Raw genomic sequence first — 493,343 nt, forward strand, 5'->3', positions numbered from 1 at the left:
GAAATGTGTGACTGTCACAAGACTCAGTAATACTGTTATAATTGGGATGTACAGGGAATAGATGCCAGCTGCAGAAACAGTATGTGCTTTGACAAGGAGTGTGTTGCAAGCCGCTGCCAGCTTGTGCCTGCTGCCAGTTCCACTCAGCTACAAATAGAAATGATGATGCACAGTGGGCCACAGTGCTCATAGTAGCCTTTCACCAACCACTGCTTCAGGACCAAACAGGATCTAGAATTCCAGAGCGCTCATGGCAGCTTTCAAATTAGTTACACATCACACAGTGGAACTTCCTGAAAGATGTCCACAGTTCACCTGCATGGGCATTAACAGAAAAGCTTGTTAAAAATGCAGCCTCATCACCCACCCCGGACCTATTGAATTAGAATCTCATAGGATGAGGCCCAGGAAACTGCACTCTTTAAAGTTCCTTGGTGTGTCTTATGAATACTTCGGTTTGAGAGCCAAGGTCAAGTGAGCCCAATAACAAATACCAAAAAGCACATATTACAAAAGTAGGAGAAAATAATACTGTCTTGGACTCTTTTTATGCTTTGCAATTTACCAAGTGCCTTTATGTGTAACCGCATTTCTCCACAAGTATTTTTTACAGAAAAGACAATCTTTAGGAGATCTCAGTTGACCAAGATTAGAAATAGAAGTTTGAAATGTTTTCAAAGGATCAGGAATAGAGGAAAGGTATTTTCATAATGTCTACAGTTTTTTCCACTCTACTGTTATGACTCTTAGTAATAATAATTATGAAGATGTGAATAACAATAAAACAAGAAAAAATGATAGCAGCCCTTCCTACGTGCCAGACAGTGTGCTAAGATTTTATGTTCATTACCACATTTAATCTCCATAACAACGCATGAGATATTATACTTCCAGTCTTACAGTTGAGGAAATTAAGTCTCTGGAAAGTTAAATTAGGTTGCCTAAGATCCTAGAGCAAGTAAATTATGTTCCTAGGTCCAAATTTTCTGCTTGGTTTTAAGCGTTCTAACCACTGAGCCCTCCAGCCTCCCTGATGTGGTCAATCTAGCTACAAAGTTGCTACATTGTTTGAAGATTAAACCTGGCTTCTGTTCTTCTCAGTAACCAGGGTAGTCAGATCATCTAGCCTGACGAAGTGAAGGAACTTTTCAGTGTCTCACTCAGCGTCATGTCCTCATCTGTTTGTTCATCAGTGATCTACTGACTTCCCACTCAATGCCATACATTGTGCTTGGTGATGGGAATACAGCTATGAGTAAAATGGTAAAGTGAAGCTCCTGCTCTCTTAGAATTTACATTGTAGTCTAAGTGTAGGACTACCCCTGTTCATTCTAGGTCCTGCTTGCTCTGATCAGAAGTCCATGATCTGGAGATTTTTCCACTACTCCATCTTTGTTAAGAAAATATACAGATCCTCCTGTGCTCTTGGCCAACCACTCTCTTAGTACATTTTAGCAAATCTGAACCTTTCTTTGCTAATGGCTTCTAATGGTCTCAGGTGCTGTATTTGCAAAAAGCTGTGATCATTGTTATCAGTCAGGACATTTTATGTTACAAGACCAAACAAAACAAAACAAAACAAAGCAATGCAAATTGGCCTACACAAAGAAAGAGAATTTTTGACATGTTAACTGGAAAATTATAGACATTTTCTAGGTAGAGCTGGATTTAGGTGGTCTAGCAATGTTGTCAGAAAGTTTTCTCTTACCATCCCTGGCTTCTGCTTTCCTCTGTCATCTTTATTTTCTTAGAGGTTCTTCTGACATAGTGTCAGGATGACCACCAGTAGCTACAATCTCACCTCCTACTCTGTAAATACCAAGGAAAAATTTTCCTTTTTCCAGAAGTTTTGATGAGAAACCCAGCCTTGAGTGCCATTAGTTTGGCCTGGGTAACCTAAAAATGTAACAGTTTGTCTAGGTCTGGATCATAGACCCATAGGAAAGGAGTTTGACCCACCCAAAACTACCTCAACTGGAAGTTTTCTTTTTCCCCTGGGGTTTGTTTTTGTGCTTCCCCAAAAACAAAACAAGGTGCTATTATCAGAAATAGATTCAGAGCACAGAAAGGCAATAGATATACATTAAAACCATTTATTGGAGACTTTAAAACAATACCCTACTCAAGAGTAACAATTCTAGAAAGAAAAAAGAATCCAGTACTATAGACAGGAAAATGGAGAGCAAAAAGTAAGAGACACGGAAGGAAATTGAGAAGTGTCTTATTTCTTTCAAGTATCACCAAATAAACTTATGTTTTTAATGCAAAAGATGAACCCTTCCACATAGACAAAGAGGTCTTGGGTGACCTCATTGAAGTGTATCCCACTAGATTGATCAAACTGACCTCAACAAAAGGATTCTCTAGGGGGCCTTTGGTTAAGAATATAATTAAGATTCTAATTTAGGAGAGAATAGTTTAATGCAGTCAAATATTCGAGTACTTTGAAAGCATCAGCTGTTAGGTCTTCTCAGGCAAGTACTCCAATCATTTTGTTCTTTCGATTTCTGCTTTGATGTCAAGAGAATTTTGTTTGGGCATGGCTCAGATGCCCACTGTCTCACTAGAGGTGTGACCTTGGAAAAGTTATTTAACCTCTTTGTAAAATAGAGCTAGTAAAACAGAGCTATCTCCTAAAGCTGTTGTGAGAGTTCAATGAGCTAGATAACCCAAGGAAAACTCTTAGGATAGTGGTTACCACATAATAGGCATGGTATTTATAACTATTTTTAAAGCGTCCTTGGTGGTAGTAAACAATTTGATACTGGACCTGTTTGAGGCAACCGTTAAGTAATACTACTAATAGTATTTTTGTCTTGAATTATTATTCAGATAACTTTTATTAGTATCTCTTTTGTATGGTAAGAACTTGAGGTCACCAACAGCCTTAGTCTGTGTATCTCCTGCACAAAAGCTAGCATTTGTTAGCTAGCTAATGAATGACTGAATAAATGAATGGAAACAAATGGAAGCATTATTTTCTTCTATCCTCACCCTCTCAAGTTGTTTTTCTTTCAAGTTCCTGTCTTTCATGAAAAAAAGTAATAATTAATATAAAAACCTTCGCCCTCACTGCAATAAGTTGTGTACTAATATTCCTAGAAAGGGCAAAGCTTTATTCCCCGGAATGAACACTTGATTTCAGGAACAAGGACTGTCAAAAAAGTGAGAGATTTGGGATCAGTGAACATTTCTGGCTGCCCTGAAATCAGCCAATGGAATTTGCCTTTCCACCTCAGCCCACCTAGAGACCATATTCATTCGTTCTCATTCTTCATGGCACCTTTGAAGCAAGACTGGCCGTTTGCGAGTGCTTCTTTCCCCTCAGATATCACCACATAGGTTGATGTCTCCTGCACCTTTGCTGAGGGCCAGTCCTTGTCTCTATTACACACTCTACACATTCACCTCCCAAAGGGCATGAATGGAAACGAAACTGCCAGTTCTCTAGAATAACATCTGAGGCACTCTGTGAGTACTGACATGCTGCAGAATGGCCACAGATGGCCACCCAGGGACAACCATACGACTGCATAGACTTCTGCAGAGAGCAATATGTGCAGGGAAGTGTAGCCAAGGTCCACATCTACATGCCCACTCTGGAGTCACATAACTTGTTCTGCTGCCAGAGGGCTTCCTGAGGAGGGAGGAGATTAAGCAGGTGTCCATTTTCAGAAAGTCCCTCCCTTTCTATGACAAAGAGATTAAGACCTAGCTCCATGTACAAACAGCTTTCTGAATTTCTCTCATCCATTTAGAACACAGCACTGCAGTAAAATCTTTCCTCCCAGTCTTTGTGATTTTCTACTTATTAGCATTTTTATACCCTCTGTGCTTAACAGGTTAATGGAGCTTTCATCCCTTGTAATGCCACCAGAAATACAATGTTATCTATAATAAATTCCACGAAAATGCCCATTCCAGCCAGTGTTCTTAATAATCGTTTTCTTAATAGAGTGTGCTGAAGCATTGATCACAAGCTTCATACTTTGGAAGCCTGACCCTCTGGGAGGGTCAACCCCTATCTGTGGAGTCACAGCTAGATCTCATTCTCATGAAGTGAAGGCAGACATTGAAAAGATTATGGCATCATTTTAAATATGAATCTCTTCATGGTCAAAAAAATATGTTTTTAAATGTTGATAAAATTAATAATCAGACACCTGCTCGCAAGCTTAATATTACTTTGCTGTGTCACCAAATATTTTTTAATATTCTAGACACAATGAATAAATCTTTTTGTCTGTTTTATTATTTTTAGTGCTGATCATTCAAACAGTTAATGGCCCCAGGCTATCTCTACTGTAACATTCCGTTCCCCTTTTTTAATGTTTACTCATTAATTTTGACAGAGTGAGAGCATGAGCAGGGAGGGACAGAGAGAGAATCCCAAACGTGATCTCATGACCTGTGAGATCATGACCTGAGCCAAAATCAAGAGTCAGATGCTTCATGTATTGAGCCACCCAGGCACCCCTTCTTTAATTCACTTTTTAAAAACCTATTTACAGCTAAAGTTTGTGGTCTACCTGGGGTGTTTACTTGAGTGAACTCATATTTTATTCATTTGTCTTGATTAGATAAATGAAACACATCGTGATCTTTTGTTCATCAAGCTTACCTATATTATCTCCTGTTGAATTATTTAAAATAATAAGAAAAATTAAAAATTATTATATATCCAATAATAAGATATTTTAAAAGGGCACTATTATTTTTTAATGAGCTTTACAGTTAAAATTTTTTTAAAAAACTAATCAAGATCTTTTCTCTTTAATATTCATTTTATATATGTTATTTAAAAGCTATAGGAAACCTAAAAATATATTTCTAGAATGGTCAGAGGGATAATTTTAACCTCGTATTTTTTATGAGGGTTACCAGTCATGTAACACTAAGTGTAATTTCAGGCTCAAAATCCAACTGTGGAATTCTTTTTTCAGAATTCACTCATTAGAGCCACAATTTCCATGGGTAGATGCAACAAATGTATATACAGAGAGGCAAGATGACATTTTATTTGTCCTTTAGAATTTTAGGGCATTCCTTGGATATTTCATTAATATTGTTAGATTTATCCCAGGGAATACAATGCAAAATAATGACGCATATAATTTGCTTTTGAAGTACTGATGTGAATCGCAAAAGATTCCCGTGTTAATTGGAGTGTGCCTGTTCAGCACTTTTTATGCCACTGCAGCCTTCTCTGAGTTCATTACATCGTTGCATCGATTTTGAAAACATTATTAATATTATACAAGTCAACCCTTGTGCAACAGTGATGAGAAATGTAGAAAAAAACATACTAAGATAAGATTACTCCACTGGGCATGATATACCTATTAGGTCACATCAGTGAAGTCATTTCTGGAACAAGAGGTATTTGTTTGAACTAAAATAGGTGTTAATCTTAGTTGGCACTGTGAGTTCTGAACGTGAATCTTAGAGTGAACAACTTCTCATGATAACTAAAAGGATAGAAATGTTTTCATCCATCACAAGAGAATCTGTGTCTGACACTATAGGGCATCTCTTAAGAAATTTAGGGTGCGGGGCGCCTGGGTGGCGCAGTCGTTAAGCGTCCGACTTCAGCCAGGTCACGATCTCGCGGTCCGTGAGTTCGAGCCCCGCGTCAGGCTCTGGGCTGATGGCTCAGAGCCTGGAGCCTGTTTCCGATTCTGTGTCTCCCTCTCTCTCTGCCCCTCCCCTGTTCATGCTCTGTCTCTCTCTGTCCCAAAAATAAAACAAAAATAAATAAATAAAAAAAAAACGTTGAAAAAAGAAGTTTAGGGTGCTTTAAGGAAGGACTCCAAATTCAAATGTTTATCGTAGCCATATCTTTTAGGTTAGGTTCTGTTTTTAATGTGTGCATCATCTTTCATTGGGAAAATGAGAAGAAAATTAATAATATAGTGGCAGCATAAATTATGTGTATATATGTTTTTAGAGGTGGCATATATTTTTAAAATTATGAATATTTTTAATGGAAAGGTTCAGACAAAAGTTAACTTGACCACAGTGTTATTGTAGTTTATTTACTTTTCTTATATTTTAAATTTCTAGTAATGTGAATAGTAGAATTTGAAATTTTAAAATAAGGAAAAGAATCCAGAGCAATGGGTGACTTCTATTGCAATTAAAAAATAAATAAATTGGGGCGCCTGGGTGGCGCAGTCGGTTAAGCGTCCGACTTCAGCCAGGTCACGATCTCGCGGTCCGTGAGTTCGAGCCCCGCGTCAGGCTCTGGGCTGATGGCTCGGAGCCTGGAGCCTGTTTCCGATTCTGTGTCTCCCTCTCTCTCTGCCCCTCCCCCGTTCATGCTCTGTCTCTCTCTGTCCCAAAAATAAATAAAAACGTTGGAAAAAAACCAAAAAAAAAATAAAATAAAAATAAATAAATAAAAGAAGGGTTCTGACACCAAATTAAGTATCTAATGAAAAAGGAAATATCACCCATGACACATTTAAATTTGGTAGTTCATATAACAAAATGTAGCCACAATAATACCTCATTCCTGATGGCATTTTTAGTTTGGTAGCACCAAGAGCAAATCAGTTTCAAAAATAATGTATAACGCTCAAAGCAAAAAAATTACCAAACAATAGCAGTTTAAGATAAACTATTGTATTTTGTTCACTTTTTCCTTTAAAAAATGTTATATTTAGGGGAACTTTAAAGAGTCTGTTTCAAAGAATAACATATCTTATGCATACAATGTTTTTTTTTTTTTAAGTACAATTTGAAGTCCTGTCCTAATTTTATGTAGTGTTATACTAGTCTGGAATTTGCAATTTGACTTATAAAATGCCTATGATGTATTTCAAGTAAACATTTCACATGTGTTCATAATTGAGATATAAAAAGAGAGAAAGGGAAAAAATAGGCCTAGGTAAATTTTATCATAAAATCCACCTTCAGGGTACCCGGGTAGCTCAGTCAGTTGAGTGTCCAACTCTTGGTTTCTGCTCAGGTCTTGATCCCAAGGGTCATGGGATCAAGCCCTGTGTCGGGTTCCATTCTGAGCATGGAGCCTGCCTGGGATTCTCTCTCTCTTGCTCCCCTCTCCCCTCTCCCCTCTCCCCTTTCCCCTCTCCCCTGGCCCCCTCTCAGCTCATGCACGCTCTCTCTCTCTCTCTCTCTCTCTCTCTCTCAAAAACAAAACAAAACAAAACAAAAAACACATCCCTTCATATAACTGATAACTGTCACCTAGTTAGAAAATTCCACAAAAATTGAATTGGTAATAACCAGTCTCTGGTGCTTCTTGGCCCTTAACTTTGCCCCTTCTGGCAAACACATCAATTATGTTAACAACAGAGCTTTCTGGTACTCTACCCTTGGTTCTTGAACCTTTTCTCACTTTGCCTTCTGCTTGATTTATAAATCTGCTTCTGGTCATTTATATCATTTTTGCCACTTACTTACTAGCTGTGTGCCACTGAAAAGCTGCTTAACTTCACTCTAAGTCAGTTTCCTCATTTGTAAAATGGAATAATACTACCAACTCAGGGCATAATGACTAAATGGTACAGAAGCTGGCATACATGAATGCTCGGTAAGTGTAAGCTACTATCATTTCTATCAGATGGATGATGGATTCTGTATTATTCCTAGATAAATTTTAATGTAAGCAAAATGTGTCATAACATGTTCAGATTTTCTACTTTTTGTCTTTTCTCTCAATTCCATGCCTTACCTTCCATGCTACCTGCCCTGCCCTGAGTTGGCACTCTGCAGGGAACTCTGTTCCATACAGTCAGGGACTCAGGCTGGGAAGCATGGGGAAGCAGATGGAACATTGAGAGAACATCAATATGTTTGTCAGTCTGCCTTTCTGAGCACCAAGCATTCCTTTGCTCCCTTCTTTCCACACATGGATCCCATTCAAGCCCTCCTCACGGGAGAAAGCCAGAGGGCCCACTCTCTTGGCATCCTCATCAAAGTCCATTATCTGTGAGGGATGTGTAGTCACCTCCAAATCACTTTCAAATGTGAATCCATCTGTCCTGCAGCCACTCATTGCACAGTGATGGAATAGTAACCACAATGAAAATAGGATAGTTATTAGACACAAAAAACCCACTGGCCTGTAGCAATTCTGAAATCCTACTAGGCAAATATTATGAGGTTTTTCAGTGAAGAGTATGGGGATGTTCCTTTAGTAAGCCCTAATTTCACACCTTGGGAAGATCTTCCCAGTTCTATCCTGTAAGAGATTTTTTTCTTTTTCAGTGTCCTCTTTGGTTGCTATTGAAGTGATCATTAGAATAAGCCCCATGTGGACTGCACAGATTTGTCAGTCACCTGCACTTACGAAGGAGAGAATCCAAAGACCTGTTTTAAATCTTGAGCAATCATAGGCTTTTAGACTAGGCTCATGGAATCTTTGACAATAGGATTTTATCCCCAAAAAGTGATATGTTTCTTTGATGAAATGACCATAGTTCATTTCAAGATATGTGGTCACATTTCCTTTTTTTGTTTGTTTTTCTTTCTGTTTCTTTTTTCCATTCTTAGCACCACCACTACTACCACCATCCCCTCCCTCTCTAACACACACACACACACAAATCCCATGTTTCTCTTTCAATCGAAGGGGCACCCCTTGAGACTGCAGGCTTTCCTATGGAAAGCTGAATCTTCCTATGGAAAGCTCCTTTTTTCCTTGAGTTATTTTGCCCAACCAAATGGCTTTTCTAGGTGCCTTACAGTTAGTCTGGCCTTCTCCCAGAGGCAGTTTAATCAATTGAAAGATTTTACTGGGAATTTCCCACTCCAAGCTAGATGCAGAGGATAAGTTTCATGTTCCAAAGATTATATATACAGAAGATAATAGAAACCTAGTTCCCTAAATCGCCATACAGGGGGAAAGATGTCTGCAGATCAGAAACACCTGCATCAGACTGTTTCATGAGTAAAAATTAACTTCTATTGTTTTTAGCCATTGAGCGTTAGGGGTTTATTTCTTACTATAGTTAGCAGTTCTCCACTGTATGCAATCAATTGCTCAGGACCATTCTAAAAATATTACTGTATTTTATTGATATAATGGGTTGAATTCTTGCTCAGTGGATAGTAATTGAGATAGTATTTTTGTAGAGTACACAAAACACATTCAATAATGAACAAAATGAAAAACAATCATTTCCAGGATTGCCAAGAAATGCAATTTATTTGCTGTTCACCTAGTTTTCTGTTGATTAAATTAAACACTGAATCCATAATAGATATTTCTAAAATAAAAGCAAAGCTTGATAGGATACAACATATAATTTTAGTAGCTAAAATGAGCCTAAACTATATATGAAACAAAAAAATGTTATGTAAAAGAAATATTAGCATATGCTTTCCAAGTTTGACTAAACAGCATGTAGAAATTAAACATAATGATTTTTTAAACTAGCAGTGATTGCCAGTAGGCCCCATTTTTAGCCTTTGAATTATTGATGACATAGGGGTCTGGCTAGAAAACATTTTTTTGTGTGTTACCCACTTTTGTCTAGAAACAATGGTTTATTGCTAGATATGAAGTGAAAAGGAGGAAATTCAAATGAGCTTTTAAGTGTAAAATACAACAATCAATATTGATATTTTCTAAGTTTAACACTAAGACACTGATTTAAAAATGTTATTTTCTCTTTAATTATTCCCTATATATAACTCATTAGAGTTATCTGTGCCATCTGATCCTTGGGCATGTGCCAGTATTTAAGTATTTTCTTTATGATAGAGTAGTTTTAACAAAGCCCTGAAATTGAAAGATGAAGCTGGATTTCCAGAATTGGCTGTATTTTCTTTTCCTTTTAAATCAGTGGTTGATTGGGGAAACTGGGGGCAGTCTGAATGCTTTATGTAGAAACAGGTTTGGACATCCCAAGTTTATATCGGTGTCTTCTAAGAGATAAAATATCCACTGTTAAACAGATTGGATTAAGATGCTAGAACAAACAGGTGATTCACCTTACTGGTAATCAAGGAAATGGAAGTTAAAACGAACCGCACACAACTATTTTTCACACTTATTTGAATGACAAAATTTTAGAAGACTGATCACTTTTAATGTTGAAAAAGATGTGGGAAATAGTCACTAGATTGTCTGGTGTTAGCTCAGCATCACCAAGTCTCCTTTTAAAGTTCCTTTCATCAAGATGAGAAACCAGGAATTACCTTTCTCCAAATCCCTTTCATTGCATGTTCCAGGAACCATGCTAATAAGACATACTCATGCTGGATTATGGAAGCTGGAGAGGGGGAAGGACCATCATTCTCCAGAGGTTGCTGCAGCCAGATGTGTGTGCAGATGTGAGATTTTGACTAGCTCTAGACACCCACCTATTTCCCTGCTGCTGACTGAGGTAGTTGGTCAGTGCTTCCCAGAAATTCCTGAGAGATTTTAGCAATTTACTGGCAAATTGTAAAGAACCACCCATGTTGTTGCAACAGCCAGAAATCATTTCTGGCAGCCATCTAGATGTTTCCTTTGCCCTTCCGTGGTTATAAAAGCTTCTAATTCCAAATACTAAAATTGCTGATTCATGGAATTCATAGAGTGGCCTCTCCTTGCCTGACTAAACCTTGACTGGTAAAGCCCTCCTCAAAAAAGTTTCAGATTTTTTTTCTTTATTAAAGTACAGTTGACACACAGTGTTACATCAGTTTCAAGTGTCCAGCATAGTGATCCAATAAGTCTATATATTATGCTGTGTTCACCACAAGTCTGCCTACCATCTGTTACCATAAAACCAAAACCCTATTACAATACCATTGACTATCTTCCTTGTGCTATACCTTTTATCCTCATGACTTATTTATTCCATAACTGGAAGCCTATATCTCCCATTCTCCTTCATCCATTTTGCCACCCATGCCACTCCCCTCTGGAGACCATGGGGATCTGGTTTACGGAAACCATTTATGGATCTGTTTCTGCTTTTTGGAGAATATAAATTATTATTACACTCTTAGTGTGGTACTTTCAATTGAATACTTTGAACTGAATACAAATTTGAATTGAACACAAACTGAATACTGTGGTACACAGAATTCTAAAATGACTTTCAGTGGCCCATGCTTTTGTATAGCCCCTCACATTTAGTGTGGTAAGACCTTGACTTGCTCTAACCAATAGAATATGGCAAAAATTATGGGATTTCATTATATTGCATTAGATGGGGCTTGCAGGTAAGTGAAGGGGCTTGCAGGTAAGATTATTCAGTCAGCTGTAAGTTACTTAAAAGGCATATCCTAGGCCGACCTGATCTAATAACAGGAGCTCTTTAATAGAAGGTCTAGATATCAGAGTCAGAAATAGAGAATCTCTCCTCTGGTCTTGAAGAAGCAAGCCAGTGTGAGTTCTGTAGTTACTAGGAAATGAATTCTGCCAACAACTATGTGAATTTGGAAGAGGCCTCAAGCCTCGGAAGAGACCCCAGACCCATCTGACACTTTGATAGCAGCCTTGTAAGACCCTGAGCAAAGGACTTAGCTAAACCATGCCAGACTCTTGGTCCTTGGAAACTGTGAGAAAATAAATGTGTATTGTGGTAAATTTGTGGTAATTTGTTACACAGCGATAGAAAATTTAAATATCATTTGATAGTACATATTAAAACTTTTATATGTATCTGTTATAGACCTAACAATTCTAAGATTTTTTAAGATTTACCCTACATAAGTATTAGCAAAAGAGTGTCAGATTATATGCAGACCTGCATCTGATATAATATTATTGTAAATAGCAAAAGAAGAAAATTAGGTAAGTTAATGTCCAGTAATAGGAGGCTATCTACTGGTAAGAGTGAGATGATTGGCATATGCAGATACTCATTTTATGTTTACTGAAATTTAAAGGCAAATTGCTAAACAGTACTTTTAGTATTGTTCCATTTTGTTATAAACAGTGTATACAAAGGTGTCCATAGGTATATTTGTATTCTTGTATGTGCATGGCAGGTTATTTAAAAGTATGCTTTTGAATACCTGAGAAAAATAATTAATCCTGCAGAGTTGGATACAAACACAGTAAGATGAGGAGAAGACTTTATTTTCCCCTTCCAACAATAACACATTGTGTATTTTTTTTAATTGTGTGAAAGCTTCACGCTTGTAAATGTTTTTAATAGAAAAAGTTATTAGAACTGAATGATGGAAATGCGAATGGCTTCATTTGCATGAAGTGCCTAGAACAATGCCCTGCCCAAGATAGGCTCTCAGTAAACGGTTGTTAAATGGATAAATCAAGTTATTACATTCAGAACTATTATCTTAGTTCATGAGATGAAGGAGGAGTTACTAATGTTGGATTTCACCCATAAAGAGATCTGAGTTGTGATAAAATTGACAGCTGACAGTCGTTTTCCAGGGACAGATCATAAAAAGCTTTGTTCATATTGTTCTTGAAAGGCTAATAATAAAATTAAGCTAACTATTACCAAAGTAGGTTTAATTATATATTTAATCATTGGTGGAGATACTTTTTTTATATATTCCTAGAAAAATACTAAAGATCATAATGTTTTTAAATGGAAAATATTCAATGTGTTCATTTTGACACATAAAAAGTTTAGCTCTACATTTTTCTTAACAGCTTTCAAAATAAATTTTCAAAGAAAAGACAGTACATTGTTGAATGAAAAAAGCTTCTGGTGAGTACCATTTCAATGAAGAATTAGATCCTATATTAGGTTGAAAATACACATTGGCTAAACGCATACAGATCAGAAGGAAAGAGGCACGTTGAGATAATTTGGACATAGGTAGTGTGGAATTTTAACCAAAACAAACAGAAAAAAGTGAAATCAGAAAGTATTTCACAATCACAAAATGAACTCATGGACTAGTGAAATGAGTTCCACCCTCATGTTCTATCAATGTTTGATTTGACATAAATTCTGTCCTAGAAAGTACCAGTGCTTGGAAACAAACTGTCTAAAAATTTAATTTCTGTTTTAGGCCCATTAATGATGTGTTTACTTAGAAAACATAATTTGGGAGAATAAGCAATATCAAATAAGAAAATTCATGGTCAAGTTTTGTCAGTAAATGTTAACACCACTTGTAGCACCTTCTCATGAGCCTAATTACAGTCTGGATCTGTTATTTACATTAATGGGCATACACATCTTTGTGTATTCATTGTTCCTGACAGAGAATCTTAGAAGTAGTAACCTCTCAGAAGTATTACAGCTATTTTATTTGATAATTTGTATTTATAATTGGTGAAATCTTGAATTTTAAATGCTATTTAGCTCATATTTTCTGTCTATTTTTATGTACTTAAAAAAAAAACACTGTAGCAGTTAATTTATTAGTACTAAACTACCTCTATGACAAAATTCCTCAAAGTGCATTCTGGAACCATCTACATTAGAACACCTGACAGGAGTCTGCTCAAAAGGTAGATTTCTGTAACCCATTCATACCTGTGGAATCATAACTTCTGGATAATGAGGCCTAAGAATCTGTATTTTGAAAAGATGTTTCAAGAACACTTAAATCATAGAACCGCGACATTTGCAGTGAGTGTATTGGCAAAGGAATCCTTAGTTAAGTGGAATGGAGAGCAAAAAGAGAAAAGATAGTGAAAGAAGAGAAGTTTGAGCACTTGCTTCTGCCCTCCTGATTCTGCCCTTGGGCAAGAATTAGGAGTAAAGAAACTCACCCCTCACCCACCTCACCCCTTCATTCCAGCAGAATAGTTTCCTTAACATGCAGATTCACCCTGAGAGCCCCAGCCCCTAGACAAGGAAACCTTCTGTGCCCTAGGCTGGAGTAGATGGAGTTTGAGAAAGTTAATGGATCCAGTGCAGAGTCTGAGAATTAGCAGTGGAAAGCCTCCTTAGCAGGGAAGCCTCCTTCCAAGACTCAAAATGCCAATTTTTTCTTCAGGAAATTCAAGTATCCCATTTTACAACTCATTGGAAAGAAAACTAAGTTTGGTTCTCCTACTGTTATCTCAGAGACTTGAAAAAAATTCGTATAACTAAAACATTTTGACATGAAGAACATGCAAGAAGAGCTTTTTCTTTCATCTTCATAAATCTAAAATATATAACAAGTAATTATAATCTATAACAAGTAATTATAATTTGCATACTATTAGAAAAAATTACCCCATAATGGCAAAATAATAGACACATACATAGATCAATGGAATAGAATAGAGAACCCAGAAATAGACCCATATAAATATAGTCCACTAATGTTTGACAAAGGAGCAGCGGGAGAACAATGGATAAATTTCATGTCTTTTCAACATGGTGCTGGACAACTAAACATCCACATGCAAAAAAATGAATGTAGACACAGACTTCATACCCTTCACAAAAATTAACTGGAATGGTTCACAGACTAGATGTAAAATGCAAAACTGTAAAACTAGATGACAACCTAGGAGAAAATCTAGATGGCCTTGGGTATGGTGATTCCTTTTTAGATACAACAGGAAAGGCAAATCCATGAAAGAAATGATCAATAAACTGGACTTCATTAAAATTAAAAACTTATGCTCTGTGAAAGATAATGTCAAAAGCCACAGACTAGGAGAGAATATTTGCAAAAAGTATATCTGATAAAGGATCGTTGATGAGGTTTTGGGGTGATAGTGAGGTTTGTGGGGTCTGGAGCTAACCCGCCAAGAAGGAATTCTTGAAGATGTCATTGGTGCAAAAAGGTGATTTTATTAAAGCCCAGGGACAGGACCTGGGGGCAGGAAGAGCTGCACTGCTAGTGTGGGTGGGTGACCGTTTTAAGGCGTTGTGGTTGTTGGGGAGATAAAGTCAAGAGGGAGTTTCCAAAGAGACTTTCATCTGCTAAAGAGTTACACATTACTGGAGGCTTAGCTGTTGTCAAGCTAAAGCTGTTTTTCCCTCTAGCAAAGCATTAACATTAAGACAGTAGGGAGTTCCTGGAGAAACTTTTTTACTCTGCCTGCCTCAAGGATTTGTCATTGGGCTGCAGCTTATAAGGAAATTCAGTTTTACCTGCCATTTCCTTCTTGCCTTTGTTCCTCATATCAGTATGGAAGGGAGGGAGATGTTGGAGCTCCAGGAAACTGAGTATGTAGGTTTCTGGAGATTAGACTATTGATAAGATTGCCTTTTTCTTGTAATTTACTAAGATATTTGTAAACTGATGGAGACTCTTATCAGTTTAACCTTTTGTTTTCTGTCCTTTCCTTTGTGTTTGGGCAGCCAGGATTGCCTAAGGAATGTCACACAAATCCCACCCTTGGTGGTGGGAGGGGGCAGTAATGCTGGCTTGTGCTTGGAGCTTAGCTTGCCTTAGTTAGGGTCCCTCATCATGGGTATCCAAAGCATACAAAGAACTCTAAAACTCAACAGTGATTAAGACAAAAACAAACAAAAAAACCCATGATTTTTAAAATAGGCAAAATACCTAAATAAAGACCTCAACAAAGAAAATATACCTATGTCAAATAAGAATATAAAAAATTCCACATCATATGTCTTTAGAGAAATGCAAATTAAAACTATTAGAACAGACAAAATCTTATTAGAACTATACTACTGTACCAGAGCAGACAAAATCCAGAGGTGAAAACACCAAATGATGAGCATATGGAGCACAGGAACTCTAATTCGTTATTGGTAGGAATGCAAAATGATACAGCCACTTTGGAAGATAATGTGGCAGCTTCTTTACAAAACTGAACAAACATACTCTTACCATACTATCCAACAATCATGCCCCTTGGTGTTTACCCAAGTCCACACAAAAACCTGCACACAGGTGTTTATAGCAGCTTTATTCATAATTGCCCAAACTTGAAAGCAACAAAGGTGCCCTTCAGTAGGTTAATGGATAAACTGTGGTATATCCAGACAATGGAATATTAGTGCTAAAAAGTGCTAAAAAGAAATGAGCTATCAAGTCATGAAAATATACGGAAGAAACTTAAATACATATTAGTAAGTAAAAGAAGCGAATCTGAAAAGGCAGCATGCTGTATAATACCAACCATATGATGTCCTGGAAAAGGCAAAACTATGGAGACAGTAAAAAGATTTATAGTTGCCGGGAGTTAGGGACAGAGACAGAGCACAGAGGATGTTTAGGATGGTGAAATAATTCTGAATGATACTACAGTGATAGATACATGTCATTATACATTTGTTCAAACCCATAGGATATACAACACCGGAGTGAACCTTAATGTAAACTGTACACTTTGGTTGATAGTGATGTGTCAGTGTAGGTTCATTGATTGTAACAAATGCACCACTCTCGTGTGGAATGTCTGTAGTGAGGGAGATAGTGCCTGTGTGGGGACAGGGCCATATGAGAGCTCTGTACTTTCTGCTCAATTTTGCTATAAACCTAAGATTGTTCTAAGGAATAAAGTGTGTCTTTAAATAAAGGCAAACCGGGGACTGAATATGGAAATAACAACAAAATACCCTAACATTCTCCTTAAATGATTTTCTTAAACTCTTAAAATAATGAACTTGAGCCATTTAAACATAGGAATTTCTAAGTGTTCTATTAGCATCGTATAATCAGTTCTTTTTCAGTGTACGCTAAATTCCTGAAAGCAAATCTAGAAAAAAAACAGATTAGAAGGGCCCTAAATCATGTGAATAGAACATTATTTTCTCTCAGAAGAAAATTCCATTCTTCCTTTTCAGGAATTGAAGTTTGAGTCCACTAAAACAGCTTCAGCCTTCACCTAAATCAGTCTGACAATATTGTGTAAAACCTATCTGACCATTCTTAAATTTACATTTACTCACTGCAGATTCTCCATCCTCCTATTTCTTTTATTTTGTACTGTGATGGTGCCTATATTAGCTAAAACATAATTAGGTGCTAATAACTCGAACACTTTTGGGTAACTGTTCCTAGGAAATGCTTTGTGGCCTGAGAGAAGGAAGAGTCTCACACTGTTAGCTTAGGGACTGAGTTCACTGTTGTTACCACCGTAATGCAGTAGGTCCATGGGGAGTTGCCACACATGTTTGTTATATAGGTTGTGTTCAGCATAGCAACCTTCTGGTACTTTCATTCATTTGATAAGTGGAATGTATTTGGTATGTTCTAATGAATCTCAGACATTCTAGCATGATGAACTGTGAGATTTTTATCAGGTAGAAAATAGGTTTTGGATATTTGTGAAAAGCAGCGGACCTTTGTACACTGACCCATATTTAAAAATAAACCTATAAAAAGTTGTAGATTGCAACTATATTCAAAAACACTTTTCTACTCATTTCACTAATATCCATTTTTCAATTCCAAAATTAAGCTTTTATAATCTCTGTCATTTGTACTAAGAAGTGGAGAAGTAGAAGAAATTCCAAAGATGTTACTAACTCTATTTTTAACTTACCAGTGACTTTTTCTTGAAAGGCCAATTACTTAGGCACTCATTTTTTTTTAATTTTTTTTTTTTAACGTTTATTTATTTTTGAGACAGAGAGAGACAGAGCATGAACAGGGGAGCGGCAGAGAGAGAGGGAGACACAGAATCTGAAACGGGCTCCAGGCTCTGAGCTGTCAGCACAGAGCCCAACGCGGGGCTCAAACTCACAGACTGTGAGATCATGACCTGAGCCGAAGTCAGACGCTTAACCGACTGAGCCACCCAGGCGCCCCTAGGCACTCGTTTTTTTTTTTTTTTTAAGTTCCTACTTACTGCAAAAGACAGTCATTCAGATTATCTTGATCACAATTCTGCACCTTCCTTGGAAGAAAAGCCTTATCAATTAGAAGTGTTTAGATTCAATTACAGTATATGCTTCTCTTCTTTGCAGAGAACCATTAAAAATAAGTGTGATTTCAAAAAATTAAGGAAAAATATAAACTTCCATTTACTTTCTCAGTTTGTGGATTGCAAGCTCCCACTAGCCTCACAGCACACATTTCTCTCCGGTGCCAGAACCCTGCCCATCCTACAACATGTTTCCCTACAAAGCTTTCTAGATTGCCCCCAACCAGATGTGCTCTCACCCTTTCTTGAACCCCATTGTATTTTTTACTTTTCTTATGGCACTTCTCACATTCTGTCTCATATTAAAGCTACCATGCTTTAATACCAAAGCTGCCATGTTGCCTACTCCTTATTTACAAGACCTTCCTGGAAAGCTGGAGCTCAGTCTCAGTCATCTTTGACCTCCTCTACCTACTGTTCTGGACATGTGAAGCATTCATTAAGTGTGTGCTTAATTCATTTGGTCTTTTAGGTTTGGGGAGAGTAGCTATTTTAAAAAGGGCAACAGTCTTGAACTATTTCAAACTCTTAATTATATACATCAGAATCTTTTGAGGGCTTCATTCCTTGCTGACCATAACATGGTGCTTTCACAATACCTGATGTATTTTCTCTGATGACCTCAGCTACTACCTATAAACCCTATTTCTGGCCCTTCAAAACTGCCTTACAACTACCTGTTGAATTAATGCATCAAAGAAAAGTGTGATTTGCTTTCATATTTTATTATCTTTTAGAGAAATGCTAATGACATTTTTTAAAGTGCACATAGAACATTTCATTGTTTTTTTACAGGAAAAATTCTAGTTTCTCTAAAAGAAGTGAGTTGATTAACGGATATCAAATGGCTAAAATAGAATTAAGAAAGTTGGAATTTAGTCATCTGTCACACCTTTTTTTTTTTTATGACACACTGCATAAGTCACGTAATTGTGAACTTCTTCTTCAAAGTAGGAATAGTTGTCCTTCCACACCTGCCTCATACTGCTGAGAAACTCAAATGAGATAAAGTACATGGCAGCACAAAGTATGCATAGGTAGGCAAAAACTAGTTGAGTGGCCAAGGTCATGAGCTCTGGAGTCAGACTCCCTGGGTTTAAATCGTGACATTGACTTTGCTGCCTGTGTGTGCCTGTCTCTGATACTTAATCTGTAAAATGGGAAGATAGTACTACAGATCTCTAAAGCTCTTGGGAGGAGTAAGTGAGAAAATCACTAAAAACACTTATTACTCTAGTTGTGTGGTTTCAATAGTGAATTGGTTACGATCTTTTAATTTTCCTAAGAACTTTAACCTACATTGCATGGCCCAAGCAAACAATTAATGTATTTATATATAAATTTCCTAGAAGGACCTAAATGATTAAATAGTTTTATAGAAGAAAGTTTGTGTTTTTAACTGTTAAATCACCCAAAATCACAAATAGTAAGTGTAGAAACAGTATAACTGTCTTTAATAAACTGAATACCTAGCATTCAAAAGTAAATAAGAGTTTTAGCCCTAGGAGTGAAACTTGACTTTCAACCTATTTCTATATTTGCATTTATGAAACACTTATCTGCTAGACCCCCAATCCATTGACTTCAAAGATTTCTTACCACGCCTTAATTGCTCAGCTCTTGTGTACATCTACTGAGTAAGAGCAGCATACAGATATAACACAACACACTGTACATTTTTGGTCAGCAAACTCTAGAGTGAAAAAAATCTTCTGGTAGCCCATTTTGACAATTCTTGTAATTTGCGGTGATGTTTTCATTACAGTGTGTCACACAGGAAGCCACAAAAGGATTAGACATAGACCAACTCATCCACATTTCTTCCAGCCAGTAATCACATTGATGCCCACCAGCGGCCCAGATCTGCCTTAGTGCCCGCTCTGCCATTTACCAGACAGTGTGGCCCCTAAACTCATTAAGAAATGGATGTACCACATAGTTTAAACTGCCATTATCTGTGTTTTATTAGGCTCAGTGATTTGATCTTCCAAAAATATCTAAGCCCACAATAAGATGAATGTTGGGTATGACAAAAATATGCTAGCGGGATTTTGAAAACCACAGAGAAACTCTATAGGAAATATTAGGAAAGAAGAGGGCAAGAAACAAGTGACCTGGAGAAAACATATAGATACCATAAAATTGGATCCATGCTATACCCTCCTTATGGTCTTATTGAATAGATTTTGAAAATCCAAAAATCATGTGGACTTTATCCAAACCTGAATTTTTGAAAAAGCCATAGCTTTTATTGGACTAATAAAAACCAGGTAATGTGTTTGCTGATACAATGGAAAGACTACAATGGAAACTTTATATTTGATGATTTTTTTTTCTCTAGTTCCTGAGTTACTTTTTGTAGGTATGAAGGTGCGTAATATTCTAAAGAGTAATAAAACCAGTTTAAAACTTTGAATCTACCCATCAATTAAAGAAGCTATCTGCAGTATTTTCTTTTAGTAATATTTCATTTCAGTCTTTTCATTTGATGCTACAAAGCATTTGATAGGATTGAAAATTTCCTTCTCCAATTTTTTTCCTCCTTGATATTCAAAATGGGTCTCCTGGATTGGCTCCAACTCCCTCGATATTTTCCCACCATTTCTGTCACAGGCTTCTCTTCCCCACCCATCCAATAGATAGATAGATAGATAGATAGATAGATAGATAGATAGATAGATAGATATTGGATCATCTTCCTCTCTGTTCTCTGAGTAATCGTATTCACTTCCATAACTTTATCACCTATAAATCTACAGCAAAATACTGCTTTCTAGCCCCAACATCTATCTTGAGCTTTAGATTCAGATTTTCAACTGCTGAACACACAATCATCTATAAAAATGCTGCATCATCTTTAAATTCAACTATCAATTTGACTAATAAAAAATAGTTTAACCTTATGCTTCCTTATATTTATTTTTACATTTATTATTACTATAAATATATGCACAAAACCTTGTATACTGCTTTTCTCCTCAAAGTTGCATCCTGGATCTCTGCAAACAAGATGATTGGACATTTTCTTCTCATTGCCTCCCATAGCATCTTTTGTATAACTCTGTCATAGTGTTTTATACAGTGAAATAATTATTCATTTTCCTGCCTGTGATGCTAATTACAGTGTGAGCTTTATCTTCAATGAGCCTTATTTTTTGTTAATCTTGCATCCCTATCTGCCAAACAGTGCCTAGCACAAAGGACAGATTCAATCAGTGTTGACAAATGGATGAATCAATCATGCAGTTCCTAAGACTGACTTTATTATCTTCACCTGTTTTTTTGTTTGTTTTTGTTTTTGTTTTTGTTTTCTTAAGGAGCACAAACGCAGTCTCCTACTAACAGATTATGCAGTCAAGTTTCCCACATTTGGGGAAATTGCAGAGGTCAGCACATCCTGAAGTGCAATTGATGAGTCTCACCCTGAGAGAACCACTTTTGTGATCGTGATATCTGCACAGCCAAGTGTTTATTATCTTCACCTTCTTCACTGTTAGAATTCTTTAGTTCGGTTGTTACGTAATTATAATGTTCTCCACATACACTTCCATTGTTGTCTAAAACACATTTCTCCAAAGCTGACAGTTTATAGTTACATCATTGGTGAATTGTTTGGAGATGTTAGGAGAGTGATGATGTATGTTGCCATATGATTTTCAGTGTCATGGCTTAGAGTGGAGAACAGGCAAGAATTAATTCCTTCTTACTGTCTCAAAGACATATAAATATAAGGAGATCTTTGAGTCCTTCAATGACTTACAGCCCTCTCACCAACCATGTACATCCAGCCTCCCAATGCAGATCTGGAATTCACAGAGATGGCATGGCTGATCTCTGCCTCAACTCCTTACCTCATTTAAGAAACACATTTCCCGACCATGCTTTTTATAATACATGTCCTCAAAACTCTTTCTACAATCCCAGTTTCAACATTTAAAAGCAATAATAATTTTGTTGTTACTTTATTATTTATATAATGTATCTTGAATATTATTGAAAGTGTTTTGGAGAAATTCTAATGAATAACATTGTTGCCTGCTAGAGTGAAAAAAATTTTTAATCCCACCTTCATGAAGCCTATTAAACAAGGTGTAATTAAGTAAAAATCAAGAATGTGAAACAATGAAAAGTGCTAAGAATCAAAATTAAGTACAGAAGGGGAAGAAAGGCATGCTTACATTTGAAGTAGAATAACAAGGGAAGGCCTCTCTGCAAACATGACATTTGAGTAAAGACCTGAAAAAAAGTGAAACCGCAGAACCATACAAGTTTCCAAGAGAGAGCATTCCCAACAGGGACAAAAGCAAGTGCAAAGGACCTGAGGCAGAAATATACCTGTTCTATTATAGGAATCACAAGGAAGCCAATGAAGCTGTAGCTAAGGGAGCCAGATGGCAGGAATGGGTGTGTGGTTGTGGATGTGTGAATGAGAGGGGAACATAAAGGATGGCAGATTGGACAATTCTTTGTAGATTATATCAGAATTTTGGTTTTACTCTGAGGAAGGTAGAAAGCTAGTGAATGATATTGAGAAGAGGAGATGCTTGCCCTTATATTTTAGCAGGATAATTTTGCCTATTGCATCGAGAAAAGACTATCAAAAGCCAAGGGTAGATTCAGGGACACTAGAAGGCATTGTAATAATCCAGGCAAAAGAGAAGAGTAGCTTGCTCTAGAGTAATAGAGGAGGAAATGATGAGAAGCAGTTGGATTCTGGATATTCCTTGAAGCTGAAGGCAATTTTTCCCCCAGATTAGATGTAGTGGATAATAATCTAAATATATAATACCAATTTCTCACGCCCTACACCTTTAATGGCTTCTCAAATTTAGGCAGCAGTGTTGAATTTTCTTAAGCTTTCCACTCATTTCTACATCTAGTCTGTCAGAGAACTCTACCATTTCCAATTCTAAAACATGTTCATATATGTTCCCTCCATCCTTCCTATATCTACCACTCTACTTACTGAGCTCTCATTATTTCTTACCTGACAATTGCAATAGTCTTTTAATGGTTCTCCATGTTTCCTGTTTCTCCCATATCTAATTCTGCCTCCTCAAGTCTACCAGAACCATGTTTCCAGAGCAGAGATCTTTGTCTCTCCTCTTTTTAAAATCCTCAGTAGAGCTACAGTGCTACAGAACAAGTCCAAAAGGCCCTCCCTTTTCCAGCCTCATCACCCAGTAGCCAAACATGACCTCTCACCATTCCTCAGTTCTTTCCCATCTATGCGCTTATTTGCCTTTGCTCATTGTGCACTCTCTGTTTGAAATTTACTTTGCTTTGATATCACCTTCTGACATATCGTCTCAGGGGAAACAAATTCATCAACCCCAGCCTTGCATCCCCAAAGCACATCAGGGCACCTATGACTCTGTGTTATGGCTAGTAGTATGACCATCTCCCATTTTACCCATTTTATTCAATGCTTAGCATATCAAAGATGCTCAACAAATATGTGATAGATGTTGAAATATATACCTAACCCAAAATGTGCCCTATGCCTTTCCATGCTTCTTTTGCCCTAGGCTTACAGTAGGCCAGTCCAGTGACCATCCCTTAAAAATCACAAAGTAGCAATATATAGGTATATAAATCCTTCACAGTCATGCAAAGGTATGTCTAAAGGAAGGAGCCTTAAAAAGTCAAAGCAAAGTTACTTAGCAAACTCTCTTCTCTGCTTTTATATTATATTGCTCTTTCATTTGTCTTTCATTTATATGTCTCTAGTGGTTATTTTTCTGCCTTCTTTACCTATTCCTATTTCTCTTTTAACAGTAGGATCCTCATCTATGCTACCATTATACTTCTTATCTACCATTCCTCTCAGTTTCTTTGCAGACGTTAATGACTCATAAATCTAAAGCTGCACTCTAACCTCTCACCTAGTCTCCCATTTTGTATTTCCAACTCTTCATATTGTTCATACGCCAAACAACATTCACTGCATCCACTTCATAATCATTATCCCCACTTCAGCTCTTCTTCCAGTGTCACTCTTTGAGGTAACTACTGTTCCAATTTCTCAGCTTAAAATATTGAGGTTATCTTTGTCCCTTTTAATTTGTCATTTATGTTGTAGCATAATAAATATTTATTCAAAATTCTTTTTTTTTCTTGCTTGCATCAACTGTAGAAATTAGGCGGAATTACAAGAGCAGTCCAACTGGTCCTATTTACTCCGGAATCTTCCCTCTTCATTCAGCCTTTGGCTGACAGGCTAATTAGGACAGTAATGCTAGCTGTTGTTTGCAAGTAAATCCTAAAATCTCAATGACTGAAAACTCCTGTACACTCGCATGTTACACTGCAACACAGGTGTTTCTACTCAAGCAGTCTCCATTCAGGAATTCAGGATCTTTCTCTCTCACGGTCCCACCCATATCTAGGTCCGTGGAGTGCCTCCATTCAGCCAGCAGATAGGGAAGACACATCTGCATCTTTACCACTTTGACAAACAAGTGACACAGATCACTTCTACTCAAATTTTCACTGGCCAAAACTCTTATCATATACCTTCACATAACCAAAGAAAGACTGGAAAATAAGTCTAGCTGTTTCCCCAGAAAGAGCAGAAAATGAATTTTGGCAATGCATTGCAGTCTCTGACACATTCATCTCTCTAAAACAGAACTCAGACCAGAGAAAAGTCTTCTCTGAAAAGTATGAAGTCTCAGTCCCCATCCTAAAGGTCCAGACCTTCATAATATGATGCTGCTGTTGTTTGGATAAAGAACAGATTGCCACAAAGAGAGGTGCTTTTCTTCCCACTCGAGGTCTGACTCTGAAGAATGGTAAGTCTTCCCAATTTTTAGGAAATTGTTCATCTAACTAAAGCAACTATACTGCTGCCTGGGTCAGTGGCAATATAGATGTTTTTACTTAACATCACAGAACACTTGAGAAAAAACAGCCCTGCTAAATGCTGCTAAGAAAAACACCAGTCCGTTGACTATCACCTGTGGCCAATTAAACAGACCACTTCGTTTCCAAGCTCATCATTGTGGCTATCTTGACAGTAACATCAAATGAGAACAACTGCAGCTAAATCAACCACACAATGATCTCCATTTTGAGTAAGATGACAGAATCAGTTTAGCACAGCCATAGTTTTATTATTTCCATTCAACTAAGTTAATCTAAGAATGTTGTTGAGGAATTAGATCCAAATCTTAAAACTAGATGAATCCTACTCTTACAGACCACACGAACCTGCCTTTCCTTTTACAGAAGAACAAAAGCACAAATCCCAACTACCTGTCACTTAAAAAGGAAAGAGGAATTATATCACTATTAGCCAAAGATATAAACATTGCAGCAGGAGATATGTTCCAGCTTGCACATGCTTCAAACTGTCAGTGCTCTCTGCATTATACCACCCTCTCCTTACAGCATCAACTCCAGAATGCAGTCAAAACAGTGCAAGTTAAGAGGAGATATTTTGAAGGCAAAGTGACATACAGCCACACAATCACTCAATTGAATGAACAGAATTACAGTTTTTGCAAACTGGAAGGCTGTCACTCAAAGTGACACCTGGCCTGCTGTTCATTGGACAGTCCATGCATGTAATGTAATAGCTCCTCCAATTGTTGGCAAGAGAAGAGCAGGGATCAAGGCAGCTATTGCCTGAATTCCAAATGGCAGGAAAATTTTAGTATTGGGTTCTATTGTTTGCAATACCAGTGGTGTCACAAGTGAGAATGAAAAGAATAGAATTCTAAACACTAAAGAGAAGATTAAAAAAAATACATACTATTTTTTTTTTCTCTCAGCTGAGCAATTCTCCATTCTTTTTGGTGGAGAACAGGGAATGAGAACCAAGATGATATTTTCATAAATACACACCCCAGAAGGAAATGTTACTGTAAACATTTAAGATGACAGAGACCAAGATCTATGCATTTTCATGCCAAATATTTGAAATCAGCCTTGTAAAGGAACTGAAATTTATATAGTATGCAGCCATACCTGTTGACTCCAGTAATTGGTGCAATAAGGTGCCAAAACACTGCCTAATTCATAAGGAATAAACAAATCGTTCCTTTATTCAACCAGTGCCGATTGAATGTCTAACGTGTCACTCAGGGCTGTTGTTACCATTTACCAAAACTGTTGTTCTTAGCACTCAGAATACAGCAGTGGACTGGTGGTCTGGTGGAGCTGAAATATTCAAATTGAGGAATCAGACAATAGACAAAATCAATAATAAAATACAGAGCCTATTAATAGGTGCTAATTGGTTTGCAAAAAAGAGTACAGTCAAATGTCTTAGTCAAGTTTACCTTTGTGAAGGAGATAGAGATAAGGAGGGATTACCATTGTAAATAGAGTGAAGTGAGGTGAGAGGGTGTTTTACCAATATTTGTAAGCAAAGTATTCGGGCAGAGAGAAAAGCCAGTGCAAATGCCCTGAGAAAGGAGTGAGCCTAACATACTCAAGGAAAATCAAGGGCACCAGTATGGCTAGAGAAGGAGTGTGCAATAGAAAAAAGTCCAAGAAGTTAGAGAGGAAAGTGGCCTCAACTATAATTATTATTTGGCTTCCGTTTGAGTGACACTGGATGTGAACAGAGGCATAACGGCATCTTAGTTAAGTTTTAAGTGGATTACTTGGAATACTGTGTTGAGGACAGACTGAGGGAGACAGGGGTAGGAGCAATAAAGCCAGTTAGGAGGCATTTGCAAAAATGAAGACAAGAGATGATGGTAGCTTGGACCTGGATGGCATCAGAAGAGGTACTGAGCGAGAAGTAGTTGGGTTCTGGAAATATTTTGAAGATGAAGTCAGTAGGGTTTTCTGATGGAATGGCATGAATGTAGTACATGAGGAAAAAGGGGAACCAAGAATAATTTCAGGTTTTCTGGTGTGTTTTTTTTTTCTTATTTGTTTTGTTTTTTTTTTAGAAACTAGAGATAGGGAAGAGTGTGGATAGAATGAGTTTTCGAGGGAAGTCAAGTGTTTTGCATGATTAGTGTGTTGTGTGTATTACACATCTGAGTAGAGATGTTAATAAGCAATTGAATATGTGAGTCTAAATTGAGTTTTACTTGGGAGATATAAAGTTGGGAGCAGTCAATGTGAATGTGACATTAAAAAGATACTCAAATTACTTACACAACTCAACACCAAAAAAACAAATAATCCAGTAAAAATTGGATACAAGACATGAACAGACATTTTTCCCCAAAGAAGACATACAGATGGCCAACAGACATGAAAAGATTCTCAACTTTGCTCATCATCAGAGAAATGCAAATCGAAACCACAAAATATCACCTTGCACCTGTCAGATTGGCTAAAATCAAAAACATAAGAAAGAATAACTGTTGGTAGGATGTGGAGAAAAAGAAATCCTCATGCATTATTGGTAGGAAAGTTGGTTCAACCAGTGTGGAAAACAGTATGGAGGTTCCTCACAAAATTAAAAATAGAATTGCCATATGATCCAGTAATTCCACTATGGAGTATTTCCCCAAAGAAAACAAAACGCTAATTTGAGTATGCATACCTATATATATTGCAGCATTATTTGCAATAGCCAAGTTATGGAAGCAACTCAAGTGTCCATAAACAGATAACTGGATAAGAAGATGTGGTATATATATACAATGAAATATTACTCAACCATAAAAAAGTAATATCTTGATATTTGCAACAACATGGATGGACCTAGAGGGTATAATGCTAAGTGAAATAAGTTAGAGAAAGACAAATACCGTATTATTTCACTCATATGTGGAATTTAAGAAACAAAACAAAGTACAAAGAAAAAAAGGAGACAAAAAACAACAACTCCTAATTATAGAGGACACACTGATGGTTACCAGAGGGACAGTGGGTAGGAAATAGGTGAAGGGGATTAAGAGTACACTTATGATGAGCATTGAGTAATGTACAGAATTGCTGAACCACTATATTGTGCACCTGAAACTAATACAACACTGTACTTTCATTATACTGGGATTTAATTAATTAATCCATTTTTTAAAAGATATTCATATTAAAAAACAAGAGACAAAGGGAGTGCAGATAAAGGAGAGTTCCAAGAACGAAGCCTTGGCATACTTTGATATTAAGAAGATGGGAAGATGAACAGGAATTAGGTGTGAGATAAGTGACCACTATGGTAGGAGGAATATCAGAAGCCAGGTGCAAAACTTATTTCAAAAAATGGAGGATTATCAGTGTCTGGTACTGTTGATAACTGTTAATGACCAGGTACAGCAGTAGGTGACTACAGTCAGATCACCTGGTATCCAGCCTAAGTTGATGTGTTTCTGAAGTTCAGACTAAAGATGATATCAGCAATCAAAAAAGAGAAGTGCTAAGAATAACAAGAGTAATATATTACACTATATTCTCACTATTTGCCAGGCATTTTACCATTTTACAATCACAACCTCATTCAATACTCTCAAAAACACTTTTAAGTAAAGATTATTTCCTGCTTTTTACAGAAGAGATCCTAAGGCTCAGATAGTTCTTGTGATTTTCCAGAGGTCACGCAAGTATTCAGAAGAGGACCTCGGACACAAAACAGGATAAGACACCGCACTGTGCTTGGAACCATTATGCCACAGTAGTGCCACCTCACGCTGCAGTCTTTATTATTCTGAAGTTCCAACTGTTAAAGAGCTTTAATGACTTTGAGTAAAAAACTTACACAAAAGAAGGAAAAATGGCAACTGCATAACTAGTGACAGAATTTTTTCTAAATTAGACCAACCATTGCAACCTGAGTCATGGACCCATTTTTTTACACAGTGCTACATTCAAAGAGAAATTCAATCCCAGAAATATTGAAAAATAATACAGATTTTTTTAGTCATAATTTCTTAAAACTGAAGTATAGGGGTGTCAGAGACAGGGGATACATAGCATTCAACATAAAATGCTTTGTAAATATCTTATTTGATGAGTTTCCCTGTACCTCAAATTTATAACTACCTTTCTTCCTGTCTTTCTTTCTTGCTCGCTTGCTTGCTTGCTTTTAATGTTTATTTATTTTTGAGAGAGAGAAAGACAGAGCGTGAGTGGGGGAGGGACAGAGAGAGACACACACAGAATCCGAAGCAGGCTCCAGGCTTTGAGCTGTCAGCACAGAGCCCAGCGTGGGCTTGAACTCATGAACTGTGAGATCATGAGCTGAGCTGAAGTTGGATGCTTAACTGACTGAGCCACCCACGTGCCCCACAACTACCTTTCTCATAATAATCAACTCTGGCACTGTGCCCCCCTGAAACCCTGATGAAGAAATTGTCTGCCACATTTGTGAAGCAGAACAGCATACTAAAAGCACAGGCTGAGTCACTGAGCCCTGCTTTGGGAGATCTTTATGTCTCTGTGCCTCAGTTTCTCCATCTACAAAATGTAGTCATGATGGTATCTCACCCTAGGGTCATTGTGTAGATTAAATAAATCATCATATGTAAGCATTTAAAACAGCGCCCATCACACGGCAGATGCAAAATAAGCGTTAGCTAGTATGTATTGTTACAGCATCTCTCTGGTTGTATCATGGTAGTATTCTGCAAAGACAATCCCAATCTCTATATGTGCTACCCTGGGACTCTTCCTATTCACATTATGAAATCTCATACTCAGTTTCTGGATTCCCCTTCCTTTCCTGAGCTGTTCATGATTCCTCTCGGGCACTGTGACCCTTTGAAGCTCCTCTTAGCATGTCCAGAAGCAAAACTTGTCAGCTTTCTGACAAAGTCCAACCCTCCTGCAGAGTCAGTGTTGCTAGTTAATAGAAGGAAAAAGGTGTATTCACTTAACTCATTCCCTTGGGGAGCTGACAGCCACTCAAAGCTTTTTCTAAAACAACAAAAACAAAGATAGGATCATCTCTTGTCCTCCCCAGCCCAAATTTCTGAGCAACCTCTGTGCCCTGAGGTCTGCAAAACCCTGAGGAGTGGATGGCTAGAGAAGCAAAGCAACTTTGTTTATTATCACCGTGCCTGTCCTGAAACAAACAAGGAGGCAAGTCTCAAACCTGATCATAACCAGCCTCTTCAGGGTTTGCAATCTGCTTGTCCAGGCCCAAGTAGACCTTATTTGTGGGGAATCAGACTCTGTGAAACTAAAGCATTAAGTGTATATCATTCCAGCTTCCCAAATCATGTCAGCATCTCAGGCCTTTGTGTTCCTGGAGGTTTGCTAGAGTTGCCTCTTTTTCCTCCAGGAAAAATTGTGATGGCTCCTTGATTTGGTAATAAAATCCAAACAAGTTGCCTATTGAATAGTAATCTGCTTCAAGAGTCAAATTGACCATGCCTGCTTCAACTTACTGCCCCCTGGTGGATGGCCTGCAGTTCCAGTTGCTTCAGTCTGAACACTGAGGTCTCACTGATTCATAGTTGTCAATTCAAAATGTGGATTTCAGCTCTTCTCTGGGGCAGTGCCTGGTGAGTTTGCATCTCTGGATAACCTGAAAGACTGTAGACTCTCACTTAGTCGGTGGCATTTCCCTGCTCTGGGGCTATTTGTCTTTGTTCTATTTTAGTGGCTTCTCTAACTACATTTAGAGACCTTTACTCCAGTGCCTGGCATAGCACCTCCTACTAATTTCTCAAGTTTCTAAGAGAGTTGATCTCAACTGGGGGCGGGGGGGGGGGGGTTCAAAGCCTCCTTAATTCCAGTCCCACGGTTACAGCCAAGTCCCCAGGGATTTGTTCTCGTCAACTGAGGTAACTCAAAAGCATTGAACAAGCCCAAGCATGGCTGTCACTGACCTCTTCTTCCTTCCCAAGAGCAACTCCAATTTTCTCAGTAAATGGATGTCCACTGAATCTAAGTTAAAAATCAATTTTTAGCTTGTTTGTTCACAAGGGAATTTTTAAGGCTTTCTCTGTTGATTCTCAGCCATTAATCTCAAACCAACCAACATGCTATGGAACACAGACTAATAGCACCAGATCCAGCCCAACCAGAGGACTGTTCCTAAGCGAGCCAGATGCAACAGCCATCTTCGCTCTTAAACTGTAGCCATTACATGAACTACCGTAACTTTATCCCGTCTAAGAGCTTTATCTCTAAGAGCAATCCTTAACTGATTAGAATCTGCCCAAGAATCAATGACACAGTGAATGAATGATCCGGCTTATACATAATAATATAAGGAAATTGTTCTCTCTCCCTTCTTACCTCCCGTCTCCACCAGCAATTCACCACTCTATCCCTGTGACTTTAAGTTCTAGCTGTTGGATATTTTACTTTACCGTTTTCTTATTGCTGTCTCATGACCTTCTCATCCAGAGGCTCTTATCTCCTAAAAGATAGAGACGGAGTCCTTTCAGTCAGCTCCTCTTCTCTGGATAATTTTGCTAATATATCATCTAAGAAAGTACCGTTGACTCTAAGTCCTACCTGGACATTGTGTGTATTGATACAGCTCACTTCTTCGTGTTTTTGATCCAGTTCTAGAACTATATGGCTTACTCCTAAATCTCTCCAAAATCTCTGCATCTACCTTTCCCTATTACAGATATATTTCTATAGGCAGATATATAACACAAGAGAAGGAACATTCCTATATGTCTGTATTTTGTTTACTTGAAATAACTATACAGTCCAAATTGTATAATATTTACTTCCATATAATAACAAAACATAAATGATCATAGTGAAGATGCACTTTTAACCTATTTCTAGGGTAATGATTTATATCCAAAACCCGTATATAGCCTAGATATATAGCTGACTCCCACTTGGACTGGTCTCTGAATAGGATTACATTAAATGAAACAACACTCCAGCCACAGAAGGGCTAAAGTATTACATAAATCTTGATTGTGAATTGCCTTTAATAGGTAATGTGGAGAATTTACACAAATGTCACAGGAATTCTTCCTAAAAATTATTTTTGGATGTCTTTCACTGTAGTTCTCCCTCTCATGGGAGTTGCCTCTTCCTCTATCTATCTATCTATCTATCTATCTATCTATCTATCTATCTCTCCATGCTCACCTCCTGCCTTGTTCTTCTCCTTCTTACTCTGCCCAGCATAGTTGACACGTCTAGAGCTCCCAACATGTGAATCCCCATACCTTTTGCAGTACCCGTGGAGCAGAGTTTGTCTTCTGCTCAGAATGCTTTTGCTCATAATAGCTTTCACAGGGATCTTGTTGAATAAAAATACAAATTTGCCACCTTGTTAAACTTTAAGTTTATGAAGTATACAGTCATTCACCTAGCCACTGAAATTGTTCTACAAATAGAAATTATTTTCAGTCACTTCCTCTGAATGTCTCCTTCTTATTTTAAGCTACAGTATCAATTTAAGATGGTCCTAGATGGGGGAAAGATAAGAACAAATAGTTGGCAACAGGCAATCTCTATCATTGGAAATACAAATGAATGCAAAAGCTATTTTAGATGAGCAGATGATAATTGAAGTATAATAATATATCTTACCTAGAATATATGTATGTGTGTGTGTGTGTGTGTGTGTATGTTTATGTACGTGTATTTTACCAATATAGAGTTTCTATTCCTGTATCTCTTCCACATTTCTGTTTGTTCACTTACATCTTCACATTTGAAAATACTTATGCCTGGTGCTGTATTCCTGACCCTCTACAGGATTTCATGGCCTTGAGGGCCAATTTTCAGTGACCAATGCATCTTGTCGGAGTAGGTCTGAGACTAGGGTCTGAGAAGAATACTAAGAACTTTGATGGATTATCACTAAAACTCAACCTTGCTGAAAAGTTATAAATCTTAAACTTCCCTCAGGCTTAGATGGGACTGATTTCTAGAAGGATCATCAAAGTCACACCAAGCTGTCCTGAGCCCTAAAAAGTACATTAAAAAGGGCATCAGCTACCAAAAATGTAAACAAGTGTAATACACAGTCCAGGCGTATGAAGTTCAGGCACTAATCATCTCAGATAAATGATAAACAAATGATGAGTTACATGTAAATCAACAGTGTTGTCAAAACATTGCCCTTTTAATCCCAGATAAATGATGAAGTTTATAAAAGGAGATTTTTGAGGGTCGTGGAAGATTGTTTAAACATACGTGGAGAGTGGTTTAAGTGCTAATCCATTGCCATTTATGTAAACTGCATTTCTATCATCAGTCTCTGCTGCATAAAATTGCCTCATCATTTTATAAATCCATAGACCTAGCTGAAACTAGTCCCTGCTGGAAACAAATTTTTCACATTAAGCTTGAAAGTTTTAAAATCCCCTCTACATACACACAGTGACACAGTCTTGAAAACCTCAGCTCAAGACACGACAAAGTTTAAAGCACTTCGCAACTTTTATAGGGTGTCACCCTCTATCCAACTCTAAAAGATCTAACGATACAGAAATGCTTCCACATCAAGATGTTTCACAAGATACTTTATAAATGAATCTGGATTCTACTGAAGCTGTTACACATCTGCTTTGCTTTACCGATGAAGAACACAAACATGTTGATGGTTTCAGTCCAAACCCTTTTTGCAAGCAAGAAGGAAATGCAGAATGTTCAGCTAATTGCTAAGAGGAAATCCATATGTGTTATTTGCTTTCCATGAAAGGACAGGTCCTCCTGCTATTTAATTGATGAAATGTTGTATGCAAAACTGACAGTGATTAATACCGTTCTAAGATGCCATTTTAAGAGCTGTAAGTGTAATGCTCTGGAATATGTTCTTTGACATTTACATTGCTATTTGCTAGGTATAAAATCTAGTTCTTGCCTTAAGCATTTATATTGGGGTAAAATTTTAAGTAATTTCAAATGGCAGTGTCTTCCTAAGGAGCCAATCTTTAAAAAGCCAGGAGCTGATCACTTTTTGTTCTGAGTTCCTTATTAAAAACAAACAAACAAACAAACAAACAAACAAACATTGTGCTACACATTCATTTTGAAATATTTATCAAGCACCCAGAGGATATTTTATGTGATTTCTCCTTGATGTGCCCCTTCCCATGATGAGGCTCCATGGGCATTGAATGCCCCAAATCCAAGGGGCACGTGGTATAGTGAATGAATTCTTAGCAGGTTCTTCCATCCACGGTCCTCTCTCTACACACACACATAGAACTCAGCTGGGAAGTCTGCACTACATACAGTGAGCCTCAAGACAATACACAATGGCTCTCACATTTCCTTATTTGATGCAGTCTGGAAAGGAGGTAGGGTTCAAGCCTGAGTTTTCTTTTGTAATCTCAAGCATAGAGAAGGATAAGAAAGGCTTGTTTTTCTTCAAAGGATTCACAGTTCATTATACTTAAGCTTTCCACAGTCCTGTGACCTCTCAGACTCCCTCCTCACCCGGTGTATTACTGCCATCCTGAATCACTTATATCTAACAGAGATAACAAAGTCTCTTTTGCATCTGCCTTAGACATTATTCCTGACACCACAAGTATTCAGACACCAGAATTTTACAAAAACAAACCACACAAAATAAATCCAACAGACCCATTTTGTGAGTGTCTTGATAAGAGGACCTGTCATTCTTTGCTCTGTATTTTCTATTCCTCATAGAGAGATGAAGGCAGACACCACAAAGGCAAATATTTTTAGGGGCTAAGAAAGTAAATACAATAGGAGAAGAAAGCAAGCTGACACGGGCACAATGTTAAAGATTTCTAACACTATCTTTAAAATAGCAAAATTGCGAACAGGATGAGTGGCAATTAACACTGGTCTCAGTAACAGAGAATTCACAGGGATTCTTGGAGCCTGGGCTGAACTTGTTGATTTAAAAGGACAGCAGCTATGAAGCTCCATCAGTTGTTTTGCAGGAAAGAATATAAGCCCAGTATTGCCAGAATTTGCAGTTTCCCAAGAAGCTGGAAATTAAGATTTTTATGTGAATTCTCCCAATTTTTAAGTTTGTGAGTGATGACAATGAACTCAGCTCAAAGAGGAGGAAAAAAAACCAGTCATTTGGTGGAGTATAAACGTTCAGGCTAAACAAAATCTCATCTGCGAACCAGATCAGCTCCAAAGGCTGAGAGTTTGCACCTCTAGTCTTGGCAGTGCTCAGAAATTTTTTTTCTGCTTTTAATTCAAGCACAAGATTTACTACTATTTAAACTAAGGTTTTGATGCTGAGAACACTTCCAAAAGCTAAATCCAGAGGTCTGCTATTTAAGTCTGCACTGACATCCCTTGTCAGAACCAGACTCTGTCAAGACCCAAAGGAAGCTAATTCTCTTGTCACCTATCATTTATCTTGAACACTGGAGGATGGAATCCATGATATCTGATATAAATACCAATAACCAACTGCAGATCAATTCAACTTCCATCCACTAAACTCTCCAGCTATCCAGAAGTTCTCCAAGACAGAAAACAATCATAAGGAAAGATGAAAGACAGGTTGTGGTGATAATAAAAATCAGAAATGGCAGCGAAGGCCCAGTAAGCATTATGAGATTTAGAGAAACAGAAGGATTAGTTTAGGGGCAATGAAAGCAGTGAGATGGTGGCAATTTAAGCAATTGAACAACTACATAGCATGGAAGCCAGTGCTTTTATGGGCCACCAACCAACTGAAACTTCCTCCTCCTTTCGATGTCTAGGCACATAAGACTGTTTCCTACCGTAACCTGCTTTACTGCCTTAGAGTCCCTGATGCTGACAAACAGACTCACCCTTACCCCACACGCATTCTGAGTTTAAGGACTGAGAAATTAGCTTTGCAAAAACCAGCAAAAGTCTTCTGTGCCAGTTTTAGCTCTATTCAGAAGACGATGACCAGAGGAAAAAGTAAAATCCTCTATCCAAAACCCTCTCCTTGCTAATAGGAGAGCCACAGACTGCCAGCTGTCTTGTGCCAACCACTTCATGGTTTGTCTTTGACAGATCAGTATCAAACCAAATAGCTATAGGCCAACCATTTGCAAAAAAAAAAAAAAAAAAAAAAAAAAGGAGAGACCAAGAGACTCATGCCTGCTGGTGAAAACTTAAACAGGCATGTGGGTAATATGAGTATGACAAGCTGGCAGCCCACAGCCTTTTTGAAGTGAAGAGCAAACAAGTTGAGGATTTTTATAATGTGGGCTTTGTCCGGTAATTCAGCCAGAAGCTTTACCGATACAGCTGCTTCCAAAAACTAAAACACATGGGGCAAAAGCATTGCAACTTAAAGCAAACAAGATTCGCAGCCAGGACCAGCATTCCCAACAGCTGAGGAGTAGACACGCTCTGCCACTAAAAATAAAGTACTGGCCAGATTTTGAATGTCTCCTAGACAGACCAAAAGCAAATGGTGATGGACAATTATAAACTGTAAAAAGAACAACTAAAAGAGACTATTATCAGTGTTTGAAGTAGCAGCTAACAGAAAGCCCTTTGGGGTGGAATTCGAGGGTCAGAAGGGACATCTGGGAAAGGGAGATGTCCGTTATGAAAAAAATGCTTAAAGTAAAAGAACAAAGATACCACAATTATTTTCTTGTGAAATATGTAGCATACTCTACCCTTACTTTCAGGAAATATGTATTTATTTATAGATAGGCATAGATATCTTACAATCCAACAAAGATAAACAGACTTCTATGGTAAAAGAATATGCAGTTCTAAAGTCTGCATTCAAAACAAAGTTTACCTCTTTCCATTTTTGTTTGTATTGTTCTTCACAAATTTGTTTTTCCCTGCAGCCCCTTTTCAAGGAGCCACATCCCCTAATGGCATATCAGCCTTCAGCCTGATTGAATTTGAACCTTCAGGGGCACAAGGAACTGAAGAGGCCCCATCACTCCCATTGAAGGGAAACTGTCCCTGTTATAACACTAGATCACAAATATAACGAATAAATAAGTTCTCAAATGTTAGGTTGTAATTGCTCAAAACCCAGAATACTAGAGAAAAAACAGGCTAAGGAAGTGCTTAAGTTCCTCCAAAATGGGTCAGTGATCTCTCTAATCAAAAGGAGAAACTCTTCATCTTTCAACAGGTACCCCCCAAAGCTTTAAATCTTCTGGACAACTAAGTGATGTGCAGTACAAGGTAGGCAGATTAGGAGGGTGTGAAGGGCTGTGTCAGCCAGCAGTGCATTCTTATGGGGGTGTAACTTGTGTTCCTACATCTATCTATACAATAGATTCCCCATTACAGTAATTATTATGAATTATAGATAAGCACTCTGTGTGTAATGTTCTGCTCTCCATTTCCTACAAATCAAATTACCGAGGGTTATATTGGATTGTGGACATATTTAGAAAATCCTTTTATGGTTGTTTGTTAGGCTTCCTTCTGCCAAGAAACTCCAATCTCTTCTTTGACCAGATGCCCCTAACATGACTGCCGTGAAAATGACTATGCACTGCAGAGGGGTGGTGGTGCAGGGTGGTGCCTGCTGGACCCTGGAATTACCTTCCAGATCAACTAGGGGCTGACAAAGCCATCTTGACTGGGAAACAATGAAACAATTGAACCCTAAAGTTGGGCAGATGGAAGGTATTCAGGAATCACTTGTTGAATGTCCACACTGGTTATTATCCCAAGGAGGCTGGCTACCAATAGAGACAACCTCTACTGAGAAAGGCTTCTAAACTGGACTCCTAGACAATTACAACTCTCTTTCGCAGGTACTTGACAAGGGGTATCATGGACCATGTGTGCCATTATGGGGCGGAGAAGAGGGGTGGACCCACAAATTAGGTTAAACTGCATACTGTTTGTATTATAAAGATTCAATCCCCAAATATTTAAGCTCCTTGCTCAGCTTATCAGTTCTGATTCTGGGTACCTTTTGTAGCCCTTTAGATCAGTGATGAGTTGTGTGTTCATATGAACGTCAGAAGCCTACCAGTAACCTATAAAGTCTTCAAGTCTAAGGGGTTGGAAGGACCAGAGCTACAGAGGAAAAAGAAGAAAACAAAAAAAACCTCCTGCGTGGAAACCACCCACCAGTACCTGTCCTCTCTGTAAGATCCCCATGCTTCATATATAAAGTGCCCTCATCAAAACTCATGTCCTTCCTCCAAGATTGTTTTGTAGGTGACAGCTGATTGTCACATGCAATAAATCTTGCTATGATGTTAATGACTGGCAAAGATACTCTACAGTAAAAATAGCTAACATTTATTGAACACTTATGGTATGCCAGGGACTACACTACATGCGGTGCACGTATTATTTCATGTAATCTTTTCAACAGCTTAATGAGGTTAGTAATATTATTTCTCATTCCCATCTAACAGATATGGAAAGTTAGAGCGATTGAATGCCACTTTCTTAAATTTGCTCCTGAGAAGCAGGTCCTAGCAAGTAGCTCTAGGACCATAACACTTAACCACCATACAGCAGCTTACACTCCATTGTGTAAAAACGGACATTATCCGCATTATCCTCAAAATGCTGTTACCTTAGGCCAGTGACTCTTGGATCCTCCCTGTCCCTCATCTGTAAAACTAAGGGATTGAACTATCTTAGTGGTTTTCAAGATTTAGTCAAGGTCTTTTTGGGCCTGATTAGGGTGGAAGTAAAAAGTGAGGGGTGCCCGGGAAGCATCTGACTTCAGCTCAGGTCATGCTCTTGCTGTTCATGAATTCGGGCCCCACATGAGGCTTTGTGCTGACAGCTCAGAGCCTGAAGCCTGCTTTGGATTCCCTTTCTCCCTCTCTCTCTCTCTCTGCCCCTCCCTGCTCACTCTCTCTCAAAAATAAATAAACATTAAAAAAATTAAAAAAAAAAAAAAAAAAGAAAGAGAAGGGTAGCAAAGCTTTGTCTCCTCACCCAATTTCAACCCCAGTACTTCTGCTTCTCTGTTTTTATGTGTTAGATTTAGGCATAGTATTTCTTCTGCAGGCTGGTCCTAAATCTAAACATTTTGAAACCCACTAAAACAAAAACCATAAACTACTGACCCATGGTCCAAATCCTGCCTTGCAGAGTTTTTTTGTTTGGTTACAAAGATTTTTTTTCTTTTGTTTTGTTTTGTACTTGAAGTATACACCAACATTTATAATTTAGGGTATTCTATATAAAAAGTGAGCCTCTTTTGAAACTTTTGATGCATAAACACAGGGCAGGCCTTCTGCCCAGAGACCATTGTGTGAATAGCCCATCCTGAAGTTCACCGTGACTCCCTCTTCACCCACTTCATTCAACTCTACTAACCTGATACCTGTGGACCTGTGAGTTTACCATCACTAGTCCAGAGATTATCTTTAAAGTTCTTCCCAGTCCTGAGTATATCCTTAACTGAACTGTAAACTAAACTTTTCTAAAGGAAAGGACTTTATTTTATGCGTACTTAATATTTCTCTGTGCTTTCTGCTTCTATCACCCTCTCATCCCAATGTGAGAGTGCTCCCAAAAGCGTGGTGCATGCAGGCACATGCACGCGCGCACACACACACACACACACACACACACACAAATACTCAATACCTAATAGATGTTCAACAGTTGCTCTTTATGTTGAAAAATGGCTTTCTACATTATACCACTCAGTAACATTTACATTTTACTAAAGAATCTTGAGCCCCCAGTTTCTTAGCCCAAAGGAATGCATTTCTAATGGTGCATTTCATCATGCTGTGTGTCAGGCAAGCCTGCAAGAAATTTTGGGGTTGAAGGATTCTGTTAGTAAAGCAACTTGTTTCCAATAAATATATATTCACTCTGGTTACCTTCATTAACAAGAACTTATTATAAGTATATTCAAGGGCACAAAAAGTATCAATCAGACACCCTTAGGGATGAGAATATTTGATAATAAGAAAAATCCAACATGGTTCCAGTGGCTACCTTATTGGCCCTTATTAGCAGGACTTTGTTTATCTCTCACCTTTCTAGTGGCGACTCATCTCCTTTCTGACTGCAACTGTTCCTCCCACTAGTATCAGTTAGCCACCTTACCCTCTACTCTCTGTCATTTCTGTTTCAGTTTCTGCTTACTCATAAATTCTGTTTACTTACGCCATCAGTTTACTCATCTTTCTTACTGCCACAAGTCCTCTTTTTGTGGTTCTTTTTAGCTTATATTCCCTCCCCAAACCAACTAATTGACTCCTTCCCCAGCTGCCCTAGTTCAAATTCCTGAGCCAGAACATCTGACCCAACTAATCACCATTTTGCCTGTTTGGGCAGTTTTTCATGCCAAACCATCTCATAGGACACTGCCCAGCCTAGGCATTGGTTAGGGGTAGGACCACCCTGGTCCAGTGAGATGGGTCAGTAAGAAGGGAACTCATGGCCACCCAAGGCAGCTCCCACAGCCCACTTGTGGGTAAGTCACTTTCCCTTAGAAAGAAGCTATTAGTATGCAGGCATTCTGGTGGACCTGTCCAATAGGATCTCTGGACTTCGATTCAAATCATACTTATATCTCCATCTTTGAGGACAGTTTTTCTCTGTAGCATAAACCAAAGCTAAAGCTCTATTGCTGTAGCATTCCTGTTCATGTCGATCTTTAAGCAGGAGACATCAAAGGACCTCTGTGCTTCTTATGTGCTCTTTGATGACAACTTACTCTAACTCTTGAAGGCATGGCCCCATAAAACATGAACTTCAGTTGTTTGGGAGGATTCTGAACCAGTTCTTTTATACATTATTATCCAGGCTTAAATGCCATTGAACTATGCTGACTTTCCATGACTTTGAATACCATCTATATACTAAGGAATTTCAGCCATCTCAGTCCAGCCCTATCTCAATTTCATGTCTGTCTAAACCATCTCCACCTAAATATCCCAGTGGCTTTATGTTTTTTTCAATGTTGCCAAAGTTTATCATGTCCAAACTAGTTTTACCTGTCTTGTTCCAGTTAACCTATTCTTCTTAAATCATCCAGTTGCTCAAACAATAAATTAGGGCATCACCCTTCATTTTTACCCCTCCCAGGCCCACATCCAATCAATAATTACCATTTCTGTTAAACATTACTTCTCAAATATCTAACAACTGTATCCCTAGTACTCTACTGCCACAATCAAAGTGAACTGATCTTAATATTTCAGAAGCATGAAGGTGCTCTTTGTTGCCTCTAGTCTTTTGTATAACAAAGCTATCCTTCTGACTAGTACACTATCCTCCCATCCGTTACCCCTATTCCAAACCCTAAACTCCTTTTGTCTGGCTAATTCTTACTCACCCTTCAAGTATCAGGTTGGAGTCACTTTCTCCCAGAAGCCCACCCTTACTTACCAGTTCTGGGACAGGTACCCCTCCTATGTGCCTTAGTGCTGTCATCTATCCCTTACCACATCATGTTTGTAGTCACCTGTGTGCTCCTTTGTAACATCCACTAAACCATTCCTCTTGAGATAGGACCACGTCTGCCTTGGTGTTCCCAGTGCCAAGAACAGCAACAGACACATAGCAGCTCCTTGATAAATGTTTGTTAAAGGAATAAATGCACTATGCTATAAGACCTATATGCCTTTAATATATTTTTCTTTCAAATGCACCCTGGAAATAAGGTTGTGATTTTGATAAAGTTTCAAAGACAATTGGAAAAGATAAAGACATGCACAATCCCAAACACAAAACAGAATGAATAGCATACAAATAAAAAAATGTAAATATCAAATGAAGATGCAAGTCACACAGAGCCATGTAAATCATCCAGATAAGCTGAATACAAATTCTGTACCTAAATGTGTTTCTCAGCCCATATTTCTAAGTACGGTAGCACACCATACCCCTGAGAATTATAGAGTACCTTTTTTTCCTTTTCCATTGTTCATGCACTAATTCATACTACTGAAACTCAGATATTCAGATAACAAATAACCAAGTGTTGGAAGGAAAGTTACAAATTATAGTCATATGTCACAGTCCAAGCAAATGGCAGCCAAATTTCCCTATATAAATTGCAGAATTCTCTTATGATTTCACAAGATGTATTGAAAAGAAAAACAGTAAAAAGGAAATTCATTTTTTACTCAGCTAATATAGTATATAGGTAACGGGTTCATGTTTAAACTGTTACAGATGAGTGAGTTTTTCCAGAAATGCAATTTTAACAAAGCATAATACCACTGAGATATTAAAACTGAATTTAAATTTTTCTTAAATTAGGTTAACACCCTCAGAGCAAATCATGCTAATATCATATTCTTTAAGTAATACTATACTTTAAATAGATTACTTAGCAACAAGAAAACAGATTACAGAAGAAGACAATGAAAAAAAAAAGAGCTAGTCAAAGAATCTTTAGGAACAAAATGACTTTTAATCAGCTAAAACCTATAAGCTAATAATAAGGAAGTCTTTATGTGAGTGACCTTCTTGTGTTTCTTATCATTTTGTACTATGGCTATTGCTACGAATTATTAGTAACTCCAAAGTTATCACTTGGAGAGTGAGACAATAGTGATCAATCCATATTTTTCAGGTAAAACGATTACAGTTTCTTGCTGAGAATGAATACAATATTCAAGACAAAAATCTTGTTTGTTTTAAAACTGAGAGTTAATTGTTACTAATTCTCATCATCCTTCCAACATTTTTACATAAGAGAACCCAGAGTGCAATACTGATGAGGGACCACCTCAAATAAAATATGAACAAAGCCTGTATCTGCTGCCTGAGGCTTCACTGAAGAAGTACACGAGCCAGTTTTGTGAATTAATTGTTTGGGGGCATCTGGATGGCTCAGTCGGTTAAGGGTCCCACACTGACTCAGGTCAGGATCTCCACGAGTTTGAGCCCCATATCGGGCTCTGTGCTGACAGTGCAGACCGCAGCCCCCCTGGAGTCCTTTTGTCTCCCTCTCTGTCTGTCCCTCCCCTGCTCATGATCTGTTTCTCTCTCTCTCTCTTAAAAACAAATAAACATTAAAAAAAAAAGTTTAAGGGTAATTGTTTATAGTAAGGTGAGGTTTAAGATTTTTTGACTCCCACTCCCTACCCAGGCCTGACCTCACAAGGTCAGGTACAGACCCTGGCCTTGGCACGACATGGCTATCAAACATTCCCATCTCTTCCCCTCCGTAAGAACAAATTCTCCAGTAACTCCTACTGGAATGCTACATGTGTCCTGATAATTCAAGGATGTAGGTTTTGTCATTTATGTATGTTTTTGCCCTGATCTCAAATTCAAAAAAAATAAAATGTATTTTGGGACATCCTAATGTAGAAACTCTAAATGTTCCCAGAAAAAATAAATAAATAAACTTTTGATGGCAAAGCCATTTGGGAATTAATAGTTGGTATCTTTTGGCTGTAGTCAGAAATAAGTGAGCATCCATCCATAGCAAGCCTTATAACGTTATCTCTGTTTGCATTGTTATTATGCTTATAAGTGTTTTTGGCATCCAGTGCCAGTCTTAAAAAAAAAAAAAAAAAAGACCTAAGATCATCTTGTAACTTATTTTTTTCCCTTAAGTTAAAGCAAGCAAAATACTAAAAAAGTAACACATTTTTATATAATATATGAGGGACATGAAAAAAATCCACATTTAAGTCCTTGTGAAATATATTTGTGATCAGTGGAATTAGACCTCTTCCCAGTGTTCCAGTGACTATCAAAACAGATGTGTGATATCTGTGTCTGTCAGGTGCCTCTTTAAAGCCTTACATGGTTGTCTTGTCCTTGTTCAGCTCATAGTCATTTAAAAAATACTTTGAGAGCTAGCCATGAGAATTACAAATCATTTTTCAAAGGTATGTGCCGCTCTGCAAATTACAATGAGTTTACAGGTGCCGTCTTATTCTGTGTAACCTAGAGATGAAAGAGTCATCAAGGACACTGATGCTCATTGCTGCATCGATGAAATCCTCATGAATTCAAAAATTGTGGCAATAATCTCTTTCATGGAAATAGATCTAAGAAGTTGTCAAGCAGATGGCATCTGATTTCCTCCTAAATGAAGAAGCCTTGTAAAATAGTGTAAGGGCTCCAACAGCAACAAGCAGCAGGAGTAGAAACTAGAAGCAATGATCTTATTCCCTTAGTGACCTGCTGGAACTAGGAGGGACAGAATGGAGCAGACACACTGCTGGTCACTTTGTCATACACTGGCTCACTTAGAGACCATAGCCACCTAATAGAATAGCATTCTTTAATTTAAAACGCATGGAGCTTAAATATAAAAGATTAAGTGACTTCCCCAAGATCACCAGGCTAACAAATGTCTTGGCAAAATTCTCAGTCAAAAAAAAAAAAAAAAAAGGCTAAGAAGGAAGAGACACCTGTAATACTTCAAACATATACACATAGCCCTACTATAAAATCAACATATTATCAGGGCTCAAAGTCTGATTATCAGCCCATTATTCCCACTTGCATACACTTTTCCACCCATGTGCTCTCCTGTTCTGATCTTGTCATTCTTTCTGTTATTATTGAAGGCTCTCCTAAATGTTTTTTTTAATGTTTTTTATTCATTTTTTTTTTGAAAGAGAGAAAGGGCGCAAGTAGGGGAGGGACAGAGAGAGAGGGCGACACAGAATCTGAAGCAGGCTCCAGGCTCTGAGCTGTCAGCACAGAGCCTGACATGGGGCTTGAACCCCCAAACTGCAAGATCATGGCCTGAGCTGAAGTCAGTAGCTTAACCAAATGGGGACCCAGGTGCCCATGGCTTTCTTTAATGTTGATGTGAACCCAGTTTTCTCTTTAGCTGTTCCCTAAAGCTGATCCTTGGCAGTGAACACTGGGTTTGTGTATGGTTTTTATTCTCTTTAACCTTCCCCTCCTTCAGCTTTGCCTTTCCCTTGTAAGCACTGCTGTCCATACTTGTGCCCCATGCTGATGCAACTAAGCACCATTAATGAAAATCCAGGAACCCAGCTGACCTGGTCTAATAAATTCTATATTGTCACATTTTCTTGCTTACTGCAAAGCAACATCACTACTCCTCAATGACCACAGATGGCTCTTAGATCAATACCTCAAGTCTTGACCCCTCATCCTCTTTCTCATGACATATTTTGTGCTGTCTACAAAATAATTTTCGTCATCTGCCAAGATCTAAAACTGTGACAAAATTGAACCAGCATCCTTTCCCTCGAACCCTAGCCTCACTTCAATTTGTCTGCTATGGTCAAGGGGCACCGTTACCCACCTAGACACTAGAAACAGAACTGCGGCGTCCTCTTCAGTCCCTCTTCTCTCACATGCTCCCAAGGCCCAGCACCAATTTTACCAATTCATCCTTCCTAAGTTGGGTTTCATGTGGTCATACCTCCACCTCTTTGTTTCCCTAACTGAATGACAACTGTCACCATTAATACTGGGACCCTACAAACAAATGTCTGTATTTCCAGACTCTCCTTATCCCAACTACCAATCACACAGGAACAACTTATATTTTCCCATACCTAAAATCTTCAACGTGATCAGGAGATCCTTTATTGTCTGGCCCACAGCTACTTCAGCCTCAACTCTCATCCCACTTGCCTTCTCATTCACTATCCTTTTTCTTCCCTACATACCCTCTAACTTGACATGTTCTTTCTACATCAGAACCTTTGAACATTTTGTCACTTTTTCTGGAATGTTCTTTATTCCACACTAGCAAATACATACTCAGCAGCTTCCTCCAGCCTCCATTCTCATTAGATTCCCTTATCACACCCTTTTCTTTTATTGCCCTCATCATGGTTTGTATTTACTTCTAAATGAATAAATATTCCCAATTGTATTTCCAAGTAAGATTTTGTGAAAAATCAGAGAAGGTAAAGATGATGGCCTATTTGTGACATTGGAAGGAATCTGTTATAACTGAGACAAGAGAATGAGAGGTAGCGTGGCACTAAATGAGTGTGAAGAGGACGGTGAGGCCATATTGTGAAGCAACCTTGTAAGTCCTTAGTAAGAAGTTTGGGTATTAACCTATTAAAAATGGAAAGACAGTGAAAATTTTAAGCAGCAGGAAAATATCAGATTTGCATTTATAGATCGCTCTGGGTAAAAGCTAAAAAATGAATTGGAAGGGACAAGAGTGATTACATAAAGACAAATTTGGAGGTTCTTGCTGGTGGCTTGGACTAGTAGCATGGCTGTGAGGGTGGAGAAAGGTAGGTAATTAATAGAAGTAGTTCTGCAGTAAAGTTGATAGACTTTGCCCACTGACTGAAAGTAGAAGTGAGGGAGTAGATATGTCAAGAATGAGTCATAAATTTAGGCCAATAGATGGCCTATAGATTTAGGCCATAAATTTAGGCCAATAGATGGATAGTAATGCCCCTCGCTGAGAGAGGCAATATGGAAGTGGAATAGGGAGGGGGATACTGATAAGTTTTGTTTTAAATAGGTTGCATTTAGGAATCTTCTGGAGAAGGCAAGTAAATATATCAGTAGGCAGTTGGATCTACTGCGTTATATGTGCAAATTTGGAAATACTCAATATATAAGAAGTGCTTGAAATCATGATGTATCCTAGGGATGCAGAAAGGGTGTAAAATGAGAAGAGATTGCCTACGACATTTTCATTGCCTATGTTGCCCAAAACAATTTTTCTGCCAAGCCTTATCCCTTCAAAACATTCAAACCCTAATTCAAAACTCACATTTTCCATGAAGCCTTCCCAGATTCACATTGCTTTTATCCTATCCTTCTAATAACACTCATTACCCTTGAAAAAGTTATCATTGGCTATGTATATGTTTATGGGACTTTCCTCATGCCAGTGTTATGTTGCAAGCTCCCAGAGGAACCAGACTTCTTATTTCTTCTTTCGTTAAATGTATGCCCTACTCATTCAATTGATATTCTTGACAAGCCAACTCTATACCTTCTAGTAATGTATACCTATTGGGGTTTGTCAGTTTTGAGCTTCCCATTGTCACAGAGCAATTTTAGTAATTTATGTAAATATTTTTGTTTTGGCCAAGTTATGTATGTAACTAAAGAAGATATAATCATATGATTTAGTCAAAATAGAGGGTTGGAATTATAGCTAGCCAAAACATTGACCAAAGAAGAACATTAAAGCAAAAACTGCTATCGGAACATAAAGCCAGCCAACATCTTTTAGTACCATTTCCAATTTCATTACATTGACATGGGTAGGTGATTTGAGGTGTCATTTACAACTCTGTCTCTGATCCCACATAATTTGGCCTACACAGACAGTTTCTTGCCCATTTAGACTTCTCAAAGAACTGACAGCTGTCAAAAAGCATTACTGACAAAGTGACGTTGAACACTCTTCATTAGTTGGTCTCCAGAGCAGTGCCCACTGATGGCTTGGCAAAGAGAGGGCATTGGGGCTTCTGATGGCAGCCTACTGGGCCAGTCTTCCACTGAAACCATTGAAATCCAGTTAATTTTCTCCACCTTCCCCAGAGCTGGGTTGTTAGAGATAGCAACAGAAAGGATAGGTACATCTAAAAGTTTTTGATTAGATTTCCACATCACCCACATCAAGTTGATCAATGATCCTTTCTTTCTGACTGGCACATAGCAGGTTTTCAAAAAAATATTTGTTGAATGGTTCAAGAAATAAATTTAATTAACTTATTAAATAAGTTAAATATTAAATAAGTTAAATAAATTAAATAAATAAAATTAACATGAATTGAATACATAATACATATTAGGCAATGCGTGTGTGTTTGGGCCTCCCCCCCCCCTTTTTTTAACAGCACCAGGATATTTTTTCATCAGTATGCTAACAATAAGGGAACCAAAATTCAAGAAGTTGGTTCATCTGCTCAAGTTATACTGCTGGTAAATAACAAAGTGAAAATTTGAACACAAATCATATTTTTTTTATGAATAAGATTTTGGATTGGCAAGGTGAGGTTATTGCTTCAACCATTAGAAGAATATACTGATTAAGAGAACATCAATGGTTGGAAGCATAGAAGGCTCTCACACTCCCATCATTGAGCTATGCGGCATTAATCAGTGCAGCCACAGATCACATAAGGGTCTTTGGCAGCCCACATTATAATATAGACACAATGTCTCTAAGCTCCTCCCCCTGAATAGAACAGATGATGTTCCACACAAATATATATGAAGCTGATTAGTGGAATAAAACTGTACAGTCAGCCCAGATTTCAATTTTCCATCTGTTTCAAGTGAGTCACATCCTACAGATTCAGGGTCAACCTTATATGTGTGCACAGTAAGCAATTTCATATCCTAGATTGGCTTTAATTCAATAGGAATGTCCTAAAAATATCTTCCCATATCAGAAGTTTTGCTATTAGTGCTCTTAGTGCTACTAGGTATTCTTTCAAATCAGAATGTGTCCTTAGAGGACACATAAGAAGAGACATAGAGTCCTTCTTAGAGTCCACCTTAGAGTCCTTAGAAGAGACATAGCATCCACTACATGGATTATGGTGTCTTGGAACACAGAATAGTTAGGTTGACCCCTGTCCAAGTGCCACTCTCTACTGACTAGTATTGCTGTGGATCTCTGTGAACCTCTGTTTCTTACTTGTACAATTAGCAAAAACTAGATTCTTATAAGTATTAAATAGCGATGATTATTGTTTCATTACAACTTATGGCTAAATCTATTTAAGCCTCCCTGTATGCACAGTGAAAAATGGAACCCATTTTATAATTATATTTGATGCATTTATTTTACGGAAGAAAAGTCTATAAAAGTAGGAATCAGTGATATAAAGAGATAAAAATGCCAACATGCCTTCATCTCAGCTAATAGGTAGTAATATTGTGTGTGTGGTGATGATAATGACTATTACAATACAGTGGTTTATATTCTGAATTAGGAATGTCAGAATTTTACACATGTAACACATGTAATGGCTTTAATGCTGTCAGCGCAGAGCCTGATGCAGGGCTCGAACTGATGGACTATGAGATCATGACCCGAGCCAAAGTTGGACACTTAACCAACTGAGCCACCCAGCTGCCCCCTAATGGCTTTTATGTTATGAACATTCTCATATTAAAAGGTTGCTGAAAATTTAAAAATGCTAGTCTTCCAGAATGTAGAAACTTTCAGTCTTTAATAACAGACTCTTCACCACTGCATTAGTTTCCCCGGGCTGCTGTAACAAATTACTACAAACTGAGTGGCTTAAAACAACAGAAATTTATTCTCTCATAGTTCTGGAGGCCAGAAGTCCAAAATCAAGGTGTCAGCAGGGCCATACTCCCTTTGGAGCTTCTGAGGGAGAGTCCTTTGACTCTTCCAGTTTCTGGTACCTGTTGGCATTCCTTGTGACTGCATTGCTGCAGTCTTTGCCTCCATTTTCACATGGACTTCTTGTCTGTGTGTCTGTGTCTTTTCCTCTTCTCTTATAAGGACACTTGTCACTGGATTTAGAGTCCACTTGGATAACCCAGGGTGATCTCATCCTGAGAGTCTCAGTTACATTGCAAAAATCTTTTTTCCAAATAAAGTAATATTCACAAAATTCGCAGCTTTTACCTACTAAGTAAGTCTATATTCGTTATTTCATCTAGTTAATACTGAACAAATGCCTTCTTCATGCAGTATTTTAGGCATTGGATGTACCACAGTGAATCAAGAAGCCATGGTCCATACTGCCTTCATGGAAGTTAAAGACTAGTATAAATGACATCTAGTAAACAACTAAATGTATATTTAAACACAACATACTGTGGCCACTTAAATGAGAAAAAGAATAAGGTACTGTACGAAGGCTAGCTGTAGGTAGAATATCCAGGGAAAGCTGCTTTTAGTGTAAGATTTAAACTAAGACTTTGGAATTTGAAAGACCTAGGCATGCAAAGAATTAGGGAGCAAGGGAATTTGCAGAAGAAATAACTTATGCAAAGGCCTTCAAGCAATAAAGAGTGAGACAATTTCCAGGAACTAAAGCAGACAGCAGTATTGGAGAATGAGTGGATGAGTTTAGGGGGAAAGGCAAGAGATGTGTTCAGAGGAGTTGACAGGAACCAGAGCATGAATAGCCTTGTAGGTAATGGTAAAGAATCAAATTTTTATTCTTATATAAACTTTTGAAGATTTTTTTTAAGTAAAAACATGGAATTTTAAAGATGAGTTGGCTTGCCAGGTTGAAAATTGACTGGGTAGGGCAACAGTGCAGTAGTCTAGACTAGAGACAGTGGTGGCTTGGACAAGGACAGTAGCAGTGGATGACAAAAGGAACTAGATTGGAGTGACATTTAGAAAATGCAATACAGGGGCGCCTGGGTGGCGCAGTCGGTTAAGCGTCCGACTTCAGCCAGGTCACGATCTCGCGGTCCGTGAGTTCGAGCCCCGCGTCAGGCTCTGGGCTGATGGCTCAGAGCCTGGAGCCTGTTTCCGATTCTGTGTCTCCCTCTCTCTCTGCCCCTCCCCTGTTCATGCGCTGTCTCTCTCTGTCCCAAAAATAAATAAACATTAAAAAAAAAAAAATTAGAAAATGCAATACATATGGAGTGCCTGGGTGGCTCAGTCGGTTGGGTGTCCAAACTTCGGCTCAGGTCAAGATCATCTCATGGTTCACGAGTTCGAGCCCCAGGTTGGGCTCTGTGCTGACAGCTCAGAGCCTGGAGCCTGCTTTGGATTCTGTGCCTCCCTCTCTGTCTCTCTCCCCCTACCCTACTCGTACTGTCTCTTTCTCAAAAATTAAACATTTTTAAAAATTTTTAAAAAAAATAAAAGTGAAATACATAAAACCTGATAAAAGATTTGATATGGTTATATGGGAGAAGACCATCAGCTCTAGGTATGCTGACTTGTACAGGTAGATAAATGCTGAGAGGCTATAGTGAGTTGGTGAAAACTGCAAAAGCATAAGATTAGGGAATAAGGAGTCATTTAATTAGTAATTAGTATGCATACATTTAGTGTGATGGTTAATTTTATGTGTCAGCTTGGCTAGGTTATGGTGCCCAGATATTTGGCGGTGACAAATCAGTTTAGATATAGCTATGAAGGTTTTTTTTTGGGGGGGGGGCAATATGAAAATGGCATATTAACATTTATTTGATTAGTGAGATTGAATATTTTAATACATTTATTATCCACTTATATTTCTTCTGTGGTTTGCCTGTTGGTGTCATAGAATCATTTCTCTATGAGGGTATTCCTGTTCTTTTTTATTTTATTATTTATTTTATTTCATTCCAGTATAGTTATATATTATATATATAATTATATAATTTGTATATATTATAACATATAACTACATATAATTTTATATATATATAAATATCTATATATATATATAATCTATATATAATATAAATATATATATATATATATCTCCCAGTGTAGTGTTATATATATAGTGATTCAACAATTCTGTACATTACACGGTGCTCATCACAGTAAGTGTACTCTTAACTCCCTTCACCTATTTCATCCATCCCCCCACTCACCTCCCCTCTTGTAACCATCACTTTGTTCTCTAGAGTTAAAAGTCTGGTTCTTGGTTTCTCAGTCTGTCTCTTTCTCCTTTTCTTCCTTAGCTCATTTGTTCTGTTCCTTAAATTCCACATATGAGTGCAACTGTATGGTATTTGTCTTTCTCTGACTGACTTATTTGTATTCTAGATCCACCCATGTTGTTGGCAATTGTCAAGATTTCATTCTTTTTTATGGCTGGGTAGTATTCCATTTGTGTGTGTGTGTGCGTGCATGCATGTGTGTGTGTGTATGTATATACACCGCATTTTCTTTATCCATTCATCTATGGATCGATACTGAGCTGGTTCCATAATTTGGCAATTGTAAATAATGTTTCAGTAAACATAGAGGTGCATGTATCTTTTCAAATTACTGTTTTTGTATTGTTTGGGTAAATACCTAGTAGTGAAATTACTGCTTCATATGGTAGTTCTATTTTTAATCATTTGAGGAATTTCCATACTATTCTCCACAGTGACTACACCATTTTGCATTCCCACCAACAGTGCACAAGCATTCCCTTTTCCCTACATGCTTGACAGTACTTGTTTCTTGAATTTTTTTTTTTTTATTTTAGCCATTTTGACAACTATGAGGTGATAGTGCATTATAGTTTTGATTTGCATTTCCCTGGTGATGAATGGTGTTGAGTATCTGTATGTCTTCTTTGGAGAAATATCTGTTCATGTCTTCTGCCCATTTTTTAATTGGATTACTTGGTTTTGGGGTGTTGAATTGTATCAGTTCTTTATTTATTTTGGATACTAACCCTTTAGTGGATATGTCATTTGAAAATACCTTCTCCAATTAAGTAGGTTGTCTTTTAGTTTCGTTAATTTGTTTCCTTTGTTGAGTGGAAGCTTTTTATTTTGATGTAGTCCCAATAGTTCATTTTTGTTTTTATTTTCCTTACCTCAGGAGACATATCTAGAAAAATGTTGCTCCCACTTATGTCAGAGAAATTGCTGCCTGTGCTCTCTTCTAGGAATTTTATAGTTTTAGGACTCACATTGAGGTCGTTAGTCCATTTTAAGTTTATTTTTTTGTATCGTGCAAGAAGGTGTTCTAGTTTCTTGCTTTTGCGTGTAGGTGACCAGTTTTACCAGCACCATTAAAAACATCATCTTTCTCGGGGTGCCTGGGTGGATCAGTCAGTTAAGCGTCTGACTCTGTTTCGGCTCAGGTCATGACCTCATGAGTTTGAGCCCCACATTGGGCTTGGCACTGGAAGTGTGGAGCCTGCTTGGGATTCTCTCTCTACCTCTCTCTCTGCCCCTTCCCTACTTGTGCTTTTTCTGTCTCTCTCAAAATTAAATAAATAAAGCTTAAAAAAAAAAAAAGGTCTTTTTCTCATTGCATATTCTTGCCTTCTTTGTGAAAGATAAATTGACCATATAATGTAGGTTTATATTCTGTTCCTTTGATCTATGTGTATATTTTTATGCCAGTACAATGCTGTTTTGATCATTACAGATTTGTAATATACCTTGAAGTCTGGAATTGTGATAACTCCAGTTTTGTTTTTCATTTTCAGAATTGCTTTGCCTACTTTAGACCTTTTGTGGTTCCATACAAATTTTACCATTGTTTGCTTTAGTTTTGTGAAAAATACTGTTGGTATTTTGATGGGGATTATATTAAATCTGTAGGTTGCTTTGTGTAGTATGGACATTTTAACGATATTTGTTCTTCCAATCCATGAGCATGGAATATCTTTCCATTTGTTTGAGTGATCTTTAATTTCTCTCATCAGTGCTTAATAGTTTTCAGAGTAGAGGTCTTTCACCTCCTTGTTTAAGTTTATTCCTAGGTATTTTATTATTTCTGATGCAATCATAAATAGGATTGTTTTCTTAATTCCTCTCTCTACTAATTAATTGTTAGTGTATAGAAATGTAACAAATTTATGTATATTGATTTTGTGTCCCGTGACCTTACAGAATTCATTTATTAGTTCTAGTAGTTTTTTGGTGGAGTCTTTAGGGTTTTATATATATAGTATCATGTCATCTGCAAATAGTGTAAGTTTTACTTTTTCCTTACCAATTTGGATGCCTGTTATTTCATTTTCTTGTCTGAGTGTGGTGGCCAGGACTTCCAGTACTATGTTGAATAAAACTGGTGAGAGTGCATATCCTTGTCTTGTTCCTGATATTAGGCAGAAAGCTCTGTTTTTCAGCATTGAATGTGATGTTAGCTGTGGGTTTTCATATATGGCCTTTATTATATTGAGGTATGTTTCCTCTAAACCTACTTTGTTGAGAATTTTTATCATGAATGGGTGTTGTATTTTGTCAAACGTTTTTCTGCATCTATCGAAATGACCAAATGGTTTTTATCCTTTCTCTTGTTGATGTGATGTGTCACATGGATTGATTTGTGAATATTGAAACCCTCTTTCATTGTTATCTCTCCTTGTTGGATTGTCCCCTTAATGATTATGTAGTGTCTTTTTTTTGTCTCTTGTTACAGTCTTTATTTTAAAGTCTATTTTTTTCGGGGCGCCTGGGTGGCGCAGTCGGTTAAGTGTCCGACTTCAGCCAGGTCACGATCTCGCGGTCCGTGAGTTCGAGCCCCGCATCAGGCTCTGGGCTGATGGCTCAGAGCCTGGAGCCTGTTTCCGATTCTGTGTCTCCCTCTCTCTCTGCCCCTTCCCCGTTCATGCTCTGTCTCTCTCTGTCCCAAAAATAAATAAATGTTGAAAAAAAAAAAATTAAAGTCTATTTTTTTCTAATATAAGCATTGCTACCCTGGCTTTCTTTTCACTTCCATTTGCATGATAAATGCTTTTCCACCCCTTCAATTTCAATCTGCATGTGTCTTTTGGTCTGAAATAAGTCTCTTGTAGGCAGCATATAGATGGGACTTGCTTTTTAGCCATTCTGTCATCCTGTGTCTTTTCATTGGAACATTTAGTCCATTCAAAATACTTATTGATAGGTATGTGCTTATTGCCACTCTGTTATTTGTTTTATGGTTGTTTTTGTAGTTCTCTGTTCTCTCATCTCTTGCTCCCTTTTCTCATGATTTGCTGGCTTTTTTTAGTGATATACTTGATTCCTTTCTTTTTATTTTTTGCATATCTGTTACTGGTTTTTTATTTGTGGTAGGTTGTAATAGGTTTGTATACAACATCTAATGCATATAGCAGTCCATATTAAGTTGATGGTCACTTAAAGTTGAACCCATTCTTTATTCCTTTCCCTGTCCACCTTTTAGGTATATGATGTCATACTTTACATCCTTTTATTTTGTGAATCCCTTGACTGAATTTTATAGATATACTTAATTTTACTGCTTTTGTGCTTCCTACTTTTCTTACTCCTGCTTATGATCTTTCCTTTCCATTCAAAGAGTCCCCTTTAACATGTCTTGTAGGGCTGGTTTAGTGGTCATGAATGCCTTTAACTTTTGTTTGTCTGGAAACCCTTTATCTCTTTGTGAATGATTGCCTTACTGGATAGAGTAATCTTGGCTACAAGTTGTTTTGTTTTTCTTTCAGCACTTTAAATATATCATGCCACTCCTTTCTGGCCTGAAAATTTCTGCTGAAAAATCAGCTGTCATCCTTACAGGGTTTCTCTTTTATGTAACTGTTTTATTTTGCTGCTTTTAAAATTCTCTCTTTATCACTACTTTTTGCCATTTTAGTTACTGTGTCTTGGTGTGTAACTCCTTGAGTTGATTTTGTTGTGGGCTCTTTGTGCATCCTGGATCTAGATATCTGTTTCCTTCCCCAGATTCAGGATGTTTTCAGCTATTGTTTCTTCAAATAAATTTTCTCATTTGTCTTCCCCTTCTGGCATCCCCATAATGCAAATATTATTATGCTTGATGGTGTTACTGAGTCCCTAAGTCAATTTCGATTTTTCTTTTTTTTTTTTTTTTTTTTTTTTTTTTTTCTTTCTCATGTTCAGCTTGACTGTTTTCCATTACTCTCTCCTCCAGGTCACTAACCCATTCTTCTGTTTCCTCTAGTCTACTAGTTATTCCCTTTAGTTCATTTTTCATTTCATTCATTGAGTTTTTCATGTCTGATTGGTTCTTTTTTATGTTTGTTCTCTCTTTGTTAAAGGTCTCACTGAGGTCCTCCACTCTTTTCTCAAGTTCAGTGAGTATCTTTATGACCATTACTTTAAATTTTCCATCAGACACATTACTTATCTCCATTTCATTTAGTTCCCTTGCTGTGATTTTGTCCTGTTCTTTCATTTGGGACATATTCTTCTGTCTCCTCATTTTGTCTAACTCTCTGTGTTTGTTTCTTTATGTTAGGAAAGTCAGCTACATCTCCTGCTCTTAAAAGTAATGGCCTTTTGAAGAAGAGGTCCGGTAGTGCCCTACAGTGCAATATCCCCTATTCACCAGGAGCTGGTGCTTCAGGTATGTCTCCTTTGTGTGTTATGTATGCTCTGCTTTTGTGACTGAGATGCTTTTGCTTTCAGTCCCATTGGCTGCAATGGTTCTTTTTGCCTATTTTGGGCAGAGTTTGGTCCCTGTGTTGTTAGTGGGCCAGTCTTGGGCCACCTTGAGCTTGAGTTGAGTCAGACCAGGCATTTGCCAGAGATGAGATAACACCAAACTGGAGGGTGCTTCCCTTGTGTTGTCCCCTAAGAAGCTTTTGTTGTTTGATAGGGCCTGCAGTCAAACCAAATGTCTGCCCCCAGCCCACTGCTGGGACTGCAATCAGATTGGTGTGTGTGGTTATCTTCCCCTTTCCCTAGGGCAGAAATCACTTTGAAGTGGTGCTGGCTCCTGTCAGGCTGCTTACACATTGCCAGGCTTGTGCCACCATGCAAGATGGGCTCTGGCCAAGGGCATATTGGAGGGGGGCGTGTCCACAGGAGAACACATGGGCAGTGAACACAGGGCTCCCTGTTAGCAAGTCAGATAGAGAGTGTTGGCACTGCACTGTTCCCACAGGTGTCTATGCTTCTAGGCTGGGAGGCAGGGGAGGGAAATGGCTCCAGACAGCTCTTTTGTTCTTAGAGAAGTCTCCCAAAGATCTCCAGCACATGCACTGAGATTAGTAAACAAATCTCCCTCCCATATACGTTGGACATTTTTCAACCTGCTGCTTCTATGCTGTATCTCTTCTGGATTGCTTGTTGTGCTGTCTCTTTAAGGGCAGGGACTTGGTTTCCTTTCACCCACCTGGCTTTCTCAGAGCTGAGCCTGCTGATTTTTAAAGTTCCAGGTGTTAAGCCCCACAGATTGTAAGAACTTGCAAAATTATGCCCTTTTGGTTTCAGAACCAAATGCTGGGTTTCCTGTTCCAGGGTATGAGAGTCTGTCTCTTTCCCCTCTCCAGGACCCTGGTATCCCTCCCTTCAGCAGACAGTCTGGTGGGTCAGAACTCCACCTTTCCTACCCTCTTTGATGTGGCTTCTTCTCTACATTTGGTTGTGGAGAGTCTGCTCTGCCAGTATTCAGGTTGTTTTCTGGGTTATTTACACTGATGTGGATGTTAGTTGTATCCATGGAAGGAGATGAGCTTAGGGTCCTCATGCTCCACCATCTCCCTACATTTAAATTAGAAGACTTTGAACAAAGCAGATTATCCTCTATAATGTAATTGAGTCTCTCATCTAATCTAACTGAAGGCTTTAAGAGAAAGAGACTGCGAGCTCTGAGGAAAAGGAAATTCTGCCAGCAGACTCAACCCATAACTTTGGTTCTTCCCTGTGTCTCCAGGCTGCCAAACTGCCCTGCACATATTGGGCTAGGCAGCCCTACAATCACATGAACCAATTTTTAAAAATCTCTCTCTCTCTCACTCTATAGACATAGATTTCTCTGTTTCTCTGGAGAACCCTGAAAATACAGTTCATAATGACCTGATATTGTAAAACAAAATACATTTGCCTATATGCATTAAGTAAGACTTGTAAAAAATAAATCAAATATTAGAGTTTTAGCGGTTTTATGACTGGGGTGCCTATGAGACATTCAAATGAAGATGTCAACTAGGGAACTGGATATGCAACTCAGAAACTCAGAAAACAGTGACCTGGGGTTGTATCATTATGATTTGTCAGCATATAAGTAAATTTTAACATCCATGGGAGTAGAAGAGACATTTAACTAGTGAGAAATTTCCAGAATTTTTCTAATTGCTTTGTATATCTCATTTTATTTAAAGTTTATAGCAACTCCATAAAATAGGCATTATAATCCCCAATTTACAGATGTAGAATTGAGACTTAAAAATTAATTATTTTGCCGGAAGCCACACAGGTTAAATTCAAACCTCAGAATGACTGACTTCAAAGCCAACTCTCTTAATCATTGTGCTTTTATCTTATTTTTCTTTAGCTTCAGATTATTTTATCAGGAGATCTTTTTTTTTTTAATTTTTTAATATTTATTTATTTATTTTTGAGAGAGAGAGAATGCAAACTGGGGGAAGTAGAGAGAGAGAGATTCCCAAGCAGGCTCCATACGTAGGTCAGAGCCCAACACAGGGCTCTCCATCTCACTATACCAGAGCCGAAATCAAGAGTCAGATGCTGAACCTACTGAGCCACCTAGGCGCCCATTATCATGAGTTTTAAACCCAGTTTTAACTTTGTAAGTAAAAGATTTAACAAATAGTTAAGTAAAAGAGTAAAATCTTTCTGGAAACTGAATTCTTAACACATACAAATAGCTAAGGTTATTTTAATGCCATTTGACACAATAATTCCATTTGTAAAATATACTCTAAAGAAATAAACAGAGGGGAAGATAAAGATGTTTTGCATAGGGATGACCCTTACCAGATTACTGATAATCTTGGAAACCTGGAATAGCCTAAACATCCAAAGGTATGTGAATGGTTAAATAAATCATTATGTATTCACCTAATGTTTATTATGTAGTCATTGAAAAATCATAAATTCAAAAATACTTCAAAATGTTAGAAAATGCTACAAATATTAGGCGGGAAAATGCACACATATGTTTAATGATAATATGATGTTAAAAGTATATTTGTACATGTGCATGTAAAGAGGTTTTGTAGACAGTATACCAAATATTAAGAGTGCTTACCTCTATGTTGTAGAGTGGGTAATTTTAAATTCTTTTTCATATTTTTTAAGTACTTTCTAAATTTTTCTGCAATGAATATGTATTACATTGCACTAAGAAAAAAAAAACCCTTTTGTTTTATTTTTAATAAACAATTAATTTCAAAATCCAGGAGCTAAAACTGTAAAGCTTCTATTCTCTAGCAAACTAAGTCATTTAATATGTTAGCTTCAGCTATAGCATGTGTTTATATTTTTATTAAAATTTTAATGAGTTTAAAAATACTTACTAATCTTCTAGAAAGTTTTAAGAATTAATGTTTATATTGTGCTTTGGGATCCTTGGCTAAAAGGTGCTACATAATGCAATATATTATTATTAAATGTTATTAAAGTAAATTGAAGGCAAAGCATGTAATAAAAATTTCCCTGTGGCAAAAATCTGAAGTCCATATATGGTTTCATGGTACTTCGATCACATTTAACTGTGAAAGTACCAACATTAACATGAAAAGATTTTTGCGGTGGCCTGGAATCAACAATGAATACGTACTGTGTAGCATTTCATATTTTTATTTTTTATTTTTTTAAAATTTTTTTTCAACGTTTTTTTATTTATTTTTGGGACAGAGAGAGACAGAGCATGAACGGGCAAGGGGCAGAGAGAGAGGGAGACACAGAATCGGAAACAGGCTCCAGGCTCCGAGCCAACAGCCCAGAGCCTGACGCGGGACTCGAACTCACGGACCGCGAGATCGTGACCTGGTTGAAGTCGGACGCTTAACCGACTGCGCTACCCAGGCGCCCCAGCATTTCATATTTAATTACACATCATATATCATAGTAGATTTTGAAATTATACACCACAAAATTTTATATTACTAGGTGCCAAAATTACAAATGTTAAAATGTTTTTCTGGGGCCCCTGGGTGGCTCAGTTGGTTGGGCGTCCAACTTCGGCTCAGGTCATGATCTCATGTTTAGTGGGTTCGAGCCCCGCATCAGGCTCTGTGCTGTCAGCTTCAGAGCCTGGAGCCTGCTTCAGATTCTGTGCCTCCCTCTCTCTCTACCCCTCCCCCCATTCATAGTCTGTCTGTCTGTCTGTCTGTCTCTCTCTCTCTCAAAAATAAATAAACATTAAAAAACATTTTAAAAATATATTTTTTATTTCAGAGAATTCACACAGCTAGTTTCTCTTGATAACAGTAATATTAAGGGCATATTGATAGAAATGGAATTTTTAAATCTCAAACCACCATCAAAACTTCCAGGTGTATAATCATATTTTCAGTCAGTTCTTATTCACATTAGAAGCAAGTATTAGAAGTAAGTAATAGAGAGCATCTATCAGTCAGGTCCTCAGATCTTCTGACTTACAATAATCATGATATACAAGTGAGGAGAAAAAGAATATTTGCAGAGACTATATCTATGTAAATAATAGAAAGAATCAGGAAGGAGGAGAAGATAATTATGTTTGTTGGTTTCAAATTCGTAATGTGGGATGTTCAGTAACAACTTCAGGGTAGCAAGAGAACTGGAGAATTTAGGAAGGACTTTTTAGAAACCTAATTAAGAAATTCTCTTCAAAATACTATGAAGGAAGTAGGTAGACATTGGAATTCTTTAGTTGTCTTTGTTGGCTGGACACTTTTTAAAAAAAAATATTTGATTCTTTGGAAATTGTGTCAACTGAGGCTGCAAGATTTATTTGGGTAACAAAGGAATGTAATTGAAAAACAAATGAGTTATAACGTTAATCACTCTAGTCAAATGTACATATTAAAGATCATTTCCCTTTTATTACACAAGTCAAAGGAAAATACTCCCATGTTTTAAGAGGTTAATTCTAATATTAGTTTAGAAAGTCATATTTTACAAATTAAATTATTAGAATTGGGATGCCTGGGTGACTCAGTTGGTTAAGTGTCTGACTTCGGCTCAGGTCATGATCACCGGGTTCCTGGGTTCAAGCCCCAAGTCAGGCTCTGTGCTGACAGCTCAGAGCCTGGAGCCTGCTTCAGATTCTGTGTCTCCCTCTTTCTTTGCCCCTCCCCCCTCTCTCTCACACACACATACACACACACACACACACACACTCTCTCTCTGTCTCTCTCTGTCTTTCTCTCTCAAACGTAAATAAACATTTAAAAAATGATGAAAATAAGAATTAGCCAGCATTGGTAAAATATGGATGAGGTTAGGCAGCCTTTTTTCACAAGTGAACTGTTCTTTAATATGTAAAAAATCCTTCAATAATGAACATTTTCTTTGATGTTTTTCAATTGCTTAAATGGAAGTTAACATTTTTAATGAATAAAACAATATAAGTTATATATAAGCCAGAAGACTATTTCAAAAAATAAGTGCCTTATGAAATGATGAGGTTAAACTTTAATATGCATTAGAATAATCAGGATAGTTTATTTCAAATATAGATTCCAGGGTTCAGTCTGATGTGGAACCTAGGCATCTGGCCAAATGATTCTGAAGCAGAAGAGTTAAAAATCAGTTTGAGAAACATTGAGTTAAGGTTTAATTCCAAATAATTGGAGAAACTTTATGATCTGCAAAGCTATATATATTTTTCAGCAAGTTTTTACATACATAATATCCTAAAAAGTACTAATTGCAAGTCAAATTCTAAGTCCACATACACAATTTCAGAACCACATAGAATTTCCATGCAAACTTTGGTCAGCCCATTCTTAAATTTGGCTGAACATTTTTAACTTCAGAAACCAATGTCCACGTGGACTGTTTTTATGGCACAAATTTACTATGGTAAATTATTGGCATAGTGTTGAATAATAAAACTAATAAGGTTATTAAAAAGTAGTTATTTACATTAGAAAAATTGAAAACTCATTGTTCTCTGTCTTGTCAATTTTTTCTCCCAGGTTTTGTCCATATGCATAAAGCAAAATGAAAGTTTATATAATTTTCTGTGAATCTGAGTAATGGGCCCTTGAGTTTTAGTAAGGAGATCTGATTTTCCTTATATCTTTTTCTTCTAACTTGTCTGGGTAATTTCTTTGATTCTCTAACTTACACAATCATTATATCTATCACTGACTTGACCGATGTGTTACAGAAAAATATCAGAATCATAAAATTCTGTCAGAAAAATTGACCATAACTCATCTACATACACATCAGAGTAGTTCAGCTAGAATTCAAAAGTTCAGATCTGAAAGCACTTAATAAGCATTTTTATAGAAAAGCATTGTATAGGTTGCTTTTTTATTAATGGTTCCAAATGGTTGGTCATATTTCAGTTCGAAAACATAAACATCAAGCTCTGAGCACCTCCCAGACAGAAGTCTGGTTTTATTCATCACTTACTGTATCTCAGTGCCTAGAATAGTTCTGAGAAATAATTAAGAGCTTAATATGTATTTGTAAGAGTATACATTATATTGGTAAATTTTTGTAGATCAAGGTCAAAGATTATGCACTGTTTGAGAGAGTCAGGTAGAGTCATTCTTCTATGTCCAAGAAGGTGCCTGTCAGTGGTTTGTGATCAGAAAGTGGTAAATCATGTCAAGATGTTATATAATGTTTGTGGTCATCATAGTAATTCTGAGTATGGTTTTATTCACTTGTCTTTTTCCTTTCATTGTGCAGGTGAACTGAAGCAGGTTGACAATAATTTAAAGTCTTTGTCAAAAGCATCACAATAAACTCTCAGCAATTTAGCAGTCATATCTATACATGAATTAGCCCCTTTGTGGATTATTCACAGAGGATACAATAAGCTTTATGTTCTACTGACTTAGTAGTTTACATATAGCCTCTGCAGGATTTTAGAACATTTCTCTCTTTTCCTCCTAGAGTCAGACATTGCATAAAACCATGGAAGCCAAAACACATCATTACCTTCCAATATGCTCCTTAAGGATGATGTGAGTCAGACCATGGATGAGCTTAGAAAGAGATAAGGTCTGGGGCGCCTGGGTGGCGCAGTCGGTTAGGCGTCCGACTTCAGCCAGGTCACGATCTCGCGGTCCGTGAGTTCGAGCCCCGCGTCGGGCTCTGGGCTGATGGCTCGGAGCCTGGAGCCTGTTTCCGATTCTGTCTCCCTCTCTCTCTGCCCCTCCCCCGTTCATGCTCTGTCTCTCTCTGTCCCAAAAATAATAAATAAACGTTGAAAAAAAAAAAAATAAAAAAAAAAAAAAAAAAAAAAAGAAAGAGATAAGGTGAGCTCCAGATGTTGTGAATCAGTCAGAACCAATCCAGCATCTCTCTTGAGCATGGAATCAGTAACAAGAAAGACTTTGGCAAATGATAAAACAGGATAGGAAGCTGGGGAATTTTTCAAATCAGATATTCAGAGTGTGTTTTCATCATTTGAATGGAAATGGTATAAACTCCCAACACACCAAACACCTGGATTAAATAGAGTACAGAAATACAGAGCAGAACAAAATATAAATTATTTGCAATTTACCATTCTTGCATTACCCTTGTCAATGTTCCCCCATTAGCATAAATAATTCAAACTTTCCAAAATGACTTGTGCCCCAGTTGTTCAAATTGTAAAATAACTGACTGCATTATGCAATGTTTTAAAATTGGGCTATGCTTGAAAATTTTAAATTGCACTATTGTTTATGTAGACAAACTGGATATATATCTGGAAGAAAATTATTGGATTAAAGTTAACCTTCTAATGTTTATTAGTAATCATGTTGGTATGGTAAAATATCTCAATATACATCTAACTACAGACTTGATCGAATAGTCACATTTGTATTTCCTGTGAATGTTTGGATTCCAAAAGATTTTTTCTCTTTAAAAAATAATTTTGAGAACCATTATAGTAGTACTATTTTTTTAAGTTTTTATATAATTATTTTGAGAGAGAGAGAGAGAGTGAGTGCGTGCTCACAGGAGCGGCAGAGAGAGAGATAGAGAGAGAGAATCTCAAGCAGGCTCCACACTGTCAGCATGGAGCCCGATGTGGGGTTCGAACTCACAAACCATGAGATCATGACCTCAGCCGAGATCAAGAGTCAAATGCTTAACCAACTGAGCCACCCAGGTGCCCCATTATAATAATACTATTAAGTCATGCTTTGACAACTCTTTGTCACAATCCAAAACTACAAAAATGATAGATAAGATATAGTAAGAGAAAGATAAAAAGTTCTAGCTAAGCTCAAAACAAAGCAAAATGAGCTAAGCACAAAGAAGGCAGTGGGGCAAAAGTGGCAGTCACAGTAGATTCTGTATGTAGAAACAGGCCAGGGACAACCAGGACTTTGGTACCCACAGAATAATGAAACTGAATCCATTTGGATGTGGGGGTTGAAGTCTGTCTCTTTGCTTGAAAACAGAGCCAATATAGGTTTCCACGCCCATGAAAGGAAGCTGAAAAGAGCTGAAACCTAATATTTTCTGAGCTTACAGCTTATGTAAAGGATCTTGCCTGTTCTGGGCTGAGTGTGTTCTCCCAAAACTCATATGATGAAGCCCTAACACCCAGTACCTCATGCTATGATTGGAGATGGGGTCTTTGAAAAGATAATTAAGTTTAAATGAGATCATTGGGATAGACTGTAATCCAATATGACTATTATCTTTATAAGAAGAAGAGATTAGGACACAGACACACTCACTAGGGAAGACCATGTGAAAACATTTGGTGAGGATGGCTGTCTACAAGCCAAGGGGAGAGGCCTTTAGAAGAAAACAACCCTGCTGATAACTTGATTTTGGAATCCTAACCTCTAGAACTGTGAGGAAATAAATTTCTGTTGTTTAAACCACCTTATCTGCAGTTCTTTTTTATCACAGCCCTCACAAAATAATACAACGACTAGGAAGGCAGAGTGACACAAATGCAGCCTCATAGTCAGGCTCCAAGTCAAGCTGTCTATTAGTCAGCCACAGAATGTGTACTAGCCCTTACATTGTATGGACGTGGGGTCTTAGCTAGAGGAAACAGGTTCCTACAAAGGTGGTTGGACACAGTCACACAATCACTAGACAGGGATAGGGATGTCCAGAGAGAAGAGGGTGGGGGTGGGGGTGAGAATCCCATTCACGATTAGCCTGCACACCCAAGGTGCAAACCATATAGCAAAAAATAATACAAAAAATGAAGCCAACCACATCACCAATTGGAAATTTCAATACCAAATTAGAGAGCAATCTGAAAACAATTTTAAAATAGAGATATTTTAGAAACCTTAAAGAGATAAGGAACATTCTCCTTGATTAAAAAAAGATATGAAAATGAACAAATGAATATAAAACAAAAATTCCTAGAAATGAACATTATAGTTATTAAAACAAGAAAATCAATGGCCTTGTTATACTCTAGACTAGAAAGTTTCAAAAAAATAATAAATTACAAGACATTGTTGAGGAGTTCACTCAGAATGTGACAATGCAAGAAAAAGAGCAGTTAATTTCTAGGGTGCATAAATTGAGAATCTAAACAATCATCTGATAGAAATTCCATAGGATAAGAAGAAAGTACATGGTCAAGAAGTAGCATGCAAAGATAGAATAACTAAGAATGTTTCTTAATTAATGTGTCTGGGACCCATTGAAAGCATCAGTTTCAAAAGTTGGAATTATTAGATTAGATTTCCCAGATAGATTTCCCTATTAAAAGTAGGACAAAATGCAGGATTTTATGCTTTTTCACTGTGGACCTTAAGGACCTTTAAATGTGGAATTTAAAGTCTATGACAGGTATATACCTTAGGAACTACACTGGTATCAAACAATCATACTTTGATGAGTGAGAGTTTTCCCTGAAGAACATGGATGCACTCACACTGTCATCATGGGTAATGATAAACCCTAGAGCAGAAAATAGGGCAGGCCTCAAGGCTGGGGGAGAAAGAACATATTTCTTTTTGGGATCTAGAGTCCAAGAAATAGAAGCTTAACAATATTAGTAATGGCAACAGGAAAAAAAACAAAAAAACTAGTTGGTGAATTAAGTCCCCATCTTCAAGGGGTCATATCTAAGTTCTAGTCCCACTGGTATTTTGAACATTGGTGAATCTGTGTTCTCACCCAAGAACAAAGGCCATGTCAGGAGTAGGCACAACAGATGTCTAATGGTAAAAGCTCTTATGAGTGCCTTATAAAATTCACCTACGTGAACTAAAGTGGCTGGTCCATAGTAGTTGGGTTCCAGAGTTCTCTGCCTAAGGAGTAACTTGGTATACATTTTATTCCTGCAAGGGCCATCTAAGTCTTAGTGAATTGGCCTTGATCATGGGGGCTTAAAAATACTGGATGTATTAGTTTTCTAGGGCTTCCATAACCAAGTGCCAAACACTGAGTGGCTTAAACAACAGAAATTTATTTCCTCACAGTTCTGGTGGGTAGAAGTCCAAGATAAAGGTATTAGCAGGGTTGGTTTCTTTTCGGGCCTCTCTCCTTGCCTTATAGATGGCCATCTTCTCTCTTTGTCTTCACACAGCCTTTGTATACATCTGTGTCCCAATCTCCTCTTCTTATGTAAGAACACCAGTTATTGGTTTAGGGCCCACCCATACCTCATTTTACCTTAAATACCACTTACAGGCCTTTTCTGCAAATATAATCACATTCTGAGGAACTGAGGGTTAGGCCTTCAACAGATGAATTCAGGCACACATAATCCAGTTCATAATACTGGGCTATCTTCAAATGTTAGAACAGAATTACCTAAGACCAGGTTCCAGCAATGGACAACCAAACTTTTTGTGGCGACAACAGCAAGGAGGTGCTAAGAGGAGGCAAGCAACAGCAGGGAGGGGGCTCTCCAAAATCCAGCAGCCACAGATACTTGACCCTATGAGTGCCTCAAAGCTCCTTTGAAGGAGCCCTGACTTACAAACTTGCTTAACCTGCTCCTTAGAAAAATTTAAGAAGAGAGTTACTAGAAAACATTAGAATTTCTGGTTAACTCAAACAAATGGAGGTTCAATTTGAGCACCAAAGAAAATGTGACTTGTCTTTATCTCAAGATGGGTAAGTGAAGCATGCCAATCATCATCTCAGAATGCAAATAAAACTTTTATTGCTAAAGGAGAAAAAAAGTAAGAAGTGGAGAAGCTGAAGAGGCAACTAAGAAAAATGGGGTTTAAGAGATGTGGTCCCACTGCTTACTTGAATGATGCTGTGTAGCAGATTTTGTTGAAGGTCCTGCTTGTGTCTGAGGGTAACCTACTGAAGTAAGTGTGTGAGAGGAATGTTAAAAAAAAAGTATTTGTTTTAGCACAATTCCTATAACCATGAGAATTTCAAAACTCCATATACCTTAATTGTTTTAAGGATTAAGAGAGAGAGAGAGGAGGAGAGGGGCAGAGAGAGGAGAGAGAGAATCACAAGCAGGCTCCACACCATTAGTGCAGAGCCCAACACAGAGCTCAGTCTCACAAACCATGAGATCATGACCTGAGCCAAAATCAAGAGTCCTACACTTTACCAACTGAGCCGCACAGGCGCCCCACTCCATATAATTTTTAGAATTTAAAAACAAGTATAAATAAAAGGAACATGGAGAAGTTCTATATATGGTCTTAATTCTTAGATAAATTTAACTTCAGGGAGACTACCATTGCTCACAGAGCTGCTCCCTTGATAACTAACTAATCAATACCCTTAAGTCAAGTGTACAAATGCAGCCAATGAAGAAGAGGCTCAAACATATTTATTTGTTCCTTCAGGAAATACCAATAAATATACAACAGCAAATGAGAGAGAAGAGGTCCCTGCTCTCACGGCATTTCTGTTTGTGGCAAATAAGAGTAATCTAAAGAGGGTTTAATAGAAGGCTGTTTACAAAGTCATAGGCAGAATGAAGGGAAGCTGTAAGGAATAGTGCAGTACTCTGGGTCCATTAATTTACAGCTATTATTAGATCTTCATAGATCTCAAGGAGCAGGTAAAGGGAAAGATACTAGAACCAAGAAGGAGAGTGCCCTATAGAGAGGGCCAGGCCACCTTGACAGAAGCTGTGAGTTTTAGTCAAAAAATTCAGTCAGCCCAAGGGGATAATCAGGAATGGAGTCAGAGGAATAATAGCTCCCAGTTTTCTCTCCTTGCTCTGTGTCTCTTCTGTCAGGACACCCCATTGACCAAATCCAACCTGAGGCCAAAAGGCAAGGGAACCACTCACAAAACCCACATAGGTCAGCCTCCAGGTCTAAGAGCAGGGTAAAGCAGAGTGGAGTCTTGATCTGGAGGGAGAATAGAAGATGTCTGGCCTGGCATCCCTATCTTTACATTCCATCAACTTCAGTCCAGTGCACAGAAGAGCTCACTCCCTTTTACACACACCATGTTGGACCCCACCTCAATAAATGGCCTTTCCAAATATTTGATGTTTTATAGTAATGACAAAGAACTTAACTCTCAAGGAATTTGGACACTCATAAATGAGATCAACACTTACAAATTTCAAAGCATTTGCTTAAAGTACTCCCAAAGGGTCTCTTATGAAAGGCTGGGAGTTCTTTCTGGCAAGGAATGGTAATAACAACAGCTTAGTCAAAGGTGGCTCCCCACAGCCTGTGCCTGGATAAGAAGACTTTAGAAACCTAGATTTTGAGTTGAAATTTAGGCTTCTACTAGAAAACAAAGTCTTTAAAAATTATCAGGGTCAGTAAAATGGACCAATATAAACTTTTTGTGTGTTGCTTCTCCAAATATCTAAAGAAAACATGGCCAAGGTCAACATCCCCTTCACCACTGTCCTTTATTGCTCCAATACTCTGTACCCTTGTTTTGACGAATTACTGAAAATTTGTAGAGAGTATCCATTCTTTCCCTTTGTATATTTTAAATGTCTTGAATACCCTTTCATCCACGAGTCTCAAAGTATTTTATAAACATTAATTTTCCCAACAAATATGTGAGGTTAAAGTATAATTATCCCTTTCCTCCCAATTGTTTAAATGTAAGAAACACAGAAACGATAAGAAACCACACCCCTGGTCTCAGAGCACATTTCCTGCAGAATTGGATTCAACTTCCCCAGTCACTAGCAATCTTTTCAGTTCTTATGCCACTGAAAAGAATATGTCAGTGTTTTATTTTTCATTACCCTACCCCAATAATTGAGGACCCTCTTAAGGAAACTAATGATTGTGGAGCGTGTAACATGAGTCAGGCGCTGTAAATCACTGATTTAAGTCAGTGGTTCTCAAACTTCAATGCACATTCAAAGCATCTGGGAAGCTTTAAAAAAGTCCTGAGGCACAGGCGCACCCCATGGCAATTAAATCAGAAACTTTGGAGGTAAAGACCACATATCATTGTTTATTGGTTTTTTTAACTTCCTAGGTGATTCCAGTGTGCAGTCAAATTTGAGAAGTGGTGTTTGGAATCTTTATCGCTTAAAGTGTGGTATGCAGACCAACAGCGTCAGCATCATCTAGATGTTTCTTGGCCATGCAGAATTTCATGTGCCACCCCAGACCTACTGAAACAATATTCATTTTCACAAGCTCCCAAGTGGTTAATATGCATACACAAGTTGGAAAAACACTGCCTTAAGTAACCAGAAAGCAAAAAAGGTCAGTGACACTATCCCCATTTTATAAATGAAGATATGTGTTCAGAAAGGTCAAGTAATATGCCAAGATTCTAAGACAGGACTAATTAAAAGTTCTTATATTTTTAATTCCACCAGTTTAAACTGGACAAGGGGAGTCACATTTTTGAAAATTGATGAAAGCTTTGAAACCTCATCCACGAATTAACACAAGAGATTTTTTTTACGTGTATTTTGAAGGATTTCTCATACCAAAAGGCTTCCATGCAAACCTGCAGAACCAAGGACCACAGGTTGTGAATACCACCCCTCCCTCTGCTCCCTACCCCATGACTCCATGACCTATATGATATAGATATTTGATTTCTATTCAATATAAAAAGAGGTCTATAAAGAAAATAAGCTTTGTCTTAGATGGATAACCACATACACATATGCACACAAAGCATTTGTTCTAAACAGTCCAAATACTCTGGGAATTTAACAACCAAAAGTCCTTTTGGAAGGCACATTGACAGAAGGTAACATTGTACATGGGCTCTTCCACACACCTGTTAGCAGTTGAACCTAATTGTTCAGCAGCTGGTACTGATTTGGGATTCTTTCACTATATCTCATTATTCCTCTTCTAAAATTTTTTCTGGTTTGGAACTGCTGCTGCTGTTTTTGCACGATGTATATATTTTTAAAACTAAAAAGACGTGCTTTGAAAGAACTCTGGAGAAAGAACTTCTTTATTATCCATTTTGTAGTCAAATTTATTTAAACTGACAGTGGTGATTATTAGGTGTGGAAAATCTAAGGGTAAGAAAAGATTTAACTAGTTGGCTATCCTTCATTTCCTTATATCTCTTTCTAACGTTTAGGTAGTCTGGCTAAATTCATAAATATCTGGTTTGCAGATATTTGTGGATTAGAATTGCAAGGAATATTGTCATGAGTAGAGAAAGATCCCTTTCCTGGGTTGGAAACCCTCTGGAGTAGAAGTACACATAATATTATGTACACATAATATTAGCTAGATTTTAAAGCAAGATACCCTTGATGGAGAACTAGATAAACTAAGACATTTTAAGAAGCAACATGAGAGAGATGATAAAGACAAGATATTTAAAATATATAAAATTAGGGGCGCCTGGGTGGCGCAGTCGGTTAAGCGTCCGGCTTCAGCCAGGTCACGATCTTGCGGTCCGTGAGTTCGAGCCCCGTGTCAGGCTCTGGGCTGATGGCTCAGAGCCTGGAGCCTGTTTCGGATTCTGTGTCTCCCCCTCTCTCTGCCCCTCCCCCGCTCGTGCTCTGTCTCTCTCTGTCCCCAAAAAAATAAATAAACGTTGAAAAAAAAATTTTTTTAAATATATAAAATAAAAAGAAAGTAATGGTGCATACAAAAAAAATACAAACACACATAAAATGATCACAGATCAAGTGATTATTTAAGAGTGTTTATTTGCAAGTCCAACGTGGCTTTTCTTGAGTGTGTTCATACAACATCAAGACCACTGGCTATCTTTGAAATCAAAATGCCATGTGAGATTGGGCTATTGGAGGTAAAACACAGACCAAAGCATTCAACAAGCATGAATCACATCTCTCTCTCTCTCTGTCTCTCTCTCTCTCCCTCTCTCTCTTTTTAAGTTTATTTATTTTGAGAGAAAGAGTGAATGAGAGTGTGCAGGAGAGGCAGAAAGAGAGAATCACAGGCAGGCTCCACAATGTCAGTGCATAGCCCGACACCGGGCTCGAACCCGCAAACCACCAGATCATGACCTGAGCCAAGATCAAGAGTCAGACACTTAACCAACTGAGTCATCCAGGCACCCCAAGCATGAATCACATCTTAATAATAACATAAAATAGGATTTTTAAACTATATTTAAAATAATCCATAGAGAAAGGAAAAAGAAGCTATTCCATAATTTTAAAATTCTTAAAAGCATATGATTAATAATTTGGTTCTTTAATAAACCTGGAAAATATAATATATTCTCCTAATTATTCTGACTTGGAACATTCACTAAACGACGGATGCTCCTCTGAACCCAGCAGATGGTCTTACAAGTACTACTCAGGTCATAACAAAGACTATGGGTCAATGGCATTGAAGGTTCTTGGAAAGTATTTGTACTGCCTGTCCTTAAATCTAGTTGGTAGTGTATACTTCTTTACCAATAAGAGCATATATGTCACTAGAAGTTATAGGTTTCATTGAGATCAGAATATTTATTCTGTAGGTGATAGTTTGCTTTTTGTTATGATGGCAACATATATTTGCACACATATTTAGAACATGCACGATCTGTGTTTATTATAACAGACAACTTGCCTAAATATTTATAACCCTGAGTTGAAAAGTAGGAATTACATTAGTCTGCATCACTATTGATGGAGCTAGGTTTGGATTTACCTGTTAGTGTTCTTATAAATCTCACTAATAGATGTAATAGAGGTCCCTTAGCAATGTGCCCTCAAGTAATTCTGCAACCATAGCAATAGAAAGCATTAAAGTGTCTTGAGACAATTTTCCTTTAAAATAGTGTCTCTGTGGCTAGCCAGATATTTATTGTAACATTGTGCTTTATGTCTTTATCTTTTTTAATGCAGAATTAGCAATGATATTGGCTTCAGAAAGGAGTTATTGTATAGAAAGAATGCCCAAACGATGAAGAAAGAACAGATTTACTCACTCTTATTAAGGCAAGTAGCATATTTACAATGAATTAACAGAATAAATACATACTCATTTAAATATTATGATCTATAGAATTAGATAAATGTTGACTTTAATACAATCAAAGTTGTATTTTTGGCGGACTCTTCAGCTGTTGCTAGCTTTGTGGAGCATATATGTTAAAAGACTGAGTGAAAATAGAAGGCCAATGACATAAACTATAAATTAGAATCCATACTTCCTTAATTCATAACTTGTATCACATTTTCCTCCCAAATCAAACATTTGAGTGGTGATGAACCTAACCCCGACCAAGAGACAGCAATGTGTGGTGGAAGGAGTATGAGTCAGACTAGATTCTGATCCTGCCTCTGCCACCATCTAGCTGTATGACCTTGGACAGGAACCTCAGTGATTGGGGAATTCTGTGTCCTCAGTGTGAAATGACGCTTGTAGGGTATGATGATCTCTTCAGTCCTTGCCAGCTCTGTTCTTCCAAGCATAAGCAGCTTTGTAAAGTCTTAAGAGAAAAGAACCACAGCAGCCATTCTGCCCCCACTTCTCGCCTGGTGTGTTACTGTAATGCTCATCTGAGGCAATATTTGTCAGAATTTTTGGAAATATTAAAAGTATGGATCAATGCAAGACAATGAGAGATGAAGGCAGAGATAACATCCTATAGCTAACTATCTCTGACCCATTAGTTTTATGTCTTTGTCCCCTGCCCCTTCTATCTAGGTCTTTTTTCTGTATCTTATTTATCTTTCATTTATTGACCCACCCTCAGAGTCTCAACCTCAACCCAAAGGAGGGCACCTTTTTAACATTATAAAATTTCAAGGGGCAGCACATGATATTTGTAATTCCTCAACCTGTTGGTTGAGAAAATATACTTAATCAACATTTAACAAACGTTCTTTGAGTACCCAGGGACTTGATGGAGTATAAATACAGATTCCTGGAGCCTACATTCTGGTGAGGAGAGACATGTAATAAAAGAATCACACAGGCAAAAGTAAAATACAAAATGATAAAGGGACAATGAATTTGGTAATTTTTACTAAAATACAAAATGCTTTTGTATTTTATTAATCACAGAAACTCCTACATTTACAGAAGGGTAGCATATATATGTACAAGGATATCATTTGTTCAGACTATATTTGGTATATTATTGCAGGCCCTTTACAATAAAACTGCTGTCCCATGTTAGGAGTTTCTATATTGTGTGACCATTGTGTCCCTAGCTAGAATTTAAGCTCATTGAGGACAGAGATCTTGCTTATTATATATTTTCCAAATAAATGTATTGAGATAATTAACTGTTTGCTGATACCTCAGGCAACCCCCAAGTTTATTCCTCACTTCTGTTATCTTCACAATGCTGGATGCTGACCAGAAGCAGGGTGGAGTGGGGGTGGAAAATGTGTTCTACAGGGGTCAGGCTAACAGAGTCTCCACCATCTTGTGGCTGTACACTCTGGGACACATAAAATTGCCAGGTAAGAGGACACAGGTATGGAGGATATATTCCAACTCTAACTACCTCAGCCCAGAACTGTATCGCTATGTGATATAATTATTCTATGGCAACTTCCCAACCACACTGGCCTGTATCTCTAGCACCCAGCATGGTGCCCAGTCAACGAATTTTCATTGAATGAACCAATGGAATGTGAAAAAGCATGTTCTTTGCAATCCAGTATCACAAAGGGATTTTTAATCCTTTCTACTATGATACAACAGACTTGGCAAAAAATATTTGCTTTCAGCCGCCACCTGGAAACATTGCAAATACAACTCAGAACCTCACATCAGTTGTCTGCAAAGTGTTCTCATGACTGTGGGAATGGGAGATGACTAGTGGCAGTCAATGGCTGCCACCTCAAGCACGTCCATTGGATTAAACCTCCCTAATAAATATCAGTCTTGTTCTCGGTTCTTTGAAGGGATAAGAGAAGCCTGCTCTCCACCAGCACTGAGACTGTCTCCTGCCAGTTTCAGAGGAAGGGTAACAAGTCCCTTCAACAGGGTAAAATATGCATGCAGACTCCCATTACACACAAAAGAAGGAAACATTAATTTTTTCAAGGTAAATACTTCTGTCAGTCGTCAAAATTCTGGAGTTTTGGAATAAAACTCTTATATTTCTAAAGGTCTCTGAGTTTTCAAAGCACTTTTATATTAGTGATCTTAGTTGATCCTCAAAACAACACCATGTCATGGAAGGATACGAGTTTTCATCCACACTCCAGAGGAGAGTGTTCACCAGGTTAGGTAGCCTGCCCGTGTCACGTGGTGGTAAAGAGCTGGAACTAGAGAGCACCCAGACTTCTGACTTCACACCAGCGCTCTTTCAGCATCATATCATGATTCTTATCTTCAGAAGGATGAAGGTCCTTTTGACCCTAGGTTGTGGTTTGGGCACAGTTGCTTCCACCTTTGCAATTACTGTCAAACTTGGTTATTGTCTCCGATGCTTGCTATATAAAATGACCACAGACAGCAAAATCTGAAGGGAGCAGTTAATAAGGAGAATGCTGAGAAAGACGTCCATCTTTCTATATTCCCTCCAATGAAGTCAAGAGCAATTTCAGACAGTGCTCAGATAACTACTTTTTTCAAGCTACGGTACTAAGCTCCCTGTAAAATAATTAAACAAATAGACAACCTGATCACAGTTCTCAGGGAGAACTAACATTTTAGCAGTCTCCTTCTAAATCTCAATTTTCCTAGGCTCTTCTCCACCATGTAACTGTTCTGAGAATGGCCTTAATTCCCACTATTTTTTTTTAACAGACATTGAAACTCAACGTCTTCTTTTACCAAAACATTTACATAAAACACAAGAAATCTATAACTCAGTACAATAAACGGATGGAATTCTCCTTGTCTTTCCTAAAATGACACTCTGTGTGTAATAGAACTTACAAAATTTTCTTTTGTTTTTAACTTCTTCAGTTTCTAAGAAAAGAACTTAAAATATATTAAATTAATCATATGTGGTTTACATTTAAATCAGGCTCTTTATGTGAAATAGTTGTGTATGAGCACAATGTCATGCTAATATGAGTGTTCAATAAATATTTGGTGAAGGATTGAGAGAATGATGCACTGCCCTGTGAGTACACATTGTCTTTGTTGTGCTGGATGACTTTCTGTAGAGCATTAAAGAAGAGAATTATAAAGCACGGGGTAGAGAATTAGGCCTTTGAAGACAAAGATTCTAGTCATTAGTACTAAATAATGAAATGACTTAGGGCAAACTGCTTGACTCACCAGGCCTTTGGATTTCTCAACAATAGAATGAGAGTGTGGATAAGAATTTAGATGGTCTCTAAGGTTACTTCTAATGCTAGTATTTTCTAATTCTAGACTGAAAAACTATCAGCCAGAGAAAAATATCACTCTCATCAGAAAATAAATATGGAAGAAAGGGTAATCTCAGGCAAGGTTTCTAAGTTTAAATGTGCCTGGGGGGTGGGGGTCTTAAGAATCATAAACAGTCTAATTGAAGACAATAAGGACTTCCCAGAGTCTTACAGACAGTGCTTTTAGCATATTATCATCTGTTACAGAGCCCTATAAAAGGAACATAGTAGAGGGCATCAGAAGTGGGCTCTGAGGAAAAAGGAAGGGTGCTAAGGAAAGCTAATGTTTCTCCTCCTTTTTCTTTTTTTTAACAAAGCAGTTGAGGAAAGGGAAAAAAATTATGATGAACTGTTCTGAAGTCCCAGAACTTGGGGGAATGGCTAATATATATCCCTAGGAATACAAAAGAGAAGAAACTTAAAGCAAATGGAATTGATGGAAGGAGAATCCAACACAGAACTCTAATTTTTGAAGAAACTGGCGGCTTAAACAAGAACTTCAACCTGACACCAAAGGGCTAGATCTGGGATCCAAATAAGAAAGGACTGTGCTCTACCAAAGACCATGAAGGAGCTGAAGAAGGTACCTTAGCCTTGGAGGAGAGGAGAAGAACAATGTGAATAGATTGCCTACAGGACCCCTAACCATGAGGGACAGTATCTTGAAGCTCAGAGAGTGAGTAATAACCTCCTAGAAGGAACTGAACATTTAACTCAGCACCAGATAAGGGAGCTTCATCTGCCTCAGCCTATCATCCTGACAGTCCAGAATTTTCTCCCCCTGTTGTACAACACTTGAAATAAAACAACCATGCAACTGTGTATGTGAGAATTCCGTAGGCAGGCACACCACAGGAGAACATGAAGCTGGGAAGAATATGACTCTGAAATATGATCTTGAAAGAACTTCTCTTTCCTCTTCTCCCTACCACAGCCCCTCCCCTTTCTCTGTTTTCTCAGAGAAGGCAGAGAAAAAAATTCTCTTTTCAATGTTTGTTTATTTTTGACAGAGAGAAACAGAGCATGAGCAGGGGAGGGGTAAAGAGAGAGGAGGAGACACAAAATCCGAAGTAGGCTCCAGACTCTGAGCTGTCAACACAGAGCCCAACATGGGGCTTGAATTCATGCACCAGGAGATCATGACCTGAGCCAAAGTCAGATCCTTAACCAACTGAGCCACCCAGGTGCCCCAAGGCAGAGAAAATTTAACTGATACGGAGGCTAAAGACCACTCAGCCCTGCCAAGGAATCCCTTGGCTTTCCCTCTGGGGTTGGTGTCACACCAGCTTACAAAGCTGCCCATGAAGAAAAGCATAGACTCCACCTGAACACTCACTGTGCACCTATCATACCTAAGGCTAGGTTTTTTTAGAGGATAAAAAGATAAGCAAGATGTAGGTCCAAGGAGAGGTAACAGGGTCTCCACTACATGAGTCTGGAAGGGTCACATCCATTGGGCACATATTTCCTGTGTTGTAGTAGAATTTGTGGAAGGCATCTGTGGAAGGGGAAGTCCCCTGGAAAAAAAAAAAAAAGATATAATTACTATAAGGCTTCCAACCCAATGGGGGAAATAAAACAAGGAATAACCAAGACAAAGTAGAATAAACGTGTGTGATATGTGAGGTTAAAATAAAGACCGAGTGCAGGAAGAGTCAGGATCACCTCCAGGGTGACTGGAAGGATAGGGTCACAAGGAAAGGCATCAGAGTCAAGCTTGGAAGGATTGTCTACTTCCATGCTCTGCCACGCCCACACCCACTAAGCTCTACTCTTTTCTTGCCTAGAAATCCTAAAGATGCCCTACTTGTGTTTCCACTGCCTCCTATCAATTCCCTTCTCAGAGGGGTAGGGTGACCTTTTAAAATGCAAGTCTCATGCTTCTCCACTGTTCCAGACTCTAATTATACTTAGCATGTAGTTCAGGGTTCTTAACTTGGCTTACAAGGCTTCACCTTGGCCTCACTACCTCTGCAGCTTCAGTTTTGTTTCGTTTTGTTTTAATGTTTATTTGTTTTTGAGAGAGAGAGTGGGGGGGAGAGGCAGAGAGAGAGGGAGACACAGAATCTGAAGCAGGTTTCAGGCTGTGAGCTGTCAGTATTGAACTAGACATGGGGCTCGAATCCACAAACCATGAGATCATGATCTGGCCGAAATTGGATGGATACTCAATCGACCGAGACACCCAGGTGCCCCAGTTTTTTGTTTGTTGGTTGGTTTGGTTTTTTTTCTTAGAGAAAGAGAGAGAACTTGTTCAAGGGGCAAAGGGAGAGAGAGAGAATATTAAGCAGGCTCAACCCTTGGCATAGAGCCCGACACAGGGCTTGATCTCATGACCATGAGATCATGACTGTGAGATCATGACCTGAACCATAATCAAGAGTCAGACACTTAACTGACTGAGGCACCCAGGAGCTGTTGCCACCTCATTTTAAACTCCTGATCCCATTGTGGTCTCTGTCAGCCTTGCTGGTCTTATTCATTTCTTCCCATACTTTGCTCCCATCTGCTATAGGGAGTTTACATTTGCTATTTCCTCAGCGTGGACTCTTCTGTCTCTTCTTCCTTGTCTAATTAATCCCTGCACCATCCCCCTCACACCTCCCCCTATTCCCCTGATACATTCCCCACCTCTACTCCCACTGCCTCTTATTAAGTGTTCCTGTGACATGCTATGCTTATCCTTCATAGCATTTATAATGGTTGATAAATCCATGCTTATTTATGGAATTATTCATTGACAGCTGATACCCCCATACACTGCGAGCTCCATAAGGGCAGAAACTATGTCTTTGTTCTTCCCCTTGTATCTGCAGCACCTAGCTCAGGGCAGACATAAAGTAGGCACTCGTTAACCATTCCTTGAATGAATTAATAGACATTAGAGATCAATCATCCAGCCCCCTTTTAGAAGAGGGAATTGAGGTTCAGAAAGGCAAACTGGCATGTTCAAAGTCCCAAGTTTCTGAACCAGGAAAAGTACTCTTGTCTCCAGACTCTCATTCCATAGGTCTCATCTAATTCTACCACATGGCCCTGAAGCTTGTTCAAGGGCCAAGTCACAGCCTCCAATTTTATTCCTGGGACAAAAGGTGATTGAGAAGAGAGACAAAAGGAATTATTCATTGAGTCATATGAGCAGTTGAACATAAATGAGAAATTGAGAAATGAAAGACTGAAACTCAAAAATGGATGAGTGTGTGGTGTGGTTAATGTATTGACACCCAGATGAGAGATTGATCTGGGTGACCAGCCTGAGATGTATATGCATACAGGCACAGGGCATGAGGTTTCACAAAGACAGTACATATACCTGGCCAACAACTAATTAAGAGAAAGAATTTTCAAGGGAACATGTGGGTGTGCTGGAAAGTACAACAGGATCGAGTTTTGTTCAATTGGTTTTGGATCATGAATTCTTCCTGAGGGATAAGGGAGTGGCAGTAGAGGGAAAAAGGAATAAGATGGAAAATAGACAGTCTATTGATGTTTTCATATTTGAGGAATTGTACTTAATAAATAATGAGGATGCTGTTGAGTTTAAAAATGCCAAGTCTGGGAAAAAAAATAATAATGGAAGAATTGGAAGCCAAAGAAATAGCTTATGTCTGATGAAGTGATGGGGGCTGGAGATGAGAGAGGGGCTCCATGCTGGCACCACACCCTTCTGTTCAGCCAGATCACATCTTGGCCATAATCCTTCCTTTCAACCAGTGCCAGTCACAAGGAGGAGGTGTGAATCTGGGGCCAAGGCTGAAGCACAAGGTTCATGAGCCACAAAGTGTAGGGCTGCCTCAGCCTAGGCAGAGAAGGCAAGTGCTCTTTTATATTTCTGCTGATAGAAGCACAATGTTTTAACTCAAAACTGGAGGGTTATTAGTTTCCCAACCAAAAGAAAGAGTCTCAAATGTGGGATTCCACATAGCAAGGCTTCTTTTGAACTCCCCAGCCCTCAACATCTGCAGCCGTTTCTGTTCTTCAACCGTTGCCAACTTCTGTGTTAAAGACTGATATCTGCATGGACACGTGGGTTCTGGCAGCCTCTGTTCAGTGCAACAGGCTGAGGGAAGCAGAGGCAGCAAAGAGAGGGGCGAGGGATTCTTTGTGCGTGGCTCTACTCTAAATCTCCACCTACAGGACAACTTAAGATTGGATAAATATAAAGTGCAGGCTATAAGTGCATTTAGTCTTTTCGTGTGAAACTGCCTGAGACTTACATACGGGTAAATAAATAACAGGAATTAAAAAAATAATAATAGTCCTGTGGTACTCTAGATAATGTTATTTGCAGATTTTAGAGGAGTAAGAATACATTTTAAAATTAATTTTTACACAGAGAATAATCAGAGTGGCAAAGAGAGTACAGACTTGGGCTTACATAGTTTTGAATCCTGGCTGGGTAACTGTGAGGAAGTTGTTCAACCTCTCTGAGGCTCATTTTCCTAGTTTTCCTGCTGTAAAAGGAGAGTCGCAACATTCCTTTGGAGACTTTTGGAAGGATTGGAGATAATATCTGAAAGCACATATGCAGAGCATGAAGTAACAGGCACTGGTTAATGGCAGCTGCATTTCCACAGAACTATGAAAGAAAACAAGGCAGTGTTTTTCAGGTTACTGTTTTTAACAAATCATTAATGAGATTATGAAACTTCAGTTAGTAAAAATCAACTCAGAACAGATATACAGAGCTGGACCCTGAAAAGCCATTCTTCATTCTGGTTTCAGATCCCGGTTATCAGCCATTCCCCCAATTTCCTTTCATTCATGCAGAGGCTGTGAGGCAAGGTTCTATATCCCTAAAAATGTAGGAAGTTAACTATGGTATGATTTTAGTCACAGCAAAGTTAAGAAGTCCTTAAAGTCCTTGCCTCTTCCACCACGACTTTGCTTTGCTCGCTTGCATGCTCTTAGAGTTGCTGAAAAATCGGCCTCAGAAGGGAACCTGGGTGGCTCTGGACACTCAAGCATCCAACTGTTGATTTTGGCTCAGGTCATGATCCCGAGGTTGTGGTATCCAGCTCATGGTGGGCTCCCCGTTGCCAAGTGTGGAGCTTGCTTAGGATTCTCTCCCTCTTCCCCTCTCTGCCTCCTCTCTCTCTCAAATTTAAAAAAAACAAAACAAAACAACCTTAGAAGAGAAATGTATTTAGCTTAAGGCGTCAAATCCTGTTTAAGTACCAACACTTGCATATTATTAGCTATCACTTCTCTGGAGAGGAGTCCCCAGACTGCATCTCTCTGCTAAGTGCCAGCCACATAGCTTCAGTGCCCCAAAAGACAATTATTCCAGCCCATTCTATAGGTTTTTAGACTTGAGCAACTAATGGGAAATTATAAAGTACTTAGAAACCGTACAATTCCATTGATAGTGTCCACACTGCAGTGTTTCTTTGTTAAGAGTTTTAGCGCCTTCGCTCCAGTCACAGATTTACTCATTTTTCATGAACACACAGTAACCATGCCTCCTTATAACTACTCCCCACCATCCTCCAATTGAGAATGCCTTCCCCCTCCAGCTTTATTGAAAAATAATTGACCAATAAAATTGTATGTATTTAAAGTGCACAATACGATGATTTGATATATGTATACATGTGAAATGATTAACAAAATTAACATACTCATCACCTCACATAGTTACCGTTTCTGTGTGTGTGCATGTATGCACACGATGAGAACACTTAAGATCTACTCTCAGCAAATTTCAAGTATCCCACACAGTATATTATTAACTATAGTCACCATGCTGACCTTAGATCTCCAGAACTGATTCATCTAAAGGAAAGTTTAGAAAGCCTTTTAAAAATCCTCTCTCCACCTCAGTTTCTAAGCCTGAAGCAAGAGTCAGCTCAACTATTACATCTGCCACCAAGACTTTGCAGCCATCCTACCCTCAATGACATTTACTTCCTGTGAACTCATTCAAAAGGATTTCTTGAATACCTACAGTGTTCCAGGTCAGGTCCAGAGCGTTCATTATCTGCCACTCTCCTGTGACATTTAATCATCTGCTTTTGGAACACTTCTGTCATTATTTAACTCTAGTCATCTAAATGGTCGCACTATCTCTTGGATTCATTAGATAGGTTGTATTCATTAGATTTTATTTTATTTTTTTCATGTTTATTTATTTTTGAGAGAAAGAGACACAGAGCGTGAGCTGGGGAGGAACAGAGAAAGAGGGAGAGGGAGACACAGAATCTGAAGCAGGCTCCAGGCTCTGAGCAGTCAGCACAGAGCCCAACGCGGGGCTTGAACCCTCAAACTGTGAGATCATGACTTGAGCCAAAGTCAGACACTTAACAGACTGAGCTGCCCAGGCGCCCCTATTCATTAGGTTTTAAATAAACTTCTGTTCTTCATAATCCAAGCATCAGTCAATGTGATAAAACAGATCCTTATTGGTGTTTTGAATAAAAGAGCCAGTGAACTTCTATGAGATACTATGTGAAGAAGGCACTGTTTACTCTTTTGGGCAAATAAATGTTTCATACTTATTCAATATGGTTTTCACCAGGCATGTGAAAGACTCAGAACTACAGTGTTTGGAAGCCAAGCATTTATATTTGCCAATTCTCACTCTGACTGAAGCCAGTGCTGGCTCCATAGCTTCTCATCCCCTCAGCCAGGTGAGGCTTACATTTGTCAGAGATCCACGAAGCTACTTTCACCTGAGAAATTTTGACTCTGTACTCTTACAGGTTCTTAAAGTGTGTATGCCCCCTACTTATTATTCTGACCTAGAGGTTTGGTGTTAAAATTAGAGATACACTTTGAGACTGTCTGCATATATATGTAGATATATAAATAAAATACTGTATTTTAAAAGGTGGATTTCTCCATGTAGACAGAGGGAAGCTTGCCTGAGAGTGTCCATGTGGTGAACAACACGGGCCTGCAGGCGAGGAGGTTTTTTAGCATCCCAAAGAGGAACAGAATCTGTAAAAGAGGCTCATATAAATGTTTTCACATGCTTACAGAGGTGAACCAAGAGCCAATTTGCCTCTTCTTTAAAAGAAAAAAAGAGCTTATGAAAAAGGGAGTTGTTTATAGTCATTTAAAACTCCATATCCATAAAACAGGATAAGGAATGTCTCAACACTGTAGATAAAAGTCATTTGGAGAGTGAACACTCCCTTTAAACCAAGGAATGTATGCTGATTAGATGAGGGAAGTGAAAGAAAGAGGTAAAACACCTATTATTAATAATAATAAAATGACTTTGAACTTCTCCAGTGCCTTTCATCTGGGAATTTCAATTTGCTTATATTAACTAATTAAACCTCACTTTTACTTTATCACCCTGTGTAAGAGAATAAGGCTAACACTTAGAATTTCTCCTTTCTCTTGTAGATTTAAGTACTTTGCAATCATTTGTTGTCCAAGGCTACAACCTACTGAGTAAGCTAGTGTAATTATTCCCTTTTGTACAGGTAGGGAAACTGAGACAAAAACATAACATCTTGCCAAGACCACACAGTGAGACAGATGCAGAACCAGGAAGCCAACAAATATTTGAATCCAGGGCTCCTGGTGGAAAAAGTGAATCAGTCCATTTCCCCCACTCTGCCTCCAAACGAATAACCTTAGTGAAGGAACTTCAGAAGTTTTAAAAATCAACTTAGAAATAGTAGAATCATGTGAAATCTTCTAAATACTCCAAGTCAGAAACCTGAGCAAGTCTAACTAGTAACCCACAATAGGACAGGAGGAGGAAAAGAGGATGAGGGCCACATTCATAGTTTTTCCAAAGACCCACCTAGCTTTCAGAATGGAGAACTGATGAAGACAAACAACAATCTATAACTTGTACTTTCTGTGTATGTTGTTGTTACTTGGTCCCAGCTCAAATTGCCTTCTCTTCCCTTCCCATCCCCACCAACTATTGGGGAAGGGGCTAGCAATATCTCTAATGTGTTAAATTCCAGATTCCCTCCCTCCCCCCCCCACCTGCTCCCACAGAATTCTCAATGGCAGCATCAATGACAACTCTTGGAGACAACGTGGCATTTTTAGCCCCTTAGAACCTACTCATTAGAAGTTAGTGAGCTTCTGAAAAGTAACTGCTTTAAATATCATTTTTTAAAAATTCAAATATTGTACTGAAAAAAAAATACTTTGTCAAAAGACATTCGTGGTCACTTGACCTTTTCCAAACCTAGAATGTTAGCCTTACTAAAATCCACAGCTTTTCTGCCTCTCTCATCTAACCCCTAGATGAGTATTTTATTTAACTTTAGAGGCAAATGAAATATTTTATTTCCTTTGTGAACTTTCCAAGCGCCTTTTGCCCTAGGCAACAAGCAAGGGGCGAATTTAAGACGTGGTGAAACAAAACGTGGCTTGGCTGTTCCTGTCAAAAAATAAAAATCAACAATATGTCCAGCAGTTGAGATAAATACCTTCCAAACTTGCATCTTGTATCTGAAGCAGGGTCAGATTAGGCCAGGCCCCGCCATCACTCCCACTGGTTGTTATTGCTACAGAGGCATAGTGTCACATCGGACCAAATATGGCCCCTTGCCTCCCATAGCCCGGTTCCCTGAAGCCTGATGGTGCACTTTGGCATAGTCTTAAGACTACAGTCTTAAGGCTATCTGTAGAAACATAAACATAAATCTCCCCTTGATGACTAATCTCAAACTTCAGGCAAGGTACAAGTCAGATGGCACACACCGAACTGCCCATTTCCCGGCAGAAAACTTGTTCCACTCATACTTCTCTTAATTTAACATGTCAACAGAAATACTAACAGAAATAGAAGCCTCTGATTTTCTATAAATTAGAATTTATTTACTCTTCCATTAGCCCACCCTGCAGAACAGCAACAATAAAAGACATTCTCTTCCAGATGTAAATTCAGAGTCCTGCAAATATTGTCAACTTTGCCAGTGATAAAGTCATGATTTCCCCCTCTTAAAAAAAAATAACTGGAAAAAAATAACAGTTCAAAAACAGGCACACTGCAGGAAGAGTCAGAGCAAACTAGTTGTAGAAATAAAATTGTTTAAAACTTTGAATTAAATATCCTTGAAACATTTCACACACACACACACACACACACACACACACACACACACACACACACTTTCAAATCAAAAGATAATGTGTAAAGTTCTCTTAAGGAGATATAATTTGGCAAGTGACTGTCTGGCAGAAACACTGCTTTTACACCACTGGCAAAAGTTATTCACTGGATGCACAACAGCTAAACTGCAAGTTCCTGGGAGAAACCAGCTCTTTAAATCTCAATGAGAGGTTAGAAGGCCTTTGCCTGTTCTTAGCTTTAAATCTGCCAAGCTGGCATGGGGGCAGCTCATTTTTCCTTAATACAAATCTTCATTCAAAAGCAAAATTGGGCCCTACTGTCCCTTGCAATTACATTTCAGTGGCTTAAGCTGGGTGTTTGTGTTTTTTCTAGGTGATTAATAGCGCTCACATTTAAATGGTCACAGTCATCCTCTACAGTCATTAACACCCCATTAAGATGGATGAGAAGAACTTCACACCTTTTGTTTCAGTCTGCTGGGCCCTGGACTTAACAAAACAGCAAGGCACTGATTTAGGGAGGGAAGATTATCTGCACAACCAGACAGGCTAAAACTTCCTTTAAAAACAAAAAAAAATTTAAAGCCCTTCTAAAACTTCTATGTTTGAAATACTCTTCAAATATCATTTTGAGAATGCTAACCCCAGAGTTACCCCATACCTGAACTTACATATATATTTGGCATGGTTCTTCAGTAATGTTTATAGAGCTCTGGGTTTCTTCTCTACTGTTTCCTTTGCTCTAAGCCTATAATTATGATTGAGAGACTTCTGTTTGTAAGGAAAAGCAGTAGTAACATGAATATCTAGTTACCTTTGAGGGAAAATACTTTAGTGGAAGTTCATGCATGACAATCTAAACACTGGCTCTGTTTCTCCCAAATGGTAGTAAAAACCCCATGTTTTTGGAAAATTCAAGTAAGTTAATTGTTCCTACTTAAAGGGAGAATGAAGAAAAAGTTGAGAGCAAGATGCTGCCTGAGACTGTTTAACCAGTAGAGTGGCCAATTATGGTTGGTGTTTTTAATTTCTCTTCAAAAACGCATTCCCTCAAGAGAGTCCTGTGTGATGACAGCAGTAAACTTTGTAGCAAAACCACTTGTTTATAAACTCGCAAAATACTACACTTCATCTTTTTGAGTTGAAATTCTTAGAGGCAGAGAGCAAGGCGCACTCCTCTTATAAAAACAGCTTCCACTTAGCTGCCACGGTTTTTCTTCTGTGGACAGGAGGTTGTCAGTCAATCAACGTGGTATCACCATTGCTGTCATTTGACCTCGCAGTTAAGAAAGTGACTTTATTGACTCAAAAGTTATTTGTTACTATTACTTTCCACTGAAACAGTTACCTTTAAAATCATACAGTAAAACGTAAGTTTTTAATAAAGGAAACATGCCTATCTTAACCCAGTCATATCAAAGTACATAATCTACAGTATCTCACATCCTCGCAAACAATACACACACACACACACACACACACACACCACTGATATTCTTTGTCATAGTTTCATACATTATAAGGAAAGTCTTTGTCCAAGGTCACACGTAGCAACCCACCTCCAGCATTCTGACAAGTTATCTATACCTAATTTTGACAGAAGGCAAAACTCTTCCTCCTTCCAGCTATTTGAAGATCCCAATAGTTTTTAAAAATTACTAGATCCACATTTATCTGACCTCTAAAATTACCAAGTTCACTCATTTCTCTCTTTACTCTTACTACATTTGAAGAACTGTTGTGTTGCTATCAGGAGCCAGTCACTCTACTAGTGCTATAAGAAGTGCCCTCCTTCATCCCCTCTAAGATTTAACACTCTTCTTACTATGTCATTAGTTTCTTCCTTTGTATTAGCTGTTTCTCATCAGCATACAAGCATGCTCCAATTTTGCTTATGTTTAAAAAAGAAAATTCACCCATTGACCCCATATCCCCCTGTATGTATCCCTCCATTTCTTTGCTCCAATTTACAGACAATTTTTTCAAAAGAAATTCTCACATTCTTATCTCCCATATATTGCCCCCAGGCATTTGCTTTCTGTCCCACCACTGCACTGATCATTGCTATCACAACCATGCCAGCAACAAGCTCCACCTTGTTAATTATTTGAACACTTCTCTGACTTCATCTTAATTGGGTTCTCAGTAGCATTTAATGTGGTTGTCTGTTTTCTCTGTTCCTGAAACATGCTCCCTGGTCTCCACTCTGTAGTGGTTTTCTTCGTACCTCCTTGACCAGCCCTTCTCAGACTCCTTTCTTGGTTCCTAGGCATCTAGTTGACCTTGGATTTTGGAACACTCCAGAGCTCGGTTCTGAGTTCTTTTATCATCTGGTGGGAGCAGTAGATAATAATTATGAGGTGAGCTAGGGAAATTGTCCAGGAGAAATGAACCATTTGGCTCATTTTCCATCTTCTTTGCCTGGGGAGCCAGCCAAGGAAGCTAAGACAGCTTAGTGGGGCAGGAAGAAAACCTATAGAATACAGTATTTAGAAAGTGGAAGTGACCAGCAGTGCTAAATGCAACCAGAAGTTAAGTGAAATGAGGAGTGAAATACATCCCCTGGATTTTTTGACAGTAAGGTTATTAATGACCTTAGAGAAAACCAGTTCATTGGACATGGACATAAAAGCCAGCTGAAAGTGGATTGAGCTGTAAATGGTGAAGGAGCTGAGAAACAGGGAGAAGAGACAACTATTAGACAACTAGGTACCGATATACTTTAAAATTTTTCAGGATAAGTAGTGTGATTTATATGTGTATGTAAGTTAACTTTAATCAGACCCCAATGGGAGGTTAGTTAGCACTTCGAGGAATTCACAGTGGAAATTTATTTTGCTTTTTCCTACAGTTTCTTTGTTTCCAGTGCTCAAAATGGAGCCGGCCATTTAATCAGTTCATTTGGGAATTAGATCACTGCGTTGTAGAAAGGAGTGTGATGTCCATTACCACATAAATACATCTGTAAAAGGGCATCATCACTCCTGCTGCCACACCCTATGTTCGAGGGGGAGAGGTGGGATGGGTCACTATGAAGAGTATAAATTAATTTCTCTCTTTTCGCTTTTCTTTCCTTATTGTATTTCTTAAGTAAAGTAATCCAAGAATAGGGCCTGCTCGCATTTACCTGGTTTTGAATTTGTTGCAATCCAGCTTTGGGGTTATTGTTTGTTTTGCAGCTGTCATTCTAGCTTCTGTTATATTCTGTTTCAAAACCAACATTTGAAATCATTACCTTTTAGATGCCAGTCATATGGGAAAGCACCTGCTATAAATTGCTAGAGTACAAACATTTTAGTTTCTATACCAACTACTTTTTTTTTTTTACATTCAACGCAAATAGTGCTTAGCTTCAGTTTGCTTCTTAACTTTTAATTCTATCTATATGAATCTCTAGAAAATCAATGTTTGACAGGGAGGTTATATGCAAAACGCAAAGGTTAGCAAGTACGTGAATTATCCATACATATGGTCTGGGGTTTGGGTATTACTGAGACTTGGAAATCTGGAGAATTTCATCTTGATTATAAAGCCCTGTGGAATGCTTCGGGTGTCTCTCCACATGGTGGATGAGATGGGAGAAAACTGGCGGAGGCTCTCCCTTCCCACCCAGTCTAACTGATTGAGACAGGGCAATTTTGTTGGAAAAGTCTGCTGGCAATCTGTAGGTCTCAGCTTGCTCCTCTATGCCTTGCTGAGAGAAGAGTTGTTGGAAGAGAATCAAGGCATGAAACTTTTGCTGCTCTAGTTTAAAGCTTATGAAAGCAAATGATCTCCAGGGCACTAATCCTTTCACCTTGGTAAACATGCAACAAATCTACACGAAAGGAAAGCCGAAAGACATCCCATTTCTCCTCCTGCAGCAACTCACATACTACCTGTAGGCTCCAGACTACTAATAGGTGTCTCACGAGTCTCCACAGGAGAAACATCCTAACAAAACAAAAAGACAGAAGTCTGAGGGTAAAAAAATCACGAATTCCCATAAAGCCCCAAGTTACTCTGACAAGAAGCCCTGTGTTACTCCTTTGTTTTACTGCACAGATAAAGATAGTTTGACAGAAATCAACGTGGGTTGCTAATAGTCATTTTGCTTTATTTTTAAACTCACAACAGGATGTCAGGTTTTGTGTTGTTTCACTTTTTAATCAACCCCATTCTTGCCTATTTACTGGCACAAACTCCCTCAACAACTTGCTGTGTCAGGGAGTGACTTTGAGAGGCAATCTATTAAACTCAAACTGAAAGATTTTCCCCCTGTAGATCTGTTTACCAATTTTAATTATTGATTGAAAATTGTTTGCAATGGATAAAAATACATGCTGAAGGCAGGGAATGAAAACATAAACACACACGATAGCCTAAAGATTTTTTTTTTTCCCTGAGTCATTTTTAAAATATTGGAATGGTTTGTCAGTGTATTTGAGGACACTTGGCAATCTGTACCAGTGCTTTCATCTCCGGAAATCTAATATCAGGTCAAACTAGTGGTTTTATCAAGCCCTTATCAGCAAACAGGAGCGTGAAAAATAGCATTTGATATATAGTCCCTAGAGAAAATGGTGAGGCAACCTGCCACCAAATTACAGCAAAACTCCAATTATGGATGTTATACTAAGATTTTAATCAATAAAACTGTGACTTTTCCTCACCAGGGACACATTACTAGGTGAAATACCAAGCTTCTGAGCAGTAGGGGAAGGGAAAGGAAAGGAGGTGAGAGGGTCACTCTACATCTAATCTTATCATCTTTAAAGACAGCAAGAGAAGTTCACTGTGGGAACAAAGCTAGACAACTGTCAGAATAAAAGTGCCCCACCTGAGCAATAGAAAGAAAGACCCCTCCCCCCCAACCCAGGATAAAGATTTCACCAGTATAAAACACAGTTTTTGTGTTCTACTTTTCACCCTTTTCCCTCCAGTGTAATGATGAGAAATCCTTTGAAAACTTCAGCTGTCACCCACTAAAAACCATTAAACAGAGGTTTGGCAATGACCATGGATTTTCTGCCATCTACAGATGAGACAAATGTAGCTGGAGGACTGAATTTTCCCCCTTGCTTCCCCAGAGACAGATTGGGACACGGTGGGGGGGGCCCCAGATTAAGAATGTAATGAAGTCTTGATGGGCTGTCATTTCAAAGTCATGGGAATGGATCTTCGCCTTACAGAAGGGAAGGGGGTGGAAGGAGGAAGATGGACTCTGAGATCAGACCAAACCTTACAAATACAGGGTAGGTATTCCCTGAAAGCTAGTGGAGTGACTCCGGATGGACATATAAATATGCCCTCGGTTTCACCAAAAGGCCTGAAGAAAGTAAGATCACAAATGTTGATATAAGATGACCTCCTTGAGGGACTATGGGAACTATATATACAGCAGCTTCACACTTCCCGTGCTGTGTTGTTACTGCCTTTAGTTAACTCAGTCCATATTAACATTAGTCCCCTCTACTCCTAGTATGGCAGTGGTGTGGAATATGAAGGTATGAGACATGTGGCCTTTCCACAGCCAGGCTCTTGGCAAAGAGCATGTCGTCATCCAGTTACCATGAGACCCGATTTAGGAGTTCAAGGGGGTAACCACAGCAAAGGAAGTCTTGGCCTAGAGGAAAGGGAAGTGACAGAGAGGGCTCTTGGTGCTGAGGAAGACAGAAAAACCAAGACAAAAACCATCCTCTTTCCCATCATATGGAAAAACGTGACCCGTGAAAGAGAATATAGAAGAGGTAGATAGTTGGATTACCTATGCTGTATCTTCTCTCATCTGATTACCTAGAAACCAGAGCCTTCTTTACTCTGGTGAAGGTTTGACAGCATCTTCCAAGTTATACAATTTCTAGCCAAAATGTTCAGCCTGAAGGCTTTCTAAAACAGTGGTTATTAACCAGTGGCATAAGGACCACAGGTGGAATCCAGAAGAAAACCTAGAGTTGAAAAATACTTCCCCAACCAAAACCTTGATATTCTCTTACATTCCCTCTCACTACTCATTCCTTTCACAAATATTTATTTATAATGAAACTGGAATGTAGCAAGTTATATTTTTTTGGAACATTGTGTTTTTCTTCTGAACTCCTGTGACTTTCCCCCTAGTCAGCCAGAGGCAAGCACATAGCCTTGAGGAGAAGTCAATTTTGGATATTTGTTTTTAATTTCTAAAATAGTCTCTAGAGGCTCAGAAGAGAAGGCCTGAGGGAAGCAAATAGGTTCAAGCCATAAAAATAGAACAGGTGAAAGAATAGAGGAATGGAGAAACATGCAGGATGGAGGTTGAGGCAGGACAAGCCTGGAGCCCCCAGAAAGGAAGAGGTCACCATGAACTGTAGAGAACTGCTTTGGCCAGTGCCAGGGGCCTCATGGAAACTTAAAGGCCACCTCTCAGGATTCCAGGAGCACAGCCAAAAACTGGGAGAAAGAGTCATGTGGAATATTCTTTGTGATGTAGTGAAGTGAAGACTTCCATTCAGCAGCCTCCTGTGCATCCCCATGAACCCTCCACAAAAGGACCTGTCTCTCTGCCTGGGACTTTCTAAGCTCATCTGAGCTGACTCTCCTCTCCTTTTACACAAATCCCAAACAAGCATGAGCCCTCAAAACAGAAAACAAGGTGGCCTACAGCCAGGAGGCATTGTTGGCATCAAAGCCTAGACGGAAACCTGGGGACAAAATGACAGTGGTAGGAGACACATTACAACCTCACTGTGCCCATGTGCTCGGCAGTTTGCTTCCTGGGACCAAAAGATCATCAGATGCAATTAAGGCTCTTAAGTAGGTGTAAGAGGTTGAAAAGGGGAGCTTGGGAGAGGGGCAATAGATAACTACAAAGAGTGGAAGGAATGTTGTGGTAGATTTTGAAACATAGGGGAGAATCTCTTATACCAGAATTATTGCTTCAGCTGAGTCTTAAATAATTAATAGAATTTAACCACAGGGGAGGTGTATTAGTTTCCTTCTGCTGCTGTATAAAATTACAACAAATTCAGTGGGTTAAAACAACAGAAATTTATTATTCTACAATCTGGGGGTCAGAAATCTGAACTGAGTCTTCCTAGGCTAAAATCAAGGCATCAGCAGAGCTGCGTTGCTTCTGGGGGTTCTAAGAGGAAATCTGTTTCTTGCTTCTAGAGGCTACAACATTCCTTGGTCCACAGACCCCTTCTTGTCAATAACCTCACTCTGACTTCTGCTTCTTTCATCATCTTAACCTCCCTGACTCTGACCCTCCTCACTATAAGGAACCAGTGATGGCATTGGTCCCATTTGGGTGATCCAGGCTACTCTTTGCATCTCACAATTCTTGACTTAATCACAACTGCAAAGTCCCTTTTACCATTTAAGGTAACATATTCATAGGTTGCAGGAACTACCATGAAGATGTCTTTGGGGAACCACTGTTCTGACTTCTAAGGGAGAGTTCCAGGCAAAGGCAATAGCCAAGAAAAAGCCCAGTGGGCACAGAGAATAGTAAGTGTGAGTGAAACCCCAAGCTTATAAAGCTAAAACAAAAGGGAACAAGGCAGGGAACAAGTAATGAGTGAGGATTCAATGGGGCAGGCAGAGACTAGGTCAGGAAAAGCTTTATATTCCACTTAAGGAACTGGGATTTATGAGGTCGGTAAGAAGTAGTCATTTGTGAATTTTAAACAGGGACATAACATCATCAGATTTACCTTCTAGAAAACTCATTCTAGCTAAAGTAGTACAATGTATTTTAGAAAGCCCAGGGAAGCTGTGAGGTTCAACGCAGGGAAACAAACTATTTTTATGATCCAGGTAAAATTGGTTAGAGCCTGAACTAAAGCAATATATGTAAAGAGGAGTGGGTGAGTTCGAGAGAAATCACAGTGTGCCTATCCACAGGGTGTGATGATTGAACTAATGTGGAGGTGAGAAAAGAGTCAAAGATGGTAGCCAGGTTTTTGTCTCCTGTGACTGCATATATGGGGGTGCCTCTCAGTGCTTTTCACTGAGTTTGAAAATGAGGGGAGGTGGCTCAGACTTCAGATGGACATAGATAACACATTTCACTCTGACCCCAATACTCTGATCCTCCTTTTCTGCCTTTTAGTTCTCCTCATTTACCTGTATAAGCTCTAATTACTGAGAGGATTGAGGTGCCCAATAGTCCCCCAAATTCAAAGTGTTGCTTGTATATTATTTTGGCTTCAGCTGGTCCAGTATTTATCTTATTTGTTCAGATGCTACAAATCATCCTTGGAAAATTTGCTGGTTTAGGGTTGATATAATTGATTTTTTTGTGTGTCACCAAGATCTCCCACTTTAAGAATTGGGTGCTTACTCCTCCTGCTATCTGGAGTATTGCTTGAAGAACTCACAGCTTAGCTCCACTCCAGGAATTCCCCTAAATTGAAGGGAAGTGCCTTACTCAAGGTTTACATTCTCTCCATAGAGGCAATCCACATCCAGTGACTGATCCACACAAGAATACAAAGGTCTAACCTCTGGCTTCAATTTGAGATTCAATATGTATTTAATGAGCCCTACTGGCTTTCCAGATCCCTATGGAGTCTAATGAAGGCTCCCTTGCAACTGAATCAGAAGTTCAACTTCTCCCTCTGCCTAACCCTACTTTCCATACCTCCTTAGAGGGCATCCAGCACTATTACAGCATCTCTCCCTCATCTCACACCTGTGACTGCTTGGAAAGTAGGGTGTCCCCTTAGGACCAGCTCATGAAGAAGAATATCATGGTGGTTTAGCTTAGTATGCAGATGCAAGCCAAAAATGGTCTGCCACTTCACTTTCAGAGTGGCCCTGAAAAACATCATTAAGGAAATTCCCCCAGTGGAGTTTCAGGTGGTACAACTAGCATCCACTTTGTGTGAAAAATGAAGTGGCCTGAGGCAAGTGTATTACCCAAAGTAGCACATGGCTTGGCTAGTTGGTCAGGAGCCTGGAAGGACAAAGATGGAAAGATAAGGACAATGAGGCAAAGAGTTATGTGGAGAGAAGAGTGGGCACAAAGTCTAAAGATCTTTTTATCATGTGCTAATGCCACTGGAGATCACCCATCTTACAAGAGGTACTAATGAACAAAGTAGACAAGGTGATTGAGTAGAGGCTATTACACAGCTTGTGTTGTCAGCCACCCCAATGTCAGAACGATATTTGCATGGGTATTTGTAGAGTAGCCACACAGGTAGAATGGGGGCTATGATGGTCCAAACAGCATGGGCTCCCCACTCACTAAGGCTTATCTAGTTACTCTGCTTCCAAATGGACAATCTGCCATTAATAAGAACAAAACCAAGCCCCCACTATAGCATCCTCCCTTACAGAAATAAAACATCACATGGTGGTGAGTCGGTTTACAATGGACCCCTTCTGTCCTGAAACAGTATAATATAGTTAATTCCAAGATGACAGAGATCCAATGTAAAAATAGCCTTGCCACGGAAAAATGTTTGGTTTCCCTAAGGGACTGTGCCATATCAAGAGTTCAGTGTTGGTCTCTGTTGCTAGCAGCTGTTCATCTTGCCTAGAATTGATTGAAATAGAATTCTTCCATGAATGGAGATAGCAAGATTCACACCATATTTTAAGTCACTGCCCAGGCACTCTGGGCCCCTTGAAGCAAGGGACCAGCAAGTAAGGAAAGGAACCACTTTCCTCAAGGAGTCATTTATTTGGAAATGGTATACCAGTTCTGACCCGAGAAGGGTGTGGTGACCATTCTAGAGTTAAGGTCTGAGTCATCCCACCAGATAAACCACCTAGATTAGCTGAGGTGCCTGTTGAGGCTAAAATAAATCTAGAAGGGGTAGTAAAGGAGGGAGATGATAGCAAGCTGCAGCCCTGAGGCTGTGGTGGTGGCTATGGTTTATCTTGCAAATCTTACTGTAGTAAGTTTCTCCAGGAAAAGAGATCAACTAGAATCCTAGAGGAGACATTCCTAGATAGGGTGTACCTATTATGCAAGGCATATGGATCCAAGTAGTACCAAAGGTGAACTCTGGCATCCCCTTTCACAACTGAGGCACTCATTTCCCATCTGCTGCTTGTATTGTCTGATGATAGCCCTCAGTTAAGTCCCTCCTCAGGAATTCCCTTCAACTGTGGGGAGCTGCTTCCTCCAAGGTTACAGCCACACCAAATCGCTAGTCAATGAGCAGTTAACAAAAGCTGGGACTCCTTGCTTCAACCCAAGATATCTCAAAAGAGTCATCCCAGCTTGGGAAGTCCACATGAGTTTGGCTGAGGGCTCTGTTACAACTGCATTGCAGTTCAACTTCTCCCGCTACGCATTCCAGTTTCACTCTTCCCATCAAAATTGTCACTCCCAAGACCAGTCCCAATAAACCAGATGCACACACATCGCCATTGCAGAGTCAGCTTCCTGTGGAACCCAAATTATAATGATTGGCTTCTTTTTTGGTTTGGGGCGCACAGTTCAATCTATTATAAAGTCTGTTGTACATTTACAGCACTATAAAAATAAAAGCTTTGGTATCCCCAGTTGCATACATTTGAATACCACATACTTTTGATATTATAAACAAGACCAGGTTACTGAGCCTTGTGGTTCATTATTCTAAATAAGTCTAAAGCTATTTTTACGGTAACAAAATATAATACACCTGCAAGAATTCCAAAGAATATGGGATATTCTGTCTGCACCATAATCTAACGTGTTTTAGAAAGAACTTCTTGTGCATCATGTACTCCTGCGAATATTTGCCAGACTAGAATCTATTATTTTTTCCCCATCATTCTTTAGTTGGATTCAGTGCTTGGAATACCCTTTGGTCTGCAGACAGTAGCTCAAATGCCATTATTACAGAAAGAAATCGTTTCCTCTGTAATTTCCTACAACTATGTTACAAACATTTCTTAAAATATGTCTTTAAGGTATGTCTTACCGTATAATGCCCCATCAATACAGAACAATATTCTTCATTGAACTATTATTAAAGATAAGAATTCAGAGTTCAGACATGATGGTTTTCCAGGATCAACTTCTGAGTCTCAATAACCTCAGTTTCTTCAATTTAAATATCTCACATTTTCAAAAGTGACATAAAACTAGCAATTTTATGTTACCAGTTGACTTTATGTTGTTTCTGTGACTAATGGGATCTCTATTTAAAGGTGTCATAGGCTTTTCTCAAGACTATCATGGTCAAAACAGGAGACTTGACTTCTCCCTACTGCCAAAAAAAGCTGTTCTTTCCCAATCTCAGAAAGTAGCATCAACCCACCTTGTTGGTTAAGTCAGATTGTATTTGATTCTTTTTTTCCCGCTCCGGAAACAAGCCATAAGTAAGTTCTGGCACTTCTACCTCCAAAACAGCCTGAATCTGTCCAGTGCTACCTATCATCACTGCTGTCACCCTCGTCAAGCTACTATTCTCTCTATCATACAATAACCTCTAAACTGATCTTCCCACCTCCATTCCTGCCCCCTTAAGGACAGACATAACTATCAATAATTTTTTTTTAATACAAAACAAAACATACTGTGATTCTGTTTATCCCTTCAATGCTCCCCACTGATCACAGAATAAAATAAAAGCTCTTTTCCATAGCTTATAAGCCACTCTATCAACTCTACCCTTCCTACCATCCTGAGTTCATATCATATCATCTTCTCATGGCTCTCTAGCTCCAGACTCTTTGAGTTTAGTTGTTATTGTAGTTGTTCAGATATACCGGTTTCCTTTCCACCTTGGAATCCCTGCTCTGTTCTCTGCCTGAAAACATTCTGCCCCATGGTTTCATGTTGTTTGCTGCATCTCATCTTTAGGATCTGAGCCCAACTGTAACTTTCCCAGAGGTTTCCTTGACCAGCTCCAAAGTAGACTGCTTCTCTTCCCATACATTTGTTAATAGATTGTCCTGTTTTACATTTCGTGGTCTTATCACTATCTTTTATTTTAATTTTAGATTTAATGTTTCTCCCTACTACTTCATAAACACCGGGACCTTATCTTATTTCTTACTATTTTACCACACTTAGTACTTGATGCTCCATAGATATTGCTGAATGAATGAATGCACAAATGATATGAATAAATAATAACACAAATAGATTTTTCTATATTTGCATATTTATGCATACGTTTGTATGTATGAATATATGTTTATATATAACTATATATTTTTAGTTATATATAAAATATATCTATAAATTTATAATATACGGTTACATAGTTTATAAGTAGTTATATAAACATATATTTAATATACAATGTTATAATTATTAATATATCCATATTATATATAATATATTTTATAGTGATATAGAGATATAATATATTTTTTAAATAACGTACATAGATATATTTGTATCTCAGTATATAGGTCAAGAAGTTTAATCTCAGAGAACAAGTTTTAGGTCTAATATAAGAGGCATTAAATTAAAGATGTAACCATCAAAAATACAAAATATACACTTCTGTGTTGTTTTCTAGTAATGGCAAGGGGTTATACTCAAAGCCATATTTTCCAAATCGTAAAACAAATACATTTTCTCATATTTTAAATTTCTATATATTATAATCCATGGCTTTACTTAATGAATTAAGGTATCTTTTATTCCTAACATTAAAGTAATAGTGCACCTTTTCAGCAGTGGTATCTTAGAATTGAGGGAATAGTATTAAAAGTTCAGTAAATATTGTTGAATTGAATGCAAGAATGAAGCCCCTACTTTGCAAACAAATGGCCACACACATGGGACAAATAACCACAATCATGGTAGAGTCAGTGATCACAGAACAGCCTTCTCTTGTGTTGATCTAACTAATTCTGACAGGAAGACAGGGAACTGAGCCCCTGACTATGATCTCATTAATGCCAGGCTCCAACAAACCAATTTAAATGCTACCTGGGTCAGAAAGCGAAAAATAAATGTGAATGCAACTTCACTATTACAAATGAAATCTCACTAAATTGTAAAGAAAATTAAGATTTTCAAATAGTAGTAGCTTTCTTCTGTGAATGTTTTCCATAACCTTAATTGTGTCTCTGAAATTATCCGTATATACATAATTTATTTTGTTTTATTTAATTTTTTTTTTTAAGTGAGAGAAAGCAGTGCTACTTAATTTTCATATTTGGGCAATGTTAACACCTAAGGAGTGTAGAGTGAATTCAAATTCACACTTCTGCTGCTGCTATTAGTCAGGTGAAGAACATTTATTTAAGCAGTGAGATTTAATAATTTCTCATAGTCCTCTTATCTGTGATCTGAACATACCTCAACCCCTGAAAAATAAAACAAAGTGCCGTGGTGTCATGGGAAGAAATCAGGAATATAATTCCATATTTCTCTCATCTCCATCATTCTGAGTGGCCAATAGGAAGCAGAAACAGGTAAGTCTTTCAGAAGAATGTAGAATAGAAATGTACACCGTGTATCATTCTTACAACGCATACATTCTGTGTACCTTAGGATAGTAAGGGTTTTGCTATACATGCTTACTCTTGATTGGCATCATCGTCCTGAAACACTAGTTTGAGAAGAATGTCTAAGGTCCAGTTCGGCAGGGAAGAAGGAGTTAGTCATTATTTAACAAATTGGAACTGTTTACACAGACTTTAGTGACCAGAACTGGGAAATTCCAGGCATAAGTAAACCTAATATTTAACCATGGCATTTTGTGCTTAAAGATGTGGAGAAAATGATGAAGAAAATTAGAGAAGCTTGCTCTCTAATTCCTATGGTTAACATAATTTTTTTTTTAAAAAAAGATACTTTTAACAATTTTCTCAACATTAGTTTTTGAGTGCTGACAATGAGCCATAAATCGTTTTAGGTGCTAAGGACTGGTCAGTATACAAAACAGGAAAATCCAGCCCTTATGGAGCTTGTACTATAATGAAAACATTGAAAATAAAACTATCAAATATTTATATAGTGTTCATTACATTCCAGACTCTGTTCTAAGTGAATTTTTTAACTTACTAGCTCATTTAATTTTCACAAGAACACGACAACATGGATGTTGTTGTTTCCTAAAGTCATGAAGCAATTTGGTGGTAGAACTGATTTCACAACCCAAGTGTTCCAGCTCCAGAGACTGCATATTAACCACTGCTGTATATTGCTTCTTCCACACCACGCTGCTTCTTATTCTTTTAGGTACTGAGCTATGGTGGTGACTAAGCCAGAAGAAGTTCCTGTACTCACATAACTCACATTCTGGAGGAGGGAGACACACCATAAACAGATAATGGAATTATTTCTGTTGGTGATTAGAACTGTGGATAAGCCAAAGAGTGCCTGAAAGGAGGACAGTATCATATAGGACAATCAGGAAACAATTCTCTAAGGAGATGAGAACTGAATGGTAGTATCATATGAAAGATGTTTGGAACAGAGGGAACAACAAGTGCAAAAGCCCTGAGGCAAGGGATCAGCTTAGCATATCTTTGTAAGGCCTGTGTGCCACATGCAGAGTGAGAATGGGGAGGAACCATATGAGATCAGATCAGAGAGAAAGCGCCTGGCCAAATCAGAGAGAGCCTGTAGGTCATAATAAGGAATGAGGATTTTATTCTCAGAGCAATGAGAAGCCACTAGAGGGTTTTAAACCAACAGACATACAACATAATTTAGGTTTTTAAAAGATTCTAGGTAAAAGAAAAAAAGGAAATATAGAAATCTCTAATCCATGATATTTGGCATTTGCCTTAATTTTCTCATTAATTAATTTTCATTTTCTAATGATCATATCTTCTAAAATAAGCTTAAAAGTAGGTGGGTTGTTATCCTACCCACACATTTCCGGCATATGCTCATTAGCAGAAATGCTCCACCATGGAACTTGAGAGCAATTGCTTTAAGTCCTAAGAAGAATTATAAACAGAGCTAGTTCCAAAAGTGGAAGCAGGAAGAATGAGGAAGGACAAACTACATCATGTTTAATACCAAGACAGTCCTTAAAGAAGCATGAGGATCTTTTTGGTCTTCACCTGATATGCTAAAGTGATATTTCACTAGCTCTTTGTCAAGATGATGTTCAATATAGTGAAGAACCAGAAGCACACAGACACAGTATCAGAATAGATACTGTCCACAGCATTAGAGCAGTGGCAGAGCAGAGTGGCCTTGAGTAATCGCCTTGAGTGGCTATATCATGGAGAGGTCTGGGTAGGGGTCTTCGGTCTAGGAGAAGATGGCCAGGGGTTGTTGGTGAGGAAGGCTACTCAGGACAGTGGCTATTTACTTACCAACTGGTACAGAAGTGATTCAATATTTTAACAACTTTTATGGCAGTACTGATCTTATTGTTTGCATTTCCCTCTGTCCCAGACACTGGATAACTTAACAAACAGCATTCTGTACTGGGTGTGTCCAGCAGAAATAGGCAGGATCTGGTTTCACATAAAGTTTTGTCAGTTCTCCCCTTCTAATACTTGGCACTATTCACACAAGAACAATCAAATGTATTGGCTGGAAAGTTGCCCTCAGTGTGAGAGAACAAATTGATTCCCACAATATATTATTGCTGGAGTAACTAGCTGGGCCAAACCAGCTCTGCTAGGAAAATACCACCCACCTCAGTCTGGTCGGCCTTGAACCAGACTGTTGTCCTCATGCAGACACCAAGCATAGTACACTTGATCTTAGCCAAAAGGCCGAGAAGCGATGCAAGCATAGTACAATACAGGATAGTTTGCCAGTGAGTGTTAGTGGGTTGGCCAATAATTAAGTAATAAAGGCATTGTACCGGCATCCTCACAGTTATTATTCTTGAACACTAAGCCACACAGCATCTACCTCAGATGTCATGTAAGAAGCACATTTATTTCTCTCAGGGAGTTTTACAAATACCTACACCCCAGTTTGAAATAATCTGTAACAAAATTTCTGATAAAAGTCAAATACATCTCTCCATCTTTAAAATCCTTAAACCATATAACTTTTCAAATGTCCTAAAGTGATTATAATTCATATAAATAAATGTATCAAAATACAGTGGAACATTTAGATTTGTAGAACACAAAATAAACTATTGTATTAATAGATGATTCCCATGGTGTTTTTGGACATATTTTTGCTGGAAGCACCTCATAGATCAATGTAATATCTAGCTTTGTGATTTCTTCAAATATATTTTAATATATTGCTGGTGTTTTTCCCTTGCAGGGAAGAACTAGGAAAACCAGTTACATTGGCCTAATTTTAAGGGTTTTGTAACATTTTTCCAGCTAATATTTTTACATTAAAGTTACTTTTTCTCTAAAGAAAAGTAATTTAGTAAATCCCCTTTGTTTTTAGAATACTGTGGGAAATTCAGCACTATACACTCTTTCTTTGTGTTCATTATATTTTATGTAAATGTAATTGTAGTCACTTTTTAAAATTACAGTTTATAAAATCTTCAGTCACTAAAGTGAGTCTCTATAAAGATTGTAGTCACAAAGTGTATGTCTACATCTTTTGTTTTGATTTAAATCATAGTTATTCCTTTTTAGCTGTCAAGCCCAATTTTTAATTCAATATAAATATCTGCTTCCTGTTGCATTAACACTCTAACATAAATTTAAGGATGAAAAATATGTTAAAAGATCAAAGCCAGTTTTAATGTTTAAACCACTTGAAAAATGGATTTTAAACATTTCTATCTATCATATTAAAATGAAAAGAACAACTGGGGTGCCTGGGTGGCTGAGTCGGTTGAGTGTCTGGCTTTGGCTCAGGTCGTGATCTCACAGTTTGTAGGTTCAAGCCCCACATCGGGCTCTGTGGTGACAGTGCAGAGCCTGCTTGGGATTCTCTCTCTCCGTCTGTTTCTCTGCTCCTTCCCCACTTGCACACTCTCTCTCTCTCAAAATAAATAAATAAATAAATAAATAAATAAATAAATAAATAAACTTAAAAAGAATTTTAATAAAAAGAAAATAACAACAAACTTTAGTTGCTTTTTAGACAAGAAGCATTCATCTAAATTAGCCTTTCAACTCTGTGACTAGCTTGAATCCAAATTTTTCAATGAAAAAGAATAAAGGTGGTCACAGCCCCACTCACTACCTCATCTAAACAACCTAAAGCACTAGCTTATATGCCTGAAATTAACAAAGAGTTTTATTTGTAATAACTCAAGGTGGGGCGCCTGGTGGCTCAGTCAGTTGGGCATCCGACTCCAGCTCAGGTCATGATCTCACAATCCATGAGTTTGTGCCCCATGTCAGGCATCGTGCTGACAGCTCGGAGCCTGGAGCCTGCTTCAGATTCTGTGTCTCCCTGTCTCTCTACCCCTCTTCTGCTCATGCTCTGTCTCTGTCTCAAAAATAAATTTAGAAAAAAAAAATAATAACTCAAGGTACATCATCTCCTTATACTTAACCCAAATAAAATATATGCTTCCATTCTACACAGTTTTCTTATAATTAGTTCAACTCCTAGTTATATCAAGGGTATTTTAGGCAACGGTTTAAGATGCATTGGCCTTCGGTGGGTATTCAGTACTTGCTTCGCAAACATCCAGCCTCCTCTCTTCAACAATCCTAAATTTCATTTGGGATTCCACCCTTCCTTCCATCTCAGTCTCTAACCCACGGTGAGGCACTCAGCATGTCCTCCATTCCTGGTCACAGCCATAGGTTCAAATATAAGATGTGACCAAAACTGCTAAATCAGGGCAATTGAGATCTGTCTGATAAAGCTCTTTTTCCGCTGGATTTATCCTGAAATGACGAAGACTATGAAATCCATGCAGTCCTTTGGGCACTGCCTAAACTGAGAACGAAGGCAGCAGAGAAGAAGCAAAGGTTAAGAGATGGAGAGAAACCATTGGCATTATTTGGGTACTAAATTAGGTCGTTTCCCCTTGCATAAACTGGTTTCTTTTTTTTCTTTTCTTTTTTTAAGTAAATTTTTGTTTCTTTTTGAGAGAGAGAGAAAGAAAGAGAGTGAGAGAGAGAGAGAGAGAAAGAGAGACAACAAGTGGGGGAGGGGCAGAGAGAAAGGGGGACAGAGTATTTCCAACAGGCTCCATGCAGACAGCAGAGAGCCTGATGTGGGGCTCAGACCCACAAACTGTGAGATCATGACCTGAGCCAAAGGTTGCCATTTAACCAACTGAGCCACCCAGGAGCCCCTGCATAATCTGGTTTCAACTGGTTTATGTCCCACTTACAAGAGAAAATGACCTACCTGACACATGTCTGTTTAAATCATTTCACATTTCTCATTAATTAAATGATTATTAACCCTTAAGCTCAACAAGATTCACAAATCAAGTGTGAGATTCAAAGAGTAAAAAACAAAAAAAAATTTTTGACAGTTTCAACTAAAACATCTATTGTTTTAGGGGTGCATGGCTGGATCAGTCGGTTAAGCGTCTGACTCTTGACATCCACTTAGGTCATGATCTCACAGTTTTTTGAGATGGAGCCCCGAGTCAGGCTCTATGCTTGGGCTTATCTCTGCCCCTCTCTCTCTCTCTGCCCCTCCCTCACTATGCTTGCTCTCTCTCTCTCAAAATAAATAAAAACATTAAAAAAAATCTATTGCTTCTAAAGCTGAAGGCCTTAGGCTCACAATCACCATGGGAAGGTTATTCCTTCTCCCATTGTACTCTTCCAGTTAAGCTAAGCCAAAAGGCAGTGCTAACACCCACAAAAATGATTGGTACTATATCTGGAGTACCATGAGATCAGTCTTGGCTGGCCCATAATATTCCTGTAATTCTTTAAAGCAGTCTTTTATTTGTCCTTTAATTTCTTAATCACTTACCACGGTGACTGTTTTCAATACTTTTGTACTCTCCTTAGGTCGCCACTACACCCTCATCTTTATCCAATCCTGTGTGAACTTTTTCAGGTTCCATTCTCCACTCCTCACCACCTGCAAGCCTCCAAACTCCATAGCTACCTATACAGACTCTGTGTGTGTGTGTGTGTGTGTGTGTGTGTGTGTGTGTGTGGATGTGCACGCACCTGCGTACACGCGTGCATGTAGCTATGCGATGTTGCATATATAAACTAACATCCTGTATTTCTGGAACCAATTTCATTGTCTTCTAAATAGTATATGTTCCAAGCACTCACTGGGGAGACCTGAATGCCAGAGTTTATGGTAATCATCATCCTCAGTTTACATTTATTGAGTGTTTACTACATAACAAGCTCTATCAAAGTTGCTTCACATTTATTTTATTAATTTATATAATCTTCTTAACAACCTGGGAAATAAATGCCATCATCCTCATTTTACAGACAAGTAAACAGAGGCAATGAGAGATTAAGATCACACCTTAGTAGATCATAGAACTGAAATTCTATCCCAATGGCCTTACTCAGGTCCTGTTCTCATAACTGCTATGTCATAGTGCCTCTTAAAGTCTCCATGAAGACATTGTCCAAAAATAAATTCTTACATTTGTATATATAACATTACAGTGTATAAATGGCTTTTATATTTAAATGCCCTATTAAATTAATAGTTAAGTTACTACTATTCTTGTTTTACAAATGCAGAAAAAATTCAAAGATTAATGGACTTATTTACCCAAGGTCATTAAACTAATGAGTAGTGAATCCACATCTCCTTCCACGGAAAGAAAGAAAATTTAGATCAGAAAATTGTTTTCCCATGGGCTCTTTCTGTGGAGATAAATGTTTGAAACTTTGATGAAAATAGCTGGTGAAATGGATTCTTTGTAACTTCATACCATAAATGGCATCCTCTGGGCTATCTGAGGGACATCAGCATTAATGATCAATTAATATCATTATTTATTTTATTTTTATTCTTCAAATTAGTAGTCTGACCTCTGCTGAAATTGTTTCCTTTTTCCTTAAACACACTTTGATTTTCAAAATCATTACTGCTGAGTGGGACCCCATAACTGGGTGGATGAGAATATGGAGATTACAGCACAGTGAAGTAAAGATAGAAGGGTGATTTCACCAATTCTTCAACAAACCTCTATCTTTTCCTGCTCAAGTCACAGGTAATAGAGAAGTAAACCCAGGCTTGGCTTTTTATTTTAACTGGGAAAGCAAAGGTCTGGTTTTATAAGACTCCTGATTCTATAAAGAGTGACACCCTCACCAAACAAACAAAACAGAATAACCCTTGTTGTGGATTGAATTATGTCCTGCAAAAAGGTATGTGGAAGTCCTATCCCTCAGTCCCTAAGTATGTGACCTCTCTGGAAATAGAATGATTGCTGATGTAATTAGTCAGGTTAAGATGAGGTGTTACTGGAGTAGGTTGGGCCCTTAATCTAATATCACTGCTATTTTTATAAGAAGAGGAGAGAGAGACAAAAGGTAGATGACCGTGTGAAGACTAAGGCAGAGATTGGAGTTACGTGGCCACAAACCAAGGAACACCAGGACCTCCAAAGAGTGAGAAGAGGCAAGGTAGGATCTTCCCCTAGCAACTGTAGAGAGAATAGTCGTACCATCACCTCGATTTCAGATTTTAGCTTCCAGAACTGTGAAAGAACAAATTTCTATTGTTTAAAGCCACCTACTTTGTGGTACTTCATTATGGCAGCCCTAGGAAACTAACACACTTCTTTTTCTTCACTTTCCTCCTTTTATTTCCATATTCAAAAAATTTTTCAGAGTATGTAACTGTATATAATAAATATATAAGATGTATCATATAACATATTGAAAATATTTATTCATGAGTATTTCATTAAGATACATAGTATAAGTTTTCAAGAAGAAGTTTTGGATTCAGGCATGGGGAAAAACAATGAAACTTTAGAGAAATGGTTATTTATTTATTTATTTATTTTTAAATAGAACAAGCTGGGGAGAAGCAGAGAGAAGGAGACAGAGGATCCAAAGTGGACTCTATGCTGACAGCAGAGAGCCCTATGTGGGGCTTGAACTCAGGAGCCACGAGACAATGACCTAAGTCAAAGTCAGACGCTTAACCGACTGAGCCACTCAGGCACCCCGAGAAATGGTCATTTATGATTTGACTTTTGACAAAGAATTAATAGAGCATAAATCTCCATTTAAATTCACACAGCTGTCTCCATATTTTATGTAATTGATGGAAGCCAATAACAGTATTCAAGATAAAGTCTTAGATAAATCACTTTCATGACTTTAAAAGACCCCATTCTTTTCCCCAAAGCTATTTCCACTTCATTCTTACCCTGTTTGTTCCCTGTAAAATTAGAGGTCTTTCAGAGTAGCCAACTTTTATGAATGAATACTCTTTGCTTTCTTGATTTCAACAGCTTGATCTGTTAAGCAATGCCCTTTAAGCTCTAAGCCACAGACTGATTTCTAGCACCATTATTCAACTTCCAATATCTTGACTAATCCCCTCCACTTAGCTCACCTCTCTGTCTTCAGCCTGTGAGACAAACAGTCCAAACTTGGTATGGCCATTAAACTCTGCATGTATGAGTGGACATACGGGCATCATAGCAAGCAGTTGTCTAATCTGACATGACTCTACAAGAGTGCTGCATCCTAGCCTCACTGCTTTTATTTTTTTTACCTGCACAATATGGTAGAGCTCTTCAAGGAATAAACCGTGTTCTCTCCTGCTATAGCAATCAAGATGCCAAACGTCCTTCTTTATGTTAGCCAAACAGTTGAATTTTCTCTGTTGATGAAACAAGCAAAGGCCTTAAGCAGTGGACTCATCAGTTCATAAAAATCAAAAGGGGCCACTTGGTCTCATTTACATCAAAATTGGTAACATCTGGTAGGTATCCTCTAACATTTTAAAGACATTTTCAAATAAAACCATTCAACAGATTTAGGTATGTTTTGTGTATTTTGCAGCTAACTCTTGCTGGCAAGGTTATCAAAATGTAAGACTGCTTAGAAACTGGACTTTCCACAGGTGGAATGAACATTTTCTCACTAATCCCAATCCATCATGCTCCATGGTTACAACAGCGAGGCAAATAGGAAGATCTGAAAAACATATTGGCCCTATCTTCAAGCATTGTAGCTGCCCATGACTTTGCTAAAGCACGCGGTGCTTTCTGAGTGGGTGAGAATGTAAGCTGGACTTTCATAACAGAACAGTTGTGCCTCACTCCTGCCTATGGGTTTCTGGTTCAGAATTGTATCCTGAAATTGACTGTGATCCAGCACTTATTAAAGGCCTGCTTAAAGCATCTGAAATTTGAGAGAGACCGCCCAGGGGATTTGAAAGCACTTCCTTTTCTAGCTTCCCCCAGATCTATGCCTGTATTAAGCCCGATCCGCAACAAGTAGAATACTTACACTTTATTATCTGAGCCCCCTTAGGAATGCCTTCATTGAGTAATGGCTTAATAGCATATCCTCAACCTTCAAAAAGGACTGATTCAAGATGGGTCAACTTGAACAATGTTTTTATGAGATGAACCTAGAGTTGAAAACAATGTTTACTTTATTATTAAAGTCCGCATACAAGGACCCTCATAAAAAAATCACTTTGAATTTACATCCTGAAATAAATTTTTTCTCCATAGACTAATGTATATGCTTGCTTTTGGATTAGACAACAAAGGTTAGGTAATCAACTTATTTCCCTCTTGCCTTAGATGCCAAAAAATTTCAAATCAATTCAGTTCAGTGACCAACTAAACTCCTATACCCAGTGACATAGCACCTCTGTTCCTTTCTACATTTGTTTTATATAGCTGTTTCTATTTGTCTCATCATGTGTTATGATTCCATTTTACAAGAGTCTTCAAGACATTTTGGATACAGGATGGTAATCAATCTTAAAAACTAGAATGCCTCTGTCTATACTTTTTTCCTTAAGAAAAGAGTTCAAAAGATCCCCCAGGGGACTACAAGTAATAGTCTACCCTGGAAGTACAGTGACAATGAAAGAACAAAAATTATCACACTACTGTTTTAGACAGCAAAGTAATAGTGATAACACTCAGTACTCTGCCCTTTTTTTTAATCTACATTTTTGGTCTTGGTAATTCCCAGAAGTATACAAAATTCTGAAAGAAACTGAAGATAAATTCATGCTTTTTGCTCTTTTCCACAGAGCATTAATAGCTTTTGGAATTGAAATTGTTTTATTAATTTGATTAGGTTGAAGGAAAATCCAAGGCATTTATGAATAATTCAAGTTTCTGTCAGATCCTAGAAAGCTTTATGGAAAATACTGTTATACCTCAAAAATGCCCTCACAGTAGACCATACATTTAATTTTCAATAACATTGATTTATAGTTTTATAAAGGAAAATAATAAATATAATGAATTACCTCCATATTTCCTGATCTCAGTCACTATAAAATAACTGCTGTAGTTTTACATTTCCAGTGTGAAATATTAAATGCATAAATCAAAACAAAATTATTTTTCATCTTAGAGAGACTGGTTCCTGAGACTGACAAATTCATTTTATTTTAAAATTAATGTTTTAAGAAAAAAAAAATCTTCATTGAATCCTTACCAGCTTTAAAAAGAAAAAAAAAGAGCTTGCATTTTACTATTTTGCCTATGATGTCTTCCACACCAGGCACTGTGTATAAAAAATTATTAAAGTCCCTAAAACTCTAAAACTCCCAAAATTATCAGGAGCCACATTATACTTCCTTACATGAATCATTTTCCTTTCCCACTTCCTTTCTCAGGGCTTTTCCTTTTTCCACAATTGTTTTACCCTAAGTTGCCACCCAAAGATAAGCAATTCCCTAATGCCACCAGCCTGGCATTTGTGTAATTCACATATTCCCTTACAGCTACTTCTAAGTCATCATGTAATGAGAAGAACATTATCAAATAAGAACAATTTAAGAGAGATGCAGATTTTCCAACAGTCGGAAACAGATGCATTTACTTTTACATTTTCTCACCTTCATCCCCTAAATTTCATTGAGAGCAAGAAACAGTGTTTTGCATCCTTGATTAAAAAGAGTAAATCTAATTATAAGACTTCATTTTCACATTTAAATACCTCTCAGCTTTTGTGAGTGTTCAACATTCAACCCCAAGAAATGTTCAGAAGGAGTGATGAAGGCTGAATACTAAAGAGTGCCAAATCCTTGAATGAATGGGCAACTCTGAGCTAATAGGCCAAGAAGAAAAATTAAATCACCTAAGGACCATGATATTGGAAACCTGGAAACAACGTAAGTGAAATGCTGCCTCTAAGGTTCAGTTTACATGCTAAGAAACGATAAATTTAAATCACCTTTGTTTTCTTAAGGTTATCTATGAGCTTGCAAGATTCCTAAAACTGTCATGTACATTGCTTGGTCAATTATGAATACAGTTCACTCATTGATTATAAACCAAGTAAGCTTATAGACAGATCTTCTCATTTAAAAAAATTATCTTTGTCATGTGGCCAAATGCAAACTAACTCCTATTAGAAGAGAATTAATGTGAATAAGCCAAGGAATCAATACTTTCATTTTAATCTTTACAGTAACTCGGTATAGCTTTAATGTGGTGTGTTTTCTGGGGAAGTTTCATAAAGAATCTCTGGAGTCTTGAAATAACTGTCTGGCAAAGATCTGAACAAGCCTCTCTAAAAATAACAATGGGCTGTGGACTTCATAAACATTTTTAGAAATTAAATAGCTGCTAACTTGTTCCATATGGAAGCAAATTCACAAGAGTCCAACATGTTGTTCATTGAGATCATCAGAACACATATACCAAAGGAAGAGGCAAAGTTGTCCAGCCGTTCATGAAAAGCCAGCGGAAACAGATGATCCTGAAACATCTTTAAAAAATAAAAAATGAAAAGCAAAGGGCTCTAAAAACCACATGATGCTCTTGCCCTAGGACTCCCTAGGGTTTCTTAGGTCAGGCAACCTTTGAAGATCTCCAAATAGTTATTATTACTCATTAAATAAGGGCACTAACAAAATTGCTAACATTTTGGGCAATAGTCATATGGGCCAAACCATAAATGAATTTAAATGTCGTTATTCAGACGGAAAGGATAATATCTCATAAAATGTACTTGCATCATATACTTAGAACATGAACAAGCATAGAGATTTAGAAATGCTGATTAAATGACCGTATGCCTCAGTTACTCAAAATGCCCCATTTATCCTTTTACTCATAATTCTGAGTAGTCCCAAGTAATGCTCCCAAACCCTGTTTTTGTTTTTGTTTGTTCATTGTTTCGTTTTATTGTTTTGTATTCTCCTCATATAGTAAAAGAGAATGAGAAGGCAGAAAACTAACAGCACGCTCTCCCATCTGTTAGTCTGTTTACCAGTGTCTCAGCATCAGCTCATGTATGCCGAGGGTTTATTCATCCCAGCGTTATGTGAGTAAATTGGGAAAATTGGTTTCCTCTGGTAAAAAACACTTACACTTCAAAGTATTTTCCCTACATTCATACTCCTAATTTTCCCTTTTTGATCTTTACATCTGTTGTCGTACAGATCCAAAAGCCCCAAGATCCTGACTTCCCCTCCAACCATCCCAAACACATGGTTAGTATTTAACATCCAGAGCTTCATTTTCGTTTTTTACTACTTATAATTTTGAATTAAACTATCACAAGAAATGAAATTCAAAGAAAAGATAATATCAAATATGTCTTTAAGACTAAATTTATTCAGAGTTTTATATTCAAATCAAATTGGTTTTGCTCTATAAAAGAGGGGTTAAATTTCTGGGGCTGTTGCCTTGGAGAAAAGTAATAGGAAAATCTATAGGAAAGAAATGTAGGAAGTCTGGTGCAGCTGATTGCATTCACACTGGGGAAACACAGCAGGGCTGTGATATTATTACCTATATGATCACTATAGCATGTTTGTTCTTGGATACCCACAGAAGGATAGGAAATATGTGTGAAGAGAAGGGATAAGATAAATATGTAAATCTTTGTTACAATGATTAAAATTACTCAATTAAAATTTGCTATCAGTTAATGTTTGGATGTTTATCTCAGCAACAAAAAGCTTAAGCTATTTTAATTTGATTGTATGGAAATCAAGTGGTTGGTCTTTCGTGGGGTGCAGGGTTGAGACAACTTCTCAATGTTTCTTTCTCAATTTCAAGACCATTCTGTAATAGTTGGAATCAATGGCCATAACTCTATAAAAGTGTATAATTTGAAGAGAGCATTCTCGATCTTAAAATATTTTCCCAGCAGCTATTGGCACCTGAAATTTTGTCATTAAAGATTGATTTTATATAAGAGCCTTGTAAAAGTATTTACTTACAGGAGGTTGGAGGAGGTGATACAGAATATATACAAATTTTCTTGGTGTGTATTTTTTTTTTTTAATTTTGAACCATCTGAATGTATTATATATTATCTGTCAAAAATAAAATTTTTAAATAAAAAAAAAATTTCTTGAAACTGTGAAAGTCTTCTGGAAGTTCCACTTGAAATGTAAATGCTTCAGGGGGAAAAAGGCACATTTCTTGCAAGATTCCCTGATATTCAGCTGTGAATGAGAGGAACCCTTGACCCAGAATGATCTTTCCCTATCTATGAATTCTTCCCTTCCTTGCAGAGCCTGCCCAGCCGGCCTGATTTGTCAGAGCAACCCTGACTGTACTTAGGACTATGGATGTCATAAAGAGCACAGTTTTGAAAGTGAAATAAGAAGAGATTGGTAGTAGGCAAAGAGGATGCCGACAAAGGGGTCACTGCAAGGAAAAGGAGAAAGGAAGCCACCTGCTCTACTGCCCTACCTCCTCATGTATATAAATACTGTGGGTACACAGACACACACACAAATACCATGTATAGTGCTACAGAATCCTATGGAGAACCAAAGTCACTTCCAAGAAGAAATGTATGGTCTACTTTTAGCACCTTCTGATCTCTTTCATAAGCAATCCCTTCCTTGCTAAGTGTTCACTGATCCCATCATGGTCTAGCTGCCTTCTTCCCCATCAAAGCATATTCTAAACAGATTTTAGAACAAGAGTAGAATGAATGCATTAATACATATATCTGAGTCGTCATGAGCTATGCTAGCTGCTATTAAAAAAAAAAATCACATGGGGCGCCTGGGTGGCTCAGTCGGTTGAGCGGCCGGCTTCAGCTCAGGTCATGATCTCATGGCTAGTGAGTTCGAGCCCGGCGTCGGGCTCTGTGCTGACAGCTTAGAGCCTGGAGCCTGTTTCAGATTCTGTGTCTCCCTCTCTCTGACCCTCCCCCGTTCATGCTCTGTCTCTCTCTGTCTCAAAAATAAATAAACGTTAAAAAAAAATTAAAAAAAAAAGTTTAAAAAAAAAATCACAATCCCAGAAAACAATCACAAAATAAAGGTTTATTGGTTGCTCGTATCACAGTCCAAAAACGTTGGGGAACTTTTTGTGTAACTACTCTGAGTAGTGGCTCTGGGACAAAAGTTCCTTCCATCTTTGTCATGCTGCTTTCTTCCATTTTCACCAAGGAAAGGAAAGAGAGAATATGGACAATGATACAGGAGATTTTATGGCTAGGGCTGGAAGCTGCACATATCATATTTGCCCACATTCTGTGGCCCCTAAAATAACCTCAAGGGAGATTAAAAATGTATCTTTCTTTAGGGTTTAGGAGAATGAAACAGGATTGATGAACATCTGATCAGTTGCACAAATCCCCCTTTTGGTAATCAAATATTCATTTCAATCTTCCTCCCACAGTATGTTCTGATCACTGCATTAAGTACAGAATTCTGCATCTCTGGGCAAGCACAGTCCTTTCCCCAAGGCTAGATATAACTAATGTAGTTGCTGCCACATATGAAGGCAGGTTATCTCTTGCTGATATGTACATTCCCTATACAATGATGGAACAGGGGCAGGATAACAGCAATAAACACTCTCTTTAGAAAGAGAAAGAATAGGAATTACAGAGGAGGCAGTGGTCCTTTCCAATCCCAAAGTTCTGCTAAACAGATGGGGCGATTCCTTAGTTTGGTTTTGATTCTGTTCCATGGGAGAACTTCTTTATCAACTGATCTCCATGGCCCCCTGATTCCATTTTCTGGGAAGCCTGTTCTTCTCCATGCTCTCCTTGGTGACATCTGATGGAGATGTTCCAGAGTATGGCCTCTTTGGAGACTGTAGAGCATCTGAAGCCTTGCCTACTATTCAGGGAGGGTGGAAATCTATCTTATCATGTGTTCCCTGAAAATAAGACCCTTGAAAAAGCACTTAGGTGCAAGTACTTTATCTGAGAGGTGATCTCAAGAAGCACTATAGACATGAAAGGAAAGTAGACATGTAGTAAGACATGAAAGGAAGCAAAGTTAGTAAAGGGAGCATTTATGAGTAGGTGGCCACTGGAGAGATTTTAGTGGAGAAACTGGAACTCAAAACCTCTGGGGGCCCTCCAGGAGGCTGTGGAACATGATTTCCGTGAGAGGTGCAGAAACTCCTGCCTGTCATTGAGTTAAGTTCATTCCTGGGACATTAATTCCAAGAAGTCCTACAGTCAACAACGCCCCCCAGAGTAGAAAGATATACATACAGGATATTTCAGCTGTCCTGGGATAAGCCAAGGAAATAAGATTGGTGGAATGACAGCATCTGCTTGTTACAGGTCCCAAGGGTTACTTAAAACTCAGCCAAGGAATTTTTTAGTCTAGATTCATTGTTTCTTTGGCAATACAATTCCCTCAACAACTTAATAGGCTTCCAATACATTTGCCATGAACAGGTAAATTTTAACTTTCTTTCTGAAATACAATTCCTAAATGGGCTTTCTTGCTTCGTTTTCTCACCCTCATGCCTCTCTCCTCCAAATGAATGATGGGTGACTTGAGGCTCCCTGCAACCTGGAGGATGAGGTTATTTTCCTTATCAGTAAACCACCAGCAAGAATTAATTGATAGCTAAGGGAAGCAGACATTCTTAATCTGATCTTTGCCCTAAGTTATTTGATTCAACTAACAATTTTTTAAACCCAATTTTCCCTGTTTAGGATTTAGAAGTAGCTTTCCAACCAAACATTTCTGGACCTCCATCTAATCCCTTTCATTTATGGTTGTACTCTAGACAGTTCTGTCCTGAGCCCACCTCTTTTTGTAGTAACTTGGAAAATACAGCATAATCTAGCCAGCCCACACTAATGCTCTGATTCATTTTAACCATCACCCCTAAAGTTGCAGGCTGAGCAGGGACTCGTTCTGACCTCCAATTTATTAACAGTTGTACTAAATATTTTGCCACTGTGTCAACGGACAGCCTTCTTTCATTACTTACCTATCAATAGTTAAGTCAATTCCTAGTTTAGCTTTTTAATGGTGGTATTTCAATTCTGATATAAATGTCTCTGTTAGGATAAATAAACATAGCTACTATAACAACCTCAAAATCCCAAAGGCTTCACAATGAAAAGGTATCTTTGTCGTTTGTCACGCAGTCTGATGTGAGTGGGAAGCTTCCTAGGATGAATCAGTGGATTCTTGCTGCTTCCATTTTGTTTTTGTTTTTTTTTTATTTTTTTTTCAACGTTTATTTATTTTTGGGACAGAGAGAGACAGAGCATGAACAGGGGAGGGGCAGAGAGAGGGAGACACAGAATCGGAAACAGGCTCCAGGCTTCGAGCCATCAGCCCAGAGCCTGACGCGGGGCTCGAACTCACGGACCGCGAGATCGTGACCTGGCTGAAGTCGGACGCTTAACCGACTGCGCCACCCAGGCGCCCCGCTGCTTCCATTTTGTAATGGCACCATCTTCAGTATAACCTTCTCAATCACCAAGGTGGGAAAGAGATCTAGGAAGATCAAGCAGAGTATTTTAAGCCTGGGCCTGAAAGTGGTAGGCATCCCTTCCACTGACATTTCTTTGGTCCAAACTTAACTGCCAGGAAGATTGGAAATGCTGGTTTACATTACCCAGGAAGGAGAAATGGGGATTCCTCTCACTATACTCTAGTACAACAAAGCAAGACTAACCTTGAAACATAGAAATTAATATCTTATCAAAGAAATTCCATATTGATTATATGCCAGATAAGGAGTTCCCTGATACCCTCTCAATCACCCCACAGTCATTTGGTTTCTCATTCAATATTTAAGTCTGTTCGTGTATAAACTCTCTCTAGTCTCATGGGAAGTAAATAATCGAGAAGAATTGAGCACAGATGCTCACTTATTTTGGTGACCTATCTTAAAAGTGATGACATATGTGCTGTTTTTTTTTTTTTTTCTGTTAATCTAAAATGTGGAAACACTGCTGATCTCCCTTAAAAATGGATATGGATAACAATAAAAATAAGCCCAGGGCCTTACCATGGTTTTAAGAATCATATAATAGGTGCATTTAACTTAAGTGAATCTAAGTATACATGCTCAAGATTCAGTTTTAAATATTACAAAATGCTATAAAATCACATTTTACATTTCTACAATTTTTATATACTATTTATTTTCCATATATTATAAATACCCTATGTAGGGCTGCATGCACAAAGCCGTCTATGTTACACTTCATAAGGGATAGAAGGAGGCAAGTTTTACTGTGTCATTTTTACAAGTGTGGGCTTTTGAGTCTAATGCCCTTGTAAAATAGAATTCCACGGTAATCTCGTTTATGCACATGACCTGCCTCCTGACTCAGCCTCCCTGCACTCTGACCTTCTTACCTCTTGCTGGTTCATCTTCTGTCCTGATCCTGGGCCCATCTTCCACCTAGTAACAAACTTCACTTTTGGGATAATTCTTTTGTTTGATGGCCTGGTTTTGGCATTCTGTAAGACAATATTCTAGCAAAGACTTGAACTTTGTGAAGTGTTTTCTAAGCCAGTCTTTTCCTACAGAATGACAAGATCTCCTCTAAAGCGGAAATGTTGACACTTCTATATGCACATCAGATGTGGCCCCGGGACACAGAGCAATCGTGATCAGTTCAGGCCACTACGGAAAGAAGAGAGAGTATTCCTTTGCGGCAGCTGCAGAGTCCTCATCAGCCGTTCTGCTCTTGTCCATTTTGGTCTCAGCCATACTTTTCTAGGCCCTCAAGACATCTTACCATAAACCTTCCTTTGCACGAAGCAGCCTTTGTTTTCAGCAGCAAGAATGCACTTAACCACAGTTTGTCGCCTCCCAGTTACAGCTTTACGTGAGAGTTGGATGAGCTTATCCCTTTTGAATCAAGAAAAACTCATGATATTAGTAAAACCAATAGCTTACCCAGTACTTACTATGTGCCAGGCACTATACTAACGGCTTCCTGCATATTAACTCATTTAATCATCACAAGAACCGTATGATGTAAGTACTATTATTACCTCCATTTCACAAATGTGGACATCAAAGGAAAAGAAGTTCCGTAATTTGCCCAAGGACATGGTGCCTATAATAGTGGAGCTGGGATATGAACTCAAAACATTCTGGCTCCTGAGTCTGTGCTGTTACCCATTTCCTCCCTTATAGAAGACCCTCGTTTTATCTGCTTGTTTGTAGTAGCCCTAGGATTGCTGTTGGCAATAACAAAAATAGAAGGAAATTAGCATTTTACCTGAAGAAAAAAAAAAACAACTTCCTTTCAAGATTGATACCTTCTGGATTTTTAGACCTGAATAAGTTCTAGGATGTTTTCGCATTGATTAACTGAGGATGATCACTTAGTCCCACATTATTATTTCAAAAATTACTTACAGCTATTTACTCTGGCAGAAAATCAGTAGGAGTTGTCATTATTTAAATCTTGTTGCTGAGACACTGCACTCATGGAGCTATTTCCTGAGTGGGTGCTCAATGAGAAAAGACAGATATTCAATCACCTGGACCCCAGAAAACAGAAGTGAAAAATGCAAAGTTGTGTAAGGTCACAATAGGTAAGCAATTACCTTGGAACATCTATCCCTTGAATTGTGCTATGTCTATACAGTGGCAGGAAAAAAATCTGTTAATTTGCTCATTCAAGTAAAAAATTCAAACTATAAAATTATAGACATAATTTATTTAGTAGCACATAATTATATAGATAGATATGTGTGTATACGTATTTATTAACAAGACTTTGTAACTATTTGAGTGAGGAATTAAAGAAACTAGAATATAATTGCAACAGGAGGTTTCATGTGTTATTGTTACATGTATGGATGATTTCATTCATGTCATTTGATGGTAGAGCAAAGCACCTCACTGAGAAGAAATTTTATTTAAAAAAAAAAGTGTCCAATTATGGAGAAAGTAAAATAAAAATAGCATACGAACAGTGAACTGACTTTTAACTATTACTTTTCAGGAGGCAATTATCACACTGTGCTCTATTTAGGCTCCTGGGTGCTCCTTCCTGTGGCCTGCCCTTGGGACTATACTTGAACTCCCACCAACAGAGTTCAGAGACAGGGTACAGTAGGCGGTTAGCTGTGTGATATAACCTGAAAGATATGACAGGTATGTTTGTGCCAACATATCTACCCTCCCTATCACCCACACTCTCCCCATCATGAAATTTCTACATCTTGTCTTATTTTTTCTGCCAAAGTCATGTCTGAAGATGGACTTTATTAAACCAAATGCATTACTTGTAAGACATTACATCCTTAGTCAGTAATGGTCACGTTTACAGTGACCCAACGTTTACTTAACAGACCACATAACGTGCTTCCTGGCAGAGCTCAAGATCCTTAGGGAAGGTGACACTAGGCAAGTCTGTTTGATAGGGGGAGGAGGGGAGAAGGGAGAAAAGAAGTAATGGGAGCCATCCAGACATGCAGTACTGAGCTTGGGCATCGCTAAGGGAGAGGACACTCAGGATATGGAGGACAACTCCAAAAAGGGCCACCAGAAGGGAGCTAGGTGGGGGTGGGGGGAGGAGGGTTTTGCTCCTGTCTGCCAGATAATAGAGGAAGAAAGGAGAAAACATGAAAAAAAAAATGTATGGTTTGCAAAAGAAAACTTTTGCATTCAAAAGTTTTACTGGGAAAGAGATCAGAATATAATGATTAAAACCATTAAAATTCATTATCCCCAGGTCATCCACATTTTTATCTTCATGAATGTATTAGTTTCTTTGGGCTGCCATAACAAATTAGCACAAACTGGGTGGGTTAAAATGATAGAAATGTGTTCTCTCACAGTTCTGGAGGCCAGAAGTCCGAAATCAAGAGGTCAGTAGGGCTCTAGAGGAGAATCTATTTCATGTCTTTCTCTTATCTTTTGGTGTTGCCAGTCATTGGATTAAGGCCCACCCTAATTGAGCATGACCTCATCTTAACTTAATTATATCTTCAAAGACCTTCTTTGCATGTAACTTCACATTCACAGGTACCCAGAGGTAGGACTTCAACACATCTTTTGCAGAGGGACACAATTCCACTCACAACAATGGTCCTTTTTCAAAGAGCAAAGATACTTAACTGTTGGCTATCATTCTTCCCAAGTTCAGCCTTCCCACAGTTCAGATGGGATCATTCACCAGAGGAGTGTAGTGACCACTCCATTGATGGAGGAAATTGAGGGAAAGGCTATCACTGTCATTATGAGATTGAACAGCCCCTAGGAATTTAAGACCATATTCTCATTATGTTCTTCCATTTGGAGCTTTACTGGTGTCAGCACTTCCATAAAGTTTTCAGAGTTTCACCCTTGGCACTAATCCAACACATGAGCACAGCAGTAAGGCGTTGGCACAGAGGCATAAAGGACCATTGTTAGGATGAGGAGTCGCAGCCCAGGAATAAGGAAGAAAGAGAAGAGCTAATCTCAGAGGCAAAGTAAATTGCACAGTAAATCAGTGATATCCATAATACCAAACAAAGGAAGGCTTAAAATACAGGTTCTTGTTTTTTAAAAAAGAGAGGTTTTGAATAGGATGATAACTTGGGTTAGCAACTGGTTATAATTAACATGTCAATATAGTTTTAATCCTATAATTTTCCCCATCTTTAATTGTTTTTAATTTTATTTTTTATTTTTTAAAATTACATCCAAATTAGTTAGCATATAGTGAAGCAGTGATTTCAGGAGTAGATTCATTAATGCCCCTTACCCATATAGCCCATCCTTGCTCCCACAATCCCTCCAGCAACCCTCAGTTTGTTCTCCATATTTATGAGTCTCTTCTGTTTTGTCCCCCTCCCTGTTTTTGTATTATTTTTGTTTCCCTTCCCTTGTGTTCGTCTGTTTTGTCTCTTAAAGTCCCCATATGAGTGAAGTCATATGATTTTTGTCTTTCTCTAATTTCACTTAGCATGATACCCTCCAGTTCCATCCACGTCGTTGCAAATGGCAAGATTTCATTCTTTTTTGATTGCCGAGGAATACTCCATTGCATATATATACATACCGCATCTTCTTTATCCATTCATCCATCGATGGACATTTGGGCTCTTTCCATACTTTGGCTATTGTTGATAGTGCTGCTATAAACATGGGGGTGCATGTGTCCTTTAGAAACAGCATACCTGTATCCCGTGGACAAATGCCTAGTAGTGCAATTTCTGGGTTGTAGGGTAGTTCTATTTTTAGTTTTTTGAGGAACCTTCATACTGTTTTTCAGAGTGGCTGCACCAGCTTGCATTGCCACCAATCCCATCTTTAACTTTTACTGTACACATACCCAGGTTCCAAATAATGCATAGGAACTAATTAATAAATCAAGTCATTGAATAAAAGGAACTCAGATTATCTATGGCATCCATTGAAAATGGGCCAGTATAGCTAGAGAGTATCATGCTAAGTGAAATAAGTCAGAGAAAGACAGATACTATGTGACTTCATTCATATGTGGATTTAAGAAAACAAACAAGGAAAGAGGGAAAAAAATAAGAGACAAATCCAGAAATAGACTCTTAATTATAGAAAATAAACTGTTGGTTACCAGGAGGGAGGGTGGTGGAGGGTTGGGTTAAATAGGTGATGGGGATTGGAGAGGACACTTGTTGTGAGGAGCATAGGGTGATGTATGGAAGTGTTGGATCACTGTATTGTACACCTGAAACTAATATAACACTGTATGTTAAGTAATTGGAATTAAAATAAAAACTTCAAAAAGAAAATTAAAAATGGGCCAGTGTTAATACATCTACACATCCACCCCAACCACAGTCAGCAAACACAAATCAGTCTACTGCCCCTTAATATTAAAAATGTCTAGCCATTAATAGTGGAAGTTTCAGAACAACACTCTTAAGTGAAATGGAGGTACTATCAAAATCAGAACTGGTTATTAACAATGCAGTTTCATCACACCTAAATAAGAAAACTTGAAAAACTTTAAAGATCTTAAGGGTAGGAGTGATCTCTCAACTGCTTAAAATTGGATAGAAAAAAACCTTTAAGGTCTGAATCTACACATTAAAGGGTAATACTGTAAACACTTAAGCTGACCACCCCCCCCCAACTTTCAATAAAGCTGGCTTTCATAATTTTTTATTTATGAACTAATTTATAAGGCCACTGGGCATCAAGTATGAGCTGTTTTCTCTGACTTCATTGCCAGATAACAAAACTTGAGTACCTATTATGTGCCACACACAATCCTATAAGCTGCTGATTCAAAAATAAGGCAGAAAGTGCCCTTCTCTGTGGAGGTTACATAATAGTGGGTGAGACAGACGAGTATGTCTCATCTCAGAAACAGGTGTCCAATATGGTGTAAAGAGATCTGGGGGGTTTGGCTATTTTCCTTTGTACATAAGTATTTTAATATAAGCTACTGCTAGTAACTGGGAGTTCATTTGGGACTTTAACATCCTTTTATAGGTACCATGGAAATAAATGTAAACATATTACAATGTGTTTCATAAACTATATTGGAAGGCTTGAAAAATAAACTCATAAGGTCAAAATTTTTGACATGCTTTAATTATTTGGTATCAAGAAAAAAATTAGCAGTGTTTATTTTTTTAAGTTTATTTATTTTGAGAGAGAGAGAGAAAGAGAGAGAGTGGGGGAGGGACAGAGAGAGAAGGAGAGAGAGGATCCCAAGCAGCTCCATGCTGCCAGCCCAGAGTCTGATGTGGGGCTTGAACTCACTAGCCATGAGATCATGACCTGAGTCAAAGCCAAGAGTCAGATGCGTAACCGACTGAGCCACCCAGATGCCCCCAAATTAGCAGTGTTTAAAGTGGAAAGAGTCATAAGCCATGACCCAAGCCAACCTGTATGCTCATCTTAGACCTCTTCTGTCTTCACAAGCTCCCTCACTGGGCTTTAATTTCATCATCTGTGTCATTGAGGGTTAATTTGATTCATCATTTTTAAAGAATTATTCAGATACTCCTCGGAGAAGCTTTGTGTTTTGCAAATTTTTTGTTTAAAAACTTAATAGCTTTTTCAAATGATGTTAAAACTATTTTAAAGATGCAGTAAATGGGCGCCTGGGTGGCGCAGTCGGTTAAGCGTCCGACTTCAGCCAGGTCACGATCTCGCGGTCCGTGAGTTTGAGCCCCGCGTCAGGCTCTGGGCTGATGGCTCGGAGCCTGGAGCCTGTTTCCGATTCTGTGTCTCCCTCTCTCTCTGCCCCTCCCCCGTTCATGCTCTGTCTCTCTCTGTCCCAAAATAAATAAAAAACGTTGAAAAAAAATAATTTAAAAAAAAAAGATGCAGTAAAGCCAATAATACAGTCAAATAATGTCTTATACCAAATTTTAGCCCATTGGAAACTACCTACCAACACAATAATTCATGCATGCAGGTTAACAAATGTTTGTACAGGCCTCATAATGATCTCTGTGCATACATTTGAACTTCTTGAAATTGGATTATTGATAAAGTAGGTTGTAGCTCTGACCTGGCCTCTCAATAAATGTGTTCCTTCCTACATGCACTTTGTGAAAAATGATTTGAGGAAGTACCTAATGCAGCACACACCGTCTGTGCTCCATCAATGGCAGCCCAGACTCAGCCAGATCCATTTGGTGTGCATTCCAGCCACAGCCTACAGTCAGCTCTGGAGTCACGGAGGAGCATAACACATACCCTGTGATATCCTAATGTAAGTCATTTTAACATTTTCTTGAAGTTTATTGCCTTCCTTTTATATTCATTATAAAGATTGCAAATATGTTATATATTGATAAAAATCCAAATTTTTAAAGAAAATTAACCATTGCTCTACTTTCGAGTTTCTAGGTCAGTTTATTGAAGAAAATCCTGAGATTTCAAGGTGAGCTGTGAAAATCGTTTACCATTTGCACCTATTTATTGGTGTGAGTCTGGATTGTTTCTTTAATATTGTGCAAGCAATGCAAAATACAAAAATAAAGCTGAAGATTGAAACTGCATCTATCATCTGTAACCCAGAGTTCACATTTCTGTGTTCATTAAAAACAGCATCATGTTTCTCCTGAATTTGGCTTTATAGCAAGAGAATGTTACAAATACAAACTTTTAGTGTAATTTTTCAACAATAGTACTGCTCTTATCTCTTACATACGTAAGGAGTTTTACATGATAATGAGTTAGAAAAAAATGGTTCTTTTATAGCTGTTCTAGTCTGGGTTGTTGATTTTCAAGAAACAGAAACCTACTCAAGTCAGCTCTAGGTAAATAGAAACAATTATTGGACTATTCTTATTGGAAAACACAAGCAGTTTCAATTTGCCTATCCCTAATGTCCTTAGCATGGCCTCTGAAGCCCTGCATACACTCCCACCTACAAACCTCTCTGATCTCAAATTCTGCCAGCCTCCTGGCTCAGTTGGCTCCAACCACCCTGACTTTCGTGCTGTTCCTCAGCACCACCTTTGTTATTGTCTGGGCCTTTTCTGTGCTCTGTCCTTGGAATTCCCATTTTCTAGCTATCACAGTAGCCTACTTTTTCGCTGCCTTTAATTGTCAAATGTCAACATAGAAATTCAAACCTTGGTAGCCAATAAAAATACCATCACCCTCACATATGTCTGGGTCATTGTCTATCCTTTGGCCATTCTACATTTTTCTTCAAAGCACTTCTAATTCTTTTTCTCTCTCTCTCCATGTATATGTAGGTTTTCCTTCCTTCTTTCCTTCCTTCCTTCCTCCCTCCCTTCTTTCCTTCTTTCTTTCAGTTTTCAGGGTACGAACTTTGTCTTGTTTACCGCTGTATCTTTAGAACCTAGAACAGTTCAACACAGAGCACCCAAAGAGGTTGCTCAATGATTATTTGTTAATGAATAAGTAAGTGAATGAATGGATGAATAGACAAGCAGGACACTCAGTCAAGTTACAGAAGGAGTGAAACTGGGAAGTCAAAACTTAGATGATTTCTTTCATCTATTGTAGAGTCCATGTGGTCATCATCATTGTCATTGGCCCCTCCTCCTTCCCCTCCTCCTCCTCCTCCTCCTTCTCTCCTTCCCCTCCCCAACCTTTCACCATGGTTGTTATACTACTCATTTTTGTTGGTTGCGTGGAAATAATTTCATACAAGACAATAAAATCTCTACTCTTCTCATTTTGCTCTCCTTACCTTATGTGAAGAGATATTGACTATCAGAATCAAACCATTTTTTCAGTGATTTGTAGATAAAACATTATACACTTCATATTCATGCTTTACCCTTTACTTTTGGCTGAATGACTAATTCTACTGATCAACCCTCAGTAAAACACCCCCATGACCCTACTCTCTAGACATGTGCATCAGGAGGGGAAGTGAACATTTAATCAATTAATATTTGCTGGTTAATGCTGTGACATTTACAAAGGCTGGGCACATCTGCATGAAACTCTAAAATAAAATTAGGAAAGTGATCAAGAAAAAGACTTGATGAAAAGAAGCCAATTGAACCCAAAAAATAGATGCATTTCTTACCCATTATGAAATTTCAGATAACACTCACTGTCTCCCCATTGTGTGAAAACTATCTGTCAGTTGGTTCCACCAACTATCAACCAAATAGCTCCATTTCATGGATTTACGATCAGATGATTGGTGAAATATTTCAATGTTCGATAGATTGTCTAAGCATTTTGTGGAACTATGCCTAAAAAGATAGAAAATTCAAACCCCAGTTTTTTTGTGTTATGACTCTTTTTAAAAGAACAATCAGAAATTTTTATGTAAGAGAGGAAATATGCCATAGAAGTTTAAAAGTTGGGGTCTAGTGTCAGAATGCCTGGGCTCCAATTCTAAATCTGTACTTACTTGTCATTTGGGGCATGCCTCAATTTCCTCATCAGAAAAAAATGAAGATAATAATAGTAGCTGTCTCATGGGGTTGCCGTGAAGACTAAATGAGTCAATCCATATGAAGCAGTTAGAAGCTCCTACCAAAAAGGTTGTGCCCAAGGGATGGTAACTATAATCTCTTTTTATTTTTCTCCCTCTCTCTCTCTCTCTCTCCCTTCCTCCCTCTCTTTCTTTTCATTTTTTCTTCACATTAAGAAGTACTATTAAATTGTTTTATGAACACCTCACTTCTATATATTGCATACTGCAAACTGGTCTGGCTATAATTGAGATATAATCACCAAAGAGATGCCTTTGAAAGAAATGGAGTAGCTGACAAGTTGCTAAACACAATGTTAAATTGTTTGTTATTGTTGAGGAGTGGGAAGCTTCTCTTTTAAAAGACTCCCAAGTTTAAAGCCCACATGATTAATATTCACAGCAGACAGACTAGTTTATATAGCCAGAGACACTGAGGTCAGCCTGGATGATGGAACAGTGTACTCATTCCTGAGCCTGTAGTGACATATCCTTATGTTTCTACCGAGTCCAGGCATCTCAGGCTTGTCAAGCAAAGGTGTGTCCATAAGGTTGTAGAGATTTGAACCTTACAAATGAGCATCATGTAGTCATAAGCATCCGGATGAGTCACAGCCTACTTTATGGGTGTAGCTCATCTTCAAAGAAAGATTGAACTGACCATAAACATCAGATCATGGAACATAAGCTTTTCCAAAGGCTCCTCATAAAAAATACAATAAAAATAAATATAGCTATTGCCTAAAATTCAAAGTCTCATGCAGATTTATTGTGAATCAGACGCATCATTGCTCATCTTCTCTTTTTGGATATCTGTACCACGGAACTGAGTTTTTAAAATGTTGATAAAGCTATTTGTGTTAATGTACACAATCAGTTATAGGAGACAACCTCAATACAGCATGAGACATGAGAGAATTTGAAAACATTTGCATTTTCATGGTGTTTTTCAATTTTCTTCTATCAGGAATCTTGTTGACATATATCGGTTCTCGGAACCTGAACTTGTAATCTGTCACTTGAAGTGGCCGATATGCCTAAGATCTCAAGATAAAAACAAAAATGTATTTATGTAACTTTCTGAGGGTTCTCAAATGCCATAGAAATTAGAAACTTTTTGTTTCCGATTCTGTGTCTCCCTCTCTCTCTCTGCCCCTCCCCTGTTCATGCTCTGTCTCTCTCTGTCCCAAAAATAAATAAATAAACGTTGAAAAAAAAATTTAAAAAAAAAAGAAAAAGAAAAAAAGGGGCGCCTGAGTGGCGCAGTCGGTTAAGCGTCCGACTTCAGCCAGGTCACGATCTCGCGGTCCGTGAGTTCGAGCCCCGCGTCGGGCTCTGGGCTGATGGCTCAGAGCCTGGAGCCTGTTTCCGATTCTGTGTCTCCCTCTCTCTCTCTGCCCCTCCCCTGTTCATGCTCTGTCTCTCTCTGTCCCAAAAATAAATAAATAAACGTTGAAAAAAAAATTTAAAAAAAAAGAAATTAGAAACTTTTATTTTTTTCCCCAAACTTGGATTAGTCCCACACATTTGCCTCCTTAGGTGTTATCTTCAGCTTTCAGCAAAGAATACAGGTAAATGACTAAAACAGCCAAAGTTCAAACACACATTTTCTTCAATGTGTAGTCCACCCTGAGTTTTCTCAAACTAGACATGAAGATCATTTTCATGTAGAATATAAATGCTGTTTTTGATGGCTCTCAGAAAATATGAAATCAATGCATACCTATTACTTCCCCAGCACCATCTAGGTTCTGTAGGAAATTTAGAATAACTGTGAGAGGCAATCTCTGCACTCTAGGAGTTTACATTTCCATGGGAAGATTATACTATGTGCAAACAACATCAAACATCATAAGGCAGGCAATAATTTAGTGGAGGGTTTTTTTGGTATAAATTATTGTCAAGGTTTAGAGGAGAAGAGCAAGGGCATAAGTTGGGTAAAATTCCGCAAAATTACATGGAGAAATAAGTCTTGAACTGAACTTTAATGGATTCAAGGAAAGGCGAATGGTGAACGAAGTCTGTTGACATAGGATGCCAACAGGCTCGTTATCAGTCTAAATAACAATAACATTTTCAAAAGATGAGTAAAGAATAGAGTCAATTCTTAGAAAAACTTCTAGGTTTCCGTGATAAAACAAAATCCCAAATCAGGAGTAACTCCAAGATTTCAAACTTAGGTAACCTAGAGAAGACCTGCATGAGACACATGGGGAGTTAGAAACAGAGCTCAAAGGCTGAAGAAGTTTCACTTAAAAGATATTACAGTTGAAATGACAGCAAGATGTCTCATTGTTAATGTCTGGCACACAAAGGGAAGCGATACTGAGGAGCATCATTTAGGAGAGAGACCTAGGAGTCATAAGGTGAAAATTATAATAAAAATTCTTACTATGCAGCTTACTCAGTAGTTTCCAATATCTTCCCCCATGCCCTGAACAACACTAGGGTAACTTTTTCTTTTTTTAATGAGATGCATCCTACCACTCTGAAATTATTTACATTTTGTCTGCATCAGGAATTACTCAACTCTAGTGAATTATAGCAAATTGAGCCATATTTTTCCAAATATCCCTCTTTCCCAGTACCCACAGAGTTTTTCAGTATCATGCATTAGACAGGCCAGATTCTATGTTTTCTATGATGTCAGCCATGTTACTCCCAGCTGATCTAGTGTGATTCTGAAGCACTAATATTTTACATACACAATCATTTCATGTAAATATTGAAGCATAAGAAAGTTTCAATGTTTTTAGTTTTTTGTATTCTCATTTTTCTTAGTTTTAGCAGTTATGATGAAGCCATTTTATAACATCCCTCTTATTAAAATCTAGAATGTGAGCCCCCAAAATATACAGAGTTACTTAAAACAATATTGTATTTTCCAATCCTGCCTGGCCAAGTTACTTGAACTTTCATTAGATACAAGAATCAGAGATGGATGCCCTAGGTGGGAAAAAGCAAAGTAGGAGATTTAGTGGGTGGGGGCAAGGATTAGAGAGGAGAATGTTATATGTGTTCACCATAAGTAAAGCATTTTGGCAAATAACATTTCCCCACATGCTTTATAATGGAATCTTGGACTTCTGGGTTAAAGGGTACCTTAGTGCTCACATTTTTTTTTAGGAAGGATTAGGCCTGGGACAAATGCAGAGCGATACTCTAGTAGGATATCTTTCCTGTGCTGTTCTGCTCCCACTTGGGGCATAAATTTAGGCTTTGTATTAGAGTATTTGTGAAAGGTAACATTCAAAAATTACCGACAAGGTCCTGGTTACTAAGCTTGACCACTCTTTCCCCTAACAAACCTCTAAATGATTATGAAAAAGTAAAAGGTCACAAAAATAGGAACAGAATCACTAAGATCATTGTTACCTTTTTTTAAAAAAAATTATTTATTTTTGAGAGAGAGACAGAGAGTCAGAGAGAGAGAGAGAGAGCACGAGCGGAGGAGAGGCAGAGAAGGAGACACAGAATCGGAAGCAGGCTCCAGGCTATGAACTGTCAGCACAGAGCCCAATGCCGGGTCCAAAGCCACGAGCTGTGAGATCATGACCTGAGCCAAAGTCGGACACTCAACCAACAGCCACCCAGGCACCCTGGTCATTGTTACCTTTTATAGCTGACACTCCTAGATGGCCTTTCTAGGAACTCCAGCTACAAATGGATAAATGGAGGTCAGCTCTATCTCTGGCTAGCTGACTATTCGGCCTCTCTACATCTGTCTCCCCTCTGTTGAGCTAGATGCTCTTAAGTTCATATCCAGCACCCACATTCTATAATTCCATGCATATCCTCAGTCTCATGAAGCCTCTTAAAAGGGTTCATGATGGCAGATTCCTGATTCACTTTACAGCCAAGATTACAATTTGGCAATTTTATTGAAATATTGTTAGTGAAACATTTTAGTGAAATATTGTTAATGCTTTGATGGTAACTCCTTAAACTCAGAGAAGCTGCTGTCCAAAGCACTGTTTAACATTTGATCAATTCATAAGCATAATATAATAATTCATGAAAACATGAAGGCTAACATTTTAGAGTAAAAAAAAGTAAATAAACCTAAGGAAAAAGTGTATCTATTAACCTACAGATAGCAATTTTGATCAATAATATAGTCCTATGCAGACCTAGAAGGAACTTACTGCCATATATTTTAATTTCACTTTAGGTGAGGCAGTTTGATTCAATATCCAAAACTATGTCACTAACTATAGCTTGCAGGTTTCCAGGCTATTTGTTGGCGTTTAGGAAAAAAACAAATTGGGAATACATGCAATTATTCAATTTCAAGAAGTTTTTTTTTTTTTAGAACCAAAAACATTTTTGTAATTGTTAAATAAATCTCCTTCTCCCCTGCATCTACTACTATTTTATAGGGGAAATTATAGAAACCAGGGATGGCAATCATCACTAGAGGTTTTTGTTTACTCATCTTATTGCCTTGAAAACCAGATTGCCAGATTAGACCTTTAAAGTGTATTCTTATGTGTGTCAGACCAAATAAACATGTGAAAATGAGGTTCCATATTTCCCTCTCCTCAATGGTTCCCAGTGGCAAGGGATCCTTCTCCAGCCTTGGAACGTTTCACATCTCCGCGGCACTTGCTGGATAGCAGCTGAGTCTGAGAAAATGGCAATGAGTCATAAGAGTGAGGGAAGCCCTGTGTCAGCACACGCCAAAAGCAGCAACTGAAGTCCTGTCCACACTGGTAGCAAAGACAGACTATGCTGGAAAAGTGTTTTACCACACCCTGGTAGTTAGCCCTGCTAACTAAAGGTCAACTGTTGCCTTCTCGTTCTCTAAACCACAGGGCACGCTATATCCAAAAAGCAGTTTCTTCCTTGGTAGTTTCCCTCAGATTCTGAAATGTTTTCAGTACTTCTTCACCAGGATAGACAGAAAGGCCACAAGCACTGTCCATCCTCTTGAGTTTTTAAGTCTGCTTGGGGAGTCTCTTTCCTCTTTAAAATAGTTGCCACAATTTTCTGACTGGTCTCTTCTCACTTAATGGAGCTTTTCAATTACTGCAACCCCTCATCTATCTGCACCTAAGTTAGAGAGGGATGGGTTTAAATGGTGAGCGTGTCTCCAACAAAATCATTACTCTTCAATATTGAGCAAGAACCAATAAAGCAGACGACCCATTCAGCCCCAGAACCAATGTCTGACAAGGACAGGCTTGCTCCATCTCAGCTCAGATGATGATAAACATGGATTTCAACATTTTAAACTCTTGAATCTGGAAAACAACTCAGCTGAAATTTATATACAGCATGTAATGTGAAGCTTGGCTAAAAGCAACGGTGCCCTTGGAAAAAGACGATTTTAAACAAGACTAATTTAAAAACCCAAATCAAAGCTAAATCAGCTCTCTGAACTTAGAGGGACAGCCTCCAAAGCAGGGGTCCACACAGCCCACCCAGCAGAGGAGTCTCCCTCTGTCCCTGCCAAGAACAGACGCTGGGCGGAGGGAGGATTCCTCTGTGAGCTCTCTCTGGATGGGGAAAGGCTGCTCCGGCCCTTGTAAAAGGCATTAATCACATTCGGTTCCTTGTACCTGAGAAAAATAGCTATCTATGGGATCTGATTTTTTGTGTTTCAAACTAGAGAAAGCTTTTATGATGTCTCTTGATGAAATACAACCAGTCTCTCATTCTAAGCAGCCTCTAAATTCTTAAATGTGTGTAAATGGAAAACATGCTGTGGGTCTTTATTCCACTGAACAGCAAGAAATAAATCAGAACTCCCCCCTTCTGACACCCCCACTCAGTCTCTCCCCTGATACCTCACAGATGTGCAGCGTTAGAGGGAAAAGCATAAATGCTTTATAAAATTAATATGTGGAAATTGCTTTATTTACCATAAATGCCTAGCCTGGGGCTTTCTCTACAGTGCCCAGTCAAGATATTAAGCTGAGTTCTTGCCTTCTGCCTACCAAAAAGTCTGCCTTCGTTTCTGTCAGACAAGAGGGTCTCCATTCTCCACAGAGGAGAGGCAAGTGGTGGCAGTGTGGTGTTCATCGTCAAAGGTGAGGGGGCCGCAAGTGAGAGGTAAACAAAACATTTCATCCATAATGTATGAAATGTGTAAATCATTTTAGGATCCTGCTGGGTTCAAAGTCCTAAATAAATATCCGTCGTTACTATAATTGATATTAAACTGGATGCTGTAGACCCAATAGATGAATATAAATGCTAGAACTTGCCTCCGTGGTTCATTCATATCTAAAAATATGTAGAAGCTATACCACAGAGCTCATGAAAGGCTTTTAACTGATTTTAATAGCAGTCATTACATTAGAAAATGAGACTTCCCCTTGTAACAGAGATGAACTGGGAAGAAACAAAGGAGGAGAGGTAGCTAGCGCAGCGCCCCAGTGCCCTGCCAGAATTACTGCTCATCATTCTTGCTTTCAGCAGTTAGCCAGCTCCTTTTGTCAGAGACTACCACCATCTAATGAAACAATTAGGGCTTGACAGTTTAAATATGCTATTTTGTTCTTTTCAAGCATAAGTGCCAGCCACTAAGACAAACTATACCCACCACCTTCCTATCAGCAGAGCCATTGTTATCCCAGATAGAATGCCCTAAAAATAAAATCCATTTTGTATGTGAAGCTTCATCAAGTCAGGTCATGTCTGCTCCTCAGGGCAGACTGCAGTGTACTAATTTCATTATGCTATTTTTAAATGTGGCCTCCTTGGATCTTTTAGAATGTCCTACATAGCTCAACAAGGCCCTCGGTTAACGTTCAGGGCTTTCTTGCTAATCACCTCTGCCCAGCCCGCCTCGACCCCAACCTCAACAACTTCTCCGGGCCTGGAGGGTTAACGAGAAATAGGCACACTAGTGATGGGTGTGTTCGCACTTAGACCAACATCACCAACTGGGCATCGTCCAACACATGAGCTATTAGAAGTTCAAACTGGTATCAGTTTCTTTAGTTCATTATTAAAGTTATTCCGGCTTTTTTTTTAATCCACACACAAGAAAAGAGGGAATTGCTTTCTAAGAAGTCATCTTAAGAGATTTTTTAATCTGTGTGTACCTATTTCTGTTCTGCCTCTTGTATCGAGTTTATTTTTTTCAGTTGTAAAATGAACACATTCTGAGATACATGAAAAGTGTAGAAGAGCAAATCAATATTCATGACTCTTCTGGTTTCAACTAATAGAAACTCAACTCAAACTTGATATACAAAAAGGGATATGTTGTTCATGTAATCAGAGATGGAAGTGGCTTAAGGCACAACTGGATACATTATGGTTCAAATTAATTCCATAAGGACAAGATTTCTCTCTCCCGATCTTCAGTTCTATTTTTCCCTATGTTAGCGTGTATCTCCAGAGGCTGTTCTCCTGGTGGCCCGTGACAGCCCCAGGCTTACATCTTAACAGCTGAGAAATTCTGAGAGAATGACATCTCCTTATTCTCAACTGTTCTAGCCAAAGTACCCAAATTAAGTTTCATTAACATGGCCTGGTGTGTGCCCATTCCTAAACCTATCAGTGTTCAGTATGGCTAGAGGAAACCTGCGATTGAGTAGATTTCTGTTATATGCTCACTCATAAAGCCAGAATTTTAGATCAGCCTCAGATAAGCTGTATGCTCTAAGATGGAGGGAGGAATGGTTCCCCAAAAGAATACCAGTTATACAATCATAAGAAGACGGAGGAGATGCAGAGCAAATAACAACAGATGTCCGTGCCAGAGACCTATGTCCTCACAACCTGAAACAAGAGTCACAGGTACATATTTAATTCTGGAGGAGGTGGAAGGTCAAGAACTGTTTTTGAAAATGTCAATGAATTTGTACTCATTAAAGTAGTAAAATACTTCCCACATAAAGATTCAGAAACCGTGAGGAAATAACAATGTGGGTAATAATGAGAAAGTCATACAGGATATAGAGAGAAAAACAAATATGATGTGAAGTTACTGGAGAATAATGTCTACAAATTCTGGTCTCCTATTTCACACTTGCATGTTGAATACAGTGTCCTACTGTGGTCTTCATTGTTTCTACTGAGAAGCTAGTTATTAATCTATTTGGAGTTCTCTTTTACATGATGAGTCATTTGTCCCTTACTGTTTTCAAGATTTTCTCTTTTTCTTTGACTTTTGACATTTGGTTATGATGTGTTTAGATTTGGATCTCTCTGTGTTTTTACTACTTGGAGTTTGAAAACATAATGGCTGAAAACTTCCAAATTTGATGAAAAATGCTACATGTCCAAAAAGCTCAACAAATATTTTTTCTGCCCATTTCTCTTTCTCCTCCTTCTTTCGTGCTCCCTTTATACATGTATTGGTATATAAATGATGTCCTGCCCTTCTATCAGGCTGTGTTTATGTTTCATCCTTTTTTCTCTGTGTTCTTCAGATTGTATATTCTCTATTGATCCCACTTCAAGTTCACTGATTATTTCTTGTGCCAGCTCACACCTACTTTTCAGTCCTTGTAATGAATTATTGGTTTAGGTACTTTCCCACTTCAGAATTTTCATAGATTGATTCTTTTAAAATTGTCAGTCTTTTCATTGATAGTCTCTATTTAACAAGATATTGCCATCATACTTCCCTTAGTTCTTTAGACATGGTTTTCTTGAGTTCTTTGAACATATTATTAATAGAAGCTTTGAAGTCTGTGTCTGCTAAGTCCAGTATCTTGGCCCCTCAAAAGCAGTTGCTAATGCTTGCTATTTTTCCTGTGTATGTGTGTGTCACACTTTCCTGTTTCTCTGTACATCTTGTAATTTTTATTCAAAACTGAATATTTTAGGTAATATATTGTAGCAATTCTGAATATTGATATCTCACAAGAGGTTACAGTGGTTGTTGTTTGACTCACTATTTGCTTAATTTGTTCAGTGAATTCGTTGAACACACTCTGCAAAGTCTGTTTCCCCTGTAATATCCCCTATAATATATCTAGTGTCTCTGCTTAAATTATTTTTCCCTTGTTTTTGCCTTTTACCTTAGCTTCCTATAGGTTGCTCCTGAGGCTACTTATATTGGTCAAAGTTTGTTTTAAACCCCCACGGTCAGATTTTAATCCTTACCATTGGATCTGTGTGTGGTTTAGAGGCTGCTATCACAATTCAGGGTTTATTTATTTATTTATCGCACCACAATCAGCGAGGGACTAGAAGCTTGGAAGGTCCCTCTCCAACTGCTCCTGAGATAGTGTAGTTTGGGGCACGCCCAAAATCTTCCAAACTACTAGGGAGAAGTGTGATTTTATTTTTAAGCCTGGCTTCCTAGGAGTTGCCTCTGGACTAGAGCAGCTTATATTGTCCAGTGTTTGGTCAGAGGTTGTGCTCAAACCGCGTGTGCCAATAAGGCTTCCACCCTGTGTTGAGGGATCAGTGTGCAGCTTGGGGAATAATTTCAAATCAAGCCTCAACTCCTGCTCTGATTGCCGAATAGGTACCTAACATATGGGCACTGCCGTTCTGACCTGTGATTCCAGGAAGGTTATTCTTGGCTCTTTCTATGGTTCTCTCTGTAAAGCTTCTGGCTGTTCTGCTCTTTCACTTGTTGTTGCCAGAATCATGGGGTACAAAACCCTCTTAATTGTTCTCCACCCATATCTCCATTGTTTTCAACAACACCCTTAGGCCTGGAATTCTGCAAACTCTGTTCCAAATATAGTCTGTCCCCTCCCAAAGAGCTATTAACAGACTGCCTCTCATGCTGAGAAGAACCTCTACACTGCTGCACAGGAGCTGAACAGGGACAGTGACCTGCCTCTCTCTGAGTGACACCTCTACTCCATGATGGAGCAGTGGGTGGTAGCCCTTGGTCTTCTCAGCCTGCCACCCACCCCCACAGCATGGAACCTCCACACTGCTGGAGCAGGGGCAATTGGGGTGCCAGTATTCTTGGCTGGATACACTCAGAGTAAAGCTTTTGCTGTATGAGTAGCAGCCAGTAGCAGATGGGAACCTCAGTCCCTTCAGCCACGTCTGCCCTAAATAAAGCCTCTGCAACACAGGATGGGGAGGACAGAAAGGGGGGCCTGCTGACTGCCCCTTATAGGGTGGAGACGTAGCCCTAGACTGGGAGCTGGGGGAAAAGGGAGGGCCCTCCTCTCCACACCCCTGTCTTCTTGGCCGCACTACCCAGAGTAGAACTCCCAGGAAAGTTTTCCAGACACAGAGCTGAGGGGGAGGAAGTCATAATGCAAATGCCATGGAGTCTCCCTGTTCTTACTGAGATTTAGTAGATTTTCTTGAATAAATGTTTCTCCATTTGCTATATTCTCTTAGGATAATTTTCAGAGTTTTGTAATGATTATTTTTTATATACTTTTCATCAATTAAATGGTTGTTTTGCTGGGAAAATGGTCTGCCAGTCTCCTCAGTCCGCCATTCTGGAAGTCCCTCTATATTCACATTAACTACTGTTGCTGTTAGTTACAAATCCACGAGTCATAAGCCATTCAAGAGCTTAAAAAGTTATCTAGTCTATTCCTTCTGCCTTTGAGCAGGATAATACCTTAGCCAGCCCAGATAGATGAGAATCTATACTAGTTTTGAAAACCTCCACAGAAAAAAAAATTCACAGCCTTCCTTAATAACCTAAATCAGTGCTTAACAACCCTCACTGCCAGGAATTCCTTTCTTGCATATAACCTAAAGCCCACGTGGTACAGTTTAAAGGCCTCTGCTCTTCATCTGTCCTGGAGGAGATAAAGAACAGCTGGTCACCACACAGCACACTTCCTCCTCAGGAGGGGCAGTCTCCAGCCTCCATTTAAAAAAAAAAAAATCCTTCTTTGGCCCTGTCATTGGGATAAATAATCTTAATATTTCCGCATGCTGTTTTTCACTTGGTGAACAACCTCTGTGCTCTCTTCTGAAATCTTTTCATTCTTGCCATTATCCTCTTGAGACTGGAAATATTTCTCAAAGTGAGGTCTAAGCACTCTACTCATGGTTCTCTTAGAGCACTTGCTAGCTATGCAGATTCCCCTGCTTCCCTCTGGACTCAGTGAATCATAATCCTGACTATGGATCTGGGGGTGAGCATGCCTGTCAGATTTCCTAGGTGGTTCCGACGCACTCAAGGTTAAGATCCTCTTGCTACAGCATAGCCTATTTGCTACCATTGGATCATAAGTTGCAACACGTTGCCTGCACAGAAGAATCTGATGGGAGCTTTTAAAAATCCTAATGCCCACTCTCACCCTGGAGGCGGCATCTAGGCCAGCTGTCCTTTTACATCTCCCCAGGTGAACTCCACATGTAGTCAAGGAAGTCAGCTTCTCCAAGGCAAGGGCTAACAGTGTCTGCATCCCAGCGCCTACTAACACAAAGCCTACTACAGGGAGTGGTAGCTCTCAGTGTTGTGAAGATAAATCTTGTTACTGTTTGTTTTGGAGAAGAGGTATTTGAAGAGGGAAAAGGGGCAAGACTTCTAGCTGGGAAATGTACATGACTGGAAATGCTGAGTCGCCTGTATGAAGACTGCTGTAGCCATTGTGGGGCTGCAAAATGGGGATGGTGAGTGCTAAAATCTTCACACCGAATGATGTTAAGACTCACTTTCTGCACCACTTCTGACACACTTAGCCTATCCTGCCTCTGATTCTACCATCCCGCTGGGGGGCAACTTGCAAGTTCTACCAGTACTGTCAAGTAGTGCATACTTGATGCCCACAACATTAGCCCCTTTACTCCTACCTAAAGCTTACCCAATGACCCAGAGATAAGGGATAAGGCAGACCCCGGTGGCGATCACATATGGACTACCCCTAATTGTGAAGAAGTTAACATTCCAAGGGGGCAAATCTGGCTAGATAAATTTGTCCCCCTTTCTCCACACCTTCCAGGACCCACCCCTCCACCCCCACCATGTAATGAGCTAAAACAAAGATTGTAAAGCCTCTCAACGACGTTTCTCGGAGTTACACTTGTCAGTTACACTTAGTGTTGGCCAAATCAGTAGTACTTGCTTGTATTTCTCTCCCTCTGGCCCTGCTTCCCTGCCCCCATCCCTCATTCTTAATCCCAAGTATCACATTCCTTCACAAGAGTAGGGAAGGCCCATAAGCCCTTTCTGAGCAATCCAAGTTAAATAGATGGTATTGAGACAGGTCATTCATTTTTATATCCTTAACTATCAGGGTGCCTACCACAAATTTGGTGACCAATAAATATAAACTGGCAAGGATCAGAAAACTGGACAGAGAAAGGAATGCACCAAAACTATCCATCATGAGAAAATGTGAGAGAATAACTAAAAGATTGTGACTTAACTTTCCCCTCTATTAGCTGTGAGGCCATAAATAAACCAGCAGCCTTTTGGATATTCAACTTCTTTATAAAATGGAATTCTGAATTGTATCTCAACCTCATGAGAAAATAATAGTGGTAGTTTTCTGAAAATGATAAAACTAAAGTGTTAAGTTACTGCTTTGGTATAAAAGGCTTATATGGTAGTTTTCCCCCCCCTTCAGACATGAGGGTAGTTCCATATGTTAGCAATTAACACACATTAAAAAGAATTTTGAATAGCTGTGTGAGAATGAGATAACCATAATAAAGATTGTGAGTGATTACCTGGGATGAACATTTTCAGTTTTTGCTTCATGCTATATTTTTTTAAATATACAATACAGTATTATTAACTGTAGCCACCATGCTGTACAACCCCAGGACTTAATAACTTCATAACTGGAAGTTTGTAACTTTTGATCACCTTCACCCTATAGCCCAATCCCTACTCCCAACCCCTGCCTCTGGCAACTACCAAATCTGGTGTGTGTGTGTGTGTGTGTGTGTGTGTGTGTGTGTGGTTTCTTGGGGTTTTTTTTTTGGTTTTTTTAGATGCCACATAAAAGTGAGATGATACAGTCTTTGTCTTTCTGTGACTGACTGACTCCACTTAATTTAATGCCCTCAAGGTCCATCCACGTTGTCACAAAAGGCAGGATTTCCTTCTTTATTATGGCAGAATATATTCCATGTATATACCACACTACTTTATCCACTCATCTGACGATGGACACTATGTTTTCATGTCTTGGCTGTTATAAAAAATGCTGCAGTGTACATGGATGTGCAGCTACCTTTTTGAGTTAGTGTTTTTGTTTTACCTGTTTATCCAAAACTAGAATTGCTGAATCATACTGTTTTCCTCCACACTGTTTTCTATAGTGACTGCACCAACTTACATTCCTATGAACAGTGCACAAAGGTTCCCTTTTCTCCAGAGTGTCATCAACGCTTGTTTCTGGTCTTTTTGATAATAGCCATTGTAACATGTGTGAGGTGATTGTGGTTTTGTTTTGCATTTCCCTGATAGTTAATGATGTTGACCACCTTTTCATGTACTGTTGGCCTTCTTTGGAGAAATGTCTATTCAGAACTTCCCTTTTCTTAATCATATTGTCTGTGTTTTGCTATGGAGTTTTAGGAGTTTTTTATATTTTTTGGATGTTAACCCCTTATCAGATATGTGATTTGCAATTTTCTCCTATTCCTTAGGTTGCCCTCTCATTTTGTTGGTTTTCTTTGCTGTGCAGAAGCCTTTTAATTTGATGTAGTCCTCTTGTTTATTTTTTATTTTGTTCCTTTTGCTCTTGATGTCAAATTCAAAAAATGATTGCCTAGACAAATGTCAGGGAGCTTACTGCCCATGTTTTTTTCTAGGCATTTTATGGTTTCAGGTCTTTCATTGAAGTCTTTAATCCATTTTGAATTAGTTTTTGTGTATAGTATAAGAGAGTGGTCTAGTTTCAACTTTTTCATGTGGCTGTCCAGTTTTCCCAACACATTTATGGAAGAGATGGTCTTTTCTTCAATTTACATCTTTTTAACTTTATTGTAAAATGATGACATATGTGTGGGTTTAATTCTAGGCTATTGTTCTATTGATCTGTGTGTTTGTTTTTAATGACTATACCATACTGTTTTGATTATTATAGCTTTGTAACATATTTTGAAATCAGGAAGTGTGATGCCACCAGCTTTTTTTTTTTTTTTTTTTTTTTTTTTTTTTTGGTCAAGATTGCTTTTGCTATTCAGGGTCTTTGGTGGTTTCAAACAAGTATTAAGATTGCTTGTTCTGCTTGTGTGAAAAAATGCCGCTGGAATATTGTATTTTTTTCATTTAAAGACTTTTTAATATGTCAAGACTCCTATTTTACGTTTTACTTTATTTAGTACATAATTATTATTTTCTTTATTTTCTTAAAGAGAAAATGGAGACCTAGAGCTATTCAGTAGTTTTTTCCAGATTCACAAAGTAGAAAAACCAGGATTTGAAACCAGATAGGCTGATTCCAGAACCCTCAGCCTAAACTATATGCTTCCCCTTTTTGTTTCCTCAGTATTTTTCATTTCAGGATTTTGTTTTTCTTTCTTTATTGCACATTTAGACTCTTATGAGAAAATTTTAGATATGTTAAGATGATACTTTAGATACTTTAACATTTATTGGTTTTTGGTTTTTGAGTTTTCAAATTTTATTGAAGAATAATTGATAAACAATATTGACATACAATTTTGTATTTGTGATTCAGTATTGATATGCAGTACAAAATGGTCACCACAATAAGTCTAGTTACCATCTGTCACCATACAAAGTTGAGACAATATTATTGACTGTATTCCCTATGTTGTAAGTTGCATCCCTGTGTCTTATTTATTTTATAACTGGAAGATAAACCTCTTAATATGCTTCGCATATTCCCTTCCATCCCCTTCCCCTCTGGGAGCCATCACTTTCTGTATCTATGAGTCTTCTTTATTTGTCCATTTGTCTTGGTTTTTAGATTCCACATATAAGTAAAATCATATAGTATCTGTCTTTCTCTGTCTTAATTCATTTAGCATAATACCCTCTAGATCTATCCAAGTTGTCACAAATGGCAAGATAGCATTCTTTTTATGGCTGAGTAATATTCCATTGCGTGTGTGTTTATACATGATGACACTTAGGTGTGTCCATATCTTAGCTATTGTAGAGGTCTTAGCATAGAGGTTTTTCCCTTCCTTCGTTAAATTTATTTTAGTCTTTTTATTTCTGATGTAAATAGGATTGGTTTATTAATTTCTCTGTTTGCCAGTTTATTAGTATATAGATACACAACAGTTTTGTCTATAGATGTTGTATCCTGCAATTTTACTGAACTGTGATTAATTTCAACATTTTTGATAGAGACATTTTTGTGTATCTATTAGAGGTTTTTGATTTGTGGTTGCTATAAGCTGCATATATAACAACCTATGTTTAAGTAGTTTACCTTAAGCTGGTGGTCGCTTAAGTTCGAATACATTCAAAAAACACTGGATTTTTACTCCTTCCCCCTACATTTTAGTTTTTTGATGTCATCTTTTACATCTTTTTATTTTGCATATTCCTTAGCTCATAATTGTAGATACAGTTGATTTTACTACTCTTTTAATCTTACTACTAGCTTTTTACATGGTTGATCTACAACCTTTATCATATGTTTGCCTTTATCAGTGAGACGTTTTTCTTTCATGTATTTTCTTATGTCTAGTCATGGCCTTTTCTGCTTAAGGAATATTTCATTAATATTAATATGTCCTCTAAAGTCACGTTAATAGTAATGAGCTCCTTTGATTTTTACATGTCTTTATATATAGGTACAATGGCATCTGAAAATAGGGACAGTTTTATTTCTTTCTTTCAAATTTAGATGCTTTTTATTTCTTTTACTTTCCCAGTAGCTCTTCCTAGGGCTTCCAATACTGTGTTCAATAAAAGCAACAAGAGTGGGCATTCTTGTGTTTTTCCTGATCTTAGAGAAAAAACATTGAGCTTTTCACTGAGTGTGATGTTAGCTGTGAGCTTGTCACATGTGGCCTTTATTATATTGAAGCCCATTCCCTCTACACCCACCTTGTTGAAGGTCTTTGTCATACATAAATGTTAAGTTTTGTCAAATGCCTATTCTACATCTATTGAGATGATCATATAATTTTTATCCTTCATTTTGTCAAAATGTCAAAATTACATTGATTTTGCACATGTTGAACCATTCTTGGTCTCTTGAATACCACTTGAATCTGGTGTATGTGTATTACTAATTTTGATTTGCTAATATTTTGTTGAGGATTTTTGCACCTACGCTTACCAGGAATATTGGCCTATAATTCTCTTTTCTTGTGTCATGCTTGCCTGGTTCTGGTATCAGAGTAATGCTGACCTCATGAATAAGTTTGGAAGTATTCCCTCTTCTTCTATTTTTTGGAAGAATTTGAAAAGGATTAGTATTAATTCTTCTTTAAATGTTGGGCATAACTCACCGTAAGCCATCTGGTCTTGGACTTTAGTTTGTTGAAGTGTTTTTGATTACTGACTCAATCTCCTCATTAGTATTGGTCTGTTCAGGTGTTTTATTTCTTTAATGATTCAGTCTCAGTGAGCTGTATCGTACTAAGAATTTAGCCATTTTATTCTAGGTTGTCAAATTTATTGGCATTTGTTCTTAGTCATCTCTTGTGATCTGTTTGTATTTCTGTGATATAACTTGTAATATCTCCTCTTTTGTTTCCGATTTTGAGTTCTTTTTTTTTTTTTTTTTTGCCTTAGTGATTCTAGCATATGGTTTGTCAATTTTGCTTATCTTTTCAAAAGACCACCTTTTCATTTCATTGAGCTTTTCTATTGTTTTCTCATCTCTATTTCTGCTCTGATCCTTATTTCTTTTTCTAGTTCTTTAAGTTGTAAATGTAGGTTGTTTGAGATATTTCTTATTTCTTGAGGCAGGCATTTATATTGCTATGAACTTTCCTCTTAGAACTGGTTTTGCTGCATCCCATCAGTTTTGGTATGTTGTATTTTCATTTGTCTAAAGAAATTTTTTAATTTCTGTTTCGAGAACTTTTTGGAGAACTGGTTTGCCCAATTGCTTGTTGAGTTATAACATAGTGTTAATCTCCACATATTTGTAAATTTTCCAACTTCATCTTGTAGTGGATTTTAGTCTCCTAGCACTGTGGTTAGAAAAGATGCTTGGTAACGTTTCAATCTTAAATTTCTTAAGATTTAATAAATGTATAAAATTTATTAAAATAATTTTGTGTCCTAATTTATCTTTTCTGGAGAATGTTTCATATGCAATTGAAAAGCATGTGATGTGTTTGCTTTTAAATGGAATGCTATGTACATGTCTGTTAAGTTCATCAACTCTAACGTGTCATTTAAGGCCAATATTTCCCTATTGATTTCCTGTCTGGATGATCTATCCATTGGTGAAAGTGAGACGTTAAAGTCCTGGGCTGTTATTGTACTGATGGTTATGTCTCTGTATAAGTCTGTTAATATTTGTTTTATATGTTCAGGTGTTCTTATGTTGGGTGCATATGTATTTACAGTGTTATAGCCTCTTGCCTGTTGATAAACAGGTCAATCCAGTAATGGCCTTTGTCTTTTATTACAATTTTTGTCTTATTTTGTGTGATATGAATATATCTACCACAGCTTTCTTTTGGTTCAGTGTTGAACTATCTTTTTCCATCCCTTTACTTTCAGTCTCTGTGTCCTTATATCTAAAATGATCTCTTGTAGGCAGCATGTAGTTTGGGTCTTATTTTTTATTCATTCAGCCAAGCTGTGTATTTGATTGGAGGATTTAGTCCATATATATTTAAGTTACTTATTGATAGGTATGGACTTACTGTCATTTTGTTTCTTTCTGATGGTTTTGTAACTCCTTTGTTCATTCTCTTGCTCTCTTCTTTCATGATTGGATGATTTTTCTGTAGTGTTATGCATAGATTCCTTTGCTTTTTGTGTAGGTACTCTAGGTTTTTGCTTTCTAGCTATCATGAGGCCTCCATAAAACAACTTATAACAGTCTATTCTAAGTTGATAACTGCTTAAGTTAAAGCACTATACTTTTATTCCCTCCACCCATGTTGTATGTTTTTGATGTCAAGTTTTTTTTTCTTTTTCCCCCCAGTTTAATTGAGATATAATTGACATAGAGCCCTCGATAAGTTTAAGGTGTATACCATTATGATTTGATTTCTACAGTTTGTGAAATGATTACCACAGTAAGTTCAGTTAACATTCATCATCTCATGATACAAAAAAAATCAAAAAATGCTTTTTTTTTCTTGTGACGAGAACTCCTGGGATATACTCTCATAACAACTTTCAAATATACCATACAGCAGTATTAACTGTATTTATCATGATGTATATTATATTCTTCATATTTACTTGTCTCTTAAATAGAAGTTAGTACCTTTTACCATCTTCATCCAATTCCCTCTCTCTATCCCCCCCCCCCACTTCTACTAACTACATATCTGATCTCTTTTCTGTTCCTTTTTTTTTTAAGGTTGACTACTTGAGATTGTACAGTATTTGTCTTTCTCTGTGTGACTTACTTCACTTAGCAAAATGCCCTCAAGGTCCATCAAGTTTGTCATAAATGGCAGAATTTCTTTCTTACTGACTAAATAATATTCTATTATATATATGTACCACAAAGTTTTTAGCCATTCATCTGTCGGTAAACGCTTAGGTTGTTTTCATATCTTGGCTATTGAAAATAGCAATGAACAAAGGATGCACATATCTTTTTGACTTGGTCTTTTCATTTTCTTGAAAAAAACACGTGGAATTGCTAGATCATGTGATAGTTATATTTTTAATTTTTGAGAAACCTCTATACTGTTTTCTAAATGGCTGTACCAGTTGACAGTCTTACCAAGAGCACACACAGTCTCCTTTAATACACATTTATACCAACACTTGTTTTCTCTTACCTTTTTGAGAATAACCATTCTAACAAGTGTGCAGTAATACCTCGTTGCTTTTTTTATTTGCATATCCCTGATGATTAGTGATAATGAGACTTTACATGTAACTTTTGAACGTTTGTATGTCTTCTTTGAAAAAATGTCTACTTAGGTTCTCTGCTCATTTTTTAATCAGACTCTTGGGGTTTTTTGCTATTGTCTTTTAGGAGTTGTAGCAGTTGTAGGAGTTCTTTATGTATTTTGAATATTAACCTCTTATCAGGCATGATTTGCAAATATTTTTCCCATTTGGTAGTTTGCCATTTTATTGATGATTTTCTTTGCTATGCAGAACTTTTTTTATTCTAAGTGAAGAAGCTTACTGCTAATATTTTTTTTATAGTAGTTGTATGGTTTCAGGCATTAGGCTGAGGTCTTTAATCCATTTTGAATTTGTTTTTGTATATGGTATAAGAGACTGGTTCCATTTCATCTTTTGCATGTGGCTGTCTACTTTTGCCAGTACCATTTATTGAAAAGAGTATCCTTTCCCCATTGTTTATTCTTAGCTACTTTGTCATAAATTAATTGACCGTGTGTTTGTAGGTTTATTTCTGGGCTCTCTATTCTGTTCCATGAACTTTGTAATATAGTTTGAAATCAGGAAGCATGATGCCTCCACCTTTGTTCTTAAGATTGCTTTGAGGGGTGCCTGGCTGGCCCAGTTGGTAGAGAATGTGACTCTTGATCTTGAGGTCATGAGTTTAAGCTCCAAGTTAGCCATAGAACTTACTTTAAAAAAATAAAAATAAAAAAGGTTGCTTTGACTATTTGGGGTCTTTTGTGATTACATACATATTTTAGGATTGTTTCTTCTATTTCTGTGAAAAATGTCGTTGGAATCTTAATAAGGATTATACTGAATCTGTAGATTGTTTTTAATAATATGGAGATATTAACAATATTCTTCCAATCTGTGAGACAGAATATGTTTCCATTTACTTGTATCTTCTTTAATATTTTACATCAATGTCTTGAAGTTCTCAGTGTGTAAAGATCTTTCACTTCCTTGGTTAAATTTATTACTAGGTATTTTATTCTTCTTGAATTATAAACAGGAGTGTTAATTTCTTTTGATAGTTATTAGAATATAAAATTGCAACAGATTTTTGAATGTTGATTTTTGTATCCTCAAGCTTTTCAGAATTCATTTATTCTAGTAGTTTGATATAGTCTGTAGGGTTTCTATATATAAACATATATTTAAATAATATATTATCATCTGTAAATAATGACAATTTTACTTTTCTAATTTGTATGCTTTTTTATTTAGGAGTTCTTTATAATTTTGTATATTAACTCCTCATTAGATATATGGTTTGCAAATATTTTTCACCATTTTGTAGGTTGTCTTTTCATTTTATTGATCATTTATTTTGCTGTGCAGAAGTTTAATGTAGTTCCAGCTGTTTATTTTTTATTTTTTTATTTCTTGTGCTTTACATGTCCTATCAAAAAACCATTGCCAAGACCCATATAAAAGAGTTTGTTCATATGTTTTCTCTTAGGAGTTTTTATGGTTTCTGATCTTAAATTTAAATCTTAATCAATTTTGTCAATTTGTGTGAGTAATGTAAGATACTGGTCTAGGTTCATTCTTTTACATGCGAATATCAAATTTTCCCAGAACCATTTAAGATACTGTTTTTTCTCCATTAAGTATTCTTGACTCCCTTGTCAAATACTAGCTTACTATATTTGCATCAGTTTATCCCTGCGTTCTCGATTCAGTTCCATTGGTGTACATGTCTTTGTTTATGTCATTACCCTACTGTTTTTAATTACTATATCTTTATAATATAGCTTGATATCAGAAAATGTGATACTTCTGCCTTGTTCTTCTTCCTTAGGATTTCTTTGGCTATGCAGAGTCTTTGTAGTTCCACATAAATTTTAGAATAGTGTTTCTACTTCTGTAAAAAAAAAAATGACACTGGAAATTTCATAGGGACTACATTGAATCCATAGGTGGCTTTGGATAGCATGGACTTTTTAAAAATATTAAGTCTTTCGGTCCATAAAAATACAATATCTTTCCATGTGTGTCTTCCTTAATTTCTTTTATTAATGTTTTATGGTTTTCAGTGTAGAGATCTTTCACCTCCTTGGTAAAAATATTCCTAACTGTTTAATTATTTTTTTATGCCATTGTAAATGGGTTCATTTTCCTTATTTCTTTTTCTGATAATTCATGTTAGTGTATAGAAATACTACTGATCTTTGCATGTCAGTTTTGTATACTGCAATTTTACTTATTAGATCTAACAGTTTTTTGGTATAGTCTTTAGAATTTTCTGCATAAGATATTATCTCATCTTCAAATAGAGCCTATTTTACTTCTTCCTTTCCAATTCGGATGCCATTAATTTATTTTTCTTGCCTCATTTCTCTGGCTAGGACTTCCAATAGTTGAATAGGAGTGGTGAGAATGGGCTCTCACCTTATTCCTGATTTAAAGTAAAAGTATTCAGCCTTTCACCATTGAGTATGATGTTGGCTGAGGGTTTGTCATATCTGGCATTTAGTATTTTAAGGTATGTTCCTTCTATATCTAATTTAAAAGTGTTATCAAGGAGTGTTGAATTTTGTCTAATGCTTTTTTTTACATCTATTGAGATAATATTTTTTTCTTGAATTGTATTAATGTGATATATCATTTTGATTCTGCAGATATTGACATATTCTTACTTCTCATGGATAAATTCCACTTGAACATGGAGCATGATCTTTTTAATGTGCTGCTGAATTTGATTTGCTAGTATTTTATTGAGAATTTTTACATCTATATTCATCAAGGTATTGGTCTGTAGTTTTCTTGTAGTATCCTTTACTGACTTTGGTATCAGGATAATGCTGGCCTCAAAAAGAAAAAGAGTTTGAAAGTGTTCCCTCTTCTATCTTTTTGGAAGAATTTGAGAAGGATTGGTATTAATTCCTCAAATGTTTGGTAGAATTCACCAATAGGCCATCTGGTCTTGAACTTTGGTTTGAGAGGGTTTTCTCTTACTGATTCAATCTCTTTAGTAGTATTTGGTCACTTCACTTGTTTTATGTCTTCATGATTCAGTCTTGATAGGTTGTATGTTTCTAAGAATTTATCAATTTCTTTTACATTGTCCAATTTGTCAGCATATAATTGTTCATAGTAGTCTCTTATGATCTTTTGTATTTCTGTGGGTTCAGTTATAACATCTCTTTCATTTCAGATACTATGTTTTTCTCTTGATGAGTCTAGCTATAGATTTGTCAATTTTGTTTATCTTTTCAAAAAATAATTCTTATTTCAATTATCTTTTCTCTTGTCTTTTTAGCCTCTATTTCCATTCTTTTTTAAATGTTTATTTATGTATTTTGAGAGAGAGAGAGCATGTGCATGCATGGAAGGGGCAGAGAAAGAGACAGAGAAGGAGAGAGAGAATCCCAAGCAGACTCCATGCTGTTTGCACAGAGCCCAACATGGGGCTCAATCCCACAAACCTGTAATTATGACTGGAGCTGAAATCAAGAGTCAGATGCTTAACTGACTGAGTCACCGAGGCATCCCTAATTTAGTTTCCATTCTGATCATTGTTATTTCCTTCCTTCTATCTTTGGGCTATGGTTTTTTTCTTTTTCTAGTTCCTTATGGTGTAAAGTTAAGTTGGTATTTGAGATCCTTCTTGTTTCCTGATGTGGATCCTTCTCAGGCCTGCTTTTGCTGCTTCTCATGTTTTGGTATATTATTTCCATTTTCATTATCCTAAATACTTCTTTATTTCCCCTTTAATATCTTTGTTAATCCACTGATTTTTTTAGGAGTGTTGTTTAATTTCCATGTCTTCTTGACTTTTCCAGTTTTCTTCCTTTTATGGATTTCTAGTTATTTCTAGTTTCGTTGTGGTTAAAGAAGATGCTTGGTATGATTTCAGTATTCTTGAATTTGCCAAGACTTGTTTTGTAGTATCACATGTGGTCCATCCTATAAAATGTTTCACATGCACTTGAGAAGAGCGTGTATTCTGCTGTTTAGGACAAAATATTCTATTTATGTGTATTAGGTCCATTTGGCCTGTAGAATTATTCAAATACACTTTTTCCTTACTGATTCTCTGTCTGGATGAGCTATTTGAGAATGGGGTGTAAAGTCCCCAATCATTATTGTATTTCTGATAATTTCTACATATTGATCTTTTATATTTTCTCTACACATTTAGGTGCTCTGATGTGTATATAACTATTTGCAAATGTTAAATATTCTTGACCCCTTTATTAATATAATGTCCTTCTTTCTCTCTTTTTTAAAAACATTTTTAGTTTAAAGTCCTTTCTAACTATCCTTGCTTTTTTTTTTTTTTTTTTTGGTTAATATTTGCTTGAGATATCTTTTTCCATCATTTACTCACAATCTGTATGTGTCTTTAAAACTGAAAGGAATCTCTCACCGGCAGCATATCTTTGGATTTTTTCCAGTAATTTCAGCCTTTGTGTTTCTTTTGTTTCAAAAACTTAATCCATTTGTATAAAGTAATTATTGATAAGGATTTATTGCTATTTTTTGTTTCTGGCTATTTTGTAGATCTATTGTTTCTTCTTACCATGTTTTTTGTATGTGTGTGTTTTGTTATCTTTTGGTATGCTGACATATTTTTTTAACATTTATTTTTTTTTATTTTTTTAATGTTTATTTATTTAATTTGAGACACATAGAGCACAAGCAATGGAGGAACAAAGAGAGAGGGAGACAGAATCCCAAGCAGGCTCTGCACTGCCAGTAGGGAGCCTGGTGTGGGGCTCAATCCCATGAAACGTGAGATGATAACCTGAGCCAAAACCAAGAGCTAGATGCTTAACTGACTGAGCCACCCAGGCACCCCAGTATGCTGACTTCTTAATCCTTTTTTTATGTGTGTAATTATTATAGATTTTTCCCTTGTGGTTACCATGAAGCTTACACAAAACATCTTAAAATACATAACACCTTGTTTTAAACTAAGAAATTTGATAACAATTCTAAACTTTACAGTTCTACTCCCCTCCCCCTCACATAGTAGGTTATTGATGTAACAGGTTACATATTTTTTTATAGTGTGTCTAATAACAGATTGTGATAGTTATGGCTATTTTTACTACATTTGGTTTTTAACTTCTATTTTTTTAGTTATTCTTTTAAGGTTTATTTATTTTGAAAGAGAGAGAAAGAGAAAGAACATGAGTAGGGGAGGGGCAAAAAGAGGGGGAGAAAGAGAATCCCAAGCAGGCTCCATACTGTTAGCTCAGAGCTCAGTGCGGGGCTCGAACCCGTGAACTGTGAGATGATGATCTGAGCCAAAGACAGATGCTTAACCAATGAGTCACGCAGGCCCCCCTGGTTTTTAACTTTTAAAGTTAAGTGAAGTTGTAAGTGAATTTCACACCACCATTACCTATTATAGAATCTAACATTGACTATGTATTTATCATTACCAGTTTTATGTTAGCTTATGTTTTTATGATGTTCATTAGTATCTTCTTAGTTCTATTCAATGAACTCCCTTTAAATGTTTTTGTAAGGCAGGTGTAGTGGTGATGAACTCCCTCACCTTTTGTTGGTTTGGTAATCTTTATCTTGATTTCACTTCTGAGGGACAACTTTACTGTTTAAAATTCTTGGTTGACAGTTGTTTTCTTTCAATATTTTGAATCTATCTTCCCATTCTTTCCTGGTCTGAAAAGTTTCTGCTGAGAAATTTGTCTGCACCCTTATGCTGGGTAGGGGGATTCCCTTGTATTTAATTTTTCTTTTCTCTGTCTGCTTTCAAAATTCTTTGTCTTGAATTTGATGTGTGTGAATTGTAATGTGTCTCAGTGTAGCCCTATTTGGGTCCAACCTATTTGGAGTCCTTTAGGCTTCATGAATCTGTAAATCTATTTTTCCCCCTCAGGTTTGGGACATTTTTAGCCATTATTGCTCTAAATGTACTTTCTGTCTCTTTCTCTTTTTCTTCTCTTTATGGAATTTGATAATATGTATAGTATTTGTCTTGTGTCCAATAGGCCCCATCAGGTTTCTTTACTCTTTTTCATTCTCTTTTCTTCTTGCTCTTCTGACTGAAGAAGGATTTGCTTTCATGTTTTCTGGGTTTTTTGTTGAACTTCTCATATTCTTCATGCCTTGTTTGCTAATTTCATTTCATTTTCTGTGTGTTCTTGTAGTTTTCAAAACTTTTTCTTTATTTTTTTTAAATGTTTATTCACTTATTTTGAGAGAGGAGAGGGGCAGAGAGAGAGGGAGAGAAAGAATCCCAAGCAGGCTCCATGCTCAGCGTGGAGCCCAACATGGAACTCCATCTAAGGACCACAAGATCACAACCTGAGCTGATACCAAGCCAATATCAAGAGTTGAATGCTCAACCAACTGAGCCACCCAGGGACCCTTACAAAACTTCTTTTTAGAAGATCATTTTGAATTCTTTTTTTTTTTTAGTATGTATTCATTGACAACTAGAACTATAGTTATAGCTATATAACCATAATTTTTTTACTACTTTGTCTTTTAACCTTCATAGTAGATTTATAAGAGACTAATCCACCACTTTTACAATGTCAAATTATTCTGAATTTGACCATCAATTTACCATTACCAATGATATTTATATTTTCATATATTTTCCTGTTACTAATTAGCACCCTTTTGTTTTAGCTTAAGAAGTCATTTTAGCATTTTTGTAAGTCCTGTCTAGTAGCAATGAGTGACTTTATCTTTTGCTTGTCTGCAAAACTTTTTATCTCTTTTTCAAATGAAGGACAGTTTTGCCTGGTAGTGTATTCTAGGTTGGCATTTATTTTATTGGAGTCCTTTGTAGGCCAGAGGGAGTGATAGGGTATATTCAAAGTTCCTGCTGTAAGTCTGTCCATAGTCTTATGCATTTCCCCTTGTATGTAACCAGTTATCTTTCTTAATGCTTTTATGATTATCTCCTTGTCTTGAACTTTTGACACTATAGTCATAATATGTCCTGATGTGTCTGTGAGTTCATCTTATTTGGAACTCTCTAGGCTTCCTGGATCTTGATGTCTGGTTTCTTCCCCAGGTTAGGCAAGTTTTAAGTTTTCAGCCATTATTTCTTCAAATAAGTTTTCTGCCTTTTCTTTCTGTCTTCTCCTTCCGGGAGAGCTGAGTTTGGATCCTCCTACATCACCATCTTGAATCAACTCCTCCTCCACTCTTCTTAGGCTGATAGAAAAATGCTAAACAACAACAACAACAACAATATCAGGACATGGAACAATTTCTCTTTATTCTTTCTTAAATTAAAATTTCAAAACCTCAGATAATAAATATCCACTGGATTAAACCTGTAAATGGGACTAAATCTTTGTAATTGTACTTGGTAGCAATGCCTGCTTGCTTTAGTTTATACTTATTATATGTCTATTGACTAAATGAATAAATAGGTTGAACAATTATTCGATGTTTGTTTGTTTTTTTCTGGTTGTTACCAAATGCTTTTTACAATCAGGGGCCATTTCATTAACTGGCAAAGGGATGGAAACAATGTTGAGTCAGAAGTGTGCAGAAAGGCATACAGACATGGCAGAAAATGCTCCTCAGTGCTACCAAAAATTTGGGACACATACTCCTACTCTAATTAAAGATGTTTCTAAGTGGTAGATAGACCTGACATTGAATAACTTTGAGTGCCATATGAAGAAATGCATTTCCTTTACAAAGGTCTTTCAAGCTTTTAGAAAAACAGATGAGACTATCATGTTTCTTCCAAACTTGCCAGTTTATCTCTCTCTCTCTCTCTCTCTCTTCTCTTTTTTTTTTCTTTTTCCCCACTCTCTCCCTCCTTCTCATCCCCTTCCTCCCTTCCACTTTCTCTCTCTCTCTCTTTTAACAAATAGTAAGGCTAGGGCTCAGAGCATTTGGCAGCAAAATTACCCAGCTAGAATTTACAAAAATTGGTTTGGTTTCATTATATTTATTTTTATAGTATGTCAAGACAAGTGATAGTGATTCATCCCTTTATAGTAGTGACATAAATTTTCCTTTAAAAAATATATCCAAAGAATGAAGATAAAGATATAGATATAGATATAGATATAGATATAGATATAGATATAGATATATATCTCCAGAGTTTTTTAACTGGGCCATTTAAGGAAAACATAAGCAAATAATACAGATGGTATGTAGATTTTAAAAGTAAAAATATGAAAGAAGTCCAGGACTGAAGTTTGAGAATCATTATGCAGGCCTCAGTAGAGTGCCTATGCTGTCTTGTTCTCTGGACTATAAAGTAAATGAATGAAGTCTTCCTTCTTTTCTATGACTGTTTCAAATTTTAATATTAGTAGTAAAAGAAAAATACAGTCTTTTTTTGTTGTTTTTGGGGTTTTTTTTTTTTTTTTTTTTTTTTTTTTAGCCTTCGCTAATAGATTTTCTCCTCAAATCAGTCTTAGCTTTCAGTTAGATCTTTATAGGATGCATCTGTTAAGGATAGCACCTCATTAATGTGCATCAGAGAAAGGTCAGAGCAGGAATTCATCTGGCACTCTAGGCTTAATTCAGTAAGATTGCCCATCATATTCTTTTAACTATAAGATTGTGCCTATATATACACCTAAATTCATATCATCATTGTTCTTTCTATGTCTTATTTGCACTCTGACAATTTACATACAGAGAACTACAGAGACTAATATGAAATAATGATTAAAAGAAATTTTCATGTGGAGTGTCTGGGTGGCTCAGTTGATTAAACCTCCAACTCTCCATCTTGGCTCAGGTCATGATCTCACAATTCGTGAGTTTGAGCCCCATGTCAGGCTCTGTGCTGATGGTGTGGAGCCTGTTTGGGATTCTCTCTCTCCTTTCTGGCCCTCACTTGGGTGTGCTCTCTCACTCTCAAATAAATAAACCTAAAAAAAAAAAGAAATTTTTACAAACTGTAAGCTGATTATAGAAAAACATGTTAGGCAGAGGGGATTAATTCAATTTTTTTCAGACTACTAATGAAATGACTGTGCAAAACACCCATATAAAATAAAAACTTAGGTTCTAAATCATGCATGTATTTATTTGTTTTATTACCTTAGCTGCTTTTTTTTTCTCTTTTGGTTTGAAATTTACATTGTTTCTTATTTGTCATGTATCTTCTGTCTGGTTATTTAAATATGCCAGATATCTTTAAATAGACCAGAATACATGGCAAATAGTTATTCACATAGCAAATAATTGCATAAATTTTTATAAAGTGCAAAATCGGTCTGAACTAAATAACTTTTTTATCAATAAATCTAGACAACTCTATGAAGAAAGAAAAACATTTTTTTGAAGTATTTATTTTCAGAGAGAGAAAGAACATGAGAAAGGGGCATGGAGAGAAGGGGAGAGAGAATCCCAAGCAGACTCCAAACTGTCAGCATGGAGCCAGACAGGGGGCTCCAACTCATGAACAGTGAGATCATGACCTGAGCTAAAATCAAGAGTCAGATGCTCAGCTTGACTGAGCCACCTAGCTGCCCCAAGAAAGAAGCAATTTGGTCAATGTTATGAACTAACACAGAGATGGCAAGATGAAAGGATAGACTGGTTATTTGGAAAACCAAAGGGAAGAGTTGAAGGAGGCAAGTAACAGAAAAACTGCCATCACTTAGAAGACGATGAAAGATAGAGTAGGGAATGACATTTTTGGCCTGATTATTGTGATCAGTTATTGACAATGATCAAATTCACTGGACAAGTGTTGACATCATTTTTCTGGTACAGATATAATCACAAGTTCCAATGAAATCATGAGTAAGAAGACATACATTGAGCCAGCTTTGACTTGAATGTTCCTACTAGTGGTTTCCACTATCCTCTTTATGACAATTATTGTGGGATTCGCATTTTGAGTTTAAACCCCTATGGGATATAAATTGGAATCATTTATTTAAAATTATGGAAAGGTGGCACAAAAACAGACACATAGACCAATGGAATAGAATAGAAACCCCAGAACTAGACCCACAAACGTATGGTCAACTCATCTTTGACAAAGCAGGAAAGAACATCCAATGGAAAAAAGACAGTCTCTTTAACCAATGGTGCTGGGAGAACTGGACAGCAACATGCAGAAGAATGAAACTAGACCACTTTCTCACACCATTCACAAAAATAAACTCAAAATGGATAAAGGACCTGAATGTGAGACAGGAAACCATCAAAACCCTAGAGGAGAAAGCAGGAAAAGACCTCTCTGACCGCAGCCGTAGCAATTTCTTACTTGACACATCCCCAAAGGCAAGGGAATTAAAAGCAAAAATGAATTACTGGGACCTTATGAAGATAAAAAGCTTCTGCACAGCAAAGGAAACAACCAACAAAACTAAAAGGCAACCAACGGAATGGGAAAAGATATTTGCAAATGACATATCGGACAAAGGGCTAGTATCCAAAATCTATAAAGAGCTCACCAAACTCCACACCCGAAAAACAAATAACCCAGTGAAGAAATGGGCAGAAAACATGAATAGACACTTCTCTAAAGAAGACATCCGGATGGCCAACAGGCACATGAAAAGATGCTCAACGTCGCTCCTCATCAGGGAAATACAAATCAAAACCACACTCAGATATCACCTCACGCCAGTCAGAGTGGCCAAAATGAACAAATCAGGAGACTATAGATGCTGGAGAGGATGTGGAGAAACGGGAACCCTCTTGCACTGTTGGTGGGAATGCAAATTGGTGCAGCCACTCTGGAAAACAGTGTGGAGGTTCCTCAGAAAATTAAAAATAGACCTACCCTATGACCCAGCAATAGCACTGCTAGGAATTTACCCAAGGGATACAGGAGTACTGATGCATAGGGGCACTTGTACCCCAATGTTTATAGCAGCACTCTCAACAATAGCCAAATTATGGAAAGAGCCTAAATGTCCATCAACTGATGAATGGATAAAGAAATTGTGGTTTATATACACAATGGAGTACTACGTGGCAATGAGAAAGAATGAAATATGGCCCTTTGTAGCAACATGGATGGAACTGGAGAGTGTGATGCTAAGTGAAATAAGCCATACAGAGAAAGACAGATACCATATGTGTTCACTCTTATGTGGATCCTGAGAAACTTAACAGAAACCCATGGGGGAGGGGAAGGAAAGAAAAAAAGAGGTTAGAGTGGGAGAGAGCCAAAGCATAAGAGACTCTTAAAAACTGAGAACAAACTGAGGGTGGATGGGGGGTGGGAGGGTGGGGAGGGTGGGTGATGGGTATTAAGGAGGGCACATTTTGGGATGAGCACTGGGTGTTGTATGGAAACCAATCTGACAATAAATTTCATATATTGAAAAAAATAAAATAAAATAAATAAAAATAAAAAAATAAAATAAAATAAAATTATGGAAATGTGGGGCGCCTGGGTGGCTCAGTCAGTTGAGCAGCCGGCTTCAGCTCATGTCATGATCTCAGGGTCCATGAGTTCGAGCCCTGCGTCGGGCTCTGTGCTGACAGCTCAGAGCCTGAAGCCTGTTTCAGATTCTGTGTCTCCCTCTCTCTGACCCTCCCCCGTTCATGCTCTGTGTCTCTCTGTCTCAAAAATAAATAAACGTTAAAAAAAATTTTTTTAAATAAAAATAAAATAAAATTATGGAAATGTGAAAAAAAGAGACCCTAGAAGTAGTGGGTTTTTGTTTGTTTGGTTGGTTGGTTTTGGGGTTTTTGTTTGTTTGGTTTTGTTGGGTTTTTTTTGTTAAGCCAAGCCAACCTGGAGAGTCCAGCTAAGGGCTGCCATGAGCTCATAGAGTACCATTGTGTAAACTGGAAAAGGCATTTTTTCGTTTGGGCTTATGCAGCTCCGTTTCACAGCATCAAGCTAGGCAAGTGGAGTGTAAGCTGGATTTCAGCCCTCACTTAGTCCCTCCCTTAGCCAGTAACATGCACAACTATATGGACAAGCCCTGAACAGAACCAAAAATTTCTAAAGCATCATACAGAATATATACTTGTGTGCCTTTTCTGGACAACTTGTTTGAATGTTTAACAACCAATTGTATCAAAAAATTTTTTTTCAATAGTTAACTACCTTAACCAACTAGGTCTCTTACCTATCTCTATATACTAAAAACCCTTCTAATTTTGTTTACAAGAAACCCACTGCTGGTCTCTTTTGTGAAAAAGAGATGCCCTGTTATGGTAATAATCATTGAAATTTTCCTCAAGGAAAGCAATGATTCAAGACTTCAAATAATTTCATCATTGACCCAGTGGCAGGGGAGCACAAAGCCTCAGATAAGAGCAGAGCTTATATGGCAATTCAATTTCTATCAGGTGGAATTATACTATAAATCCAAAAGACAATAATAGTTAGATCCATCGAATTAACATCTATGACAATAAATACAATAAAAACGTCTTTAAATGCAGTTTGCTCCACCAAACCAGGATTCAGATGTGATTGATTTTAAACCTAAAAACATCTTTAAAATTAGATTTTAGGACTACATTCTATAGTTCTCTAAAAGTAAAATGGGGAAAAATATATTTAAAATATTTTGAGCTGGTTTAGATGTCATTGAGTTTATAATGGGTATATTTTTCTTTGTTCCAGATCATTAGGAGTCTCAAAAACATTTTTTTCTTAAGCATGGGGAAAAAAACAGAATCAGGAAGGGAGGTGACCTTTAATTTAAGAAGGCTAGAATTACCATATCATGTGGTGTATTAAACTTGCAAAAATGCAATGTCCTCATCTGGCTTGCTTTTGGGAAACTAGTAATCTATAAGTTTGACATTATTTGTATAAAATACATTAAAACAAAAAATGTAAGCTGAATTGTTATTAAATTTGTGCAAATGCAGTCACTAAATTATAACAGTCAAGCATTATTATGCAAATTGGAGCTAATTTTACAATATCTCTATCTAATTGTTTACAGAGCAGTAGAATTATGGTACTGTTAAGCAGGACAGGATGTTGTGTGAAAGAGTGTGTTTTTAATTTGAACCATTTTTACTTCCTGTGATTTTTTTGTTTTTAATAGTGAGCATGGAAAAGGGATTTAGCATGGAGAAAACAAGGGCAGATGTCTCCTACATTGTATACTCAAGGACTTAGCTAATTAGTATTTTCTATGTACTTTATATGCAGCCATGGAGATGGGCTCTCCTCAGAGGTGCACAAGCTTCCTCTTCTCAGGTTTTATGAGATGTCAGATAGAACAGTCTACAAAGACCACACCAAGAAATAGTTTTAAGAGATTTGTTTTGAGATGAAGGGCTACTTGAAGGTGCGGCATCCTAAGTGGTCCTAAGCTTCCAGCTGTGTTCCTTAGCAGAAGGGGTTACAGAAGGCTGCTCCGATGTGACAGCATGGAATTACGTCTGAAACAACACTTAAGGAAAGGTTTAGAGAAGAAAGCAAGACCATTCTCCATCCAGTGGAGAAATCACATTGAATAAACAGTTTTAGCAAGAGGTCAATGAACACTGCCTCAAAGGAAAGACCCTTCATCTTCTTAGATAAGCAAAAATCAGTGTCTGGAATTCATTTGTGGAGGGTATTCTGCTTCCTGTTTCTCTTACAATCCTTATTTTATCCTTCTTATTACTCAGCGATTTCAAATAAGCTAAACTGTCAGCATATGAGAAAGCTCTCTGCCAATGAGATGACTTTTTTTTTTTTTCCAGAAAGCCTTGCCAAGTTTATGAGCCAAGAAATAGCTGAATTATAATGGCTGGAACTTCAAAGAGAAAGAAGAGTGAAAGGTATTATAATATTTTGGTAAAATTTCCTGACTCTTAAAATCAGCAGGGGCTGATCGATAGGAGAATAACAGTAAATTTTATGGTTGGGAAAGGGAGGGGACTTAATATCTCATGATAAGAAGGTGCCCCCAGGTGGAGCCTTCCTGCCTAGTTATTCTTCATCCCTAGAGGAAAAAAATGTGACTGGGAAATTCGAGGAAGAAACATATCAGGAACAGGATCGCATTGTATTCCTTTTGCTTAGCACTTTGTCCTGCTAATGTGATCCGCATTTTTAAATTTGTTTTGGAATCTTCCAAAAATCTTAATGCATATTAAAATGAGCCACTTCATTAATTATCTTTTTAGTTGTTTACTTAGTATGCCTTCCATGACATCTCCAAGCACCTTTTATTCACTCTGAAGATTTTTATCTCCACTTTTGTTCTCCTCTGCAAAACCTGTAGTATAGAAATGACCTTAAACTGAACAATGTTTTCTCTCTGGGGACTTGGCACTTCAAGACAGATCAAGCTTAAGACTAAAAAGACCCTTTGCCTCCTAAATTTAGACAGTAGTGAGTATTTTACTTCAGATCTCAATTAGGAATTGCATTTGACTGCTAGTAATAGACTAGAAATAACAATGCCTTGAATAAGTGAGTTTCTCTCTCAGAAAGAGAGTCCAGTGATAGGCAGTTAAGGGCTTTGGGTGCTCCACGGTTACCAAGGATGGAGTCCCTTCTTCTTTTCTACACCTTTATCCTGAAAGCATAAATTTCATCCTGAAGTTCACCTCATAGTCTAAGATGGGTGCTGTTGTGATTGCACATCCAGGCAAGAAAGAAGACAGGGAGGGTGTTGAGCTATAAAGGAGTCCTAGCTGAATATTCCCTTTTATACTGACTAATCCCTTTTATGCTGTTTCCTGGAAGTTCTCCCCCACCCCCAAAACATTGGCTTGCATCGTTACCAACTGTAACTTTTAGCTTCGGAGTATCTCTGCCATAAATAAATCTGAGGGTTTTGCAATTAGGAAAAAAGGGAAGTATAATTATTGGATAGGTGACGAGAAGTTTTTGCTGTGGCACTTAACTGCAAACTCCTGGACAGTTACCTACCTACTTCAGTTATGTCCAAGCCCAGTCCTCGTTGTTGGTCCATTCCATATCTTTTTTAAAAGACCTGCATTGTAGTTAATCTATGGAATGAAACACATAATCAAGAATGTGGTTCATTCCTTATTCTCAGCTATATCAAGAATATCCAATTAAGCATATTTATTGCTCATTAGTCTTTCATGATTAGGCAAACCTTAATTTTTCACAGTAATGGGACACTAGATTATCATAGATAACAACAAACAAAGGCAGCCGGAGAAATGCCCAAATTAAACTCCAATTTTCAGAGTTAAAAAAAAAGTTTTTAATTGTCAGTTGAGTTTCACACATATGAAAGTAAATGAAGAAACCAAGTAACTTTTTTTTTTTTTTTTTAAGTAGGCCCCACACCCAGCATGGGGCCTAACACGGGGCTTGAACTCAGGACCAAGATCAAGACCTGAGCTGAGATCAAGAGTTAGATGCTTAACCGACTGAGCCACCCAGGTGCCACAGAAACCAAATAACTTTTTTAAATAATCTCAAATTCTGTGCTTGTAGACAAACCTACACATGGAAAAAACAAATTAGAGGTTGTGAAAATTTTAAGTGCGAAAGACAGAAGGAATTTGTGTTGTTTAAAGGAAATTATAAAGAAATGTGTCTTAATATTTTAGTGTGCTGATGTGAATTATATAGCAGCTAGGGATAAACAACCAAAGTGGAATTAGAGAGGGGCCAAATGATAAACTCTGAAGAAAGCCAGTGTCAAAGACTGCCAGAAAAAACATGGGTAATGATAATCTGAAGGAGCAATGAGAGGACTGACTTGAATCCACAAAGTGTTTCATTAACAGCCACGAAGCTCTTGAATTGGCCACATCGTATTATAGCCTCTTCCCCTTATTCAATTAAGACCTTTCTAGAGGTCAGTTCGTGGCTTTGGCTCAGCCCAGTTTGAGTCACTGGAGCCTTTTGGTAGTTTCTGGATTTCTGTATATACACAGCTGGCTTCAAGTCCTGGCTTTACTCCTTAGGAGACTCTGGGCAAAGACCCCAACTTTCTGGGGCTCAATTTCCTCATCTTTAAAGTGTTGTTATGGAGATGAGGGAGACAGCGTGAGGGACAGACTTGGCTTGAAAATAAGTTAGGTGCCAGGGAGACAGGGAAAAAATAGAGGACAGTTGGAGACTTTTAGACAAAATCATATATTCTTGTGCTTTTTATAAGGTTCCCAGGAGGAACATGATGGTCAGTCAAACATGTGTAATGATTGAAATTAGTTCTACATACTGCATATGAATCATCAACATGAAGGATCAATTGTGAGAGACTATAGTTATTATAAAATATGGTTAATGCCACAGCTATAATCAACATCACTTTAAATTAAGCTATAACATATAATCTAGGAGTTTCAGGTGTACAATATAGTGATTTCATATTTGTATATTGCAAGATGATCACCATAAGTCAATTTTAGTTAACATTCATTACCAAACATAGTTATAGTTTTTTTCTGATGACAAAAACTTGTAAAATTAAGCAACTTTCAAATATACAATACAGTATTATTTTTTTTAATTTTTTTAAAAGTTTATTTATTTTGAGAGACACAGAGATAGTGCAAGTGGGGGAGGGGTAGAGAGAAGGAAACAGAAAATCCCAAGCAGGCTCCATACTGTCAGCCTGGAGCCCGATGTAGGGCTTGAATTCACGAAATTGTGAGATCATGACCTGAGTTGAAACCAAGAGTCAGACGCTTAACCGACTGAGCCACCCAGGCACCCCTACAATACAGTATTATGAACTGCAGTCACCATGCTAGACATTATATCCTTGTTACTTATTTATTTTAAAACTGGAAGTTTGTACGTATTGACCACCTTCACTCATTTCACCCACCCCCAACCCCACCACTTCTGGGAACCAACCTGCCCTTTTGTATCTCTGAATTAGGTGAATGATTTTTTGGTTTTGTTTTTTTTAGGTTCCACATATAAGTGCGATCATAAGATACTTAGCTTTCTCTAACTTCTCTTATTTAGCATGATATCCTCTGGGTCCATTCATGTTGTCTCAAATGGCAAGAATACATTCTTCTTTAAGACTGAGTAATATTCCATTGTATGTGTGTATGTATATTTATATATAAACCTCTTTGTTTCTTCATCAATCAATAAGCGTTTAGGTTACTTCCACACCTTGGTTATTATAAATAATGCTGCAATGAGCATAAGGGTGCATATATCTTTTCAAATTAGTATATTTTGGGTAATTTCCAGAAGTGGAATAGCTGGACTATATAGTGGTTCTATTTTTCATTTTCTGAGGAATCTCCTTACTGTTTCATAGTGATTGCACCAGTTTATCTTCCCACCAACAATGCACAAGGGTTCCTTTTTCTCCATAATCCTTTCCAACACTCGTTTTTGTCTTTTGCTACTAGCCATTCTGATCAATGTGTGTGAATATTTCTTTGTGGTTTTGATTTGCATTTCTCTGATGATTAGTGATGTTGTGCATCTTCCCATGGGTCTGTTGGCCATCTGTAGGTATTCTTTGGAAACATGTTTATTTAGGTCCTTTGCCCATTTCTCTTTTTTAACACAGTGAGCAAACAATTCTATACATTATTCATTGTTCACCAAGATAAGTGTAATTTTCATCTGTCACCTTACAATGTTATTACAGTATTACTGATCATCTTCCCTATGCTATACTCTTCATCCCACTGATTTACTTATAACTGGTTTTTGTTGGTTGGTTTTCTTTTTTAGATCTTACATATAAATGAAATCATATGGTATTTGTTGGTCTTTCTCAGTCTGACTTATTCCACTTAGCCTAGTTCTCTTAGTCCATCCATGTTGCAAATGGTAACATTTCATTCTTTTTTATGGCGAAGTGATATTTCATTGTATGTATATGCTTCATCTTCTTTATCCATTTATCTATCAGTGGGCACTTAGGTTGCTTCCATTTCTTGGCTAGTTGCAAATAATGCTGCAATAAACATAGGATAGGAGTCCATAGATCTTTTTGAATTAGTGTTTTTGTTTTCTTTGGGTAAATACCAGTGGAATTCAGGTCCTCTGCCCATTTTTGATTGGATTATTTGAGGGGGTTTTTTTTGTTTGTTTGGGTTTTTTTGGTGTTGAGTTGTATGAGTTCTTAATATATTTTGGATATTATCCCTTATCAGATATATCATGTGTAAATATCTTCTCCCATTCAGCAGGTTGCCTTTTGGTTTTGTTAATGCTTTCCTTCACCCTGCAAAAGCTTTTTATTTTGACATAGTCCCAATAGTTTATTTTTATTTTTGTTTCCCTTGACTAAGGAGACATACCCAGAAAAATATTGCTAGGTCCAATGTTGAAAAGATTATTGCCTATATTGTCTTTTAGGAGTTTTAGGGTTTCAGGCTATACATTTAGACTTTTCATCCATTTTGAGTTTATTTTTGTGTATGATGTAAGAAAGTGGTCTAGTTTCATTCTTTTGCATGTAGTTGTCCAATTTTGCAAACATTAATGAAGAGACTGTCTTTTACCCAGTGTATATTCTTGCCTCTATTGTCATACATTAATTCACCATATAAGCATGGGTTTATTTCTGGGCTCTCTATCCTATTCTATTGTCTATGTGTTTATTTCTGTGCAAGTACTATACTGTTTTATTATAGCTTTGTAGCGTAGCTTGAAATCTGGCATTGTTATACCTCCATCTTTGTTCTTAAGATTTCTTTGGCTATTCAGGGTCATTTATGGTTCCATACAAATCATAAAATTATTTGTTCTAGCTTTGTGAAAAATACTATTGATATTTTGATAGAGTATACTTTGAATCTGTAGATAGCTTTGGGTTGTGTGGACAGTTTATTAATCCGATCCATGAGCATGGTATATCTTTCATTTGTTTGTTCATCTTCAATTTCTTTGAATGTCTTAAAGTTTTCAGAGTGCAGGTTTTTCCACCTCCTTGGTTAAATTTATTCCTAGGTATTTTACTATCTGGATGCAATAGAATTGTTTTCTTCATTTCCCTTTCTTTTCTTTTTATGTTTATTTATATTTGAGATAGAGAGAGAGAGACAGAGCATGGGCAGGGGAGGGGCAGAGAGAGAGAGGGAGACACAGAATCTGAAGCAGGCTCCAGGCTCTGAGCTGTCAGCACAGAGCCCAACGAATGGCTCGAACCCACAAACCGTGAGATCATGACCTGAGCCCAAGTCGGTTGCCCAACCAACTAAGCCACCCAGGCGCCCCTTAATTTCTTTTTCTGATAGCATATTACTAGTGCACAGAAGTGCAACTGATATTTGCATATTGATTTGGTATCCTGAAAGTTGACCGAATTTGTTTATTCTAACAGTATTTCTTGGTGGAGTTTTTCGAGTTTTCTGCAAAATGTCATCTGCAAACAGTGACAGTTAAACTTCTTTCTTTCTGATTTGGATGCCTTTTATTTCTTTATCCTGCCCAGTTGCTCTGGCTAGGATGTCTAATAGTGTTGTTGAATTAAAGTGGCAAGAGTGGGCATCCCTGTCTTGTTCCTGATCTTAGAGGAAATGCTTTCATCTTTTCATCATTGAATGTGATGTTACCTGTGGGCTTGTAATATATGGCTTTTTTTTTATACCTACTTCTATACCCACTTTGTAGAGAGTTTTTATCATAAGTGAATATTGAATTTTGTCAAATGTTTTTGTACCCATTGAGATGATCGTATTATTTTTATGTTTCATTTTGTTAATGTGATGTATTACGTTGATGTAGGAATCCTTACATCCCTGGAATAAATCTCACTCATGATGTATGATCCTTTTAATACATTACTGAATTTGTTTTACTAATATTTTGTTGAGGATTTTATTATCCCTTATATTCATCAGGGATATTAGCCTGTAATTATCTTTACTTGGGGCATTCTTGTCTGATTTGATAATGCTGGCCTCATAAAATGAGTTTAGGGGTGTTCCCTCCTCTTCTATTTTTGGAAGAGTCTGAGACTGATAGGTATTAATTCTTCTTTGCGTGTTTGGTAGAAACTTACCATTAAAGCCACCTGGTCTTGGAGTGCCTAGGAGGCTCAGTCACTTGAGTGTCCGACTTCAGCTCAGGTCATGGTCTCACAGTTCACAGGTTCAAGCTCCACCTCAGGCTCTGTGCTGACAGCTCAGAGCCTGAAGCCTGCTTCAGATTCTATGTCTCCCTCTCTCTCTCTGCCCCTCCCCTGCTTGCTCTCTCTCTCTCAAAAACAAATAAAAACATTTAAAATTTTAAAAAAATAATAAAAGCCACCTGTTCTTAGACTTTAGTTTGTTGGGAGGTTTTCTTCTTACTGATATAATCTTGCTAGTAGTTGGTCTGTTCCATTGTTTTATTTATTCATGATTCAGTCTTAGGTTACATATTTTTAGGAATTACTCATTCCATAGAAGTTGTCAATTTGTCAGTTATAACTGTTCATAGTAGTCTTTTATGATCTTTTGTATTTCTGTGGTATCATTTGTAAACATTTCCTCTTTCATTTCTGATTTTTTGAGTCCTTTTATTTTCCTTAGTGAGTCTAGCTAAAGGTTTGTCAATTCTACTTATTAAAAAAAATACTTCTTAGTTTCGCTGATCTTTTCTACTGTATTTTTAGTCTCTATTACATTTATTTCTACTCTTATCTTTTTTTTCCCCATCCTTTCACTGTCTTTGGGCTTTGTCATTTATTTTTCTAGTTCTTGAAGTGTAAAGTCATTTATTTGAGGTCTTTTTTGTTTTTGTTTTGTTTTTAGTGTAGACATTTACCACTATGAGCTTCACCCTTAGAACTGTTACATCGCCTAAGTTTTAGTATGCCTTATTTTCATTTGTCTCAAGATATTTTTTTAAATTTTTTGATTTCCTCTTTGATCATTGGTTTATTCAGTAGCATGTTGTTTAATCTTTACATATTTGTGAATTTTCCATTTTTCTTCTTGTAATTGATTTCTGGTTTTATACCATTGTTGTCAGAAAAGGTGCTTGATATGATTTAAGTCTTCTTGAAATTATTAAGACTTATTTTGTGGTCTAAAAGGTAATAAATCTTGGATACTGTTCCCTGTGTGCTTGAGAAGAGTGTGTATTCTGTTGCTTTTGGGTTAAATGTTCTGTATTTAAGTCCATCTGATTAGCATGTCCTTTAAGATAAAATGTTTTCTTACTGATTTTCCATCCAGATGGTCTATCCATTGATGAAAGTAGGGTACTAAAGTCTTCTATTATTGTATCACTCTTTGTTATGTAATTATATATAACAGACTTGTATAATAAATCTATTAATATTTGCTTTATAATATTTAAGTGCTTCTATGTTGGGTGCATATATATTTACAAATGTTATATTTTCTTGTTGAATTGACCCCTTTATCATTATGCAATCATATTTATTTCTTAGTATAGTCTTTGTCAAAAAGTTTATTTGTGTGATGTTGAGTATAACTATCCAAGCTTTGTTTTGGTTTCAATTTTCAGAATTACCTTTTTCCATCACTGTATGTCCGTATATCTAAAGTGAGTCTCTTGTAGGCAGAATATAGGTGAGTCTGGTTTTTTTGTTTGTTTAGTTGTTTGTTTATTCATTGAGCTGCTCTGTATCTTTTGATTAGAGAATTTAATCCATTTACATTGAACTTATTGATAGATATGGAGTTATTGCCATTTTATTGATTTCTGGCTGTTTTGCAATTCTTCTGTTTGTCTGTTTGTTTCCTGCTCTTGCTGTCTTTGTGGTTTGATGATTTTCTGTAGTGGTATGCTTAAATTCCTTTCTTTTTCTTTTGTGTATATACTGTGGGTTTAGGCTTTATGGTAACCATGAAGCTTATATAAAATAACATATTTATAACAGTGTATTTTAAGTTGATAAGCTGGATTGCATTCTAAAGCTCTACATTTTCCCTATGTATTATGTTTTTGGTGTCACATCCCTTTATTCTCTGTATCCTTTAACAAATTATTGTAGTTATATTTTTTACTATTTTCTCTCTTAACCTTCATACTAGTTTTATAAGTGATTAACCCACCACTTTTACAACCTTTTATTATTCTGAATTTTACTATATACTTAACTTTGCCAGTGATATTTATACTTTCACTTTTTGTTGTTGTTATTTATTTGCATCCTTTCATTTCAGCTTAAAGAGTCCATTTAAGTCTGGTGGTAAGGATCTTCTTTAGTTTTTGCTTGTCAGAAAAAGCCTTTATCTCTCCTTCAAATAAAGGACAACTTTGCCAGGTAGATTATTTTTGGTTGGCTTTTTTTTTTTCAGTACTTTGAATGTATCAAGTCACTCTCTTCTTTCCTCAAAGTTCCTGCTAGATAAGGTGCTCATAGTCTTAGAGGTGTTCCCTTGTATGTTACAAGTTGTTTTTCTCTTGCTGCTTTTAAGATTCTTTCCTTGTCTTTAAATTTTGACATCTTAGTTATGATGTGTCTTAACATGAGTGTCTTGCAAACAATCTTGGTGTGGGTTTATTTGAAAGTTTCTGGGCTTCCTAGAGGTAGGTGTTTGTTTCCTTCCCAAGCTTAGTGAGATTTTCGAACATTATTTCTCTAAGTTTTCTGCCCAGTTCTCTTTGTTTCTGGGACTCCTATGGTGTGAATGTGGATCTCTGCTGTCTTCCCATGAGCCCCTTTAGCCATCTTCATTCTTACACATTCTTTTTTTCTTTGGCTGCTCTCATTGGGAGAAATTCACTGCCCTGTCCTTGAGTTCATTTTTCCTTTTCTTCTGCTTTGACTATTCTGCTATTGAACCCCTCTATTGTATTTTTCAGTTTAGTTACTGCGTTCCTTAGTTCTATTACTTCTGTTTGGCATTTCCTTTTATTTTCTCTCTTAATTGAAATTTTGACTCCTTTCACCCATTATTTTTAAGGGCTAGGTAAACCTCTTTATTAGTTATTTTGAAGTAGTGTCAGATAAATCACTGACCTTTGTTTTTACCGTTCTTTGAAGTCTTAGCAGATTCTTTTTAAGGACATTTGCTGTTATTTAATTTTCCTTGACTCTCTGTGTTGATTTCCTTGCATTGGATAAAAAGGCACCATTCCTAGTCTTGAAGGAGTGGCCTTGTGTAGGAGATGAAACTTATCATTCAGCCTTGCCATAGCTCTTGGTTGTCTCTCAAATCTCTGTGACTGTCTAAGCAGCCTACTTTATTTTTAGTGGCTCCCAATATTTGAGGGTGTGCCAAGACCTGTTGGTGTCCCAAAGGCAAGGATTTCAATCAGCACCTACATTCAGGCTAATTGAAAACCAGACCCTCAGGCATCAGCTTTTTAAGTGTGCAAAAATACCTCTTTTAGGGGAAGTCTGAGAGATGGGCATTTCTTTCTAGTCCCTCTGCACTATTCCATGGCATAATCACCAGATAAGAACTGTTTCTTTGTTACCATTCCACTGGACTCATGAGCACTAGACCCACTGGCCAGGTGATCAAGGAGATTTTATGTGGTGCACAAACACCAGGGCACCATATATAAAAATTGGAGTACCAGATATACATACAAGTTGCCCTCTGGGCATTACTGATACTCTAGAGCATGGCAGAGGGACAGACCAAAGATAGTACTTGCCTTCTGGGGTCTCTAGAGAGGATTATGGTCAGCCTTTAGATGTGTGTTAAATTAGAAGCCTCTCAGGACACAGCTATGAAAATAAGCTAATAGGCCTTTTAATAGAAGGACTGGGTGCCTTGGTTTGTTGCCTCTGTGATGTACCCTGGGGGTAGTAGCTTATAAAAACTTTATCCATTTTCTACAGTCTTGTGAGATGTGCATGGACAAACCCTGCTAGCCACGTAAGCCAAGTGATCTAGAGGTGCCCCTGGGTGATAGTGCAAAAATCAGGGTGTCAGATGAGGGCACCATTCCCTTCTAGGCAACATGGAGTGAGGCACAGAGAGTGCCAAGATAGCCTCTGTCTTTGGAAAATATTTCGGTTGGTCCTTCCATGTGTGTTACATTAGATGTGTGATAGTCAAGCTAATACTTTAAGAAAAGCAAATAAACCTTTTTCATAGAATGTCTGGATGCTGTTTAGTCAGCTGCCTTTGTTGTACTGGGTGCTGGGATCGGTAAGTCCACACATGTGAGCCCTTTAAGAACTATTTCTCAGTTCACCAGAGCCTTATGGGTCTTGTGGACATGAGTCCCATTGGCTTTTTCAAAGCTAGATGTTTTGGAGGCCCTTTTCTCAGATGTAGGTTCTAAAAGTCAGTGAGCCAGATATATGCTTCAGAGCTTTCACTCCTCAGGGAAAAGCTCAAAGTTGAGTTCCCTTCTGATCTGGAGTCACAGCATCCGGCTGGGGTTTATGATGAGATTGTTTCAGCCTTTCTTACCCACTTGGATATGGGTCTTATTTGCCCAATGTGTAGGAGTTGATCAGCTAGGTTTTGGATTTTGTTTTCATAGGAAATCGTTCAGTGTCTACTTTAGATTCAGTGAGTCTATCAGGATCCTCCTCTGCTGCCATCTTAAACCAGAATCTATCTCAATTTATTTATTTATTTATTTATTTATTTATTTACTTACTGAGGATGGTTCATAAAGTGTGTTATCCTGTACAGCCTTGGGGTGACTATGATTATAAGAGATTTTCTCTGTACTTGCCAAAATATAGTGGTTAACAGAAAATTCTGGTTGACAAGTTGCCCTGGAATGGAGATGGAGAGCAAGTTTGGTATGTTCAACTCTATCTGCCTTCCCGTGCCTTGCAGGTATTATTAATTAGTTTCTAGTCCAAGATATTTTCACTAGGTCACAAGTGCTTTTGCACAACATGTAACATGCACATCTTGAGCTGATGAAAACAAAAAGTCAGATCCATTCCATAGTAAATATTCCTAATTGCTAATTTTTCACACATTTTTCGTGACTTGGTGTGCTACAGATGAGAAACATTACCATCTCTGCGTCTATCAAGAGTGGCTATAAAGTGATGACTGATAACCATGTACATATATATATTTTAAACACAAAGGGAGTTAAACAGCCAAAATAGTTGTCATTCAAAGGAATAACTTTTGAAACCCATACTGATCCCAGAAATACTGAATTTATTCAAATATCTTTGGACTTCATCTCAGGAATTCTTAAAATCCATGCAAGAAAATCATATAGACGCTTTGCAGATTACATCTCATTTTGCCTAAAAACAGTACTGCCCCAATAGGTCACTCTCTATACTTACCAGTTTTGGTCTCAAGGACTTCAGGCTCTTTCTCAAAATTAAATGCATCTCCAAAGCACAAAAATTTATCATCACTGAGGACATTGAAAAGATTTTTGAAGCAATTACAAAAGGAGAATGTTTTAAAAAGTTTTTTAAAAGAAAGATAGCAACATTCAGAGTATAGCTAGGGCCTCCAGGGAACTGGGAGCAAGAGACTCTACTTTGGAGGGATAAATTCCATTGTTGTTCTTTTTATAAAGCTGTCATCTCATTTGTACCATTTATTGAGCCTTCCTGATTCTCTCAGACAGGAACATTTTCATCATTTCCTCCATTCTTAGGGAGTATGAGAAGTGATAGAGACCAGGGTAGAATTTGGGAAAGTTATACATTTGCATCTCAGGTTAAAGAAAAGTAGAGAAAACAGGAGAAGATATACACTAAAAGGCAAAGGAGCAAGAAGTAGTTACTGTGTTCAAATATTTCAGAGGTACTCTTTTAACTCTTCTTGTTGATGACAGTTATTGGGCATTTACCATGAGCATATAGCCATGCTTATTACTTGACAGAATAACTTAGATAACTCTTCCAACAACTATATGGAAAGGAGGTGTCCTTACCAGTTCTTTATGGATGAAGAGACAGAGAAAATTTTTCTTGTAAGTTAATGGGCTAGACAAGATTAAACCTTAAGTTTCTCTGATTCCAAAGCCAGTGATTTCTGCAATTGTACCAAGAATCTAACCAAAACCAGCATCTCCCTCATGATTGTTAGGAAGATGGCAAGTTCAGATACAACTAAGACAGTCTCACAGGGGATCAGAACAGATTGTCACTCTGAGCCTAGCTCAGGTGTCATTTCTATTGATTCCACCAGGTACATTTATTTTAGACTTGGTCTATCTGTTGAGATCTCAAAGCAGATGTTTGAGATCCAGGGAACCACAATCAGGTTGTAACAAGTTGGCCACTGTGGTACTACATGGTACTATTTTATTTTATTGATTAACTTTCTTTTTAAAACTGCATACATTTTTTCCACATAGGTTGTTGGTCCGTGTCTGTTCTTCCCATGACCTTAATACATCTATACCATGACAGGCCATCATTAGGAATTTTATTTTAGAGAGAGAGCATTAGCACGCGAGAGGGGCAGGGAGAGAGAGAGAGAGAGAGAGAGAGAGAGAGAGAGATTCTCAAGCAGGCTCCACACTCAGCATAGAGCCCAACACAGGGCTCAATCCCAAGATCCTGGGATCATTACCTGAGCCAAAATCAAGAGTCTGACCTCAACTGACTGAGCCACCCAGGTGCCCTGGGAATTATCTTAAATGCCTGTCATAAAGAGTTGACATAGACTAGCACTATTTCTCTACCAATCTTTATTGTCTTGGGTTTTCCATTCTTTTTTTTCTCCCCCCTCTCATCCCACACATCCTTTCCTACTCTTCCCTTGTAAACTGAGATGAAAAGGACAAGAAGGCAGGAAGTCTTCTTTTCACTTGACTTTTGACCACATATAACCACACAAACAGCCTGTTTTAATTGTTCAGTTACCTCCAGTCTCTGTTATGGATGCTTTAACTGTGTATTTAGACATCAAGTCCTTGATAGAACTCATGTCCAACTAAGCATCAAACACAGCTCTTGACAAAATGCAAGGACCTCAACTGACCAATTGTAATCATGCTACACTTGTCAGAAGCAAAAGCTGGACTCAGGGTCCTGCTCTTTGTCTCAACGTTGTGATTTTTTTTTGTCCTGTCCACTGTCACCGGACAGGGTGGCCAAATATACTGTTGTCACTCCTGATCTGTTAGAATTAGGTACGTTGTAATGAGACTGTACCTACATAGATCTCAGCTTTTGTTTGTGATTTAGCTTTTTGAACTGTATGATCAAAAATAGAAGACTGCTTATTTTCACTAAGAGACTTGAGTTTTTGCTGTTAATGAGGTAGCATGGGCAGGGATTTCCTTCAAAGTCTATTTCTTAGTCTCCTTTCTGTTAGTATTTCCTTCCTCTTCTTTTCTTTATTCTGCCTTTGTCCCTTTGAGCTCTTCCTCCTCTAGCTCTGTTACTAATTCCCTGGGGAGGCAATATAGGGTCTACCGTGTGAGAATCCAGTTTCCAGTGATTCTTTTTGGTCTATGAAATACCTATCATCGGTTCTTCAAATTTTAATATCTAGACAGATGTATGTGCTCTATTAAGGGAGAAGTGCTGTGGAATGTGATGGGTTGTGTGCCAAGACTAATCTCCTATTCCGTAGATGTTGGTACTCAGTTAGTCTTGGTTGACTGGGCAATTCCCATGTAGCTTTTGCTTAATGTCTGAGTAATTGGAGGGAGAAGGACTTTGGTCTTTGTCCTTTTGTGACTTCCTCTTTTTGCACTTTATTTGAGATTACGAGAGGGTGTGATTTCAGATGAGAAACACTTAACAGTGAGTCAGGGAGATGAAATTTCACCGAGATGCAGAACACAGGAAGAGAAAATGTGTGAAAAATCACGTTGACGGGGTTGTCTTGGTAGCTAGTAAAGCGGAGAAAGGAAATTCCCGCACAGCAGGCTTTAATAAAATTGGCAGGCAGGGATGTTGGATTGTGTGAGGAGACTGGTGAGGAATATAGAGATGGAGAGCAAGTGAAGCAATCATGGGGGCCTATTGGACATTCTTTCTCGGCACCTAATTTACTCTTTAAATGAGTCTCCAGATAAGAATTGTTTTCCCATAAATTTGCATCAGTAGATTTAAGAGCATGGTTGTGTACTTACTTCCCAACACAGGGGGTAAGCCAAATATCAGGCAGTATTATGGTTTGGTATTAAAGATTTCCAATCCCAAGGATAGGTTATGAAGAATGGACATTTATGTGTGTATAAGCCAAACTGAGTGTCTAGAAATTCAGATTCCCAAAGGAGCTAAAGCAGGACATGGTCATTACTTAAGGGATTTATCATGTAATGCTTTTAAAGACACATAAAGACACATAAACACTGTTCGAGGGCTTGAAGAGTATCATTTGATTTTCATGTAACTTTTCTGGAATATTTATCTACGACATCAGGTAAGCCTATTACCAAGAGAAATGATGGAAGCCCTACGCCCTTGTCGCCTGGGTCCCTTTCCTAAGGATCCAGAAGTTATTTGTTGGACTTATTTTTTATATTCTCTTTCCACCTACCAGTGTGTAAAACGCTTGACAAAAGGCCATTTGTTTTTTTTCTTCAAAGATGTACCCTACGTGCTTGGCACATTTTGTGGCATATAGTAGGTGGTCAGTAAATATTTACTAACTGAATGAATGATCCTGGGATATCAGAGCAAGTTCACCTCACATGAGTAAATCACCTAAGCCAAAGGTGGCAGCTAGCCCAGAGGTCCTTGATCTAACCCCCCATTATGTCAGTGGCTGTCCTTTGAGGCCCTGCCAGGCTTCTCATGTGGGAGGGTGGTTTCCTCCCAGGGCCGGCTTCATGAGACCAGGACCTGGGACATAGAGTGTCCCTACATGCCAGAGTCTGGCAGGCTCACGTAGGCAATTATTTGCTCTCGATACATGAAATATTGGTGGGGATAACAACTTTAACGTTTACCTTTTAGGAACTTTTGTTAAAGGCTCTCCTTAAGCTGAGGTTGGCAGTCCATGAGTTAGTCTGCAGCCTTCAGAGCAGGCCCGGCAACTTGGGCCTCTACCACCTGCTTTTTAACTGGTAACTGGCTTAGAAATGGCAAAGCAGCAAATTCTGCTGGTGACCCACGGCTGAAATCAATACTGCCATTATAAGTGGAAGGTCACTTGACAGCAGTATCTGTCACTCTGAACTTCCTTTGCCTCCAGAGGAGACCATGAGCTTAGGCACAAAGTAGGGATGAAATGCCTACTCTAGCTGATGAAATCTGTTAAAGGGAGGGAGGGAAACAGGCTAACCCTCATGCCCCTGCTTTGCACTTGGTTCTGGGAGAGAGGGAGGAGAGGCCCTTAGCCCCTGCTGTTCTCAGTGGGGTCCCTCCAAGAGCAGTTCTTGTATTAACCACTTCACTGTTTTGTCCCCTTCTCGTTATCTGTTCTTGTTAGAATCTTTATTATTCATGGATGCAAAAAAAAAAATCCCATCATTAAACCATCATAAATATTCATAACACTTTGCAATTGTGTGCATTTCATTTAGCCACTTGGCAAAACTTCTCTGAAGTACCAGAGTTTTAAGAAAATCTGGCTAATGAGACCAGAGCCCAGGAAATGCAGGGTGGCTTTTCTACTTTCTGTTATTTGATTTTCACCTGAAAACAAATGCAGAGTATAAATAATAATTAAAAGAGATAAGCAGGGGAGGCGTTCCCTTGCAGTGAAGAGCCACACATTCCTTGGCTTTGTCTTGATTGTGCTTTTGTGTTGAGCAAAAGATAAGGTAAACACTGTACTACAAGAGAGGGAATCATGAGGCTGCAATGCTAATGGATTTATACAGGAGTCTACAAAGGCCAGATAAACCCCCTGCTTTGGTTAACGGGGACCTCTCTTCTCATGTTCTGTATAATTACTGACGTCAGGTTGCAGTTGAGATAAGCAGGGCCCTTTTCTTGGACTTACTATGGCAGACAGCCACCCCATTTTTAGTGTCTAAGGAAGAATTATATACATCTCTCTCTCTTCTTCTAATCCAGTTTATCTAAACTGTGCACTCTCCATCAGTACTGAGAGCTTCTCATGGGAGTGAAAGAGAACCCAGCAAACTTCTGCAGCAGCCGAGAGGAATTGGAATACGGTGCTTCCCCACTGCCACTGCCTCCAGTCCAGAGCACACAGATTTAAACCGGAGGAGGGGGGGACATTTTTTGTTTTGTAACACAAATTCATGACTTGAAATGTTTCTTTCCTATCTTTTCATCCTGAGGACTGTCCCCACAAAAAAGGAATTTTTAAACGGTATGAGCTTGTGGAGAGAAAATATTTATACCCGTATGTTTTGTAGCCCTTGCCTGCACTGGTTTAGGGTTCCTCCATGCCATTACTGACAGCATTTATGTTTGATAACGAGATGCCTTCCCTGCACAACAGCTAACAGGTGCTAGAAAACACTGGTAACATTCAAGGCTGCTCTCAGCAAGTTCTGCTTTCCCTGAGGAGCTTATACCAAGTAGAAATAAGTTACCACCAATCCAAGTGTTAGACTAGCTGTTCGTGTACAGCACTTTCTTAGGAAATGTCACATGTTAATGGGAGAGCGCTCCAGCTTCCCAAGCAGAGGACCAATTAAGAAAAGTTTGCCTTGGTCCCCATTCCTGTGGAATTAGAGTGGGTCCTGTTTTTCCAGTATTGATCCTTGAGCTCATTTGTGGTGTTTGGCATTCGTCTCCTCGTTGGTGGGCCCATCTCAAATACTCTCTAATTAGAGTCTTACTATGGTACCCCTCCCTGTGCCAACTGATAGGGGATATCAGCAGGGAGAAGGGGTTCCTCTCACCATTTATTTTATATTTCACCCTGTCAAGAAAAAAAGAAAAGTCTGAATCTTCAAGAAAATCAAGTGTGTCATTCTATATAATTCATTGTGTCAATTTAGATGTAGTGACCTTTGAAATATGGCAAATTTCCTCAGTACTGTAACATATTGAAATTCAAAATCAGGTTTTCAAATTCTAGCGGTGTTAATTACTCCCTCTGTGCTTCCATTGCACTTTCTTCATAGCCCTCTTATCCTATCATATTTGTTTAATGGACTATTTTGCTTGCAAACAACCATGATTCACTCAGCCTAACTCAAATAATGAGGGCTTATTTTAAGGATGTCAATGCCAATAATGGAGTCGGAGTGTCATGAAAACCTCAAAATGGAAGCCAGATAACGACCAGGCATTATAGTGACAGGAACTAGAGAGTGCTTCTGGGTTTAAGAAAACAGCGCTATGGAACTGAGCAGGTACAAGTTACGGCTTTGCTAAGAAGAAACAGGAGTAAGAGGATTTCTGTATATCTGTTCCTTTTGTTTGTTTAGCCCCCTCTCTTCTGACTCATTCTATTTATATTACCTCTCAAGAGGGACACATTGATTGTCCTGGGTAATTGCTAAATAGCAAGTAAGAGCAAAGATACTTTCTCCTTGCCAGAACACACACAGGGCCCTGACTAGCCTGTGGATTGGCTGCGTGTGAGTCAGGTGCCCAGTCTCTGTCCAATCAGCTGTGAGCACAGATGTGACGGTGCGATATCTTACATGGCTGCCAGGACTGCCTCCTTTCCTTTGCTTAAAAGGGACTGTGTGTTTGACAAGCTCCTTAACTGATTTGTACAACCTCATAATGACTGGAAGCTTTAACTGGATGAAGCCGGTCTCCTATTAAAAATGCCTATAGTGTTTAGCACAGATTCTGGCATATAGTAGGTACTCCATTAATTAATTAATTAATTAATTAATTATGAGAGAGGACACACAAGTGGGGGAGGGGAAGAGAGAAAGGGGAACAGAGGATCCAAAGCGGGCTCTGCTCTGACAGCAGAGAGCCTGATGTGGGGGTTCAGGAACTGTGAGATGGTGACCAGAGCCAAAGGCAGCTGCTTAACCGACTAAGCCACACAGGCTCCCCATGCTCCATAAACTACAGCCAAAAGAATAAGTGAATCTTTATATTCTTCTTTCCTGAGGCTGTGGGTGAAGTGAAGTAATGGAATCTGCATGTGATTTGGTATCATTTACTTGCCAAAGGCAGGGAGTTCCAAAGTTACATAATCCGTTTTAAGACTCGGTATATCTTACTTTACCTCTGTTGTTTCTAGATTTCTTTTCTTGATCTTTAGGAATCTAGCCTTTGTGGTAGAGTCAGCAAGTCAGTATTCTGTGAGGCTATCTTAGCTTGAGCTGCTATAACATAGATCACAGACCGGATGGCTTAAACAGTAGAAATTGCTTTCTCACAGCTTAATTGCAGGCTTGCTAGCCTCCAGGTGCCAGAATGGCCAGGTTCTGGTGAGAGTTTCCTTCCTGGTTTACAGAGAGCCATTCTCCTCGTTCTCTTGCCGTGTCCTCACGTGGTAGAGAGCAGAGAGTGGGTGTCTCTGGTGTCTCTTGTCTCCTGTCACAGACTCCATCCTTATGACCTAACGACGTAGGGTCACCCAAAGGCCGTATCTCTAAATATCATCACATTGGGGATTAGGGTTTCAACACATGAATTTTGAAAGACACAACTATGTAGTCCCTAATTTAGTATAACTTTCCTTTTCAGACGAGAAACTGGCTGTCATTCCCGCTATTCTCGCTAGCACCCCAGAATCATTCTCTGTAGGACACTATAGAATAAACCCACTAGCTTCCGCCAGAAAAAGCTATTTTGAAGAATATAGGTTAGCATTCTGGTTTCTTGTGGATCTGGCACTATTTCTGAGAGGGAAGGCTAGAGATCCCTCCTCAGAGTATGAACTCTTTCTGCTACACTGTGAGCTCCTCAAGGCCATGGGCAGACATCACAGGTGTTGAGAGTAGGGATTGGGGCAGGAAGAATATGTCAGGTCCCTCTCAAAGGGATTATAGGCACTCTGCATGATGGCTTCCGTCCCTCTATAGATTTGCCAGTAGGATTGTCTCCAAGTGACAGTTGCACCAAGATTCTGTTAAGCACAGTGGGCAGTGCAGACATGCAGCACCGAGTACAGGATTTATTATGCTTTGACAAAGGCCTTTTCATGCCTGGGAATTCCTCTGATCACATCATCATCATTCACTTGCTCCTTCCTCTGTATCCATAAACCTGATCGGGACAGAAAATGGGCTTAGAAGCAGAGGAAATATTGTACTGATTGGAAAATGAATCTTCCCTTTTACTAAACTTCCACCAAAAAAAAAAAAAAATGAATATCAATTCCTTCGCGGTAGGCTCTTGGTTATTTCCACATAGCTTGAAAGGATTGCTTTCCAGTACTTGGAGGTCTTCCGAAAGACTGTGTATACCTGTTGCATACAATAACTAGGTTTCCTGACAATAATTACCTTTGCTTCTTTCTCCACTACCGTGTTTGCTTCCCTGAAGCCTTCGGAAGAGTCGTGGTCAATTTCTGTGGAAACGTAGTGCTCACCCACATTTTATTCCTCCTCTCTATGGAGCTGTCAAAGCTTGGGCTAGAACAGTGTGGTATGTGAGCCTGCTGTGAACAACTTAGCAAAGGAGGTTGGTGTCCTCAACTAGACAGAGTAGATAATAAGTCTTGTGGGCAGGATCGATGATAAAAGGGGGGGGGGGGGAAGCTGAACTAAGAGATGGGGACAGCCAAACAGATTCCAGCTAAAACTGGTGCAGCCTGCTAATGAATCCACTAGCCAGTACTGAATTCTTGATACTCTCCCCATTTCTCAAATCAAGTTAAAAAATTGATTCCGTGCCAGTTACAAGGGGCAGAGCTGTCACTTACCAGGGAGATTAACTTGCTTTGTTGAATACTGACAGGGACTAGAGAAGGGCAGGACCCACACAGAATGCAGGGCACTCTGATTTGTGGTAACCTCGAAATCTGAAGTAGAAGTAAATTGAGAGTTTGTAATTTGCACCAGCATCCAGACTAAGGTAAACCAACAGAGGGAATTTTAGGAAGTCGTACACCAACATGAATTTTTGCCCTCTCTATGGATCCTTTTCCCAGACTGGCCAGCCCTTTGAAGGTACAGATCCTTGTCCTCCGGTGTTCAGAGTCTGCACTTTCATATTTAGCCATCTATACTGATCAAGAGAGGTTGGGCCCCAAACACTGGTGAAATGATGGCTCTGCCCAGCTCTGGAACATTGTGGAACTCTTGTGGGTGGGGAAGTCAACTGAGTTGAGGAAAAGACACCAAGGATTCCGAACACCAAGTGTTGCCTCTCACTAGTGTGGGCAGTTTTTTGTTTACAAATGGGGCCCTAGGAGATTCTCTACACTCTAGTCACATCCGTGAACACCACAGGGCCTGGCTGGCCATCCCTTAGCAGGATTTCTTTAACCACCACATTTTTGCTCTGTGGCTTTAGATGTTAAGTCAGACTGATGTTTAAATGTATCTAAAGTGACCTTCAGTGTCCTTTTAAATATCACCCTGCTTAGCATAGACAATGCCAAGTAAAAAAGTGCTGTGAATACATAAAGTTAGAAAATATGTAAGACTGTGAATGTGTGCATGTGGCACAGGGGGAAATTACTGAAAGAACTGACAATACAAATTATTCTCTTAAGTTCTTCCTAATTTTTAGAGAAGTTTTAATATGCACAGAAACTGGGGCATCCTGAGAAATTAGAGAATTAAAGTTATCCTTTATAATAAAACCGTTGACTCACAAAAATCTGGGAAGCTGCCTAGTGCCCCTCTCCCAATTACACTGCATTTGAAACTTGAAAAGGGGATAAATGCATTGTTTGTTTTTCTTTAGCTCTTAATCAAGCTCCTAGGAATGAAGAGTAACAGACTGGAGGCCTCTGTCCAAATCTCGGATCAACTTGACTTTGGTTCTTTCCCTGGGCTACCTGAGTTAAGTTGCTTTCTTCTGTTTCTTCAGGGAAGCATGATGACAATCTTCCTTTCCATTTAATTCTTCCCAAGCTTGTTGGAAAGAGCCATTAGTTTATGTTTTATTCTTTATGCCTGTGAGATGTTGGGATGAAATACTCTCGATAAACCACAAAGCCTATTACTATTTTAAGTACCTGCATCTTCCAGGAGAAGGAACACGCTGGCTCCCTGCAGGAGAAATAAATGGAGTCAGCTTTCTGGCTGGCACACTGTCTTTAGGAAAAAATAAAAAAAGACACAGATCTTCTTGTTCTGTCTCCTGCAGAAAATGTGTCTAGATCTAGTAAAGCAAAGCACAAATTTCAGAGGTGTTACGTGTCCCACATTCTGTGCTACACAAATCGGTTTTTTGTTTGTTTATTTTTTGGTCCAAAAGAACAAGCTTTGAACACAAAAAGGAGAGGATACTAAGGTGTTGATGAAATGTGTTTTCTAAGATGGGTATAGGAAGAAACACGTTCTTTCTCATTTTAGTGTCTTGTTTCATGGCTGTGAAGGAAAGAAAGCGATTTTGGCTATCTACGTCTCGAATGTTCTGTGCGGTTTGTGGGAGCACCTGGTACTTCTGAACAAAACAGCATGCAGAAATATTTTGTTCTGTTTTCCCATTGTAATCACTCTGAGTTTGGGGTGTGTGTGTGTGTGTGTGTGTGTGTGTGTTGGTTCCTCTCTTTGTGTTCTTGTCAAGATTGACAAGCATCCATGTGTTACCCAGTGACATGGAGTTCTTGCTTGAATAATCATGACTAAAATCCAGGATATTTCAAAACACATTATTGACTCAGAGAGCCACCCACTAGATTGGATTCTTATGAATTAACTCTGACAGCATCAATGAGGTGGTACTTGGACCCCAAACTGTCAAGTCATCCCATGCTTCTACTATAGCTCCAATGTGGCATCCTTGCTCCAGGTGCTAGGATATGCTTTGTGTTGCTTAAAAGGTTTCTTTAATTAATGTTGCAGAAAATCCCACATCGAGGGATTAAATTGAGTCAAAAAGTAGACCATGAGAAGAGTAACTCAAGGTTCTTTTTATTGGAACTGAGTGACACTATCCTATTGACTCTCCCTCAGGGTGAACCCTAACTAATGCCTTTGCTGGGAGGAAGATGGCAGAACTCAGGGGACACTTGGAATGGAGCTGGGGATGGTTTTTAATGAGAAGTAATGAAATTGTGTTTCACTCTTAGCATGTACTCGGCACGTACTGAGGTTCTGGGGAGGAGAGCATGACAGTCTTTGATGGAAATTGTCTAAAGGGTCATTGCATTGGGATATGCTGTGCACGAAGCCTTCCGACCCTTGTCTTCTGCCTATTAGTAAGGGGTGGCTCCAGAAATGCTGTATGGGAAGGGCTTAGAAGCTGTTTTCCTTTGGAAAGGAGAGGAAGAGCGGGGACTTGCCTAGAAGTAGAATTTGTGCAAGCAAATTCTTTTGTTTACTGAGATGCTCTCTCTATTTTTCTTTTTTAAATGAGTGGTTTGACTAACCACCCTTCCCCCAAAGCAAAGAAGCCCATGGGTGATGCCCTTAACTGATTTCTTGGGCAATGCAATTCCATGCCTTTTTTAAAAGCTTGTGCATTAATTTATCATCTGTATAAAAAAAAGAAACACAATTTTTGCAAAATGACTGCTCACAGGGCCCATCAGCAGTAATAATTCCATTTTAATAGGCATATATGGGGGCACCTGGCTGGTTTAGTTGGTAGAGCATGTGACTCTTGATGTTAGGGTTGTGTATTCAAGACCACGCTGGGTGCAGAGCTTACCTAAAAAAATGAAAAGAGTAAAAAAAAAAATAGACACAAATATGGATTTAACCACTGGTCTTAATATAGCAGAAAGTATCAAACTAAAACTGATGGAGGATATTGACTTGATTAGTTATTTATAATCATTTCTGAAGCACTTGTTTTCAAAAGGGGAATCAAAATGGGTTTGCAAAAATCATAATGGGTTTCACAGCATTTTTGCCAATGCTTTCTTGAAGGATGCTTCTGTTATCAACAGAATATGAGAGTAAGCTTTGCAAATAATCTCAAAGAAAATGTTTGGCAAATAATTCCTAAGAAACCAGAACAATCTGCATAATCCATCAGAATGATCTTGAACATTTTATGACACCTAGATTTTATACATTCCCATACTGAGGTGATCCAAATCGTTATCACTGAGAAAAGAGATTCAAATACATATGTGTTTTATATTCACTAACGTTTCCCCTATGATTTTTTTGTTGTTGTTGTTTTTAATTTGGTGTGCTAGAAGACTCAAGTTTTCTAAATACTTTCTTATCTACCAAACAAATAAAGTGTGGTTCCTGCAACACTGCTGCTCATGGTACCACCTCTGGTCCAGACTGCTTTCCCATTAGAGTGGGTAACATTATCTGTTGGGAAGTGGCCTCTTCGTCAGGGATTCACAGTCACTTTAAAATTATATTAGCCCCCGATTTTGCATGTTCTGCACTTTATCCCTCTTCTCTAATCTGAGTGTTCTGTAGCCTACCCCTTGCTGAGGTCCTGGACATCTCACAATTTGGTGTAGTCTCAGGCTCAGGAGCAGCATGAGTATTAAGGCAGAATCTAAAATTGTCATCTTTTCATCACTTCCCCTACTTCTGTAGGGCACTGTGGTGATTTCCCCGAACGAACAGCTTCATAATTTCCTTCCGTGCCCGTGCCACTCAGGTGTTGTCTTGGGTTTTCTCATTCCCACGGTCGCCTTTTAGCTACTATGAAAACTTAACTCCGTGCATTTCACCATTCTCATACAGCCCACAGTTTTTAAATCACAGAGTTTTGTTTTGTAAGAAGCTCCTAACCCCATTTTGACAATTTGTAAAGATAACTTACTTTCACTCCAAGCTTCCTAATCTTAAAATCCCAGTCTCCTCTTATGTGCCATATAAATGTTTGAACTTTAGATTTCCTCCATAAATAGTTACTATGTTACGCTTATACATGTCTGCCTTTTGTAAACTTGGTAAGTACAAATTGTAAACATTAACTTTATTCTGCGCAGCACTGAGCACAATGTCATGATCACTTAAATGCTTTTGATGATGAAGGTGAAGATGATAATGACCATGTAATGCTGTTCTGGTTTGAAAATATCACATAGGTAGTCCGGTACAGCTTTTTTTTTTTTTTTTTTTCTTTTAAATGAGTTGTTCCTCATTCTGTAAAGCTGTCATTCTTCATTAGCAAAAAAAGGTTACAGTAAGTTATAATTAGTGTTTAGTGCCCCGTCAAATAATTAAGTATAATAAAAGGCTTTCAGTGAGTTTAATGTTAACATGGTATAATTAAAGCCAAGTCTTGAAATGCATTAGTTGTCTATTATGTCAGATATTTGATGCTTTTTCCCTCTACACATGTGATTTTCAAATTGTGCTTATAGTAATGTCATCAAAGACAAAAACTCACATGACTCAGATGCAAAATGGGCTTTGCAGTGCCCAGCAAGGGCAGTATTCAGAAAATGAAATCACTTAAAGAACTCTTTTATTTACTGGTAAGGAAACTGAGTCCTAAAGATACTGTGTGACTTGCCCAAGGTCACACACTGGTAAGTTAATTCTTCCTGGATAGTGAGAATTTGACATTCAGTGTTGTACTGAAGTGATTATTATTACTGTCATTATTTCTCTGAAGTATGGGATGTTTGCTGGAAAAATGCCCATTCTGTCTCTATTTTGATGGGGTGAAAAACTACACGAGGTGAAAGAACATAATTTTTGTACTTAGCTCTTAATGTATTTAAGTGGTTTTAGGATGCAGGGCTTTGCCATAGCACCTGTTTTAAGGCTTAGATACAGAGACAAGGCTTGAATCTCACCATTTTCTCATCAGAATAACTGGAATGTGCCCAGATAGTTGGCCATTTCTAACCCTGCATTGTTTGAGCTTCTCAGGCCTTCTCTTGTGCGTATCATATAATCTTTTCTATCCACAAAGATTTTGAAAAATCAGCAGAGTACAAGTAGCCCCTGAAATAAAGGTGTCATTCAAGGAACAAAGTAGAAGGAGGGCTCCAATTAAAATGATGAAAATCTTTAATTTTTATTTAGGTATACTTGTACGGACACGTGTATATACAAATACAGATTGTATGGGTTGGTTTGTGTGTGGGTTTTTTTTTTTTTTTTTTACATTTTCTTTTATGTTTATATAATGTCAGCATTTCAAAACAGCACTCGATGAGTAAGTGCAAAGGAACTGCAAAGCAGGGCAGTACAAGCACAGGACCACACGGAGCTGGACTTCACACCCAGACGCACACACAATGAGTGGCTTCAATGGGGTGTCAAAAGTAAGCATGGAAAGCGGATTTTGACTCATGGGTAACCTCCAACATGCCAGCATCTATTAAACTGTACAGACAATGGGAGCAAGCCCATTGTAGGGAGATTTGTCTCACATCCGAGCAGCTCTTGGGCAAATGCATGGGAAAAACTCAGTGATGCCAAACCAGAGACAGACCTGCCCATTCACGGTTCTGAGGGAAAATAAAACGTGGGCGGAAGGAAAGAGACAAAAAAAAATAAACATCTAAAAGGGGGGGGGTGGTAGGCAAACGGGGGTGTTGGTGGAGGTGGTTTTCAAAAGAAAAAACGACTGACCACAGCTCTGAGAGCAATGAATGGAGGGGAATTTAAACTGTTTTATTAATTTTGGAGAAACTACTGAAAATGGCTGCTGCCGTTGCTAAGGCACCAGAGAAAAACAAAGTCCCTGAAAATCCACAGGTACTGTGCGACTCTTCCTTTCACAATGACACAGGGAAACAGCTCCCATTTAACCTTCCTAAATGGACTGGCTTGAAACCCTTCCCATGCTTGAGCCACGGGGGATTCTGGCACGTCTTCCTGGGGAGAAATGAAACAGTCTATGAAAACCACCACAAACAGAAAACCAAACCAAAATCCAGAACTGTTACTAAATTCCCTAAACCTTTTTAAACCAACATGCTGGGGGAGGAAGAACACCACAGGGCTCCAACATCAGACCTTGAAAACAGTGAGGATAAAATATTGATCAAAAAAGTCATGTTGTTCCAGGTCCCGAGATGATGGAGTCTTACGATTGGGCGGGTGATGACCACACACGAGTCCTGTATGGAGCAGTGTCTCAGCCATTTGTGACTCTTCTTAGCCACGTATACATTGGATGTTTCAAAGCCTCAATGCATGTTTTGTATCCTGAAAGACTATTGTTCTCACTTACAAAAGACATAAGAATCAAATTAATACTTTATTATCAAACACTATATACAACAGAGGTCGCTAAGAATACAGAATTTAAAGAACGCAGTTTTTTTTTTTGTTTTTTTTTTGTTTTTTTAATGTTTTACTTTTCTTTCCTCTGCCACCCAAGAAAGTACAGTACAAAACAATAGTCTAAACTAACACGAACTGTTACCTGGTCTATTAAAGGATACACAGTATCCACTAAACAGACAGATCCTTATTTCCCTGCTTCATGTTGCAAAGCCCTTGGCAACCAGGGGCAAAGGTCGCTGGGGTTTGACTAACTGGGGCTGAGAGGCAGCTAAGGCTGCCCTTCAGACTTTTGAGTTGTTTTTTGAATTAAAAGCTGCTACAAAATTGCATGACATCCTCCTAAGCCCCCAGAGGGTTGTAACACTACCATAAAAGGCCACCAGCACTTTCTGGACAAGATGAAAACTGTCTGATACCAATCATTTTCTTGGAAACTCCGTGGCAAGCATTACCTACAATTACATCACTTAAAGGTAGAGAAGCACACTGTCTACTGGTGTGGATAGTCTTGCTTTTTTTTTTCCTTTTTAAACTTAATTTGTAGTGGCATGATGAAGTAAAGGGGTCTAATTTCACTGTGAAAAATGAAAGACAATGGCAGAGAGGGCCATGAGTAATTATTTTATCATTTGTTAGAGACAAATGCTAGCAAAACCACAGAAGTCACCATTTCTAAAATGAAATTAGCACTGCTAATGTAGTTATGACTAACTGGAATCATTATAGGATCATTTGATTTCCTTGTGGTTATAGAACATGCAGTATTATTTTGGTTCTGACTATTGATCCATTTTAGAAGGTATCCGCCCCCCCCACCCCCACTCAAATCCCACTGGACCAACAAGCCGGTTAACTATTAATAAAAAGAAGTATTACTGGGTATTACTGAGAGTGCTGAGCATATACAGAGTTAAAGGAAAAAAAAGAATCCAATGCTGTGAACTTTTGTTTCAGTGAAATGGTGGCTGCCTTCTGTGACAAGACTCTGCCACTCCACAGAAGCTCCTGATGTCTGGGGGAACAGCACTGACGGTGTCTGCAAGGCCAGCAGCCTCACTGCCATGGTTCCAAGTGTGAACAGACCCGGCAGTAACATCCATTCCACATGGATCAGGTAAGCCCAGATTACATTTCAACATGTGTACAACTCTCCAGGGTGCAAGTGCCTTTACAGCTGCCTTTCATTCACATATTTTTCTAATTCAGAATTACTCACAATTTCGTAGCCAATTCCCATTCATAAAGTCTGTCCATACTGTGACCCCTCTCTTTTTTCATCTAGACATTTTAAAAAAAACAAATACATATTTTTAAAAAGCCTTATTTCCTGGACCGCTTCCAACTTTTCACCTATGACATAATCATGGCATTTATTTTTGTTTGTTTTATTTTTGAAAGGCATGGTTTCTATTGACATGCCGGGCAGTTAGTAAAAAGGCTAGATTTCCTTTCATTGGTCTGACACTTTCCCCTGTCTAGGCTTTGGAGCTCAGTTTGTGAGCCTCACCAGTAGTAACCCCAAGCTTGTATTTCCTGGTAACCAACTGGAAATGTCCCTTGTTGGCCATGCTAAGATTCCTCAAACAGGGTCATCTTGCGTTTTTTCTCCTTCTGCCCCGCCCCCACAATGAAACAAGATAGCCCCCTATATTTCTAAATGTATCAAGGGATACCACTTTTTTTCTCACAAGTTTAAATAGGACAAGCATATATACTCACTCTCAGCATAAAGTATATCTAAATAATGTATTTTCTATTCTAGTGGATTTTTAAAAAAATATTTTGTTAAAGTCTTTGGGACTCCATCTTGTTTATCTCCCACAGATAAACACATGTTCCCCCTACGCTTCAGGCTGTGTCAGAAAGGGAAAGAATATAAAATCAACACTTGACATTTTTTTATTCCAAACTTTGGAATTTTTATTCCAAATTTCCCTTTAGCCCTCCCAAGTAGTGCTGACTGACTCTCCTGGTGACAGGGGTGTGTGTCTGAGCCCCTGCAGTTGTGGAGTGTGGAGCAAAACGTGGGTACTAGGGTGGGAGTCGGGGAAAGGCCACAGCACACTGGCGCTCCAGCAAAGCCAAATCACATCTCCTCTGGCCACTGACCTCCTTTCCTTGGTACATATTGTCCCCCAGAGGAGTATCCAAAGCTATTCCATTATACACTCATCAACCCTGGCTTGTCAGCCTTGGGGAAGGTCACTTTATTCATAAAAATGCCTCTTTGAGTTTCTTTAAAAAAAAAAAAAATTGTAGCACCATGGTGATCTGTATTCAAAGGAAAAAAAAAATCTGGTGTGCATTGCCCAGTCACCAAAAAAATTAGAGGCACTCACACATACACACCCCCACCAAACCTAATTTTCTCTGTTCTCACACTTGTTCTGTGCTAGCATTCCCGCACCCGACCTGCTTTCTAGAAAAAAAGGCTTCTTTCATGGAGCACAAGTTTTGCCGTCAAGAATGCTTTAAGACAGTCATCTTAAAACAAAACAAAACAAAAAAACCCCCAGTGTCTCAACCTTTTAGAAGCCTGTTCATTTATGTACTCCTAGAGGAAAGGGTGTAATATTATATCTATTCTTAATACCTCCCCTCTGGACTCGACACGGTGACACGATGCCCCGCACGATCAGCTTACAGTCCTGAATGAGAAGGCATAAATATTGTATGGGAGAGCACAACCCTCCTGGGCCTTGCCGTTCCTGGCTGCATCTGCCACTATTCTTCCTTGTCCGTATACCGCTGACACAGGACGCTAACGGAGGTGGGCTCTGAGAGGAGAATGCACAGGAGCTGACGACCACTGGTGTCACTGTGACAATTTGGCATTTTCATCTGGAGTCCATTTAACTTGGAAGGGGTGAGAGAAAGTCAAGGGCAAGGGCTAGGGGTGGGATGGGGTAGGGGAGCAGCCACTACTTTAGCCCCTCCTGGCCCCAAGTTGTTGCTTAGAATTCAGGCTGAAAGAAAGAAAACAAAAATCTGACATCTGCCAAAAAACCAATAACAAGTCCCTTCTTAGGATGAGCAGTTAGGTGGATCTCTGGTGTTCCAAGACCCTGATGTTTTCTGTGACAGGTGACGGGAGGAGACTGTGCTATAACGTCAAAAGCATCGCCAGGAGGAACAGTAGGATTGCCAAAAGGCGGCTGGGTATCCTTGGTGTTTGTGCCGCGTTCTCACCGCGGGATGGCTCGGCTGACTCATGTACGGTGTCATCTGTTCAAATAGAAAGCACACATTCCAATGAGATTTCACATCCTTAATAACTCTCTTGCAGCAGCCTGCTGTTAACAGACCTCGCCACCCTCTGCAAAGTAGGGTAATGAACCTTGTGCCACCATTGACTTTCATGTCTGCATAATCACTCATTATTTACAGCAAACAAAGGAGAAGCAGAGAAAATTGGACTTTTTCAGCAATATTATTAACTTTCCTTAAAGAGTGAGGGGAAAAAATTGCACACAGACTGTAACCTCTGGCATGTGATCTCCTTTTCACTAACACACCTTGCACAAAGCTGAGATACCTGAATGCACCTTTTAAACCCAAGATGCCACGGAGAAGCAAGTAACATGTTTGGCAGGGGAGGCTGTAGTTATATTGGCATGTTGGTGGTTGACCAGAACGGGCTGCCCGTTTCCTGCTTTCTAGCTGTTTCAGAGGATTAGTGTTGAATGCCTGGTTGTTGGTTACCTACGTGAATTGTCAGATAAGAAAAATTAAATGCCAAAACCGCATTTAAATTAACTACACATAATGCCCACTAAACCTCAATAAATGGTGCCCACTAGTTTGCCTACAATTGGGAATCAATTATGGTGCTATTTCCATTACAAACCCTGTATCTCCAGGATTAAATTACTTGAACTTGACTGTTTTTATTTTTATCAGGCTGAAGCTTGGCACATAAATTATCGGCGTGGATGCAAATTTTCCTCTAAATAAAATGGATTAAGTGAGGTAAGCTTCTTTTATTTAGCTATAAAGTGTTCTACGAGGCTGCCTCTGACTTTGGATAGCCTTCCTGATCTGCATGATTAACAGGCTTAACTTTGAAACAGGAACTTTGCAGCAATTAGTACCCAAAGATAGATTGGAGGCCTGCCTGGGAGCCATGCTCTGCTCCAGTTTTGGTCTTCTTCCTTCCTCCTGGCTTAACTTGTGCTTTTAGACTACATGTTCTCTGAATTACATGTTCTTGGGGCCAAGGTGGCGGGGAGGGGTTCAGCTGTAGATTTTATTTCAGCATCAGGGGGCCTTCCTGTAAGAGTGCAGAGACTGTCATCTTGTATTCACTCCAATTGAGACTCTAGTAATTTGGGTCAGTTTTGTAGACCTCAAAGGATAATTCCTAAATATCCCGGCAGGACCCACGTACAACCCCTTAATGGACTGTTAATTCAAACTCCTGTAGATTGTCACAAGTCGCAATGAGGATGCTTTCTTTTTCACTAGGTATCATCACCATCACACTCCCTATTCTTGGTCCTGCAATGACCACTTTTCAGGCTCACAGGCTGGCCCTGCTTCAGACATGCTCAGGTAGGCCATTCCCGCTCATCACGTTCATTGCCACTGTGAACTAGGCAATAGATCCTGGCAGTGTCCAGGCTCTGCCCTGCAGTGCTCTTAGCACCTGAGCCTGTCCTCACGTAGAAGCTCCTGCATCTCTGTGTCACGTCTGCTCCCCTTTCCTGGACCTCAGCAAACCTGCGTGGAGTGGCTCTTGGCTTAAAAGACCAGAGAAGGTTAGGAAGCAAGAATGGGAAGTTAAATGGATACAGAGGAAAAAAATATAAAGCCCCACATGGTGCAGCCAACGACTTGCGGTCTCTTCTCCTCTGTTCTTCTGTCAGCCTTGCAAATGTATTAAATATGTAGTGAGCAGGACTTAGACATAAGTGCCCTGAATGGCCCTGAAATTAAAATCCAGATCACTTCAGGAGCATTGATGTGTTGTCCATCAGAACAATAGAGAGTACTTCAGGTTTAATTTGTACCAACCAGAAACCCTCAGGCTTCCAGATTTCATTTTGAAATACCGTTTATATTTATACACCTGAAATTACATCAGCTGTTGGGTTCTTCTCCATCGTGTTTTCACTACCATGTTTCCCAACCCTCTTCCTTGTGAAGTGTGGATGTGTACTGATAAAAGGTACTTAGGTAATATACAGGTACTCAGCATGCACTGAAAGGACAGTTGCCCTCCCTGTTCCTCCAAGATGCTCCGCAAGGTCTAGCCAGTGTTCCAGGCAGCACAAGACAGGGTGAATGACCTTGCGGACATTGAGAGGAGGAAAGCTTTTGTTTTACCTACAAGTGAAGCATGAGGTTACATGTACATTTCAGTCTTCTAATTGTGGATCGATTATTTGGAAGTAACCCTTTTCTAAACAACTAACCAGGAAGTGCCACTTTGCACTCAAAGGGGAAAATCTGTCCCTTTAGGGCATGATGGTTCTTCTCTTCTCTCTGTAACAGGCTGGTCCTGGCTCGGGATTCTACAAACCATCCTTTGATTATAGCAGGGCCTCACTGTTGGAAGATTCCATGGCCCCTGAGCAGCAAGATGAAAAACTGGCTGTTATTTGGGTAAATCTGAGCAATTCCAAAATTCTAAGGAAGGATTCTTAAGCAAAATCTATCCCAATAGAAATCACATCTAAACATCAGAGAATTTCTAACACTCATAATGGTGAGTGTAGCTTAAAAGCAGAAAATATTCCTCCTCTGAAACCAAATCAAGCCTTGCCTCCTGCCTACCAGGATTCTACAATATGAGGGTTTCAATGGTTAATTGAGAAAACACGAGCAATATTTTGGAGCATATTATGTGGCATATGTCTGCCCTGAGATCATCCTGTATCCCTGATGATAGGAAACTGGCAGGCAGAGTGTGCAAGCAAACAAAAAAGACAAATACATTCCAAAGACAGGTGAATTAGTACACATTACCGAGAACATGCAGTGGGATCCTTTCAGGCTTTCTGCATTCATAAAGTCTAGGTCTATACTCAGACATTCAACACAGTGGTGCAAAGCCACAAGTCTGACTGAAGTTTATGAGGAATAAGATGAACTACTCAAAGTTATTACTGCATTCATATAGCCAGTGATGGTAGCTCAACCTTGTCATAACTTTTTTAGTGAAGATGCTCACCAGAAAGCCCTTAAATACAGTCACAACTGACTCCACGAGCTTTTCTTGCACAGATCCCTATACGTGTGCACCCGCATTTCCACTCTCCAACGTATGCACTCACACACACCACATTCTGTTAAACTTCAAACTTCCATCAGTTATATGTGCGTAGGTTTGGGGGCCATCATGGATTTTAAATGCTCAGTGAAAAAACCTGTTTCCCAAAGACCGTGAAATATGCTCACATATGAATGCATCTTAATATCTTGCATTTTACCATTATTTGAATTCAAAGGTAATTTTCCTAATGCAGAGCAGTCCTCAGTGTAGCTACTGGTTACCAGAGAAGAACACACAATCTATTATTTCTAAATAGTCTCTTGCTCTCTTGATAGGCAATGGAATTTACCTGGAAAAAAGATTATTGGAAAGATATGCCTACATCTGCCACAATATGCATTAAAAAAAATCCTAATTCAGAATAACTTACGGTTACAACTTATGCCTGACTCTGCTGGTCATTCTACACCTGACTTACTAAGAAATGCAAAAGAGTAAAGTTCTCTTTATGAACATCTATGTTTCTACTGACGGTAAGTAAATCCTACTTTTACATTCACGTTGGGATAGGAGTTGAGAAATCTGAACATTAAATTTGGATCAGTCTCAAACTAGTGATGCAGCCTGGGCAAGTCTCAGTTATCAAGGGAAGAGTGTAGACTTTGTGGTCCTTAGGAGACAGCCCCTCTAACTCATACATCCTATGAGGGACCAAGTCCGCAAGCTTGTGAGGAGTCTCGTACCATGAAAAGCCACAGTAATGCTTCCAGGTTTCCAGGACACAATTAAAATGTCTCTGTGTCGGCATTCATTCCTTGCAACTTTCTAAAGCAGCTAACTGATCCCTGGGGAGCCAAGAAGGCCTCTCAGAGCTTTCTTGTACACACCTCCCATTTGTGCTGGGGTAAGATGCCTGCCTTAGAAAAACAAGAATGCTTGGGGAAGAAAATCTGACTCTTAATGTGAAAGCTGTTTTATGTCCTGAGGCACCACATTTACTCAGGGTAAGTTTCCCTAAGGCTCACTGACTGTCCTAGTAACAATATTCCAAAGAGAAAGTGGACTACACAACGCTTTAATTTCTAGGACCATAAAAAAAGAGAAGTTCCACTATAAATAGATGAAAAAAAAAAGTCTCTGTTCACACAAGGTGGGGCGGGAGGGGGGCTCCCATCTTTCTGTGAAGAAGAAATAATTTTAATTCCATTAAGCTTTGAGAGTTTTGTGAGAGTTGGGTAAGGAAACCAGTCAAGATCTCAAGCCAAGTAGGACAAAGAGAGGAAACCACAGGAAGGTAGGCATATGGGGGCATCAAGGTACAGTCCTCACTGCACAGTGGATACAGGACTCCTATCCGTCCGAATCAGTCTAGTTACATTTATAACCAAATGGATAGTATACAGCACCATTTTATACTCAATACGCTACAGTGTAGTTACAGTGTAAATACTTTGATGAGTGCTTCTGTGGGTTTTATTTTTCTTCAGTGACAGGAAAGTTTGGGTGTGTGGAGATCAGCAGTAGAAAAAATGTATCCTTAATACTTATTTTGCCTCAGCCATCAAGGATCACATTGCACTGGGTCGATGACATAAATTTGGAGGAGCCACAAGTGTGTGATTTGTGTTGGGCAACATGATTATACTTCTCCAGACCAATTGCTACTGATAACAATAGCACAAATAATATTTGAAATGAAGGTCTTTCGATCAGTTCAATGACTGCACGTGAATTGCTAGAGAAAATGAAATATGTTGAATTAGCTGCGATTTTGTGTAACAGTCTTGATTACTTTCATCCATAGATTTGGAAATAATGTAAAAAAATTTATAAGCATACACGATAGAATTTTTTTCTGTCTTAAATGAAAACAGATCCATTAATATTCACAGTGATTCACCAGCATGCTTGGAGGATATGGTAAAAAGTAGTGAGATTTTAGCATTCTGATGGGGCTTCTATATTAAGATACTGCATTACATCAAACCCATGTCCAAAAAAGAAAGGTCATATTTTATCTAACATGCATTACACGAAGATACTGGAGAATGAAGTAGAATATAAGTAATATTAGCATTGCTAGCAATGAGCAAAAAGCAGAGCAACTATAACGTGCAAACATGCGGAGAAGAAGAAAGGAAAAAAAGTACGGAAGCACCAGAGAGAGATGCATTTGTTAAAAGAGATTCTCTAAGCATACTAACCTGCTGGTTCTAATGAATTTTCTACTTTGTCGTTAACATCGAAAACACGATCATGAACACCTATAGTTTTCATACAGCTATCTATAACAAAAATAGAGATAACAGCCAAATATGTTAGTGAAGACACCCTTAAACTCCCATTTCTTTCTTTTTTTTTCTTTCTCTCTATTTTTTTCCTTTAATTTATGTAGAGATCGTTTTACAATCAATGGCATGTGTCCAAATGCCAATATTGTTCCCATTTGCTGTGCACGTACAACAGTCTAAGAAACAACAAGTTAGCAACTGCTGTGTACTTAAAAATAAAAGCATCATGAAGAATGATGAGAAAAAATTTGATGAAAACTAAAACATGGATGTTGATATACAAAACAGATACCACACAGGATTTAACAGTAAAAAAAAAAAAAAAAAAAAAAAAAAGTTTTACCGCCGTGAACCAGACCACACAATAAAGCATGCGCAATGAAGCCACCCTCTGAAGCTCATTCTAGTCAACTTACTTGTTGGTCTCACAAAGACTTTGAGCTTTAGACAGGACCTTCTTCCATTATCTGGGATTGCAGAGGCTGTGGATAAGACAAAATGAGAGAGAAAGGAGAGAACAACAACACATTATTCTTCATTTTCAAATGCAAATGGTCTACAAGAAACTGTTTCCTCAACAACAGGAGCATACTCTACTTTTTCCCAGAAGTTAAAACAAAAATACTTTTCAGATTGATGGAGACTGCTAGAAAGAGCTACTTTCCCATCCCTATCTTTTCTTTTCAATACAGTAAGGACTCATGCAAGAATGTTGGTAATCTACAGGAAAATACTTTGGATTTTTATTTCAAAGGCTCTTCCGTTTAACTTTATCTGTTATCAATTTTCTTTAAAATAAGAAGATAATGCTTGAGCCCTCCGGCCTTCATAGAGCTCCTCCGCATCTCCTGCAGGAAAAGGGGCCCAAGGTGAAAGTGCTGGCAAAAACCAGTAACAAATAGTTACAAGGCCAACTTAAACATGACCTATTTTTGCTGGGGAAAGCAAAGCTTTGTCTGTCCTGAAAGCCTGTCTGTCAGTGCTTTGCAGGTAATTCAATTAGAGGTTTTACTCAGAACTTGGCTCTGCATTCTATATGACTAAACCGAGCCCAGCAACTTCCATCATACTATTATAAGTACAATATGCTATTGAGAAAGCACACTGGTGCAATGGTACATTTATTTTAAGAATTTTGCCACAGAGAAGGATGGAAGTAATAAAGCGGGCTTACCAAAACATGACAACATGTTTCAAGTTATAATTCATTTGAGGAAGAAACTTTCTTCTCCTCTTCAAGATAATAAGACTGTAAACTTTCTCTGCATTGGAAAGATTATCTCCCCTCAGTACACACAGCATAATGTCAAAGGGATTTCCAAGGGCGGTAAGACCCTTAACAATCTCATATGTTCACTAATGCATTCTAGAAATGACAGAAATTACAGAAACGAGTGCTGCATACTTTCCTCCCTGTGTGTTTGCTTCAAGTGGTTTCTTCAGAAAATGCAAATGACAGCAATTAAAACTCACATGGCTTACGGTTATTTGGTAATGCCCTCAGTGACAAAGTCAGGACCAGTGTTTGATATGCCTTCTCTCTCCTTTATTTTTTATTTTGATTCCTCATGGGAGCCCAGAAATTGAAAACGCTTAGTGCATAGGTGAGGGGATTCAAGATGCAAACTCCAAACTAATTTTACACCAGTCTCCTCCAGTAACTCCAGATCCATGTGCTGGAGAACTTATAAATTCACCACCTAAAAGAGATCAAGCTGTAAAGGACCCCTAGTGTCACTATTCAGCACCTGTTGAAAACTCTTAATTCTAAGACTAAAGTATACAGAAAAGAGGTTTTTGTCTCTCCCCTTCTCCCCTCTGACAAGCAGTTAAGAAGTGCTAACAGCTGGCTTTGCTGTAAGCTTTCATTAAATCAAAGTCGGAAAAACTCCCTCTACTGACATTTACAGTAACTAGTGTGTTATTTAGGGCACAATATTTGCACTCTGTGGTTTGATCCAGGAAATGGTGTCCTTCCTCTGGACCCCAACTGCACATGTGCATGTCACAAATACAGTCCGCATACGTGACTCCAATTCATTAGAAAAACCATGGGTTCTTGAGATGGTTTATATCTTATTCACGAGAGGTGGTGTGAAAAGGTGACACGTGGATATTTACACTGCCATTTTATGGACTTTGGAGCTGAGATCAACTCACTGCAAGCTTCGTGAACTTGATCTGCCACATGGAAGAACGGATTGAACCAAAGATCCTGCAAGACACAGTAGGCTTGCGGCAGGATCAAGTGTTTAATTATTTTAGTGGGGGCACTTTCTGGGAGTTGGTACAGGTCTTTCAGATTTATATGTCAGAGAAATCCTGTATATTCAGGACAGAAAAATCATTGTAGGGCACACAGGAATAACCAAACAGCAACAGATGATAAGCTGTCTGGGAAAAACTGAAGAGCGATCTCTCACCAGCTCTGAGAGATGGACAGTTGGCCTTAGCTACAGGCTGCTACACTCTTCTGTGAATTAAGGATATAACACTTAAAAAACACATAATGTACTTAAAACAAAAACCTCTTTTCCGATCTAACTTCTCCATCACATCCTCCTCTCCCATCACCAGAAAAGCTGTAACAATCATGTGACCTACATGTTATACTATAACTATTAATTACACTCTAATCCTGAGAAAAATTGATGAACAAAGAATAAAAACATATAACATGAGTACACAACGCAGATGACATTAAATCAGCTACCTCTGCAACCTCTGACCTGAACTCATGCAATCAGTTCTTAACCCTTACAAGCTAACCTGAAAATGTAGGACATGCCAGGTCAGCGATAACTGGGTTCCTTGCTCACCCCACAGAGAAACAAAACCAAAAAGCCTAAAAACTTTTCATGTAAGATTTTAAGAAGCAGGAGTCCGGCTTTATTCCATGTTATGTTCCAGGTTTCTTAACCCCATACTCCCCAGATGACAAATGTAGGATGCCTTTATACTATGTGCAAAACACACTATTAATTATGAATATTTGAAGACTAAAAGGTAATCTAAAAAGTGCTTCACCAGTCACAAGTAAACAAAAAGCAGTGGACTGAACATTAAGAACACCAAATAACAGAGGAATTGAAAAATGTAACCGTCACACAAGTGAAGTTATAAAGAAAATCCTCTCGGGATCAATTATGAGCAAAAAGGAGTTGCACATGGACACAAGGGAGTAAAAGCTGAAAATGTGCCTGACTTGTCTCAGGAGGTAGGTAGTGTTAATCCTGATAATTCTAGAGCTATGACAGTTTATAATGGCCAACACTATCTTCATTAAAATAAAATCTGTAACTCCATATCCTCCTTTCCTTAGAAAATTAATAGTCAACATTTGAAAACCGATGATAATTACTAACAGCTTCATCCATCCATTCAAATGCTTTAAAATTCCTACTATGTGCCTGCTTCCCTGTTAGGTACTAGGGGTACAAAGGTATGTAAAACACACTGTCCCTCTCCTTGTGTGGGTGCTTATTCCAGCCGGGGACATAAATATGAACCACATGAATATGAACCATGGTGTGATAACGGAGGTCTGTGTGAATTGCCAGCAAAGCTTTAGGCATGGACTTAGCTTGGTCTAGGAGTGGGACGCTGTCCCAGACGTGTTTATCAGAGGGAATTTTATCGCCTACAGAAGCCAATCAACAGGATATGGGACAAAAGAATTAAAACAGTTCCTCCCTTGGGGCGCCTGGGTGGCTCAGTCAGTTGACCGGTCAACTTGGCTCAGGTCATGAGTTTGAGCCCCGCATGGGGCTCACTGGTTCCCTCTCTCTCTCTCTCTGCTCCTCTCCTGCTCTCTTTCAAAAACGAATCAACGCTAAAGACACAAAAACAAAAACAGAACACATTTCCTCCCTGAGTTGCCACAGTGGAGCTTTAGCAACCAAAATTAAGTCTTAACCAGCAACAGATGAAGAATAGCTAGACCTGAACTCTTCCCATGAACATACATGGATTTTCTAACAGACTTGGTCAAACTAAAATATAAATGCAACTCCTGTCTCAAACATTTGTCACATAATCCACATTCATATCCTTTTATTCGGTTTATTGCTGAAAATGCACATTTGGAGTCTGGAAGCTGGGAATCGGGGTAGGGGACCATTAAAACAAGTACAACCTCTCATTCCCTGATCTTAATAGAAACTTTATAAATCAAACCACAGGGTTCTTTCCCCCTACTGATCTGCAAAAAAACAATCAAAATCATACAACACGTAATGAAATATAATCTGAGGGTCTTCTGTGTTTAGAGTATCATGCTAATAAGGCCATGAAGGCTGCATATCCTCAGTCTGTTCCATGACCTCAGACAGGGGCCCCAACTCCAGCCATTCCTGAAAACCTGTTTCCTGGGTCTCCTGGGGTCAGCTCAGCTCAGCACTTATCAGCCAATCTGATACACAAAGGGGACCACATTCAGTGCCCCCAAATCAGTACTTCTAGAAGATTTAGCGTTGTCAATGTAACAGTATTCACATCGCAACTCACTACAGGCTTATCAGGTGGACATGGCAAACAGTATAATGGCACCATGCTTTTCACAGGTAGCTTGTGACCTGGCTCCAATTATTCTCACTTGAGAGCGGGCTGAACCTAGCTGTTTTTGCTTCTAACGAGTAGAATACAGGAAATGTGATAGGATGTCATTTCTGTGAGTGTGTTGCAAAAGACCATGACGACTTTCTTGCCAGCACTGTTTCTCTTGCTCATGAAGCAAGGTGCTGTAGTGTGAGAATCTCAATGCAGAGGCCCAGTGGCAAGGGACTGAGGGAGACCTCCAGCCAAGAGTGTGCAAGGAACGCAATCAGCCAACAATCTGATGAGGAACTAGAGAGTGAATCCTTCTCAACTGAACCTTTAAATGATTGTTATCTTGTGGGAGACCCATACCCAGAGGACCCAGCTAAGCTACTTCTGGATCACTCATCCACAGAAACTGTGAATATTAAATGTCTTGGCCCCAAATTTGGGGGCAATTTGTAACTCAACAGCTAACTGATACAGTGCTATATAAAAACAACTTTGTGCTACCAAAAGCTTCCCATGGCCGACTTGAGTAAGACCTTAAAAGCTAAGGCACTGGGGTCTCCTCTCTGGAAAACCACCATGCCCGTTTCCACAGGGCAGCTCCTGCCTTATGCGGCTCCCACGTCTAAACAACTAGATCCCTTCCTAGTTACTTTTCAAGCTACTGTTACAAGTCCACTTAAAATATGCCTTGAAGAGAAGTAATTATAAACTGCTGTTGAAGAAATACTACAAGATGTATCTATTTGTTTTCACTCCAGCCCTTAAAAACGGTTTTTCATTTTCCTGCCCATGCCACTTAGTTTGTTTTCGCTAATGCAGCCAACCTGTGCTTTTCTGTGCAATTATCATGTCTCACTTTAACTCCAAATTGCTGGGTGAACTAAAAGGAGCTTTGATACAAAATGTAAACTTAAATCATAAGACAGAATGCCCTTCCTCAAACAGGAGAAATAGCATGTACAGATGAGCTTAAAAACACGTGAACTAAGGGGCGCCTACGTGGCTCAATGGGTTGAGTGTCCAACTTTAGCTCAGGTCATGATCTCACAGTTCATGAGTTTGAGCCCCGTATCAGGCTCTGTGCTGACAGCTCAGAGCCTGGAACCCCCTTCAAATTCTGTGTCTCCCCTCTCTCTGCCCCTCCCCTGCTGGCACTCTGTGTCTCTCCCTCAAAAATGAATAATGTTAAAAAACAAATGTAAACTAAAAGGACTGTAATAATAAGTTAAAATTATCTTCGTATCAAAAAGCTTGTATCAATTATCTTATACACAGGCTATTAAATTAAAAACAAACATTTTGAGATTTCAAGCAACTAAAAGTAATCAAGGCAGCAAACATCCTTTTTTGTGAAGAACCAGAAGCTTAGCAGATAGGGTGATATACTCTGGTATTTTCTTTCTCCACATTTTTAGGTCCAATACTGTACTCATCAGTCAACATTAATATCTCTGCCTAACCTAATTCATCCCCAAATCTTAATTCCTAAAGCCAAAATCCTTCTCCTTTACCGTGTCCCTTGTCAATCTGGGTACCTCGAGAAGTTGTATTTTTAAGAACAGTCAGCCACTTTCTTCTTCCTTTTAAAGAAATGAGTGTGTGTGGGAGCATTAAAAATGCAGTTTTCCATTATGTTTGCCACAGGCAATAGTTCTCAATTTGTGCAAGTCAGAAGAAGAGATAGGCTATTAGTTGTTAGCAGAACCTAGTCTTTTCTCTGCAGGTTTTCATGTAGTTTAACATACAACACAGATACATGCAAATTAGACCAGGCGACAGCAGAATTAAGCATTAATATTCCTTTCGCAATAAATGCTGAAAAAGTAAAGCTCACTTAAATAAACAGTACTACTGGAAATGTCTTCCAGAATTTAATGAATCAAAATCCATTTTGTATCTGTGCATGGAGGTAGGGAACAGAAGAAGTGGTGGGTGTAGGATAGAGATTAACAAAAGCCATATGGACTTTTTGGAAAATGGTTACCAGACCGAGAAAAAGTCTTAAAAGTTAGGCCTCTTGTTAGGAAAGAATATCCCAGCAACAATTGCAACTGGCCATCTGCCCTTTTTTAAAAGGCAGCGCAACACCTAATTTTCATATTAAGAACAAAATGACCAGTTACGATGGAATACACTTCGCCATTTTACCTTTTGAGGTTTAAAACTCACATGTTTTAATAACCTGCTCTTGGCCCCAGGTTTATTAAACTTCTATCCTAAGAGCAACCACAGGAGCTGGCTACATTTGCCCATACCTTTTATCCTTCCCAGCCAGTGGTGTTTCAAGACTTAAATCACTGGCAGGTTAAGGTCAAAGCCCCACATGTAACACTTGGAAAAGAGGTTACTAAGTAGAGGTAGGAACCTTGAAGAAACTTAAAATATCATGTAAATACTAGAATCTCTGATAGGCCTCTAGGGATGTGTCTTTTAAAAAAAAAAAAAACTAGAAAAGGAAGAGGGGTGTTTCCCACTGTATAGTAAGGGTAGAGCAATGTACTCCAAGAGCTAAAACTCGTGTTTCAACACCAGGGAACTGTAACAGGGACAAATAATTAGAGTAAAGTTCAGGGAGAGGGAAGTGAAATTAGTTCCAGCTGTGCAGCCTCAGACAAAAGAGAAAATAGAAGGTACCACCCATCACACCCATTGCCCCCCTTTCCCTAGCTCTCCACCCCCTTAGGCCAAATTCTCACTGCAAATGCTAACTTAAGTAGTATTTAAATTCCAGGAGCTAAGCCTCAGAAGATCAATTATTTTTTCTTTGCAACCTCAAATAAATGGCTGAGGACAAGTTTCTTGCCACTGATTTCTAGGAAAACAAACAGGACATTATCATGCTTTTGTACAGATTTATTTCAAGGGTGGGCAGACTTTTACTTGCCTTTTAAAGCTCAATGACAATGAACTTATTTCTACTGCTACTCAAAAGGGTAGGGTCTGTCTCATATACTTTGGTATCTATTAAGGCATGACCAAAAAGTAACCTGGATTTTAGAGAATGCTTTTAAATTATCCTCTATACAGGAAGAATTTTCTAGTTCTTTTTAAGAAAAAATGAAGTCAGCTTAAACGTATCTCCTTCCATGATGTGACCGGAAAAATCCAGTCCACATAGGCACAGAAAGCGAGATAATATTTAGATAGTATTTTAATTGTTAACTGTATTACCTCATGTTCAGAGTTTTAAGTTCCTTCCTGGATATTTTACTTAAAAAAAAAAAAAATCAACGGACAGGACATATTTTAACAGGAAAAGTAAGTTTCCTGTTACAAATTGCATTGTAACTATTTTCTGAGACCTGGACTAGCCTGAGGCCACACTACTGAAATGACTGTCCCAGGTCATCAAGGTCAGATAGTTCTCTCTCTCTTGTTTGTGTTGATTTTGATGAATTTTGCCTGCTGTACCAGAGAAGTATAATCTGACAAAAAGAAAACAAATAAGCAGAATGACTCACTTACAAAAACTCTTCTTCAGCTAGAAGCCACAGAATAAAGGTAATAACAAAAACAAAAACTTAGACAAAAGGCAGAATTCCTAGAATCCCAGAGAGGAACTATTTATATTATTCCTTCTCCACAGGCTCTTTATGGCACCTCTATGATCTGTTATTGGAGTTTCTGTTAACTGGTAAGCAATGAGAGCCACAAATTCCATTCCTCATTTATACAGTATTTAGCAGGAACAGTGTATCATATAGCACAAAGGCAGCAAGACAGTAATAAGTCATCAAGTTAATACAATTCAAAGAAGCTCCGGGAAAAAAGCTATTATTTCTTTGCAGTTTCCATAACCACTGTCATCCTGATCTTCCCGAGTGAGGGACCTTGGAATGGGCATGGTTTAGTGGTTCAGCACATGCACAATGATGATCTCAATTTTTTTCCTGGTTCACCTGTTCTGGCTTCTGTGGTGCCTTTCAGTCAGCTGCTTAACCTAAGTGGGCCTCTGTTTCCCTATGGGAAAAAAAAAAATTAAGTATGACCTCCTCTAGAGGAGCGGTAGGCTGTTAGCTTGCACTTAGAAATGCAGGTGACAGATCTCTTTAGATCTAGAATATCAGGTCACTATTCCACAGATTGACAGAATGAGTTCTGCCCTTACCACTCCTTCTGCACTTGGATTTCCCTCAGCAAGTAGTCCCTAGTTCTGAGCATACATTTACAGGAAGGGGAGGGGTCGGGTTATGGATAGTTGTGACAAAGTTCTTAGTCATAAGGAAAACCAGGGGGACACGTGTGACCTTTTACTTGTAGCCTAAATTAGAAAAACTGTATTCTACCATAGTTTTGATGTGGACATGGGGGGTAAAGGGGCTTATATGAGTAAGTGCGCTTTGGGGTGAGAGTTCAGAAAATTACAAAGGGCACTGGATGACCTGTTCCTTTTGAAAATCATGCTAAGATTCTCTGAGTTCTTCAATCCATGTTAAGAGTGTGACCGTGCTATTGTATTAGAGAGATGCCGACCAAAGACGAGGACGTAGCTCCCACAGAGCAGTTAGGAGGCCAGGCATGGAGACCGCCTTTGCTGCTGGGCACAGAGACAGAGTGGAGGGAGCCCTGGTGCTCAGGGATCGCAGCCCAGAGGGGAGGCAGCCTGCCGCCACGCCCACACCAGTTCATGAGAAAGGTTCCTGCACCCGAATTTGATATTCTTTTGCATCCTATTTGGGTAAATATCTATTTACACATGTCAATTATGTCTTTGTTTTTCTTGGCCAGGAGGCTACGTTCTCGCAATGTCTGCCATTTCTGGAGCTAAGGTAAGTCTCTGGGCAAGGGTAGCCAGGCCCCATGGAACCCCAGAGTCCTGAACAAATGAATGTTCTCTCTTTAGAAGGCTAGATTCCCCCAAAGAGGAAGTCATTTAGGTACCAGGACTGTACATTTCGTTTCACACCCAGAATGCTTTCCTTGATGAAGGTTTCAATGTTGACAGAGCAAATAAAATCAAAGCTAAGGCTAAGAACCAAATGCTGGTTTGCTCTGGTTGTCTCTAACTAGGACCATTTCCAGGAAAGTTCATGGCTGTGCACTGCAGGGCAGCACATTAGCCAGTCTTTCACAGTTGGCCCCAACTTCAATTTCTTTAACTCTCCCCCTCCTCCCTGCTTTAATCCACATTAATAGCTAGTCCCAACAATATTCTCTCCCAGAACCTCCCTGGCTCCCAAGTCTCATATGACTTTTCCTTTGCCTCTCAGAAATCCCAGCTCTCTCCAGCCACTTGAGATAGTTCCCCATTCTTCCAACAGGAAAATCCTCTTCTGGCTTCTTCCATGGATCTGTTTCTATCAGGTAATAGTACCTAACCCATTCTGTTTTGTCTCAGAGCTGTTACCCTGTGTCTCTGCTGCTCGGATTGGGAGTTCCCTACAGAAGGAGACCTGCTGGGTCCTCAGTGCCTGTGAATCCACTGCTTTGTGTGTAACATGTTTTCCAGAAGGATTTGGAGAAGGAGTCTACAGGCCACAAGAATCTGTCGAGCTGTTGACCAAACATGAACGAAAACTTGGGATTAGAATAAAAAAGAAAATGGAGAGAGGGGTCAAGGAAATGAAAGAAAGAAAGAAAGAAAGAAAGAAAGAAAGAAAGAAAGAAAGATCTCTTTTCTTGGAAGGCTCCTCCCTGTCTCTGCTGTCTTCTTAGGAAATGATCTTGGAAACTGTGACCTAATAGTCAAAACCTGGGGAGATATACAAAATTCAAGGAGGTATTATTTTTCATGTCTGCAATGTGTGGTTGAGGTGATAAGCTGGAAATGAAAGGAATGTGCGCATCTTTAGGAGCCAAAGATGTGCAGAATCTCATGAAATGATCAGTCTGTGTGGAGCTGCAGGCCCCACCAGTAAATAGGAGAACAAAGGCAAGGTGATGGGAGGATCCGGAGACCTCACGCTTAAGGATAGAAAAGTGACACTGGGGCATCATAATCAGAGGTGAAGAGTGAAGCCATCCTGCCTGAAATCCTCTAGTCATTAAGACGGTTTGGCAAGTTAAGGTACCTCACCTCAAACACTACATGAGAGAGTAATCCCAAAATTGTGTTAGGGGATATGGTTGAGTTTAAAAACTAAGCATAGGTGTTTTTAAGAGAATCAAATCACAGAGCGAGTATTCTTTGTGTGTTAAAAAAAAGCACCTGAGAATGCGGAACCTTAATGCTTTCAAAGCGTATGACGACTTTGGCCATTCAGAGTAACTGGTCAGACATGTCAGTCCAATTTAAAATATGTAATGGAGCAACTGCTTTATATTTTTGACTAATGACATCCTAGGTTACATAGAGTTTTAAAACATTTACCAGAATTAAAACATATTTTTCAGTTTCAATTACTATAAGAATTACTTAAATACTTGGGAGGGTTTTACAGTCCCACAATTCAAGTACTTAAAAAGGAAAGACTTCTCATGGTGAGCAGTGACTAATGTGTAGAATTGTTTACTCAATATACTGTATGCTGGCAACTAATATTACTCCGTGTGTTAATTGTACTTCACTGGAGATACAATATATTCTCTTTGCTTTTTATTTATTTTTAATTGGTTAAAGGAGTTTAATTAACCGAGTTTGTAAATGGAACCAAATATTTAAATTTCCAAGTCTTATATATAGAATAATAAGATGATGTGTAAACGAATGTGAATAGGCTAAATTTGAAAATTTAAACATTTTGGGGGCGCCTGGGTGGCGCAGTCGGTTAAGTGTCCGACTTCAGTCAGGTCACGATCTCGCGGTCCGTGAGTTCGAGCCCCGCGTCGGGCTCTGGGCTGATGGCTCAGAGCCTGGAGCCTGTTTCCGATGCTGTGTCTCCCTCTCTCTCTGCCCCTCCCCCGTTCATGCTCTGTATCTCTCTGTCCCAAAAATAAATAAACGTTGAAAAAAAAAAATTTAAAAAAAAAAAAAGAAAATTTAAACATTTTAAAAATGTGTTATCTTAATAAGTCAAATATCAAATTTGAAATCCAAACTAACCCTTTAAATAGACCTTCCTGTGGACATAAACTATCCTCTGTGCACCAAAAATATACTTGATACTTGCTTTCAGGCCATGGCTCAAATACTGCCACCCTAAAGAGGCTTTCCATGACCACCCACCTGACTGAAAGCCTTATTCTCTCTTTTTCTCTGTCACTGCATCTAGCTCCTTTTATACGTGCTAGCGTAATTGGCAGTTAGAGATTTGTTTGTTTCCTGGTTTATTGTCTATTTCCCAATTAAACTGTATGCTGCAGGTGCAGTAACCATTTTTTAATACATCACCGTGTTTCTAAAACCTAACACATCACCGTGTTTCCAAAACCAACCTTTGCTTGGTATAAAGTAGGCGCACAGAAAGTATTTTTGAAGGAATGAGTAAGTGAATGAATTAAAAACCAAATAAGCCAAAAATACTAAGGTCCATATATTACACAATATAACCAACAGAACCAAGGTGTTCTAGAAATCGGAGATCTTCACAGACTGATTGGCTAGGTTTTCCACTCTGTGAATATTACTTTTATATTTCTCTTGCTAAAATACAGAGCAATTTCATGGCTAGATGAAAACTTTGTCCGCTTTATTGCCACAGCAAACTTTTTGAGAGATTTGTTTACTGTTTGATTTGCCAGAAACCCTAGTTTAGCAAGGAGATAATGCACAGATGGCACCAAGATGCACAATAAAAGGTTTAATAAATCACAATTATAACTTTAACATGAAGTATATTAAATATATCAATGATGTATTTTTTAGGAGCTTCTAGTATTTGAAAAGTACACAGAATGGAGAAAAGGATTACCGTACTTCAAAATATGTTTCCATTTCTTAAGAAATCTGTGAAGCCAGCATATAAATACAAGCGTTCTATCCACTAGCTATGATATTAATACCAGTGTGCTATTTAAGTTTTAAGGAATCATTTACATTTTGATGCTGACTCTACATGTCATATAAATAGGAAGATTTTTTGTATAGCTTAGCATTTTGGGCAAAAAAATTCATTCTATTTTTCTTCTGCTTAGTTGAAGAGAAAGTACGTACTCTTGGGTCAACTTATCTTTTTAATCTAAGAGGTCTCAGTTGAAATTGACTTTGAAGTTTGCTAATTACAAAACTCAACAGGGGTTTTTCCTTATTTGGTATAACTCATATTTCTATTCATTAACCCCAGTTTTAAAAAGATTAGAAAATCTGAATAGAAACAACTTAAAAGTTTGAAGAATAGCCTCTTCCCCTGTGATATCTTCAGATACTTAAGTGCAAACTTCCCCTCATACAATCTAATTACAAATCTTTTGTGGTTGTGGAAGGAGAAGGTTATATTCGTACATTTTGAGCTTCTTAACAACACAGTGCAGCAGGGAGATGAGAAATCAGTTGAATTTTTTTTTCATTCCATATTTTGGGAAAATTTATGTCTACCTGAGTTACGAGAAAATCGGGGTTCTGACGGGCAATCCTGCTAGCTGCTTTTCGTGGGGCCAAGCCACTGGGTTCAGATGCTTTCATTCTGGTGAAAAGATCATTACCAGGCGGCTCCGGGGAAGTTGGCCCTCCTGTAAGTGCGCTCCTTTGTTATGAATATGGAACAGATGGAGCCAAATCTATCTGCTCCGTAGGAACAAAAACACTTACAACCCAGCTCTCTCTATTAAAGACTCTACTTAGCTCCTTTATACCATTGGCTTTCTATGCACTGCTGTGAGGTTTTGACTTTATAGAAAAAGGCACTTCATAAAAGCAACAGTTCTTACTCTTAAACCAAAGTGGCCTAAGAACTAAAGAAGATGAATACATGGTTTCACCCACAGGACTCCTTGGAGATATGCAGATATTCAATTAGGTGTGTGTGTGTGTGTGTGTGTGTGTGTGTGTGTGTGTGTAGGAGAAAGACTGTATTCAGTTCTGGTAAATGTCTGCTTTAAAACAACATGAAAATATAAAGGAGAACGATGAAGATGTCATGTTTCTCATTACGAGGATGGCATCTAATTGCTCTAGCATAATAAAATGCCAGGATTTAATTTTGTGTGTATGTCTGTAAGGCTAGCAAGGACTGTCTTGAACAAAAAATATGACCATGCACAACAAAATCATGCGGGTAAATATAATTAGTAATTAGGACCATGCCACAAAACAAAGGCTATATGATGCTTCCTCCCTATGAAAAATAGTAATAATTACATTCAGCATCATGCCCATTTGCTTTTATAATCAGAAAGACGTGAATGCGGCAGGTAAATCCAGTGCTTGTGCCTATTTATCATGCCAATGGGCTGAAACACATCCAAAGGCCATACCTACAATGTGTTCTTGCCAAGATGTGTGTGTTGACAGATAGGTAGGTGAGTCTCACAGGCTTCTCGGAGAGGATGCAGGACTGGGTGTGCACCTCCCCTCCACAGCAACACGGGGAAAGGAGTGTCTGCCTTATTTCATTACATTTATTATACTGATACATTTAAAGTCTGGCTGCCTCTTCGAAGATAATTGAAAAAAGAAATTCTGTGGCAGGATGCTTTGATTCTGACTCAATCAAGTCTTCGGGCAAATTTCCTCCTGCCAGTGGAAGCACAGCTTGCCTGAAGTCGTAACCTTTGTTGGAGGAAAGGAACTGGCCTTGAAGCAGATCATGAAGCAGATGTTTTATGCCAAATCAGAGTCTGGGGATACGTAGGCTACTGCAAATAAAACTCTTCTTCTGTCTGTTCAATCATTTCAATTCCCTGCAGTGTGAAATATGAACTTGCCAACAAATGGCCAGCGTGCTGTGCCTCGCAGCAGGGGGGGAAAGTGCCACAGCTGTGCCAGAGACTGGAAAACTCGAGACGCGCGTGACATGTTCATTATTTCTCTACAGCCAGGGCCTGAGCCAGACCGTTCCCCAGAACCCAGACGGAGGGCAGGAGCCGGACTGCCCAGTACACCCAAGGGTGAAAGACATGATTTCCACCAAAATGAGACACACGACTTGGACTGATCTCTTGGATGACCCCAGAAGGTCAGTCTTTACGACAAGAAACCAAAGGGCAGATCTTCTCTGGGTATGAATAGATTGAAAAAATAGGTCTGCCAATGATCACAGCTTTTTTTCTGATTTTATTAGCAGCCTGCTCTGTGAGCAATAAAAAAAAAAAAAAAGAAAAAGAAATAATGAAATACACTTCGAGCCTCAAAGCAACTATGGAAGATTGAAATGGCCCAGTGAAGAACTTATCAAAAAGATATCTTGTCTTTATCAGAAAGACGGAATTCTGGAAACCATCTGGCATACTTGTTGCAGGCAAATGTAATACTAGTTCCTTCTAGTGTTCTGCACTGGCCTTCTAGTTCATTCTGCATTACAGTTTCTCAATAATCAAACAGCTAATTTATCTAAATTAAAGAAAAGTAAAATTAACAAGTTTCAGTTTGAGGTCCTCTGCAACATATTGAACATGCGTATTCACACATACCCTTATAGCTGTAATCCTAGATTATAAATATCCCATATTCAGTTCTATTGTGAGATTTTTCAAAGGTTATTCACATGCTTTCTAGTGCCACATTCTTTCAAGTTTTAATCACGAGCTCCTTAAATAGAAGTCATTTGCATCTGTAAACATTCCCTTGCAATAGTATTTAGCAGTATATTCTCTTTGTGCAGAGCTACTTTAAAAGGAAAATAACCTTAATATGGAATAACAATCAAGCACAGGCAGAAAAAGATAAATTAGAGGCTTGAGGAGCCTCTGTTGCCCCTTTATGCAATTTCTGAAAAAAAAAAATGTTTGAAGTTTCTCAATCTTAAAATAGCCCAGAATCACAGTTTATTTTGGATGATGGATTATAGGAATACCACTCACATAATCCAAAGCATGACCTAAATTATAAGGACATTTTCAAGAAAAGAAATGAGTTTGAAATAATTTATTATTTTGAAAAGAGTCCAAATAAGTACACATGGTTCAAGCTCAAAATGATAGACCATTATCACAACTAATGGCCAAGTCCTCATTAGTTTAGCATTTCTAAATGGATGCCGTAGTCAATAAATCTGTCGCGGAATGGTTACAAATGATTGTTGTAAGGGATTAATAACAAGACCTATATTTTTATTTTAGGATTCTTTTGGCACCAATTACTCTAGAATATTATTTCTCCATAATGTTTCTTTTTCTCTATTTAACTTGACCAAATACAAATTAGAAACATGAAATTATTTCTTAATTGATACGGAGCTTGGTGGGAGGGAACTTCACTTCAGGATGCATACTACTAATATTATTATAATAGCTACCATTTATCTACTCTTTCTACACACCAGGCACTATGCCAGGTTTATTAAATTTAATCCTCAGAACAGTTCTGCAAGGCAGGTATTATTATCTTAAGTTTAGAGACGAGGAAACTGAGGCTTACTGGGATCAGTAGTTAGCTGAGGACATACGTAACGACTGTATGGCAGAACGGATATTCAAATCCAAGTCTTTCTGATGCCAGAACTATACAACCTCAGTTTATAGTATAAATCATACTTTTCTTCATGACTGCCCTACTTCAAATATTTGTTGCATAATTTCCCAGAAGCTCTTAAAAGTCCTTCCAAAAAAATCTGGGAGTACGTTAAAACTTGGTAGAACTTGACTGTGTAATCTTAAGCATTTGCAAGAGGTTTCAGTAAGAAAACCAAGTGGAGGTTGTGCCTGCAGGGACATGCCCTATGCATAGTTCCTAATCAGGTGCATATCAAGAAAAAGCCTTTTAATATTATATTACTATAACTGATGTGCTTCTAAGTACCCATATGCACCACTGTAGGAGAAAATACGAAACAAAACATAGTAACCAAATGTTCCAAAAAGAAACCTGGGAAAATTGGCTGCATTCTTAGTACACGCTCCCTGGTGCAAGGAGACATTTCTCAGCCTGGCACTGTTGTCTCTGACCCCATGGCATCCCTGGGGATTCAGGCAGTTCGTGCCTGTTCCCACCCCCGTGGTGCCTTAGTCTTGGCCTGGAGAACATGCTGACAACATGGTGGCATAAGAACCAACATTAACATATAAAGCAGAACCTCCTCTTATCCAAGACCCAACTGAGAGGGCTCCGTCTGGGGGCGGGGCCTGCTGAGCCCAAAGCCACCTGCCTATTTACATAGAGACAGAGTCAGTGGCCTTTCCTGATGCCTCAGAAAAATAACAGATGCAGCAGATTCCCTAATTTTTACCTTAAGTTCAATAAGGATAGGAGTTCATTGATAAGGTCCACCAAGAACGACTTTGTATCTTTCTATTTTTTTTTTCTCTCTCACAATGTAGGTATTTGATCCACTGTCTACTCAACAGCATATGTAACATTTCCTACACCATCAATTTTTCAAAAGCACTTCCCTTTACGGACCACATCCAGAGGATCCCATCCAGCCGGAGAAATAAAGGATTCTGCTCCACTCCAGACATGTGGACCGGAGTCCAGAGTGATCCTGGTAGAACCTAAGTCAGATCATGTCACGCCTCTGCTCAAAAGCCTCCAACAGCTCCCATGTTGCTCTGATGAAAATCCTGGATTCTTACTGTGGTCAACCATGACCCTGCCTCCCAATCCATCACACACACTGACACACAGTTACAGAGTTCTCCAACCATGCAGGCACAAAATTCTCCCCAAGCCCTTGCTGTTTTTCTGTTCCCTCTACCTGGACAGCCCTTTGGCCAGATAGACGCATGGCTTGTTTCCTCACTTCTTTTAGGCCCCTCTTCGAGTGTTAACTATTAGAAAGACCTTCCCTGATTTACCTCTCTCTCCCTCTACCTACTTCTCTATTATACATAGATATCTTGCCCTATACTATAATTATGTAGATGGATAATCCTGTAAGTATATTTAAATATATTTATATATTCTTACATATAAAATAGCAATTTCTCCACTTTTATATTCTCTATTCTCCTGTTTTTTTTTTCCATCATAGCATTTGTCAACTACCTGACATATTTAATATTTATTTATTTCCCTGTTTATCCCCATCTGCACTCCCTGGCTCCCCAGCAGAGTGTAGGGTCTGTTAAAGCAAGGGGTTTTTTGCCTATTTTTTTCCTCTACTGCGTACACAGAATCTTAAATACTATCTGTTCAGCACTGTGACACTCAATAATATCTGTTGAATGAAAGAAGGAAAGAAAGGATAACAGATGAAAGACAAGGTCGCCCCCACAAATGCTTGTTTGCTTACTGATCTACTATAAATGCGTACAAAATCACAAGGTTGGAGGAGAAAAAGTAAAATATAAAAGCCAGTAACGGAGTAGGCATGCGAGCTTCCTGCAATATAAGTAGGTCCTTAAGCCTGCTATAAATGTGAATAAGTGGCTTATTTTTCAAGATAGAGTGGTTTTCCCCCCACATTCAATTAAGATGCACTAAAACATATTTGTATAAAGCAAAATGATTTTAAAGTACTTTTGAAAAAGCTTCTACTAATAACCCGGTGCTTGTTTTCAAGGCATTCTTGTGAAGGGTAAAGGCAGATGACAGCAAAATATCAGCCAAGCATTAAGTCCGAGAAGGAGGTCAGGTTTTTGTCGGTGGCCTTTATTTGGAGTAATGCTGAGCAGCAGCCTCGATTCGCCTGGAAATGCATGAGCGGGTAACTCGGACCTGGAGACACGTCTCATCACCATCTGTCAATAGCTAAACATCAAGCACTCTTGCATCCTTACACCGACCTCCAAAATCACTGAATCACAAAACTCATGGTTGTGAACCTGGGGGACAACCTAGTTCAGTCTTCTCATTTTACAGGTTTAGAAACCTGAACTTTAGCATTTCAGAGGGCTCAAGTAACCCAAGCAAAGTTTACTGTACTTGGGAAAAGGATGTTGAATAGGCTGCTGTGGCCCAGAGACATTCATCACAAGGAAAGTGTTCACTCAAACTACCTTGGACAGAACTAGGGCAAAGAAATCATCCCCAAAGCTCCTCTTAAATACAAAGAACCAAATTATTAGGAATTAAATACTTAATGAATTTATAGTATAGCTAGTGCTGCTAAAATTTATGAAATAGTTTAGTTGAACTTTTTATTTGCTGAACATATTCTTTAGAGAGCATGTAAAATCAATGTGTATAATACGTTTATATCCTTTTTATAGAAAAGAGTATAATTTTACTATTTTAAATAACTGTGGAAGGTTATGGCCACTGCATCTTTGCCTCTGACATTGGGTCGGTCATAGTTATGATTTATTTTTTCTCAAATATATGGTCAGAGACACAGCCTCAATTAAGATATTACTCCTGGAGGAAAATGGGAGGCACTTTACAACTCTCTGCTTTATGATTCTATTTCCAGAAAGCACAGTGGTGAAAAGTGGGAGCTGTCTGTGATACTAATTTGAAAAACTAATGAAGTTATAGAACTGTTATTTCTCATAAGTAGCTACCAGCCCCTATTCTCTGTACAGTGTAGTACTGTTTTTTACATGTACAACTCCAGTCAAGGCCAGAGCTATTGTCACAACCCGCCCTCAGCAATACAACATACACCCCCAACACCCCACCTCGCCACCATATTAGTAAGGAAGAGGTATATAAAGTTTTATCTCAGTTCTCAGGCATTAAGAATTTCATTGCACTCCCAAAGAAATGTTCTTCCCACTCAGCTACAGCTATCTTTTCAAAATTTCCAACTACTTTTGCCCCTTGCGACCAATTTGATTCTGAAAAGTAAACGTAAACCGGATTTTTAGAAGTCAGATCATTTAAAAATGCTCTAGGCCTATTGAAAAGAATTCCTCTTCTGTAAATGGAATGATCACTCTGCAATTTATCTTTTGTAAAATCCTAATTTTCGTACGTCATGCTTGTTTAAAATGATACAGACCTGTTCAGATTTCCTCAAGGGGATAAAATCAACACCAATTATTCCTATCTACCCCATTTCAGTTGAAAAGTTCCTCTAGAATAGAAAGCAGAATTTTAAAAATACTTAGCATCGTCTGCCTTGTCATTTTCTTTAAATATGCATAGATCAAAAATGCCATAAAGCAGGAATCCTCCCTGTCAAAGCCTGTGGTCTCCACTGGAATCCCTTGGATTCTCGCAGAGGTAGATAGTTCAATCCTTCACCTATTCTCCCCTTCCCTTCCTTCTTTCACACTTTGTTTACAATAAGAAAGAAGAGATACACAGTCCCTGCCCTCAGGACATTACATTTTAGAGAGAAAGGTACAAAATTTGAAATTGTCATCATTGTTCTGAAAAAAGAAGCAAGGAGTTTGTTAGACGGGTTGGAGGCTCTGAATGGGATGGGGTGGTTCCATCAATTGTAAACTCAAGGACCTAGTCCAATGTGCTAAATTCTACATCAAACTTAGGCACAAAGACGTTAAAAGCCTGAAAGGGCAGATTCAATTAGGGCCTTTTGGCAATCTGGATACACTTGCTAATCTGAAGGGAGTACCAGACAGGAGGAAATTAAAAACCATGTATTGAATACCTATGCTATGTTCACTCTAGGAACTAAACCAAACGTAGTCTAGGGACTACATTTCACTTTTTGTTTTTGGGTTATAGGTGTAGGAAGCTCCCATATAGCTACATCCTAGAGTAGCTTCCAAAGATATCAAAGGCTTTGGTTACGCTTTGGGCCCGGCAAACAGAAGTTAATGATTTAAAGCACCAAGGGCACTTTCCACACAAGTCTGTGGGGGAGCAGAAGGACTCATGAGGTTGCACAGGGGACAACGTAGTGGAGCAGCCATGTAGATGGCATGACGCCTTTTGCAGAACAGTAAGATACCACATGAAAAGATTATGACATAGTACTGGGAAGTGCAAAACTGCCTAATGATGCGTTACAAAAAGTTAGACTAACAATGCTCAGCACCAACTTTGAAGGCATGTTAGGGAATGCCTTCCATCCACTAGCCCCCTGCTTAGTCACTTTCCGGGTGTTACTTAATTTTCATCAAGGGACTCGAGATAGATCTGAGACTAGGTTTATGAGTAAATTATTTGGATGGAGTAACTAGCTCTTGAAGACAGCTAGTGAAATGGTACTTTAAAGTGGGATCGAGGGGCGCCTGGGTGGCGCAGTCAGTTAAGCGTCCGACTTCAGCTCAGGTCACGATCTCGCGGTCCGTGAGTTCGAGCCCCGCGTCAGGCTCTGGGCTGATGGCTCAGAGCCTGGAGCCTGTTTCCGATTCTGTGTCTCCCCCTCTCTCTGCCCCTCCCCCGTTCATGCTCTGTCTCTCTCTGTCCCAAAAATAAATAAACGTTAAAAAAAAAAAAATTAAAAAAAAATAAAGTGGGATCGAGTTCAAGGCAATCAATGAAGAACAGAATAGCAGAGACTAAGCACAGGTGTATCTCAGGAAAAACAAAACCCACCTAAGCTGCAAACTGAACTTGTGTCACACAGGTCTACTTCTTTACCAGATCTGATCAAGTGTTGTCGTAACGTTTGGGATCTATATTTAAAATAAGGCTTCAGAAAAGTGACAAAATTTATTTTCAAAATTTCAAACAGCTTTCCTAAGAATAGACAGAGGAATTAAGGTGGTGTATTTCACCACAAATACATGAATCCTTGAAGGAAGAGACAACTGGTCTGTATTTGTTGCTCACCTCAATGGAGGATTAGATGCAAGGATGTGGATTCAACTATACAGAAAGTCTGATACACTAAGTACATAGAAAGGGCTGGATGATGAAAGGTATTAAAATAGATTCCACATGTCATGACTAGGAGAAGCATATACTTAGTATGTTTTAAAGCTGAGTGGGGTTTTATAAATAACCTAACCTCCTTCCATGGAAACCAGGTCCCTCCAGATGTTCCAGTGAAAGAGAGGTTCCTAAGTCTAATAAGTTTGGTGAGCAAAAGATATCTCTCCCTATGGAGAGTTGCAATGCATGGGGGCATTTAACACCCCAAGAAGTCTCACCTTCCCTTCCAAAGAAGGGGAAAAAATTGACTTCAACCCAGAATTTCCCAAACATAAACTTGATATCAGATATTAGAACATCTTAAATTTCTTGATCCTTGGGACCGCCAATCTAGATCAACTCCTTCCTTTTTTTTTTTTTTTTAAATTTTTTTTAACGTTTATTTATTTTTGAGACAGAGAGAGACAGAGCATGAGCAGGGGAGGGGCAGAGAGAGAGACACACACACACACACACACACACAGAATCCGAAGCAGGCTCCAGGCTCTGAGCTGTCAGCACACAGCCTGACGTGGGGCTCGAACTCACGGACGGTGAGATCATGACCTGAGCTGAAGTCGGACGCCCAACCGACTGAGCCACCCAGGCGCCCCAACTCCTTCATTTTGAAAGCAGACTCAGTTACCTGACTGATCCCATATCTGACTAGAGTTGGACAGAGCCATAATGGTACTTAACCCATTCCACTTCGCATTTCTTAAATCCTGCTGATGTCAATGAAAGGAAGCTGTAAATCAGCACATAGGGTATTTTCCATTATTTGTCTGGAGTTTTTGCTTTTTTCCATTAAAATAAAGAAAAGCAAAGGAATGTGAGAGAAATCCTAACTGAAAAATGAGTCACTTTCTTTAATTTGTTGGAACATGGTAAAGCGTGCAAAAGTACTAAACAAAGGTAAAATATTACTGTACAACAAACTAGAAATATAAATGTTAAATTGATGTTCTGCCGTAGTTGCACATAAAGGATTTGCTACATAGGTTTTCTATTTGTTTTGAACAATTCAACATATTCTCCACTACTGTTCAACAATGAAAGATACCTTTGTTTTGGTCAGTGGTTGTTTCTGCCTATTCAGCATCAATGCCCATCTTCCTTAGGCTCAAAACCAAACCATCACCAAGAAAACTTCGAAGAGCTCCCCTTTCCTGATTTCATGCAGTCTTGGTGGGCTTGTCAATCAAGGTGCTCTTTATTCCTTTCAAAGGATAGCTATCTGTGCCAACCAAATTCCTTCTGCCAGGAACTGGAATCCCAAGTACAGTGACACAAGGAAGGGAGACATGTTAGAGATGAGAAAGTAGAATGGCTGGGTCTTGACAAGGTCATTCTAATTACCCACTTGTTTCTAGGTTCTGGATCTGCAGCATTGCCTTGGTTACTGTTCATCCTGAGGTCTTCAGTTAAACACATCAATCTCTTTGCTAGGGAGAAAGTTCCTCTGTTTTTGCTTAATTTAGCTAGAAACTGATAAATACTGTTTACAAGTTGAGAACCTTAATGAATATATAGTCCTCATCTGTGGTGTACTTTGCAAATGGAGGAAGCATCACCGAGTATTCATAATTATATGAGGGTCACACAGTTGGTAATGAATTATCCCAGAAAGGATATAGAAATTGCAAGTAATATTAAAGTAACTTAAGTGTGATGGGTAAAATACAGCTGCTAAAATAGCTGGATTAAATAGGCGTTTTGCGTATTTTATCTATAAACAAGGTGCCACAATTATACGTATATGGGTTTGGCGATATTAATCTCGGGCTGTGTATTAATTAATCAGTTTCTGATGCTAGAAAGAATCCTACTTTCTCGTGTCTTCATTGTGTAAATTCTATCAGGGAAATGACAAGCCTCGCTTTTCAGAAATGCCTTGAACTGGAGTGTACAGTAAAATACAGATTTCCTCAAATGAATTGCCAAAACCATTAATCTTTATCTAAGGACCCATAATAACAGTTTGTTCTCAGTAGCAGGTGGGGGAGGGAGAGAAAATGTCTTCCAGAAAGCACTTTGGCAGTCAATCTGGTTGATAATAAAACTTGATGAAACATCTGTGATTAATATTAATTCTAATTCTCCCTTTAATGGATAATTGTGAAAAAGATAATTTATCCCATTTCATTTAGACTACAGCTGAGTTTTTCAATTTAGGAAAGGAACATTTTTCCATGTTTCTCAGGTACGAGACTCCATTGCGCAAAAAAACAGGTGCAGAAAACCTGTCAACGGCAATGCTACTTTCCAGTTAGCCCTGGAAAATATTTGTATGAAATCAACTGACCACTGTGGTCTTGGATGTGACCCACAGAATGGTTCTCTAAGTGGTAGACTGGTATTTCTGCATCTTCACCACTGTAGGACATTCTACATAAACCACAGTGAGCTGACAATATATTTTGATCATATTTGATTCTGCAAAGAGACTGTGAAAAATGCCCTTGTGAGTAAATGACAGTAAGCTATTTCTGACCACCAGTGTATTTCAAACTAGTTGATGATAGGAACTATTTTTGACACATGCAAATGTATAATTCAAAGTACCCATAAAAATTTGTCATGGAAGCTACCATTAATTTTGACAGAAACTAGGAAAGTAACTAATTGCCTTTCAAATATCAATATTAAGAATACCATTTATTAAACTAGCACTCTAACTCATTTATAAATGGGAAACTTGAGGTATGGGTTGAAGCCCCCTGCCCAAATTAACACACCTAGAAAGTAATGGAGTTAAGACCCAATTCTCCTCATTCTTGTCTCATCTACTTTTCTATACTTACTAATATTTAAAAAGGAACATATCGGGGCGCCTGGGTGGCGCAGTCGGTTAAGCGTCCGACTTCAGCCAGGTCACGATCTCGCGGTCCGTGAGTTCGAGCCCCGCGTCGGGCTCTGGGCTGATGGCTCGGACCCTGGAGCCTGTTTCCGGTTCTGTGTCTCCCTCTCTCTCTGCCCCTCCCCCGTTCATGCTCTGTCTCTCTCTGTCCCAAAAATAAATAAACGTTGAAAAAAAAAAAAAAAAAAAAAAAAAAAAAAAAAAGGAACATATCAAATTATGGTCTTATTTTCTAGGAATCAGGACATATTATACAGTTAAAAACCTGACTGCTATCTAACCCAATATATAAGTAGTAAATAGTGATTAAATATACATCACTGTTGACCTTTAATCATAACCGAATCACGGCTTCATTTAGATATACTCCTTTTTTCATCAGACTCCAACTAAACATCAGGGAGAAGAAAACATAAACTGACAAGCACGAAAGGTCATGGACAATAGGCAGCCCCCACTTCTTCAATGTACCTTCCAAAACCAAAACCCTGTATTATGTAATTAGAATATTACAGGAACTACTCACTATTCTGTCCTTTCTCCCCAAGCACACATTTTCCTTCTGAACTGTTGATCCAAAATGGGTATTTCTTACTGCTTGATATCATGCCTACTTCTTCTCTATTTGTATGTGGCTTTCTGATTCTTACCCCACTTACACCATTTACCACTAAAAGGAATTCATTTTATAATGAAAATTGTATACAGAAATTAAAAAAAAAAATTGTATGAGAAATACAAAAACCCCAAAGAGTCACCTGGTTCTTGTTTGCATCAGTAGGGTAAAAGAAAATCTTATTTATAGGTGAAGCAAATGAGATAGTTTGTTTAGTGGAGCAGAAGGAAGTATTTGTATGACAACTGAATGAGCTGCCTCCCAGAATCTTGGTCTATTTGAGTCTTTCTTCTTAGACTAGCTTGGTCTCTCTGTCATCAGAGCTCCCTGGGTTGTACGCACCCTCACATAACAAAGACTGTCTCTTCTCCACACCAATGCTGCGGTTCCATTTACTCAAATCTTCCAGTCCCTGCTTCTTTCTTGTCTTGAATTCAGACCCATCTCCTCCCACCCTTTAAGCCAGTGTTCCCAGAGTGTGGAATGAATATCACCTGCAGGAGAAACTGCTGGAGAGCTTGTTAAAAATGAAGATCCCTATAGCAATCTCATAAAATTTAATGAATCGGACTTTCTGGAAATGGATTCCAAGAAGCTGTATTTTTAGTCCTGTCACTAAAGTCAGGATAGTGTCTTAAGCCCTGAGACCTGAATTTCACCTTGCTCCTCAAGTCAGCATGTCATGAGGTCTTCCCCCTGAAGCTGTCCTCTCTCTTTTTTGTGGACAGTGTCAATCTTGGAATTTACTTTGTTTCTCTTTGCTGTCATTTTCATGGGTATGTTTTTCTCACATTCAACTGTGAGCTCTTGGAGGAGCAAGATTACATTGAGTGCTTTCTTTTTTTTTTTTTTTTTTAATTTTTTCAACGTTTATTTATTTTTGAGAGAGAGAGACAGAGAGACAGAGCACTAGTGGGGGGTGGGCAGAGAGAGAGGGAGACACAGAATCAGAAGCAGGTTCCAGGCTCCCAGCTGTCAGCACAGAGCCCAACGCAGGGCTCGAACCCACGAGATGCGAGATCATGACCTGAGTCTAAGTCAGATGCCCAATGGACTGAGCCACCCAGGTGCCCCACATTGAGTATTTTCTATTGTCACATTAGGTTGTCTGCAACATTGGCCTGATGGCTACACACAGTTCAGCAAGTACTGATGGGTTGGCTAATGAGAAAATAATAATACTGAGGTGTCTCCTTCTATGAGCATTGTAGATTGTTCTGTAGCCACAAATTTAATGATGAACATGTACCAACAGCCCATGTAGAGTTTAATGAATGGTTTTATATAGCGTTTCTGAATATAAATATTTCAAGAAAACAGCTGCAATAAATCTTCTAAAATGGTAAACACATCCTATCAAAAGGTCAGAAATTCTGTTATTTGATTAAATAACCCAGAAAATGTTATTTATGTAGCAATTCTACTTAATAAAAACATCATAAAAGCTGATGCAAAAAAAAAATTAAAACTCTGCACCTATGGCAGAGAAGCTGAATGGACACAGAAGACAATATAGAAACAACAGAAATTCAAGTAAAGGGTATTAATATTTAGAACAATTTCTCCTCAAGTACTGGTACTTTTTATGGAATGAGCTTCTGAAGATCACTTGTCATATATGGAAAAGGGCTAAAAGCATGAACAGTGGAGTCAGAATCCCTTTGGCTCAACTCAACTCTGGGCTCCACCACTCATGAGCCATGTAGTTTCCGACAAGTTATTTGACCTTTCTGTGCTTCAGTTTCCTCACCGGTAAAATGAGAACTGTAACAGTGCCTAACACACAGTTGGGATAAAGTATGGATAAGACAAGATCTATAAATGTGTGGGGATGGATAAGTGGCCACTCTCTGATAGCTATGATTATATAACCGGCTAGCATCTAGCCCTAAGGTAAATTATTTCAATGTATTTATATGATAAGGCCCAAATGAGTTTCCCCTTCAAAAACATGCTACTCCCTATTGCCTTCCAGATAAGTTCTAAATTCCTCTGAACAGAAGTAATGGCCCTCCCTGATCTGGCCCAATCTATCCAGTGGTATTTTTCAAATACTTCCCGTTCCAGTCGGACTTGTCTTTTCATTGATGCCAGGAGTCTGGCTGTTCTGATTTCCTTATCAGCAGAGGAGAGGCAGGTGAGGGAGGAAGTCCACGTGAGGCTCGTTCTCTGGTGCGCTGCTGGGTGGTCGCCCCATCCCTGGCAAGTGCCCCCATGAACCGGTGCCACACCCTTGCCGTTTGAAACCCTGGAGCTGCCCACGGGTGCCGCGATTTCTGAACTTCGTTCTAAAGATGTTATTAATTCTCCAGGCAGCCCTTCTCCTCGTAGAATCTCTACTCCTTTTTCTTGGATGTGCAAAAATGTGTTCTAAAACTCCAAATTTGTGAAAAACTGGTGGATTTTAAAATAACAGCATCAAGCACAACTGGTACTAATAATGGACACAGTAATTCGCTGCTGCTGTGCCGCTTACAAACAAGGTAAAGCAGTCCCCAACACGTCATATTAACAAGCTGAGATGTTGACACAGTTGGTCACAAGGCTTTGCAAGATATCCACCAATGCCTACGCTGTGCTATTGATTCTGTTAATCAGATTTAAGCCTCTGAAAAATGACTCAGAGTACCAAAGAGACATACACTTTCAATAGTCTTGCTAATCATTACATGTTTTCATCACAATTGAAGTAGGGAGGGTGAATGACACAGTTGATTCTGTATTCATGTTCTGACCCCACAAGCCACTCGATAGTGCTCTACTTTGTTTTGAAAACACATATGGCCCTAGTATGTATGCGGACATGAAAACATCCCTCTATAGGTCACATGAGCCATTTTTAGAACTGGGTTTGCCTTCATGTCAGTAGGACTTATGTAAAGACTTGCTAGGGATGCTTGAACTCAGTCTCATTTTAAGTTCTTTTAAAATATGTATTATGAATTAAGTGAATAAAGAGCTGAGACTTGGGAGTCTAAGAGGGTCTGAACCCTGATTCTATTACTAACGACAGGATCTCAGGCAAGTTACTTAACCTCACTCAGCCTGTTTCCTCATCTATACAATGGGGATAATAACAGTACCTACATCTTACGGATGAGGATACAAAAAGGGAAAACAAGTCTAGTGCCTGGCACATAGTAAGCTCGCAATAAATGCTAAATCACTGTAATTATGATTATCAGAACTCCTACCTGTCAGTCAAGGTATGAGTAAGCCTTTAGCAAAAGGCTGCTTCTACAATAATAATTGCTCTGAACTAAACTTCATTGAATTCATTGCAATATTCATTATATGGTCTCGAAATGGAATCAACTGCCCAAAATATAAGCAAGACCTTTAAGCGATCTATTAAAAGTTAAAAATAAACTGCCTATTCGTATTTTTGGCTTCAATTTTACGCTCCTTGTTTAGATTTGTTCTTTAAAACTTAGGTTGAAAATAAAGCAAGAAGTTCTAAATTCAAAGTTGAGGGCCCACTGAAACTGTTAAAACACACAGGGAAACAGCATCCATTCAGATTTAGTCAGAGCCTGTGATAATGTACTTAAAGGCAAAAATTAACTTGAAAAAATTTTTGTAAAAAAAAATTAGAAAAAGCAAATTCACATTAGAAACTAGACATTGGAGCTAATAAAAACTGGGCAAGTTTAAATTAAAAACAGTGTATATTCTCTATTAATGACTCAGAGACATGATTTGGTTTTAAAGATCTGGGGTAGAAAAGGGACTGCTAACTATAAACTAAAACTTAGCTAACCTTACTGTAGATCAAACTAGCTGGAAATACTGTACATCTCTGAAAATAGTACAATGAGAAGATAGTATTTCAATTTCTGACAATAATACACTGGCTGGCTATTCTCCAATTTGTGATATTTCACTTCTGGGGCTCAGAATGAATTAATATTTTGTAAAGCTTTAAATTTTAAAACCAAACCTGGATGTGGCATATATACTGAAGTTCTGTTCCTAATATGAATTTTCTACCAACTGCCTAAAAATATTCGATGGTAAAGGAAGCCTGTTGCCGAAGTCCACACATTTCCCCTGTTAAACAGAGGTAAGCCATATCCCCAAGAAACTGTATTTCAAGCCCACAGGATACTCATGAACTAAAATAATGAATGATAATGCCTCGTTCCCTGCATTAATATTAAAGAAAAGAGAAAATAGAAAACTTTATAGCCACTATCAGCTCTCTGAACCATAAATCTCAAGTTTTGAGAATTGCTTCCCAAAAGGGTAGGGAGCGGGGGGGATGAGCTCTGAGAACACTTTGGAGCCTAGAGATATTTTTTAGCAAGCCAGCAAAGCACTGACACAAATTTCTACATATCTCTGGCTGTGAAAAGTCTCATTTGTGGTGATTTATATTTCCTCATAAAGAACTCTGTAGATAATATAAGCCTGCTGTGAGGCTGTATGACAACTTTCAAACCAAGAGTTACATGACCGTTCTGTTAAAATAGAGCAAGAACAGATGAGTGGGAAAATCTGTAGAAACAGTATTTCTTCTGACGAAAGGCCAAAATCTGGCTCTTCCAGCATGCACCTTGGTCCGAGATTCACCTTTCGCTCTGTGTGCATGTCTCCTGGATAACATTTTGGTCGTCCGTATGAGAAAGTATTATATATTTTTTCCCCCGAAGATTGACTAAGCGCGTTTGGTGTGTGCGTGCTTGTGTAATTTACAACAAATGACACTTAGACATCATCACACTGGAGTTCAGTCGCCTTAATAAGTTACTAAGGGAAACACAGAGAACAGCATGCTGACAACCCAGAGTCAATGAAGTATAAACACTGTTATTCCAAGTGTCACTGGCGTGTTATTTCCATTTCTCCTGGCATCTGCTCTATGTAACGCTGCACATACACACAACACAGCAGCTCATTAAACTGTTTTCAGTTAACTCTGCGACCAAATTAGTACATTACATGTTTGTAAGGCTGAGAATTACTGCTATCCTGAGAAATTACACAATTAATCAGGTACATTATTTCTCTGGGAGATGTGGCCACTTTTGACATTTAGGGATTAAAAACAAATAAACAAAAAACAACAAAAAACCCCAAATCCTTTCATTTGTTCCATTTCGGCATTTAGTCTCAGTGTGGTAAAAGGAAGCAAAAGGTGGCATAGTTCCTTCCTCCCCCTTAGGAGGTCAGACTCTCCATGTTCCCTCAGTCTCGTAATAGCATTTTAAATTCTTGAAAGAAGCACAAATAAAAATTATTGTTTTTGAACTTCTTATCTGAGTGTCACAGCCTTTGAAAACTTCAAACAATGCAAAGAGTCCTTACGAGTCTTTAGTGTCTTACTGCTTATACCATGAATTCCCATCAAGCCCCAATTATTCAACAGCTTTTAAGCTCCCTTTGCGAACTTTAAGGCGACTCCCAAAGTCAAAACCTATTAAGCAGGGATGTTAGTTCCAGCTTCCTTTTCCACAGACCTGGCATTCATTTCTCTGATTCTAACAGTGCTTCATCTTTTAGGCAAGTCATTTACCAGGACATGCGTTTCTTTTAAAAATCCTCCCCACCTGACCAAATAATACTGCCAACTTTTTAAAAATAATAAATTGCTTTAAAACATCCTATGCTCCTATTAATTGCCCCCTCCACCTTTGGTTCTACTCAGACTATGTGAAACATGGGTCAAGCATCCACAATGCAACCAGGCCTGAGCTGATGCCAAGCATTCTTGTTCAGAAGGTTAACAGGGCACCTGGCAATAAACAACCGTTTTCGTGAGAGAAACGCACAATTAACATAGAAAAATATCCTGAAGTCTCTCAATATCCTCTTTTATGTTCTTTATTTAACCTTCATTTAAGAGCCCTTGAAATCCATTCATGCTTTCCAAAAAGATGGCTAGGGACAACTTGAAACAGACACAATTCTCTGAACTCATTCTTTAAATAAAAAGGTGCATTCTTGCAGGTTCACTAACGACCACTGAAGTACACAAAAGAAACAGAACAACTGTTTTCAGACACAAATCTGATGTGTTCTAGATGAACTTCCAGTGTCCAAGTGGAGAGCAACTATTCCACTCACTGGATGTTCAAAAAAACCAAAATTAAAAAAAACAAAACAGAATAAAATCGATTTTAGTGACTAGGATATACTCTGTATACGAACAATTACCATTTGATGTTTGTGCCACATTCATGCTTTTCCACTTTAGCAAATATTAAAATGTGTCAATTTCCTAACACTGCCCTTCAACTCCTTTCTGTATTAATATAAATATGCCTTTCTCACTACTAAGTTTTGGGTTTACATATTAAAAAAATTATAAGAGGTGAACTAGTATTCGACCACAGTCCTGAAAATTCCAGTTATAAACCCCTTGAATCTCAGCTGAAGTATATGCTATGGTATTTAATGCTAAAATAAGGCTCTAGTAATAAAAACCAGTTTTTAATAATAAAAGCAAAATGTGCGCGCGCGCGCGCACACACACACACACACACACACACATTGAAGCAAATATTGAGTTGTTCATTTTAAGAAAGAACATGGTACTTACAGGTCACCTCCCCTGCAAGAGTAAAGACTAAGAAAGATGAAAAAGATTACCTCCTGCTTTGATAAATGTGCCATTTTGACACTCTTGTATTTCAGTAAGAACAACTCAGAAAAAAGGCAGATTGTTGTGAACTGACAGGACCAAAATAATTCTTAATGTCCATTACTAAGGTAAGCTGCTGAAAGACTGGATATCCAAAGGGGAATGAAGACTTCCTTAGGCATATGTAATCCTAGCATAATGCTCCTTCAGAATACAGGGCACAGACTTAAAATGTGAATCTCTCCTAGGCACTTGTGAAAATTTTTACTTAAGTATCAATGAGGGCTGTTCAAGGTGCAGTAACTTTTCAAAGGGCATACAAATTTTTGGACGTGGATTGTGGAAATCATTTTTTTGGTGGTCAACTGATCCTTTAAGAATATTTATTTTAGCCTTGGAAATAAGAAAGACTGTGATGATAAACTATTATTATATACCCGTCTTACAGATGAAGAAAGTGAGGCTTAGTTACCCACAGACACATGGCTACTAGGAGTATACGAAGATTCAAGGGCAAGGATGCATTTACCAGTCTGTGCCTTTTTCTTTTAAAACCATGTTCTACTCTCCCCTTTGAGGTATCCTCATCATATGATCAAAAAACATTATTAAGAAGCCAGGGAAGGGTGCCTGGGGGCTCAGTTGGTTAAGCGTCAGACTTGATTTTGTCTCAGGTTATGACCTCATGGTGTGGGGAGTTCAAGCCCCGCAATGCACACTGTCGGCTCAGAGCCTGCTCGGGATTCTCTCTCCCTCTCTCTCTCTGCCTCTCCTTGGCTCATGCTCTGTCTCTCTGAAAATAAATAAACTTTTTAAAAAAAGTTGTGGAGAGCCTGGGTGGCTCAGTCTGTTAAGCTTCCAACTTTGGCTCAGGTCACGGTCTTGCAATTCATGGGTTCGAGAGCCATGCCGGGCTCTGTGCTGACAGCTCAGAGCCTGGGGCCTGCTTCAGATTCTGTGTCTCCCTCTCTCTTTGCCCCTCCCCCACTTTCATTCTGTCTGTCTCCCTCTCAAAAGAAAGAAAGAAAGAGGGGCGCCTGGGTGGCGCAGTCGGTTAAGCGTCCGACTTCAGCCAGGTCATGATCTCGCGGTCCGTGAGTTCGAGCCCCGCGTCAGGCTCTGGGCTGATGGCTCGGAGCCTGGGGCCTGTTTCCGATTCTGTGTCTCCCTCTCTCTCTGCCCCTCCCCGTTCATGCTCTGTCTCTCTCTGTCCCAAAAATAAATAAACGTTAAAAAAAATTTTAAAGAAAGAAAGAAAGAAAGAAAGAAAGAAAGAAAGAAAGAGGAAAGAAAAGGAAAGAAAAAAGAAACAAACCAGGGAATTGCGACAGTGGGTTCAGTAAAACCTACAGCTTCCAATTTATCTGTTTTTCTCATACATTAGCATGTAAGGAAAAAAAATTGTGTTTTTTTTGTCCTTGGTTTACTAATATGGCATTTATTCATTCAACAAATATTTATTGAACACCATTCTAGGTGCTATTTTCTATTTCTTACCAAAAATACACAGTTTTAAATCAATACTATGGTTAAGCAGATTCTCCACATTATGGAGAGTTTTCTTGATTTTAGCAACACTTCTAGAGACACTATTACTCTACGTTCCAAATACCTGACCTGCAAATAAGCTTTTGGAACATATCCACTTGGCAAGTGAAGGACTTTCTTTATGTTAATATTCTCTGGATTTACTGAATATTCTTTTATCTTTTAAAAGGACTGTCAATAACTGTACTGTACAATCAAATGATTTCTGAAGCTGACCTTGATCACTCCTTTAAGATATCAGAATTTAGGTTACTTATATTGTCAGGTTTTTTTTTTAATTTTTTTTTTTTTAACATTTATTTATCTTTGAGACAGAGAGAGACAGAGCATGAATGGGGGAGGGTCAGAGAGAGAGGGAGACACAGAATCCAAAACAGGCTCCAGGCTCTGAGCGGTCAGCACAGAGCCCGATGCGGGGCTCGAACCCACGGACCGGACCGTGAGATCACGACCTGAGCTGAAGTCAGACGCTTAATGGACTGAGCCACCCAGGCGCCCCATATTGTCAGTTTTAAAAATTGTGTAGTGCACATTAAAACTGCCTCATAGCTTGAGGCTGTAAACTTTTAACTAAAGCACATAAAGCAAAGAATTAACAGTTTACCACCTGCATTCAAGGAGTTATAAACTGTGGGTTTAAGAATGATGCCCATAGTAACATAGACTGTCCCCATGATTTTCTTTTTAATTTTGAAAAATGTGTACACCAAAAAGACTGGAGCGAGAGTCTTCAGCTCCCTGATTGTTCTTTTCATTGATGTTTTCAGGATTCTAACTTCAAAGAAATGGCCTTTGTAAGCTCTGCACTTCTATAACCCTATCAGTATGAAGGCTTACGACAAAAACAATACGCATGTACAAGTTTACTTGCCAGTGAGTTTAGGAAGAGTGTGTTCCCAAATAACCTCTCAGAAACTCCTGGATTCTGTCTGGGTGCTGTGACTATAAATCATCTTTAACTCGGAGTATCTTCTTTTAAAGACAATCAACTGTACCTTAGATGTGACAAATGCTAGAAGATTTCTTTCCCTTTTTAGTATCATTTTCAGAAAATAACATTTGTCTTCTTTACTGTAGGTCTTGCATTAAAACTCATGCATTCCTGGGGTGCCTCGGTGGCTCAGTTGGTTAAGTGTCCAACTCTCGGTTTTGGCTCAGGTCATGATCTCATGGTTCCTGAGATCAAGCCTTTAGTCAGACTCCACCCTGATGGTGTGGAGCCTGCTTGGGATTCTCTCTCTCTCTCCGCCTCTCTCTGTCCCTCCCTGCTCACTCTCTCTCCAAATAAATAAAATTAAAAAAAAAAAAAAAAGAAACTCACTCATTTCTAAATTAAGTGTGCAATCATGCATGATTCAGTCTAGAGGCTGAATATTCACTGGATTTAATAAGAATTTATTTGACCCAAATGCTGGGTCAGAAAGTTATCGTATTAAAAGGGTCACCCATCTGGGAAGATACAGCTGAAATATTATTTGGAAATGGATGAGTATTCTTTGGAGAGCAGAAAATGCATACATGTATTCAAAAAATCTATCTTGCTACTATCTGAGTTGGGATTTCCAGCAGAGTTTATAAAGTAAAATTCTCTCAACAGTAAGGCTCACTGATTTTAACCTTTAAAAAAATACAAAGTAAAGTATGTTTTTGCTTTTTAAGCATATGAGACCTAGGACTTTATCTCTCCTTCCTTTTAGTTGTTTATTCACTGAATTTCCTCTCAGATCAGTCACTTCTTATCTGTGTGAACCTTTCTCAAGTTACCTAACTTCTCTGTGCCTCTGTTTTTTTGGCTATAAAATGGGAAAGAAGAACAGTATCTCATCGTGCTTTTCTGAGAACTGCAGGGGTTTAGAACAGTGCTTGGAATAGAGTAAGTGCTCTGTAAACAGTGGTGACCTTTACTTACTGAACATCTACTATGTGCCAAACAATGTAATGCAGGGCACAGAGCAGGCATAGCCATGAACAAACAACTATAAGTACATAATGTCAGGCGTGAGGAGTGCTTGAGGGAAAATAAAGCAGGGTAAGAATGTAGAGAATTATAGAGATGTTATCTTTATATAGGGAGATCAGAATGCCTCTCTGATAAAGGAGTTGTTTTTTTTGTTTGTTTGTTTTTGTTTTTTTTTTAGTGCAGACCTAAAGAAAGTGAGAGTAAGGGATGTGATTGCTGGGGCAATAAGAACCCCAGGCAGAGAGAAGATAAAGTGCCAAGGCCCTCCTATGGAGCCTGGGGGAGGGCACTAGACAGGAAGGAGGGAGGGGGTGGGTGTGGTGGTGGTGGTGGGGGCTGGAGTGGAGACCATCAGGCGCAGTGAGAGCACAAGAAGTCCAAGAGGCAAGGGTGGGGACGAGAAGGGTGCCTCCCATTGGAGGACCTTGTTGGTCAGGCTGGAGACTCAGGATTTTTGTCTTGCTGAGGTAGAAAGTCACTCTGGAGGGCTCTGACAGAGCAGCAACATGAGTGGGGAAACCAGGAGCCTGCTGCACTAGTTGAAACCACAGCTGATGGTGACTTGGATAGGTTGGCAGGGGTGAACAAGTTCAATAATGCTAATACGTGTCTCCACCCTGGATTTCCCCTACAGATACTCCTTTAACTTGCATTTATTGAACACCTACTAAGTAAGGCATTGGGCTGAAACATTTTATAGGGGTTATTTCTTACAGTGATGTACAGATCCTTAGATAAAATATAGTAAGATTAGGATATTAGAGCTCCAAGGAATGTTAAAAATCATCCATTCCAACTACATTATTTTGCAGCCGTGGAATTAGAAATTCAGAGAGATTGAATGATTTACCCAAGATCATACAGTTAGTTAGGCCAAGAGAATGGCCAGGACTCAGTTTTCCTTACTGTACAAAAGGGAACTTTCAAAATTAGTGTCTTACTGACTTACAAAAATAACTTAAAATGCCTTATTTAACTTATTTCCCTTTGCTTCTTCTGATTTAAAAATAACAGCAGCAAAACTTTTTTCAAACTTGTTCTCATTAGGTTAATATTTATGAGAATCATTTTTAAAATGAATACTTCCGAAGTTTCTAAAATAACTCTTTGCCTTAGGAAGTCTATATAAATGACTATCGCCATAATCTATTGACTGGCAGTTCTGCAAATCTATCATGGATAGAAAGACCACTGACTTTCTGTAATTACTTTAGTATGCCAATCTCTTACCAAAATAACTTCTGTAGATTAAAAACAGTATTTGTCATATTCCAGAATGGGCTCAGTCTGCCTTCGCATAATTAGCCACTGTAATAACTTCATAATACTGCCTATTCCCAAGGAAAGGAGGACATAGCATAGAGTCAGTCTTGGGACAAATAAAGGATTTAGGACAGTGAAGGACATTTTATTTCTAGAGTAAGCAGGAAATTTCATATACTTCCAACTACTCTATTTTCTTGATTTTGTATAACTCACAGACATTAAGAAAGAAAGAAATGTTACTGAGGATAAAGTAGAACTTGATAGGAATGTTCTGAATTGTGTCTTCTCTGAGTAAGTGATGAGTAGATATCCTAGTATGAAACACATGCTCTTTTCTTCCCCCCAAGGCCAAGTATATCTGAATTTTGGTTCTCACCACTACACTCAACCCTCCCTCTAGCACCCTAAAGCAGGACTGCCAAAAGGCTACAGCTTTCTTTTTCCCTTTGGAAAACTTGTTAGAGATTTTAAGCCCTGGAGGATCTGAAATATAACCCCGATCCAGGGAAGAACATTCTAGAAAACTGACCGGTGGGTAGTCAGGCTTGTTCCCGAGATGGGCAACAGAGTTTCTTGTAAGGTAATAAGTGTGAAAACAGCCATTTCCCAATCATCTTGTTCATTCCATGCATATTAGGAGAGAGGAAAATTCAACTGAGGGCCAATTGTCCCCTAAGAATCCTTTAGTTTAATTATGACCACAGTAGATTAAACGTCTGTATGACATCCGCGTTAGCTCCGCCGCTCCTGCTCTTGGCAGTGAAGAAAGGAAACACTTTCACTACTAAAAAGACAGGGAAGCATGCTCTTGTGGTTCTAAAACATGGTTGAAAATTCAATTTAACTGACTACGAGGCCAGTGTGCTTCTTATAAATGAACATCTCTTTGCTGCTAATTTCGTGCTATTTTACCTTTCATTAAAAAAAGTAATTCAGGTTAAACTCAGCTGAACAGCAAAAAGCTCTTGATATTTTGAAGCATTTTGGAACAATTACTTTGACAGGAGCCCTTGACAGTTAAATGACTCCGTTAAATGAATGTTATAGAAGACACATAATGATTTTTAGTGAAATATTGAATTTAACCACAAATGAGGAAAAACCAGTCATAAGCACTATGGGTATATTTGAATAATAACATCTTGCTTATGAACCTCAATGGATTCTATAATTTCTAATAATCATGCAATCAACTAGTTAGCTGGTATGTTTCCTATCTCAGTGCTCTCAATTTAGTTTTGGTTTTTGTTGTTGTGTTTTAATCTGAGAAATCAATGTGTAAATTTTGGAAATGGCAGTAAGTTCCTCTTCCATCAGTAGGGTATTTTAGAAGTAGGCAATTAATGATTGCCATCCTGCCAGTTAAGTCTTCCTCTTTCCTTTTTTCCATTTGCTGAATGAGATTCTTTCACAAAGTAAAAAATCAGGAAAAGGCAAGAGCCTGCTGCCTGAGAATGTATGAATTCACTGGCTGCCAGTGTTTCCTCCATCCGTGGGACTCCAATATTCCTTTTCTTATTTTATGGATCGAATGTGAGATAGTATCAAGCCTTTTACGTGTTTTCTCATGACTAATGACCAAAATATGTACTGAAATAATAAAACTGGTACTGTTCAATTTCCTTTTTAAATTCAATCTCAATATAAGTGGGAGTGCCCGTGTATGGTGGTGAAATCCAGCTCGTTATAAAATTCTGTTTTCTGGAGAAGAGAAACTAGAAATCCTTGCAGACTGAAAAAACCATGTGGGTGAAGGGTCTGTGGGGACATTCAGGTTGAAGAAACGAGTCAAAAAAACAGTAATGTTTTTGTCTTGTTTGTCTGGCAAAGAGTGGTGAAAAGTCAACGCCAAGCATCCTGGGTAGTATTGCCTAGATCTCTACACGCTATGTGCAGCCGCACTTCTGGATTCTTTCAAGCACGTGAGTTACATGTACCCATGTACCCACTGCTGCCTGCATTTACCTTCATACAGCAACTGCCTGTTTACAACTACTCCCCAGCAGATGGTCACTCCTTCAGGACAGGAGTGTCTTTCGATCTTGCATCCCCCAACATTTCTGAGCCACGATAAGTTGTTCAATAAATGTACTTTTGAACAAGAAACATTTAACTCCTTCAGCTGATACTGAAAATACTTGGAAAAGGCCAGATAGTTTCAATATGTGACACTAGTCAAGTCCATACATACAGCATGCTGACTAAATTATTACTTGTAAGCATACTAACTCAGAGTGGTTCACAGACCAGTAGCATCACGTCACATTGGAGCTTTATAAATATGGAATCTCAGTCCCCGTGGCAGACCACCTCAATCAGATCTGCCTTATACCAAGATGCCCAGATGACTTATGCACAGTGAAGTATGAGAAGCCTTTACTTAGCATATATGACTAGTACGATGCCTGAAGAAGTGATGGTGTCCATTGTGGACAAGAACCAAGGCCACGGAAAGATGAAAACTACAGAGGTCAGCTTGAGAAACTTTTAGAGCTCTCAGGACAGAGGCACAGGTGGGAAACTCACTTATACCAGTTCCTTTGGAACTTTCTAGATACTCTTCACGCTTTTTCCTGTTTAAAGACACAGCTGCTCTTAATAATTGTCTTTTCTCCTTGGTGCAAAGATAGTATTTATCGCCAGCATGCTGACATTTGCAGGAGTTTTGGCTTTCTCCACTGCAAGTGTGGATGATTGAAAGGATATTGCTGACACCTGAATAAGAAATCCAATGACTCCAAGCTATGTAAATTTAATTATTTCCTTTAATTTTTTTTTTTCAGGAATCTCTTTTTATTTTCCTCAGCTTTGGAGAAGTCCTAGCAATTTTCATTTAAAAGAAATACAAGTCAGCAGTGGTTCACTGAACAGGCTGACACGCAATTTCATAGGGGGAGAGGAGCTGTGTCTTTAATCTAATTTGTGCTCTCAATTCCCAGCTAATGTATCTAGGGATCCTGATGTATGCATTTACAAGGAGACATCTGTAATGCAGAGTCCAACTCTCTGCAATTCTCTGAAACATGGGTAAAAAATTAGTCTGGGTTCTTGTAGCTGCCCTACAACACAATAAATCTTGATATACTCACAGATGTAGAAATATTCCCGGCCTGGCCTGAATTCAAATCCTAGAGAAAAGGGTGTGAAGAGCTGGAATTTTTCAGAGAACTTCAGTGGTCCATTTGGAGAGTGAGGCCGGTTACATTCCCATCTCTTGAACCCCTTGGAAGTATGGTCGCAGGCACTGTAGCCATCAAAGTTCACCATGTAGAGGACATAACGCTCAGTCTTATCTTCCGGGACCGAGTCCTCATAGTGAGGGCAGAAAACATCCAGGTAGTCATTGATACAGACGTCGATGTGGTAGTCACCCCTCTGGAATCTGTTGGAAGAAGAAGAGAAAGATGAGATTATTCATAAGGAAAAGACTTTCTGCTTGGAATCAGTGGTGGAATAACTTTAATCATGCTGGTGCTAAGAGATTTATTATAATAAGTTTTTATTGCAGCCCATTATGATTCAGGATATGTTTCTATTCCAAATACAAGCAACAACAATTTTACAGAGGAATTCTATTATGTTTGTTTCAAAACACGCTGAAAATGGAACTCTTCACATTCATCTTAAGTAGTTAAGATACTGACTTGCTGTTTTCCTTTCATTCTTAAAATCACATATACTGAAGCAAAGTTTTGATATTTCAAAATAGTGTTTCATTTGATGAGTGTTTTTGAATGAATGAATAAGTCATTTAAAGAACAAATGAATGACTGAATTGGTTTTGCTATAATTGCGACCATTCTCAATTTTCTATGCAAATGTAGAGAACTAGAGTTATCAAACTGAGAGAATTAGGACCATAAAATTTAAAGGTTGGAAAGAAAAGTCCTAGGACACTTCCCCATTAGAGGGAAGTAAAAATCTAAGGCATAATGTCAAAGCAGTGAGTGACTGAGCTCGACCAGGAATGGTGACTTCAGGTCCTAATCAGCTGTTTCCATTAGTGAATCTGCTTACGTCACAAACTCATTTCAGCTGATCTCTTTTGATGCCCCATCCCTTTCTATATTAAGAAAATGAAAACCAGCTAAATCAAATCATTTTCCTCCCCTTCCCCTCCATTTCTTTTAACTTTATAGGTTGTGTCCTAGGGCTGGACTGACGACACAGATGAACACAGAAAACCCAGGACCACTTCCATCCTGAAATAGTTAAAATAACACACACACACACACGCACCTCACCTTACACACTGCACTGTCTGTTTCAACTCTTACCTTACAAAAATTTTGCGTATTTGTGTTAACTAATATGTCTTTCCCGATTGGATGAAGAGATTTCTCAGGAACTAATGATGTGTGAAACAGGAATTGTTACGTATACCGCTTTCTAAAGTCAGCACAGAAAAGTCTACAAAACCCCTCTGTTTTTAGCTAGTGAGGAAATTCTCTGAGGCCTTAGAAGATTCATCATAAAACTATGTTACTGCTGAAAGACAAGCTGAAAGACAAGCACCCATCAAGCCATGTAGTCTTCAAGTCAGATGGTCTCAGTGTAAACATGTCAGTGAGCTGGTCTACTCCATTTTTGGACACACCTACATTTTAGCCAGTTTCCTCGTATATGGAGCATCAATTTGCTTCTGTGTAATTTCTATCCAGTGATCCTACTCCCACTGCTTGACATCGCCAAGAACAAATCTAATTCCTCTTCTACCAGGCACTCCATAAAACATTTGGACGTGTCAACTAGGTCTCTGTATCTTCCTTTCTCACTACGTGAAAATCCTGACTTGTTTGGTTATTTCTGTTCCCAGGCTCCTCACATTCTAGATTCTCAACTCTCCTTATGCTCTCTAGTTTCCCAGTGTCCCCTTAAAATGTAGCCCCCAAACACAACAGACACCTCCGACAGGCTGTTTTGACCAGCATTCAGCCCAGGAGATATACTACCACCTTCACTCCGGATACTACACATTCATTGAAGAAGCTGAGATTCCTTTCTAAAATGCAACGTGATCAAAGTGGACACTACTCATTTTAGTGAGTAGACCTCAATTTAAGGACTGGATTGCTGCTGGTAGGGTGGGGGAGTCATAAACCGTCTGACCCTCAGTTTCCTCATATGTGAACTGGAACAATAATGAGAATCTGCCTCGCTAACCTCACACAACTGCTTCAAGTCTCCAATGATGAAACATCTAAAAAGCACCATGTGAATGTGCAGCACTATTATCAGGATATATTAAAGCATATTAAAATCGATAACTAACACAATACTAACTCTTAAGCAACATCAGTAAATGCATACGACAACACCAACGATAATCCCCGTGTCCCTTTTTAAAAATAATATAAAAATCCTACATTCTGTCCTCACATATCAAATGATCCACAGAAACTTCCATTTGATCAATGCTTTTGAAAAGCAGCATGCTGATTTATATGAGGAGAATAAGGAAAGATGATCAGATCACTTTTTCTGTTAGAGGGTCTCAAAATGCATAAACATTTAAAAAAAAACCACTTGGAAGTATTCATTTCTTTATATTTACAATGATCACGGAACTAGGTTTACTCTTTCTTCATTACTGGCAGACGATGATTTGTCAAGATGCAAGGAAAGCCTGTGTTGCTTTTAAAAGATTTCTGAACATCAAGGTAACATCACTGCCAAAGTACAAAGAAAAGACACTGCAACGTTCAGATAAAAGGGTGCTGGGATATGAATCATCAGCACTCAAAGTAGCCTGACAGTTCTGGCTGAGAGCCAGGCAAGAAATGCAGCAGGAGGCAATGCCCAGATGCACTTTATATTATTATATTATTATTATAGATTTTAAAGACATTCAAGGGGGAAGTTTTTCCTTTCCCTAAGTGTCACTCATTTGAGCTTCTACTAGCACCTGACACTGCTTAAAAGTGTAGGGAAAAAAAAATTAAAACTGCCACTGTCCAGACTCATTTGTTTATTGCTTTATTCTACAAATTGTCTGATTTTTTTGATGCCCTGAGTTTACTTTCCCTTTTCCAACTTTTCTCCCTGTTAATGCTGCTTAAGTTTCAATAAAACAAGCCATGAGATTGAAGACACATTTTATACTGGGTTGACCTTTTCCCTTTCTGATGACATTATACTCTGTGTGGGGTGTTCAATGAATCACTGTGGAGCCTATTTTGAGTATGTGATCACCCCAGCGGTTAGTAGTTCTACCCCTCTATCCACATGACAAAGATGATGAGTCACCATAGAATCAACTTATGCTTCTGTTTCACATCTTCAATTTGTATAAATTAGTTTAATAATGTAATTTTCCCCCAAATGGACAATATAAATATAAAAACATCAATAAACAAAAACTCATAAAAGGCATTTCTATAATATACCCAAGTACTATCTAAAGAAAAGTTTAGGGTTAGATAGGGATAGATATTACCCCAAATCATGCTCTTTGGCTACAAAGTAGTACTGGACCATTCTTTTTGGGCCTTACTGTGAAAAGGCACATATGTATGGCTAATATAATTGTTTATTATGTTATATTCATTATCTCGATTTAATCTCCATCATAAATCCTAAAGAACACTATAGTATTGGTACTCCCGCTTAAAAATGAGGATACTGAGACGGAGAAGTTAAGCAGTGTGCTCACTGTCACCCAACTAGTAAAACGTGGAGGCAGAAGTCAAGCCCAAGCATTGAGACCTCACTCAGAACTGAAGTTCTTTATTATTCTACTTCCAGAGAGAGTAAATTGCTCAAGTCAAGTTCTTAGGTCAACCCTTTATTCCCCCAGAAAGGCAGTTCTAATTCTTGATGGGGTTTCAGTTCTCTCCTTCATTCACTGATGCAACAAACACTTGCTGCATCCAGGATATGCTGTGTTATGGCTTTACATGTGTTGTCATATGAAATCCTTATTAGGTAGTTATAATTAGTTTTATTTGAACAATGAGGAAATGACACTCAGGTTGTTATCCTCTTAGTTCATTCCCCACCCCCCCCCCCCACAGGAATAAGCAGCAGAGTTAGGATTTCAACCCATATCTTATCTGGCCCTGAAGTAAATTCTCTTTCCTGCTAAATGCAATGGTTCCAAAGTTTTACCAGTTGTTGTAATTCCCCTGACCTGAAGGAGCCCTTTTAAGGGTTTTGGTGCCATTGCGTTTCCTTATGTTTACATTGATCTTCTAGGGAAGTCTGCTGCAAGGTGTGCTGGTCCTGCTCCCTCCCCACTCTATTGGTCCCAAACTCCTAAACTGAAGGGTGTGTCAGCATCCAGAATACATCTCAGATCGCAGGGTTAGCTCCTGACCCGTGTATACCAGTCTGTTCTTTCACAGAAGAAAGTGCTATTAAGCTCAGTAGCTGCTGACATAAAGGCATCTTTTTCCCCCCATCAGGAAACAGCTTTCATGAACTTTAGTTCCTATTAAAAGAGCAAATTCAAACATAGGAAGAATGATTCCACATGACAATATTTACAAATGTCATGGGCGGCACGGCTGCCACTTTAAACGCACTGGTAAATTTCTTGGAAATTTTCTTGTAAAGGTCTCCCCTTTATTCCTTTTCTTTAATTCCATCCACTCTATCTGTGGTGCTCTTCCTCTCTGAAATCATTGCATATTATGAAGCGTAAGAATTTCTGGCTCCACACCAACAAGCCAGCAATAATTACAATACAATCTCTACTAAATTATCACAGTGGCTTACAATGTAAAAGCATGCACCGCTACCACACTTAGAAAAGTGATTGCGTTTGAGTAATATGATTACTGCCCTGTGTTCTCATAATACAAAAGTCTCAAATGCCAGGAAACATCTTGTATGCATAGAAAGACAGTCCTTGTTCTCCACTGAGTTGCACTGCTACAGGGCCAGTGTTCCACTTAATATACAATATATATATACCCTGTTGTGGCAAGAATACATTATATACATTTGCCAAAATTGGACAGTAGGCTGGTTAAGAATCAATGTCATATATATATATATGTCATATATATGTCACATATATATGTCATATGTGACATATATATAATGAAAGGGTCATTCTAGTTAATTGAAAGAAGGAAAATTCAGTATGGCAACTAGTTCTTTTTTTATCAACTCAATTACTAAACATGAATTATGCATTTTATGGTAGGTCTTGGTGTCCCAGAAGCTGCCTGAAAGGTTGGATATAAAAAGCACATTTCACAGCTATTGATAGCAAAAGTAACAACTGAAGTTGGGATTTCAACTAGAAGGTCTATTTGCAGACATGTGTGTCTTAGTTTGTCTTCAGTGTTTATCTTCAGTGTTTACCTGATGACATGCCACAGCTAACCGTAGTTTTGATTATACCTTTAACACTATTGTTAATATCCCTCTCCTTATTTAACTCGTCTACAGAGAGTGATTCGTGACTTGGACTCAAACGAAATAAAGACACAGATAAGGAACAGTCAACAATTTGCCTTTTCATTTAAGTTATCAACAGTGCCCCGGCTTTGTCCCCAGACAGGGACCAAACATTGCTTCCTGACCAGAGTCAGCAAGAACCATGAAGACTTCCCTCGTTCTAACCAAAGAATTCATCTGCAGACTGAAAGAAGCGCCATCTAGTACTTGAATACTCTGGTCCTTTACCAACTTCAAATGGAAGGCCTCCACTTACTGTGATGCGGTCCTTGGTTCCTCTCCACTCTGGTAAGTAGATGTGCCCTAGCTTTCTTTCTCAGTGGATGGTTCCTCATGCCATTGACCTTACGTCCTCCTCTGCCCCATATGCTCGTGTACTGTGGATACTGACAGCTGGGAGGGCTAACCGCGAAGGGCACGTGGGCAGTGCCCTGGGTTTCGGGCTGCAAAGGAGCAGCACGGTAACCATCCTTCTTTGAGCTCCTCTTTAGCCCCTTTCCCCTGCGGTGTGCCTCGTCTCCCTCCTTCCTCATCTGCTAAAGCCAAGATGCATTTCATTTTAGTAACTGGAAAAGGAAGGGTATGGTGCATATTTAAAACATTCTAAATTGGCCTTTAGCATATGTTGCTGGCACAGCAGAGAGCCTGCTTCCAGGGAAATATGTACTGAGGTATTTTATCAAGCAGCTCCTGAGTGAAGTTTCTTCACTCCATAAATATAGAAACAGCATTTCTGAAGGGAGACAGAGTAGTTATTAGAGGTTAGGAAGCTGTGAGACACTTTTATCCCCCTTTCATGTAGTGTTTTAAAGGATTCAGTAATGAAAATGTTATTTCTCATGAACTGGATAGTTGATTATTACATTTTAAATGCATTTTAATCTGTCAAAGGGGTGATTGTCTTAATGTTCCTATTTGAACAGAACTACAATGTCACTTCTTTAATTACAAGGCAACTTAATGTATTACATTCTGAAATTGAAATGTAAAAGAAGGATATGATTTATGGTCAAAGATTAAGGAAATTTATCAGCTTAGGGTTCCTCCCAAATTTTGAACTAAATCTAGAGTGAATATATCTTGGCAGCACGGTCTTTTGACTCTACTCTTACTGATTTAAAGGCTAATTTCAGAGTAAGATGTCTCTTCTTAACCAGAAGAATTTCTCATTTGTCCTGGAAGTCCTAATGGGCCCTCGACAGACATGGGGTTTGGTTTATAAACACGTTTCGCGAGGAGATGGGCAGGATGGCAGTCTCTGTCGCAAACATGTCTCTCCTTGTCTCCTTCTGTTATTCTCTCAGCACAGAATGCAAGCCTTATGGCTTTCATATCCTGAGTCTGAAGATGCTCTTTTTGTTTTGTTTTGTTTTCCTGCAGAGGTTAGAGCATGAAATACAAACAGCAAATCAAACTTAGGGTAGATGAATAATAGCACCTGGGGGCTGAAGCAAGATTTGTTTTGCTGGTTTTTAATGTCTTCTTTCTCTCACGGGCTGAAACATGTCTGTCATCCACATGCATTGGTAACTGACCTTCATTTTTGGCTCTGAGACGGAGTCCTGCACAGTTTCACCACTACCAGGCCAGCTGCTAAGGCTCAATGAAGTAAGTATGAATGAGGTTTGATGACCAAAACACATTTCAGGCAGTCCAATCCACTCTTCCAGGCTCTAGAACATACTAATCCCAACTAAAATTCCCAGAGAAATGGAGATTTACAGGCTAAAAAATATTCAAGGATGAATTTCAGAAACGTTTCTTACTTATTTTTGCAGTTAAAGCACTGTATGCCGTAACACATACACTTGAATCCAACGGAGCACAAGATACTGACAAAATAGTTAGAACCCGGCGCTGGTGTTCTATCTATCCATTCATATCAATTCCAATGAAGTTCTTATGCATGCATGTTTTGGTAATTATAAATTCTGCAGCATAAGAGCTTTGCCTTGAATTCAGTAACTGCTGGTGATGGGAATAAGATGTAATTTGCGTGGCCAGATATTTGGAATTCATTAGTGCTTTAGTACAGTAACCTGTCACCTTTTTTCTTTCCACATGTGTACGTGGGCGTACATGTGCTTTAACAGCAAGCGGTTTAAAAATTTCACAAAACCTCAACTAGCTTTTGTTTGTTGCTTTTCTGCTACAAGTCACATCAGTCTGAATGACTTTTTACAATTGGTATCTCCCAAGAGTAACACCTGTTTCAAGTACAAGGCCCACAAAATCTTCTCTCTTCCAGTGTTTTAACTCATTTGGAGTTTGTTTTATTAGCTTGACTGAGGAGCTCCAAAGGAAACAAAGCATTAAATTGGCAGAGCCTAAACAAGACTTGCCTTCAGGAAGGGACTGGGAGCTTTGGGTGACAGTCTAATTGCTTCTAAGCCCCCAGAGCGGCCTCACGCATGGAGTAAGAATGTGTCAACATCAACAGGCTAAGTCAGCCAAAGAATTAACCAGGCAGAGTCCCACACACCCAACACACTGCAGATCACTAAAATGGCTTTCCAAAAGGGAGTAAATTAAAATAAAGAATCACAGATTATGTCCTAACAGAGGTCACTTCCACAAAGCAAAACAGGCTCTTTCTCGACTCCTGCTGGTCTGGGGCTTCCTGACAAAGCTGCCCTTCGTGCCCTAAGTTATCCAGAGTTTTACATCATGTCAGGCGCACAGAACGGAGCACCTGCCACATAAACACGGGTCCAAAAGCAGATGCAGGAAATCAGTGAACAGGTTATCCAGACGCTGTCCTAGGAGAACAGGATTAAACAAACTGATTCTGTTCAGGGGATGCAGGAGTCAATCAAACAAATAAGCCACCTGCCAAACTGCTTACATACAGGTAGCCCCTTTGTATCTTATGGGGATGGAGTTACCCAGTGCAATTTCAGGCTACTCCCAGTTTTAAGAGTAATTAACACTAATTAACAATAACCAAAGAGCTATAATAAATGTCATTTCTGTTAACCAATTCAAATAACGGTTTAGTGGTTCTTAAGTCCCGATACGCGAACAGTGAAATAAATATTTGTCTCTTGTCTTGATCATAACTTACGGGACATTTTACCATCAAAGTCTGAAATCTGGCCCTGACTTTTCAAAAATTCTGGGTGGGGGACCCAAGACCTCTGTGGCAAGGAATTAATCTCTCTTATAAACTTATTGTTAGACAAACAAAAAACAAGCCAGTAAGAAAGAAAGGAAATAACACCTTCTTCTATGCTTGATCTGCACACTGCAAGAGGAGGCATATATTTGGTAATACTAGGGCAAAACACTAATAATAATAGTGTTTCATATAAAGCTTTAGGATGCAAAGCAAACATTGTCGCTGGCCCTATGCAAATTGGCATGGGAGAAGCAGTTACTTTCATTTGGTTGGTTATAACCCTGTGAGCAAGTGGATACCAATCTGGAACCAGAGAAGAACCTAAGGTAAGAGAATAGAGATCTGGAGGTGAGCCATTAGAGGTGAGGTGGTGGGCATGGTCATGAAAGGTCGTGCAGTCACTCAAGCTCAATACATAGATTTAGAAGGCAACCAGGTCCATGCTGAGAGCAAATTGCTGTAACAGAAATAATGATCATTACTGTATTTTTATACAGACTTTTTTTAGAGAGAGAGCTCCTTGGAGATAGTGCTGGTGTTTCATCATCTCTGTACCCCCAGCACATAGCACAGTGTTTGCACATGGCAGTGACTTGACACATGTCCAAAGAAGGAAACTGTATCTGAAGGATATTTCAGGCAATGCTTAAGAACAGAACTGGGTAAAGTGCCCCGTACTCTCCTTCTGTGTCCTGGGTCCCAGTACTAAATTCTGAGAAGAGCTACGTAATATTATATGCAAGGGTCAAGATCAGAAAACAAAATAATGGCCGGCTGCAAAAAGGAAAATTATAATCAGGACCGCGGTTCAAGCAATGCTAGAAAATTATGCCCAGCCGAGTAGACAACTTAAGCACCTAAGGCAGAATGAAAGTTTCTCTCTTGTCATTAAGTCCTCTATTCAATTACCATTTATCGGGGTAATTAAACACTGGAAAGTGATGCCAGGCTAATTGTTAGATTATGATAATTACATGTCTTTGCTATGCTACAGCTGATCAAAATAAGATGTGGTCCCGTGCACTTAGCTGCTCTGTAATCGTCAGACTTTCGTAGAGCGCTAGGCCATTTATTACTAATTCATTACAAATCAGGCGGAGAAGCTTATTATTTGTAATGCTTCTTTTTTCCCCCCACACACAGTCTCCTGGAACAAGACTCCCAAAAGGTTAAGCACAAACTGTCGCCTCTCATTGGCCCATTTCCATCCCAATTACACAGCTGAGCAGCATTAGGTGCCTCTATTTGAGAGGGTTCATCAGACTGCTTCACAAAATCCTGCAACCGCCTATCACATTGGCAGCAACATCCAAGGCTCCCTTTCAGCCTCCGCCAACCACTGTTCTGCTCTGAGCTGTGTCCCAGCAACCATGAGCTAGCAGTCCAGAGGGTCTGTTGCTTCTGAGGCTCCCTTCTGCTCAGGTCAGGCCTAGACCGGGCTGGGATGTGCCCAGGGTTTGCTCCAGTTAGCAGGAGTCATGGGGGGTACAGACGGTGCCCCTCCTACCAGAACGTCTGGTCTCTGCCACTCAAGCCAGGGTCAGGAAAGGAAAGCAACTTTCTCAGGAACTGACCAGAGTCACCTCAAAGCTGACAAATAGTGACTCAAATCCTTGCCAGGGAAGACTAGGACCAATCCATTATCTTGGGCTTTTCTGGGAGTTAGTAATCTGTTCTTTCATCCCTCTACTAAATACTCCAGGTCCCTGTTGGCAGGTGGGAAGGCAAATGGGACCTCAGATTCTTCATTTGGCTTTATCCTGGGACTTCCCAGCTCTCCCCTGCGATCATCGGAATGAGTTCACATGTGCCACTGCTAGGTGGAGGAGGTGCAGGGTGTCAGGTTAAAAGTTCAGTAACTGGTACAAAGTTCAAGCCATGGTATGCTCCTCAATTTTAGGATTTTTTTCCCTCCATTGGGTGCCCTACCCTGATTCATATGTTGAAGTTGCAACCTCTGACGTGAGCCTGTGTTTGGAGATAGGCCCTTTATGGAGGCAATCGAGGTTAAATGAGGCCATAAGGGTGGGGCCTTGACCCAACAGGATTAGCGTCCTTCTAAAATGAGTGCCCCCTGACCCCTGCCTCTGCAAGCTATGAACAGTGCTCTTACCAGAAACTGGCCTGCTGGGCCTCGACCTGGGATTCCAGCCTCCAGAACCACGAGAATAAATTTCTGTTGTTCAAGTCAACAAGTTTCTGGTATTCTGTCATGGCAGCCTGAGCAAACTTATACAGGTAGTTTAAAGTTTAATTAACGGAAGGGTTTGGGGTGGGATGGTACTGAATTACAACAAAAAAACCCAAAACACTGATGAAGAACAAGGTAACAATGGCTGGGAAGGAAGGGCGTCGGGGAGGGGAGGGGGGGAAGGGAGCCAATGCCGGCAGCCCCACGGTACCCTGCACACAGGAGACACTCAATATCCATTTGCTGTTCCAAGCAAATGGCCGGTCTGAGGGGAGAAGGCACCTCATTTTCCTAAGCAAGGATAGTTTCACCTCTGAAATTAACTCACGGCACCATGAAAACGACTGTATTATCACCCAGCAACTGTGTTATCTCACTGTTTCAGCAAGGCTTTCACCCAAAGATAGAATGAAGGGTGTTACAGAAAAGTCACAGACTCTATTTTACCCTTCCTCGACCCTGGAAATTAAAACAGAATATGCCACCGCCTTTCAAAAATCCTGTTAAGTGCATTCTGGGGACAACACCAACCACGAGGTACCTTTGTTAACACCAGAATACATAAAACTGTCATTTTATGCACACATTTACTGGTGGCCTGTGGCTTAAGACTGGGGAGCCTAGGAACAAAGGTACTTTGGTTCATCACATAAAAATGGTTTTGCACTACTTAGTATTATTATTTCCTCCCACACTCATTAAAAGGATATTCATTCATACAGCTGGATCCTCTATTTACTTTTATAGCCTGGACCACAGAAAGATATATGCAAGAATAATGCAATCATAAAAAAATAAGAAACTAATTGCTCTATCCCAAGGAAACATAAAGGGGAGAAAGAAATAAACAATTCACCATTTATTTCTGAGAAATAAATCTAAGCACTTTAGGGGATTCTCAAGTGCCATAATATCTCTACCTACTTAAATGCTTATCTATCTCCGTGGCAGAGAATAGAGTTGTTGCCTTTCCCCTTCCCCTTTCATTTTAATAAGCTCCCTTTTAAAATGTCTACCTTGGAAGAGAACTACAGTTCAAAGCCAATGCACATGACCCTCCTCTTGAACTTTCAGAATGTTTGGTCCTGCTACAAGCTCTGAATCAGCCGCTTGCAGGGACTGTGAGGTTTCAGAGGGATGGTTAATGCCAAGACACAAAGATGATGAACTAAGAGGGTGATAACGGGCACTTCATGCTGGGTGACAACTCAGCATCATGAGCCTTGAGAGGACAGGGTCACAACTGGCTTTCTTCAGTGCTGGGTAGTGCAGTCCTAGATCCCGAAGTTTCTTTGACATGCACATTAACATTTTATTGCCCTTCACACTGTTCAAGTCCAAAAGAGAGAGCGAGAATGCAAGTTGCTGTTAAGTTACAAACTCAGTGTGGATGAGCTAGTCAGGAAAACAGCAAACCTCGTATGAAACACAGAGGGGCTGTTAAATGAGCCTGAGACTCAGCATCGAAACTGGATCTAGAAATGGCATTATAGCTCACTGATCACTTTATTTACAAAACAGGACAGTTTCATTTATTGATTATTGATGTTTTAATTCAATATATAGGTACCTACTCAGTGTATGCCAGATACTCAAAGTCTTAGCCCATTTTGTATTCTAAAAGACACTTTTTCCCCCATTCCACAAACACACAGCATACTTTTCAACCCTATCTGTGGGAAGCAAAGATGTAGGCAAACCAGGAATTCATGTTGATATACTCCAGATTTTCTGTCTCAGAACACTCTGTAGCTGAGAAGAGACTCATCACAGCTAAGACCCACCCAAGGATGTTTTAGGAATCCCAGTCATTAAATGAAAAGCCTAAGTCTTGGTCACTGAAAGTGCTCATTACTATGGTTTCACAAACACAAGTAGAGAAGGAAACACGTGATACACACTGGTCAAGGAGGCAAGCCTTGGCGCTGTGAACCCCGCCCTGAAGCAGCCCCCATATGCAAGGCTGGCGGAAGGAAGGACGGTGTCCAGGTTGCAGAAACGCCTTCTCCTTTTGCTTGTGCGGCAATAAAGCTGCGCTGGCACTGCGTTGACCACATGACTGGGACATGACCTGAGGCTTACACACACCTCCACGGGGTTTGGAATCCTAAGAAGTTACCAAGTATTCTAAGCCACTACAGGAAATTAACTGGAAATTAGGAATCATGGGAAAGGCTTCTTTTAACCCTTTTTTTTTTTTTTTAGTTTGAATACAAGTTTCTAGGATAAAAGCTGAAGGAATAAATTATAAATTTACATATGCACAGTAGCACTTCCTGGTAGAGTATTAAATGTATTTTTGTTTATTTTTTAAATCAAGGTGGTGGCTTCGAGATATAATTGATCTCTCTAAAGACGTCAGAGATGTTTGGACATGTCTGGAAATATGAAATATTGCTATTCTCTGTGAGACAATTAAGATATTTAAAAATTTATATCACCTAAGAGGAAGCTCTATCGGTTCTAATGACTAGAAAAATTTATAGGGAATCTCAAGTTTAAACACATTGCTCCTTTTTTGCTAAATGGCATAGTGTAAGCCAGCGTGCCCAAGCACTCATGGAATTAAAAGTGGAATTCTCAGCATTGTATTTGCAGCTAAATATTTATGTGTGCTATTGAATCTAAGAATTCTTCTCACATAAAACTTTCTATAATGGGTTTTGACTCAACAACAACCATGATACAGTTACTAGAGTCAAGAGAGAGAAAATCCTAACTTACCACTCCTTACAAACACCAGGTTATTTACTTTTGTACTCCTAGACACCGCTACCGTGGACCAGTCTTAACCTACAGTGATTATAAATTCCTGAATGCACACAGCATGCATGACATAGGCTTGTAAAGAGATGGCCTCTAGTTTTCCCTTGGTACATAATACTTGATAATAATTTCACAGGAACACTGCTTCTGCATCAAAACGATAGAGAGAGACACCAGTGGAAGGGACTTTGAGGCACCATCTCTTCCAGCTGTTTCCTTTCAGGACTGTTAATTATCTAGTCTCTTTTAAAAAAATCTCCAGGGAAAGTTTGAGTCTTAAATAGTAGCTCTTCCCAGGACCTGTAGATGTCATTCAAAATTCAATGCATAAAGAAATTCTCTACGCAGGGGGACCCAGCTTTCCAGTGTTGATCAGAGAATCTTCCTCACCCCCACTTTATAAGAAGATTTAAAAGAAAAATAGAGGAAATTTAGCTCAAGTTTTCCTAGGGAAGTCAAGCTGATTGTATTACTGACTGTCTACGGCATTAGCAATTTCCAACCGAATTACAGTTTCCCCACATTATATTGCTATTGTTCAATACCATTTTCATTGCCCTAATGAAACAAAGCTATATGATATAACCATAAAGTACTGATTACAGTTAACCATAATGGAAGAGAGCTAAGGAAAGACCTATTTTTAAAATATGCAAAGAAAAAGATAAGAAATGCCGATACTCAACAGACATTTTTTTTTTTAAAACTCTTTTTGGCTTTCTGGATTGAGATCAAAACAACACTGACAAATTAATTCTTCTTTCTTTTCCAACAATACAGATGGTATTTCCCCTAAAATAGAATTTCTAGAAGACTTCCCAAAGAGCGAAAGTTCTCTAGGTGCTTAAAAAAAAAAAAAAAAAAAAAAAAAAGGTAACATTGTGAATTTTACACATATCTTAAAAAGTGCCTACTTCAAACCAGAGTATTCCCTAATATCACGAAAGAGGATATCCAATTTTCCCTGGAGTGCAGATTTCTCCCATCTATAGGTGAGCTCTTTGAGAAGCGCCATTATGAAGCCAGTAGGGTATTTCTTCTTCAGCCAGGAACACAAACGATCAGGTTGCTGTGCCGGCCTGAAGCTGCCCGAGTGAGACAGCAAAGCCATGGCGGACATTTCTGCCTTTTAGCCAAGGCAGTGAAGGTTACTTGGCAGCCCCTTGTATACCCAGTTCCTTTCCCAAGACAGAAACAGTAAACCAAGAGTTGGAAGGAATGGAAGAAGTGGTAGAGAAAGTTCTTGGATGTTACTAATTATTTACTGTGGCTAGAAGCTGTAGTGCCAGACACTCGCTACCTTCTGACATTTGTGCCCGAGCCAGCACACCCCACCCCACCCCACCCCCAACAGAGTAGCATTGGTGTAATGAGAAAGCAGGCTGCTGATCTCACTCCCTGAGAATTCCTTGACCGCCACTGGTGATGCTTAATGAAGTTACCGTATGATGCTACAGTGGCGGCTGATCTGTGCCTGCCCAGGTCCTCGGCACCCAGCCACTCTACATCTGACAAACACTTCCTGCCGTTTGCTTAGTGGATATGGCGTAAATGTACAGTGGAGTACACTGAAAAGGCCTGAGTGTCAGGAGCAGAGACTGCTTTCTCCAAGACAAACCCTGGTCACGGAACAAACCTTCCTCTGGAGAGCTTTGTTATTTATACTGTTATGAGCAACAATAATGACAATGTCATCCATGTGGACATAACATGCTGAATTCTACATACTGTATTTGATACACTGATCTGATTTCAGTGGTTCCCAGCAGCCACCTTGAATGCTCAGTTTACTTGCATTTTCTAGTTCCAGCACCCTTGAAAAAAAGGTAAAAATAAATCAAGGCGGTGTCTGTTAGACCTCTTTCAATAACGTGTATTGCTTGAAAGATGGAAAAGTACATGCATTTATCTTTTCCTATTAGAGTGCTAATTTATGCAAGTTCATTTGCTTTTTGTGACTATTGATTAGATTCTTGTTGTCTCATCCCCGGCACTCCATTAGAATCCTCGCTGACTAAACAATAATGCAAAGCCACACAAAATCTGTACAGATCTTCATATGCTCTTACATCTACAGCCCTATTTAACAGTTTGCATAAGCTAAACAGCGTAAGTGGAAATTATGGGTGCCACGAAAAAGTACTTCATGTTATCACATCAGAGGGAGAGTCTCTGAGAAGATGAGAATACTCACTGGAACAACTTCTCTTTTCAATTTTAAGGAGTCATGTCTGAACATTTGAAAAGCATCCTGTGCTACTGTAGGCATGCTGAAGTTAAAATAGAAGCGCAATTTGAGATTACAGATTATAAAACCTTAAGCAAGCACAGCTGCCGTACGCAGGGCAGGAATGGCTCTCCTTTTCTGTATCCACGCGTGTAAGACAGTCAGGCTTCGAAGTAGAATAGCCTTTCCTGTGAAAACTAGCAAAAGGGCTAAATCCCCAGAGGAATGATTTTTCAGAAGTGGTTTGCTGTTTATTTGCTCCCAGTCTCAAAAAGGGCTTTTTTTGAGTGCTTCATTCTGGAGGGAAAAAAAAAAAAAATATATATATATATATTTTTTTATTATATATTATATATATATAATAAATATATATATATTATATATATAATGACAGGGATGTATATATATACATATATATGTATATATACATATATATATATGTATATACTACCACATATTTTTCAATATTTGTTAGTCTAAATGCCTTATGTTTATGGGTTCAAATAAACAAATCTAATCTGAGTTTTGGGACTAAGGATAAAATCACTTGTTTAAATATAAAGTCATCCAAAAGCTTTTGATAAGACAAAAGAGTACAAACGTTGCCATTATGAGAGATGATTCTTAAAACCCAAAGAGTATTTTAATCCACCGTGTGCAAAGCACACATGTGCTCTATTGAAGGATTTATAACTATCTCTTCCTGTTTTCACTTCGCTGATTTACCTATGTCCAAAAAGGAAGAGGGGATATGCGAAAGCCCAGTGAGAAGCTGCTGTCGTCCTCCTCCGGGACAATTACCGACACCATGGATGTGACAATGGAGAAATCACAAGATGTTGAGTCTATGAACAGGGAGACTTCTCAGCTTATTGAGCATTCTAGAATTGCTCAGGCAGGGATGTTCGACAGGGGCAGAGGGACACCTGGCAGGTGTGGAGTTCAGCCACCTAGACCTCTCTAAGGATGGTTGCAAATCGTACAAGATGTCCAGAAACACTAATAGGCATTCTCTGAACCACTTGGGAGGTGTCACTAATAAAAAGTGGAAATCAGAGTGGAAAGAAAATTTCATTTCTAATCCTCCTCGTGGCACCTGGCTTTTTCAGCACATATGGTTTGTAAAGTTTGCTAATGTCTGGTGGTTATCAAGGAAATCAGAGTTGATTAAAGATATTTCAACTTTATCTTCATTTCCCAGACTTTGCAGGCATCCAACTGATAACTGAGAGGAAACTACTACCTTATTGGTGTGGCAGCCAGCACAGGAAAGAGGTCAAGAGAAAAGGATTGAGAGCCACCTGCCTGGTTTCAAATCTGGGATCTGTTTCTACTAACTGTGTAACCTTGGCAAGTTACTTTACCTTTCCATGCCTCAGTTTCCTCATTTGTAACATCTGAATAATAACTCTTTGGACATTATTTAGGATTACATGAATGAATTATATGAGTAAACAAGGATTGAATGGAACATGCTTGGACAGTGCTTGACAAATAGTATAGGGAAGAGGAATATGTACAATTATATTAGTTACATAACTAAGAATATTTTTTGACCAAAGACAAAGAATGTTACTACTTTGAAAAATATCTGAAGAATCTCAAAGACGTCTAGAAATAAAAATTGTGATAATCATTGCAACACCTCGAGTAGGTAAAGTGTAATTATAACAAAGTTTTGTTTACAAAGTAATGAACAGTGATTTTCAAAAAGTTTATAGAGGAGTGCCTGGGTGGCTCAGTCGGTTAAGCTTCGGACTTCAGCTCAGGTTATGATCTCACGGTTTGTGGGTTTGAGCCCCATGCCAGGCTGTGCTGACAGCTCAGAGCCTGGAGGCTGCTTCGGATTCTGTGTCTCCCTCTCTCTCTGTCCCCCTACCCTGCTCACACTCTGTTTCTATCTCTCAAAACTGAATAAATGTTAAAACAAATAATAAGTTTATAGAAATGGGGGATGAGAACATGCTGACTCTTTGGAGAGACTGCCTATGCAGCTCCAAAGACAACTCACGTGCCCTTTGTAAGTATGTTGGATATATAAATACACTGAGAAGAGATGGGCAGTTGCCATTGTAGTATGATTTCTAGGACACAAAAGCCATCTTTAAACAGAAATGCCCTCTCAAAAGTGAATTTCAGTTCTTAAATATGTGTAAAGTGTTATTTTGTCTAGAAAAGAAATCATACTTGCCAGCTAATGCATGAACGTATTTTCATTTTTCTGACTCATTAATACCTGTCACCTTGCAGAGTTAAGATCCTCGAGAGACTAAGGCATATGGTGGGTAAATTTTGATGAGAAAGAGGAAGTGGTCTGCAGGGTCTGGAGAAGAGGGTTCAGGAAGCAGACACCAGACAGAATGACAGGGGTACAGGGTGAAATACTGGAGAAATACTTGAGCTTCCCAATTCCGCTGAGATCAGCTCTACCGATTGTCATCACAATGCATTAGAATAAATGACATTTCTCTACAAGAAGGTCTATTTTAACTTAAACTTTAAAATTACACTTCACTTGAGCAATATGATATTAGATTGACCTTCCATTCTTTCTTAATTTGATTGACTTTTCACATATTTATGTCCTGCCTCTCTTCGTTAATTAATTCATTCAGTGCTTTGATGGCTTCCTGTAACTCAGGCATTGTACTTGAAGGTGGAGGAACAAAAATGAACCAAGACATAGTCCCGACCTACAAAAACTGACAATCTACAGGGGGAGGCAGGCTCACAAACAAATCAGTGCAATAAAACATGATCAATGTCAGAAGAGAAATGTGGACCAAATACTGTGGAAAATAGGGAATAGGAACAGACTTTCGAAGAGTTCAGGAAGACCTCATGGGGAGCCAGGTCTTGGAAGATGAACAGAATTATCCCAAGAGAAGGGGAGAGTAGGCTTTCGAGGAAAGAGTGAAGGGCAAAAACCCCAGAAGGCTTGAAAACAAAGAGTTTGTTGAAAGGGCAAATGAGGCTGCCAAGGGAAGCGAAAACTTTATTTGGAGAAAGGAGTTGGGCAGGCAATTGAGAACCAAAGAAGAGTTTTAAGAAGGTGCAGAACATGAGTGGGTTTGTATTTTTAAATGATGGTTCTCTTAGCCCTGGAGGAGACAGAATGCGTGGGGAGAAAGTCTCGAGGAGGAAGATCCCAAGGACTCCACCGCAACAGACCAAGCCAACATTTACACACAGACATCTCAGGCGGCAGCAGAGGACTCCTTACTTCCCGCGACTGACAACAGTACCTTCACTTCTCCAGCCAGTCAGCAACTATCTGCAGAGACCCTACTCCCTGCAAAGTACTCTGTGTTGTGGAAACAAGAAAAGTCAGATGCAAGCTCTTCACTTCAGTTTCTGATGATTGCCTAGACACGAAGAGCCTGAAGTAGAGCATTTGTGGGATTTTAAAAAAAGGTCAGGAACAAGAGAAAAGCAACAGGCAGAAACATCAGAAGAGGTTTAAAAGAAATCGCTAACATTTGTTCACTGTTTTTGCAATGCATGAGTATGACCAAATGTGTTACAAGTTCAAGTAGAGCAGCTGAAAGAACAATGAATGTGAAGTTAAGAGATCTGAGTTGCAATATAGTCTTTGCTTTAAATGTGGTGTGAATTGGTCAGGTTACTTAATCTCTTTGTACCTCACTTTTTAAAATAAATAAGTGGAATACTAGATGTCCTCAAGGTTCTACAATGCTCTTTCAGTTCAGCACAGGGATCACGCAGGACAGGTGATACAGATTTGGTGTTTGAATTAGTTCAGATATTGAATGCTAAGACTTGGTAGAACACTAAGACGACACCCAATTCCACTCCAGATCCCATTCATTACACCCATTTCAGCGGGGTGAGGAGCAGCTCTAACCACACACTCGAAGCTGGTACAACACCTAGCACCCAGGGGACACGAGGAGGTCATGACGATGAGGATCTAGCATGTGATGTGGAAAGCTGCCAAGGGCAAAAATATGACCAAAATCATGAAAAGGATTCCACTCTTCCCACACAGAAAGTGGCAGAACCAGAGATCTTTTAGGTGGTGACAACTGACAGAAACGTCACCATTGATGAAAAGCTACAAGAGAAGCTATAGGTACAGTTTATCACATGATCATTTACCCCCCCACACCTGCTTTCAACCCTACCAAGGGCCTAAGCCGCACAACAGGAAATGACAAGCAAAATGATGAGAAAAATCAGTGAGGTCACTGTTGAGAAATCCCCCCCACCGAGTATCTTCTGAAACGGTTTCATGGAATCTCGTAACACCTGAAGTCCTTGAGGAGCTCTCTGGCTTCCAACATCCCCGTTACAGGGATATAAATATATAACGTGCACTTAATCAAAATTGTTTTACACCTGTTCCCTCCTACTAAAAACGAGAGAAAAAAAACCATCTGTATTACCCTCTCTGGACAGATAAAACTTCCTCTCTTCCAAAGTCTTTTGGAAGGTAATTAGGTGCCTTAAGTGCAGGGGTAATTTAAGATTTTGTCTCTCTCCAAAACTGTTGACAATATGTTAAGCAGATGGAGGTCATTTCTTTTATTTTTCTAACTTTCCCTTTTGGTTCTCTGATGAAGGATATGCTGACATAAATGTTTTGTTGTTATGCATGGTAGATAGGCCTGCGGGTCCCAGAGGTGAGGCAAATCATGTCCTTTCAAATGATCTGTTATTTTTGGCAATAAATTTGGATTACCTACGACAGAAAGTCTTGAAATACTTTATATGCCTCAAGTTTAGAATTAGGAGGAAGGAGGGGGGTTCTAAGGGAGACAATGGGTTATGCCAGACAAAAAAATGTGGGTTTTTTGGTCATTCTGATTCACTGAAACAAATTTTTTTTTAAGCACCTTGGGACCTCTGTATATTTGGGTTTAGGATTCCAAAGGCAAAGTTCTTGGCTTCTCTGGATGACAGTGACATCTTGACTCCCTGGAAAACCTGTGCTATCAGCTTAATTGTGACTTGATGTAAATTAAGTCACAGGTCTTCAATTGTGAACTGCCTTCTGCCACTCTCCTGCTCCTCATCTTCCTAAACTAGTTTTGCTGACTAAATAGTTTCTCCTCCTGATGTCTTTAAGCATGTTCAAAGCTGTAATTCATCCATAACATTCATGACAGCCTAATGCCCGAAGGTATTCCTCAGTAACTCAAATTTTTTTCTACTTTTGCCCCTTAAATTTGCTTATAAATGATAAAAGCATGAAACACTGAGCAATTAGAGGGCGAAGGGTGAACACCGGGGCACTGAATGTATGTGGTTCATCTACTAAATCCTCCAACAAAGTATTCATTATTTCACATGAACTGGACTCTGTTTTGTAAGACACACTGGGGGTGTTTAGAATTCTAAAATTATATACTTTTGCAGAGGTCAACCAGAGACCACTCAAACCAACCAGGATAAGAGCATTTTGCTGATATGTCGCAACTCATAAGTAATATTTAAAAGGCCACAATGCTTTCTCATTTGTTACTTTTTTTAAAGAGAACAAAGGTAATCTGGCTTTTCATTTTCTTTAGACAACTGCAGGAAACCGAGAGTGGCGTGGCCTTGGCATTTGATCCCTTAGGGTTAATCCCCTGGGAAGTCAGAGAGCTCTCTTCACAATGTGTAGAGGATCACACTATTCTATTGCATAAAAGCTACAGAACTCACCAAGATGGAAAACCTTAAATATAGTTTATTAGACTATTAAAAGTTTATGACATCACTTCTCTATTCTCTGGTGTTCATCAATAAACCCCCATTGATCTCTACAGGAATCTTAACGTAGCCTCTTGTACAGTAATACCTATGTGCTCAAGCGTCAAAGACCCATTTACTTCACATGTGTAATTTGCCCACTTATTCCTGCTGAGATAATACTCCTGGTTTAATTGCCCATAGAGCAACTGGATAAATCAGCTACTTTGGTTTGTATTAGCTGTCTCTGCATATGTGTATAGCAAAAAAACATGCAAGATTGTTCAAGCTATAAACGGCAAAAATGAATCACAAGTAAAGCCAACAAGTATTTTTAATTTTGTGACATGTAAAGAAAAAGAAACCTTAAAAATACACTCGGAGAAATCAACTGCTTTACAGTTTTGGAGGTGGAGAAGAAATATATGAGAATCATATTATATAGTATGTAGTAGCATATAATAGTGTATATAGTGTATATGTATAGTATACATTCTTTCTACATAAATAAATCTACAAATATAAACACATATTGATTGCATATATTTGTAGATTTATTTATATAGAAAGAATGAAGATGAATTAATGACTTCACTTATTTAAATTTCACTATTGAGAATGAAAGCTTAAATGAGTGAATAAATATATGCATAGAGAAATCATATAAATTACCCATGCCCAGACCCGCTTAAGAAATGTCAGACTCACGAAGGTGACATGTGCTTATAAAAATTGCTTCAATTTTTGAACCCTCATTTTCATTTAATGATCAGAACTATGATGAAAGAAAAATCTTTATATAAAACAAATGATAGTCTCTTATGTATTAAACGCTTAAAGAATCATTTTCTAATTGATCTTCCCTATTAGAGTCATTAGCTAAATATAAGAATTATAGTGCATTTATATGGGCTAACTCATGAACACTGAGATATGAATACACACAAAGACCTAACTCAAAGACATAAAATTAATATTTTAGTAAAATACCTTAATCTTTCAAATAACCACAAAAGAATGCTTATCTGATTTTCCTTTATTCTTTTTAAAAAATTTATACGAACATTGTATCCTTATATAAAAGTAGCAAGTCTCACAATGTTAAAAAAAAAATCTCTATTTGATTTTCTAGCTTCATTCTGAAGACACTTCTAAATGATGATATACCATTTTAACTGGATATTGAAATGAATGGCATATATTTGACTACAAAATCCTGGAGCATAGTTATGTTCTAGACTTGAGGTCTAAAACTGGAATAATGCTCAATTAGAAAGATATGAAGGCTATTTAGACATAGTAGATATTAAAGGAGTGTCTAAAAGGCATTGCTTTTTGGGGGGGCACCACATGGGCTCAGTTGGTAGAGCACGCAACTCAATCTCAGGGTTATAAATTCAAGCCCCACACTGGGTGTAGAGATTACTTTAAAAAGTCTTTAAAAAGAGAAAAAAGACATTGCTTTTTTGATTAAAAAGTTCCTAGCATCTGGTAAAATCAGACAATGACCAGACTAATATAACAAATAAATCTATTCAGAACAAAATTTATTTCCCTTGAAAACAAAATCTAAGTGTAATATTGCCAAATGTGTTTTATGTCATTCTGATTTAAGTAAGCCTTAAAATATTCTAGGCCTATTAATACATGGGATTCTGTCTCCCGTACTGCATCGACATGCATTTTACATAGGATACAAACTCTATAAATTGTGTTCCACAAGTGCATAAGTACAGAAACAAATGGAAATCTATTTATAGGTAATTGATTTCATGATTTTTGGAGCTATTGACTAGGGGATTTAAAAATGGCCTTAGCAATGAGGGCTGCCAAGTTTCCACTTTTGAAAATTTCAATACCTTGTGGTCTCAATTTAAAATAAACAGGAACTCACAAACTCAAGCAAATCCAGAGATGAAAGGCAGACCCCAGCAGCTGCAGGTGGAGCTGAGCAGGTATTATTGAAAACTTGTTGATATGATTCAAGGGTCCTCAAGGCCATCGGATGCTAAGGGCCACATGCAAAATCAGCAGAGGTCTAACCTGGCTAATTGTCTCCCCTGATTGTGACAGTTTTGATTAAAACTATAATCAGCTCTCAACAGACTGTAGGCAAAAATGCCAACTGAGGGGTGTGTGTGTGTGTGTGTGTGTGTGTGTGTGTGTGTGATGGAGGCACAGCTGAATGAAGACGCACCACCATTAACCCACTCTTCAAACATTAAAGGGGTTCCAATATGAACAAAAGCAATAATTCCCTTCATAATTAGTGCAAACATTTTCCTTCTGTCACTTTGCAATTGCTTTTATAGAAACTAAAGCAAATGCCAATATTCAGGCTTTCTAAAAGTAAAACTGTATTCCTATTTTGCCACTGAAATTCTGAAGATTGAAAACTGAAGTCATGCGATTCCATAACCCCCTTCTGAGTAGTTATTTTGAGAGAGTTTATGCTACACTCAATGAGAAATTGTTTTTAAGATAAATAAAACCTTTTCCTTAACAGCTTCTACTTATTTTATCTACATATCGATAAGATGTATACAAATATAGCTATATATTTTTTAAATAAGATGAAGAATAAACATGTAATCACCCAAAATGCTCCATTAAAACCACTTCATCAGGGGCGCCTGGGTGGCGCAGTCGGTTAAGCGTCCGACTTCAGCCAGGTCACGATCTCGCGGTACGTGAGTTCGAGCCCCGCGTCGGGCTCTGGGCTGATGGCTCAGAGCCTGGAGCCTGTTTCCGATTCTGTGTCTCCCTCTCTCTCTGCCCCTCCCCCGTTCATGCTCTGTCTCTCTCTGTCCCAAAAATAAATAAACGTTGAAAAAAAAAATTTAAAAAAAAAAACCACTTCATCATGCGGAGCCTACTTTGTGATCTTCTGCTTCTTTCAATTTTACATTAAAATGACTTCGGCCTCTCATTACCTTTGTGCAAAGAATTCTGTACTTAGAACGGTAATCTACATCAACTATTGTTCTTACAATAGTTAGAAATTTTTAAACCTCAAGCTTTAGAAACAGAAAACTTCCAGAAGTTATTACACTCTTAAAAGTAAAAATTTAGGGAAATTTTGTAACATGGAAATACTAGCATTTTCAGTACCCATAGTAAATTTAAGGTTGTTGTGTTAGAATAAGAATATAAAATGTATTATGTATATCTTTATTTGCTCACAAATTTATCATGTTCAGTATCCTCAAAGATGGGCAGGGATAGAATAAGGCAGAAAACATTCCAGGAAAAAATACTTTACACCTGTTTTATAAATGTATGTTTTACTTTTTAAACTCTCTTCACATTGTGGCTACAAAAATGAGACTGTGTGAGAAAACTAGAGGGAGCGAGCGAGCGAGCAAGCAAGAAACATTTAAGTCTGAAGAGCTAAAACAAGGTTATTTTAAGCTCAATTCTATGGTCAGGGGTGGTTTTATCCTTAGTTAAGTGTTTAAAGACATGTGATAACATTAAATGCAGATTTCCATCTACCTGATGGACTCGACAAAATCTCAACCCCTCAACTGGTGCTTCTGAATGTAACTGTCACTTAGCTGATGTCCAAACCGAATGTCTTTGCCACGGCTTTACACATCTGGTCCCTGTCAGTGTCAACGGGGTTTGTAGGATGTGGTGTTGTGGCAGGCAAGATGATTTATACACATGGAACCGAAGATCTCGGAGCTCATTCTGAGGATGCATTTCATCTGGTGTACTTGCCATCAACAACTGACTGACTGAAATTAAACAAAACCTTATATCCTGAAATCTGAGCAGTCTCTGCTCCTCCCCTCATTCAGATCATGAACATATTTAGTCAACCAGGGAATTCACAAAAGACCCATGTCAACAGTCTATTAGTGAGATAGAAAAAAAATGTGCATTAAACACCTCCATGCGTTAGCCTCTGACCTCCTTAAGCTGGTACATTTTTAAAATTCTTTGTGGGATAAGGATTTACTAACCAACCACACGGGGAACTCATGAATATGTGGTGTTCAAAACAGACCAGCATTTTCCTTGAAAGTCTTTAACCGAGAGGAGATCAGTCATCCTATACATATATATCAGAAGCAGGCATTGCTTTTATCAAATAAATTATTTAAAATACTGTATCAGAATAGGATGGAAAGTTCTTCACTCTCTGTCTTTAATCTATCGTGATTCCATCTCTCTGCTAAGACAAACACACAGGCTTGTAATATAAGACACCCAAAATGCCTCTGTTTCTTTACTAGTAAAGCTCTTAATAGATACTGCTCTCCACTTTACTCAGTGTGAATCACTCTTTTTCACAAGCATCACAATGATCTGTAAAACTAACACTTTGGTCCAGTTAGCATTAGCATATGTTCAGAACAACTTTAATGCAGTAGTGCCCTGACTGGGTACAGCCCAACTTCTGATTTTGAGGACTTCCTGTAGAGACGCAATCCACAGACTAGAAATGCTCCGTACTCTGCTACTGTGTGACTAACACCGTGTTAGTTTGGGTAGGCATAATATACAGTAGACATATTAACTGTCATTTTAATTTCGAACCCTTAACTGAAAAAAAAAAATTGGGAACCCCGTGAACAGCTTCACTTCTATATTCCGCATGAGGAGGGCTGAGTAAGAGCTCTCGGGTGCTGAGTGTGTGGTTCAGCTCCTAACAGAAGGTGTCCATATTTACAACCTCAAGTTAATTTAACCTCCCCTAACTAGGGTGTGACAGATATTTTTATCCCAGTGCTCTAGGCCATTTCCCACATACTTCTTTTCTAACATGCTGAAACTTGCTTAAGCACTGAAGGAAGGAAAAAAGTAAGTGACGGCTGTTTAGGTAACATCGGGGCAGTGCACATCAGCTCCTGAGGAAGCCAGCTGTTCCTGCAGTCATCTCTCCAAGAGGGCTTGTTTGAACGTGCAAAGCAGCAGGTTACAGTGCTTTCCATCTAGGTAAAGATGTAAAAAGTGGCATGTGTAGCAGCCAGCAAACAGAAGCAAAATCTTTTCAGATCTTGCAAAGCCTCTAGAGAGCTGAAAAACATTCCATTTTAAGAAGACATGTTCTGAAACCACGTGCTGATGCAACGGTGCCAGTGATTGGGATATTTGTGTCAGTTGAACACGCCGCTCTTGTCCCATCAAATCAATCCAGTCTCAATGCGGCTTCGGATGGGGGCTGATTCCTCACCACTCTTGCTTCCTCACTGCTCACCTCCTGTCCACATTAGCTCCCTGGCTGCCCTAGCTTTCCCCATGTCCACCATTGCCCTGCAAAAACTCTGTACGGGGTTTGGAAATCCATTTGCTTTAAGAACAAATGCTACCTATAATTCAGAGAGTTTCCTAACAGTCTGCATGACCCCGAATGGGCAGTGGCTTGGCCCTCATATACTGCTTATTTTCACACCCCCTGTGGTTTTCTGGTTGGGGAGTCCCCCCACTGGCAGGTCCAGAAACCTCTGCACTCTTTCCTCTTCACCCAGGGTCCATGGGGCCCACAAACTCACAGGCTCTCCAGCCTACCTACCAATGAACAGCCCCAGTGATGCACTCAATTCCACTTGCCAACTACACCCCCTTGTCTTTTGTTTTATAACAGACACAAATGTGGAAATTCTGAATTCCAAGTTGAAAGAAACACATCTTTCATGACTTCCCCTGTTTTGACTTTTACTGCTGACTTATTATGGTCTCAAGTTTCTTCACCCAAAGAAAGTTCATTTGCCACTTAATATTGTCCTCCATAGAGGTGATAGAAAAAGGCCAAATAGTTGTTACAGACAAAGACATTTACTTGGCTTCTGATCCTATTAATTCCATATTCAACTTAAAACTCCAACAGTTAACTGCTCTAAAAAAGTAAAGTCAATTCATTCAAAACAGCAACAGAAAAACCATAGTGATCTTCTGAAATATGAGCAAGTACATTCACTTCACATACATTAACTCATTGACTCCGCAGCACAACTTGATAAAGTAGGTGTTGCAGGTGCGAGAATGAGATGAAGAGAGATTCTAGAATTTGCCCAAGGTTACTAGTAAATAGCAAACCTGGATTCAAATCTCTTTCTCTCCCCCTCCAAATCCCTGCTGCTCCCTCCCAACCACGCTGCTTTCTACTGTATTTTGGCCGCATTCTGTTTATCATTGGTCTTGGCTGCCAGACAGCTTAGAGCTAAATTCAATGCCCCAAGAGAGTAAGATATTACCTTTGACATGTTTGTCTTCCCCTTCCCCTCTTTACATCTAACAACAACAACAACAACAACAACAATTATTAGAATTGTCTCATGCGATAAGCCTTTGTTAGTCATTCAAAAGCCTTCACTGAACTTTACCTATCTGCTAGGTGTCACATTGGACGTGAGGTAGTAAGATAAATAAGATGACTCCCTGTGCTCCCAGAAACCATCCTAGTCAGAGTGACTTGCAATTATATTTTGAGACGTAAAGATAGGATCCAAAATATATCCTTGGAGATAAGAAAAGTCTTCCTAGGTCAAATTTGAACAAGTGTTATCTCAAGTTAGCAGAGGCCATCTAGGCAGGGCGGACAGCATGAGGAAAATAAAGGGCAGAGAGGTGAGGAACAGGAGCATGGACCACTTATGCCTTTTGGGAAGCAGACGATAAGCCATGGTTATAAATAAATACTTTATTACAGCAATTTTGTGACGCAGAAAAGAGAGTGCTGGAAAACCTTAGCACAGGTCAGTATCATGAATGATTTGCTGCAATCATGAGAGAAACTAAGCCCTGAACTCCCATCCGCTTCACAACCCCATTTCAAACATTTGTTAAAGGGACCAGGACTCTCTATGAAGAGTGAGCTTTTCGGCAAGTTTTGTTTTGTGTTACTGCCTCTGTGGTGTGTGCAACAGAAACTTCCATCATTCGTTGTACATCAGGGAAAAAAAACCGAAATCATTTTAAGTTTTCTTTGGAAACTTCAGGATCTTACTGATATTTCAATAAATACATTTCAGACCTTTGGTTTTACAGGTTAGATTCTTATAAAAGCTCTCTAGACATACTCTTGATTTTTACCTTGAAATCAAAATATACTTTTTGGTAAATGCTCATCTGAAAAGTCTTTGTTCTTTGACCTAAGCGGCATCTCTTCCTTTAAATTTACTTTTGAAATCAGCATTTCATTTTAGGACTTCAACCATCAACTAAAACACCTGGGGTTTTTTGTTGTTTTTTAATGCACAGGACATCAAAAAAAAAAAAAAAAATTGAAATGCTTCCAGGAACAAGGAAAGTCTAGAACTACAGGCAAATAGAAGGCTGAGATCAAGAATGCCTTGGAGGTCACTCATTCTATTCCCATTGCTTTATAGCTGAGCAAGGGACACCCTGAGAGGTTGAGTCACTGGGTAAAATTACCAAGTTTATTAATGACAGAGCTCAGAGCAGAGGGAGTTCCAGGACAATGTTGCAAAAATCATCTCCTGGAGCTAGCTCTACGAGGGCAGAAGACCTGAACACACACCCCGTGAGGTGGATATGGTCTTCCACAGGAAGATCATCAGTGCACAAACGTAGGTGGGAGTGGTCAGAATTGAGTTGTCAAGCAATGTCACAGGGTGAAGAAAGTTCTGAGCTCCAAGTGTGCTGGGTGAGTTCACCCCACTTCCTCAGTGGGACCACACCATTGGCATGTCACACGGGGAGACATGGGCTGACATTGGGCCCTGCAGCTGCTTCTCTGGGGTCTACGGTAATGGCCACAACTCCAACTCTAGCTCCAACAGATACCAGAACCTACGAGACATTGGCAGCTACGAGCGGTGCCACCTCATTTCATATTTTTTCTTCTGCTGTTTCACTAACTCAAATGCTTGTCCTTAGGATTGTTTAGCTACTGAAAAGATAACATTCTGAGTGCAGCTTTAGCTTTTCTGGTTTCATGCTGTTTTTTGAATTAGGAAAGACTACTGTGCCACACAGATGGCTACTAGAGCCAATAAAGAACCGCATGCAGGAATGGTCTGCTCTGTTAATCAGAAGGCACAGAGACCCTTTCTGTCCCCTTGGTTAACAATCTGTATTAGAAATAAAGCAGAATTGTTTGTAAAGGTTTGTAAAGTATCTGCTTTTTGATTTTGCTGATGCCATCCTCATATTGATGACACCAGAACTAAAAACAAACAAACAAAAAAACCAAAAAAAAAACCAAAAAAAAAAAAAACCTACTAAAAATGAATGTTAAAAATGGACCCAGAGTCGGAGGAAAGGATTATGGGCCCCATCCATTTATGTTCCTTGTCTTCTATTATCGCCTGCTGACTATTTCTGCTCATAAGGGACCGTGAACTATCCATGAGTGCAAAATGGATACAGCACAAATTGATTTGGTAACATCACACAGACATGTATGAATAATGAGCTTTAGTGGCAGTCTGTCACACGGCAAGCATATCAGTGTAACTGATTTATCGAAAACTTGACTGAATAAAGTCTCATTCTTAAGAGAAGGTATCAACTGTTTCTTTACTTTTTTGGTTAAAAATAAGTTTTTATTTAGCAAACTCAGACCCTTTTTAATTTTAAATGTAGCAAAACCTGAAATTGGCAGAGAACTGACCTACTTCCTCTCACTTAACCAAAAAAGGAGGAGGAGGAGGATAAAGGGGAGGAGAAGGAGGCGGAAGAGAAAATGATACCCACATTACCATAAAGCTGGAAGGCTCATCAGAGATGCTAATCAATTTCAAATTCCCTAAGGATAGCTGCGTCTTTGTCTCTGTATGGGTGTCTAGGACTGTTAGAGGAATATAGCTAAGTCATTAAAACAAGAGAAAATGAGCTTCCCATTAACCCCTCCTTTAGAAATATCCTAGGATATTCTGAGGAAAAAAACAAAAGGATTCTCTGCATTCGTTCCACATTTGTCATGTAAATATGGTGGGTGTGGGTGTCAAAACCCAAAGGGAGCAGTGACCACCTCAGGCCCAAGTCCAGCATCTCTGAAAACTTTCCCAGTAATCCCCTGGGTCTTCAAAGTAAGGAAATTTCAAATTCCACCACTTGCCCATTTAAATGAAAGAAGTAGGAACCAGACTACATGACTCCTAAGGTTTCTCCCAATTCCCAGGTTCCAGGAGACCTTGAAGTTTAAAAATAAAAGAGAACAAGGAAGGTTAAGGTTTTCTGAAAAGAGAAAGTGATGGAACGTAAAAGCATGGGTTAAAATACCCATAATTACAACATGTAGTTCTATGCAATTGTCAGATGAAGCAAGGACAAAGTGTACAGATGTAGAGATTGAACTTGCCTCAAAGTAGAGAGAAAGCTATTCAACAGAATTCTTTAAGGGTACAAAGGTACCACTTAGTAAGTCACTGAGTTCAAGCCCCAAATAGCATCTTTGTGAATCCAGTCGATACACCCCTAAAGAGAGGCCCTATGTGCCAGATATTAAATACAGAGAAAAAGACCCTTTCTACAAGTTGTCATCTAGGCAAGAGTGTACGGGGAGGGAGGTGAAGAAACACTCAACTAAATGGACCAGCAACACCTTACAGATTCAGTGTGGCTTAGAATAACAAAGGATCCTGTTATTACCTCTTTAAATACAGATCCATATATATATGTATATATGGGGGAAATTAGGCAATTTCAGCGATAACTTGATTAACATATTTAGTCACATTGGTTCATAAAAAATCAATTATTTAATATAGGCATTAAGTAAAAAAAAAAATTTTTTTTTAAAGCATCTGTAATTTATTCACTTGGCCCTAGGGATATCTTTGGAATCAAAGACAGCTTAACTGAGTTCTGAAGTTCTCACCAAATACTTGTACATGTTTTCAAAGGGCCTTGAAAGCAGTGAGACACTTTCTGCTTCAGGCTACACATTAGCTAAATTCCAGTGTGCCCTGCACAGAGCAACCTCTTGATCAATTATTTCCTGCAACTCTTCAGAATGTTCTTTCTGCGGAGTGTGTGGTTAGGCCCTGGGATCGCTGCAGAGATCCTGAAAATGCCAGGAGACACACACACACACACACACACACACACACACACACACACACACACACACCTATTCTGGAGCTCCGGGGTCCTAAAACACACACAGTTTTCATCTCTACAGCAAAGAGTGAAGAGTGAGGGACTTCAGAATGAGTCAAGGAGGACACAGTGAGGGAGGGGGTTTGCAGAAAGGAAAACCCAGAGAGGGAGAAAGAGAAGGAAAGCTGGGCGATGGGAAAAAAGAGAGAGAGAAATGTTTTCTGCTCATATAAACAGTTTCAGGATTGAGATCTTTATTTTATGTTGAGAAATCAAGCAAACAAATGGGACAAATGCTATTTTGAGGACGGGGTATCACCATTTCAGATAGAAACTTTGTCCCACAATATACACTCACAATGCAGGAAGCTCCATACTAACTGGCTGCAAGTCCAAACTATAAGTCAGACCTAGAGCTTCACATGCAGCTAATATGTTCTTGAGACCCAGCATGTAAGTCACTAATTTTGGAAACACCATCCCTACCAATCTTTCTAATTACCAAAAACTGAGAACAGAGATGAAAACACTTTGCAAATATAAAGCTGTGTCCTGCTGTGAGGGACAGAATTACCCAGAATGGCTGCTTCCTATAACTGAGAAGCGTGACCACCTGCCCAATAAGCAACCAAGTTTATATCCTTCTTCCCTCTGCTACCACATCCATTGTAGGTGTGGTTCACGCCTTTTTTTGTGCTAAGATTCAAAAGGTTCATGAACCTAAAGTTCGTTCACGCATGGAAAGTAAGACACAGGGCAACGGTTTGTACTGGAGAGAACACACAGCTGGCTGTGATGCAGGGGCCTTGGGTTTCAGTCCTTTTTCTGTCATCAACTTCCAGTGTGACCCTGCATATGTCAGACACTGTCCAGGGCTCCGTTTCCTTATCTGTGAAGAGAGGGTGCTGAAATGAGATGAGAGGAGGGGGCAGTTGAAGGGCTCTAGCCCTACATTCCTTAATGCTAAGGTGGCATATTGTTTATTTTGCTCCAAAATATAACCATAATCTTTCTCAAAATATGTTGAGAAGGTTCAGTTTGGTCACTGATCTAGCAAATAAATGTCTGTCATGTTGCTACATGAAAAAGCAGATTATAATACATAAAATAATTTTGGTCATGTTAACATATTCACACATATGTATCTTAAGCTCTGTATAAGAAAATCAACAGTCTCAATGGTAGTGTTAGGAATAAAGTTTATTTTTATCAGCATCCTTTTTAAAAAATGTTTATTTATTTATTTTGAAAGAGAGAGAGAGAGAGGAATGTGGAGGGACAGAGGGAGAGGGAGAGGGAGAGGGAGAGGGAGAGGGAGAGGGAGAGGGAGAGGGAGAGAGAGAGAGAGAGAGAGAGAGAATCCCAAGCAGGCTCCATGCTTAATGCAGAGCCCAACACAAGTACCCATACCCCAACTGTGAGATCATGACCTGAGTCACCCAGGCACCCCTATGAGCATACTATTTATTTACTTACTTACTTACTTACTTACTTATTTTTTACTCTAAGTAACCTCTACACCCAACATGGGGCTAGAACTCATGACCTTGGGATCAAGGGTCAAGGGTTGCATGCTCTTCTAACTGAGCCAGCCATGTGCCCATAACAATATATATTTCTAGTTTTCTTCAATGACAATGAATTTCTCTTACAATCAGAAAAGTAACGTTAGAATTAAAAAGCTAAGTTACCACACCCAGCTATTTTCAGGACATCTTCCAAGATTTCCCCAACAAACATTTGTGGCAGGCTATGAATGTATGAGCGTGTGCATGTAACAAAGCACTGAGATTCAGTGAGAAGAATTATGACACTTAGGAAAAAACAACTGAAACATTTGAGAGATCAAAAATTAAAATCTGTTAGAAGGCTTAGAAGAATTTGGATCATCAACAAGTGATAAACTCAGGGTACAAAAAAATTGTAACTACCGCTTGAAGGGTGCCTGGGTGGCTCAGTCAGTTAACCATCTGACTCTTCATTTCGGCTCAGGTCAAGATCTCATGGTTCATGGGTTCGAGTCCCAAGTCAGGCTCTGCACTGAGAGCCTGCTTGAGATTCTCTCCATCTCTCAGTCTCTCCGTCTCTGTCTCTCTGCCTCTCCCCCACTTGCTCACGCGTGCGCACGCTCTCTCTCAAAATAAATAAACTTAAAAAAAAAATACTGCTTTAATTAATTTGCAGGAGTTCTAGCTAGGAGAATTCTCTTATAATCAACTTAAAATTCATTAAGATTGGGCTTTTCTGTATCCTTCCTTCCACTTCCATATCTTCTCTTTCCATAAAGTCTGTACCACTTTGCTTCCTGTGGGGATGAGCTGAATTTGCTGACGTGACATCAAAGGCGTGAAGCCACACCTGCCCCAGTACATCGAAGTGCTGATTGTGAGCATGCTGCATGTAGCAAACCTCACACTGGATCGAGGTTTTCTCTGTATGAGAGCAGCAAGGGAAATGGGTTGAAAGCGTTAAGTATATAATAATGTTAAAGCTCAGGAGAGCTTTCAGGAAGTCGTAATATCAATCTCTGAACCAGAAGCAATGATTAGAGAGAGAGGGGACAACAGGAACTTTATCAGGTTTAAACAGGAGGCAGGGACATAACTTCGGCATCCCTGTCCTGATCGCCTCACCTTTGAGACTGGGCTGGCTTCAGGTCAGCCCCAGAGCCAGCGTATCAGCGTGTCTGACTTCGAGAGCCAAGAGGAGTTTCTGTCCACTGTATTGTCCTCTAGGGATGTGTCTCAGCCTGTCTCCATACTCTTTGTCGCCCCTGTCACAACTCACGCCCTGGGATGCCTTCTGATGAAGATGAAACAGCATCCAAGCCGCCCCTACCTCAGGGTAGACTAGAGCAATGCTGTGCTCTAGCAAAGGTGGGAGCAAAACACGGAGGCGATGCTGCTTCAAAATCTATTGTCTGCACATCCTCAGGGGACAAGGGGGAGAAATTCTGCACATAATTTTCCAGAGAAACAAAGCATTACAGAGGATTCTGGGCCCAGACGTTCTCCTTCCCTGCTGCAACTCCTTTCTCTGGGGTGCTGAACAGTTTCATTTCCTGCCTGAGCTTTCTACAGTGAACTCGAATAACTCAGCCCTCTGCCATCCTGACAGTTTAGTTAAACCCACAGAGCAGAATGTTACAAATAGAATCCCAGGCAAGAGGGGAGTTGCCCATAGGCTCAAATTAACTACCAGTCCCCAAGTAGCTAACCTTCACTTATCACACAGAAAGAACTCTGAAGCAAAACCAAATCCATGAGCAAAATTCATCATGCCAGGAAAGAGAAGAGGAGAAAATAAACACCTCAAGTCCGTAGCTACTGTTTCCAACTCTCCCTCCTGACTCCAGGTCCTGACAGAGACCGCGTTTGTAGCCGTTCCTCTGCCTGGAGAGGAAAATCTGTTTTTAATGCAAAACTTCTTTTCTCTCTCTCTCTTTTTTTTTTTTTTTTTTTTTTTGTCCTTGAGACCAGCACTGAGCTCACTGAGGAAGCAGGGCCTAAGGGTTTACACCTGTGACCCAAACTTTCCATTCTGAGATTTTTTTTTTTTAAAGAAAAATAATTCAAGGCAAGTTTCTGAACCACTGCTTTTTCCTTAGGCCAATGGTCACCAACAGCGATAGGAGAGCTTCCCCCCCCCCCTTTCCAAATGTGACCTAAATTATGACTTAAAATACAGCAGACTTCACCTTCAGTGCCTTCCAAGTCCCTCCCCAAAGCCATCTATTCTTGCATACCTGGAAGGAGTGAACCTCAACAGTCAAGCCTGTAAAGACCATGGCTGATGGCTGCCTAAAATCACAACCCCATGTCATTTCTTTCTATTTCTTAGATCTCGCTCTGTCACAACACAGGTAGAACACCAGAAGAATTAACATGGCCAGGTGAATCTGCAAAATGAACTGTGGACTTCTCTTACTAGGGTACAACACCAAGGTTCTCCTGTTCTACTCCGAGGATATCACATAAATATGGGGCTCTGCCTCAGAGAGCGTGAGCTGACACAACCGTGAAGCCACGATGGCATTCAGGAAATTATGGTAGTTAGCTTGTGAGAACTTAAGTCCAACACAAATGAACATCAAATAAATAGGTAGCTAGATAATTACCAGAGGTTTTATTCCCAAGCAAATCCATCAGAGCGGCATTAAAAATGTAATGAATGGTAATAATGATCCTCTTTCTCTCCATCTCTGGCTGTTCCAGTTTGTTTGCAGAAATGTTCCCTCATTTTAAATGTATTGGTGTGGTGTCTCAGTACACCAGAAACAAGGGGGGGGGGTCTCTCAAAGATCTACACACAATCTAAGCAAACAGAGCCTGAGATCCTCATGAAAAAAACGAGAGGGGGAGTAAGCTAGGCTTCATGACTGCTGGTGGTCAGACTGCACGGTGTGCTCCATGGTGTAGACCCAGCAACACCGGAGGTAAGAACCGATCCCTCACGGCCCCCTCCAGCTTGCAAGGAGGCTAACTCGCACAAGTCACCAGCTTCTAAGTGCTGGCCTGGGATTCGACCCCAGGTATTTCTGACTCCAAAGCACTCGTCATGACACCGTGATTCTACAGGTGGTGCCTGAGGTATTTAGAGATGGCTCCCTTTGCTCCAACAGTCCGTCCTTGCACTAGCCATGTTTCGCTCTGACACCAAAATTCCACTGTGGATTCAGAGACAATGAACAGCTCATAAATCGTGTTAAGCCATGGTCTGTGTCAAAGGTGCAGGTATTAAATGCTGAGTCACTGCTATGCTTCGCAGAGATAATACTTTATCCTCCCTGTCCTCATATTCCAGCCAGTCAGCTAGACTTGGAGAAAAATAACTCAAGCAGAGCTGGGCACCAGTGCTGAAACGATAGAAATGGTTTCTCTGTCCTGAAATCCCTCCCCGCCTCCCACACCTCTGCAAGCCCCCGTGCCTGCCTGTTTTAATGAATCACACACACACAGGCACACAGCTGATGTCACTGAGCCTAATTTGGGTGAGTGGAACGCTACCCTTCCCAGCTGTGTTGCATCAGGAATATTCTTGCGAAATCAACTTAGAAACACTTGCTTTGTGACACTTGCCTTTTCTTGTTTCTGTCACAGTCAGTGAAGTCAGGTCTTCTATTCAAAAGCCACTCCCTTGGTGTCTCATAGAGGAGATAAGGCAAGCTCACCACTGGCCATGATACAAATCAGTGTGTGTGTGGGGGGGGGGTCTGCCAGCAAGATGCACAGAGCCGCCAACCTTTGGGGTAGACTGCTAGGGAAGGTGCAGAGGTCTTGGCACTTGAGCCCAGTCTTGTACAGGTGTGACAGCCGGAGTCAGGAGGAGACAAGCAAGACTGCTGGGCACAGAGAGATACCTTACAAGAAATTCCAACCCGAAGTTCATTGCAAAGAGTGTACGTTTGTCTCAAGTCTTTCATTCTTGCACAGTCTGGATCTCTAGCCTGTGCCCTTCTTTGGTGGAGCCTTAGTCTTAATAAGGAAAACCAATCTTTAGAAGACTACTAAGAGGTTACAGAGCAATTTACATTTAAATAGGTAATTACTGAACAAAATCGAAATATAAATCTAAAGGAATGATTATAATGGTGGAATCTGAGACAACATGACAAGTGAGGGGCCCTCTCAGCATCCATCAAATCTCATCACTTGAGGCAGTATTTTCAAAGCAAATGATCTAGACCTCTAGCAGTATTATGAGAACTACAGGTGATACATAGATATAGCATTAACAAACAATGGATCACATAATAGGAAAATTATTCCTGTATGAACCCTCTTTCAAGTCGTCAAGGAGAAAATCTCAGTATGGTGCTAACAGGTCTTTAACACTTCTCTAACAATGGCTAATCTCTACTTTTAACAAACAGAAAGTACAGCTATGTCTGCTTACTTATGGGAAGTAATATTATTCATGACAAATCGATGTTTAGGAGGACATAAAACTTCCATAGAAAACAATTAGGTAAAAAAATCTTAGGCTCTATTAAAAACATATATATTAAGTAAATTCTAGCATAGACGATACATGCACATAGCAAAAATTCTGAAAGTGGCACATGGATGACCAGATTTGGGGAAACAATGTCTCATAGCCTGTTCATAAGGCAGCTTTATGTTTTGGCTTTACTGACCACGAAGTAAAACCTAAGATTGAGAACCAGAAGGAAAAGCCAGCTCTGAGCACTAATGGCGGCCAGACCCTGAGGCAGGGCACGGAAATGCTAGTGTGCTCCCTTTCCCAGGCAGCGGCAGGAAAGAGAGCCGTGTGACCCACTGTCCAAAGTCCTTTCCTTTGCACAGCAGACCAAAAATAATCAGGAAAAGTAACTAACGTATGGATGCATACACACATCTTGACATCAAGATCAGGCTGAAGGGCTTTTTTTTTTTTTCAGTAAATTCATAATCCTACTCTAATTATAGGAAGGAAAACATTTAAAGCCAAATTTTGAGATGCAACACAGCATTTAGTTCTTTTCGTGACCTATTTATGCTTCATTTAATGCTCAACACCACTGACATCTTTGTAGAATTGTTAATACACAAAGCCATATAACTTTCTTTTTTAAAAGCAGAGTTATATAAAATGTGCTTTAAAACATGTGTAAAGAAATGCAAAATCACAATTTTTTAAAAGGGAAGAAATCTTGACTGTCCTTTGTTTTGTCAGAAAGAAAGTTTATCACCCAATAAAAAAGAAATTATACTTACAGCTTTAAATGGGCAAGGCTCACATTGTCAAAATGCACATATTTTGTTGAAAACAGTCTCCCTCAGGCAGAAAAACAAAATTGCTCTTAATGACAGAACTTTTTAGATTGTACTTGGGAGGGAAGGGTGTTTATGCGAAATAAAGCTAATGAGTCACAGAGCAAAACAAAATGAATGGAGTCAGTCCTCACTCGTCAGTGCATAACTTGATAAGAACTAGGGCCCTGCCAGCAGGAATCAGTAAAGGTCCATTCTGGGCTGTACCCAGAGCCAGGTGACCTTCTTTAGAATGTGCTTTTGAAATCTTCCAGGGCTAAACAATCACACCGGTAGAAATCAAGGAATGTGCCCCAAGGTGTGAGTTGAAACCTCACCATTTTTGGTATTTTTGGTATTCCACCAACTTCAACAGGTTTTTGTTTGTTTGTTTGTTTGTTTGTTTGAAACATACATTTAAGCTTATAGTTTAGGAAACTCCTCTTAATTAATCCTTCATATTTCAACATGAATTCATAGCCTACATAGGATACAGTAATGCCTAGTTGAAAAGTAAAAACAAAACAAAATGAGGTCAAACAGGTTATTTGGCATCCCTTAAGTACTAGGAAATACAGCTACTTAACTAAATGACTTTTTTTTTTTAAAGGAACAAGCTTGCAATGTTGTCAAACCAGTTTGTGTGTTGATAAGAGTACAGAATTTAATTACTTATGGGTGGTTGAAGAGAATCAGGCTTCCAGCACGCTTGGTGAAATTCAAACCACGTTCATTGTGCTCAGCAGGACCCACTACACAATACGCAGGGCCCAGTGCAAAAAGAAACCTAAGACCCTTTTGTCAAGAATTACTAAGAATTTCAAGATGGCAGCAACAGAACATTAAATCAAGTGCCAGGCCCTGACTTCACAGGTCCAACATCCACGTGGCCGTTACTCCTCCTTCCAGACCCTAAAAAAGTTCTTTCCAAACCAGTGTCACAGAGGTGCCCATCCTACGTTCAAATGAAAATGCACCATCAGATGCCCCAAACAATATTTCCCTTAACAGATTCTAAGATTGATATAATTCTGGTATTTCCTCCTTCTCTCAGTTGCCCCCGCCCCGTGCCAGGCCCGAATAAAGACTTCTCAAAATATTTCAGTTTCCTGCTGCGGAGCTAAGACAGGAATTGCGTGGTTGTGAACAACAGGCAGTTCAGTATATTGTAAAGGAAGATGTTAACAATCATCTGAAAGTCAAGGCTTGTAGCCCACCACTGTCTGGCTGACCTTGTCACAGTGGCGTCTTTCTTTTCTTGTTAATGTGTCTTTCAACACTCAAACAGGATGTCAGCTATGAGAGAAAGTTACTGCCCTTTTCCTATCATGAACCCCAGAGTCGTTTCTTGTTACCACAGGAATCCTTGTTACTTTCCAGAGATCCCATATGCATTGTGGCTTAACCTCCAAATGAAGTAGATGTGTGATACCTTAAAAGTAGACAGAGGCACACACAAACACCAGGAAGAGAAGTCATTCTACAGATTCTGCCTCAGAATTCTAGCATCTTTTCTTGTTTCTCCATTTAGAAGCTTCAAATTATCCTCTTTGAGTTTAACAACTCTTTCTGGCAATGAAATATGAAGAGGTGATGATTTCCTCCAAATTAGGAGGACATTAACAATTAAGTGTTAATGCGAACACCGTTAACAGTAATGCAATTATAACTGTATTCCACAAAGGCCAATAGGAAATAATTACTCTGATTCTCAAGTGATAGTTCTAGGAGAATGAGATTCTCAGTCTAAAATTCATCAAGAGGGGCTCTGAAACTCAGAAACACACCTACAGCTGGAGGAGCCTCTCCTTCCCTGTAAGGATAAGCCCATCCGGTGCAAATGCAAGCACTCTCTCTCTCTCTCTCTGGCCGTCTGCTCTTGTTCCTGTAAAATGGCTGTAGTGGGGTTCCTGGGACCCTAACTTGCTGCTCTCGGGGCTGTCACACAGTCCTGAACAAGGCTTATCCTAATAGTCATAGATGCCATTTTAAGCTTCCCAGCTGGACCCAAAGTAAATGACATCCAATCATCATTGTATGGCTTCTAAGGATGATGAAGTGTATCCCAGGAAATGACTAATCTCCAATTACCACATGCATGTCAGCACTGAGACTTGACCAGAGAGAGAGGTATGATAGCAGATAAACCATTAATGCCTGTCTCAGTCTTATTTGATTAAGATTGGAGAACTACACAGAGCAGCTGATAGAATCAGTCAATTTCTAATGTTTTCCCTTAATGATGCAGAGATGGAAGTTTAAAATGTGCCTCCAAATTCCACAACAAACTTCGATTTTAGCAGTCCTTCCTTCAACCATCCATAAATCCTTCTCCCTTTTCATTCACCAAAGATTATTAATAATAGATGAAATGACTTTTTTGAAATTTCACTTCTCTAGTCTCTATTTTCTGATGGGCTTGTCCACAAGAAGAATCATAAAATGAAATCAGTGGAAAGGGGTCTTTTTTGGTTTTGGTCTCTTTCCTTCAGTATAAGCCCATCTATTAACAAACTCTGAAGAGTTCCTTTTTCACTCTCTTGCACAGAGACATCAGAGTGTATTCTAACATGGCAAGTTCATCCAGGACTTACTATCCCATGTGTGAGTTACTGTTCTCATTTCCCAGCAGACTCCCTTTTCCTGCTCTGTTCTCCTCTCCTAGTTCATTAGGACTTCCCAGATGAAGAACACCAAAGACTCCCTGTTCTTTTTTTTTTTTTTCTCTTTTAATTTTTTTTTAATGTTTCTTTATTTTTGAGACAGAGAGAGACAGAGCATGAACAGGGGAGGATCAGAGAGAGGGAGACAAAGAACCTGAAGCAGGCTCCAGGCTCCAGGCTGTCAGCACAGAGCCGATGCGGGCCTCGAACTCACAGACTGTGAGACCATGACATGAGCCGAAGTCGGATGCTTAACCGACTGAGCCACCTAGGCGCCCCCAGTGACTCCCTATTCTGTGAAAGCAAATCGAACTCATGCTTGGTCCTTCACATACTCCACGTTTTAGTACCTTTCCAACTTTAACTCCCAGGACTCTTCTGTCAACCTGGTCTTCTCTCCTGCCCTGCCACCTCCCACCTCCAGCCCTCTGTTGATTCGTCCTTTTCCCTCAATTCCCTCACTCTTCCCCTGGGCTTTTTTTCGGTGGCTAGGCTCTTCTATAAAGCTTTTACTACCTTCATAGTCCACAAAGAACTCTCCCTTTTCTGAGATCCAAAAGGACTAAGAACATTATTACATGTGAAACATGTGTTTATAGAGATTAGCTGCGCTAAATTCAGGGCATGGTCTCAATTGCACTTCATTCATATTCCTTGGCATCGATAAGGACCATGTCTCCATCTTCTCTTTTGGGCTACATAGTCTACAAGTTCATGCTAGTCACTGAGGATAGAAACATCAGTCCTCTAACTGAACAGTGTAGCCTGGATAACTGATAATGAACCACTTCTACTAATACGTTAGTAAGCTTATATAGTAAACAATATAACTAACTATGAAAGTAAAAATAAATAGCCCTGTCTGGGCTGAAAAATAAAAGTTCTAGAAACTGTAGAAAAAGCTATAGCTATTCATAGAAAACACATACGCACATGCAGAAAACCATACACACAAAATATAAAATATAAGTTAGTAATTTATGACTCCAGAAAAACAAGAATAAATGTGGATGTTGAAAGAAATAAACACCAATTCCATCTTTACAGTGCTTGGGGCTAGTTTCACCTCAGTAATTGGACATCTTGCAGATCTCGGAACTAGTCAAGCCAGTCCTTCCAAACACTTGTTTTATTATGTGTTTTATCACTATCTCACAATGGTCATTTAAGGGTCTATGTTTGTAATAGGTTAAGACCATGTTTCTCCCAGATACTACAAATAATAACACTAATAGTATTATTAATTACAAAAAAATTTTAATTTTTTGACTGTTAAAACACCTGAAGTTAACGATCCCTTGAGATTTTTTTCTCAGAACCTAAAGGAGAGCATGAAGCAATTTTTACATTCCTGGTTCTTCATTAGCAACCATCAACACTCCAGTTTTCATGTTAAAAACATGGGCACTTGAAGACTTGAGCCCATCATAAACTTTGCCCAAAGGACATCAGCAAGAAGTATGCGGCAGGTGAAGGGACAGTGCCTCCCAGGACACTGGGATTTGTCAGACTGTGTAACAGGATCCCAGGGACCTGTCTCAATCGAGTTAATTAGAGACATCTGCAGCACAGAGATCAAGCCAGGCTAGCCCTGGCAGCTGATTTGCACCAAAAAGGTACAACTCACGTGGGAGGTAAGAGGGTAGAATGACAAGCAGATAGCAATCAGTAAAGTGAGCCGGCTCAGTCATCTGAGCATACTCACTGCTGAAATAAAGCTGGTAGGACCAAGGGATGCAAATGTCGAGCTGATGAAAGGGCTGAAGGATATTTGAATAAACCTTTGATATTCTTAGCCCTTGCAGGAATCTCAACACTGTAAATGGAGCCCCCTCCACACCAATCCCCAGCACCTGCTTGAACCCTTTATTCACCTTCGCACTACCTTGAAGGGTTGCTCACATTCATTCCGAGGACCCTGACCACTGTTTTCCTACAAACAACTCTGCCCTCTTCCAAGATGTTGTTACTGATGGAGCTCAGGGACACAGGGTGTTTGAAGTTGTAGCCTTTGTACAGCTGACACTTTGAAACTTTGTCTCTAGAACTGACACTCTACGTATCTCAAATCTTGGCTTAAGAAAGCCACATCAGGGGCGCCTGGGTGGCGCAGTCGGTTAAGCGTCCGACTTCAGCCAGGTCACGATCTCGCGGTCCGGGAGTTCGAGCCCCGCGTCAGGCTCTGGGCTGATGGCTCAGAGCCTGGAGCCTGTTTCCGATTCTGTGTCTCCCTCTCTCTCTGCCCCTCCCCCGTTCATGCTCTGTCTCTCTCTGTCCCAAAAATAAATAAACGTTGAAAGTATTTCTTTTAGTCATCCCTTTGTTGATATCATTCTTAAATTCGCCAAAATGATAGCAGCCAGCTTCTCACATATTCCACTGGATTCCGTGGAGTCTGCTTTGCATACATACACTGAGAGGAGCTACATGTTTTCACCAATGATACACAGGCTGTATACGAGGGATGCTGTCTTGTGTTAGTGTTAACTATAGCTCACTATAGAGGGGGATAGAACTATGCCCAGACTCAAGAGTTGTGGTTACGAGAGACCCAATACTCAAAGCTCCATAAATCTGAAAATACAGTTAGCTTAATCATCTATAATTTGGTAGGGGGTGGATGTCATATCATGACACACTCTTCCAGCTCCAGACCATGTTTTGATTTGATATTCTAATTTATTAATCATGATATCTTCATGTGACTTTTAACATTGATATAATTAATATACCCACTATCATGGCTTACACATAAATCTCCATAAAGATGATGGCCTGGTGGCCTATGGGCCAGTTTCTTCTCCCTATGTGTAAGTTTTGGCCAGCAGAGTGTTTCTTCAGAGAAATGAGAACCAATATTTAGAAATCCCAAGATTCCATACAAAAGTACATACTTCTGCCTTCTTGTGAAAAATTAGAACATGTGGCATCATTGGTTCCATATTCTTCATTATTCCATATTCTGGAAACATTCTGGCAGAATGGGCGAGCAGCCATCCCCTTCCTTAGGGTCCCTCCTTTGCAGGGCCCTGAGGGTAGTTTGTACACCAGGCCTAATTTGAGGTACGTGCCTGGCTGCAGCAACCACATAAGCCTGCATCCCCTGCAAAAGAACCTCTGTCTCTGTCACTTCGCAGAGTTTGCCACGTAATCAATAATATTTTACAAATTGTCTTCTACTTTAAGAAATATTCATCAGCACAGAACAGCTGGAATAGAGTTTTCAAGGATTTCAGACAGTCTGAATTCCAATTTTGAATGTAAAAACTCCCCAAAGGATCAGAAACCCTTGCTGAGTTTTCCTACAAGCATGACTAATACAATACAGGAAGGTGTTATCGTGTAACCATACATCTTGGCACTGGCAATGAGGAATGAAGGGCTCACCTGCAATTCTCCCACCTACAGTGTCCCGGGATGGCTTTAACGTGCTGGAAAGCCTATCTCTAGGCCACCGACTTTGTTACAAGGTGCCAGGCCTGTTGCTATCAAATGTTGGCTAATAGAAGGACCAGCACTTTAACCTTACTAAATCTGCTGTGGAAGGAAAATTACTGATGTTGGGCTACTGTGCTCCAGCCGAGGGTCACTCCGCCTGAAGACAGAGGGCAGACTGGCAATTGTTCCAGAATGATGCTGGCTGACCTGTTAGTGGGAGGCGTAAGGAGAAGCCATGACGATCAAAGACGATGGAGTTGGGTGACTATTTAAAGCCACTGTAAGAAAGGACAAAATTATGGCAACTCATAACTGTCCATGCTACAACCACTCAAGGGTTATTAAATTTCCAGAAAAAGCATGGTCTATTACAAGACTTCTGCCCCAGTGCTAAGGTAGTGATTGCGCAATGAGGTGACTTCCTGCTTATACACTAGGACTACACCTTACTAAGTAAACTTCAGGGCTAAGATGTTTACCTGACCGCGGAATGACTACTTACACGCCACTGAAGCATATATCCTCAAGTTACTACCTGTGGCATTTATAACACGTTCCCTGTTGAGCCAAGGTGTCACAGTGGCGTGGTGAACAAATAGTCCTGTTTTCTTCCTGTAACTTATACGGTATTAAATGTTAATAATTAATTTGCCTTTGTGAAGTAACACACACGATCTTTTCAAACAGGTCCTGGTGTAACCTCACCCCACCCTTGTGAGATGGCTAATCATCTCATGCACTTCACACTTACCCAGCTCTCAGTATCACTGACCTTAGCTAGCTAAGTGTGAAACGGCAGATGGTTTGCAGTGCTCAGGAACGCCCTAGGAAAACTTGGCACAGGAAACTACAGAAGGTTTCTGATGGAGGATGGTGGCTTACCTGAACTTTCCAAGAAACTCAAGAAAAACAAAATGCCACTACTGTCCACGTCAAAGGATTTGGTGAGGGTCCTGGGAGGCAAATACCAGGAGCTTTCGAGGCTTTCAACAGCACAGTATTTTCAAAGGGTTTCAGAAGTTATTTTAATCTGCTGCATTGCTAAAAGGGGCACAGAGCCTGAAAGGCCACTATAATTTTTAAGGCTGCTCAAGGCCTATGTGAACAACACTATAACCTTGCCAAAGACTTCTGCATCTGAAGATAGATTTGTCTAGGGTATCCACAACCTTATTACATATTTCCCACGAGAACATCCCACTTTGACCACCCCAAAGTGAGAAAGCCCTTTGGAATCTTCTCTTTGAGATTACAGTACTTCAGAGTCTCAAAATGCCTAGGCTGAATGGTTTCTGGAGCAAAGGGATGTTGTTAATTAATATCAACACTTTACAGATCCTTTACAATGTCTAATGTCGAAATATTTTACAAGAGTGAATTTCAAAGTGTGTTCATGTTTTTTCACAGCATGGCACCTGTCTGAAATGGTAGAGTTTGAAAATCAATAAAACATGGATGGAAGATATCAGGGTAGCTTGAGAGTTTTTAAGGAACTACACTCTTGAGAGGAAAACAGAGTACACAACTTACAATGAAAATATGTAAACCTTCACAAGTCTCTATTTTCCTAACTCCCTAGCGAAGGGATCCAGTGCTGTTTTACTGATAAACAAAGCCATCAACTGGCTTGTTGAGAGTTTTGAAACAGATTCTGCTATTCCTGCTGTTTCTCCCCTCTGGTTTAGTAAACCAAAAAAAAAAAAAAAAAAAAAAAAAAACAAAAAAAAAAACAAAACAAAGGACCAGTTCAAGGAAAATATCTGAGTAGAATCCTTGGGGGTGGGTGGTGGGAAACTTCATTACCTTTTCATCAAGTCCAGTTTTTGGAAATTTTATGTGTCAGGATTTTTTTTTACTCTAACTTCCTAAATATTTTATTCTTAGTCCATTTAGTTGCTTTAAAAAATGTTTATTCTGTCCCTCTCCCCTCTCACTCAAAGAAACATCCAAACCATGTTGTTACTGTGTAGCAGAGGCATGTTCTCTCCATGTTTATTATATCTTGACTCCTTCACAAAACGATTTGATATGGTTCATAGCTAAGAATCAGCCATGAAGAAACCATTAAACCTTAGACAACTTAAAGACAAAAACAAAACAAAACAAAAATAAAAACACAACAAATATAAAATAGGCAATTATTTATAATGCAAAAAGGCTACGACTGTTTCTTGAGCAAGTATTACTGTGTGCCAGGTGGTGCGCCAGGTGGCACAGCAGCACGAACAGGAGAGACTGAATGGCAACTGAACGCAAAACCTAGCTGAGCTTCCAAGTGGCTGAAACAAAAAGTGAAACACAATGTATCACACAGTTTCAGAAGGGAGGCTACCACCTTATCAAGAAAGTTTTTCTTGGTAAGAGGAGAAACTGAGCGAATAGTCCACATATATATGAGACACTAAACATAATGTTGGTATTAAATGCACGTGTTTTTGTACGTATCTTAAGGCTTCTTCTTCTTCTTCTTCTTCTTCTTCTTCTAAAACAGATCAGGTAATTTGTAATGTTGTAAACTAAGCAATAACAGAGTATCATCTGGAGAAACCCTAACCTTTCCGGGCTGTCTACAGACAGGTGCAGATCTACACCTAAAAAGTTCATGTGTAGACTAAAAGAGTAGGAAAGGGCAGGTGGGAAAAGGTCTTTCTTTATATAAGGTATTACTGCTCTTGAAAACTGTCGATATCATATTTGTAATTGTAAAAGAATCTCTGGCAATTACATTTATTACATTCTTTTGTTTTTTCAAGTGTCTTTTGGTTATTTATTTATTTCTCTATATAATCCTACTTTCTTTCGGGTGGACCTGATAGTAATAATCAAGCCACCTGGTGAAAGGTGTCTAAGGGTGTGGCTTGACTAACTTTCTACCTGAACTGCTTCCTTTTCATAAGATGGTTCTTATGTGACTAATCTAGGCCACAATATAGGAATATAATTTTTTTTAAATATTTAGGTAAGAGTAAATGTCTCTAGATCTTTAATTATATAGTGCTTTATTTGCTAAATTATGCAAATCGATACCCCCTAAATCAAATACATACCTACTGTAAAGAGAGTTCCCCCTTGGTTTTGAAATTCACTTTAACAAGCTATCAATCAGAGGCTGATATTTAGAGGCAGCATAACTGATTGGTAGCAGTGGGATTTCTGGCCATTTTTCGTGATAACCACCGTGATATAGGAACAGGTTTTCAAGCCCTAGGAAGACTAAAGCCTGACCAAAAAAAAAAAAAAAAAAAAAAAAACCTGACAGATATATAATGCCATGATAGAAATACTACTCATTATGTCCTACCTAATAATCCACATGTGCCTCATCACACAGCTGTTTGTTACACCCTGTTGCCAAAGAAACCTCCTTGCTTCTCTTCCTCATCTAGCAATTAATATGCACATCAAGCACAGTGGCCAGACATCCACAGAGAAAGAAGAGGCAGGCAGGGGATCTTCAGGCATAAAGACCTAGGCCAATAATATTCTCAGCATTATTCGGGAATGTTTAGTTGCTTGCTCAAATTCATCATTAACAAAGGGCCTATTTCCCAAAGGTTTGCACTGTGTAATTAGCAGCAACAAACACTGCCCCTGCTCAGGTCAACCTATGGGATTAGTTACAAAGGTTTTGTAAATTTCAGAAGCTATCTACACAGATGTCTGGGAAAAAACACACAAACACACAGAACAGCATAATGGATGCAGCCACAGCCATTAAGTAGTTTAGGATTTGTGAGACTCAGACAACCAATACATTTTATGGGGGAAGTCATAAAAGTCAGACAGGAAAAAATATACAGCATGAAAGTTGCAAACTTCTAGACAGCAAGTAAAAAATGCTGAAAAGTGGCAGGGGCAAAGGAATAAACATACCAACCAGAGCTCATCAGTCTAAATGAATAAGACAGGGTCACCTGAGTTTACTTCTGGAACCAATAGAAGTCTCTTAGTATTTAATTATTTTTCTAAAAGATTGAACTTTTTTCATGCCCCCATTTACTGTTGCCATTAGACAGGTTCATACTTCATTAGTCTGCTTTCTAAAATGTAACTTTCATTTTATTTATGAAGTTTTTATACTTCTCTAAGGCTGCTCCCAAAACATAATTAAGCAATGCTCACCTTTCAATCTGAAAGGCAGACTATACTAAAGGAGATGCAAATACATGTTGACAATTCATATCGATGAAAAGGACTCAAATCATCACATGTACACTTTAAATATCTTACAATTCTGTCAATTATACCTCCATAAAGATGAAAAATGCCTTAAAGAAAGTAATTTTAATTCTAATGAAAATACTTTGTTAAGTGATGGGGTCTGAAATAATATTGCAAACAAAAGTTAAGGCTAATGACCTCATCTTAATGAATTACTCTAGTTTGTAGAGATTTGTTCATCCTGAGTAAATATAAATAGCATTGCTCATTTTTTAAGATGGTTATTAGTGCTTAAAGAAGTTTGCAACTTTCAATTCAGAAGTCAAAATTATTTCTTGGTTGCCAACAAAATTAATTAATAAAATGCCTCTCACCCCAGGGTAAATACGTAAGCAAGTGCATGGCAATGGATAATAAAAATAGCACTTCCTTCTACATCTGGTGCTAATTAAAATCTGGTCAGAGTAATAATTGAGCAGTGCCCAGGCTACCCTTGATTTTTCTTGTCAGATTTCAATTGTTCGACACAAATGCACTGACCTCAATAAATGAAAACATTAAAAAAATCCTAACTATCCTTATTCAGGATAAAAAGTGATTCACTGTCACCAGAGGGTTTAGAGGTTACAGGAGACTTAAGTGTTCTAGGGAATCACTCACTACCACTGTTGTTCATGAATCAGAACGCACCAGGAGGTCCATGAGGCTTCTCTTCAGAGGTTTCCCCATCAACTACATACTCTCTCCCTACAGAAATCCCAATTAAAGCAAAAACATACTATTTTCTGACATACACTGAGTATGTGCTAGACAGTCTACAAAGGGTTTTATTGTGCTATCTCAAATCTTCACAACATCCTGATGGGGTAGGATCATTACTGTCCCCATCTTACAGATAAGGAAACTAAGTCTCAGATAATCTGATTCCAGAATCCTCATTCTTGGTTTGCACACTATCTTAAAGTAATAGGAAAAAAAAAAAAGTATACCAATATATTTTGAAAAACAAGATAAAGGAAATAGGGTTTCCAGAGAACTGAAAGAGTACTGATTGAATTCTACAGTGCGATTACTAAAACCTGCTTGCTTATATCAGGTTTTTAATGTTATTAGAAAATAGAGTAATACTTATTTCCCTGTCCAAAGTGCCCTACAGATATGCTTCATACATACAAGGCTTTTGTGAAATTGTAAAAGCTAACATGACTACTATTTTGATTTGTTTGTTTAATGAAATGTACTCTAATGCTCAAATTATTTTTCTATAAATCAACATATTGTTAGAACTGTCTGCATTTTTATCCAATCAACATTCACTCTTTTTATTTAAAATAAAATTCAATCCCATCTGTGTGAACTTACATCTTGTCCTATGAAATGGTACAAAGATGTATCAGAGATGCTCTGTGTTCCTAAGGAGTTTAATGCCAATTATCAAATTTCAACTATAATTTATGGTAGAATATAATAAGGGTTAGAATTTAATTGTTTTTAATGTAATGCACCAGGCTACATGTAAAGGTATGTCCTAGGTACTATATGATAGACACATTTTTAAGTTTATTTATTTACTTTTGGGGGGAGGGTAGAGAGAAAGGGAGGGAGAGGGAGAGACGGAGAGAGGGAGAGGGAGAGAGGGAGAGAGAGAGGGAGGGAGGGAGGGAGAGAGAGAGAGAGGGAGGGAGGGAGAGAGAGAGAGAGGGAGAGAGGGAGAGAGGGAGGGAGGGAGGGAGAGAGAGAGAGAGAGAGAGAGAGAGAGAGAGAGAGAGAGAGAACCCAAATAGGCTCTGCACTATCAGTGCAGAGCCCGGTGTGAGGCTTGAAATCACGAACCATGAGATCATGACCTGAGCCAAGATCAAGAGTCGGATGCTGAACCGACTGAGTCACCCAGGTGCTCCATGTATGATGAATATTAAGACTAAGGATACAGATTCTTCCCTCCAAAGCTTTTGACTGGGGAAGAAGGGTCTAATAAACCCGTTATATGAATACCTGGTTCCCTTTGACAAAAAAGGGAGAAGCATAAAAGGCCAACAAAGCCTTAAAGAAGAGCTTCATAGGGACATTCTCAGAAACCACAATTAAAAAAGAACCCGACTGCTGAGAAATTGAGAAGACTGAGCCTGAGTGGGAGGACCCAGAAGTAAAGAGTGAACTGAGATGGAATAAAGGGCCAGATTGAAAGGAGCTTTGGATGCCATTAATCATGAACCATCTTGACTCTGTTATGACAAGAAGTGATCTTATGCTTACCAGTGTATTCAGATTTGTGACTGGGAAAGCAATTCTGATGAACAGAGTGGGGACAAAGATTCTTGGAGTGAGCAGTCCAGGAAAGACCAATTTCTGGCTATGCACAAAGGCCTGGTGAGGGGGGAGGGACAGTGGGGAAGCTGACCTCACAGGACGGGTGACTGCTTGGAAGTGAGCAGAAAGGAGAACTTGGAAATGACTGAAATCTGAATCAAAGGAAGGAGGAGAGATGGCCCCAAAAGACAGGACCGAATGAGAAGAAGTCACCTGGGCAGACAAGAGAAGTAGGTGTGGTGACAGACTTGTCGAGTTTGAGGAGCTGATGGGGGACATCCTGAAGAGTCATGCGTTTAATTCATTCAGCATATATTTGTTGAATTCCTACTACACGGCAGGTACTGTTCTAGAATCTAGGATACAACAGTGAACAAAACAGACCTAAGAGATATGCAGCAGGCAGCAAGGAGTTTGCATTTCTTGCTAAGAGGCAAAAGCCAGGAATAAGGCCTGAGAAGTTTCCAGCTGTAAATAAGGAAGCCCTATAGCCTTCCTGGATTCAGAAGAGTTTCAAAGAGGGAGAAGATAAGCTACACATTGAATGACAGAGTGGGGTGGGGGTGACAACCGGCTCAAGGAAAACTGAGATCAGTGGATCTGATAATAAAGATGTCTTCAGTTACTGCTGAGACAGCTTTCTCCCTAGGGCTGGCCAGCATCCAGTGAGGAAGAGATAGTAACAAGTGTGCCTTTAAGAAGTTTGATGATGAAATAAAAAGAAAGAAGATGGTATTTTTATGTCTAGTTTTTGTTAAAAAAGAAAAAAAAAAAAAAGACAACAGGCTAAAAATAGAGTCACATGTGCTAAACCCACACCACCAAACCAAGACTGATACCTAACATAATTGCAGTTCCAATCTCTCCTAGGAATGACAGCCATCTTAAACCAGTCCATCTGGAATTTCCAGGTCAGCACCAGTGAAGAAATCCACCTGATGGACTCCTTCCACCCCCTAAAGAAAGATGAGGTGATCTGCTCTTTCCTTGCCTCCGTCCCCTTCGGCCAATAAAGGTTCCCCATTTTGTTCAGTTCATTGGAACTCCTTTCTATTTGCTAGATGGGATGCTGCCTGATTCATGAATCATTGAAAAAAACCCATTTGATCTTTCAATTTACTCAGCTGAATTTTAACATTTTATACCTGGTTCTCTGAGAGCACAGGAAGTAGTGACCCATTCTACGACCTGGGAATGCTTATGGGAGGGAGCAGGAATGCTCCTGGTTTTGGGACACATGAAGAGAGGCAGAAAAGAGATGATGGAGACTCAGAGTTACATCAGAGTTCACCTCCTCTCTTAATAACATATTTCTAAGTTAAATCTGCAAAAAGATAAAATGTGCTACATTAGAAAAAGAAAAGCTTACTATTCTAGTCTCCATTAAATAAATACAGTTATCTGTTATTTGGGAAATAAAAACAGAGTCTTGGCTGGTCCTCCACTCAGAAAACATGCAACTTTAGGACAAGCAAACAGTAAATCTCTTGTTTGAACCAGGGCATGAGAAGTGGAGCGTGACAGGTGCCCCACCCCACCCTCACTCTGGGTCCTCCCAGCCTGCTCTAGGGAAGGACCCAACTCCTGGGAAACAAATTAAAGATGCATCCACTGAATTGGTCCTGACCACTGTGGGGGCTGCCAGAGTGCTCGGAGCAGCAGCAGGGATTCCTCTGGGCCTTGTCATGACATCATTTGTGCAATGTAGTCTATGATGGCAGAAAATGAAGCTGGTATTTATACAGGGTATTAGAGGAGGACCCTCCCGCGCCAGGCTTAAGATGACAAAATGTCAGCCTCAATCATCTGACAGGCTTTGGTCTCCCTCTGTAACCTCTTTCTTTTTGGCTGCTCTTTTTTTATATACATATGACACGAACAGAAAAATAAATTGAAAAGGGCACTGAGGCAGAGTGTATTTCACGCACTGGTGCCAATGTTTCATATCTCATGAACCTCGGGAAAACAATTCGTAGAACTAATTAGTTTACAGTGTTTAAGCAGCTTGTTCCTCGTCTTTAATCTTCTTTATGTAATACTGTGAACAAAGCCATATTATCTTCTGATTTTTTTATACAGTTTAACAAATATAATCTCCCCTTTCTTTCTAGAGATTACTTTATTTAGACATCAAACTATGTTGTTGTTGTTGTTGTTGTTGTTTCTTCCTGGGGAGAAGGGATATAAATAAATTGACATCCATTCACATAGGTCTCAATGGTCTAGGAGATCCACCCAAACCCTAATCCTCTTTGTTGTCATGGAATCCACCTGGCTTAATTATATTTACAGTTGTCAACCACACCTCGTGGCACGCAGATTTTTCCTGAACCCTGCACATCTGCCTGAATCCTGGCTATAAGTCACATCTAGGCTGCTGTCTCTTTCTCAGATCCTGGCTGATGACAAGGCAATCCGTGCCTTGCCTGAAACTAAGCATCAGGTCCCTTAAAGAACAGAGTTCTGTGAAATCTCCCCTCAGGAATTTTTACGGCCCACTGAAGGAACATGATTTAAGGGCCCTCATGACCTAAACCCAAGTGAATGGAAATAGATACATGTCTGCACAAATTAGTTGTGGGGGTGGAGAATCAAGAAAGTACAGAAACTTTACCTGGGAAAGTTTTATCTTAAAATACGGCTCATCAAGTATGACTTTTAAGAGAAACTAAACCTTTTGGTGCTTTCCTGTTCTAGAAAGCTATTTAATTGCTAAGCTTCTGTGGCTATGATATATTAGTCAGAAAGTAGGCAACTGAATTTCAAGAACTGGTTAAGGCTAGTGTTGAAATAATCACTCATCTGGTGGGTGATACAAAACCATGTGCAGTACTAACGATTTGACATAGCGTCGATCTCTGAGCAAGACCCTTTACAAGTGCCAGAAAACCCACTCCAGACTTTTATTTATACTTTGAATCCACATCATTAAAGAGATGTTATGGTTTCGGTAAAGCACAGTACTAGGGGCAAATTTTTATTTTGCTTGCCTGAGAACTCTTTACTGTCCCAGGGTACCGATCTGCCTTAAAGTTCACTCTGTCCTTAATTGTCAAGCAGATTCATGGTAACTCCTAATTAGTGCAAAACAGGAAACACAGCTGCGACTCTGCAACACCTTTAGCATCTATATCAAGCTGAGCTCAGGAGCTCTCTCTGCTCCCCCACCAAGGTTAATGGTCTTGAATCTTCTGAGAATAATGGAGTAGGTGCCCACATTGAGAGGGGATGCCTGGTTTTCCAAACCGTTGCTTCCACTACTAACAGAGTCAGCGTAAGAAGTTGCCAGCTTTCAGCAACGAGAACACAGGAGCAACATCTCTCTCACTGCACGGTCTCCAGATCATGTTGAGGATCTGATTCAGAACTGATAGGGATGTTTTAAATGAATCCAATGCAACAGACGTTGTGCATGTAGACACAGGGGACATGGAGGGACTTGTCAAAATGCTCCAGTGGCACCAGATGTTCTCCTGAGGATTCTTCTAAGATACATGAGTCAATGACACAAACTAGGTAATTGTGCCACGATTCTACTCTCAGAGCTTCAGCACCAGAGTAAGACTATTAGGAAACCCAGCTCTGCCACTTCCCTGATTTATGACCTCAGGTGACATACAGTTGACCTTTGAAGAAGAGGAGTCTGAATTGCCCGGGTCCACAGACACATGGATTTTTTTTTTCAATGCAGTACAATAAAAGTACTTTCCTCTTCTTTTTGTTTTTTTTTTTTTTAATAGCATATTCTTTTCTTTAGCTTCCTTTATTGTATGAATTTACAGTATATATTACACATAACATGTAGAAGAGGTATGAATCAACTGTTCAAGCTATTGGCAAGGCTTCTGGTCAATAGTAACTGTTAAAGTTTTGGGGGAGTCAAAAGTTATAGGTGGATTTTCGACTATGCAGGGGGAGGAGGTTGGCACCCCTAACCACAAGTTGTTCAAGGGTCACCTGTAATTAAATGGGATGGTGGTTAAAGATCAGAGATGGGGCACCTGAAGCCCAGGGCAACTAGGTAGGATGCAGGGAAGATGACGAGCCATTACTGTCGTGACGGTTAGAACCATTCTGCATTTGAGACAGCAGTGTGTGCAAGCGAAGGAAGTATACACAGAAGCAATGGAGGTATGCACAGAAGAGGACATATATCTGAAAAATAAAGGCACCAAGGAGAATGAACAAGTAGAAAAAGAAGATGGGAAAGACAGGGACAAAAACTTCAGGAGGAATGGAATGACGAGGTAGAAGAAAAAAAGCAAAACAGTAGGAAATAAACATCTGAGAAGAGGGTTTGAGTTCCTCACCCTGTTCTTTTCCCTTGCACTTCTACTCAAATCCCTCTTCTGCATCTACGCTCCATGGCTACTTCGGACCAGCTTCTACTTGCAGCAGCCTTGAGGCAGAAATGACTAGAGAACAGAAGCTTCCCTCTTAGCCATGAAGGATGAAAAACATCCAAATGCAAATTCAACGTAGAAAAGAAAGCAGGACTATACATACTCTTCACATTAGCAAACTCTCATGCAGACATGGAAGCCAACAAGTAACCCCCTGAGGTGTGCTCGTATAATGTAAGTGTTTCACGTTTGCAGGATGACCGAGCAGCAGCCAGCCCTGTTACTACTGAATGGATCTCTCCTTTTTTCAGGGCATAAAATGTGTGCGGTAGAACTGGTCCTTGAGAAAGAGTGAATTGATCTGTTAGCTTTTTCAGTTGGGTCAAAAATAATTATTGCCATACCTGTTTCCTATGGATTATGCTCAAAAGCTACAGATACTCACTTATTCTGTCTTTATTCTATGGGGAACTCATCGGAAGCAGGGTGTGCTTCACTGACTCTCACTTATTTTAAAAGTCAGGCTTAGTAGGCAAGAAAAAGTCAAAAAGATTGATCAAGAAAGGATGAAATGTGCAGTCTGGGTAAGCAAACACTGTTTCAGATAAAGTGCTCCATGAGTCTCAACCTCACCTTCCCCAGCATATGAATTCATTTTGCGATACTCCTTTTTTAAGCGAGATCTTTGTGTGCTTATTTTCAACAGGGGACGGCGATTGATGTTTTCTATTGAACCTCGCCAACTGGATGCTGAATAGAGGATGGCATATTTAGATGCCCTTAAACTTTCACATTCACCTTTAAAATGTGCCAAGGCAATGCCACATTCAAGGTAAATGCTGTGCAATTTTTTGTTAGGCCGGGACGAGAAATGAGGGTCCCACAGGCAAAATGACATTAAAGGCTTTACAGTAAAACAGACTCCAACCTCCACTGATTCATTTTAGTTCAAATCAAACTCCAATCATCTGATGGACATGAAATCTGAAACAAAAACGAATGAGGTGATTCCTGAGTGGGTGTGTAAAAAAGTACCGAGGCCCAGACAGAAAAAAAGTCAAACCTGCCAAAGTCAACCCAATGTGTTTTCACAAGCACCCGCTTAGCTTCCGGGCTTGTCCTTCAGTGTCAGGACCCACGAGAGGCCGTAAAAGTAAACAGACGTAGATGACACAAACGCATCCTGGAGAACTTACCAGGTTCAGGCAGCTAGAGAAACAAGACACACCTATAAGAAATTAGTAGAGGATTCTAAGCAGATTCATTATTAAATAGTACCAAGTGTATCAGGTAATATACAGAAATCCTGAGGAAATTAAAAAAGAAAAAAGACAATAAATGATGGAGTGGCAGGGGTCTGTAGCATCCACACATACCCATGTTCTTTGGAGCACACGCGAGTGTTGTAACACCCTCCCCACCTTATAGTTGGGCAGAGCTGTGAGCAAAAGGGAGGCAAGTCACTTGGGGACTGAAGCAACACCTTCATGTTCTCCAGCATGGAAGCAGGTGTTGAGATGACAAAGCCACAATTCTGAAGCAGCCTCACTGAGGCTGTGATCGCTGAATGGATCACTGAATCTCAGCATGGAGAACACCTGCAGTAAGAAATAACCTTGCGATGCCTCTGAGATCCCGGGCTGTTTGTTACTGCAGCGCAACCTACCCTGTCCTGAAAGATAGATGTGGACCAACGCAGGGAAGATGTAGGGGAAGTGACACTGAAAATGACTTTAGGATCTCCTCATTGCCTTTTCCTCTCCGGCTGGGACTATTCGAACACTCTTGCCTCCAGCGTCTCTCAATCAAATCCTCTACGCTGCTGCCAGGGCATTCTAAGACCCACATCCATTCATAGAGGTGTTGAAAGATCCAGGTGGATTTCCCTGACACAAAAAAATAAAGAACTCCTTGGCACAGGAGTCAAGACCCATGATAATCTGCCTCCCAGATTTCGCCAGTGCTGTTTTTGCCCACTAGCTCCCCTGCTATATTCCTGCTACCAGCTTCCGGATGGAGCCACATTTTCCATTCTCCTGTGCCTACATGAACTGCTTCCTACTGTTTCTGTCTATAATGCTCTCCCCTCCCTCTTCTCCTTGGTGAGCGCCTAATCAACTTCTGGCAAGGTTCCCTTCCTCCGCCAGGCCTTCATCTCCTCTGTGTTCTCTCAGCACGTGGTGCATTCTGTTATAACACAACACACCGTTCCTTGTCTCTGTCTCCTCCCACTAGATGGAGAGTTGCTCACGGCAGGGACTGATTCATTTTTGTTTCCCCCAGAGTACTTAGCACAGCATCTGACAAGCAGTTGATATTTGCTGAAATAATGAATGAGTAAAGGAAGGAAGGAATGTGTGAATGGATGTGTTCATGACGGTATTAGGCAGAAGACAGGAGCAGGGAGGTCTGTTGGATAGTAGTAAAACATAAATTTAAGCGGCTAGGATGGTGTCAAATTATGAAGACTGGGAATTTTTTATTTGATTCAAAACGTGATAGGGAGTCATTATAACTTCTTGAACAGAGAAATGATTAGAGTTTTGTTCAGCCTCATAGCACCTTGTGCCTTGAGTGACAGCTATGTTTGTACCACTCTTATTCCCCCTTTGACTGTAAAAGCTCCTTGAAAACAGGGGCTGTGCCTTAATCATATTTGTATCCCCTATAGCAACAAGCACAGTGTTTGTATAACAGGTGCCAACAAATATTTGCTGAATTTAATACTAGAAAAATTACTCCCTATGCTGCAAGGTTGGAGAAACCAGCCAGCAGGCTATTGTATTATATACAACATCAGATAGGAAATGGATTTAAAGGGGGTAGTGCCTATGGAAATGTGGAAATAGAAATCTAAGAGTCTAATAGTCCAATTGTCCACCTTCAGGATTTCTTATATAAATGAATCTTTTGAGTCTGGGATCCAGGAAAAAATAGTGGTATATATTACCTCCCAAATGTTGGGAGGAAGGTGTGTTTTCCCCATGGACTAGATGAGCTCAGTGCTGAAGATGTAGCTTCTAAATCGGCAATGGGACAAACAAAAGAGAATGTACTATAGCTACAAGCAGCTAAAAATACTAATTGCTACATGCAAATTTTATCCCCTATCTTGAGATGTGGTTAAATTTTTACTTGTTAATTCATTCATTTCTTCCTTCATTTAATATTTACAAATTACTTACATTGTGCAAGGCACTGTTGCTTCCAAGGCTTACTCAAAAGTCTATTTGGATTTACTGTCTGTTTCACGTTGACCTTTTTCACTTACTCCCCAAAGGCTAAGATGATGTGTGAGGTCAAACAATGATGTGCCTATTTCTTCTATGGTGTTTGGTTGCCCAAATATCCCTGGTTATTCACTATCAGACAGGGTTTGTAGGGGCTTCTTGTTGAAACAAATTTTTGAAAGCTATGGCTGTCAACATGTAGTCCTACAGGCATCTAATTATTTTATATTTCTCAAGTCAAAAACCGAACTCCATTTAGAATCCATACCTGGTTTTATTTTGAGCTTCTTCTTCTTAAGCAGATACCCACACAAATACGCACACACAAATACACACACATACACACACACACACACAATTACCTGGTGGAATTATATCCTTAAAAGACATATTAAGAGGGAAAAAGAAACTATCTCTCTTAAGAGATTGTCTAATACTTGAAACTGAGGGAATCAGTCTTAAATCTTCCAAGGAAGATGATGTATTGGGAACAGAACTCAAGGTATACAATATATTATCAGTAACTTTAACATTACCATTGTTACTCACACATTCAATATGTCATTTAATCTATAGTAAGCTCATATACTGAACTAAACAAAATTTAAACAATAGTTCACAGATCTAAATTGGCCTTGGGTGGATCTTAAAAGGATAGCTGAAGCAGTATCATTCAAATGTAAACTTAGAAGGTAACTAAAACTTACTTCATTGCCTGAAGTTTCTGAGCACTTCTTGGTTGTTACGACTATCACCTGCCACCCACAAGGTTCAATATCAATGTTTTCATTCCTGCAACTGAACATGATCAGTTTTTCAAATACTTTGTGACAAAAGGAGAAAAGGATATGTCCACGGCAAGGACCATGCCTTCACAGTATATCTATTTTTTAAACTCATCCACTCACACTTTCAACGGAACAATTATTCTTTCTCCATGAATTGAATTAGGCCTTCCAAAAAGTCATCACTTTATTTCAGAGGAAGCCAAGCGTTTCTTGCACACTTGCTCTGCTGCACTTAACTGCCAATGGGGAGGATGCTACCTTCACTTCACCCATGGCCTGAGGCTGGCCACAACCTATACTCCAGACTCCATCAGACACGGGAGTTCCCAGCGGTTGAGGGAAGGGGGGAACTACATTTGACTCGTGTCTGTCACTACATAGGTGAAGGAAGCTGATACAGGTCAAGATGTCTACATGTGCACACACACAGCCAGTGCATTACAGTGGATGCTCAGTTCATCTTTCCTTGCTGAGCCACCATTCACTGAGGACAAGAAACGGTATTCACTCCAGTTACCCAAACTCAAACATGACATTATCTTAACCATTCTGACAGCGTCATGTTCCCTTTCAGAGATGTTATTCATTACACATTTCAAAATAGAATGCGATTTCATTAACCCTTTTACTCAATGATCTTAAAATCCAGCTCCAAGAGAGCAAAATGGACTTCATGGCTGCTTGAAATCAGGTTTTAACATTTATTCTCATTCATACCATATCTTGACATCATTTATGAATTAGGAAGCACAAGTGTTATCAGAATATCAAATATTCAGGGGCTCTTGGCTTTGTCACCATTGGGAACAGGACACATGCTGGGTCTTATATGGTCCAGTCAGATGGCCTCCAGTGTAGTGGTTGGAGGACAAGGCTCTTTCTGTGGGCATATTAAAAATTATGAGGTGGCATATGCTCCAAGCAACAGGACTCAAGTCTAGCATCTTCTCAGTGGGGATGCAGAAAGTTTCCACTATGGCCTTTCTTTCTTCCTGGGGACCAGAATAAGGGTAGTCTGCAATTTTTATGTTTTTGTATCTGTACCCACAAAACCTATGAACAAAAGTTGCCACTTGAGAGAGGAACTGGATAGGTGGAGAACAGGAGTGAGAAAGAGACTTATTTTTCACTGTGGACCCTTTTATGGCTTTTGAATTTTGTACCATGTCATGAACTCACACTCAAAAAATAAAGACAATTGTAACTTTAAAGGAATAAATCAAAACAAAAAACCTACAAAACTACATTTAAAGGAAATCACCCAGTGTTGTAAAGTTACATACATTTTTTAAAAATTCTTAAAAAACAAACCAATACAATATTCACAACCGATTTTGTAAAAATGCTTCAAAGACTTTTTACCTAAAACGCTGCACTTGGATAGACACTATTAAGGAAGAGTCATATGTCATCCTTTTATTATGATTACTATTCAGCTAGAAAGATCATTACCTACTTCAGTATTATAAAAGTTAGACATTTAAAAAAAGAGATAATGTGTTTTAAAAGCAAAGCATGCTATTTTCCTCTCTAAGGTATTCTTGAAGAATATTCAGCATTTCAAGCAAATACATATTATTTCCTCTATCTATTGTGATCATCGTCTTCGCTTCAAGATGACCCAAGAACCTTCCTGAATGTGCTTTCCCACATCATTCATTCTCATACACTAGGATCCCATTAGAGGAAAAAGCCACCTCTTTGTGGTCTTCGTAGACAAAATTAGGCTGATCAGCGAGGTCCCTTAGTTTCAGCCTGGCAAGGAAATTAGCCTAAGGCCTGTTCTTGTGTTTGATTTTCAACTGGAGAGCCAAAAAATGCTAAAAAATAATGGAGTCAAGATTTGAAGCCACCAACTAGGGAAAAGTAACTATGTCCTATTTGTTACTAATGTCCCTCTGCAATAATTACTTTTATTTGTTCATTTTCTGGAGCAGACACAATAGCTTTGTCTTTATCTTTTACAACCAAACACTTTTTAGTAAACAGGAGATAAAACACCAATAAAACCTTTGTTCTCCCTCCCTTCAGCCAACCCCTAAGGCCTATTTTATCTCTAGAGTTGTTATCTAAAGTGAATTACTGATAAGAAAAATTAAAGGACTCCAAGCTGCGTGTGTGAGGTAATTGCCAGTGCTTCCCACACCTCGTTTGTGTTCAACCAGGCCCCATGAAGACTCATCACATTCTGACCCACCCGTTGGGCAGGCTATGAAAGGAAGCTGCCTAAGTGGAATGGCTCCAAGGCCTAAATTCCTTTTTCAAGAAGAAAAACCAGGTAAATACCAAGATTCTGGGAAACCAAAGCCATACTTGTACTGTACTTATTTAGATTGTAAACTGCTCCGTGGCAGGATAATATTAACTTGTACTTTTAAGGGACGTTTGTGTGCAAACACATTAACTTTCCAAACAACCTGCACAAACTTCACCATGAGTTATTGGAGATTTTTTCTGGCTCCTTTAGACAAAACTGATATATGTTGCCTTCAGAATAAAATAGTGTATGTTTACTGAGCACAGGCCAAGCGCTTTACATGTATCAACTCATTTGATATTCAAAACAACCCATGGGCTTCATATGATTATGATCCTTGTTTCATAGATGAAGAAACTGAGGTACAGACATTTACCCAAGGTCACATGACTGAAATCCAGGTAATCAGGCTCTAGACTCTGCATTGTAAACACTATTTTGCAAAAAGTTAAATTCTCTTAAAATGACTAGAAACAAAGTATAAAACAACCTCTTTAACTTTTACCTCAATCTTTTTTTTTTTTTGATGTCTGACTCCAGCCAGAAACACCCATCAATTCCTTACATATTAATATTATTCATTTTTTAGCAAATATTTATTCAATTTCTAGAACATGCCAAGTCTTGTTTCAGATACTGGAGAAGAATATGAGCAGGTATGACAAATAACATGTGTTATCAAGTAGACTGAAACACCTTGGCCACTCTTCTCCTTCAAAAAGGAATTTAAAAAGTAGCAACATTAAAAAATACATTTCCAGTCATTGTTGGAAGCCAGGTTCTTCTTATACCCATGGCCTTTGGTATAAAGAGGCCCCCTGGCCTGGTGCTGACTGACTGCTGGGTCAATTTAGGCAGGAGAAAAGTACTGTTCCGAGATGAGACCACGAATTTGACCTCCCGACTGGTTGTCCACCTCTCTTCTTTCCTTCCTACAACCTCAACATATTCCCCCCCTCACTCCCAAATTAATTTTAAAAACAAAACAAATCCCACAGTTCTTTGCCACAGATATGATGAAAGGATCTAGTTCATATCAGGTTTCTGAGAGGTAAGGTCTTGGTGAGTTTTTCCATTTTAGGCTGTTTGTATTTCAACAGAGGATGATAATTTAACCTAAGGAGAGGTTGTGAAGTCCCTAACACAATCCTACCTATACAACAGGTAGGCCCTACCTCACTCTTCCTTCCTGCTCTCACAAAAACAGATTTGTAGTGGAAAAGACAAACATGCCTTTCTTGGGGAAATGTTGCCGACTCCTGCTGAAGACAACAGTTTTGGGCTTGCTAAGCAACAGAATGTACTTGAGGAATAACGGCAACTTCCCACCAATTCCTAGCGAGGAACATGCCAGAAGAGAAATGTAGCTCAGCAAACCTATGACAAAACCGGACTGGGGGTAGGACTTTTAGCTTCTCCTTCTCACCCCAGGCTATTATCGATCCTGAATATTAGTTTTATAAAAGAATCAAGTAGACACTCCATGTGGTTGGCTTCCACAAGCAAGTCATTTTGCTTTTAGAGTTCTGGCTTTATGCTAACCTTTGGGAGACGATGTCCCCTGGACTCCTCTGGAATGGCTGTCTGCCTTCCCCTTGATCAGCTCTTCCACTGGCCCAAAGTAGGCACTTGTGGTTTTATACCAGCTCCCTGAGGTTGCTTTCATTTATCAACACAATCTGGATCTAGAAGCTGGTTAGTAAGTTGCCTTGGATGAGAGTGGTATATTGGCTTACGCGGTTATCTATCATGAGTGAGGCATTAGTCTGGCAGTATTTCTGTCTGTGGTAGCAGGCACTAGTTCATCAGACAACCATTGACATTCACGAGGGCAGATAAGTCAACACGCCCACACCTCCTAATTCATTTGCAGGAACAAGAACACATTCTGCCAAAAACGAGAAGTCAGGAGACGGTCAGAGGCAGACGCCCTGGCAGGGAGAGGTATTTTATAATGTTACTAGGCTGGTACAAAACTCCTCTTTCTGGTAACCACATCTAGAAGGTAAAAAGACCCTCACACATCACTGGAGAAAATAACAGTCATGAAAAGGTCTGCTGCCTGAACACAAAGTCTGCCAAAGTTTCTTTGAACAGGTAGAAACTTTGAAGTATGGTGAGATCTAATTAAATGGGAACCTGGCAGGTCATTCCTTTGCATCAGCTAAGACTCTAAAGAAGGCACAGATGTATGTGTTTGGTGTGTCTGTGTCTCTAATGCTACCTGGGGAGCATTAGGAGATCTTAGCAGCCTCTTCAATTTGACCCAGTTAAATGTGAGACTAGAGACCATCTGAGTGGGGCCCACCACATAATTTGCAGGGCATGGTACGAACCCAAAAGACCCCCTGTTCAAAAAGCAGGAAAAAGTGCCATTAAGGGCACTAGAATATAAAGCCTTTTCCTTTCTTGCATGGTTTCTCTCTCAAGTTCTCATGATGTTGTTTATTTGCTATTTAATGTTGTTCTAAATAAAGAAAAATTAAAATATTTAATTATTGGCATGGATTTTACCATTCACCTTCATATGGTATAATGATAGGTTTAAATGCAAATATATGAGCTCTTGACTTGTATGTGGTATCATCAAACAATACAACCTGTAACATGCAGTCTACATACACACACCTGTTGTGTTCTTACTATAGAATTAAGAACACTTCGTGAAGCTAACTCCACTGAACCTAGCTCACCTGTTATACTTTCATTCTTTGATGCATGCATATTCTACCAACATGCTATGGAAATGGGCTGCTTCTATAACATGCTCACCTTGTACTCACCTGGAGTCTCCCTCAACTCACACCATCACAGTCTGTGTTTACGGGGCATCGCCACTTTAGGCAAATGCACATTTTTTAATACACCCCTTCACTCACACACGTATTCCACTTACAAAACACTGGTTCAAAGATAAAAGTAAGAATCTGGAGATGGCAACAGCAAAGCCTTAATTAAACCAAGTTCTGAATACGGGGCCCTGTGTGATGCACTGGTTTCCATGATGCTGGCCCTGCAACTCAAACCCCTGGCCATTACTGTGAGAGGGTCCATCCTGATCACTGATAACAAAGCCTTCCCGAGGACCTAGGTTTGATGGCAATAAAACACACTGTGGTAAGGCTTCAGGGGACTGACTGCATATGGTGATTACCCCGTAAATTACCTGTTCATACAGTTTCCCAGGGTTATGTGCTGGAACGTATAATTACATGAGACTGTCTTCCTTAAGGAGTTTCAGAATGTGGCCTAGCTGCTAGCCCAGGAAACAATCCAGATAATTATTTATAGCAGCCAAAGGAATCTGTCATTTCTCTTACTGCGAGCTCCTCTTTCCCACTGGAAACAGAGATGAGCACATACTTTGCTGTCTTCTCTTTGTTTCAATATGCCATAACCAAAGAGCAAGCACATAGATTTTGGTTAGTCATTTGAAATCAAAAAGGATACCAAAAACTAAATAGGAAGATATCGAAGTAACAGAAGGCAGAGCAAGATGTGTGGTATCTTCACGAATCAGGAAAAAGTAAAACACACCCTAGATACTTAAATCCCCCATGAAACACACCAAGAAAGCTACCCTTGTTACAGGCAAAGCCATGAGCACACTTCTCTCCTTTCTGGTCTCTGAATAGCAATGGGTTTCAAACAGTTTGAATTAGGGAGCCAGGCTGCATCTGCAGCCAACAGCTGGAATTCAGCAACTGTTGTTAATCCACCTTAATTGCTTATTATTCTATCAATTCTTGTTTGTGCTTTTGTTATTCAAAGTAATTTTCCCTACACACACAACCAAGCATGGTTTTTGCAAGCTGTGGCCAAAGAATTCTTGTGTTTCAATCCCAGGGCTGTTATTGTTTTGTTTGGAAACAAAAACATATTGACAGTGGATTAAAAACGACAACAACAACAACAACCCAAAGTTAGCAGTGATGCTGTAGATGGGCTAACTTTGGCCTCTATGTACAGAGACGCAGGTATTAGCCACCCCTAAATAAGAACAAGGCTCCTTTCAAGGTTTTAATTAGAGTCGCAGTTAGCATGGTTGTTATTTTCCCTAAACAATTCTTCCCCTCCTTGCTTTAGGGGAGGATTTTCACTCCAACACTTTATTGCACTAGTGAATAAATGAGATCCCAGGGTTCCAGGAAGAAAAAAATTACCAATATAAATGCATCAGGTGCAAATTACCAAGGTAAATAGGCCCATGGAGACTGTAAAGCTGGCAACACCAACTGGAGTATCTGAGAGGGGCCAGCAGGAGAAAGCCCACGGGTCGTGGGCCCAGTTCTGCAGCGGATTGCGCAGGCGTCATCCTGCAGTCTGCAGGAAGGAACCCAGAGCACAAGGCAGTTGTGACTTGGCATCGACAATTTTCTCACTAAAGCTGCAGTTACAGCTTTTCTTTCTCACTCTTTCTAATTCTCCCAAATGCTGCTCTCTCAAAGCAGATGCCCCCATCCAAGGAGACCACTGCAATATCCTCTCCATCTAGAAACTGATCCCTAGTCCTAATTTGTACTATGGGGCTTTGTTTATCATCTGTGATGAGGCAAAGCTAACGCACATTTGTTAGTAACCATAATCTGCAGGTCACGAAGGCTGATCTAGTCTATCCTCCTTACAATTCTATCCCCTACAGAATGCATTTGTGGCTTTGCATATTCTTCTCACCATAGCACTACAGTGCCAAGTCTTCTTGAATGATTTCGCCAGAATAAGCCTAGTCCCTCTATAGGCTTACTACAAAGCAGAGATACATCACATACTTGTCTCTTCCACAGTGCCTCACTATTGACTGAACTGAACTCAATTTCCTCCAGACAAGAAGAGACAAGACACTCTGTTAGCCTGGCCTTGTGTCTACCTGGCACATTCCTCATAGGGTGTGGTTGTCTTACCTCTTACCTTCTTCCCGGTCCGTCTTGCACACATACCTGTTAGTCTTATTTCTCTCCCTATTTGTGCCACTGAATCACGTCCCTTAAAAATTAGCCTGTTCTACCCTGACTGGAACATGAGACACTGCAGGCAACCAAGCATATGTTCAAATATGATAAAGAGCTATATTATGACAAAGGTCTTTAAGGGATATTTGCCTTGCCCTTAAATCACCTTGACTCTATTTCTTCACACAGCAAGAGCCTGAAAAATATTTAAGAAAAGTGTTTCCTAGGAACATTCTAGCCAGGATCATTCATCCTGGAGCCTACAGGAAGAAACGTATGAACCAGTGGGAGAAGTCACACTAGAGTCAGCTATAGTTTCCAACTCTTATTATTTATTTATACCTGATGTCACCTTAGTTTTTATGCTTCCTGTGTTGGAGCCTGTACCAGGTTAGGTAAAGAGATATTTATACACAATATAAACTAGCTTGAGATGATTTCTACAAGCCTTCTACAGCATACATCAAGTGTCATTTCCTAAAGCCCAAAGACCCTTGTTACAACAATTTATTCGTATAGATTAAGCCTCATTCGCAGAAAGTAAATCAACTGTATGATTCCTAGATGTGTTTTAAAAGGATTTCTTTGCTCATTCAGGGTATTTCTTACTGCTTTCATAATATCAACTATGATATCAGCAAAATATAGCCTTTATCTGGAAATTAAGCCTCTTATCCTATTTGTGTAACAATTGTTACATAGTTTGGCAATGATCTGCATTTTAAACACATTATATCCTATTCTATCAGAGATGACATGTAAATGCAAATATTATAGCTTATTAAATCAGCTTCACATTCATCAGTTCAGTAGCCATGAATCAAATTGCCCTGATTAGCAAAGAAATTCCCGGAAATGACTTTTTCTCTTTTAAGATTGGTGATCTTAATCCTTTAAAATATTTCTGTACTTGCATATTCACTATTTAAAATATTTTTAAGAGTAGTAGTATTTTACCACAGTCATTATTTATTTACTAAAATTTAAGATACATCTCCAGACTACATTTCTGTTGTGGTATCTCAACCCTCACTTTGTTGGACCTGCAGTGATTTTTATAACCTGAATTAAAGAGTGCTGATTTTGCAGGTGAGAGATGGGGGTGGAGAAAATCCCCCACTTTAATTCATGGCACTAAGAAACAAAAGAAAAAAAGCCATTATGTCAAAACGATAGGTCACAACTAGGTGAAAAATGTAGTGGATCTGGTATGCTGTGAGATTTTATCAGATTTAACTTCTTTCTTGCCTTAAAGAAAAGTACTGCAGCTCAGATACAATTCTGAACCTCCCTCCCAACTTAGAAGCTGAACTCAATGAGGAATACCTTGTGTGATGGGTTTCTAAGAGGACCCTGGGCATCTCCTACAGAAGCCGGTTAATGATGCCAACTGAGTGGTTAGCACCCAGGCATCCCTCCGTCTCCCCCCAACACAGGGCAGAAAACGATGCTCTCATCTCACTGATCTAATTGCAGTTTTCAAGCACCCTGGCAATCTACTGACTCCTTCCCTCACCTTCCTTCTCCGATCCTTTCAGAAAACGAGATGAAGCTAATTTATGTTCATTTTATCCATTTCCCCTCATGCCTCGCTGCAACAGGAAGCTGCTGTCTCTGCGGTGTTTAGACCAGGCTCCTCTTAGCCATGAGCTAACGATACCATCATCATTTAGAAAGAACCCTCATCATAGTGCAGTCAGCATCGAAACTGTTCCTCAACATTCTAAATTTATCTAGCACATCTTCCCCATCTGATGCAAATGAACCGGCAATAATTTCAGGAGAGGAAGCAGTGCTTTAAAGAATCGTGAGCTTGACACTGAGGAGGTTTACGCATCACATTATGGAGCACAGCTGTATCCTGTTGTTTGGTCTGTGGGGCTTTTGACAGCACATGACTATAGCTGCTGAAAAGCATGTACACGGGGTTGAGAAAAATACACACATACATACGTACTCGGAGAATGCAAGGGAGAATGTGGCCATGCTTTAAGTGTATCAAACTATGACTTCTAAATTCCTTTCCATCAAATGCCAGTAGAAGCACTTGATAAATGGCCCCTAGGAGAGCACTTCTCATTGCCTCAGGATGGAAGGACTCGCAGGCATACGACACTCCATCAATATAGAGAGCTGGCAGATTGAAAGGCGGGAAGGACTATCCCTGATATGGTGCATCTGCTTACTAATAGCAGCGGGTTCCAATCCTCTTCCCATTCATCGCCTACAGAAACCACTCCTCCGAGAGGCACGCCAGTCAACAGATGGTCTCTGGCTAAGGTGTAATCAGGAGCAGCTTGCTAAATTTACCCAAAACAAATAGAATTACAGGCTTTTGCCCGAGTCTGAAATTGAATTGAGAACTGGGGTGGTGGATAATGGAGACTAAAATGGAAGAGCTCAAAATGTGTCACAGCACGTTGGGAAAGGGCCAGCGTGGGGAGAAGTCTCTGATGCGAACTTCACTATTTACTATCAGGTCATCTATTTCCAAAAACCTTTTGTCTACCATGCAGGATTGTCTGCCCTTACTCTCACAGTGTTCAGAAAGGGTACAATCATCACCAGCTAATGAAGTCATCTGCCTCTATCAGATGTGTAGCGAAGGAAACTCTATCCGGTATTTTGAATATGTTTTGCTCAGTTCCGATGCCTTCATTTTAGTATCAGTAAAATGTCAACACCATGCTTGCCTCAGAAGGTAAGGGTCATTAAGGGCTCTGAATGATCTTAATCAGAGCACTGGTGTTCTCAAGTCTGCTCCCAGCATTCTTCACGGTGTTGAATTATGCACTGCTCAGAGTAACAGCACTGGAAAGCCTTAGAAACTGCCTGAAAAAAGGACAGCATAAAATTAAGAGTAAATCATTTAATCTATGCCTGGATTTCACTACCTATATAGTAACAACTGTGCCACCCATGCATATCACTGTATAAGGATGCTGTAAAAATAAATGAGGCAAAATATGTAAAGACACTTAAGTTCTAAAGAAATAAGGTCTTAAAAGGTAAGGCCATTTTTAACTCAAACTATCAGCAATCACTTGAAAATTATCCTCATAATCATTAATATTTATCAGTAGAAAAACTTGTTTACCCATATAAAAAAAATCTAAAAATTGCAGACAGCATGCATGAAACTATTTTTAAACCAATAATCAGACAATTTTCCTCATTCTTCATGATTTCAAGTGTCACATTATGAAAAATTTCATTTTCATGCATCAGTCAGACTAACATTTTTAAACATCAGTTATAGGAGAAGTGTCTGAACAGCTTTCTGGTTTCTTTTAGTACTTTTGTTGTAAGGAACTCTCTACCATGCAGAAAAGGAATCCCCAAAGAAAGGTCTTTCTTGTGGCAGGATGAAACTATTTGGGGAGGGAATATTTGAAAAATTATCTGAATAAGGGCTTCATTATTCAGGTTTGCATTACAGACTAATAATAGTGAAAGTATATTTTAACATAATTGTTTTAAAAGGTGGAGGTTTTAAAATGAAACTAACTTTTTTGTTAAATGCATCCATTAATGAATTTGACAAAATGTATCTCTACTCTCAAGGAGGACACATTTGTAGTGATACGTTATGAAAAGTTAGGTGCTAGGGGCGCCTGGGTGGCTCAGCCGGTTGAGCGTCCAACTTCAGCTCAGGTCATGATCTCATAGTCCATGGGTTTGAGCCCTGGGTCGGGCTCTGTGCTGACAGCTCAGAGCCTGGAGCCTGCCTCAGATTCTGTGTCTCCCTCTCTCTCTGCCCTCTCCCCTGCTCATGCTCTGTCTCTCTCTGTCTCAAAAATAAATAAAAAGATTAAAAAAAATTTTTTTTTAAAGCAAAGTTAGGTGCTAGACCCACCTTACTAAAATATGTACCCTCTGTATAGAGAACTTTGTTTGCTATCCTCTCATACTGTATAGAAATCAAAAATGCATTACCAAAGTACTAATATTATATATGCTTATACGAATAAACATCTTGAGCAGAATAATCTAATGTACAAAACAGATACTGATGTCTAATAACTGCATAACTGTGAGCAAATCATTCAGTTTATCCATCTGTAAAATCAGTGGAACAGGCTCCCTACCCATCCATCCCCAAGGTGTTTGGTCACAGCCCAGAAAAAAGTACCGATGAAACCTATGTAGACACCAAGTCTAAAAGGTCTGGCACATATTTGTGGAAATACAACTATAATGATTTTCATCACCATTCTAGTACATGCTGAATTTTCATCTTTAGGAATAATTCTTACTATTTTATTTTAAAATCCTTCAAAAATATAGCTATAACAGAAAGCCTACCATACAATTATTAGTAAATTTATGGCTCTATAAATATTGTCATATTTATTATTCAATTATTGCTTCAGTAAACTGCTTCACATACTAAAAAGTAGCTCTTTGTTTTCTGTGTTTTTAATGCAATTTGTTCTCAAGAACCACTGTGACATTAATAACAAAAGACCAGTCCTGTAAAGAAAAAGCCCCTAACAAGGAGTTGGCACTAATCTCAGTTAAAGGCAAAAATGCTATCAATTTTAAGAGGAGGGACTTTTATATACTGAGTAAATATTCATAGTTTATAATTTGTGAAGCAGTAGGCAATGTATATCTGTGAGGATAAAAAAAAAATTGTTCAATATATGAAAGGCAATTTTAAATAATACAAATGATTTAAGTTAAAATGACTTAGGAGAGCGTCATGACATGCCCATGTTATTAATTTCTTACACATTTCATTAGAGAAGAAACAGTCCTACACAAAAGACGTGCCACTGTAAGGTGCACTGCGTACTGATTCTCCATACAACCAATCTGCAAACACTGCCTATGGCATGCGGTATCAGAAATCTAGGCAGCTGGAAATCACAGCAGAGAAGAAGTTTCAGGTCATTGATCTCAGAATTGGAAAATTTCCCCTAGTGAGCCAAAATGAACCCAGCATATATCATCGACACACACACACATCCCTCCCATACCCTCCAACAAGTAATGTAGCACTGAGAGGTCACATCACTGAGAGGTATCACCACAAAAAGTATGCTTCCATAATAGACAAAGGGTATGAATATAACTCATTGATTGGTGGCAACGTGTAATCATTCAGTAAATATTCATGGAATACCTTCTATGTACATGGCACTGTAAGAATCAATAGTAAGAGATACAAAAATAACCAACAGTTAAGGACTTTCTATTCTCAATTCTTTGAATTTAACTCATCTAAAACCCCCTCCTCCTTCCTTTTACTCTTTTTCTAGCTTTCTCCAAAGAAAATTACCTTCATCCCCACATTCCATTTGAGAATGGAATAGAAGCACAAAATGACTAAACTACATGCTCAAGTTGATGGAGCTAAGTGACAGAGCCAAGATTGGAACCCAGCCCATCTGACTCCAGTCTGCACACTCCATCACTACACCACACTGCTGGAAAGGAGGACCATGAAGGAAGCACAGCAAACACTCCATGCTCTCTGGCAGTCATGCTTTATTAGGGCAGTTCCCATTGCCTTAAATGACTCCCAGCTTAGGAATCATCAGCCCATGGACCCTCCTCAGATTTCTCTAAGTTAACAGTTGTCTACTCCCTCCTCTGGTCCATCAAGGTGCCCTGCATATAGTCTGATTTTTGCACTTACCACGTCATTGTAACTACTTGCTTACCAATTTGCCCTTTTTATGTCTGGGGCCTGACCTGGAATCCAGCATCCAATAGGGCAGTAAATAAAAGATCAACCTGTCCTTAGAACACTGCAAAATAATAGAAGGAAGAGTCCAAACTTTATTGGAATAAATGTTTGTGTTGGTTAAAGGCAACATGTGATCATGACAAGTAAGAGTAAGTGTTATTTCAGCACAGGTTGCTAAATTATGGATTGGGGTGAAGACAGGACTCTCACTCTGTCTGGCCTTAAAGGCTGGGAATGATCCTGGTAACTGGAGGAGAGGAGAGGCAGTCTGAGGGGCAGAAGAAGAGGGGCAAGGGCAGAGAGAAAGGATTGCCTGAGACACGTGTAGATGGGATGGGCAGACCAATCTGCAATTAGAATGGTGATTCATGGAGGACTCGTGCAAGGAAGAGCGAAGAAGGCAGGCTAGACTGAGCAGCCAGTCCCTTTAATGCCAAGCTAAGGAGGCTCACAGGTATTCTTTGAACACTGAGGAGTTTCAAGCAAGGGAATGACATGACCAGAAGAGCAAGATAGAAAAATCAAACAAACAAACAAACAAACAAAAAAACACAAACATTTTGAGTTGCAGGAAAGTTAAAGGTGATGGAAGAAAAATATGCAATATCTAGTTTAAGGCTGAAATCCACTCAGAATTTCTTCAGTAAGAAAAAAAGCAGCTGAAGCGTTCACCACTTGCTGAAATACCCCAACCACCAAGCAAACTGTAACTAATGCTTTTAATGTAAAACTAATGTTTTAGTGCAAGTACAAATTCATTTAACATTCATTGCCACCTTATGATCTTCTGTGCTAAGGATACAAAAACAATGCCATCATGTTTGGGGATAATAATCTCAATTTTTGAAAATGAGCAGAATATGGAATATAAAAGAAATTCATAAAAATTGTCGCAGGTTGTTTGCAAAGGTCAGCAAAGGAGAGCTATTATTCTTCTATAATATTATCTGTCAAAAGAAAAAATGCATTTGTTCAAACATAAATTACACAATCAGAACGGGAAAGGACATTAGAAGTAACCTCATCCCACAGCATTTTACAGATCATGAGATTGAGAGGACCAGAGACTTTAAGCAATCAAGCCTTAAGTCACACAGAGGGTTGGTACCATAATACCGATTATAAACCTTTATCTCCTAACAGCTCTGCCTGCGCCACCTCTTATAGCTGTAAATGTGACTATACTATAAAAAGAATTCCTGGTATATTTTGGCACAAAACAAATCTTAACCCTTTAGGAATATCTACACGAACTTTAAAAGCTTAAAACAACAGAGCCAATGAAAATGGAGCATTCATTCATTCTCATCCATTAGTTAAGGACCTTAGCCAGACAATGCAGAGGTAGAGGAAGGTAAATAAGATGCCAAGGCAAGCCCTACTCTCTGGATGTTCACAGTCTCTGCGATCTGTTGCCATTATAAAATACACCCCAGATTTTGAAGAAGTATTATAAAAAATATAAAACTTATTAATATTGTTTTTATTTTGATTGGGTGGCCAAGTACAAAAATTGTTTCACCTTTTTTTTCTGGTTTAAAAAATTTTTTAACTGTGAGGAAATTTAAAATTACATATGTAATTCACATTCTATTTCTGCTGGACGGTGCTGCTCTGGAGAATGAGCCAGACTGACCAGCTGTGGGCTTTGGAATGCCTCGGAAATCTCCAGGAAAGGAGACAAGATGGAATCTAACCAGTGTAAGGATAAGGATCTTGAAGGAAAAAAAAAAAAAAAAACTTTTCTTCAGGGCATTATGTTATCTCACAGGAAAAAATGTGGGGAGTTACCCATGAGAAAGGAATCTTTCCCATCATCTTTGGAACTTCACAGTATAATGCCTTTGGCCAAATCAGATCGCCTCCCTCCTCCCACTGAACTAAGCTTGCACTTTATCTTTCTGCTCTCTGTGGAACCATGAGCCAAGTGAAGTGCAGACGGATGGCTTCTTAGAATATAACTGAAAAAATTCCAGTCTTTATGTTCAAAGCATCCACCTTCAGTGACCACAGACACCACATGAACCTCATAGGTTCTCATGCACAAGGTCACCAGATTACGGAAGCAGCTCTCTGGGTAATTAAGTACTTAAGTGTGGATACTCACACACACACACACAAACACACATGCTATGGATATCACAGAGTTGTTAGGTATAAAGTACTATTTCCATATATGTCTTATGCTACACAGTTTCTTCAGTTCCTTGGAATGCTTTCAATTTTTGTTTTTTAATGTTTATTTATTTTTGAGAGAGAGAGAAAGAACACATGCACAAGCGGGAGAGGGGCAGAGAGAGGGAGACAGAAGATCCAAGGATCTGAAGCGGGTTCCAAGCTGACAGCAGAAAGCCCAACGAACTCACAAACCACAAGATCATGACCTGAGCCGAAGTCAGATGCCCAACCAACTGAGCCACCCAGCTGCCCCCCTTGGTATGCTTTTTAAACATAAGCCTGGGCATCATCTATATTACGCCAACCTCAAATACATAATTTGCTGACAAATGTTCGGAATGGCATTCTGGCTATCAAAGTGGCAAGAGCTGAAATATCAAGGTCAATTTTGCTATTTTTCTAATCATCTTTGGGCATTGAGACATAAAGCAATAGCCTTAACTAGCAAATTCTTTTTTTTAAGGTTTTTTTTTTTTTTAACGTTTATTTATTTTTTGAGACCGAGAGAGACAGAGCATGAACAGGGGAGGGTCAGACAGAGAGGAAGACAGAGAATCCGAAACAGGCTCCAGGCTCTGAGCAGTCAGCACAGAACCTGACGTGGGGCTCAAACTCACAGACCACGAGATCATGACCTGAGCCAAAGTCGGACGCTCAACTGACTGAGCCACCCAGGCGCCCCAACCAGCAAATTCTTAAAACCTAGGGTTAACATTCAAAGTAAACGCAACACTATTTTCCAACTGCAAATAGCATACAAAACGCTAGTAATACAAGTATGCACAATAATAAATCCGTTTTTTTTATTGATGAGAAAAAAATCTCTATACTTCGTTTTACTTAAAGGTGTTTCAATATTTATTTTTAGTAAGTTGTTTTCTCATTTCCAGTATCATCAAGGAATTAGGTTCTCCGCTACTTAAAACATTTCATTAAATCATTCATTCATGTGTTTATCTTGTAGTATTTCTTCATTATATGCTATAATCATTCTGATATTAATACTTTTTCAATTAAATGGATATTTGGAATCTTGTAGTCTAAATTACCTAGGAGCAAGCTTCAATGTTTTAAAATTGTATTTGGACAAAGTGCTATCAATGTATTTACTTTGCTCTTGAGCTAATCAGAATTTGTGTCACTTACATTATTGACTAGCAGGACATGTCAGTCTTTGATGCAATTTTACCTAAAAAATTTTGTATCCCTTTAACACCTAAGACTAGATTTCTTTAGGTAATCCTTTCAGACTCTAACAGCTGCTAGTTCTTTTCATTTAAAAGAACATACAAGAATAAACATGGTGTCAACTTTTTCTATGTTCATTAAAAAAACACAAACATATTGGTGCAGTTATCAAATGATTTTAAAATATAATTCATAAACAGTGGAATGTGTCTTCAGTGGGCCAAAAATTTTTGCATGTTATACTCGTTCCTATATCCCTAGACCCTAGAAGAGTTCTTGACACAGAGTAGGTGCTCACTAAATATCTTCTGTATTGAATGACACATAATAGGCACTCTAAATGGTTAATGACTGAATAATTCATGGTAATGGTGAGGCCATTAGTTATTAACAATATGCTATGTGATCACCACTTCACTGTATGTTACAATGTGAACACTTTAAATGGTAGCTATCAGAAATTATTAAATGTTAATGACAAGTGAGTGCTTAATAAGTTTTCTTGAATAAATGGATGAATAAATAAACTGCAAAGACTGGGTCAGGGTTTACAAAACGAGTCACTGAAACATCATGATTTCAAAACTGCATAGTTATTTTGAAAAGGTGCTGAAGACCAGAATTGCCCAAATTTCTTATAAACCTCCCCAGATGCAAGCTTTAACATGGTGTCCAAAAAGAGCCGTGATCAGGTTTTCCAAAATTACATATAAAGACAAGAATGACAATGAACCATCCAGTCAGGAATTTGTCAGAAACAGAAACCTCTTCTTGATACAGAATATTCTTAGATACTCAAAATTTTAGACTAATTGGTAAGTTCAACCATGTAGGCTACATGGTCATCACAATGATTACATAATTATTTCAACATAACCACATGCCTGGATATAATCCTCTCACACAGTTTGAAAAAATGATGCTGATATCAAAAATGATGTTGATGTTTTGAACTCTTAAAGTAAATGATTTAATCGTTGCAAAAAAACATTTGCTTTTAATTTTAATATTTATTTATTTTTGAGAGAGAGAGAGAGAAACAGAGAGGGAGAGAGAGAGAGATACAGAGTGTGAGCAGGGGAGGAACAAATAGAGAGGAGGAGACACAGAATCCGAAGCAGGCTCCAGGCTCCAAGCTGTCAGCACAGAGTCTGACGCGGGGCTCAAACTCACAAACTGCGAGATCATGACCTGAACTCAAGTTGGCCGCTCAACCAACTGAACCAACTGGGCACCCAGGTGCCCCCAAAATAAACTTTTGCTTTTAATATGTATTTTGCTGTACTGACTTCCTATGCTTATCCATTTATAAAATGTGACAGTCCAACCTCAGACAATAAAGCACAAAATTCCTTTAATTTAAATTTAAATCTATACACTACCGTAACAGTCTGGTAGCACAGCTCTAAATTCATCCTTACCAGAGCTGCCTCTTTACATCAAAACTGTCCATTAAAAACAAACTCAGGGAACCTGAGTGGCTCAGTCGGTTAAGTGTCTGTCTTTGGCTCAAGTCATGATCTCACAGTTTGTGAATTCGAACCCCACATCAGGCTCCTTGCTGTCAGCAAGGAGCCTGCTTGAGACCCTCTCTCTCTTCCTCTCTCTCTGTCTGTCCCCCACCCCACCTGGAACTGTCTCTCTCAAAATAAACTTAAAGAAAAAACTCACAAAAATACAGTTACCACCTATCCATGCATGCGTATGTTACTTTCTTCAGAAACAACCACCAAATGGAACAGCCTCTAGTGTGGCTCACAAACAGGTGATGCGGACACATGGTTTGTTCAAAGGGTGAAGAAGCAATCATAGCCCCATCCACTCACAATGCACTTTCCAAAATTTTCATTAGTTTTATCATCGTAAGACTTTACAAAATTTTCATTTGAAAAGACCCACTTTCCTTAAGCTCTTGAGGACAAAACACCCAAAAGGTGCATTTTGAGAAAATGAAGAAAATGCCATGATGCTATCTGTGGCAGCCACAGCACTTGCTTTACTTCCTTTTGTAAGAAGAAGAAAGTCAAAGGAGATTTCAAATGGTGGGCAGATGTAAATGGCATTTGGCTGAAAAGACATCAAGCAGCATTCAACAGGGAAGTCCCACCCCACTGAGTTTGTATAAATGCTCACTCCATCTCTGTTGTAGTTGAAGACAGCGGCTGTCAATCAATCCACGCTCTATGGTTCAAGAACCCCACGTAGCCTCCTCAGTAGGGTGTAAATTGCTCTAACAGTCTAGGTAGAAGCAACTGATTTGCAAGCAGAGGGGGGAAAAAGCCTGGTTTATTCTTCACATAGTCTGAAGTCAACACTCTTCCTTGTTTTCTATCTTCTCCAGAAGCTTAAGGCTCTTGTAGGCCCATCATGCAGAGAGCACCAGAAGGCACAAAGCTCAAATAGCTCACTCAGGTTAAGAAGTTAAGGACGTTGTGCAGACTGTGTATCATTGCTCCCATTAAAATGGAGCAATGGGGTAAAGTTTTGTCAAAGCAACGCAAACATGGAGGTATTTTCGCCCAAGTATATACGAGACCTTAACTCTAGGAGGGACAGCTCCTTCTTACTGTAGTGATCGCCAAAAATGTTAGAAATTAAAAGGTAACCCTGCCAACCACTCTTTCTGAATACATCACTTAACCTCTTTTACACCTCAGGTTGTTCATTCTGAACTACCTCCACATGGGTTGCTTACTAAATAATAAAAATAATTGTGAAGCTCTGTGAAGACCTAAAATTGCTGTAGGGAAAATCAACTGTGAATGTAAATCTATGTTTTTGGTGAAGAAGTCGTCAGGTGAGCTAGTTTTCATTAAGTCTCTCCTTTGGGCTGTTTCTCCTCGGAGGGGCTCTGCCCCCTCGCTAGTGGCCATTTGTATCCACAGCAGCTGGGAGCCAAACCAGGACCTGAAGAGAGGACAGGAGACTGGCCCCGGCTGGGGACCCTCACCCACCCAGGGTGATATGTGCTCTCTCCCCTTGCCTCAAGATCCTGCCTCTGAGGCACAAATCCCTCAACCATGAGCCAGGTCCAGCTGCTGTGCTTAAGCACAAATATAGTCACAAATCCTGGACTGGGAAAAAGGGAGGACGCTTTTTCCAGAGAGGCAGCTTAGTACCCTTCTGAGCCAAGAGGAGAGTGTTAAACTCGATCAAAATAAAATGTCTGTTGAGACTTACAAGGAAACACTTACTTGGGAGCTCAACGAATAATAAAATGTGATGAGCATGTTGGTTCTGTGCGTTTTGTTTCCAATATGCTTTCCTATCATTTGCTACCTGCCCCTGCCCCCTTTTAGTGCATTCCAGAAACAAGCACTGTCCCATTGCAAAGATGGGGAAATTAGTCCAAGTGTCCCTACTGTATAGCAAGCGGAAGCCAGATGTCAGAAGCCGTATGCTGGGCAGATGTTAAGAGTTTTAAAATGAGAACTACCTGAACAGCCCTGGAAGAAAACATGGTATTCTAAAAATAGGACACTGACGCCCCACTGAAATCAACTGTTCATTTATTTATTCTACATGACGGGTGCTGTGGGGCACCAGCTTCTTGCAAGCCTGCAAAACTGCGCTTGTGGATTTGTAAGATGCTTCTTAACAGAGATGCAAGTGGTACCTGTCCATTAAAAACAGACCTGTCACCAGGATGCTGTGCTCTGTATTGTTTTCCTTTTAATTCCAAAAACTCAGATGGAGGGACAGAAAGGCTGGGTGGATAGCTATGGGTGGATGAGCAGAGGGGAGAGGGAGTAAGTGTCACATGTAAGCTGATCTCGGAGGTACAGTAAGAGTAGAGGATGTTCCAAAGCAGGCCTGGGTCAGTGCCGCACAGGTGCTGGCACTAGAATTCGTTTCCTGAACATCTGTGCTGAACACAAAAACAGCCAGGACTGTGGGGGCAGAAATAACAAACCTCACACTGCCTTAACAAAAACAACAAAAGAGGACACATTCCTGGTTTTTGCTGTGTCTGTCATGCTCAATGACATCCCTGTCCCCAAGTTTAGCTGTTTCTTACTACTTCATAAAACCCCAAGCAACCTTCCTTTCTCTCCCGGCACCAAGTCATCAACACCCCTGATGTCTCAGGGCTAAAGAAAACAGCACTGAGACCAGGCCCCCATCAGGGGGAGGTTTCCTTTTTGGTCAGGATTGAGACTAAATACAGATTGGACTATTCACTTGGGAATTCAACAGAGATCCATCCTAAAGAAAATCCCACATACACAATCCGAAACAAAGCATTTGTGTGCTTTGGTGCCTCTAGAAGAATGCAAAGGGAAAGAAAAGGTTTACTGTTTCATGTGAAGTGATTTCCCCTTTTAGTGGTAGGCAGGGTTCACATCAGCCCACCTGGAATAGGAGGATTTGTGAAATGTTTGTGTTTAATTCAAACTTCTCTAACAACCTCAAGAGAGACATAAAAGGGGAGATTTTTTCCATAAGAAGGGAACATCTGTCCAGTGGCCAGAGGTAACCCTAAAAAACAGGAATGTGTCAACCATTTTTATGGGCAAGCACAAACAAAACAAAACAAAACAAAACAAAACAAAACAAAACAAAACAAAACAAAACAACAAGCCCATTATTTTTCACATGGGGGAGAGAAATGCTCTGATCCCTCCCTGGACGCTGCCTCATTCAGAGTGAAAGCCTGAGTCTCCACAGTGGTCCTGGGAGGACCTGCCTGACCTACCTGCCTACGCCCGCAATCTCCTACCCCAGCCTCCCCTTACAGCTGCCTCACCCCAGCCATGCCAGGAACATGCAGTAGCCACAGAGCACTTCATTTCACTATTCCCTCCACCTGCAAGTAAGTGCCTTTCCCCAGAAATCAGCAAGGCTTACATATTCCTGGACTACTCTGGCTCACCGGATTTCACTTCATCAGAAAAAACTTTCCTGACCATGAAATTCAGACGGCTCTGCTATGGCCCTCACTTTGAGCTGCACAGCGCACGTCAACTAGCTCAAGGTCCTACCGATAGGGCCATGCCTGGCTCCTAAGAGGTGTTCAAGAATAAGTAATTTTTGAATGGTAATTTACTATTTCTTGAAAAGGGCATCTTCCCAAATAACAGGCAACCTAAAATGTGATTCTCCTTTTCACCTGGGAGCAAGATGTGGGCAGTGGCTTTCTAAGTGCTCTATTTTATCTACTCAAGGCCTGGACTCTGCAAATATAATCAGCAAATTATAATATAGAACTCTGGGTATGTCCTAATCTCATAACGTGGTCCTACTGGTGCTCATACCCCAGAGGTCTTTATCCATCTTTGAGATACACTGTATACAGGAAAACCCAAGACAGGGCGACCAAAAATCATTGCAAAGTAGTTTTAAAATGAACAAAGCTGATTTCATTATGTAGCTTGTTATATCATCCATTTGTTGAGTTACCCTTTATGTCGTATCCTTACAATTCAAATGACTTACAGTCCTAGACACTGTTGAGTCTTGTCTGTTAAGCATCTGGAATATATAGGAATTAAGAGAGCAATTGTAATTCTCAAAACTCAGAAAGAAAGAAAGAAAGAAAGAAAGAAAGAAAGAAAGAAAGAAAGAAAGAAGAAAAGAAAGAAAGAAAGAAGAAAAGAAAGAAGAGAAAGAAGAGAAAGAAGAGAAAGAAAGAAAGAAAAGAAAAGAAAGATAAAACCTCTAGGAATGGAATGATACAGCTACCCAATGCTCCCCAAAACCTGTTGTTCTGCTAACCTGTTAATTAAACAAGCGTTTTACCTTTTAATATAAGAAATGATGGCTTCAGTCTATTACCTTCACAGTGTTAACTGCTTTTGTTCGTCTCAAACTGCCTAGATGACCCAGTACATATGCAGCCGTGAAAAGAGGTTGTAAATAGCATGAAGCCCATATCTAAACCCTTAATGATCTGGAAGGCTCACGATGGTGGTGGTGGTGGTGGTGGTGATGTCTCCCTCAATGGTTAACTTCCGAGTTCCAGTATGGCCACCTAGACCTGGTGTTACAGCTATAAACTACAACATTTAGTAAAACCAGGACCTCTGCACTCCCATGGGGGCAGCTTTAGAAGACATTCCAAAGAGGTCTGAAAATAATGAAACATTTTACATACATAAAAGTTCATTATCTAGAACCTCAAAAACATGATGAAAGAAGTCAGACAAAAAAGAACATGTGTTGTATGGTTCCATTAATATGACATGTGCAAAAAAGGCAAGTATTTAGTGAGAGAAAGTAGATTAGAGGTTGCCTGGGGCTGGGGTTGGAAGGGGGAATGACTGTGAATAGGCACAAAGCCTCTTATTAGGATGATGGAAACGTTATGAAATTAGACTGTGGCGATTAGATTGCATGACTCTGTAAATATACCAAAATGTATTGAATTACACATTTAAAGCCCTTGAATTTTATGGTATGTAAATTACGTCTCAACAAGGCTGATTTAAGACAAGAATGAGGGGCAACATACTCCAGGATATATAAAAACTTCCAATTTATGGTGTAGAGGGAGAGATGAGAAGAAATGATGTGTCCATCATGCAAACTATGGCTTCTATTCTCTTCCCCACTCCCGTGTGTTCATGATGAGCCGTAAGAGGGTTTGAGCGGTGTCGTGTACAGCACAGGTACAGGCAGACCTCTGGGCCAGACTGCCTGAGCTCAGCTGGGGGAGATCACTTACTGGTTGGTTCTGTGACTTCAGGGCCAGTCACTTTAAGGCACTTGCCATGCTATGGTTTCCTCAACTGTAACACAAATAATAATAGCACCTATCTCACGGAATTGTTGTAAATACTAAATTCAGTATTTGAAAAACACTTAAGCTGTCAGACACTTCTGGAGTGCTTGTGATCATTATTGCCTTTAGCCTCTTCCAGTGTGTACTATAAATATTATACTTTTCTGTGTATGCAAAGATATGAGAAAAATTGGGAACCACTGCACACGAATCAAACTGCTTGATGTCTGAATCATCTTCTATGACAAGTCATGTTATAAGCGGTACTATTAATGTATGTGAAAATGTGTGAGAAAAAAATGAAGTGGGCGATATAAAAAGATTTTTTCAAAAATCGGAAGGTTGGAAGCCACTCAGAAACACATTCCTGAGGATCTACTGAGCTCACATTTTCATTATAATCTAGTAGGTGTGAACACTATAGAAGTACTTTGTCTACTCAATTGTCAGGGTCAAAGTACAATTGGGTTGGGTTTATTGGTGGGTCTTTTAAAAATACTGTATTTTTCTCATGCAATGAAGTGTACCCAGCAGGGATCCAAACTATATATGCAGCAACAAAACATGATTAAAAGCTTTTTAATGAAGGCACTGTAAACAGCATTTTCCTTCTGCTTTAGAATATTTCAAATACAAAATTAGCAAGCCCCAGAGACTGGAATTTCTGCTACAGGAGAGATGAAAGGTTAACTGTCTAAAAAGGAAAGAATATGTTTGACATATTCTATTTAGAAAATAAAAGCGTTTCCTAATAAAAGCAGAGCCCCACTTGATGCGCCTAATACCCCTTCAGTGTTTGCATACACAACCAAGTAATTAGAAAGCCCCACTCCAAAAAAAAAAAAAAAGTGAATAAAAAGCCATTGCAGACATGGGTCCCTTGTTTACCAGGCTTGCTGGAGGCCCCTGGAGGTCAGTGTGATTGACAGGATTTTGGTGTTGGGAGGAGGGTTGATAATGCACAGGCATCTCTTGAGAGGAGAGCTCTGGAGTCCCAACCATGGTTAATAGAAGGGCAGCTACTAAGGAGAACAATGTAAGAGGCAAAGCCTGGGGGGCTGGTGGGCGGAAGGATGTTCAAGGATTGCAAATGACATTCCCAGTTAATTAGTACCCATTGGGAAGCTGAGGTACACTATGCCAAAAAAAGAAAACTAAAAATTCCCAGGGCAAGGATCTTCCTTTGCCAAAGGCAAGGCACCCTGTAGCCATTTCCATTAGGTACACTTCAGTAACCCCAACTCCCAAAAGCGTCCTTATGAGCTGCTGAAGCTCCAGACATTTTGAGAAAAGCAACACTGGTTTCTGTAACGTGTGGCAATGTTAATTTCATTAGGCATGTCCGAAAGGCAAAAAACCACAGCCTTAAATCACAAAGCCAACTTTATCTCCTTGTCTTACTTGAATTCCTAGAAACTCAATGAAAAGTATTTTCTACATTTCCAGTCATTGAGAGGAATCATGTGAATTATTCCCAAGGTCCTTACACTTGAAGATCCCAAATTTAACAAGAACATCCAGCCAGCTTCATTTGATATAACGATGTTCGGGTTATGTGCTTATAGAGAGTAAAACTATTTCCATGATAGGTTATTAAATTAGTTTAATGAATGTGGCTTCAGCCAAGGAAGATGTCACTCTTTGAGGTACACAGAGACAGCTGCCATCAGAAACTTGTATTTTCTTGTCACTGTGCTAGACTTCCACTTATTAATGAGACCACCTATCGGCTGCTGCCCACACAAATTTTTAACCATCAAAAAACCCTCATTTTACCAGTCAAAGCCTGGTAAGTAGAATCATGGTCCATTTGCTGATTCTGCTTCATAGCATATCAATTAAAACTACTGGAATATATATGCTGAAATGTAGATTTTTTACAAAATTGGAAATTTTCCTTTTTGTGACTGTTTCACCTGAAAACTCAAGCCATTCCTTGAGGTAAAGGATAAAAATAATCTTGTCTTGACAAGGTTACACCAGGTTTTTCCTAACTTAATCCTTGGAAAACTTTTCACTTAATCTACTTCATCCTGTAGAAAGCCCTGTTCAGAGTTTCTATAGGATATTAAAACAATAAACAGACATACAGGGTGTCAAAGTTCTAAGGGGAAAAATACACAGAGATCTTTAAAAAAGAGTGTTTTCTTTTCCAAAATCCTCCAACTGAGTGTTCTTTCTTTGGGGTACTGAGTGATACGTTCCCCTTAAAAAACACGTACTGCAGAAAAAAATACAAAGTTACACATCTAATGGAACACCACAGATAAGCTAAAAAGCAAGTATTCGAAAGATAATTTGAGTTAAAAAAATTTCAACTTGGCTTACGTGAGTGTATTTGAATATTTTCCCTTAAAAAATAATTTTAAGAAAGGGTTGTTAAAACATTTTCATTCTGAGACCCCCATAACTGAAACACCTGTGAAGGAAAGCTTCTTTTCCCCTTTGAACTCTAAGCACCGTGCTGGCCCCATGAGGCGTGCTCAAGTGCAGCCACAGTGACAGAGCACAGGGACTCATTTTCCCATTCTCTCACGGTTTCTCATTCATTGCTTTGTCTCCCTTCTTAAAAAGGGGGAAACGACCCTCCAGTCATTTGCCACAAGGTCCACACAGCCATTCCAGGGCTTGCGGGACAGTGTGTCACCAGGACAACTGAAATAAACATGAAAGACAGATGTGAAGGCCGGAATTCTTCAAAGGCAGGAGGGTTTGACACTTCATAAATCACCGTGTCACTCTACTATAACAAAAGCTGTTCTCATGTACTGTACTCCAGGTTTGCTCCTGCCATACTTGCTGGTGGGGTCTGTTTGCATACCACATCTGGCTTGTCACTGAAAGCTTTATAAATGCAACAAATCAACGCCAGGGAGAAAAGGGCAAGGCCTTTGTTCTTAATACAATAAAGCCTTCTTAATAAAGAATCCACGGAGCCAGTTACTTCAAAACTCAAAATACTAAACTGTCCCAGGTATGAAATGAAAATACTTTAAAACTGAACATGTACAAAAAAGCCTACGCACGTGGTAAGTTTTACGGTCTCGGTTTGTACACTCATGATGATAGTATTCTCAAGAGGGTAAGTACAAAACGGTGAGTAGCTATTGGTACCCATGCTCAAGTGGGTCTAAGTCAACTCTGTCTTTTACTTGGTAGGCAGATGAAGACTCCAAGTGAGTTTTTTACAAGACTCAGTAAACTATTTGTCGGATTGGACTGAGTAATTCTGTCATCTTAAGATTTTCCTCTTAGAAACAGGTACAGTACTAGAAAAGCTGGCCTTCAAACCATAATTAGCAAGTTTTCAGGAATGTGTGAGATCATGTTTCTGCCTGCTAAGTACCATTCAGGTGTGCCCAAAGCACAGTGAATTGATACTAATGACTACAGATCAAAATGTTTCTGCTGTTTCTTTTAAAAATTATCTTTACAGTGATAGCTCAGGGTACTTAGTAGTTATTCATATACTGGTCATACAGTTATACACAATATTTAAATGAATCATATTGAATAAAACACCTTTATTTATTTTCTAAGCTCCCACTCTCTTAAATTTAGCCCATAAATATTAATTATCAGATAAGTGTAATAGGATCTGAATCTAAGGGGAATATGAATGCATGCCATTTTATCATTAGACATAATGTTAGTCTATGCTCTCTTGTTCTGCTAGAAGGGTGGGCCAGTCATCCATGTGCAGCAGAAATGCATCTACCAAAAACTACCAAATACAGCACTGGTGCCTGATCTTTTCAAGAATGGCCACCCCTAGATGAAAGCAGTTGTGTTTCTTTTATTTCAACACCAACGAATGCAAAATGACAAAAACTACCCTAAAGGAGGTAACTTGGTTTTTATTTGTTTGTTTTGTTTTTTTATGGAGGTAACATTTTTATATGAGATTGTATTTTGTTAATTCCAACAGCATGCTTATTTGTTTAAAAATAACTGGGGGCAGGGCACCTGGGTGGCTCAGTCAGTTAAGCGGCTGACTTCGGCTCAGGTCATGATCTCAGAGTTTGTGAGTTCGAGCCCCACATTGGGCTTCTGTCTGACAGTGCAGAGCCTGCTTGGGATTTTCTCGTTCTCTCTCTCTGCCCCTTCCCCACACTCTCTCTCAAAATAGAAAAAACTTGAAAAAATAATAATAATAATGGTATGTGTATCTCTGAAACACATACACACATACTTTATGGTCCACCATCAGATTTTGTGGTACAAGAGGATATAAAGACTCCTTTAAAACATCCCCAGGTCAGGGGCACCTGGGTGGCTCAGTCAGTTAAGCAGCCGACTTCGGCTCAGGTCATGATCTCACGGTCGGTGAGTTCAAGCCCCGCATCGGGCTCTGTGCTGACTGCTCAGAGCCTGGAGCCTGTTTCGGATTCTGTGTCTCCCTCTCTCTGACCCTCCCCTGTTCATGCTCTGTCTCTCCCTGTCTCAAAAATAAATAAAACGTTAAAAAAATTAAAAAAACAAAAAACAAAAACATCCCCAGGTCATTGAGGACTCTGCCCCACAAAGCCACTCAAACCTGCGTCCTTTGGCTCTTTCTCAGTTTTCTGCTCTCACATCCTTGGGTTTTATTTTTGTATTCAAATCACCACTATTTCCAATTCTCTTGTACATTCATTCATTTGAAGATTGTTTATATGTATCCCTTGCCCCCAAATGAAGCTCCAGGAGGGCAGGGATCCTGCCTTTTTAACAGAAGAGTATTCCCAACACCTCAACAGGGCTCACTGAATTTAAAGAGCATTTAATTTCCACCGATACAGATTCCAAGAGACCAACAAAAGAGACAAAACGGCTTATCAAGTAAATGTTATTAAGCTCCATCAGTGTTGTTTCTTTTTATAATAATAAATAATATATATTTAATATAATAAACAATGGGAAATCTTTACACAGCCTCAAATATTGTGTCCTCCCACCCCCACCTTTTTTTTTTTTTTTTTTTTTTTTGGTTTGTTCTTATCTTTGCTTTAGAAATGGTTTACATACCCCAGGCCCCCTGGAAGGGCAGCTAACTTACTATTATCTAGAGTTAGGAAATGGCCATGATTATCAATCAGTTGGAAAGTGAAAATGTGTCTTGCCCTTATTTTTTTAGAAACAGTCTCAGATTTTCAGTTTGTGTGTCTTTCATTTGTTTAAGTGCAAAACCATCTAAGATGTGTTGAAGACTTTTGCTGTCCCACTGCTTTGCAGCCGGCACACAGCTCACAAATGTGCCTGGCCTTTTGTGCAAATACCCAAAAGGCTACATCACTCAAAAACTCCGGTTCACAAGGGGGCCAGCAGGTGGACAGTGATAGAATCAGCAATGAGTTTGTGCCTCCTGCCTGCTAAGAAGCAATGAGGTGGCATAAAGAGAGGATTATGGTTCCAGGAACAACATCAGTTTGACCATGAGGCTCAATCATTCACAGAGAATACGGAGATCATATTTAGTACCCAAATTCTACAAGCTTGCTGTAATGCTCAGAAATTTTAAGTGCACTTATCTGTCATCCCTTCACTCCATTTCTTTATTGAAATAAATCCCTTTGTAGTAACAAAGCAAGTTTCCTTCTCCTTATGCAGATGAGCAATGCATGGCTGCTTTCCCATTTGGTTGGTAGGGAAGAATGGCAGGTAGCAAAAGCAGACTGTGGATTACCACTTGCAATTAACAAGAGCAGATAATATCTCCTTTCTTCCAATTCCTTTCACTCTTCTAACAAGAAATAATTAAATCGTGTGGCAACTTATGGTAACTGACTGGTTTCTGAGTATCTTTAAGGTTGCACAAAACAGTAGTGATTAAATAAAAGCTTCTTTTTTAATGCCAGTGGTTTCAATCTTGAAAATCAATCAGGTGTGGGTTCTTCTGTTTTGTAATTCATCTAGTTAATCAACCAAAATAATACCGCTTAACCTCTTTCTGCCCATGCCAAACCTTACTGTCGATGAAGTCAGTGAGCCCTTGCACTCTGTAACTTACAATCACCATGAGGGACTCTTTAACTGGAAGCTCCTCACCTGTGTTCCCGGCAGACCAGCTCTGTGAGCACGAAATTCACTGGATATTACCTCAAGGCCATTCTTGGCACCAGCCGTCCCAGTAGGAATAATTACTCAGTAGGTGGGAAGGGATATTAATAATGGCAAAACACTTGTTTGCCAGGTCAGAAGAAGGCCCAGAGCACAGGCTGAGTGAGTCACAGTCGAGCACAAACGGTCTCAAAACAGACAAGTGTCTGAGCATGTTAAAAATGCAACAACAGCCTAAGGTAGGTGAAAAACAAAGGGTATTTTATGTAATTTACACACCATCCACTATTCACTTCGTTAATGTGACCTTAACTAATTGCAGCTCTAATGATATTGATGATATCAGGAAGGGAGAGAAGAACTTTGAAATTATGTTGCTTCACTAAAAGCCAAGCTGGGGATTTTGTAAATGAGGTACAATTGGACCCCATATTTCAAACCAAGGAGGGGTAACTTCACTTGGCAACCTCTCAGGCCTGCAGTGAACCAGCAGAAAATCCAGAAATGCAGACCAGACTTCATGTTATCTGTATTGATCTATCTTTGCCTGTACTGATGCCATGTGACATCTTTACTAGCTTCTGGAATAGTTGCTTCACACTCCTAGGAGGTCATGCTAGAAATTTCAATTGTAGTAAATAAATTCATAAGAAATAGTGTATAAGCTCACAGGTTTTAATTATATTAATGCTGTTAATGTAGATTAGGCATGTACATGTGTGTCCTACACAAATTGCACTTCTGAATTATATTGAAAAACCTTAGAGTAATAGCACTGTGTAAGGGAAAAGAACATGAGCTTTGATGTGGGAGATGCTCTGAAGGCATTTTCTTTCCTATCCAGCATTGTCTATGGGACCTCAGACGGAAAAGTTAGTTAACCTCTCTCAGCCTCCATTTCTTATGTAAAAACGGAGATAGTTATATTACAATTTGCGAGGGTTATGAGATTATAAGATTAAGGAGGAAATGTATGCGAGAAAGCACAGTTCTTGGCACACAGTAGATATGTGGATAGCAGATACACCATGGATATGAATATGGTGTATGTGGCATATTCAATATATGTCACTTTATCTCCTTTTCCCCTATTTACATGTTAATGTGAATATTTCAAGGTTTTTTTTTTTAGGCAATGCCCACTTCACTTAGATGTGAAGCAATACAAAATGCTCAGATTTTCCTAAAATGCTCAGTATTTCCTAAAACCTAAAATACTGAATTTTCTCTTAATGCTTTTGTTTCATTAGCAATCAAATTTATATTGCCCTGCAGAAGCTCTTTATAATGGACATTCAAAAAGACCAGAAACTGCCCAAAAGAGTCGATCAAAAGACCTGATACTAATTTGCTTCTAACCATCAATACAGGATCACAGAAAACAACTGAAAGTTATTATTCAGTTTATCCAGGAAGTTAAAAGGATAAAGAACTTGTATCATGCCAGAATGATTCTAGAATCTAGACTGATTTTAAGATGAGGACAGTGGTGTTTTTCTGTTGTTGTTGTTTGTTTGTTTTGCAGTAACAGTAGGTTTCACCTAAAAGATGCAAAGGCTCAGAAGAAGCAGCCTGATTTTGGTTGTAGCACCGTGAGTCTACAGCCGCAGTTGCATTTTCTCTGCATCAATTCATTCCAACATAAGCTTCCCATAGAAACAGTCTTCCTGAACTAGTGCTGAGCTTTACACGGGATTTTTGCTCACTCTGACAGGACAAAGCCAACAGCCCAGACTTGGCTGGATCTCAACATGGACACCCTCTGTCATGGGTTGCTCTGCAGTATTCCAGAAGGCGGAAGCTCCAGGAGTTCTGCCTTTCTAGAAATCATCTTTATGTGTGCTTTTATCGTCAGTCATGGATTATAAATAGATTCTCTGATTAAATAGTTCCCCAAGTGAAAAGTGCATAGAGAATAATAGAACAGGATTTACTTCTGAATGTGAAAGTACATTATTTTATCCTAACAACTAAATCAGTGGAGTAGCAAGTGATCCCAAAATGATCAGGGATGCTTGCAAACTCCTAAATCATAAGGTGTTCTGGTAGAAAGAGGAGTATGAGGAGAAACTGTAAGTACAATTCTAGTTTCTTCAATTATAGTAGTATAATAGCTTAGAGTGACAAGAAAACATGTCAAGCCTTTAGAAAAGTCTACAACTTATGACAAGTAGTTTAAAGTAGTAAGGAAGAGACTACCTATGCTATTCTTTCAATATAATGAATATAGGTACCACATGTAGTTACATTGTGGATATAGAATAAACAACTGAACTAACTAGGAAATACCCACTTTCCATTTTATCTTCTTCTGTGTAAACCAGGAGAAGATGCTTTTGTGTGGGGGAAAATTATTTGTGCCCTTCCCCCCGCCCCTCCAAGTTTCTGGCCTAAAAGTACATACAGCCTTACATTTTTGTTTAAGAACTAGAAAAACCAAACATTTCATGTTCTTATGGTTATTGAGATAAACTTTATTTTCTTCTAAAAAGACTAAGATTCTTCTAGATGTGTGTGTGTGGTAGGAGAATGGAAGGAGGGAAAATAATAATTTCAATACCACTATATTGATAAAATTAATTTACCTTTTTGGGGTATTCTTAAGTACATGATCTTATTTCAGAGGGACAACCACCATTTGTGGCGCGTGGGGAGTTTTCATAATCACCTCATTTACCAGATGTGAAAATTAAGATGGAGCACTGTGCAGGATATAAGAAAGGTCAGGTAAGGACTGACAATGGCCCCATCAGGCAGCCAAGTAGGATTCCCAGTCTTCTCCTCCACCACAGAACATGAAAGATTCTACAGTTTCCACGCCATAAAGTAAATGTTGTTCACAACAGTCTCCGCAGATGTTATTTCAGGAACCAGGAAATAAAGTGACTTTCAGGAAACAAAGCCTGGTGGATGGACCAGAGGAAGCCGTGTTGTCCCTCTTGTTAACACAGAGTCTCATCTCTAAATTGACACAGAGCTGGTGATTTACAGAAAGGCCAGAGGGAATTGTCAGCTTAGTCATCTATAAGATGGGAAGTACCCACCCTGCTCACCCCACAGGGCTGATGTGGCAACTGACTGGGATGACACAGGAAAACATCTTTCCTCACTTACAGACCTCAATGTTGAAACTAAGCCAGCAAGAGGACCTCTGGTCCTTTAAGACTTATTCTGTGGGATGTTAGTTATTAAGAGAAGAATAACAATGGCTTTACTGAGCTAGAGACATACAGCTTACACATGATTAGGAAACAATTTGGGAGGCTTGTTTGTTTTTGTTTTTGTTTTATTGCTATCGCAATCAACATCAATTTAATTTACTCAGAGGATCTCCTAAGTGCTCTTCAAAGTCCATCTTAAAAAAAAAAAAGGCAAAACTCAGAATTTAATAAAAATGGAAACATGAAACTTGCTTGAGCACTCCAACTATGGCAGTATTAGGGATGTAATACAAGTCTAATTTTTTTTAATGTTTATTTATTTTTGAGACAGACAGAAACAGAACATGAGTGGGTGAGGGGCAGAGAGAGAGGGAAACACAGAATCCAAAGCAGGCTCCAGGCTCTGAGCTGTCAGCACAGAGCCCAATGTGGGGCTCGAACCCACGAGCTGTGAGACCATGACCTGAGCCGAAGTCGGATGCTTAACCAACTGAGGCACCCAGGCACCCCTGTAATACAAATCTAAAGTGATGGTCTCAAAACTAAGAAACCCTCTAGTTAACTTCCATGCACTTCTATCCCTGGTTGCATTAATAGTTCATTAATTTTCTCTCTCCATCTTCTCACAGCTGGAATATTCTTCCTAAATACAACAATAAAAGCCATTTGAAAATTGAGTGTTTAGCATTTCTCTCAGCGATGTTGCCATGGTCAAAAATATTGCCAAGGAAATTTAGTATTTTTGTTATATACACAGATTTAGGTTTAAAGGGATTACATTATCATATATAATAAATTGTTATAGATGGATGGATGAGGTATGTTCTAGGCTTTTCAAACTGTGGATCATGACCTATCGGTAGGCAGTAGTTTTTTTTATAACAGAACTGAATGGAACATAGTCACACCAAATTTCAAGTGGTTTAGGGGGTGCAATTCAACCATACGTGGGAAGGTAAGAGAACCAAAGCCTTTGTAAAACGTCTGAATAACTACCATAGAAAATATATGACGTAAAATTATTTCTAGTACAGGAATCTTTTGTTCTTGGTCTCCTTTCCATTGACCTGCTGTGGTTTTGAAGGGCCTACGTCAAATAGTGAGGAATATGGGAGCTTATCTTAAAAAGCAAATTAATGCACACATTTTAACACTGACACCAAGGCAGAATGACAAGAGAGACAGAGAGATCTGGGCTCAAATCCTGTTCATGCCCCTTTCTAGAGTCATAATCTCATTTAAGTCACTTAATCTCTCAGGCTGGTTCCCACACCTGTAAAGGGGGAAACAACAATATCCGCCTTGTACTTTTAAGGATGAGAAATAATGTGTTATACTGTTCCACACTAGGACTGGCACACAGGATGCACTGATAAAAAGCAGCTGGCCCTGGTAGTGCTTTACCAGGAGCTGTGCATGGACTCTCAGGTAAAGACTTTCCTTTTGCCTTATTTGTATATTTTACTAGTACAGTTGCATCCCTTTCTAAAGAGATTTTTTAAATTAAATCTGCCTATAAATCAAAGCTATAAAAGAGAACAAATTTGTAATTAGACAAGATGCTCTTTGATAAAGACCTTTTTAAAAAAAAAAAAATAATCCTTCATTCAGATTCACAAAAGTCAACTACCTAAGAGCTAAAAGGGAGGGGAGTCTCTACCTTAAGTCAAGTTCATATGAATTAGCCTGCGGGATTTTGGTTAACTGCAAGCTCACCATGAACCAGAGAGACAGGGCTGTGCCCTAAATCCTAGAGTCTGAGTCAAGAGACGCGACTGACACCTTCACCTTTACACAGCCAGATCACATACTGCTGCAGGGCTTGTGACACCCCTTTGTAAACCTCTACTGACAAATGAAAGGGGCAGACAGGATGGTGGGTCTGCAGGTAGCATGATCGATGAGGAATGGCTGAAAAAATGGAAATGTTTAGGTTGGAAGGAGACTATGTGAGGAAACACGATGCCTACTCTCTAATACCTGAAGGGCTGTGTATAGAATAGATCGCTTTCATTGGTGCTTTAGAGAACAAGAGGAGGATGAAGCAGCAGGAGAAATTACCCCCTTGGCTGCTGGTGAGATCACGGCCAAGTAGAGGCCAACTGCTGACCTGCTGAGGACATGGAAGCAATTCCAAATGGGCAGGAGCTGGAGCTCAGGACATTTAATGTGCCTTTTTTTTTTTCCTTCCCCCCAACCCCAAGCTTCTATTAGTCTTTGGAGGCGCTGTACTTGTTCTAAATAGGCATCCTCTCCTTTCCTTTTTAATAAAGACATTATAAAAATAATAATGTAATGTGCAGGAATTCATTTACACTGCTTATGCTACAGAAATCTTGATTTAGTAGATATCCCTTCAGGTTACTATTTCTGCTGCTGGCTGCAATATAATAAAGATGCTGACAGTTGTGAATTACTTTACTGAGTTCTACAAATTATCAACTCTAATGGTAAATAGGAGAGAAATAAAAGGTAAGGTAGGTGGCTAGGTCAACGAGGGTGAGGCCTGCCTTTTCTGCATAATTTAAGGCCTCCTGAAAATGATGGCTAATAGATGCCTCTTGCTGAGGAAGAAGAGAAAGTATATACGCCTCTAAGTTTCAGGACATAGAGGTTAATGGAAAATGGGAACGGCTTTGTTTTATGGGCCCTACTGAAGATGGATGACTGGGGAGATGGGCAGGAGGAATTATTTCTTATCTAGAAGAAGCTGAGGTTAAGAGATGAGGCAATGGCGTGTGAACGCTGCCCGGGACAATTATTAGTGGAGAGCTCTGACTAAAGGTGAATGGCCTGCTGGGAGATGGGAGACATCTGATAGGTAAAGTCAGTCTTGCCCTGGGGCCATGACCTCATTAATAGTTAAACAACAGCACTGAAAATTAATGACCCACACCTGACTGCCCAGTGAAACGGCACTCCTCTTCACAACCGCCCGGAAATCCTCACATGCACATTCCAGCAGGAAGTCTGGCCGCCATGGTTACAGCAATCCCTTTGGGAACTAGCTGGGTTAAATGAGTAGTGGCAAGACAGATGAAGAAATAGCCTCCATCCGGCCTCCACGATGTAACATGGGATAGAAGAAGCATGGAGCTTCTAAGAAGTAGAGATTGACCATATTGAAGTTATTTAGACAGGAAAAACCATGAACGCTCCTCTGTCAGAATTGGACGTGTGGACGAATGGCACTAATCTGAGTGAAGAAGGCTGGGCACCACAGTGACCTCCACCCCATCTGCCATATGGCTGTCTGACAAAAGCAATTCGTCAAGCTTCCTGGTTGCCAAATATGCTGGCTTTAAATTGCCAGGTGGAGGGGAGAACATTTTAAAAGAGCAATTTGAACAACCTCATAATTTTAAAGCAGAGGACTTTTCTCCTTGCCACACACAAGATTACCTAAGGTGTTCACACCACTGTTAAGGTCTGAGGAAACAAAGACCATCCCCACCCCCACCCCTCAGTCTCCAGGTTGTCTTTCTGCTTTGTGCACAGATTTTTGAAAATAGAGTACAATAAATTCTATGCATGACAGCTTACTGCAGCTAAAGAGTGAGCTCCTGAGATGCACCTTTTTATTTATTGGGGTTGGGGAAGGGAGGTGGTAATGTTTCCTGTATTGGATGCCTTATACTTTGCAGACCTTTGGGGACTCATCTCTGCTGAATTCTTTAACAGCTGAGATGACAGGGATGTCCATTACCCAAATGGACAGCACTCTCTATTGATCAGGGCTCCACTTAGCCATCTCATTTGTCATCCTATTGTCTCTCATCTTTACTGCTCTCCCTATGAAGGGGGACTCTTTTTCTCAGGTGTTAGAGAGTTAATCTACATTCCAGGCACCACTGAGCAATTAAAACATATAATGAGCAAAACACTTTAGTGCTTCACCTACAGAGAAGCCTGACTCGGGCTTCTCCCTATCTCCCCCATACAGGCCACAGGAAGTTAAACAGGTAATCCACTCCTGGAAAAGCCCAAAAGAATAACTATAATGCTCTTCAAACCTTAGCTGTGTCAAGTGCTTGCTTTGCCTCCATTCCTTCTTTCAGAATCTCATTTTAAGAGACAAAAAGGAATATTACAGGAGGAAAGCCCAAATCCCAACAAAACAAAGGAAGGTCTACCTAATCTTGCCAGTTAATCATTTGGGGAAAGTCTTGCTCTGCATCTAATTAGATCTATGCAGTTAAACATCCATCAAGAATTCTCCCATATAGAGTATGTTTTATGTAGTTCTCATGGAAGGGATTAAATTGGGCATGTGGAGAGCAAAGTTGATCCACTTAATGGACTCCCCCAAAATACACATCAGCATCCGTGTCAAGGAGCTAGACAGCTTCTTTATCCTTTCACCAAAATGCAATAACAGAAATAATTAAACATCTCTCAAACCTGAACTGCAGAGTCATTAGGCAACAGTCAATGACTGGAACCACCACAAGAGCCTGAACCACACTTCACCCTGGCTTTTCTAGCCATTTCTATTCGGAAAGCTTTCCATATCCGGATTTCCCCTGAGAACCATTTTATGATGCTATAAAGACTGTCAACCAGAGGCAGGAGCTCCCCAACACCTGAGCCACACAGAGAACTATCAAATAACATTTAATTGCTAGATGACACTGTGTGTCTGGGCTTGAATTCTGATCTCCAAATATTATCCATGCAACTGTCTGCAGAGATAAGGTTGTTATGATAACAGCAGATAAAGCCAATTAAACCTGGGAGCAGCAAATACTTCAAGATCTTGACTTTCCCCATAAATAGAGTTTGAGGATACATAAACTCTAAGCGGTCTGATACCATCTCTCTTATGTAAGGAACATTACTGGAGGCCTCTTTCCTTCTGTGTATGTGGGTGAGTGTTTCCATGTAAGCACATGAGCTAAGAGAGTTCAACACATGCAAACTGCATGAGCTATTAATTAATTTTACAGCTAGTGTTGGAAAGCAAACGATGATAAAAAATCTAAATCTGGTTCATTTTTTAATACATGATACCAGTTGTGGTTTCACTGATAGACTCAAGCATGCTATCATAAATACACTCTGCACAATTTTCTCCTTTTCACATTTTAGAGGCTTTCCTGCTTTGTAGCTGACAAGATTCTACTAATGTCTCTAGCTGTTTGTATACATGTTATATCAGCTTTGTGATAGGTTTGCAGTGTCAAAGCCAAAACACCAGGAGGAAGTGCCAAACCTTAACCCCAAGTTACTTCTGGTAGACCGTAGATAAGGAAAACAGCACTGAATTGGGGTGACATGAACAGTGTATGTGAGCTCCCCAGAAAGCTTATCAAAATCTGACAGCTAAACAGGACACTAGGAAACTTACCAACCAAATGATGTTCTGAAGGAAAACAAAATTGATAGAAAGTAGAGCCGTATAGCTTCAAAGGGAGCCTGATTATAGAAAATGTGAGTTTCTTTCATGAAAAATAAATAAACATATAATGCAAGTTTGTCACTAAGGAAAATATTCCATTTTTTTGTAAAAATTACTTTCTATGTTTTCTGAAAAAAAAATATATATACCCTCCTACATGTATGCTTTTCTGAGAAAAAGGGGAAAAAACATTACAATCCATTTTATTTAGCTCTCTCTCATACCTAGGGTATAAATAGCGGATAATAATCTGTATTGTCCGGGAGAGGAGCTAACAGCACAGTGACATTCAATAGGGGTGGGTGGGTAGGTAGATAGAGGACCGCAGACTTAGAAATGAAAAATAACCTCATATGTACCAGGTATACAATGACTACATGGAGATACAGGAGAAAAGAGACTGGAGGCCTAATGGCCCCCACCTAACAAACAAACAACACCATGTAGAGTTTAAAAACAAACTAATTTACCAATAGTATCAGATGATAAATAATACTGAACAACTTCAATGTCACTGTCTTACAATGTAAGAGCCTGACTGTGTACCCTTACTAGGACTGTGAGGATCTCAAGGAACAATACAGAATAAATGGAGTCAAGAATAAAATAAGAAAAGAGAAACCTGACCTTCTTAAATTTAGGCTGAAATACCAAGTTCTCTTATAGCAGCACAAATAACTTTTACTAGCTAAAAAAACAAACTTCCAGATTTGGAAAAGTCATATGCAAAGAAAATGTGTCATATGCAAAGAATATGCATAGTGTCTGGTCCATTCTCTTACTCAATGACAGTTATCTCTTGTGAGTTTTTTTTGCACTAAAGCGTTAACAATTTTCATCACAAAGATTATTATCATTACTCACAATTAATATTTACGCAACAACTACTATGTGTAAAGTCTAGAAGAAATGCTACCAACATTGCTTGTTTTGCCAACAGCCACAATTCCTCACCCAATGTCTTATCTACCTGCGAAGTTCCTATTTCATCCTCTGAAGCCTTTCTTTGCTCTTTCAAGGCACACTGCACCCCATCTTCTCCTCTGACTCCTTAGCATTTTCCACATTGCTCTACTCACTAACCTAACCCTCATCAATAGCGTCAACCGACCACTGCTTGAGCAAGTCTGCACACTGAGCACAAAATGACCATATATGAACGAGTATTCACTGAAATTCTAGACTCACAGGACATCATATAGTTGTTCCACTCCCCCTCTTTGATTCCTTTGCAATATCCATACTGCCAGAAAAGCAGGTATTTTAATAGTAAGACATCAAATGACAACGCATGGAAATCTTCAAATAACCGGCTCATTTCATTCTGTGCACCTATACCAACAATCGGCTGACTCTCTATGCAGAAAAGAAATCCTCATTTAATCAGGGTAAAGACCAAGTAGCTGAAATTTGGGCAACTCAGGTGATTGTAATATGTAACTAGGGTAGAAAATAACTGACAAAGAGTTACAACTTCTTTTAAACCTTTTCCTTCATTTCCTACCACAAGCCACTCAACTACATGGTTATATTGCTTGTGGTCATGTATATTGTTAATAAAAATTATTCTGTATTTTAAAAACTTATTCCAAGCACACCTAGGACACTGTTTATAATCTATTTTTTCTAATAGTCCACATACCAACCTTGAAATGAAGACAGACAACATGTCCAAATTCTGAAGTCAGAAAGTATTTATGAGAAATATGAAAAACAGAAGCTCCAAAATCTTTCCATCAGCCTACCAATATGTCATCCCCCCCAAAACAAAACACATCTACTTTCCAGCGTTATGTTCCAGGCAATGATTCTCAGTTTGGGGATACAGAGAACATAGAATGTTCCCTCAAGGAACTTATATTCATTCAGTGGGATAAGAATCGTTTTTTTGTTTTAACAAATGACAACAACGTTTTTTTTTTTTTTCCCTTGATGTATTGGTTTACAATTTTGAAACATTTGCCCATCTGTAATCTTATTTAATATTCATGATAATTTTGTGAAAGACTATAATTACTTTACTAATGACAAAGCTTAGGTTCAGAGAGGTAGAGTCATTCGTTCAGTTCACACAGTTATAGGTAACAGAGAATGTAAACGAAGTTTCTAAATGCTTTTCCTAAATCCAGGGACAAACATCATGCTAATTACTGGGTTGTATGCAAAAGGATTAAACTAGGGTCCTGAGACCTCAAAGGAGGCTGCAATCTAGTTATGGAAGGAAGCCAGATAAAATGATTGGAATATAATGCACTGCAGTATTTGCAAACACTAAATAAATGATGGAAGGTCAGCTGTTCTCTAGCACCCCAAAGAAGGAGCAGATTGAGATTAGAAATATGGGGAAGGCTTTTTTTAAAAAAAGGTGAACCCTAGGCTGAGTCTTAAAAGGATGGATCAAGTTAAATAAGCAAGAAGAGGGGAGGCAGAAGCTCTTTAGGATAATGTGTCTCATTATAGTCAATTTTGAAAGTTCCCAATAAAAGTAATTCCACAAAGTATGCATCACCAATTTTCACTTAGTATATGATTTAAAGCCAAGAAAATTTCACCACTACAGCCAAATTCACTGACTATAGGGAGCACCTGGATTCTTCTCTCCGAGTTATCCATTCAAAACCACTTTCTTAAAAAAAAATAATAATAAATTCATCATTGAGGTATTTGGTGAACTTCTACTATGTGCAAGATAATGCTTGTGTTCTGAGAAGTACAAAGTATAGTTTTTATTCTCTACCAGTTTACACTCTTGTTAAGTACAGACACAAAAATGTAGATGCTCAAATTAAGTATCATGTGAATAAGGAACTTAAGAATGGCTGGAGCAGTGGGGCTCCTGGGTGGCTCACTCAGTTAAGCATCCAACTTCGGGTCAGGTCATGATCTCACAGTTCATGGGTTCAAGCCCCGTGTCAGGCTCTGTGCTGACAGCTCAGAGCCTGGAGCCTGCTTCAGATTTTGTCTCTCTCTCTCTCTCTCTCTCTGTTTCTCTCTCTCAAAAATAAATAAACATTCAAAAAATAAATAAAAAGAATGGCCGGAGCATAAGTGCAGCCACCATACAGAAGATGGGATTTAGATATGCTGGATGCTGGGATGGTAGTCCTGGCCAGTTAGCAGCACAAGCCAACAGTGTAAAGTATCACATGAGTAACATGTATTCAGTAAACTCATCTGACACACTGCACAGGGTCTACTTGGTGTAGGAACTGTGTAAGGCAGGAGTTACAAACTTACCAGGAATGAAGAGCAGTAATAGAAGTCTCAAGAAATTAAATAGTTACTTTACGTTATACTCATAATTTTATATTCCATCAGTCCCGACTCAGCTGCAGTGACATCGTTGAACGTCTGAGTCTGGGTGTAAGGGACTGGTGCAAGAATGTATACCTTCCTATGTAGTAGTTCCTTTGAGACACTCAATTTCTCTCCTTTGTTAAGGCTGCCTTGCTTTGATATGGTTTCTGCATTTCTGGTTTATATAATTGACAAGTGCACACATCGGAACAAAATCCAGTGCCACAACCTTCACAACTTTTAAGCTGTAATATACTGCATGTACACTGGGTACACTACTGAAAAGGCAATCTTTAAAGTCCCATTTGTGCCCAGAAAGGTCATGACACACCGACATACATGTCTTTCGGAGATGCCTGGGAGACACTGGGTTCTTTGAATGTGGCCCTGATCATTTTCCCAGAAAGATGATCATGCCTTCCATGCCTCGGCTGTTTTAGGGCCACATGTGCTAATTTAATTTATAGTGTTAAGAAGAACCATACCAGTTTGAAAGGGAGAGCAATGTGAAGAGCTACTCCTAGTTTTGTAACCACAAGGGATCCCCTGCTTCTCTGAACACGAGAGAATGGAGAGCAATGGAAAACACTAAACTTGGCCTGGTTGCTGGTAATGTACTTAATCCATGACCACCACAGGTGTGGAGGCAGTGTCTGGAAGGAAAGTGAGATTTAAAGGGGGAAGGAGGAAAACACCGGACTCTGAAAGCTCTTAAAAGGATTCAAACCAGTCCACATACCACTGGAGGAAAACTCTGGTTAAAAGAGACGGGGGGGGGGGGGGGGGGGTAACCCTGAAAGAAGCATTAATGCCAGAGCTCGAGGTCAGAACAGACTTCTGGATGTGGCCTTTGAAATCACACCTTAGCCAATGGCTTCTTGCTGCAGGCTACACATAGAGATTGTTAAGGCGCTAAGTCTGCCTTTCATGCAGAAATGCTCATCAGCTTTTCTTTAGCCATGGATGATTCCAAGAGGGTGAGAGAATGCTAAATCCTTAGACAGATGACCAGACAGATGGACCCAAGGGAGGAGATGATCTATCCTAGAGGAGAGTTGGGGGCGGAGGCAAGAGTCAAAAAGCAGACAAGAAAAACACAAAGGGCGTGCTACTCTTTACGTTTTACAAACATACATAATTATACTTGTAATGAAAATACACGGTCAAGACAAAAGAAACACAAAGTAGTCATTCTGATGTATCATCTAAAACCAGATTGAGAATGTGTGACAAAACCCGTTTATGTAACAGTCTACTACTATAAAAAAAATCCTGTTTATTCCTTCACCTATTAAAAAAGGAAAAAAAGGCTTATTGAAATGAAATGATGTCACTCAAAGAAGTTGATTGGCCACAACCTTTTTGCCCTAAGTTTATGAAAACATCACTGCAAAGAATATGAGCAGACTGAAGAAATAATGCAAATGTAAAAAACACATGAAAATCCTCTTCCTTAGTGAGGTAATCAAAGATATGGAAAGTCACTTTTGCTACAAATTATTAAAGCTGATGAAAACATCATTCAGTACTTTCAGATGCTTTAGGACTATAAATTTGTAAGATTTATTAAAAGCAATTAGGCAATATACACTCAAAATCTTCAAGTGTTCATAGATTTTGACCAAGAAAAGTCCAATTCCAGGAATCTGTCCTAAGGAAATGAATAAAATATGGAAAAATAGTTGTTTATAAGTTTTAATCAAGAAAAAAACTTTTACATAAATATTTTAATGACACATATAATTATAGTATGGAGAAAAATTAAGACAGAATTATGTTCCCAACATGATCACAACTATATAGAAAGAACAACAAAATCAAAGTTTTCATGATAGACAGAAAATATTGAATGTTAATGTACCAAAGCACAACCAACAATAATGTATGAATTTTTATTTTACTTGTAACTCATTAGAACCTTACAAATAGGTTACAAATGATAAACATCATGCTCAGAAAAATGTATTTAAGAGTCTTCAACTCCAAAAGTAGCAACAAGTTACCACAAAGCTACTCCACGAACTATTTATGAATAACAAACATGGGATAGAGTTGATATGGTCAATTTTCTCTCACTAATACAACATTGACGTGAAACTGGCATTGGTTATACATGGTATAGAGAGGCCTATATCATTATGTCTCACAATCCACACACACACACACACACACACACACACACACAGAGGCAGGAAACCTCAACCTCAAGCCCAAAACTGTAACGAGGAAAAAAATTTTCTAAGGAGCCAGAAGCCAACTCTATAGATTTTGTACTTGAACAGTGAATAAGAAAAAAAATAAGAGATGTTCTTCGGGAACTTGACTGAATTACACATGGGGAATTTTCATGGTTGACCTAGACAAACAAACAGGTCAACTAACATTTGAATCATTCTCTCTATTCTATTGAGATCTGCAGACATCCAAATTATTTTTGTATTACAAACATTTGGTAGATACATCATCCTTTTTTTTTTAATTGCTGTTGTTATAGGATAGAGTGAGCATCCTTCTAAGTCACATGTTCTCAAGCAGATGAGATAGGAAAAAAATTTAACACTGGAAATTCTTCCAGAAAAATTAACTTTCCAAAAACATACTAACATCCTGTGAAAATCTGATTCCACCCAAGCCTTCAATTTCCCGTATGCTCAAGGATCTGGGCACACAATGGTGACCACATTTTAAGGGGAAAAAAAAATACACCAACACACCAAGTCTTCTTAAATGTTGCCTAACTTAAAAGTTTTTAATATCCTAAGATTACTTATAAAAAGTTACAGTCTTGAACCAGAAACGAGAACCCCCAACTCTCAGAACCTTACAGAAAGCAAACTACCAAAAAGAATGTCAAGTGAACTCTGAAAAGAGCTGCATTCTCTCTAGTCCTTAGTGGCACAGCAAGAAACTTCTGGTGGAAGGGACAAGTACAGCTGATAGCAAATTAGTAAAGATGGCAATGAGAGAACATGGTTACTGAGGGTCTGTCCTTTGAAAATAGAAATGATGAACTCTGGTTTTCAAGTACAACAAACAGAATTTGCTGCTTGCATTCAGGCTGCTCATAAACTACCCACCTTGCTTTACTTTTTATATCTGTGTTCGTGCAAAAGCAGGGGTGGGGGTGTGGGAGACACAGAGGGCCTCACCTTTTCTGTTGGCAAATATGACTAATGGGTGTACCAGAAGGAGGAGAAAAAGCGCTTCACCCGGTTATCAGTTGGCCTCACTCATGCCTCATGGCATGTTATGACACCAAGTATCCAGAAACTCTAGTTGGTATTTAAAGAGATGCCTATCAGCTTTCCCAGCATCCAGGCTAATGAATGCACTTCTAAACATTTGCAATACATAGTAGTTCAGTTCTTGGAAGTATTTTTAATCACCTAAGAGGAAGTAAACGTGTTTGCCTCATAACCTAACAGGTAGCACATTCAAGACTTCACTGTTTCTATCCTGAACTACTAGGCTGCAAATGCTCAGACAGCAGATGGATGGTCACAAGTGAGAACAGAAGCAGTGACCTAAGACCAGGCCCACTTATTTATTTCACACTATTGCTACACGGTGTGGTAGCACCCCCAAGCCTGTGCTCCCAAGAAATGGAAGAGGGTGGCAGGAAACACCCACAGGTCAGCCCTAAGCCCTTCCTGGCCAGGGCTCCCCAGCAACAGTTCCACAATTTCTGACACATGTGAGATACATTCCTGGAGCCTCTCCTCTGCTAAGAGCCACCTTTACCTCTCAGTCTCAAAGAACAAAGTAGAAGGGAAAAGAAGTTGAGGACTCCAAGTTAAAAGAAGGGAAAAAAAGAGGTTTTCAAAGCAACTTCTTCAAAGGCCCTTTTACATTTATTTTAAGGAGACATTTGAATTTAAGTGACACTGTCAATCATCTCCTTTTTCAAATATGACAATGCTATTCTACCCCTAACTCTTTCTCATGGCTTGATGGAAATGAGGGGGAAGTTATTTTTCTTACCTAGAAATTCACACAAAGAACATCCTGGCAGGGGCAAGTAACTCAAATGTTTCATTTTCAGTGTTCTTTTTAATTTGGCTTTTTTACATTTACTTAACGATTAAATAAACTTTTATAGAGAACGTGCACAAAATTTTCTGAGGACATCATCTGGGAATATGATAGACTCAAAGAGATGAAGAACACAGAATTCAGGGAGAGTAACAAAGTGGTGAACACTCCAAAGTATAATTGTTTTTTCCCTTATGATCTCCAACTTTTCAGAAGCCATGAAGCCAAATCATAAACTACAACTATAAGTATCATATCCTAAATATAATCTTTGGTGAGGCTATCAGTTACATATTTCAATGTTTAATAGGTCTTTAAGAGGAGGTTAAAAATGCTTACCATGTAAGTATCCCATTCCTTCTGAAAAATACAACAAAAAAGTCAAAGGCACAGTGACTGGCTCTGGGTCACTCCCCAAAGGGGACAGGAAATCAGGGTACAGTCCAAGAGGCTCTGAGTTCCGGGCAGTACAGGTATTTGAGAGAGAAGAAGCCTGTCAGGTGGGCCCTGGAGGGAAGCCCATTATAACTGTGGGGGTCCTGACATTTGGGGTAATCTAAACCTTGTTACTGTGTGAATCCGTCCTGGTGGGAGGGAGATTTAGAATGGATGCCTCTTTACCCAAGCAATTAAGATCATTTAGGAAACAGAGAAAATGGGCAATAAGGATCTCCCTCCTAGAGAGCACTTGCTGGTGTTCAATCAGACAGTTTCAATGACAGCTCGATGGCAGAGATGCAGCATTTGCTGAATAAAACACCCAAATACATGCTGGGGCTCAGCCCCACAGTGGGTTTTGAAAAATCTCTTTGAGGGCCCTGCACAGAGCATCTGAGAGCCGTCACTTTGTGTCCATGATGTCCCTGAGTCCCTGAAAGAACTGAGCAGAACAAGGATGGTTCTGCTAGGGGTGACCTCTGAGGGGTATCAGACCCCTGGAGCAAGTTGGCTCTTAGTGGTTGTGTGCTGTGTGTGAGTGAAGATGCATCTCTGAACTTCCAATCACATAAAAGCAGCAATTGGAAAAAGCAAGTAATAAATCCTTATAAGCTCTAAAAATGATCTTCCGAGCCTACACCAACAATGAGAAAGGATAAGAGCAGGGGCTGGTCCCACAGAATCAACCATTCCCTCCTCAGCACTCTTGGAACATTCCTGTTACAGCGCTCCCTGAGTACCAGAGTTATTAATCTATTTGCCATGCGGCCTGAAGGTCTTGAGAGCAGAGAGTGTCTTTTTCACAGCTTACCTCCAATGCTTAGCACAACACATGGCACATTTTAACTGCTAAATAAATCTATGGTAAAAAAAAAAAAAAAAAAAACGAAAACAAAACTGACGAACTTTTTCAGTTACGTGATAAACCCTAAAAGACTATTACCATCTGATTGTTCTTCAACTCACAAAATGTCTACCCATCATTTTAGGTATTACCGTCCACCTCTCCGTCCTTGATGTGGTCTTTGAAGCCATGTGACTTGTAAAAATATCACTAATGACAAGCATAACTGACAACTTCTAAACGGTGAATGACAAGTGAAAACACATGTTTTCTTCTCTCCCTACTGAAGCCCCGCCCAGGTCTCCACTAACAGAGGAAGTAAAAGTCACACACTGAATCCTTTACTTTCCTTAATTCATCAAAGCCCCATCTTTCACAAACATTGCTTGCCTGTCACGGTATCAGGGCTTGGCCGAAGGCCTTAGTGTTGGTTCAGTAACATCGGCTGTAAGCCAGCTGCTTCCAGGGCTACGGGCCACATTTTCAAAAACACATGCAGTATTTCCGATGGTCTTATACGTTGGGTATATTGAGTATGAAATTGTTTTTCTACCAATCTGATTAAAAAGAAATCACCCGAAGGAAAATATTCAGGGACAGACTGAGGGAGCGAAACAGAGGCCACAGAAGCACAGTGATAACATTTTGGCCCCACCTGGGTTTTGGCACATCAGTCCTAACCCCGTCTCAGGGGTAAACCAGCTCTGCTTCTACACTTGCATGCATTCATTAAGAATGAAGATGCATTTTCTCCCCCAGATGCCCTTGGCGGACTATGTGGCTCCTAGATGGTTAATTACTCCAGGCCAGGGTCAAGAACCTGCGGTTGGAAAGCCACATGGAGCTCCTCAGCAGCTTGTATTCAGCTCTTCAATCTGCTGACATCAGACAGTAATTTTCACCAGTACACAAGCGTAAAGGAGTTTTGTTGCAAGAAGACCCTTTGACGGCTCTGTAACCAACTCAGCTTCAACAGGCCTTGTGACGAACTGAAAGCAAGTCAAACTTTTGGAAAGCCATTCGTTTTCTCCAAGTAAAACACTGTCTCTTGTCTCTCCTGATGCTGTCCCTGCGGAAATGACTTCCGTGAACTAAGACAAAAAATTCTGTCTGTAACCGTTTGAAACAGAGCAGAGGACACTTCTGCAATCCTGACATTTGTGTTTTGTTTTGAATTCAAATTTAACATCATGTATTTACTGATCAGGAAAGAGAGAGCGGACCTTTGGGCAAATGGATTTTCAGGAGATTTAACTACACTGAGAGACTGAGGTGGTTTTCCATTTCATTAAGATCTCCCCAAATGGCTATGTTTTCAAACATGGTAGCACTAGGTAAAGAAAGGCAGCCTTACTTCTTGTCACACAGTAGAGAAAAGAGCTAGTAGGCAACAGTCTCAGAGATAACAATTTGTAGGGGCTGCCCTCTAGCACTAACATGGCTGCTCTGCTCATCCTCACGGATCAATCTGGTCGTCTCCAGCACATCTGCTCGTGCGCTGACAAATGATGAATTCCATCTCTGAATCCATAAGCAGAAAGAGGCCGGCTGATAAACAACTATGAGCGGAAATGTATGCACCTTTCATAAGCAAGACAAATCACTCATTCTCACCAAACGCTTCCAACAGGAACACTAATTTTGTATTTATTTGCACGGCATATGTACCGCGTCCGAAGCAGTGCATTAAAAAAGATCTCAGGCAGCCAATTGCTTTGATTACATTTATTCATTGCAGTATTACAAGGGCTCAATGACAGAGCAATGAAATAGGAAGCTAGTGAAGACTGAAAACACCTCATCAATGGCTTGTCAGGGTTGGAGATTTTTTCTGGTGCATAACACACACACACACACACACACACACACACACACACACACACACACATTCATCCCTGATGTAGGGAAGATTTTTTTTTTTTATTTTTAAACAAAATACTGTGGCGCTGCATCTTAAATCTGCCAGATGCCTTTCCTGTCAACCAGCAGTTATTTTTATTAATAACTCCAAGAACATATTGTGGAATTCTTTTTGTTTTCGGATCCGGTCACGTGACTCCTTTGGCACCAGGGAACACTGGGTAAATTGTAATGTTCTAACATGCCAATGAATGGTCCCTTTCAAAGTCAAGTTGGTGATGAATTGATATTTGCTAAGGCCTAAGCAAGCACAGGGCACTATATATATACTCCTTCTATGCTCTCTGGAATGATGGATGGAAGCAAGAGGTAGAGAAGAAGTCACAGAGACAAGCTCAAGCTGCCAACCAAGCAACTACAAGTGGATTGTTTTAATCAATCCTCAGAAGAAGTGGCTTTTTGTATTACTTACTGTGGCTTCATTCTCCTACTGTACACATAGATCATGGACATACTGTACCATACTGGCCTGGCTTAAAATTGGAATGCAGTTTAAAAAAAAAAAAAAAAAAAGCAAAGAAGATACAGCTTCCTTTAGGGCCCTAGAGGAAGGCTGTTTGGGCAAGGCACTTTCTCAGAAATGCCTGAACTGAAAGTTCATATTCCATCTTCGTGAGAGATCTGACTTTCTAAAGGAGGCTCAAGATGGATTTGCAGTTTTCCTTTAGTGACACTGGCCCTCCCCTAAAACAGAAACCTCTGGAATCAGGATACAGGTGTGATGGGTCACATAGCATCCTCCAAACCTTCTCACAACAAAGCTCCCATGGTCAAGGGTTTTCCGTTTACAGTTTGTAATGTTAAGGCAAGATATTGATGTTGTTCAAAGAAATAGACGCCTACAGCATGAAACCAACGCATGCTGTGCAAATAAATACAGAATTAGTGTTTACCCTTGGCAGGACATTTTTGGTTGAATTGGCTGCAGAACATTAAAAAAGATTAAATGGATTACATATTCACATGAAGTGGCCTGTGATTTTTAGCCATAAAAAAAAAAAACAGCATTTTCTGATGATGTGTACTAATTGTGAATGATTACAAGATGTGACTGTGTAATTGTGGGTTTTTTTTTCCCCTCTATAAATTTCGTGGTAATATAATTTTGGTAGGATAGTTGAAAAGAATCCACTTAAAGTAAGTGCTTTGGCTTGGATGGAATCACTTTTTTTTTTGAACAAACAAACAAAAATCATACCCTAAAACAGCATTCCATTACAGAGAAAGTGGTTAATTATTTATGTAGTAGGCTGCAAGTTCCTAAGACAGTCTCCATAAAATTCTGTGATGTTTGCCTAAGTTCAGAGCCACAAAAATCAAGCACTCTACAGTTTGATTTTACAATCAGGAAAATGAGGAAGACAGAGGCAAACTAACCTACCCAAGAAAACATAGCTAGCATAGTTGAAATTAGAGTCAAACTTAAACCTCAGAATGCAATTCATTATTTTAGTTGGGGCAAAAAGCTAGCCATGTTTTCTTTCATTTTAATTCTTTGAAGTTTAGAACCAACATAAACTTTATGAAACAATGGACTTGTAAAACAATCCCTTCTTTTCCCACACTTGGACTTGTATGGGAAAATTGGATATCACATACACAATGCCACCATTAATGATCAAAATCTATTTTTTTCTACAATTTTGCCTCATACTTAACAGAAGATGAGTAGTATTTTCACAAGATCAACAACCAAAACTAAAGAAATGTTGCAGATACACCTTCAGACCACCGTTTTTGTTTTGTTTGTTTGTTTGTTTGTTTTGTAGGGAGAATACGTTTCTGAAAAGATAACAGGTAAAATTCATTATTTGGGAAATATTTGCTTTGATTCCTGTTACACCATGGGCTACAAGACACTGTCACATAAATAACCCAGTGCTGAGATTTATAGCTGATGTGAGAGGCAAGTAGAAGTCTGTAGCAGAGGTAAAGACACTGATGCTGACTATCTGTTGAATCAGGCCTTTGTTCTAGGACCAGATGTGCAAAATGTAAGTCCACCTGTCCATTTCCTCGTCTATATGAGGCAATCTTTCAACAGTGTGTTGGCTTTAATGGATTGTGGTGGTAAAACTAGTATTCCACCAAGTTCAACAGTGCAAAGCAGAATTTTGTAGAGATCCAGCCAAAAAGTCCTTGAGAGAATTTGCTTCAGATAAGGTAAAATATTTCCAAGCCCATAGTGGCTACGTAAAACGACAGAATTCATACACTGAGTGGGAAAACATACATACTTGTGCCTAACACTTTTTTGCAGATTGGCTATTTTTCTATACTCAAGGAGAGCAAAAAAAAAAAAAAAAAAAAAAAAAAAAAAAAAAAAAATCATTCAAAGCTTGCCAAAAATCCTGTTTCCTAAAATAGTCATACTGATACCTTTTAGAGAAACAAAAAAAAGCCCAAATGGTATTTGGTTTACAGGATAGTTTCAGTAATGCCTATTTTTTTTTTGACTAACAATTAACAGTGGTCAAAAGGACTGAGGTTTTCAAGTATATAGGTACCTTATCAATCTCCATCTGCCTGGTAATTAATCAGGAGAGAATTACATGCCATAATCCTTCTATTAAGATAAAACAGACATTATTTCATTTGATCTTCACAAAGTCTTTAAGTCAAAGCAAGTCAAGAATTACCTGCATTTTACAGGTGAGAATGTGGATGGTCATAATTGCCAAACTCACAGAGCTAATAGAAGGCAGCTTTCCAGTCTCCTGGAGCAGACAGAAAGTAACAGATAAGCATCGAGTCCCTAGGAGTAAACTGAGGTTTTCATGAACAGATGGGCCTACACTATCGTATTTCGTGTTCATCTACTTTGAGCAACCAAATCTTTTAGTGTCTTCTGCACACTTAGATCTTTTCAGACGTCATCTGAAACATGATGGGTCCCAGGTTTCCCATGGGCGTAAAAGAAAGTGGTGGTCCTGTAGACTCCCTGCCTTGGCGTGGGCCTTGCAGCCTAAGGTGTGACCAGCCTGGGCCCCCTTCTCTCCAGTTATGAGGAGCAAGCAGCCACTTTTGTAGGCCCCATACACAGTGACGATTCTCAGAATTCATAGGGCTGCCCCCACACAAGCAGAAACCATGCCTTTCTCAAATGTCAACAGGGATTGCTTAGTACTTGTGGCTCTCTGGAAATGGAAGTCAGTCCTGCTAAGGAACATGTCTACCTTCCAGCATTTAGACTTCTGCCTCTTAGACACATTCTTGGGAAGGCACGCTGCACTCGAGTAGGGGACTGCTTGTTACAGGTCTTCTTCAAGCAGAAAAGACATTAGCAAAGAATACTCTAAAATCACTCTTGGTGCCAGCCAAGTGCTCTCCCACAGTTCCACTACATGCAGAGATGTTTTTAGATGAGCTCTGATTTCTGGTGGGCACACAAAACTGCTGGGCCTTACACATAACTCTTCTCAGCAATACTCTCATAGATGTTAAACATTAATGTAACATAGAAATATTTTAAAAACTTAATTCAGAACGTTTTTTAATGCCATTGAATTAACTGATACTTAATCAGAGGTTACCATTTACACTATCTATCAGAGTTTCCTCATGTATTAAGAAGCGGTGTTGGAATAGGACCATAGGAAATGGGAGTTTATTCGTCTTTAATGGTGTTGTAGATGAGAGTCAATACGTGCTTATCATCTACATTTTAGGCAAACTGGCTTTTCTGTTTGGGCTTCAATTTCTCCCTTCATTTCTCAAATGGGGGAAAACAATCCACATACCTTGCAGTACTACTCTGAGAGCTAAAGGATAAAATGCATGTGATACACCTTAATTATAAGGCACTTGCAATTTTTGCAATTTTTATTTTGAAATAAAATGTATACATTCTATTAGATGCTGACCCAAACAGAATACCAAACTTTGCAGTTTTATTGCAACTTGTCCACCAGCATAAGGGAGCCCAGGGTCAGCTGAAGCCACCTCAAATGCCATTCGTAATTGGCAATGCGACTTCCATAGTTTGAGAACTTTTCTGGGCCATACCAGTATTTGGGCATTCTAGAGAGAATACTATAGTATTCCAGGTAGTATTCCTCTGGGTCGAAAGGAAATGGTCAGTTTCTGTAACTGTCAATTTAGTAATTTTACAAGTTTTAGAATGTAAATATCAGATGTTCTAGAATTAGAATCCTATAAAAAGTGTCATTTAATCCAACAGTACCTTACATTAGCCAGACCACTTTAACAGTATCATGTAAACCTCACATAGAACTTAGTAAATGCCAGGCAAGGCCCTAAGAGCTTTATTATGTGTATAATTATATGAGTGAACTCATTTCACAGTCTTGGCCATCCTATGCCATTGGTACTACCATCTTCTTGTTACACGTCCAGAGACAAGTAATCCATAAAGTGCAGTTTGCCAAGTGCTGCTCAGAAGCATCACACTCTGCCGCCTCTGAAATGCTTTATGATTTTCGAAGTGGTTTGATGTGTAACTCATTTGATTCTCACTATAGTCTTCTATAGTCATGATATGTTTGACTGTTTCCCTTTGGTCAGCAAGGAAACTGAAGCCTGATGTGGATCTCGCTTAGAGCAGCAGCAGCAGGGAGGAGCAGAGACCACGCGCCTGCATCTGGATTTAGAGACAAGGACTCCTTCTGATCTACTTTCCCCACTCCCTACAAATCTCCATATTCTCCACCAGATGGTACTTACGAGATAAGATTATCAAAGTGGCAATGAAGGTCATTTTACTCTTCTGTAGTATTGATTCATTCCCTCTCTCTACTATCCTGTCAGAAGAAATTTTAAAATTTCCTTAATTTCAACAAAACGTGCTGATAAGTCTTCTAAGACATGATAAATCTTTTAACTCTGAAAAGGAGCTACAAACCAAATATGTAAGCTTAAAAAATATATAACATTTAGGGGCACTTGGTGGCTCAGTTGGTTAGGCGGCCAACTTTGGCTTGGGTCATGATCTCACAGCTTGTGGATTCGAGCCCTGTGTTAGGCTCTGTGCTGACAGGTCAGAGCCTGGAGCCTGCTTTGGATTTTGTGTCTTCCTCTCTCTGCCCCTCCACTGCTCACACTCTGTAGCTCTGTATCTCTCTCTCTCACTCTCTCTCTCTCAAAAATAAATAAACATTAAAATATTTTTTTTAGGGGCACCTGGGTGGCTCAGTCGGTTGAGCCTCCGACTTCGGCTCAGGTCATGATCTCACAGTTCGTGGGTTCCGAGCCCCGCGTCAGGCTCTGTGCTGACAGCTCAGAGCCTGGAGCCTGCTTCGGATTCTGTGTCTCCCTCTCTCTCTGACCCTCCCCCATTCATGCTCTGCTTTCTCTGTCTCAAAAATAAATAAACATTAAAAAAATAAAAATAAATAAATAAATAAATAAATAAATACTTTTTAAAAATAAAATGAAAAATTTTTTAAAGTGAAAAAAAAAAAAAAAGCCTGCTAGGAGTGCCTGGGTGACTCGGTTAAGCATCCAACTCTTAATCTCCACTCAGGTCATGTTCTCAAGGTTCATGGGATCGAGCCCCATGTTGGGTTCTTCGCTGTCACCGCAGAGCCTACTTGGGATTTTCTCTCTCTCTCTCTCTCTCTCTGCCCCTTTCCTGCACTCTATTTATTTTGAGAGAGTGAGAGAAATAAACTTTAAGAAAAATTTAAAAGAAAAACCTGCTGGATTTTACAAAGCTGAAAGAATCCCCACTATGCTCCTGTGACCAACATATTCAACCATAAGTGTACTTTCAGGGCAATCTTTCTTTAATGTCTTTTTATAATTCAAGTATAGTTGACATAAATTATATTCAAGCGTGCACCATAGTGATTAGCATTTGCACACTTTACAAAACGCTCATCATCGTAAGAGTTGCTATCATCTACCACCATACAGGGTTATTCCGTTATTATTGATTTTTTAAATTAAGATCTCAACTTCTTTTTAATACTGCCAAATATATCTACTATTTTAAAAAAATTACTGTTTTTACTATGGCTCTGAGAGCGATATGCAATCCTGGCCACTTACTATGGCCCCAACACTGACTGGTGTTCTCATGGTCTTTGGTAAGTTCTGCTGGGAAAAAATGGGGAAATGCCCAAGAGGTTTTCACTTACCAGCTTTCTGGGAAAGGATAGTAGGAAAATGAAAGGGGGAAAAAGCTACAGTAATGATACTACGAGTGATTATAATAACTGCCAATATTAACTGAAGGCTGATTATGAGGCAGGCATTGTTCTAGGCATGTGTTAAATCATTTGATCTTTAAGTGACCCTCCACTGAAGAGGAGGAAATTGAGGCAGAAAAAGGCTGGGTAACATATGAGAGAAGAAAGCTGAAAATTAATAGACCCAGCTGAGAGTGCTGGCTCCCAGACCTAATGTTAATCATTCTTACCGTTAACCATTCTTCCACTGATTAAACTACGTGTAGAGTTTCGTTAGGACTAAGCACTGTTAACAATGCTGGTAGCTCAACTTAGATCAGTCCAAAAACCATTCCTATCAATGGGCTTCACCCTATCATGCAGTTCTTTTCATGAAACTCTATTTTACAAAGCCAAAGTGATAAAGATTTTTAAAACCCAGAAAAGACTAGGTTTTGTTTACCCATTTGTTTTGTTTTTTATATTCCACTTATAAGTGACATCATGGTATTTGTCTTTCTCTGTCTGACTTATTTTATTTAGCATAATACCCTTTAGGTCCATCCATGTTGTCACAGGTGACAAGATTTTATTATTTTTTAAGGCCAAGTAATATTCCATATACATATATACCATATCTTCTTTATCCATTCATTTATGGATGGACCCTTGGGTTGCTTCCCTATCTTGCCTATTGTAAATAATGCTGCAACCAACATAGGGATGCAGGTATCTTTTCAAATTCATGTTCTTGCTTTCTTTGGGTAAATATACAGCAGTGGAATTACTGGATCATACAGTGTTTCTATTTTTAATAAGGTATGTTTTGATGTTGCCCATGTGCAGATATTGTAGATAACTATCTACAGACGGAGAATTGAAAAAGACTAACCCATGTTTTGGAAAAGCAGTTCAGGGTCCAGTTTCTGGCTCTATCGCTTTTGGCAACAATTTCTAGAAGGTATGACATTAGGGTGATAATAATTTCCCTCTGAGAATTAGTTTGGGGTATAAAAGAGACAACGTGTGTGAAGGCACTTTGTAAAGTATCAAAGGATAAGTAAGTGCAACTAGTTATTTTATTATTACAGCTCTCCTCTAAGGAATTAAGTTTTAGATATAAATCTCCCTCCAGAAGGGAAATCCTGACCACGAGGCAATATAAATACTCCAAGAAAGAAGGAGTGATGGGGAAAGAAAAAGAATTTCTACTGATCCAACTCAATACCGGGAAACCTAAGCCATCTGCCTGGTTTCCCCAGAGACCTTATTAATCTGTGGGCAGGCACAGCCAGCACCAGGATGGGCTGAGCATGAAATGCTGGCCCTGCAATTGCCAGTGGCCCAGCTGTAGCCTCAGGGAAGAAGATGATCTGACACAGGAAGGGGAAAGATGGAAGCCAGGAAGGATCGCATGCCTGCTCCACCAATGCCGTTGCCTCCTGCTTTCTAAGCTTGACGACTGTCATCTACCCCAAAAGGTCAAGTCCATAGTAACCCCAGAGCACGTAAACTCATCCATTAGATTTTATATCCCTAAAGGGAAGAAACCATCTCCATTTTACATCTCCCCAAGGTACAGTAGTTTCAACATTCAGAGGAGACCTTGACCTTGCACAGAAGTTCTTGTTGGCCTAACACACACTGCCTTCTCCTAGTGGTAGGGCAATTATCTGGCAGAACACTATACATTGTGGCCATTGCTAGTGACATTAATGTATTTTCTTCGAGATCCAAGCGAATTCTATAGAATTCACTAAATGCATAACAGAGAAGTTGATTTTTTTAATGGTTTTCCTTTTACTAAATGAAGTATACTCAATATTAACGTTTTTTTCTAAATTATATATACACTACAATCATTCTGTGGGAGTAATTTTTTATAGTCAGTGAAAAAGCATTGAATGCTTTTTTAATAAAAACAAAAACAATCCTACACCCACAAGGTTCTTCCACACATTATTGTATTTTCTGCCATATTTGCAGGGTTTTTTTTAATTACTATTTTACCTGGGATGTGAAAATACCTCTTCTGATACTTTGTAAAAAAAGAAAAATACCAGCATTTAAGAGTTCAGAAGTAATTCCTTTAAAAGATAGAATAATTTTATAATGTATTCTGTATGCAGAATAAAGACTTATTTCAAAGAAAAGCCAAGCTGCAATTGATGTCCAGAAAGCCAGCTGGTCACCCTATAATTTGTTAGCCCTGTTTAAAGTGGTCCTGACAATAACCACTCATTTATTGAGGCATTCCAGTCTTTTTCCTATAAAATATTTCAAGGTTAACAAATTACAAAAGGGAGAAATTACTACAGAATATAAACAGATGTATATTAAAAGCATGCATCTCATTTGTATTAGAAAGAAAAATAATTAAAGCTTTGAGCATCTTTTTTAGAAACCTCCCATTTTGATGTTCCAGTTGAATCTTGTACCCAAAATAGAAGAAGTATTACTGCTGGCGATTTTTCTATGTCACCGATATGGGAGCAATTAATATTTGCATAACACATGTAAGATCCTAATAAAACAAAAACATACTAATGGTAAGTAATTGTGAGGTTTCTCTATTTATCCTCATAGAAACATTAAGTGGAAGAGAGGGGAACAATTATAATCGTTTCAGAAAAAAAGGTAGTGGGAGAAACTAATTGATAGGCACAGAAAAACATCAATGATGGGCACAGAGTCCTCAATTTATTTAATCCTTTGATTATGCCTCCCAATTATCATGTGCCAAATCCTGGGAGATGAGTTTTAATCCCAACAACCCATGAGCTAGGCATTATTATCTACATGTTGCAGGTAGGAAAACTGAGTCTCAGAAAAATTAGCTATCTTGGCCAAGATCCAAACGCTACTATTTGCCAAGGTCAAGACTAACGCCTACACTCCGCACACCTTGGAAGGGACACTTGTTGTTCGATTCTGCAACAGCAGCTTCTGCCAGCCGCGAGGTGCTGGGGTCACCGTGCTGTCTGCAGAGCAGTTGGGCATTCCTCTACTGAGCTCTCAACAACTGAGAAATGTTCAGCTCAGTCTGCTGCTGGGCCTTAGTCATTCTGTCACTTGGGCCCTCCTCTGCATCCCCCACCTCTTGCTCTGTGCAGGACACTTTGTCTAACATATCCTGCAGAGACAGATGTACAGTGTAGGGCAGCTTAAAAAATCATGAGTCTTGGCAAACTCTTGGCTTATTAGCCCACACACCAGTTCACAGATGACTGGAATTCTCAAATCAGATTACCTGACAGGCAATTTCATTATCTTGCTCTGGTACACCTTCCGAACCTTGAGATAGCCAGATATACATCACCCATTAATCTGTTTGGTCAGTCAATGTGTAGCTTTGTAATCCTGTTTGTGCAGTTACCCATGTTCAAGGTTTTCCTAGTCCCTTTGTGTCGATGATTATATGTCACTGTGTGTATAGAAAGGGAGCAGAGATGGTCTCATATTTTCAACAGATTGAAAGTCAATATTTCATTCTACAGCAATTGAGTCTTAAAGTCATCGATTTAAATTCTTACTGGTTTACTTCTCATCTAATCATCTTAAACCCAATGTTAAACACTCTGCTGTATAAGGTAAGTGCTGACCACACATGAGTTTAATTAACCTGTGACAGAAGGAAGGAATGCCAAGAATGGCTAATAGCTTCAAGTTAGATGTGAGATACACACATTCTATAATGGGAGTATACACAACTCCTCTGATCTTACAATTCCTCCTCATGAAATCTCAAGCTTAAAATAAGGAAAGGAATTTCTTAAGATACCAACATAGTGCAAAGCTCCATTTCAAGAAAAGAGTTAATACTAGCTTTCTTTCCTGTCGTTTCTCATCTTCCATTCCGGAGGCTGGGAAAGGAAAGAAAGCTTCCTTTGGGGTACCGGGTTAATGTTTTGGCCCTTGTTCAGTATCACCATCCAGCTTACCACTCAACCCTCCCTATGAAGATCAAGCATTCGAGGAAATCAAACAACTCAGTCTTTGTTACTAGACACACTTATGTTCTTTCTTCACCATGCCTCTATTCTCCTCTAGAATATTCCCTTCTTGAGCCTCTACACCACTTACTGCCTATTTAGTAAGTCAACCCAATAGCCTCTCTTTGGCCCACATGTAACACAAACTGCCTTTTTTGTGGATAAACATTCTGTGTCTATCAAAATCTGGTATGTACAGTGTCTCACCCACTGTGGTTTCTCCCACACCAACTAGTTACAAGGAGAACTAAATTGAACCAGTATTTACTATGTACCGGGCACTGGGTAAACTGTATGTATACCTCTTTTCTTAATTGTCTTAAGAGACCTATAGATTTTTTACCATAAGACCAAAGACCACACAAGTTACGAGGTGACAGAGCCCCAAGTAAAATTCACATTTTCTATTGTACTTGGAATTCTGTTCCCTTGCCCAGAACAATCTTAAATAAATTTCTCAAACTCAGTGGTCTGTCTGCAGCAAGAGGAAGTTACCTGAACCAATGTCCTCATGAAGCTAATTCATCATTCCATTTCACATTCCACTGATGAAAATCCACAGGAAGACATTTTTTGATCAAAATTTTTATCTTATTTAAACCTATTCAGCACATCTCATCGATCTTAAATTATCTACTGTGTGGGAGACAAGTCCCATCAAGGTGGTGACACAGGAAGAAATCAACTGACTGCTTAAGCCCAAACTTCAAGGCTCCTGTTCCAAACCCCCCCCACCCCCCCATCCTGTCACCACCTACCTCTCTTTCCTTTACTAATCTCAGTATACCTAGAATTTTATGTGATGATTTCCATAATGTCTACCTCCCTACTGAACAGTCAGCCACATGAGGGCAGCGGCCATGGTTGGTGTCTGTCACATTTTAGCCCTGGTCCCTAGCACAGTGACTGGGATGCGATAGGTGCCCAATAAGTGTCTGCCAAAGGAGAAGGGGTGGGAGAGGCAAGGATGAAGACCAGGCAGCACACATCCTAGCATGAATCTGGATGAAGTGCCATCTCAAGAATTATGCCGCCCAGTGGCTGACCTGACAGGAGCTCAGAAGCTGTGCTGCCTAGAGCAATATGGTAAAAGTTATTTTGCTTTCTCCTATCTGAATCATGGTATTTGTCAGCCAATACACACAGAAGTGAATTCAGTCCTGGTGAGTTGTGAAATTCTCCCTGTATTCTGCTCGGACTTCTCTCTGTGTGCTGTGGTTCTCTGTGCAACGGGGATAAAGAAAAGAACTACCACTGGTATGAAATCTTTTGCCTACCAAATAAAATAGTAAATGAACTTTCTCAGAGTTCCTTTAAAAACAAAACAGTTTGTTGGGGCGCCTGGGTGGCGCAGTCGGTTAAGCGTCCGACTTCAGCCAGGTCACGATCTTGCGGTCCGTGAGTTCGAGCCCCGCGTCAGGCTCTGGGCTGATGGCTCGGAGCCTGGAGCCTGTTTCCGATTCTGTGTCTCCCTCTCTCTCTGCCCCTCCCCCGTTCATGCTTTGTCTCTCTCTGTCCCAAAAATAAATAAAAAACGTGGAAAAAAAATTAAAAAAAAAAAATAAAAACAAAACAGTTTGTATATCAAGTTTTGTTACTACTACATTTGTTTAGATATGTGTTCACCTTTGAATAACTGAAATATTTGGCTTCCTACAATAATGATCTAATAACAAGGCAATCAAATACAGTGGTTCCTAACAGATTTCCAGTCTAAGAAACTTGGGTTCAAATATTCATTGAAATGTTATGCAATGTAAAGTAAACTGCAATGATATGACAGTACCTACCCTACAGTGTTCCTGGAGGAATTAAGTGATCAAATATAAAGTGTTTAGACTATAACGTGCCAGACACATGGTCAATGTAAATGCTTGCTATTCTCATTATTTTGTGACTGAAAAAATGTGAGCCCTAAAGACATTAAGTGACCTGCCCAAGTTTATACTGCAAGATGCAAAGATAAGGCTAATAGTTCTCAACCCGTACTCCTGAACTCCATCATACATGGATTATGCTGTTTAAAATATACATATAACCAGCTTTTATTCCTTTTTCCTTTCTCTTTTGCATTTTACACTAAGCAAATAATTTCCTGGCTTTCAGGAAATTGTCATTTTTAAATGCTTACTACCTGATTATATTCATTAAAGATTTCCAAATAGTCCTGAGTCTAGCAAAGTAGAAATCTTACCATGATTATGTTATTACAGAGCGGAGGAGAGAGAATGTATTTCTCTCACAAAACTTCTATGAGAGTCAATATAATTCCCATTATACTTTCTGTGCTATTTTATTATCCCTTTCTTTATTAGAGGTTTAGATTTGAAGCTGCTCTAAGAAAAAGGATAGGAATGGAAAGAGATTTAAATTGCTCTTTGTCCATATTAAGGCCAAAGCTTTAGCAGATAAGGACAAAGGAAAGGTTAAGACACAATGGTCAAATGCTGTGACCTAATTGTCTTGACTATTTGTCCTTTCATTGATGAGAACCGTCCAATTTAGACTCCCTTATTATGCAACAATGAAAGCCAAGTATGTTTAAGGGTATAGTTTTCCCTTGATGTCATTACTTTCTAAATGGGAAATATTTATGGAGAAGAATCTAGGTAGAACCTAAAGAAAGAGAACACAAAAAAGTTGGTTGATATGAGATTGTTTTTCCCTTGTACATGCTCTGGTACTTTCATGTGTAAGCAAAACATTGGAAGTACCCATGATGAGAATTCTAAAGCCAGATGGGTCTTTAAAGGGCAGAATGGCAAGAAAAGAGGTTAGGGATAATCTTAACAGTTGAAAGAGTTGACACAGACAAAGGTGCAGTGAATCACAGGGATCACAAATGGCCAGGTCTGGGCCAGATGATTCCCAGAGCTGTACACCTTCTCCCTGCCCCCAGTGGATGACCCTCCTCCCTGATACTCCCCCCTCCTTTTTTTATACCAGTCATGCACAGTCCCACTTTCTCCCAAAGTCTTCTTCACAGTGACTTCTGCTGAGAATTTATTTTCTGATCATTTACTGTGACTCTTCTGAAAAGGTCCTAACTCTCTCTTTACTGACAGAGTAACAGGACGGAATGCATGAATTGCTGTTGACAACAATGATGTTTGTACAGAGCACTCTCTACAGGCCCCCCACCTCACTTTTTTCTCTCTCCCAGGAGGTAATTCATGACAAAATGCTAACTTCAAATTCGATCAAAGACAAGATTACATTTAAGTTCCCCCCAAATCTGAGAACATGAATATACTTTGAAACAAGGACTGTGCATATATATCCTTTGCTTAATATGTGTTCTGAAACTGACTAAAGGAACAGACTCGCTGTGAGGATAATATATTCATATTGGATCCCATCTCAAACGCGTTACTGTAAAACACTTTGGTATTCTGAGTATTAGAGTAGTTATATAAAACTAGATACTCTATTTTCTCAAATGTTACAACATTGAAAATTCAAGTGTCTTATGCTGAAAGTTTATTTTTAAAAGATCACTTTTACATTCAAAAAAGAATGAATTACTTTCAACTTCTAATTTTATCTAATGCTTACCAACCAATATATGAAAGATTTTCAACTTTTACTTAAATATAGTCATTGGCTATACTGTTATAAATAACAGGCCAATAAAAGCTTTTCAAATAATATCAAGTAGAGAGTGACAGGGAGAAGAAATGGTTACCTGATTCCTTAAGCAAGAAATTACCTCTTCTGTTTACTTACTATGTAGTCTCCGTCATTAAGAGCAGGTCAATTTGGCTCTTTATAAAGAAAGATGTAAGCAAAAATACTGTTCTTATCTTTTGATTAATCACATACTCACACTTTTAACATTACCCACCTGTCCTTTCCACTCAACGACTTGAGCCATCTCCCCGCTGCTGTTTGGAAGGTGGCTCAACTTCCGGCTGCCCAGAAAAAAGTCAAGGGATCTATTTTTATACATTCTAGTTTCATGGATGCTCCTACCTGCATGGGTGACATGTATGTGACCTAATGCCCTTGCATATCGGATTCCTCACCTGTCAAAATAGGGGCTGGATTCCAATCGGGCTCCTCTCCTTGCCCCAGACCCCAACCACTCTCCATACAATACTCAGGGAAGACCCTCACCCACCCTAACAGCTGCTTGCTTGGCCAGCTCCTGAAGCCAGGCTCCCTGAGAGGACAGCGGAGTCCGGAGTCAGCCATTACTGCAAGGCTAGCCTTCAGGCCTGCAGGTATGTATGGGAGGGCTACCTCTAGATCAGGTTCCTAAAGTATGGTGCCCTTTCTTCAACCAATAGAGAGTAACAGCTTTAAACCCTATGATAACTTAACTGCCTATTAACTACTCCCATGGAAAACAGGTGAAGCATTAGATAGTAAAGGGAGGCAGCACAGGGATAGAATCCCTGTTCACTTGTCCAGGTTCCCTAAACTCCATCCGTTTTAAGACCAGATAACCCAATTAAGACCCAGTGTCTTCTTGGGGCGCCTGGGTGGCGCAGTCGGTTAAGCGTCCGACTTCAGCCAGGTCACGATCTCGCGGTCCGGGAGTTCGAGCCCCGCATCAGGCTCTGGGCTGATGGCTCGGAGCCTGGAGCCTGTTTCCGATTCTGTGTCTCCCTCTCTCTCTGCCCCTCCCCCGTTCATGCTCTGTCTCTCTCTGTCCCAAAAATAAATAAAAACGTTGAAAAAAAAATTAAAAAAAAAAAAAAGACCCAGTGTCTTCTCTAAATTATAATTCAAAGCTTTAGAGCATCATTAATAAGAAAGAGGCATAAAAGACAATTTACAAAATTCCAAGTAAACTCCATATCCTACCTGGTCCCATTTATATTAGGAGCCATGTGACAAATACCTTTTGGTCTTGAGAAAATGACAAGTATATCAATGATCAGGTTTCTCTTTTCCCACAGCTACCAGGAAACCAAAAGTCATATTTAATGCTTAAATAGATCTGAATTCCTCCACTAAATTCTCCCTGAAATATTCTCATCTAAATTTCTGAAGTCTTTTAGAATCTTTACTTTAACTGACTTTAGAAATTTGCATCTACTGCTTCAAAATAAACTTAGAAATAAGTGAAGATATCAAAATATATACTAATACCTCAGCCAGTCTTCTCCCCAGGATAAAGATTTAACTCACAAGGCCCAGAATGGTGGCAAAGCAAAATACAAGGAACCCGAGGCAGGTGGACCACGCAGCCTCCTTCCCCACCCCCACCCCAGGTCTGTGTATCCTGCCATCCACGGCAGTTGAGGCCTGGCCACTGGTGAGGAAGGTGTCCCCAGGTCAGGAAACAGTAAACAGTCCCGGGAACTCAGTGCTGAATTACATAAACTACACAAGCACTTGAGACCTAACCACGCGCAGCTAGTTTTTTTGGAGCTCAGCAGTGCTGCTTCTTGATCCCTTGACAAAATTAATGATGGAACAATTCATTACTGACAAGGCAAAAAAATTTGCCACAATGTTTACAAGTGCTAATAAATTATGGATAATTTACCAAATTAATACCAGTGAAACAAAGCCCACCTTTTTAGATTTTCATTTATCATTCTATGGAGCTCTTTCCTCCCACCCTGTCTCTCTGTCGTCTATATGTAGGTGTCTCTCTCTCTCTCACTCTGTCTCCCTATGTCTCTCTCTCTCTCTCTCTCTGTCTCCATGTGTGTGTCTCTCTCTTCCCGTGTGTGTATCTGTCTCCGGGTGTGCGTCTCTTCTCTCTCTCAGGCTTCATGCGTATGTCTCTTTGTCTCTGTGTGTGTCTCCTCTGTGTCTGTATGTGTGTGTGTGTGTGTGTCTCTCTCTCTCTCTCTGTCTCCAGGTGTGTGTGTGTGTGTGTGTGTGTGTGTCTCTAGCTTGGTATTTGTATGTCTCTGTCTCTCTGCCTGTGTCTCTCGGTCTCTGGGTGTCTGTTTTTGTGTGTGTCTGTCTCTCTGTGTGTCTCTGTATGTCTGTCTCTGTGTTTCTTTCTGTATCTCTGTGTGTTGGTCCCTTGTCTCTTGCTGTGTGTCTCTATGTGTCACTGCATATGTACGTCTTTGTCTCTTTCTGTCTCTCTCTCTCTCTCTCTCACACACACACACACACACACACACACACACACACACACTTTCCGTAACAGATTTTGACTTGAAATCAAAGTTGGAATACAGTCTAAATGGTGTGTGCTGGTGCTGTGGATAACAAAAAACTGGAATTACGCTTCAAGAACAAATTCTACAGGAAGTAAATGAGCATCAGTATTTTTTTAAAAAGGAAGAAATAGTAAAAAGAAAACATTTTCCAAACCTAAACTCACTAGACCACAGTGACAACAACCTTCGGTGAGCACACGCCGTGCAGAAGGCTGACTCTTCCATCAAGAAACTTTTAATCTGGTACAAGAAATAAAATTGAAAGAGCTTCCCTTTGTATTTTTTATGTTTTGGTTTGGAAAGAATACACTGGTATATGACCTTATAAAGCCGAATTATTCTTAGCATCCAGATAATTTCTTGTGGTAATAATGGGAAATTAAACTCATAATGTAATATTTATATTGGAAGAACCAGCATTAAATTACTGGGCTGACTGTTTGAGTTGTAAAATGTGAGGGGAAAGGCTTCATTTTCAGTGGATTCACAAACCAACAAGAAAGTGGGCGGGATATGAAAATAATCCTCCCTCTGGCTCTGCAACCGTGTGATGAGGTCATGAGATGGACTCAAATGCTCTCATAAAAATGTACCCAACTCCTTGTGAAAAAAAACAGATTCAGGGTCCTTTGGAGAAACAGGGCTTTGTTAACTGTTTATTCTCTTTGTGATAAAATCGTTTTACAAGAGATCTCTTATTTTCAATTTTTGAGTAATTCCATACTAACACCTCATCCCCAGCTTTCTATCCCAAATGAAATCTGATTTTTCTCCTAACACCCCCATCCCCAACTCCATCCTTAAAATGTGCCTGTCATCACCTGCTCCTTCTGTGCCCCTGACTGTGGCCAGATGCCTCCTGTTCCAAGTCTTGGGACACCTGGTATCCTCTCCTTTCTCACTTGTATCCAAACTCCCATCCCTCCATCTCGCACTACTGCAGTGGCCTCGTAAGAAGGCTTTTCTTATGTCTGGGGTCTCCCTACAAGATTAGTCTGTCTAAAGAGCAATTCTCAAATCATCACTCAAAGTCAGCAGAGCTCCGCACTCCATTCCTGGTGCAAACAATTCTGGGACTTTTGTCCAAGCACTTCCTCAATGGGCCCTTGTTTACATCCATCACCCACTAGTCAGACAATCTCAACCACTGTGTTCCCAAAGGATTACATCCTGGAGAGAGGGGGTGGAATAGGGACACGTTGCACGACCTGATGCTTCCCAGCCTTGAGCAGCTGGGTCTATTTGCCCAAGTCTCCTGCGTAAATTTTTTTCCAGAACATGATCCAGGCAAATTGGGCTGACAAATTATGGTTAAAGGCAGACCTTCTTCTCTCTCTCTGTCTTGGCTCCTAATCTTGCCTCCATTCTGAATTTCAAAATGCTAACATTTCATACCCATTGCTGCTAAGAAATCTTTCCTGACTTCCCCACCACGAGACTTCCTCTTTCTTTAAATCCCAACAGCATGTGATCTATATTTGATAGTGTTAATTATATTAGTCCTGCTTTAATGAATGATAGTGGTACTTGTCCCATTTCCATTTTTAGGCTATAAACCATGTTGTACACCCAAAGTCATAACGTAGGTACACCATGAATGTTTGTAGGCCCAAACCACAGTTGGGATATTCTTAATTGATTTGCTATTCGTTTTCTGATCTACTACTCTCCATCAGATGACAGTGTAACTCAAGTCTTCTGACAGTACCATCAGTAATGACTCAGGCAGCTCTCTGTAGGGCCTCTTGCCCTTATCCTTAGCCTCTTCCCTTCTTTTCAAGGGTCCTTTATCAGGTTTAGCCTTATTAATGAGCTCAGGATGCATGATAATAAGTATCTAGCACTCATTTCCTCTCACCATCTGATCTAAGAATCAGATCTTTGGCTCGAGGAGTTCCACAATGACTGTAAGGATTGAACATTAAAAGCCCACACTTGCTACTCTTCGTCATCCTCCCAAAAAACCACACACACCATCCCCCAGCATGTGTGCTTGGCCACTGGCTGAGTTGTATGTGACCTTTTTCAGGGGTTTGGTGCTAGAAGATGGAAAACTGGAACTGTTCTGGCCAACGTGAAGACCAATAATATGGTATCATTCCAGCAGAAAGCCACAAACAAAGTCCACACTGGAACTAATTGGCACCAACCAGGAAGTGTGATACAATACTCTCCCTTCCACTGAAAACCTTCTGTGGTTTCAGGGTGAGGACGAAGAGAATTTTGAGAAAATAAACATCATATGAAATTTAAACCACACCAGGAACAAAAAAAATAAGGACTGCAAGACCACAGAGTAGTATTTTTATGGGTAACTTTCAATTTTATCAAGACAGTCAGGAAAATAGTACGTGTAGCTATGTTATGGGACTTAAAAGCCAAGTTTTCATTTTGTTTTTACATTAATATTAGGAGTTCCCACATTTCATCTCTGTGTATGTTTACATAAATTACACTGATATCAAATCCAGATTTGTAGCATCTTAGCATAAATACTTGGTTAATTCTCCTTAACACTTTCATAGGTCAGCTTTTGATTTTTTACGTTTCTCTGGGAAATAATACCTGTGCGTACAAGTTTAATTCAATCACATTACTATATTGCTACATTATGTTTTCATCATTTATGCAAGAAAACTTGTTACATCTAATACATAATTTATGTCCCTCTAGAAACAGGTATTTTTCTCCCAATTTACAGAAGCATTAGCTAGGTCTATTAAACACCAAAATACCAAAAGGAAACTTTTCCCTTTATCACATTCTTTTCCAAGTGTTAAAGGGGGCATGGTTTTTTTTATAGCCTAAGTGGCTAAATCATTAAAGTAGTTGAGGGACATCGGGGGAAAAGAAGAGCAGCACCAACTTTCAACTCTAAGAAAGAGGAGGTGGCGAAAAGGTTAATTTTACATGATGCTGCATATTTTAATTTAACTGCTGTTTCATTCATTGTCTAAAAACACTATTTGGAAATATCCTTTTGTCGTATGTACAGAAGGGCTTTGCTATTGTCCCTCAGGAAGGCTGGCAGCTGGCCCTGCACTCTGACCTCCAACCCTGTCTCAGCAAGGGGCTCATTGATATTCCCAGAAGCTCCTCTCAATTGAAGAAGATCATTTAAAAAAGAAAACCCCACCTCAGGGCTGGTGGTCCTCTCACTCCCACCCTCTGCTCCTGCCCCCCCTGAGTGGTGGCATGCAGGTCTAGTCAAGCCCAACAATCCCTGGGCCTTCATAAACTCACTATTTTTCATGTATATTTGATGGGTCCTTTCCCTCTTATTCAAAGCGGCTTTCACAGTCATGTTACTGGGTGAGAGCCTTCTATTCTAGACTTACATTTGATTAATTTGTGGCATTCATGTGTCTAATTCTCTGCACACAAAGGGAATGAACTAGCTTGGACTCTATCGACAAGCCATTTCTGCCAGGAAAGTTCAAACGTAAAGGAAAAGGCGAGGTCAGTGGAGATGGTTTCCAGCTTGCTAAAAGCAGCTTGGAATCAAACACAATAAAATAGTTTAGTTTCAAAAAAAAAAAAAAAAAAAAAGGCAAAACAAAACCTAGCTATCATCTCCAATGCTTTTGTTAAGATACTTTAAAACATGTAAAAAGCAAATACCTAAACGCTGCATTCCTAGTCACACATACGTAGATGTGCACAAGAGGGAGCGCCCGAAACTACCGCAGCTTTCCAGACATCACACACATACCAAAAGAGACTCTTGGCTTCCCTTCAAATTCTATCAGTCAACTTTTATCAACCATAGTAAAAGCAGAAGACAATCAAAACTGGCTGCAATATCGTTTGAGTTTTAAGCTTTGGATCACTTCCAGTTATGTTTACAAAAGTGTGAAAGTATTCAGGAATGGAATAGTGACCAAATTCCTTATTCCTACTATGCAGTAAATACGTCCAAGCGCATCCCTAAATGCAATCCGTTGTAATTTCCTTAATTAATCTTAGCTAATCCTTAAAAAATAATAATAGCAAAAAATTTAGTGTCCACACTAAACTTCCTACGACAGTTTCCTTTTGTAAGTTCTCATTCGAATCTGATTGGTTAATACTGACTTTTTAAAAGTCCACAGAATTTTATTCTATGGCTACTTGAACTTTTACAAAATGTTTAAAAGAACTTACAACAAGATACGGGTTATCTGAAGTAGGCAGGGTGAGAAAGGGTTGTCCTATGTGTATCACAACCTGCCATGTGTCCTTTCATAAAAAGCAGGACGCTGGTCATTCCATGATGTCACTGATATTCCATACAAAGAAGTCCCCACAGACCAAATTCCACTTCCTTTCTTATATTGCCAAAGATGAAATAAATCTTTAAAAATTCAGGGGAGAAAAACAACATGTATCAGGTTTTTTTTTTTTTTTTTTTTTTTTTTTAAAGAATATACAGGGGAGTCTGCAGGGAATAATGAGAGAAAAAAATAAAAACTTAACAACCCTAGCTTCTTCCATTTCTGCCATTTACTTCTAGGACCTTGGGCTTACCCTCTTGCTCTAAGTACACATGCTCAGGCCCTAGGACCTGAACAATCATCTGCCTATTCCGGAAAGGTGAGAGAACACCATGCCAGGTAAATGGAGTTTGTGACCAAGCACCCCACTCCCGTCCCAGGCTGGGATGCCTGAAACCAAGACACCCAAGGCTCCTAAGAAAGGGAAGACACAGGGTAGACATTCCCACAGAGTTCTAGAAGCATTTTCTTTAATCGCACAAGGGAAACAGAACCATTCACCTTAAAATGCCAATAACCAGGCTCCACGAAGAACAGGCAAGGGAAAACCTAGGTTGTGGTCTATGTGCAATTTCTAGGCTACCCTTGGAAATTAAGGCCTGGGCACTCCAAGTATGTGCTCTTAGGCAAGGCAGCGTGTGGTGTAGACTGAAGAGTGTTTTTGTTGTTTCTAACATTTACATTCAAGCTTTAAACAAACATACATATACTCCTTTGCCTATGTACATGCACCTTCCTGTGGGGGAGTGGAAGAAATGCAAGAGACAAAAAGGAAAGCCAAAGATCACAGGGAGAGAACAGCCCATGAGAGAGCCAGGAAAGGCAGGTGGGAGACAGCTGGCTGGGGCAAAGCCTGTGAAGTCCTACAGAGGGGACACTGAGACAGGCAGCAAAGGGGACAGAATGGCAGAATAATGTCCACAAGAGGTACTATACTGACAACAATTAAAGGGTAAAAACTAAGGAAAGAAGGAAACCACGGGGCACCCAACAGCTGCGGTTCTTAACTGCCTCAGCTTAGAGATGCAATCATTCCCCTTCTTCCACTGCCCATCCTCAGACTCAGGTCTTGAATGTGCCCAAGTGCCTCTGAGCAAGGTTGCCCCAGATGGAAAACACATAAATTGCAACACATGAAAGAATCAGAAGTGCCAACATAAATAAGACTGAAGAGTTTGCTACGTTGAGGCTTGTGATGAAATGGACTACTTGAAAAATATTTAAAAACTTGATGATATAAAGTGTATCTTTTCCAAAAACAAAACTTCAGTTCTGTAAGTTCCATAAAATTATCAGAAGCCCTGCATATTTTTATAAATCTATCTCAGCTCCTAGATTCAGCGGATCTGTGATGGCAACTGGTACTGAGAGTCCGTACAAAGTATAACGTCAGGACAGCCAAAATTATGACTTCTCATTAATTTCTCCCATCCTGATTCTTTTCAGCCTGGAGACCAAGTCCTCTCCCTGAGCTCCTAACAAACACATGCACATATACATATGTAGGGTGCATATGTTGTACAGCAGCACAGGTATCTCTACATATGAACATTAACATATTAGCCTATTAACTCCAAGATGGGCATACAGTCAGAACAGAAGCCAACTCTGGTGAACTTAAGCAGAAATGCTATCTCCGATAAGAAAATGGACTCTCTTGGGGTGCCTGGGTGGTTCAGTTAAGTGTCTGACTCTTGATTTCGGCTAAGGTCACGACTTCATGGTTGGTTTGTAAGAATGAGCCCTGTGTCGGGCTCAGCATGGAGCATGGAACCTGCTTGGGATTCTCTCCTGTTCTCTCTGCATCCCTCCCCCGCTGGCATGCTCTCCCTTTCTCAAAATAAACGTTTGTTTTTAAAGGAAAAAAAAAAAAAAAACAACACAGAAAAGTAAACAGACTCTCTCAAAAACTCCACTAGAGGATTGGAAGGAAATGGGCCCAAACCTAAGAAGGCAGCCATGGAAGCTAATAGCTCTGGGTACTCCTGCATACTGTCTGCTGAGCTGTTGGACTCAAGGTCCCACAGCCACACCTACACCCCCATCAGCAAACCCTGAAGGCCAGTGGCAAGGGAAGGAGCTCTCAAATGTCCATGATTCTTTGGTCCCTCTCCCCAGACTTCAAGTCCCAGGCAGAGACATCAGATTGGTGAGTGTAGGCCATGTACCTATGCCATAATTGCTGGAGATCCCAGGGAACAAAGATCTAGCCATTGGGAGTCTGCTATACTGGAGGTGAGCCCTCACTGCATTGAAATGGTCTCCAATGGTGGGTATTCCAGCCCTCTAGGAAGGGCCCTTCAAGATGCTAGGCACCTCCAAACACCTTCCTCCCCTCCCCCCAAAAAAGCACAAAAAACAAAAAGGTGACAGCTTCACTCCCAGAGACTTATACACTATGAAGCAACTAACCACTACTGTTTGAGTAAAAAGGGTGGTATTAAACTTACGAACAGAAACTATTGCTGAGGACCTTTTTAAAAGAATACATTACTAGAGGAAATGGTCTGTTAGAGAAGGACAATGAACTATTAAATCCTCCTCCCTAACCAAGTATATAGTAATTCTCACACTGAATTCAAACATTAAAAGATCTTGGACAGGGAGAAAAATAGGCCAGAGTCACCTGGATTCTTGCCCTAACTCCAGAAAGTTGACGTAACATAATCAAGACCTATTTAAAAGCTAGTTGTATCGGTTTAACACAAACTCTGAGCAGAAAGCTACCTCCTAATGGCTAAAGAAACTGTTTCCACTTTCTAAGAGGCAAGACCCATAAAGGAAGGACCTCTAATTTCTGGTAATTACCCTGGTACCTTAAAGTCGGTAATTACATGGAGAACCATGCCCTGAACTGGCCTTCAGTTTGTTCCAAACCCAGTGCATGTAATTAGCCTTGATTAATATCCCACATTTCACATCAACAGAAACAGTGAATCCAAATGATCCCCATATTCTGCTGCCTCAGGAAACCTCGCTGTTCAAATTCTGTGCCTTTATCAAGGGAACATGCTGAGCAAATGGGATCAAATGATGCCTTGGCACCTACCTTGGTCTAACTATTCAGAGAGAAGCAGCAATGCCTTTCATGTAATCATCTTAATCCCTTGTATCAACTAATTAATACACAGAGAAAGCTTTTACTTGCATGTGAGCAATTATACCAAGTTCCTGGTCGGTGTCCAAATGGATTCACAATATAATTCATGAACAATGAGGCAGTGGGAAAGACAGTTTCCAAAGATGACTTTTAAAATGAAAAAGGAGCTGGGGGGACAGGAATAAAATGACTTTGTTAACAGTAGGGAGAGAGGACAAAAAAAGGTCAGTTTCTCAAAAAAATTCAACTTCAGAACCCTATTTTGCATACGACTTGCTTAAACAGGTGAATTTATGTGAGCAAAGTAAGACCCAATAGAGAGTAAAGAGCTTTGACTCTATGTCCTTACAAAATTGAAATACCATGGAGTTACTTACAAGGGGCTTGAAAACAAAGAAAACTGATGCCATTAAATAACTAGCTTCAACTAAAAATAAGCCAAAATAGACTCACTGCACACAGACTTTTGAAAGGCAACTAAGATTTGAGCTCAATGATTTCAAATTCCTCCCTTGGGGTACCTGTTGCGTGGCCTTTTTTTTTTTTTTTTTTTTTTTTTTAATGCCAAAGACAGTGCATCAGTATTTGCAGCAGCCTGATAACTCATCCAAGAATTGGGAACACGGAGCAGCAGGGGTTGGGGGGCAGTGAGTGAGCGAGTAGGGAAGACTGCTCGGGTGCCTGCACAAAAGGACATCCAAAGCATCGGCACCTGCTGTAGGGTTTCTGCTCTCGTGTCTGCCCCAGCCAGAGTGGGAATCGCTCCAGCGTCGGGGCAGCTTGTAATCCAATGTGGGTCAGAGGGCACAGGAACCTAGTGGCTCAGGCATTCAAGGAAAGGCTCAGTAATGAAGCACCGCATTGTGGTAATGAGCCCCGGGTGTGTGCTGTGAACTTCCCCTGCGCAGATGGCTCGCTGTCTGGGGAAAGCATTATCCAGCACAGCACAGTCAACAAGTACACTGAATCCAAGATTCAAGAAACAAAACACTTCCTCCAATCACCCCCTACCACCAGACCACGCTGAAGCTGCTTAAAAATTGCCAAGGGTCTTCCTTTTTTTTTTTTTTTTTTTTTTTAAGAGTAAGATGCTGATCACATAGGTTTGGGCTCTCTGATTTAAATACTGTGCTGAGCCACCCTGGGAACCAGACAGTATCCTCCCGGCTACAAGGCTAAAGAATGAGCAATCACCAGCCCGTGGAATTTTCATGATCCAGTTTCCCCACCTTCCCGCTGCATACCCACTGGCAGAAACCAAAGGGCTGTCACCCTGATGAGAGAAAACAAAGCTCTGCAACTGTGTTATGAAACAGGTTTCTCCTTTCCCATAGACATTCCTTTATGGCTAGGTCATGTAAAACAGCAAAATGCTCAATGAACACACTTGGTCCTGTTCCCCGCAGGTGACTGTGCCCTTCAACTTGACCTGAGATACAGGGAGAGGGAAAGAAAACCACTCTCCAATTTCTAAGTAAAAGGTGACCAGACAGCAGCTATAGCAAAGCACAGCCTACTGTTAACAACAAAAAGAAATTGAAAGCAGCAATGTGGACAGCACAGTCATACAGGTGTGGGCCAGGACCTGAGAGGGCAAAATAAAATGCTTCTGGGGTCGAATCTGGGGCCAAATTGACTGAAAAGGCCAGACAGGCAGAGAACCTGATTTGAGCGGCTCTGGCACAGACAAACCTGTTCTTATCTGGCAAGGGCACCCCCTGCTGGCAGCTGGGCCGAACTCCGCCTCTTGGTCCAGCTCCAGACAGCCTGCAAATCCCTTTGGAGGAGGCCAGGAAGGGGCAAGGAACTTGGGCAAAGAGAGTCTCTTGTAAGGCACACAATGGGAGCAAAAGGTCCTGTCATAGCACAGTCACTGCCCAAAGCCACAATCTTTGTCCAGTCACGGTTCTGTGCAGTCAGATAGATTCCAAGCAGGCTGAAAAGAATGAATACAAACCTGATTGCTATTTTGCATGTGAGAAGTTGAGAAAGTTAGGGAGGAGGGGGGACACAAAAGGGACCATAAAAAGATTCTTAAGTCACTTGCATATACCCCGCTTTTTCACTGGAGGAAATCCTGCCTACCCTTTTAAAGGCAAGAGTTTATCAGGACATTCTTAATAGTAATTATTTCAATCCTTAGCCTAGGACGCTGTAGCGCTTGATTAAAATGCATTCCAACATTAGGTCAGAACTTACTGCCAACAAAATAGAAGACTAAAATCAGTTTTGCACTCCCATTGTTTCTCTTGTACATGATACTACCATGCACACACACATTTTCATGTCCCTCCCAAGTTTTTACTTCCCTTCCTTTTCATCCAGTTCTTTTCCATTTCTTTTTCTGTTAAGCTCTTACAAAATCACCCTGTTGTTTTATAGTATCAGCTCACTGCCCCCTAAAATGATTGCCCTCAAAAATCATAGCATCCAATGTCTTCAGCAGAAAATCCTATGTAATGCGGGCTTCTGTGTAAGCTCATTCCCACTGTCATCAATTGGAGATGCTTACTTAAGGAACACTGCCAAGACGTTCAGCTAGGCTCCATCAGCTAAGACAACCAAAGAGAAACCTGTTTATAAAGGCCCAGAGGGTCTCTCCCCTACTGGCACAAATGTCATACATGAGTATCTTTAGCTCACGTTATCTGCCCTTAGTCTCAGAGAGTTCACCAGCTCAGGCTGAACTTAGCTTCTCCCTGGGACCTCAATCTCCTGTCTGTTCCCAGCTCTCAACTTCAAACACAGGGGACAGAGAAGGCAAGGCATCTAGGCGTGAGCAGAGAAATATAATGGGCAAAACAAACATGCTTCATCTCCTTTGGGTCATTTGGTTTGGTTTTCATTTTCTGGTTTACATATGAAACCAGGGGGGTAAGAAATGCCAGTGGCACACAGGCCCCAAGGACAAATGCTCTCATTTCAGAATTTAAAAATAATTTCCAAAAGCTAGAAATCTCAGGGCTTGTTCTTTATTTAATCATCCTTGCTGAAATTTTTAGGTTACATTTCTTCATATCACTGACACAACCAAACGGTTGTCCAGGTGAAAACCACCTTTTTTTTTTTTTTTTTTAGCTTGTACCATAGACGTCCATCCCCAGGAATAACATGATTATTTGAGCTTCCATGCTGTGGTTTACACAGTTCAACCTTTACCTATCAAAAGGTCTGACAGTGAGTGTGTGGGTCTATTCTATTCTTATTTATAAGAGGGGAGAACAGAGCAGTTTTAGAATGAACAAAATCAATCCCTACCAGTTTGGGGAATAAGCCTCTGCTTTGAATGAACTGTCAAGACATGTGCCATCTGTTTGGCCCCATGTCCAAGGAGGCTGAAGGTTTCATAATCAAAATGTAAGATTTTTATTCTTTACCACTCAGATAGCAGGAGCCTCATTAGACTTGGTAGGATTTTAGCTATTCTCTTATACCCTAAAGCACAAAAATACACATCTATATTTATACTCTAATGCACATATGTACAAAATCTTTAAGAAAAAAACAGAATCGCAGGATCATGCTTGCTTTATTTCACGTGTGGGGATAAGCATGATAGCTATCAACTGGCCTTCTTAGTGAATTTGAGACCTATTCAAACTTTTCCCAATACGGTCTGGTACAAAAAAGTTGCTTGGAAGAATTCTGTGGATTTTTATCATGGCATCAAACATCACTAAATGATAAGTGACATGTAAGTATGAGGGAAAGTGCCTTATGAATCTAAACTTCTGTTTTTGGATACTGTCCTTTTCTCATATTGTAACAATACTAAGACCCCTCCCTTGCCAAAAAAAAAAAAAAAAATCAACAAATAACCTCTGACTGATACCAAACCCCTTTAGATTAAGCTCAATATGCCATTAATATGAAAAGAATTTGACAGTTTACATAAGGGATGTGACCTAGTGCCAACAACCTCTGGCTTCTCCATTCTCCAGATGGTAGCAGATTAGTAGGCAGCCTTTATTCTCCTAAGAAGATTTTTTTCCCCCCATGGAAAAACTATAAAGGCCAATTCTGTTCCAAACTTCAAGTCTCCTTCACAAATGTCTACTCAATTCTGGGCCTTAACTAATGCCTATTAAAAGAAGCCCTTGGGCTTGAAGCTGTGGAAGGGGGGAAAAAGACTAAGGCAAACTTAACTCTAATGCCTGCCTTTAAAAGATCTATTGACAGAAGCAGTGGGGAGAGTTTGAACTAATGTTAACTTAAAGAAAAAGGCTGGTGAGATTCAATTGTGGATGTGAATGCTTGCTTGAGTTTGATCTTGACGGGGCTTAAGATAAGGGAGATAAAAACCTAAGCCTACTTACATATTAAAAAATGCAGTTGTGCTAAATTCACTACATACCACTGTTCTCAATTTGATTTATGCCCATCATCACCAAAGACGTTGAAGGACATCCCTGTCTAATATGGTAAAAAGCCACAGCAGAGGGCACTTGCTCCGCTTTGCTATGCTAACATGAAAAATCATTTCCTACAATGCATGATGTTCTTTGCCATTAATTCTTCAAATGCAACAAAGAATAAAAACAGAATTTTTCTTTGGTCCCTTTCTGGAGGTATAAATATAACAGTTAATCAAAAAGATCCGAGGGGTGAAAACCAGCTCTTAAGCTCTAAGAAATTCTTCCCCCAACAGATAGGAAGTCATCTTGAATAACCAGAAAAAAAATCTTATTTTATAAACAGACTGACCCCAGTAAAAATTTTAAGAACATTCAGCTGCATTTAAAGTCCAGAAAGCTAACTAGATACCTCCTCAAAATGTCTGGCTTGTTCTGAGGTTGCCAGGACACATACTATATTTTCCAAAGAAAAAAAAACTGTTTTCTAGGAATCTTTCAAACATGTGTAAACTTCTTTTAACCCTCTACTTCATAAAGTTGTTGAGACACTTGTTATGTAGAGTTTATTATTTCTATTAATATTTTCACAAGTTGGTGACATTGTGGTAAATTTTACCTAGATTTTTTTCCTCCCATGTAAGTTAGTCATGATCTGTGAGATCCTAAAAACTAGAAAATACTCCTTTTTAAACCTACTATGCACAATGAAAACAAGTAGCTTACAGCACATGGTCCCTAGCATCAAGGACTTTACAACCCACTAGGAAAACTGGACCCGAGAAATGACAAGTGTTAGTAAAAATGCAATGTGTCAGGGAAGAGGACATCAAAAAGAAAAAAGACACACGTCTAGGATCCCCACTATTTAGCATGACCTACTTCCACCAGTTTCCAAAATCATTTAGTTAAGAGAACATCAGCATTTGCCGATAGCAAATATACTTAGCGGTCCCCAGAAATAAAAGTTTTCATGGAAATCTCAAAGGCAATAAAAAGAAGAGATTTATTTAATTTCTTTTCTGTGAACTGCCTCATTTCCTTAAGGAAGAAATGCCAGGCAAACAGTAATTTAAATGATCATGTTAAACACTCACCCAAGAATACCTGTCCAAAATGACGACAGCCCAGAACTCATCTAAAACAAATGTTTGGTTCTCCAAAGGCACTGCATGGTACAAAATGGGTTCTTTTCAAATAATGTTTTCTAGTTTCCTGTTCCTACCACAGCATTCTAACAGAATGTCCATTTCTATGGTCAGTATCCTATTTTTTTTTTTTTTAACTGAGAAAAGTTACATCCAGTAAAGGAACTATCCCTCAATCCAATAAGTGGGACCATCCTGGCAATCAGATAATATGTTTAGGAAACGGCTTAAGGAAATGAGCTAATAACTTGACTGAACACAAGCAGATTATCTCTGATTGCTACAAAGAATGCTATTAGGGGGCACGATGTTTTCAAGTGATCATTTTTCCAGCCTGTTACAGAAAGGTTAATCTGCAGCCTTATTCATAAAATCAATTTTGAATCATGCCAAATACAAAAGAATTACATTAAAAATACATCATCAGGAACTATGCTGACATTTCTTTCAATTGTCTGCAGAAAGACTAATTCAGATATTTTCCTGACCCTAAGCTTACCCATGAAAATAAAGTCTGTATATATGACTTTATCAATGAACAATCTGTTTACCTATCAAGTTGGAGTAGACTTGAGCGATGGGAAAATACAACGGTTGTTTATAAAGGCTCTTATAAGGCTGTTAATCTCAAAATTCTTTAGTTTGTGAAGATGAGGGAACATGAACAGAGAAACTTGCCTTGGTGTTATTTAATTCAAACACTAAGCCTCCTTCCTTTAGAATCTCAGGAGAACTGCTTAGACTATACAGTACTTAAGTGAGATGAAACCTTTCCTCTAATCCACCAAGTGATAGTCAAGTCACCGAGCACATAAACTTCCCTCACTCCATAGATCAGCATTCCAGGGTTATCTCTGGTCCAAAACACAGAACCCTGTTTCAACCTGCCCATCTAGCTAAGCTTGAGTCAGAGCATTTAGGCTAATAGTAAGTCTATAGATTTCACTCTTGGTTCAAAAAGACCCAGTGGTGAGTTGCACCAGTTTTTCACCCTTGGCTGGCAGCAGATCAGATTGTGAAATGTAAATCAAAATACCTTTCACCTGCAAAATGACCAACATAAATGCCAATACAGATTTCCTCAGGCCCCGGGGAGGTTTGTAGAGGCGCTCCAGCCACCTGGTCACTCCAAAACAAGTCGATTGTGAATGTAAAACTCAAACCTTGCTTGAGAAAGGAGCCTGGGAAAAGGGGAAATCTGCCATTCCCAGATGAAGTCAGTTTCTCAGCTGGGCTGTTTTGTCTATGAACAACATTTCATAGTTCCTACGAAATCTAAATATCAGATACTACTGCAGGCCAAAAAAAGACGAGCTACGTTCCCTTTTCAGACAGAGAAAACCCTGTGAAGTTTTAACAGTAAGGGATGGATCCTAACGGAACACAGAAACCGGGAAATTTTAGGATGCCCCACTCCAGCTGGATTACATCCAATACCCACTTATCTGAGATAGAATTAGACCAAATGTCAAGAGTAAAGAATGGATAGGCTTACCCCTTCGTGTATCGGGAAGAGCTGGTCTTAGTGTTCTGCTGACATTTTAAGTATAAAAGGGTCTTATTGTAAACTCTGGACCCCCAGAAGGGCTGTTTCTAGAGAACTCTGAAAGGAGAGATTAGTTGGGGGAGCCTCAGCATCGGATTCCACCCTTCAATCACGTTAGACACAGAGCTTTAGCCACTTTTTCGCTTAAAGTCATGCATGTGGTCAAAAGTTTAATTATATCACCGGCTGCATCAGCAAGCATATTGTCTGCCATCCACAGGAGGGATAAAACCTTTTTGGAGCACTGGGGTTCAGACATCACTGTGGAAGCCTTCCCAAAATGTTGGGTTATGCCTGACAGTTGGTATTTTTTCCCTTAACTGATCAAAGAACACAGCCTGGATCCTGGTAAGATTATAAAAGGTTTCCCTCAAATTCTGAACTTTGGAAACAGAGTAGGGACCTTACCCAAATAGCTGATTTTTTTTTTTAATGGATTGAGTCTAAACACAGTCAAATTGGCACCTTTGACACAACTGACTGGTTCTTTGCTAACCACTCATTCCTTCATTCAGTCGACAAGAATTTATTAAATCCCTGGGTGTTGAGAAGATGCAAAAGAAGGCCTCTCCTAGAGAAGTTTGTAAGCTAAGCCAGCCAAACACCAAGGCATTAAACTAGTTATGAGTCAAACTGGTTGTACATGTGGACTGGGCCCAAATCCATGAAGTCTGAAGTAACCCTGAGTTTCATTCTGAATGTTGAGAAATGCTGATTGTAATCAGTTTTGGGTTGTGGATTTGAGGGGTACCAGGCAAAAAGATGCTGCCCTGGAATCAGCTTCCAGCCCAGAGAGGACTCAGAGGGGTCCATGTGAGGCCAAAACCAGCTGCCAGTTCTAATCAGTAGAGAGAGAGAAAAAAAAAAGGTAGAAACTACTCCAGACTTTTCTATAAATAGCTTTCGGTATTAATACAAGTGGTCTGAAAGTTCTAAGATATGTCAAATACCAGAAAAAAAAAAAAACGATAAATGGTGTAAGCCAGACTAATCAGTTAAGAGCCATCCTTATAAGCATCCATTGTTATGAACATCTGTCCAGCTAATACCAATGACGACAGATTTTCCTTCCCTGCATATACACCCTCACCCATACACACTTGCTGAGGAGAATTCACATTTCAGTGAAAGGACATAATGGCAACACGATCCACCAAAGACAAAGCCATTGCTCTGAGGCTGACAGTGAGCCTGTGATGCTATCCGCCGACTTATAATGGGGCACAGTAGGCCCAGTGCCTAGGGCCCACGCAGTGTTTTCATTTCGTTTAAAATAAAAGCAAAACTAAAATCCAGCTTTGATTATACTCCTCTTTAGGAGTACAGTCATAAGACAGAACTTTTAATATATTTTTTTTTTTTATGAAGGAACAGGCCCATGAAGACAAAAGTGCTTGGGGCTACATAAATCATACTGTGGCTCTGATCAGAAATGCCACTTTCTGTGTGCCTCTTGGATGCCATGAACTCTACATAACCTCTCTACCCAACAATTCTAGAAGTATTAACATTGTCACTATTTTATATATGTGGATGTTACAGTGCAAAATGCTTAAGTAATCTTGATACACAAGAAAGAACATGCATTTTAGAGACAAACACAGCTGGATTGGAATTGTGACTCCTCCATTAAGCAACTATAGATACTGAGCAAGGTACAACCTTCCGCGGCTAAGAGAATTGGATAAAATGTATGCAAAGAGCCTGACACAGAATAAGTAATAAATAGTGGCCATTACCATAATCATTATTATTGCCCAAGGTTAAATAGCTAGCGGCTGAACCAGCATTCTACTTCAGGTCTGCTGTGGAATTCTTTTTTTTTTTTCTCCCCATGCTACTGTGTTCTCTTCAGACCCATACAACAAACAAGAAGCCCCAAGCATCCTATACTATATGTGACTTGGCCTTAAAATAAATAAATAAATAAATAAATAAATAAATAAATAAATAAATAAATAAAATAAATGAAATCCTTAAATAAAATCGTTCTATGCAGAATAGAAAAAAAATGTAAAAGCCACACAAAATACTGCCACTCTTTTTTTCTTCCTCCTCTTAGCAGACATTAGCAATAGGACTTGGTAATTCCAGTTCCAAAAAAAAAAAAAAAAAAAAAGCATCATGAATTAACTGTTCAGTTAAAATGCTTTCATCCACCAAAGAGGCTGCGCCCTTGATTCACTTCTAGCAGAACTTCCACATACTCCAGATTTCACAGCGTGAGCTGTGCTTCTGACCTTTGTGTCATTCAGCAATTTCACTTATTAGTCAATCCAACTCTCCGCAGTTGTTTACAGTGTTTCAACTACAGAAGAGGTAGCATGTTTAATCAACCACAACTCAGAATATTTTTAATAAAAGTCTTTATCCATAAATCTCCTAACAGTTTGCCGTTGTCTATAGCAGTGCCTGGACCCTCAAGACTGATTTTCTATGCCTTTGATGAGGACTTCAACAATAATTCAAGCCCTCAGAAAGGTATATTAGAGGACTAGCATAATCACACTTCTGAAGGTACTTGACAAGTCTATATAGCTACACAGAAATTACAATTTAAAGAGCTCCTTTCAGTTACCAACTGCCACTGCAATTGAAGATACTTAATTCTACAAGTTAAATCTCTGACAAGACCACACAAACACAGGGAGGAGTGTTCCATTTAGAGAGCAGTGATTTAGTAAACCAACTTCTATCTTTGAATTTAAAAATTAAAGACATTTGCATAAGAACAGGGTCTATACATTAACTCATTTTGTCCTGCTGTTTATTTATCCTTGCCCACATCGTCTTTTTATGATTATCTGAAATGATGAAAAACTGGGGTGAGCAACCACAGGCACAAAGGTGGACAGAACCCATAACGCACACCCCTTCCTGGAAAAAGAGGGAGGGAGCGAGGGAGCGAGGGAGCGAGGGAGCGAGGGAGCGAGGGAGCGAGGGAGCGAGGGAGCGAGGGAGCGAGGGAGCGAGGGAGCGAGGGAGCGAGGGAGCGAGGGAGCGAGGGAGCGAGGGAGCGAGGGAGCGAGGGAGCGAGGGAGCGAGGGAGCGAGGGAGGGAGGGAGGGAGCGAGGGAGCGAGGGAGCGAGGGAGCGAGGGAGCGAGGGAGCGAGGGAGCGAGGGAGCGAGGGAGCGAGGGAGCGAGGGAGGGAGGGAGCGAGGGAGCGAGGGAGGGAGGGAGGGAGAGAGGGAGGGAGGGAGAGAGGGAGGGAGGGAGAGAGGGAGAGAGGGAGCGGGAGAGAAAGAAGCACACACACACTTATGTTGTGCTATTCCATTAGCTGTGTACGCCCAAAAGTTTGGCTGTTCTGGTCTATTTGTTACCTTCCAAATAGTACAAATCTCTGACCTTAAGATCAGTGTATTGAAAAAAAAAAAAAAAAAGCCTAGGGAATTTCCTAATCTCCGCACTGTGCCAGTATATTAATAATTTTTACTGTAAATTTGTGCTCTAGGGTATAACTGGAAAATGACTTCAAACAAGACATTTTTAAGATGTGTGTTTGTGTACAAAATAGATCTTAGTACAGTTATAGCAAAATCCAGCTAAAATTGAGCAATTCAGGCTGTGAGCAATAGAGCCAGCCAGCCCATGTAACTCGGGCCCAGCTCCTTCCTCCCAGCATGCTCATCTGCCAGAATTCCATTAATGGCTTCCAGGACACCACATTTTTTCACCTTGGAAGAAATGAATACGGGGTAAACTGTTTCATAGGCAGTACTGAAAGAGGCTTTAGAAATAACTTAGTCTACCTCCTTCCCCACCTGCTAAAGTTTCATTCCCCTGTGATATGATCCTGAGAGATTATTCATTATCCTGGTCCTTTACCCCTGAGACATATGAAGAAATAACAGAGCAACTGTGCCTTTAGGGATGGTAACAGCCAAAAACAGTAAAAAATTCCACTAGTCAAGAGCACCTTGAATATCTGATTAAACTGCAGGACAGAATTATACTTCAGTTCCAATGCAAACTGTTTAAAATCAGTTCCAAAGTCATCTATGCTGGTGGCCCACTGCTGCTGGAGCCTCCACTGCCAGGTCCAAGGATGGGATTGAATTTCCCCAGACAGTTCTCTACTGCAGACAGTAACAGTTGCCACATTCAAGTTTCATATGTTATAGCACCCTGTGATTTAGACTCAAGTTCCACTTGTACAGCTGCCTGCCTTCGTGTGTAAATAGGAACAGAGAGTAGAGTCCAGGTCCCTAGCGCAGGCAAAACAGATCCTTTTCTATCTTAAGAGACAAACTTGCTGTCCCAGTGCCTCAGGAGAACCAGAACTCTTGTATCATTTTAGCAGCCAAAACATCTTTGCTCGATACTCAGAAAAGGATGTAAGTGGCATGTTGTGGATTCTCCTTAGATCATTTATGTCAGCCAAGGTCAATGCAAACAAGTTAAAAAAAAATTCAGAGATGAAAGCACCTCGAATTTCGTCTCTTCCAAGAAAGGGAGAAAAAAGAATCACTTTTTACATGTACCTTGACAACCCCGGTGGCCCAAAAGTCTCACTTTAGGTACCGGAGTATAAATTAATCATTTATAAGTGGAAGATGGGTATGAAAAAGACAAACTGAAGACTTTTTCAAACACAGATTGGTCATAGCTCTCACAGAGTCATACAGTATTACTTCCAAGTCCATTTTCACCATTTAATTAGTATAGGGTTTTGTGCTTGTGACATGCTAGAGCATCCCACCTAGTCCCCAGTCTGGCATACAGCAGGTACTCAATACATTTTGGTGGATTGAACAGGTATTTGAACAGGTATTTGAAAACTACTTGTATTTATGAATACTTCAACTTACCTGCACAAGAATTTAAGCTCATTTGGGACTGGGATGATGTTTTGTTCACTGAAGCATATGTAAAACTGAATGTTACAAATAGCATTTAACTTAATAAATGTTTAGAGCGCAGAATATACGCTTCCTGAAGACTTTAAGACTTGTACATTACATACCCTTAGTTAAGAAAGGTAAGCCAGAAATGTTTTGATGTTGCTCAACCGAAGCAATCAGAAGTAATTATCCAAGGAATTCTGCTATAAGCTCTAGAGTATAATATTTAGGAATATACCTAAGCAACTCCTCCCCCACCCCCTCCCCCGCTCTTTCTGTTCCTCTCCTCTTCTACTCTCTGCCTGGATCAATGTCAATAAATTCCACATTCCATCTCCAACAACAGATGAATAGAAGATTAGCTTTTCAAGGAAACAGCTGTAAATAACTATAATCTAGTTAGTAGGATTCCTTGTGGCTCAAAGGTTAAAACAACAGGAGTCCTAAGTTTCCCTGATGAAAAATTTTAATTCCCTCCTATAGGAAAACAACGGGACATTTTCTAAAGTTTAAAAACAAGGTCATGTATATAACATTTATATAGATCAACTAGTAATAAAGAACCAGGATTAAGAATTTTAATCCTGTAAAATTCAGGTAAGCAAAGATCCAAGAGTCTCATAACTGTTTTCTGAGAAAAAGTAAGAAGCTAGTTTAAGGTAAATTGGCACTCCTTGTCCTAAGAGTGACCCTCACCCCCAAAACATAACAGCCTAAGAGAATGTACAAAATTTGGCTAAGTTTAAAACAACTCAAAATGAAGTAGAAATAAATTTGGTCAAAAATTCTGATTCATATTAAGAACCTAAAAAAGGAAAAAATGAAAATATCAGGTTTTAATGGAACACTAATTTGGATATAAAAATATTAATTGTGCACAGCCTTGTACCAGGCATTGGCAAGGCAATGGGAATATGAGGGGTATAATTTCCTTTTTAATGTGAACTTGCTTCTTCAGATGTCTTTCCAATGAATGAGAGCTTTGACGGAAATGATTGTTGCTTGTTAAGAACAGGAAGGGCACTCTGTAGGACTGAATCTGCCTCTTCAGAGCACCTGCTCCCTGAAGGCCAGCATGGGTCACAGTATGGCTGGAGAGCAAAGGCAAAATGGACACAAGGGAGAAAAAGCATCAGTAAGTGGGACATCAGCACTGCCATGGGAAATCAGCTTGTACCTTATTAGGCAGACACAAAAACTGCTTATTGCCAACAAGTACTTTATTTGGGAGAAGACAGATCTTATGTAATTAAAATAGAGGATGGCTTTTGTTTGATGATTCAATAAGGTACAGATAAATTGAGTATTTTCATTCTTTTAACCACCAACTCTGGAAGATACAGCTAACCAGATGTGATAGATGCAGGTCAAACACAGACAGATCTGGTGGCCACTAAGCTGCACACCTCAGAGGAGAGATGCAGGTCCTTCTCTGGTCACAGTTCCACAGGAGGACCCATCATGGATCCAAGCAGCCTCAATGTCCATGAGGAGTTACACAGCTCTAGGGAAGGAACACATGCAAACACTCCCAAAGGTTCCAATTAGCTCCATGGGAATACTGTGGAGTTCCAGGCTGCTCTGGGAATACCAGGACTTTCCCCACAGAACCAATCAGAATCCCCTTAGGCAGTCTACCAAACAGAACTCTGTCCTTAAGAGACCAACGAATTGGGCAGTAAGCCAAGAGCACTGCTTGAGTTGTTTTCTGAAGCAATCTCAACCTCTCAAGGTGACTGGAATCCAGTAGTCACCATATTCACCTATACCAATGATCTCTAACCCCAAGCAGTCAGGGTCACTGAAAATGAGCCTTTTTGATGACCTCATAGTAGAACTCCCTACCTACAATTCAGTCCTTTTGGGAAAAAAAGGAACCCAAGGCACAGTCCAGGTGGCTGGCTGTATTTTCCCTGAAATTTATATAGTCCCTGAATTATTTACCTTTAAATGCAATACCTGAACATTTTTACTTCAAATATAACTTAAGTCTTTCCTCACCTTCTAAACATTGCCAGTCTCTCCTCAAGTAGTATGAAACTCAACCATTAAGAAATTTAATGGGACAGTGAACATCTCTGTTTGGTTTTCCTTCCCAACAGACAGCATTTGCTAGTACTTATTGATAGCAAGTTACTCATCAGCAATTTTCATAGTTGCTCTTGCTTGCTAACTACTGGACCTTAGATGAGTTTCCTACTCTCTGGTAGGTACTCAATATTTGCAGAATGGATGAATGAACCAAGCCACTATTAGAATACTACAAGGCCGTATATCAAGAATCTAAGAAGGAACCTGACACAATGGAGGCACTCAATTATTGTGAGGCAGAGCAGAAGTGGTCATAATGGTGAGAAGGTGGCCAAAACAGTCATGATAGTAACACGTCTTTTAGTTTTTCTACTGTAGGAAAGAAGATCAGATAAAGAATTCCCTGGTCAGGCGGAAGTCATCCTCCAATGAACGTGGGAAAAAACAGGATAGGATTTGAAGAACAGTTTCACACAATATCCATGGCAATAGGTGGTGGGTACAATTTCCTGCTTCTCACCTATACTACAAACTACCCAATGAAAATTCTAAGTTAACTTGTATAAAATATGAAAGTCAAGGGCCCTTTCACAGTTGCACCCAAGCAACTGGCTCATTCCTGTTGTATCAGACAGAGGGCAAAAAGGATTTACCTCATACCCTCCAATTATTCCCATTTCTAACAGCACCAACAGCCAGTTCGAGTAGGAAAGAAGTTTGGGATCTGGAAATATAAAGTCTTCCAAACTAAAGAATGGTAATTCAGTCACCAAGTTAGGATACTGATAGATTCTAAATAATGTCAGACCATACGTAAAAATAGAAATATCTATCAATAGCATCTTTTTTCGTACCTGAAAATTGCAAATACAACGAACAGTTTCATATGAAATTGGGGTCAAACAATGACACGAGACCTGATATCACATCCAGTACCCAAGATAGGTGAACGAACTACAAAGCAGGGGAGAGGGGGCAGATTTTATGGAGCTAGTGAATCCTTTAAAATCAAATCAATCCCCAAATATGGAAAGGATAATTCTCTTCTCCATGAGAGAGGTTGAGACAGTGGCCATGGCACCAACTAGCCCTAAATATCTCACAACTGTGACGAGAAGTTAAGTCGCCTAAGAACATCTGGATGGCAATAAATCAGTGAAAGATATTCTATGGCATAAAATGAAATTACATTTTGGGAGCAGATCAGTTCTCTGGTATGTTTAACGCTTTGGGTAGCATGGTAAGTAAAACTGCTGAAATGAAGACTCCCATGTAAAGCAGATCACTCAAAGAGAAAAATCAGACTGACATCAAAATCCCCATCAAACTAATGCTGGAGTGGGTACAGTTTTTTAAATGTGACTTCCCATGCCATTGGACTGAACAAATATTGTGTTTACAGTGTTTCCTTTTGTTTCTGAATTTTTTGCTTGACTCATGGAATTGCTCAAATTCAGGTATTTTTGTTTTATTCAATCATGCTTAATTAAGAATAGAGCCTGCCTAAATAAAACTCACTACATAAAGATCTGCAATTATGGAAATAATTGCTCACAGTAATGGTTTTTAAAGGCATCTCATACCTAGAAATCAGCAAAAAAAAGCTAGCCTTTCCTATAAAGACCTAAACAAAAGATTGTAAACAAATACACCTCTAGCCCTAATTAAGGCTATTGAGTAAAATGAAACAGCAGACCTCATAAATCTGTCTTATAAAGAAGAGCTAAAAACAGGACATTGAAGAAGGGCTTAGAACCATGAATAGAATGTAAAAATGTGGAACACACTGCTCTACCCATGCACCTAGCCCACGAGAATGTACCTAGTGCTACTGTATTCCAGGCATCCCTAGGGCATTGATGACTGTTTTTTTTTTATTTTTTTTTAATGTTTATTTATTTTTGAGACAGAGAGAGACAGAGCATGAACGGGGGAGGGGCAGAGAGAGAGGGAGACACAGAATCGGAAGCAGGCTCCAGGCTCTGAGCCATCAGCCCAGAGCCCAATGCGGGGCTGGAACTCGCGGACCGCGAGATCGTGACCTGAGCTGAAGTCGGATGCTTAACCAACTGAGCCACCCAGGCGCCCCATCATTGATGACTATTTTTACCATCCCGCCCCCTCCCAAATAATTATTATCCATTAATGTATACATATTAAATTCAGGGAGTGGTCTGAATGTGTTTTTCAGTTTTATGATACAATTCAATGGGAAAATAGCCTCAATGGTTTTATATTCATAGAAATGCACCTATCTTAAACAAACACACCTATGCTTTAAAGTGAAGCCTCTCAGTTCAGAAAGGGAGCCAAGAACACTTCTTTAAAAATTAGGTATTTTAAGCGAAGAATTTATATTCAAAATTAGAAACAATTTTGTCTTTAGAAGTTTTAGCTTTTAAGCATATCAGTACATTACCTAAGAACACTGCAGCGTCTCTATTTCTGGAAAAATAATTTTAAGAGTTAACCACTGCCTTTCAGAGATGACTAGGTGTAACCTTACATGGACACAGAAGCATCCACCAGATTATTTCTTACCAAACATTTTCAGAGCTGTAGGTCAATGTGGATGAAATGGATATATCACATCTCTTAGAGATCACATTTATTTTCACCCGTGTCTTACCAAAATATAGAAGGCAAGGGAAAATTAGGGAACACAGGCTAATTTTCTAAGTAAAATCATAAGAGCATTCAATAGCCACGTAAATGATTGACATATATGAAACAGACAAATACTGGGTAACATGCTTAACCAAACCAGGCACTTGTCGTTCTCTGCTTGTCCTCATCTCCTTTTTTTGATGGAAAATTAGGCAAGTAGTCAAAGTAGAAGCCTCTTGGCCTCCAAAGAAACCTGAAAGTTATTTCAGGACTCTCAGAAGACTTCTTGACCTACTTGTGTGCTGGGGGGAAAAACGGGAGGGAGGAAGATAGCAGAAATAATATGCAAGGTTTTCAGAGGCATGAAAATCAAGAATTTACACTTCCAGCTGTCTATTTAACAGCGTTTATGCTCTATACCATCAAGACAATGTCATCCCTTTTCTCCTTGCCTTTGCAACCTACCATTTTAAGGTATGATGACTGTTTCTCTCTTCCAGGGCCACCAAGCTGTAACAAGCAGAAAAACAATCTTGGCAGCAGGAGATGCTAAGAGAAGTCAGTAAACTAATGACTACGGGACCTATGGTGCCAGGCATCAGGCTGCGAACCAACACGCACAGCACAAAGTCATCAAAACTGGACAGACAGGGCTACGGAGCATGTGCAAGGATGAAACTCTGCACTCGCAGTGACCTTTTTTCATGGCTCGTGGCTCATGTGGTAGCTCATTTAAAAATCTGGGTTGGCAAGAAATTAGTCAGACAAACACTGTCTGGGAAGAGTGTTCAAGTTCGACTTGCTGCCTATGTGGTCACAATTAGCCTTGAAGACAACCAGATTTTATTTTCATTAAAAACAAACCAACGAGGCAGCCACTAGGCCCTTTGGCATGCTGCTCCACCGTTACAACACCGAGCTGGGGGGCCCATTCTGGCCACCTCAACTGTATCCTCATGTCCCAGACAAGAGTCTTCTCGTGATTTTTCTTTTCTTCAAGTGATGTTTGTCACCTATTTATCCTGGGCTCTCTGCACTGACACTAATCTGCCTTGAAATTGGCTGATTCCGCTCAAGCCATGTTTACAGGGGAGCGAGTTACATCAGGCCATCCTTGTTCATAGCCCAGTTTATGCTCTAAAGCAGAGAGATTATTAAGAACTATAGATTGCATGCATACACTTGAAAATGACTCAATTTGGGGAAGATAACTGTATCAGATCTGCATTGCTTGGGTTGTTGAAAGAGGCCAGGTAGCACTACAATCTTGAATGGAAATTGTTCCCTAAATATATTATCCTCCCTAAGACACATTTAACAACTGTTAGTGCCCAGGAGACAAAGGCTAAAGGGAAAAAAAAATACATGTATTAGAACATGGAGATGCAAAGACAGGGAAAGCCTCATTTAAATTATCAAGCTGAGCATTAACCACAAGGAGAGAAAAACAAATGTTCTATGTTTTGCACAAACATCAATTACGTCTAGTAATTTAGCTGATTCCTCTCACTGAACAGGTGCTCTGGCTGCAGTGCAAAGTGAAAAGCATGCACACCACTCTGGCTTCTATGAAAGGTACCAAGGGTCCTCAACTTGCTCTAAAAAAGATTTCCAACAGTCCCTGGCACTGACATTGACTGTTTTTCCAAAGCTCCTACCAAGTATGTGGCACTGGGAGAGTGAAACCTAGCCTCGAGACAGCCTGCAGACTTGCCGTTTCAATAGGCTGCAAATGCGGGGCAAAGAGAATGCACTCAGAGAAGAGCTCTGCAGATGGTCATGAATTTAGGCACATTAACCCAAATGAATTATGTTTGACAAGGAGGGGCAGGACGAATGAATTAAGTCTACAGATAGTCACAAACTCTAAATATAATCAACAGATTTCACTTTCTCACAGACTATGCCCAAAGCTGCTTAAACAACAAAAAGCAGTCATCTGAGTTGAATCCCCAGATCCTCTTCACAATTCAGATTGTGAAAAGCAAAGCGACTGAAAGACCTAGAACTAGTAGGAGGAAAAAGATATAATTAAGTCCCCCCCAATATCCAAGCAAGTCAGGCAGCCTCCCCAAGATGAAAAATTATAAACCTAGACACACACCAGTAAAGTGAGTAAATATTCTTCCCCATAGTACGTATTTTTAAGTGGTGAAATCAAGTTGAACTATGTGGAATTTCTTCTGCAAAGAGGTACAAAACTAGTAAGTGGAACATCTTCCAAATGGGACCTGAAATAAAAAGGAGGCCATTTGCCTGTATCTTGGTTATTTTATCATTATCTTAAAAAAAAAAAAAAAAAGAAAAAGAAAAAGAAAAAAAGAAAAAAAGGTCCAGGGGTACCTGGGTGGCTCGGTGCGTTAAGCATCCAACTTCAGCTCAGGTCATGATCTCACGGTTCATAAGTTCGAGCCCCACATTGGTTTCACTGTTGTCAGCACAGAGCCTGCTCCAGATCCTCTGTCCCTCTTTCTTTCTGCCCCTACCCCACTCATCCTCTATCAAAAATGAGCACTTAAAAAAAAAAAAAAAAAAAAAATCAAGCCCAGAAGAGATCACCCTTTAACACTCTTTGTTTATGGTCTACCTATGTTTTTGATGTCGATCCCAAAGGAAGAGAGGGGTTTCTTCTCTGAAAGAATTGTCTTAGGTACTAAGGCATCTGTTGGCTTGCACTTGACCCCTTGCTAAGTGACTTGGGTTGTTCTCTCTCAGATTCCTAAATCCTAATTTACTTCCTGATTCCTAAATTTCTCCCTCCATAAACCCTGCCCAGAAAAGAATTTCTTCAATGCTCCTGCCTTCTCTTGATAATGAATTGCCTTATTTCCTTCTCTTACACAAATATATGGCCGGCCAGTATTTATATAAAATCTGGGAATATAGCCATTCATTCTTCATGGCCTGGCTCCTTCAAGTTCACAGCTTTGCACACGCCAGTTTACACATATCAGCGTGATAGTCTGCTCCAACAGGAGGGATCCCCAGACATGCCTTAATAATGTCGGTATCTCCTTAGAGACAGAGATATTGGAGAGACAAATCAGGTTTCCAGATCTTGGTTTCCTCACCTGCACAACAAAAATGGCTTCTACAAAAACAATTAAGAGGGTAAGTGCAAATGACTAAGCAAGTCTATAAAAGGCTTTCATAAAAATGCTAAAAGCAACAGGCATAACTCCTCTTCTTTCCTGCAGTGGTAGCTCCTTCCTAGAGCTCCAAACGCTACCCTCCAAACCACAACCTTAGGAGAATGACATTCTTGAAATGCTTCCAAAGACGTTCATCCCGAGGGAGGAGGATTTATAGTTGTGTGTCAAATGTCAGTGATCTGAGAGCTCTAGTCACCGGCATGATGTTATCCTACAAGTGGCGTGGACACATAAGGCAACAATCTCCCATGTTCCAGGGCCATAAGGCTGGACCAGGCTCACTGCAACCACAACTGCTTTCAGAGAGTGTTTTGAGAAATAATGGGACCAGAACTCGTTTAGTCATTGAGATAGTTTATGTGCCCATATTGATGAGCATTTTCCACACCAATAATCACAGACACTTGTAACCAGTTTGGTTCTTAATCCAAAAATTTTAACAGTTGTGTGGGTGGGTCAAGAGGGGAGTGTCTGTGTGGAGTGAATCTATCACTGTGCATATTTTATTACCATCTGTTGTTTCAATGATTTTTAATTACTTGACATGTAATTCTCAGTGCTGAAATTATATTTAAAAGCAAGCTACTCTGTTCAAATAGTTTCCATGTGTTTGAGGGAGAATGGGGAACAGGGACAGAACTACAAAGATCAAAGGTCACAAAAAGTCCTCAGCCTATACACATGCTTTACTTGGCTGGTGCAGGTTTTTTTGTTTGTTTGTTTGTTTTTTCATTTGAGTCAAGACTTAAAAGTCAGTATTGAATTAACCTAAAAATCTAGATTACTAGTTTCTCATAGAAGTATGGTAACATCTGGCAATACTAATTAATATTCATACCCTGCCATAGAGCTGAATAACAGCTGCCCCTTGAGGTAGGGCCTGTCCTCTCCAGATGACAGTCCCCCTTTCTTTCTGCAGCACCCTATCTTCATCACTTATTTGTGTTGCCCACTTGGTCTTTATTGGCATTTGAGTTTGAGACACCTGAGATAGATCAAGAAGTTTAACACATGGCAGGTGCTTAATAAAGATCTATTGAATGAGTCAATGAAGAATTAAACTTTAAAAACAGCAGAATAGAGAAGCCCAAAATATATTCCAGTCTACTTCTCAAAGCAGTTACTTTTCCTACTTTCAATTACATATAAGTACTAAAGTACTTTTTCAAAGTGGTTTCTGACAATTAAAAACTAGTTTGTAGACAGGAAACTTCAATTCCACCAATGTTCAGTCTCCACTAAATCACAACACACATTTGGTACACAAATCTGACCAAGAAGTCTGTTGATAAATGCAAACACAGCCCCCATTCTTGAGGAAAGCTAAGTCCAATACTGCATAGTTATCTGTAAAATGGACAGGCTTTAAATACTCTAGGAATCTCTCATTCTTTTAATCTGTAATGCTGACCACACCCAAACCTGCTTGCTCGTCTTGATGTAGAGGAAATGAGGCAGAACAACAATTTCTTTCAAATGACTTTACACTTACTCAGTACAGGTCAGGGGAGCACCAGACCCTAGTCAGAACACTGCCACCGAAGAGCTGCGGAGACAGACTCATCCCGCGGCGGTTAGATGGACACGACCCCAGAGCCAGAATAGAACCTTTTCAACACGAAGGAATTTGCCTCAGTGAGCAGTGCTTGCTGGGGCACCGTGCATGGCTAGGGAGGTGAAATTAAATGCGTGACTATAACTGAACCAACACACTTCCTAATTTCCCTACCAAAATGACAAACTAGGGAGACCTCTGCCATTTTTTCTGTGAAGAAGTCTGACTCACCAGCCATAGCAGAAATGGGAAAAACTAAGCTTCTTTTGACCCATTTTTCTGAGAAGCCATGAGAAAACATCAAGGAAACAAAATCGGTCAAATTTAATGTTTCACAAAAGCGACAGCAAAAGATAGTAAGAGGGATGTGAGAAACTAACCTCCAGAAGTTGTAACACGTGATCTCTGTTCATGCTCCTACTTCTCTGTGTAATTCCTTGCTGTCCGAGGATGTACATTAGCACCTATTTTGAAACACCTCTGAGAGCAGCTGAGTGAACCCACGATTGGGAGAAGATACCCAACGGGGTACTGGGCCAGTACGTGCACTCCGTGCTATCAGTCATCCATCCGGGACTGTGAAAACAAGGCCAGACTGTTTCCAGAAGGCAGCGCCTTCCCAGCACAGGACCGGACTTCAACATCGAGCCATTCCGTGGCTGTGCACCAGGAGAACAAATCTGCTCTCTCTGGAAGGAGACGAGATTTCCAGCCAATCTGCTTGATTACTCTAATTCTGTCAAGAATGCCAAGACCACGATGGGGGAAACTGCACTGCTTTTGACTTAAAATCCAACCTCCTCTGTGGTTCTTAAGGCATGCCCCGTTTTGTCAGAGATTTTTAAACCTCCACAGTGGAGGTTCTCAATTCTAGCGCACATTAGAAACACCTGGGGAGCTTTTAAAACCACCAACACTCAGGCCTCACCTGACTCAAATTAAATCACACTCTCCGAGGGTGGGGTCCTGGCACTCGCTCCCCTTTCCCCAAGGAGGTTCTAAATGTGCAGCTAGTAGTGAGAACCACACATCTTGGATGATTAAATTGAAAAAGGCAACGGAATCAGAAAGGAAATGCGAACTGAAAAGAAAAAGGCAGAGGAGGGACATCTGGGTGGCTCAGCCGGTTAAACGTCAGACTTCAGCTGAGGTCATGATCTCATGGTCTGCGAGATCGGGGGCCGAAGTCAGGTTCTGCGCTGGGTGTCGAGCCAGGTTGGGATTCTCTCTCTCTCCCTCTCCTTTTGCCCCTCCACCGCTTGCGTGCACTCTCTCTCTCTCTCTCAAAAATGAATAATAAAACACTTTTAAAAAGTCCAAAAAGACATTAAAAAAAAAAGAAAAAGAGGAAAAGATGGGATGTTATGACAAAAGGGCCCCCTCCCCACTAAGTAGTTATAAACCTACCCTCGGTTTCCCAGGATGGCTCATATCAAATTCCTTTCCTGACCTAGCTATCACCCTCTTTCCACCTGATAACTCCTTCAGTTATTTATAATCGAGGGTTTTTTTTTTTTTAAAGCTACTAAATTAGAATTACATTCTGCCTACTGGAGAATACTTGATTCTAATAAAATAGTTATGTGATTAGTAAGAGGTAAAACAACACAAGGTGTGTGCTTGTCTTCTCATTGCTTTTCATTACTGGCTCTTCGAACAATTAAACGTGAACTGGAAAAAATAAACCCTTTTTTCAAATAATACTGCAAGCGTGGGTATTTTTGCTTCGTTGATACAACCTGCTTCACCTACACTGAAAATGCCAACCTCCATGATGGGTTTTGAAGATTGTGAAGTTCTTTTATCAGAGACCAATTTAGAAGGTAAGGTGCACGGTTAAAGATTATGTATGCTGACACATCGGTAATTACCTTCTAAATAATGTTGTAACTGGATGAGTCATCAAAGCTACCCCAGGCTTATAATGAGGGGTAAAAAGAAGGGCTATCTGGTGGCGTTACTGAGAGGCACGGGGCCAAGAGCAGGAAAGCAGGAAGGCAGGCGGGGCAGGAGGAGAGAGGAAAAAATGAGCATGGTCACTGCAGGGTGTGACAGCAAGGGGTTTGGATATCTGTGCCAGCTGCTGTAATCACCACCATCCACAAGCCAAACCCTTACATATAAGCTCAGAGATTCAATTTTTTTCAAAAGTTAATTTTTTAAAGCAAAACCCAAGTTAATAAAATGTTCCAGTAATCCCCTATCATCAAATTTTACTCAATTTGCGGTGTGGAACTTCATTTATTCATATTTTTAGCTACACAGTCAGGGCCTGCTTTCTTCCAACCATTTTCTCATCCTTCCCCTCACACAACGTGCCACAGACATGCCCTGCTGCCGGCCTCGGCAAATGGCAGTCCCCACGCTACGCTATAGATGGTGAGGCGCCTGGCTTGAGATTAGGAAAACAGAAAAGAATGGAATACAAATCATTACTCCCAAATACGGATGACATTTAGGCCTTTTCCATTGCTCATTTTCGTGACCTGCATCCTGAAGGAGCCTTCTGGCCCAAATGGTGGTGAGCGGGTGGGTCACTTCTTTTATTACTGTATCTCATATCAGATAGTTGAACTTTGTGTAATTTGCGGCATATGGCTGGATTACAAGAAGAAACAAAATGGGATCAAAGAAAATCGAGAAGAAGAAGAAAGTGAAGTCACTGGTCCCCCTGTTTAGTAGCCAAAAAAGTACATTCTCAATACCAACACCGAACCTCTGGTTTACATTTTTTTTTTCTTTTTTGACTTCGATTACACTGTTGGGTTGGCTTATGAATACGCTAAGAGGTATATAACCTTTAGAGTGGAAGGCAGGATGAGCAGACAGAACCTAATTAATAGTGAAAAATTATTAATCTGTCTTACTAAGAGAAAGTAAAATCAGTCGCACCTTACAAAGGAACTTCTCTGTACAATTTAATAAAGGCAGGACTCACTGTATGACTGGGGCCTCATTATGAAATGAATATGTTTGATATAAGCCTGCACCAAACCCCAATAATTAACACCACTTCACCCTACCATATAAAGCTTAAAAATACCATTAACATGAAGTCCAGTTGTTAAATACTGCCATGTACCCTTTTAAATCCATTATTCAATAAATACCCTTTACAGAAAAAGAAGCAATAACTCATTTTTGGGAAGCTGAGAAAGGGAAAGATACGCTTAATTTGCTACGAGCTCAACTTTATAATTTCTCAGAAATTACGAAACTTTTTTAGAGAAGGGTTCACATTTGGGTGGCCTCCCTACAAAGCCATAAGTAACACCCACCCCACTCACTGTCACCACCACAGCACGGGGATCAGAAGCACAAGATTCCGACTTGGACAAACTGAGATTTCATCCCCAGCTTGCTAGTGCCAGCTGTGTGCCACAGGCAAGATAATTAAGCCTTGCAACCCCCCACTCCCTCATTTCTAAAATGGAGGTAAAATTAGTACTTCAAAGTGTCTGGTACATGCATATTCAATAAATGACACCTATTGATAGAAAATGATATGTAAACCTTAAAAAGTAAAAGTGGGGGAAAAAAGCACTTACGTTGCTAGGTGGTGATCAGCAAAAAGACTTCTATTCCTACCAGGTGATAATCAAAAGGCTCCAAATATTTATTTTTCTTAAGTTGTCTGGGAGAAAATACTTCTGCCTTTCCATTATTGCTTGTCAAAACAAGATTGAGAAATAAAATCCAAGGGTAAGAAGTAAAGCTACAATTTTACTTATAACTATTTGGTTAGAAGAAAATGTAATTTCCTTAGTCAAAAGTGGTAACAAATGTTCTTTGCTTTTTTATTAACTATCAATGATAATTTCTGTGATTTGGAAGGGAGCCCACCTTTATCTCTGGCCTCAAAATGGCTGAAAAGTTATTCAACTTGTAAAATTGAAATTTCTTAATCCCCAAAGCAATAGGAGTCATATGGAATTAGCAGGTTTGACCACACTCCTCCACCCTCTCCGGTCCAAAATAGACAAAGGGAAAATACCGACGCTTCTATTTTTGTCACCACAGAGATTTTATATTCTGAGAAAAATCAACAAAAAAGTAAGTCCTAAAGTGAACTCTCCCTGGCATTTCACTCAGACAAAAAAGTCAATCAAAAACTGGATCAGGTAGGGGTACCTGGGTGGCTCATGTAGGTTAAGCATCCGACTCTTGATTTCAGCTCAGGTTCAAGATCTCACAGTTGTGAGATGGAGCCCCATGTCGGGCTCTGCACTGGGTGTGGAGCCTACTTATGATTCTCTTCCTGTCTCTCTCCCCCACCCCCTGCCTCTCCTTCCCCCTCTCCTGCTTTTGCTCACTATAAATAAATCTATATTAAGAAAGAAATTGGATCAGGTAGATCAGAACCCCTAAGACTCCAAGACCCAGCATCTAGCTCTGGTACTTAATGACTGTGTGGCCTTGAATAAGTTACTTAACTTCTCTGAGCTTATTTCCTTACCTGTAAATTGGGGTTAATAATACTTCTTTCAGGAAGCACAATGATTAAACAAGATAATACAATTAAACAGCCAGGCACAAAAAAATTATTTTAGAAAACAGCTCGTTATTTTCAAATTTGATTTCAAATACTTCTTACACCACCAACCAAAAAAGAATTCAGTGAGAGAAGTAACAGCTACTATTTTAAACTTTTTTTAAACCTAAAATTAACTATCAAAATGAAATTATATTCTATGTATGCGTATACACACACACACACACACACACACACACACACACACACAGCATAAGGTATACAAGAGTACGCAAAGACAGATAATGTATACAGCCTCATCTTGGTCAAATTTGGTTTCTATCAAACAACCTAACAAATTCCAATGTAAGCTTCTACTCAGCCAACATTACTTGGAAATGGATTCATCTTCCGCAAAATTATTTCCTTCCACTGGCACTGACCCATCACCACAAACATCATCTAGTTTTTTCAGAGAACTGAATCAGTAGCTGGATGCAAGAGCTGAAGAACATCTTGAAACACAGCCATATTGTATCACACAGAACATAGCTTGGAAAAATATTACTTTTCACAAACAAAAAACTTGGCTAGAGAAGAGGGGAAGAGAAGATTAAAACAAAATATCTCCAAGTAAAAAGTGTAGAAAAGGAATTGAAACAAAAACACTGAGAATTAAGTGTACTCAAGCCTTGTGCATTGTTGCTGCTTCCAGGAGATGCATTTTGAATATAACAAGATGAATTTCAACAGACCATGAACCAGAGATTTTCAACATGATAAAGGGGAAGCGATATATATTCAATTTTTACAACCACTGAGTGAGCAGAAAACTGAAAATTCTTCAGCTGCTGATAATGTGCTGATAGAAGTGCATCTCCCAACAGAATTCCTAATGAACTGCCAGCAAAATGGAGAAGTATTAAACAAACTGCAGAGAACAAATGATTATATCATGCTAACATAGATCTCTAACAACTTCTATAGTCACTTTCCTAGTTTTGAATGAGAAAATCATTAACGATCAAATACTTTATTCAACCATTTACAATAACCCTTGAGTCCTCAAAGACAATAGAAATTCGTGAAGTGACATATGTAGGAGATAATGTAGAACATCTACTATTTCTACTGTTTATGAGTACCTGGAACATGTCAGACACCATGCTAAGTACTTCACATCCCTCATCACTACCCACCTCTTAGTAACATGGAGGAGAGACACAGTGTCACTTTACATTTTATAGGTGAGAAATCGGAGGAGGTAAGTAATTTTCCTTACCTGGAATCCTGCCCTGGGTTCTGCATTTCTCACATCTTACCCATAATGTCCGGTTCTGATACCAAACTGAGTGGGATAGTAAATGATCCCAAAAGGACAGATGATAAGCAAGAAACTGAATTCATCTATGAATAGAGGAAATTAAATTCTGGGGAAAGACTCGTTATGCTTTAAATATACAAAAATCAAGACTCATAATGGACCACAGACTCTTTGTGTAAAACTAGATGTGATGGGAAATATAGCAAAAAAGAAAGACTGGAGAATAAAACAAAATTATTCACTTGAAAAGTTTACAGTCAGAATTCAGAACTGGAATTATGAATCCTGTCTGACCATTATACTTATGACACTAATTTGTTGCTCATCCGGTGACATTTAAATTCTCTACTCTTAAACTCCAATATAACAGTTTTGGGTTATTTTCCTTTAGGTAGCCAACAATTTAATTAAAATTTTTAATATTCCCTTGTATGGCAAAATACCGCAAAGGTGAACTCTTTAAATTCATTTGAATATGGAGTGCTTCTTCTGAATTATGTTCACGGTCTTTTAGCTCACTTCACTGAGTTAAAGATGCCCAAAGAGGCCAGAATTAAGACTCAAAAAAACACAAGAAGTCTGGACTGGAGGCATCCTACAGTTCAAAACACTGCTTCCCTACGTCAGGAAGTATTGTGGATACATTAAAGCAGATAAAAACATCATGCTTACTCAGTTTAACAGTGGCTTACAAGGTCTACAAGGAAATGGGCAAGGAAACAGGATAAAAATCAGTAGGTATGTATTTGAAATAATGTGTGTACAAGGTTATTCACTACAGCACTATTTATATAGTGAAATACTGAAAACAACCCAAGGGTCCCTCACTAGGGACCACCTAAATAAACTACAGCACATCTACACAATAAAATGGTATAAAGTTATAAAGAATAATGACGAAGTTTTCTATGCACTGATACAGAAAGATCTCCAATTTAAAAAGCAAGGTACAGAGCAGAGTATATAATATGCTCTGAATAGAAGATGCTTTGAGAAAGAATGTGGGGATTTAAATATAGATATTTGGATGTGCTTGTAGTATTTGCACAAAAATAGAATATTCAAAAAACGAATACAGGAGGTTCTCTGTAGGGGATAGTGGGAACAGGGGAATGAAGACAGCAGTGGAAGGCAAGGTTTTTCAATATATATCTCTTTTATACCATGTTGTATTTTTGAACCTCCTGAATGTATGAATCATTAAAAAGTAAAATAAAATAGAAGTTCTACAGACAATTAAAAATTGATAGTCAACCATACTTCAATAAAAAATGTTTATGAAATTGATGGAAAATTTTTGACAATATGTAGTAACTGTAAATAGCACTGCAGCCTAGAAGGACCTATCAAATATTTAAGGAAAAGTGGCTGCCTACAGAGCACATGACAACACATAGAAGATTTGATGAGGACAGAAGAGTAATTCCATTGTGTGTTTCCAGAAAAAATCTTACTGCAGTGACTTTGCTATAAAGACTCCAGTGAGAGTTCTCATTTGCAGACACACATCTCCAAGGGTGTAATGGCGGCTGCCTCTAGGAACATACCTGGAAAAAAACCTGAGAGTATCAGCTATAGTCCAAAGCAGCAGCTTCCCTTCAGGACTCTCACTGATCTCTTGAATACCTTCCAAACCCAGTCAAAAGGAATATGAAGCAGACTCAAGAAATAATTACAACAAAACCCGGAATGACAGAAGAACTTGGATGCTGAAGTCCCTTGTCATCTGGGTGATGAGTATGAGTGATCAGTGTCAGTCAGGGTTAATCACGGGCTACTTCCCAGAGGAAGTGAATGTGAGCCAGGGTTTGAAGGTGACAAAAGGGAAATGAACGCCAAGTTGACAAGAGATGAATTGCAGTAAGATTTCACAGGGCTATGTGAAGAGACAGAACAGTGGCACAGAGCTGAAATGCGGGCAACTGTAATGGCATGCATTTAAGGGAAATGAATATAAATTACACTTGGAGGATGATCAATGGGCTACAAGGTGTCAGTTACAACCCAAGAAGAGGAACTGCTGACCACTGATGACTATTCACTAAAGACTACAACCCAATATACTGCTGTAGCCCAAGGGCCAACAACAAATGGAGGTAATCAGCTAAAGTATTAAAATGTTTCCCACTTAATGTACGAACTGAAAGTATGTTTACACCTGGTATTCCGTCTCAAATCTGGATCCTACCACCCTAAGAGCTGGAGACAACTGAAAGGAGAGATACCACAGTGATAGAGATAGGGACAGACCCTCAAGAATGCAAGCTGAGAAAAAGCAGTGATCGAGGTCTTGTTACCTTCAAACCCAGTAAACCCGAGAAATTCAAACAAGCAGTCTTTATAAAGTATGTGGCAAATTTGGAGAACCCATTACCCCTAGAGGAGGTTTGGGATGAATCTAAAATTAACTTCTATAGAACTTTAGGGGGGCACCTGGGTGGCTCAGTCAGTTAAGTGTCCAACTTCGGCTCGGGTCATGATCTCATGGTCCATGAGTTTGAGCCCTCATCAGGCTCTGTGCTGACAGCTCAGGGCCTGGAGCCTGCTTCAGATTCTGTGTCTACTTCTCTCTCTGCTCCTCCCTGGCCTATGCTCACTCTCTCTCTCTCTCTCTCAAAAATAAATAAATAAACATAAAAAAAAAAAAAGACCTTTAAGGGTGGCTAGGTGGCTCAGTTGCTTAAGCATGTGACTTCAGCTCAGGTCATGATCTCGCAGTGCATGAGTTCAAGCCCCTCGCTGGGCTCTGTGCTGACAGTTCAGAGCCTGGAGCCTGCTTCAGATTCTGTGTTGCCCTCTCTCTCTGCCCGTCCCCCCCTCCCACTCTGTCTTTCTCTGTCTCTCAAAGATGAATAAACATTAAAATTTTTTTTAAAAAAAACAATTTTAGATTGTTTCATATGAAATACATTCACAATATATTACTACTAGAGACAAGGATCGTTTTTTAGGGAGGGAATCTTTCTCTACAATCTTTTGGCCCCAGTGGTGAGCAAAGAACCCACAATGCAATCCCACCTCCGTCTCGGCTGTTAGGTCCACTGGCAGGCATGATGGGAAATCTCAAAGGAGAATAAATAAACCACAAAGCAGAGCATTAGAGGAGCACAGGTAATTCCCTACCAGTCTCTGCTCACCATTCCTTTGGGCTGTACCATCTTCTCAGGACTGAAGAAATACATGTCACCGAAAAATCTACCCAAATGAATCAAGTATATAAAAGTTAATGAGGTTAAGAAACCTGTATCATTTAATCTCCAGAAGACTGCAAAATAACAAGAAAAACTTCTCTGTTGATTAGGAGGATAAGGCAAGGAGCATCTTTTTAAAAGAAGAGGTGGTAAGATTTAAATACAGAAAAGACTGCCCACAACTGACATGAAGAACCTTTCCTAAGGGACAGTCCCTGAATTGTACACTTAACTAGTTGCTAGATACTGTGCCAGGTACCCTAAGCTCTTTATGTTTTCGTGTTTTCTCCTTTTACTTTGGGTTGATACCTTTAAAGAAACTAGGAGGAAAAAACCTAGATAATGTGTGGGGGTAACCTGGAGTCCTGAGGATGTGACCACGCGGTGATAACTCAATGAAACAATAAACTCTGCGTGCCAAAACATTCATTAAACACATTCGATGTTTTCTCAAAAACCTATATGTGTGGATAGAGTCATTCACAGCTTTCCGGGAACTAATTATTTTTCCCTTTCTAGCCTTAATGCATGTATTTAAATTTCCTTAATTTACTGAATACTTACAATGAGCATTACTCTGAATTTAACACTCCAGTTAATCTTGGGAAAGAGATGTGAGCTCAAAAGAAGCAAAGAAGGGATGAGAATTTATGATCACTCAGGAAATGTGCACATTATTAACGGAATTCAAAGCAAAGACATGTTCAATATGAGGAGACCTTTCACAGTCTCTATTTAATACAGGAGTTAAATTTGGAAAATCGAGGGGCGCCTGGGTGGCGCAGTCGGTTAAGCGTCTGACTTCAGCCAGGTCACGATCTCGCGGTCCGGGAGTTCGAGCCCCGCGTCAGGCTCTGGGCTGATGGCTCAGAGCCTGGAGCCTGTTTCCGATTCTGTGTCTCCCTCTCTCTCTGCCCCTTCCCCGTTCATGCTCTGTCTCTCTCTGTCCCAAAAATAAATAAACGTTGAAAAAAAAAAAAAATTTGGAAAATCGACAGACACTTAACTATCGACAACCCGGCCTTTCCTTAAATGTCTGTAATTCCAAATATTGTTGAGGGGTTAGTGGGCTGGATTTGGGACTTCATTACTTCTAAGCAGGCCTGTTAATGTATGTGGATGCATAGTCCTAACAAATCACCATTCCAAGGAAGAGAAACGGCCAAGAGACTAAGAAGTTGGAGTCTTTAGAAGGGAAAGTGGAATTGCTTCTCGTTTGGCAGTCAAAATTCAGTCATGAAATCCATAACATCAGAAACAAAACAAAGAACATTCAAACTAAATGAACACAGCCATTGCAAAGCCCGTGTACTTTATCAGGAAAGTGGCCAGCCCTGTTCCTCCTCCCTACCAAACACTTCACAGGTCGGGGATAGGGACAGGACTAATCATCTGGTGTAATTACACAGTAATTCTTATCTGGATTCAACCAGAAATCCTCACATTTCTCCCAGATTATAAACAGAGAAAGGAAAGAAAAAACAATTTGGGATTCTGGAAGTCAGAGCAGGCTTCCAGTAGTTAAAAGGAGAACAGAAATTATCAAAATAGAATAGAAATTATCAAAAGGGAGCAAAAAGAAAGAAAGAAAGAAAGAAAAAAAAACTAGTTAGAAGAGCACAGTGACCAGAGGCGGTTGGGCTTTGGGGCTAAAAATCCCTAGACATTGGCAGGAGGCAAAAGAACCAGCCATCTGGGAAAAATCATAAAAAAGTCAGGCTAAACCTACAGACCTCAAAGGCTCCCAAGTACATTCCAATATTACCAAAGAGTTCAATAACTGGTGTTCTTAATCAGGGTCCTGGTTCATTGAGAAAACTCATCATACTCTACCGGACGATGTCTGGTAATGACTGTGACATTTTAGAACCATTTGCAAGGAGAGCAGTTATAACTGTTTCATTGTTTAAAGGATTAAGCAGATTTAGGCAGAGCTTCTCTTTCCTGCATACTCCAGATGAATCAGTTACCCTAAGGAAGGTTGTAGTTCAGGTGTAACTAAGAGTCACTATTCTTTTTAGTAGAACCCCCACCTCCTCCCAAGGCCAAACACTCCCAATTCCATTTTTAGTTTAGAAGGAAAAGAATACACGGAATTAATTATGATTCTTCAAGAAAACATCTTGGCAATTTTTATCCCTTACTTCCACATAAATTTACAGGCTTTTCTAAGCAACAGGATAAATCACTGTCTCTGTTACATGAGGACTTCTACTTAACACAGATTAATAGGCCATACCTCAGGAGAACAGCGCTCTCCTTCCGCACGATACACGCACCAAAGGAAAGGTTCCATTTCAGTCATTTACTTCCATAAAACGTAAGTCAGTCATTTCAATTACTGCTGTGACTCACCTACTAACTACTGGCCTCAACAACATCAAAAATATTCGTTCACCAAATCTGTCATCAGTGTTTTTAGACACGTTTCCCATGCTCAGTAAAATGCCTTTGTTAAGAGCAGAGAAACGTTAAAAGTGGAAACATACTATCGACACCGTTCTTGTCTTCCTGCCATGCCACTCTACCCGTGAGGAGTTGTGACTTATGCTAGCAAGTGAAAACTGGTAGGCATGAAATTTCTTTTACAAGAACAATCAAAACGATAGCAGAAATTTACTTCATATGTATAGTTTTACAGAGCTGCAGCATGATTCCTGCTCATAGAACAAAGTGAGCTAATCTGCTTTGCAAGAGACAATGACCTTTGAAAGCAAGCTGTGATAGGTTTATTCCTTACCTTACAAAAAGACTTATCAGTTCTATAGCAGAATCATCAGAACAAGGTGATTCTGTACGACTAAATCAGGTACTCCTTTTTCAAGGTGAAGTACATACATTTCTCACATCTTAAAGGACATGAACCAGTAGTGTTCTGCACATATGCAATAAAATTCAGATAATCAATAAATCTTGAAGAAGTCATTATTCGAGAGCTAAATATAAGAAAACGACTGTTCCCTGTCACTAACATTAACTTTTTTTTTTTTAACTGGACTAATTTCATTTTTTAAAAGTCACAAGAAAAAGCCATTGGCTGTGTGAATTTCATGTCTTCTCAGCAGCAATAAGAAATAAACAGGAGCTGGAAGACAGAAACAGAACACTAGTTTCAGTGAAGGAAATAACTTAATTTAGTATTCTGCCTGCCCTAGAAGCATCTGGTTTTGGCCTCACTGTATTAAAAAAAAAAAAAAAAAAAAAAAAAAAAAAAAAAAAAAAAAGCATGGAAGAGAGAATGGAGACATGAATAAATCACCACAAAAAAAATAATCTAGAACTTTAAAAAATGAATATAATAGTGCAAGTTGAAACCCACTTCCCCTGAAGACATGTTGGAACACAAACCTGTTTAAGTCTACACTCCTCACTCCCAGGGTTGTTAAAATAGAAGACGAACAGACGGGGAAAGATTTGGGCGTGCGTGTGAATTTTTTAAACACTCTAGATCATTCTCGTATGCCATTCTAGGTCAAAACCACCCAAATCACAGTAGTCCACTCTGTGGCTCACAGTCTCATTTATTTGGTCAACTAGTTTCATGGAGTGCTTAACTGGAGGATATTTTGGTAGGTCCACTGGCACCGACATGGGTTCAGACTTGGTTCTAAGTCTCTCCCAACTACAGATGGTATCTCCTTCCTATTCATGGGCACCTGCAAACCAGCCACCTAATGACAGGGAACCTAACCTAGTGGAACTAGCTGATTCTTCCCAACTGTTTGCTTTCGCTCAAACAGCACAGCAGGGAAAGGGACAGCAGCTCCATCGGGAGGAAAGCCATATGGGACAAATTAGGTGCCGCTGTTAAGATTTAAAAGCTAGGGGCTAAAACAGAGCTAACTAGAGGCAGCTGTTAGGATGTGGTTTCTGTGTTTATGTTCTTCTCCTTCACCCCAAAGCCTCTTATGGGTATTAGGAAGGAAAGCATGTGTATGACCCAACGAAAAGGATCAGCTCTCTAGACTGTACATGAAGCTGGAGACCATAATTCAGCACGTTAGAGACAAAAGTTACCTGCGAGGAGAATGAGGTAAACTGCTGTAAGCCTTTATTTGATAATTTTTCAAACTCCTCTCTTATCTAAATACAGTAATACAGCAGAAAATTGCACTGCTAGCAGATAGCGGTCATGATAACTAAGAGAAACCCTACAGGAGCAATAAACCTGAGCGAAGGAGAGATTCGGGGCTGACCTACCCATCTGCAATTGGTACATCCTGTTGCTGTTGTGACCTCTGCACTTCCCCCCAATTCCACCTTCAAATTCTCAGCCCAAGATTTCAATATGGCTCACTGCCAGCACCTTTCTCCTTTCTTGGGTGCAAAAGTAGTTCTGTTGATCCATACATATTTCAAGAGGCTTTGACTTTCCGCTTTAACTGAGAATTAATGTCACATACTATTTAAAATAACACAGAGAATGTATTGTTCTTACAAGAACCTCCCTTTCCCCTGCCCGCCCTGACCTCTCTTCCCTTCAATATTGTCCTCAATAACGGGCTTTCTTCCCTCCTTGTAAAGCCAATATGGGCAACTGAGAGGAAGCAGGGGGAAGGGAAGTATTTCTATTTCTCTTGGCACTGAATAAAATGGTTTTCCCAGGGATGGAGTATTACTCCCATTTTAATAAAACTCCTGTTTCCTATATAATATCACTCAGGTCACTTCAAGGCGAGAAGGTGATCAAAAACAGAGACAACAGCAGAAGACCAGACTTGTGCATAGTAAACAACACAGCCCACATGCTGCACATCAACGCAGCACAAGCTAGCTAGCCCTCCACCCAATGCTCGAGCTACTCCAACACAGCAAATCTAACACTTTTATGTACTCAGAAAAATAGCTGTTGCAAATGCCTAATGCAATTAAGCCACATTACACTTAACTTTACAAAAATCCTTTTACTTTTCCAAACTCTAGTATGATCACCTGTAACATAATAAACACCCATCAAAATTGACTTTTCTCTGGCTACTATGATTCATTTACACCCAAAATTTTAATGCAGAATAAAGAACAGACTAGCACAGCATGGGTCTTAACTGTCAAAGTAGCTTTTCTCTCCCCACTGGGTGAATGAGTCAATGAATCCACTTGATTCACAAAGAGAGACTTTTATTCCTTCTTTCCTTCCTCTCATCCATCCATGTATCCATCTTCTTGTTTTGTTTTTAATTGCTTTGATGCTTCAGTCTCTGCTACTCTACCCTGATCATAGACACACATATGCATGTACAACACACACACACAACAGACACACAGACAGCCAGTAATGTGGTGTGGCAGAATTTTTTACCTGAAATACATACTGGCTTGTGTTACTCTGGCAAGCTACATATATTTCCAAAACCTCAGTTTTCTCCTTCCATAAAATCAAGATGATAATTCCTGCATCACAGGGCCACCGAATACTATCACTACATAGCAATGATAGGCACTCTTAAATATTAGTTCCCACCTCTTCCCCTCCCCCCCAGGCACAGTGCACTTTAATGTCTTTTAAATCTAGACTTTACAGATCAAGAAATAAGAAACGGTTTCTTCTGGAGTTTGCTGATGCTGGGAAAAGTCCTAAACTTTTACTTTCCATTTTCAGTTTCTTATTTAAATGCTTCTTACCTCTTCTTTCATAAATCTGTATCCTCAGTGGATTGTTTTCTTTGTTTCTCTAATCTTTCTTAAAGGTAAAGAGATCTAATATGTCAATAACAAATACCAATTTGAGACAAAGTCGTCAATATAGTCATCCTGTCACTAGCCCTGAGTTTTAAAGCTAAGTTTAAAATGTTAAAAATTTCCCACTGCATGAAAAACCAAGATGAAGTGTATGTCCTAAAAGTCATTGTCCATAAGTTCAAATGAAAACATCTCTGAACCAGACTGCTAGGACTAATGACGTATTTCAACACATTAGGATAAAATATGGGAGAGGTCGGCGATATCCTCCCACCTGTGCGGAAGGAAGCGGACTAACACACACTTAAATAAAACAGTGAGCGGCCTAATCCAGTGTCTTCTAAGGATGGCATTGCGTGTATTTTTTCTCCACCTCCTAACATTTGCAGTAGAGTTTGAGCCCAGCTAATCAATATCTTTAAAAAACTTGTCTAAGATAATACAGTCTGTTTTGCTTGCTGGCCATTTAATGTACACATGTTTAAAACTAATGATTTTTTCCCCCATGGATTTCAGGTTTTAGTAACCTATATTACAAACAATCAGAAAAAATTTGGTGCTACATTTTAAATCAATACTAATCATGACAGAGACTATGATATTGGGCAGCTGAACTTGTATCTTTTCGGCTGAAAATTCAAAGTGTATCTTATTTTTCTTCTCCTCTCAACAAAGTCGGGGGTGGGCTGAGGGGAAGAGTCAGGGTGAGGACACAGGAGAGAAGAAAATGAAACATGAATAAATCTTCAGGGTCAAAGCTTACCACGCGTGGCCCACATCTAAAGAAGGACCTGGACCAGACAAACCTATTCCATCCCACTTGGTGGACTGGTCTCCCTGACATGCCTCCGTCTTGCCCCCGACTGAAGCCACCAGCTTCACAGTGAAATGCAGAAAAGCTGTCAGAACCCGGTGGTCCAAGCTATCTCCTAGCCATCTGCTCACAAATTTCACTGAGTTTATTTTTTTTAATTCAGTGCCGTAGGAGGAAAACGGCATTCAGCAACACCAAAAGGAACACACACCAGTTTTTATCTGAAGAGGGCTGGCACCAGGTACCTCACTGCTGCTGCAGCTCATTTGCTCATTCCGAAGCAGGGGTGGTAACAGAGAAATGTGGAACTCTCACTGAAACAAGGGCTTCAAAAACTGATGCTGGCCTCTCGGTGTCTTGTTGTCGTTTGCCACTCAGAACATGTGCCTCTCAGTTCGGTCCCCACACCACTCGGCATTTCCTCACCCATTCTGCGATTCCCACTGGCGCCCCTCCTGAGCGACTGTATTAAGAGACTCGATCTAACTAACCATCGAGCGACAAAACAAAGCCAGATTCCCGTGCTGTGGCCCACGGCTTTATACACAATCTAAAACGGTAAGCCTCATTCACTGTGGAAATACACTGCTCAGACCCTAGGCTCCCCTCTCGCTCACGGAGACTACTTTCAGATGCTGTGTCCCACACACGCAGGTCTTTCTGCCTGCCTATTTCAGCTGAATGCGCTCTTTGCAAAAGGTTCTCTTTGTCCCCTGCGTGTCACCGTTCCGGGAGGCCGCGAGCAGCGGGGCTCCCGAGATGGAGGCTCCGAGGCCTGGCACACACAAAGCATATCCCAGCTCTCGGTGGAGAAGCGGGAAGGGAGGCAACCTCAACCTCCTGGCCGGGCGTGACCCCCCCTGCTGCTGGGCGAGACACAGCCTCTCCACCACGGCCTGCACAGCCCTGCACACTGCCGCAGCAGAGCCCGGGGTGGCCACGGCCCTCCTCCCTCATCCACCATGGCGCTAACTATGGCCACGAGTAGGCCGCTCGGGGCTCGGCTGATTCCAGAAGCTAAAGGAAGACTTCGTCCAAATACCCAGCCAACAGAACACTTGACTAGAATTTGGAGGGCTCTAGGCTTTTTAAATTAACCCTAAACAGTGCTTTTTAATGGCGATATGCCCAGCGAATGGGCACTACAAAACTTCCCTGTCGTCTTCTTCACGCAGCATGTCCTGAGTATATTTCTTCTTGTGAAACATGGATTTTACACATTCCACACACATCTATATGCAGCTACACTAATTTATAAAAGAAAGAAATCTCAAATAATCAAGTGGCTGTTAAATTAGGTAAGAAGGAAATTGGAAGGAGACCAACTAAAATTACACAGTGTAATTAAAAGGGTGTCCTCTCTAAATTTCTAATAAAATGCACTTGGTTGTTACCGTTTATGGCTGCGCACGATTTTTATGCCAGCATTCAATATCACACAAAGAAACAAAAACAATGAAAATTTACTATCAATAATTTCCATTCATTTCAGCAACAACCGAAATCTGTCATTACTAAAATTACCTATAAAACTAGTCATTAAAACTAACTGTCTGCCGTGCCAGCCCAGGCTGCCCTCCTCCCGTTTTCCTCGGGCTTGGCCTCCTTTGATCTTTCTCCCCTGGCTATTAACATTAGTGGCAGGAGTGGTAGACCCACGTCACAGTGAGAAAAATAATTCCTAAGCAGGAGACGGCTTACAACACAGCAAGCGTCCCAGATGCTGATCTATGCAAAGCGGGGGGGAGCAAAGTCACCCTAGAGCCCACTTGGGGCTCAGAGGCTGTACTACTGCGGAAGCCTCACCCCGCGTCCACCATCCCGCCAGTAGCATCAGGCAGAATGAACAGATCGTGGTTAGAATTAGTTCTCCCCAAATTTACCTGCTTCCCAAAGCCACAGTCCTCCAAATATATCCAGCCCTTCCGCCTTCCACCTTAGCACTCCAGCCACTGGGCCCCTGCCGGCCGACGATTAAAATAGGATGACTGAGCCGTGCCTCTTGAAAGGTCGCGATAACAAATCCAATTTACGATTCTCAAAGGGACAAAACCAAAAGGTGGAAGAGTCTGAATAAGTGAAAAATGGTATTATCATTTAATTTTATTCATCAACAAGATCACCTCTCATTTAAGAAGCTAGGCTAGATAGTAATGTTCAACAGAATGGGAAGGGGGAAAATTGCAGGGCAGAGGTGGGGGTGGGAGGGAATACCACCTGTCCTTCAAAGTATAACCCTGAGTTAAATTCTCTCCTATTATTTCCATCCTTAAAATAGTCAGATAGCAAGATGTTCAAAGAAACACAAAGCAGTATAGGAGAGCTGCCTTCTTTCAAAGGGCCAGGGCAGCGATTTGAAGAGTTATTCAGGTCACAGAGAAATTACACTTCTTTATGCATCTATAAAGAATTCAGAGTTTTCCATTTTTATTAGCATTATTACAATATTGAAGGTTTTCAGGCATATCATGAGAGGAGCATTTACAGAGAAATGCTGAGCAGACCAGCCTCACACAGCACCCGCCTCCCTTTATGAGGCTCCACAGCCTGGCAGACATTTTGAAGAGCCTAATAAACACATAGTACTTCAATCGCAAGATCTTGTTAATTTATATCTACACATAACACCAAACACTTTATGTGAAAAAGCAAATGAGTTATTTTTGTCAACTACTAAGACACACCATGATACTTGTCTTTGAGAACGCAGACAATTTGGGGCCACCCTACTTTTACAGAATTGTCATGCTATCATTGGATCGTCACAAAAAAATGTCTTTTTTAAATCCTTTCTTTCTTCAATATGGCTATTGAAAAACTAAAATTACCCTTTGATTCTTTTTCAATGCTTATTGGTGTCCAAGTCCCATGTTTCTGATACAAATTCCATGAACACTGAAAATAAACTAACACAATTGTGTCACCAACTGCTCATTTTATTCACATCTCTCCTGCAGTCTCCCCGGCACTTTTTATGGGAGCCCTGATCCTTCTGTAGCGGCACTGAGACATAGGCACATATTCAAAGGTGAGAGACCAAAAAGGTCATACAGCAAGCAGAGAATATTCCAGCAACGCAGGTTTCGATCTTTGCTATTTCAGTGTTATTCCCGCTGAGCCTCGCGTGCCAAGAATACCGCTGGCGCTGTTCAGAGACACTCATGATGACTCAATGGAGAATCAGGAGACCTGGGCACTTAACTATGCGCCTATTCCCAATGATATTCTGTCTCAACTCATTTCCATCCTCATAGAAACATGAAAGTGGGGCAATGACAGATATGAAGCCCAGCATGAACTGCCTGGCAGAACTCTGCCTAGCAACACAGCTTTATCACTCCACCACACATACGAGGCCAGAGTCCACAGGCAGAAATAATGACATAAAAACCAAGCTGGAAATGCCATAGTTTAAGGAAGCACTACAAAAATCGTATCACAAAAGAGAGCGTTTAAAATAGTTTTATATTCAATCAGTAGGTACAAATGAAACGTTAGTAGATATCTTAACCCACAATGAACCAAATGCTGTATTAGCATATGCTTTTTGGCTATGAAAAATCTTGCATTACCTACAAAAGCCTAAGTCTGTAAAAATTCCATGGAAGACAAAAAAGAACAATTTGCTCAAGCTTTGACTTAAAGTTTGGCCCTCTATGTAGGAAAAGAAGGTTGAAGTCACATCAACGATCATTCAAATTTTGTATGTAAATACGAGAGGGTTTTCTTTATTCTATTTCCTTGACAGACACTAATGTCCAGAAGGTTATTTCTTTGGGGTTGGTTGGTTTGTTTGATTTAAGGATTCTAGGTACTAAGTGCAGATATGTGAATAGAACAGGTCACAGAGCATGAATTTACAATTTCTTTCTTTTCAAGGAGAATATGGGTTTGTGATGCTGTAGTCATCTCTCTCTCTCTCTCTCTTTTAAATGTTTATTTTATTTATTTTGAGAGAGAGCCAGCGAGCAGGGGAGGGGCAGAGAAAGTGGGAGAAAGAGAATCCCAAGCAGGCTCCCTCTGTCAGCACAGAGCCCAATGCGGGGCTCGATCCCACAAACCCTGAGATGGTGACCCGAGCCAAAATCAAGAGTCAGATGCTTAACCAACTGAGCCACCCAGGGGCCCCTTCACACTGACCTTTCCACTGGTTCCAAAGATAAATACTCAGCCAGGGCTGAGATAGGCATTTTTAGCCTTGGAAAGGAATTTAACTAGCTAGTCAAATGCAGCCTGAATCTGACCTGATTAGTAACAAAAAGCACTTTAGCAGCAACCAAGGACTACATTAACATGCAAGGTGTAGTGATTTCAAATCATTTTCTCTGCTAAATTTCATTTAAAGAAACTGAATGGCTAACTGCTTCTGTACCCAGCTATGCAACAATTTTGACAACAGAGTAACATAACATTAACACAGGATAGGAGGTGGGGAGTTAGGGATGATTAATAGGTATCCTTCAAATACATCCACTTTTCTCAGGTTAACAAAGAATTTTCACATAAAATTTACATTTCTTTAATATCTTCATTCAGTAGGGAACTTCAAACTGTTTTTTGCTATGGTAGGTGTTAGATACTAGCACCTGCATGAAAATTATCTCAGACCAGAACTATTATTTCTCTTAATCATTTCTGGTGTTTCTTAGGAAGTTAAATTTTACTAGTAAATATGAAACTTGTTTAATTGTAACTTCCATGCCATGTATAATGAGTTATATTGTAATAGCTCAATGAAATTGTACGGAATCAGGAAAATACATGAATCATTGAAGAATGTCTAATAAGGCCATCTTAATAGACTCTGGTCTCTTACAACCAGGAAAACCTGTATGTTATCAGAACCTGCATTCATCAACAGCCCAAGCAAACAAAAAAGTTGGCCACGAAAGTGAAAATTCTCTTTTCAAAATAGACTTTGAAACAAAAAAAAACAAAAAACAAAACAAAAAAAACAAACTTGGGGCACATGGGTGGCTCAGTCGGTAAGCGTCCGACTTCAGCTCAGGTCACGATCTCATGGTTCGTGGGTTCAAGCCCCGCATTGGGCTGTGTGCTGACAGCTCAGAGCCTGGAGCCTGCTTCGGATTCTGTGTCTCCCTCTCTCTCTGCTCCTCCCCCTCTTGGGCTATGTCTCTATCTCTCGAAAATAAACATTAAAAAAAAAAAAAACTCATCCAAAATATTTACCTTGATTGGACCTGAAAGCCTACTTGGTAGCTGTTTGAGGCCCACACAGAATTAGTATTAAAGAGTTATCAAGGAGAGCATGCTCTTTGTTTAATCAGGATATAGATGCAAAGAGAATCACTGACTGCAATGCACAGTGAAGATCTGGAACAAAGCTGTGAGCAGCTCTCCAGCATAAAGGCCCTGGTTGTGATATTCCTGTCAGTCACTTTATTAATACAGGGGAAGCCTACTTAATGAACTGCTGAGAACGGAAGAGAGCCACTACGAGAATACATTTTCTGTTTATCAGACTGTAAAATCTGCAATAAGATCCCAGAATCCTCTTAGATGAATACAAGTTAAAGGAAATAACCTTCCAGGACATCCAAACTCAGTGGCAAAATAGGGGCAAAACAAATTGTGTCCAAATAAAATTTCAGAAAGACTTGCTGCTTTGGCAACAGCCACAAAAATTCGCTCCATCAACTACAAATCGTGACAAAGTGACACAAACAACGAAAGATAATTTCCTAAAAGACTTGAAACTCTGTAACTTTAACCATTTTCTTTTATGATAAGAGAGAAAAGAAAGAAAGATGAAGGTAAATCTTGGAAAAGCTGTGATTTTGTTCATTTTATTAACTGAGCAATATAAACTTGAATTATATCACTAAGTTTATTTGCTAGTTACTCATTTCTAAGTGTCTCATACTAATAAAAATAAAATCTCAAGTGTTTTATAAAAATAACGGGCCTGGAAAAATTGCTGAGGGTATTTTTTAATATCATGTAAGTTTCTTTTATTTTCATGCCTTTGGGGTTGAAGAAATGGCGTGCAAGTTATTAACTGTAATGTGGCCACTGTAATTACTACCACCAAAATTAAAATAAACATAATCTTCAAGATGTTTCAAGTTTCCTAAAAAGGAAGAAAACTCTGAAAATCCATTATAAATTGGTGATTGGATGGCACAGCATGACCCTTGCTGTATGAACTTCTGTTCTCTCTCTATTTCTTCCTGACAGATCATGCCTCTACAGTGAAATAAATTAAAAACAATTTTCAACTGATTGATAGCTTTTTAAACACAGTGCACCCTGAATGAAATCATTTACATAAAGTATTTTCAAGAGTTACATTGCTAAGTTAAAAATCAAAGTAATGACCCCAATAAGAGATTCCTGAATCACTAAGCAATTTCAAATAAATGAAAAGAGAATGAAAGGCATTTTTCTCACTGGATGATAGAGTCCTGATTAAATCTTCTTCTGACACTAAAGGAGGCCTTGTAGTCCTAACAACTCTTCATTTCAACTAAGGTCATCATGAAAAGAGTGATTATCAAATAAAGCCAATCAGAAAAGACCTCAAAATTTTTCAGGACCTCCAATTCCTTAAGATTTCTAAGGCACCCTGACTGACAGTCTTGTAAAACATAAGGGTAATTAAACTGACATGAAAATCACTACCCTGCATAAATCCTAAAAGCAGTTTATCTAACCTTTTGATCCTTAGAGAACTCGTAGTCGTCCTCGCACCTGTTCCTACTCGCCATCCAATGACCTTCATAAAAAGATTAACACCCAACTATCACACCCTGTATAGTTTACACACATAATCCACATCCCCCACAGTATCATCGCTGCGCTAATTATGCAGATAATGCTTCTTGCTGGAACTGATTCACAGCAACTTCAATCTCCTCCCTCGGCACGAGATAGAACTGGATGGGTCTTCCAGATGGAAGCTTTGTGATGTTCAGATAAAATAAAAATTTTATTTTTAAACTATAAAATACTGAATACTTAACATATTAACGTGGGGTTGACACTGTTAACATTTGAAGAAGTTTCACAAAATCAGGCAGTGTTTAAAGAAGCTCACATTGTATAGAATTTATCCAATGTAAAATGTGCAATTATTTTTAAGTTGCTGCTGAAATATACTGATAAAAAAAAAAGCTAGTCATATGTGGAAACCCTTAACTTTCACTGGCTTTCTCCCAGGCAGAAAGATGTTCAGACCATTTATCATGTATTCATTTATAATTCTGCCTTATTGTGAAGGCAACACACACACAATCTTTGAGTACCTGCAGCTGACTCTACATAAGGTCGTTTTCTCTAGTAAAGATCAATGGTTATTTCAGCTTTCAGGAAAGCCACGCAGACACGGTCACATGAATTTCCTGTAAGATTCTTAATTGTGTAAACATTCTCTCTCAAAAATCCAGAAACCACTACTGAATATTTTGTGTGATATTAAAGCAAAAAAGGCACAAATCCCAGTAATATAACCAACAAATCTTATTAGGAAGTGATAACACTATGAACAGTATATTTAAATGTTCAAACCACTCCCTAACAACTTTGTTTTTAAGTGATACAGAAAAACAAAACCAAACCCTATGTGAAGGGACAGCTCAGCTTTTATTGCTGCTTTCTTTTTCAATGTGGGATTTTTACTTTATCTTGTTCTATTTTGAGTGAAAACAAATCATTTAGGAGCCGCAATATTTTAATGTTGAAAAATACCTATGTGAACCGCCAAGAGAAAATCGGGTATCTACTGGATTTTCATGCAAAAAAGCATTGAGAGAAATAGCCAAGTCCTGCTTCTAAAAAATATTACCACTAACCTCTTTTTCTTCCTTTTTTTTTTTTTTTTTTTTAATCCTGAAAATGACAAGGTAATCTCAAGTTTTAAGGGGCACCTGACTGGCTTGTCAGACTAACGTGGCATATTAACTACACTCATTGTGGCACCAGTGGAGCCTTAGTTTTTATCATTTTGATATCCCCTCCAGGGTTTCAATCTTCTCTCTTGGAGCTCAATCATGCTCTGTGATGCTCTATTCCTACATGAGGATGCAAGAGAACGTCTATTTAAAAATACATTCGGGGAGGGGGTGTCAGGCACTACTGATTGAGAAGGCATTCCATGATGATCCCTATTTTCAGTTAAAATGCGCACTTACGGTTTTGGATTTAACACCCCTGCCTTTGCAGTCAGACAGTCATTTAGCTGGAGTCAATCAAGCGTGTGATTAGAAATAATAACTCACAAGCAATGAATTCAAAAAGATTAGATCTTTGCCGAAATGCACAAGTACAGCATCCCATTATGCATCCTTTTCTCTCTGGTTTCTAGAGAGCAGACGGAAAAAAAAAATCAGCCCCCAAAATTGTCTTGCACTCTAAAAGCTGACTTCTCTTAAAATCTCACTAAAAACTCTCCTATCCCATGATCAGTAACCTCCGCCAGTTGGAGATATAATCAGTACAAGGGGGTGTCTCCTTCTATCTTTTCTCCTCTTTCCCCAATTATGCCACAGACTATGTTTTGCACTGAATGGGTCAGAAACTGGACACACCTTATCTTATTTACATAGAATAAGAAAGATAGAGCATGGTTAAAGCCCAAAGATGGTTAATATCTAAAACAAACAAAGTCTTCAAATTATTTGCCACTTACATATCAAGTATTTTATTTAAGTACGGGGTTAGAAAAGTAATTAGAGAAAACTATGTTTGGATTTAATAAGCATTATATTGAAACCACTAAGTCAAGTTCAATCCAACTTTTCTAGATAGCATCTTTGATCAAAGGATTTAATTTCACTAAGGAAGTTTGGAGATTTAAAGTGAATTATAAGATTTCATATTATGTGGTGTTTTACCTTTAATCAGAGTGCATATAATTCATAGTCAACAGTGTTAATAATAGGTAGAATGATCCCAAAGGGAAAAAGATTGACAAAAACGATGAATATTTTGCCTTAGAATGTAATGTAGAGGGGATGGGTTGATTTGCCTTCCCAGCTATGCTTGGTTTAGGCTGATGTAACGCAGCACACACTGATGACACTAACATAATTCATACAAATGAGGATAGCAGAGAGCAGCCTGGGATTTGACAAATTTCTGCAGATAATTCCCAAGGCTGAATAAACCACATGTGGGTAACTGGGAGCTAATGCAGTGCAGGAGATATAGATGAATAAAGTCCACAAACACTCACTTAAAAAAATAAAAATAAGGAAGTAAAAAAGCTCCAAGCCTTATGGTTTTTTTTTTAAACAAGGAAGAAAGAACAGTCACATTTCAGTTGCTAATAGAAAATACCTTGCCAATTAAGAAATATCTGAACATGTTGATCAGTCGCACCAATAAAGGTTTCTTTACATAAAGAGCCACTATGTTCATTCCAACTTGTGGTTCTGGAAAATACCACTAAGAAAACTGTTAGGAGCCAATTCATTTTACTCAACAAACAAAACTTAAATTAAAAAAAAATCCAAATATTAATTTGGATGAGTTTGGGTACTTTCGACTATATGTGAGAATAGCCAGACCTCACAATTTGATTCTCTTCTGGAAGCCAAATAAGGGATCAATTTCTACCCCTTTGCCTGATCTTAACATCCAGGGGCAGAAGGCACATCAGTGGTCTTGTGGAGGAAACTCTGATGCCTTATCAATGTAGTTTTTGTTTGAGTTTATTTATTTATTTTGAGAGAGAGAGCGCGCGCGGACACGTGCGCGCACGCAAGTGGGGGAGGGGCAGAAAAAGAAGGGGGGAGAGAGAGAATCCCAAACAGGTTCCGCACTGTCAGTGCAGAGACAGATGTGGCACTCAAACACAAACTGTGAGATTGAGCTGAAATCAAGAGTCAGACGCTTAACAGACTGAGCCTCCAGGCGCCCCTAAATGTACTTTTATGGAAAGATCACCAAGAGCCAAATCTAAAGGGTTTTGCACACTGCATCTCTCCACCTTTAAAACATGGAAAACTAACCCCGACTCAGCTGATACTACTACTGCCCGTCCTACTGTACCATTATATTTCAACCCATAAGAAAGTGACCATCCCTCCCTCCTTCTCTCCATCTTTCCCTCCCTCTTTCTCTGTCTTTCTTACACATACACCACACACACACACACACACACACACACACACACACACACACAGAGAAAATGGCTTTGGAGCAGGGTTCCTTATTCCTTCAAACATCAAGGTTAAGGTTCCATTTAAGAAACATTTGTTCGCCACCAACCAGATACCGGTCGCTGCACCAGAAACTGGGAGAAATGCTAAAATCAATAAAATAGGTTTTCTGCTCTAGGGAAGTTTACCTCCTAATCAGAGAAGCAGTTCGAGAGTCACCTCCAGCACCACCCCGTGCTCACAACTTGCCCAGCTATGATCGGCAGCTTCAGATCTTACTATGACAAGAGGCAAAGAAAGTAAAATAGAAAGAAAAAAAAAAAACACCTCCCAATGAAGACAAGGTTGTCTCAAAGAGTTTGCCTTTGTTCATAAATAAAGAAGAAGAATTGAAAACCACTACTAAAATTAGTACCATTCTTCCTTTCTGCCGTCTCCAGTAGGACTATGAGATGCATAACGCAGGGTGAGCACCCAAGTGCTTGGCTGGGGTTCAGTGAAATTCAAAAAGAAGTGAAAACAAAATGCAGTTTAATTTTCTGCCATACAGAAAAACATCCATGTAAAATAGGTGAACATGTTAAATATTTATATTAAAAATCAGGCATTTCAAGAAGAAAAAAGATATATATAAATCTCCCCCAGCACACTACCTACAATCCTTCCTTCACTCATTAAACAGATTTGCTGAGTTCCTACTACGTGCCAAGCCCACCCTAGGTACATCTTTGTGTGTGTATCTTTGTGTGTGTGATACATACGCAATTCAAAGATTTCATATTTAATCCTGTCAGAAAATTTTCTGTCTCTTAAACAAGTAAAACCACAGAAGGAACACTTGGAGCTTTCAGTGCTAATTCGAATAAAATCTTGATGTATTTCAGTTACTTCATATCGGTAAGAAAATGTGTGAGCAGGAAATTCATTTTAAACAAAATTCATTATATGAACTGGTGACATTCTCATGCACTGGTTTTTTTGCCTCCATTTCCAAACACTAATTGACAGCACTTGAACACGGTGATTCAGCTTCCGCGTGTCATATGATTCCCGGGGACTGTAGCTATATTCCTCAGGCCAGTAGACTGACAAATCAAAAGATAAGAAGTACCTCTCAGCTTGAATCAACTGAAATGTGTCAGAAAATACATTTGGCATAATCTTCAGAAATGTCAGGTTTGGCGATGACAGGATAGGCACAGTTTTCCTGACAGTTTTAGCACACCAAAGTTTTAGAGTCCAAGTTAGAACGAGGAGGGAAAAAACACTTTTGTCTCCTATTTTGGAGAAAACTACTACACGCAACAAGAGGAAATGTATGACATGCCACTTGAGTCTCTGACAAGAATGTTATAAAATGCCTGACTATCTAATTAATGAAACATATAACCTGGAAAACGTCCACTAAGATTAAAAGGATTAAGGTATGTTTTAGTATGTCTGCTTATGAAAATCACGCGACTTGCTCTTCAAGACGTGCCCAGCTTCATTTCTCTTCATATTCCCACTGTGCCTTGCACCAGTTCAGTATTTTTATAAATGTGTGTCGAATGAATGAACCAACAGCATCGAGCGAAAATGTTAAGAAACCCAAGACTGAGCAGAATACGTTCCATGATATGCCTCTACTGGACCCTGCACTCCATCTTGCCTTGCCATGCCTATGCCTTGGCAAATAAGAATAAATGCAAAAAAGCAAATTAACACACAAGCAGGTGAATTCTAATATACATCAGGCTCCTTTATGATTTCTACATGAGCTGGACTTTCCTGTGTCTTTTATCACCACCACCATCCCCCCTAGATGCACACTTATACGATCATATTCTGCAAACTGTGGATAAAAAAAGAAACAACTTAATCAGTTGTACAAAAGGCACTACACAGAGCCAAGACTCACGTTTCTACCTCTGGCTACAAAACTCTGACTCCTCCAATTTCCCATTTGTAAATAGATCTCCAAAAGAAATCAGCCTGAGGGCACTGAATGGCTGTAGATCTCTGTAGGAGCACTATAGTCTGACAATTGCAAACCCCAATGAGCAGCTCATACAGGAGATGCAGAGTGCCTCATTCAGACATATCCCTTCCACGTAATCTAACAACTCCAGCGCTGTCAACCTGCATCTGATTTTCATTTATAAATGAAGTTGCACCAATCTGCAACAATAAAGAACAGTGGCAAAATCTCTAACACGTGGCATCTCTCCATTTTCTTAAAAACAAAAAAGATCCCCATTTGGGCAACTCCTAATTGTGCTGGCCACGTTTCATTTACTTTCACACCAATGCAACGACAATCTGTCAATATTGGTACTGTAAATTACCAAATACTCTAAAAGTACTTATTTTAAATGGATCATACAACTACATATTTATGAGTGTTATACACTGAAAGGTAAAAATTATTTCTAATGCCTAAGTCTATACATACTGTCTCCCAAATGAAACAGGTGCCAAGTCAGTTAAAAGATATACTTAAAAAATACATTTTTCTGACTTAATATGTGTTCTGTATTTTCAGCATGGCTTCACAATCTTTTTCCTTTTCAAAGGAGCAAAGTCAAATGTATTTTTCACTATATTGGGCAAATGTAACATACTGTTACATAATATATCCCTGCAAAACCTCTTATTCCACTATATTCCAAGAGTTAGCTCTTTCAGGATATATATTCTTCAGTAAGCATTTATTGAGCATGAACTATGTGCCCATTACCATGCTTGATTAAGGAAACACAGTGGGGAAAAACAGACAAAGAAAGTCCTTACTATTAACTTACAGGCAAAGGAGAGAGAGAGAGAAACTAAAATGATCAGTACAATAATAGTTTTGTCTATAAAATTTTAGGTGCATGGAAGCAGAATGACTACTACTATGGCCTGGAGACGTGAAGAATAAACATGAATGACATGGAGAAGAGGGGTAAGAACATTCCAGATTTGGATCACCATGTTTGAAAGGAGGTGAGAAAGTATGAAACTTTAAGAGAAACGAAAGTAACGTGGAATGTCTAGAAAATAGTGGGAAAGCAATGGTAACATTAATATGAGAAGATGGGGCTAGAAGGTAAAGACTCATCCTACAGGAAATGTGGAACAGTCAAAGGTTACTAAGCAAAAGAAAGATGTGATCCCCCATGTTCACCACAGCATTATTTACAGTAGCCAAGACAGGGAAACAACCTAAGTGTCCACTGATGGATGAATGGATAAAGAAAATAAATACCATATGATCTCACTTACATGTGGCATTGAAAAAAAAAAAAAAGCTCGTCAATAATTGGCAGTTGCCAGAGGCAGGGTTTGGGTTGGGCAAAAGGGGTGAAGGGGATCAAAAGGTACACTCTTCCAGTAATACGATAAGTAAGTCCTGGGAATGTCAATGTGCAGTGTGCAGACTACAGTTAATGATACTGTAGTGTGTACCTGAAAGTTGCTAAGAGAGCAGATCTTAAGAGTTGTTATCATAAGAAAACAATTTTGTAACAATCTATGGTGATGATGTTAACCAGACTTACTGTGGTGATCATTTTGCAATATATACAAATATTAAATCATTATGTTTTACACCTGAAACTAATGTAATACTAAATGTCAATTTTACCCCAATTAAAAACACACATGCACACACATAACAACAACAAAAAGGGAAAGAAAGATGTGATCAGACTAAATGTCAATTTTACCCCAATTAAAAACACACATGCACACACATAACAACAACAAAAAGGGAAAGAAAGATGTGATCAGATTCGTGTTCTCAAAAAATAACCAGACAAGTTAGCCAGACAGGCTGGCAAAAGAAAACTTTAGCAGAAAAATCTAGCAGAAAATGGATTGGGGGCAAGAAGTAAAGACAAAAGGACATTAAGAATCCACCACAAGCAAGGTTCCATGGTTCGGAAATAAGGTTCTGTGCTCCCAAGCTTCTGCTTCCATCCCTTGAATCACTGACAAGGGTTCTTGTCCCAGGAAGCAGGACTGGCCTACTCTCTACCTAGGGGAGGTCACTCATCACACTAGGGATGAGTGCCTAATTCAAGGTAAAAAGAAACACTAGTGCCCAAACTTACTACTTTCGTCTTCTCAACCAAAAGAACCCAACTAAAACAATGTGGCCTGGCTAAGGTCAAGTTTTTAAATTAACAAAATTAAAAAACTGATTATGTGTAGAAAGCCAAGGAACACCAAGGTTTTTAGAGAATGTGTTTTGGAACTGGAAAGACTGAATATATCTGCTTGGCTGCACGCCTGCATGACCCTGAGGGAGTTACTTCCCAATCTGTTTTCTTATCTGTCAAACAGGAATAATACCTAATGCATTGGTTGGTAATGAGGGTTAAATGAGAATTACTAAAAACACTATAACTATCATCATCATTATTAAAATGGGGATAAGAAAGAGGAAAGAGGGATGCCTGGGTGGCTCAGTCGGTTAAGTGTCTGACTTCAGCTCAGGTCATGATTTCACAGTTTGTGGGTTTGAGTCCTGCATCGGGCTTTATGCTGACAGCGAAGAGCCTGGAGCCTGCTTCAGATTCTGTGTCTCCTCCTCTCTCTGCCCCTCCCATGCTTGTACTCTGTCTCTCTCCGTCTCTCAATAATAAATAAACATTAAAAAAAAAAAAAAAAGAAGAAAGAGAAAAGAGAAGAGGATGTGACACGTACCATTTTGGTAGATCTGAGTTGATCTTAATATAAAAGAAAAAGCAAGTTAATATGAGTTTGGTTTTAGATGAGCTGTTTTTAGAGTGAAGAGAGTCTGGTATTGGAGACAGATGCACACAGGTTATTGGAGATAAGAACCTCCTCCTGTACATGACTTTCCCTTGATTTGATATTGTTTCCAGAACTTCTACTGAATCCCTGTATTGCCCCATTTTTATCTAAATGCATGGCTGCCTGAAAACAAACAAAACCCTTCATGTTATAGGCTGGGCCCTCCTTGCAGATAAATGATTAAGTAATGGCCAATGTGACACAGCAGATGTGGGAGGATATGCTCCTCTTCATTCCTTTTTCTATCCTGGAGCCCAGAAGTTGAATCTGATGACTAGAGCGTTACGGCCATTGTGAATCATACTAACTACAACTTACCTAATACCTCCATTAAGCTACTGTGGTAGGCAAATCATTTCATATTCATTCTCTAATTCAGTCTCTATATCTCTATAACAACACTCAATATTACCATTTGATTTTTACTTCTTGGAAAATGAAGGTGTATTGAGTTTGGTTAATTGATTTCAGAGTCCCACACGTTAGTAATCAAGTCAGAATTGACTCAATCAAGGCAGTTCTAACCACTGCACAGTCCTGCTAGCATCCAAGCCCAGAACTTTCTAAATCCAAGGTATTCCTCCTAACCACCACATAGTAGTGCTTCTCCAGATGTGTTTTACTCACTTTCATTTCATCTAGGGGGTGCCAGTGAAAGTGCTAATGAGCAGTGAGGTGATGGGAGAGGGAGAAGGAAGAAAAGAAGGAGGACACTGGTAAAGTTTAAGGTCATTCTCCTCTGAATAATGTAGTTAAACCTTACTACTTGGGTCCTATGATTTGCTCAACACTGAACCTAACTGAAAATCACTTTCCTTTAACCATCATGTAAAGCTACTTAGTAAAGGTTTACATTTGCTTTCATGTCAAGTTCTCTCTTATCTAAATCCAGAACTGTACCAAGTTCAGATTAAATTCCAAAATGTGAACAGAAGCACCAAATCCTCACCTATTTTCAGCTTCCTGGTTTAGATGTATAAATAAATCATGTGAAATGCATAGAAAAACTCGTCTCTTTCTCTCCTAACATTTAATGATAATTTATAGCCCTAGAACATTTGTAAATTTAACAGCCCATCAAAGTGTCTGAGAGCACACCAGTTCTAAAGACTCATTAAGTGACATTAAACATAACTTTCCATGAAGTACTGTACCGCACGAATGGGTGGGCAGGCTGGTGAACAGCCACCACTACAATAATTTATCGTTTGTAATTTTGCCTTATTACTTGCAAAAACATTTGCTAAAGGGAAGGCAGTCACTTACTTCACTATTTTGTCAATGCTATAAATTACAAAAGCAGAGAAAACCTTTATGATCATAAGAATGTGCTAATTCTTTCTCCAGTCACCCACAAATGACAAGGAAGAAGTTTTTGGTAAAATCTTGTAGGATTTTAAAAATTCATTTCTTTGAATAGGGTTGTAATGTTTCCAATGCACCTCCCCCCATTCAAAGAACATCAGCAAAATGAAACCAAAAAGTGTAGAATTTTTTCCCAGTACACAAGTGGGAGACTCTCCTAACTTCATCCAACTTTCCATAAAATGGAATTTCTTTTGCTCCACAAATAACTAAAGAGATAAGGCCTGTGTATCCAGTGTAACTGGATTTTACAATACCACAAATAGCTACCTCAATTTTGTCAAGCCACTCATCCTACTTTTAATAAAACTGGAACAATAACCAATGTGATAAAAGGGAATATTAACTTGAGGCTGACAGTGACCACAGACTAAGTTATAACGACAAAAGTTGGGTGAAAGTTTAGCATTCCCACTTGTGTAAGAAACACCCTTCCCATGTTTTCCTTAAAACAATCCAAGCAGATAACCAACAACATTATGCAACCGTCAGTTTTCATTTTTTCACTAAACACTATATGATTGCATATTTAACAAAAATTCAAAAGTTTTAGCGACCAGTGCATTAAGCAAAATATACTAATTGAGCTGATAACATAATTTTTACCAATATAATGTAGATCACTTATTTGGTTTAAGCTTCGCTTAAAAGTCAAGGTATTTTTTTTTCCCCTCGCCTTCTAGACATGTGGTCCCCAAGTCCCAGCACAACTGTCGGCATTTCTTTGCCAAATCCTGCACATCATTTTTACTAACTTTGTTGACTAAAAATATTCTCTCCACAAATTTCAACAACTTCGTGGTGAATTTCTGCAGCAGAAATAGTTTTCCTATATGAAAGTTAAGTCATGGAATTAATTTCACCTCAAAAGAGCAGTCATTTTGAAAATGACCCCACCAAAGTCACAAATAATCTTACCTAATTCACTTTATACGATTCCTATATATATGTGACGTCTGTGATACTCCCAGAGAAACTGGTGGCTGCTATATGTAACGTGTTGGTTGTTTACCTTTTAAACTTCCTTTCTGAATAACACTATTTAAAGGGAAAAAATACAGCTTTCACAAAGATTGTATTTTACCCATAAAGGTTCACTTGCCAACTACTGAATATAGTCCCAGACAAACAGTTCAAAAGCAATTTCAGTGATTTTTATCGGGCTCATTGTAATGTTTCCATAAACTTTCTGTGTTCAGATATAGCATGCACGAGGCCGACCCATCTAAATATGGCTGACAGATTTGTCAATTGAGAGAAGAAACACTGTCACCAAAACAACTTCCAAACTTAACACTGCAGTAATGAATTTTAAAAATTCTATTCAGGGTTGGGGCACCTGAGCGGCTCAGTCGGTTAAGCGTCCAACTCTTGATTTTGGCTCAGGTTGTGATCTCATGCACAGTCCATGAGATCGAGCCCTGCATGGGGCTCTGAAGTGACAGTGTGGATCCTGCTTGGGATTCTCTCTCTTCCTCTCTCTCTCTCTATCCCTCCATCTTCCCCGTATGCGTGCTCTCTCTCTCTCTTTCTCTCTAAATACATAAATAAACATTTTTTTTTAATTCTACTCAGAGCTTGTAACAAGGGAGCTCTTTTTTTTTCTTTGCCTGAATATACCCAGTTGTTTGACTCAGTCGATTGAATTTAGTTGGTCGTTCTGACTTTAAGTAGCTTGGCTGAATATGCTCCAATTTGACAGGTGAGGTGTTTTGATACTGTCTCACGTGCATTTCCATATCTAGCAACCACCAGTAAGTTAGCATGATCGTTAAGTCCACAATTAGCCAGTTTCTTCCAATATGTATGTACAAAGCAGAACCAAGACAAGTGAAAAAAATCTTCAGGCAGCATGCTTCTTCTTTCCCGTCACTAACACCAATTTATATAAACTACGTAATATGATAATTTGAAACACTTTGTTCACATCTAAAATTATAATTTTAATTCCTTATTAATTGGTGTTAAGTAAGAATTACCAGATTATTCCAAAGCTAATATCCCATAATAGCAAGCAGACACAGGTTGAGCAGTCATCTAAAATTAGCTTATTCACTGTAAAATAAAGATTGAATGTTAAGGTATAAAATTATTCTAAATCCCCAAACACACCAGAACCAATTGTGAAATTAAATGTGACACTTTCCATAATTCAAACTACAGTACTTGATTTTCGTCTTTCTCCTCAGCTACCTCTAAATTAAATTAGTCTTATTGATTATAACTCAGAAATCCCTGTCTTGTTACCATGATTTTCAAATTTTAATAAAATGTACAATTCAGCTGTACATCGTTAAGTTGGGTTTCTTAAATTACAATATATAGGAGATCAAATATAACCTCTATGAGTATCTCAATACTACAGTTTACAAACACAGTGAAAGGGAATTTCTTTGCCAGCTTAAAACAATTGATAAATTCATGCATCACAAGCCTGTTTTCGGTCTTCCGTGACAGATGATCACTCATTATTGAAGTAAGATCTTATGAATTGATTAGCAGTGTTATGCAACTAAGCGCTGGCTGTACAGAGGTCCTGGAATGAAACAGAAGCCCTAGTCCAATTAATATGTGTTACTATACACAAATGATTGTTAATAACTTTAGTAAAAGCAGAACCACCCAATTAAAATGCACAAGTTGTTATGCTAAGAAACAGAAGAGTACACTGTACATTTTCCATAAATTTGCTAATGAGATACGTATACCATGGATAGCAGCTTTGTTGGTGCAAAAGCCCATACTGGGTACTTGGTTCTGATCAAACATCTCTCTGGTGTTTACATACATAGTAATAACAGCCTCAAAGAACACATGTATTCAACTCAGGCAGTTTCGGCATGACTTTCAACATATGGGGATTTGGATTTGGTTTTGATTTTTTGACTTCAGAGAAAATATTTCTTAACAGCATTTCCTTGACCATCATAGTTGATGGAGCCCTGAATCCTGGTCCTTACTAAGAACAGAGAGGATAAGTTAACCCTCTGCCTCACATCCAGACCATTCCTCCTGCCTCCTGAGTCCAAAGCTGTGAACCCAATTCACAAGCCGTCCTTATTTGTAAACAGTCCTGAGATGACGCTCATCATGGCTAATATTGGATATTATATAGCATCATCAAGTATGCTGTAATGATTCCTGTTATTTCATTAACTGTTGCTTTTTTCTATTAAAGAATAGATGTGTACCCCCTTTTCAGTCTTTTTGTTATAGTAATATTTAGGTGATTTATTTCTACCTTTCATTTTTTCTGTTTAACTTTGGTGAAGTTAATATAAAAATAGCACTAAAGAGAGATATTAGAGGACCTGGAGGAACTGATTTGAGCTCTCATCTCTCTTCTTCCAACAAATGGGGATGAAACATTCATTTTCCCCACACAGATATAATAATAAATGTTATTAGCCCCTTTATCACCTGAGGAATTGTCACCGAGGGAACGTTTAGCATGCAAATGCCTGTATCAGAGTTACCTTCTGCCTCAACTGAATGCAAGCCAAGGTTTCATTAAATAGTGCCTGGTCATTTACAACACACAGCAAAAATAACTGAGGATGCTACGTAACATGAGAACACATTAGCAGTTAAAGAGCATTAAGCTATTGTTTCTGTGTCATAAGTCACCAATTCTCAGCTGTAAATATATTTATACATTTAATTGTAGTGTTTCATTTATCGAATCATGTATTTTATATTATGATGAATTTCAACTTCCATTACCACAATGATGTTTACACAAGCTGCAAACATTTGTTTTTACTAGAGGAAAATTTAAGTCCTATTCATTAGTACTGCTCACTGTCAATTTATGAAATACATTTATTTTCACCATCAGAGCTATACCATATTAATTTCAAAATATATGTCATTGCTCAATGAGAACACATTACAATGAAGCATCAAGATTAACTAGGCTAAATCTACAGTAATCCACCAGTCAAAAAATAAAAATGAGTACTTATTAATTTCTTACGATGTGCCATGCACGAAACTAAGCACTTCACATACATTAACTCAATGTCATCTGTAAGATAACACTGTGAGGTAAGCACTGTTATCATTCCTATTTTACAGATAGGAAAAAATGATGCACCAAAAAGTTAAAGAACTTGCCTAAGACTGCACTGTCAGTAAGTGGCAGGTAATTAGTTCTAGAGCTTACACTCTAAATTCTAAATAAGCCAGCATGTCATGATGACTCTTAAAAAGTCTTACATGAATCAAATGCTGTGTATTACCAGATCCAGGAAATTTTGATTTTAAAAACAAAGTAATAGGCTTATTAAGTTATGCATATTGTAGTACTTTAGAAAGTTCACGTTAGGTATAGTCTCAAAAACGTATTCACATATAAAATGAAACTCAAAACACAAAGCAACTCAAAGAAATGCTTTGTATAAATTCAGTACCTCTTGCTCTACTTTCCCAAATCTACTCATTATGAAAATTTGTCAGTAGGCATATATAATACTGAAAGTATTTCTTTTTGTTTGCTATTTAGACTACAAGCTATTCATGGTCTGGAAAAGCAGCTAATCTATACATTATTGAAAATGTCACACCATATTGTACCCAGAGAACCTTTGATAAATACTAAATATTACATTGACAATGAGTAATGGCAACTGAAAACAAAATTACAATGTAACTCAAAGATGAAATATGATGCTGAAATAAAATGGATGTGAGTCCCATTTAAGCTGTCCCTTAGTCTTTTGAGGTCTGTGAAAAGAGTAGTCCTTATTTAGGACAAAGGGAGGTCATATTTTTGAGGTCTGGAAAAGATAATGACAACACTCCTGATTAATTACACAATACTAAAAAATGAATCATGTTTTAGAAATAAGGATGGACAAGCCATCTTATATAGTTATTTTATTTTCTGCATACAGAGAAGAAAATGCAGAAGGACTAGCATATTATCTGAAAGTGTGGGTTTTAGGTATCCTCAATGATTTTCTTAAAGTCTCACTTATTTGCCTCTGGTGAAAGGAACAGGGGTAAAAAGAAAGGAGACATTTTCATTTCATAACTTTGAACTGCTTCTGTACTGTTTGAAAATTACTATGTGCATGTTATTACCTACTACTTTAATATAAATAAAACTTTGTGAGTCTATAGTCAATCAAAAATTGTGATACTTAAGCAAATTCTACTTATAGTTGTTTTAAATAAAGTCAACAATTCTAAATATTCTGCATCTAAAACAATAGGCCAGAGAAAAAAGTACAAAACTGTATGTAAAAGTATATATAAACTTTATACTTTCCAAATGGAAATATGGAATATATACAGGCATATATGTGAATTCATATACATATTTATACTTCTATATGTGTACTTCTATATATACTTATACAATACATAATACATAGAACATAATACACGTATAAATATGTAAATATACATGTGTATAAAGTGTACATATATACGTACATAGTACAGACATATATATAACTTTTGCCTATAGTAAAATTAAAAGAGTGTAATTGTATACATGCACCTTGCAAATATAGTTTTCTTGGACACCAAAAAACTACTATTTTACATGAAAACAATTCTTCCTATAGAACACTGATGGATATGAAATAAGTAATTCCTACCAAATGTTTTTTTTTTTTTTTTAATTTTTTTTTTCAACGTTTATTTATTTTTGGGACAGAGAGAGACAGAGCATGAACGGGGGAGGGGCAGAGAGAGAGGGAGACACAGAATCGGAAACAGGCTCCAGGCTCTGAGCCATCAGCCCAGAGCCTGACGCGGGGCTCGAACTCACGGACCGCGAGATCGTGACCTGGCTGAAGTCGGACGCTTAACCGACTGCGCCACCCAGGCGCCCCCCAAATGTTTATTTTATACCTACTTTTTTATAGAAGTGAAGTATAATTTGGTGATGCAAAGATGTATATCTTCTAACAAAAACTAAAGACAAATAGTTATTTACAACCTCTTAAATTATCTCTATACCACAAAATATTTTAACCATCTTCAAATGAAAAAAGAACTGACTCCCTTAAAGAAAAAAAGAAGAGGAAAAATAAAGTTATCAGAAGGGCTTTTCAAACCTTTAGTCAGGATCAGATTTCACAAAGTAATACATGCATTTGGATGTTTTGCATTTATTTGAAATTTCTTAGGTATCACTCTGATTTTCTTCCTACATTATAATGGGCTGGAGGCCAGTTCCTAAAGGAAAAAGGAACAAGCCTCTTGAAAGGGAGCCCTGCACCAGCTCCCAGGAGGCCTTGGAGAGGCACTGGCCCCAATACCTAAGTCTCCCAGCCACCAGTGCCCAGCACAAGGCTGAGAGAAGGAAGAACAGATAGGGTGATGTGAGGGGTCACACGGTACAAACAACTGCCTGTTTCATTCACTCTTGTCTTTCTCCTTTCTCTCCTCTTTGCTTTCTCTTCTCTCAAGGACCTGTCTTTTTTCCCCATCTCCCTTAGCTCTTCTTGTTTTATTCCAGTCCTCCCTTCTCCTCTTGGTCTCACTCACTCTCCACTACTTCCTTCTCCAGTGTATTTTTTCTCTCCTCTGACATATTTCACTTGTAAACGATGCCCGTCCAAAAAACCTTGGCATGCTTGCAAAAATACACAAAATTCTAATACTTTGGGGAAAATACAGACACAGAACATGAGTAAGACTAGCAAATATTGGATCTTTCCTCTCTCTCTTCATTACACCTGCAAGCCCCATCTTGTGGACTATCTACTTTTCCCCTCATTTTAAGCACACTATTCTCTACCTTCTTGTTTAGCCTTCCCTCCAGTGTCCTTTCCCCCTCTTCTTTGTTGTTCTCTGCATCCTTATTACCCTCATTGAAGAACATTCTTTCATAATTAACTGAGTGCTCCATGTCCTTCCACCTCCAGTACACGCAAGAGCCCACCAAATTTTATCCAGGAAACACTTCCTTCACCCATCTTTTCCCCTCTCCTTAATAAGCCTACAGCAGAAAATCTGGAGGGTGTCTCAAACAAACATTCCCCTGGGATAGAAATAACACTATGCGTAGCACACCTTTTAACCCACCATAGGGAATCTCCAATATGGTTGTTGAAGACATCCTTTGAAAATATCTTCTTAATCTATTCATATACCCAAAAAATATTTTATTTAAATTAAGTTAAAAAATACCAAATTAATTGGGCCAAGATTACATTTTAGAATTCACCTCAAAGTTCAGTATTTCATGTCTCTTTATTTGCATTGAAACCTGCACTAAATTCACTCTCGTTACAAGTGCACTTTTAGAGTATTTTCCATTCCTTGCTTTCCAATAAATGTACACTGAGGTATAACCAGAAAGAAAGGTCCTTTAATAGTTTAAATTGAGTTCATTTTTTTACGTGCACTCTGCTTTTGAAAAATCTCTTCCTGCTTTCATTATTTGTAAGCCGTTTCTTAATCTCAATACCAATCAGGCCAAGATTCAGGGTCCTTTTCTGAAGTGAACTCCTCCTCCAAAAACATAATAAATGTGTTTTTCATGATGAATTACATGTAAACCAGCCAGCTCTACTCAAGAGCCAGGACCAACATACAATTAGCCTGCAGAAATCTGATGTGCTGACTCTTTCCCCCTTTCCTGTTCCTCTCTGAATGGAAAAAGCAAAAAAGGAAAAATTTCCTGACCAGACGCCAAGTAAGCCCCAAACTTGAGAGGCGTCCTCGGTGATGGGCAGGGGCCCCGCTCCCACTCAGCCCAGCCGGTGGAGCCCCCACCGCCTCCCTGCGCTGCTGTGGCATATTACTTCCGCTTTTCTAACTTTTCCACTTCTGAGCACCATCAATTATGCACTAGAATAACAGAGGCCTGGCAAGGCAGTGTAACATAAAGGCCGATTATGATGATAAATAATTTAAACACCTGCGTGCCATGTTGCTTTTACCACTGATAGGAGGCCGGGGGCATGTGACTCGCACTGAAGATTCAAATGCACACAATGACCAGTGTGGAGAGAGCGGACAATACACTCACCAGTGAACCTTCCTGTTCACTGTCCACTGGGAGGAAAGGGACAAAACCAATGCCCTGTTCACAAAGGTAATCACTTGCTAAAAGTGATTAAGAATTGTAAAAGACACAGATCCTAATAAATGACGTGGATTGTTAGCACCAGACGCAGCCCAGGAAGTGCAGGGAACAATAGTGTAGATGTCTTTGGCATCTTTACCTTCCAGAAAAAGGTAAACAATTGCAAACACAATGATTTTAAGAAAAAAGCCACACTGTTTTCATGCAAAGTTACTCAAACCTGACTAAAATCCAGACCTGGAGTGCTCTTTACTACAGAGTTCTATACGTCTGGTGGTAAAGTATAATTGGGGGCTGGCTGGAGATTAACAGATGTAGGGATTCGTGGTCTAACATTTTTTTTTTAAATGACCCTCCCCACCTCTCAACTGTGATTCAGAAACACCCCAAATACCTCTATTAGTGTGCTACTTTTTAAATTGTAATTTGAAAATTCACGGCTGAGAAGAATCTTTTATATGTTCAAAGAGTGCAAAGAAAACAAGTATTCTCCCCACAATGCTCTGGAAAGCTCAAAACTCAGTAACACGGACTGTGTCCGAGTGCCAGGAAGATATTATTCCTCTTCCGCCATAGGCCATCTAAATTGTAAACTGGGTCTCTAATGGTGTACACCTAAACAAAAACAATTTCAATCTGAAAAAAAAAAAAAAATCAGGTAACTACCAAAGCATAATGCGACATTTCAATGCTTGAAAAGGATAGAATAATCACAGTAGTCTATGAAAGAGTACAGGGGAAGGAACAAAACTAGGTTCCAGTAAGGACGTTGATAAATCAAAAGCCAACCTTAAAATACATGAAATTCAGGAGAATAGCACTTAATTCATGTCAAATGATACTCAACTTCATTTTTGGAATGAGGCTCCCATTATCTAGAAATATTCCAAAATTAATCCTTAGTCTACATGAGAGCTAATATTACATTTCTAAATGCAAATTGATGAAAACTCTAGGGGGAAAAACCATTTTGAACTGTGGTTTCCAGAAGGCTTCAGGTTTAGTCATGTCAAATTAAAGGGGAGCAAAACTTCTTAAAATAACATTCTTCTCAAATCGCATCCATATGATTTAGCAAATTGATATGGCCAAAGTCAATAAATCATGATGCAGAGTTTTTATTTTAATGTACGAACGTTTTTATTTTATTTTCTGGTTTGAGCCAACTCCTTATAATTTGTAGCCCAAAGTTGGATATATATTCTTGTCTAGGCAAAACAAGATATTTCTCACGTAATGGGTTCCTGCTTTTCAATGTCAACCCGCCACCAATGAAAGAAATCATCCCCAACAGTTCAGCAGGGCACAGAGCTAGCTGCCTCTGTGGTTGTACCAACATGCAACCCATTAACTGCCTTTCAGTCGGCAGCATTTGAATTTGTAGATTTTCACCACTTTTCATTGTGTAAGTGCTTCTTTTTTCTTAACCCCAGGGATTTCATTTGTGCTGACACATACCCAAGAAGCAATCTCCATGAAAGTATCCTTTTAAGGCAAGCGTTTTGTGCACTCCTTAATGATGGGTGTTTAAGAGAAATGGTAATTATGATAGATTTTGAGCCTTAGGTAACAGACAGCCTCACAGTGAGAGGGTTCACTACATTTAAGACCAAACTCCTCATTAAGAAATGTAGATGTATCAATTCAGTTCTGCGCAGACACACTGGCTAGTGAGGTCCAGGTTAGTAACCACATCCATCGTAGGATGGACAGTCTCATGAGTGAGCCGACACGCCACAAGGTCATGCTAGTTTGCCTAGACTGTGAGCAAACGAAACTTCTCAGGGACAATTAAATGTAGGAGACATTGCTGTAAATATTAAAAACATCAATGCTTTAAATATCATCCCCCTTTTCTTCTGTTTTCTTCCTATGACTTTAAAACTTTTGGCTTAAATGTGTTGTGTAAGCTATCACATTAGATAACCTTCATGCAAAACTACGATTCTGAAATCATAGTTTCAGACAGAAGCAGTCCACATGGTCTTAACTAATGCTAGTAATAAAACTACCATGAAAACACATTTTACATATGTGTGTGTATATACTTTGGATATATATTTCTGACCTAGATGACTCTCTCAAAACACATTCCAGATAAACATTACCGTTAAATGAGGGGAAATAAATGAACCCTTGAACCAAGATGTCATGACCTCAATCCCTTCCCCACCCATGTACACGTAAAAGTTTTCCTACACACCTTGCTTGCAAATATGACGAACAGAATTTAACTTTTCATGGAGCCCAAAGTACAAAGCAGGTTCAAATTCAATACAAAGAAGTGCTTCATCTCATCCTTTATCGATTAAAGATCTAAAACTGTGAGAAATTTCAGAAAGCCAAGACGAGTTTCAACTAAATGACATTTAAGTTTCATCCGGTACCCTCCCTCAAGTTGTCCATAAAATGGAAAATCTGATATAAAGGATTTATTTATCAGTTTACTTCAAGATATTGTTTCAAGAAAAGTTTCTCTATCAAGTTACATTATTTATTACAGCTAACATAACTTAGAAGCTTATCCAATTCTTGCTTGAGAAGTTAAGATCAAGTTCTCTAATATGGATGGCATAACCTTCGTCTCTTGCATGACACGACTCCTACTAGAAAATTTAAAAGCCAAACTCCATGAAAACTATCTAGAAAGGAAAGGGAAATGTGGGCAAACACGGTCCCATAATAATCAGCAGTGAAGGTTATTAAGTTCTGGCAGGGGAGTGGGCATGATAATACTGACACAGGGCAATAATCTGTAAACCATCAGAAAAAAAGCATGAGAAGTATTTAACATTTTATAAATATTTGAGAGCAAAGCAAGCATTTCTGGTTTAAATCAACCATATTTTAAACTTTCTGGTTTTATAAGAACATCCTACTATAAATCTTTCTAAAATTTGCCTGCTTTTGTTTATTTTATTTTCTTGAGGCCAGTAATGACCACAACAAATACCTAAATGCTGAACTAAGCAAAGATTCTATCCCTAAATTTTATGTGGGAGGCTTAAATTTCTTATGTAAAGCCAACGACAGTAAATAAGTTCATTATTGGTCACTTTCCTTTTGTTAAACCATAACCAAAAGAAAACAAAGTAATAAAATAAATAAAAATAAAACCTTTATGGAATCATAAGGGGAATCAAAAGTCTGGAAAAAACAAAATTATTGCCATATTCTCTCCAATCCCTAATCCACCCCAAAAAAGATTTCTAGTTAAAATAAGTCCTTTCAGTCTATAATATTTAGAATGACAAGAGAGGTCCTGTGACTCCATCCTGCTTCCAGCATCTGTCAAGAAAATCACAGACCTAACTCTCAATTCATGGGAGAATGCTAACAGGGGATGAATAATGCTTCAGAGGGAGAAAACATATTATTAGAAAGGTTCAAGACCAAATATTCACAGCACTGCAAAGTTTTGTTTTTTTTTTCTGCTTTTCAAGTATGAGTTATTGAATTTAAAAATACAGATGAACAAGTTATTTTTGGTGGATAATCCTCAACATAGAAGACAAATATGAGATATACATGATACCTAATGAGATACATATAAATATACTCATGTGTGTATCCAGTTTAAAATTTTAAAGTCCAGAGAGAGGAAAAAAAACAAGCTAACAGTTTACTTTTTTAGGTCTTTTTTTTTTTTTTTTTTTTTTTTTTTTTTTTTTTTTGCATTTCAGTTACTTTTAATCATAAAACTGCCTTTAGGGGCTCCCACCATCTAATCTATACACCAAATCTTATCAAAGATACATAAGCTGAATCCCAGAATACTATAGAAGCAGAGACTCAACAATGCAGGTCTGCAGGTACTAAGAATCCAGGCTTCAGTTACAAAGGTGTTTCTTTGAAAGCACAACATGTTACTTGGGGAATTTAACAGTCTCCCACTTTTCTCCAGCCCATATCCTCACATACAGAAGAATAACACGCATACATTGGGATTTAACATACAGGACATAATTGACACTTTCTAGAATATTACTGCTTTGAAAATGGCAGCGATAGAGGTGCCTGGGTTGGGTGGCCGACTTCGGCTTGGGTCATGATCCCACTGTTCATGGGTTCGTGCCCCATGTCGGGCTCTGTGCTGACAGCTCAGAGCCTGGAGCCTGCTTCAGATTCTGTGTCTCCCTCTCTCTCTACTTCTCCCTCACTCACAGTCTGTCTCTCTCTATCAAAAATAAATAAACATTAAAAAAAACTTAAAAAAAAAGACAATGGTAGCAATGGGCAGCAGTATTCACTTGGTAAGATTAATAATAGGACACATAGCGGTTTAAATAATAGCCGTAGCAGAGGCTGCAGAGAGAAATGGTAAAAGCTACAGTCTGTGGGGGTTTATAATCCCAGTTCTGCCATTTGCTAACCAAGTAACCTTCATCAATATATTCAATCTATGTCTTTATTTCCTCATCTGTAAAATGAAGGTGACAATAATGGAAACTACCTCACTACAGAAATTATAGGACTTAACATATCCACAGTGCTTGAAAAGAGACTGATGCAAAGTAAGAGCTATGTAAATGATTTCTTATTTCAAGACCACCATGCAGACTACGAACATAGTAAGCGCTCACTCAGCAAAGGGCCCGATCCAGCACAGTGGGAGCCAGCAGCAACACTTTCATTCTAATGGCACAGGTTAATAAGGGCAAACTTTACCAGTTACTAGTGTCTTTAGAAACACTGAACAAATAAATAAACAAGCACCTCACCTCACTTATTGATCATCAAAGAAATGTATGTCAAAACAATGGCTCTTTCTTGTTCATTAAATGAGAGCCTTAAACAACAACAACAAAAAATACCCAGTTCTGATTAAGAGTATAATGAAACTATAAAGCAATCTGACACTACTACCAAGAATTAATACAATGTTTATGCTGTTTGACCCAATGATCCTACTACTCTATCCTAGAGAAAAACCAAAACGTGACAAAAGCTTTAAGACAGAAAATTTTTCTTGAGTTATTTATGTGCCATTTATATTATGAAAACCCAGAGGTGATATATGTGTCTAATAATAAGAAATAGTAATTCAGTATTTTTAAATAGTAAGCAGGTTTGGAATATGCCACATGTAACTGGATTTCTCCTTCTTGAACTATTCATGATTATTCATATATTACAAGCACTGACTCAGACTTAATGTCATTTCTTTAATCCAGTATTTCCCAAATATACCTATAACAGAAACCTGGAGTGGGAGATAGTTAGTATGTACTATTTGTCATTAAGCTGGAGTGCCATGGAACGGGGTAGAAAAGTATTGGTTAAGTAAGTGATGGTTAAGCTTAATAAAAATTTATGCAGCCGTTAACAAGAATAGCTTTCAGTACTACACAGGCTGCTTCCAGCAATATGAGAAGATATTTACTATATGAGGTTAAGGGAAAAAGGGTCAGACTCATTCAATTAATTAATAGTCAAGCATATGAGAAAAGCTCAAATGGAAATATCCCAACATGAGTTGTAGAATTATGTGTAAATATTTCTGTAATGTGATGCTACTTCTCTACTGAAAACAAGTTCATAATAAAAATAAAACCAATGTGATTCAGCAATATCAAGTCCCATCTTCCTTCTTCCTGATTTAGAAGTGTAGTTTGTTTGTTTATCTGGTTGTTACTTTAATAAGGCCTGAGGGGAGAATCCTTACTGAAAGTGACCTGTAACAAGAAAGTAGAAAACAAACAGAGCGATCTTTCAGCTTCACCAGAGGAATACATGGAAGCAGCCAGCCCTGTCAATTTGAAAGAGGCTAATGAAACATTATCTGCAGGTGAGCGGACTGTCTCCCAGCATTACAACTCTAAACTACAAATGATTTCCTAACCACAGAGGTAACCACTATACAGATACTTTGAAAGACAAATGAGAATGTTGCCACATGCAAGGTCAATCACAAACTTCCCAGACAACCTGGCTGTCCCTTCTTCCCCGGAAGATGATCTAGGGGAGCTGGTGGGGAACACACCTGAGAGAGTGATACCACAGTCACTTTCTGAGTGTGGATTTTAGCAGCCTGGCATACATACCTATTTGTATTTGTGTATACACAAAATAAAATTTATGTATAAATTTAAAAAAAAAAACACACACACTTCGGAAACTGTGACGTTCATTTTGTTGGAGAAAATAAATAAACAACAATTTCCAATCCTTGTAACTGTCTGAAAATGGTTACCACAGTTTCAGGCTATTGTACAGGATCATGGTAAACTAAGAACTATGGGGGTAGAAAAATAAAAAGCTAATCAAGGAGAGACAGTTCACTTTTACCTATGAACGTTATTAATATATCAACTCCCCATGTTTGCTGAGACCGTGATTTTATTTGATGCAATACAATCTATTCAGGGATTTTTTTTTTCTTTTCTTTTTATGACCTAATGATGCATTTTATTTTTAATTAAATTTTATTTTAAAGTACAGAGTATGTATAAAAGCCAAAGCAAGTATGCAGCATCTGTTCACTGCATCTGCACTCCACTACCACAAAAATTAACCTTAATCTAAAGAGGCACAAATGGGTTTTTATGCCATCAGGAGACCCAAGTATTTAAAAATCAATGACTGTCCACCCAGACAAAGAACAGCTGTTTCTTAATATTGCAACTCTACATTGAGCCCATGTTCAACCCCCAATGACTAGCCTAAAACTGCCCACACTCTTGCTTTCCCCAGCTGAAACTGTCAGAGAAGGACACTGTCTAAAAGCCATGAACTGGATTAAGTATACACAAAGCAGACTGGACCTGGCCTAACCAGATGGCATTATGAGAGGCACCTTCTATTGTCATCACTCAACGCTTTAGTAAAATCCTAATCAATCTTACTTCCTGTGTTCAGAAATCTACCTAAGGACATAATTTAGCCACTTGTGTTAAAAAGGCCAAGGAATATTGAGAGTGGAGTGATTCCCAACCCTCTGAAACAGGGGTTCTCTCCCCAGAACCCAGGCGACCTTTACAGAATGTCGGTCGCATAATCAAGGCAGGCCTAACGTCCTCTGAAATGAATGTGCCTTTAATTTTCTCAAATGTTATATGGAGAGAGAAGGAAAATTAGCATGTGCAAAATAAAAAGAAAACAAGGTTGGGAGAGTGGGCACAGTTTTCCTTAGAACACTGGGATTTTTCTAGAAATCCCAGGGACCATTTTAATCCCAGAATTCCATAGGGGAGAGTAGGAGGGAGAAAAATCTCAGAAATCATAGATTAGAAGACAGAGCTATGTTCTGTGTGACATCTAAAATGTCATTTTGCCTCCTACCTACCCCACCTCAAAGCAAAACACTAGATTAGATAAACTTGAAGACAACCCATGTGGCACCATCCTTATACGGTTTTCCTGATTCACTCTAAAAACCAAATTTTAAAAGACACATATTGGGACAAATGATTAGATAATATAAGAACACTACTAGGCAGCTTCCAAAAAGAATTAAGGAACAATGACACATTATTTTCTCTTCTAATTCTGAGGTACTCTGTACCACCTGACTTCCAACAGGTTCATCTCTTTAATTTTTTTTTTTAAGTTTATTTATTTATTTTTGGGAGAGAGACCAGGGAAGGGGTAGAGAGAGAACCTGAAGCAGCCTCTGTGCTGCCAGCACAGAGCCCAATGCGGGGCTCAAACCCACAAGTTGTGAGATCATGACTTGAGCCGAAACCAAGAGTTGGAGGTTTGGCCAACGGAGCCACCCAGGCACCCCAGGCTCATCTCTTTAAATGAGGTCTCAGGAGATCTAATGAATGAGGTTCTCTTGCCATATTAGTGCCCACCCCTACCATGAGGGACTCCCTACCACAGGGGTTCTGATAAGCTTTAGACCTTATGACTTAAGTGGTGGCACCCCTGGTTGGTCACAGAATCAGTTCCAGTGATTTAAGGGAGCACGAGTTAAGTGGGTTGAGCAATCATGGAGAGTATCCTCTCTTGACTACACAGAAATCCATCCCTCCGCTTTCTTCCCAGTCTACTCTTTGGGACCCATGGACTCCCCCTTACAGTGATCTGCTATGCCCCTCGCGTCCTGGGGTACCTCCTGGACACAACCATCTGGGACCTGAAAGGGACCACGGTCCTCAGCCTGAATGGTGATTGTCTCCAGAAGCGTCTTTACTGTGTTTCAAGCATCATGGCTTATTAAAACCCCGAAGGGAAGTAATCCCTGAATGCCACTAAAAGATCTCCAGCTGCTACCGTTTATGAAGTAGGCTTGACAAGAGAGGGGGGAGGAAAAGGGGGGGGGGGACAGGAAGGACGGGAAGAGAGACGAATTTAGACAAGGGCAAGTTATCCAAACAGAGCCCCCATCAAAAAAGAGTCATGTTTTATCAGCTTAAGCTTTCCTGCCTCCTTTCCCAAAGGTATTTCCCCCCCTCAACTCTCATTAATTCTCCTTTATAGCTGTCTGCTTGCTTTAAAAAATAATAATAGTAAAAGCAGCACATGGCAAGAGAAAGTCTGTGAATGTGTGAAAATTAGAAAGACGAGCTAGATGAATTACCTGGAAACGGGACTGAATACATCTTCCCTAAATATCTAGGAAGAAAATGGTTTTTTCATGGAAAAGAATTAGAGTAGCTCTCAGTATCTGTCTCTCCCTTCTTCATTCTTTTGAAAAGGTCTTTTCATCTCATTAAGTTAAGCTGATTAATAAAAATTCAGCAGTTTGTCCATGGATCCTTTAGAAGTGGTGATACAAGCTGAAAGATGCAGGCAGAAGGTTTTTGTGCTGGACACAATAAGGGGGATGACTTCTTAAATCCATAGTTGTCATCCTCCATTAGAGAGAAATAGTCACCTGGGCTCAGATTCGTCAGAAAAACATAGTATCGTCAGAAAAACTTGTCATCTTCTAGTACCCTTTGGAAAAAGTTTAGTGCTCACTTACAAATAAAAGGAAAGAAAAAGAAACATTTAGGAAAAAAGTACGAGAATATTTTGCTTCATTCCCAAAATTATTTACACAAATTAATGAACAAAACTTAGCCTATAGAGAAAGCTTCATTAAAGGGAAAAAGCAGTGTTATCCAAACAAGCAGATAAATTCGGTTATTTATTCAATAACTGTTTAGTCTGTCATCAAAAATATTTTTGTTAGTTACCTAGTCAGTACCTAACACACAGCAAATGCTCAGGAGTTCATATACAAATTTCCTCAACAAATTTTTAAAAACCGTTTACTTTTAGAGATGACAACATTGTCAATTATATAAAACATCATGACTTGCAAATGTTTTCAACTGTTCAAGTACGAGTTAAATTCATCCAGAAAAAAAAAACAAACCCATAAAATTATGCAATATCTGTTAAGTGACAAGCTCCAAACAAGGGGATAGAAAGATGAGTAAGTCTGCCTCGTAGGACTTGTATTTTCTTAGCCATCTTTAACCTGCGTAACACTAACTTGTTAATTTGTATTTTATCCAAAGCATTTTTCCCAGCTGAATAAATTAAATCTACACTACCATTCATGAAATTTTGTTTAAAAGTCCCCCTAAATTCACTATTCACATGTTAACAACACTGCCCAAATTTCTCTCAAGTCTTTGGATATATGTGACAGAGTTTTTACTACCCTCTTAACTAATCTGCCCACAATATATTGGACCAAGTTTTATAGTCTGGTTATATCATTAAATTTGCCCTAAAACAGCAAGCCAAATAAATATTTTTGTCCGAATCTCACTTCAAAAGGATTTGGGGGGAAGTTTTTCTCTTTTACTCTTATGATATGGACATTGCATATATTTAAAGTCATCAAGTCTTTACAAAACCACCCCCAAATATTTCAAGTGTTAGGCATTTTTAAAGATGTAATTCTTGATACATCTAAATAAATACAGTAATAAATAAATACCTAAGCACCATGAAAGACTCATCCTAAGCTTTGACCAAATCAACTATTTAGCTATTAATGTTTCCTCTACATAAATATGGAGGATTCAGTACATTAAAAAAGCCAAACTCATCTGACCACACATTCTCTGTGGCCAAAAGCCTGTCACCTGTTTTGCCATCATCAATCCATCTCTTCAAATATCTAAAAGGCTGAGACCAAACAATCAGCTGAGAAAAACAAGGAATAGGGATCTATTTACACTTCTGTGAAGAATAATCATAGGTTAGCTGTGGCTGACAATTACCAAATAAAAAATGGGTTAACTAAAGCAGAGCCCCTTTCTACGAAATACAAGGTGAGCAGAATCTAAACAAATACTATATGTGTAATGGCATTATCATTTTGATACTTGAAAAATTCTACAAAGTGCCTACTATGTGTCAAGCAGTATGCTAACTACAGTAAACACAGATTAATAAGGTGTGACCCTGACCCCAAAGCAATTACAATGTATTTGGTGTAACTTTAGTGAAGTGGGTTAGTTGTTATTGAAGGATACCACAGGGTAACGGGGAGAAGACCCCTAAATAAACATGTTGGTGCTAATTCTTCCTTTTACAAAATCTACTTAAGTTCTTGGGTCTCCTTGTAAACACAGAAACAGGACGGGTCACGCATATTCATTCACGTTGTACGTGTCATTTTGAAAGAGGTAGCTGTTGAGAGAACCTCAAAACCACTGCTTCTGAGAAATAAAGTATTTACTTGGAGATGGGGGGAATACTGTTACTTAGTGCCAGTGGGTACTGTTACCGAACATGGTTCTTAAGATGGAATTTCCTTCATTCCAAAGAAATGTGAAAAAAAATCTTAGTGAAAAAGCTTCATCATGTAGGATTTTGTGTGTGTAAAGTATCCACATTGGAAATCAGTTCTCCAAGTTCCTCCGAACATAGTAATTTTATTATATAAATTCCACTGAAATGGGGACTTTTGAATATTTCTACCAGCACACCGTAGGCAGCTAACAAGCATGTTTAAGTTAAATATATGGATAGTTATAATATGCATAATAAGAGCCCTATAGTACAAATTAGATTTTTTTCCCCACATAGGATCTTGGTGATGTTATTACTCTGATAACAACATATTAAATACAAGCAAATGGCATAGTAGATAAGATAATTAGCAGGAAAGATAAAATGCAGCTTATGTATGTATTTAAATAAAATTATCTGTTTTGCATGTTAACGAATACCGATGAATTTCTATCTTATACAATTCTGGACACCTAGGAAGCAGACAACCTTTTCAGTGTAAGAATACAACTGCTATAAATACATTTTCTTCAGCATCTCACAATTGTGCCATAGGTACAACTATCAGATTAATAGTAACCCAAAATCTGTACAAAAGAAACAATTTAAAATCACAGTCCCATAAATAGCATTGTTCTAACAACGAGCTCTTATTTTAAAAATGTATCTCAATACACATAACTATATTGTTAACTGGAAATGAATATTAACAGAATAAATCTACTTTAATATTCATTCTGATAACCAAAAGTCAAAGATGACACAAGTACAAGCTAATGGAAAAAACAAAAACAAAAACAAACAAAACCAGATTCCACAAAAGTTAAACTTGCATTCTTAAATTTAGTCAGACTGCTTTCATTAGCGACCAAGGAAGTGAAAAACATTAAGTTCATGTCCAACAAATTACCAAATGCAGAAACACACTGGCAAACACATATCCCACTGTCGGTAATGGCAGCGGCTCACAGATCAATCTACTTGGATGAGACCAAGACCTCACCTCTAAGAGGACACATCTTTGTGCTCTGTGATTGTGATTAGTCCGCTGAAAACCCACAGTGCCACAGGAAATGGGGTGAATCCAGTCCAATCTACCCATGAAACTGATTAAGAATAATTTGACTACAAACTGCTGAGAAAATAGACCCTGAAGTGGGTCAGGCGTTTCCAAACAAATGAGACAATTTTTTCTCTGTAAGCAGGTCTGTCCCATGCAAGGAGGGCATAAAACAGGTGAGTCGGGTAATAATTACTTATTACTATGTATTTACCTATCTCTACGTTTACCATAATCTTGATGCACATGCATTTAATAACTTGTTAAAAATTTAATTGATTTTCTGACTGAATCACTCTTGCTTGTATAATGAGCTGGCATCTTAAACTCATTTGAAAGATTCAGTGTGTCTTGTCCACTTATGTTTATAACGGTTATTAAAGTAACTTTTGAAATGTTAATTTCATATTACAGAGTCTACCATGATGATACCATTTTTAATAATCATATACAAAATCAATATGCAAAATTAGATGAGCTATATAAAAAAAGGACTGTGACAGTGAATTCCTATTTATATAACTTATGATAAAGATTTATATTGTATAATTGTATGCTGTGTTCTATTACTTATACATTTACCCAATTTTCTAAAGTCCCCCCATTCTACTTCGTATTTCCTCCTAAAGACAAAGGAAAAACAAATAAAAACCAAAGTTTAAGTATATCAATTTATGATAAATCTTAGAGCTGTGAACTTAAAAACAATTTTTATCCTAGGTTCTTCTTTCTCTTCTTATGAAACAGTTTCTCTTTTTTTTTTAACTCTTCTGAATTTTTAGAACCAAACTAAATTGGGAGTTTCAACAGACACGATTCAGTCAGATCTCCCTGTATTAAATTTCAGGATTGGACTCATCAACTTGGATGAGACTGGCCGGCTGGTATGGGTAGTTATATACCTGTCATGCATTATTTCTCTTACTGCTTCACTATAACCTCAGCATGTTTGTCCAGATAAATCCTTGAAATAATGTTCAGAAATAGCAGAAAAAACACTTAAAAAAAACTGTAAGTCATGTTTGAAGGTAAAAAAGCAATATAACCTGTGTGTTCTCTTCAAAAATTTATACATGTTATAAGATACATATGTATTAGTTCCACTGCACTGATAAAAACTGAGGACAGGTGGGTGAATAAACTGTATGCTCTAACTAAGGAATTTGGCTACCAAAAAAGATTCATGGAAAGTTGAAAATAACCTCCCAGAGGACAACAATCCTCTTATTTCACAGATGAGGAAACTCAGCTTGACCAAGGTTAAGTGACTTGCCCAAGGTCAAACAGTTAAGTAGTGTCAAAGCCTCGACACATCTCAGACCCTCAAGTCAGATGCTCTAGCTTAAGAGATCAACTAATCCAATCACTTTGTTATAAAGATGAATAACAGAGTCCCAGAGCATTCGGTGATTTGCTTAAGGTCAAATATCTAGCGGGTAGAAAACAAAAAATGACATCCATATCACCTGACTCCAGGGCTTGGGGTGTGTGCGTGTACGTGTGTGTTTTAAGATATTACTTCATCTGTCAAACACACAAAATCAGAAAGGAGAATTTTCACACAATTAACATGAGTTCAATTAGATTACCAAAACATTTGGCAATAGGCAGGCAAGAAAACGAAATGAATTAAGGAAATCTATGGGCAAGCAATACATCTACAGATTAATACTCAAATGATTAATTCTCCAAATTAATCAGAACAATAATAATAATACCTAGATAACACTGAGGGATTATTATAAACCAGGCATTTTACATGTGAGTACTTTCTCACCAATCACCACTGATTATACATGCACACTATTTTACAGAAGTGGAAACAGGGTTAGAGAAAAGAGTTGGCATCAGAACCTAGGTCACCCCAACACCACAGTCAGTCAATGCTCTCCCCTTGACCCATTTCTGGATCATTATAAAATTCTTTTGTACATAAAAAGATAATGAAAAAATACAGAAATTCGTTCAGCAGTATTACTAGTTAACATTTTAATAGCCACATACTACGTTCCAGGCATCGTTCTCACGTAACACATCACTTAATCTCCACAGTAAGCCTATCGGACGAATACATTATTAGTCTCATCTAAGACGAGGAAGACGAAGCAGGGAAAGGTCAAGAACTTGTCCAGGACCACTGACGGCACCTAGTAAGTGTAGGAGCTGAGAACGGTACCCAGAACCTGCCCAGACTCTTAACCATCACGGTCCAGCTCTTGTGTATAGTGTTTCTGCATGCAAACCTGATCCTTGACCCCAAGAATCTTATGATCTAGCAATGGCAACAGAACATACCCAAAGCTGCAGACAGTGTACACAAGCTACACTATTATCCACATACCAACATTATTCACACAAACAACTGAAGTGGAAGGAGGGGCGACAACTTCCGCTGCAGAGGCACAAAGGGCTGTGCACGACAGATGAAAGCACCTAACATGTCCAGGCACACGTTTCAACTAAAAGACCTGGGTGAGTCTAACAAAGCAGATGTCCGTAATGGATAAGGTGCCAGAAGTCTTTCTTTCCCCTGCATGTTGTTCTTCTGGAGATTAGGTGGGAATCTGATCCACCCACATCCTATCGGGAGACTTTTGTCTTTGAAACTAATCAGGAATAATTTACTGGCTGTTAAGCAATAGGGCAGAAACTCCTGTGCCGGAAGGAAGCCACAGGAAGGGAAACGAGATGAAGGGTGGGTTGGGGGGGGAAGATTTGTGACGCAAAAGAACACAGAGTCCATTTAAGCGTTCACATACTGCTCCCCATAGCTTAAAAAACACTTATTTCTTGCTGAAAATGTGTTTACTGTGAAGTAGGCAGAGTTGCATTCAAAATCTGTAAGTAAATCCGTATCGTTATTATGCAAACCAAACCTGACTGAAAGAGCAGGAATTGAGATTAAGTATAGGGGAAAATTTCCTGACCATATGATTGTTAAACTCTGAAACTTTATTTAAGGAATATTCAGAATTTCTTCTGAAATTTTTCAAAAATAGCTCTATCCCTTGGCCAGCCCTCTGGAATCAGGCATACCTGAATGCTGAGGAGGAAGGCCAGCTGGCATGTGAACCACCTAGCAGTCTGATTATTCTTCACATATAATACACACCGTATATACATGTGGCCTCACAATTAGCTCCAAAAAAAAACAAAAAACAAAAAACAACAACAATCCACAGAACATTTAACCCCTGGCTGTACTGATTATCTGGTGTGAGTGCAAAGTTGTGGTTTGCTACCTCAATTGATTACATGCTCTACAGGGAGGAATGTTTCAGTGTGCATTTTTAACTCTCTTTTTAGATTAGCATACATACAATCCTCTATCATTCCTCGCCACTGTGCCTCCTTGGAAATTCTGCCCCAACGTCACCTTTTAACATTTCACTGAATTCTGTTAGACAAAGTGTGTCCTCACTCCACATAGCCTGCCTAAGCGGTCAAAGGTCACTTAATTGGCCAAGTTCAAAGCGTATAAAACTCTGTTTTCTCATCTGTAAAACAACGATCATTATACCTCCCTCATAAAAGCTGTTGCCAGGATTAAATAAATGATAAGGAATGTGAACTCTGTAATGGTATACAATAAGTGCTCAATAAAGTGAAGCTATTCAGAAAGGCTTCCATTTGTAGAGGGGAACTCAAGTACTTCTGTGGCCTAGCAAAGCAAAAGTGAATCATTCCTATTCGCCTCCGAGTAGCTACCGAGGCATTCAGGGGTTTGGAAAATCTGATTCCAAACAGCCATACGAGGGTCCTCACAGGCCTCTCAGAAGGTTGAAGAGAGGTGGGCAGAGCCCCAAGTCCAAGCTCTCCTAAATACAGCCTGATGCTTGTTCGGTGGTTTCTGCTTGCCTTTTTTTTTTTTTTTTTTTCCTGTTTTACGTATTAGGTTTCTGCTAATGATTTTTACGAACAACGTGGTTTTTGGTTTAAAAAGAAGCCTGAGGGCGCCTGGGTGGCTCATTTGGTTAAGCAATCGCCTCTTGACTTGGGCTCAGGTCCTGATCTCGAGGTTTGTGAGATCGAGTCCAGCGATGGGCTCTGTGCTGATGGAGCAGAGCCTGCTTGGAATTCTCTCTCCCTCTCTCTCCCTCAAAACAAATAAACTAAAAAAAAAAAAAAAAAAAAAAAGGTTTGAAAACAACTGCTCAGTCCATGAACCAGTGGAACAATTGAGAATGCAAATACAATACAGCACCCCCAAATTCTACCTGGAAATATTAAAATTGCCCTGATTTCTACCACCCTACTACCTAACCACTTATAAAGCAAGCCTAATTTGAAGAACTTCAGCATTTACCCCTATTCAGTACTATTTATAAAGCAATTCAACAGTGGCTAAGATACACAATAGTGTAGAACAAGTATAATACATATGAGAACCCTGTTAATTCATCCACTATAAAGAGTAATTCATCGGAATGACCTTACCTCTTGATATTAGAAACACAGCTTAACAATGACACCCTAAAACATGGCTAACACACCTTTTCACCTCACATACCTTCATCAGATCCCCTTCACTCTGAATAAACTACTTTCTGTGCATCCCCCCAAACCTATCTACAAGGTTATAGCCAGCATGTGTTTACTCCTGTTGCTATGGATCTCTGTAGTATTCTTCTATTACTTCCCCTCATCTCTATTAGAATCATAACCATCATCCAAAGACTAAGTTATTCTTCTTATAGGAAGTAGTTCCTTTTACCCCTGAACGGATGTACTTTCTCTCTGTCCATAGCATTCCACGCTTTATTGTGACATTGTTTGGTTGTTCATTAGTAGTAGCCTGAGTGAAGCAGAACATTTTGATCACTGCCTTCACAATTAATGAATTTTTCTAATTGTCTTGGCATTTGCCTGCATGTGGTCTTTAGCACTGACATGTTCACATCAAATATCACAGACGACTAGGCATTTAAGATGAAGGGATGCTTACAATATCAGTCAAAATGAATAACAATTCAAATACGCTATTGGTTTTACTGTATATTTATTAAAAAACACTTTGCAGTCAGGACACATGAGGATTTCTTTTTAAGGATGTTTACTTTTCCAGCTAGTAAATGTATGGGGTGGTTTCCACTAAAACAAGTCAGCCAGCTGTTTGTTTGGGTACTTGAATTGAATGGTAAAAATACAGGCAGCTTTTACTCAAAGTACTCCACTTTAAACAAGGGAATCTGTTCCATATTTAAATGACTTAATTTTCTCTCCCCACCCCCCCCAAAAAAAGTTAAAAAAATTTCATATGGTAAGAACAGCTCCTCTTCAGAACTTCAGAACTTTCATTTCAGATGGCATATGGTTCTCCCTCACCCATCTGATACCCCCGGGGGAGGGGGGCGATGCTGAAGCACTTAGGAGACCCAAGAGAGTGTGTAATCTGACATGACAGCTGAAGGAGGATAGGCTGACAGAAGCATGAGAACAGGTATCAGGGAGGGAGGAGGATTATTCTGGAATCCAGGTTTACCCCTTATCTTTCTTTCAAGTCCACCAAAATGCGACGTTTCATTTGCCCTTGAGAAGACAACATCGCTGGCATGAAGGTTTCACTCGGAGACGGGATGACGGACCCACCAAGACAAACCGCTTCATGTACCTTAAACTTCTCTGAAACAGCCAGGGCAGAGTGTTTCTGCACTTCAGTCTCTCAAATTCTCTGTAACCCAGCATAAGCCCCTGCTGGCTTTGTAGTCGTCTTTCCTTTCCTCTATACGGCGCGCATTTACGAGTTCAGCTGTGGGCCCACTTAATTTCCCTCCGCAGGCTTTCTTCTCCTCCTAACACATGCGCACTTGGGCCTGGCTCTGGGGTGCTAAGGAGGAACAATGGGAGGCTTTGAGCAGGCCTCAGCCCCAGACCCAGTCAATATTTACTTCAGTTTGGAGCCACAGTTTTAAAGCTCCTTCCAAGCAGAACTCAACAGTGGGGGGTCTCCGGAGGTTTCTAGATTTTATTTTAACACAGGGGAGAGAGGGGGTAGTGGAGTTGGTAGAGAGAGAGAGTAAATAGATTATTATCCAAACCACTTTCTCAGAGAAAATAAGGGATGCAGTTCAACGAAACAGGTTAAACTTTCAATACTAATTAGCAATTTATAACAAGAAAAACCAATCGTCTTCTGACACTGATGACTGCAGTCTTAAAAGTGCAAATCCACTTAACGTGACCCCTGGATGTCTTGCCAGCACAGGTCTGATCCTATCAAGCACCCAAGCTTGCCAACGTGTGCCTGCTCTGCCTGGAACGGCAATGCAAGGACCGTAGGTAACGGTTAGTCCGCACTCCTTGACCGACTTCCAAAGCAGATCTTACGTATACTACCAATGCGAGCGTGTCCTCAAATGAAGCTGTGGTTATCAAACACTGTGAACTAAGAGTATGGTACGGTAGATACCATATGGTATTTCCATACAATAACTGCTGTCTGGGCAGTATCGGGAAGGCTGGTCTATGGCTTTGAAAAGATAAGTGGAAAAACAAGTCACTTTCCCCCTAGTGAAAGTGGCTTACTCCAGGATGTCAAGCAGGAGACGGGCGGGAAGGGTGGAGGGTTGGCTGTGATACTACATCAGACTCAACGGAATTTGCCCATGGATTTACACGGCCTTTTGTTGAGATAAATGTAGAGACACTCACTTAATTAAAAATAAAACTATTTAACTGTAAATAGTTTTATATTTGCCTAGTTGGCTGAATTAAAAAAAAAAAAGTCAATTGTAGTAAAACTAACCGGAAGTGACATTTGGGAAATTTTACTAAAATGATTAAGGCCATGTAAAATACTAAAAATTCCAGTTAGATACCTGAGGAAAGAAATTCATAGTCGTCTACTGTAACCAATTATAAAGCTCATTATTCCATTCAAATAAAAAAGTCATCACCCTCATCTATATACTGAACATGTAAAATACATTGACATAATTTGGTATTTCACAAAGAGAATAAAGAGAATTCAAACCACCCCTCCTCCAAAAAGTATGAGGTAACACATTAGGTATACTAGGATTGTCTTGTTCAATTATGTTTGTCTAAATTCATCAAATGTATTGGAATATGTTCAGCTCTAATCTTTACTACCTTATTTACTGTATAAATAAAAGCTAAATAATAAAATGCAACTCAATCCAATCATTTCAACATCTTAAGGAATTACTGGATTGCCATACATTCAATTTGATCAATCAATATGCACTCCTGGAAAGAATATACCGAGTCAGCCTAGCTGAGATGAAGTCACTAGCCGATATTTTTGAACCAGTTTATAAGAGTATAAGGAATTATTTTTTCAATGCAAAGCATCAATAAGTAAGTCATCAAAATTTAAACTTCGGGGGCGCCTGGGTGGCGCAGTCGGTTAAGCGTCCGACTTCAGCCAGGTCACGATCTCGCGGTCCGGGAGTTCGAGCCCCGCGTCAGGCTCTGGGCTGATGGCTCAGAGCCTGGAGCCTGTTTCCGATTCTGTGTCTCCCTCTCTCTCTGCCCCTCCCCCGTTCATGCTCTGTCTCTCTCTGTCCCAAAAATAAATAAACGTTGAAAAAAAAAAAAATTAAAAAAAAAAAAAATTTAAACTTCGTAAGTACCCTTTTGCCAAGAAAGGAAGCCTGAACAAGGGAGGGATTGTAACCATCAATCATTAATCAGAAGCTGAATCCAAGGAACATGAAATTACAACATTTTACACTTGAAATAAACACATAGAAAGCTCATTCCCTTGATAAATCGTAACTTCTAACTAAGTAGGACAAAAGAAATCGTACAATGAAATGAAATGATACAAAAGTAACAAAGGTCAGTCTAGCATTCTGGTGAGCTCAGCAATTCTAAATATTAGAAAACTGTATTTTTAAGGAAAATCAGTTATGCACAGTTATCAGTGCTCTTTCAGATAATTTTTTATTCAATATTTTTACTTTTATTGCTACTTACCAAGTCCTGCCCTCAGTTGTCACTAAATTTCTGGGCACAGCATATAGGATCATTGATAATTTTCCTTATAAATTACTATTTTGTTTTTTTGGCATAAGTGAGGTTTATACCTTCAGGAGTAAAACATCATTATAAAATAATCGTGTAAGTATATGATTGCAATTTTAAAACAAGTAACAGGCACATTCGCTATTCTCCTAAATAACTATAAACATATGAAGTAAAACCTGCTTTGAATAACCACCAGACAATGCTACAGAAAAGTGGCCCTTTGACAGTAATGGGTTACTCAGGTTTCAATGCATTAAAATATGTGTTCCTTGACAAATTCTGTTTCCTTTCTCAGCTAGATGTTGTTATGATCTATTTATGTTCCTAACATCATTGTGTGTATAATTAATATGTGCTAAGTTTAAAAGCAGTCGATAACAGAAGTTTTTTAAGCACAGAGGCGTCAAGAGGCTAAACCCTGTTCTTCTGGCAGCAGGATTCAGAAGAACCCAAGGATCCCAGGGACAGCCGGGCTGCCTGTAAGGAACAGCCCCAGACAGGAACTGATTTGTTTCAACAAGCTCCTCATTGGCAATACAGGCATTCTCCAAGAGGGTGTCGGTATTCATTAATTTCTCCTTTGAGATGGAGATATCTCATTATACCTGTGAAGTCCAAAGCAGAATATTAGGGTTTTAAAAGGCAAGAGGAAGCAACATGGAAGAGACAGAGAGGAGACGAGTGGGCATTAAAAATAAACTTGACCAATGTTACGGAGGAGATCCAAAATTCCCTTCTGGGAAGAAGTGCCTGGCAGACATGCCTCTAGCATGTCACTATTTGCATCTTATTACTCTTGTAGAAATCACAAGATGAAGCCTAAAACATAAGATACAACTCACAACTCAAACTATCTTTTAAAAAGTCAACTCCTCCATGATGCTCTGAAAATAAGTTTTCATTTGTATTTTCTACACCACTTACGAGAACATAGAGCATTATAATGATGCACCAGTACAAACTAAAGTGGCCTCCTCATTCTCTGTTCTTTTTAGAACTCCGTTTTCAAAGTCCCTTCACAGATATCCTTTCCCTTAAATTTTCACAAGTCTGAGGAAGACATTATTTTTATTATGCCCGTTTCTTTCCTAGAGTGAAGGAATTGAGGCCCAGCTTCATCACTACAAATGGCGTACGTATGAGTCCACTAGAGCCGAAATTTAATTTAACAAGATCGGAAACAAAACCCAAAAAAATATTAACAAAGACAACTGAAGGATCATCGGCTGGTAGGTTTTTAAATACCTCACTCTCTGAGCCCTTCCCTATACAACACCACCCAAACCCATTTAAAGCCGTATCCAAAAGAGCTGCTATGATAAAAACTCAAAACAAAACAAAAGGACATGAATTCATCGCTTTTACTTTATGTAGTCAAAATGTAAATATATCAGTGTTCCTAAGAACTTGATTACAACCTATTAATCTGATGACAAATCACTGTTAGTAACTCTGAGTTAAAAAAAAAAAAAAAACTCTTCAATGTATTTATTTTCCTTTTTTATGAAAGGTAAGAACAGTAATTAGAACTACTCAGCATCTTCTACCTCACCGGAGCACAGCCACGACCTAAATCTTAAGGGTATCAACTCATTTTGAACAAAACCACTCTTCAGGGGTATGCGAATGACTTCATTTCAACCAGTGAAGATACCCTATTTCCAAATGTAATCATCTTCCAGGCACATAGCATACTTCATTTTTAGGAAACACACAAGTTCATACATGGTCACAGAAGATTCTCAGATTCCTATATGTATGAGAATCATAAAACTAGTAACTAAACACATGTCACCTCAAAGTCATTGTCTTGGAAGGCTTACTTATATTACACCATGGTGAGCAAAAGCATAAAACTATGAAAAACAAAACCATAATGTCTGTATTTACTATTCTTCATAAGAGTCATAGTTCTTATAAAATGCTACTCAACAATTAAATTCAGTTTATCAAGGATTTAAAAATGATTTGCTTCTATTTGATAAATAACTTAAAAATGTTGGTAAAAATTGTTACAAAAGTAAAAGGATACTTGAATTAAGAGTGTTTGCCATCCTCTCCCTCTTTTTGGGGGGGGGTTTGTTTTTATTGAAATATAGCTGATTTACAGTACAAACAGTTCCATCTTTCTTTTTATCGTTCCATAGAGGTATATTTCAGTTAAGTCAGTTTACTCGCTGGTGCTTTCAAAGACTTTAAAGTTCACCGAGGAGATTAGTAATATTGTATTTACACACAGAGTGAAGAACAAAAAAAGATAAGCAGGCAGAGTAATCTGAATTTAACTAGTTCCATCCTTTATTTGTTAATATAAGCATCACATGATATTTGTTTTGCAAATCAAATGATACATATACTTTGAAAAAAGTGGAAGCATGCTTACAGACTACCTGGACTGCAGAGGAACAAAGATTTCTCACAAGGGACACTAGCATGAGAGAATTTTAGAGCGGGGAGGAATTTTCCCCCAAGTCTTTTATAACTCCATTGGAAGTATGGGCTCCTGAAAGCCACCCACAACAAACCCAGCCAGTGGAAGCAGAGATACTATTAGTCATCGTCTATGCTGAATGTAAAATGAACATTTTGGGTTCACTTAAGCATACCAATTTAAATTGGAAAGTGTTAAAAATCTGTTTCTGAGGTGTAATCTGGCATTGCCACATAAAATACATCTGGGGAGGGTTTGCAAATAAATATCCTTAGACGTTTATGACAGGATCCTCCTAAAACTTTTTGGATCAAGGCAGTATTTTCACTCCAGTAGAATCTGTCTAAGCCAAACTTTCAACAAAACCTTTGGCCTATTACTTTTGTCAGTGGTGGATTCTTAATGCTGCATAAACCTCAATATAAAAAACTATTTTATTTGAGATTTAGGAGAAAGTGGCTAAAAATGAAGACTACTAGGCCTTAAGACAAATAACTTTCACTTATGCAAATTCTAAGCCATTTGAAAAATTATAGAGCTATCTAGGAAGTTCAGGGCAAATACAACCAAGAGACTCTGATGTGGAGCCAGAAGTAATCTCTCTCCCCACTCACTTATCTAGAACCTTCCTGCCCAAACTGTGGTGCACAGGCCGAATGCATCATAACACCTGGAGCTTGCTAGAAATGCAGACTATTGGAGCCTGCCCCAAATCTACTGAATCAAAATCTGTATTTCAACAAGACCTCCAGAGAGGATCTGCATGCAATTAGAGTGTGAGAAGCAGTGATCTAGAAATTGCTGATGGAATACTCATGCAGGGAGGCTGTTCACACTGTTTACTGTGGTATCTCCAGTACAAGAACAATACCTGGCCTACAGTGGACACTCAATAAATATTTGCTTAGTAAATCCATATGTGAACACTTTTTATAGTACTTTCTACTCTGTACTGTGGTTTTAAATATAAAATTGTAACTGCACAAAACTTGCAAGTTCCCTCAGGGTATAGATGCTGTCTTCATTTCTGAAGCTGCTGTGTGCCTCCCAGTGCATGCACATATCACTCAATAAATATTTTATCAATTATAGCTTTCAGATATTCAATACAGGAATATGTTATTACTGTTAGATATTAGCTATTATTTTGCTTTAACACAAAGCTTTGGAAAAAATAAGTTAAAATCAATATGTAATTCCTAAATTCACCCATTTGGCTTTGATTTTAAATACACTACAGAGAATTCACCCAAGGAACCAAAATAGTAATGGAAAACATTATATATGGCCAACTCCTAATTCCACATGGTACCAGAGAGCAGGGATGGCATGGATGGTTGAAATCCAAAATTGATTCCAAAACCTCATGTTATATAATAGCCTCAAAGTCTTTTCTTACCAAATCTCACACCAGAGCTGCTGTAAGTTTCAGAAATGTCATTTTTTAGTTTTAGTTTCCTTCTCGATTCCACGTACCAATAGGACAGGCCCAGAAATAGTGAAATGGCCAAAGCCATCAAAAGGGAAAGACTGTGACAGAGAGATCTACATAATAAACAAAGTGATTAGTCCTCAAATAACCAGATATCAACACAAAAATCTAGAGCTATCTGTACCATTTGTAAAAGAGGTAACTGTAAGACATAATCAGATATGTTAATAGCATAGATGTATCACTAGCAAGGCCATTCCAAAATAAAACTCAAAATAATGAGATATTCAGAGTCAAAATTATTGCTGGTTCTCTCAGTCCATATAATAAAGTCAGGATACTAAAGGAAGGACTCCCTTCCCAATAAAGAATGCTTTGTTTCTCTTCAATTAGCCGAATTAGATTGTCCTTTATGCCTTTTTTTTTTTTTTTTTGGCTTCAGAGAAGCCAGAGTTTCAAGTTAAGTCACCAGATATGTGACTGACCCCATACATATTATACTCATATGGAATATCCTATATGTATAGGCACCCCTCCCAACACACACACTCTGTCATGTTTTTGTTTTCCCAAGAGTATAGTTGACAATGGTGATAGCAGAGTGTGTAATTAGTTTTCATTGTTCCCCTGACAGCTATAGTTCCATACAAGACCCTTTCCTTTTTATGTTGTAAATGCTATGGAAAAAATACACTAATAACAGGCATTTAATTATGGGTCCAGCAACCATAGTGGGCACATTGCCAAAAGAGAAGGGAACCTCTGAGACAGCAAAAACATATATTTGCAGGGGAGGAAAAAAAACAACAACATATATTTGTTCTTCGGTTGCATTCACGTGCAAAATAGTGATGACAGGCATATGATGGAAAATTTTTAAATTGTTCCCTGAGTCTCTATCAACAGTAAAGTAAATATAAAATGATATACCAATACTAAAACCAAGAATACTACCATATCTATACTCAAATATTAATAAGAATAAAAACATTGCTTATTAATAAAGGAAATACTCTTCAGAATAGCTTTGTTTTGATACTATCAGTAAAGAGTACAGGATTCAGTTTCAAATTTTGCTTTTTGCTTTGCTTTTAACAGAATTATATTAGCACTTGTGAAATCAAATATCTGGGTGCTCCATTCCTTGAGGCTTACTTTAATTTGTTCTATACAGTATTTAAGATAAAGCATCCCCCCAGTTGCTGTCATGGCGGACACCAGATCTGTCACTGAGGTCTTTTCTCGCCTGATTAATTAGTAATTGGGAGACACATTTTGGCAGCTTTCATTTCCCTATTATTTTCTCCAGTTTGACACAAAACCCTGTCAGAAGCACCACTATTTGAACTGTACCCCTCTTAGTGCTGGGTCACTAAATTTTAATAAATGGAGCCCCCGCCAGAAAACTACTGAAATAGGCATAAAAGTTTATTGAGGCAGTAAGAGTAAACAAATATATGAAGAAACACTGAATGCCACAGTATCTAAAACATTAATGGTCTGTCTGAACCCAAGGGTTACTGGCAAGATTACAGAACAGAAAGTAAAAGAAAAGGCCTTTAATAAAACCACCCTTTCATCTGTCTTTAAAATACATATATTAGTTAAATTAAGTAGACCAACACTTTGGTGCTACAGAGCCATACATCTGAGCCTCCTCCGTTATCCCAGCCGGATGAATAAATTTATTGGGAGGCAAAGGCTGACAGTGGCTACAGGAATACAGAACCCATCCGGAAGTCACAAAAGCTGTCTGAGCCAAACAAAGAAACATTTTTCAAAAAAGGTAAGGGAAGGAACTTAAAACTGAAGCTAAAAAGACTGATACTTCAGAGACCTGCAAATAGCTACAGAATCAGTCTCAGGTTCTCCATCTCAAAGTGTCAGTCACTTCAAAACAGCATCCTGCTACCACGGTGGCTCAGGACACTTGTGTGCCATGGCAGTGGCCATGCTGTGTGGGTCAGAGGTCACAGCTTCCACATTCCGACATCTGTCTGTATTTTCTTGCCCTGAAACAATAGAAGGGGAACCAGGCTCATTTGCTCTCACTTTGTTTAACCTAATTGTTAAACAAAAAGGAACATTTCCCCATATTTAGAATAGTTTTCCTTTTCTTTCCATCCCCATTTGTTTCCATAAAATTAGATACTATAAAAACTTAACCAAGAGGTTAAGCCCCCTATACATTCTTACAGTTCAGTAAATACGACAAAGTCATATATCCCACTGGTCTCTATGGAACATGAAACATCAAGTGTCATGTCTACCACCATCAAAATCTAGATCACAACTCGCATTATAATTATCCAACCAAAAGAAGCCTGGACTTGATTTTATTCAAACCACAAAATTGCATTTTAACATGACAAAATATGCTCCTTATATGTATTTTCACAATAAGAAGCAAGAGCTAAATGTTAACTGTACTCTCTACATAAATAAATAAGTCACTAATAAGACTCAGAATGAACACTCTGACAGCTTAGAAGCAACAAGAAAAAACAAAACTTTTTGTTAGTCCATTTAAAACAAAAAGGTCACTTTCGACACTCAGTTATTCTAGTCTTCTCCATCAGCCAAAAAACAACAACAAAAAATGGATGATGGATATCAGACGAAAGTTTTTCAGTACAAAAACTGTCAACTTATACCTGGACTTCAATAAGAAGTCCATGAGATGTATACCCGTTCTTAAAACATGCATTTTATTTATTGCCTTTATATTGCATCTGCAATCACCAAAAATCCTACTTCTAATGAACTGAGGCAATCTGTGACATAAGTAGTTTTCAATCTGTGCCCAGTTTAATCAGACTGACTGAGTCAGGTTACTTTGAAATTAATCTTAAGGAAGTTCTGTTTTTACTGCAGTTCATGGGAATAATGTTCCCAGACATCATCAAACAGATGCAGTAGCAAGAAGTTTAGTATAAATTTTTGGTAAACTTTACTAGGCCACATGTTCTTCCAAATGTATCCAAAAATACAAAACGTGGTGGAAAATACAGCAGACTCAGTTGATACATTCTCACATTTTAATAACAAATATGAGTTTACTTCCAATATAATTTTCTATGAGAATCCATAAGAATGGTTTAGAAATGAGAGAGTGAACACCTATATTTCAGGGACAAAAAGGCTCTGATTTCATATAATGTTTCTGAAAGCACCCCAAATGTTTCATTTTTAAAGATACCTATATTTTTATCAGTACCTCTTACTAGAGAAAGATTCTTGGTACCGCTGAACATTTGGGGGAAAAAAATGTTGGCTGACATAAAAAGGACTACTTGGAATAATTAAAAAATAAAAATAAAAAAAGGAAATCAGGATGGGGAAGGTGACCATAGTGGCTATTAATATATTTCTTTGAAATTAACAATAAACTATAAGCTTCAAGAGAAAAATACATATGTAAACATGGTACAGCCCAACATTTAACGTTAAAATATATCTGGGCTTAAAATGTATTATTACTAAATTAAACCATCCTTTTTTTTCCAACTAAACATAAGAAGATAACATTTTAAAGAGCTCACAAAAAACTTGATAGAGCTTTAAATGTAGAGCCCTACCAAAATTATTATCAAGTGGTTTAGTCCTTTTCTATCGTCCATATTCATTTCCAGACCATTTTCATGAAAGAAATAAAATCGGTCTTAAAACAAGATGGCTGCTTCTAAGAAGAAGAAAAAAAAAAAAAAAAAAAAAAAAACCCGCTGATTTAACCGAAAGCCAAAAACCTAGCCTTTCTAAATCAGGGAACAAAAACTTAGTTATATTTTTTTCTACTCTCCAAACATGTATTCACGCATTTCCACATGGACACCTATAGATTACACTGTGCAGTTATTTAAAATTATTAATAGCAATTTTTTAAAAAGGTTTAATTTTTGTGTGCCAATTACATAATTGTCCAAAGCATAAACACAGAGGTATCACATGACCAAAATTCCCACTTATACTTCATAGCAGAATCATGATCATCAGTCATGGAAATCAGGTCACTTGATAAGTAATGATAGGAATAATAGTGATGTATTTTTACATCTCTTAAAGAATGCCATCCCAAAATGTCTGGTGATATCCTGCTATAAACACAATAACTGTATGGTACTTTTCAAAGTAAATACCCTAGGAACTTAGTTGTTAGGAGTCTCTCCTTGAATCGTACTTTGCTGACCTTCCCTGAAGCAAATGGCAGATTAATTCTATGACATACATTATAAATATTAAAAGCATCCTCTTACATTTTGAAATAATTTTTAAATAGATTTTCTTAAAAATCACTCAAAACTATTTTTATTTCTCACTTGAGTGGAAAATAAGACCTGACAGTAACATTTTCTTCCACCTGTCAACTGTCAATTGTATGAAGGATGTTTCTAAAGATGACAAAGGTTTATTTTTCCTTATTGAAAATGATAGAATTCTACCTCAATGAAAGCTGAGGTAACCATCACTGTGGTATACTCTGTCTCTCAGCAACTAGCTAACTTAAGTAGGAGTTTCCACTACCTTAAAATAATGTTTTTATTGAAATCTTTGGCTGTTGGAAAACTATACTCAGAAGCCTCAAAACCAAGAGTTTATATCCACACACATTTCAGATTGCAAAACAGTGCACAGATTTCAGTAGTTTCCAATAAATCCTTCAAAGGACAACAAGGAGTATAGATTATCAAGGATACTAAGATACAGGGAACTTTTTTTCATTCACCATCAAACTATGCATAATAATTATAGTACCAAAAAACCCCACATTATTATTTTGATATTTTGAACTAAGTGGTTCTCTTGTCTTTGCGCTGCCTTGTTTATGACTGACTAAAGTTTGAAGACATAAATGCAGACAAATTTAAAAGGAAATAGATCTTCTAGTCATGAGTAATATCCCATTCAGAAACACTGGAAGTTCAAATTAATCACAAGAAACTTTTCTACCAAACAGCTCAGGATATAGGTTGAGAAGCAAATGAAAATATAAATCTAATAATATAAATCAGGTCTTTAAAAGAGACAGTAATGTATGGATGTTTAGCTGTCTAAGACCACCATCATAAGACAAATTACTAAAACTGAATATTAACACCTCATTTCTTATACTACTCTTAGAGGTTTTTATACCTGAACATGAAGGTGTTATCCTTCAAATGATCAAAAGGCAATTTTTTCTCAGTTCGGAAGACTTATCCTGTCTGAATATCCTGGGTAAGTGGTAGGGGCCTTCCTCACTGTACTTAGGGACATACAGTCTTCCTTTTCAACAAGAATATTTCTGATCAAAGCTGCTATTTTAATAGTTTGTATACTGTTTCTGAAAAGAATATTGATAATGTGGAGTCTGTCAACACAGACTGGTTCATTACTAAAAATAAATATAGACTTTAAAATCCTTTTTGCTACTGAAAGTTATTCAGAACAAATACAAAAATGAAAAGTCCTGAATGGCATCTTTTTAAAAAGCAGATCATTTATATTGGGGAAAAAAAACACTAAACAATAGATAAATGCTACCCACATATATAATTCTGTTCTTAACATTTCTTATGTTTTGCTCATTTTATATTTTAATGTATTCTCTTTCTCAGAGTTACATTCTTTTAGCATATACTTCTCCCCAGCTTGTGAAGGCCAGGACTCCTGAAGGACTAATTGTATTCATTCATTTTCTTGGCCCAGCATGAAGCTGGTAGCTTGCTTGGTTCATAGCAACAGGGGAGAAAAGAAGGCGCTCATCGTTATCTGTCCCTATCCAACAGGAAATCAGGCCAGTGGACAGAATGCAACGTAATGCCTGTTCAGAAGGCATCTTGCAAGATTAAATGGCAAGAAATTCACAAGGTTAATTTGCCCCAAACAACTAAGGGCTCCTTCCAAACCTGATCCTCCGCCTTCAAAGGTGGAAGCCTCCACAGCTAATGATTATCAGCCAGAACACACGTGGCAACAAGATATTCCTTCGGTGAGCCAATGGTTTAGTTAATACCACTAAAATCAACTAACAGGGAGTAATGAACAACTGAAGGCTCTCTCTGGTTCTTTTAATCACAGGGAGTTTATTGACCTTGGTATCATGCTGGAAATGCCAAACTAGACTGTACAGCCAAGCGTGCCTCAAATAGCACTGATGTTCCAGTCACCTAAAAAACAAAAGACAGTTGACTATTTCTGAAAGCATGTTTTGAATATATAACATAATGCATAAAATGGATAGAACAATTGTCTCAATAGTTAATTTTGCTTTCAAACTCTTTTGGAAAAGTGGACAAAAACAAAAAGCATATTTGTCTTATAATAATTTGTAAAGTAAAAAAAAAAGGGGGGGAGAAGGAAAGGATTCACTTCAGGTCTCCTACAAATGGGTCAGAGTAAAAACATGTGATATAAATCTCTGTCATACTGCTTCATTTTTATACAGATGTCCACATAAATTCTGATATAAATATAAAAATAATAAAATTACCCAATTATATCTAATAAAGTGATATACCACATTGAAGCTCAGAGTTAATAAAGTTAAAAGATTCTAAATAATATTTTACTTGAAGAACTTTTATGTTTCTAACATATAAAATAGTATTTAAACATTTAAAATTTTGAAAATAAAGTTAATCCTTTACAAGTTTGGTGATAAAATTCATTCAAAACCAGGATCAACTTTCCATCTTTCCTCAAAACAAAATCTTAGATTTAAATCAAACTGATTTCATTTATGTGTCGGTGGAAAAGGCACAGTGCTGGGACACTGGTCGACATATAATAAAATGTTGATGGCTCAGATTTTGAAAAATAAAACCAGTTTTATTTTGAAATGCAAAGAAATAGCCGAGGGATTATGATTAGGAAATAAAATGTTACTAGCTCTCTCTACTTCGCTGCATACATATGATCTGTAAGCCAGATAGGTTTTGGAGTACTGACAGAGAATTCACATCACTTTCACAACTCCAAGATTACATGTTAACAAAACTAAATGGTGTCAATTACCTGCTACTCTAACATGAAATGTTTAATTTACAGGTCCCTACAAGAATTTTAAAAGTCCAAAGAAAACATACGATTAGGTTAAAATTTAGTGTATCCCAGGTGAATTACAGAGATATTTTTTCCCATCAAAGTATAACACTTTAAATTGGTGATACTCAGAACCTAACAGAAGCAAAGCACTAAGTGAGGAGAATCAGTATTCTTAAAAGTATGCTGGTATTATTTCACTATTCCATCAATAAACGCCAACCAGTAGGAGACATGTTTAATTATCCTATCATCATTTTGGCAACTGGTCAAAAGAAACCAATAACTTTTCAATATACACACAATATTTAAAAGAATATTCTCATTGGAAGCACCAAACTGTTTATAGCACTCTTCAGATTAAGAGGCATGTTCTTATATGGAGTCATCTCTATCTTTATAAGCGTAGCTGCTACAGGAGAATGTAAATAAAGTTTTATTACTGAAAGTCTCTTTAAAAGTTACTTAAAAGCTTTTTACATTCTTAAAGAAATTAAAGACAAATAGTTATATTCTCCATGATTTGGAATTTCATTACTCAAAGTTACTTAGTACCATGCTGATTCAGAATTCAGCATAACATTAACAGGATCACTCTATTACTCTCACTATTTAGGTGAAATGTAGACAACTTTCTAGATTTTTAAAATATGGACGATGCATTTAGGCAAATGTTATCATATATTTCTAATCAGATTGATAGTTCTCAGTGGCTATTTCAGAGATTTGTGCCAATTCAAAACATAAAATCAGTTTTTGGCCAGCCACCCAATAAATACTAGCAACTAAAAAGTTATCAGCATTTGAAAATTGAATATCCCCTTTCCAGAAGCGAATACCTAGGATGATAGATTCTAACAGTAAGACTATCTGATCAAGCACTTTTAATATTTTTTTTCCTCTGTTAATCTAGATCTATGGATGCTTGTGGTAGCAATGGAGTCAATTACGAAAACAATAAACTCAATAAACTCAATAAGCTCAAAACAATAAACTCCTAGGATTACACAAGTTACAATATAAGATATTTAAACCCTGTGATCAAGATGTAATACTTAATTTCTAATTGTATTTAAACATAGTTTCAAATTTAAGTCCATTAGTATAGGCTAAAATATATTTACTTCATTTTACCAAAGTATCCCTTATTATCAGCTTAAGTGTCTACCGAACTTTTCTTATCTAAGAAAAAAATACTTTTTAAATGTATGGAAGTTACAATTAAAGTTTTCAGCTTTTTTCCAAAGGATTAAATCTTCTGATCTTATTAGTTTAGCCAATCCTAAAAAAAATAGGATTTGTATAAAATCAGAAGGCATGGCATGGTTACTTTCCAAAACGATAACATTATTATTGAAAATAAATTAAAATAAATGTAAAATGTAAAATGAATTTATAAAATTTAGTAAACCCCTGCAAATTTTCTAAAATGTTTCTTCACTATCTTATGAGATAAACTGTGTTTATTTTAAGTTAGTTATTTTGCACTGGCTCTTTTTAAATTACATCCAAGCTGAATTATCTTAATACATCAAAAAAAAAAAAACAAAAAAAAACACAACACCATCTTCTTCAACATTTCCGAGGTAAGTCTGCCTATCAGTCCCTACTTTTACAATTATGTTATTTTTTAAAATAAGTTTTACTGTGACAACATATGAAGATAAATGTACCCACAAACCCCTAAGAATACTAAAGTTAGACATGAATCTCTTGGGCAGGGGGTACATCATTCTTTCTTTTGAACATTATGAAAATGACAATGATCAAATAAAAAGGAATTTCCACAAGCCTCAAATTAGAATACTGACTTGAGAATACCCTTGGTGTTTTAAAATTCTACAGATTAACTTTGTCTGGGCAGGTTCAAAGCCACCATGGCATCCTGAGCAGAGTTTTCTACAGGCAGGGCAAATCTATTAAAAAACATGACCTGTGACAAAAATCAATGTGCTAATCTCAAACCAAACAACAGTATCAAAAGCATAAAACAGAGATAACCTAAGATAAAATGTCCTCAAACTAACTCAGACTAGCTTGACAGGTTAAGAAGGAGGGGTACGTGGGGGTGCTTCTGATTCCTTCTGTTTTAGCCTAGGATGACTGGAACACCCAAGTATCCAAATAAATTAACACTATGGGGAAAAGATCACACTGTGAAGTTTGGAGTGGGAAAGAAGACAACTAAGCACAAAATGTCCCACGTTCAACTCACCAATTTCACTGCTGTTTTATTTAATAAGGCGCTGCAGTTTAGAAATATAAATTCCTCTATTTCATATATGCTGTTTAATAAAGCCCAGGGGGGAATAAAACCAACCAACATAATGAGACTTGCTTTTAACACCATCACAACTGGAAAGCTTGCTCTATTTGTCTTGTCAGCTTTAATAAAAGGCTGGCAGGATGGCTTCTCTTTCTTTTTCTACTAGTGGTAAGTGGCAAGTCAAAGAAGAAATAGCTTCCCATCCCACCACCCACCTCCATGAGGCTTTTTTTTTTTTAACCAAACTTTCAGGGATGTCTCCACTTCTGCCAGGCGGTTTAATTTAGGATTTGGGCTACCTGGGTGTAACTATCTTTCCTGAAGTAGCAGGAGGTGGGGGACTCTCGGCCACCGGTAGACCGCTTATGGGGAAATCTGCCCATCTTCATCTGAGCTGACATTACTTCAAGCGAGGAATCCCTCCCATGTCTGCATAAGGGGGGAAGGCGGGAGGCCGACGGGCAAGGCCGCCGGGAGGTAGGAAGAACCGGAGGCGCCAGCCAGCCCCCTCTCCCCATGCGCGCTGGGCGCTCAGCAACCAAAAACTATCCCCTCGACCTCCCGCCTCTCTCCTCCCAACTTCCACTCCAGCCCAAGGGAAAACCTGGGATTTTAGGTGTAACCGATGCTATTTCCCTCTTAGGCAGGCACCGAAACCAGCCCGCACCTGGAAGCTGGCCTCCGTCCCAGAGAGGCAGAGCATTATGGGCCCAGCGAGGCCGACTGCTGCCCACAGGCCGGGGAGAAAGTAGGGGTCGGAGCTGCTCTGGATCCGGAGAGGTTCGCCCGGCACTCAGGACAGCCCTCACCCCTCCCCACTTCTAGAATCCCCGAGCAAGGGACGTCTGCTGGTGGCCAGGGTCCAGCAGGCGCGCTAGGGCGCGCCCGGGCGCCCACCTCTAGCCTCCCGCGTACCCGGCAGGCTTCGGGGATGCCCACAAAACGGTTCCAGGTAATTGCGCGTGTTCCTCCGGCTGCACACCGCCAGGCCGTGGACTAAGAGCTCCCACCTCCCGTCTCCGCCAACTCCAGCAGCTCGCTCCGCACAAATGACGTAACCCGGCATTAGATCAAACTTTCTGGCACCTTGAGCCCATGGGGGGTGAGGAGGTGGGAGAATCCTCTCCACTGCCAGGCGCGCCGGGCCAACAGTGGCCCAGGGGCCAGATGATTGCCTTGCAGTTAAAGAGGAAAATAAAAGCCTAAAGCTTCCGCTCCCCAACCCCCCTCTCATCCCCCAGCCCGTGCGCTCTCTGAACAAACCAAGAAAGGGAAGAAAAATTAAAAAAACAAAACAAAACAAAAAAAAACTTTAGGGATGTTTGGGAGGTTCTGCCTGCAGTCCTCCTGTGCACCCACGATCCACGCGGGAACTCTTGGTGGCTCGTACCCGAGGCTCCCAGTGCCCAGGCGCTACGCCCGGATCGAGATGCTGGCCGGCTTGCCCCGGTGAGGAAGCGGAGAAGTCTCGACTCCCCAGCTCCCGCCTTTTCCGAGTCTCCCCGCGCTCTGCAGAGGCAGCGGGTCTGGGCAGCCCCGGGGACTCCCAGGGACTCCCGGCGTCTCTGAGGCAGCTTAACAAAGAGAGGCGCGACGGGTGCGCTTCCTGTGGGCTCCTCGAAAGCCATCAGCGCCCGGGCGACGCAGGCTCCGAGAGTGCGCGCCGCCTGCAGCTGGTGCGCGCGGGTCCCCGCCGCCACCGCCGCTCTTCCGCAGGGCGCCGAGGCCCGAGTATCCCCGGCTCTGCGCTCCCCCTATTACCTTACCTGGGGTTGCTGCTGTTCCAGTAGACGGCGTAGCGGTCGGCGACGGCCTTGGAGCCTGGGTCCTGGCTGAACACACACATCCAGAGCACCAGAAACACCAGCGTCAACATCTCCACGTGCAACATCACGCCTGGCCAGCGGCGGAGCCCCCGACAAGCCACTCCGGGGAAAGAGCAGGGATCCGGAGGGAGGGAGGGAAGGGGAGAAAGAGAGCAGGAGCCAAATAAATATGAATAAATAAGAATGAAGAGTGGCGAGAAAAGAAAGAGGCGCACACCAAGCTGGGGAGGGGAAGGAGAACGAGAAGACGGTGGAGGTGGGGGGGGAGGGTGGGGAAGGGGTAAAGACAAACTCGCACCCCCACTGGAGGGTTCAGGAGGAAAAAAGGAATCACAAGATGGAGAGAAGCATGCGTGTGTGTGGTGGCGGCGGCGAGGGCGGGGGAAGGGGTGCCAAGCTGTGTCTCAGCGGCGGCGGCAGGCCGGTCACCCCGGGAGAAGGAGGTGCGCGCCGGGCCGGGCGGCGGCACCGCGGGTTGGGGCAGGCGGCGGCGCACGCTGCACAGTCACCGGGAGTTGCGCGCCGCGGCCGCGGGGAGACATACACTGGCCCGCCGGGCCCGGCTCAGTGTCGGCGCCGCGGGCTGCGCACGGCTCCGCCGCCGCCCAGGGCCCTCGCACTGCGCGCCGCTTCGCTCCAAGTTACTTTGGCGGCCGGTGAGAAACTGCAGGAGGAAGGCTCCGTGTGGATGGAGGGCTTCGCGCCTGTGGCCTTGGAGTGTGAGAAACCCCTTCCCCCTCCTTCTGTGTGCCTTAATCGGGAGACCCCTGGAAATCTCGGAGGAGTCGTAGGTGCTGCGGGTTCGGGGCGGTGCGCCGAGAAGGGTGGGGATTCGAAGCCACAAACCCAGCCCCGGCGTCCTGGAACTGGGTAAGCGGCAGCTAAGCTGGCGAGGAGCGGTCTTGCCTTGCAAACCTCGAAGAAAAGTTTAGCTCTTCGTGTCTTCCGGCAGGTCCCCCGGCGGAGTCGGACTGCGGCGGCGGGAGACGACACCCCGGGCACTGGCGGAGCCTCGGGGATTTCTCGCGCGTGCTTTTTTTTTTGGCCGGGTGTGGGTGCACCAGAGTGAATGAAGAGCAGAGGTTACGAACCAGCCGGCCAGACGGAGCTGGGAAGCCCAAGCCTGCAGGACGACGCCAACCCAACTGTTAGGCTGGAGAACGAGAGGGGAAAACAATCACTTTTAAATGAATCCCTCCAACTCCTGGATGGGCTGATGTCAGTCTCCGATCGCCTTCTGGGAGCTAGACTGAGCCCCCAGACGCCGTGCCAAGAGCCTCGGGTGAGCGCTCAGAAATGTCCCTGCGACTCCGACCGGTCCGGCCCCAAGCCCGACAACTTGTAGAGATGCATCAATCAGTTTGAAATGGGAAAAGAGGAAGAAAAGAGAGATCGCAGGAGCGAGTGGCACCTCCCCGCTGACTACATCAGAAAACCTTCCCGATCCTCCTGCAGCTGCTCCTCTTTCCCTCCTTGGGCACAGCAGCAACAAGAGGTGAAAACCACCAACCGAATCCTAAAACCTCTACCAGGCGGGAAAATAAACTTGAGTGCAGCAGCAGCAGCAACAGCACGAACAGCCCGGGAGGGATTGAAATGACTGGCGAGAAGTGGAAAGAGGTAAAAGTCAGTTTTGCAAAAGAGAAAAAAAAAAAAAAGAGAGAGAGAGAGAGAGAAAATGCTTTATGGGAAAAATCTTCTCGGGCACGCCCCCTCGTTAATGACCTGCGTGTAAAGCCGACAGCAGAGGCGACCCAGCCGCAGCAGCAGAAGCAGCAGCAGCAGCAGCAGCAGCCGCCGCCGCCGCCGCCGCACCGGAGCGCAAGGCCGCGCGCGTGAACGTGGACGTGGGCGGCGCGGTGATTGGGGGGGGGGGGACGCCCAGGCGTGTAGCGCAGGGCACGGGGCAGGCGGGCGGCGCGAGCTCTGGTGTGAGCTCCGGTCCTAGCAGGGGGAGGCGCCGCCAGCCCGCGCCCAGCCAGCGCTGCTGCCGCCGCGGCCCGGGTCATGTGGGCTGCTTTTTTTTTTTTTTTTTTTTTTTCCCTTCCCTCCCCAAGCAGTTTACTTGGAAAGCGGGGGGTGGGGTGGGTGGCTGGAGCAGCCAGTCAGGGAACGGCCTGCTGTTTGCTTACAGGTCGAGGTTTTTTCCTCTCTCTTCACTCCAACAGGATTGGTTTGTTCCACGAGAAAGAGGCGTTTTCTTAATCTCCTCCCTTCCCCACGCCTCCTATCCCCCTCCCCGGCCCCACCTTCCAGAAACCTGACTAATTGAATTACTGGGAGTGCCGAGGCGCCCTCTCCTCCGCCCGAACCCAGCAGCCGCGCGTAACCCTTTGGATGCTGAATTCCGTCTGGGCTGAGGAATGATTTGACATCTTTTTACCTGAGAGTGAGGGCTTTCAGTTACAATGGGACCGGTTCCCACCCTGTAGCCGGCGAGCCAAAATCTGTCTCCCAGGCCCCGCAGGTGACATGAAGTCCCAGCAGACAGACTGGCAGGGAGCCTTAATGAATACGTGTTCTTGTAAATCTCTGCCCTGTTCACAACGTGCATTACCCGGCGCTGGGTTATCTTGGAAACCTGAGCTTCTCTCAGGTGCCTTTCAACTCGCCTCTTCCTACCAGGGACTTAAAGGTTCACGAACAGGAAGCAAGACTTTTCTTTACAGTGATGCTCTGAAAACACGTTTGTTGTTGTTTTTTTTTTTTTTAATTTTTAATTTTTTTTTTTTATTGAGAGAATCACAGTATAAAGTGATTACAATTCAATGCGATCCTTCAGAAGGAAGGAAATGAATGCGGCAGGGGAGTCCATCAGAAATACCTTACACCTTTTGCATTTCAACCCCGAGGTTGCTTCGCTGCCCACTCCCCGAAGGATAAAGTCTTTGAACGAACCCTATGCGGGAAGAATCGGAGGTCGGGATAGGAGTTGCTTTATTATTGGAAAAGGCCTCCCGTTCCCGGACCTCTAGAGCAGGTTGCAGCTCCTTGGTCCCCGGCGGCCACCGAAGTACGATCGCTTGACAGAGAGACAGTCCCCGGCGCTTCGGGACGCGTCCTCCTGTCCTCTAGCGCCCGGGAAGACAGCCCGGAGCCCGGCGCTCTGGGGCACCAACCCCTGGAGACTTGCCCTTGCGGGGCTCCGAGGGCTCGGGCCTTCATGGTATTATTCCCTCCTGCTCTCTAGGGAGTTTGCTGCCTCTGTGGGAAGGGCTGATCCCAAGAAAGCAAGCAGTTTAGTTTTGCTTTCAAACCTTCCTGTTTCTCCCTTTACTTATTAGCCCAATAAAATCAAATATCACGTCCTCCCTCCTGTCTTTACAGTTTTCTAACTCAGACTTGCCAGGCGCTTCGAAGCTGTTTGGAAGCGTCCAGACGCCCTCCAGTGGTGGGCCTGAAGTCCGCACCCAGCGGGGGTATTGCCTGCATCTCAGCCCGGATTGAGTTCCATGGAGAAACTGGGGTCAAGATCAGTAACGACTTGAAGAGAAAGCAACAGCTCACATCGGCATGGAACTACCTGGACGTAATGAGCTCTTGCCTAAAAGTTGAGTCGTTTCTCAGTTGCAGAAATTTTTCCTACCTGAAAAGATCCTGAAATTTTCCTAGGAAAGTAATTCCTCTATTTATGACTAGGTATAAATTGCACCCTGTGTAATTATAGACTTCGTGACAGACCACCCCAACAAACCAACCACCTTCCTAATTAAAAAAAAGAAGAAAATTCGGCGTATTAACACAAATGTTTGTCTGCCATTTCTATATTTCACAAAAACTCCAGGAGTGAGAAAGAAGTTGGAAAACCAAAGCCAATAGATTGAAGGATAAGCAGTTAGTTTTTAAATCAAATTTTTATTTAAAACTTTATTTACAAAACCCCCTTATGCCCCCCCCCCATCTGCAATCTTGCTGATGTTCAAGTTCTTGGCCTGTTTTATGGTACATTTGTTTTTTTCCTTTGCAGGGATGATGCATCTCTTAGCCTTTCTGAAGGAGCTGTACTAAGTGCTCAGATGACTGAGGCAGTTTTGCAGGAAATGTTCAGGACTCTTTTAAGGGACATGTGTAGCTTTAGGAAGAAGAGAATTCACACTCCTGTCTTGGGGAAAATGCTGATCCTCATCAGAAAGTCTTTTTAGTCAGGGAAATATCAGGTATCAGGGAGTTAGCAAGCTGGCTTCCTGTGGTGTCAAAGCCAAAGGACTAAAGAAAAAGAAATTATATCCAGTTATTTCTATTTGAAACTCATACTGCAAATGTGAAAATTCAACATATCAAAAGAACGTAGATGTCCTAATATTTTCAATATCTCTAATTTGCTTAAAGTCTGGATAATCCAATTTTAAACAGAAAAAAAAATCATACGTTATGGTCTTAAAATGATTCAAGGAGTTGGAATAAAAGATACTGGAATTTACAACTGTTTCAGAATATAACTCAAATGTCTCTGTAAAATAATTCATAAAACAAATGCCTCCTTCTGGGATGATATACCTAAGTAATTATTGTTATTGGAGTAACTAAGCAGCAATGTGATAGATACATACTTAGATAGAAGGACTTTGAAGAGCTGGACTTTGAAGACCATACATTCATCGCTGGACAATTTGACTTTGTCTCTTCAGGGAAATATTTAAGTGATTTGAATTTATACAAATCAGTATTGTATAAAATAGCCATATTATGATCACCCCAGTGTTACAGGGGCAATGACTCTTAATCAGGCTTAATCAGGTAAATAGCATTCTGCCAAGTGTAGAAGAAGGTTGAGTTATGACAGAAAGAAAACAGCAAGTGAAATACCTGGAGGAATAAAAGGGTAGCGAGTGTTCCAAAAGCTTTGCATTAACAAGACTTGAATGGGGTTGTAAGGAGCTGAGACCTGAAAAGTCTGTTAAGAATGGACTGTAAGAGGATTTAACTGCAATCTTAAAATGTTTGAATTTACAGCTACAGGCAACCAAATGTACTGGTGGTTTTAAGACAAATAGCAAGCAAGTATCATTACATCTCAAAATACAAACGGGTGGATTTATTTACATGCTTGTTTATGTATTTATTCATTATTTTGGCCTTGAACTGTCTAGATTGGTGTTCTAATCTTGGCTACAAATTAGAGTCACCTAGGGAGCTTTTTTAAAAAGAACACCATCAGGGCCTCACTTCCTGTTCCCACTTTTCTGTAATTTTTAGAAGCTCTCCAAGGAATTCTAAGGAGCATAGAGAACTGAGAATCACTGAACCAGGTAATTTATTTTTACCTTAACTACTTTAGGATTTCAGGCAGAAAGTAAGTTCTATACTTATTTGTCTAAAATGTTTCAACTAACCATCAAGGCAAGAATGTTGATATTTTAGAGAACTGAACTTTATGATCCTCTCTATTCAAATGAAGTGAACCTTTCACAGGCACCTGGGTGGCTCAGTGAGTTAAGCATCTGACTTCAGCTCAGGTCATGATCACGGTTCCTGAGTGCACACCCCATGTCAGGCTCTGAGCTTACAGTTCAGAGCCTGGAGCCTGCTTTGGATTCTGTGTCTCCCTCTCTCTCTGCCCCTTCCCTGCTCATGCTCTGTGTCTCTCTCAAAAATAAATAAACATTAAAAATAATAATAAAATAGTTTTCACATGGCAGGAAAGAGAATGCCATCTCCAAGATGATATGGGTTAATCTTTCTTGGACTAGTTTGGTTGAAGTAGAGTTCTGCTGGGTCAAGTGTCCAGATGAATAAACAAAACAAGCTGGTAAATCAAACCCCACAGTCCACAGGGGCGCCTGGGTGGCTCAGTCGGTTAAGCATCCGACTTCAGCTCAGGTCATGATCTCGCGGTCCGTGAGTTCGAGCCCCGCATCGGGCTCTGTGCTGACAGCTCAGAGCCGGGAGCCTGTTTCAGATTCTGTCTGCCTCTCTCTCTGACCCTCCCCCGTTCATGCTCTGTCTCTCTCTGTCTCAAAAATAAACATTAAAAAAAAAATTAAAAAAAAAAAACAAACCCCACAGTCCACAGACTAAGCAACTCTTGCTTAATACAGTAAGTTAGAACTGACCCCCAGAAGATATAATAAAGGAAATAAACTCAAGAATAAAGATTAAGGAAATAACAATTAGACACAAAAATTTCTAACAGATGACTAACATAATGGTAATTAAGCTAACCCTGCTATTTAACATCCTAGAACATTGAGGATTCATTCCAAAGCCCCAAGAAACCCAGGTTCTATCACCAAACTGTCACCCAGTTATCCTGCCTGTACACTGAAGTTACTTAATAAAGACTTTGCCCCTCCTCACACCTTTTTATAACCAGTTTCTCAGAATCTTTAGAAATAACTACTTGCTAGCTTCTCTCTCCTTGGAGACCTAGGGAAATGCTCCTTTTCTATTTCTAATCTAGGTGTCTCTTCTGTGTACAACCTAAAAGGAAAAAAAAATAGAACAAAACAAAACAAAAAAGCTGTCTGCTAGAGTGTCGCGTCTCTACCTTCCGTCTTGTGACCAACTTCTATCATGAATTTTCCACTTTTCCTCATTCTTTCTTTACTTTGCTGGTGCTTCCTGGAGTTTGTTTCATAGCATCCCTTCTCTTAAAGTCTCAGGATAAGTAGAAGCAGTTTTACAAGTTGCTGCAATATTCTTAAAAAGGCATTTAAAAATTTTTTTATTTATGAACTGTTGTTGTTTTGCCTGTTTCAAAACATAGGTTAAGTAAGATCCACCTAGCCAACTTTTTAAACATACAGAAGTTTGGGCGGTCATTTTGATAAACAACTAAACTATATAATTAGACACATATGTAAATATGTGTTATATTCCTGCATATCACAAATGAGTATGTGCTTACATGTAATTTAAAAAGAAGCAAACAAGAACTAGTTGATTCAACCAATTTCCACATCACTTTTTGTTATCTAAACTTCACTCTGTATACCATAGAGTTATGTGACCGATTTTCAACCATAAAGCTGAAATTGGTAGGTGATTTTATTCCCGGAGGAAATTTTCGTGGTGTCTTTACTATTTGAACTGTGTGTACCTTTCACTCTCCTGTATTTCCCCCCTTCGAATTTTTAAATAAAAATCACAAAATAAAATGTATCTACATTTTACAAATCAAATCCATCAACCAGCATAAAGTATACTGTCCTAAAATGTTCTTTGTGAATTGTTAAATAATACCACATTCTTTGCTTAAATGAATATACATGACAATGAATGTATATCACCAAAAAAAGTTTGTATTCATATTTTATTACAATGGCAATCATAGACATCTATAGCATAGCTTTATTTAAATAAAAATAATACAAATAACCTATTCAGAAACAAAGTTAATCTGCTTTTTCTCTGTATTCACACTGATAATTAGGATATGTTCATCCCATCAGCCCCATCTACCATCATCCAAAAAGCAAGTAAGTATGCATTGTTATATTCTTTTACTTGTTTAGAGACTCAAAAGAAGCTAAAGTACCTTTATTGTTTATTTCATATATATGTATAGCATATATAGAAGCATGTAAATATAGATAAAGAGAGACAACTTGTTTTTTAATCAATTTTCACCCAAGACTTTTGTCAACTTCTGGGAGAATTGTGTTTAAATACAAGTAAAAGATATAACCCTTAGTCAGTGAATATGATTTCATAAAATAGGAAATGCTGTCTCTAAGCCTCTTTTTAGCTTGGGCCTTACTTTTCCCCCTTCCAGATCTAAACTGGCTGAGCAAAGCAAAGTGTAGAATTATGGCAAATTAAGAAACTCTTTCCTCAAATTATATGCATTTTTTCAGATAAAAGTGGAGGGATTTGGGTCCTCATATTTTGGAATGTGGATTTTGCTTTGTAGTCACCTAAAGAATTGTGTCAGGAGGTTTTTTGTTTTGTTTTTGTTTTGTTTTTTTGTGGTTTTTGTTTTGTTTTGTTTTCGCTTCTCTTGGCCACCTTAGAAATAATCTTTTAAAATATACTATTAATTTTAGGAGAAAAGTGTCCTTTTACAGCAAATTTATAACTCTATTCTGAGACTTCCAAATACCTTATGCCAACATTATAAATTTTATTGTGATGTTGTAAAGTTACAGTTAAGGTACAATTCTTTAAAAGCATTTAATAGTTATAAAGCTGGTCACCATAGGAACCACTATAACTTAGGATCTTAGAATGTCAGATGATAATGCAGAGGATTATTGGCCAAAACTTCTTTTAAATGAGAAATATCTAACTGAATTGGTCATTTCTAAACTCAAGTCTGGGGAGGAAAGTGTGCTCTTAAAATGATGGCCTTCTAATCAGAGATGATCATTCTCCATTTCTGTTAGTCTACCTTTTTTTTTTTTTGGCATATGCTGTCTACTAAATTAAATAGGATTTATTGGCCAGCTAGATTCTGAATTGCTCTCTTTTCCTGTGGATTAGGAGAGTGCATTTCTTAGCCCTTTTCCTTGAAATCCACCTGGATCTTTTTATGTGGACTATCTAGTATTCTGCACACTTCCAATGCTTAATAAATATTACATTACAATATTAGCATAATAATAAATCATCTTAAAGTACTACATGGGCTATTAAGTGAGATCCTATTCAGTTTGAGCCAAGATATCAAAAAAGTTTTATTTTCTCTATACGCATACAAAGTAATTTTAAGACTCTCTTTCCATGAAATGCCCTTGCATCCATAAGATGTCTACATATTAAAAAGTGAAGTGTTGAAATGTGCATCTTCCATTTATGTATTTAATTTGTTCAGTTTATTAAGGGACCTGAATTTGCAATTTTAATAAGAAGAAACTTCGGGGCGCCTAGGGGGCTCAGTCAGTTGAGCGTCCGACTTTGGCTCGGGTCATGATCTCAAGGTCTGTGAGTTTGAGCCCCGCGTCGGGCTCTGGGCTGACAGCTCAGGGCCTGGAGCCTGCTCCGGATTCTGTGTCTCCCTCTCTCTCTGCCCCTCCCCTACTCATGCTCTGTCTCTCTCTCTCTCTCTCTCTCTCTCTGTCAAAAATAAATAACCATTCAAAAAAAATTTTTTAAAGAAGAAATTTAAAATTGGGCAGACAAAAATAGAAATAGTGCCATTTGTCAAGTAAATGCCCTTTTCCCCATGGCAATTGTAAAATCTTTATACAAGATTACCAGGCCAACACCTAGGTAGTGTTCCTTTCCAGTAAGAAGTTCTGTTTTGTCTGGGATTGGTTGTGTCACACAGACCTAGAGTAACAGCCACTGAAAACATGAGGATTTTCTTTACAGTTACAGAAACAAAAGTGAAGCCAAAAATATTCAATTACTACAATCTCATCCTAACTGGTTGCTTTGAGATAGGTTCTAGTTTGAAACTTCCATCAAGGCAAAAAAATGAAAATATTTCTCTTTCCAAAGGTATTGTTTGTATATGGTACATTTTATCTACCTATATGTAAAACAAAGAGGATAAAAATGATGCATCATCTGTGGTGGACAGCAAAATGGCCAATGTTCTTGCCCTGTTACAATATAACTTTGTAGTTCACCTTTCCCATCAATAGATGGAGTCTGTTTTTCTACTCCTTGAATCTGAGCTGACCCTGTGGCTTGATTTGGCTAACAGAATGTAGCAGAACAATGTTTTGCCAGTTTTGAACCATGCCTCAAGAGGCACTCAATTTTCCACACTTTATCTAGGAACCCTGCCTAATTGCCATGTGGACAAGCCAAAGCTAGCCTTCTGGTTGATTAGAGACACGTAGCTCCTTTACCGGCATGGTCCCTACCAATCCCCAGAAGCAGAGCTATCTAACTGATTGGCAGCTGCCAGCAGATGCATGAGAAATTCCCAGCTGAGGCTAGAAGAACTGTACAGCTGAGCCCAGCCTATACTGCCAACTCACAGAATCATGTTCTGAACAAATGGTTCTTGTTTTAAGCCAATAAATTTTGGGGTGGTTTGTTATACAGCAATAGATAACAGCTACATCTTCTTCTTAAATTATTGGAAATAAAATTTTGAATACTATTCAGCCCAAGTATATGTTATTCTTTTACAACTTTGATTTCCATTACTGAGGTACTTGGTGTTAAATCTGTAATTGGCAATCAGAATTTCCCAAATATTTCTAACAGGAATGTTTCTTTCTCCTACTTTACAAATTTCATAGAGATGATTCTTCTTCTTCTTCTTCTTTTACCAAAAACTTAACCTGGGACCCTAAATGAACACAATTCACATTCAGGCCCTTCTGATCCTCTTAGGATAATGCCATTTGGTTAGAAGAGCAAACATGAGCAGATGATTTGCCTGGAGGTAAATCATTCTTCTTCTAAGAACATGGTGCCCAGCAGGAAAAATGAAAAGGTAAAATCAAAGGAAGCTATGACTAGCTTCATCTCAAATCTCCACATCACTCACGACTATTGATTTAACATCATGGCACCTCCATATTTCAGCAGGAGGATCTGCCACGAGACAGAAGCTGTAGTGACCCTGTAAGGGTCATCTCGCTGTCAACCTCAAATTACAACATCTCTGCTTTTGGCTGACAGCCATGGCAAGGGCAGGGGAAGCACAGCTCTTTCGGTAGATAGAATAGATGTGTTTTAAGGAAGTGAGATACAAAGTGAAATTGTATATATCGAGTCTTATCTTCCTGTAAAGTTCTAAGTGGGAGGAGGGCTTTGTCAAGGTCCCTTAGGTGTGCTCCCTCTAAGTCTGGTTACTAGCCCAGCTTTATAATGTGCACCATGTAGGGTGGAGACTAATCCACAAACCCAAAGTTGTCTTTTCAGCATTCATTGTATTTTCATCCTCCACAGAAACCAAACCATTGACCACCCTTCCTTCCTGAGACTTTCTTATCTTTTGTTGTTATTCCATGTTTTCAGAATCCTCTTTTTTCATCTCCAACTATATTCTTCTGGCTGTCAACTATGAGTCACAGCCCAATGCCAGGCACATAGTGAATACTTAGTATTTGTGGAATGACTATCCATTCCTAAATATAGGTGTTTTCCTTAGCAGTTTTTTCCTTCTTCCCTAACATAATCTTTGATAATTGCATTCATACTCTCAGCTCCTATGACAGTCTCTTTATGGAAGTCTCCCAAGCCTTAGCTTTAGGTTCTAATGCTTTCCATCATCAGACCCACACTCCCAGCCTTCTCATTTACTTTTCTACATGACTGTACTCCAATACCTCCAAACCAGCAAGCCCCAGAAGTGTATCTGCTCATTCAATATACCCTTTTCCTGGCACTACTGGTCTCTAGCATGCCACAGTCAGGATACAGCCCATCATCAGTTCCCAAATGAGAACTGCTAGCTGACAGACTTGATAAAGCAGAGGACTCAATATTCCGTGAAGAATGCAAAAATTAGTTTCCTAATTTCTCATTTCTGTATCATGTTGGCTTCTAACTGGTCTCGGCCACCCATTCTTAGCCCTGTCCAATACCTGCTTCGTTCTGCAGTTAGAGTGATCTATTCCACAGAGAAACAGATGTCAACCTCCACCACTTAAAGGCTTCACATGCCTCACAAAATAAAGATAAAATTATCAATATGTCTATCAAACCCTGCATAAGCTGATGCCTCCCTTCCTCTCTAACCTCATCTCATAGAACCCTCCTCACACTCACTAACTCCAGCTACTCTGACCTTCTCCCATGTCCTTGAAGAAGCCATGCCTTTCCCTGTCTCTGGGTCTTTGCTTATGCTGTCCCCTTTGCCCGAAACATTTAGGCTCCCACCAGTTTAACTTGTATTCATCCTTCAAATCTCAGCTCAGATGTCACTTCCTTGGGGAAAGCTCTTCAGATCACGTAGAATAGAGGAGGATTCCTCCATATACCCACACGGCACTGAGTTTCTTTCCGTTGTACTACCTGTCTCTTGATTTAAATCATGTATTTGTGTGGCATTATGTCTGCTTCCTCTTCTAGCCCAATTGTTCAGGATCACCTCTCCAGAGCTCAGCATTGTACCCAGCACATAGTAGACTCTGTTAATATATATGGAATGAATGAATGAATGAAAATACCATACCAGTACTGACACTGTGTTTTCCTGCATGGTTTCCGTGAAGAACCAGATCTCAGAGTTATACACAGGCAGTGGGGATAAGAGGGAGGAAGTCAAGGGCCTCTAATGGATTCAGAAATGAAAGATTTCCCTTGAAAGTTTGAAGAAGAGAAGCTCCGTACAACAAACCCCAGCAAAAATATATAAAACTAACCTTAAGGAACAACGTGTTACCTAGAGCCAGACCTAACTTAAGGTCTCTCCATTTCTAAAGAAGGAATACACCAACCTCAAAGGGAGCCAGTCAAAAATGGAACAAAGGAAATGAAATGAACTGAGGCATATTAGCAGTTCTAATCCCCAAGTAGTGATGGGGGTAGGGGTTGGCAGGTAAATCCAAAGGGCTCCCCCCAGTTGTCTCCCCACAACACCATTTAACCCACATAATGTCCTCCTTTGCTTTGAGATCACCAAACAAACTTAATAATTTGCCTCCCGTGTAGCTTGACATTCATTCATTCATTCATAAATTTATTAAGCATCTAATAATAATGTTCTATATCTTGAGAATGCAGTAGTTAGCAAGACAGAGTTGGTCCCTGCCTTCATGGAGCTTAAAATACAGTCTTTTCAAATGACAAGAAAGCAATAAAAGTGTTGGGTTCCACAATGGACTCATACTGCCCACTTGCCTAAAATCCTTTCTTTGGAGAAACTCTCCTTCTCTTATCCTTCTGATCCTGATGAAGCTATCCACTGCCACAAATAATATAGCATGCTACATCAACACTACACCCCTATCACCAGTATAGGGTCAATCAAACAATCAGGGTTCTTGCTAGATTTGTAAATGGAATTGGGATTAAGAAGGCTTCTTTGGGGATTTTGAATTATGCAGATATAGATTCAGGGCTGACAGCAACCATCTTTCCTACTCTGGGAAGTAGGACTGCTAAGCTTTAACAAATAAGACTACAACAGGATCCGTCTGGATGTTTTGCTAAGAATCCAAGGCGGAGCAGAAACAGAGAGACCATCAGAAGGCCTCACGTTAAAGATGGAATCTGTTCTCAAACAGTTGCTATTATCATTAATTACATCATATGTATATTAGATAAGTTCTATATGTCAGGATTTCAGGATTACTATATACTTTCTTACTTTTAAATTAATTATTTTTTTTTTCTTTCCTTAGTAGCACCTGACTTTGAAGCCCAACACCACATGGTTTCAGGCTAAGGACATGGTAATGGAGAGATTTAATATCAATAAATGATCCTTCTCCCAGGATTTTTGTTTTAGAAGCATCCAAGAAACAAGAAGGAAGATTTTAAACATCATCCTTGTTCCCTGATGTCACAAGTCAAGAAACAAGCCCCCTGCAGCCAGAGGGCAATTTGGTTGCTGGTTCCTGTGCAGGTGAATTATGGCTTAACGAATAACAAAAAAATTTGAATTACTAAATAACTTACACTGAAAAAAACAAGAAGGGAGGAAAGATGCATGAGCTTAGGGAAAGGATTTTATAATGTACCCCAGTCGACTCAATGATAAATGTACATAATTAATCATAGACACCATTTTGGCAAATGATATTTTTAAATGATAGAGGCAATTATCTGTACAATTACATATGCACAGGAATGCATTATTTTCTGACTTTCAACAAGCAGCTTACCTTATAGAATAAGTAAGGAAGAGTCTTACTCACCTAATTTAGCATCCTAATTTGTAACCTCAATCTAAAGAGGACTTTTTCTGGTACTTAGAGGAGGTTCAGAAAGGAATATAATGATACTGGTATCTTGGTTCCACTATTAATATCTTTGTGTACTATTTAATCACATAAGCTTCAAACCACAAAATATAAGTTATATATTCTCTCTCCTGCACTCTTTAAAGGAATAAAATAATTTTCCAAAGGGCTTTCCAGTAAATATCCTGGAAACAAATAGACAAACTTGTGGAAATGAAAAAATATTTGCTACTCTATACTAAACTATTCTCTCTAGTGAAATGAGAGAGAAAATTTCAACAGCTATGGTAAGCAATGGTGTTTTTTTTTTTAAACACAGACTCTGCTGTTTCTTTAGCCTGATGGTCTTATCTATAAAGTCAGTATGGCATGGTGAAGGGGTCAGTGTGGACTCAGACAAATGTAGTTACAAATCTGGCCCTGCAATTTACTATGATTGTAACCTCGATAACCTCGAGCAAGTTCCTAACATTGCTAAGCCTCAATTTCTTTGTAAAAGTGAGTTCTATCATAGCAATCTTATAAAATATGCTGTGAGCAGTACACAAGATCATGTTTATCAAGTAACTGGGCTAACATCAGGGATTCAACATGTGTCCAGTTCTGTGGGTGTCATTAATGTTAAGTCCTCCCCTCCAATGAAGTTCTTTAATATCTTATCCTTCTAAAATAAATCATGTCATCCTATCATTCACTCATTCTACCACGTGTATTGAGTGCTGTGCATATATACAAGATGTCAGGATATAAATGAAAGTCATTTTTGAATTTTTTTTCATGTTTATTTATTTTTGAGAGAAAGACAGAACATGAACAGGGGAGGGACAGAGAGAGAGAGAGACAGAATCTAGAGCAGGCCCCAGGCTCTGAGCTCTCAACACAGAGCCTATGCGGGGCTCAAACCCACGAACTGTGAGATCATGACCTGAGCCGAAGTGGGACGCTTATCGAATAAAAGTCATTTTGGATATAAGTAGGGAAAAGGTGGATTATTCAGAAAAAGGGTTGGAGTGACTGGTTGGTAATTTCTATCTCTAACTCACATGGCCTAAAACTGTGTTGTCCAATACAATAACCATTAACCCCATGTGGCAATTGAGTACTTGAAATATGCTATTTTATGTGGAGATATATTAATATGTAAAATATAATCCAGATCTTGAAAACTCAGTTAAAAGAAAAAATTCCAAAATATCTCATTAAATTTTTTGCATATTGATTACCCATTGAAATGATAATATTTGTATATACTGGGTTACATAAAATATACTATTAAAATGAATTTCATCTCCTTCTCTTTACGTTTTTAATGTAGCTACTAGGAAAATTAAAATTGTGTTGCTCACAGGGGTGCCTGGGTGGCTCGGTCAGTTGAGGTGCCGACTTAGGATCAGGTCATGATCTCACAGTTCGTGGGTTTGAGCCCCGCTTCGGGCTGGCTGCTGTCAGCGCACAGCTTACTTCAGATCTCTGTCTCCCTCTCTTTCTGCCCCTACTCTGCTCTAGCTCTCTCTCTCTCTCTCTCAAAAATACATAATACAATTGAAAATAAAAATAAAATCTTTAAAAAAAATTGCATTGCTCCCATTTGCGGATAGCACTATGTTTTTATTGGGCAGCATTGATCTAAATATTTACAACAAGAGAGGAAGATGAATGGGAAGGAGGGAAGGAAAGAGGGGGGAGGGACAGAGGGAGGAAGGAAGAAAAAAGAAAAAGAATCTTGGAGAATTAAAAGATATAAGCCTTAAAAGATGTTACAGTTGAAAAGTCCTTTCTATGCATAACACCAATGGCAGAAAATCTAAGAGACTGAGATCCAGTGCTTATAGCACAATGCCCAGCACTTAGCAAATGTTCAGTAAATGCCAGCTTGTATTATTTATAATGACCACCTCTCTTATTTTAGGCAACATACTAGGTGCTAGAGTTACAGTGATAAAACAATCCAGTGTATTGAGGAATACTCAGCCTAATAATGAATACCAACAAGAAAAATTTTTGCAAACTTCTATATTTACATTATATTTTTGGACCTGTAAAGATATTATGTTTTAATTTTCTTTCAAAGAATGTGTACATACCTCTCCACATCTGACCCTAATTAGAACGAGAAACAATAATTTCTGTTCCGTGACTGTGAAAATTAACAGTAGTGGGATATTAAAAGGCATTTTTAGTTCCTTTGGCAAAACTTTCATTTTTTAATATACTGTAAATGTGTTCGGTAACAAAAATTAATTTAGAACCACTGGCATATATTTCTGTATCATACATATCATTCTCACACAAAATGATTCCTGAATCCTTCCACAATACTTCATAACACCTATCTAGGACCCTCCATGTAATTATGCTTGTATATATGTATATGTAAATACGTTTACATACAAATATGCAGAGCAAATATGTTCATTTTTGAGCAGTCACAGCATTCCCCCCTCCTCTTCCACCCCCAGGCTCCAAGAGGAAGGAGTCTTGCGGCTCAGACAGCTTCAGGCCTGGCCTTTTGTCGTGCTGATTAGAATCTGAGCTGAGCTGCTGGATTTACATCTTAAAGGAAAAGGAGCCCTGGCCCCAGCAAAGGCTCCCAGAAAGGAGGAGGAGGAGAGAATTAAAGGCTTCCAAGAGGGAGTTGGGAAGCAGAGTTTGGGGGAGTGGAGAGAGAGAGAAAGGAAAGAGAGAACAGTTACCTTGGTGAACCGCACTAAGTATTGAGATGTGAGATGAAATTGAAATACTGGGCTATTGATAAGGGATGCGGTCCTGAGATTTTACCAGTGAAGAGAGAAGGCAGACTGAAGGCTGGCCGAGGGTTATATAATCCCCTGGTGATTTTCTGAGAGGCTGAAATGAGGATTTAAAATGCTTTTCATTAATTCTTGCCTATTCGACTGGTGTTTCTACTGGCTGTGTAACCACTGACACTGTGGTGAGAGCAGTTCTGTTAAATTAATTAAACAAGGAGGCTGTTAGATGGATATGGTTCTAAAGCCCCAGCGGCCTACCAAAGCAACCAAGAACCTAAGCCTGTAAATGCCTCAAAGGAAATCAAAACGCTAAGGACAACTGATCACAACCAACCAACCAGACAAGAAGCTATAGCTAATCAAATAATTTCCTTTCTTTGCGTCTACAATTTCTTTTTTTTTTTTTTTTTAACGCTTATTTATTTATTTTGAGGGAGGGGACAGGCAGTGGGAGAGGGAGAGCAAGGATCCCCTGCAGGCTCAGCGCGGTCTATACAGAGCCCCATGGGAGCTTGAACCTATGAACTGAACTGCCAGATCATGACCTGAGCGAAACCAAGGTTCCCATGATTAACCAACTGAGCTCCCCAGGTGCCCCGCTTCTGTAATTTCTTTATAAAAGTCTTTCCTGAACTCCTGCCACAGGGTGCTTGCTCCTAACCACCTCTGGTTCAGCCCTGCCTCACTCCAATCGATTTCTACTCAAACTCTTACAGTTTTTAATATGCCTCAGTTTATCTTTTAACAGTTCAAAGCAGCCTGGCTTTCTCTGGGTTCCATGTATTACTTCAGCAACTGTCCTGAAAGTGAAGTCTGTGGGTTCCTTTGTAGCACAGCTGCAGCTGTGGTGGTTTCTAGTGCCTTGCCCCAACAATTGCTCCATAAATGTGGGTTAAATGAAAAATCTGAGGGTCTGAGGATAGATTCGATGTTGCCATCTCCAAACACTAAATAGGCACAGCAACCAACATATTGAATGTGTCTGTATGGCTCTAGGTAGTGATAAAGCACTAAGCCAAGCACGACTTCTTCCGTCTTCAAGTTTGGGATGCCAAGAGCTGAAATAGACCTGGTTCACAAGTTTTGTTCAGGTTTTGTTCTGTTTTTCTTTCTTTCTTTTTTTTTTTTTTTAATATTCAATTATTCCTGGCAAGAAATACACATTCTCAGCTTAAATACACAAGCTCACTTTACTGCAGCCCATACCTCCTCCTGCCCCAGAATTGGGGCTGGGGGAGCAGTGGAAGCAGGGGGGGAAATGTCCTAGTTTCAGGGTGCTCTCTCCATCTTGTCAGCATAGGCAAATACTGGGGAGAGGGAGGAGAAGGTATGGTCACCTAGAAGCCTGGGAAAAAATGTTGCGTTCCGGGTTGGTAGCACATTAGAATCACCATGCACCTTTAAAAAAAAACAAAAAACAAAAAACAAAAAAACAAACAAAAAAAACCCACCCTTGTTTAGGCCCAATCCATAATAATTAAAATTGAATTTCTGGGCATCTGTAATTTTTTTTAAGTCCCTGAGTGATTCTGAAGCACTCTCTCCTTCATCCTAACCAAGCTTGAGTCTCCACTTTCTACATCCCAACACTGTAGGTTCAGTCATGGGCCTAGTAGTCAGTAGCCTGGGGCCCTGAAGCTGAAGGGAGGTTCCTTACTTCCTCTCAGATTTTGCCGGTGTCTTGGAAAATTTTCCAATAGTTTCCTCATTCACTCTTGGAAGAGCCTAGATTTGGATGGTAAATTATATGGTCCCTCTACACTTATTGAACAGGAAAAGCCCAGCCCAGGTAGTATTTCCTGAGAACCCTTCCAGCAACAATTCGAATGTTCTTTTAGTCTCTTCCTTCCTCAAATGTCTTTCTTTCCAGTCCTTTCTTTCTCTTGCATCAGATAAGGCTTAAACACCCTCCAAACAATACATTTCCTCATTCTCCCCCCTCCCTCTAGCCCCAAGAATTTTTTCACCTTCACCTTCACCTTCACATTTGTAGACTACAGCTTAAAGATTTTATCTTGTTTGTCCTATTTGGGGGCAGGGAGAGAGGGAAGTAACCCCATGTTCTGTGTGGTCAGACCACCCCTTGCTTTTCTCCAGACCTTGAATGACTAGAAAGAAATGTCTATCAAACACCATGCTCCCAAAGAAATGGAAACTCACTAACGCATGAACCTCGGACTACTACAGATAGAAGAATGAGGGGCCCCATGGGTCTTCTAGATTCATCCAAATCACAGACTTTGCACAAAGGAACACAGAGGCCAGAAACTGTCCTCTTCCTACATCTTCCCTATCCTGACCTTTCTTCTGGCTTGACCCCACACTTTGGATCATAATGCCATATCTGATACTCCTTGGGTTTTGGTCATAAGCTTGCTTTTCCCTCTACCTTTGCTTTGCTTGTGTCCTAATTTTTGCACATTATAATCCTCCCTCCTTGGACCGACTCCTAGAGCTCTTCCTGGATTCTATATCCTGGATTCTGTTTCTAATTCTAGTGATTCCTCAAGAACACGGGCCAGGACTAGAAGCTACCGCTTGTGGCAAAGATGATACACAGTCCAATTTAATGACAAAGAGCTTCTGATGTAGCCATAAAGTCCTTGATTTTTCTTTATGTTTACTACCTGGATTGCCCTCTTCTCACCAAAGTCCAGAAGATTTCTTGACAGGGCCTGATCCGAGGAAGTGAATCTGTTTTCAGTCTCAGGTACTGTTCGTTTCATGACCCTCCCTTCTCCTTCCATTCAGTCACAGCTCAAACTCTGCATTCTCTTCATCACATTTCCTAGCACCCTCCTGAACTGCCTCAGCTCTCCATCTTCCTTCAAATATAAGTTGCTAAATTGGTTGATGAGCCAAAGACTGGGTTCTACTAACCACCAAATGTTTGTACCTGCAGAACTCATTTGTAATGGAGCAGGGGTTGCAAATTCAAAGGACACTGGGGGCAGCCTGGCTGGGTGACTGAGTGAAGCAAGCTGGGCAGGAATAGAGCAAGCTGGCGTGAGCCTGCCCTGGCAAAAGTGTCCAGCTGCCATTCTCCTGCAGTGAACTATTGCCATGGAGGAATACTGGTCCCAAATGCTCTTTTCTTTTTTTAAGAAAAAAGAGATATCCAGATTCTTGTGAGCAGTCTGTTCATTTTTTAAATATTGACAACTGATTTTTAAAAATCTAAATTAAATTCTATCCTGGCTAAACAGAACTCATCTGTGCCTAGGATCTAGTTCTCTGACTGCAGGTTTACAATGGCTTTTCTAGTGTATTCTCAGATAAACTTTTGCATAATGTGATTTTAAGAGGGAAAAATCATCTAAGTCAACCCAACATGAAATTAAAGGGTGTGAAATTGTAAAGGATATCCTGGAAATCTACAGATGCTGGTGTTTATGCATAAAAACAACAGTTGCAACAACAGGAATTCCTATTAGGTGACAAATGGCCACTTAAGAGCATCTTTTAATGAAAGGAGATTTTAAACATTCTATAAGAGGTCCACTGTGCATGCTTTTGTGCCTGAACACTTCATTTTTCATAAACAAAAAGCCTCTAATTGTCTTCCATTTTAAAACATCTTCGTCAGCAAAGATATTAAGGAGGTAGTTAGAGGGGAAAATAATGACACTATAAAAGTTGGCAGTAGAATCAGTTAATCTCTTGTCCCTTATGACAGTTTGCATTTTGAGTGACAACTAAGGTTTTCTACTTTACAAATGTGGTTGCTTTATTCTTGAGCAAGGTAATAATAAAAAAAAAACACATTATTTTCCACTATTACTGGACATTAACTTTTTAAAAAGTCAAGATGTAATGTTTTAATATTTCAACAAATGCAATACTTTGAAATGCAAAGTATTTCAACCTGGAATGGCAAAGATGGCTGTGTGACTAAAACTCTGGAGCATAATTTCTCAGCCTCAGTACTACTGACATTTAGCGTCAATTAATCTTTTGATGTGGAAGGCTGCCCTGTGCACTGCAGGCTTCTTAGCAGCATCCCTGGCCTCTACCTCCTAGATGCCAGCAGTACCCTCCCCAGCCCCCGTCTGAAACAATCGAAAAGTATCTCTCCAGATATTGTTAGATATCTCCTGGGGACCAAATTTGCCCCCACTTGAGAACCATTGCTCTAGACGAAATTCTGTACATCACAACTTGGATTTTGATTCTCCAAAAAAAGTCTTACAATGGTCTTCACACAACTGGAAAGAGTGGGAAAAGTATCAGTGCTGACTTCATGTAAGTCCTCAAGGGGACCGTAGAGGTTGGGGAGGGAAGTCTTTGAGACAAGAGCAGTGAGTCTATACTGACAAGAAAGTTGCTCTGGGAGGCAAACTGGGTCAGCCCTGGATGTGAAATCCACTCTTTTCCTTGACAATAATGCCTCCACAAGCAGGAACCTAATAGAGATCTATCAGGCTAGTCAGCAACATCTAGTAGATTCCAAACTACAGATGGGGAACTCCAGCCTTCCTCTGGCCAAGACTGAGGTGAAATTTCAACATTGTGAAAGATGGGTTGATACCGAATGGTTAGACATTTAATAGGGAATTCTTTTTTTTTTTTTTCTTTTCCATTTTGGAAAGAAAACATTTTTCCAGAAAAACATGAAAGGTTATAATAGTGGTTTGAAATCAGTAACTTTCAATTTTTCTTTGTGGTTATGGAAGAAATCATCAATTCCATTTCTCAATAGAACCTTACAAACACAGTAGGCCAAATGCCAGAGCAGAAATTAAATGGCTATGCGATCCTCGAGGGAAGACATACTTTAACTATGAAGTATTCACACCAAACCTTGAGAACAGTACACGAAAGAGAATGAGCTAGAGTATGTGGTGTTCACATTTGCTGTTTTGACGGCGCTGTTTGTCAAAATAACTACAATTTTCAAAGAAAAGTGCTTAATTTTTACTCTATTGCTTTTCTGTCTGGTAGGACCTATAAAGAATAAGTTCACTAACTTTTTGGTTGAGTTTCGGTTTACTTAACTTGTTTCACCAGTTAAATATTTCAAAATGGTATCTTCTAGTCTTCTTTTTATATTTTGTTAGCTTAAAATCTGTTTCGATGATACTGTGATGATGGACACGTGTCATTTTGCCAAAATCCATGGAAGGTACAATACAGAGAATGAACACTAATGTAAGCTATAGACTCTAACAATAATGTGTCAATACTGACTCATCAATAACATATGTATTACACTAATGCAAGATGTTAATGATTGAGGAATCTGGGACAGGGGTGTGAGTGGAGGTGGTTATAGGGGAACTTTCTACTCGTTGCCCCTATAAACATTAAACTTCTCTAAAAAATAAAGTCTATTAATTTTTAGAAGCCCATTTAATACATTTTATAATAAAAAGCCCAACAACATTACAATTCTGTAAGTATCTTTTAATTAGGCCTTTAAAAAATATAATATATATAATTTTATTACAAATTTTTTTTTTAAATGTAGGGGCACCTGGGTGGTTAGTTGAAGGTCTGACTCTTGATTTGGGTTCAGGTCACGATCCTAGGCTTGTGGGATCATGCCCTATGTTGGGCTGTGTGCTGAGTATGGAGCCTGCTTAAGATTCTGTCTCTGTGTCCAATGCCCCCACCCCCCGCCTCAAATTAAAAAAAAAAAAAAAATTAAACCACAAAATGCAACATCCTAAAAAAAAAACCCAAATTTACTATTGATATTAATTCCTACAAGTTTGCTGTGCTACAACACACAAATCAAGAAATTAATAAAATCTGTATGGTTTTTATACCGAAGCTAATATTGAGCCACACTGGAATTTACATTCTTAGCAAAACAGTTCCCTGAGCACACACTCCACACATATCATTACAGGATAGTCATTTATTCTTCATCTTCTTCATCATCCTCTTCATCTTTTTCCTCCTCTTCCTCATCCTCTGGTTCATTTTTCTTTGAATCTGTTGGTCTCCCAAGGCCCCTCTTTCCTGTTTCACTTTTGCCCTTGGCACGAAATGCAGCAATTTCCTTTTCATATTTCTCCTTTAGCTTTAGCTGCTTTCAGGTCATATAGTTGCTTACCTTCTTTGGCTGACTGTTCAGACCACATTACACCCCATTTTTTTGCAGTATCCCCAATGGATAAAACACAGTGTTCACTTTTGATCTTTGGATGATGTTCAGAACAAAACAATAAGAAAGCAGACGGAGACCTTTTAGGAGCATTGGGATCTTCTTTCTTTCCTTTCTTGTCACCTTTGGGAGAAACACAATTTTTCATCTGTGAGCAAGCTTTGTCATTTTTTACCATACCTTCAAATTTCGACTTTTCCTTTACAGACATGGTCTTCCATCTCTCTGAACATTTCTTGGAGAATTTGGTGAGATTGATAGAAGAGTCTGGATGTTTCTTCCTGTGCTCTTCCTGGTAGATCTGTATGAAAAAGGCATCTGAGGACATCCTGTCCAGCAGCTTGTTGGGGTCTCCTTTACCTATGGTGACAGACAGCATCTACCAGGTGGTGGCTTTTCCCGTGGAGGGGCAGGATCCACAGAGGCTCTGGTTTATCACTAATGCCATCCTCAGCCTCTTGTTTGGCAGAGTTCTCCAAGTCCTGCCGTGGACCACACCCCCCTTAATTAGGACTTTTGAAAATTTATCTGAGCCCCGCTTATTCACTGCTACAAGATGATTGTTCGAGATGAAGTAGAGAGAGGAAAAAGTTTTCTTCCTTGTCCAAGCCTGGCCACAGAGCACTCTAAGTCCAGCTCGTGGAAAATACTATTTGAGCATTGTGAACTGTGGGCCTCAAACTGAATTATATTTAAACATCTTCTTCATCTCGGTAATTTCATGTGCTTTTATGTTTTCTTCTCACAAAGTCACTTTTAAAGTAAAATCCACTCAGAATTGTTTATAATGCATTTTACACGATAGGCTAAATTTGTTTCCAATTAACAGCATATAATATTGGCTAGGGAAACTATAAGTAACGAGGAATCAGAGAGCTTTTTCATGGACTTTATCCATGTAACAGCAAACAAGTCATTGTGCTAAAATATATAGTAAATATGTTTTATCAGTGGCATTCTATTCACCCTGTCATAAAAATTATTGGTTCCAGTTTTAGTCTCTGCCATAATGGGAGATTTTTCAACATGGAAGTCTCTTGGATGATTGTGAGAGGGACGCTCACTAGTCACAGGAGGGCCCAGAGCAGAGCTTCATACCAGATGCTCTGAAGGAAGAGGGCAATCTAAAGAAAATCTTAATAATCCTGTATTCAGAGGATATAGAGTCTAGTTGGAAGGTAAGAACTTACATTTATCACAAACATTAAGAATATACCCAACGCAGCTAAGGGTAAATGCAACTGAACTCAAGAGTAAGCTAGAGTAAGCCAAAAAGTGTCGAATTCTTAGTGTTAGGAGGCACAGAACAAAGTTGTAAACTCACAGACTCTGGACTGCTAAAGACTAGGGTTCTACTCCATGTTGTGGAAGCCTGGGCATTTTACTTCACCTCTGTGGCTTTCAAATCCTGTATCTGTGGAGCAAAGCAAGGTGATGTCATGTCTTTTAGGAGGTAGATCCATGGTAAGTATGTAATAAGTGGTGGTTTTATCATCATGGTTAGGACAACGAATAAGGATAACAAAGTTATGTACCCTGAAGAAGGTACATGTTTCCAAGAAGGCGAGATATAGCTCTGTGGAAAGTAAAGAGATTTGATTTCAAGGTAAAAGTTTGTATTTCCAAAGCAGTAGGAAGGAACAAGTCACAATTTGAGGTAAGACTAAGAAAGGGAAGTTCCTTTGGGGGATTTATATGAAATAAAATCAATGCAGTGTTGACACCATTTAGGAAATAATATCTGAAGGTTCAGTAGAGGAGAGCAAAATGTAGAGAGAATCAGTTCAGGAGTCAGAAGACCTGTGTTCTAGACTAAGTTTTACCTTAAAGTCTTAATTCCTCTCCTGATTAACTCTGTGACTCTGGGCAGACCAAACCCTCTCTGGGATTTCAGTGTTCATCGGTGAAATTGGATGTGCGGTCTCTGAGGGTCACTCAAGACCTATGGCAAATAAGAATTTAAGTTCTTGGGCATGAAAGTGACATGATTAAACCAGGAAAACAGCTGCTCCTCAAGCTCTTTGTAGTATGTATCAGAATGGGAAACAGGCAGAGGAGGACTAAGATAGACAAAGAGGTACATTTACAAAGCCAGTCTCACAACAGGACACCAGGAAGGACTGAATGAATCTGTTAAGTTGGTGCAGGAATGGATATTAAGAGGCCCATGAGTTTGGAGAATGAAAATGGCATGAAAATTACTGAAATCAAGAGATAGTAGTTATTTGTAGAAGAAAGGGAACATAATAAGCTTATTTTTCAAAGAAGTTAAGTGTCAGGACATGGCAGGATATCATTAATATTGACTAATGAGCAATAAATTAGATTTAGTGATTTGATATAAGAATAGATTATATTACACATTTTAATTACCACTTTATCATTTTAAAGATTTTCTAAAAACTGATTATGAAATTCATATAAGTGCACAAAAGTCCAAAGATAGCCAAGACAAATTTGAAGAAGAAGAAAGAAACAAAGATTTGCTCCATCAGCTATCATGATTAATGTAGCACTATATCAACTAAAATAATGTGGTGTTAGGGGTGCCTGGGTGGCTCAGTCAGATGAGCTCTTGGTTTCAAAACTCTTGATTTCGACTCAGGTCATGATCTCAGGGTTTAAGCCCCTAGTCAGGGTCTGTGCTGGTAGGTAGGAGCCTGCTTGGGATCCTCTTTCTCTTCCTCTCTGCCCCACCCTGCCCACCCCTCCCCGCCCCCCCCCCCCCCCCCGGCCACTCTCATGTGCACGTTCTCTCTCTTCCAAAATAAATACATTTTTAAAAAATGTGGTGTTAGGGGAAGAGCAACATCTCAATGAATGGAAAAGAAGCCAGACTATCAAAGAATGGAAACACCTAATCTTACATCAGACTTCAGTGCATGCAGAGGTGACCTTAAAAACCAGCAAGCATTGTAAGTAGCTTCACCATCCATATGGAAAACCATAAAACTACCTCTCATACTTCAAAAAAAATTCTAAGTGAATTCAAGACATAAATGTGAACACAATAAATACCTTTTTATCATTTGTAGAGGGAAGGAGTTCTGAAACCAAGCCCAGAAAGTAAAAAGCATAAAGGAAAGACCAATTAATTTGACTGTTATTGTTGATAAGGTTATAAATTTGGAGAGCAATCTGGTAGCATCTAGAAAAGCTGAAGATGCATGTGTTTTAGACCCAGAAACTCCAATTTTGTTATAAACTTCAAAGAAACTTGAAGAGTTGTACATAAGAAGGCATGCTATGGAGTCTATAGTAGTGGAAGATTGGAAGCCACATACATACATATTAGAGGGATGGATAAGTAAATAATGATGGAACTTCCATACCTGTTAAATTTATCTAAACCTAGATCTACATGCATCAATATGGATAGAACTTAAAATACTACATGTCAATTATGGATTCATATACATGTAGTAAAATTATAGATAATAGATGGGCAGGGTGTATTCCTACTTCAGGATAGGAGTTATTTTGGAGAGAGGAGAAGGGAAATAACAACAGGGAGGGGAGTTAAACATTCTTCAACTGTATGTATCTGTGTATTTTTTTAACAATAAAGAAAATCTGAGTGATGAGTAATGAATATTTATTATATTACTACTTATATCTTTCTGTATGTTTGAAATATTTCAGAATAAAGAATTGGTGTTAGTAAGGTACAGTGGGAAATTTTTATCACTCTATAATTCAAATATTCCCTACATATGTGTTTGAATTTTAAGAAATTATAATTACTGTCTTGGGAATGTTTGGAATTTTTACCTCAAATTTTCAGAGCTTTGGGTTTGTTTTGGTTTTGGTTTTTTGATTTTGGTTTTAGGTCTCTATTTCTTAAATTGTTGAATAAAACTTACATGGGAATGAAATACCATAAAACACTGATAGCTCTATCCCAAAAGCATTCTTGGCTTATAAAGATTCATTGCATGGTTCCACTTTAATTTTGGCCATTAATTAAATAATCAGAGGCCACTACCAATTGAAAGTATGAGTGAGTTAATAAAATATTCAATTCACTAAAATTTACTTTCTAATACATTTCAAACATGGAAGTGTGTGTAAAACGAGGTATACCTGTAAATTCCAAAGTGTAACTCAGGCTCCTGGGACTATAGACCCCTTTGATCTTGTCACAAATTGGCTCCTGGAAACCAGAGGCCTCCTGGACTCAAGTCTCCAGGGACCTTACCCCTGAAGCATCTCAAAACAAATAAAGTGGCTGAGACAGATGCTGGACCCAGACAGAATGGCAACCATTTGACAAAATTAACCCCCAAACGATGTGAACAGACAATTCTCCACATGTAATTATGGCTTTTGTTATTTTTCCCCCATGAAAGCATTCTATTGCTTTGGCTTAAATGCCACAGATAGAGATATTCAGCCTTGGCTGGCAATATTTCTGATCCATATTTCAATAGATTATCCTGAATTGGCCTCCTGGAAGCATTTATGCTGACCAGTTTTGAAAACCTCTCTGTCAGCCCTTACCCTTACCTGCTAACGCCCAGCTCTAATGGATGAAAGCAGAGGGTGATGATAATCACTGTCTGCCCAGCCCTGAGTGCAGTGCCTGAGTCTGCAAAACAGCCTGTCTGGAGGGGGGAAAAAAAAAAAAAAAGGAAATAAAGAGTGTAATTCAATGAATACTTGGGAATCAAGTTTGAGGGTCTCTTTTTCCTTTTAAGGGAGTAGTGATATCAGAACCAGGATTATGAAAAAGAAAGAGTTAGTAAAAATAGGATCTTTGTGAATTAGAATAGCAAGGCCATTTCAAATTGAATTACACAGGATCATGGCAATTAGAATTGAAAAAGATCTCTCAGTCTTTCTCTGTCAAAGCATGATTACTCCCAATGGTATATTCTCCCGAGCTTAGTCTAGTCCAATTTTAAATGATTCAAGTGATGGAGGCTTCTCGACTTCTCCTGGGATATCATTTCACAGTCTAAAATAGCTAACTACTAGGGGAGGCCCCCTATATATATTTTTTGCCTTATTTCCATTATTCTGCTTTGTATTTCCCCAGTCCACCTTAAAATTACTTGAATTTAATTTTAAATGGGTACAATCTACATTTAAATAATCAAACCCAGCTGAGTCTGGATCTTTTGGGATAGACTAATCTCTCCCTCTTCCTCCCTACCCCCCCTTAAATATGTGTATATATACACACAAACATATACGCATCATACATGTGCTCACATATACACAATTAGAAAATATTACAAAGCTGCAATATGTTTATGAGAAAAATTAATGAAAAGACCCCTAAGTTTTAGGTCACTAGTTGATAAAAACAATTATCAATTGCTTTTAACTGATACAGGAGCAACAAACAATAAATGTTATGTCACTTTCCGAATATTGTATTTATTGTGCATAGGTAAAATCATATGATCTTATAGTGTTTACTATAGCTTATTCAGTGTATATCACAGAGATAAACAGTTTGGTACTGATGCCATAAATATATTTATAGAAATTATTTTGTCCACATTTTTTTGCACTCATTGAAACAATAGTGACTCATATTTTTTTGTGGATGGGCTCATTCTTAGACCATATTTGGTTTGAGCATTGAGTAAGTTGTAGAGCCTGAGGGAACAGCTTGGGGTGTTCAAGGTTAATGGAGGTTGCTTAAGGGTATTTAAATTTGATCAAGGAATATATATAGCTTTCCATGTCCTTTCCAAAGAGCTTCCCTGAAGTGTTTTTCACACCTGTCAATCAACCAACCAATGTCCAATCAGGTAGGAAGATAGGTATCCCAGAAAAGGAGAAAAAAAATGTAAACATAAATGTAAAAAATGTAAACAAAATGTAAACAAAAAAATGTAAACAAAAGTGATTTGAGGTTTCTTTAGAAAGACAGAATTCAGTATTTTCATGGGCATGGGTTTTTTTTTAATCTCATCAATTCATAAAAATTTTTGAGCTGGAAAGAATCTTAGAGCTGGAAATCTTTGAGCTAGACTCATCTAGCTCAGTGATTACACAGTTGTGGTCTAAAAAATTATAAAGGGAGTTTGTGCAGCAATTTAAAATTTTAAATTTGTAGTTGGGTGAATTTCAGTTAAATATGTGGATTGAACATGTTTTTACATCAAATTCCTCCATAAATCTTGTAAAGATTACAACAAAGATATTTAAAAGAACAAAGAGAATGTGAGAGAAGACAGTAGCTAAAGAGACATGTCTACACATTTTTTGGAAGATGAAAGTAAATGTATGGTAACTGAATGAGTTGAACAGTGAAAGCTAATAATAGCTAACGATTTTCAAGCACTTATCATGTGCTAAGCATTATTGTAAAAGCTTCACATAATTTAATTCAGTTAACTCTCACAACAACACTGTGAGGTAAGTAGCATTATTCTCTCCATTTAACAGGTGATGACTCTGAGGCAGAGTGGGCTCATAAGAAAGCTGTTAAGTGGTAGAAACTAGCAGATAAAGCCAGAGGATCTAACTTCCACAACTGTGCACAGGGGAAGATCAATGACAAGCAAGACAAACTGACCCACCAAAGCCTATTGACTGGTTGAAAGACTAGAGAGAAAACACTTAGAACACTGGCTCCCCTTTACTTTTCCAAGTAAAAGGAGATTTTAAACATCCAACTAGGTCAGAAGATTGAAGGATTCTTAAAGGCAGAAACTGAATGTCCTTGAAAAAATACAATAACTAACGTTGTAGGTTCCCATGAAAAAGCCAGATAGTCACCCAATATCACACAGTGGTGCCTGTCTACAATCCCACCCATATACGGAGAGCTTACAGTCAGATTTTACTGCATCACTCTTGATGTTTGTTTCTGTTGACTGTCTTATCTCTTGCTAATAGGTTGCTTTTCCCTTGCTTTTTAGTGTTCTCATTTTTTAAAAATTTTATTTATTTTGAGGGGTGCCTGGGTGGCTCAGTTGGTTAAGCATCCAACTCTTGATTTCGGCACAGGTCATGAACTCATGATCATTACATACAGCCCCAAGTGGAGCCTGTTTAAGATCCTCTTTTTCTTTCCCTCTGCCCCTCCTCCATGTACTTTCTCTCTCTCAAAAAAATAAAATAAAACAATAAAATAAATAAAAGCTTATTTATTTTGAGAGAGAAAGAATGCATGTGTGGGGGAGGGGCAGAGAGAGAAAGGGAGAGAGAGAATCCCAAGCAGGCTCCATGCTGTCAGAGACCAATGCAGAGCTCAAGCTCATGAACCATGAGATCATGACCTGACCAGAACTCAAGAGTCGTATACTTAACCAAATGAGCCACCCAGGCACCTCAGTGTCTCATTTTTGACTGAGTGCAGCACAGTATGTGCAGAAGACCAATGGACACTGAAAACAATTTTGTTTGAATACCCATGTGGGAAAAAAAACTGAACATTGACTCCTACCTAATACCACACACAAAATTAATTAAAGGTGGATTACAGACCTAAATTTAAAATAATTAAGCTTTTTGTAAAATTTTTTTTTATTTTTATTATTTTTAATTTTTTTTTAACATTTATTTATTTTTGAGACAGAGAGAGAGCATGAACAGGGGAGGGTCAGAGAAAGAAGGAGACACAGAATCTGAAACAGGTTCCAGGCTCTGAGCTGTCAGCACAGAGCCCGATGCGGGGCTTGAACCCAGACGCGAGATCATGACCTGAGCCAAAGTCGGTCGCCTAACCGACTGAGCTACCCAGGCGCCCCACAATTAAGCTTTTAAAAGTGAAACAAGGGGCGCCTGGGTGGCTCAGTCGGTTAAGCGTCCGACTTCGGCTCAGGTCACGATCTCACGGTCCGTGAGTTCGAGCCCCGTGTCGGGCTCTGGGCTGATGGCTCAGAGCCTGGAGCCTGCTTCCGATTCTGTGTCTCCCTCTCTCTCTGCCCCTCCCCCGTTCATGCTCTGTCTCTCTCTGTCTCAAAAATAAATAAAAAAAAAAACGTTAAAAAGAAAAAAAAATTAAAAGTGAAACAAACATATATTCATGAACTTATAGTAGCAAAGATATCTTAAAAGGCACAAAAGGCCTTAATCCAAAAAAAAAAAAAAAAAAACCAAACAGATTGATCTATTAGAATTCATCAAAATTAAGGAACTTGATTCATCAAGAAACACCATTAAGAGAGTGAAAGATAAAGACACAAACAGGAAGAATATATCTGTATACGGATATCTGACAAAATACTTACAAGAGCATGCAAAAAACCTTCAAACAAATAAAAGACAACCTAATGTAAAAATTAAGTGAAAACTTAGAAACAAACATCACAAAAGCACATATCCAAATATCTAATAAACATAGGAAAAAACATTCAGTATCACCAGTCACCAGGGATATGTAACTTAAAATGACAATGGGGAATCACTGTAAAACCACCAAAATGGCTTACATTAAAAAGACTGACTATATAAGTGGTGTCCGGGTTGCTTAGTCACTTAAGCATCTGACTCTTGATTTCGGCCCAGGTCACGATCTCAGGGTTTGTGAGCTCAAGCCCTGCATGGGGCTCTGTGCTAACAGCATGGATCCTGCTTGGGATTCTCTGTCTCCTTGCTCTCTGCCCCCACCCCCACTATCTCTCTCTCTCTCTCAAAAACAATAAATACACATTAAAAAACAAAAAGACTAATTCTATCAAATTTTGGTAAGGATTATGAGCAATTTGAACTTGTTGAACTTGTTGACACAAGTATAAATTGATGCAACCAGTTGGGAAAACTGTTTTGTAGTACCTACTAAAGCTAAATACATACCTATTCTACAAGTCAGCAATTTTACTCCTAGGCATATATGCCAAAGCAGTGGGTTTATATGTCTACCAAAATACATGTAAAAGAATATTCATAGAAGCTTTATTCACAGTAGCCTCAAATTGGAAATAATCAAAATACATATTTGTGAGAAAATGGATTTAAAAACTGTAGTAAAATATATGGTAGAATAGTAAACAGTTATTTAAAAAGTTTTAAAAGAAGAATAAATTACTACTATTTGGAACAAAATCAATAAACCTCACAGGTAATATTTTTGGTAAAATGCAGATATAAAAACATACATACTGCATCATTCAATTTATATGAAGTTCAAATACAGTACAAAGTACCTATGGTATTAGTAGTTAGAATTAGCAGTCAGGGGAGTCTTATCTGTGGTACTGAAAATGCTCTATACCATGACCATGTGTTAGTTACATGAATTCGTACTTGTAAAAATTCATCAAGTTGTACATTTAATATCAGCGCACATTACTGAATACACATTATTCTCAATGACAAAAATGTGAAAGTTTTTTTTTTAAAAAAGTGTCATCTAAGATCATGACACATTTGAAGAAAATCTCTAAAACAGAACAAAATGAAACAAAACAGACTACATTTTTTCTGGAGAGTTAGGAGGATATATTCATCTATGAAATAGAAAGCAGGAATTAAACACAAACAAAAAACTTAAGAAAAAAAAAAACCAGAGAACAAGAAATAGTCTTTGAGAAAAAAAAATAAGTAAAAGGTAAAAATTCCATAGAAAATAAAGTTAAGGAAATTATCTAGAAAACAACAAACAATTGGGAGATAGTCAATAAAAGTTAAAAGATGTTTAAACAACTTAGTCATTCTAGGCAAATGTGCTCATTGAGGCCACAATGGTCCTTGCCTTCCATAATTTCAGTCTAATCCTGGGAAGAACCTGGGCATATTCTGTAACAAGGCTGTTCAGTGACTGCAACACTTCTGTGTGTGTGTGTGTATGAGATTATTTATTTATGTCAACTCATCTTGGTAACAACTATTTCCTCATGAAATATGATCGGCAACGATAATTTTTTGAAGAAAACTGAGAAGACACATGAATTAACCTTTACTTAATTTTATTTGGTAGATGAAACATTTCAAAACGTGAGATCTATCAGAGAAAGAGAATAATAAATATGGTCCCTAGTGGTTAAAACACAACAAAACAGTTAGAGACAGGTGGGAATAGTTCCACACAGTTCTTTTGATATATCACAGTACTTTTTTATCATGTAAGCCTCTGTTTTATCCATTTTAGAATATTGTATGTGATCACTGCAAAATAATTTCTGCTTTCCCATTTCCTTAGATAAATTACGTACATTGTAGAAAATTTGGATAATACTGTAAGACACAAATAGAAAAATCAACCGTGACTATTCTGCACAGAGATAAGCACTATTGATACTCAGTTAAAATTCTTAAAGTCTTTTATCTTTCTCTTTCACCATAAATACATTTTGGGGGACAAGGCTGAGATCATATTATACATATAAGCTTGAGCCTTTTTTTCATGTAATAACATATTGTGGTCATCTTCCTATATATTTTTTTTTAATTCATAATATGTCATCATATAGATGGCCCATGATTTATTTATCATTATCTTTTTGTTGAACATTTAGTTTGTTTGAATTTAAAAATATTATCAGTGCTACAAATTATGATAATAACATAAAACATTTGTACATTTTTAAGGCATCTGATTCTTATTGCCAAATTGCCTTTTAGAAATGTTATCTAAATTTACATTCACATTAGGCACTGAGTGAAGTGTCTTTTTCATTGAGTCCTAGCCAAATCTGGAAATGCCCATTTTTATAAAACCTTCAACAATCAAAAGGGAAAAAAATTAACACTACTTTTTAAGTTTGAATTTCTGCTTATAACATCGTTGAACATCTCTTCAAGTGATTATCAGCATTTTTGTTTTCCTCTTTTCTGAGTTGCCCATTCATGATATTTTCCCCAAGTTTCCTCATGTTAGTATTTTTTCTTCTTTTTCTTTCTCTCTCTCTCTCTTTGTTTTTTTTTTTAGACAGAGAGTGTGTGTGTGCAAGTGACCGAGGGGCAGAGAGAGAGAGAGAGAGAGAGAGAGAGAAGTGGGGCTCACCCAGGGCTTGTGTTTTTACCCAAAGTGGGGCTCATGCTCACCTGATGTGGGACCTGACTCACCATCTGTGAGATCATGACCTGAACCCAAGTCAGATGCTTAATGACTCAACCACCCAGGCACCTTCTTCTTTTTCTTCTTAATATGTAAGAGCTTTAATAAGTTAAAGCTATTAAGATAAATAATGTCTAAATGCTTTTTCTCTTTTGGTGTTGCTTTTCTTTGTTTGACAAATTATGCACGTTTGCATGAAGTAACATTTATGAGTGGAAAGGTAAGTGGAAGAACAGGGTCAAAGGAATTGACAACCTGTACTACCATAAGGATGGCTACATTTGAAAAGCATAGCTGACAATGGCATTGGCAAATCTAGAAGGGGAAGAAGACTGGAATAAAATGGTTCTTGTGGATGAGATGTATTTTGGGGAGTTTCCCATATGTTTGTATTATGTAAGCAGAGCATTAACAAGATAAAGGTTCTCTCAAAAATCTACTCAGAAGTTAATTCTTCAAACCACGATGGAAATCTTTCTTTTGCAGAATGAATAAGTCTTTTGGCTAAACATGGATAAAAGCTTTTGCTCAATGTGGCATAATAACTCTAGTAGGCTCACAGCAGCAAAGCTAAGTCTGTCTTGAAGTGTCTTATTACAATAAAATAAAATTTAACCTCTTAAACCCAAGACATAAATCACTCACTTTTCTTTTCTTTCAAACAATTTGTGAGTATATTATCATAAATGCTACCTGTCACAAGACTGATAGCTGTCAGTAGCTGAAAAATATGAATAACATCGAAAATGCATTTGAATATGAAAACCATGATAGCATTTTGTAGAGAGGTGACAATAATAAGAGGTTATGGCAGACAAGAAAAATTTTCAGGAATCGGGAAATCAAGAAAAGTTTCTTCAGATCAAATAAGTTCCTAAATCAGTCTTGCCAGAATGGTATTTCACCAAATTTAACAGTCAATAAAATACTTACTGGCTTTTCGTAGTTGGTAGCAATGGCAAATTGAGTTTACCTTGTGAATTGTTATATTAAATCTATGCATCAAGTTGCAGAGCATAATTTCAAAACTGCACAATCTGAGTTTATATAGCTTTCCAAATGATATCTGAAACAGTCATTAATATTTCTCCAAAAATGTAAAAATAAGCTCACCTGAATTTTAAAATGTACTTTTTTTTTTTTAATTTTTTTTCAATGTTTTTATTTATTTTTTTTTTTGGGACAGAGAGAGACAGAGCATGAACGGGGGAGGGGCAGAGAGAGAGGGAGACACAGAATCGGAAACAGGCTCCAGGCTCCGAGCCATCAGCCCAGAGCCTGACGTGGGGCTCGAACTCACGGACCGCGAGATCGCGACCTGGCTGAAGTCAGACGCTTAACCGACTGCGCCACCCAGGTGCCCCTTAAAATGTACTTTTAATCATTAACTAAGATGAGTAAACCCAGATGCCTTTTAAAAGATTCATCTCAATGCATTTCAGATAAAAGAAGTTTTATCCAAATTTCAGAACTCAATTTGTATCTCTTTCACATTTTCTGATTTAAAAAACAGTATTACATGCAACTATTTGGATTTATCTCAAGGGTATTATGTTAAGGAGAAAAAAAGCCAATCTCAAAAGGTTATATACTTTATGATTCTATTAATAGAACATCCTTACCATGACAAACTATGGAGATTAATGGTTGTCAGGGGATGGGGTGGAGGTGGGTGTGACTAATAAAGGGATAGCATAAGGGAGTTCCTTTGTGTTGCTGAAACAGTTTTGTATTTTGATGTGGTACTAGTTACAGAAATCTTTACATGGGATAAAACTGCATGGAACAACACACACACACACACACACACACACACACATACACACACACACAAATAAGTACATATAAAAACCGGCGACAATGGAACAAAGTCTACAGTCTTCACTAGTATTGTAATCAGGTCAGTTTTCTGGTTTTGATATTGTACTACAGCTATATAAGATGTCACTACTGTGAGAAACTGGGTGAAGGGTTCATTGGACCCTGTATATTAATTCTGCCATTTCCCGTGAGTCTAATTATTTAAAAATAAAAAGGTTTTTCTTAAAACATGACTTCTACTCACCCACATTTTAACCTTATATAGGCAATTGTCAGAAATGAAGCAAATCAGAACTCTTAGCAGCCAAATTATGCCAGAAAATTCATGCACTAACAGTAACTCATTTTACTTATTAGAGAGTTCCTCAGGTTCTCATTCAGTGCCTACTTGTTCTTATTTCAAACACATTTCTAATATATTTGGTAACTGCTTTCCACAACTACAGCAGATACATTCATTCAATCAGCCATTCATTTATTCATGTATTTATGTTTCAACATTCACAATATCTTGCTGATTATGCCAAGTAATGTGATAAGCAAGATGTTCTGATGAGTTATATGATTTCTGTCCCCAAGGAGTTATGGCTTAGAGCAGTGATTTCCACAAAAAGATATGGAGAGGGATGAGGGAATATATATCAAAAAGTTACAGGCTTTTCAAAATATACACTATTCTATCCTCCAAATTCTTATGTATCCCTTAGAAAGATAACATCCTACTTCCTAGAACACAGGAAAGACGATAAACAGGAAGAGGGGAGGGGTGAAGATAGATAGGACAAGATCAGCAACAATCTTATAGGTTGGAGCTTTGGACTTGACCTTTAAGACAAGGAAGTGTTATTAAAGGGTTTTAGGGAATGGGTTGGGGGTGAGTAATCAAATTTAGTTTTTTTCTAAGACTGCGCAAGTCTAGAGGATGGATGACTAGTTAAGAAACTGTTGCAGGGGCACCTGAGTGGCTCAGTCAGTTAAGTATCCGACTTCGGCTCAGGTCATCATCTTGGGGTCTCTGAGTTCAAGCCCCATGTCAGGCTCTGTGCTGACAGCTCAGAGCCTAGAGCCTGCTTCAGATTCTGCATCTCTCTCTCTCTCTTTCTCTCTCTCTGTCTCTCTCTCTCGCTTCTCCTCCAGTGATGCTCTCTTTCTCTCAAAAATAAATAAAATATAGGGACACCTGGATGGCTCAGTCAGTTAAGCGGCCGACTTTGGCTCAGGCCATGATCTCATGGTCTGTCAGTTTGAGCCCTGCATCGGGTTCTGTGCTGACAGCTCAGAGCCTGGAACCTGCTTTGGACTCTGTGTCTCCCTCTCTCTCTGCCCATCTCCCACTCATGGTTTGTCTCTCTCACTCTCAAAAGTAAATAAACATAAAAAAATAAAAATAAGTAAAACATTAAGAAAAAAATTAAAAAATATATATATGTGTGTATATATATATATATATATATATATATATATATGGAAACTGTTGCAATAATTTTGAGATAATTGAATAATGGTATTGGGATAAAGACAAGTAGACAAATTTTGAATTCATTAGGAGGATGAATTCACAGGACTTGGTGAGCAATTATTCCTCGTATCCACAGAAATGGGGGTAGCCAAAGATGACCCAAAGGTGAGTGTCTTCATGAGGAGCTTGGAGCAAAGGGGATTTACTAAATGATTGGAATACACATATTACATTTAATGGTACAGTTTAGAGGAAATTGGACATAAAAGATCTTTCAGGGGAAAGATCTGGACTAGAGATATGTCACTGCAGAGTTAACAGTCAATGGGTCAGTTAGAATCACATGAGGAGCTTTGAAAAAGACCCATGCAGGTCCTCTACCTCAGGCTTAGTGAAGCCTTGACAGTGGGGGGTACAAGCACTGATTTAAAAAGAATGTGCAAGAGTCCCAGGTAATTGTAATTTACAGCCACTGCTATGGATGGTAATTAAACCTACTAGATGAATGAGATCACCCAAAGACACTATAGCCTCTCAACCTTGGCTACATAATGGAATCACTTGAAAAGTTCTAAAAATTATTACTGTCTAATTTTCCTCCCTAGAGAATCTGATTTAATTGGTTTGCCTATAGCCTGGGAATCAGGATTTGTAAAAACAAACTTTCACTAGTGATTATAATAATAATGAAGGTTGTCAACTGCTAATATACACATAGAAAAGAAAAGAGCCAAGGTCAAAACCCCACTGCTGTGGACTGAATCCTGTGCCCTCCCTAAGCCATTCATATGTTGAAGCCCTAACCTCCAGTGTGACTGCATTTAAAGACAAGACCTATAAGAAGGAATTAATGTTAAATGAGGTCAAAGGGGTGGGGCGCTGATCCAATAGGATCAGTGTCCTAAAATGACTCACTGGAAATAACACTGTGCTTGGGCAAATGCTCCTTGGATGGCCTCGAGCACTTGAGCAAGCTCTCTCTCTCTCTCTCTCTCTCTCTCTCTCTCTCCCTCCCCCTATCCTTTCCTCCTTCCCCTCTCCCTCCCTCTTCCCTCTCTTTCCTCCTCCTTTCCCCTCCCTTCCTCCCTTTTGTCTCTCCCAGCCATGTGAGAGCACAATGAGAAGGAAGCTGTCTAAAAGCCAGGAAGAGAGGCTCACCACAAAGCAAATTGGCCAATACCTTGATCTTGGACTTCCCAGCCTCTAGAATT

The 493,343-nt window shown here is 39.0% G+C and overlaps 2 protein-coding genes, 1 long non-coding RNA gene and 1 other non-coding gene across 5 annotated transcripts; 1 reads left to right on the forward strand and 3 right to left on the reverse strand.

The window, feature by feature from the left end:
• Positions 1 to 21,042: 21,042 nt before the first annotated feature.
• On the reverse strand, positions 21,043 to 21,201 carry LOC115526987. Its single transcript, XR_003972821.1, has one exon. It is a non-coding gene; the product is annotated as a U1 spliceosomal RNA (small nuclear RNA).
• Positions 21,202 to 179,911: 158,710 nt separating this feature from the next.
• On the reverse strand, positions 179,912 to 455,684 carry EFNA5 (ephrin A5). Of its 2 annotated transcripts, XM_030326080.1 has the most exons (5): positions 455,223 to 455,684; positions 228,813 to 229,105; positions 190,078 to 190,143; positions 189,575 to 189,655; positions 179,912 to 184,381 (listed from the first exon to the last, which is right to left on the reverse strand). In XM_030326080.1, exons 1-5 carry the CDS (start codon positions 455,345 to 455,347, stop codon positions 184,260 to 184,262), a joined length of 687 nt encoding a protein of 228 aa, XP_030181940.1. In that variant the 5' UTR covers positions 455,348 to 455,684; the 3' UTR covers positions 179,912 to 184,259. The 2 variants fall into 2 exon arrangements, with proteins under 2 accessions (XP_030181940.1, XP_030181933.1); XM_030326073.1 differs by lacking the exon at positions 189,575 to 189,655 and having other exon boundaries at positions 455,223 to 455,537.
• Positions 455,685 to 457,352: 1,668 nt separating this feature from the next.
• LOC115521109 lies at positions 457,353 to 459,702 on the forward strand. The gene is made up of 2 exons (XR_003970958.1): positions 457,353 to 458,832; positions 459,250 to 459,702. It is a non-coding gene; the product is annotated as an uncharacterized LOC115521109 (long non-coding RNA).
• A 17,906-nt stretch (positions 459,703 to 477,608) lies between these two features.
• LOC115520295 (high mobility group protein B2-like) lies at positions 477,609 to 478,271 on the reverse strand. Its single transcript, XM_032593971.1, is given in 2 exon segments — positions 477,609 to 477,811; positions 477,813 to 478,271. Coding segments are annotated over 2 exon segments (627 nt in total). The 3' UTR covers positions 477,609 to 477,643.
• Between the last annotated feature and the right edge of the window lie 15,072 nt (positions 478,272 to 493,343).

This window comes from Lynx canadensis, chromosome A1 (genome assembly GCF_007474595.2).
Source record: "Lynx canadensis isolate LIC74 chromosome A1, mLynCan4.pri.v2, whole genome shotgun sequence".
Taxonomy (NCBI): domain Eukaryota; kingdom Metazoa; phylum Chordata; class Mammalia; order Carnivora; family Felidae; genus Lynx; species Lynx canadensis.

What these genes read in the sequence shown, in the direction of transcription:
- EFNA5 (XM_030326080.1), bottom strand. Translation starts at nt 455,347, where the DNA reads ATGTTGCACGTGGAGATGTTGACGCTGGTGTTTCTGGTGCTCTGGATG. An exon ending in TGGAACAGCAGCAACCCCAG is followed by an intron (nt 229,106 to 455,222) that starts GTAAGGTAATAG and finishes TTCTTCCAACAG; the next exon opens with ATTCCAGAGGGGTGACTACC. An exon ending in CCGGGAATATTTCTACATCT is followed by an intron (nt 190,144 to 228,812) that starts GTGAGTATATCA and finishes TCTTATCCACAG; the next exon opens with CCTCTGCAATCCCAGATAAT.